General features: G+C 29.5%; 17 protein-coding genes across 24 annotated transcripts; 10 read left to right on the top strand and 7 right to left on the bottom strand.

Moving 5' to 3' along the window:
* Positions 1-16,677: 16,677 nt before the first annotated feature.
* LOC136977738 (protein FAM200C-like) lies at positions 16,678-17,337 on the top strand. Its single transcript, XM_067273288.1, has one exon. The coding sequence runs from the start codon at positions 16,678-16,680 to the stop codon at positions 17,335-17,337; it is 660 nt and encodes a 219-aa protein (XP_067129389.1).
* Positions 17,338-17,527: 190 nt separating this feature from the next.
* LOC136977737 (protein FAM200C-like) lies at positions 17,528-18,481 on the top strand. Its single transcript, XM_067273287.1, has one exon. It carries the CDS (start codon positions 17,528-17,530, stop codon positions 18,479-18,481), a length of 954 nt encoding a protein of 317 aa, XP_067129388.1.
* A 2,755-nt stretch (positions 18,482-21,236) lies between these two features.
* LOC136977736 (putative nuclease HARBI1) lies at positions 21,237-22,759 on the top strand. Its single transcript, XM_067273286.1, has 2 exons — positions 21,237-21,467; positions 21,827-22,759. The coding sequence occupies exons 1-2, from the start codon at positions 21,237-21,239 to the stop codon at positions 22,757-22,759; spliced, it is 1,164 nt and encodes a 387-aa protein (XP_067129387.1).
* Positions 22,760-22,939: 180 nt separating this feature from the next.
* On the bottom strand, positions 22,940-23,563 carry LOC136977735 (uncharacterized). Its single transcript, XM_067273284.1, has 2 exons — positions 23,453-23,563; positions 22,940-23,290 (listed from the first exon to the last, which is right to left on the bottom strand). Exons 1-2 carry the CDS (start codon positions 23,561-23,563, stop codon positions 22,940-22,942), a joined length of 462 nt encoding a protein of 153 aa, XP_067129385.1.
* A 19,057-nt stretch (positions 23,564-42,620) lies between these two features.
* LOC136977754 (homeobox protein slou-like) lies at positions 42,621-45,581 on the top strand. The gene is made up of 2 exons (XM_067273304.1): positions 42,621-43,031; positions 44,917-45,581. The coding sequence occupies exons 1-2, from the start codon at positions 42,674-42,676 to the stop codon at positions 45,285-45,287; spliced, it is 729 nt and encodes a 242-aa protein (XP_067129405.1). The 5' UTR covers positions 42,621-42,673; the 3' UTR covers positions 45,288-45,581.
* A 19,974-nt stretch (positions 45,582-65,555) lies between these two features.
* Positions 65,556-66,338, bottom strand: LOC136977734 (uncharacterized). Its single transcript, XM_067273283.1, has one exon. The coding sequence runs from the start codon at positions 66,336-66,338 to the stop codon at positions 65,556-65,558; it is 783 nt and encodes a 260-aa protein (XP_067129384.1).
* Positions 66,339-66,791: 453 nt separating this feature from the next.
* Positions 66,792-67,574, top strand: LOC136977733 (uncharacterized). Its single transcript, XM_067273282.1, has one exon. The coding sequence runs from the start codon at positions 66,792-66,794 to the stop codon at positions 67,572-67,574; it is 783 nt and encodes a 260-aa protein (XP_067129383.1).
* Positions 67,575-69,195: 1,621 nt separating this feature from the next.
* LOC136977808 (catechol O-methyltransferase domain-containing protein 1-like) lies at positions 69,196-88,319 on the bottom strand. Its single transcript, XM_067273386.1, has 6 exons — positions 88,068-88,319; positions 73,477-73,582; positions 73,213-73,331; positions 69,740-69,794; positions 69,490-69,623; positions 69,196-69,416 (listed from the first exon to the last, which is right to left on the bottom strand). The coding sequence occupies exons 1-6, from the start codon at positions 88,155-88,157 to the stop codon at positions 69,264-69,266; spliced, it is 657 nt and encodes a 218-aa protein (XP_067129487.1). The 5' UTR covers positions 88,158-88,319; the 3' UTR covers positions 69,196-69,263.
* A 1,619-nt stretch (positions 88,320-89,938) lies between these two features.
* Sil1 (Sil1 nucleotide exchange factor) lies at positions 89,939-105,771 on the top strand. The gene is made up of 8 exons (XM_067273385.1): positions 89,939-90,028; positions 93,596-93,804; positions 93,883-94,115; positions 94,454-94,651; positions 94,724-94,845; positions 100,354-100,621; positions 101,195-101,259; positions 105,211-105,771. The coding sequence occupies exons 2-8, from the start codon at positions 93,609-93,611 to the stop codon at positions 105,515-105,517; spliced, it is 1,389 nt and encodes a 462-aa protein (XP_067129486.1). The 5' UTR covers positions 89,939-90,028; positions 93,596-93,608; the 3' UTR covers positions 105,518-105,771.
* Positions 105,772-109,335: 3,564 nt separating this feature from the next.
* LOC136977713 (WD repeat-containing protein 54-like) lies at positions 109,336-120,449 on the bottom strand. Its single transcript, XM_067273262.1, has 7 exons — positions 120,089-120,449; positions 117,746-117,808; positions 117,598-117,670; positions 115,871-115,921; positions 113,409-113,616; positions 109,630-109,858; positions 109,336-109,558 (listed from the first exon to the last, which is right to left on the bottom strand). The coding sequence occupies exons 1-7, from the start codon at positions 120,299-120,301 to the stop codon at positions 109,430-109,432; spliced, it is 966 nt and encodes a 321-aa protein (XP_067129363.1). The 5' UTR covers positions 120,302-120,449; the 3' UTR covers positions 109,336-109,429.
* A 215-nt stretch (positions 120,450-120,664) lies between these two features.
* LOC136977753 (uncharacterized) lies at positions 120,665-146,303 on the top strand. 3 transcript variants are annotated; one of them, XM_067273301.1, is made up of 7 exons: positions 120,665-120,765; positions 123,973-124,115; positions 135,281-135,448; positions 135,550-135,676; positions 135,755-135,885; positions 140,140-140,213; positions 146,005-146,303. In XM_067273301.1, exons 2-7 carry the CDS (start codon positions 123,989-123,991, stop codon positions 146,065-146,067), a joined length of 690 nt encoding a protein of 229 aa, XP_067129402.1. In that variant the 5' UTR covers positions 120,665-120,765; positions 123,973-123,988; the 3' UTR covers positions 146,068-146,303. The 3 variants fall into 3 exon arrangements, with proteins under 3 accessions (XP_067129402.1, XP_067129404.1, XP_067129403.1); XM_067273302.1 differs by having other exon boundaries at positions 120,694-120,765; positions 123,987-124,115; positions 135,767-135,885; XM_067273303.1 differs by lacking the exon at positions 123,973-124,115 and having other exon boundaries at positions 120,668-120,765.
* A 15,028-nt stretch (positions 146,304-161,331) lies between these two features.
* Positions 161,332-241,190, bottom strand: LOC136977776 (LIM domain-binding protein 2-like). Of its 2 annotated transcripts, XM_067273326.1 has the most exons (13): positions 241,038-241,190; positions 225,474-225,678; positions 201,125-201,200; positions 199,243-199,345; positions 198,994-199,166; positions 198,029-198,097; positions 189,910-190,032; positions 187,179-187,196; positions 187,008-187,097; positions 186,080-186,203; positions 173,008-173,058; positions 170,526-170,653; positions 161,332-163,056 (listed from the first exon to the last, which is right to left on the bottom strand). In XM_067273326.1, exons 2-13 carry the CDS (start codon positions 225,563-225,565, stop codon positions 162,733-162,735), a joined length of 1,371 nt encoding a protein of 456 aa, XP_067129427.1. In that variant the 5' UTR covers positions 225,566-225,678; positions 241,038-241,190; the 3' UTR covers positions 161,332-162,732. The 2 variants fall into 2 exon arrangements, with proteins under 2 accessions (XP_067129427.1, XP_067129428.1); XM_067273327.1 differs by lacking the exon at positions 173,008-173,058.
* Positions 241,191-243,360: 2,170 nt separating this feature from the next.
* Positions 243,361-250,058, top strand: LOC136977775 (uncharacterized). Its single transcript, XM_067273325.1, has 5 exons — positions 243,361-243,515; positions 243,682-243,786; positions 247,013-247,220; positions 248,898-249,065; positions 249,479-250,058. The coding sequence occupies exons 1-5, from the start codon at positions 243,376-243,378 to the stop codon at positions 249,761-249,763; spliced, it is 906 nt and encodes a 301-aa protein (XP_067129426.1). The 5' UTR covers positions 243,361-243,375; the 3' UTR covers positions 249,764-250,058.
* Positions 250,059-251,805: 1,747 nt separating this feature from the next.
* LOC136977779 (uncharacterized protein PF3D7_1120600-like) lies at positions 251,806-297,192 on the top strand. Of its 3 annotated transcripts, XM_067273332.1 has the most exons (12): positions 251,887-251,927; positions 261,786-261,826; positions 263,041-263,360; positions 278,925-279,156; positions 279,230-279,409; positions 281,342-281,408; positions 288,454-288,529; positions 288,595-291,175; positions 294,065-294,200; positions 294,293-294,455; positions 296,123-296,222; positions 296,296-297,192. In XM_067273332.1, exons 3-12 carry the CDS (start codon positions 263,344-263,346, stop codon positions 296,422-296,424), a joined length of 3,681 nt encoding a protein of 1,226 aa, XP_067129433.1. In that variant the 5' UTR covers positions 251,887-251,927; positions 261,786-261,826; positions 263,041-263,343; the 3' UTR covers positions 296,425-297,192. The 3 variants fall into 3 exon arrangements, with proteins under 3 accessions (XP_067129431.1, XP_067129433.1, XP_067129432.1); XM_067273330.1 differs by lacking the exon at positions 261,786-261,826 and having other exon boundaries at positions 251,806-251,927; XM_067273331.1 differs by lacking the exon at positions 251,887-251,927 and having other exon boundaries at positions 261,782-261,838.
* A 16,599-nt stretch (positions 297,193-313,791) lies between these two features.
* Positions 313,792-356,196, bottom strand: LOC136977778 (RRP12-like protein). Its single transcript, XM_067273329.1, has 34 exons — positions 356,029-356,196; positions 350,740-350,896; positions 350,538-350,664; positions 350,381-350,457; positions 346,887-346,992; positions 343,453-343,569; positions 341,978-342,116; positions 341,776-341,903; positions 339,880-339,978; positions 338,100-338,191; positions 337,901-338,012; positions 337,597-337,770; positions 337,491-337,526; positions 333,816-333,958; positions 333,602-333,723; positions 333,473-333,537; positions 329,198-329,248; positions 329,010-329,118; positions 328,391-328,548; positions 328,161-328,322; positions 327,902-328,060; positions 327,751-327,831; positions 326,870-326,978; positions 326,696-326,803; positions 326,445-326,602; positions 326,196-326,290; positions 325,668-325,787; positions 324,855-324,997; positions 324,670-324,774; positions 318,707-318,759; positions 314,862-314,925; positions 314,183-314,247; positions 314,022-314,104; positions 313,792-313,947 (listed from the first exon to the last, which is right to left on the bottom strand). Exons 1-34 carry the CDS (start codon positions 356,159-356,161, stop codon positions 313,842-313,844), a joined length of 3,756 nt encoding a protein of 1,251 aa, XP_067129430.1. The 5' UTR covers positions 356,162-356,196; the 3' UTR covers positions 313,792-313,841.
* A 6,734-nt stretch (positions 356,197-362,930) lies between these two features.
* On the top strand, positions 362,931-386,680 carry LOC136977804 (uncharacterized). 3 transcript variants are annotated; one of them, XM_067273380.1, is made up of 7 exons: positions 362,931-363,102; positions 363,245-363,300; positions 363,384-363,485; positions 365,929-366,012; positions 366,582-366,617; positions 369,324-369,412; positions 386,582-386,680. In XM_067273380.1, the coding sequence occupies exons 1-6, from the start codon at positions 362,991-362,993 to the stop codon at positions 369,372-369,374; spliced, it is 441 nt and encodes a 146-aa protein (XP_067129481.1). In that variant the 5' UTR covers positions 362,931-362,990; the 3' UTR covers positions 369,375-369,412; positions 386,582-386,680. The 3 variants fall into 3 exon arrangements, with proteins under 3 accessions (XP_067129481.1, XP_067129480.1, XP_067129482.1); XM_067273379.1 differs by lacking the exon at positions 386,582-386,680 and having other exon boundaries at positions 369,324-369,578; XM_067273381.1 differs by lacking the exon at positions 386,582-386,680 and having other exon boundaries at positions 363,045-363,121; positions 369,324-369,578.
* On the bottom strand, positions 370,371-412,152 carry flr (actin-interacting protein 1 flr). The gene is made up of 16 exons (XM_067273353.1): positions 412,082-412,152; positions 395,101-395,222; positions 391,588-391,678; positions 388,064-388,211; positions 387,805-387,985; positions 383,382-383,459; positions 383,233-383,310; positions 383,017-383,108; positions 382,792-382,933; positions 382,644-382,725; positions 382,394-382,547; positions 378,255-378,336; positions 378,075-378,185; positions 374,990-375,157; positions 374,655-374,805; positions 370,371-371,548 (listed from the first exon to the last, which is right to left on the bottom strand). The coding sequence occupies exons 1-16, from the start codon at positions 412,095-412,097 to the stop codon at positions 371,439-371,441; spliced, it is 1,806 nt and encodes a 601-aa protein (XP_067129454.1). The 5' UTR covers positions 412,098-412,152; the 3' UTR covers positions 370,371-371,438.
* Between the last annotated feature and the right edge of the window lie 921 nt (positions 412,153-413,073).

Here is a 413,073-nt window from a genome sequence, read left to right as displayed (position 1 = left end):
AAAATTATACGAGATCAAAGAGCGAGTCCATTTGATTTCGAGCTCCATATCTTAACCCGTTGGAATTTTGGCTTAAATCAGGTTTGGTTTTATTCGTTTATAACAACATGATATATGGTCGATCTACCGATGGGGATGCCTCCCGGGCGGTCTTATGGTAAACTAGTCCCAACATAGATTTACTAATGTGAAAACACCCGGAAACTCCACCTCTCTGTTGGGCATTGAAGGGGACCTTTTTCATGGTTTCGGCTATGTTCGCAATGGACGACTGATGTTGAGAAGTGAGACCTGACGTATCCGAGACGTACTACTCCAAAAAATTCCTGGGGTTTTTCGGGATGGTTCATCCAGATATGTCGGAATCCATCCCTCATTATCCATAATAGGCATGAAAAAATCTTTCGTGTCCACAGAATGGAAAGAATAAAGAAAAAAACACAGCTTCGGCTTTCAGGCCGTCCTCGACGACAATCTACCAAGAGGGTGTAGCCCGGGGAGACTTTCTTTGAGAAACTGACCCCTATTTAGGTGATGGACATGTGAAGAAAACCATTATTCCAGATTTTAAGCCGAACCTCCATAACTCGAAGTCGAAGTTTCTCCTCCGACAGATTCCAGTTATCCAGGTTCCACTATATACAGGTATGTTGTACAGTATATCTGTGTGTGTTTTTTTTTTTTTCTTTTTATTCCATCATGTACTGTATACAGGGCCGGATTAACGAATAGGCAAAGTAGACAAATGTCTAGGGCCCGTAATTCGGAGGGGCCCGGCTTCAGTGCAGAAGACTCCTCTGTTTGAAAAGGAGTTAAAAATGATTTAAGAAATAGGACAGAAAAGGCTGTATTTAACAATTCCTACTAAGCTTCGCTCGACTCGCCATTACCTAAAAAAAAGAAAAAGGTCAACATCCACCCGTGTGTCAGAAGTAATGTACAGTACGCCACGGGATCTCTCGCGCCATCTAGAAATATTTTTAGGGCCGCGCCTCGTGGTAGTACTGATGTATGGATGGTTATGATTTATTTTCTAAATCTACACTTATACGTCGCGACATCGCATATTCGATATAGCGTTCAAGTTGCTCGAGTGCGAAGATATTGCAATTCAATAGTGTTTTATAAAAGAGTTAAAAAGGGTGACACTACGGTGTGACTTGGGGTGACATCACGATATCCGCACCGGGTGTCACCCATGCTAGCTACGCTAATGTGACATTATATAAGATTTGTTTAGAAGCAACTTACTTAAATGGGGCCCCAATTTAAATTTTGTCTAGGGCCCGCTAGAGGCTTAATCCGGCGCTGACTGTATATATATACAATATCTCAAAATAATTGTAAAATTTTGGAAAAAAGGCTGGTCTTTTTACAAAACGTCGCCTTTTTTTTTTTTTTTTATCGAAGAAACGTTTCTTTTAGAATTAGTCTGTCGAATCGTACCCATTTTGTAAAACGGCTAAAGCTTGCAGCCTTTATGTAATAGTTACAATTGATTACGAAATGGCTTACTAACTCTAGCCATTTTGTAAAAAGACTGACTCGTCCAGCCATATTGTAAAACATTCCCGGCCGCCAAGGGTCGTCTTTTAGACAAGATGGCGATCTTAGGAAACGTAGTTGGTTCGGATAATTTTTTTTTCGCTGTTTCAAACATAAGAGAATAGGAGATAGTGTTTTAGGGAACAGCGAAACAAATCGAAAAAAGAATTTTATATGAAAACAAATAAGTTCTACGAGGGGAGAGAGTCGTCATTAAAGAAACCATGGACCAAACAGCGCGTATTAGAGGTTATGATGGAAGTAAAAAATACGAAAGCAAATTTTGTAGTAGTTTGTGGACGAAAATCTGTACAATATCACTGTAGTACTAAGTATGACGTTATAGATCAGTGATTCTCAACCACTGTGCCGCGGCACTTTAGTGTGACGCGAGATATTTGAAGTGTGCCACCATTGCGAATATCTATACATAATCGACGTCAGACAAGCAGTTTAATCGGCTCTACCTTCCTAGAGCACGTTTGGAAATTGTAACCGATGTTACCGGTGATTACCAAGGCGTTAAGAAAATGTGACCTAAATAACCGACTGCGTTTAAAAATCAGTTATGACGTCACCGGTTGTCCTGCGGTACTTACCAAAGTAACCGTGTGTGCCGCCAAATTTTTAAATTATTAAAAGCGTACCGTGACAAAAAAAAATTGAGAATCACTGTTATAGATGATGAGAAAATGATTATGCTCTAATAAATAAGTATTCAATTTTAAAGCCGATAAATGGAATATCTTATTTGTTTCTCTAGTGTAGAGTCTGCTTGAAGATCACAACTTCGTAAAGGTTTTGTTAGTCTACCGATTGCCTCAAAAAATTTTAATGTAAGAGGCCAGGATAATTTGATTGACCTGAAGTCATTCGCTAATGGACAGTTCAGATGGCTTTTGAATTATCAAGATAATGCTACTGTTTGTTCATTTAAGACCATTACACCCTAAAAGAGCAACATGGGTAGCCTTCGAACACCTTAAAATGTTTCTTGAATTTGGAGCTCCACACATCCTTCAAAATAAAAAACGTCGTGAATTTCTGTCAAATATCATTCAGAAATTGATATCGCTCTGGCCAGAATGCATTATCCCGCTTGAACTCATCGTCATCCACAGACTCAAGGGAAAATAGAAAGAAGCAGAAAAATTGAAAACATGCTTCGTAGTTGGATGCAAGAAAACACTTCAAAAAAATGGAGTATTGGCTGCTACTTCGTACAATGGCAGGAGAATTGCTAGCTACATCGGATTATCGGGAGATCACCGTACCGAGCTCTTTTTGGTTGCAATCCAAAAAATTGGACTCAAAAATAGAGGATTTCCAAAGGCAGTTCTTGAAAAAATAACTTGAAGAAGAATTAGCGAGTATCATCATCAATACTCAAAACGATACACATGTGAAAAATAAAGAAGCAAATCCAAGACCAGATATGGTAACCTTAGGGCATCCTGTCTCTAAGGTTTCCATAACTGGTCTCGGATTTCATCTAACTCCGAGATTAAGACAGACGGACAGAAGACGGAGGGAATTTATAGGTCTACAATTTTTTCAAATTGCAGCCTCCTGAGGTCACGGGTCGACGCGAACTAACAGATTGCAATGTTTAGAATGTCGATGGGAAAAATCCAGCTTTGACTCGTAGACATGACAAAATTTGGAAATAAATGTAGTATTCCTTCGAAAGCAAAATTGTCGCGTTGTAAGTAATGAAGGGAAAAAAAATTCTTAGTCGTCAGTAAATAAAATATCATGGCCTGAAGGATACGAGCAGCGGCCGGATGGCCGAGCGCTCAAGGTGGCAGCCTACTGCTCTGGGGGACCCGGGTTCGAATCCGAACGGGTCGAGAAATACCCAGGAATTTTTCGGGGGTGGTCCGTTCAGATATGTCGAGACCCGTCCCTCACCACCCGGTCGCCCCATTGTGGGCCTGGCCGAACCCATAATGGACCTACTAAAAGAGGCCCTCTTAGTGCCCAAAGGGCGGAAAGAGTTAAAAAAAAAAAAAGAAGAAGGATACGAGCGAAAGTTTCAATGTTGGATCAACACTCGCGGACCAAGTCGAACGGATGTGTCAAATTAACCGATCGAATTAAGACTTTAGGGAAGAGATCCTTTAAAAAGTCAGAAATTCGAGGAGAATAGTCACTCCTCCCTAACTCAATCTGTTTATTCTCTGTCGGTTTTCCAGTTATCTCCAACTTCATTTTCGTTCGGCCGTATTATTCGTATTTTTCCGTTTTTTAAATATTAACTTTATTTAGTTTGATGTTGCATTAATATGCGAAACGACGGCGACCTACGAATTTCTCCGAAAAGCAAATATTGGTCGAAATAAATCGAAATCCTAAGAATTTGATTTATTTCATGTTATCGCCGAAAATGGACGAAAAAAGATATTTATCGACGTATTCAAACGAATTTCGACAATCTTCGGAGATGGTCAAGCCTCAAGACAAGACTAGAATTTAAAAAGATCGTCTTTTACCTCTCCACAGTGGACATTCTGCACCATGTAAATGCAGAAGATAATTTATTTATCAAATTCCGAACACAAGAAAATGATTGAAGCAATACAGTGGACCCCCGATATAACGCGCATGTCGGGCGGGAAACAACACCCGCGTTATAAGGTGAACCGCGTTAAGCCGGATGGACACATGAGGGGCGGCAAGGAAAAGTGGCAGAATGACGTCACTTTTCTCGCCACAGAAGTCGATTTTGTGCCGCTTTTCTCGTGCCGCAAAAGTTGGTTGAATTCTATCTTTGGGGAGGTCGCCGCCAAGACGCGTTTCTATCAGCCAATAACAGTTCGTCTGGTAGTCATGTGAGAAAATACAACCACGTGGTGTTTTAATGGCGGAAAGTTCGACGCGATTAACCGAGATAACAAATATCAGAATAAAGAGGAAAGGATAATAAATTTAACACAAATTGTACACAAATAATCATATATAATTTAATTCAAGAACAAAACAACCGAATCTTACTCGAAATAGTATTCTTTATCGAGAGACCTTAATCGAGGAATAAGTGTATTTTGTACACCAGTTCTTTCTCGATCCAAGAAAATATCTTCCAATATAATCCAATATCTTCGTTCGAATCTTCGACAAAATCTTCTAGCTAAATAAAGCAAACCGTACAAAACAAAATTTGTAAACACGTGGATAGCGACAGTGTCGGAATCGTTCGCCATCTTGAATACTGAACGCGTGCGCAGAAATGTAAGCGGATTGCCGCTTGTGTGGTCGTGCTGCCGAGCGGAGTAGATGCGTTTGCGACACCACTTTTCTTTGCCGCGCCGCATGTGTGCATCCTCCCTTATACCGAGCGGCGCGGTGTAACGCGATTCACCTCTTTACTTTAGCAATAATGTCAAGCTTTTCTTTTACTCATCATGCATACAATAATTAAACACTATTCAAAATACATGCAGAAACTCAATACATACACAATTACAGGTACTCCTCACTTTACGACCGAGTTCCGTTCCAACGACTACGTCGTTAAGCGAATTGGTCGATAAGCGAGAAGCTTGCGCCGGGAATATAGCATCGTTGTAAAATTATACAAATTATGCAACAAGCTTCAAATTTATTCATAAAAAGACTATTATAATACGCTATTAGCCTATTATAGTACTATAGGACTATTATAGTACGCTTAGTGTGCATGTATCCGCCACTGACCGACACTAAAGCTGAGAAAGGGAATTCCCCGAATTGCAGATCGAAACTCGATTGGTCGTAAGTGCGAGTGGTCGTTAAGCAGATAGGTCGTAAAGTGAGGAGTACCTGTACTCAATACGCAGTAACAATAAAATGCGCTACTCGCTAACGCCGCATGGACCTGTATAAACGTGTTTGAGCTTATCGCGTCGCGAACATCGCCCGCGCTATAACCGAGTGCGCGGTATAGTGAGCAGCGCTATAACGAAGATCCACTGTATTTAAAAAAGAAACAAGTAAAACTGCAAGGTCGTATTTAGGACAAGACTATGTCTCGGAGACTCACTACTAAGCGGGATCACTTCGACGCTCACGGCGGATCTCGTTCTCATTCTCCAATCATCTTTGGTATCGCTGGTTTTGAGCGCGATCATTCAAACTTCGCCGGCCACAGCCACGACCACGAGATCTTCCGCCATGCATTTTCATTGAAATTAACTTATCGAATGTTGAAATTTCTCTTCGTCGCATGACGCCCCAGGTTGAATTCTTGTCAATGCGAAAATTTCGTTTTTGAAAAAAATAACAGTGGCTATTGTATCGTTCGCAATTATTTTTTTATTTTGCACAAACGAAATATATATATATATTAATAAATTTAAAAAAAAAAATAATTCTATTTCGGAAGTTAGTTTTAATATAAAATTATAACGATGCGCCATCTAGTTTCAAAAAGTTCCGATGATGAAATGAGATATCTCCGATATATCTTCCTAAACCTTTACGTTTCCGGTACCCAAGACGAAAATTAACACACAACTAACGTTTTCGATTCTCCTCCGAGATCTTCGTCAGGTTTTTTTTGACTGTTTTGAAAATGGAATGCGATGAAAATCGAATGCTTTCGAAATTCAAAGGATAGAACATCTCCCGCGTGCAATAACTGCGAAGGATCCAACATGCATTTAATATACAGGAGACTATCGTAAAAAACAGTCAAAAAAACCTGACGAAGATCTCGGAGGAGAATCGAAAACGTTAGTTGTGTGTTAATTTTCGTCTTGGGTACCGGAAACGTAAAGGTTTAGGAAGATATATTGGATTGTATATGTACCGGTAGGAGGATTGAGATATCTCCGGTCGATCGGTTAAAGCAGAGTCGGTAGATTAACTGGTCTTTCGACTATCTTCGCTAGTAGCTAAAATCAACTAGAGACAAATGTTACCACCAGGGGCATTGCAATCACTACAAGAGCGCTAGATCGAATCGCAGTGAGGTCGAATATTTTTTTTTTAATTGAAAGTTATATAACCTTCGAGTTCGATTTCATAATTTTCTATGAATTTTATTATAAGAATGAAAAGGCTTTTATTTAAACCCAAAACCAGGTTTATGGATAAATAAATGACACTTAATAAAACATTAAACACCTTCCATCGCTGAGAAATGTTTATTTAATAAAGATTGATATTCAGTTAAATAAATGACAAGGAACAAAACTGAAATAATAGTACAATTATTAAATTGTGCTATTATGCCAATTTATTATACGTTAAAAATTTATTATACATACAAACAAATTATATTACACATAATTATAATTATAATATAATTATTATTATTTGCGCTATTAAAATTTACTTTAAGTGAGAAATTTTTCTATGTTTTTTACTTTCAATTGATGAAATAAATGATTGATTAATCGTTCGCGTGAAAAAATGCAATCGACAGGTAACAAAAAAGTGCAAAAATCTGGAGGTCAAGTAGGACTTGTGACCAGCATTGTGGCATCCTATCATCAATGTAACAGAACACTGATTTAATATAATATCCATTATTGAAAAATAAACATTCATGTTTGGGTTTGTTAATTGTTCACATACTTTGCTTTCTGCCCAGTACATCAATTGGCAAAGCTTATAGCTTGGATATAACAAACCTCCTCGAGATTTGATGAATGTAAATGTCTTCTCTGGTGCAGCATCTTCAGGTTTTGCTGTTAATATATTTTTGCATTCATCACAACCAAGTGATGGCAGCAGATGACGAACAATGTAACCTCCTAAATAATGTAAAATAAACTTAAATGTTTCTGGTGCACAATAATCGTGATCTAATAATTCATTATCAGTAGGATCTCCACAGGGCAGGCTTGGATTACAAAGCAAATTTTGTAAATGTTCTTCCAATTGTTCTTGAACTTCCTTAAATGGTTTTTTATGACTCTGAAGAAGATTTTTTAAAGTAACAAGGGAAGATCCAGGATCAGTTTGAACTGATGCTCGTTTGGGAGGACGAACCAAACTGTACACAGTCATCAGTCTATACAGGTATAAGAACTGTACTGTTGTGGGATGAGAATTGCTTCCACTTCCTTGTCTTATCATTCCAAAGAAACGCTAATTGAAAAGAAAACATAAGTTAAGAGTTTAATACAAGATTATATAATCATTACACTAAGTCAGTTTTACCTCTAATGGGTCCTGATTAAAGTGAGCTGTCAAGATATAATATGAGTTTGGAAGCAATTGTTTAATGAGTGCTGAGATACTAGTTAGCGTCAAGCGTAGATTTTCTGCTGTCTGGTGGCTCAAAAATCCCTTTTGATCACTGCTTTCAATCTGTAATCTGAATGTTTCCCATCTATTTAACCATTCTAGAGATTCTTCAATAACCTATTTTAAAAAAGTTGTTTATTAAAACATTTATAGTTTTTCCTAGTGAATCATTACTATTACCTTGAGATCATTTGAATCATGTCTGATTCCATCCTGTGGCAATCTGCGATTTAAAGCATCAAAAAGAGCATTGATGCGACGTATGAAACTTATTGTAACATCTGCATTCTTTAGGCTAGCAACCTCACGCTGTTTATAAAACAGCATAGCATCAGCAAAAGTATTACTAAATATCTATAAAGAAATGAGATAAATAAAAGTATTCTTATCAAATCAGATTATATAAGTAAAAAAAAAAAAGTGTTACTTGAGCTGCCAGCAATACACTCATTCTCTGGAAGTTATTGGGATTAACATGTATTTCAGTTACTTTGGGACATGCCTTTAATCCCTTTGGTAATTTGGAATCTTCATCAACAACTGCTTTAAAATGCTGTAATTCAACCCTTCCTTCAGGAAACTAAAAGTAAAAATGAAGAATAATGCAATGGCTTATATTATAAATTAGGTGAAAACACTTTATTTTCTTAGTTTTACCTGAAAGTATCTACTTTTCAAAAGATTGTTTCGCATACATTTTAAAATATGTGGTACATCAATAATTGCCAGTACTTGTCTATCTGCAGCAGGATTTGTAAATGAGCATTGTACATTATTTGTGTCTGCACAAATTCCTAAAGCTTTTAAAGCTGCTTTGTTTGTGCTGGCACCATCACAAACTATTGCATTGACTATTATACCACACTGCTCTAAATGAATAATTGCTTGCAAAATAAGTTTTGCAACAGTAGAACCTGGGACAGAGCTTTTTGAACAGAATGTGCCAATACATTGTACCCAACTAGCAAAGTGAGGTCTGAACATAAACACTAGGCCATGATCACCTGCTGTAAATTCACTCTGTGGCAACACAGAATTATCACCACAATCAACAAGTCCAATCATTTCACCAGTAGCTTTTGAAAGTTCTATATGTTTTTGAAGTGTAATTTCATCAAAAATTAAAACTCCCTGGCATTCTGTTTGTGGAATAGTCTCCAATTTTGACTTTAAAATAACAAAAAGATCTTCATCAAATCCAAATTTGGCATTAATGCCTCTGATATATTGATGCAGTGTAGACTGACAAGGTAAAGGCAAGTAATCATTATTTCTCAAAAATTCATAGACAGATGGTGACCTAATTTTTAAAAGCAAACAGTCAAGTAACCAATTAATGTCATATCTCATACCCTTTTTGCTTTTTATATGGCATGCTTTCAGCATGTGCTCTATTACAAGTTTCTGTCTCGGTGGTAAGGAATCAAGTTTATCAGCTGACAACTGTTTTATTTTAAGTTCAGCATTTTCTTGATGAAGCTTGAGATTTTCTGTTTGAAGAGTTTTCAGTTTCTTCTTATAGATCATCTTTTGCTTTCTGCACCGATACAAATCCTCTTTGACTTTTAACAATTCAGACTGCAAAGCAGAGATTTTATTGACATATAACAGCTCAGGATGCTGTGTAGTTGCTGCTTCAGATGTGGAGGGTTCTTCTATTTCATTTTCTACAGTTGTTACTTGAGAGTGTGTATCATGCAAATCTAATGATTGATAAAAAAATATAAAAAAAATCAGACAATTAATCTTAAAGTATTTATAAGAAAAGTTAGGCCACAGAGAGATAGCCCTCAGTGAATCACAGTGGGTCTCACAAACCCAGCTCAATCTTTAGTTAGCATTTTTTAAATATAAAATGTTCCTTAAAAATACTGAAAAAATTTATATTTTTCCAACTTTTCGGCCCGATCAACATGAGATTAGAACGTTTTTTTATTTGATTTTACTTAGACTAGATGTCTTAAGCTTCCAATCGAAAAATTTATATTAAAACACAGGGTCCGAGAGACCCACTGCAACTCAGGCAAGGGCAAAAAGTTACATGGCTCACTAAGGATTAAGATTACATAAAAAACATATAAATATTTACCTTTGGTATTGACTTTTCGGTATCTCTTCGTAGATGGTTCTTCATTTCTTGTGAGACATCGCGTTGATCGTTTTTGAGGTACAGACTTACTAATGTACTTAGGACAATTAGGGAAGTTTGATGGATATGCATCTGACGTTAATGCCCAGCGATCTCGTGGAATTTCTACTTTCTCTCCATTTATAACATGGGAGTAGGTTTTTAAAATAAATCTACTCGCAAAATGTACGTCACAAACATAACATTTACTTGTTAGCTTCTTGTCGTCTCGTGGAATGCATCGCATCCACTTCTCAATCTTATCGCTAGGAACACGGAAGAAATGTCTCTTCTCGTTCGATGACTTATATCCTGCCTTGCATCCTGGCGCAAAGCACGTTGGCATTTTTATGTAGCTAAAAAAAAACAATTATTATAGGTCGAAATCATTGAGTTCTGTATATCCAAAGTAAGAACAAGGCTCTTCTGCCAACAGTGGCGCCAACTAGCGGCAAAAATTGGCTCTAGCTAAGTTTGAACTATGAGTCGAAAGACCAGTTAATCTAACGACTCTGGTTAAAGTTAGCACGTGGCGACCAGAAATATGTGGGAAATAGCACGGGACAAGTAAGTGGGTTGTTTTCAAATATTCGTTCGTCAAAATTCGATTTCACAATATTCGTATTTCCAACTTACCAACGAGCAACGCATGCGCAAATCTCTCACCACTGCCTGTTTAGTGTCGCCATTTTGTATTTTACTGTGTTTCGGTTCTCGGTCCTTCGACTATCTATAAGTCTGGTTTTTTATGCGCGCTTGATTTGGGCACCTAATACTCTGTGCCAAATTTTAACTCCTGACGTATACTCCTTCATACCTCTAAGCTGATAAGACAGCAGGCAGTACGACTTAATAAACAAGACAGTCTTGTCAAAAATATTTTAAATTAATTTTTTAAAAAATAAAATTGATGTATTTTAATTCTAATTTTTACGTAATTCGAACATTGTTGACGCGTCTTTTAACGTTTGTTCGAAATTCGTCACACATGATTCGCAGTTCGATTGTGTTTCTGCTTGGAATCGGACCTGTTTCTGTTGTGCTCTTTGATTGCGTGCTATTTTTTGCGGTTTGCGGACTTTTCGAAAAGTCTTATCTGAAAAATCTTTAATCTTAAGTCTTAGTCCATATTGACCCTAGACGTAATTTATTTAATATTACTTGGAGAATCGGTCCCAGAAGACATCTCGGCACATCGTTCGTGATTGCCCGTTTGCGCTTCGGATTCGATCGAATCTTTTAGATTTAAAAAGAAAAGTGCGGTGAGCATTTTGCTTTTCTCGGAAGAATTTAAGCTTTTGTTTCAATCGACTAATTGCAAATTTTATTTTTTCAGAATGAAGATGTTGGCGTGGTTTCGCCGGAGGTTCCGACGGAAGAATGCGGTGACGCCGGAGGGAGTGGGTTCCTCGGACGGCTCCGATGAGACGTTCGAGGACCGTGGGCTCGAATGGGTCTCTCCCCAATCGATTAGTTCGTTGTCGTTTGAGATCGTCGAGCGAAAAGCAGTGAGTGGTGACGACCTTCTCCGAGTGCATGTGGCATGGCAGTCTCCCGGAGGCGGGACAGTTCTGAGTCCATTCCACTTGGCCAAGGTAGTCAGGGATCAGCCGGCCACAGGCCTCGTTGTGGAAGACGTAGGGAGTGATTTCTCGGAGTTCGATGTCACTTCCCATTTCCGTGGGGTCTGCCGATTCGTCGATGATCGCGATGGGGCCAACGCCTCCCGGAAGTCAGAACGGGAAAGAATCGGAGGAGAGCGCCGCCGAAGTCGAGGAACGGCGATTTTGTTGCTGCGGTTCCCTTGGCCTAGGCGGTGATCCTCTTCGATTTTTCCCAACTTGTCCTTTGCACCCGGATGCGACATTCTGACCGGATTCGACACTTTTCACCCGGACATGACACCTTTACTCGGACGTGACCTATTACCCGGATGTTCTCACGGACTTGTCTCCCGAACGTGACACTCGGTCGACGACAACGGATTTGACTCCCGATTGTGACACCTGGACATGACATGTTTCTTCACCGGACGCGACCTTTCTTCCCAAACAGCTGTTATGAGGATTGAGCTTCCGGTTAGATTAGGCTAGGCCAGGTCAGGTCCTTCGCTCTCCTCGTGACACCGTTCGAGAAGAAAGACTATCTGATAAAGGTAATAATATTGGCCTTAGACAATAAATGAATGATCTCGTTTTCTCACTGTCTTTATGTTTTGTAGGGGCATTTGGGAGGGAGAATTTCCCTCCCCAACTTTACTACGAAGAGGTTCCACAACACAACTAGCAACACATTCACGTAGCACTGGCGTATAAGTGTGGTTGAAGGAACGAATACGACGTACGACACTAGGGATTACTTTTAGCTTAAGGTGTTAAACTAAGGAAAATGGTACGACGTCACCATCTGCTCCGGTGTCCAACTTGAACACTGTGGAAATTCCACCAGAGGATCTAACGGGAACACGCCATGATTGGGAAACACTCGGACAGGTAGGTTGGTCCTGGAGCAACTCCGACACAAACAGTCACGGTCGTGTTCTCCGTCCGACTCCTCAGGGAGCTTCACTTCACAAATATGCTGCGACTTGCCGTCTAGGACAATTTCTAGCGTAATGACCCTTTTTTTGAACACTGATGGCAATGGACCTTAAATGCTGGACACTTTTGATACTCAAGCAACATGCTGCATCGCTAACACAAACGCTCTGCAGCATTATTTGCTTGAATTGCTAGGATCATCGTCTTTTCGCGAATTTTAGCGAATTCATGTCACTGTTCACAAATTCCATTCTAGGTTGCATCTCTCGCAGCTGAACGGACGCTGACTCGCTGGCTATACAGATCTGAATAGGACGATCCAGCGTCAGAGTGGGTTCTCTGAGCAATTGTTCTCTAATCGTACCGGAGCATATGCCCTACACTATTTTGTCTCTTAAGAGACTGTCCTCTTGTATACTAAAATTACATTCCCGAATTTTGGTTCTAAGGTCGGTCAAGAATTTATCAAACGACTCACCTTCCGACTGCACGTGCCTGTTGAACAACCAGCGGGTATATTTTCATTTGTTTGGGGAGCGAAATATGCATCAAACTTTTCAAGGATTATTAGTGGATCTGTTTTCTCCTCCGTGAGCGAAAAGGTATTGAAGATGACCGTTGCGTCTTGTCCTACGACCACCATGAGGACCGCTGCTTGAACATTAGGTGGTTTCGACGATAGCTGTGTGGCGGTCGCGAACCATTCATAACGCTGTTTCCACAGCTTCTACATGATAGACATGTCGCCATCGGTCACAACTAGCTCTGCTGGGGCTTTTAGTGGTGCTCTATCCATATTAGACGATTCGATATCGGGCAGCAGAACTTGCAAACAGATCGATCAGCACAAATGTTTAATTCTGACACCATGTAACGTTAGGTAACGTTGAACACTGAAATAAGTAGAGTAGACCTACACAGACTGAATAAACCTTATTGTCAGTAACAACAGTAACAAAGAACCTCGTAACTACAGTCAGGTCCGGATTTACATATGGACATTTGGGGCCGGTGCCCAGGGCCCCCACAAAACTATGTATAAACATAATTTTTTTTTTATTACTGCGACAGTTTAGTGTGACCTAGTCATGAGGGCCACAGGCAAAGAAAACCAAACCCGATAAAAAACCTATGAACCATCGGAAAATTTCGGGAAAAAATTTTACATAGATATTTTTCAATTAAATTAAAATAATTAGTTTTACACAATAAAATATAAGTATGTTTACAATAACCTTATTTTTAAATGAAATTTACAACTTCCTAGTTGAAATCTAGTTAAAAGTACGGTATTTTATGTAAATTTTCTAAATCATCAAATTTGCCTACTCTTAAAGAGGGCCCCCACCGAATTTGTGCCCAGGGCCCCCGGATTGGTAAATCCGGCCCTGACTACAGTAGTCTCTAGCACGAGGTCTTACACAAAACTGCTGGTAGACAAAGGAAATCTTCACGTGCAGTAGACCAGACTCAGCGCCTTCTATCGGCGGTCAGGCCACACGTCTAACCGGCACTCACGTGTGACAGTTATCTTTGTAAGCTGGCCGAACCTATAATGAGCTTGAAAAGGTCCTCTTAGTACTCTATGGGCACTAAAAGGAGTCTGTTTTTACGCTACATTTCTATGCGAAGAAACACAGTTATGCCATGAAATGTTAAAATTATTTGTATATGTCAAATTTATAAACACGTTTTTCCCTCTCGAAAAATATATTCCTTAATTAATATGATAAACAATTTGGCAAACCCATTATGAGTTCGGCCAGGCTTTCAACGGGGAAGGGTGGGTGGTGAGAACGGGCCCGATACATCCAGACGGAGCACTCCCTGAAAAATTCCTGGGGTTTTCGATTCGTCAGGATCAGTCCCGGGCACCCAGAGCAGTAGACTGACACCGTATCCTCTCGGCCATCCAGCCGTCGAAATTGTAATATTATGATATATAATTAAAATGTATACTAAAATATTTTTTAAATTTTTATTTTAAAAAATCAACAGAATATTTATAATCTGAATGTCATTAACTTAGAATTTTTTATTATTTCTTCGTTTGAATTTTGTTTGGGCACGATACCGCATTTCCTGAATATGCAAATATTATCCAGCCATATTGTATTAGAGTGAGTTTTCTTTAAATCTTTTTTATAGTCCAATCGTAAGTTCTGTCAAATTGGTAACCATTTTGTTTAAAGGCACTTTGTAAAATCCCTTTCGGGTACTTTTATTTTTTGAACATACAGGCCAAGTTAATTTCTGTGAAATAATGAAGTCGTCTATTAATTTCAATTGCCTTCAATATACTGTATTATCATACAAGATCCATTATTGCAACAAAAATTACTGAAATTAAACGAAACAATATTTTTATTTCAATACTGTAAATCAAAAAGTCTCTTGAATTGTACTATAAATTCATAAATTAATGAAATAACTATATTTCTCCCATTAACATTTTTTCATCTTTGTGTTTCCGTCGGAAGGCGAGCGATTTCCTGAATAAACAAATAATTTTTTCAACGTTTGATTACAATTTAAGTTAGATAACTCCCAAATTTACTAAAACAATGAAATGGTGTGTTTATTTTAATTTTTGCGGCCATTATCTCTCCAAAATTTTTGACAAAAAGCACAGGAGTTATTAGGTTTCAAAGAAGGGTGAACAAAATCACCACACACACACACACACACACACACACACACACACACACACACACACACACACACACACACACAAACACAAACATAAACACACACAAACACACACACAGAAAAACCCCCAAATTTTCTTTGCATTTATTGATGTTTCAAGGTCCAAAAATTGAAGAATTATGGGGGAGGGTCATTTTTCGATCAATCACCATACTTTCCCTCTGTTATATAACAGAGCCGGAAAAGTAAAATAATAGAAACATTATGAATAGGGTTTGTAATAAGAAAATTTTTTAAAAAGTATGTTCTAAGAAAATTTTTATTTATAGCAAAATTTAAAAATAAACTACTACATCTTGATATTTTTTCTTTTAATTTTGATTAAGCACACTGTGCAATCCTAAACAATAATCCTCATTATAATCACTGTTTCAGGCATAAATATCTATTTACTAGAAATTTTCCCATCAAGCACGATGGACTAGTTTCTATGAGAAAGTAGAGATTGAAGAATTGAGAAGAATACAGATATCAAGAAATTCAAGAAGAGTTGCTAAAGTTTCTACAAATTAAGTATCTTATACTGACTGTCAATGCATAGTTAATGTGCGATACATTTTAAATAACAAGCTCATTAGATTGTTACTTCCAACTGGATAATATAATTTCACGTGGTCACTATAAATTTTTTTTTAAATTGTTGTAGAAGTGACGTAATGTTGCTATCTTTTTTAAAGTTTAAATTTAATGAACTTTAAAAAATGCCATTTGCCAAAATATTTTAAAATGCAACTTAAAGAAAATTCCATTGTCAAGCGTGAACTAAATGAGGTGAATGATGTTACTGCAACGTAAGTGCAATTACCAATCCGAAATCCATAAAACCTTTATTCTATAGCTGATATTTCCGCAAAATATACTTTCTGTCAGAACATAAAACAATTACAGTATAACCAAAATTTCATCTGGACTGGACAAAAATTGCAGGTGTTATAAGAAATTTACACACACACAAATGACAACTTTTATATTATTAATGCCCAACTAGATTACAGGTTGACTCTTATTTCAGGCATAAATAGATATTTATGCCTGAAATAAGAGTCAACCTTAAACTAGTAAACTAGAAATAATACTTTAGCACTGTGGTTCTTAACCTGGGTTCGACCGAACCCCTGGGGTTCGGCGAGTCAGTCTCAGGGGTTCGGCGGAGGTCAACCACCTGACGTCATCGTGACGTAGAAACCGTATTGGTTTCGAAAACTAATGCTACATAACGTGTGTTCTATTGGGAAACTAACTTCTCTTACTCTCTAACTTCTACTACTCTCTAACTGAAACAAAGTGAAGAGGTCCCAATCGAATACACGTATAAACGACCTGCAAGACGGTCAAGCACACACCCGACTCATACGTTCGTGATGACACGCCCCACTCGGCTATCATTGGCTGCGGGTGATCACGCAACATCGCTTGGCCTTTCTATGCTGCAGGAAATTTGGTGCGCCCAGTATTCGAATTGTGACTGTCGTGATTGTACGTCGTGTGATTTCTTTTTTAATATTTTAATCCCTTCATACTATGTCGAGCAAAAAGAGAAAGTGGTCGGACGAATATGTACAATATGGATTCACATGTATAACAGAACGTGATGGGAGTCAGCGTCCTTGTTGCATGATTTGCAATGCCAAGTTGAGCAATTCTAGTCTAGCACCGGCAAAACTAAGAGAACACTTCTTTAATCTGCATGGAAATTACAAAAATACAACACTCGCTGAATTCAAGGTGAAGAGGGCCAGATTTGATGAAAAGGGTAGTCTGCCTGTCCTCGGCTTTGTACCCATCGATAAACCGATCCTTACAGCATTGTACGAAGTCGCTTACCTTATCGCAAAGCAGGGCAAACCACACAATATTGGTGAAAAACTCATAAAACCAGCCGTGTTGAAGATGGCGAATATCATGCTGGGAAAAGCGGCTGAAGTTAAGTTATCCCAAATTCCTCTTTCAAATGACACCATCAGTGACAGAATAGACGACATGAGCAAAGATATCTTGGCCCAAGTAGTTGCAGATCTGATTTCAAGCCCGGCAAAATTCAGCCTTCAACTCGACGAAACTACAGACGTTTCCAGTCTAAGTCAGCTTGCAGTATTTGTGCGCTATGTGAAAGACGACGTTAAAAGGAAGTTTTTTTATTATGTAAGCCTCTTACAACAACAACTAAGGCAGCCGATGTAAAGAAACTTGTGGATGACTTCTTCAAAGAAAATAATCTTTCGTGGGATATGGTTTCTGCAGTTTGTTCGGACGGAGCTCCAGCCATGCTGGGAAGAAAGTCTGGTGCGTGAAGTGCGCTGTGAAAGCCGATGCACCACACATCGTTGTTACACATTGTATTCTACACAGGCATGCGTTGGCAACAAAAACCATGCCTCCAAAACTGGCAGAAGTCTTAAAAATTGTAGTGGAATGCGTGAACTATGTGCGAAATAGTGCTCTGAGGCACCGCATCTTCAAGGAGTTGTGTAAAGAAATGGGGTCTGAATTCGAGGTACTTCTGTACCATTCAAACGTTCGGTGGTTATCCCGGGGACAGGTTCTGAATCGTGTTTTTGCCCTACGTGAGGAATTAGCCCTGTTTTTGCAAGAGCACCAACATGGTCATGCAGATTGCTTCAAAAATTCTGAATTTATTCTCATGCTTGCGTACATGGCTGATATCTTCGCAGCTCTCAATCATCTGAATCAACAGATGCAGGGCGGTGGTGTCAACATCATCGAAGCGGAAGAAGCCCTGAAGGCGTTTCAAAAAAAGCTACCGTTGTGGAAACGACGAATAGAAAACGGTAACTTTGCAAACTTTACGCTGCTAGACGAATGTGTAAATAAGAATTATGATGTGCCTGGAATCGGAGATATTTCTGTATCAGGGGAACTGAAGCACGCAATTTCCATGCACTTAGACGAGCTTGCAAAGTCTCTTGAAGGGTACTACCCTTCAAGAGAGTTATATCCAGCATGGGTGAGGCAGCCGTTTACGTTTGATGTTGAGAAAACAGATGTCAATGATACAAACCTGGATGAAATCATTGAAATTCAGCAGAGCCAGGTTCAACAGCAACTCTTCAAAACAACAACGCTCTCATCGTTTTGGTGCCACCAAACAGTAACGTACTCTGCTATTGCGAAGAAAGCTCTGGAGATTTTGATACCGTTTGTGACAACATATCTTTGCGAGCAATCCTTTTTGAGGATGCTGGACATTAAAACGAAGAAAAGGAACAGACTTAGTTGCGAAAATGACATGCGAGTGGCACTTTCCAAGGTAAAGCCTCGCATTTCCGAACTGGTGTCTAAAAGGCAACAGCAGCAGTCACACTGATTTTAAATTTTGTTCTTTGTTCTTAATGTTTTATTCTTTGTTCTTAATGTTTTGTTCTTTGTTCGTAATGTTTTGTTCTATAATGGTTTTGTTTATTTTGTAGACCAATAAAATATATACGTATGTTTTGAATTTGAAAAATTATATTTTATTTTTCCAATTAAAAGGGGTTCGGTGCAGTGGCGTGCCGTGACATTTGATGACAGGGAAGCTGTGTTTCTGTAAGAAGCCGACTTCCAGGGCAATCAGTTAATTGCGTGTCAGTGATGGTCTAGGGCAGTGGTTCTTAACCTTTTTATACTCGCCGCTCACCAAATATTTCATAATTTTTTTGTGACCCCCATTTTTTAATAATAATTTATATTTGATAATTTGATAATTTATCTATAATAAATTGATTTTTTTATTATTGCTTTATTTTTTATATAATAAATGTAAATCATAACTTTATTATTTCATTATCTATTTAAATAACATTCAAACTTCACAATTAAACATGAAAACTCATTAATTTTTAACAGAAAATAAAATAAGAAACATGTCGATAAATCGATCCAATGTCGATGCTAAAACTAAACTAAAACTAAAACGCCCACTTGTCGTAAGGATTTTGCATAACTTTTGCAAAAATATTTAACATTTTCAAAGCCTACTATTTTTCCTAATTATTTTTAAAATTCCAAGCATTAATAGTTTCTTAAAATTGCTTTGGAATAAAAGAAGTAAATACTGCGGTGTAAGTAGCATATTTACATTTATTTCTTCTGTACTAACAAAGTTATATGTAGGAAGAAATACAAAATAAATAAATAAAAACTAAATAGGAAAACTTTATCTTTCTTGTTTCACTTTTCAATACGATATTCGGATTATACATCAATTTTCTTTTTATTATATTCTGAAGGAAATTTTGCATAATTTGGCGGCCCCCGGCAAACTTCTTATGGACCCCCAGGGCCGCGGCTCCCTGTTAAGAATCACTGGTCTAGGGTCCATTCGTATTCATTTGTTCGATAAGCCAGTAAAAACTGTAGACTTCTCTAAATGTATTTTTAATATCACAATTACATTCTGAATCGCTAGCCACGATATAAGGGCTAAAATTAAAAATAAATTATAAAAACTTACTCGGTGAAATAAAATGTGCGGTGGATATACATACCTGGTACAATGTATTGTTCGATTGTATTAATATACTTTTAAAGAAAATTATAATTAAAATATAGCTTTGTAAAGAAACGTACATAAAAATAACATAAAATATTCTTTACTTTTTAAATCTTAAAACAATCCACTTAGTCAAATATCTTGATACGAGTAGCTAATGGATGGAACTAGTGACGGTCCAGGTAGGTGTGTAGTGAGTGTGTGCGTGCCAAATCCCGAGGGTGCCGATACCGGTCAATGTCAAATGCCTCTTTTGTCGCATCACTAGTATATCTCAAAGGACGCCACAGGGCTGTTGTAAATTTTAAACGTTTCTCACCGTAGCTGTAAAAATCTAACTATGTTAAACTTAATAGTCATTCGTTTTCTAACTAATTCGTTTTAATACCAGGTGTACACGGAAATCAGTTTCCCACTGTACTGAGCGAGTGATTGGTTCTGTTAAGCTTTTGTTGAAGTAAAATTCTGGCTCTTTCAACAGGATTTTATTTATGTCCCCATTCCCTAATCTCTTAATTATTTAGTCACTTCTTAAGTAGAAATAAGTCGAAACCAGTTACTTTGTACCTGAATATCTGTAATCTTGGGAAAAAAGTGGAAAGACAAATTTTTATGACAACGGATGTATAAATCGTAAATTTAAGGAAAATAAATTCTAGAGCTTTTTTTTGTACCATTGTATGTACTGTACGTCTCATTCATTAAATTTGGTTGTAAATGATGCTGCCAAAGTAACAGTTAATTTTTAACACTGTACTAGAATTGTACACGTTTTTTCTGCACCCCCTTACAGATTGGACATACTAAATCGTAATATCACCGGTTTAACATTGAAATCCGTAAGTAATATAAGACGGGAGAGCGGAATAAACGCAGAATAAATATATCAAATATTTTAATGGAGTTTTTTTAAACTCCTGTCAAATATACAGAACTATCATAAAAACGTGCCAGTAAACTCCTATCGGTTGGGTTGTTATAAATCTAGTCTAGGGTGGGCAACCCTTTTTATAACATGGGCCAGAATAAATTTTACGTTTTTTTCCGCGCCGTAGTAGTTAATTGACGCCTTCTTGTGACTCGTAATTTTTTTAGTCTGCAAATATGAAATAAATAAATAAAAAGTTAATTACTACATTTATTTTTTTATCGTTTTCGAAAATTACAAAGAATTGGAAAAATAACTAATTAATAGTTATTTTTCCAATTTAATAATCTATTAAAGATCTCGCGGGCCGGATAGAAACTTTTTGCCAGCCGTAGCTGGCCCGCGGGTTGCCCGCCGTTGATCTAGTCTGCTCATGATTCACATAATCGGGCGAGGGTGGTCGAATATCTAGCAGGCGGCTAACAGCCCACAACTGCTCCGGGATATAAAGTCGCGTACTCTTTACGCGTGTGTCGCTTCTACCAGCTAAACCGTGACGTTGGTGCTCTGTAAAGCGCATGCGCCAATGCCTATAATCTGGCTGCTTGGAAGGGCCGCGTTTCTTTATGCAGCGAGAGTGTAGCGAAAATGACGTCACGAGCAGCTATCGCTACACGTCGCTGCAGTATAGTTTAGAAACGCTTTTCGCTCGAGCTAAAGATGGACGCCGTAATATATTCTCTGATTTCGATTACGGCCGAAACAAGTGTTTTAGCTAAAGAATTACGACAAAACAAAAAACGAAAGTATGAAGAATTGAGCCTTGCTCTTTCGAAAAAAATGAACAGAACGAAGAGACAGAAGATAGAAAATTATGTAGAAGACATAGTATTTTCATATTCTTTAGATGACTTTCAGAGTCATTTTCGACTTTCAAGAAATTCTACAGAAGTAAGTTTTACTTTAAATACTTTTTCTAATAGGAAACAAAATGCTATAATTTATAAAATAGCTTATTTAGTTTTACATGTGTTATTCTGTAAGATTTTCTGAAAATTAAGTTTTTTAAATGAATCAAATTTTGATATTCGTTAAGTTAATCGAATTATAATTACATTTAAGTTTCGGAAATTAGTTAATAATATATTTTTTCTTGTCAGCATAACTAAACAAAGAACAGTGTCATTGTACTAACATTCGTAAATTAAGTTAGTCTACTGTATGCACTATAATATTAATTATATGTTTCTGCCTGTTATTTCTTTCTTGTTCATTAAATAAAACTTATCGTTTATGTATTTATTTTATAGGAAGTTATAAAGTTGATAAATACAACAAGAAATGAAAAAAAGATGGGTCGACCTTCTATTTCAACAGACAAAGAAGTTTTGTTAAGTATATGGACACTTGCTAATCAAGAGTCTTTCAGAGGCATTTCCGATAGATTTGGTTTGAGTAAAGGTCATGCATACAGAAGTTTTATGAATTTTTGCAATAAAATGAGTTCCATGTTGAGTAATTTTATTAAGTGGCCATCAAACAATTTGGACGACACCGTACACAAATTTGAGCAATTACGAAAGATTCCATTGCCAGGTGTAGTTGGATGTGTTGATGGAACACACATATTCATAAAGGCACCTAAAAAAGATAGCCAAAGCTATTACAACAGAAAAGGACGACATTCCATTTTGTTACAAATAATATGTGATGCAGAAATGCAGATTATCGATGCTTTTGTTGGATGGCCCGGAAGTTCCAATGACTCTCGGGTGTGGAAACAAAGCCCAATATACAATTTATTATTGCAGGAGCCAAAAAAATATTTAGGAAACAGTTACTATTTGCTAGGTGATTCTGCATATCCTTTAGATACTTTTTTATTGGTACCATTTAAGGATTATGGTACTCTCACTATAAAAGAGAAAACTTATAATAAAAGACACAGTTCAGTCAGAGTAGTTGTGGAACAGACTATAGGACTTTTGAAAGGACGTTTCCGCAGACTCAAATATTTAGATATGGAGAATATCGCAGCCATGTCTAAAGTGGTTATGACAGCATGCATTTTACATAATTTATGCATTAAGAAAGGAGAAAAGGATATTCCAGAAGACATCTTACTTGATAACCATGATGGTGATGATGATGATGATTGTGATGATTTTCCTGAAAGAACACACAATCGTGCAGCTGCTGTAGAAAAACGAAATAGAATTGCAGATTTCTTGATGGAGAAGTAAAATATATTTTAAGTGCTTTTATTGTATGAAACTGTACATATAAAATAAAATTTAGATTTAAATTAATTATACAATCTTGTATTTTTTTTGTATGAGTACATTTTATTTTAACACATTACATTTGTAATATTGTTATGTACAGGGTTCTTTCTGATGCACCTGGAAAATGAGGGATTTTCATTAATGTTTGAAATTCGAAGGTACCGTCGAAGCTAACAGTGTTTCTGAAAAAGGACTAACATTAGCTTTTAAACCAAAGAAGTGGTCGAAATCTTCATGAAATTCCCAAAAAGGAAGTCGACCACTTCCAGATTTTCTCATCTGATCTTTCCTCCTCCTATAAGTTAGAATTAAATTTCGCCACTTCCGATCACACTCCACTGCTCCTATGTTGATGCCTTCTTTTTTCATTTTTAAACAGACATCTCCCCATAGTTTCACTTTTTTGCAATTCGGTTTTTCAAATAAGGAGTCCATTTCTTGGCGAATTTCAATAAGCTTTTTCACAGCAAATGATGTACAAACAGTTTCCTATGAAAAATGAAATTTCATCAGCATATTTAAAATAGTTTTATAAAATTTACACTTAAACATTACTGTTACTAAGTAAAAAGGCTACTTAGACATGTTACTCAATAACATAAATATAAAGAATATATATTTTAAATAAACCTAATACAATTAAATACTTACAGAATCTGATTTGTTATCTTCGTTAATTGATGGAACTGAGCCCGTACTAGTATTTTTAGGATTTAAATCTGAGGTAACTGCAATTTTAAATAATAAGATTACTTTTTTCATTTATCCACATTATAAGTTTTATTTAAACATATCTCAGAATATCAGCCATACATACAACTACTTAAATATAATTTACATTTACATTTCATTTACATTTTACAAAATAGATAATTTAATAGATTATATAATTTAAAAAATATCTAACCTTTATTTTCTGTGTTCTCATGGCTGGAAAACATTAATTTAAAATACTGTTCTTTAAAGGCATTGTCTGGAAAATATATAAATTCTAATCACAATACAAGAACTCATATACAATAATAATTGAAAATTTTTCAATTATTATGGTCTATTCAATCTGTACATTGAAGTGTTATATGAAATATATTAATTATTAAATTATATTTAAGTGAATTATATAAAAACAATCGATAACGGCTATACTTTAATAATTCGAAAGTACATTTAATCTGTAAATTTACCTGTTGTTAATCTTTCCATAATGTTCTTGTCGACAGTTACCTCGACATTTTTATTTTCGCTGGTTAATACAACATTATACATGCAAGCGTCCATTTTGATTTACACGTGTAGCGAACGTAAAACATGCTTTATCTTTGCTGCAGCGACCTCTTGCAGCAAACGTTTAGAAACGGTTTGCTACATTGCAGCGCTGCATTTAGAAACGGGTTTCAGTGAGTCCGCTGTAAAGCGCTTCTCGAGCGCTGCATAAAGAAACGCAGCCAAGTTGACAGGCAGGCGGCTAACAGCTCAGAACCGGTCCGGGTTATAAAGCTGGACTCCGTACGCGTGTGTCGCTTCTACCAGCTAAACCGGGTGAGGTTGGTGCTCTGTAAACCGCATGTGCTAATGCCTATATAATCTGGCTGATTGGAGACTGACCCGGTTTCGACATTCCTTCCGCCACCGAATTATTCGAATATACAATAGCAATCTTATCGTTTTTTTTTCACATGTAGTATAGAAATTTGTAAAAGATACATAATGCAGTTATAATAAAATATTCATTTTAATTAATTCAAAGTACGTTAAACTTCTTTCTAATATGAAAATTTATATTTTATAAAATACAAGGGAAGGTCATTGGAAGGTGGAATCGGCGCTTCCATCGCTTCCAATGACGGCACGCCACTGGTTCGGTGAATGCTCATATGAAACTGATGGGGTTCGGTACCTCCAGCAAGGTTAAGAACCACTGCTTTAGCACATACTGTGATTAGATTGCTAATAGATTATTTTTAAAAACCTGTCATATGACATTGATTAATCTTATTCAGTGTGAAATGTCAAATTTTTCAAAATCAAAATTTCAATAAATATATTTTATTGGTACTTTTCTGTAAACGGGACACCAGCCGATACGGTAAGATTCAAGCTCTGAATGAGGAGTTTCACATCACCCCCAGAATTGTTGACGCTTCAAGAGATTTTTGCCTCCAAAGATGAGTTTTTAACGTGTATCAGTATACTGCCGAATCTACATGCTTCGCATGTAGTCGTACGCTTTGGTGTTCGCTATCGGTCGCGCTCAGTGTTCGAGTGGAGGCAAGCATGATATATAGTTTTAGAGGGTGTGTCCCCTAAAACTATATATCATGCTTGCCTCCACTTCAAAGTACTCCACGACCAGTCAAGTGGGCTACTCAAAATTGGCACAATCGCGCAAGCTAAATAATTAAATGCAATACTCTTAGCGGACGACGGTATCGCGCGTTGGATTAAAGTTACAACCGGCAACTTAACAGAAAAGAACCATTTTATTTTTAAAATCATAAAATTTGATATTTTATGATTTTAAAAATAAAATACAGCAGAGACTCGTTAATCGAAACCCCGGTAATTAAAATCGCCGGTAATCGGAACGATTTTCAGTCGGACTGTGTCGTGCCGAATCGAACGTTTTTGATACTAAATTTACTTCTAAAGTATAATTTTTATGTTTTTATATTCTTTAATATATTTATTTTGTTTGTACAAAATGCAGAAATAATTTTTAACGATACGATAGCCTCGATTATTATTATAAAAATTTTCGTTAGGCTTAAAATCGACGAAAATTCAACACGAAGCGACACGCAACGGAGAAAAATTTGAACATCGGACGGGTTAATATATTTATTCGTACTTAATCGGTAATCGGAACAACCCCAGTCCCAATTGATTCCGATTTTCGGTTCTCTACTGTATATTTATTCTGATAGACAATACAGTTTACAAAAATATATAAGTTGTATTTTCTGTCAGAATAGTCAAAATTAAGAATTATGAGAATGGGTTAATGTTACCTATGGTAGCGAACATCGCGGCTCGTCTCTGAAACAGTGGGGACGCGCGTTCTAACAACCTATTTTAACAAATTACCATAATTATTGCCAACCAAATGATTAGAATAGGGTAAGGTGACCAGACGTCCCGGATTTGGGTTGTTAGTCCTGCAATGAACATCGTCCCGGAAAGTGTCCCGCATTTGGTCATGTAACATTTTCAACATGTTCGCAAGTTGTCAAGAGCACAAAGTTGTCGTTTTCTTTTACTACTAGTAGCCCGGGATGCCCCGTAGTGGGCGTTCTAGCAGCAACGGTGTCATTCCGTAATATAAATAATAATTTCATATCAATAATTCAATAATAAATTCCTATTGCAATAATAATATACTGAATTTATTATTAATTTAAATAATAGCTAGGGGCGCCCCTAGTGGCCGTTCTAGGCATACCATGACAGATATACAAACAGCGCCATCAAGTTGTAAAAAAAGACAATTTGTTTTTTTCTATAAAGCAGTGGTTCCCAACCTTTTCTGGGATGCGGAACACTTTCGTAAGCAGTTTTCTTTAGCGGAACACTTACTTAAGTTAATATGAAATACATAAGCTTGTTATCAGTTATTTTATTAGAATTGAGCAGTTATCATTCAAAATCTTTACTCATATTATTAACGCCAATTCTAAGACTGCAAAAAAATATATCTAAATAACTTTAATGGGAAATGTGCCTGATGTTTTTTACATATTTCATTCAGTTTTTATCATTGCCTTTATCTTATTCGAAACAGTAGTACACTCCATAAGTACGAGTCGTACTGTACATATATATTTAAGTTTATGAAAATTTTATGATTTTAATTTTTTTAATATTCGGCGGCTCGAATACGATTGTACACTTTCCGATTTGCGACTAAATCTGCGGAACACTTGGGAGATGCTTACGGAACACCAGTGTTCCGCGGAACACCGGTTGGGAACCACTGCTATAAAGAGTTATTTTTAAGTTTATTTATTCATTTATGTATTTATATATTTTTCTACTAAATTATTTATTAATGAATTAGTTATTATTATTATATATAGGTATGTCGGAGGTCCACCTCATTTTTAGCTCCCACAACACAGAAGCGTCCCGCGTTTCACAGAAGCGTCCCGCGTACTTAACATATCTGGTCACTTTAGAATAGGGGTAATGTATTAGAATAGGTTAGGTTAGGTTAGAACGTGCGTCCCCACTGTTTCAGAGACGAGCTGCCATGTTCGCTACCATAGGTAACATTAACCTGAGAAGGTTATTGTTGAGTTAAATGTAGTGTTCTTACCATCATTTTCCCTAGTTCCATTTAAATCACTTGAGTCCAGTGGCATGCTGTGACATTTGATGATAGGGAAGCTGTGTTTCTATAAGAAGCCGGCTTCCAGGGGCAATCAGTTAATTGCGCGTCAGTGATGTCTAGGATCCATTCGTACGTGCGTGGTGGCGGAAGACACGTATCTGACAAAAACCGACAAAAAAGAAACATAAAATAAACATACACTATGTACAAAATACTTTGCTTTAGGACAATCAGCCGTTCGGACATCCTGGGCGTCGATGTGGTTCTTCGATGGTCGATCGAAGGTGGCCCAGGGACAGTGGCGTTGACAAGTCTGTAGGGCACGGAGAGACTTCCTCTGTTGGCGTCGGGGACACAGTCTAAGTCCGAAGTGGCACGGGTTACAGGTTGGCACAATAGACGAGAAATTGTATTTTTTTTTTTTATTATATTTTTTATTATATCAATCTCCGTTCTTTCTTTCATCCATTTTGATTGGTCGTTCTTCCTCAATCACGCTTCCCGAGTGGTTGATCCCTGGTTACTAAACGTAACGAGACTCTTACCTGGACCGGGAGAAAAGTCAAAATCGAAGATGAATTCGATCTTCCACCGATCATAGGACGACTTTCTTCCGCGATTTATGGTTTCTGCCTGGCAGTTTAATATAAACAATGGGTGTCCGACTACAAACGACTTTTACCTATGTTTTTTTAAACGAATAAATTTTTCTCTAAATTAACCGTTTTTTCGCGTCTTTCGTGACGGGTCAGACCTGTCCGGTACACGACATTTCCATGAAAGTTTTAAACAAATACTGGAAATGACAAAATAAACAATTTATGTATTTTAGTTCTAAAATACAATTAATACATACATAATACAAATTCATATGATACAAACAATGATAGAAAAACTTGTTTTTTTATTTTTTATAAACTTACTCTATTCGGCGATTTTTTTTCGGCAAAGTCGTTAATTACTTTAGCATAAAAGTCGCTGGTCCTCGACTCCATCAACGTTTTTAAAAGCTCTTTTTCTATCGAAAGTTGCTTTCGATAGAACAACGCTAGCGACGACAATTTTTCCACTGACCGAGTGTTCCTGGCCGATGTACGAATTTGCTTCGTGGTCGAAAAACTGCGCTCAACAGATCCACTGGTAGATGGTACCATAAAAATTAATGATATTAAATCATATAATTCTTTTAGTACGTCTTTATTCGGATCGACATTAATTATAATACTTTTTATGTCTAAGAGTTACTTGTCGATATAGTCCAGACACGAATATAAATATAACGATTCACTACGTAATTTAGATAAATCAAATAATTTCCCATAAAATTTACTTAATTTAAAGAATTAAAACACGTTTGGAAAAATTGTTTTTCGTAATATTAAAATTATTAGCATCTAAAAGTGATAAAAATTCTAGATTTTCTGTAAAATAATTACAGTATAATTAAAAGAAAATTATAATTAAATATAACTTTGCGAAGAAATGTACATAAAAATAACATTGAATACTCTTTACTTTTTAAATCTTAAACAATTCACTTAGTCAGATAGCTCCCTACCCAGTGGCTAAGGGATAGAATCGTTGGAAGCGTTACACGTTACACAGCGTTATACGTAGCTTCCACCAGCTAAACCCGCTGAGGTTGGTGCTCTGTAAAGCGCATGCGCCAATGCCCTCTGGCTGCTTTACACCATTCAGTTATTCTCGCCGTAGGAGCTGTCTCGTAAGCGCTTCCATTCCGCCACTGATATTCGAATATACAATAGTAATCTTATCGTTTTTTCACATGAAGTATAGAAATTTGTAATAAGATACATGATGCGGTTATAATAAAATATTAATTTTAATTAATTCAAAGTATGTTAAAATATGAAAATTTATATTTTAGAAAATACAAGGGAAGGTCATTGGGAAGTGGAAGCGGCGCTTCCACCGCTTTCAATGACGGCACGCCACTACTTGAGTCAGTTGCATTGTCATTTTGTATTCCATCTACTTCACACGCTAAATCTCCATCATATCTGGTGATACACAAATATCTAGATCATCTATTTCTACATCATCCGGAGTAATCGAACCTTTGGAATAAATATCAATAATATTTTTGTCGTTCTTTTTTAACATTCCTGGCTTTTGGAGTTTTTCACCAAATTTTAGCAGATACATCAATGTTTTTGTAGCGTTCGTGTAATTTTTTCTTAGAAGTTTTTCTTGTTCTATCTTTTCTCTGATGTTTTCTATAGTCTTTTCTTTCCTCTCTACTTCTTTTTCCAATAAAACTATGTTTTTGTTATTAGTATCTGAAGAATCTTCGTTCATATTCTTCAGTAAAGCATCATACTGCTCCATCAATTTTTCAGAAGCATTTAACTTGGTCTGTAATGCTTCCATCCTTTCAACTTGTTTTGTATTTTCTTCTTTAAGCAAGCACCAATTAGTTTTCAGAGGTTCGATTTCTTGTAAAGATTTAAATTATTTACGTAGTTAGTACATTCTTGGGGTAGTTTCTCCACCATAAAAGTCAAATTTTCTAACTTTTGTTTCTGTGCTACGTTTTCTTCGCACTTAACGCTATAATTTTTAATAATTGTATCGGTTAATATTATTTCACCTTCGATAGCAAAATAGTTGTCAGACAAAATGTCTGGTTTATTTTCAGTAGACATTTCACTTTTTGTCTTCGTCACGTTTCAAAATACTAGAAAACAAACGCACACTTCCCATAATTTCGTTTCTTTAGGCAGTGTTGCCATCTCGAGTAACTTCTTGATTAGTTATTAAAAAATTGTTTATTTTATTTCAAATATTTCGGTTATTTTATAAACTTATAAAATGTAAATTATTAAAACATGTATTTAAATTAAGTTATAAAATTAAATTACATTCATTTATAAAAATAATATGAAAATATGATTGTACATGGAGATGAACACCAGACGATGATTTCTCAGTGATTAAATAATATATAACACTTAATAAGAACAATGATTCAATTAAAGCATGATGTAACGCTTTTCACGTATTTATATATTTTGATGGCCGGATGGCCGAGCAGTCAAGGTGGCAACTTACCACTCTAGGGACCCGGGATAGAATCTGGACGGGTCGAAAAATCCCCAGAAATTTTTCGGGGATGATCCAACCGGATATGTCGGCCCTCGTCCTTCACCATCCGGCCGCCCCATTGTGGGACTGGCCGAACCTATAATGGGCTTGCTAAAAGAGGTCCTCTTAGTGCCCACAAAAAGAAAGAGCAAAAAAGCAAAAAAAAAAAAAAAAATATAGTGGTCATGTGTGATATGCCGAGTGGATCGGACTTAATGAAGATTTTACTCGTTATTTGCATTTACAAATTTTGTTTTATAAATATCTTCTGTAACTTTAAAATTAAACTTTTTGCATAATATAATAATTCGTAATATAAAAAACTCTCATTACATATCGCCACACACAATTTTTATTTTTTATTTTTGCTGAGAAAGTTACGCAGCTTGTTGCTGGATATTTTAAAAAAATTAATCTCAAAATTGAAGAATTATTACGAATCTGCCTATATCAATATATATCCAACCAAAACAGCATATTGACGTATTGTCAATCTTTTCCCATTTAATATTATCAATGTTGATAATATTAAATTAAGTAAAAATTAAAGAGTACGAATTTAAGAATGAAAAATAATTTATTAAATTATTACAAATAATCACTGCATGATATCACGTACTCAAACATATATTTAAAAAGCTTTTACATGCCAGAAACATTCTTGGTCTACAAACATGTTTGAGTTGTGGATGTCAAAGTTCTTGAATTTATATTTAGCCCATTTTAAGAAGGTTGATACCGTGACTCCGACTTCTGTACGATCTTGTAGTCGAACGATGTCCAAAATACGCATGTTCGTCCATCTCGATAGCGTTCTCTTAGAGCTCTATTTGTGGTACAAATTCCTGGTCGATTCGTTCTTTTTGGTAATACTTTAATTTTTCTTTCACCAAAAAGTGATTCATCTAATGTCATAGCAGCAAGAATAGAATTTTTGTCTGAAAATTCAATATATGCAAAAGTTTTAGAATGGCCCGAGTAATTATCATATAAAATTGTCAAACGGTTTATAGAACCACAGAATGGGGTTACCATTAACCGCTCGACGCAGCTGCACGCCAGGCATAATGTCGTCGCCATCGTAACTAAGCAACTGAATGGCATCAGGTATTGTTTACGGATGAATTCCGTTTTTGTCTGTGGAGGAATGACGGCCGTGGACCTCGTCCGTCGTGACTACCGGGGACCACCGCGACATACTGTAGATGATATGCACGCCGCAGTGGACGCAGCTTGGCAAGGGGTACCTCAAGCAACTATTAATCGCCTCATTGATAGTACTACCTCGCCCTACAGCTACCTGTATAACTGCCTACCAGAACCATATTAGTTACTGTATAAACAAGTATCTGTTCATATCTGTTTGTTCTTTTAAGTATGACATACATTGAGGACGTTTTGTATTTAATAATAACGGATGTAATTTGATCCAATAATCTAGTGTCTTATATCAGGAGTCACGGTAGTGGCAAGTAAAACGTGACTACATTTACAGGAATAAGAGTTGCCGATTTTCAGGGATCGATTTTTCCGCCCCATACACCTATGGCAATTTCGAATATCTTGTCTCGTTAGAAGGAAAATTATTTTCTTAGGTAGTGTGAAAAATTTCAAGATTTTGTATAAAGCGGTTGCCGAAATATAAGCAATCGAAAAGTGCAAAAATCTGCAAAAAAAAGCGGTATTTTCTTCTCATTTTTCTTCGCCCGGCACTGCAGACGCTCGTAGAGAGAAACCACTGGGTCCAGAAAACTCAAATTTTAAGCTTAAGCCTCTCTTGTTATCAGTGAGGTATTGGAAAAACTTCCGGGTCGATAGGTCAAAGTTTACGGAGTTTCCCGTAGAGCTAATTCAGTTTTACGGCTTAATTTTATGCTTATAAGAAGAAAATTGCATGGAAACAAATGAATTTTATTCAAAATGTTACTCAAAATTACAAAAGTTCAAATTCATGCCAATTAAAGCTTTTTATAACGATTTTACTAGTTCAGTAACATGATGATGATTGAAAATATATTTTGAAAAACATAGATGACGTCATCGTTTCGTTACATTATTGTTTCTAACATCAAAGTTCATGGCAATTTCTTCTACAGCGATAAATTGTATGATAACAGGCCTACAGTAATGTATAAATGGACTATGTATGTTCATCCCGAACAGTTTATAGATATCTATGCTTTCCAAATGTTTCAGCCCAGGCAGTTCTATCATACGGTGCGGTAGCCACCTACGACAAGACCCTCTGTTCCATCTACAAGGATGTAGTAAGAACAGAATTCTAAGGAGTGAGGAAATTGTAGGATTCTTCTAAACCCTACAATTTTCTCACTCCTTAGAAATGATCCAGAGAAAATAGTGCCTCGGCCGAAACAACTTGAAAGGTTAGAAATCTACAAAGCCTTCGGGAGAAGGACGGTAGTTAACTTCAAGGAGACAGACTCCATTTCGTCAGGCTGGAGAGCGTATAAAAAGTTATAAGTGAATGTTTCTTCTTTCAATAGTGAGACTAATAATATTTATCACGTCTTTCTTAATTATGCACAGCTAACAGAGACCGAGATTAAAACAATTCTCTTTATTTCGCCTATTTAAGAATGCATTTCGGATTGGTAATTTTCTAATTCGTATTCGGGCTCACAGCTTCAGTGTCTAAAGTTGTTGTCTCCAACATAACGAACAAAAGGTTAGTTCGTCCTAATACACTTTTGTTATGCACAATGATGGATATAGTGCAAAATTTGTACACGTCCTAATGATGTAGTTTTTACATATCAGTCTCTTGCATGCTTTCTTTGTCTATTTTGATGGGCAAATGCAACGCTTCTTTCATTTCCTACAATTATTAACTCTTTATTACCTCATAGAAAGATTTTAACTTCAATATTGTGGTTCATAACATGACAAAGGTCGAAATGCGCTTTTTCATTGTAAATATTTTCACAAGTTGAAACCAAAGTTTTCACAACAAACTATAAGTACGAGCAATTATTTACTGCGACATCGTCACAATGCCGGGCTGCAATTTTTAATCATATTTTTAAATCGTTTAATTTAAAATATATGCTCTCCCCCTCAAATTAGTAGTGGCTTGCCCCTGTACAGTACATCATACTTTTCTTTAACAATAGAGTCGTGCCGGTCATCTATTAACTTCTTTCGGGGGAGGAGTTTTGAATTGAAAAAACGTGACTTCCAATTTGCATCGGGAGTTTATATATACAGTAGAGAACCGAAAATCGGAATCAATTGGGGACTGGGGTTGTTCAGATTAGTGATTTGTTCCGATTACCGATTGTGTACGAATAAACATATTAACCTGTCCGATGTTCAAATTTTTCTCCGTTGCGTGTCGCTTCGTGTTGAATTTTCGTCGATTTTAAGCCTAACGAAAATTTTTATAATAATAATCGAGGCTATCGTATCGTTAAAAATTATTTCTGCATTTTGTACAAACAAAATAAATATATTAAAGAATATAAAAACATGAAAATTATACTTTAGAAGTAAATTTAGTATCAAAAACGTTCGATTCGGCACGACACAGTCCGACTGAAAATCGTTCCGATTACCGGCGATTCCGATTACCGAGGTTCCGATTAACGAGTCTCTACTGTAGTTAATTGGAGCCTTCTGTCTCTAAGGTACAAACAACGTATGCTTAGACGGCCGAATGGTTGAGCGGTCATGATTGCAGTCTACCGCTCTGGGGGATTCGGGATCGAATGCAGACAGGTCGAAAACTTCCTTGGAATTTTTCGGGGTGGTGAAGGACGGGGCCGACATGTCCGGTCGGTTTCGTTCCTCACTACTATTATGGGTCTTGCCGAATCTATAATGTCTTGCTAAAAAAGTCCTCTTAGTGCCCACAGAGCGGAAAGAGTTTAAAAAAATCACCGTATGCTATCCTGAAATAGATTTTCCCACAGATGTGGCAATGGCTTTTTTAAATCTCTCATACTCATAATAGCCAAAGTCAGCATCCCATCTGGTCCTACAAATGCTTGATGGACAACAGATCTTCAGATTGAATAGCCAACGGTGGTAACATGACCGGCTATATTCCTAGGAAACCGTAGCTGTGTACGACTGAATATTATCTTGCTATAAAACGTCTTTCATTGCAAGGATGCAAACAGCCAACACATAAGGGTGCAAGATTTCCTGAATGTTTCGCGTATCACTAACTCGTAAGAGCTACTGACATCGACGTCGTTATATAGGGGTGTGGTGGGCTTCTTAGTGCGTACAGAGCAAAGAGGGTTTAAAAAAATAAGTACAATTAGAAGATTCATTAGAAGTCTTATATTTCACTTGCGAATCTGATATTTAAATCCTTCTGGATTTAGGCTACCATTTTTACATTATTAGTTGTAAATTCAGAAAGGTATTGGTATCAATTCCATGTATGTTCGGTAAATAGTATGGATGTTTATAAATTAATATAGAACTATGCTTACAGTAGTAATAAGTTGTTTCTTAGTTTTTCAAAGAAAAGTTATATTGAGATATCGTATATTAAACTTTCGTATTTTCTTATATTAATTAAAACAAAATTTTAAACTTAATTTTTTAGATGAAATAGGTGATACATCTTTCAAAATAGTGCAGGATGTACAAATATGTTTCATTTGTTTATAAAATTAAATATCTTTTTCGAAAACATTTAATTCATTTTCCTATATACAGATGGCGGTGAATTCGCTTTTAAGTTGACCTGTTTTGGTGAAATTTCTTTGGTATATTCGATAATTACAAAGAATTTATTCCAAGACTTTTTAATTATACTAGCAATAAATTCAAAAAGCATAAATTTTGTCATTTAACCGCTAGGAAATGCATTTTAATTAAGTTATCGATCTTCCTTAGTTTATATTCTTTTCCCCTAGACCAGGTGGGTGATAAGTGAAGCAGAAATGTCTCCTTTGCCCCATACAAATGCAATTAAGCATAAAATTAAGTAAAATCGGTAGAAACAACTTAACTGTATAGACTGTCATTAAATGAACAAGCAAATATGAAATAAATATTCGATGTTTCCATTTTTTCATTATTATATTGGTAACCAGTCAGAAAGAAATAAGTGTTTATATCGTCTATTTGATAGATATTTATAATTGTCAGCATTAACATAATGAACAAATTTTCAGTTCTATGAAGTATACTTGACTTTAAATAGTAAAATTACGAGTATCTTGCTGTGTATAATCAAGTTTATTGCAAAAATCTTGTTCGTGGACATTATTGTCAACTAGTAAAAATGTTTATTAGTTGAGGATAAGTGTCAAAAATTACAACCTGCTGACTCTGCTAATTATTCCACTGACTCTGCTAATTATGCAAAGTAACTTATTTTAATATCTAAATAGTTTACTTCTCTGTGGAAAGATATTCAAGTATACGTTGGAGACTCGAATATCGTTCCACTTAAGGTGTACAGAAAATGTATGGGACCAAAAGTAGAGTGGTCCCTTTTCCTCTTAGCGGACCTATTTAGCCTTCTATTTTTTTAGATGTTCCCAAGCCAATTAGCTCGAAGACCCGATGGCCGAGCGGTTATATTGGCAGTCTACTATCTAGGGGACCCAAATAAAATACGTAGAATGTTTATCAATAAAAAGCAGTCTTAAAGATTTTATTTTCTGTCGGTAAAAATAACGTTAATTTTCTAGGGGATAGGAATCAGTACGAGTCCCTAAGTTTTCTCTGGATACAGGGAAAATCCCCCTAGCTTTCCTCCTCTCGATGGCCCTTGTCTCCAGTAATAAATTTTGAAAAAATGATACAATATTAATTTAAATATTGAAATGACAAAATATGGAGCAATATAAATGGATTTATAAAGAATGAGCGTTTGATGGTAAGGAAAACGCCTCTTTACAGCTTGTAAGACCGTGAGAAAGGATAGGCCACCCAGTAGCTAGCCTAGGGTGCTATAGCCCTCAATTTCGTCTTTAACAACCCCAATTAGGACCCCCTAGCTAACACTGTTAGAGATATCGTTAAGAAAACCGCAAACTGCTTCTTTGAAAACTTTTTCTATTGATGAGAATGTTCTGAAGGCAATTTAGTTTTTTTTTTTTTTAATTTTTTTCTGTAAATTTTAAACACTTTTATATATGAAATCGCATATGTTATGTTCTCAAATGTTATATAACTTTCTGAAAAAGATATTGATTAGAAGGTCAATTTCAATTTTATTAATTGATTCTAACTTGTCTGCAGAATCTGATTTAGAGAAAGAAATCAGATCCTCGCATCTCGAAAACGAGGTATTTACACTTCATTTCGTCAAAAATTTTTAAATTTGAAATTCAGCTGAATATATAAAACAATGTACTTACTTCTCTATTTGTTTATTTAGTTGATTTTTAGCGTAGAGAAAAATAAATAAGTAAAAAGCAATACATGATTATTCACGACTAAACTAGAATCGTGCATACATAATAGAAAGAATATTAAATTACAGAGTTGTTATTGGAAAAAAAGAAAAGAAAGTAAGCACAGACTCGATGGGAAAAGGTAAGCAAACAATAATTACATGTGACACATGATATTCTATTTTATTGTGCACCAACAGATCTTATCTTATCTTGCTTTTCCCTCTAGAAATTAATCGGCAGCTGGATTATTTGTTCGTGACATTTCATTCAGAAATACGGAAGCGAAAGCTCGAATTCAATATTGACATGAGTTTTGTTTATTATATGTTGCTACCAGAAGTCAAAACGAACGAATGCCGTTAACGCTTTCTATAGGTTGGATGAGATACAATTAAGTTACGACCTTGGTAAGTTCGAGTAGCTTATTGGGTCAGAACAACCCTTCTAATGGCTTTTAAACCTAACGACCTGAGACCTCAAAAACTCCGAAATGTTTGAAGTTTCCCGTCTGTCTCCTCCTAGGCTATTTAGGCTAATCATCAGATTTTGAAGACAAAAGTAAACTAGTTTTTGCTTTTCTGTTTAGGAGTTTATAGCCGGGGATAGTATTGTTTAGAAGATGTTGCTTCCCACGTCTATATCCTATATAGCTAAAGACATTAGACTACTGCCGTCAGCATCCTAATTGTTCCTGGGCGTCACTAATGACAAGAGAATTTTTCATTTGTCACAGCTTATTTTGTTTAAAATTAAGTTTAAAATTTAACATAAAAGAATAAACGGTATAGATATATAGCCAATATTAATTCAAATTGATTATGTTAAGCATTATCTTACTTAATATGTAATGCAAATGTACAGCAGAAAAACAAATAATTACGCTACAGTCTTTATAATAACATATTTAAATTCTTATTTATTAATTATATTTAAAGTTTATTTCAATTGCTAAGTAATTGAGGTAAATTAAATTCTACACTTTTCGATGAATTTTTATCTGTTCATTGCTTTTGAATTATAAAAACGCTCCGTTTAAAAGAAACTTCTCTTTAAAGAACAATTTTTAAAACTTCTATAAATTAAAAATAATTACAAATTTTATCACAAAGCTCAAATATAATAAAAAAATAAACACGTTATAAATCTATTGTCTTGTAATACTTAACCTAATATCCATTACTAAAATATTGAACGTTTTATTGAAAAATTGATTTCGTATTTAAAAAATATGTTTGAATTTTTATATATCAATTTGTCATTGTAAAGAAAATATTTTAGAAAAAAGATTTCCTCTGAATTATAACCAAAGTTTTGAAGAAGCGTACTTTCCACAAATATTTTTATTTTAAGACATATCAGCATCGATACCAGTTTAAATCATATATGAAATATATTTCATACGCAAAATGCGTGGCGAACCAACCCGAAGCGTTTTTCTTATACCAAAAGAAAACAAAAAAGAAAAAGAATCTATAAACTGAGAGGACAAAAAAAAATTACAGTGTTTAGATAAGAAAATATTTTTAAAAGTAATCGATAAAAATTTGGAAAACGGAGAGAATTTAAACTAGTTAAAATCAAACAATTTCCGTTTATCTGCGCTATCATTTAAAGAGCGAATTAAAAACAACATAGTTCACTCCTTCCCAATTACCTCTTTCTAATGGGTACCGAAGGAAGAGTGATTGAAGAGTCGTAATAACGTCGGTGGTCGGTCACGTGGGAGGAAGTAGTGAGGTGGCGAGCTTCTCTATATTACCGCATCGTCCAATGGAGTCTTATTAACACCGAGGCGATGGCAATTTATCACGTGACAAACTCTTAAATCGAGACGGTTGTTCTTTATTGCTAAAACACTTTCTGTTGTTAACGTTAACGCACGACATTCCGCTCTGTCTAGTGCAGCAAAGTATGCGACTAGGTATTTGTTTGTCAGCAGACACGCAGCCAAATGAGCCAATCAATCAGCGGAGGAGTGCAACACCAAGATGCAGATATTTTGAGATTATTAGAAAAATCTGTTTGTTTTAATCCTTCTTTCATACTGCTTTTTTTTATTTTAATAAAACTGTGATTTTTATTTTTAAGAATCTTTTTCATTTTCGCACTTTGACATTCTCTAACTTAATTAATAGCAGGCCTATTTGAAAGTTTAATCAATTTTTTAATATTTATAAATTTATTGTTGTTTTAATTAAAACTGTATTGTCTTTTTATTAAAAGACAATAATTAAAAATAAGTGGAAATAAGTAAATTGATCTTTTTATAGAACTTTTATCTTTACTATGTAAGAAAGATAGCTACAGATTTAAAGGGTCTAATAATTTACTAATTAGTTGAAGTTTTTAATTAACAAATTAATTTAAAAAAATAAATTTCCTTGTTGTTTATTTTCTTTCCTTTTATTTTATCGCTTTAATTAACAAATTGTTAAAACAAGATCCATAATATAACATAATTGGAAACATTTTTAAGTAATAAAAATAAAAATAAAAAACTCGACTTAATTACAATCATTTTACAAAATTAATCCAAAACTTTAACTGAGAATTTAATTTCTTTATTTATTAATTGAATTCTTGCTTTAATTATATTTAATAGGCTTATTCGTTAACTTAACGAATATCTAAAAGAAAAGGAAATTTTTTTTGCCTGATCAAATTAATTTTAAAAGACTTCTTCATTTAAATGGCATTAAAAAGCAAAGTTAATTTAAAATTAAAGAAAGAGAAGTAATTTTCATTCTTGTATAGTTTAATTTTTACACAAGTGATTTTACTTGTATCTAGGCTACGGATCTCTTTAATTCAGTGCATAGGTCTAATTAAAATTAGACATATGCATTCATTTAAAGAGAATATGTTATAATATGTAATTTTAATTAGGGTACATATCATAACATCACTTTCAACAGGGCTTATAAAATAAAATCAAGAATGTTGTAAATTCTTTGCGACATGTTACGCTTGACAATAAATTCCACCAACACAAGATTTTTGGTCCGTTAACACCCATTCCATTCTAAATACTAAGAGGGGCTAGCTACATCTACAACCTATAAATCAGCAGTTCGCATAACAACCTGACACTTTCAATTCGTGATACCTATTCTTTTATTGTTGTTTCGATTGTAAAAAAGAGTTGTTACGTTCAAATTACTATAAACAACAACAACGTTTACAGAGGAACAACGTAAACATTCTAACCCTTAAGGCTAGTGCAACGAATTAGGTAAAGGCTAACAACAAAAGTCCTTTGGTAGAATTTAATTGTAAAATAACCTAAAATACAGGTTAAATTGGTACAATTTAGAGCATAAAATATATTTTTTTTTTTTAAATAAAACAATTGCGTGTTGTATTCTACATTAGCTTACTAAACTGTTAATAAATCAATTCGGTGTTAAGAATTTTTATTAATTTTTAAATTTAAAACATATGCATCTTAATTTTAATAATTTTATATCGTTTTATTAGGAAACGGGATAATGCTTTTAAATCTATTTTATTTGAGTTATTTTTTAATGTCTCGGGAGAAGTCAAGTTGGAACTTAAGTAGTTTTCTTTTCGAAAACATTCTATCAAACTTAATGAATGAAGATATGAGGATACTTCAAAGGTCAACTTACTACCTCTAGTATATAAATATAATTTCCTATTCTCGTTCGTCATCATAGGGCCTATATGAACTTAAAATTAAATTATAAATTCAAAAACTTTTTGCACAAATTAAGCTTAATAAAAATTATATTAATTTTTAAATATGTTGCTTACATTGAGAGCTTATAAATACAGTACATACTTCACAAAATTCATCACATGGATTAACTATTACCATTGGTTGAATACAACAATTATTAAAGCTACTGTATATAAAAGTTATATATAAAGCTATGTAACTTTTTATTATTATTTAAGTACCTGCTGTAATGCAAATATGAACTGTAAAGGCTAATGTATATGACCTTTAAGTGTATGTAAAATTTAAAAAAATATTTTGTTTGTGTTCAAAATCAAATTACGTTGTTATAATCTAAACTTTCGCAATGTTATTTGTATTCAGTTATAAAAGGAGGTAAGTCTCTCTCTCTATAACATGGCACGCCTTTGTCACAATAAATATTATTATTATTTAAATTATTTAGCTAATTAGTATACTTAAATAATTTAAATAATAATAATATTTAATAAATTATAAATTACATTGTTTCATACGATATAATCAAATCCATAAATTCTAAATATTTTACAAATAAATAATACCCGAACCCCAATTGATTGTAATTGCATGTAATAATCGTTAAACAAGTGCAGAAATTATATATATAATAGCTCACATTTTAATATTACTTTTGGGATTAACTTATTAATAATTTAGTTTTTCTGTCTTAATACTTTTAAAATTAAGATAGGTAGGCGTTCTTAATAGTTATTTTCTGTTCAATATCTGTTTTTCATAACAGATACGACTAACAATTTTCAATCGATATCATTTAGCCTATAGCCAAACGGCATAAAATCTGGAAAAAAGCCTCAAAACGAAAATTGCAGTAGACAAGATATTATAATAGAGTAGAAACTATCCAACATGTGGTTCGCTTTCATTCTTAAACATGCCAAGTGTATTTAATCATCTGGATTCACGTCAGTCTAGTTATTGCTTGGCTTCTGTTCAATCTGTTCTTTTCTCCTCTAGTTACATGTCTTTCAATAGATGGCTGCAGACAGCCTGTCATTTGACCCTGACTGTTATTATCTCTGGTCGCGTTTGCCTTTTTTTCATTCTCCATATCTAGTTCCTTTTTTTGACCTCAATATAACCATACTTTCTCCCTTATATTAATCATAGTCAATAACGTGGATCCTCAAAATTAGACTTATCTTATTGTTTAACTAAAACTGAAGTGCTAAGGAATCCATATTCGATTTATATACAGCTCTAGTTTGTTAGAGGAAAAGATTTCTAGTTTAATATAATTAATTATACAATAAAACTCTCCATTGACAATTATTTCGGAAAAAGTTACTCCTGAATTTGATATAAATAATTATGTATAATTAATCATAAGGACGTCTTTTATCATTTTTGATAACGTAATATTGCATAAAGAGAAACATAAAGAAACGTCAATTAATTAAATCTGTATCTTTTGACGTTAAAAAAAATGTATTTTAGACTAATTAAGAAATCAGTCAAAATCAGAATTTTTTCCTGTTAAAATACTTAATAAACACGATACAAGATATCCTTCACATCCTGCATCGGATAAGTTTTCGGTAATTTCAAACCCGACCGGATGTTGCAAAGCGTGACTGTAAGAAGAGCGATTTGGATGCGTGACAATGAGGATAAACCTTTCACTTAAAATGTAGCATACTTTTTTAATGAATAAGTAAATTGAAAAAAAAACTAAAGTTATAATGAGCAAAAAACAGTCTTTAAATCACTCTAAATTAAAAGAGAAAATGAGCAATAAAACATTTCTTGTTGACAACTTTAGCGATCACATGGCTATATAAAAGTTAATGGTTTATAACAAAAATCTGTAAAATTCCATATAAATAATAGCAATAAAACGTCTCTACATAAATTTTATAATAGCCAAAGAAGCATAATAAAAGAACAAAAATAAAATCGCCAATGCAATCAATGGTTTCCGTTCAATAGTTCGCTCAACTTCATTATTTTTCCTATTCGTTTAAAAGCCAAGTAAAAAAGCACTTAACGCTGGTAAAGAAAGTATCATATACGTGATGGGTTATTAAATAAACAATTTACACTTTCCGTAATACAGAAACACCTTTTATTTTTTTCAAATTATGGAGCCTTCTGTCAACAAGTCTTAAATAATGACCGGAAAGACAAGAGAAAACTATCCAATGGTGATCGTGAGCCAGCCCACCAGCTGCAGACGAACGCTTATTGGATGGAGGAGCAAACGGTTCGGCCTGATCGAGGCAGCCGTTGTAAAAACAGTAAAAGGAGAACCGATATTGTAGAGACGTTACTGTGGTTAATTGCTGTCACTTGTTGAGGGAATATCCCTCGGTTCTACAATGCAAACAGCTATGTTACCTTTCCACTACAGTCTGACTTGTCCTCAATACAGCGAATCCAATGGAAGCACTAGTCTAAATGCATCCTCCACTAACACCTTCTATGATTCTGTTATTGCAGTCAGTATGCAAAATGTCCTTCCTGTATCCTACGGTAACATCGGAAAAAATTATAATTCTCCCTTTTACAACGAACGATCAAGAAAAACTTCTAAAAAGGCTCCATTTTCCATAGAAGCTATCTTAGGACTGGATGATAAACATTCTCAGGAGAGTGCGAGGATGAAACTGGTCAGAGGATGCGAAAGTAGAAGCTATCAGATTACTTCACCCCTATCACCCGATTCTACTGCTAAAGGTGAGGATATTTAAATTTATTCTTTTAATGATTTCTCCCTGCAACCTTCTTTATAATCTTTGTAATAATCTATACAATTTTTCCTAAAATAAATATTAATTTTTAATTACTCTATCGTAAGACTTACTTATTTCTTACTCTAGAATGTGATGCACTGATTGTTAATGAGTAAACAACAGCCTACTTACACTATTTTTGAATATTTGAAACAACGGGATGCATTTTAAGATTGCACATATATGTTTTTTCTAAATAAAAACACTTTTCTTTACAAAAAATATTTCTTATAGAAGACATAATTTAATAAGTACTACAGTATATGAAAACAAAGAATTTTATAGTTATAATAATATATAATATATAATATAATATGCTAATTTTGTTTTGATTAATCAACATACGTGCATAACTTAAATAATAAAAGTAAGCAAATCTTTATAATCATAAATCACGCAATTAGACTTTGCAGTTATAAGGACAGAGGAGGGGTCTTGCCTCCCTTAGCTTCGGGCGTTACACGGTGTGGTCTAAACTATTATGGTTTAACAACCCCCAACATAGAGGCTATTGACAATCGAAATTACCTCTAGTTTGTTACAAATTTGTATCGTTTTTAAAGCTTATAAAAAGCCCTTTCGATGTGCACGATTGATTAAATTAAAATTGCATACATGTTTCGGTCAAATCGTTTTTCTAAATCTTAAATAATAGACTTTATTTATTGTTATGAGGATGTTCAATTTGAATTGTTATATATATAAAAGACTAAACGTGTCATAAAGATAAAATATTGCAACTTCAACCTTTAATCAAAATGAAGATACTGTTTTTAAAATTTGAATATCACTGACCGAAAAATAAACCTTAAGTAATATAAATATCCACCTGTTTCATTCGATAAAGATGCACTTAACAGGTATAATCTCTTCATAAATATATCAAAGTAACAATATTAAAATTAAAAAAAGAGAAAGAATCGAAAAAAAAGAAATAAAAATACTATTATTACATGCATAATAACCGAAACGTAAAAGCGAAGCAATAGTGTGACATTTTCTAACGATGACATGAAAGCTAGGAGGGAGGAATCTTTTAAAGCCCTGTTCGACTTGTCAAAACACTTGACTCCAATAAGAGGACTGACAAATTGTCCCGCTTGTTGTCACCGGTCCTTTCCCCTCCACATATTAGAGATCTGGTATGCCGTCCCCGGATAATGGGACGAGTTGTATTATTTGAGTTGCTTTGATTAGCCTTGTTGGGGCTTTGACAAGGTCGGAATGAATGTGGTAAATGGAACGTCCACCATTTTGATGCAGCGCATCACCGAATTCCATTCATCATGTGAATCTTTGTTGCAGTCGCGGTGACGTCACCGAAGCGAATTATTTTGCTTTTATCTTTTCTCTTTCCCCCTTTTTTTCGTTGAAGAGGCAAATTTGTTATTAGCTTCCGTAAAGTGCTACATCTGAATTTCATGACAACTGTTACAGGGAATAGATGATATGCGATAATATTAATATATATTTTTCATGTGCAAAATCACATTTTTAAGATAAAGGATCTGAATATAATACGATGAACATGATATTTTATTAAGGATAGACCTTTCATAATTCGATGACGTTATCATATCCTTTTATTGGATCTATCCTAACCGAATTCAATTTAGACTTAGAATATTAATTCGAGTTTTCCTATAAAGCTTTTTTTTATTTTTTGGAAATTTCAGTTTTTATTGAAAAATTCTAATAATATAAGCAGGTAAATATTAGACTAATAGCAAAGAATGTTTTCTGTTCTAACGTAAAAAAACTTAAGTTTCAAATTTTATTTCTAGTTTTTTTTTATTGGATGCTTTCTCATTTTTTTTCTGTTTTCGCAGAAACTTCACTTAAATGTGAAACTTCGACAGGAACTCGAGAAATTAATGGAAACAGTTCTACAAAATCGTCGAGCGGGGGAAAAACAAAACGAGTCAGGACAATCTTCACACCAGAACAGTTAGAACGTTTGGAAAGTGAATTCGAAAGACAACAATATATGGTCGGACCCGAACGATTATATCTTGCTTCTTCATTGAACTTAACGGAGGCTCAAGTTAAAGTTTGGTTTCAAAATCGAAGAATTAAATGGAGGAAGCAGCATCTGGAATTACAGCAAGCGAGACTGGCCAATTTACAGAGAGAGCGGGATCTCGATTACGACGATGGAAATGAGCTACCAACGACTTCAAATACTGTTTATGAACCGTAAATTAAGCATATTCATTATGAAACTTTTGTATGTTTTATCTGTTAAAGCATCTGGGAAAAGGACCTCGGATTGTAGGATCACTAAAGAAACAAGTCTGAAACAATGAATCCAACAACTACAAATCAATATTTTGTGTTAAAACGATTAATGAAAAAGTCAACGACTTAAAAAATAATTTTTGTTTTCAAGAATTATCTAATCATTTGTTAAGATTAGTTTTTCCAAGTTTTTCGTCGTGTTTTTAACATTCTACAAGAATCTAAATAAGACTAATTGTAATGCACTGCATAAAATAAGAATGATATCTTGATTTAAAAAGATTTTTAATCGAATAATCGTAAAGGATCTAACAATATAAAAGTAAAGAAATATAATTCAGATTACATAACCTGTATTTTGTTTGAGAAAAAGCATATTTGACGACAAGCTTTCAAGAGAATCATCAACGGCCCCTCACAATCTGGGTTTCACATTTTTGCACATTCATTTGAGAAATGTTTCCATGAATGTAAGTAATTTACTGTATTTTGGATGTTGCTTTTTAGTTTTTCTGTAAAAAGATTGCCTTAAAATTTAGTTTAAGCGTTAATACAGATTGTTCTCCGATCCAGTTGATGTTATGTATTAGGTTAATCGATCTCATTATTATGTAATTCTAAACTGCATATCCATTATATATTTATTAAGAATACACTCTTAAACGTTTACAGGACGACTAAAAGTTGTATATATTTTAAAAAAATCAATGTAAATATTAAAAAAATTCTGCTGCCATTTTTCTGGACTAGTCTAAGAAATGCGGATTATGTGAAAATTTATAACTGTATATTTTTTAATTATAAACTTTTGAATATTCCAATTATTTTGATTTAAATATTTGAAAATATGTATAAATAGCTGTATTTATAAAAAAAACAAAAATAGTTTGAAAGTTGCATGCTTATTGTGAAAAAAAAATTATAACAAATGTGTGAATCTGTGGTGCACATGAATCTTATATTTGTTATTCTGTACATAAAGTTTATGAAAAGAAAATAATAATTGAAAAATAAATATGATAAAAACAGTATTTCAATTATGATTTGATCTTAAAAATTAAAAAAATAAAGTTTAAACTCGTTCCAATTACCTTAAAATATATTCGAATAAGTTTTAAAATCATTTTTGTTATTGTAAAATTTTCGTGAATAAATGTCACTGTGTTATCTAATGCTGACAATAACACTTATAATAAATGTTACTATTAGCATAGGCTTAACGCTAAATTCAAGACAATTAAACTGATTCGACCAGACACAAAATTTAACTATTCAAATAATTAAAATTTAGTACAAACCTGTTTACATCAAAACAAACAATACCGCTATTTGAATGAATAAATCATTATAACACTGATTATTTGTATTTTATAATTGAAGAGGATGAAATATTTCTCGACACAAAGAATTAAATTTAAATAAAACTGTGCACCACCGATATAGATTAATCGATGTAAACATCCGAAAATATTTTATTTTAAATCTGGTTAACAATGTATGTAAAACTTAATAAACGTGCTCTATACATGTATTTTAACATTATCTTTTTTGAGTGCGAATTTCATTGCAGAAATAATAAACATAAATAAACAAGGAAGGAAAAAAAACAACGAAATTTTAATATCTCGTCCCCTTTAAATACGGATGATATATAGGATAATACCTCTTACGTTTTGTACACAAAGACTTCAAATAGAAGACATTTTAAGTCCTGTGTGGAATTTTCTAATTAATTTTTCTGCCTGGAGTGAAAAATTTTTTTCTTTATCTTCACCGAAACAAAAAGTATATCTCTATTGGTATTTTCAACCGAAAAAAAGGCAAGAGAGATATTATTATTAATCGTCCGGTTTTGAGTGGCAGCTCGAAAAATTCTTTTGTAGCCAAAATTTTCTAATTAGAGGTGTCTAAAATATGTGAAAGATTGATAATCTTTTTTTAAAAAGATAAAAGTCGTTTTATCGATTAGAAAACTGCATCATTCATAGCATATTCAAATGGCTGTTTTGGAACTTTTTGTAGTAGGAAAAGGCTATTATCTGAATTTATGGGCTACTGCTTATCAGTTTAGACTTCGGTCTCCAAAACAATTAAGGGAATTACCCATCAAATTAAGCAATAGTCTCAATGTTGTTTAATACTATACTTCAATTAATAGTCGTTTTCCTCTATTGATCTTCGTTTAAGTTAAGAATATAAGCTGGAAATTTATCAAAATGGAAAACTTTTCTATGTATTTAATGGGCGCATCAGTATTAATAAGTGGGTTGAAAGATAAAATTTATAAATCAGAACATAAATTAATGATTCTAATTTATAATTTCATGAAGATGGAGAATAATTATTGAAATAATTAGGCCTAAAGTATATATTTAATATTGTTTGTTTTTTTTAATGACTAATTTTCATGTTTATTCAATATTTAATATTTAATAAAGGTTATCTGTATTTTGAGAAGCGTTAATCGCGAATGGTTGTTTGATAATGATTAAAACACGCCGCATCAAAATGGCGAGTAAACTATTGATCAGTTGTTAAGAATACAGTAGATTAGTATAATTGAGGTTATTACTAAAGATAAATCGGATTTCGTGTTCATCGTTACGTAAGAGTTTGTCGACTGAAAACACTCCAATTATTTGACACGATAATTAAATTCTAAAGAGATGACCTCGACCAATCGGATAGCGGAAGACATAATGAACAGATTATCTCTCTTACTGGATATATTGACTTCTGTAGCTGTTATTATTAAATTAATTAGAAATATTTTACTTAAAATTTTACGAATTCTTCCGAGATTGTTTTAATTGATCCGGATCAGTCACATTGAATAATAAGAGACGTCATTACAATCATAATAATATCCAATCTCGTTTACGGTCTACGGAATTTAATTGAAAATATATATCTTAATAATTCTTCGTTAAAAAAAATTATATATATTATATTTATTAAAATAAATTTTTAATATACACCGTTCAGTTTAATATAATTTATCTTAAAAGGAATTTAAATTATGATGACGTAATAGGTTTATTAATTTTTGAAAAAATAGTGATTTTGATTGATTGCGTTTATTTTCGGAAAAATATTTTGATTAATTATGAGATTTTAATGATGAAATTATCGAATAAAAAGTAAACTCGCGTCATTTTAAAATAGATTATCAACTTCCATTTAGATAGATTATTCTGAAAACTCGCCTTAAAGTAAGCGTAATAAAATATTAAATTAAAACTTGAATAATTCTTAAATGATAATAATAATAATTTAAAAGAAAATTCGAATTAATTTAATATTCTGATTTATTACTTTAATTTTCTTGATAAAAATTAATCATAGATATTACCAAATCGGACCTTATATATAATCTCTAAATATATTTTCCTACGTGTTAAGCAGACTTTTGTTTTTAGCTTTAGAAATAAATTATTATGATGATTTCCAACAAGAGAATAACTGATGCTATTTAACTATGGTATATAATTTTTAACAATTTCATCTTTATTATACAAGTGTTAATCAGTTTATTGGATACATTTTTTTATTCGTTTAATAATTTATAATATTAGTTTTATTTAATCTTAATTAAATTAATAATGTCATTCATACGCAGTATTTATTTTCCAAGAAGAATATTTAATATTAACTACATTGTTGAGAAGTAACCAATGAGAGTGATCGGTAAAGTAATATGTGATGCCGTCGCCTATTGGTTGATATTCGGAAAGACTTTTATGTCGCTTCTTCTCGATAATTTTCGTATAATTTTGTGGATAACGTTAATTATCATTAAGTAGAATAGAAGTAAACGAATGCAACGTGCTAATTAATATCCTTAGCATATTTGTATAATTCTTGTAGCGTAATCAGTGAAGCTAATAAAGTCTGTTTTTTCCCCCTCCATGTTTAGTGACGATTCAACAAGAAAGATAAAATAAAAAATATATAAACATATAATTGTAAGACGTATAAAAATGAAAATAAAAATTTCTTTTGATATATGAACGTATTTTATTCATAGTTCATAGTTGTAAAATCGGAAAAACAACGAAAGAATGTAAGATGATAAAATTGTTTTTCCTTGTCTCTCATCCTTCACTTTAAAGAACTAAAATTTTAGGCAAAAGTTTAAAGAATGTTGTTATGTCTGGATTAATACCGGGAGTGTGATAGGTAAGGAATTTTGCATATTTTTCTAAAATATCCTAAGTTCGATCTACATATAGGGCTACTTTATATGGTTTCTTGAAAACTGCGCTATTAAACACTCCCTAGAAATGTCATAGATGCATATAGTAGTTTCACTCGCTAATTTTAACTTGTTCCTTAATTACTTTGGAAAAACTAATAAATGAAATCTTTCAAAAGTCTAAGAATTCTTCAAAAGATTAATATATTAGTCTCTATAAAAAGAGGGGAAAATAATAATATAAAATAAAAATTGGGGGTGAGCCAATCGAAATTGTTGTCTCCTGTAGCAATTTTCTTCAATCGATTCATAAAAAAAAGTCAGCTTTCTTCGGAAAAGAGGAAAGAGGAAGAAGAGAAATAAAAAAAGAAAAAAAAAAGAAAAAAAGAAAGCCTTTAAGCGTATAGAGAAATATGATATTGTGGAAAACCAACCGAAAACATTACACCGCAGAAAACAGAGGTATAGAAAATAGGGGGTGAAATCAAAGAAATCTACTACCTCCTTTTGTTGGAAATGGAATTTGTTCGGACAATATTGGCGAAGTAGGAAGAAGAAAGATCGTTCTTTTCGATGGCATCAATCTCAATAGAAGTAAACAAGTCAATGTATTAGTATATAGAAGAACGAATGGGGAACATTAAATCCATGCCACCGCCCACGGGCTTGTGTATCGGATCAATACCCAACTGCCTGCAAGCCACAAACATCTACAAACCGATTCTTAGCATCCTATAATACTCTGTTAACAACTAGCATCTAAATCCGTTTGCAACAACAGACGTTGCAGCCAACAATTTAATTTGTCCCCTTTTCGTATTCAGGAGAGCGTATAAAATAACGTTATAATTGAGATCAACTGTGTCTAGAGATCAGTTGCCTTAATCCCCCTTCCCCCTTAAACCTTATTAACTTTTGATACAGCCTGTTTCCGTCTGATTGCCTCGCTCGCTGTTCCTTTATTAGCCCCGACCGAGCAGTAAACTTCTGCCCGAAGAAGTTTTCACAACAAGCTCTATCTTAGCAAAGGTATTGCAAGAATGTAATTAGTGTTGGATGGATGAGGGAATGGATGTGGCGGGGGATGTTTTGCACGGGCTGCTTCCTGATTGCTAGCGAGTCACACGAACCCGCTAGACTGAGGCATGCAATAAGATTCAAAAGTCGTACGGAATTCAGTATTCTCCTTTCCTTTTATTGAATACTTTAAAACGTTGCCGTTTAAAGGTATCTCTTCCAATAGTGAGTTTCTCAAAACTAAATGGCATCCGCATCGTTTTCTCAGACATAAAGCCTTTGCCAATCAACCGTTTTTGCCATCATCGTACGATCGTGTTTATTATTAAGGTAATTTACGTCACACTAATTGTATACGCGTTGTTGCCGGTCCAACTTTAAGTTATCTTCTATTTAATCGTAGTTTTATTATTATATTTACAAACTATTGAAACATTCCAGCTATATTTAAAAATGTAACTGAAAAGTTTCAATTGTTTTTCACTTGTGATAACGTTCGCATTTTTTATTAACATTTTATCAACTCAATGTACAAATCGAATTAATCATTATTATAATTAGTCGTGAATTTTTAATTTTCGTTTATTATTAAAATTTAAAACTAATATAACGAATAAATTAAATTTTAAATATTTTAATTGTTAAATTCTACATATTTAGGATATTGATTTTGATGGTTATTAGACTATAATTATTGTATTATTTGTGACATTTAATGCTAAAATGTTTTAAAGTTTTTAGTAAAAATCGAATGTGGCGTTCAATGCTAAAATCTTTAAAACATTTTAGCATCGAATGCCGCATTCGATTTTTAAATCTTTACTAAAATGATTCAAGTGCTTTTTAATAAAAATTGAAGTTAATAAACTCAAACTATGCCTTAAAATTTTATTTAATTATGTAATTAAATATATACATATGAAAATTTGAATAAAATGAGAATATTTAAAATTTAACGGTTTTTCTATATAATATAGTTTTTATAATAAAATAAAAATTAATTATAAAGTATCAAAACGATACAATTATTGCAGCTTATTGTATAACAGTTTTTATATAACAGTTTATTGTATAACAGTTTTTACGGTTTTTATATAACAAACAAAAAATAAAATTAACATATGTAAACTTAATATTACGTTGAAAGTTGAAAAATATAATTATAAAACAATAAAAATACTAAATTAAGTTAAAAATACATTATAAATAAAAGTGTATTATGTAATTTTAAATACTAATTCAAAAGATTTAAATTTGCATTTTCGCATTCAAAATGTTTCAATTAATAATTAATTATTAACAAATTTGCAATAAAATTCGATGGTAAGGGAAGCGAATTAACAGACTTATCTAATTACTAATACTATATTATTTAAAACACAGCTATAAAGTTTATATTGATAGTAATTATTTATGTTAAGTTATATTGTATTGAAGCTGTAAGACCCATTCTTCATTTTACAATAACAACACTTTTACGATGCGTACACCTATTTAACTAAACCATAAATTTCAAAATAAACTTTCGGTAATTATTAATTCTTAAATATCTCCTCTTTTAATTTTCACTTGTTCACCATCAATCATGTCTTCGTGATTGTTAACGACTGAACCACGTGTTGTAAGAGGGCTAATGTTTTTATTGTAGTTTAGTTTTACAGTCCTCGTGAGATGTTTTCACTTCACACTATAAAGTCATAAATGATGGTGTGTTGTTAGACTGACCTATTATTCACGACAAAGAAAAGGCAACTAGCCACCTATGAAGTCATATTCTTTGTGCAGAAACGAAAAGGAGAAAAAGGAGGGGGGGAGAAAACTATTAATCTGTAAATGCGAAAGAAAAATCAATGAATAAAGAACATTGTATTGATATTATTGGACTGTGAAAAAGCAATAGCAAATCTGGCATTCCATAACAAACACTTGAACGATCTTCTGTCGACGGTTCATATGACATAAAGTGACATATAGCAATATTCAAGTTAAAGATTTTATATATTTTCCTAATTGAGTTTCCATTAATGATATAAAAATAAATAACTAAATGTATTTTAAATAAAAATTTATAAAAATTATAATTTGTTTAAATAATAAAAAGATTTTTAAGCTATAAAACTTTATTTGTAAAAAAATTTTTTTGGTTTAAACTTGACTTTTAAAAATTTAGTTTAAATATTAATAATCAGTTAAATTATTACTGTAAATTTTTGATTTGAAATGTCTAAAATTACTAAATTAAAATTCGTATATTTAGAATATATTTTAAGGCCGTTAAGTAATTAAACTAAATTTGAAATATTTGATAAAGAAATTTTAAATTTTAAAATGAAATATTGAACAAATCGATTTATTTTTATATTTACTTTCGGTTTAAAAATATTATTTTTAATTGTAATAATAATTAATAAAATTGTAATTAATATTTAATAAAATCCTTTTAATTGATTACAAAAACATTAATTTTCATAAATTTTAATAAATCAGCTTACATTTTTCGTATTAAGCCTATATAATAGTTTTTATAATTAATACTTTTCAAATATTTTGAATAGATTTTATTTAATAACTCAATGAAGTAAAAAACGTAAACATTTATTCATATAATTACTTACATAAACCTATTAAAAATGCCGATATTCTGCATCACCTGAGAGTAACGGCAACGTCTTTGTACAGCAAATATAACCAATTTCGATCAATATACTAAAACAAAAACCACGTTTTAGTTTACTCTGACATAATTTTATAATAATTTATAAAGCGATGCATTTTTAATCTTGCATAACAAATTTATCATCACAATTACTAATTGCAGCTTCATGTTGACATTTCATTTTTATATATTCAAAACTATGTTTAGATTTTTAATTTCTATAAAATCATTAACTTTAAATACTTTTCGTTTTCTTTATTAAATTTTTTAGATTTTACTCAACATTTAATTAATTCTTCTGTAGGATGATTGCTTCTTAGTGTGTAGAATTTTAATATAATATGTATTATTTTATTTAAAACATAAAAAGTATTTATTTTCCATATATAAGAATTGTAATTTTGATATTTCGTGTAATCTAGATGTGTACGTGTTGCAGAGAACTGTAAAATAACAGAAAAATCGAAGGAGAATGTAACTCTGACATCTTCTATTGATAATTAGGCTACTCTATACGGTTTAAGTTAATGTTAATTAACTTTAAAGGTTCAACATAACTATAAATTATGTAATCATTTATAATTTACAAAACTTTTTTCTGCAATATAATAAAAAAAAACAGAAACATTTAGAATTATATCATTAAAAATCACTTTTATTATCAAATACCTTGTAAATTTATGTGATTTCAAAATATTCTACATGCAACACAAAAAATAAATGCATAAAATGTAAAAAATAAATCGAATATTACCATAGCTAAACTTATTATAGAATCCAGTCTAGTAATTAAATTAAACATCTTTAAGCTCATTATTTACATTTATAATTTAATTAATGCAATATTTACTTATGTTTGCAATAAAATTACAAATAAGAAATTTGTAGTAAATGAAATGAAACCATTTGGGAAATTGGGATTTTAAATTCACGCATTAAACGAACAAAAATGTAAATTTATTTCTGTTAGGCTATGCGATGGATTATAGTAAAATAAAATTTGGGAACAACGTTCAATTAAATCTTTATTTTAAATAATTATATTTAAATACAATTATTTGAAAATGAAAAAGAGTCAGATATTTAAATTTCAATATTAGTTACCAATTAATTATTTATAGAACGATTATTTTAATTTTATATCTGGCTATCCAAAAGTAGAAAGGAATTAAGAATAAATAGCATAATATTTAAAGATTGTAATCGGTCATTCTTAGGTTGAAGTAATATATATGTCAATTATTTATGCATAACAGTGCTGAGACTACTGTCAAGATATTTTCAGAAAAATTATAACTTAAATAAGATTAGTTACTTTTTTTATAAGCAATATAATGAGGGGGAAAAAAGCACAGTTTGTTTATTTCTTTGTATCGAACCAGATAAGCAAAGAGGCTATAGCTCCCAGAAAAGTAATTTTAGTAAAAAAAAATAATATTATTATTATTAAAATTGAAGTTTTTAGATCAGTTTTTATTTAAATATAATACTGATATAATTTTCTTTGTTCTAAAAACGTTTGTACAGTATTAATAAAACATAAGAACGTACTGTACATGACTACTGTAAAAAAAAGTACATTTGTTAGTTCCTGAATAAGTCACTGAAGAAAATATTTACTTTATAAAAAATTTAGAAAAATAAATATTAAATTCACATTTCCTAATATACGAAAATCATTAAAATGTTATTAATAGATACGTACTGTACATTTTGGAGTTTTACATTTTAATCAAATTTTGTATCGTTTTCATTTTTACAGTCCATTAAATAGTATTATTCAAATATTAAATGAATAAAATTAATCTGCTTTGTTAATTTAAACCATATAAGGAAGTAATTTTCTCATCAGGAAACTCCAAGCTTCATATTTTGAATATTCTGTAATTATATCAGACACAGAACAATATTTTAATTCATAATATAGTTTCATTGTATTTTGATATTCTTACTCCATTGCGTTTAAAATGCTTAATTTAGTATACGCTACATTTAGTTAAACACTCTCCAATAGGTTACATTTCGCTTTCATTCTTCGAAATTCCTAATAGCTTTTCCTATAAAAAACAGGAACGTTTATTTATTTATTCTCTTTCGATTGATCATTGCTCTAGTATTAATTTAAATAAAATTTGCAAACCACAGTTAAACAGTCGCTTAGAATAATAAATATTTCGCCAATGTATCATACGCGTGAGGCCATCAGAGGAGAGCAAGTCAGGCAATTCTTCCCTAGGGATTTGATCGCTTTTAGGGGTAGCCTAAACGCTTGAGCAAGAAGTTATCTCCAAGAAACAAATAATAAACACGATACAAAGAGGTTTACTCTCGTGGAAAATGTCTTGGATAGCCTCTTGATCGTATTTGTTAACGGAAAAAAATAGACTTTTGAAATGGCTTAAGTCTTAAAAAAGAATTAAATAACTTTTAATTATTTAACAATTCCTTAGTGCAATAATTATTAGTTAAAAGTATTCTAATATAATTATAATGTACAGTACATCATTACGATTCAATCTCGAATAAGGCTCATAAGTCATTTTCCTATTTCCGTTGTCTGTAGTTTGTATAGAATTATCAATTTCCTAATAAATATTATTTGATTAAAGTTTATTTCACTTTGTTAATAGTTAAAATGAACTATCAAGAATGTTATTAATTCCTTCTTCATTAATATAACATATATATATATATATATATATATATTTATTTATTTATTTATTATATTATGCAATTTAAATATAATTCTAGTTCTTTATAGAGTTATACAGAGAGGTCTAGTTCTCTCTATCTCTTGTTGATTTTGTTTTGTATTCACTTGTCAGAGTAATTATTAAATTGTTATTGATAAACGGTCTTATATTACACTTTTATGAAAATAAATTAATAAATGTGATATAATATTGATTCAGATTTAAGCCTGTACATATTATTTTGTATAAATAAGAATAAAGAATAAATATAAATATATTTCATATTTTATTCTTATTTTTGAAACTTGGTTTCTTACGAATGTATTGCATTAATGTTATAATAATTAATGAAAATTATTGCAGAAAAATTAAGGATAAGAAAATAATTCCTCAAATAGATAAAATATGTAATAAGTAGTGAAATAATCTAGTTTTTGATAAAAATTAAGAAATCTGTGAACTAGAACATTTCGAATATCAAATATTTCTGTACAATAACAAAAGTCTTCTATTAAAAATTATAAAAATCTAAACACAGGCTTGTAATAATGACGGTTTTAGCCTAAATAGAGTCAATCTAACCTTTTTGTCTGGGATAGGGGTTTCCAACCATTTTCTGACATTGACCCATATAGAAAATATTCTTTTCAATTGACTCCTTTAAAATTTTTATGTCATTTCCAAAGGTTTTAGTAATATTTCAAGTACATCAGTAAATCAGTTAACATGATTGTTATTATTCTCATTTGAAAATTTTCTGAAAATTCTCGGAAAAGTACAATAAGTATTTTTATCGACCTCTTTCAAAATTCCAATGACCCCATTGGGAATCCTTGGTCTAGAATCTCACATTTTTAGGACTCAGATATGCACAAACATATTCTTGTCTTGTCTTGTCCAGTATTCGGAATTCTGTACTAGTTAGCGAGAATAATATAAAGTATTAAATGATATAAACTTTTTAAAACTTATATGACAAAGTCCTCTCAAGTCTACGCTTACTTAAGGCCTTCACCACTTAAGATCGCCATTGGTTTGTATTATTAAACTAATCAAACATTTATTTACTTATAACTTTATAACTGTTAACATAACCCGAATGATCGAGGCTGTTAAGACGTCAGCCTCTCGCTCTGGAAGAGTAGAGATCCGGCGAGCAACCCAGAAACTTTTCGTCGGTTATCATTCCCAGATATGTCGGGTCCGTCATCACCTAATTACACCACTATGGGCCTGGTCGAACTAGTATGAAAAAAGGCCCTCCTAGTGTCCATAATATTGAAAGAGTTTTAAAAAAAACCTTTTAAAATGTCTAGAATCAGAAAAGTATTATTATTATATCAAATGTTTTTCTGCAAAACATTTAATACAGCAGTAAATGCTTGAAATTCTAATCAGAATTATTTTATTTAATAAATTATTTTTATTTTTGTGAATGTCTATTTTTAAATAAATCAATAACGTTCCTTATCAGGAAATGTTTAAGAGTATCAAAGTAAGAAAAATTGTCAAATAATATTTTCAATATTTAATATGTTACAATTACAATTTAATATCATTAATAATATAAAGGACGTAACATATACAAAGATGCAATAAATGTTCCTTGATTAATAAATTGATTTATTTGTTTCGAAAAAGTAACCTCTCTAATCATTTGACAAAATGAAATAATTTTGTATTTTATTAAATTACAATTACAGAAAATAATATCCTTTCTCAAATATAGTTAGTATAATTTGAAATGAAAACACTCGTTCGATTTCTTTGCAAAGCATTTCTCATTGACAGAGAAGATGACGATAAAGAATGAATGAGATAAAGGTTTATATTTGAATGTTTTTGGTCAACTCTAATTAATTATTATATAAAATATTTTCTATGAAAATGTATTATTTTAGGAAATAATAATTTATTATTCATTGATCAGTTAAATACGAGGAAATTAAAAGTAAATTGATATTACAGTGTTTAATTAATAGCACGAACAGTAGTCTTAAATTCGAATATGAATTTATTTTTAACGAATTTAGTAAAGTTTTAATGCAAACAAATAAAACTACATGAAAGGAATAATGAAAATTTTTCTCTGCTTTTTCTAAAATTTATTTTTTTAGAAACGATTTTAAAATATTTATTTTTATTTAAAATGATGATTGTTGAAAATATTTATTCTAATTCTTATTTTTCTTCATATCCAAATTACGCTTGAAATATATTTGCACGTAACTATAATCTATGTGCACGTAACTGTAACATCATGCACCAACGTAATCTTTTAAGTATAAATAATTTATGCTATCAAAAATTCTAATGTAGGCCCTGTAAGTAAGCCGACTCATTAAAATCTTTATTTTAACAAGCATAATATTACGTTTATTTTCTCGTTATAAATCATTTAAATAATACCAAATTTAACAATTCCTTGTAATAAATCTGGTAATCACTTTATCCAAAATTTAAATCTACTTACGATAATACTCAAATCTAAAATAAATTAATCACTATTTTAAAATAATTACATTTTACATAATTACAATAATTACATCTAAATGCTAGTCATCTATAATCACTGAACTGAAATATTTACAAAATACTTGCTTAAAATTAAATCAAATAATATTAAAAATACTTTTATTTTTGCATAGAAGTATTGCAGTATTGCAATCTCAGAGATGCTTTAATAACTGCCTTTATTTGTTTAGAAACCGTTTAAGAAAAATGGTGAAGTGGATTGATCGTTTTATACGTTTACTCTAGGATAATGCATCGAATGTATCAAGTTATCAAAAATTTTGAATAAGAATTGTCATATCGGGTTATTGACTAGACCTACCCATACCTTAAACGGTGTTTCTAAATTTATTACGGATGAAATAAGAACAAGTAAGGGTTTCTCGGTAGGTTTACTGAGGAACCCCTACTTGTTCATATCCCATTCTACCACAATTTCTGGTACATTTCATTAATAGATTTAACGATTATCCTAAATCAAAAATAGAACGAAATAGTAGCAATTATTTGTCTTTTAAAAAGCTTTTAGAGCAAAGTAGCGATAGATTATCCATGTTTTATCAGTGGCTAAATGATTAATGTTGAATGTCGCACATACAAATTTAAGACTACCATTTTTCATTTTCGTCTCTCGTATTCCATTAAAATCATCACTTCATGAAATCTCAAGGTTTAGTTTGAGAAACATAGCCTTAAATTATTTAACTATAAAACCTTCAGGCCTACTAGTAAACCTAACTTAGAAACCCAACTGTTCAAAGCTTATGTAATCTATTTAATTATAAAACTCTCCCCTATTCAATCTAAGCTTTATACTCTGTAGACCTGCCTATTCAAGACTTATGTAAAGAAAAACTTTAATAGCTAGGGATTCAGACCTAGGAATGTTCTTAATTGTAGTTATAATCTTAAGATGGGATATAAGCGAGTCAGGAATAGGGGAATTCCTAATTTTGAATGGTTATATAGTACCAAAAATATTTATTTTTAATAATAAAATTTATGAATTATGAAACTTTTAATATTTTATACGTACTAATATCACTTATAGAAATCAATATAAAATATATTAATAAAAATTCAATGTAAAAACTTTGTTTTCAAAATAAGCGCTTCGTATAAATTTTATTCGTTTAAAAGTAAAAAATGTCTTAAGTTGTGTCATTTTCTGTGAAGCAAACTAAAATAAAAATAGATTTCGAATGTCTTGGGCCATCACTCATCACAAAACTAAGCGTCGTTAATTAGAAACTTTAATTGCTTGGGCTTAACATATAAAATTAAAGAACGTCAACTTTTAAAAATTTAATAGAGATTGTAATCAAAATTAAATTAATATGATAAATGTCAAATATTGGTTTCTTTTAAAATATATATAATATATATATATAAATGATATTTTTTAGTGAGTAATATAAATTTTACTTTTATAAACTATTCTAATTAATCTAATTTAAAAAACGCAAAAAATAATATTAAAAATACTTATTTATTACTGAATTAAAATACATATTTGATACATTTATAAAACTTTATACTTATAAATTAGAAAAACTCAAAAATAAAAATATTTAATGCGGAAATTTAATCATTAATCAATCAATGTAATTCAATCTTTGACTTTACGATTATAAAAATAAAACATATCCCTTGAATAAAACTTTTATTTAAAGAAAAATTTTATAAAATTTTTATATAATAAAAATGTATTTTACGTTGTTGTATTTCAATATTTTTAAAGAAATATTCTTTTCTGCAAACACTAAAGATCACTAAAAGTGACTAATGAAGTGGATTCTGTTAGTAAAACATTCTTGGGTCGTTTAATTGAAGACCACCAAGGAACATCTGTCTATTCTTAAATACAGTGGACCCACTAATACTAAAAGCAACATGTGATCTTTCCATTTAATGTTCAATTAGAAATCATTGAAGTCGAAAAACCATATGAAAGCGACTGATTCAGGTGTTCACTAATCCAATTTGTAACCCCCGACCCGCTCGGATTTAAAGAAGCTACAGAATTAACAGTTGAAAAACTATTTTTCAACGAACCCTCTTTCTAAACGTTTGTCCCTCAGGTAATTTTAATTAGATTTAAACTTTTCATTCAAAGTTAATCTTCCGAACACAGTATTTATTCTTCAAAATTCCGCCATCTTAATGTAAGGAAATTACAACTATTCTTTATTTTCTATTTAAGAATATAAATTTCACGCAGTTTAAATCCAAATCCACAGCTGTAATTGATTTAATTATTCATTAAATTATATAAAATTAATTCTGAAATATTTTATGTATAAATTAATTAATTAATACCAGCAAGAATTTATAAATGTTTTTAATATTTTTAGTTATAACTATCTATTATTATTGATCAGAATGGTGGATGGTTTCAATCAAATATATCGTTTTAAGGTTATATATTTCGTATTTTCAAGAAAAAAAAATCTATAAATAATGCTTGAATGGAAAATCGTGAAAGCAGCGTGGATATATCGGGGAGTAGAGGAAGCATATGGTTCTCTTCAACCAAAAATTTAAAATAAAGGTATGAAAATATAAAAAGAAAATTTGTGATAAATACTTATTGATTAAATAATCATTATTTCCTCATATGATATTCTAATAAGTAAACAAATTCAAATAAATCAAACATTTTTTTACTAATTTATGCTCAAAACCTATATCGATGCCCATTGAATTTTCAGTTATTTTCAATTAAATTTATTACTATTATTATGGAAAATAGACGAGAACTGCCAATAAAAGTGAACCAATTAAAATATAATTTACACAAATTTTTAAAATAAATTATAGGTTAGGCCAGTGAGAAATCTCAAGATAAACAGATAATTCGGAGATAGATTCGCATGAAAAATTTTTATAATGAAATTATTTTCATTATTATTAAAAATTCTTATAGTAAAATTCTGAGAAATGTTTGAATTAAATATTAAATTTTACAAATATTTTAACATTTATTCGAAGCAGAATCTACTAAATTTTCTGTCCTGCCATCTGGTGGATAAATCAACAACTATTTATGTTTTAAAAATGACATCAAGATAATCAAGAATATGAGGGAAGAATATACTGTACGAAAATTCCCTGATTAACGAATAGTAAAACAATCTTTATTTAAAGATCTGGATTTAGATTTAAAATAAAATATAACTGCTTTGTTATTACTCATTATAAATCTATTTCACAGTGGTCAGCCGCCTTCCTTTTGAGTATTTTAACTGTACAAGAATTTCCATCGAACAGCCTACTATGGTACTGATTACCTATATCCTATAGTTTCCTGAACTTGTATTTAGCTAATATGTGGCAAAAGTAAAATATAGTCTGGTAAAATATTTTTATTTACATCATGAATACAGTATTATACTGGTAAGTTACACATTTCAAATTGCGCATGGAAACCTACATAGTTTTCAGCCAAATTTGACATAATTCAATTAGAAAAATTTCTTCCCGTTGACACACTAACAAAATCATATTTTATTTAGAAGTTCATAAGTCAAATTTTATCAAACTCGTCAATACAACGAACCTTAAAAGTGGTAAACAGAATCAACAGATAGACCTATTGAAGATTTTTTGCTTGATTTTTTTGAGATTCTCTTTATCGTAATAGCCTATTACTAATAAGCTATCTTTTTTTCAAACTTTTCGTCCTACGGGCATGAAAAGAGCATTTTTTCATATCCATTATAAGTTCAGCCTCATATGGGACGGTTTGGTGGCATTTCCCTAATTAAATGAAGTGATTCGATCAAATCTCTAAACTGGTTTCGTGAAATGACAAAAAAACGAATCAACAAAGTAAGAAGTACAAGTTTCTATATGAAAAGATAGAGATAACGCCAAGTTTATTTTTATTGAAACACGTAGATTTGTGGCACCTGGAGTTACAGAGGATATTATTTTTTTACAGGCACATTTATTTGTTTTGCATTGTACCTTGGATTCTTCACAGGAACATTTCTTAAACCCTTAACCTCCGAATAAAGATAATTTTTCAACAGTTTCTCGAAAACTTAGCTTTATTGGTGAGACGATTTCGGTAAATGTGGTTGTAGCTATTTGAGGAGCGTTTCTAGGAAGCCAATCTTTTATAATGCCAGCTGAAGTACCAATTTAGTATAAAAAATTTTTTTTATCTAATACTATCCCCGTAACACTATTTCCATCTAATGGACCTCTATCTACCTTAGGTACATCAACCAAAACTGTGGAATTCACTAACACGTCCTTAAATTTCTTCAATGAAAAATCTTCCATTTTTTCAGCTGATATTTTTAAGTATTTTGCGGCATGTTCCTTTGATCAATAATTTTCTTTTCTTTTTGGCATAAGTAGCATAAAATTTTTGATCCACACCCTTCTTCTTTTATACTATTTCCTCATATTGCGTGTTTATTTTATCTTTTCACTAAAATAGTACAGGTATTTGATCAAATCACTTACCGTATATCTCGGCGGATAAGACGACCTTCAGATACGACGAGGTATAAATTTTCGTCAAAGTTTTATGGTTTTAGCATATATCTGTCTTATAAGACGACCCCCAAACTATCAACGGCCTACGAATTTAGTTTAGATCAGTGATCATCATCTGAATAATAATACTGTATAGTGTATACGGAATTATATCCTATTTGTAATTTTTCGAATAAACAAATTTTCTTTTTTTGCATCTGGCATGCATGCCTTGCGATTGTTGCAAACATTCGCACTGATTTCGGCAATGACTGACTATTCACAAAAACATTCTATGGACTATTCTATTTTGTGCACATACCCTACTCTCTTCTAGTAAATAATTACGGTTTGTCTGTCTTTTTATAATGGTTTTAATTTATATAAATTTCAATCTAATTTTTTTTTGTATCTGTCATATAAGACGACCCCGCATTTTGGGGGCCATTTTTTTGGATTCAACTATCGTCTTATCCGCCGAGATATACGGTATTTGTTTTTAGGGAAATGACTCTATAGAATTGTCATTTTAACATCTTCAGTAAATTGATCATCTCCCTCAGGGATTTCACCAAAACCCCACTTTTATCATATCCCTGCGACATATATATTGTTTGTGCAAAATAAAAAAACAATTTCGGACGATACAATAGCCACGATTAATTTTTTTTCAAAAACGGGAAATTTTCGTTAGGCATGGAGAAAAATTCAACGCGGGGCGACACGCAACAGAGAGAAATTTCGACATTGGATAGGTTAATTTCACCGAAAATGTATCGTCCCGTAAAGGCTATAATCTCCATACGAAATCGTAAACAAAGAAGAAGAAAATGTATCGTGGACGACCTGGTGGTCGTGGCCGGCGAAGTTTGAACAATCGCGCTCAAAACCAGCGATAACAAAAAAGATTGGAATGAGAATGAGACCCGCCCTAAGCGTCAAAGTGATCCTGCTTAGTAGTGAGTCTCCGAGACATAGTCTTGTTCCAACTACGGCCTTGCCGTTTTACTTGTTTAAAATTAGTTTTGATGTGAATCTGTTGGCCGGTTTCTTGTTTTACAGGTATCCCTTTCTTAACGCGCGAAATTAATTGCGACAATTCTTTTATATACTCGGCTGTACCAGCTGTCTTTAGTTAACATAGATAGTATTTTGATATACGCGGTAGGTTCGAGGGATTAATTAACCACCTTAATCAAGGGACACCTGTACTTTTTACTAAATTCATTGTGGAAAAAACTGTTCACATACGTAAGTTGTAGAAAATAACAGGCCCACCAGTGGCCAAGTGGTCTTCGTTCCCTGAACACTGGGAGTTCGGTCGTGAATTCGCGCCTCACTCGCTCGGAGTTTTCCGGATTTTCTCCACGTCTGTAATGCCTGAATAGGGGACAGTTTCCCTTAAAAAGACTTCCCGGAAGGCACCCCTCGGCAGTTCACCCGAGTGTTGCGTTGCCATAGCTAAACAAACAAATAACGATATAATTTTTGCGGCATACTTCCTTAAGGTGGGAAATTACTAATATTTTGTGCAGTTCGTGTCGCAAAAATAATTGCAGGCCGCGGTTTACCCAGCCCTGTCATAAAGAACGACATTACTAACACAGCCATAGAAAATTTTTTCACGGTAAATTTAGAAGTAACATTCCTATTAAAATTACAAATGCTTTTAAGACCCTAATATTCGAGATCAACTGTTTGACCACGCCTTCCGTAAGATGTAAGATTTTACGTTCTTTAATAATTTTTTCGATATTTTGGCATCTTGATTATATTTCATTGTAACGAAAAACGGATGATCTCCATTATTTTGTTACATTTAACTGATCATTGTTTTTATAAGTAAACTAATGTAAATGTAATTTAGCTTACACATCTTACGAATTTCTACGTTTTCATGGACAAAGTTTTTATCGATAAAAAAGTAACTTTATTTAACTTATTTATACTATAAAACAGTTTGTCCTCTTTGTGTCCAAAAGGCATAAAAACGTTTAAAAAGACTTTTTTGCAAATTCATTGTGGATTCGGCCTGAACTACAGTGGAATTGCTAGGTGGAGAAAGTCGGAGCTTGATATACAACAATCGAAAAATTTCTAACGTTTTTCGATCCGTTAGGATGGAATATTGTGCCTACAGAAATTTAACCTTTTTGCAACTGCAGACACAGCTAGAAAAGGCTTACATTTATTTCAGAAAGGGCTAGAATACCGCCTTTTCTAAAATAAATGTAAATGCTTCTGACACTAACTTGGAACAACCTACAGCGTGTTCAGCAGAAAATAATACAAAAACCAAACAAGTACCTGATCTTTCGCTGAGAGATATTTATTCTTAACACAAACGTTTTCAATCCAATCAATGGATCATCATCAGGTAAAATTAGAACATTACAAAAAATAGAACAACAAGTTCAAAATACAAAAAATATAACGGCTAACCAATATGTAACCAACAGCACAATAACGTTTTCTAAATTTCAACAAATTAATAAAAATGCTGCTAAAATTAAAAATAAAATATTAATATATAACAAACAAATAGTGTATACAAAATATTAATACCTCTGCCTTAATAAACAAATTAATAAAACTAAATATTAACACTGCTTGATAAGCTGTACAGAGTTTTTCATTTAACTATACATATTAATAAAACTACTGCTCTTATTTGAAGTTTATAACTGCAAACTTCCATGCGGAAGGAAGTCCCTCGGCATCTCTTGCGTTGATGCAATTCCCTTTAAGCTTGCTTTTATAGATTTCTAATTTTTCGGCCGTTCTTGCCAAGGTCGGGGAGTGTATTTGTCTCAGTATATCTGCTTCATTCCATCTTACTATTGAGCCTTCCGCTTGTGCCATTTGTGACAATACTGTGGCATTAGAACCTTTTCTAACATCATATCTGTGCTCTTTTATCCTTACCCCTAGATTTCTAGTAGTAACCCCAACATAATCTTTACTTATTCCTAACATCTGATTCTCGTATGGAATCCTATAAACGCCGGACCTATCCTCTTTCTTAATTAACCCTTTATCATTTCTAAGAATTCTGTACAGATTCGGAGCTGTTTTTAAGATTATCTTTGTATCCTTTATATGTGCGATTTCTTTCATAATGCTTCCTAAGCGCTTGTTGTACGTAAATTTTGTGTATGTAGATGGACCACGTCCACGACTAGGTACTGCATCGGTACTAACTTCTAATTTATTGATAATCCCCTTTAAAACATTCCTCTTGTAGCCCAATGCTTCTGCTACCTGCGTGATTCTTTCTATTTCTGCATCCCTGTCTATAACACTTTCGCAGTATAAAAAAGCCCTCCTAACTAACGCTCTAAACGCTGCTAATTTATATTTATAGGGATCGTTAGAGCCAGCCGGAATATAAAGTGGGCTATGAGTTGGTTTAATAAATACCCCGGTAGATATACGTCCCTCTCTAAACATAACCTTAATGTCCAAAAAATGTATCATAACAGAGCTTTTTTGCTCTAGTTTTAAGCTTAGGCCATCTTCATTATCATTGATCTTGTCAATAAATCTAGCAATTAATCGATTGCTTTTCCAAATTATGAATATATCATCGACATACCTTTTGTAGTATACGATGCTGTTCTTGAAACTACGCAAAACTTTAACCTCAAGCCTACTAACAACAAGCTCACATAATAGCCCAGAATTGGGCTTCGCATAGTTGTGACTCGGCTTGTTAAAGTTTTGCGTAGTTTCAAGAACAGCATCGTATACTACAAAAGGTATGTCGATGATATATTCATAATTTGGAAAAGCAATCGATTAATTGCTAGATTTATTGACAAGATCAATGATAATGAAGATGGCCTAAGCTTAAAACTAGAGCAAAAAAGCTCTGTTATGATACATTTTTTGGACATTAAGGTTATGTTTAGAGAGGGACGTATATCTACCGGGGTATTTATTAAACCAACTCATAGCCCACTTTATATTCCGGCTGGCTCTAACGATCCCTATAAATATAAATTAGCAGCGTTTAGAGCGTTAGTTAGGAGGGCTTTTTTATACTGCGAAAGTGTTATAGACAGGGATGCAGAAATAGAAAGAATCACGCAGGTAGCAGAAGCATTGGGCTACAAGAGGAATGTTTTAAAGGGGATTATCAATAAATTAGAAGTTAGTACCGATGCAGTACCTAGTCGTGGACGTGGTCCATCTACATACACAAAATTTACGTACAACAAGCGCTTAGGAAGCATTATGAAAGAAATCGCACATATAAAGGATACAAAGATAATCTTAAAAACAGCTCCGAATCTGTACAGAATTCTTAGAAATGATAAAGGGTTAATTAAGAAAGAGGATAGGTCCGGCGTTTATAGGATTCCATACGAGAATCAGATGTTAGGAATAAGTAAAGATTATGTTGGGGTTACTACTAGAAATCTAGGGGTAAGGATAAAAGAGCACAGATATGATGTTAGAAAAGGTTCTAATGCCACAGTATTGTCACAAATGGCACAAGCGGAAGGCTCAATAGTAAGATGGAATGAGGCAGATATACTGAGACAAATACACTCCCCGACCTTGGCAAGAACGGCCGAAAAATTAGAAATCTATAAAAGCAAGCTTAAAGGGAATTGCATCAACGCAAGAGATGCCGAGGGACTTCCTTCCGCATGGAAGTTTGCAGTTATAAACTTCAAATAAGAGCAGTAGTTTTATTAATATGTATAGTTAAATGAAAAACTCTGTACAGCTTATCAAGCAGTGTTAATATTTAGTTTTATTAATTTGTTTATTAAGGCAGAGGTATTAATATTTTGTATACACTATTTGTTTGTTATATATTAATATTTTATTTTTAATTTTAGCAGCATTTTTATTAATTTGTTGAAATTTAGAAAACGTTATTGTGCTGTTGGTTACATATTGGTTAGCCGTTATATTTTTTGTATTTTGAACTTGTTGTTCTATTTTTTGTAATGTTCTAATTTTACCTGATGATGATCCATTGATTGGATTGAAAACGTTTGTGTTAAGAATAAATATCTCTCAGCGAAAGATCAGGTGCTTGTTCGGTTTTTGTACTAACTTGGAATTTAATTTAGTACATTTTCAAATAAATATTCCATAATTTAATTACTTTTTGAAATGTGAAAGTGATACACTTTTTTAAACGTCACGATTTATATGCATGGTATATTTTTTGTTAATTAAAAATGACATCATATTGGCGTATGTTTGTATAATTGGTTAAGCTATTTTGTTAGATAAATAAATAATTATTTAAATAACTTAATTACATTATGTAGACGACTTAATGAGTAATAATAAATATTGCAATATTTGGAATTAGAGAGGTTGCGGCCGAAGTTCAAACGTTAAACTTGTACGGCAAGCAGAAGTACACGTTTGACGTTTGAACTCCAAGTAAAACACGTTGCGCCAGACGTTCCCTTCGTGCACTGACTCATGAGATATTGAAAAACGGCGGAAACGTTGAACAACGACGAATGTTACCAGCGAAGGTAAATAAATTAAACTATTTTAATGTATTTATAGGATGTTTAATAACACTAAATAATTATTTTTAAGTAGAGTCATATCTCCTATCCTACGATAGGACTACCTCATACTTTTGTTGAGAGTAGTGGCTTATGTAAATCCGAAAGCTGCTCGGGAAATTATTTTTAGAAAATTTACAAAACGTATTACGCTGTTGATGGTAGAAGATGCCGTGAAAGAACAAACTTACTCCTACAGAATTATGATAAGCTATTATGAACACAAAAATATGTAAATTCTATAGGCACTTTACATCACTTGCAAAAAATTTGAGTAATCATTATTTTAATAAAAACGTCATAATTTTAACCTAAAACACAAAAAATGAAGAAGTTTAAGCCGGACTTCTATTCACCAGGCTAGACGTAGCGAACGCCATTATCAACCTAGAATTGCCAGATGGTGGCGCTCGACGTCCGACGTTCACGTTTTGGGCTGGAGACGTCGGCCGCGACCTCCATTACTTACGTTTTGTGTAATTCTTACATTATTTTTACCATCTCTGAAAATCTGTCGTTCTAGGTCCAGGCCTACTGTGCTTAGAAATCTGGCTCTGTCCGTCGGTATTCGATCCCGGGTCGCCCATAGTGGTAGGCTGTCAGCCGCTCATCCATCCGGCCATCACATTATAAGATGATGGTCGGATGGATGAGCGGCTTTAAACTTAAGGTTTAGAAGTAAAAAAAAAAAATAGTATTTCGATGTTTCTAAAATCCAGTCCCTTTCGTAAAATTTGTAAAGAGAGCAAAAAATGTAAAGAAAAGAAAAATCAAAATCAATTTAATCAGCTATTTCATTTTAAAGCCATCAGGTATTTGTTGCAGTACAAGTCTACAATTTAATGGCTAAAGTTAGACCATCTCCTACATACAACATAGATATTTTAATTCTAGGATCGTTCTTCAAAGCTTTATTAAAGATATTTAAAGCCGTTGCTTTGTCATTATTACAATCTTTATCTAAAACTTTTCCTCTCCAAAAAACCTAAAGCAAAATAATATATTATAAACAAATTTGAACAAAAATATGAAAATAATTGCTTGTGTTAATTTATTACATTATCTACTGCTATGATTCCTCTCGGTTTCAACAAAACGAGGCATTTTTCATAATAGTTCAAATAGTTTTCTTTATCTGCATCAATGAAAGCAAAATCGAAAGTTCCGGCTTCTCCATTGGCAATCAATTGATCTATTATTATAATAATTATTAAATATGAAAATTATCTTTAGAATTTTACTGTTAATTTAATATATAATAAATTACTAAATGAAAAGAATAAAAATATAAGAGGAAAAACTACTTGCCTAGAGTTTCGAGTGCAGGAGCAATTCTTAGATCAATTTTATCGTAAACTCCAGCCTAAATAAAAAAAAAAGTTAATTTTAAAATAAGAAAAAATATTTTTCTTAAATAGTTTAATGTTTTAATAATATCTATTCAATTGTTAAGTCAAGTTGTAAACAATAATTTATAAAATTAAATCTAAATACATAATAAAACAATTGGTAACATAATGTATTCAGATGAGAACGTAAATTTAGTTTTTTAATATAAAAATTAAAGTAATTTTGTATTTTTATTACTTTTTATTTAACGAGAAAGTATGAAAAGAAACTTAAACATTCTATTAGAAACATATTCCAAAGAGTTCCAAATGAAAGTGTATAAATTGAATTGTCTTCTTTTTCCTATTAAAAAAATTCTACAATTTTAATTCTATTTAGCATACAGCTTTCAAGTTATTATTACAGTATGGACTTTTTTAAACGAAAAGTGTAATTTTTCTTTAATAACTTACGTGCTTTTTGTCGAAAATTTTTAAAATTTTCCAGGGAGGTTTCTGTATTAGGAGATTGATGCTATTAAATTTTGATGGTTAAAGGTGGAGAGGACTGGGAGATAAAGGGGGTCGTATGTCACATCTTGAGTAGGATCGGACTTATTGACGATTTTACTTATCAGCGTTTACAATATTTTTTATAAAACCCACCCCTACCCTCAAAATTAAGCTATTTGCCATTTTTATAGTTTTGATTTTTATAAAAGTTTTTAAAAATAAAATATCATAATCTGTGCTTAATCAAATCGCATTTGATTAAGCACAAATGCGATTCCATTTGTGCTTAACTGTCGTTACGACTGTGCTTAATCTTATAAAAGATTATATAATTTGGATTGCCGTATTTTACGGACTATAAGACGCACTTTTTTCTTCGAAAAATTGCCTCCAAAATTCAGGTGCGTCTTATAGTCCGTAAAATACGGTAAATGTTACGATAAGATAGTTAATGTCTTTACCTGAATGTAAAAAATTGTTACTTATATACTTATAAAAAACGAGTGTAAGATAATAATTTAAAATATTTTTCTGATTAGAGTAAACATCATTGAACACTGACATTTCTGAAAATCTGAGCTTTAAACATTACAGAAAAGTACAAAGCATTAAACATTACAGAAAAGTACAAAGCATTGAACAGAAAAGCGATTAAAATTGAATCACTGAAACTGAAATTGAAACATTGAAAGTTCTTGAAAATGGTCTATGTTATACTAATGTTTCTTTACTGATTTATACAGTAACACGACGTTAAATCGAACTTTGAGGAGTAAAAGCAATTAAGGAGGATGCACACATGCGGCGCGGCAAGGAAAAGCGGTGACGCAAACGCGTCTTCGCCGCGCGGCAGCACGACCACACAAGCGGCAATCCGTTTACATTTCGGCGCATACGTTCAGTATTCAAGATGGCGAACGATATCCACTCCGCTATCCACGTGTTTACAAATTATGTTTTGTATGGCTCGTTTTATTTAGCTAGAAGATTTCGTCGAAGATTCGAACGAATATTTTGGATTAGAGATATCGTATTGGCAAGAATCTTGCCGAGATATTTTGTTGGATCGATAAAGAACTGATGTACAAAATAGGCTTATTCTTTGATTAAGATCTCTCGATAAAGAATACTATTTCGAGTAAGATTCGGTTGTTTTGTTCTTTGAATTAAATAATATGATTACTGTATCTGTGTAGAATTTGTGTTAAATTTATTACTCTTTCCTCTTTATTCTGATGTTAGTTACCTCGGTTAACCACGTTGAACTTTCCGCCATTAAAACACCACGTGATTGTATTTTCTCACGTGACTGCCAGACGAAATGTTATTGGCTGATAGAAACGCGTCTTGGCGGCGGTCGCCGCGAAAGATAGAATTCGACCAACTTTTGCGGCATGAGAAAAGCGGCACGAAATAGACCTCTGCGGCGAGAAAAAGTGACGTCATTCTGCCGCTTTTCCTTGCCGCGCCGCATGTGTGCATCCGGCTTTATTCCTGCCTCGAGGTAGAGTTTCATACCCGATTTTCTCAAATTTTTCCGTGACCGTAAATTACCCATTCATTCAGGTCATTTTTCAAAAATCTGTTCATAAAATAATTACTTAGTTCTATATAGTTTATGGAGTTTTTGAACACGTCGTCAAGACTCTCCGTTCTGTCATAATCAGAACACCTGTAATGTAACGTATCAGTAAAATGATATCAATGCGCGGTTGTAATGTCGTGATATCTTGTTCAGCATGGTGTTTATCTTAATTGTCTGTATTTACACGGAATGTAAGAGAAAAATAAATATCACGGATCGATGAAAGGGCGGAGGGTAAAGTACCGTCAATTTCGACTTAACAAAAGCGTAATATTGTGCCAGTGACTTGTTGACAGCTTCCAATTAATACAGTCGTCTTAGCAAGGTTTTACGTGTATATATGTTTGTGTTTGTGTGTGTGTCTAAAAAGTTTGAAACAATATTTGTAATTAATAATAAAAATAACAAGTTTAAAAACATTATTCAACGGGTCAATAATTTTAATTTAAAAAATATATAAAAATACGAGAAAAACAACTGATAATTGTATGATGAAAGTAAGAATGAAGTAATCCTTCCTTATTTTGAGTGTTATTTGAATGTGTGAATCATCTCTATAGTTGGAACAGTTCAAGAGTTTTTTTTTTTGGTCGTATTTTTATATATTTTAAAAGTTTTTTAATTGTCAATAATTGTAGATATAAAAATAATTTATTCTCTTTTGTCTTTGAAGTAGATTTATGTTAGATTTTCGATCTTAAGATACTTTGGCCTTAGATACTTAAAAGATTTTTCACATAATCTTCTTCAAAGATTTGCGGCCAAAGTTTTCAACGCGAAAACGTGAACGTCAGACGTTCATTTTTCGCGTTGAAAACTTCGGCCGCAACCTTGCTAATCTTCAAAACACATTGCTTCTGAACTTTACGCTTTCTCATTCATGGAATTGTTTCATTTCTTCGAGGAACGCCTTTCGCGTATACTTAGGAACTCTTATAATCGCGATCTAAATATTATTACAGATTGTAAAGACTGACCTGTTAATGCAAATTTTATTTTGAATAAAGAGAAAGTGGTCTACAAGAGTCAAATCTCTAGCAAATAGGCTGGGGCCAACTATTTTCTCTTTCCCAAAATAAAATTTGCATTGAACGGTAATCATTTTCAATCCGTAATGGCTAGTTTAAAGTAATTTCAGAGCATACCAAAGAACTTCCTGAAAGCAATAAAATAATTTCATGAACCAGCAAACAAGTACAAATTCTGAAAAAATATATATATGTATTTAGAAGAATAACAACACATTACGTTTGATATACTGTATAGAATTATTAACTTTTTAAAGATTGTCTGAAAACTTTTCAGGCACACTTTATATGTATAAAAATAAATATTAAAATAATTTCTGGACTGACTTCTTTCCAGATTGGCTTTCCAACATTCGCAGGATTTTCGTCAACATCGCAAGCTACTACTTTTCCATCATCAGGCAAGGCCAGAGCTTCGGCCAGTGCGCTGCATCCAGTGAATACGCCTTAATAAATAATATTTTCAACGTAAGTAACATAAAACTTAACAACTTAATAAATAAATGTATGGCAAGAAAAGTCAGTTTCATTCTTTGATTAAATAATATATATGTATGTACTATACGTTAATTACAGATATATTTTACTCACCTATATCCAGTACTTTTTTTGCATTTGTTGCATAAATTAAATTATGAATAAGCTGCAGAGTATCTTCAGAACCCATCATCATAGACCTAGGAACTTCTCTCGTTAACTATGGAATGGAAATATAAACACATTTTTTTATGTTATATTATTAAAATGATAAAAAGAATATATATCATTCATACTATATGCTCCACTGGCTTCTGATTCGAAAGAAAATTTGATAAATCTAAGATATTTTTAGAGAAACTTTATAAATACTAATATTGAATAAAATAACTAATTGTATTATTGTAATTGTCTACTTGGACCTTACTTATTATTAGGACTTTTTTTTTTTTTTTTTTTTTTTTTTTGGTAACTCTTTCCGCCCTGTGGGCACCAAGAGGGCCTCTTATAGCAAGCCCATTATGGGTTCGGCCAGACCCACAATGGGGCGGCCGGGTGGTGAGGGACGGGGACCGACATATCCGGACGGACCACCCCCCGAAAAATTCCTGGGGATTTTTCGACCCGTCCGGATTCGATCCCGGGTCCCCCAGGGCGGCAGGCTGCTAACCTTGACCGCTCGGCCATCCGGCCGCTTTATTAGGACTTTATACCGGTGTCTAAAAATTTTGGCACAATGACAGTTCAGAGAAAATAAAATTTTATTAAAATTCACCTGTAGTAGTAATTTTTTCTGTACACATAGATAGATACGTGTTTCGGGCCAGCATGCCCCTCATCAGCAGATTTACTACAAACCACTACAATAATTAAAACAAATAAGACATTATGTATAATAATAAATACCCGACATTAAAAATTTGTTTAAAAAAAACTTACAGTAGGAAAATTTCCCAATACCTTGTACAGGTAGATTGTACTGTACTTCCGAAAATAACAAAAGCCGATTTAAATAAATACATTTTTCTGTATAAAGTAAAATTACTATAAATTAATTAATCTTTAAAAACCGGATTACAATATCAACCGATAAGTTAAAACTTACATAATTCTATTTCTCCATTCACTTACAACATCAATGTTAACGTGAGTTTAACAATCACCTAGTATAATCAGAGGAAATTATGCAAATTCCTCCGTTGCAGAACATTGCAATAATCACGGATGCCAAATTGATATAAATACGATTAAAATTAAAAAGAAAGAATCCAATAATTACAAAAGGCAATTATATGAACACATAAACATAAAGAAAGAAGAAAACAGAATAAACAATAATTTAGGGAGAATAATTCATCAATCCTGGGACGCCATACTGGATGACTTTTACAAACAGCGAATGGTTTAAGTGATTGTTAAACTCACATTAACATTGATGTTGTAAGTGAATGGAGAAATAGAATTATGTAAGTTTTAACTTATCGGTTGATATTGTAATCCGGTTTTTAAAGATTAATTAATTTATAGTAATTTTACTTTATACAGAAAAATGTATTTATTTAAATCGGCTTTTGTTATTTTCGGAAGTACAGTACAATCTACCTGTACAAGGTATTGGGAAATTTTCCTACTGTAAGTTTTTTTTAAACAAATTTTTAATGTCGGGTATTTATTATTATACATAATGTCTTATTTGTTTTAATTATTGTAGTGGTTTGTAGTAAATCTGCTGATGAGGGGCATGCTGGCCCGAAACACGTACCTATCTATGTGTACAGAAAAAATTACTACTACAGGTGAATTTTAATAAAATTTTATTTTCTCTGAACTGTCATTGTGCCAAAATTTTTAGACACCGGTATAAAGTCCTAATAATAAGTAAGGTCCAAGTAGACAATTACAATAATACAATTAGAAATAAGGACAGTAAGGCAATCTTAATAAAAATAACTAATTATTTATTGTGACATAATCACCATGCCAGGTTGCAATTTTTAATCTCCTTTAAATTATCCGATTTGTGTAAAACAGTACATACTTAGTTATATCTTTACAAATCCTGTAAGGCTAATTTTTGAAATTTAAAGACATTGTAATCGGTACAGTGATACTTCTCGATGTTAGTTAATAAGTAAAGATTATATTGAATTGAATTGAAAGTTTTTATATATTTTTAATAGATGTGGTTATCTGAAATAAATGTGTGATTTAATTATACCAGTTGTGAATTTAACACGTCATTGTTGCCGATGTGAGATATTGTTCTTTGTTTTTAGATTTAGTTTAATTTAAACATTACTACATTTTAGATTTAAATTACATTTCAACTTTTAACAATCAGAATTAAAACAATTAGTTACAGATCTTATTTTAACACTGAAGCTATAAAGTGAAATAAGATTACCAGAAATAAATCTCTTACTTTTACTCAATAGGAATTACGTATCATTTTTTGCTACATGTTTTAACTTATTTACTTAAATTGTTTACAGATTACTATTTAAAAAAATAGGTGAGTAAGCTTACGTTTCGTAATTTCTCTTCTAATGGAGTTGTTCGACGGGAATGATCCAAAATGTACTCATTAAACGGGTGTGGACATTTAAATGTCTCCATAATAACCTACTAATAGATATCTACTAGTATTCTACGAAGGTATTTATATAAAAGATAAAGGCGTGAAATTTAAAAGTAAATTAATATTACGACTTTAACAGTTACCAATAGAACTTCTAAAACAGAACTGTTTTGGAATAAAATTTCATAATAAAATTACATAATAACATAATAAAATTTCATTGGATATTTAGCCCTGAAAATCACGTGTCAGTTAAATAGAACGTTTATTCGTGATTGATGCTGTTGATGACGTGCATCGTCGATTACAACACGATTCACGTAGCTGCAATGCTAAATCTCTTCTTTGTTTGATAAATCCAAAGATGTATTAGATGACATTTTTTAATATCGAATTTTAATTTTTTACGAGTTGCTAAATACTTAATATCTGTTATGCAATTTAGTGATGCTAGAATAAACACAATATTCTTTTTATCTTCATTCATTTTTAGATGCAAAATTTAATTTAGTTTCTATAAACCACTAGTGTGAAGTTTGCACAAACTTTGGTTCTATTGATATTTAAACTTATAACACTTTTCCTACAATCGTTAGCGGACCTAGCAATTATGCCGTCCCTTTTAAAAATAGTCATAATGTGAATTATAAAACGCCTAATTCAATTTATGCCTTTCGGGGAAGTAGATTTTCCTCTCTCGTTTTCCACTTACAAATATGTTTGTTTCGTTTTCTCACCCTTTTTAAAACAAAGATAGAAAATTAATATTACAGTCAAACCTGTTTTTGTGCGGTCTTTTTCTGTGCGATTTGTTTTGTGCGATTTTTTTTTGTGCGGTATATGAAAATTTCAATCAAATTGGAACATAATTGACTCCTGTAAAAATTTTTAAAAACTCTATTGGTTGTTTTCTATGACATCAGCAGGTTTTTTCATTTTTTATTCAGTAAAATTTTTTTCTCATACGTTTATTTCGGTCCTCTCTTATTTTAATAGCATAAAAACCATAAATATTATGTTATATTTGAACAGATGCGGTAAGTTAGCTCCCCTCCAGCTTTAGACTGCGGGTGTGAAATTTCACGCCTTGTTAAAGGAAATAACACTTCCTGCAGCTATATTTATCAAATAAAATCATTATTTAACGATTATTTTTAACTTTTTAATGTTAGATTGGTATTTAAGTGGAAATAATTAATTAATATAAAAATTAAAATTCTTAGAGGATTTTTTTCCCATTAGGTGTTGCAGAAAAAGCCCAAGGAGTTAAAAAAGCAATTCCTAGTTATTTCGTACGGTTTCGAGTTATTTTCTACGTGAGACTTTTTTATGCGGTCCCTATTCACCGCATAAAATAAATATATTTTTAATTGTGTTGCGAAAACTATTTTTTTATAGCCACTCGTGAAGTTTCGCGCGATTTTTTTTATGCATTTTCTTTTATGCGGTCCCTATCCCCCGCATAAAAACAGGTTTGACTGTATTTTATAAAATAGTAAGTGAGGTCTCGGACCTCTCACATTTAACTACTTAATCGATTATTTTACTTTTTGAAAGTAATTATCTGAAATTAAGAATGTTTTGTTATTATTTGCATTTTCTTCAGCCAACTTTTCCACCCCAAGAAATCTGCTTTCTTGGGCAGCTGCCCACCTTGCTCTTCTCTGTATCGGCCTTTGCGTAGAATAGATATACAGAAGATTTAAGCGGTTCCAGAAATTTCAGCTTGTAGTTTACCTGATAAACCGCACGAAAGTTTTAAACCTTTTCTTAGAACTAATTGAAATTTAAATATCACCAGTATTTTTAAAACACGTTTATCGATGTCTTTTGTTGTACTGAATGATCAACGTTCTCACTCGAGTCAAATGTGTATACTGTATATATCCCATAAAAAACTGATTGAAGCAGTTGAAAAGTAAAGCTCAGAGAAAATATCTAAATAAAGAATACTTTTGAAAGTTGTGGCATAAGAATATTGAAATCAGATTCGACAGTAAGATTCAACATAAAGTGAATAAAGTGTATATTACACAGACTAAAACTACAAGGAAATTTTGGATGAAGCAATGTCTCCATGATGATAAATCAGGAAAATAAACATTGTCACCGAAAAAGACTTCGAGCATTACTTTGTGCCTTAAAGTTCCTTCACTAATATTGCTCAAAGACGCTCTAATGTTCAGTCAAATAGTGGAACAACTTTAAACTCTCGTAAATCTAGGCGACAAAGTGCTAATTGCTAGGTCTAAAAAATTCCAACGAATTTAAGACGTTATAGTACTCATTATGGACACTAAAAATTGTAAGTTTCATCCAAATCGGTTCAATAATGGAGATATTAAGGGACAAAGTTGACACTTTAACATAGCACATGGGCTGAGCTTTATTATAGGACGCTACCGTGTTCTACGATAACAATTATATGTGTTCCACTAAATTCCAAAAAAATTACTTAAGATAAATTACTTATTAAATAAACTTAACATTTCAGAACATCAAAAAACCAAATATAGTGTGCCCGAATATGCTACGAGATATGGATTCTATAAATGCTCCTCTTTCATTAAAATTGAAAGTCACAGAAGACGACATGGAGGTCAAGTGGAAGCTATTGAAGTAAGCGTTTGACTTTTATGCGGTAGTTACGCAGCTATATACGAAATCTAATAAAGTGCAGGCTGCTAAATTAATGTCAGATATTGAATTGGTGGAAATAATGATCGACAATATATTTGATTTAACAGTACTGGAGCAAAATAACATGGAGGTAATTAAACACAGGTTCAATGATTTTTTTTCCGAAGTTGAATGAGACTAATAACGATATGTGTATTTCAGTTGTGTTCAAGCTTAAGGACTCTTCAACCTTTGACTCTTATAACCAACTCTTAACCAAATAACCAACGAAAATGAATGATTTGGTAATATTTAGGATAATTTATTGAGTAATCAAATAGTACGTGAAATTAGTTCAGAAAAAGTACACAAAATGTTCTAACTGAAAAAAAGTCAGCACTAAATAAAGCCATTGATATTTGTCGCATAAGTGAACAGGCTACTAATCAACTAAAGAAAATGAATATGACATCTGACACTAATGATTAAAAAATAATGTTTATTTAGAATTGTAAAACAACAGTTTTTGTAAGTAAATTGAATAATCGGGCGTTTACACAAGCTCTACGAAAAAAAGCTATCAAGAAAGATGAAGAGTATTAGCGATGTGTGTTAGCACACGACTTTCTTAAGTGCTTTGCATTTTATATTAACTTAATTGCAATGTTTTTAACAAGAAAGGACATTATGTTCGTTATTGTAAAAGCAAAGTGTAGCACAAAACAAAAACATACTACAAAGCCGTATACTCGAGAAGTTTATGAAGACAATAGGGATGATGAATAATATATCTACTAGTAAAATAATTTATATGTTGGCGAAGTATCGGCAAATAACCAAAAGGCTTCGTTTAAAACAATCAAACTTAAAAATGGATTAGCCGTGAATTTTAAATTAGGTACTGGTATCGAAGCAAATATTATATTAATAACAGTAAAATATTCGCATTTTTCACCGGATGCTCGCCCTCTGGTGTTTAAAAATAAAACTATTCTATCTGGGTCGTTTGATTAATTCTTGTGTATTATCAGCAGTAAAGGTGAATAACAATAGAAAAAGCAAAGTTTCTGTTGCGTTTCAAATTGCAATTTCAAAGATTTACGGGAGACTAATATAAGTTTTCGTCTATTCCCACACGAAAAACAGATGATTATTTGGAAATCGGTCGGTTATATTTATGAGCTGCTCCGAATTCTAAAAGAGTGGATTTAGATTGTTAAGAATTGGCAGTTTCCCGATTGTCCAGCTTTACACGAACAAGTTATGCAGTCAATTTTAAAACATAATTTCTTAGTTTAAAATGCCAGTAATTTTGTGTGGGACACAGGGTTGGATTTAAGCATTTCGAAGCCCTAAGCTGAACTCTGTAAAGCCCCTTACCAACCCTCCTCAATTTTAGAAGTCAATCATAAAATGAAAAGTATTAGACCAGATTATGTCTTTGATTTAATACGGATATTGAAAGAAAAAGATGAGGTTTCACTAGTCTTCTGTTTTATAACTGAATTTAATTAAATTTTTATACCCATTTCATTAAAAATCTTTTTTAAAATTGGTTTTATCATTTTTTTTAAAAAGACCTTATGTTAATTCTTAGAAAAAAATTAAATACTACACAAAATAAAAAGTAAAGTATTCAATATATTTTGTTGGTTTGTAAAAAATATTTATTACAAAATTCGACTTTAATTTTTTTTTTTTTTTTTTTTTTTTTTTTTTTTTTTTTTTTGTACAAATGTTTGAGACTCCTTGAAAGTCGAAGCCTAAGCAATAATTTACATAGCTTTTTACTTGTAAATCCAACCCTGATAGGACAATGTCAAAGCTGATGTTTTTAACACAAATGGCACAAATATGTATAGAACGAGCTCGCTCACTTGTTTCCATACCACATAATGACGTATCCCGCTAGCAATAATTATTATGCTACTATAAAATTTCTCGATAAACAGCTACAAGCAGCATATATCATTATATCGGACAGTCATATATGCTTAATTTTACATTACTAGTTATAAACGACCCATAAAGTAGCCATTTTGTAAAAATTCGGCGCCCTCTATAGTTTGTGAAAAACGCATTATCCCCGTTCCCTGCGTATGGTCAATCAATAAGCTTCGGCCAGGCCGGCTCAACTGATACTAACATCATCGCTTTATCGGAGAAATAAAGCCAAACAGGCTGATCCCATATAACCATGCGAATAGAGAATAAAGAGAGAGAGAACGCCGGACGGCATTACAAATAACTGTTTTCGGTTCTCAACGTCACTTTTTACTTTTGTGCTCGAACTTGTTACATGACGTCACGAAATCTCTAGGTATGTGGTGCGCGGAACTCCCATCCCATGGGAGCTAGACTTTTCGCTGTTTTTCTTGAAATGTAATTTGTGATTCAATTTCACGCTGAATGTCGAAACAAACGGACTACGGATTTTATCGCCACTTTAATAAAAATATCGGCAAGTGGCAATTTTGGCTCTATGCAGCACGACCCCTGTAGTACTTCAAGATAAACAGCATGATATCCCGACTAGCTATCAGACTAATAAAATATAGTATTTAAATGCTCCTAAAACCTACTTCCTTTCGTAAAGAACTTGTAAAGAATGAAAAACTTCTTTAAAAAAATCCAAGTCAATTTATTTAGAAATTCATTTTAAAGCCATCATGTATTTGCTGTACTGCAAATCTACAATTTAATGGCTAAAGTTACACCATCTCCCATATACAACATAGATATTTTAATTCTAGAATCGTCCTTCAAAGCCGTATTAAATTTTTTTAAAGACGTGGTTCTGTCATCATTGCAATCTTTTTCTGCGACTTTTCCTCTCGCTAAAACCTAAAGCAAAAGAAAATATTATATACAAATTGTGAAAATAATTGTTGTATAATTGTAAAATAATAGCTTGTGTTAATTTATTACATTATCTACTGCTATGATTCCTCTCGGTTTCAACAAAACGAGGCATCTTTCATAATAGTTCAAATAGTTTCCTTTATCTGCATCAATGAAAGCAAAATCGAAAGTTCCGGCTTCTCCATTGGCGATCAATTGATCTATTAAAATAATCCTTAGAATTTTACTGTTAATTTAATACATAGTAAATTACTAAATTAAAGAATATAAAGTTATAAGAGGAAAAACTTCTTGCCTAGAGTTTCGAGTGCTGGAGCAATTCTTAGATCAATTTTATCGTAAACTCCAGCCTGAATGAAAAAAATACATTAATTCTAAAATAAGACAAAAAAAATCTAGCAACGAGTTTCGTAACTTTCTCGGCTTTTATGAGATTTTATTTTAAAAGTAACATTTGTATTATTAATCAAAATAAATAACTAAAATTATATATGGCGTCATCTGTTATGAGATTTTGTTATTAAAATGTTATATATTTTTAATTATGATAAAATAGCAAACGATTTAATTTTGAGGATAGAGATGAGTTTTATAAAACACTATAAATACTAACAACAAGTAAAATCTTCATTAAATCTGACTCCTCAAAAGATATATCACGTGACCACCTCTATTTCTCCATCCCCCGACCTTTCACATCAATGCCCCTTATATACAATCTACCGTGCCAAATTTCGTTTTTTTTTTTTTTTTTTTTTAAATCTTTACCTTGTCCCGATATACTAAACAAAATAGACGCCAAAACACAGACATACATATCCACAGAAATTTTTTCCGTTTTTTTCTTACTTTTTTCAGTTCAGGGTGTCTCAAAACGTGGATTTGCAAAAGATCGGAGGGTCAAATTGACACGATTCCATTACTTTCCCTTGTTATGTATACATAACAGCCGGGAAAGTAAAATATTATTCAAACTATGAGATAGTTCATGCAAAAAGTAACAATAGCAAAGATTATTAGATAACCGAAGATAACCGATTTTACCCGTGCAACAATTAGGTCTCCCCACTTCCGAGACTAATTAGAGAATTTTTAGATGGGTCTAAAAATATGTTCGATTTCCCGCAAAAAATGAAAAAATTGCATCTAAACTAGTACTGTAGAAGCCGAGTTCTTCAGGGTAATCTTCAATCCTCTCCTCTTCCCCGCAGGGAAATTTCCAAAAATCCCTTATTAGTGTACAGTACATTCTCACGATGAACAGTACCTTAACCGTGTACCAAATTTCAACTTTCAACTCCTAACCGTTTAGGCACTACGCTTATTATTATCATTATTATTATCAACCTATCTCAATTACATATATAGATTAGATATTTTTCTTAAATAGTTTATTAATAACTCCTGCGCTTTTTGTAGAAAATTTCTGAAATTTTGCAGTAAGTTTGTGTATTAGAGGAATTGATGCTATTAAATTTTGGTGGTTAAAGATTGAGCGGATGGGAGGGACCAAAGAGAGTCGTGTCGTATCTCTAGTAGGGTCATACTTAATGACGATTTTACTCGTAATTAACATTTACAAATTTTTATAAAACTCATCCCTATTCTCAAAATTAAGCTTTTTGTTATTTTATAATAGTTAAAAATATAAAAAGTTTTAAAAATAAAATATCATAACAAATGACACCACACACAGTTTTATATGTTGTCACCGGGAAAGTTAGGCAACTGGTTGCTGGATTTTTTATAATTGTAAACTTTAAAAGATTAAACAAGATTATTAAGTAAATTCATAAAAACCTTTCCACGGAATGCATAACAATGAACATCATATGTCGATTCATGAAAAACAAATCTATTCCTGTATGCTGAAACATTACACTCAGGCAAGAGCGTACTTAAAAGTTCTTTGATTTTTTCGCGTTTATAGATTCTCCGTACGTCCGTTTTCTAAGATAGGAAGTGTCTTATTTTGTTAAGTGTTCTAGTTAGGTTTTTAATTTTCGTTAATTCCTTTGTGAATTCTTTTTCGAGGCTCGATTTTCTCAAATTTTTCCTTGACCGTAAATTTCCCGTTAATTCAGGTCATTTTTCAAAAATCTGTTCATAAAATAATTATTTAATTCTATACAGTTTATGGCGTTTTTGACTCTTGTTCTGTCATAATCAGAATACCTGTAATGTACCGTATCAGTAAAATGATATCAATGCGCGGTTGTAATGTCGTGATATCTTGTTCAGCATGAAGCCGCCGTGTTTATCTTAATTGTCTGTATTTACACGAAATGTAAGAGAAAATAAATAACACGGATCGATGAAAGGCGGAGGATAAAGTACCGTCAATTTCGACTTAACAAAAGCGTAATATTGTGCCAGTGACTTGTTGACAGCTTCCAATTAATACAGTCGTCTTAGCAAGGTTTTACGTGTATATATGTTTGTGTTTGTGTGTGTGTCTAAAAAGTTTGAAACAATATTTGTAATTAATAATAAAAATAACAAGTTTAAAAACATTATTCAACGGGTCAATAATTTTAATTTAAAAAATATATAAAAATACGAGAAAAACAACTGATAATTGTATGATGAAAGTAAGAATGAAATAATCCGTCCTTGTTTTGAGTGTTACCTTGTTTGAACGTGTGAATCATCTCTATAGTCGGAATAGTTTAAGAGTTTTTTTTTTTGTCATATTTTTATATATTTTAAAATTTTTTAATTGTCAATAACTGAAGACATAAAATTCATTTATTATTAATAGCGAGGTTGCGGCCGAAGTTTTCAACGCGAAAACGTGAACGTCAGACGTTCACTTTTCGAATTGAAAACTTCGGCCGCAACCTTGCTAATCTTCAAAACACATTGCTTCTGAACTTCACGCTTGCTCATTCATGCAATTGTTTCATTTCTTCGAGGAACGCCTTTTGCGTATACTTAGGAACTCTTTTATAATCGCGATCTAAATATTATTACAGATTGTAAAGACTGACCTTGTTAATGCAAATTTTATTTTGAATAAAGAGAAAGTGGTCTACAAGAGTCAAATCTCTAGCAAATAGGCTGGGGTCAACTATTTTCTCTTTCCCAAAATAAAATTTGCATTGAACGGTAGTCATTTTCAATCCGTAATGGCTAGTTTAAAGTAGTTTCAGAGCATACCAAAGAACTTCCTGAAAGCAATAAAATAATTTCATGAACCAGCAAACAAGTACAAATTCTGAAAATATATATATATGTATTTAGAAGAATAACAACACATTACGTTTGATATACTGTATAGAATTATTAACTTTTTAAAGATTGTCTGAAAACTTTTCAGGCACACTTTATATGTATAAAAATAAATATTAAAATAATTTCTGGACTGACTTCTTTCCATATTGGCTTTCCAACATTCGCAGGATTTTCGTCAACATCGCAAGCTACTACTTTTCCATCATCAGGCAAGGCCAGAGCTTCGGCCAGTGCGCTGCATCCAGTGAATACGCCTTAATAAATAATATTTTCAACGTAAGTAACATAAAACTTAACAACTTAATAAATAAATGTATGGCAAGAAAAGTCAGTTTCATTCTTTGATTAAATAATATATATGTATGTACTATACGTTAATTACAGATATATTATACTCACCTATATCCAGTACTTTCTTTGCATTTGTTGCATAAATTAAATTATGAATAAGCTGCAAAGTATCCACAGAACCCATCATCATAGACCTAGGGACTTCTCTCGTTAACTATGGAATGGAAATATAAACATACATTTGTTTATGTTATATTATTAAAATGAGAAAAATAATACAGTATGTGCATTCATATTATGCACTCTATTGGCTGCTCATTCGAAAAAATGTATAGTAATTAGTAATTACTAATTACTAATAAAACATTTAAAAATATATATATAAACACGTTTTCATTTAATATATAATTCAACATTTTTTAACCTTTAGTGAACTGTGAAATATTTCTAAATAGATGAAAAACTAAAAGGATCACTTTTATATAAGCATTTTAAAATTGTAGGGTTATTTTTTATATCTTTGCATGCTGGCCGGAACGCCTAGCAGTTAAATGACAGCTTACCGTTCTGAATAACCTGAATCCGAAAGGGTCAAAAATTCCAGGAATTTTTGTTGGCAAATCAAATTTTATCTTACTCATCAATGAACTTTAGAAACTTTAGAAATATGAACGTTGGAAGCTGTAAATCAGCAGATAGACCTATTGATATCGAAGATTTTTGCTTGGCTTTTTGCGATTCTCTCTATCAATCGATACACTTACATACGTAAATTCTAAATGTTATACCTTCTCCCGATCTTGAAGTTCAACGGTGGTATCCTGTCAATCTCTGTAATTTTCTATTAGCATAATCTGCTTCTCATTTGCCACAAAGGTCCAAACATTAGTCTTTTGTACTGCCAAACATGGGAAAGCGGACGCTATATCTCGAAATCAGAGGGAAGATTGTCAAAAAAACGTTTAGCAAGAAACCTCTCCATTCCCGAATCTTCAGTCACGTTCTTCCTTAAGCATTAAGATTCTACTGAATCCATTGTGCCGAACAGAAGATATGGAAGACGAAAGGCTACATCCGATAGAGAAGATAACATGTTTATTCGAAAAATTAAGGCTCGGTGACAAGTAACATACACAAATGCTGCCGCACTATGGGAATAAAAAAGTGAAGATAAAGAATGAAAGATAGGTCAGTTTCGATCAAAATGACCACTAAAAGGCTAAAAGAGAACGACTGTAGATCGTACAAAACCAAACAGAATCCTCTAATAAAAAACCCAAAAGAAGATAGATATCAGGGGTGTAAGGATTATCTGCACTGGACAGATCAGAATTGGCGTCGAATAATATGATCTGACAAGTCTCTTTTCGAGGTCTTGTATGGGTCATCAGAACGAGAAACGAAAGCTGCATTAAACAGGAAGTTTCCACTTAAGATGTAAATATAGAGATGCTTCAACATTGCTGGCGTAGGTGATATGCTTCCTTATGAATTAATGTTAAAAGCAGTTGACTAGTAGAGACTGTTAAACGACATCTTCCTCTCGTCTATCGACCGACTTGCTTCTGAGGATGACTTCCTGTTTCAACGGGATGGGGCTAAAGCTCATACTGTATCTTCAATTTCTGCATGGTTAAGAAACCACAACATCTAGGTTATTGACTGGCCGCCCAATTCTCCAGACAAACCCTATGGAAGATTTTTGGCTATTCCTCTAGAAACAAGTTCGAAAAAGAAAGTCAAGAGACAAAAATCAATTAACGGCTATTTTAACAGAAGAATGACTGCGGAATTCGCAGCCATTCTTCTGTTATGTGTGCCAGCGCCACTGCAAGGCGCTGGGACACATCCCAAAGTAAAAGTAAAAAAACATTAGTAAATTTTCCAAAATTTTTCCTAATTAAAATTAACTTATTATACAAAGGTCGGTCAATACGTAGCGCACAATCTCCCATAACGTTGCCATTTGTAATGTTTGAAGCATAAAATTCGGTATTTAGGAGCCTCATTCTATTAGCTCTCAAATGAGCATTATCAGTTGTTTATTTTTTATGCAGGTGATGGTGAAATGGACACCCTACTACGTCAACAATGGGTAACAAAGTTTCTCTACAAATCTGAGGATAGCTAAGTGGCTTAGCCTAAGTCACATCGATATACAGATAAACTTCCCTTTGACATGCTAAGGCATCCATAATTTGGGAATTGTGATGCATTTGTTTTCCTGAATCAGCTTATCAATGGCTCCCTCTGTTGTAGTGGTTGTCACAGTGGTTGGTCTGCCGTATCGTGGTTTATCTTGAATGCTGAAATCACCTCTCTGGAACCTCTACAATCAACTTAGCACATTACTGCGATCTATTATTTTCTCCCAATACACTGACAATTGTCTGTGGACAATCGAGCGTGAACCAGTCATTACTTAGTAAAAAAGTGGCCCGATATTTATACAACTATCAACATAATTTTATCTGTCTTTATTTGTATTCACATTATATGAACAGATATTTTAAGAAATAATGATAATAATAATAATTAATAAATATGAATCACAATTAATATTACAGTATACTTTTTTCTCTTAATTAGATTTTGTTTACCCATCCCGTTAATCTATGTATTTTCGGGTTAAATACTCTATCTGAAGTAAGTTGATAGTGACGTAGCTAACATGATGTCACAAATCTACATGATAGGTGAACTACCGAAGAACTCCAATAAACTTGCACACAATATTGTATCATAAAATTTATTTACATTGTATAATTATTAACAATAAGCAACAAGATAACAGATAACACCGTTTATTTTAAAACTATTAACATATATATAAGAACTAAAAACAAGTGCACAGTAAAGATAAGTATTACGTAAGTGTTAACGTGATTATCAGCTTAGTTGAGACAGATTATAGTTAAGGAAGGACAGACACCGGATGGACGACATTGAGAAAGTATGGTTCTACGAAAACTGCAGCCCAATAAGATTATGATAAATAAATCTCTCTTACCTCTGCCCAATAGGAATCATGTATATCATTTTTTTCTTACATTATTTATTTATTTATTTACTTAAATTGTTTCCAGGTTACTATTTTAAAAAAATAGCTGAGAAATCTTACGTTTCGTAACGTTTCTTCAAGTGGAGTTGTTCGACGGGAATGATCCAAAATGTACTCACGAATAGGCTGTCCACATTTAAAAGCCTCCATAATCACTTACTAAGAAATAGCTACTATAAGAACGTCTTTATAGGAATGAAGAAGTTAAAATTTAATACTAAATTAATATTACGAATTCAACAGTTATCAGCAGAACTTCTAAAACAGAACTGATAACATAATAAAATTTCATTGGATATTTACCCTTGAAAATCACGTGCGATAGTATAGTACGTTTAATCGTGATTAGTGTTGTCGATGACGTGCATCGCTGATTACAATACGATTCATGTAGCTGCAATTCTAAATCTGTTTTTGTTTGTTAATTTCAAAGCTGTATTATATAAGCTACATATACTTGAATTTTTGTTACATTAAATTTAATTTTTAAATTTTAAAATTAAAAAGTTGCTTGTTATATCTAACACATATAATTGTAAGCTTCTTGTCTCTAATGAATTAAATACCGGTAATTATTTCAAACTGCCATTGGTGGAGATGTATGAGATTTATCAAACTAATCGTTTGATAAGTCTCGTATATTTGAGCTTTAGAACATCGAGATCACATCAACAAAAGACTATAGATATCCCTTGATTAACGCGGTTAATTAAGCCTTCGATTCTACCGCGCATATCAAAATTGAGTCAACTAAAATACGTATCTATGTTAAGTAAAGATAGCTGGTAAAGCCGCTTATATAAATGGATTGTCGCAATTAATTTATTTGGATTGGCCAAGTTCAACACCACTCATCCAGGCTCACAAAGGAGCCTGGCCTGATGGTGAAACCCATGATGGGCACGGAAAAAGCTCCTTTAGTCTTCTCCGGATGGACTAGGTTAGAAATAATTTTAAAAAAAAAAGTGTAACACATATATTTAATACTAGCTGACCTGGCCACGCGTTGTTGTGGCTCAAAATGTATCTATTATAAATGTATAACGTTTCCCCCGTGGGGTGAATTTAAAAAAATCTTTTCTTAGTGTACAGTACATTCTCTTGACGTACCCTATTAAAACGCAATCAAAAACGCGTCTAAAATAGTATAATAAAAGCAGAGTTCTTCACAGTAAGCCTTAATCCTGTCCCTCTCCCTCGCAAGGAAATATCGAAAAATCCCTTTTTAGTGTATATTCTGTTGACGTAACCTATTAAAACGCAATCAAAAACGCAAAAAACTGCATGTAAAATAGTATAATAAAAGTCAAGTTCTTCACAGTAAGCCTTAATCCTGTCCATCTCCCCCAGTATGGGGAATTTCGACATGTATATTATATAAAAACACGTGCGAATTCGAATGCAACGTTGTGTCAAAATTTCAAAGGAATCGGTAGAAACAAACAAACGTTATATTTTATTTATATAGATAGATAGAAAATGATCTGCTTTAGTCCATCCTCACAGAAAAGCATAATGCTTCATAGAAAAGCAAACTTAGGTCGTCGGAGTTAGCGCCATCTGTTGGACATAAAAGCCTTAATCCTAGATGTTATCTTTTAATTTATATGAATGTTTAACGGAATAATATATAGCCTATGTCCACCCTGAAGGTCCATTCTAAATATTGGTGAAAGAATTTTTGAAATCGGATGAGTAGTTTCGGAGATTACCTGTTACAACCAAACTTAGTTACCTCTTTATATATTAGTATAGATTAGTATAGATATAAAACATATTTTAATATAAATTTTTATATGTTGTAAATTTATATTAATTAAAATATATTTTACCAAATATATATGTTTAATACGTGCTCAATATATTTAATTATGATTTTTTATTTAAACAGTCATATTTTTAAGTATTTACATTTTTCACCGCTAGAGGGGAAATAATCGTCTCAGGAAAGCAACGTGTCTCAAATGATGTTCTATGTAAACAATAAACAGTAAAGTTTTGTTGCAGATTATATTTTCTAAGTAAGAATTTTAAGTGTACAAAAATTTAACATAAATATTTGTAATGTCTTTACCTCATAGTTTATCTTATAAATATTTTCATGTACGTATATATTTAATTAAAGATTGCATTAGCAGATTTTTAAATGAACTTTTCAAGTATTAAAATTATTAAATAATAATGTATTTTTGCAGACTGTTTAAGTGAAAATTATATAAATTATCAATTAATACATATTGCTAATAATTTATGACATTTAACAGGAATAAGGTAAGATGTGAGATGATTCCCATCCACCCAAGAATTGTAGATCCCCTGTACCTTTGAGGTACAGGGGATCAAAAAAAGTCAAGGAATCATACCTGTACATGCGACCTTAACGAGATATTTGCCTCCAAAGGTCAGTTTTTACTGCGTATCAGAATTACTGCCTATTCTCCATGCTCCGTGTAGTGCACGGGTGCTGAGGTGCAAACAATAAATAGTGTAGTCGTGCATTAAAGTGCATGACTACACATTTGTTGCTCATACCTCAGCACCCCATGAGGTGAGCCCTCTACATCTAAAACTATATAACATCAAGTACTCCACGATTAGTCAAGTGGGCTACTCAAAGCCAGCATAATCGTGTGGGCTAAATAGCTAAGTGTGATATAGCTACGATACACTACGATACGATAAGATACGATACAATAACTGTAGTGGAACAATACAGTTCCCAATTGCTTGTGTCCTGAAGTAGATTGAATTTGCAAAGGGTTACATCTAGAGGCAGTAGCACATCCAGGGGGTGGGCCAAGGGACCCTGGCCCCTCCAAAGTAAAAGGAAAAGAAACACTAGTATATTTTCCAAAAATATTTTCCTAATTAAAATTTATTTTTTAATTTATATTGTGTCATGTTTTCTATTTCTAGTTACTTATGAATTAGCAGTCACATAAGGTGGAAATTTTATTGAGTTTGCATTAAAAATTTTATCTGTTCAGTTTGGCTCTCCAGGATCAAATCTTGAGTACACCACTATCTACAGGTATGATTCCTTTGACTTTTTTGCTCCTATAAGTAAGATCTCAGCCATCTCATTCAGAGGCGTAATTGTACCAAAATGAGTATAAATTCTCATTTTTAATGTGTTCTTATAAGTTATCATTACTATATTTAAAGCCATACAGGTGCTCATTTTCCAAATTTAAATGATTACAAATTACTGAATAAATTTTCTATTTTAATAATGACACAATATTCCGGATAAAGCTTTCCATCTCAGCTGATGCTGGGATGAAAATAAGGGTGCTTGTGTGCTAAAGACCGAAGTGTTGTTACTCTCAAAAAATCCTGTTCAATGCACTCTTCAGTTAAATGAAGCTACACGGAAGCAGGCAGAGAAGTTGTATTTAGGAATTGCATTCACAAGTAATGGAAAGCAGGGTGTAGAAATAAACATATTAAGTTGTTGAGTATGATGAGATACTCAATCAATTAGTAAACTAAATTGATCAGAGTGCTAAAGAAAGAATTAGGGAGGAAGGCAAAGCTATCCATCTTCTCAATTTATGTCCCAATCCTCACCTATGGATATGAATGTTAGGTAATGGCCAAACAGGTGCAATCTCAAATATTGACAGCAGAGACAAGATTTCTCAAACCAGCTGCTGGTGTTAAAGGCTGGTTTACACAACACAGTTATTGCTAATGTTTTGTTGCTTGAAATCACAATACGTGTGGATTTGCCTCATATGAACACACTTGCAACTCATTAGTGAGCTTGGTTAAGTCTCAACCATGTTGCAGAAAATCTATGCTGTCAGATTTTTTGCTTATTGTTGCATTGTCAAATCAATCAATGTTGAGATTGGAATTGCCTGTTAGATTGCATTCTCATCACTCTTGGCAGAAATGCATGCTCTTATGCAAATTCAGAACAACTTGTAAGCCATAGTCCAGTGCATCTTGTAAACATTTAAATCATCAACAAATCTTGTTGGCATGTTTTTGAGTATGACAAAGTGTTGATAATAGTCATATTTTGTAACCAGCTTTAAGAGGCTTGACAAAGTTTTAACAGTAGAATCTGAAAAAGTCTCAATATTGAGCTACTGCTTTGAGACATTCAGAGATTACAATTATGTAGGTTTGAACATATAAATAGAATGTCACAGGAAAGACTTGTAAAGAGAGTTTTTTTTCTCTTATTCTAATGGACCCAGATCATTCAGAAAACCAAGAACCAGATAGGTGGATATCCGGAAACTGTCTTGAGATTCTAGCACAGTGGTTCTTAACCGGTGGTCCATGGACCACTGGTGGTCCCTGAAAGCACCTGAAGTGGTCCGTGAAGTCATCCTAAAATTATTAAATAAATGACGAAGAGTTTTGTCAGTTCAAATTTCAAATACATTTTGCTTATTTAGTGGCTTTTTTTTGCACAAACTAAATAAATTGAACCTTCAACTGCAACGGTCAGGAAATATGAAATTGGAAGGCACTAGCAATATATTTGCATTTGAAGATAAAATCAGTACATTTATTGCTAAAATCGACCTATTGATCAGCTAAGTTAAGAGAGAATTTTTCTGCATTTGATACATTGAACCCAATTATTGACAGTCAGTGTGCTGAGATGCCCACCAGTGGCCGAGTGGTTCTGTCGCTAAACACAGAGTTTGGTTGCGGGTTCCCACTGCATTGCACTGGCACATGGAGTTCTCTGGGTTTTCTCCATGTTTGTAACACCTGAATAGGAACCAGTTTCCTTTAAAAGACCTCCTGGAAGGCATTATTCGGAAACTGATCCACAATCCTTTCATAGTCAACATTTCTGAGGTGCTGGATAAAATACAAGAAGACTTAATTGAAATGTAACACGATAGTAACTGCAAGGATACTTTCGAGACAGGAATTAATCTTGAAGATTTTTGGAGCCATAAAGCTATTGCTTTCTCTAAAATTCGAGAAATTGCTTTACGGTATTTAACTTTATTTTCGACCACATATTTATGCAAGCAAGGATTCTCAGTGCTTTTGATAATTAAAAGTAAACATCGAAATCGATTGGAAGCCAGTGCTGACATGCATTTGGCTTTGAGTAGCACTGAACAAAGAATCCAGCAGTTGGTAAACACTATGCAGTCACAAAAATTGCACTAAAATAATATAATATAATGTAACATTTTTGCAAATAATATAATACTCTTGGTTTCGAATAATTTTATACATGTTTAATTTATAGAACAACCTTATAAGAACTTATATTACTGCCAAACAGCTAGTGGTCCATGGCAAGAGAAAAATTTTAATAAATGGTCCGTCATCACTAAAAGGTTAAGAACCACTGTTCTAGCAAGACAAGCTGAATTTAATTGCTGTAGATTGAGGCCTTTGGAAGACACTACTGGAACTGTTGCTCCTGCAACCTGCAATCCATCTCAAATAGCAGGCATTGAAAATGAATATCACTAATTGAATACTTAATTATTTTATTTATTCTTTAAAATTATTTACTAGTAATTAATACTTAGGTTAGATTACTTTATTTTAATTTATTGTACTGTTAGTTAAATATGTATTTTATATTTATATATATTCAGGTAAAATAAAATTATGATTAGGTGGTCAGTATTGATTTTTCTCTTACAAATTGCTTTGGTAATAAAAACTGAAAGAGATGGTGCATTAAGTATAGTAAAAGATAAAGATGTTAAGGAAGAGTTAATTGAAGAAACTGCTGATGATGATTTAGAAAATGAAGATGACACACCGTTTATGCCATCTAAAAATTGGCAGAAAATTAAACCAGGTAATTTTTAGACTTTAATACAATAGTTTTGGTATATTATACTAACTTAAAAAAAACTATATTTTATATATGTTAAAGGTCAAACAATACCATCTGGTCTTCATGTTCGAATTAACTTACAAACAGGTGAAAAGGAAGCAAAACTATTAAATGATAAAGATTCTGTCAATGGTGAAAATAATAATAATAAATTTGCATACTACAAAGTTAAAGATGAGAAACTAGCTGCAGTTTTACAAAGTAAACAATTAGAAGAATTAAAACAAATGTTGAAATCCTTAAAATCAGACTATAAAGAGACTTCTGAAGAGGTATTATACAGTATATTCACTTTTAATTAAAATATCCTGAACAGAAAAATCACACCTTCTTCACATTTTCTAGCAGTGACTGTTTAATAAACAAATGTTTTCAGCAACATTTAGGGACCTGCATCAGCTTAAGCTTATATAAAATTGAATGTTAGCTAATTCGAAGTTTGAAACATTCTTGAATGTTCCAAACTATAAGGAAGGTGTGGTATACATTAGTTCTGGCTTACTAATTTAATAAGTTTAAAATATCCTTACACATAATTTTTGATTTATTTTATTTTTTTATATAAAATAAAAAGAAATCAAAAAATTGTTGTATTCTGTAAAATTTTTAGGATGCTAAAACACAGAATGTGGAAAAAATTCGTGCCAAATTTCGTAATATAGAAGAATTAAAAAAAGAATTTGCTAAAGTTAATCTTGCTATTAAAACTGATTCAGAAATGTTGATGGAATTGATGAAAGAATATCCTAAAGTTAATAATGAAAGGAAAATAACTATTTTAAAAGACGTTGAATATTTAGTACATCAGGTATATATTTTTCATTTATTTTTTCTTGAATCATTATATATATATTTAATAATATGTATTATGATATTTTAGTATGATGCAGCTCAAATGTTTGTGAAATTCAAAGGACTACAGTTAATATTACCAGATCTTAATTCTACTAACAGCAAATTGCGATCATATGTAGCATTTACCATAGGATCAGCAATGCAAGGGTTAGTTATAGTTTATATTTTTTATTAATATATTATAGTATTTTCCAAATCAAAATTGTCCAAATCAGTTTTTGTTGTATTCAATCATAAAAATGTTCATAGAAATATATATTCTTGTTGTTTAAATTATCATATTAGATAGAATTATTTGGCCCATTAGTTTAGTCTTTATAGTATTGTTATGTTTTAAAACTTAAACTTTATTTTTGAAAACAATCTTATTCATTTATAATTAGAAATTAAAAGAGATTTAAAACTTTGGATCAAAATTTTTAAAATTAAAAAAATTTCTTTCTTTAATATAATATATATTAGAATTTATATCATATTAGACCATCCTGTATTTACAAATAATATCATTAAAAAGGAATTTCAAGTTTTGTTTGCTCAGATCCAGCCATAACACAAAATTTGTGTTGTGACTGGATCTGAGAAGTCAGAATGCATTTTGGTTGATTTCTTCACTCAATGAGCATTTTGGTCTTTGAGAACTGATTATACAAAAATTTAACAATCAAAAAACTTACTCTGTGACATTACATTTTTCATTATTTCCAAAATTATTCTCTTTGTATTCACTTTCTTAGTTTATTCCATTCTTATATTTGAAATCTATGAAGTGGATTTTTTATCTATATATGAATTCATAGAAATGTTGATTTTCAATAATCCATCACTTTTTCTTTTGACAAAATTTTTTAACTTCTGTATCTGAATTCATTATTATGTCTTTGAAATATTAAATCGCTATTATGTAATACTTATTTATAGATAATTGACCATATATTAATGAACCTAAATAGAAAAAATACAGAAGACAAAATTGTCTTTGGATATGGATATTAAATGGACAAAATGTCTGAGTATTATTTCTTACAGCTATCATAGCATCTGCATTTTAGGCATTTAGTTTTCATTCCTGCTTAAAAATAAATTTTTTAAACAATAGTATAACATATTTCCTTTATAGTTTACAATTTTAAATTACTTTTCTCATCAAGTGAATTAATTTTAAATATAGATTTGAAATTTTATAAGATTCACTTTAATTGTTATAAATGATTACTGATTAGAACAGAAATTGCAAGTTTAAAAATAAATTCAATAATTTAATAAATAATAATAACAACTCACATATTCTTTTGGAGTTATACATTGGACTCACCCAGATCTTGAGCAACTCCAAAGGAAAAAAAGAACAACACTTACTAAGCATAAACAACATCATCCTAAATCTGCCACAGAAAGATTAACCCTTCCACGTAAAGATGGCGGACGTGGCCTGATTGACATAGTTAATCTTCACTACAAACAAATACAGTCACTGTGAGAGTTTTTCTACAAAAAACAAGAAACATCACAATTACATAAAGCAGTAACTCTAGCAGACTCAAATAACACACCATTAAACTTACACTCACATCATATGGACGCAACACAACATATAAAAAGCATAGACACCATTAAGCAGTCATGGGTTCGAAAGGCACTCCATGGCAGGCATCCTTATGATCTGGGCCAGAATTTTGTTGACAAAACTGCGTCAAACAGCTGGTTAGCATGGGGATGCCTCTTTGAGGAGACGGAAGGATTTATGATCGCCATACAGGATCAGGTCATAAATACTAAAAACTACAGAAAACACATACTCAAAGATGCAACACTCACAAATGACACATGCAGAAAATGTCACATCATGTCAGAAACTATACAACACATCACCTCTGGTTGCAAGCTCTTGGCACAGACAGATTATTTACACAGACATAATCAAGTAGCAAATATAATACACCAAGAGCTTGCAAAGAAACACAAATTAGTAGACATCTATGAACCATACTACAAATACATTCCACAGACAGTATTGGAAAACAACACGCACAAAATGTACTACGACAGAGCCATAATCACAGATAAAACAATTTACCACAACAGACCAGACATCACACTCATTGACAAACACAATAAAATCACATACATTATAGACATATCCATTCCAAACACTCACAATATACAAAACGCATGCACTGAAAAAATTAGCAAGTACACAGAACTCGCCCAGGAAATAAGGCATCTGTGGAGGATGGATAGGGTGCTTATTGTACCTGTTGTTCTCTCCTCTATAGGTGTCATACCACACACACTACACAAAAGCCTGGGCACATTAGAATTGAATAGAAACACATACATCACACTACAGAAGGCCACTATATTGAATACATGTCATATTGTGAGAAAATTCCTGAATACAGACACACACACTGATACACTTCTTTAATTTCTGTTTTTGGTTACTATGCCTTGACTTTGGTCAGGCATAGTACACAGCCACCAGTGTTAACCAACTATATCTCACTTAACCCAACATAATAATAATATTTTAAATTTGAATTCAAATTATCAGGTAACCAAAAAAGTTCTGTTGTTTTTTGTTGAAAGAAAACAAACATAAAAATGTATAGGAAATAACACAATTTATTCATTAAAATAACCACTCACATTTAATAACCTTTTCCCAATGGGAAACAAGCTTATAAATTCTATTTTTATAAAAGTCATGATCTTTAGAGTTGAAAAACTTCTCTAACTCCGTTTCCATAGCCTCTCTATTTCTGAACTGTCAATTTCGCAGATGATTATTTAGGCTTAAAAATAGGTGATAGTCAGAAGGGCTAATGTCAGGGGAATAAGGAGAGTGCAAAAGAGGTTCCCATCCAAGGGTCTGAATTGTGTCAGAGGTCACACACACGACTTGAGGCCTATAGCATTATCACGAAAAGAATGCTTTTACGGTTCACTAAAGCTGGCTGTTTTTTCAAAAGTGATTGGTGAACTCGACAGAGTTGGTCACTGTAGACGTTAGCAGTAATAGTCTGGCCAGATGGTATAAGTTCTTAGTGAACAATTCCATTTGCAGTCCACCATAAGCACAATATTGGCAGGTGTCAATTGATGAGGTATCCATTTGCTGAGCTTGTAAACTTTCCCAAGACTATGCAAATATAAATGGACAGTTTCATCGTTTACGGAGAACCTTTGTGCTAACATCTGACAAGTTTGAGCAGAATCTTCTTGATTGCAGCCTGTAATTCATTATCATTAATGACATATGGCTGCCCTTCTCGTGGCATATCTTTAAGCGACTCATCGCCGGAAGAAAATTTTCTAAACCATCTTTGGGTGGTGCGAGTGCTGACAAAACCTTGTCCGAAAGCCTGACATATTTCTTGAGCCGTTTGCACAGCATTTGTTCCAAGTTTAAACTCATACAACATACAAGCATGAATTGTAGAGTTTGGAGTACTCATCTTCAGGTCAATTTTTATAATATTAAGAGATAACCTTTCTACTTCTCTTTATATAAGATGAGTCAGCATTAAATCTTGATTAACATATTGCTGGAATTTTAATGCCATCTATTGTGTATTGTGTGTAACATTGTTTAAACTTTGTAGTTTCACAAAAAACGACAGAACTTTTTTGGTTACCTGATATTTTTAATGCATTAGCATTATTTTAAGTCAAATAAAAACATCAATTCAAAATTCAAATAAAATCTGCTAATAAAAAGTGAAAAAATATTTTTAAGTTTGGTAATTGAATACAAAATTATAAACAAATTTTAATAATTTAAATAAAATTTACTAAATAATATAAACTTTGTTCATTATTCAGCCATATATTCTGTATCCACAAGTTTGCAGAATGTTTTTTTGAATTTTGCCACACAACGGCATATGTCTTGGCTGGCATTAAGATATTGCTAGTTATTAGTGATTAATTCAATTTTTAGTTTTTCATTGGCAACACGCCTTATAAAACATACAACGTGCAGTTCAGGTAGATGTTGTGCAGTAGTTGGTTGCCATAATAGCCAGAGAGTTCTTTTTAAGTGGCTTGAAGCTGTTTGTGATGTATACAAAAACATTATGCATTGAGATCATCCATGTATTCAACTGTTACATTCATTTTCATGTGATGAAAATTTAAGAAGAGAATGGGTAACCAGCCATGTGTGTACTGTACATCCAGCTAGATAAATAACTTTACCATCATCTGACATTCAAGTCCACACAGAATGATTACTTGCAGATACTTGTGATGTCTCTACATATGTCTTAAGGACACAAATGTTTTGTGACAATTCATTAAATTTTACCTATTTTACCATTTGAAAAATAATCATGAGTCAAGACTCCTATTTTAATAAGATATTCAAATATAGCTGGATATTCTAAATGTTATTCTATCATGTCATTATTCCATGATTTTGTAGTACTAATTAGTGAAAACAATTGTCTGTCTGAAAATAAATTAGAAAATACAAGTTTGTAGAAGAAACTGCAAAAATCCAAAAATTTTACATTAGACTTAATTTATTTTATTTTATTTAAGCGTACTGGAACAATCATGATGTGGGGAGAAAACATACAAAAATTATACAAGATCATACAACATATCCATTAATACAAAACAAATATACACAACTTATAACTAAAACACAATAGTAAATCCAAAAGGTAAATTCAATCTTAAACCAAAAGTAGGAGAATTATAAGAAAAAAAAAATTACAAGAAAACTAGACTATATCTTACCTAGAAATGAAAAATAATCAGATTAGTCTTTTATCCACAAATTGGATAGTCTCCCAAATAATCAAAGCTAACTGCTGGTTAAATAACATGCAAACCATGCCCCTAAACACAATTAACATATAATTGCTAACAACTTTTCAGTATGAACTTAAAAGAAAAGCATTAAAAAAAACCACATTACCATAAAGCCAACATTGTGAGATAAACAATTTAGCCTTTTTAATAAAAATAAATACCTTAAAAAAGAATCAGTATCATAGATTACTTTTATAAAATTATTAACGAGGTTGAGGCCGAAGTTTTCAACATGAAAACGTGTACGTCAGACGTTCAGCGCTGCTTTCCTGTAAGCCTAGAAGTTTGACAATGGTGTTTGGATAGTCAGTAGAATCATGCTCGACATTCCAAATTCCATTGTCAAACTTCTGGGCTTACAGGAAAGCAGTGCTGAACGTCTGACGTACACGTTTTCATGTTGAAAACTTCGGCCTCAACCTCACTATTAAACAAAAAGGAAGTAACACCAAAAAATCTCCTCACAAAATTTTGACAAAGTTTCTTTATGTTAGAAAAAATTTAAAGTTATCCTCTTACACAATTACAGAAACCAATGACAAACTATTAACAAACCTTTAATTCAGTGACAAAAAATTTAAACTTGTGTAAAAATGATTGAAAATACTTTCTTTATAATTTAATAAATAAAAATCCTTACAATTACTAACAAAGTGGGCATTTCGAATGAATTTCTATTAATTATTTCAAAATAAATTATATTCTCAATTCTATAGTTTTGCAGTTCTATAGTTCTTGCATAGTAGTGAACCTTCCCTGGAAACTTGTGGATATATTTTGAAAATAAGACTAATTTAAAAATATAATAATTTTTTTTGAAAAATAATATATTTTTAGGAATCCACCTGTTCAAATTGCTGTATATGAGACAAATATACTGCAACAGTTACTTAGAATTCTTATTTATGATGTCACTGATGAAGTTCAGTCAAGGGTATTATATGCACTTTCCTGTTTATTAAGACAGTTTCCTCTTGCTCAGCAGCATTTTGCAGATAGTGGTGGTTTAATTGCACTTGCTGAACTTTTCAAACAAACTAAACTACATTCACCCAAACTGCAGTTAAAAGCTGTAACTCTGTTGCATGATCTTGTTATTGAACAGGTAAATTATTTAACTTTTAATTTATAATTTAAATAGATGCATTGGTGCAGATTTGCTAAAGTAGAAAAATAATTATGAGATTATTTATAATTAAAAATAGATAAATTTAATTAAAAATGATTATTCAAAATGTTAACTGAAATTGATTAGTAGCAATTAATTACATTAATAAGTCTTATTTAACCAAATAAGGTCATGAATTAGTATCAACAGATAACTGCGATTATCATCATAATTACCAACCATTATTATAAATAAATATATGTACGAATTTTAAAAGTAATTGATAACCTTAATAATAGTTAACTTAAAAAACATATTTTAAAATCTTGTTGATTATTATTTTCATATTGTTAATTTTAAAATGTTAAAGTACTGAAAGTTTTTAAATAAACTTGATTCTCAAATGCTAAAATATTATTCAAACTTCTGTATAATAATCATTAGTAGTAATATATAATATGTAGCTGTTTTAAGATAAGTAGTGAAACTGCATCATGCTAAAGAGAGTTCCATAAATGTACTTTTTTGAAGATTATGGTTATATTACATATTATTATTTTAATATCTTAGCAACAAGCAAAACAATATGCTTCAAATGACAAGCAACAAAAAGAAAAACTTCAACAATATAATAAGTAAGTAAATTTTTAAAATATGTTTTGTTATATAATTCAAAATAAACTTGTTGAAGACATGTTATTCACATATAAATAATAGAAAATTAATTTAAAAATCTTTATATTGATACAAAATGAAAACCTGCCTAAATAAATTTGTAATAAAACAGTTTTCTATGTCAAATAGTATTACAAGGTTTATTTGGAAATTAACCTCCAATAGGCAGTGAAAAATACAAGAATAAAAACAAACTATATTTATTGTACACAAAATGTATGTACATCACTACTTCTCGACATAAGTTCTGCTGAAATTTAGGCATTTGTTGTAATGTGGCACCATTTTTTGTATCCCCTTATCAAAGAAGTTTGTCATTTAGAAATTCATCCATCCAAGAATGCCATGAATCAGTTCCTCATTGGATTCAAATTGCTGCATTCCCAACCACACTTTTATTTTTGGGAACAAATGAAAGTCACTCAGTGTGAGTTGGGGTTATAGGCAGATGATCAAACAACTCTCATTGAAATTGTGGGTGTGTATTGTCATGGACACTAACCATGCCCAAGGACATGCCTTAACTCTTGTTCTGAATCACCCTTTCAAGAAATTCAAGCAATTGTTATAAAGCAAAGAGATGATGGCTACAATTTTTTGGGACTGTAAGGGAGTGTTGCTGACAGATTTTATAGTGCCTGGGATTACTATTACTTCACAGGTGTGCTGTAAAACTTTAAAAAAAAACTTTGAAGAGTGATTCATAACAAGTGCTAATGCATGTCCTGGGACATTGTTCTTGTCCATTATGCACACTCGCAGGCATTGCTTCAACAGTTTCAATAGGAGTTGTTTGATCATCCCACCTATAGTCCCAACCTCACAATGAGTAACTTCATTTGTTCCCAAAAATGAAAGTGTGGTTGGTGATACAGCAATTTGAATCCAGTGAGAAACTGATTCATGGCATTTGTGTAAGGCTGAACTTCCAGGTAGCAAACTACTTTGATGAGGAGATACAGAAAATGGTGTCATGTTATGACAAATGCCTGAATTCTGGTGAAACTTATGTTGCTAAGATATGTATGTACTTTTTGTATATAATAAATGTAGTTTGTCTTTATTCTTGTTTTTTTACAGCATATCAGAGGTTAATTTTCAAATAACCTTCATACAAACCAGAAGCCTATCTAATTTAGAAATGGAAATCTTTTTAGCAACTTGAGCAAAGTGGAATATTTTAGTTCAATAGCAGCTAAATTCTAAATCATAATGAAAACATATTTCAGTTGTATTGAGCTTTTAAGCAGTTGTTTTCCTTTGTTCACCACATAATAATATCTTTGGTGTTTTCAACATGTCTTTGAAATAAATGCTTACATTGGAAGAGAAGCAGTTTTAAATAATTGTTAAATTCTTTTAGCTTTCCTCTTTTTCTGCATTAATAAAAACATAATCCTTTATAAAATAAGAACTGCTGAAAATAGAAAATTCTGGCTAATAACCATCACACTCCATTTTACTCAGATTTTATTGTACATTGTTATACAGTGAAATCTCCATTAATGGACACTCCTGAATAGCAGACATCTCTTTTTAATAGACATTTTTTACAATCCCAAGACACTTCAAATAGGATATCTATTATATTCACCTCTAAATAATGGATGCCAGTGTCCATAAACTACCATACAAAAACACAAGGTCCCACCTTCAATATTCTGAAATATTTAATTATGTACAAAATATTTTAAAACTATAACAAAGAATCAGTTCAAATACTCTTTTAGAAGAAGAATTTTGACCATAGCCATTGAATAAAGACTGGCTAAAAATAGGAACAGGAGAAGAGGGCAGGTTGTAAAAACCAAATGATATTCATTATCTGTTAGAGAAGACTAATGTGGTTAAGTCATCAATTACCATTTATCATTGTACATATTAATGTTATTAAACTTCTGTCTTATTGTTGGAATTAAGCTTATAGTACCTAAAAACCATAAACTTTTCTGATATTAATTCATTTGACAAGAACTATAGCACTGTAGTAATGAAAAAGAAACAGTTTTAAGGTTAAGACAACTGTGTTTATTTGGTGAAAGTTCAAGGATCGTGTTATGAAGGCAATTAGCCAATCACAAAGTGTAGGAAGATATCTGGTTTTCTTGCATTTATGACATAATTTATGATCTTAACAGTGTTGTGGTGGCTAAAGTAAATTTTAATGAATCATTTATTGAAAAAAGCAAAAATGTTCGAAATATTACACATACTTGATAACTACACAGCAGACAAATCCCTATATTGATTTTTATGAGTCGCTTATATCTTAAATGATATTATAAGTGCAAGAATATCAAAAAATTTCCACTTCTTGAAGTGCTAGCCTTTATAACTCGACATTCAAAGTCTAGTCACCTAAACCCTTCAGTTCATAATAATAGTTTCATTTTTCCTTTTTGTTACTTCTGCTCAGGTCATTTTTGATGAATTAATATCAACTCCTACGTTTTGTTGTAATATACGTTATGACAAAACTTAAATGTGATAAATGTTTACATTTTGTTGTATAATCAACGTTTACGTTTTGTTGTAATTTTTACCTAATTTTTATGTTAAAATATCCTATACAATCTGTTTATTTAGAATTCAATTAAAATGTGATTTTTACAGCTGAAAAGATAAATATCATAATATACTGCATATATTTTAATTATATATGCTGTGTGTACTTTTTGGTATTTTCACATTACTAACCAAATTTGATGTTTTCGGTATCCATTGTATTCTTCACTTTATAATGACCAAGTTAAGATACAATATGGCTGTTGGCATGTACTAAACCTCCAAATAGCAGACAAACTTCTTGGTCCTGACAGTGTCTGCTATTCGGAGGTTATACTATATTACATTAGCAAAATGTTAATGATATCTTATCTTTTGAGAGTTGAGAATCATTTAATTATATGGACAAAACTTTGACTGAATGATAGCTGAAACTTTGCAGCTTTCATAATTCAAATGTTTAATATTGTGAAGTACTTTATATAATATATTTTATTCTATTTCAATGAATTTTCTCTAACTTCTATCAAGAAGTTAGAGAAAATTTTTTTGTTTAAAAAGATTTTTAACAAAAAAAGATGTTTTCCATAGGATGAAAAATAAATAAATATTCTACCTGGCTAATTAAGCCACTCTTGAAATGAAATTCTAATTAATTTAATTTAGTTTATGAAACAGGATTTCATAAATTAAATTTTGTTATGTAGATAAATATTGGTAATTCTACTAGATGTCATGAATAGTAATTTTGGCTACTTATTAAGGATATTATTAAATTTAGCTTTCTGTGTTGTTGTAATTAATATACTATTTGTTTAAACACCCAAAATGTGATATGTGAAAGTTAGATCTATAAAGAAAATAATTTTCAGTTACTTTGAAAATAAAAATGTTTTATTTTACACAGAAATTTTGTTAGCATTTCATATGATATTTGTGCTTAACATATGTTATGTTCAGAGTGTTGAATGTTGACATATTTTGAATATTGTAGAAATTATCAGTGTTAAGACGAATTAAAAGACACACTTTTAATTCGTTTTTTGTTTTACACAAGAGTTTATTTGCAGTCACATTCAATAATTTATATATTATCATTTTCAGGCAAACAGAAGGGAACTGTAGATGATGATGTGTGAATTATCGAAAGTGCTTGCAAATAAACTTGTGTAAAAACAAAAAGTGTATCTTTTAAGTCATCTTTAACATTGAAAACAGTCTATTTTAATTATTAAGAATACCTTGGTTTGAATCTGTATTATTCTTTAAAAAATTATAATAATACAACATAGTTTGATTCATAACCATAGATTTCCTTACAAATTTATGTAGTTAGAAAAATAACACTCTATCTAATTCCTTTTCATTCATTTATAATTGATTAACGATTTTTATTTTATTTTTAGCTTTAATTTGCAAATTGGATTAATTCAGCATGGATTTTGTGACTTAATTCCAAAGCTTTTGTTATCTCCTGATTATGATACTCAAGAAAAAGTTTTAAATGCAATGGAAACAATTGTTCATTTATGTAAACATCAGTTTAAAGAACATATAGAAATTCTAAAAAATTTATTGAATTCTTATCAAGAATTATCTCTTGAAGAAAAGAAAAGTTCAGAAGAAAGTGATGAATTGTACTTTTCAAATCTCTATGATCTGGTACAAAATCTCCTTACAGATATTGGAAGACTAGATAAAGATGAGCTATAATTCACAATGCTAAGTTGAAGTCAAAAATCTGCAATTTTTTTATAACAAATTATGAATAAGTTCTAATTCCTTTAAATAATGTCAATATCAAAATTTAAATAGCACAAATGTGTTTATTATTATTTCTATTAATAATTTAATTTTAAAAAATGTATATATTTATGTGAATATTGTATATTCTTGTATATATAATGTATATTTTTGAGTAAAGATGTAAATGTATTATAGATGATTAAATAATCAAATGAAAACAATATAAATCTGAAATATTTAAAAGTTTAATTAAATTTTAATGAACAGTCAAATGGCTAATAAGAAGGCAACTTGTTACTGTGAAAAATCTATATTTAAATACCTAGTACTCTGAGGAATGAAGTCTAGATTATTCAGAAATTATCAAAGGAGATCTGCTCTGGCCTGGATACATTGGATTATACTAGGGATGGAAAACCTTTTTATCATGGAAAATCAATTGTTGTTTTAGTATCATGTCACAAAGCTGCTCATATATTATTGTAGATGGCAAATTTTTCATTATATTATTAGGCTTTTAAACAAAAAATACTTTTATTCATATTTAGAGAAATATTTACAATTTCTGTATTTACAAAACATAATAGACTAATACTGCATAATAAGTACCAATTTCTTTTAACATTTATAAGTGCTTATGCACATCTTTTAATTAAATAAATTATTTAATACTCAAATATAAATTTAAAACAATGCAAAAGTGTTATTAGTAAAATTTTCAACTGTATATTTGGTTCAAGCATAGTTGTATGTAGTTTAAATTGGTCCTCAAGGTAAACATCAGTCATCTGAGCTCTCAAAGGTGTCTTAATTTGTGCAAGATATGAAAATGAGAATTCACAACAGTATATTGTTGTAAAATAGAAAAGTATTTGACAAGCATGCTCATTTAAATGTAGGTATTCAGTTGCAATTTCTTAACATCAAAAAGAGACTTTAGAATAGTCTTCAGAGAAGATTGATCAATTCCATCTATAGTTCAATAGGAGAAATCAGCAAGATAAAGGATTGAAATGCTAATTTTAGTATAAGATCATGTTTCTCAATAAGAGAATGATTAGGGCATTTCAAATGTGAATATGGAGAAGAATGCTGGAAATAAGTTGGATTGATATGATTTTTAGTAATAGTGAAGGGTAGAAAGAATTGGAGAGAAAAGAGAGACATTGAAGAAAATTATGAAAAAGGAAGCAAATTGGATGAGAGATAAACTGAGAAAAGATGAGATAATGAAAGAGGTCATGAAAAGTGTAATTGAGGGAGATAAAGAGTGGAGGAAAAAGAATCAAATGATTGATCTAAAGCAGTGATTCCCAAAGTGGGTGCTATCATCTGAGGGCAGTGAGTAAATAAATCTAGGGAAGTGAAAAGAAACAAGAGAACAGATGCAAGGGTGCAGATGGCAGCTTCCTCTATCTCCTTGTTTAGTCCCCACCCACTGAAAGGATTTCTCATGTGAATGCTGTATGGACAAGCAAGAAAACAACTTATTGTTGAATGTTGAAGACAATGATTCTAGTGAAGGTAACTTTGATGCTTCCAGTAATGGGAGCTTGTGCAAGAAAATGTATGAAGTACCAGTGCTTAGATCTTATTCAAAAAATTTACACATCAATGAAATATTGTGTAGCAAATGTATTGCAGCAGAGGGCACAGTGCCAAGCACATTATTTATTATTTAGCAATTGGATTGAGGTGTATCATGAGATAACTTAAATTTACAATTTTTACAATTCAGTTTTTGTAGTATCTTGTATATTTTGCTCTGGTGTCCATTGTAGTTAATTGTTAATATAAACTTGCAAGTAATAGGGTTACTGGGTCAATGGCTGTTTAAAAATTAAACATCTTAATGAAGATTTAATTGAATGCTGATCTGAAGAGAGAAAGTCAGTTATTGTCTTGTCTTCTGGGTATCTTGTATGTCACCACCTTACTCTTGTTGACTTGTAATCAGTGTAAATTTCAGATTGAAAGTTAAGGAGTGTAGGTGGAATCAGATATAAAATATCAAAAGTTGGCAAAACATGAAAACTGTCCTGCTTTGGATTAAAAAGTACAGTCACTTTATCTAAAACAAACTTGAATTGAAAAATATTTATTTTTAATTATTGAAGTTGCTCTGTTACATTGTAGGAAAATTCCTTATTGATAGAAGCAGTTGTACTTATTTATTTTTTTCTGGATTTAAATATGCTACAACTTCAACAATGCATTCTTTTGTGATTTCTATATCATTAAATGGTTTAACCTCTTTTTAAAGTTTATATTAAGTTGTAAGTTGCTTCAGTTCTTTAATTTAATTCAATTTTGAAGTTTTTATTGGTGTTAATTTTCATTTTCTTAAGTACAAACTTTTGTGCTTTTCCTCTAGTTTGACATATTTGTGAGTTTTTTGAATTACATAATGTTGATGTACACTGTATTTTTTATTCTTGTAATTACAGTATCACATAAGTGCCATTGAAATAAATAGCTCTTTGAAATAAAATAATGCTGTAATCATTAATGCTGGCAACAAACCTGTTCTTAGTAAGCCAGTTTTAGCAAACCAGTTTCAAGTCCATTTTGAACAAGCAATGAAATCAGTATCATTGTGTTTACTTACCTTTTTTGACTTTTAGTTGGTAGTAAAGTATGCTTAGATTTAAGGTAATTCATGTAACTGATTTATTATCAGAAAATTAAATTTGTATATGACATCAATTTACCATCTTTTTTTTTAAAAAAATAGTGCCATGCTTATTTGTGTTTAAATTTGAAAATTAAAGTTATTGTTGTAAAATTAATTATGCTAGTTTTCACATTAAAGTTTTCAAATGCTATTTGTTAAATACTTAAACTCCAGCATTTACCAACATCAAAGAAACACCCACCTCTTTTTGGTGGGAATGTGTGACCACCAGGATATTCATGAATCTTGGCTAATATTTACTGTAGTACTGTATTAATATTAATAAAATGTGATAATAAAACATTAATTCTACTGAATTCAAACCAATTTCAAAATTTTCAGTTTTTGCCAACTGTAGTAATCTTCATTTATCTATTTCCATCCTTATTTTTTCAACTTTTGGACTTTAATTTAAAAAATAATGAAGCTAGATGCATTCATTGATGAAAAGAGTATGAAACTCAAACCAAAGAAGCTCAAAAGGCAGATCTCAGAGCCTCAAGGTAATAAAGAGTGATGCCATCATAGATTAACCGTAATAACTGAAAAATAATTGAATTGGCTACAGCGTATATACACGAAAGACATCAGCCATACACGAGGTGTTTAGCCAATGGAAAGAGGGAAAGGAGAGGGAGAGGAGATAGAGAACGGTAAGATCCCTATGAATGGTGTATGTATGGCTACTGTACAGTACCTGTAGCTAGTATGCTACCTGCTGTAATCAGCTACAGCAGTTAGCCTCCAGGTTTTCTGCTTCTAAGCTAAAATTTAATGCAGTAAAATTATAAAATAAAGGGCTTTACACACACACTCATACATCTGGCTTTAAATAGTAAGGATGCTACGTAATGCTGCATCCTTACAATTTCAAATGGTTACAGTTTATACTTTTTTACTCTCATTTATCTGTCTCTTTGTATTAATAGTTTGCCAAATTTATGATAGTCACATTAAAAGATTTTTTTTTTTGTTCACAAAATAAAGAGTCAACAGTGAATTTAATAATAAATTTAAACAATTATAAAATTAATAGATATTTATTTATAATAATTTTAAAATATTGAAAAAATAATTTGTGCAGATATAAACTTTATTATATTTCTACAGTTTAAATTTAACAAATAACTGCAAACAATGCAACAGTGCACAAATTTTTTTCATAATGCAAAAATAGTCTAGTTTGTTTATTTTCATTTAAATTATTACATAGAGAATTTTATAACTTCATTCAATTCATAACCAGTAGTATAGAATTCTTTTCCAGAACCATCTGTAAAGCAACCACCACATAGCTGAGTGTCTGTAATTCTACAGCTAAATCTATGAGAAATCTAAAGAAAAATTTAAATTATAAATTTAATTAATAAAAACGATAGTTATTTTTGTAATTATAAATACATACAATTGGATTCAGATCATTTTGTAGCTGCCAAATCCTAACAAAAGAATCTTCAGATACTGACAAAGCCAATCCAGAGTCTTCAGCAATGTCAACAGCTGTTATCCAACGAGCATGGGCTGCAACTTCAGCTAATAATGATCCTGTACTTTGAGAAAATATACGTAGTTGGCCTGAAGCATATGATGCAAATATAAGGTCTTTCCACAAAGCCAAACTTGTGCAAGGACAGCTATAAAATGTATATGAATTAATAGTTACATGATTTTTTTCTCAATTTTATTACATAGTATATATAGAGGATAAAGTTAAACTATAATTTGGATTATTTGCCTCTCAATATATAATATTTTAAAATTTTATTATCTACAAATATTTAAATTGAAATTTACAAAAACAAAAAACATGAAAAAGTTTTAAAATTCTAATCATCAAAATGTTTTGTATTATAACTTTTACTTAAATTATATCAAATAAATAAATGTTTTTATATATTTCCCATGCAGAGTGGAGCAACTTCCCTTCAGACTGTGGTTTGAAATTTTAATGTAAGCCCCTTCCCAACCTCTCCCACAGAAAAGGGTGGACTTGCATCCCCAAAAAGAGCCTTTCATCCTTGAATGAAAAAGAGTTAAAAAAAACTACAATCCACGATTGTTTTGATCGTGGGTTGTAGTTTCTTATCTATCCTTCTGCTTCTATTCTTTTTTTTTTTTTCAAATTTCAATATGTAACTGGTTCAAACACTATATTTTATAGGAATTATCACATCCATGGACTCCAAAAATACCAGCCAATCAACAACTTTATTTTATTCAGATGCATTTTGGAAATACAATATTTCCTTCCTCAGTGGGCTTTCTTTCATACAAGTTAAACAAGGCATAAACACTTTATCAATACTCTCCCATGATTTTGCAATATTTTAACCATGTTTCACTAATTTCTACAATAAAATAAATTATATTATCTGTGTTCCTTTCCTTAACTATACATCTTATCCACAGTCTTTGCTGTCATTACCCTCCAATGATATCTACCTAGGCAAAGACTGTGGATAAAATGTATAGTTAAGAAAAGGAACACAGATAAGAAAATATGATTTTATTATGGAAATTAGTAAAAAAAAAAAAAAAACAGTTGGAATATTATTGAAAAATTGTGTGAGTATTGAAAAAGTTTGTCTCTCTGTAGATTAATATTATAATTAATCAATTAGTAGTAAATATTTTGCAGTTGTGTCAATTTTATATTGAAACATATTGACAGATAACAAGAATTTAACATATCAATGACAATAAAAATTTTGACACTAGTTAAATTTTCTTGGAATTCTTTCAAACTGTCTCCTCTTTTTTTGATCTAAAGTATTGATCCTATCAATACTTTAGATAAATTTTGCAAAATTCCAATTGACAGTATTTTTTCTATAGAGAAAAAATAACTATAGCTCAAAATTTTAGGATCACTGAGCTATTGTGTTCAGTAATCCAAAAATCTCTCATATTCTATTTACAAAGAGACAAGTACAAATCTCTAAACTTTTGACCAGCTCATCATATTGACGATATTCATACTTATTCTGTATCATGTATTAAGCTCTAATACAATTTTAAAACAGTGATGTTTATTCAAATGCATGAGAGAAAAATTATAATCAAATACAAAGTATCATAGAGATAAGGCCTTTTATTACATGTTACAACCAGCAGAAGCAGTAGTAAACCGTATGTGGAACAACAACAACAAAAACTACCTGGCCAAGGACAAAAAAGTCATTCAGATTGATAATGGTGACTGTAATTATAAGGAGAGGGTCAATGTTCAGGTCTCTGATTCAAATGAAACTTGGTGAGCACGTAGCCCTAAACACAAACAGCTCCTTGTCTAACTAACAGAACCACTTCTCAAGCATTTCAAAAAAAAAGGGCCTCTGAAAATTGACTGTTTGGAAGTTTCACATTTCCTCAGAATATCCACTCAGATAGCTGAGTGGATAAGACTAGGCACTGGAGCTACATGATATAGGTTCAAACCATTGCAATTTAATTATTTTTATGTGTAATGTAATTTTTTATTATTATTTTACCATATCTCTAGCATTATTACTATTATTATTATCCCTCACGTCTAAAGCTTATAAAACAAAAGATGAAAAAAAATTGTGATTGCCATTTCCTATTTAGCGAAAAGGAAGTCTCTGTAGATTACTCTTTTATATTGTTAAATAAAATTTTTATTTCTTCATATTAATTTTCAGATATTTTCATTTGTGGTGGCATAATATGTAATCATGAGTGAAAATATCTGAAAATAAATATGAAGAAATAAAAGTTTTGTAGTATGTACTGTGTAGTAGTATGCAGTATGTATTGTGACTTTGTGTTTCATTATGGTGGCCAATTGTCAAGACACTGAGGTGTTCAAGTTGCATAACCATGCAGTGGGAATTTTAGCCTATTCTCAAATATACATGCACAAGTGTTGAAATGGCATTTGTCATTCTTGGTCTATCTTCTGTTTCTACCAGTATCATATGCTCTGAATAGCTAATAAGACTGTCTCAATTGACAGACTTATTGGCTATTGAGAATATACTGTACTATTCCCAGGTCAGGGGTGCACATGGATGAGGCTTTTGTAATTTTAGCTAAATGCAGTATCACTTTATTGTGTGCTGAAATATGCTAGGCTGTCAACTGAATAATTTCTATCTTGAAGGGTGTAGATGTTGCTCTAGGATTTGTCTTGGATTTTAATGTTGCCAGTGCAAAAGTGCAGAGTGCCAATGCCATTGGTACTCATGCAGCCCCCAAACCATTAGAGATTGGCTTTTGTTCTTATATGCATAACAAAAGGAGTTGTTTTCTTCATTCTTCCAACGAACAACTTTCTTGACAATGCGATCATATGGTTTGACAAGTCCACTTTCATCATTGATAAGTGGACTCATCCAACCATAGTACTTCCTTCCAGTGGTATAGGGTCCAATCCAAGTGCATGCAAGTCCATGCTAAATGCATTCTCTTCACAGATGCATCAAGGTAGAGCTTGCACTTTGTATTATGTCATTCAATAGGCAAATGTATCTGGACATTGATACTGTATGAGATGGGCTTTTAGAATATATTTCTCACTCATTGTGTTACATTTGCAGTCATTATTATCATATCAGAATATTTGCATTCCTCACCCATTGTGTTAGATTTGCAGTCATGATTTCCAATCTCATGGGCTGAGTATCTGTTGTTTGCCTTTCTGAAACAACTGATTCAGGTTAATTTGTATTTAGAGAGTGCACAATGAATTACTGACATGTCAAATGGATGGCAGATGCAATTATCACATTCTGACTTCCATTTTTGTAGTACTGAATGATAATTTCTCACACAGGATCTAGAACAGGTTTAACTCATGGCATTTTACAGCTCTGTACTAATCCCTCAGTAAAGAACCTTAACTGTACCAGTTTCTGATGAATATTGCCATTGTTTATATGCACTGTTTGCTGTTACAATTGTCTTTACTTGCATATTTAATCCATAATTTTTTTGCTGTGCTTTTTCGTTTTGTATATACATTTTAATTTTCTTGTGTGTGTCATAATGGTTTGGGTAAAATTTGTATAATTGGTTATTTTTTCCTCCATTTATAGGTTTGAGTGAAATTCACTGGTTTTAAAGTTGTACTTGAAAAATAGTTTGAAATGTATCGTTGATTTAAATACATTTTAGGAAGTGTGAACTTTTGTTCAATCTAGTAAATTAAAAGAGAATACTCACTTAAATTTTTCAAATGTTTTAAGCTTTTTTAAAGAATTATTATATTCCCATAAATATAAATTGCCTTCATCATCTGCACTAACAAGTTTATTTCCTCTTCCACACAGATCTGAAATTGAAGTATTGTGTCCTTGTATAGTTTCTACTAAATCAATAGAATTTCCTTCATCATCACTTTGAAAGATTAAAATCTCTCCTTTACTGGTACCTAGAAAAAAGAAAAATATTTTTAGAAAAAATGATAAGAATTTGAATTAAAGTATATGACATAGCTTTTTCATTATTTAATATGAAGCTTTTAATAACTAAGAATGATTTTAATAACTAATAATGAATGATTTTAATAACTAATAATGAATGATTTTAATAACTAATAATGAAGCTTTTAATAACTAAGAATATGGTCAAATTTTTAAAAGAATTTATTCTAAGTCATAAAAAATGTCAGTAAATAATAAATACAGATTAAATCAGATTTTCAAACTATAATTTACTGATTAAAAAATTATCAAACTTTTGAAGTTATTTTTAATTTTAATATTTATATAAAAATAGGTGTCAGAATATTTTCAAAGATAATTATAAATAGATAAGTTTTCATTGAATCACTTTTTAAAAAAGTACCTCTATTCAACACTCTCTGGAGAGATATTTAACAGCACCAAATGCAACCAAATCTAGTATGGTGACATTTCAGGACATGCAAAAGAAATTTCCATAAAAATAATATCAAAACTCATTACTATGGCACTTTTGGCACTGCAAGCAACAAAAAGGTTTCTTTTGCATAAGCACACATAATATAGCCAAGCTATGGGCATAAAGCACTAACTATTGAATGCCATATGTAATCAGCTCTGATAGCCATCATCTAGCCAGAATGCACATTTCTTGTGAAGCTATTTTATAAAAACAAGAATTCTGTGGCTGCACTTCAGGAATTTCATTATTGCAAGAACACTGAGGACCACTGATTCCACAAACTATCAGGAATGATCTCTCAATTTGAACAAAGTGGACATCTGAAAATTCAACTGGTTGAGAGTGCAAATCTATTATCACTTCACAAGTTGATGAGACTGTTGTTGAACAGTGAATGAATAATGTTGCAGACTTCAGTAAATGTACTTGCAGTGTCAGAGCAGTTGTGTGTATCCTATGGCAGTGTACTGAATACTAAGAAGGTTGTTCATTGTTATCAGTCACAACCAGCAGGAAAACTTGACTGATCTTTGTATTGACAATTTTTACCAGAATGGACGGAATGTGTCAGGGCCATAGAAATCTGTTGAGCTGTTGAGCAACAAGGTACATTTTCACCTCAATGGAACAGTGAACACCCATAACTGTCATATTTGGGCCATAGAGAACTCTTGTAGTTTCCAGTAGATTCCATTGCATTTGTCTAAAGTTACAGTCTGGTATGGGTTCACACACATTTATCTTCTTCTTTGACCATTCTTCTTTGAAAAAGCTAATGGGTCTGTGACATGCTTTGTAACACACCCATTAGCTCCAGATATCGAGATGTTCAGTACTTCAATTACAATCACCTACTACAGGAAATTCTTGTTAATTTAAACTTGGATAGTTTGAAATCCTGTTAGTTCATAACTGTACTATTTGTTCTGGCCAGGAATATAGAGATTTACATGTTAAGAAATTTGGTTAGTTCAAAATATGGTTACTTCAAAATTTGAAGTGAAAATTCTGTCCAAACTGTGATATGCATATGTTAACTTATTCATTTAGATTGAAGTGCCTCCAAACTATAAGAGAACAATATACCAAAAACAACTCTAATCTGGTCAACATGGCTTTGTTTTACAATAACACATTTTTGGATGTCACCATACTCGTGGACTACCCTTTTCTCTCTTATCTCATAAAATATGGGTGGGTTTTGGATTTGCAAGATTGGGCTACAAGTAGCAGATTGAGATATTTGAAGGGATCTATGCTACTAGATTTAGATGACTTACTACTTTTGGGCTACTTTTTAAAAATAGTTTGGGCTACATTTTGAGGAGTTCTGCTTTACTTTTTATAAAACCTCTCTGGGAACCTGTGCGGTTCTCACCAGACATGTACTATTTACCTGCAGTTTATTTTTACTATTATTATTACTAATTATTAATTAATGAAAATAATGTTCTATATACATAACTGTATTCCATTTGCTTAATAAATTATATCAGTTACATGGCATTTGACATATTGTAGAGAAATATGTAAATCTTAAGTAATTCAAAACTCGGTAATTCAAAGTCACAATTATTTCATCCCTTGAATTTCAAACTAACAAGGATTTCCTGCATATGAAAAACTATATCTTTCTGATAGAATTACTGAATTAAATATTCCTCAAGAATAATGAATACTTTTTTGCTTTTATACTTCAGCTGAGAAACTTGGAAAACATTATTATTTGATCTATTATTTTAAACATTAAATCATCTTACCCACACAGAAGAAAGTATCACAACAGCTGGCAATTCCTCTCGTAAAGACAGCTGAAAATAAATATATAAATATCATTAGTATAACAAACAAATATATTTATAACCTTAAGTATGTAATTTCCTGCATAACACCTGCAGCTGCATATTCTAAACAGAAAATTGCTAAAATGAAAATAAAATTTTTATATCCCACATCTCTGAAGATGATGATAAAAATATAGTACATTTCCAAACTACATTTATATTAAATGACATTTAATTTATTTAATTTAAAATATATTCTCTCCACCACAAATTAGTGACTTGCCCCTGCACATCATACTTTTCCTTTAACAATAGCCATGCTGGTCATCTATCTAATGCCTTTCAGGGACAAAATTTTGAATTGAAATAACATGACTTCCAGTTTGCATTAGAAGTTCATATATAGTTAATTGAGACTTCTTGCCCCTAAGGTTTCCACATCTGGTCTTGTCTTTCATCCATCTAACTCTGTTCTTGAGATTCAGGAAAGACATACAGAAGGATGGAAGACAGTGGAAATTTGCAGCCAATAATTCCTGTTCAATAAAAGGTGAACTTCCTCTTATGGATGGATGGATGGATGGATTCCATTGTACATTTTCCTGTTGCTTGACAATTATAAATGTAGTTATCAGACAATAGAATGCCAAAATTCTATTTTAGTTTAAGGTATCCAATTTCTGTTTAGAAAATGTTACATAAAAATTTATTTTACTATCATCTTTCAACTTGAAAATTATTTGATAACAGCTTTAAACAATTTCATCATACACTTTATTTATATAGTAACAGAAAAATGTTGGAGTTTATTACCTAATTATTGCTTTCATTATTGCACAAATGTTATTTTTTGATGTAATTCATTTATAAGTGAAAAAGTTAAATATTTTTTAGATTTGTATTAAGTTCATAATGGATTTCCATTTTTCAAACATTTGTATATATAAGCTGATGTTGGTCTAAGATAAGCAAAAAATAGGTTCCTTGAAATACTGACAAACTTTGAATTCCAGAAAAACAAACTTTATTTCCAGTAAGTCCCAATTTGGTACCAGGATTCACTGAATTTGAAGATATCAAATATTACTTTAAATTGTATATGAGTATTACTTCAATTAATATAAAACAGAGATTATGTTGTACAGTTTAAAAAATGAAGTAAATAAATCAGAATGATCGATGGCAGTATTGTTGTGTAAACAGAATGAAACATTACATGGTTGAACTAAAGATAACCTTATAAAACAATTATTTTAGTCTTCAAACTTCACTTTATAGTGATGAAACTGATTAATCACTCATAAAAAAAACTATTTTGAAAAATTTGAATTTTGTTGGATGGACTATAAATATATAAAATAATAATAAATGCTAAAATCAACTTTTGAAAAACTTAAGTAGAAAATATGCTTGACAAAGAAAATGAAAGAAAACTAAACATCAAGCATAGATTGTATAAGTGTCTTTAGTGGTTCCAGAAAATTTGCAATGGCAGATAAATATATGCAATGAATAAAAGATTTTTCACAATTTTTTTTATGATGCTTTTAGTAACTTTAAAAAAAAAGTTGTTGGGCTCATAATTATAATTTAAAATTGACAGATAATCCCCAGCAAAGTACCCAACCACTTTCAAAGTGGATTTAAATACACATATCCAGCAGGTTATTTGCAGGAAACTATGACATATTTATAACATTTACCTTCAGTTGTTTCATCAATATCCATAGGTAATGCATAAGAATAAATTAAAATTTTGCCAGTTTGGTCAAAAACCTTAAAAAAAAAAAATTAAGTTAATCTGTCAATATTTTATTTTGAGTAGTGAGAAAAATTTAACCAAAATATTACCTGAATACCTCTTTCCGATGCAATCACTAGAACAGTTACTTCTTTAATTTTAATCCATTTTGCCTATAATTAAAATTCAGTATCTTAACAATTACTCTTAAGATATCCTAGTATATGCTATCTGAACTTTTATGACAATGGTTCTCAAAGTATGGTGTATGTAACCACTTGTAGTCCATAAGCATGCAGACTCATCTTGTATTTTTATAAAATAAAATTCTAAGTTCTTTAAATAGAGGAATGAATATTTTTATGCACTACTTAACTCACATTAGACTACAGAACATATAGAATTTTTTGGCATGCACCTAAGGTGAAGTGGACAGGATTAGGCACTATGCTGCATCTGTGATTTGGTTTAAGTGGTCTGTGTGTGATATAACTTTGAGAATAATTGTTTTATAATACAGATAAAGGCTGTTGTATAGATTGCACCCTGTGGAATTTCGGGACTTTGAGTATATAAAGATATAGACTGAGACGAGTTCAATGATACCCTACTTTTGGACTGCAGACAAAAAATAAGAAAGTTATCATATTTACAATTTCTTGCCTTTCACAGTGCATTCTATGCCATTTTAGAGTTTTCCACTAAGTGGCGTTCAACTGTTCGTACTCCCGACAGACTCCTCTTGGAGGGGAGCCACCGGCAGGCCGCTCAGTGTTTAACATCACAGTTATTGATTCACAGTAGTTCTTGAAAAGAAAAAAAAGGAAATGTATAATGAACTACAAGCAGTGCTACCTAGTGGAAAACTCTAAAATGGCATAGAATGCATTGTGAAAGGCAAGAAATCGTAAATATGATAACTTTCTTATTTTTTGTCTCCGGTCCAAAAGTAGGGTATCATTAAACTCGTCTCGGTCCCGAGTTAAGATATATACTCAAAGTCCCGAAATTCCATAGGTTGCAATCTATACAACTTCCCAGATAAAAAATAATAACTTACACACACAAATACAGATAAATTAGATATCCACTAACAAAAATCAAATTGTACTTAATTTTAAAGTTACCAATTTTGTGAATAATAAAAATTATCTGGTATTTCTGAAAATTTATAATATTTATTTTTATGAATTATCCATCAATGTACTTTTATAGTTTTACTTCATATTATTCTACATTGTCCTAAGCCAAAAGAGATAACAAAATTTTAAAAACAATTTTATAAAATTGTTTTAAAATTTTTATCCATTTAGGCTTAGACAATGACAATGGACAATGGACAAACAATTTTATTGATTTGGCAGAAGACAATGGACAATGAACAAATTTTAATTTTAAAACAATTTTATTGAAATTGTTTTGAAATTTAGTGAAAAGTTAGTTTACTAATTAAATTCTTATTTTTACTCTTATTTATCTTTAAACAAAATCATGGCAAATTATAATTAGTGACTATTGAACACAAATAAAAAGATGTAAGTAATAGATACAAAATTAGTTTCCTGTGTAACAGAACTAAAATATCAGGACAAGGTTTTTATTCTCTGCCAAGTAATATCAGCCTCTAAGATGGTTTTAAGCCACATCTATATGAAAAACAATATCACATTAACAATTTATTTTACAACATTTTTAGTTCTCTTGTAAAAAATGGCATTTAAGCATTTTTCTTGAAGAACTATTTTTCTTGAAGCATATCTCTTGAAGAACATTTTATTTTTTAAATTTTATTAATCAATTTTCGCAAATTATTCTTCACCAAAGGAAGCGAGATTAGAATAGCGTATTTGGGCCATAATTTTTAGTTCGTTGCTCATACAGACACGGTCTACAAATTTAGCAAGATATCAACAGGGTCAACAACAGGAAGGAGAAGCCAAACTCGGGCTAGAATTTGTATAATAAAACTTTAATTTTAAAATCTAGAAAATCAATTTGTGTAATTTCAAACATATAAAATAAAATGTAATCAACCAAGCCCATTATGCTAGGAGTGATAGAAAACCAGAAAAGTTTGAAGAATAATACTTCAAGAAGGGCCTTGAATCAAGAAGCTTTGCCTTCAAGAAGGGCTATCTCGTCCAAAGCCTTGAAGAATAATCCCAAGTTATTCTTCGAGACTTTAGATATGTGTCCATCACATAAAATCTTGCCAATTTCTGTTAAATTATAGAAATCATCAAATTTTTTATTTTAATTTACCACTTTAAAATGTAGATAACCAAATAGGTTCATTATTCAAGAACTAACAACACAAAACAAAATTAATCACACTCTACTATCTAAAAATTCTGTTGATACTTATAAAAGAAAACAATTATGAAATCATCTTTTCATTAACTCTTAAAAAAGGATACATTATTATATTATTAATAGATAGGAAACATCTTAACCTGTAAAATAAAAGGCAAGTTAAAAGAGGATTTTTTTAAAGAAATCAAATGACATAAAGAACTTCCATCAGAATTAATTATCATTAAATTTACAGATGATTTATGTACACAACTGAGATAGACTTTTTCATTTTCTTTGTATACGCATAAATTATTAGATAAAGCAGAACAACTTCCTTCTAAAGAGTAGTTATCGTTTTTCTGAAACATCATCACACCTTACTGTAATTGATTGAATAACGCGTTACTATGACAACAGTTTGTTTCTCATATTCAAAATGTGTTCATTTATTATAATTACAATATATCTCTTTATACCGTTTTTTAATAATTTATTATTTATGATTTTCCAATAAAATTTATTTACACATAGATAATTTTTACTGAAGTCAACAAGAGATCAATTGTTTAAATCGAGAAACTGTTCGATTTTATAGAAAAGTGAAAGGTATAAGTTTTAAAACAAAGGTATCATTAATAATAATAATAATATATATATAAAATAAGCATTAATTGTAGATATTAATTAAAATTATAATGACGAAAAGGTGACCAGAAGTCTACTGGGAGTAGAATTGGTAGGGGGCGCTTTTCTTGTGAACTGGTGTTATCAAGATGCGTTTTGTTAGTAAAATTATTTTATTACTTTGAAAATAAATTTGTTTGCAGAATGTATGGTAAGCATAATGATAATATATTATCTAGAGGTAATAATGCATTGGTTTTTAGGCTTGAAAATTCTGTTAAGATATAAGAATAAAATGTGTGTATTATGCTGTTGTTTAAGTATTGTATTTGAATGTTCATATCAAAAATCAGCAAGTAATAGTTATTTTTTCGAAAGTACCCTGATATATGATGATTATAATGCCAAATTATATAATAATCAACTTAGGTCAGCATTTCCACCAATTATAAATCAACCAATGACTTGACTTATAATTAAATATAAAGATTGATATGTTTAATTTGTGCTAAAATACGTATTTTAGCATAAATTAAACATATATCTTAAACATATAAATTAAACATATAATATATTTTTAATGTGTAAAAATTGATATTTTTACACATTAAAAAACAAATTGCATATTAATCAATAGCTTATAAAGATAGAACATAGTTTTCTTTGATTTGAATGTTATTTTTGCATAAACAACAGTCATTTGTGATAAGCATTATTAACGATTGGCTGCATTCGGCAGACTCTACAGTTCTGGAGCTGTTGAGTATTTTTCTGCTGAACGCCCTCTACAGTAGCACTTGTTTGGAACATGTTTGGTGTTTTGACGTCACATTTGGTAGCATCTTTTGTTTACGCTACCTATCACTGGCTGAAACTGACCAATGAGACCTTGTTCCAATGCAACGTCACTCGTCGTTTGGCAGATCCAGGTTGCTATGTAACAGCTACTGATTTGCTCGGTTAAAACTGTTGAGTGTGCTGAACACAGCCATTGTTAATCAATGCATTGAATGAAGTATAAATAAAAATCTTATTTGATTAGAAAGAGTAAAAGTAATGCATAAAGGCGTATCTTTAATGAATAAGCTTATATAATGTCTACTCATATTTCATTTAATAAACAAAAACTCTTTAATTTATATATTACAATCCTCTCACATTTTTACATTCATAAAATTAAAACAAATACAAAAATTATATTTGACATAATGTCATAAAACTTTATAAAATGATTAAAAAATACCAATGAAGAAAATTAAATTTTTTCTGGGTCAAATTTGAGTTCTTTAGAAGTTATTTTCCTTTAAAATCTGTGAAGAAGCACGCACCACTGCCGCAGCTATTTTTGCTGGCCACTGCACCACTAGTGACAGCAACTGGCGGGAAAATTGAAATCTGAGATCGCACGGGCTATAGTAGCAATTTGATATCAATTCTTAAATAAAAATAATGAAATGCTTTAAGCAAAAACTGAATTGCACATCATAAAATGAAAGAAAAATTAGTCAAGTTGTAATTTTTTCAGATTTTTCAAACAATTGAAATTTTTACAGTAACTAATTAAAAATTGATTATTGCCTAAATCAGTGATTCTCAAAGTGGGGGTCGTGACCCCCAAGGGGGTCGTGAAAAATATTTGGGGGGTCGCTGAAAAATTAATGCCAGATCAATTTTTTCAAATGTTTTATAAATTTACTATGGATTCATGTTTAGAAATAATAAAAATAAAAAATATATAAAATAATTTTTACTTAAATAAATTGCACATATAAATAATATTTAAATACGAGCCTAACCCCCTCCCTCCGGGATGTTTTTCGACACGTACTTATTCTTCGAGGGTCCTTTGAAATTTTTAAGTGCAGAAGGGGGGTCGCGGTCCAAAAAGTTTGAGAAACACTGGCCTAAATGACCATGGGCACGTAGCGACAGGTTAAGGAGATAGTAGTAAATAAAATGGTTGGATACCAGAAATGAGACAAGATACATACCTATCAAAAATGTCATGGGTATAGTGCAATAGATGCAATGCACCTAGGCAAAAGTTTATTGAGTTGTGTTTCAATTAAATTACTCTGCAATTTGAGTTTCGTTGCAGTTTGGAAATGTTTTCTTTTTGGTCAAAATGAAAAAGTAAGTTGGAGATAAAAGAATGAATGAAAAAATATAAAAATCTTTCTGATTATTTACAATATACATTATTGCTTGAATTCATATATTTAACAACTGCTAATGGACTTAGAAAATACAGATGCTATTCTAATTGTTATTATTATCTAAATTGGTGGTGTCCAAACTATGGCCTCCAGCCAAATCTGGTTTGTGGCACACATTAATCCAGCCTGCAAACATATTTCACATGTGACTTGTAGATGATGGAAATAGATTTATTTTTTTATATACAAAATATTTGTGGTTCACCTTCGTACAACTTGTATGCAATTTGGCCTGCCAATTGAAAAGTTTTAGCACCACTGATCTAAATGACATGACCCAGTTGATGCAGAAAGCTTTTTGTTAGAATTTTTTTTCTTTTAGTCAAAATAAGTATTGAATTCAATTAGATCAGTTGAATTAGTTTAAATATTGGGATTTAAAATTGGTAATTTAATAAACTTAAATTTATTATTAAAACAATCCTGATTAAAAACAGTTCTTCAACACTGTTTGTTAAGGAAACCAACTATTTTATTTATGAAACATTTTCTGCTTTATGTAAGCCATATTCAGTTTTACAGTTTGTTTCAATGAACATTATAGAATTTAAAATAATTTTGAAATAAAAAAGAATTGAATGAAAAAATATGATTCTTTTGATTAGTTTATTTTTAAATTTTGTAATGTTTATTGGAACAAGTTGTAAAATTGAAGATGGCTTAAATAAAGCTGAAAGTGTTTTTTTCACAAATAAAATAGTTGGTTACCTTAACAAGCATTGCCAAAGAACTGTTTTTATTATGATAATGCCAAGATGTGTGGATTTTACACAAGATCTAAATTAACTTTATTTAAAAACCTCCTGTATTTTTCAATAATGTATTTTATCTTATTTTATTTTTGTCTTACAAAAATGACTTGAAACTTGTGTTGTTATAAAATATTGTGCATTTAAAACATCTTTCTTTTATCATTCAATAATTTTATTTTCATATAAATCTAAGTTATTTTAATGGTACAGTACATAAAATCATTTATAATAATGTCTGCAAAATTCAATTGTCCACACATGCAATGAATTTAATAATAATTTTATTTTATTGAAAAGTATAATATAAATATATACAAAACAAATTTAAACTTAAATATTTAATTTGTTTTATTTACATATTTTTATATTAATTTTTTTTACTTAAAGATTTTTTTAAAAGAAAATTAAAAGTTTTTAGTAGTTTTTAATTAGGAATTTACTCATATTTAGTTCTCTGTTTACAGGAATGCTAAATGACAAATGTGAAAACAATGAATGGTGCAAAGTTGTTGGTGGATGGTGTGATTTAAAAATAAACAGTTGTGCTTGTAAGGATGGATACGTTCCTATTCATGTATTAACATGTGCTCCAGGTAGAACCAATAATTATAATTTATTTTGTCCAAAATGTTTTTGTAAGAATATTGTTTTATAACTTTTATTTGTGTTTATTGATTAATCAACATACACTAATTTGAGAGTGATATAAATGTTAATATCTCTAGGTAATGTGTACATTCTAAAGATAATTTTATCTTTTGATTGTACACATTAGATATTAGACTTATATTTCCCTAACAAATTCTAGTAAAGTTTAATCTGAAGTCTATTTATTTCAAATATTGAGTTTTGTTTAAATTTTACCAATAATTTTTTACTACAAATTTTACATTTTTATTAAAAACAGCTGAACAAAATAATAAATTATTAAATGATGATATAGTAGCAAGCAATGGCATATTGACTTACATTTCAATATGATTTTCTTCTTTCTCCATTAGGAAATATTGTATAATCTAATTTAAAAATTTTAATAATAATAATAATAATATTATTGCTAAATTTATTTTTAATTGAAAATTTTAAAATTACATTATACAATATTTTTATAAATAATATAAGTTCTCAAAATATTGATTTAAAAATTATAAGCAAAATTATATTTTTTTGTAATCTATAATGCATTTTTTTCATTAAGTTTCATTATTGCTAAATTTAATTTAGGTTTAATTTTAATTTCTTATATTAGGTTATAACACTTTTCTTGGCAAAAAATTGCTTTGAAATATGAAAATCAATACTGACTATTTTGATAAATTCTAACAATTTAATGATGGAGAGCCAAATGTATAAACACAGAGAAAATCGCTGTATTAAATCCATGATTTAATATAGTGATTTTCTATGTTCTATGATTTTAAAATACTATTTCCTCTTTGTTCTTTTATGCATTTTAATGTTTGATTAAGAACAACTTGAGAAAGGCTTATAAATGGCTGAAAATATTTGTTCTGAATAAAGCTGAGTTGCTGGAATTTCAAAGGTGTATTTTTTACTGTTATTACTTGTGTATCCAGTTGTTTTTTTTTTTAAGACTTTAATCACTTTATGTAATTTTATTTGAAATTAAGTAAGTTATATCATTATTATTAATAAAAGTTTGAATGGCATTTAATAATTAGCTATAAATAATAATTTTTTTGTTGAATTCCGATGATAATTTGTCAGAGAAGCCTAAGAATCTATATAAAATAAAAACATCTTGTTTTATTAACTTGTAATTACTTAAATGAGCAGCTCTGTCAGTGAAAAATGCAATTGACTTTTTCATAATTTATTTCTATAAAATCATACTTATTTAAAAAATTTCACTTTAACATTTTCCATATAAATCAATTAAACGTTTTGATCTTTTAATCCAAATTTAATACAATAAAGCAGATTTTTAAAAATTTATTTAATATTATTCATCATTAATGAATTTCTAATTGATTCATATCTTATTCTTTGATCTGACTAATAATCTTGTCGATTTTATCTTGTTGGCATTATAATAGGTTTATCATCATAAATTATAGAAACATTATGTTCATTGTGGTCATATAAGATGTGTATTGTCAAATGCTAAAGCAACATTCATACAGTTTTTTAAAAAATGAATGTATTTGTCTAGTTTTTAAGTGGTGTTTCTGTGAGAATCATGATTTAACCAATCATGAAAAGAATGATAAACAATTTAGTTATTTATGATTAATTCTACTTTTAAAAGAGATGATGTATTTTCTGTATATTTCTAATTTATTCTTATTTTAATTAGCAAAAAATGATAATTTACACTTTGTTTTATATTGTTGTGAGCGATAAGTTAAGAATGTTTTGGAGAATGTTTATGAACTGGTGCTTTGTTTGATTTATAAAATGAACTAAGAATGACTTATTTATTTATTTTTATTTGATATTACAAGGAAGGCCCTGTATGAACAGGCAATAAATGAACCAAACAAAAAAAGTATTACAATCACACATAATATAAGAACAAAATTACAGTATCTTCTACAAGAGACGTGACAATCAATCTATAAACAAAAAGAGGTACAAAATTATTCACATCACATCCTTTCTAAAGTCAATAAATGTTACCCCAAAAGAACAAAATGACAAATAACAAATAAACACACAAAAAACAAGAAAGTGGCAGCGATTGGTCAATGCATAAAATACTAAAACTAATAATAAAACAAAGTAAATTAAACAAATACCCGAAAAATATTAAAGTGTTAATTAATAACCGCCCAAAAGTGCCGACCATAAACGCTGCCAACTAGCCAACACCCAGATGTCCTCTTAAATACTGTAATCACACCACCTGTTGGACAAACTTCTGGAAAAAAAAGAATAAAAAATAGCTTATTCTAATCGAATCAATCCTGTTAATCGTTTATCTTAGTAATAAACCTATAAATATAGTAATATTTGTTATGGTCTTGCAACAGTTGCCTATATGATTGAATTGACAAGTAATCTTCTCCAAAGCACTTTTGTCTATCTACAGTTAAAACTTTACATTCAGCTACCACATGGTAAGCATCAAAATTGACGCAAGAATCACAGAACTCACAATACTCGATACACGGAGAACTCATTCGTCTAAATGTATTACAACGAACATGTAGCACTGCTTGTATCATAGAAAATGGTCTTTCCATGTTTAAATAAGTCAGCGATACCCCAATCATTAAAAACATCCCGATACCACTTATTATATTTATAGTTGGCCGCTCTATCTTTGAATTCGTTTACATAATTGATCGCAAGCCGCATTAAAATATCAGAGGCAATAGTTTCATTGACCATTGTTGGATCCATTCGATAACTGAACTTCTTCATCAAAGACATAATACGATCTCCCCACACTATTCTTAACGAAATTAATAATAATTTAGCCGACTCAGTAAGCTTACTAGCAGCCTATTTGTATACCCATCTTAAATTACTTTTTATTATATTAAAATAAAGGGGAACCCTTTGAAACTCCAAATATATAATATATGATGGAATCCATCTTTTTAATGAATATAGACGCATAATAAAATTAATTTGTAGATTATCATCTCTGTCTTTCCAATCAAAACCCCACACCTCGGACCCATATAACACTACTGACTGTATAAAAGCCTCAAACAGTTTTAACTTATTTTTCCACCATACCAATCTACCAGAAACACATACCTTAATAATCTTATCTATTCCTATATTCACTTTATTATGAATATACTTTAAATGTTTAGAAAAACGTCCATTAGACTGGAAGAATACACCCAAATATTTATACTCATCAACTACTACTATTTTACACTCTTGTAAAAACTAATTTTCCCTTTTAGAATGTTTTCCTCCATTTCGAAAAACCATAATTTTGGATTTATTAATATTCACAGAAAGATTTAACTCCTGTAATGCAATTTTCAAAAAAATCTATCAATCTCTGTAGGCCCAAGGGCGAGTCTGCCATAACCACCAAATCATCAGCATAAGTCAAAATTTTCACCTGAGCTCCCAAAAGATCAATACCCACTAATTCAGAAGCACTCAATTTACTTACCAGTGGAAATAAATATAGATTAAACAATAATGGGCTCAAAACACAACCCTGTTTCACACCCTTAAACGTAACAAAAAAATCAGAAATACCCTCGTTACCGGATACACATGCCTCTGTATTAGTATATAACTGCATCAAAAAATTAACAAATTTATAACTCAACCCAATCTTCAATAGCTGTCTCCACAAAATGTCTCTATCCAAGGAATCAAATGCAGCAGTCAAATCCACAAAAAAGACGTAAAGTTTGCCTCGTTTCTTCCTTAAAAACTTCTGTATTAAAGCATATAAAACAAAAATATTGTCCAATGTTGAAAAACCCGACCGGAAACCAACCTGGAAGTCCGAAAGAACTTCAAACTTATTCAACCACATTACCAATCGCTTACCTAAGATTTTACAAAACACTTTAGAAATAGTCGTTAATAATGAAATTGGTCTATAATTTTCCGGCAAATCTCTATGCCCCTTCTTAAATATAGGAATGATCTTACATATACACCAATCCAATGGAATTATTCCTGATTGATAGACATTATTGAACAAACCTGCCAAATATCCAACCAACTTTGGATGATTCTTATACAGCTTCACCGGAATACCATCTATACCTGGAGCAGTCCCATTTTTCATGGAAACTAAAACCTTTTTAACTTCCTGTTCCGTTATCTCGGTATCCAACAACTCGTCCTTCCAATTCACACACCAATTATATACAGCGATATCTGGTAAATACTGCCTAGAACAAAATTTCCGAGCAAAATACGATACCCAATCAAGAGCTGGAAGTTCACTACGTTTCCTACCAATAAAGAAATTAATAAATCGCCAGAACTGTTTACTATCACCAGATGCCAAATTACTATTCATCCTTTTCAAAAAAAGCTTTTTCTTAGCTCTACATAAATTGCGAGTGATATTCCGCTTCTTAATGAAATTACCCACAGCAATACTATCCTCGCAATATTCAATCTACAATCGACATCAAACCACGAAATACACGTTCCAACTGACCTTTGATACCAATCAGAAAATGATGATTTAATTAAATCGTCCAAAGTCTCAAACATTAATACCGACTGACTTCAGATTGCAGACAATAAATCACTGTATTTATGACTCATCACCTCTTTACTTTCTTCCCTCCAAAAGATTTTCACTCTACTATCTCTAGACCTATTCCACAGTTCTTTAGTTTTCTTTTTGAATTTACAATCCAAAGTCACTCCAATTGGAAAATGATTACTATGGACTTTATCCAATACGGAAAAATTAGATACATCAACCAATCGAATCAACTTGACCAAAGCTAGGTCAATAACAGAGCAACCTATTTCTCCTACATAAGTATAATAATCTTTAGAGTCCGCTGTACCTCTACCATTCAAAATTAAATATCCTGCGGTTTCACAAAATTCCAACACTAATTTACCACGATTATTTATCAGAGTATCCCGCAATACTCTTGACGTCCAAGTCCAATCAAACTATTCATTACTATCAAAAATCCATTCTTGTGGCTCCAGACCTGTACGAGTGTTAAAATCTCCGATCAGACAATCTGGATCATAACAACCAGCCAACCTAACCACCTCCATCCAAATAGTATTCCATATAGCCGGTCTTATAAACACAAAACAAAAGGACGTCACCAGATGTGCTATTGTCACTTGCACAACAACCCAATGCCTATCTTTTTCAAGTATATTCACTTTCAACGAATTTGCTATCAATAGAATCCAACCGCCAATGAAACGCCCTCTATCAGTCTCACAATACCCTGCTTCCTGAATAACCATAAACTTGTCCAAACTGTCAACAATAGACAAAATAGTCCTACCATTCCACTACGTCTCCATTAAGAAAACAATGTCAAAAGTACTCAAATAATACCAAAAAGAGTTAGGTTTATTAACAACCCCTTTGCAATTTTACAAAAGTACATTCATACCTGTTCCCAGTCAAGTTGAGGTTAGTTCTTCCATTGTCTTGGAGACCATGTTATATTTATAAATTTTATCGTCAACATTAACCGCATTTCGATTATTTAAATAAGTAATTACAGCTCAATTACAGCTCCCATCCTCTTTTTTTCTTTAGCAAAATTATTAGTTATTTTCTTATCTCCCTGGTTAGCGTAGGAAGGTCATCCATTAGAAATATCCTAGAACCCTTTAATTTGAATGCCATTCTTCTAATCTTACATTTATCACCATAATCCAAAAAACTACAATAAATCAATCTAATTCTATTCATCTGTTGCTGCCCTAATCTATAACACTGGTCCAAACTGACCTGATCGACATTTAATTTATCACGAAAAAACTCCAACACCACTTCCTTAACCAGCAAATTCTCATTTTCCAATTCAGGTAATCTGGAAATTATCAAATTATTATGTCTTAAAAAACACTCAAACCGCTCCTGACTTAATGTAAATTCAGCCAATTTTTTCTCTCAGTCTATTCCATTGACTGATACAATCTTGCCGGTATCATGAGTAAATTTTTTCTCTAGGATCTCAATTCTCGATTCTAAATTCACAATGGCTTCATCCAAATTTTCCACCCAGGAATAAATTCTATCAATTTTGTTAATCATTCCTTCCAATTTCGAGTTCTGTTTTAAATTTAATTGAATTAATAATGATATCCCGTTCTTGATGTCCAATTCTCCCAGAAGAAGCTCCAAAATCCTCGTTTCTTCCAAGGGGTCAGGATGGAATTCCTTAGATCTACTATCCATCTGACTAACCGGAGAATAAGTCTTACTTTTCGATAACACGAATAAATCCAATAATCTTAACTAAAAAATATTAAAGTGTTAATTAATAACCGCCCAAAAGTGCCGACCATAAACACTGCCCAACTAAGAATGACTTAGTGATGGGACAAATAGTTTAAGAAAAAGATATGATAAATTTTTCATATAATAAATGTAATACTTCATATGCTTGTTGAAATACATGCAAATTTTGAATAAAAATACAAAATTTTCTATAGTATCAAATAAATATATATTCAAATAGTAGACAGTAAATAGAAATATAAACATTGAATAACCTGATTCGTGATTAATGTCAAATGATCTGTTGGATTTTATTTGGCTGTATTATGGCTACATTTATTAATTAGATATAGAATAATTTTGCCTATAGGTAGGTGATTAAGTTGCCATCTCTTAATAAATTGAGTTGGGGTATGAGACTAAAATCTTCAACAATAAATAAGTTGTGGGTTCAAGTCCTGCTCTGGGTCAATTCTTTCAGAACTTTCTAAATTAAATATTAAATATTAATTTATTTTTAATTATTAAATTTATTACAATATGGCAACTTAAATGCCTACTTTTAGGCAAAATTACTCTATATCTAATTATTAAATGTAGTCATAATATAGCCTAATACAATCCAGTATGTTGATTGGTAGACAGTTAGTGATGTAATGAATAGTATATTCGGCCAGGAGTGTGGCCAAATGGCCGAATATTTGGCCAAACTGTTTGGCTTGATTTAACACATCTATGAAAATTGGCGCACAAACTGCATTATGGCAAGGATCACGCACCCTGCTCTCTATTGGCCTGCTGTCACTACAATTTTTTCTTCCAGTAGGTCTAAATTATTTAAATTAATTAATTAAATTATAATTATTAAAGTTAATATGAGATGGCGCCTAACGTCTATCACTAGTGCCAAATTGGTTTATAATTTATGTAATAGCCATAAATAGCCTGATATGATTCAGCAGTTGTTGGTCTTTAGATGTAAGTTATAACTTTTAAGTTATTTTATTTGCAATCAATCTTTTTAACTCTTTAAGCACTAAAATTTTGTTTTTACTACGTATTTGTAGACTGAATAGTACCCTAAGGACCTACTTTAGTGGGGACATATGGTCTAGTTTCTCCCCAGTTGTGGAACAGTTCAAATATATTATTGGGGGGTTTCTATTTGTGAAGTTTTGTGATATTTTGTTGCTATTGTTTTTGTCAATATTTTTAAAATTAACATGATTTCAAATGTTATCTTTTGTATATAATGAGAAATGCTCATTCTTTGCTTTATATATAAAATTAATTATATATTAGTTACTCATCTTCTAGAAATAGATAAATAATTCTTCCATTAAATACAATAAGTTTCAATAAAACGTTTCGTAAATCATTTTAAAATAGTGTAAAAAATATTAAAATATATGCAAATATGAATATAACATAATTAACTAAACAATAACATTAATGCTCAATACATTCTAACCTACACGCCATCAATGCCATAAGATATTGGGCTAGATAAAAGCTATACTATTATTTAATTAACTTTAATAATTATAATTTAATGTTCAGCATTAATAAAAGTTACCAAAATAATTAATTTACTGTGTTTTTGTTATTTCTTACTCCTGTTTTTAGGTATTCGGTATTCGGCTGAATAGTGATTTAAATATTCAGTATTCGGCTGAATAGCGAAAAATAGGCCAAATACCGAGTAGTAACTGAATATTTGTTACATCACTATAGACAGTAAATATTTACTTAAAGATAGATGATATATATTTATCATATAGTGAAGATTTTTTTCTCAATATTGGAAAATTTTAAGGGATGCAATCATAAATCTTTTACTAGATGATTAAGAACAATTATTTATAAATATCTATAAAAAATTTGTGGTAAACATTTACTAATGTTTTTGTATCATTTTTAACTTGGATACTTTTAATGAATGACATTAAAGAAAGGTTGTTTAATAGGCATGATATAACATTGAAGAGAAGGAAGATGAATAAAAGTTGATAAAATAGAAATTTCTTGTATTATGCAAGAAATAAAATATGATGATAAAAATTAGGCTGAACATTACAGTTATATTGTTAGTTTCTAAATTTTATCAGTTAAATTTCTTCAAGTAAAACTATTCTTCAATACATATATATTTAATAAAAAATGCAAGAATTTCAATGAAAATCATCTCACAATATAGTTACATAATGCATTACCTTGCTAGATATTAAATCAAATCAAGTAGTGTTTACTTGGAAAATTGCTTCACAAACTTATTCATTTTTGTTTAATTCCTAAGAAACTTGTTATAATTATTGAGAAATGAAAATGACTTAGTAATGCTAATATACAATACTATTTAAGTAAATATTGGTGCAAAGAAACAAAATAGATTAATAAACATTCATTTTTCTATTATATGTGGCAACTCTTCAAGCTTTATCAAATGATTTCATTATAATTATAAAACAAATGTAATATATTACATGTTTTTAATCCACAACTTTATTATAAAATAATTTTAATGGAACATATTTGTACTGTACTGTACATGGTGGCTATAATTAAAATTGCCCTATTCAGCCTGTATAGAGTCTGTTCTCTTTGATGTATTTTGATGAAACTTGGTATATACATTATATGGGCCATGGGGAAAAGGAAAATGCAAATAAAGAATTAATTCAAATTTCTACCACTAGGTGAAAAAATGGCACATGAAGAACAAGAAACATAAAATGGAAACATGCAAAAGGCTTTTATTCATGACATTTGTTTAATATGCAATCCATTTGCGTCAATCACACATTCAAAGCACCTTACAGCATGTTCAACAGTAGCCCATAAGTTTCTTGAGAATATGGAGTTTTCTTGCAGCAATATGGCATGGCTTGCTTTCAGTTCAAAGTCCGTATGGTTGTGGGGATATCTGAAAGATTGTGTCTATAGAGAGGCATACGAACAGAGGCGGCGTAAGGCATGGGCGACGTTGGCCACTGCCTACGGCCTCGCAGTCTGAGGGGCCTCGCATTTCGAAGGTTTATGCATTACTTAAAAGTTGTGAACGCAACAAAAAAAATTTACTTGTTATAAAACGATAAATATATTGACATATCAAATTTGTTTTTATTTAGACTAGCAACATTTGTTGGCATTGCATTGCTATCGCGGGGAATCCCTGCCAGCCGGAGCTGGGGATTTCCCATTCTGTTTGTTTATGTTACTTTCATGCTGGATTCAAAAAATGCTTGTCTGACGCTCGTCAATTTATTTGAGAACAACAGTTATGAACTGCCAAAAGACTTTAAAAATGAAGGGTAGCCAAAAAGAAAAGGATGTTCGATTATGAAGGCAGCGATCAACCTATACAGTCTCCCAAAAGCCAGTATGAAACTGATTTTTTAACACCATGATTGACTCTATAATAAGCAATATGGATTCGAGATTTATGTCTTTAAATCAACATTTTGAAAATTTTGGTTTTCTCTATGATTTAAGCAAGTTAAAAAATATTCCAAAATAGCAAATATTAAAAAACTGTTGAGATTTACACTCAGTCCTGCAAGTGGGTGAGAGCAGTGACTTCTAACCTTACGAATCATATGAAGAATTACAAACAATGATCCCAAATTTACACAACTTCATTAAAGATGTGAAACAGCTTCTCCAATACATAACAGAAAATAACTTGAGAGAAATTTACCCAAATATTTACATTGTCGTTCAAATTTTGTTAATAATACTGGCAAGTACTGCCTATGCTGAAAGGAGCTTTTCAAAATTAAAACTAATAAAAAATTATTTAAGAAATACTATGGGTCAGGAAAGACCTTCAGCTCTGGCAGTTTTATCTATTGAAACGTATATGGCATCTACGCTGAATTACGATACAATTATTAATGAGTTCAGTAAGGCTAAAAGCAGGAAATTTCTGTTTCTTTAATTTTTTTTTTTTTTTAATTTTTCTTTAATGTTAGTCAAAGAATATAGTTTTCATTTTTATGAATAAAAATTTGACAGTTTCAACTGCTTTTTATTTTATAAAATCTGTCTTCTTGCACCACCAGAGGGCCTCGCAAAATGTACCTTGCCCACATCAAATTTAGGTCTTGCCCCACCACTGCATACGAACTCTGCCTGAATTGAAAGCAAGCATGACATGCCATATTGCTGCAATTTCTCAAGAAACTTATGGGGCTACTGTTGAACATGCTGTAAGGTGCTTTGAACGTGTGATTGACACAAATGGATTGCACATTAAACAAATGTCATGAATAAAAGCTTTTTGTATGTTTCTATTTTGTGTTTCTTGTTCTTCATGTGCCTTTTTTTACCTAGTGGTAGAAATTTGATCTAATTCTTTTCCTTGCATTTTCCTTTTCCCCATGGCCCATATAATGTATATACCAAGTTTCATCAAAATACATCAAAGAGAACAGACACTATACAGGTCTGAATAGGGCAACTTTAATTATACCACCCTGTATTTTGTGCATTAAATAGGTGGTGAAAATGATGTTTAATTGGATAAAAGCAACTTGCAAAATTTAAAAATTAAAAACTGTTACATTGTTATTACTTTAGCCTATGTTATCATTATTTTACTACTGTAGTTTCTTATGGAAATCCACAGGTTATCTGCATTTTAAGTCAATTTGAAAGCAGATGCAGATTATGTGATGAAAGTGATATGCATGAAAATATAATAAATCTATTAATTAATAACAGAATTTTAATTGTAACCACTGTTATATATTTTCTTATTTGTTTATAAATATTTATAATTAGTTTTTTAATATATTAATTAATATTTAATTTATAATTAATAATTTCATAAAATATGGCAATAAAATTTCTAAAAATTTATTTTAATAGCTAAGAAGTTGGGTGAGATTTGTGAGGCAGATTTACAATGTTACTATAAAGATAGTGATAGTCATTGTGCACTATCTTATGATAAAATTCACATCATTATTTCAAAATGCATATGCAAGAAGAATTTTCACATAGAAATCATTAATGGAACAGAAAAATGCATCTCCTGTATGTAATAAAACCTAATTTATTATTTAAAATATTAAGAAAAGTTTTAAGTCAGGGAATATCTTATTTAAAGTTTTTGCTCTGTAAATTATATATAACAGCAACTGATTCCTCTCAAGATATCAAAGAAGGTCTTGCTGCTGCACCAATTATATTATTTTTCATGGCATGTGTCATAATTGAAGCACTATGTTTATTAGCTTTTCGTTGTTGGAAAAAACACCATCAGTAAGCATTTTTTAGATAATCTGAATTATTATATAATTTATCCTATTGCATATTCTTTCTTGCTTAATAAATTTAGAGAATTAATTCCAGAGCTGCTGAGCAACCAGCATCATCATTTGAAATACATCAGTTAAACATTACTACAGTTCCTTCACCAACTTCACCTTTTGGTTCTATTGTCATCAGTTTACCAGATGTGCAAACTCTAGGTTTGTTGTTATTTTATATATAGAATAACTACTAGTTATATTTTATATTCTATTTTAATATTTATGCTGAATTTAAAATGGTTTTCACGTTTTATAAAAAGAGATGGCATAATTTATATTATTTCAAACAGCTAGTACTATGATTTTGGTTTTTAGTGATTATAAAATTAACTTTTTAAAACTTCTCCTACAGATATATATAGTGAAATCTGAGTTTAGCAGACACTGTTAGAACAAGAAACTGTCCATTCAATGCAAATATCCACTAAAATTTGCCATATATTTTATCATTATTAACTATTTCATTGGGCTGCAATTTGAAAAAAATTGTAGATCTATAAATTTTCACAGTCATCTGTCTATCTTTCCTTAATCAGAATAGAGTTGAATAGATGAAAGCCAAGATCAGATATGGAAAGGACAGGAGACCCTTAAACTTTCCTTATTTGGTCTTGGCTGGAGGCAAACTTCCAATGCAAATCGAAAGTTGCATTATTTCAATTCAAAAATTCCCCTGAAAGGAGTTAGATAGATGACTGGCATGACTCCATTGCTAAAGGAAAAGTATGATGTACAGGGGCAAGACACTAATTTGAAAGTGAAGAGCATATATTTTAAATTAAATAAATTTAAAAATATGATTAAAAATTGCAGCCCAGCATTGTGATGATGTCACAATAAATATTTGCTCGTTACTATTATCTTTTAAGACTAACATCTTTTAGGGCTTATCATAAGTGGAGATTTTCAGATTTTAGTTTTTATTTAAAACTAGCTGACCCGGCCACGCGTTGTTGTGGCTCAAAATGTATCTATTATAAATGTGTAACACTTCCCCCATGGGGGGAATTTCAAAAAATCCCTTTTTAGTTTATATTCTGTTGACGTCACCTATTAAAACGCAAAAAACCGCATGTAAAATAGTATAAATAGAAGCCAAGTTCTTCACAGTAAGCCTTAATCCTGTCCCTTTCCCCACTGGGGAATATCGAAAAATTTTTTTTTAGTGTATATTCTGTTGACATCACCTATTAAAACGCAATTAAAAACACAAAAAACCGCATGTAAAATAGTATAAATAGAAGCTGAGTTCTTCACGGTAAGCCTTAATCCTGTTCCTTTCCCCGCTGGGGAATATCGAAAAATCCCTTTTTAGTGTATATTCTGTTGACGTCACCTATTAAAACGCAATCAAAAACGCAAAAAACCGCATGTAAAATAGTATAAATAGAAGCCGAGTTCTTCACGGTAAGCCTTAATCCCGTCCATCTCCCCCCAGTAGGGAGAATTTCAACATGTATATTATATAAAAACACGTGCATATTCGAATGCAATGTTGTGTCAAAATTTCGAAGGAATCTGTAGGAACAAACAAACGTTGTATTTTATTTATATAGATAGGTAGAAAATGATCTGCTTAGGTCCATTCTCACAGAAAAGCAAACTTAGGTTGTCTGAAGTTAGCGCCATCTGTTGGACATAAAAGCTTTAATCCATATATAAATATATTTTTGAAAGGGGGGAAATGGTGATCTTCACATATGCCACAAACCTTCGCGGGAATGTATTAAACAACTTCCCAAAGTTTCATGGCAATCGGATAAATGGTGTGGTAATGCATGAAGGACAAACACACACACACACACACACACACACACACACACATTCGTTTTTATATATATAGATTAAAATACAATACCTAACTATTTTTATAATAAAAGTCTTATTCAAATTTACAGCCTATAAATAAATATGCCTTTTAGCATCATGCCATCATCAGTTTACGTTTTTTAGGCTGTTATATTATACAGACTAATGTATAATAGTAACAAAATAATTAATGATGGTAAACAGAAGGGCTAGAAGCATGCAATTTAATTTAACATATATTTTTTAGTAACACAGATATTTAAATAATCAGTACACAGTTTTGTCTTGTGAAAATGTGGGATAAAAATGGAAAACAGAAATAGTGAAAGAATATAAACTGTTTTTGTGTGATAATTAAATAGAGAATAATGAATGATTAGAAATAATGCAGAAGAAAAATCTAGCTTCGATTGGACTTCCAAAACAGCAGTTCCTGCAAGTCAGAAAGGCAACATTACTAACCAAGCTAGTATCTTAAGCAGTGTGTTTGCCAGTTTTTCCAATATATGATTTATTTTATTCAGAAGAAAAAAAATAACAGAAATAGAATATTCCTGTTGTTATTTTTTATTCTGTAATCATGTAATATCTGCAATCACAAGTTTCCTATGGATATCGTTTTAAAATGTCCCTTCAGTGCAATTATTTTATAGTATTTCTTTGAGTTTGTTAACTGTAATGTCTGCTTAACACAGGTTTTGGAAAGTATTAATAGGAAGTCTAGGAACATTTTCTGTTGTATGCAGGTGACATTGTCCATGTAATCAATTAATAGTTCCATTACCATGCCAGGACCAGATATTTTATCCCCTAAGTGTAGGTATTGCTATATCTAGGTTTCACTGTATATGCTTAGAAATTTTCTTATTTTGTCATGTTTCTCTTAAAATTTCAAGTTTCAGTTTGTAGCCATTTATGGTAATTTAAAAATATGTTAGAAGGCTAGTTAATTAAAATAAACTTGGGGTTTATTTTTGAAACTTACATATCTTCTGAGGTTTATTTGAAGTTTCAGGATGTTCTTGAGACCAGAGTTTATTACCTTGCATCAGGAGATAAGTGAGTAAAAACAGAAAGAAATGTCTTAATTAATTGTACATTTTTGGAACTATTAAATAGTTTATTGATTATTTAGGAGTTACAGCTGCAACATTTGAAGTAATTAGTTTTCATAGTTAATCCTCATTCAGTTATGTTGTCATTCATGTCTATGTTGAAATAAAAACTTTCATTTCATTTTATGGTTTAAATTCATTATCATCAATTTGAGTTTACCTAATTATCCTTCACTCTCCTCTTATAAACTTGATTGTGACTTTCTTGCTGAATATTTGATAATAATTATAATTTTATTTCCAAAAATGTTCCCATGAATACTGAATAGAAAATGTTGTCCAACTCCAGGTAATTTGAAAAGGTAAAATTTTAGTTAAATTTTTTCTCTCTCACTCTAAAGCACATTATCTTATACAGTGCTGTACTTCAACTTGTTTTTAACTTGAGGTTTATTTTAAACTGGGATTATTTTTTAACAGTACCTTTATTCCCCAAGGTTTAATTGAGAAAATATGATATTGGTGTTAATTAATTTTTATATATAAAAGTATGAAAAAATTATCATAGTAGTATTGATTAAATAACTGCAAGTGCTATATAGTGTGCTATGGGAATCTGTTAGTCTACTTCTGTGGGAATCTGAATTTAATAAACTCAAATAATCATAATTTATATGTATAATATGGATCTAAGTTAGTCATTTCCATTTTTACTTTCCTGTCTCTATTATATATAACAGAGAAAGTATGGCAATCAGTCAAAAAAGACCCTCCTAGATTTTTACATTTTTGAACTCTGGTCCTTGAAATGTCAGAAAATCAAAAAAATTTTGGGGTTTTTCTGTATGTATGGTTTCTGTTTGAATGTGTATGGTTAGATGTATGATTTTGTTCACCCTCTTTGAAGCTTAACTCCTGTGCTTTTTATTGAAAATTTTTGAAATTTTGCAGGGAGGTTTGTGTATTAGGGAATTGATTCTATTAAATTTTGGTGGTTAAAAGTTGACAGGGTGGGGAGATAAAGTGGGCCATGTGTTGTATCTTGAGTAGGGTCAACTTACTGATGATTTTACTTGTTATTAGTATTTTTAATTTTCTATAAAACTCATCCTGATCCTCAAAATTAAGCTTTTTGCTGTTTTATAATAATTATTATTAAAAAATTTTTTTGTTTTTAATTATAATTAAAAATATAAAAAGTTTTTTAAATAAAATTTTATAACAGATGGCACCACACACAGTTTTAAATGTTCCTGGATTTTTTCAAATGTACCTCATTCACCAACCATGCTTTTGAATATGGATATTAATAAATTAGTCTAAAAATGTAAATAAACTATTAAAAAATTACAAAATAAAATTATAATGCAAAACAAAAATTTTAACTGATTTTTGTACATAATCAAAACAAATTTTATTAATAAAGATTTTAATAGATTTTCGAACTATACTTTAATCAATATTCTTCTCCATTACAGAATACAAAAATCTTTTTGAAATCAACTGCAATAATAAACAAAATACTAATTTTTTAAAAATAAATTTTTAGGTAGTGAGTCGTCATCTCCACCACCGTATAATTCTACTATCAATTTATCAAATGTGGAAACTACTGAAAATGAGGTAATATTTTAATTATGAAATATTTTTAATTTCTTTTGTTTATAAAATAATAAATTCATTTACTATTCTTATTATTAAATTAATTACAGTTGAATTAATTACTTATTTAAGTGTATATCGACACAGCGACAGAATTTCATGCAGTTAAGCATTTAAATGGTCGTCTTTAAAATATTGCTAGTAATGAATTTATTTCATTAAATTTTTAATACTTTACCTATGTCATTAAATTACATTTTCTTATTTTTAATTTTATAAATAATGTATAATATATATTTTAATAATTATTCCTATCATTTCTTTATTAAAAACAATAAAAAATATTCTTAGGTAAATACATGTATGCATTAGTAGGAATAATTATTGTTAACTTTTCCTCACATGTACATTTTGTGATGAATCATCAAAGAACTGATCAGTTAGGATATCAATATTTTCCATATCAAAATTGTTTGATTTAAAATAGTCTTTTAAAATCATCAAAGCAGATTCAGCTTCCTTGCAGGTAACATTTTTTACATCAGATTCTTTTATTATCTTATCAGGCTTATCCATATCTAAAATATCTTTACAATTTTTAACTTTATGGAGTATTTCTTCATTGATCAGTTCATTGTAGCAATTCAAATCAGACTATAGAGAACACTTCACACCAGGTGTTAAAAAATTCTCACCCAAAACCTAAAGTCTGGTGTCAGAAAAATTCATTTCATGAACATTTTTGGGCTCCTTTAGAGTCCTACTTCAGGTGAATGCTGCCCATTCTTTGATGGAACACCAATTTAAAATAAAAAGTTGAATGTTCAAAAATATTGAATCATATCAGTATCTATTGAGAATGGAACAGATTTAAAAACAGACGGTATTGGATCATTTGCCTAAACATTACAAAAAATGGAATAAAATTCCATGCGTCAGTATGCAGTATTGCCATGTGTCAGTATTGTAGGTCTATGGGCATGCACCATAAGGCCTATGATAACTAAATATTATAATGTTGGTTTGTAAAGGGCCTGCCAAGGTGCTGACAGAGAAAGTTTCTCCTTGTAATTAATACACTTGCTGTTCTAGATTTTCTAGAACAGCAAGTGTATTTATTAATGCCTTAAATTTTCTAGAAGCTCCAAGAATCTACGGTGGTCTGTGCATTGTGACATTACTAGGACGCCAGCTTGTTGTAATTGCACCTCTATACCCAGGTTTGAGGTGTATATTAACAGGGATGTGGATAGTTGTGAATGCCTTATGTCAGCAGCATGCACTTGTAGTCATTTCAACATTGGTCTTTTTGTGGAGCCTATGTATACAAGGCTGCTATCAAATCTTGTCTCTCTCAGAGGCAAGCAATACACTCCTGGAAGCTTAAGTGGGATGGGTGGGTCTTTCGTATTCCTAAGGAGTGCAAAAATGGTAGGACATCTCCTGTATGTAATTTTTGTCTGGTCCTCTCTACCACGTTTATCATTATGTATCACATTTATTCCTTCCAGGGATCATATTGGTCTCTAGCAACCTTAGCTGTTATCTTATGTACCACATCAGTGGTACTATCACTGATACCACTGCACTATACCTGTGAGCTATGGCTAGATTTTCTGCATGCGTCAACTTATTGTGATGTAGCTGTGGGGAGGAAGAGTGTATATACACATATCTAATGAGGACCCTATATTTTATACCCTACAATTTTATAGGAATAGGGATCACATGAACCTGCCAGGATATAGCACGGCATGAAAGTTGGTTTATAAACTGATGTGACAGTACTCACCCCTTGTGCATGGATGTTAATATCTAAGAAATGTACTTCATTCTTGTTTGTCTGTTCTAGTTTCAATGACAACTCATAGGAGTTGCAATTGACAGAATCAAGAAATACCCTTAAATCTGAGATATCTTTCCATAAGATGAAGATATCATCACCATATCTTCTGTATGAAATAATGTTGGGAAGGAATGCCAGTAGGACCTTCTCTTTTAACTGGCAAATCGCCATTTCACACAGGTCTTGTGAGATTGGGCTATTCATCAGGACCCACATCCTTGGAAGAAGACCTTACCATTGAATTGGAAGATGGAGTTGTAGCAAATTAAGTGTGCCAGTTCCAGTATCTCTAAGTAGAGAGTGTTATCATTAACAAGCTTGAACAACCAATTGCAAATGGCACAGAAACAAGGGGGAAGTTCTATCAATGGATACAAGGACTTAAAAGTCTAAAACTGTTAGGTAACCTGGAAGGTTCATGTGTGAAACTGCTGTATCAGTTCATATTAGTGATGAATCGAGTAAGGGAAATTTTGTAAATGCTCATTGAAGAGTGTGTGGATGTATTTCTCCAACAAGTGGGTAGGGAATCTGGTTTTGTCCACCACTGGATGGAGTTTCTGGCCCTGTTTGTGGGTTTTGGCAAACGTGAACAACTGTGGACTATCTAGTGAGTACACTGTTGACCTAGCTAGAGCCAGCTGTTGAGCTAGATTAGTACAGGCAAAGCACTTAACCCTAGCTTGTAGCTTATCAACAAATTGTGCTCTATGCCTTTGCATTGTGTCTGTTCTATGTACTGTTGTAAATCTCGTATGTAGGTGTCTCTTTTCATGACTACAAAGGACTTGGTCTTGTCGACTCTGATGAAAGTGATGTTGTTCCTCCATAACCAGAAAATAGTTTTATGTAGGTTATACCATCAGTGTTCATTTCTTGTTCCTGATATTCATAGTTGCCATCCATCTGTAGTATTTCTTCTGTGTGTCAGAGAGACTGTTCAAAAGAATTTCCAGGTCCATTTCAGCATGAAGGATCTAGTATCTTTATTAGAGGGAGGAGGTGCGAACATCTGTCCATAACCTTTTATACAAAGGAGAGGATTGAAACATCATCATGCACTACAAATGGGAAAGAGGGCCGGTTATAAACTTATGACACTTGGAATCAAAGTATCCAGTTGAGCTTTCTAGGAAGCCAGTTGAAATTTTTTTGAAGTTGTTAACATTGAAGAACATTGAAAAGTTAAAAGTTGCTAAACTACAAAATAGATTCTGGACCAATCTTACCATCCATTATAAAAGAAAGCAAAAATGTTTGAAAAATTACACCTATTCGATAACTAAAAAGTAGACAAATCACTATATCAATTTTTATTAGTTGCTTAGATTGTAAATGATGTTATAAATGCAAGAATACTGAACCCCTTGAAGTGGCTAGCAAATCGCCATCTTAACTCAACATTTGAACTCTCGTTGCCAAAACCGACCTTCATCTATACTTCAGTTCATAATAACAGTTCCATTTTTCTTTTCCGTTGTTTCTGCTCCGGTCATTTTTGATGAATTAATAATTAATCAATGTTTATGTTTTGTTGTAATTTTATGTTCCATTTAATTAAAGTATCCTAAACAATCTGTTTGGTATTTAGAGTTCAATTAAAATGTGATTTTTACAGCTGAAAAGATTATATATATATATATATATATATATATATATATATAATGCAAATTTGAGTACAAATATATATATATAATGCAAATCAAAAACTATACATAGCATATAATTTTATATATATATGTTACTTGTTACTGGCAAAACCTGATTTTATGCCAAATTAATTTTGCCTAGTTTGGCGTAAGCGTGTCAGGCCAAACTAGTTTAGAATTATTATTCAAGTATATTAATGGTTAAATATATTAATAGTTAAAATAAAATTAAAAGGCAATCAATTAGATGAACAATATTTATTCAAACATAATCTACTTAATTATAAAAAACGGGGTTGATGTTACCCTAGGTATCGAAGGTGGCGGCTCGTCTCCGATTTCAGCAATCAGAAGACAGGGAACAGTGGGGACGCACATTCTAACCTAACCTAACCTATTCTAATAAATTACCATAATTATTAGCAACCAAATTATTAGAATAGGTTAGGTTAGGTTAGAACGTGCGTCCCCACTGTCCCCTGTCTTTTGATCGCTAGAATCGGAGACAAGCCTTCGATACCTAGGGTAACATTAACCAAAAACGGTATTGATTAGAAGTGACACAACACTTGTACAAAACTATAAAATAAAAATAAGCTAATCAGTACTTATCAATTTGTATTTTTTTATTAAGCCATGCACTTTTAAAGGTAATTAACTTTCGAAAATATTTTCAAAAATTCAAACGAAATAATAAAAATAACTTTTAAAATCAAACTAAAATTAAAAATGAACTTATTTGTGTTTTATGATGATCTTAAATTAACCATTAATATATTTAACCATTAATATACTTGAATAATAATTTTAAACTAGTTTGGCCTGACACGCTTACGCCAAACTAGTTTGGCTTAGGCAAAACTAGTTTGGCGTAAAATCGGGTTTTGCCAGTAACATATATATAAATTATATATGCTATGTATACTTTTTGATATTTTCACATTTATAATGCAACTTTGATGTTTCCATAATCCATTGTATTCTTCACTTTATAATGACCGGATTAAAATACAATATGGCTGCTGGCATGTACAGTACTTCCAAATAGCGGACACTTCTAAATAGCAGACAAACTTCTCAGTTCTGATGGTGTCCACTATTTGAAGGTTATAACATAGTTGAAAAATTTTTAAAAGTTGTTTAATATTGATACGTAATTAACATTTTAATTTTTATTATCCTAATAAAAATCAGGTAATTTAGAAGTATTTCTAATTTTAAATATTTTAAGGATTTTTTATGAATCTAAATTGATTGTGAGTATGTGATCACTGATGGAGAAGAAGAAAATTTTTTATTTAATAGTAATAAGACGAACTGCTAAAGTTTAAGTTTTAAGGACTTTCACGAGAATGTTTTCTTTCAAAAAATAAAAAAATATAGTAAATCATCCAACACCTGATGCTGAGAAAACATTTATTAATGAAACATTAATGTTTTTGACCTAATACGATAGGCCATCTTCAGATGCAAGTATTCTCAAACGTATTTTAACTTAATATTTAAATCTCAGAATGTTCAAACAGTTTTAAATTTAAATTTAAAACTAAAATACTGGATAAATTATATAATATTTAAATATAAAAGTGTTTGAATGTTCTGACATTTAAATATTAAGTTAAAATACATTCGAGAAAACTTACATCTGAAGATGGCCAATCATGTTAGGTTGAAAACATTAATGTTTCATTAATAAATGTTTTCTCAGCATCAGGTGTTGGATGATTTATTATTTAAGGAGCTGGGTAAGATACACCTATCCCTTGATTTGCATGGTACTCAATTTGCATGGTTTTACTTTTTCACAGTTTTTAAATGAAAACAAAAAAGTTTTTGAGACAGTTGTTGGTAACATTCACAGGTTATTCTCATACAGATCTCAGAGGAAGACAGGTATCTAGACAGATGTGCATCAGTTACTGTAAATACTCAAATACATCATGATTTTTTTGGTCCAATACACTATCTCTATAGATAGGGACCAAAAAGATGGTCCAAAACATAAACTTCTATTGGGTGTAAAATTACGAAACTTGCTGAGGTCATAAACAACATCCAATAGAATGTAAATAAGCATTGTTTGAATTATTTCGAGCAACGAAGTGTTACATCTTATTTTACACGGTTTCAGTTTGCAAGATTTTTCTAGGAACATATCTACTGTGTAAATCGAGGGATGGGTGTATTTGGTTAAAAAAATTCATTAAATTTTACTATATAATTTATTTGTAACATAATTTAAATTAATTATATTTGCAAAATTATATGTTTTCAATAAATCATTTTAAATTCTTAAATGAGTTTTGTTATTCTTTAGGAACCACCTCCTACATATGAAGAAGCAATCAAATATAAAAATAGGATAAAAAATAGTGTTTGACAATATTAATTCAGACAAATATCAATGCTACCATAAACTTTTTATACTAGGATATAATTTTTGATCTTGAAATTATATATAATGACAACAAATACAGTATATATTCATCTGATAAATTTTTGAATTAATACAACAATATCGAGCTTTAAAACAAGACTATGAATGAAATGTTAATTCAAACTTCAAACATTTAAATATTTTGACTTTTCTTTTTTGATTTAATCAATATGATAAATTTGTGAGAAATATAATGCTACAGATTAGAATATCAATTCATATAATCAGGGAATGTTTTATTTCTATATTAGATATTAGTATTGCTTTAGAAAATAAAACAATTAACAAATAATTTAAATGCAAAATACTAAGAAAAAATTTCTAATAAAAAACATGCAGAAAAAAATCCAAATTTTTGATCAAAGAAAAGAAGAAAAGTAAGTATCTTTTTGTAAGTTTTAATATTTCAAATTTTTGTGATATATACAATAAAAATTAAGATTTATTTGGAATATTTGTTTTCAGAAAATATTAAATTATTATTGTGAAAAAAGCAGCTTGGAGAGTCTATATTTTACATTTGAAATTTGAAGAATGGATTCCAAGTGTCTGGAAAAACAAGAAAACTATAATTTATAAATATAAAATTAAGTTGTAATTTTTGTTTTTGGAATATGATGATAATTTGCTAAAAATTTATATACAGTAGAGCGTCGATAAGTGGAACGTCGGTAAGTGGAATGGCCGGAAAGTGGAACGATTTTCAGTTGGACTGTGTCGTGCTGAATCGAATGTTTTTGATACTAAATTTACTTCTAAAGTATAATTTTCATGTTTTTTATATTCTTTAATATATTTATTTTGTTTGTACAAAATGCAGAAATAATTTTTAACGATACGATAGCCTCGATGATTATTATAAAAATTTTCGTTAGGCTTAAAATCGACGAAAATTCAACACGAAGCGACACGCAACGGAGAAAAATTCAACAGGAAGTGATACGCAACGGAGAAAAATTTGAACATCGGACAGGTTAATGCATATTTTCGTACAAAGTCGGAAACTGGAACAAATCATTAACTGGAAGGTCCCCAGTCCCCAATTGGTTCCACTTTTCGACGCTCTACTGTATTATAATTTAATAACAACATTCAGACTTAAGATATTCTGTTATTGTGTAATAAGAATTGTATACAGCCATTCTTCACTTAATGACCAAGTTTCAGCCTTATGTCTAGATTGTTAAGCAGATTGTTCATTAAACAAGGAGCTTAATCATTTTTATTTATTTTAGATAAAGAAAATGTTTAAAAGAAACTCCAACTTTGGTAACTTTGTTTTAATTTGCATTTCTTATATATTACAGAATATAAAAATACAATGAGCAAAACTATAGAAATGATGTACCAAAAACATTAAAGTTCATTCATAAAAAAAATATTCAGATTAATATTTTATTCATTGAATCCTTCAAATGGGATTCTTGGAGATTGTGAACACTTCATGTAGTGAATACTTATTGACTGCTGGATCTAGATTAAGATTAGAGAATAGTATTCCCTATGCTGGAGATCTGGTCATAAATCTGAGTGATTGTTCAACAGATAGGTCATTAAATGAGGAGTGGCTGTATTATCATATTTTAATAAATAATAAAGACTGAGTATAATTAAGTTATCATCATTCATACTATGATCAGATTATAAAGTACATTTTATTATTTAATTAATTCAAAACCAAGTGAAGTTTAAGTATGATAGAGTATCAGGTTATCAAACAAAGTTCACTTATAAGGTGCAAGTAGTTTGACAATATTCTGAGCCAGTATTATCTGAAAACTGTAGTGTATGATATTAGCTTGTTATTGTTGTTTAAATTAAGTGTTATGGTAACTGGAAATGGCTTAATTTACAGAATAGTGAATTTTCATAGTGAAAAGTTATACAAAGAACAACATTTACTAAAAATTAAGATTATAGTTTCTGAAAATATTCTGAATTATTTGTGTCTGCAAAGGTTAATTTTAAAAACTTTTTAATATATGGCAATCCACTGTGTATACAACAAGTTGTGTGCAAAAAGTTATCTTAAGAGAGACTTGAGACATCCAGGCATGCTTAGAAACAAATTCCACAAAATTTTTAAAGTACTTGTTTCAAGATGATTAGCTTATAGTTCTCTTCATATAACTTCAAAAAGGATAAAGTTTGGCTTTATGTAGTGAAGATTATTAAAGAACTTATTTATTTAGAGTTTTAAATGTTATCCCTTGAATCTGTAGCAAATAAATGTTCAAAGATATGTTTCTCACATGATGCATAACAGGACAGTAACATGCATAGCAGACTTGTGGCATCACCAAACTATTTGTTGTATTTCTTGAAAGTAAACTTTTAGTTTTTTTATCTATTATTTATAAAATATAATGTTACATTAGTATTTTCAATTAAAAAACATTGTATAGTCTGTCTTAAAAAGTTGTTCATATTAACAAAAGATATTTGGAATGTTGCAACAAATAGCATATTCGGCCAAACTATTCAGCTTGATTAACGCACGTACGAAAATTGGCGCGCAAACCGCATTATGGCAAGGATCCTGCTCTCTGTTGGCCCTCTGTCACTACACTTCGCCAATCGCATTAATTCTTGACAGTTGTAGTGGACAGACAGAGTGTCATGGTAGTATGTGATAAGTGATAATATCAAATGTGGATAACAATGAAATGACCTACATGTGTAAATAACAGAAAAAGAACAGAGAAGGACCGCAAAGTGAAAATGTGAAAATAAATATGAAATTGAGTTGATAACATAATCGAACAAGTCGAGGTTTTTATTGGCATGAAATTTGCGGCCATCAATGCCAAATAATTGTTCTCATAGACTACAGAAAGCTAAATGCTTGTAACGAAAGTTACTTAGCATGCATGGGCAAAAGCCTGGGGCCGTTTGGGCTACCAAGCTGTCTCAAATCTGTGAAATCATAACTGTGACTTATACCGACATCCTATCTGTCTCTTTTCTCCATTATCACCAGGCTATGAGTCACATAATTGTAAAATGGGAAATCTACGACGGAAAAGTGACGAATCAAAAGTATTGTGCACACATATGATGTATGTATAGGCATACGTGGACTAGAGCAATAGAGGAAAGAGAAGAGCAGAGACGAATAGGCAGGGTCAGACCCTCAGATGTGCGATGATTCTCAAATGAATAGGTGTGTACGTGTGCTGATCTTTGTAATTATAAATTGTGAATACATGTGACTAATATTATTTTGTTTTTTATTTTGTGCAGGTTATAAGTTATAAATAAATATAAACAAACAACACTAACCCGATAACATTAAATCTAAATACCAAAATGATTAATTTACTGTGTTTTTGTTATTTCTTACTCCTGTTTTTAGGTATTTGGCCGAATAAGCCAAATATTCATTGCATCATTAATATTTGGCTTTCCTACAGCATTTATTAATTGGATGCATTAGTTATGTCAAAAATAGTCCTTTTGTCAGAAAACAGCAACAACAACAACATGTAAAGAATAGATTGTTACGATACTTGACAGCATGTAAAGAATAGATTGTTATGATACTTGACAACATGTATCATTAATAGCAGTGACGGATCTACGTTTTTGATACCCTGAAACTTGAATTGTTATGGAGGCCCTTTTGTAACCAGCAACAATAGGGCAACATCCAACAAGGCCCAAAGGATCTTGCTGTCCTTGATAGGATCCCCAAAATAACCTTATTTTAATAATAGACATTTGATTTTTGTGAAAAATTCACTCATTAAAAAAATTTCTTCGGGGTTCCTTCAGAATTAGGGGCCTATTAAACTAATGAAGATTAAGCTCCATTACTTTCATAATAGATCCACCACTGATTACTATATCATTTCTATAGCAACAAAGATGAAGGAATTCAAATGTCAACTAGAAAAAATTGTGAAAAGTTAAATAAATTCTATACCATACTTATATTACGATTCCTAATCTACTATAGCCACAAATCAATTTTGTCATAATATATTTGCTCCAATGCAATTGTTAATCATTCCATTTATTAATTTTTTTATTCTTAACATGTAAGAACAATGAATAATTTATATCATATTGCTACATTTTTAAGAATGTCTTGATACTTTAATTAATCAGTCTCTATCAAATAGCTTCAATGAGAAATAGGAAGAGTAGTTTGAAATAAACTGTACATTAATGAATAATATTGAATAATCATGAAATAATAAAAGAATTAATAGTTAATGATAGCTATTGATTGCCTAATACATAATTTATAAGTAAGAGCTAGATTTGTGTTTAAATTTGCAATATATTCACATAAAAAACTGCCAGATTATGCACTACTGTATGCATTTTAAAATTCTTGAAATATACATTATGCATATTAAGAAAGTCAGTAATATAAATATTAGAATTGGTAGATTAAAATACATAGTCCTGGAAAAAAGTTTGAGACCACCTGGGTTTTCAAACTGCCCATTAAAATTAGTGATATATAAATGTGTTGATGTTTAGGTATTAAAATAACCATAAACCAAATATGAAGTAAAAATTTATTTTTGTATTTAAGAAAATACAAATTATTACTGATAGTTTAGTTTGTCTGGAAAAAAGTTTGAGACCATAATCAAAAAAAAAAAAAATCAACAAAAATAAAACAGTGAGACAAAATGTTTAATACTTAGTTTGTTTACCATTATCAAAATAACATCAATTAATGGATTGGTTATAGAGTTAGTAAGAGTTATTGACCTTTCAGGATCAATTTCATTCCAAGCAGTCACAATTGCATTTTTAGAATGACAAATTTTTAGATCAGAAACATAATTAAATTTTTCCATTGGCATTAATCACACTTACTAAATCATCCCAAAGGTTTTCTATTGAGTTTAAATCTTGGCTACACAGTAACCGTGACAAAAAATTGAAATTATTGTCAGACAACCATGTCATTGTTAGGTAGCATTTTGAATAGGGCATTATTCTGTTGAAAAATAAAATGTTTGTCTATTGCTTTGTCTCTTAATAGTAGAAGGTAATTTCCCAACACATTTTGACAGTCAACTGCCTTTGAACAAGGTAAAATGAAACAAATAGCTGAATTTAACTGATGAGTGAAATTGGCCCACACTATCATGGATGTACAATGTGATAAAAGTTGAGGTTGGTGATATATACCATGCCAATAATATTGCACACCATCCGGGTCATCCAGGTTAAACTTATTCTCATCATTAAAAGTGGTGTGATTTCATAAATCTGCATGGCCAACATAATGTATTGCAAAGTCCAGCTGCCTTTCCATATGGGAGGTTGTCAGTTTTGGCTGTGCCTACATTTTAATGCTAATGTATGCATGATTTGAAGACTTTATCAGAACATACCTTGTTCTTGATGTTTCAGGTAACTGTAGTGAAGCTGTAATATGACTAGATGACAGACCAGAGGATGTAGCTGCTCTAAATATTGCCCTGCAATGATATATTTAGATTTCCACAGTCTCTGAATGATATATCTTCCATTTTTCTTCATCTGTTAATGTTTTACCAGATCCCATTTTTACTGAAGGTTGAAAACAATACAGCATGGACGAATGCAAATTAGGTTACAATGTTTATTGTATTTTAGAATGTTGTAAAATATGAATTTTTCATCCTGGTCTCAAACTTTTTTCCAGGATTGTATGTATTTTTCTCTGAGAGCAAATCTTACTAATGTGTATTATGCCATACTTTTTAGATGGGAAGGATAAGCAGGCAACAATAGGTAACACAAGAGATTTCAAAAATTATGACATCACAAAACATGTATTAGAATAATGTTTCATTTAGCAGGTGCACATTCAAGTAATTACAAATAAAATTCCATGTTCAATAAAATATTTTATAGTTATGTTACTAGTCTAAAGTGGTTATCATTTGTACAGGCCTATAAAAAAAAATATATGAGAAATGAGTAAAAACTCTTAAGTTATTAACTATAGAAATTAAGCCTTGGCATTGAAGTTGATATTAATGTTTCTTCCTAGCTGATATCATGAACTCGACTAAAGTTAGTTTCAGTGCAACTGGAACTTGCCTTTGAAGAGTTTTTTGAAAGATTTAAATTTAACATTATTAAATTAATAAATATAATATTTAAAATAATTCTAATCCAATTAATCCAAAGGATTTTCAGAATTTGAAAAATAAGTGATTTCCATGGCAATGCAAAACATGTTCATTTGTAGGACTTTAAAAGAATGCAAGTTAGATGGTTTGGTTCAAATTTAAAACATTTTGAATTTTGCACATTCATCTGTGAGTGGATGGTGGAGTGATATTTCTCACTTGAACTAAACATGTGCAAAAAAGATTTCCTGCACAGATAGCAACAATGGACTGTAAACTATTTGGAAAAAAGCACTTGAAATCGTGCAGATAAGTTTAGAAAGCATTTATTTAGTTCCAAAGATGTCAAATTTGCAAAATATACAGTAAAAATTATAAATGCATATTTTATAGATGTTTTTAAAACATCTATAAAGTATATATTACTGGACAACCTTAACTTAATCCACTTAGGCCCAAATTGTGTTTATATCAAGGTTTTAACATCATAGCATTTAAGAAAAACATGTATTTGCATACAAATCTGACCTTTATTTATAAGTGTGATTTCAACTGATGAACCAATTACACTTTTGAATTGATGCTTAAAATGAAATATCTTAAATAGGAAATAATTAAAATTGTTCAATACATATATATAAAATGTTAGTTGATTTAACAAAAGTGATGCATTTGATGGTATTCTTTACTTTGTAACAAATTTTTTTAGTATTTGCATAAATATTGCTATGCTTAGTTTATGATTTTATTAATATTAAAATATAATTGTTTTATGAAAGTATAACTAAAGACACAGTGAATTGGATAGGATTTTTCAGAGGCCTTTTACATGTCATGGACAATATTATTTTTTGGTCTTTGCCCATCCATTTACAAGAAATTTGCTCACAGTAATTTGCCGGCATAAATTTGAGATGAAAACAAAATTATGTGAAAACTAACAATGAAAAATCACAAAATTTAATTTGGTTGAACCCAAAATTTTCATTGTGGAAAGTGGTCTGTTCATTTCATGACCATCTGGTTGTAATAAGTTGGAATTCTACTTTCTAACTTATTATAGCAATATATCACCAGTAATATATTTTCCTGTCTAGCTAGCATAAAGTTTTAACAGCAGATAACTTGGTTTTTAGCAACATTTTTTCAAGATAATTTTTCACTATGAAAATGAAGTTTGATTAATAATAATAGAAAAACAATTCATTAGAAATCTTCAAAAGTTTTTCTGCCTATGGTATTTTCTAGTAATATAGCAAGTTTATTATTACTGTAAAAAATGTATCACAAACTGATACATTGACAGCCAATCTTAACATCAAAATGCTAGCATTCTGATCTTCATAGTCTTCGATGCTAGAATTTTGTTATTAAAAAATTGGCTGATATTTTAATATATCGGTATTCAAAGTACCTGTAATGCAATCACTACATAAAATATTTCATTTAAACTGCCATACTTCCATCCACAACTTTACTTTTATAAAAAAAAAAAAAAAAAAATATTAATAAGATTGCCTTATGTGAAGTATGCTCAAAATTATGCAAATGAATGAAATTTTCATTCTTACATTCTCCAGTTTCTTCATGCAGATATAAAAGTTAAAACATTTTATTTTAAATTTATTTAAAAATAAAAAGAGAATGTTTTAAAGTAAAGAGAGTGTTTAAAACGTAATTATAAAAAAATAATGTGTCTTAAGGATTAGAATCAATATCTGACATTTTAAATTGTCATTATATATGAGGTAATATTATTTATGGTATTTAAAGAGAACTTTTTAAATTGGTGCCCCAAAACTAGTGAATCTACTTGTTTTATAATTTTTATGGAAAATTTTAAATTCCAATACAAAGTTATTATTTAATGAAAATCTATAGTATGAAGATTTAGTTGTAAAAAATAAAATTTACAAATGATCTGTTGTCATATGTTCAGAACATAGACTTTCCACAACTTTTTACAGAAATTCTGACATATCACAATCTAAATGTTGTCTATAGAACTACATACTTTATCTCTCTAAATTTTTGTGGAGGAGACTGAGAGGAAAAATCAGAAGTTGTAAGATCAAAAGATTGCAGATGTCAAGCAGTATTCCTGTTTTATGACGACATATTATTTAGAAAATTTTCTTGTGGACTGTCTTGCAATTGACTACTTTTTCCTTCTTGTTGGAATTATATTTCTTCAATATTTTCATAATCAGCAGTGACTACAAAAATGTGATTAGCATTCTTTAGAGCAATAGTGTATTGATTTCTAGGGAGTGTCAAACACTGACATATGGACTGTTTTGATTTTAATGATTATAAAATGATTTTGCAGATTCTGATCAGTTTATTGGCTATATTTCTTTGAGCATGGAACTGGTCAATATATCCTATCTGTTCATTGATCTCAAAAACCATATTTTCACTTATTTCTTGCTGTAATTGCAGAATGCTGTGTTACACTATTACAGTTTGATAATTGCAATATGTTCTTGATTATTTCACCTATTTATTTATATTTATAGTTAGACTCCAAATTCAGATCAACTTCCTGAAATAGTTACTATTGATATCCTCATTTAAAACAGGATTCACTATTTTTGGGACATGCATTTTCCCAAATTTTGGATGTCTTTTTCATTAGAAAGTGGGAAAATTTCAAGTTGAAAAAATCATGGAATAACATTTCTTTTATGTTAATTGTTGATATAGACTTACTTATTGATTAATATATTATATATATATTTAAACTGTATTAAGCAATTCTAAGTAAATTTTATCATTTTGTCATTTAAGCATTTTATAAGTTCAAGGACTCTAAACTGGATTTAATAAAGAATTCCTTTATTAAAATATTGATTCTAATATGTATGATTGTTAAGTTCAATCCAAAATACTGAATAATTTATTAATATGTTATTATATTTGGATCTTCTTGGAGAATGTGCAATATTTTGGGCATTTCATCGCACTATAATTTATGTAGTCTTTATTCCAATGCTAAATATTTATTGTGGATAAAATAATTTTATGACTAACAATTTAACAAGTAAAAGATTTAAAGTTTCTTGTAATTATTTTTATGTAAATAATTTTTGTAATTGTTGAATAATAATTGTTAAAATAAATTATATTAAATTTTTTAACTTTATTTTAAAAATTGAATTTTATTAAAACCAGACTAAACAAAACATTGACTTATTTATTTTGCTGTTGTACTAGAATTACAATTTATTACTTATTATCAAAATCTCTATATACTTAATTTTAACTTAAATTAAAATTCAAATTGACTTATTTAAAAAAAAAGCCAGAAATTTAAATGGATGTAGTTAAATGAGAAAGTATCATACTAGCAGTAAAAATATTGTATATGATCATAAAATAATAATGCATTTGTTTAATTTTTATCTTTAATGAGCAATTATTTATTGTGACATCATCAAAATGCTGGACTGCAATTTTTTTAAATCATATTTTTTAAAATTTAAAATATGTTCTCCACCTCAAATTAGTGCCTTGTCCCTGTACATCACACTTTTCCTGTTAGCAAGAGACTCATGCCGGTCATCTATCTAACTCCTTTCAGGGAAAAAATTTTGAATTGAAATAACAGTTTACATCGGAAGTTTGTATACAGTTAATCGAAGCCTCCTGCCCCTAAAGTATCCATGTCTGGTCTCGGCCTTCATCTAACTAACTCCATTCTCGAGATTAAGGAAGGACAAACAGACAGATGACAATGGGGATTTCTAGGTTTACAATTTTCAAATTGCAGCACAATTACAAACTGAGTTCATTCTGTAGTAGATTCTATTAGTAAATATTTTGACATAATGGTTCTGTGTTTGTTGTTTTGATAGTGCAGTTACAGAAAAGATGAATTAAAGATGTTTAGTTTTATAAAAGTTAGTCAATATCATTCATACTAGCTATATCTTCTACTTACAGTCTATTAGCAAAAAATAATATGTACTGTACCTCCTTATATATGATTTTCAAATTAATTAAGGATACTGTTTTGCTTGTTTTAATATTGACCATTACAAAATTAAAATTATTACATTGTATAAAAAAAATAACAAAATTGTGAATTATTTAGAAAAATACAATTAGTTAACAGATTTTTTTTAAATGTACCAGTTTCATACTATTGAAGGCTAATTGGGCTGCAATTTGAAAAAAATTGTAGATCTATAAATTCCCATTGTAGTCCATCTGTCTTTCCTTAATCTTGAGACCAGATACGGAAACTTTAGGGACAGGAGGCTTTGATTAACTATATCCAAACTTCTGAAGCAAACCAGAAGTCACATTATTTCAATTCAAAAATTTCCCTTGAAAAGTGTTAGATAACTGGCATAATTGTATTGTTAAAGGAAAAGTATGATGTACAGGGGCATGTCACTACTAATTTGAAGTGGAGAGCACATATTTTAAATTAAATAAATTAAAAATAGGATTAAAATTTGCAGCCTGGCATTGTGACAATGTTATAATAAATAAATGCTCATTTAATGTTTTTTTTAACTCTCCGCCCTGTGGGCAGTAAGAAGGCCTCTTTTAGCAAGCCCATTGTGGGTTCAGCCAGGCCCACAATTAAGCAGCCAGTGGTGAGGGACAGGGTCCCATTGTGGTACAACATAACCGGATGGACCATCCCTGAAAAATTCCTGGGGATTTTTCGACCCGTCCAGATTTGATTCTGAGTCCTCCAGAGCAGTAGGCTGCCACGGCCATCCGACCTAGCTCATTTAATGTTTTTAAAATTGTTTCTATTAATTTTAAACAGTGTTTAATTAATAGAAACATACTTTTGAATGGAGTGAATGTGCTTAATAGAATAGCCTGTTACCAGTGAGAGCGCTATGATCCTAAGACCAACTATCATAGTCTATCCTTAATCTGTGCTATAAAGAAGCTTCTTTTTTACAATGACCTTCCACACTGATAGTATACTGTCTGCATCTCTTGCATTAATACATTTAGTCTCCAACCTGCTCACATATTTAAATTTTTTCAACGTTCAGCATCAATGTTTGGGAGTGTAAAGCATTAACTATCTCTGCCTCATCCCATTTTACCATAGAGCAGGGGTTGGCAACCTTTTTATTACTAAGGGTGCAATAAAAATTCTAAAAACCGTCGAGGGTGCAAAGTTTAATTTTTAAAAAATTATAATGTTTTGAAATATGTATATTTATACATTGATGCTATTAAATTTTTGTAGTGAAAGGTTGATAGCAAAAGATCATATGTATATCTCAAGTGGGGTTGACTTATTGAAGATGTTATACATTATTAACATTACAGTTTATGAAACTGATCCCTACTCTCAAGATTAAGCTTTTTGCCATTAGATGATAATTAAGAATATAGAACTTTTTACAACAAAATTCACGTGATAGTGTGTGGCACCATCTCTTAACTGATATATTTTTAATTGCATAATTTTCTGAATAAAAGCTGATAATAACCGGGAAAGTTATGCAACTTGCTGCTGGATTTTTTCAGTGGTACTGTCATTACTAATACTACATCCTTATAAGCATTCCACTTTTTAAAAATATAGAGGGGTACAAAATGTGTTTCACAAATGAAATCTGAAATTTGTAAAGTCTGTCTTCACTAGGAATCATTTGTTGCCATTTCAGTTATAATTCAGAATCTTTAGGTCCTTTAAATAAACTTACTTTCTCCAAATATGTGGCATATCCAGCATTGCACCCAGTCACAAAACATGTTTTGTTCGTCGTTAAATAGCACGATTCAAACTAATTCACTGAGAAAGGTACTTTGCCACTTACAAATGAAACAAATATTGGTACCCAAATACTTTTCATAAGTAGTCATAAATTATAAATAAATGGAAAAAAAACTATTTTTAAATGCACATGAATGTACAGGTACAGTACGCACATAGAACAAACTGTTACACATCTGTTCTATTATTGCACCTTTTGATAATATGTGAACAAATAAATAACCTTGGACGGTTTTGAAACAGCTATCTCACCTTTCTTCTTATACTGTGGTTTCAATAGATGAAAGAATACCATCAGGAATATTAGAACTTTATAAACCAGTTTTAGGCCCACTACCAATGAAGGCTCGATAAGGTGATCTGTCAATGACCAGAAGATACGATGCAGTTTTTGATATTGCACAAGATAAAACCCAAATCCACATTTTGTTGAATTATGTCCTGCATGAAAGATCTAAGCATTTTTTGACATTTTGGTTATTATGTTCTATAGGTTACTGTTTTGCATTTGTGGGTGTCAAGGGCTGCCATGTACAATTTTAAATTTTGTTGGGTCATAATACTTTCCTTTATGTAAACACAAAAAAGTTGTCTATTATAAGTCTTGTTTTTAATGCAGCAGAATGAGTGATGTAATACATAGCAGATTTTATGAACTTTTAACTGAATTAGTGAATAAGAAGAAAGATAATTCTCACTTAACAGAATGTTATATTGTTCGTTAGTTAAGTGAAAGATGTGAAAAACGTGGCCAGTAAAAATACCTGTTCATATTGACGTTTGAAGAAGTTTGTAGTCATCAACATCTGGGGTAAAGAGAAATTAATTTCACCACTGTCTGCCGGAAAATAAATTTTTTGTTATACTTTGAACCATGTAATGTGATACACAAATCCCACATTGCTACTGATCATAATGGAAGAACTCCGATGACTATGGAACTGAATTGCAAATATAAGAATGTGACTATTGAATCTATTGTTACTTATTTAAAATTATGCAAATCTTGTCAAAAGAAAGAAAAAACGTTGGAAAAAATGTATTGCAGTAAAATGCATTCTACATAGCAAAATTAATTTACAATGCTAGTTCAACTTAATTGACATGCAAGCCAATCCAGATAATGTGATTAAGTTCATATTGTTATACCAAGATCATATGTCAAAATTTATTTTCCAAGCAATCTAAAAGGGCTGAGGAAGTTGCATATCATCATTTCAATATTTTCACAACTTTTGGTGTACCTAATATCTTCATTATGATAATGGTAGTGTTTTGTAACCAAGTTATTCAATGTTTATGTGGCAGTGAGCTGATAAAAAAGATTGTTCATGGAAAACTTAGGCACAGTCAGCCTTGGAAATCAGTCAAATGTGCAAATCAGGACATTGGAAATATGTTGTCAACTTTGTCAACAAATAAAACTTCAAAATGATCTGAAGGCTTGAAGTTTGTGCAAACAATGAAAAATAGAGCTTATCATGAGGAGATCAAATATTTATCATATAAAGCTATGTTTAGTGTTCTAATGCAAATGTTTATTGCCAGTTCAGTTATTCCATGTGATTTATTAAACAATGTAGACATTAAAGATTGAAAAAAATGTTAAATGCTGAAATGGAGGAATGCAACTAGAAAGTACATTTGGAGCAGAGAAAAAAGCTGCGGGAGGTCAAGAAGAAAACACAGTTGGAGTAGACAAAGCAGCAGGGACGCAACATTTGTCATTAGTTGAAACAGACAACAGTGGGTTGGCTATCTCTCGAGAGCTGTGACAACTGAGAACTTCTAACAGGGCCAAAAAAGTGATGCTGTTTAGAAAGACTGCCAAAGCTTTGAAATGCAAGGAATGAAAATGAAAAGAGCCTCTTGTAATGAAATTCTAAAACTCAGTTGGAGAATGTAAGAATAAAAGTACTGGATGTAGACCGAGCAAAGATCTACAGATTCCATACAAAATCAATAATAGTTGTGGTCATAAGTATTGAGGATGATCAGTTTTCTGACCTTAGTGCCAAGTTGATAAAATTCAAGTCATTATATACTAGGAACCAATCTACACTGTGCAAAGAAAGTTTTATCAGCACCAAAGAAGAAGAAAAGTTAGTGTACTGGCAGTGGTTAGCAATCTATCTTTCATTGGAGGCCAAGGGTTAAAAAAGTGCAATTGTTTGAAAAAATGTTTGAGCACAGTAAGAACAGAATTGCACAATGCTATTAATTTCAGTTTCCAGAAACTCATTTTTCATGCAACACTATATCTATTCCCTCACTTACGACATCAGTCATTCTTGCCTGGACTCCTGTCCTTAAGCATCCCTAGTGAGCATGTTGACTGATTGGTTGTAATTACTCCACCTAATGCTCTTCCTCATTATCTCCCCAACACTCTGGAAGACATTTTCACCAGTGTTTGCTTCTAAGTACTTTATGCCTCTAATTTTGGCTGTCTTTTCCTTGTCATTTCACAACTCTTGGCTCAATATCTATCCTAAAATCTGGCTCCCCAATTGTCTGGATCTCAGTGCTGAAATCCAGACAATTGGGAACAGAGCTTATCCTCAAGTACTTCCCACTACCTCATTCTACCATCATCATTCTCTGATAAATGCTCTTCTGATCATAGCTCAATAGACAATACTCTGCTGCCTCAATGAATACCCTTGTATTCTAGTGAGGTTTTAATTTAAAATAAAAATTTTTTCGGTCAACATTTTTGGTCTACAATTGAAGATCTCCACAAATTTTTATTTCAAATTAAAACTTCAATCCAAGTCATAAATTCCAGTGAAGTGTTCATTATATCATTCCAGTCTCCCAAGTGGTGTTTTAGCCACATGCAATTTTGAAGTTTTTGCTGGGAAATTTACAGAACTCGTTACTGGTTTTTTCTTTAAAGCTAGTGTTATCAGTTATTGATTTATAAACCTAGGTTAAATAGTATCCACTGGTTCAATTTCCATGGCCTGGTGCCTCAAATCTGCTTTCTCACAATATTGCAATTTAACTTTTAATTCTCTCCTCTTTTAACTTACCTACAATCCTCTCTTCAACACACAACTATACTTGATACTATGCCCCTGGCTCCACCATACTATAAAACTTATTTTTAATCTGAATTAAAGTTAAAAATGATTTTGGTTAGTGCATTGAATTTCAGCTCGAGAAGCAATCAAATTATTTTGTCAAAGTGATACTAAAATCATTCAAATCTTGGCTTACATTATGTGCCAACTTATTTGAAAGTCTACAAATGAAGTATTTAAAGTGTTATCTAATTTCAATACTAATATAGAAGAAATTATATCATTAAATTCACATTTGAGATTGGTGTGCTTGGAAATAGATATATAAAGAAATATATGAAACGATTGAAGGATTCTTTTATTTCAACATCTGCATTAATACAGGACAAACTTCCTTTGAACCGTTTACAAACATCTATAATTTTTATCGCATCCGTCAAACTATACAAGAAAGGACAACTAGACAATCATTCCCCTTTTTCTAATATCACCGATTTTTGTTTTAATAAAATTAGATTTCAATACTTTTGTTGTGTCAAGCTTAGTGAGAGGAATGTTTTTTTTTTTTTTGCTTTATGTATTGGATTGTTTATTCAAATATAAAGTAAAATATTTCTATGTAAACAAACCATTCTTAATTCTATTATAATTACAATACAAAATACATAAAATACAACAGTTTTAACTTGAATAATTTGTAAATCAGTCAACTAAAAATAAAGTAACTAGTTCTGAATTTATGAAAAATTTTATATTTAAAAAATAGTAGTCGATTATTTAAAAACTTAAAATTAACAGTACATTCTTAATAATTAGAACTTTTTTTGAATAAAATTCTACATAAAGCAATTTTTACAGTTAAATTTATCTAATTCTAGATAAATTCATTTTTTTTAAAAGGAAAAAATATTTTAAATGATATTGGCTGCAATTATTTTACATTGTGGCTTGTTCTTATTTTTTATATTCCCTGACTTTCTTGAACCACATATACCCATTTTTTCACTTTGTAACAAACATATAAAAAAAGAATTAATAATAAGATAATAAATTTAAAGTAATAAAACATCTAAAAATCACAGAGGAACTTTTTTGCAAACTTTGGTTTCTTACAAAGAATTATTTTTTTAATCTCAGAAAACTTTAATACTGTTTATTGATCACAAATAGAAATAACAGATAAGGTTGAGATTATTTCCTAATTTTAATTCTCTGAAAACTATTCTCCATTCAAAAGTCTTGCAACTGAGTACAAAATTCATGTCTCTTTGTATTTAATAACAACAAACTGTTATTGAGAATAGGTTTGTTGTTTTTAAACAAATATTAAACGAGACACACACTTCTAAAGACTCGTTTAAACAATTAATAAACTTGTCTTTGATTGGTTCTCAAAGAGTTAAAATAACTTTGGTAGAAACAATTCAAATAAAATGCTCTTTAAAGGTAAAAAAAATACAATAAAAACAATATAATAAACAAAATCAGAAGATTTTTTGTAAGAATGTCCCTGGAATGTGGTCTGTATCAAAATCCATCGAACATATGATGATAATGTTAAATGCAATGATGTGATCACAATCCCCAATAAAATAATCTGAATGGGAAGGATGAGAAAATAAAACACATACGTTCTGTATATATACTATATATATACATAAATTTGAGAATATATGCAGTATATATACGCAAATATATATATATACATATTACGATTCTTTATAGAATATTCTTTTATTTATTGGCTTATAGATGGAGAAGACTTTTTATCTTCCTGTGTTGTTGGCGGTGGAACGGATCCTGGACCTCCAGAACTGGAGGTACTGTGTTCGGCAGTCTGAGGCCCACTGGTTGGCGGTCCCGACCAAGACGAGGACTGTGGTGCCGAAGCAGTACTCGTTACAGACGACATTGGCGGATTTGTAAATTCTTCTTCATCTAATCCATTGGCTGCTGCTGCTGAAGCATCATATTGAGTGTTTTCTAAACGTGTAATTAGTCTTTCATCTTCGTCGCCAAATTCTCCTCCCATTAGAGATGGTTCCCCAACAACCATAACATCCTGAAAGATTAGAATAACAAAAAATTAATTATTTGAATGAGAGATTATTCAGAATAAGTTTATTGCAGTAAAAATATACAAATGAATATCAGGCTTGGAACATTTCATTAAAAAAATAAGTAAGATAATATTTTTCTTTTCTATGTACAGTGTATCCCAAAAAATGTACACACACTAGATGTATTTATAATCCAAATTAAAGAAGACAAATGTAGAATCTTTGTTATTGCAAGTGTTCAAACTGATTATTTTGGGGTCCAGGCACTACTAACAACACAAACCAATGGATTTACAAACATTATGAATAATTTCATTTGGTATTCAGATGCATTCTCTTTCAATTCATTGCCATAAACTTTATCCTTAAGATTTCCTCATAAAAAAGTCCAGTGGTGTACAATCTGGTGAATGCAGGGGTCATTTAATGAGACTTTTTGCCCAATCCACCTGTTTGGCAGATTTTTGCCAAGATAGGCCTTCACTTCACAATAGTATGGAAAGATGCTCCATCTTGATGAAAATAAGACTTCCTCTCATTACCAAATTTCTTTTGAATGAGTAGCAAGATATAGATTCCTGCAGCAAGTTCAAATAAATAGCACCAGTGACATTTAATGTCAAAGAAGAATAATCTAAGCCAATGCTGATAATCAGTATCATACTAACACCTGGTAAGTTCATATTCCACCATAACAAGTGGATTCTTAATTGCCCAATAGCTGCAGTTGTGGCATTTAATTGAGCCATTTAACAAATGTGGCCTCATCACTCCTAACAATTTTATTTGGAAGCTGTTCTGTGCACATTCTGCTAGGTACCATCCATAAAATTCAACTTTCCAGTCAGGCTAATGGTGAAGTAAAACTTTTCTAAACAAAATTAGAAATTTCAATTCACACATCAATTTCATTTTTGTCTCCTGAGTCACCTGTCAAACAGATTTTCTTGGAAATTCACAGTAAGTTTCTTGCAGCTCATTTTCTCTTGTGGAAATCATAGACATTTGCATTCTTCCAGAATACTGTTTCCAGATGTCTTGAATGGTTCCATCTGCTTCCAATTTATCTCCAAGTTGAGCAATAATGAGTTGCATTGATGGATCACCCTGAAACTCTTAAATTATCCTTGAAGTTCACTTACATTCTTGCACTTCCAGTAGCACTTATGGAAAAATTTTATTTTCTCAAAGTTTAGTCTTATTTCAGTCAATATTTCAAATCAGTTACGCTTGAAAAGAATAAAATTTAGCAAGTTACTGGCTGTAAGTGTACAATTTTTTTGGGACACCCTGTATTTATAAGTCCCTGTTTGGAACCCATAAAATCTTTAAAATCAAATTTAAAAATCACTCCATGAATGGAGTAAACTTTTAGGTTATGTATTCTCTATCCAGAACACTTCAAAAAAATAGATATATGGTAACGGTGATTCATATTGGAAATCACTTTTTTGGAACTGCACCTGGAAGTTATAGAAAAGTGTTTTTAAAATGAATCATCTTTGTTATATGTAATTTAATAACTCTTATGCAAATGTATGAAATACAAATGATAATAGTATAAGCAAGAACATAAATAACTAGCATTATAGAAAATTTCATCTTTGTTTTATTGGAGAGTATGATATGATATAAATAATACACAAACGATGCCACTAATACTTTCAAGCTGTTTAGATCATCTTCAATAGTGTATGTACTGTACAAAATGTTTCTAATTCAAATTTGAAAACTTTTGATTTAACAATTAACATTAGCAGGTGATGCATATGATTTAAATTTATCATCATTATTATTAAATTCAATAATAATTCCCTAACTTTATAATCTTCTCTTTAAATCTTTCCTTTTTCTATGACCCATTTCTATGCTGGTGTTAAAATAGATATGTCTCTTATTAACTACAAATGACTACTTTTCTCAACAAATACACTCACAACCTTTTTAAGTTGAAAAATAGTATTTAATAATAAATGTTTTTGGTTTTATTAAAAGACTAATTTTCTTCTACAGATCTCCACATGTTATACCTTTGATTTTCCTTATTTATTCTAAAGTTCCTGCCTGTTTCTATTTGACTTCTATTTCTTTTCTCAACTCAAGGCTTGCTCTAAGTGTTGTGATCATGCTGCCTTTCTTACAACCTTCTTCATGTTCAGTCAACCTAACCCTTAGAGTTCTCTTCATATCACTCACATAGAATCTTTTCTTCATCCTTTCTCATTCCTCTAAGAATTCTACATTTTATGTCTCTAGTTACTCATCTTTCCTCTTTTCTGTCTTAAAAAATAAATCTAACTATTTCATATTCCTTTTTATAAACTTGTACGATTTATAAATATTTCATATTGTTTTTATGTCATTATTTCCAGTCTGCTATGAAATTCCCTTTCCAAATTCTTCTACCCAATGAATCAATATTTTATTGGGCTACGATTTGAAAAACTTGTAGACCTATTAATTCCCACTGTCACCAGCCTGTCTTTCTTTAATCTCAAGAACGGAGTTAGACGAAAGACGAGACCAACTATATACAAACTTCTGAAGCAAACCAGAAGTCACATTATTTCAATTCAAAAATTTCCCCTGAAAGGTGTTAGATGGCTGGCATAACTGTATTGTTAAAGGAAAAGTATGATGTACAGGGGCAAGCCACTACTAATTTGAGGTGGAGTGCATATATTTTAAATTAAAAATTGCAGCCTGGCATTTTGACAATACCACAATAAATACTTACTTGTTTCTATTTATATCTTTTTCTTTAAGTAATTAGTTCTAAGGCAAACTTAAATGTTCTTTTATTCCCATGCTCCTTTCTAACTTTTGTAAAACTTTGTTCTCCAACCATCAATGACACTAGTTTGTACCTATGTTGTTCTTAGATTTAAATACCTGTAGATACAGAGTTGTTCAAAAGTATTGCATGGAGGATGCTTCCATGTGTAGCACATATGTGCCATAAGGGGCACTGTTAAGACAAACATGTAATTTGTAGGGAAACAAACTAAAAAAATAATTTGTCATAAGCAACTTATTGCTGGCATTTTTTGTAACTTTCCTGGCAACATTTAAAACTGCATGTGTGGTGCCATCTTTTATGATGTTTTATTATTAAAAGCTTTTTATATTTTTAATTATCATAAAATGGCAAAAAGTTTAATTTCCAGGGTAGGGATGGGTTTTATAACAAAATTGTAAATGCTAATAATGAATAAAATTGTCATTAAGTCAAACCTACTGGAGGTAAGATATACAACCTCCCTTTATCTCCCCATCTGTCAATCTTTAACCAGCAAAATTTAATAGCACAGATCCCCTTATACACAAACCTTCTGGCAAAATTTCAGAAATTTTCAACAAAAAGTACAGGGGTAAACAAAATCATGCCCCAAATACACACACACAAACTAACATTCATACATATAGAAAAACCTCCAAATTCTTTTTTTTTTTTTGCATTTCTTGAGGAGTCCAAAAATGTAAGACTCTTGAGGAGTCATTTTTTGACTGATTGCCTTACTTTCCTTCTTAAAGTAATAAAATGATTAAATAGTGTCATTTTCTAAGTTGCACATTCATTAAGGTGCCCCTTATGGTGAATAAGTGCTGTGTGGAAGCATCCTCTGGTGCATTACTTTTGAAGAACCTGTTTCTTATATACTTCAATAGCATTCAACCCATGTCTAAAAAATGATTTTCTCTCAATATCTATTTTACTTTTAGCTTTTTAAGTCTAAACCATCTTCAGAAATAATTTTTTTGTCATAAGATATTTTGAATGTGTGTATAAAGGTGACATAAATGTTTTTATTTCAAGCAATCTATATAAAATAGTAATAACTTAAAATTAAGGCATCGGCCCTACCTGAGGACATAAATGATGAAAGACCATTATAATTAAATATGTCCTGGAAAAGTGAGAAACCAAACAATAAAATATAATCTCTAAAATGTTTCTTACACTTCCAAGTAGAAGTAAATAACATTTAACATTTTTTTGTCCAAAAATAACACATGCAACTTACTAAAAACTTCCAGCATCTGAAGGATGCAAAATTGTATCAATTGGCAATGAAAATTTAAAACTTCCCTCTCAATTTTCCTAACTACTAATTCTATCAGTTATCAGGAATCAGATAGGTATCCTTTCTCTCTTTATATGTAATTATGCTAACCTAAAAATACAAACTGCATACTATTAAGTACAGTAAGCCCAACAATCTCATAAAATTAATTTTATAACAAAATTAAACTTTATAAATGTAAGAGAAGTTGAGTTTGAAATAGTTATTTATGCATAAATCCCTGAAAATGAACCAAAATGACTTGAAAGTATAAGGGACATAGTTTTTGTGATATGCTATTAAATTTCAAATATTAGAAATTAATCATAATTTTAAATTACAGAGAAAAATAAAAAAGCAAGATTGAGATAGTATGGTCAAAAGATGCAAGAGGAGGGAGCATAGAACCAACAAAGAAAATTTACAACAAACAAATAATAGATAAAATATTGAGGAAGAAAAATAGATATTACAATAGTGACAGAAAAGATTTACAGGTGATGTAATGTAAAAGAGATAGTAAAAACTCAAGGCAGTTAACCTCTATAAAGTTTAATCATCATTAGCCATTAGTTATGTAATTGGAAACTTTTCCTTACTTAAAGTAGATTGTTGAATACATTAGAGAAGACTACTGATCTGATAACGTTCTTCATATAATATAGTTTAATTTAGATACAGGAAAGTATTGAATATATATTAAAGTTTTATCACAAAAACGTCAAATAAAGTGTACTATTGCTAATCAAAACTGATTGTTAAATGGAAGTGTGTAGATTAGCAGAGTTATAAAAGCTAATTCAGAAAGAACTTTAAAAGCATGCAAAATTCTAAAGTTGTAATCAGAATACTTACAGAATCAATTGAAACATTAATTTATAGCAAAGCCCACTAAGTTTTAACATCAACAGTCATTTTAGTTTGACGTGAGCAATATTTTGATCTGGCAGACACTCCCTCTTAATTCAATTTCTTGCCAAAACTGAAGAAGGATATCTGTTGTTATTTTGATAACTGCAACAATGATTTTTGAGCTCAGCAAGATTGCAAGAAAGTGGAATAAATACTCAATTTTCTTCTTTTGTTGTTTCGTTAAAAATCTAGAGGACTCAAATCTAGAATGAGACGCCCATGCTTGACCAATCAATAAATATTTCCCAAGTTAGAGGAAATCCTAGATATCTGTATGGTAGTAGGGTGGTGAGTCCTCTTGCTGGAAGTGCATACATTCTTCTGGCCATCATTTAATTGTGAAATGAGAAAATTTTTCAGCATATTCAGATATACAATATCATTGATGGTTCACATCATGGAAAATATAAGAAGTTGAACACTTTATCTTTGCTAAGAGCACAAAACACATTCACTTTTTGGTACTACAGCATTGTGTGATATAGACTTCATGTTTTGCTGTAAATTAATGCCTCAACCAATCCTGTAAGTCTTCTGATTACAATTTATGAATATACTGCATTTATTCAAATAATCCATATATCCCATTTTTTAACATAATGATTTAAAAAAAAAAGGAAAAAACCTTTACTAATTTAATTTATTACATATTTAACTAATTTTGCTAATTTATGGTTGTAACACAACAGCAATATTCATTCATGCTGTTTTGTATCATTCAATATTATGGTGCTCATTTTGCAACTTCATGTATTGTATTAAAAATATTGAAGAGGAAAAAATTAATTATTTGTATATCTTATAAAGATACTACAAATTGCAGAAACTTACTAATTAAATGAAAGTTAATTCACTTTAAAATAAATTAAGACTTCTTTATGTTATTTAATTCAAACTAAAAAGGTAAAAAATTGTTAATAGACCAAATAACCTAGACCAGGGACCTCCAAAGTGGTCAGTAATGCATTTTTGTAACGGTTGTAAACAGTTTATTAAAAATTATTAGTCCAATGAGTTATGTATATGAAAGTTCAGGATGATGTAACTTTGCACTCTGTAAGTAGATTTTTCCTATGGAAATGGATTAATACTAGCTCAGCAATGGCAAACCTTTTTGAGTCCACGTGCCATATTGTAAGCATACTTAGCTTTAAAAATGTTAATGCGTGCCAAAGTCTTAGACTTCCAATAATGATATTTAAAGAACTTAAATGAATACCCTTTAATTCGAATAAATGTTCAAAATCTGATTGAAAAAAAGGATGATCAGGTGATAAACAGAAAGGATGATTGAAAAAACAGAAATCATATGATACATTACGTGCCAGATGATTTCTCTTACGTGCCTTAGGTTTGCCACCCCTATACTAGCTCATCAAAATTTATTTATCATCATTATTAAATGTATTAACAAGAAAGAGGGGGGTTAATAAAAGGTTGAGGAATTTCTTTAAGGGGTTGATAGTCAAAATGTTTAAGCCAGTTTATACTTATATCATTTTTCAGTTAAACTAAGAGATATTATGGATACACAAAAACATTTAATAATATTGCTCATAACCATAGATTATAAATGATCATCATATTAAGCAGTATCATCCAGTTGATAAGTGAAATTTATCACTAGCAAAGTGAGTAAAATGCATAGTAACTAGAAGCACTCTTTACAGATTTCATCAGCAAAAAAATCAATGTAAATGATATATTTTTCTTTCTGTTTCTCACTCATCATTATTAATAATTTAAATTTGTTTCAAATAAACTGTACACTCAAACTTTTCATATTGTACCTGAAATGTACAATATTTGAATTTGTAAAATTAATATATAGTATTTTTAAAAGAAATTTATTTCTAGCTGGAACATTTTGCAGAAAAATTGGTTTGAATTAAGTGGAATTCAGATTAGTGAGCTATTACCATAATTAATACTTGAAAAATTTCTCTTACTATTATAAGAGAGGTTTTTGAAACTAAGTTATAGTGTTGTTATAATCAATTTATTCTGCATGTTCACAAAATCTCAATGAATGAAAATGTGATCTCTATTAATTATTTTTTCTTTTTGGTAGGCCTTCAATATGATATACAATATTTACTCACTGGTGCTTATCTTTCTTGAAGTCCAGATTCAACAATAAATGATAATTCACTTTGGGATATTATGAAAAGAGTTTTCCAATTCTGCCTTATAACAGTTGAAAACTTCAAAACAGATATCATGACATTGCTTTGAATGACTTGCAATTATCATTATGAAAAATAGTGTCCAAAATGATATAAGAAAAAAAATAAATAAATAAATAAAAGTTATACAGAAAGTGGAGGGAAACCTACTAATAAATTCAAACTAGCATGCATAGGGACTTTATTATTGACAAACTTCACAGAGTAGCCACAAAACAATAAATATTTTATTAGATATCTTTATTTTTCTATTATAATCAAAACTTTACAAATTTACTATGTTAAGGAATATTGATAATTATTTCTAACCTGAGATGCTAAAGAAAAACTAGGGCCAGGAGAAATATTTTTCTTCTTTCCTCCACCTGTAGCCGTATTACCTGTACTGTTTGTGGTTGTCTTTCTCTTGCGTCGTTTGCTTGGAGGACGTTGGGTTTCTATAATAAGTTCATAAATTTATATATTAATAAAAACAATGTAAATGATAGCATACATAATATTTTATAATTTTTAAAAATATTTTTCTTTCTGTTTCTCACTTATCATTAATAAAATAATTTTAAATTTGTTTTGTTTAACATTCAAAATCTAGTTTCCAATGTATTCATTCAATAAGCTGTTATAATAGATATTTAAAACAATTTTTTCAGGAAAGCTTCTTAGATTTTGAAATAAATGAAAATAATAATCATTTTCGATGGAAATAGTATATCTTCATTTAATATTAGAGAAGATTAGCTTCATAAACTACCACTAAATTGTAATTTTTAATATAAAGCTAAATATTTTTTAAAACAAAATTCGAACATAGAATATCTTAAATGCAATTTTAAATTAAAGCAGATAAAATATATATATCAGCTAAGTGCTTTCTTCATATCAAGACTTTTATGTCTGTCTCTAAGAAAGCAATAAAATATTACAAGTATAAGATGCTTTCCAAAAAGAAAAAATTGTGAGCAACAAAATATTAGTCTTTTCATTTTATTCATAAATCTACAATAAAAGTAATATAAAAATAAGATTTAAAATAAATACAGAAATGTCAGACATTCAAAAGAAATTAGCTTTTATAGGTGGAATTAAAAAAAAATTAAAAATTGAATTAAGAATAATCTGAAAGACAATATTACAGTTATAAATTCAAAAGATAATTAAACATACATGCTTTAGTGTTAATATTTTTCATCCTCAGAATAAATAAATAAATAAAAAGTGCATTTTATTATTTAAAAAAAAAAAAAAACATTCAATATTTCAATACTCCTTATATTTTAATTTTAGAATTCAGAAATAAGAGATAATTTTAGAAAAATGTTTATTTCCAGTTTAATCTGTGCAACATGCAATAGAAATTACATCAATTTTCTGTATTTTATGAATATCCAATTTTCATTCTGTATACTAGTATTAAAAATTTCAAATATTTCATAACAACAAACACAAGCTTTTTCTTTTTAAATTTACTTTATCATCATTTTCACAGTATTATTTCTTCAAGATGAAGAAACAAATTTTACTTTCACTATAACAATAATCAAGAATTAACAACATTTTTTATCATTACCTTTATGCTAAAATTGCAATTATTAAAATGATCTGATACAAAAGATAGGAAGCATCACCATTTATTGATGATTTTCATAATTAATTCTTAGAATTCTTAATTCAGTAACATTTAGAATATTAATCTGGTTCAGAATATGCAGACATATTTGTATATGGAGTTGTGGATTGAATATTTACTTGATATAAAAAGTTCTCTTCTAGAAGTACCAAATGGTTTCCATAATGATACAGATCATATTTCATCTAAACTGCAAATGGTTTATTGTCCACAAACTCTATGATTTCTAAATCATTTAACTTTGTGAGCTAAATAATATGTCATGATATACCTGTCCAGTTTACAGAAATTTTATGCATGTTTGCGTTTCCATTTTATGACATTTGCTAGATGTTACTAAATTATTAAAACTAGAATAAATAAAATTAACTGATTCCTCTAAAATATAAAATATTATATATTAAAATTATCAATAAATGATGATTCTTCCTATCTATATGTTAAAAATTAATAATTTAAACTAATTTGTGTTAGTATTTTAAAAAAATTTACATAATTATATATATGAATTATATAATAATATCCGATAATTTAGAATTTGACTTTAAAACTTGTGTTTGTTGAATCGAATCAAATTGAAGTTATATTTTAATTGAAAGAATAATTTTAAACTAAAAATCAAAATGAAATCAAATTTAATTATCATTTATTCGTGAGTGAAAAAATAAATTATTTTTGAAAAATGAATAATAATAAAAAATATTAATAAAATATTTATAATCATTAGTGATTTTAATGATGAAATAGTTAAATAAAAAATCGAAATCAGTTTATAGAGAGCAAATTTTTGTTTACATATAGTTTTTCTTTTCTCTTTATTTCCAATAAATTATTATATTTAGAACTAAGTTAGACAAAGAATGAAGGCATATGTTTAATTAATGATGAATATATAGAACATAAATATTTCCATGCTAATAGAGATAAAATATTAATTTTTAACATTATTAAAATTGCAATTCAGTTATTAGTGCGCTGAAGATAAGTTTGATAAACACAAATATTAAGATTAGAATTAGTAAACTGTCAAGATTAGGTGTGAATATTATATTTGAAACAAAACAGTATATTTCATGGTGCAAAAAATATATCATATATCTAAACTTTCTTAAATTATCAATAGATTTAGAAACTAAACCCATCAGCCAACACTTATTCACATACCTATGTCCTGACTTGGTTTAAGGTCATTTGCTGGACCGCGATGAATGGGACCTGACAGGATTAACCAATTTTTAATTACTTTTTCTGTGAAAATTTTAAGTCTTGTGCTTTTTGTACATGCATATTTAAAATTTAAATGGAAAAATTCTAAGAATTATAAGTTTAAAAATCAGTTTTGAATTGATTAAGATGTGATAAATGGGAAACTTTTTTAAATTCTAAGTTTGATTTAAAAAATGCATAAACTAAAAAATTATAAATTATGGTTTCCATAATTTAAATTAGATGACAAATAAAATTTTATAAATAAAAGAAATGAAGTTTTACTTTCCATTTCCCAATATAAAACTTTCTTTTTTTAATTTGAAATACAAATAATTCTTACAGAAGTTATACAATGTTTCATAATTACTTAAAATTAAAATAGCTTCAAATAAAAGAAATAACAATTAGTATTTTTATATACAAATAAATAAAAATTAATATATATTAACATATTATTACACGAATTCTTATGTAACTCAAAATATAATTAACATAACTTTTTAAATTATCACATGTAGAAAATTAACAACAATAAAGGGCAGAAAGTAACAATTGGATCAGATATCCAATGTTATGTGTGGAATAAGTTGAATAATTGTTTCATTATTTTAAAAATATTAGACTGAAATTATATATGCATATTTATGATTGGGACATTTGGCAGTAGTAAACTAAACTGAATTAATAGTTGCTACAATTACAAGGTTACAAACAATTCTGATTGGATATGATGGCAAGTTTACATAAAGAAATTTTTAACTGCAGACAATTCCACAGACTGATTAATAAATGAATCATTGTCTAGCTGAAATATGTATTAATTTAAGCTGCATCTTTCTACAAAATTATTGTAGCAATAATAACTATAATAGTTACATGTTTGTACTGTGCACAATGATTGCAAATTCAATTTCCATTATATACATCTCTCTGGGTCTTTCTAAATTTAATTATTATTTATCAAATAATGACAACATGTCTATTTTGTAGTGATTATTATTATTATAATTAATTTAATTAAAATTCCAATCAAAATTATTCACTTAAAACCTGGTAATCAGGCAGTTATTAATTTCTACTATACTGTATATGTGATATTTCACTCAAACTTTATCTGGCTAATCAGTAATTATTTAAAGTTACTTACTTATTCATGGTTTATTTTTTCAATCAGTTATTAAATAAAAAATGTTAACATTTTAGAGACATATTACTTAATTGTTGTGCATATTATTACAAGAAATTTAAAGACAAGAAACATTACTTACAGTAAAATGTAGCTTTAAAAAAAAATCTCGCATCTTCTGGATAGTGAAGAATCCCAATAATTTATGATAACAGTTTTTAAACTTAGTTTTATATAAATAATACTGTTTGTTTTCAGATATAATAAATTTAATAGTTAAATAAGAATTTTAATTAATACTTATCAAAAGAGTGATATCACATCAAAATTATTAATGTATAACTTTAATAATTTAAATTGCTTAAAAAATAACAGAAAATTCCTATTACATATGTATCTAATATCAGATGCACCATTTTAAATTTCTAGATAACCAGATAAATTTATGCTAGATTCTAACCCATCACATGATAATTATTTAAAATATTTAATCAGATAAATTTATTAGGTTCAATGGTAAATGATGTCTGAAATTTATAAAATTCAAAATTAATTTTTTTTAAACTGGTTCAAAATTTAATAGTAGTAATAACAAATTATCTTTCCAGGATTGGTTTTCTCAATTTCTAGAAAAGCAAAAGTCAGTCTAAAGAATCTGCATATCTTTTTGAACTAAATGTATTTATAATCTGCTGGAGACAAATTTATCATTTCAACCATTACTTTTTCTTTGTGAAAATGACTACTATACAAGTTATCCTATGTAAAATCAGTCCCACTCACTGGAAGCAATTCAAATAAATTTAGGCAAAGGGCACTTGTTAAAAACTTTCTGTATATTTAAATAATGTTAAAATAAACTTACAGAAGAAGCTGAAAGTGGTGACTTTTGATCTCTGCAGCTCTGTATATCTGTAATCATGTTCAGAGTTACCTTATGTAAAATACTGATGATGGCAGCTTAGATACTTCTGAGAATGCTTTTCTTCAGTTTGCATATGGTTTTGAAACTGATTTCATACACATTCCCTTTTAAATAGCCCATATAAAGTTTATCTCACAAATATTTCATCATCTCAGTTGAGTCAATTTTAAATGTGACACCCTGTACATGCAAATGGCATTCGTAGTCCAATAAAGAATAGTTATATTATAAAGCAAAATTAATTTAAAAGTATTTGAATTCAAACACTATTCAAATAATTTTTTTTTATAAAATTTATTTAAATATATAAAATGCTAAGGATAGAGAGGTTTCATGTCGACATCACGAGTGACGTCATGAGCATGCGCAATTGTCCAGCGCCATCTTTGTGACTGTTTGTGACTTGTTTACGTTTTGTGTGTGTTCACGTGCGTTTTAACTGGAGTTCTTGTGTTGTTTTTTTCGTCGCGAATATCACTATGGTGATTTGTTGTGTGTATGGTGATTGGGTGTGATGCTAGTTCACTCAAGAACAAAGGAACATCATTTTTTAAAATTTCCGGCATTATTTGTCATCAAGGATCTCAAACTGAGGAGCTTTCACGACGAAGGCAAACTGCATGGCTCTCGAGAATTAACCGGAAAAATTTCATTACGAATAAAGTGAATATCAATACAAGAGTTTGTCAGAAACATTTCATTTCAATATTTACGTTAATAAACACTAAGTTATATTTTAAAACCTAAAAGAGTTTACTGATTTGCTTATATTAATTTATTTTGGTATAGTGCATTTATAAATGAATAACTAATGTAATTTCAGGCTTTAGCTAGTGCAAACTTATAAACATTACACGTTAAAACGAAAAGCAAGTAGACTTATTATATGCTAGTTTCAACTAGAAAATAAAGGTACCGAACAAGTTGAATTAAAAAATTTCCACGGCTGTTTTTAATTAGACTTTTACTTTCAGACAAAAATTCTTACTTAAGAAATACGTAAAAACACGAGTTTAAACAAACAAAAGAAAACGTATCTTTCCAAGCAATATTACTTCGCTGTTATTCATTACTTTTACTTTTATATCAGGAGAAACCCAGCCACTTGTTAAATAGTTATGGGCCTCTAAAGATTTATAAGCTTTCATTTGTGACAGGGTGTAGAAATTTGTTGTAAAAACCAAATAGTTTATAATGTCACCAAATTTACTTTCGGCCACAACTCTTGATATACGATGAAGTCTGATAAACTGGCTTCGTATGGATCGCCTTGACATAACGAAATTTTCTCTTCGTACAGAGCTGCATCTCGTCCTGTTAGACTGCTAGAATAGCTTGCAAGAAAAGAATCTTTTTTAACTTAATCCATGATAATAGAACTGCAGTATTTTTGTACGTTTAAACTAAAAAAAAGACGTCGAATAACAGACTACGTGCAAGCTAAGCGAGCGAAAACTACCACAAAAATGGCGAATGAGCGGAGCAAACGTGTGTTTTATCACGTGACATGCGACCTTGAAACCTCTCTATACTATAAAAACTATAAGAAATGATTCATAAATACTAGTTTATTTTAATCAAACATGGACTATTATTAGTAGATTTTGGAAGAAAATCTTACATAAACCAAACTTTGTCTTCCCAAATTGTTACAAAACATTGAATGCCCTTTCATATTATCTTTTAATAACTGGTATTCTAAATTTCAATATCAACAAAACAAAAAACATTCAATATATAAGACTGATCATCAATGATTAATCTTTAATATATATCCCCAGTCATTCCATAATGAAGATGATGATAATAATAATACTACAATATATATTCAATTCATCTTTCATCAAAGTAGCATAATGCATTGTTTTTTTACTGACTGTTATAATTTTTGCAAATGAAAATGAACAATTTTCATATATTTCATAAAATAAAGTTAACATAAGAGAAAATAAAGAAAAACAGAAAAATATTTTCATTATTATTAAAATAAGTATTATTTTAAATAAATTACATATTTGAATAAAATATTCTTTAAATTAAATGGCATTGTTTGCCTTTTTGATAAGTAATTTTTAAATAATTAGAAATCTTGTATATATTTGAATATAGGCTGTTTATACATAAACACCATATTTATTTTTACATCAATTTTTTATAACACTATAATGTAATATGATTACATGTCATGTAAAAATGTATTAATAATATGGGGTGGCGCTCCGTTCGTCATGGCGACTGGTGAGATTTTGATTGCACCTTGTTTCGTCAAAAAATATTTTATCCATTTCACTTTTTCTGTTTATGTCTCAACAATGTTTAATTTAAAATTGACTCAATTACTACTACTAATGTCCGGTATCGAGCCGAACCCAGGTCCTCTTCAAAAAATTCCAATGAAAAGAGGTAGACCACCAGCAAACCGAACTACGCAATCTTCTTTTAATACAAAATCAACTGAAAGTGAAAGCAACTTGATTACTGAGTAAACTCAACTACGAAGAGTGGAATTGACTACTCCGGTAAGTGAAAACTCTACTTTGAATCCTTCATGTGCAACTTTAAATATGGAACTATCGGACACTACAACTGCACTTCCTTGGACAAAGCTAGTCGAATTGATTACTTCTAGTAACAAAAAAATAGAAAATCAATTTTCTCTAATCCGTAAAGAAATTATTACTATCCATAATGAAATTAGTGACTTTACTAGTCAACTTCAGACTATTAGAGATAGAAATGATAATCTTGAATCTGAAATTACAAAATTAAGAAAAGAGAATGAGTTGCTCCAGTTTAAGATTGATGCACTGCATAATAAATTAAATAATAATAATTTAATAATATATGATTATTCGAAAACATTTGCTGATGGGAATGAAGAGGACATATTGAATTTCTTGAATCATTCACTAAATATTCCATGCAAAATGGAAGAAGAAATTAAATCAATTCACAATATTCCTAACTCAAAAATTAATATCTTATGCTTGACTTTAAAATCTGATCAATTGCAAAATCAAATTATGATCAACTTCAATAAACGAAAACAAAATAAATCATTGGGACCATGGCAAAATTTAAACATGTCTGTAGATTTGGTTGTTAATTCTCGTAAGAGAAGAAAAGCTTTATTACCTTACTACATTGATCTAAAAAAACGAAATACACAGGTTAAATTACGAGACGATTTTCTCCTAATCAAACAGAAAAAAGTAACTTATAGTTTTTCAATAAATCAACTGGTATATGCAGAGAATTTTTTAGACTATACGACTTGAATAATTCCAATAATCATCAACCTTCGATAATACTTAATAATGAAACTGATTATAATAAAAATCAAGAAAAATCTTACCTAAACATAATAAATTGGAACTGTAATGGCTTATTGAAAAAAACTGATAGTATTGAATTTAGATATTTATTACATAATACTGATATAATGGGACTAACGGAAACCTGGTTGACTTCGTCACATGAAGAACTAAAAAATAAATACATTGAATATAGTGATATATCAACCGTGGCGCATAAACCAGTTGGCCCTGGTCGTCCATACGGTGGTTTAAGCTTACTCATTAAGAAAAATATAGGAGTAATTAGAAATATACAGAAATTTGATAACTGTATAGCAGTCTCAATCCAAATTACCAATCCAGACGTACATTTTTTGGTAAACAGATTGATAGCCATTATACTAGTTTATATCCCTCCAGATCAGCTTCAGATTTTAAATGATGTCTTTAAATTTATTGAACAATGGAAAATCATTACTCCTTATGTTATAATTACAGGCGATTTAAATGCGAGAAAAAATGGATATAGAATATAAAGGACCCAATTTATCAATCCAAAACACTTATAAATCAAAAGATAAAAAATATAACAAAACAGGACTTCAACTTCTAGAATATATGGATCAATTACAACTTTATATACTGAATTGTAGAATTAAAAATGATTATCCATCTGAATTTACTTGTCTGACTAACTCTGGCTGTTCAACAATAGATTTAATGATATGTTCAAAATTAATTACAGATTTATGTACACAGATTCAAGTATTAAATTATGACCTCTCTGACCATTTTCCCATAAGAATGTCCATTCAAATTTCAAAAAGTCAACTATATAAGATTGAACCAATATCATATCAAATAGCCAACTATAACTATCAACAGTATCAACTTTCAATTAGTAACAGAATTAAATATTTATTGAACCATGCTCCAACAGAGGGAATAGAAAAATATTTACAATTAGAACTAGTATTGAAAGAATTTATACAAATACGTAATTCAAAATGTAATATATCACATAAATTTAAGAAGCCATGGTATGATATGGATTGTTACAAGCTTAAAACTCAGAAGAACAAAGCTCTAAAACAATTTAGAATAAATTATTCTGATGAATCTTTTAACCATTATAAACAACTTAAAACATCATATTTCAATGTTCTAAAAGTAAAAAAATCAAACTATTTTAAAAACCTACAACATATCCTAGCAGACAAGAATAATCTACTTTTCTGGTCAACACTTCAAAAATTGTGGAAAACTCGTCCAGAACGTCAACCAGATATAGACTTTTCAACATGGTCTCAATACTTCAATAGATTTCCAATTAATGAAAATATATCAAACAACTACCAAAGAACCCTAACGAATGAATTTTTTGATCCACCCATTACCTATGATGAACTGGAATACTCCATTGGGAAATTAAAACTAAAATCATCGCTGGGACCAGATATAATTACTAATAAATTCATCAAACTCTTACCTCCGTCAGGAAAGCAACTACTACTTGAACTTTTTACTTATTTTTATGATTCTTCAACTTACTCGTCGTCATGGAATTCCACCAATCTACTTATGATCTACAAAAAAAGGGAAATAGAATAGCACCAGAGAATTATCGACCTATCGCACTTTTATCAACTATAAGAAAATGTTTCACATCCATATTAGCAAAACGTATTCAAAAATGGACTATAAACCAAAATCTAAATTCAAAATTTCAATTTGCTTACACTAAATCTAAAGGAACCGAATCGGCTATATTTTTGTTAACTTCTCTAATTCAAATATACTTAAAAAAAAAACGAAGGAAAATTTTTGCCGCATTCATCAATATTACTAAGGCCTTTGATTCTATACATGTACCCTCTTTGGTTAAAAAACTTAAAATACTGGGGGCAGGTAATAAATTTGCAACTACGATTATGAATCTTTTTTCCTCATATAAAATCAATGTTATTTACGGAAATCAGCGATATCCTGAAATTACTATAAATCGAGGAATTCTACAGGGTGAGCCACTGTCTCCTTATCTGCTTAATTTTTATATTAACGATATTGATAAGCTATTTTTAAATGATTCAGAAGAAGAACATTTCATTACATTCTATATGCAGACGACCTGGTTCTATTGGCCCCAACCAAAGTTACTTTACAACATAAGCTTAATAAAATCAATGACTATCTGAATTCCATATCCTTGTCAATTAACATTGCTAAATCAAAAATAATTATTTTCAGAAACAATATCAAACTTGCAAATCTAGAGAAATCTTTTTATATAAATGAACAACCTTTAGAACTGGTCAACAATATAAAATACTTAGGTACGATTTTCAACTGAAATGGTAAATTTCAGATGCACTTGAAATATCTCAATATAAAAATCAATCAACTAATTAATAATATTCTCTATTTAAGTGCTAGTTTATAAATTACAAATTTAAAACTTCATATGAGACTGTTTAACTCAATAATAATGCCAGCTATTTTATATGCCAGCCCAATTTGGGCCATAGATATATTCTATGACTTGGAAAAATTTCACATCATATTTTTACGTAAACTATTTAAACTCGAACGTACTGTCCCAGGATATGCAATACGTGCAGAAACCAACAGATGTCAACTTTTCCCCTTCTTTATGAAAAGACTAATCAAATTCTATTTCCGATTATTGAACACAACAGATGATAATATTAAATTTTTACTTCATATTATGAATAACGACAATATCAACAAAATAACATGGAGCTATCTATAAGTTTAATAAAGTTTTACAGTCATTTGGAGTATCTATTTCCCTATTTGACAACTATACTGACAATTGGAAATATGCCTATATTATGATGATAGACTCAGAATTTTCTCATTCGATGATTGGTGATCAAAATGCAATACTTAATTCAACATACCACCCTTGGTATTTACATATTCTAAGCCTACCTGCTCAATCAAACATTATCACAATAGATACAACTTTAAATATTAAACATTTATTACTTCAACTGAGACTCAACCATCACTCCTTAATTGTAAACAATTCATACATTGACTTTTCAAGATCATGTTATTGGTGTAACTCTAATTCTTTTTCTGCACTTCACCTTCTCAGAGATTGTACTGCTTTGAAAAATTATCAACAAAAATTCCAAACATCAGTCCTATTTTCTACAAATAATGAACTAAATTATAGATCCACACTGGGCAATCTAACAAAAATGAATATGTACAAAATTGTTAATTTTTTTACTCATATTATTAACGAATTGAATGTTCATTGTACAAAATGATTATATGTTTATATTGTCTATTTATCAATATACATGCAACTAACTTAATGTTTGTACTTAATGTTTTTTTTCCTTGTACATTAACCAATTCCCCCCCCCGTAACAAGGTCTCTTTATTATGAATAAATATTATTATTATTATTATTATTAATAATATACATTAATACTCTTTTCTGTTTTCCCTTTTTTGTAAAACAAATACTTTGTATGAACAACCAGTTTTTAAATTACAATCTATAATGATTCATAATTCTAGTTTTTTAAATGCTATTTGAATTTATTAAGAAAATTCCATTTTTTCTAAATATACAGAATTTATTTTATTGAATAATGTCTCCATAGAAACATTATATAGACACATGAATAAATTACTCCGTAGAAACTTAATTAATGACTTTCATTTATAACAACTGAAAATATCATTTGTATGTAAAGATGATGAGTTCAAACATTATCTTCACACACAAATGATATGAATTCCATATTCCATTTTTTTTAAAATAAATTTAATATGAATTCCAATAAACATTATTGCAAACCATATTTAAATTCTTGTAATCAAATCAATTTTATAGAATTAATAAATCAAATGCTTTCTAAATATGCTAAAATAATTACAAAAAAATTTACATGAATAAGTTAATCAGTACAATTTTCACAGTTTTATATTTCAAAAAAATGTTTTTAATTTTGTAAATTAATATTTATAGTAATAAAAAATAACAATAAACTTTTCAAATTAAAGAATTATCAGTTTATGCAAACATTCCATAACATGAAGTTTTGTAAGTTATTCATATATCTTATTTATTTGCTGTATAAAAAATTAATTGAATTTAACAGGAAAAATACTGCAACAACTGAAAGTTATAATTCTAATCAATTTAACAATTATTATACACTCATTACCTTAAAAATTAGTGGACCAAAGAGAAGCTGTTGGAATCAAATAAAATTGTACATGTGTGAGTGTAATGATATAAGTAAGTGATAATAAAAGCAAAAGGATCATTTATTGTAGGAAAAACTACAAATGAAAGGAGGTTCTAGTATCCTGTTGGGCCACCTCTAGTGTGAATACATGATGTGATACAGGCAGACATGAGCCTACAGGTGCCTACGGTGTCAACAGTTACTGCAAGCAGTCTCTGTAGTTTGGCCAAACTCATAGGCTGTCCAACTTGGCTTGTCCAGGTGATCCCAGACATGTTCGATTGGTAACAAATCAGAGGACTGAGCAGGCCAGGAAAGTTTGGAAATGTGATAGAGATAGTCCTGTGACACTCTTGTTATGTTGGTCGAGCTGTTGGAAAATGGTTCTTGGGAGCACTGCCATGAGAGGTAACACATGTGGGTGCAGGATTTCACTAACATACCACTGGGCTCTCATGGTCTCTTGGATCACTTTTAGAGATGACTAGATGGCATATGTGATGGCACCCCAGACCAGCACACTGGCTGTGGGGTGGTGTGCCACTCCAAAGTGTAAGCAGGATTGAGGCATTCACCATGGGGCCTCCATACACAAATATGGTTGTCATCAGTGCCCAAACTGAATCTGGATTTGTCACTGCAGACAACTTGATTCCATTCCATTGCTGTCCAATCCTGTTGGGAGCAACACCATTCCAGAGGCAACAGTGGAGTGATGTCAATAGTGGTACATGTAATGGCCACTGTGATACCAAATGTTTTTCATCCATGTGACTCAAAATGGTACAGACATATAACATACAGGGGCCTATAATGATGGTGCCACCTTTGTCCAGATAGCAGACAACAATACAATCGGATAGTGGTCTTCCGAGGGCATCGTTAACCTTGGACTGTACATGTGAGATCTCTCTCATTCACTGGTCCCAACATCTCCCCATAAAGTCCTCAGAATGGCCTAGATCAGGGGTCGCCAAACTTTTTTATCGTCGACCCCCTACAACTTTTCAAAACCTCACATCAACCCCCATCAAAAAGTTTGTGTTACAAATAAAAAAAGCTCTTACTATTTTAACATATTTCTTTTAACTTTTACATTTTTTACATTTATTGTATATATGTTAATAATAATTTTTGTAACTGATGGCTAAGCTTGATGATCCTTAGCAAGATTAGCAATATTTGGTTCAAAATTTGTAAATTTTAGTCTTTTCATCAACCCCCCAATAATGTTATATCGACCCCTGGCCTAGATGGCAGGCAGGATAACCATCTGTCTTCTCTCAAATCAATGATCCTTCCCCCTCTCAAACTCAGTTGTTCATATGGTCTTTGATTGTAACATAAAGACATCTCTAGTGATACAGGTAAACTACAAACAGGATGCCTTTGTGTGCTTTTTTATTGGCTAAGGGGGCTGCACTTTAATGCCTTCTGCTGGCATTATGCAATGAGCCATCATGCTATAACTCTAATCATTTCCATATCTGCTTGAGACTTATCTGCATGCCAAGTTTTGCAGCAATATGACAACTCCTTGGTGTGCTAATTTTTATAGTAGTAAGTGTATTTCTAGCAATTTGTAAAATGTACAATTTATTAACAATTTTAATTTCAATATCAGAATTAACTTTTTGAAAATCAATTACCAATTTTATTATTACTTACAGCCATTTTTGGAAAAGATAATAATTACAAAATTTGTAATAAATTTCTTTTAAGCAAAGTGGGCAGGATGATAACTAAGAAAACAAGAAAAAGAATCACTGTTATTAAAACTCAAGATCCTCTAACAATTTAAAATTATTCATGAATTCAACTCACATTTTTTAGTTATATATAATATACAGTAAACCCTGCGTAAATTGGAATTGTATAGTACTGAATTATTTTTTCCATTCTGAACAGGTTTTATCATTCTTTTTTTATCCCTAAACTACACCAGATAAATATTACATAGTTATGTTTATTTTTTGAGTAAAATCACTTTTACATATGTAAAATATTTTTATTGCTAAGCTTAATCCAAAGTTATTCCAACTAAAGATAGCAATATTCAAATTCAAAAATTAAAAATTATGTGATTGCAAAAAGTTCTTGTTCCAGAGAACAACAAGCAATTTGAAAAGCATGTGCCAATTTCAGATTTGGAACATGCTTTTCAAATTCTTTATATATATATATAAGAGTAAGGTCTTTTCTTTTCTATTGCATTTGTTTTAATTTGGATTTGAAAAAGTAGCCAGGCCATAAAGTACACCTTTATCTCTCCTACAGTATTATTCAACAAATACTATCATCTTCCATGCAAGTGATACAAGTTGGTTTAAATTGGTAGCTCTTATCTTAGTGTCCACTATACAAGGATAGAGAGCTGTGATATAAGTTTTTGTCCTTTCATTCAAAACAATATCACAAATCCATGCCAAAATGTTGAAAATGTATTTTTAAGATTGCAGAAAATATTTTGATTTACAATTGGAAACTTTTGCCACATCCACCCTACACTCTTACCTAATGCCTACAACCTATTTGTTCCAAGGAAAAAAAAAACTCTCTCAATGGAGAGGTTTCAAACAGATAAAAAAATAAAATCTAGAACTCAACTCTCAATAAAGCAAACTTTTAGGAAACTAGTATTTTCAACTACATGAAGTGCTATAGGTGCTTAAATGTTTATGGTTTAATGTAGAAAAATAGGTCTATACTTAAATTTTGTTTTGTGTATTCAGTTTAAATAAAATGCATCATCTTAAAATTTAAAAATAGGTTACTTTTCAAAATTTTTAGGTTACTTTACTCATCATCATAGTTCATTAATTAAGAAACCAGCATGTGTGATATTCACATTCACTTTTTTAAAATTTATTTCAAGACACTTTTAAAGAGTTTTCTAAATATTCTCAATAACTGAAATTTAAAAAATTTTTATTTTGAGATTAAAATAAATCTATGTAACTATCAGATGACAGAATCTTTAGTCTAATGTTTATCAACTTTTGCTTTACATTTTTTATTTGCTATTTTAAACACTGATGCTGAGGTCATTGGAGCAGAAACTATTGCATCATCTTTCAGATTCTTCCATGAATAAGAGATCATATTCAATTAATTTTAAATTTTATCATCAAATTTCAGAAAATAAAATTCAAAACTGAAAATTACAATAAAGTAAATTATATTGAATTAATATAAAAATCATTAAAGTGAAAAATTTATCATATTATAAACTTTGTAATTAAAAATTAATACATTAGTCACTGAATTAACATTTAGTAAGGATAGGCCATTTTTATATATTCATATAAGGAGTATTGAATAAAATTAAATTCTAAATCTTCACTTTACGATTTAAAAAAATTGTTAAAAATTAATGGAATTCACAATTTTCATTTTATGTGAAAATTATGAATTTAATATATATAAGTTAGCTAGAATTTAAACTGACCTGGAGGTGCTACCATTCGTTGCCACTTCTGAAATAGAGTAGTTTTAAGACAATCACGAGGGCTGAGAGCATAAGCTTTATGACGAGACATTAGTTCCTGCATTGGTTCTAAAATTACACATAACTGAAGAAAAAGTTTTAACTATTAATAATATGTAAATAATATAAATTATTTAACCCACAATCATATTCATAAGGTGACAATTTTTCACTGATTTTTCATGTGTAATTACATCTCACATAATTTCCATTCCTTGAATTTGACAATTCTGAAAAATTCTGTAATGTGTCTTCTTTGCACATGCAAAATTTTAACGTCATGCATTGTTTAATTTACAAGATGATATTTTGTTTACAGAATAATGTCCTTAATTAGGCTTCCACAGGGAGTCCTTCAATCCTTGCAATAGCATATGCTAATGTGAAATAAGTTCAGCCAGAAATAAATGATGGGAGAAATTTCTCAGAAAGATGAGAAGAACCAGAAAATTATTTTCCTGTGTTTTGGGCACAAAACCAACTTGCAAAAACATTGAAATTGTTAAAGCTCATGTGTTCCAGATTATCTTATAAAGACAAAAGTTCAAGGTCCTATGGGCTTATATATCACACATTATGATGTAATGACTACCTCTTGTGGCAATCATGAGTGACATGCATGACATGTGTCAGAGAAGAAATATTGAAACATTGAGAAAAATTGTACATGATTGCATGTGTAAGGCAGCAGTTTTTGAGGCCTTGTGATAAAAATAAAAAAATTTTTTAACCAAAATTTTACACAGATGGATAGCATAAAATGAAGATATCACAAAAGCACAGCAAAGTAAATTTTGTAAAAAATTCCTGTGAAAAGCCCAGTAGATGTAGAAAATCATCACTATCCTATATGACTGTGGGTTAAAAAATCTAATTAAGTTAATCTTACACGTAAATAATTCAATGTAGAATTAGTCAATCCTTGTCTAGTGATATTTTTGGTTAACTGATCTAACATTGCAGGATCTTGTTGTTGAGCCTAAAAACAAAAATAAATATATCATATATAAACAATGAAACAAATACATAAACATTAAAATCCTAAGAAAAATTTCATTACCTCAATATGTGGAGACATCTGTAATGAAATAAAAATATAATCAAAACTTTAATGAGAATTAATTTAAAAAGTTACAATTATCAAAAAAGTTAACAAAAATTAACAAAAGTTACAATAAAAATATAATTCATTTGAATTTCCATTTCTATAATACACTTTTGTAGAATATTTTAAAAATAAATAAATAATTATTTTTTTAAAGTTATGAGAAGTTTCTATTTCATAAATAAGTTACAATATGAGATTATAATTTTTAATTTTATTTCTCTTTCAAAAAACCAGGTATTTTTACTATATTAATGTAAACCACACTATAATTGTGTAGTTTACATTAATGTAAACTTCAACTATAATTAATTAAAAATTAAAATATTTTGGAAATTTAAAATTCAAAGAAATGACATCTTAAACAGTAATGTTTAGATCTAAATGTTTTTGGTGTAATTTGTAGACCATCATCAGGATTCTTTATTAACATTAATACATCTGAACAACTATTCCAAATATAATATAAAAATTTGAAATTCTTGAACAGAACAAGATAAATTTAAAATTTAAATACAATACAGCAAAATAAACATTTAAAGGATCATATATAGTAAAAAAATATATACATGTTATATATATTATTAATCAAGTTATACTTCTAAGAGACAGAGAATGTACAGTAAGACCCCGCTTAATGCTGATTCAATATAATGCAGTCTGCTTGACGCCTAAAAAAATGCTCAAAGTTTACGCTGATTCAAATTAACGTGGTATTTCATTGATTCATATATAATATGATTATTCCCAAACACAAACCAATCAGCAAAAGGTGGCAATTCATTGTAGTGCTGCATTTCCCTTAAATCTATGTTTGTTTTGTGCAATTTTGGAAAAAATATAACATCATGGATGCCATAGAAAATATTGACTTTGCTTTGCAAGAATTAACGGATAAATGCATGAACAAAGTGTGGAAGAAGTTATGGCTAGAAGTATCCAAGAATTCTCATTGAGAAGAGCATATCGCTGTATCGTTAGGTTGACAAAATTGTCAACTTACTCAATACAGGAGATGTAGAGGAGCAGGATATTGGGGAGTTACTGCAGGTTTCTGGTAAGAGCCTTACCAACGACGACTTCAAGAACTGGCAGAACAAGGAATTCATGTAGAACTGGAAAATAGAGATTCTGAAGACGAACCAAAAAAATTTCTCTACAGTTTTCCTTAGTAAAAGTTTGGAAACAATAACAGAAATTGTTGATCAAATTGTAGCGATGATCCAGATTTTGATAGGATGCCAAAGCAAAACGAGGCATTTTGCTAATCTTCTGCTAACGACATTTGCTTAATTAAGGAAAGAAAAAGAAAGCAACCAATGAAACTACACGACTTCATCGCAAAAAACAAGAATTTCAGAAGAGCCAGGAGGTTCGTCACAAAAAATTAACTTCACATTTCCATGCACATATGTCTGTGTTATTTAACATATTTTTATATAAATTTTTGCATAATAATATAACTTAAAATTATAGTAAAATTGCTTATTTTTTGGTTGTGTGTTCCACTATCTCTATTTACTCTATGTTAAAATGGTCTCGTTTAATGCTGTTTCGCTTAGTGCTTTGTCGTCTAGGAATGCATCCCCCGCGTTAAGCGGGGTCTTACTGTATCTATATGTTTCTTTGAATTTTAACTGCATTATAGATGGTTATTGTATCTTGAAATTGAATTAAATTTTGATAAATAATGTAAAATATTAAGCTGTAATTAAATGCTACAAATACTATACACTAGTTTCTTTAAATACTTCATTAAAAAAAAATAAATTTATAAAGTTAATAATCAATCATATTCTGAACTTTAAAATGACACCATTTCTGTGTTGCTGAGATAGCTTAGTATTTAATTTTCTTCTTTAAAATAGCAAAATCCTTACTCACACACTTATACAGAGAAAAAAATCAAATACATTCCTAAGCCTGATTGATAGTAACAGATTAATAACTAGGTAATCTCAAAATTCCAATGTATCTCCACTAAGAACATATATACAATGGATGTATGAAAGAATATGCACGTATATTTTATGTACAGTACAATATATTATATATTCAGGCAAGTATAACAATTGTTAACATATATTTTTATAATTTGTAAACAACTATTTTACATTATTATTTTTATCTTACATTGTGGTGAAATATATTAGCTTTAATTTAAACTACTAGTAGTATTGTGTTAAATTAGTCTAAAATTTCTTTAAATTACTATTCTCAAAAATACTAAAAATAACTTTTTGATATCAAAAGTAATAAATAGAGAGCAATATATTAACTCTAGTACCAATTTGAACTACTATTAAATTAATCAGGCTTTCATTTATAAATTATTTGAAATCCAAAACAATTTTAATTCAGTTTATAAAGAGTTAAATAAACAGTTTGAAAAATATTAAATAATTCAAGTGTTACAGTATTTTAAATCATTTTTAATTTAAAATTATCATCAATATTGAACATATAATGGATACTATAATATAAATTAATATAACTCAGTTTATAATATAATACTATTATATTCAGAGATAAATGATAATATGTAACTTATAATATATTTTTTCCTGAAACTTTTGTGATGATTGGTCAAGAATTTTATTTTAAAAATTCAGCAAAAGAAACATGCAAAATAAAAATACATTTTAAAAAATTTTCACATGAAACTTTAAAAAAAAAAAAAAATTACCTGCATAGCAATGAGTCCACGTGATATTAATTCTCTGTGCTGTCTTGTAGCAAAATGCCAAGATTTTATTCTCATCAAATCATCAAATGTAAATTCTAGAATAAGTCTACCTTCAGTACAAACCTATAAAAATATTAAATTTAATTAAAAATAATTTATTTTGTCAAACATTTCAAAATATAATTATTTAGTTATTATTATATTTGATTTCAAATGTATTTTACATCTCACTTGCTTAATAAATAAACCATTGGCTTTTTACCCTAAAAATTAAGTCTGTTTTTTTCCATATTTCATAATAATAATAATTTCCTCTATTATAATATTTTGAACCTAAATAGTTTCGATTACATAGTATATTGAATAACAAACAAAAATCTTTAACCATGTTCTTAGTTTTATTTATGTAAGTATTTAAATATTAAAAAATTATATCATATACAGAAAAAATAAAATTATAACACAACAGATACTATACAAGTCTATGTTAAGAATTTATTAGAATATTTGACTAACTTGAATAACTTTTTAATCTTTCATCTTTGCATATTGGGACAGATGAGAGCCTCAAAGGTCAACTCTGCTTACTCCCTCATCAGATTATTGTTGGATCCCAAAGGTGTCGAAAAAGGTTGAAAATATGAATACATTTATTTTTTAATGTTTCTTCTGTATGTGTCTATTCCTGGTAATTTTTTATTTTTATTTTTATATTTAGAATATGTGTTCACATAGGCAATGGCAATGGAATGTGCAAAATTTCAATGTTTTGTTTGATTGACAAGAAACAAACACTGAATTAGTTTTATGACAATTTCAGAACTTTTAGCCCAATTTTAGAATATATACACAAATAAATAATCTATGGTTGATAGTTGAAGATCATTTGTTAAAAGATGTATCTATTACAACATATTTCAATATTGTCTTATCATTAATTGTAAATCTATTATCACCATTTTCTACAGTTATAAAGTAAATTATTGTAAACAGTTTAAGAAAGTTTAATTCTCTTTAACTGCAAGAGCAAAACTGATGCTGATAATGTTTATTTTCTTTTAGTTAGGTAATTTATATAATACTTGTTTTATTGAAGTTAACATAGATATAGAAATGATATATCATTTCTATAAATAAATACAATGATTTAATTTGTTAACGTTACACTTTACTACAACATTCTGAACATAAGATAGCATGTATGTTATATACAATTACCCTTTGCCAACAATAGTATGTATATTATATATTGATATACATATACACTATTCTAAACTTTTGTATAATGCTGTAACATTGATATAATTTTCATACTTAACTACAGAAACAAGCAATTTCCAAAAACCGTCAATTTCAATAAAATTTCATATAAAAATTACTCGTAGGCACAAAAAACCTTACACACACTGTTTCTAGCAATCAAATTAATAAGCACAAACGTTTTCAGCCATTTTGAAAGGCCTTGTTCAGGTGCACTGAGGTCGGTTGGAAAGTGGATAGCAAATGTTTACATGACGTCATTGTTTATGAGGGGTTTCCTCTTACAAGTGACGTCATAGCAGAGAAGGTTTAAACAAAACTGACCTTGGAAAATATTTTAAGATTAGCCAAGCTGCGTGAACGATTGTCGAAGATATGGGAATTGTGAAAAGTGGGAAAAAGGGAAAAAGAAAAAAGAAAAAGGAAAAAAGAAACCTGATAAATTTAGAAAACACACGAGAGAATGAAACGGACAAGGAGAGGGTGGACCGGCCCATTTAATTAAGGGGGTTATCGAGGAGTGACCGCCAGGCAGGGGAGAGCGAATCTGCGTCCCTGCTGTTAATGCAGTTTCCTTTGAGGGACTCAGTAAAGATTTCTATAGCTTCGATTGTTCTAAATTTGCTAGAGTCAAGAATAGGGATGGTAATCCTAGCATCTTTACATTCGGCCGTTATATTGGGTTCACTTGCAAACTGGGCTAAGGTGGAATTAAATTTTTTGTTGCATGCGTCATACCTATGTTCAGCTATCCTTTTGGTAAGTGATCTGTTGGTTGAGCCTATGTAGGTTAATTTATTGCTTGGCTTAAAAATTACTGAAATAAAATTATTCGTAATACTTTTAAATTTATTTTCAATAAGGTAAGTTAGAACTTATGGAATTTGAAATTAATTTTTAGGAGATAGATCATCTTGCACTTATCTCAAAAAATTTTATATGTAGGTGTAATAACTTATATTTCATAACATTTAACTATATTATCTATATGACTTTTTTCTTTAATTTTCCATTCATTTGATTTGTAATAATGATCATAGAAGATTAAAAATGTTATATGGAAGATTTTTTAGTATCATTATATTTTGATAAATAATTTGTACAAATTAATATAAAATATTATTTCAATATTTATATAAAATTTCCATTTTTAAAACAATAATTGGAATTGCATGAATAATAAGATTTTGCATTTTGATGTTTCAACTAAAATTAAATTTTTATTGGAGTGACACAAAAGTTTCTAGACTTCCCTAGAACATACAAAATTGTTCTCTGACAAATGGAATCTAGAAGTTTCTTGAGGAGGTATATAAATGAATGGTGTTGAAGTGCACAGTCATAAGCGTAAAGATATTCTGAGTGGCAATACCAACTTTTTAAATGTGTCAAGTTTACTAACACTTTTATATGGCCAAATTCAATTGTGTGCTTTATAATTATTGATTTGGTATAAAAGCAATTGAATCTTATCACTGTATGGTGCAATTTCCTGGTAAAAATGCCATTTCCAAGTCTACAATCTTTGATTGGTTCAGTAAATTTAAAGCTAGGCAATATGAAGTCAAAGATATTGCATTATGATTATTACCATTATTTTAAAACATCCACATTCAAAACAGCCTTCTATTCTATTGGATGACAGCACATACCAGATCATATGAGAAATGAGCAAAACACTTGGTTATGACCAGTCCACCATAGTTGATTACTTAACTGCCATTGGAAAAATCTGCAAGCTCTTTCTTTACAACAATGCAAGATCACATGTATCAAGGTTGACCTAGCAGAACTATTTGATCATAGCTAGGAGGTTCTCCTCAACCCCCTGTATAGCCCAGACATCAGACCATCCAATTACATCTTTTCTGCTCCATGCAATATTTCTTAGATGGAAAGCAGTTCACTGATAATGAAATAAAAATTACACTTGCAGAGTTATTTGAGTCAAAACAACCTAAGTTTTATCCATGACCTCCCCAATCAACAGAAGGTGCTGGAATGTAATGGCAATTATTTTCTTGAATAAACTGTTTTTTGTTTTTGAACTAAATGCTGTACAATAAAACTCCATAAAGTTTTGCATCAAACCAATATTCTTTTCTTAACAAACACAAATATTCACTTTTCCCAATCCTTTAAAGTTTATGTTATTATATCGAGTTAAAGTTTCAAAGTATCTAAAATACTTTCATAGACCAAAAAATAATGACATCTAATATTTATGAATTTACAACAGTTCAAATTATAGTAATTCAAGAACAAATATATAATTATCAAAACGTAATGAAAAATCATTATTTTGTAATTGTAATTACAAAAAAAAAATATTAATTATAACGATTAAAAACACACAGTAAGGATTCCAAACGTTATATATTAAAAAATTATTATTCTACATGCTAACTAAAATGAAATAAAGAATATTTATCCTAATGATAAAAATACATATCGTAATTTTGTTTTCATATAGACACTTTGCAGTGATCATCAATTATTGTTTTAAGACTATTTTAATAAAGATATAACAACAAATTAACAATTTTTTACAAAAAAATTGTATAAAAAATTTTCTTTTATATAAAAATTCATACCTTAAAAGTGTTAATGTTAAATCAAATTTCAAATAAATATATTTTCAAAAATTTTAAGTTATTTTTAATATTCATATTCTTAGTACAGTACAATGTCTATGAAACTATTTCACTTTAATAATAATAATAATTTTTAAAATTAAAAAAAACGCTTTTTATTCAAATAAAATGTATTAAAAAGAATAAAATCAATCTTTTTTTTCTCCACCTTTCACAGTATTCTTTGTATTATATAATCAAAAATGAAAGCATGGAGCACTGAGGGTGATATATATGTATACCCTCAAAATGAAAAATCTTTCCAACTCCTTTTCTACTTCTTTTTGTTTCTTAAGTGTAATTCCACAAATAGTTGTCCAGATTTAAACACAAGTGATAATGAATAAATTATGCTTTCTCAATGTATACAAGCCTATATATATAGGCTTGTATACATTAAGCATAAATTATTCATTAAAATAGCTACTCTCACAATCAGTTAACTTCTTTCTATTGTTTTTGGTATGCTTTTTGTGATATGATAAAAAACATCAAAATTTTTCTGGGGACCTGATAAATATAATACAATTTTTGTTCCTTAAAATTTTGATATAAAGATGGTATATGTGAATTAAAATCATACATCTAAATAGTCAAATCGTAAACATTATGATTATTACCATTATTTTAAAATATCCTACAGATATTTAGATAGCTCCAAATTAAAACCTGTTCACAGTAATATTTAAAAAAATGTCTGTTTAAAATTAATAAAGCTTTCATAGCAAATCACCATTATATTTTCTGGAAACAATTTATAAACTAATGAATAAAAAATTTATTTATTTAAAATTAAGAAAAATAAAAAACTTATTTTCTTAAAAAATAAAATAAAATTTTAATTTTTAAGATGCAGATGGAGAAATTTTTTACTATACCTGCAATTTTTGTACAACAGGCACAGAACCAACTTCTGGTGCATATAATACAAAAAATAAACATATTACTGCAATTTTTGATTTCAGACTACTACATGTAACAAAAATTATCACATTAAATTTGAAAATAATTAAAAGGCTATAGAATTTTATTATGTGCATGTTATAAATAATAAAAATCAAGTTATAACAAAAACAAAGTTCATGCAATAGATGTTTTTTGTCCATTGGCTTTTTTTAAAACACTGAAATTCCATTCAGTTTATGTAAAAGTAAATATTGATCAGTTAAAGAAATGGACAGCTATTTAAAGGAATGAAATGATAAATGACCTTTTATACTATGAATGTCTAAACAAAACAAAATTTAATCAACTATCATGAATATTCCTTCATCAGAATTGATTTAAATCCAGTTTATCATCTACGACTATAAATTAGATTTAAATCAATTATGATGAGGAAACTTATTATAATAGAAATTGATTACAAACTGCTTATGGTTATTATTATTATTGTTATATATAAAGAGAACTTAGTAAATAACATGTTAAATTTAAAGAAACTATATTAAATATCAGTATATTATAACAACCTGACTTTATATATAATTCAAATTTTTAATTTTAGAAAACTGCACAGATAAATATTAACTAAAAATTTAATTTTGTAGGATTGTTACATTTGTTAAAAATAAACATTATTGTTTGTACTTTTGAAGAAGTCATAAAATGGAACTTAAAGTCAAATGACAAAAACTTACTTTTTACAGTGTGTTCAAGACAATAAAATATAGTTATATTATTATTTTATTTATATGTTTCAAATTTGATATAAAGAGTTGTATCTAAAAGAAAAATTTTTCATAATGAAGATATACAGTATATATCATACAAAACATCAATTAACAATATATGTTATTAAATTATGGTTAGGTAAAATGTCATTGTCTTCTTTTCAAGAAAAAATAATAAAAATGCAATTAATTCTTCTGATAAAGAAAAGACCAAAAGTAAATAAATTTTCTTAAAGCTAATAAAAAAGCCATTATAAACACACATTCAAACAGTTTGACATAAAGCTTAAATAGCTGTACAAGCCAATTTACACTATTAGAGAAAGATAACATAAATCACTGTCTGTCAGTGTTACATAAAATTATTTATTTTGTGAGTACTTTCAACAGTATATAATTATCCTCTTCAAGCAGAATCATTCATAGAGAATAAAACATTAAAATTCAATTAGACATATATACTAAAATCTTTAAAATAATAACAGAAGACCTATGTTACTCATATATTTTCTTTTCACATTAAACCTGTTATATTTTAACAATTTACAACATTTTCAAATTATGATCCATACCGAAAATACTTTAAAGTTTTCTATATATTTTCAAATAAAAATGGAAATAAATTTACATAATTTTATATTGTAATGTGTATATTATATTGATAATTTTTATTAAACTGGTTAGCTATTCTGTATAAAGTATTTACCCAAATGTAAATAATTAATTTTTTCATTAAAGTTTTGCAGAGTCTAGATATTCATTATTTTCTGTGTAATTCAATTAATTCAGAATTGATGCAAATAAAGTAATCAAATATATTTATACTTTTTCAAACTATTTATTAGCTTGAAATTAATTAATCAATTAATCAATTTCAAAATTTGATGTAAAGATGGACATAGTTGCCATCTGATAAGAATTTTAATAATCAGAATTAACTAATATCTACCTCTAGACAAATTTTGAAATACTTAATTTCAAGCTGACAAATAGCCCAGGAGAAATTCAGAAATGTTTGATTATTTGATTTCATAATTGTTATTTGTTCTGTTCAATTTTACAGAATTTCAAGTAACAAAATAGGTATTCATAAGTTTATATTGGTGACAATATTAGTAATTTTACTAATATTTATATATCCATTAACATTCTTTTTATAGATTCACCAATAATGAAGTTTTAAAGTGAAGTAACAGATACTTGCAATATAAATGACCCATACAAAAGAAAGCTTTTTTGACACTCTTTCTGTAATTGTTATATCAAATAAGGTAATAAAACATTAGTAAAAATTTTGAATTTTTTTAAAATAAACTAAATTGAAAATGTTTGAAAGTTCAATTTACATTTTTTACTTAAAAAATAATTATAGCTGTCACATATTTCATTATCACAAAAAAATTAGCTTGTAATATTACTTATTTAAAAAAAAAACAACATAGGAAAAACTTACATTTTGTTTTAGAAAATTCAGCTTTATGCTTACAAAAATTATAGACAGTCAAAATATATAATATCTAAATCTTATCTTAATTATGTAAATATATATAAACAGCTTAAATAGAAAAATATCAAAACTTAACTAAAATTCATTTTTTTTCTCTTGATACCAAAAATAACTTTAAATCAATACAGTACAAAAATTATATATTATATTAAAACTAAGTAACGTTAATAAATATATAACAGCACTTTCTTTTTCTTATGAAATATAAATTATTTAAATGAACTAGATAAGAAAAATATATTAACATTACAAAAAACTGAAATAAATAACAAATAGGCCTACCACAAAAAATAGTAATATTTAGTAAATATAAAGAAAAAACAAGGCTATTCACTATTTAATTTTTGAACTAATTGTTGTCCATTCAAGGTTCTAAACTGCCAGTAAACAATCCAAAAATTCATAGTATTATTTTAGTAACACATAAATTGCTTATATAAATATGGAATTAAATTTTATTACAAAGTGAACAAGATGAACAGTAACAAATTAAATTATCTAAATTATTAAACTATCATAATCAAATACTATATTCATAGAATAAATGTTATGTTTTTTTTTAATGGATATTTATAAGGAAAATCAGTTAGCACACCAAATAATTGAGAATGATTTGTCAGATTAATATCATGATTGATAAATAATGTAAATAAAATTAAGACTGCTGAAAATAAATACATTTCTTGATTCAATCTTTAATATTTTATTTTTATCATTATTAATCATCACAATAACAATAATTTAGCCATTTTCTCCCTAAATTAATAATTATCATTAAGAAAATAAATCATAGTTAAACTAAATATTTTGTCACATTATGTTTGAAAATAAAAAAAGTATTATGAATGCTTTATTGTGGTAGTTTAATAAAATAATGATAAATTATTCTGCTATTTAAATCAATTAATAATGATGATAATGATAACAATTATTTAAAACTTTTTCAAAATTAATACTTTTATATATTTGTCTGTAAAAAAATTCTTTTGTGTTAAAAAATAAAAATATAGATCCAATTATCTGTATATAATAATATAAAGGCTTACCACAACAGCACTGTCTTTAACAAATTGTTCTTTTAGTGGATCACTTGGATAGGGACCACCAAGTATTCCCTATGAATGGAATTAAACTTTTTAAAAATATTAAACAACATTAATAATTAAGTTTTACATTTTAATATATAAAATTTTCAAAATAACATAAGCTAATTAATGTTCTTAAGAGAATTCTTTTTATTAAATAATAAATAATAATCAATACATTCCAAGATATGATATTATGTTCTAATTTTAACTGAACTTTTTAGAGAGAAAATTCAAACTAAACAAGAAAATTTGAAAATTTAGTTTTAATTAACTAATGATAAATAGTTTTAAAATTAATTAATTAAGATAATATAAGATAACACAGTTAATATTTGTAAATTATTAATTTAATTAAATAAAAAAAAATTATGTATTATAAAAAATTTATCTTCATAATCTTATACAAAAGTAAGTAAAAGGAAGGAAAAGATGAAAAGAGTAGGAAACTTTGTTAACACATGTAGCCATGAAGTTAACTTTCTGTCAAAATAATCAATGAGCAACGGCCTTTCAATCCCAACCAAATTCTTTTCTCCAAAAACACAAGACAGCGTTGCCATGGAGACAGAATCAATACTGCCTCCTCACCATGGTAACCCAATCAATTATAGCTCCACGTTAAAGCGTGGCATGATGGGTTAGAAAAGAGCGAATACAGAATCTAAGGAAGTTTAAGATATAATATGTTCACCTTTAACAAACAAAGACTTGCTTGAAATTATTTTTAATATTTTTTTACATTATTAATAAATAAATAAATAAATAAATAAAATAATTTATCATTTTTTAACAAATATTCAAATTAATCGATTTAAAATAAAAATGACATCTCTCAAACTTTTCACTTGTTTTTTAAAAATTATTTTAAAGTATCTGAAAACTACAAAAATTATTTATATTTCAGAATAATTTAAATAAAATACCTTATTATAAAGTGGTTTTCCATGTGAAGTAATCATTGTACATTGATCACAATCTAATGTAATAGTTGTATTATGAAATGATTCTTTAGGATGCTTTAGATTAAATGAGAGATCAGTAACACCACCTTCAAATATACTTCTAAAATAACGTGGAATGAGAGTCCTACCAATTGCTGTTGAATAGTGATAAATAAATTTTATTATTTTGAATTAAAATTTAAATTGAATACATATATAAAATTTATTTACTATATCTTTTAGGTCCATCTTCTAAGCAGAATGTTAAAGTAAGAGTAGCATCATCTTCAAAAAATTCTGTTGCAAAAGCATCCCACCAAAGACTATCACTATCCTAAAATTATTAAATATTACTTTTGTTTTTAATTTTAATTGATAACATTAACAAGTGATAAAACATAATTAAGTTATAAATTTTTATTTATATCCAGTATATGGTTGTATATTGATAAAATTTCTTATGTATAACAACAATATAAGTTTGAAAAAAAATGTTATTAAATTGCATTTTTACATCAAAATAATAAAGTAAAAATTAATCTAATATTAAAACATTAGAATAAATTCTTTTATTAACCAATGTCTTAATGAAAATGTAACTATTTATCACTTTGAAAATTAAAAAATATATTTTTTTAAAGATAATGATGAATATTTACAGAATTAATAATAATTAAAATACTAAAATTAAAACAATATAATATATTGTTAATAAGTCATTTTAATTAAATTATTATTTTCAAATTTTTAAAAATACGCTAAAAAGAATAAATATCAACAATTTTTAACCATGACAATAATAATAAAAAAATAGCTAGAAATTTTTTAATTTGATTAATTATATGTTTAAAACTTTTTCACATATTTTAAATTAAGATAATTAGAACATTTTTGAAAAATTTCTGTCATATTCTGTCAATGTAAAAATATTTTAAAACAGATATTATATTTAATAACAACAAAAATAATAATATTATTTATATTATTACTGTTATTGAATAATCTTGAAATTTATTTAATTATTGAAAGTAAAGGAAACATTTAATTCAAATACTAAACTTTAATTTACTGTCTAACAATTTCTTACATTTTACCTATTTTAAATACTACTGAATTTTTTTTAGACAAATAACATTTCAACAGTTGCAACATCAATAATAATAACTATTCAAAAATAAAATATTGATTAAAAGCATTTTCTATACTGAAATTTAGATTCAAACTATTACAAAAAAACCAAAATCTGTAACAAATATATAGAATTTATTAACTGATATAAGTGAAGATAAAAAAATAACTAAAAATATTTCTTAAGTAAAAAACAAATTTATTTATCTCATTTTTCAGCATTTTATTATTATTTAATATTTATTAATCATCAAATTCTTAAAAATTGATATTTTTTACTTCAAAATTAAACAGAAAAAACCTATATCTACAGGTAATATCAAAGAATGACATTTGTCAATTATAAAAAAAAGAAAATCATATATTATTTAAAATCCACAAAAACTCATTTTTAACTAAACTGTAAATAATTATAATTCTATTAAATATTTCGAATCTTTAACAATGGACAAGGAAAAGTTTACCGAAAAATAAAATAATTTTTCATAAAAATCACAATAAATAAATACCTTATTCTCTAGCAGCACAAATTCTAATTATATTCATTTTCATATACAGAACTAAATTATGACGAATCTATGTAATATACCTTATAAAACTGATATAATTACATATGTTTTGTAATTTTTATCATGGAAGTACTGTACATACGGGAAAGTATAAATTAATTTTGATTATTAATATATTATTTGCCAGAAAAACGCTTATAAATAAAATATAAACTTTCTAAAATTGAAATTTAAAAAGAAAATAAACAAACCGAAATTTACAAATAAGATTTTTTTAAAGAGAAAAATGACTAAAGTATCAGTTATTTACATTGGCAATTTAAATTTTTATGGAAAGGATTGTTTTGTAATTAGTTTAAGATGAAATCTGATAGAAAATGTTTCAATATTGCGACATTTTGAGACATTTTTTTCATTAGATTTTTCGTATTTTGTTTCGGTTAAAAGTATTAAACAGAAGTAGGTAAGAAACTTACCTCAGTTCGCTGTTGTAACCTCTTGTTCATTTCGTATATCCTATAATCAGGCTGTCCAAAATAAGGTGTGTGTCTCCTGAAATAAGATGAGAAAGGTGATGAGTAGAAAGGGTCACCAGGATGACCACCAGGAACACCCGGACCGAACATTGGCTTCATCCGATCCTTACACTTTCTTCGGACCAAACCATCTTCTCATCAACAAAAGATAAACACAAATGATCTTCTCACCGTGATAAGTACATTTCTTGTATTAAAAAACAAACTCCAGCAAAATTTAATTGAAAAAAATATAACGGCACATAAAAATAAAAAAAAGCGACACGTGCTCCCCCACCGGGCAAAAAACGAAAAAATTAAATAAATAAATAAAAAAAAATTAAAAAAAAACACACTAAATGAATTTTTTTTCCTTTTGGAGCAAATAGTTGCAACTTTTCTTTAAAAATAATCGTTTTAGTCACTTAATAAAATAATTATTTTGACGTATATAGTATGAAAAACACAAAACTTTCGAAATCGTGTTGAACGACTACGAACGCTGCGTTTCCGTTCTTAACTGACGCCGTACAGCGCAGGCGTTTTGACGTGCGACCTTGCTTAGCAACCGTTGGAAAGAACTCATTGTCCGAAGTGGGGGTCTCGCAGAGATGGGTAAAGAAGAGAAATGGGGAACTGTACCTCTACTTTTTGACGAGGCGTATTATAGTTCTGTCGATATTTTCTTCTCTGCTATAATTTTACTTCCCCAGAATTTTTCATATTATTATTAATTTTGTTTACATTTCAGCTGAGCAACATACTCTATGTTCAATGCATTTTCATGTAACAAATTTTCTATGACTGATATTTATATTTTTGACTACTTGTAGGAATACAATGTGTAATTCACACTCAATCTATAAAAGTCTCTGATATGTGTATACATTTATATTTCATTATGTCAACTAACTTTTTTAGAAATAATTAATACATTAAAACACATACATAATTAGCATGGAGCTATATAAACACACATACAGTATATACATACACATACGTTTGTGTGGTCAATACATAAACGTACACAATATAGTACAGAAAAGAACCATAACTTCTAATGAACAGATTTTATAAATAAACTGTGTCTGTGTGTGTATTTTATGGTTTATTTAAAAGATATCGCATGAAATTTATTAAACGTTACCAAAAAAACTTATGAATATTTTTTCCCCTAATAATTTACTGAATTTACAAAGTATAAAGGTTAAAGTTCGTATGAATTTTAAAAATTTTGTATAAAATTGTTTTTATCTGTAATATACGATAATCAGTAAAGATATTAAATAACATTATTAACCTAATTTCTCTAACTTATTAAAACTAATAAATAAATAAATAAATTTTAACTATTTTAAAAGTATATTTTTTAATAAATGTGAATTTTCAAATAAAACAACTGATAAATTCATTTGCTTTTTTGAATAATAAAAGAATTATATTGTATATATTGTACATATTGTATATATATTTGCTTTTTTGAATAATTCAATAAAATAAGAACAATATATACATGCATATATAAATTCATTTAGTTTTAAAGTAAATTATTAATTGAGAAATAGTTTCAATTTGTAAAACAAAACTAAGTGTACAAGTTTAAAATATTACAAATGACTGCAGTGGCACTGTTTAAATATTTTAATCTTAAAAATCTTTCTAAAATTTTTTACAGCTGTTTCAGTTATTCTTACAAGTTAAATAACATTTATAATATGTTATTTAACTTAAATCAAATTATGATATTGAAAGTAAATAGAATAAAAGCAACAACTATATAATGCTTTAAATTCCTGTGATATAATTCTTAAAGCTAAGAAAATAAGACAGCTTAATAAACTTTGATTTGCTACATGGATATGAATTCAGGAAAAAAATATAGAGACAGATAATATAGCATTGTCAACATTTAAAGATGATATATAATGGAAAATATTTACATCCCATGTAAACTATATGAGAAATGAGGATGTCAGAAATGAAATAATGAATTTAGCTGAAGATAAACCAAAATAAAAAAACTGAAATGGATGAAGCACTTTATATTAACTGATCTGGATAAATGATTAAAAGGAAGAAAAAGGCTGAAAACTTTGAAAATATTTTAAAAAGTGGATAAAATTTACAGATGGAGAATTTTTTTAAATATATATTGATGATAATTAGATATAAAATCTTTGTTTGATTATTGATAATAATAGTTATTAAACTGAATGTTAGCTCATCAATTCCAAAGGATTATGAGTACCAGTTAAATGATTTGTTTGGTCACTATATTCTAAATCCATCTACTTAAACACAATATTTATTTTTATGCATTTTACAAAAACATTCTTTTGAATTCCAAAAGATGTTTACAGAAAGGAATGAAAATGAACTGAATCAAGTTAATTAAATCAAAATGTTCTGATTAGAAATCTTGAAAAACCTGTTGTAGATTTAGTCTATAAAAAATGAACTATGAAATAAACTGTAATAGGTTTAAAAGTGCTTCTACTCAATAAATTTTGCATGGCTTCTATAATTTATCTTGACATCTTAATCTCATCAACTAATAAAATAAACTTATCTTTTTCTATTATCATCTTTCAAAGTGGCAAGGATTTCTGCTAAAACCATAGCTTGTGAACCAATATGACCCCTTAATATGGTCTCTGTTAAAGTTTATGAACTTTTAAGATTTAAATTTAAGTTGTGTAAAGAACAAAGTAAATTTTAAATTTGACTTTTTTTGTTTCTAACAACTCTTGTTTACCTTTCTGCTGGTAAGTATAATCATTCTCTCTTATATACAGTAGAGTAGTTTATTTTTCAACTAGTCCTATTAATACCTTTTTTTTTTATTTCTTAGAAAACTCAATAATTTTTTTATATCATATAACTACAAAAACAAGCAATTCCTATTTTATTTTCTCAATGTCACTTGATTAATTTTCCTTTCATGATTTTATGCATAAAAGAATTTGTTTTGGTGATCTCAATGTGTCAAAATAGGGAGTGACCCATAAAGATAATAGAACTTTCAAATAAACAAAATTATTTTTTTTATTAAAATTACTCACTGTTTCTAATTGCTTTGTTTGTGAAGAAGTTAAAATGATTAAAAGGTATAATTTATCAAAGCACAAAATTCTGTTATTTGTAATATAAGGAAAAAAAACTAAGATTAGCATGGTTAACAAAATTTCATGATGATTGAGATGATTTTTCTCTATATAAACCTCATTTATATGACAATCAAACTGGACATGAACTGAAATTATATTGTAAGTGTAAGTTTATAAAGAAATAAATAATGGTAGAAGTAGAGATATTTATTCCAAAGAAATCACAGAATAGAAAACTAATAGAATTTTGGACATGACAAAATTTGGAATTATCTGAAAAAATGGCATTCAAAATTCAAGCATAATTTGTAGACATTGGAAGAATTAACTCAATATAGTTTGTTTTTATCCAAAATAAAATAAATGTATTTCTTTAAAATTAATGTATGAAAATATCTAACAAAGATGAATATGAAATTTTCATAATCAACATTACATTACATTTGATGATAAAGATAAATCAAACAATCTGATGCTTAACTTCATGAAGATTTCATTTTTAACTGTTCTGTTGAAAGTTATGCTTTTTGAACTTTCAGAGCCATGAGATACATTTTCAACCAGGTTAAAGTCTGCTGAATTTACAGCCCAATCCAGTACTTGTATTACCAATTCTGAAACCACTCTTTTCATTTGAAGACCAAAATGTCAAGTAATTGTTTAATATTTTAAAGGTATTGAGAACCTCTAAACCAGAAATGTACATTTACCTGTCTAGATGTGTGCCAAATCTTGTTGGAAAATGTATAGCTCTGATCTAAATACATATCTGTGTTGATAATATAATATCTAACAATAGTTTCATACTAATTTAAATTTAATGATCATTCACAAAATAAAGCCTTTCAATACCAGTATGGTTAACTGCAATCCAACTTATTACTGAAGGAACATACTTTTTGGATCTCATGAGGCATTATGAGTAATATCGCTCATCTGAAAATATGGCATGTTAATACTTAGGGTTTTGAAGAAATTTGTTTAAGTTGAAAACTGGGTTTTCCCAAGTAAAAAAGCCAGTTTTTGAGCCTACACTTAAAACATAAAAATTAATTAATTATTTGATTAAAAACAACATTTTGACACAAAATCATCTCTGGCATAAAATGGGAATATTGTTAAATACTAAGTTTCATAAAACTAACTACAAAACAAAAAAAATCCCTCTATACCTAAAAAGCATCCAATTTGGCTCAATTCAAGCTCTGAATGAGAAGGTTGGGACCTTATCAGAGCTGCACAGCATATCCATAGGAGCAAAAAAGTCAAAGGAACCATACATCTACAAGCCACTCTTCGCAAGTTACAGCCCCCCAAAATCGAGTCGCATGAGATCAATTACATAAATATCTTCAAGAATTTAAAAAGAAGACACTAAAGAAGGAGTTTTTAGTATTAGAGGGTACAAACAGAAGAACAAAAAATTTAGATTTATTATTTAATGCCTTAACGACAATTAAACCCAGCTCAGTAGCAAGTGAGAGAGTTTTTTCTATTTCTGACAATTTCATGCGCAAAATAAGGACATGGTTAAGCAATAGATCTATAGATGTTCTTTGCTTTCTAAAATCATATTTTCTTAGGAAAAATAAGAAATAAAATAATATTTTGTAGGCATTCATTGTTATTCCTTTTTCTTTATGGTTGTCTTCTTGGCCTTGTAAAAATTCCTGCTTTACAGTCTCTTACAAACAATACATCAGAGCTGCCAAGGGCCAAGAGTGAAATCACTATTTCATACAAATATAGTTCAAGTTATATATTAATAGACTGCAATTGGCCAAAATATAACTTAAGTAAATTAAAAAAAAAAAAAATCCACTAAGAACAGGTTTCATTATATTCTTTATCATCATCTTGCAAATTAACTATACAAGTCAGGATTTATTACCCTTAGAATGTTCCTTATTATACAATTATGTTGCTTCTTCATTCTTTCAATCATGTCTGCTGGATGCTCAAACAGCATGGTTCAGATACAACTAGTGCTTCCAGTTCAGAAAAATGAAATATACTAATTCTTAGTAAATATGTATTAGTTTTGGCAATTTTTTCACAAAGTTTTTAAATAAACCATATCTTTATTTATGACTAATTTCCAAGTATAACAACTCCATGTGACTTCAGGAGAAAACAAATGCTATAAATTTTAGGACTCAAAGCATCTTCACTAGATAAAAAATTTTTCAGGACCTCTCCATACCATCATCAGACAAAGAAATTCAAATAAGAGAAATCTGGACATCTGTTTTTTGAATATTTAAATCTGATGATAACACAGAGATGTCCTGAAAAATATTTTATCCAATAAAGAAGTTTGAGTCCTAAAATTTGTAGTGTTTGTGTTTTCATTATACATTTTACATTATATGAATATGCTTTTTATCAAATTAATATTTATTTGTATATAAACTTCATATGAACTTTATATAAAATAAAATAAAACAAAATGAAAGATGCACAAATGTCACAGTTTAATGCTCTTGTCCTTGAATCTCATGGTAAATAGACATTCACAATTGCCGTGTGCCTAATGCCTCCCTCTAGTGCCAAATTTATTTGTAATTTTAATTATTATTTCCAAAATATAGCCTGATTATTTACGGCAATTGTGGGTGTCTATTTGCTATGCATCGAGTTTCAGTTGATGTTTATATTTGAATCTCATGGTTTTTTCTTTTCCAATTTTTTTTCAACTGTAAAAGGAAAGCCATGTATTCAATAACAAGACCATTAGACTGTACCATGAATAATCACATTGAAATTAGTCTGTCTGAATATCTTCCATATCCGAATTGCAACAAATGTTGTTTTAGTAGTAAAATTACATTTGGATGAGTAAAACAAAGTGTTATTTTTAGTTTTAGTAAATTAAAATTATGCTACTTGTAACCACTCCTATTGATGCTTTTCACTATATTGTCAATTCCTAAGATATAGGAAATCAAAGTTTTTGGTTCAAACAGCAGAGAATTTTGTCATTCTTTGGTAAGGATATGCATGGCTTCCCACTACACAGTAAATTATCTATTTTTTCAAACATCTTAAGCTTTGCGATGTTGATAAAAACAAACAGTGGAACAAAAACAGTTCAATCTCTAATTCAAGAGAAAAATTCACATAAAGAGGCGTTAAACAACATTTTAAGGAACGTTTTAATATCCTACAAGCACTTTCAACAAATTTATAAACATCAAAAGTGCTTGCAGGATATTAAAACATTTCTTAAAAATGTTCTTTAATGCCTCTTTATGTGAATTTTTCTCTTGAACCAGTAAAATTGTTGGTGTGACATCTTCTCTATATATCTAAGTTATTAAATCTCTAAGCAATTTGGGTCATTTTCAGATCTTCCTTGAGTAAAATTTTGATGCATTTCTTTCTAGATGTGAACTCATATCTTGGGCATACTGTACAGTTAATTATTAACTCCATACTTACAAGCTTAAAAAGCACATAGTAGTATCGGATACTGAAATGAGCATTTTACTGTGCATCTTTCATTTATATCAGCAGATAATGTAATACAATATAATATGGACAATGCAAATAAACACCAACGAAACCCAATGCATAGCAAATAGACACACACAACTGCTATAAATATAGCCCAATTATTGACGAGACTATGCCTCTTCTCTAAAATTGCGCTGCTGTCAACAGCTGCACAACTTAGACGTATGAAGGAGTACATGTCAGGAGTTGCAATTTGACAGAGTATTTGGTGCCCATATCATGCACACATAAAATAAACCAGACTTGTAGATAGTTGGGGGACCGAGAACCAGGTCAAAAGAAAATATGAAATGCTGAGACTGTTTCTACAAACAGGCACGAGTGCGAGATTTGCGTATGTGTTGCTTGTGCTCTCCGAGACATAGTCTCATCCCAAAAATGGCTTTACCGTTTTACTTGTTTAAGGCAGTTGTGGGTGTCTATGGACAATGCAATTCTTGTTTCAACATTGTTTCAACATTTCATAACCATTACTTGAATTAACAAACAAAAATATGCATTTTGTAGTTAGCATGCAACACTTTATAACACCAGTATACATTAGATTGAGATAGAAAAGATTATTATTAAGATAAATTTTATGGCAGTCAATAAAGTTATATATATATATGTTACTATAATATATATTATATATATATAAAAGCCACCAAAAAATTTTAATTGCTTAAATTGAATGTTACAGTCTATCACATATATAATAAGAAAGTATGCATACAAACAAATAACTTATACAAAATATTTTATACATTGTGCATAACTAAAAAGAAGTTTCTAGCCATAAATCCAAATTGACTGATAACTATTGTGAATTTATAAAGCATGTGCAAATTATCATATTAATTCTAATTTCCAGTAATTTAAAGTTTGTTTATATTAAAGTAATATTTGTTAGTGCAGATAACAACTCATTTGTAGAAAAACAAATGTAATGTAAACTTTAGAACTCAATCCAATCTGGAGCTCAGTTAAAAAAGATTTTATATGCAATGAAGATTATCTCTGAATTACATATTATTAAAGCATCAATGAAAAAAACTAGGGCAGCAGAAGAATCTTTTTTCACATCAAGCTCCTCAATCCTATATCTCAGTAACTACTTGATGGCCCCTATATATTTAAAAAGCCAATTTGTTCTGCCATCCACAAAGATATACTATATATTCCCAATAATTTCAGTGAGTGTATCCCAAAAGTGTTACTGTTTTTCATTAAAGTGTTTACTGATTGAAAAAGTGAATTTTTTTTACTAGGAAAGGAAAATGTGTATGAGGACAGACCCTAACTTGGATCTTCAATAACTCTTGTTTATGTGAAACAGCTTTTTGTGTAATTGTATATCTTCATCCTTTAAGTATGAATGATCTATTTATCTAATGTTTAACAATACTATACATCAAATAATATATGAGCTGTTTATTTTGAAAATGGGGCAAATCCAATTTTGAAAAAAAAATGATTATTATGATAACAGAAAAAATTTAATACTATCTTTTTATGTGTGAACAACCTATAGTCAGAATAATTCAAAATCCTTAATATTTTATTAACGGAAGTTCTGATGATTAATAGTGTTGCAAACATATTTTTTTGAAAGCAATGTAAGTCCATCTTGGACTGAAATTATTGGTACAATAGCCAAATATTTTACTGTATAATTTAGTTCTAGTAAAATTTAACAATACTAACAATACTGGAAAAACTGAAAACCTAAAAATTGTGTAATATCTGGGTATTTCCCATTTTATTTAAATAGTATACATGTAGGATTGCAAAAGTCATTTAAAAGTTTTGATTTATCATAACAACAAAGATGATCAATTTTATCAATTTCAGAAATATAAAATTATCTTCTTTGTATAAAAACCAGACCAATTACATTAGAAAAATATAAGGACACAATGGATTTATTACCATATATACTTTTTCCTATATACTGGATACTTTAAAAAGCTAAACCCCAAATAAAACTGAAAATATAAACATAAATATAAGTATATATTTATTGCTTTGAGAATTGGTTATTATTATTATATAGTTATAATTATATAATGTAAATAAAAATAAATAATTTTAATGTTTTACTTTTATTTTTCATCAAATGAATAACTATTTAAATAAAATATCATGATATGTTGTTGTTATTATTAAACAACATGGCTAATTAAATTGAAATGTTAGCTGTTTAATTAACATTTACAATAATTCATTAATTTTGAAAATGAGGTAAGTCCAATTTTTTATCACAAAATCTTCAATTATTCAGCCAACTGATAAACACTACTAGATAATAAGTTTACATTATCTAATATCACAAAATACATAAAAGTTGTCTATTAGTATTACCACTTTTTTGAATCTATTAAAATGCAAACCGTTAAATATATTGAAACAAGGAAAAATGGACTTGCCTACTTTCAAAATAAATGGCTCATATTTAATTTATAGTACTTGTTAAACATTAAAAAATTCTTTGTCTATTATAACAGGGACTTTAGTAACTATATACTTTAAACAATTATATATCTAAACAATAATTTAATTATTATTAAATGAAGTTTAATTCAATAAATGTGATATATGAAGAAATACATAGTACAATATTATAACAGTTGCGTAATAAGTGTTAACATATTTTTATCACTATGGTTATTTAGTTGATTATTTTTGCTTTACTTAAAAAAAAGTTTTATTTTCAATTGTTAAGAAACTTATTACTTTTTATTAAAATAAATGAATAAAATATTGATCTTCATTTATGTAAAACACAAAATAATAAAAAAAGTAAATATTAATAATACATTTCAAGGACATCTAGATTAAAAGCCAAACTCTATTAAAAATATTCATACACATTTATTTTTACAAAAGAATTGTGTTTAATAAAGGATTGTTTTTACAAATAATATATTCTGAAATATATATCTTATTCTTTATAATAATTTATTTAAAATTTTTTAAACAGAAGTTATAACTAAGAATTAGATATAAAAATTTTGTAATCATTAAACATGTCTTTGTGTAAGTCTGCTGCATATTTCAAACTATTACTCTTATTTGTGCTGATATAAAAAATCCAGATGTAATTTAAGTTTATAAAAATAATATTTTTGAAATATCCAGCCTTTTTCTAAAATTTTTTATTTCTTACATGCCACACCCTCACAGCATTAATATGACTTTTCCCAAATATGTATTTATGATTGTAAATATTGTCATCAAACAATTATAAGTAGCAATTCACTTTATAATAACAACATAATATAAAATATACAGTTTACATAAGATTAGAAATATACAGTAATATATGTTTAACTTAGTATCAAAAAAGTATTTATTGTTTTAAAATTTTTTAAAATAATTTTTTAAAACATTTTAAATTAGTAAAAATTTTAATTTTAGAAAATATGTTATAACATTTTTTTAACTAAAAAAATTGCTAAATTATGGTAAACAGTTATTTAATTCTAAGGAATAAAAATACTTTTATGTCAAAGAATAAACAATTATCAATAAAATTTCTTATAAAAATTATTTTCAATAAAACAGTATTTAAACACAAAAATGGATATTTGTTTGATATATAAATAAATAGCAAAACCTAACAGCCTTTAAATTCGTGAAAAGTCTAATAAAATCTTATCATTATTTGATGTCGGAATTTAATATATGTTATTAATAGATAATAATTCCAAATTTAATTTTTGACTTTGATAAGTTAAATATAATATTTTTAAACTACTAATATTGACTATTTATTGATTTTTAGGTTACATCATTAAAGTTAGGAAAGATTTTATTAAATAATTAACATGAAAATGCAATGTAAAACTGTCATCAAATAAACTCATACCTTCCCCATGGCAATGAATATACATGCATAAAGGATAAAGGATTGTTATGGTTGTTATAAATGACAAGAAAACTGAAGTCATTTGCATTTAAAATAAAACTCATTTAATAAATAAAGTACTTGATTTGAATTATGATTTACAAAAAAATTGGCTCAATCATTGTGAAAAGTATCTCCATATATGCCTGAAAGCATTATTCTTCTGAAAAATCAGAGGCAATACTATGCCAATTTGCCAAATGCTGGGTGCTGATGCACACCCAGCATTTGGCAGATGTTGCTTGGCTGGACATACAAACTTTTTGCTGTTTTGTGCATTGCTCAGTCAGCAGTATGCAAACAAAAGGATTTATAAAATCTTGTGTAGTCTCTGTGTTGTTCAAAATGCAAAAAATAGCAAGACAGCGGCTAGGACTGCAAGTACACTATAAGATCCTCCAGGAACAACAAAATAAAACAGTTTTAAGGCAGATTGCTCGGAAGTTGTGTTTGAATGCATCTACTGACAGAACCTTCCCAAACACTATGAAAAAACCAGTTCTATTGTGCCTTGGTGCAGTAATGGCAGATAACAAAAAACTACTGTCAGGGAAGATTGAATTTTGTGTTGGCTTGTTGATCTTGTATGTTTGTGGAAGCTGCAGAACTGATGATACCTACCTTAAATGGAAGCTTAATGGTGGAGAATAATTTGATCTGACAAATTGCCCTTTCCAGTCTTATATGGAATTACCAGATGAAGAATCATCCATCAGCCAAATGAAGAACACCCAAAATTGTGTAAAGCAGTAAGTTAAGTTTCCAAGCATGGTTTAAGTGAGAGATATTTGGATATTCTGGTATTGGGGATTTGGTATGATGGGACTGTCAATGTGCAATGCTACCAGGCAATCTTGCAAAAGCATTTACTGCCTTTCATAGCCTGTCTTTGGCCACAGGGAGATGCAATCTTCCATCAATATCTCACTAAGGTGCATACTGCACACTCCACTAATGCTTGGCTTTGCCAAAATTGAGTCCGTCTTATTCTTATTCACCCAATCCAAACCAAAACTGAGGACTTTTGGTTTGTCTTCAAGGAAGAAGTGCTTAGCTGAAGACAGTTCTTCAGGAAGTAAGAACCGACATTGCACAAGATCTTTGCCAAGCCTACATCACTTCTATCCTAGGCAAGTTACTGACGTATATGCTGTAATGGGATGATGCATGAAGTGGTAATTGTAGGCAAATGCTGGGTGCACACAAATTTATTGTCTTCAATTTTTCAGAGGAACAATGCTTTCAGACATTTATGAAGATGCCTGTTACTGTGAATGAGCCAATTTTTTTGTAAACCATAGCTCAAGTAGAGTAGTTTCATTACAAATGCAAATGAGTCCAGTTTTCTTGCCATTTATAACAACCATGAATGGAGTGGACATATATTTATTGCCACAAGGAAGGTACAAATTTAAAGATTGACTATGCAGTTGATGAATAATATATTTTTCTTTGATATTATTTTTTATTGATATTTATCCAATAGTCAAGCATTTATAATGATAGTATTTAACATTTCACTTATTCTAAATTGTTTAGATTTTACTCAAATTATTATTTTTATAATTGGTACATATTAGTATGGGATAATTCAGAAAAGTACACAAATGAATTATAATTCTTAAATATCTGAATTTTTTAAAATAATTTATAGTGTGTTTGCAGTTTATACCAATGGATCTCAGAAAAGTTATTGAAAGGTACTACTCAGAAAACTTTTAAGACACTTGATAAAAAATTTAAAAAGTCCCAATATAACATCTATTAAAGTCAATAACAAATTTGTTGTATAAAGAGCATAAACAATGAAAGAATGAAAATGGTGTCTGTTATAGGATACCAAGATGATCAAGTTAAAAATGCTCTTTGTTTTAATGATTAAGCATGTTGTGAAGCCAACTACTTGTACGTACATTATCAATAACAAATACTTGACTACGAACAGTCAACCTCATTACACAACCAATCATTATCATAAGATGCATTTTTTACACTTGATTATCTCAGTTCCTATAACAGTTACCAGTTTCATTCTTTTATTATTGATTCTCTTTTTGTTATTTGCAACAACTTTGCTATTAATATCAATTAATAATATATTCAAATTTTTTAAAGTTAGAAAATTTTTCTCTATAAATATCAATAACTCTAATTTTAGTTGACAATATTAAATGTCCTTACAAATTTCTCCTACAAATCAATACAATACAAGAAAATACTTTGGGAATACAGTATTTGCTTCTACACCATTTATAAATACAGTGGGTGATCGGTTAATGAACATAATTCATTTCAAGACTTTGTTCACTATCCGAATTGTTCATTAACTGATTATTGATTTACCATAGGTTTTTATGGGAGTTTGATTAATTCATTCTGAAGACCCCAAAAAATAAAAAATATATACACTTTCTTACTATGTTTATTTATATGTAATAATAAAAATACATATATACACAGTCTTGCATTTTTATTAGTCATGTTTTTCCATTTCTGGGGGTTAAAGAATCTGTCCAGTGTCAATTGCTTTTCTCTCTTCTTCAGGATTTTTCAGAATTAATAGCATTGTAATTGCAGAGATCCCTGAGCCTATTAACCTCAACCTGGTTCTAAGACATTGTTCTGTTCACTTCCCACTTCTTTAAAAGATGTTTAATAGCAGATATCAGCATTAATCCTCTTTTTCAGAAGAAAGCATATCTCGCCAAGTTTCTTTGTGCTCTTCATTCAAGAGTTCTTGGCATTCTTCTTCATCAGATCAGTTTCATGTTCCACTATAAGCTCTTCAATGTTCTTAATTTCTCAGATGTAATTTTTGTAACTCCTTTAGCTGCTTGAATCATCTTGATTATACTATATCTTTCTTAGATAAGATTGAACTGTGGCTTACTGTAAACCTGTTCAAGCCATACAGCCCAGCAACATCAAACATCAGACATCTTCTGCCCACTTTCTACCTTTGCTATTATACTCCCATCTTTCGAAAACCCGTGCAATACTTAACGAGTGACTGCTTGACAGTTTTGCGAATACTATAAAAGAATTGTTTCTATCAGAAAAATAAAAGGTTGAAATTACAAGGGAGAGTTTCAAAGTTTGGAGGAATACTATCCGATCAGTATATACCAGGTTGAGCGTCAATGTCAACGTCTCCCGTGCTCTGAAAGTTTCGAATTGTTGCCCGAAGACAAGGGAAGACCAATTGGTATTCATTATTTTACATTGCTTCTTCTTGTGTTTGTTCTGTGTTATTGCCACAAGGACAATAACACAGAACAAACAATATAACATCTATTAAACATAAAAATCTTTTCGGATAAAGAACATAAAAATCTCTAGTTCTCACTAGAGATTTTTATGTTCATTATCCGAACATAAAAAATCTTTTGTGAAAGTGTTCGTTATCTGATTTGTTTGTTAACTGATCACCCACTGTACACTGTATTTTAATAAAAATGTATTGTTAGTATCACTTACATTTAATCTTATAAACTTTTATGTTATGTTATGTATGTTAATACAAAATTTACCAATTATCAAAAAAACAAAAAATGCAACAACTGAATGCCAATTTGAATAGCTGATGCTTTTGATCATGCAAACTAAATTGTTTTTTTCTTTTTCATCTTTGACAATTGGTAATAATAAAACACAATTTATACAATATTTCTTTGATTCTTAAGATGCACTTGTTTATCCATTTTTACTTATCCAAAACAGAGATGCATTTTCAATTTTGCAAGATGTAACAGTTCAAATAACTTTACTGGTATCATTGTTTTGAAATGAAATCTCATATTTGAAGTTCAAAATGACAATTAGTAAAAAATCACAAGTACATAAAGTGAGTTGTTATGCATCAATAATAAATAATAGATATTTTTAGCCATACTGTTCAATGTTCCACTTCAGTTCAAATAAACTTTGCTGGCAACAAACAATTCATTTAAACTCCTTTTTTAATGTTTAAAATGCATATTCTAAGATGACATTATGATGCAGCATTAAACAAAGTTATTGTACAGAAAAGCTGCCAAACATTTTGTACTCCTTGTGCATTTGAATGGTTTTTCTAACTTATTATTGAACAAAACTTAATGAAATTGGAGAGTTTTTTTGGAGGGGAAAATGTTAAAACTTATTTTAAAATTTTTCCTTCCATAAAAGAAAATCTTAAAACTCAATTTCAAACTCATGATGCATCTTAGAATCAAAGAAATATGGTATTTTATTATTAAATTTTCTCATATTTGAATAGTTTTAGATTTTTAGAAATCATTAAAATAATTAAAATTATTATTCTTATTATTAGATATTAATAAAATGAATTTTTAAATTTATATTGCAATGAAATATTACAATCTAAGTTCAAAAAATAATCAAATACACATATACAGTATATATAGAATTCAATTCAACTCTTTGTTGTATGAATTAATTCGTTACAAAGGGATTAAAGTTTAACGTAAAGTGAAGTCAGTATTATTTAACAAATTAATATAATATCTTGGTTAAGGAGACCAGATTTTAACATATGAAGTGGGACAAAATTGACGGGGAAAGTGGTTGTCTTGTTGAAAAAAATTGTTCTAGAGCAACAAAATTTTATTATCAAAGAAAAACTGTATTATATTATATATTTTTTTAATATGTTTGTAAATTTTACATTTGTTAAAATATGTAAAATTTACAAATGTAATAAATATATATACTATTATAAATCTTTAAAAACTTTATTCTTTCACATATTTCTCAATTGAGTGAATTTTTTTTATTAGATTGCTGTGGTTTAAAATGTCATGAAATTTTTCATAAGAATTTGTTAAATTATATTTCACACATAATATGGCTTTCAAAGTCTCAACACTTAATTGTGATTTATCAGATGTCCACACTTTATTTACGGTAGAAAAAACACGTTCAGTTGCAGCATTAGTTCCTGGTAAGGTTCCTCAGCACGTATTCCACAATTTTTAATGCATTACTGTATGGAACATAGAAATATTTCATCATTTTGAAACAAACTAACCATTTGTTCTCTGTTGAGATTTTTGATGATGCCCAAGATTTAACCTTTTCCTTATCAATATATTTTTTTAAATAATAACACTTCATTAAAAAGATCATTTTTGGAAATATTACTATCTGGAAAATGTTGACTAATGTGATCGAATGATTTTTGCACATATTCCCAAATTCTTGTTTTAATATAATGAAAATGAAAATGTTCAATATCATTGTAATGTACCATCCACTCTTCTAAATAATCTAAGCAGTTACTATAGAACTTTTTGACATAATTCATGAAATCTGCATGATTTATTGCACTTGTTCTTTAACTGACTTATACTATTACAGATGGTTAACTATAGTTTAACAATTATTTTAATCCTTCTGTATTTCTTTCTAAATAATAATAATACTAACTTTGTATTACTTTTCCTCTGAATTTGACTTTAGTGTCACTTTATTATTATAATTTTTTATTATATAATACAGTCGAAACCAAAATGAACCCAGCCCAACCACTAGCAATGGAAAGATGCTAGCAGTTGAGCTGGGTGCAAACTGATGTGTTTATTCTCACTAGTCACTAGATTTCTAAGACCGCAACAGATGAGAGCTCTGCACCATGTAACATGCAACAAACAAAATGTTTGCTCGTTTGAACAGCCTGTGAACACACGCTGTTCTGATGCAGCAGCTGCACACCCCAAATCATTTTCTGTCGGTCTTTGCCATGAACACAAAGAGTTTTGTCAGCGTAGCATTCTTTATTTCTGATGCTCACGCACACTTTGGTACTGATATGTGTGATACAAAATGATCTTTATGAATCTTAAACATAAGACATAAGTTTATGACACATAATTGACAAAAACTTAATTTTTACAAAACTCTGGACTTTTTTAAGACACTGTGGGACACGGGACAAACTGTTAAAAAGAGGGATGTCTGGTCACCTTAACCTTGGTATAAGATAATACAAAATAAAATACATAATAATAATCAATTTTTGGAAAACATGATAAATTAATTATATCATTCCAGGACTTAAATCTTGTCAAATATTTTTTCCTACATGCTTCAATTCTCACACAATGAAAGAATATATTTCCAAGTTGTATGAAACTTGAATACTCCAATTACTACAAATTCTCTCAGAATCTATTAGTCTATTATTATATCTTAGTTGCAGAATTAATCATTTAAAATAATAATTTAGGTCCATAAATAAATAATCCTCACAAATAAAAGTTGTTTTAATATTACAATATATATATATTGTAATATTATATATATATATATAATATCAAAAATCATTACATTTGTATATGAAATTTTTATACTTCAGTATTTAATTTTTAAACCTTTTAATTTTGTTTAATTAAAAATATTATGATTTTCCTCCATGAAGATAACAATTTTATTCAGTTTTCTTTTCCTCTTTAATTCTAATACTATGTAAGCATTTTCATTTTATTGCATTTCTAAATATTTATTATGGAAAAAATTTATGATTTTTCAAATCAATATTGAGGAATTAGAATAAAAAGTTTTTCAAAGAAAGATTTACAGAAATCCAATAGTCATTATCTAGAAATGCAATAATCATTCCCATGTTGTCTGCTACACTTTGAAAATTTTTTAAATACTTTAACTAGTCAGTGATGCACCCAGAGGGACGGCCAAGGGGCCCTGGCACCCTCCAAAGAAAAAAGAAAAAAACAATAAAAAGTTTTCCAAAAATCTTTTACTAATTAATATATCTTTTTTGAGTTATATTGTGTCATGTCATATATATATTTCTGTACTACTTATGAATTAGCAGTTGCATAAGCTGGAAATTTTATTGAATTTGCATTAAAAAATTTATCTATTTAACTCGACTCCCCCAAGATTAAAACCTGAGTGCACCACTGTAACTAGCTGCAATAAATTTTCTTTATTTTTCCTCAATTATTTTGAAAATTTCATTTAAATATCTGTAACATTACTCTCACTAAGTAATATTGTCATTGATTATTATTCCAATGTTTCATTTTTAATCATATCAAGATCTACAATTCTAATAGATGTAGCTAGAATTCTGTACAAACAAGTGATTTAGTATCAAAACCAATGTTAACATTCTTTATAATTACCATTCAATAATTTTCATCATTAACAAAGAATATTTTATAATAGAAAAAGCAAAAATAACAGAATTATTAATATGTAGATTTAGAATTACTACTTCTTATGAATTTGTAAAGCAAAAAAATGAAGAATTTATTCCAACATTATGTTTTATTTGTTACAGTAGCAATAGTTTTGAAAGTGTTAATAATTAAAAGAAAGAATTATGCTTTGCAGTTCAAAATCTTTAAAAGCAATTAAATATAAAAAAATTATATTTTTGATTTCAGAAATTAAGTGAAAATCTACAACACAATGATTTTGGTTTGTATATAATTAGATGGCAATTTTATACAAACTAAAGATATTTCATAAAGGTGTAATAAAAATTTTAGCACCAAAATTGTTACATTTCTTGCCATAAATGGTGCTGTAAAAAACTGAATTTTTTCAGCACCATATTAAGTTTAGTTTTATCTTTAACAAGAATAAAACTAAATTTTTTTATTCTTGTTAAAGTAAGAATGAAAAAATAAAAATGTTCTTAGTGTAAGCTCTAGTAACAATTTCACAAATTATGTAATCTTATCAAGTGCCATCTATGGCAAGAATGTAACAATTTTGGTACCTAAAATAATCCCCTTCTTTCTAAGCATTTCTATGAAAACTGCATCATATTACTATAAATAGTTTGTGAGGTATTCATTTTTTAAAATTTCTGTGATTTTTGAATCACCCTGTATAAGATAATTTGTATAAAATTCCTTGTCATAATACCCCAAACTCCCAATTATCTCTGCTAATCAGTGTTTTTTGGTTTTTCATGCACATCAAAGTGCATAAAAAACCAAAAAACTTAGATAATCCAAAATAACTCTCTAAACTAATAAACTATTCAGAGGGTTTAAATGAACTACAATATATATATATAGCTCAACTCTGTTATAAAGTGATACAAATGTGAGTCTCAAGTTTCATAAGCTGAAATGTATATTTAGTCAATAAACATAAAAGTAAGATATTTTTTCATATCTGTTGTTTATAGTATGTAAGTGTGATTTTTTCACAAGTATTCTATCAATAAATTTCTTTAAGTTTTGTTTGTAAATTGAGATCAACTTCTGTAAATGTTTTAGATTGTTTTTTAGCTTTTTGACAAAGGTGTATGCACTACTGTATTTCCATAAACATCACAATGATGAGTCGAGGTCTCACACTCTCCCAACTTTGCCTACTGCAAAATAATATTCCAGGACTAATGACTCACCTCACTTCCATCCCTTAGAATTGACAGTTGAGGGAAAAAAGAAAAGCTGAATATTGCTTATGGTATTTTGTCATTTTATAGTAATTCTAATATTTTGATGATGCACAGATAATCCACACACATCACAGTGGTTAAAGTATCTTCGTTTAATCAAAGTGATACATAAATAAGTCTTAACATAACTGTAGGACAAACATCCATGCATAGTTTGTCTTGGTTTTTGTCGATTGCCTTGCATTTGTCGGCATGCTCAAGTGACCTCGCTGCTAATTTTGCGAAAACAAAGGGCAACCGATGTGTTTTCTGGCGCAGTGTGGCGTTATTTCTCGTTGTGTGAACATTACCCCACAATGGCCCACCATTGGCCAACAGTTCCATTCCCTGAACACTGGGAGTTTGGTAGTGGGTTCATGCTTCGCTAGAGTGGGCTGACCACATAAAGTTTTCCGGGTTTTCTCCACATATGTAATGTCTGAATAGAGCCAGTTACCCTTAAACGGATTTCCTGGAAACGACCATCATAAACACATACAACTACTATTACATGACAATTACATCACACTTTACCATGAGGCGATATAGGCTAGAAGCTCATGTCCAACTAGCTTCTACAAGACAAGACATTACCCCTCGTGTCTAGACAAACAATTCCATTGCTTTCATCTTAATGCTAATTATCTTATATTTAATCTTAATGCCTTTATCTTTATGCTGATTAGTCTTTTATGTTAATTTCTTATTGCTTTTAGTATTTAATGCTTTACTAAGTCTCTATCAAATGTGTTTTTGGTATGTATTTTGGAGTGTCTAGAATGAATTAATTGAATTTACGTTGATTCATATGGAAATAATTGCCTCAGTTTTCATCAGTTTCAAATTTTGCTGATTGTTTTTGGACAGATTATCAACGAAAACCGAGGTATCACTGTATTTTGTTTCTTGTAATTTCTGCAATGTGTGGGTGAGCATTATCTTGTAAAAACAAAAACACCTCAATATTTGCCAAAGATGGCAGTTTTAGCCTTAATTTGTCATGTATTCTTTGTAGCCTCTCATTATATAAATTTGCTATAAGGGTTTGACCAATGTTTAAGTACTCATGATGAACAATGCTTCTTGAAGTCCACTAAACACAAAGAAAAATTTTTTCAGGAGTCATTCAAATCATTTATAAAAATGGTATTTTGAAACTGCCCTTCTGTAGAGAAAGTGTAATTGAATGTAAAGATGAATATTTTAATCTCTTATTAGATTACCCAACATTGCTGAAGTGTGACACAAATGTTATCTTGTTGCAATACACTACTGTGTGCTAGAGTGACACTTCGTCATACTGAACAAGCTGTTTCATCTGTTGTGTAATGAAAATTTGAAGTTCATTCCTAGATATCTTGTGTTGATTTGTTACTGTTATATTCTTTTGGTTTTTATGAGGGCTCTAAAAAAGGTTATTTTTAGAGGGTGTTATTTTTCAGAGTTCAAACCAAAGTTTTTTAAATCTTTGCATGGAAGGATTTCTGGGTAACATAAGATCATAAGGTTACTAGGGTTGTGGGCCAGCTGAAATGGGCCTTTTTGAAGTTGGCTGGCTTTTAGTGCCTTTTGGGTGCTGTACTAGGAATCTAATGTTACAAGTATGTGACCCACTTAAATCAACTTCTTTTTCCCAGGGTGTCAAATAATTCCTTTCGGGTAATAGTACCCAGTGTTCCTAGTATGCGGCTCTCCAAAAACTTATCAAAATTTGTAGTGGGTGGATAGGATGCCATTTTGGTAATGTGATGGAAAAACTGGTATGTGCACCATTGAAAACAGTCTCTAATTACAGTGGATGGCTATCAATGCACTATGTATTTTTATATTTGTAATTTGCATAATGAAATAGGAACTTAGCATTCCTAGTCCACTGAAACCAGAATCTATTTGAGTGAGTGTCAGAGGGTGCCTTTTCGGTATTGTGCTGAGTTTCTGGCCTTCTTGTATATCCTCTGTCTAAAACAGCATTTTTTTGTACTGGTTGTTGAAGGGTGACTATTATGTACTATATTACAGTATTTTTGGTAGATGCTTGTTTAAAATTGTTTCTTTCTTGCTATGGGTGCCATTTGGATAAAAAGTTAGGATACTAGTGTTTCTATTATATGTCTTTGCCTAATATGGCATGGTTGTTGTTGAAGTGTGACTATTATATTACAGTATTTTTGGTAGATGCTTGTTTAAAATTGTTTCTTTCTTGCTATGGGTGCCATTTGGATAAAAAGTTAGGATACTAGTGTTTCTATTATATGTCTTTGCCTAATATGGCATCTTTTTGTGCTGGGTGTTAGTAAAGCCTTTCAGGTAACTTGATAGGAAGTTAGAATTTTTAGTAGTTGCCTAAGCTGCTCTATTTTAGTCAAGGGTGACTAAGAGAGCTGTTTTGGTTTTGTACTATGTGTCTTTTCTATCAAGTACTCGATATAAAAGTTGTACACTAGGGTCCTAGTGGCTGAAATTAACAAAGGTGGTTTCTTTGTTGTCTGTTTCTCAGTTTTTCAGATATTGACTGTTTCACCTGTGGTAACATAGCCTGTGATGTATGCTTCCTCTACCTACTGGCTAAGGCAGGAATGAGCTCTGCCTATTTCTCACTCTATTTCCCTGATGGATAGCATTTCAAAAGATGTATGTACAAACTTTAAAGGGAGTGCCTAATCCTATTCTTGTTCACAAGAGACAAGAAAATCTAAAAATTTTTAGCTTTGTATCAGGCTTGAAATACAAAATTCATATGTATCAGGGCAGAAATTGAGGTAAATTCACATTTCAGCTAAGAAAACTCAATAAAAAATACTTTTACCAGCATATGCATTGCCTATCTTACATGCTCTAATGGAATGATTTCATCTGGAGATTCTTCTTAGGCATTACCGAAAACATGAAAACAATACTAAAAGGCATCCTTTGTAAAGATAATAAGAACAATTTGTGTTTGCTTTTTCATTATTATTAAATTAAAAAACTTAGTTTTTAATTTAATTAGGTGAGTTTGTTTTTCAATACAAGTATTAAGTTTTCTAGCTCTCTTAAAATTAATTGTGTTTCTTTTAATGTAAGAAAAGTTTTTTTGTAGTTGTAAAGTTATAAACATTTTAAAATTTGAATTTTTGACAGCATAACTTTAGCCAATACTTTTCTTACAGTTTAACTTTTAAAACATGTGATTAGGTCTTGAACAACTTTTTAAAAGTCAAAGAGATAATTTGTGATAAAAAAGCAGTGACATGAGTGCTTGCAACACAATATGCTGCACAGTGCAGTACAGCATGTTGCATTGCTTGTCAGATAATGAGTAATTTAATAAAAGATTGTTAAAATCAATCCCACACTTCAAACTAATAAATTGAGGTGAGAAATACCTACCTTCTTAATATAAAATAGTTAAATCACATTAAATGTCATACATTTAAGAAAATAATTCATTTATGCTAAAACAGTGTTCTTACAAACTTTTGTTTTATTAGTGATCCTCATCTTTTTAAACGGAAATTTGATTATGATTCCAATTATATATTTTAGTATTTTTAATTCTAATTATCCAATAGTAACTTTTGCTGTTTCTATATCATATTATTCATTTTGAAATTTTTCTAAAACCTCTTTTGGATGTCACGATTCATAAAACAAAGAACTTTTTCACCATGCTGAAATGTTCATGAGAGATAGCACTGAGAGCACTGTCTTTTCAGCATTATCTGTGTTTAATGATGAAAAGAAATGTTTTTGCAAGTTTTGAATGTTTTGAAAAGGTTAAAAGTACTTGCAAAAGCATTTCTTTTCATCATTAAGCATGGAACACACTGAAAAGACGGTGTTCTTAGTGCTGTATATCTCACAATCCATAATTTGTGTAACATTTTCTACATGTTTCTTTATCTTTAATGTATCATATACAATCTCACCATAATATCCAGATATCTCTTCATCAATAAATCACATATTAAACAACTATGAATGTGAACAAAAATGATGATGTGATTGAGAATGCAAGTTGCAAAAGATAATTGTCAAGAGAATTATGACAACAGAACAGTCTTATATTCTCAATTTCCAATATGAAGTAATAGTAGATTGTTACATCAGTAATCAGTCAATATATACTATATTTCAATGACTCTACAGATCATAAAGTCAATATTTAGTTATGTGATTCATAAATAAAAATAGAATAGTAAAAAATGCTGAAAAACTTATAATCCAATTTTTGTACTTCATTTTGTATACTAGTTGTTTTTATCATAGAATAAAATAAATTTCGGAGAAGATGCGCAACCATTCAAAAGCCACTAATCATTTTGATTAAAGTCAGTAGCTACAGGTAACCCTCATATAACACTGCACTTCTATAGCACTGATTCACTCTAACATGGTTCGAAAATTCAGTAAAACCCTCGTACAACATGAAATGTAATAAAAACTATTAAAAGTGAACTTTATCTAATTTTAAATTAGGGAAATCCCTATACAACAGTTCAATAAACGTAATAAAGCTTTTAAGTGCAAAAGATACCTCATTTGACATTTTTCATTCGAGCACGTATGTACTATCAGATTTTCCTGCATAATTTTCGTGAACTATTAGTACTTAAGTACAGTATGTAAATTTCCTGCCTTCTGTCAATACACACGGTCCTTCTCGAAACTTGGTTCAGTGTTACCAGATCTCAACACTTCTACTTTTGGTGTTGTTTAATTTATATTAATATGTATCACTTCTTAAAAAAATTTTAATAAAGATATTTATCTTAATTATGAAAATATAATAGCATGTTTTTTAATTTTTGGAACCTAACCCCCCTTTTCATACTAATTCTTTGTTTCGTATAACACCGATTCACATAACACAACAAGTTTTTGGAACCTAACTCCTGTGTTATATGGGGGTTACCTGTATTTGAATTCTGATGGATTAGTTTGAAGAATATAAATATCTAAAAGTTAGATCAACCTAGAATTCAGATGTCAATTCAATTGAGAATTTTTTAGATAAACTGAACTGTCAAGTACTGTACATGAAAGAAAAGACTGTTAAAAAGACATTTGAATTAATCAGTAGTTTGAAAAACAAACTAAAGAATACTAATTTTTCAGTAATAAAAATTATTTTTAGATTGATGTTTGTCTGGATATTAATGGTAGGAGGATGAATTAAATAATAAAATGCTAAAAGAGATAGAATATATTATTAAAAACAAAAATTTAGATCACTTTTAAACACTATTTTAATTGATGTTGTAATGAAGTAATATACAAAATGAATAAAATTACAAGCCTATTTTTGCATTCATCATTATGTAACAATATATTTGTATATTATATAAAAACTTAATTTTGTTAAAAAATTGAATTAAATATATATTTAATAATACTGACCCATGATCTAATAATCTTCCATCAGGTGGATTAGAATGCACATGAGGCATTATTCCTGGTCCAGCTGTCAAATGTGGAACAGAAGCAGGCATAGAGGAACGATTTGGTCTCAGTGTGGATGACTGAATGGACGGAACAGGTTGGTTTCTCCAGCGGGTGTCGTCCAGTTTGGTATTGTGATATCACTGCCTTAACTGCTAGATTACTAAAATAATCAAAATTATTAATTAATAAATATCTTTACTATTCAATTCAATAAAGTTATAAATTATTAATTCACTGAAAATTTATTTAATCAATTCTTTTATTGATCAATCAGACTGATAATAAATAAAACTACAGTGGAACCTCGCTTAACGAGCATAATTCATTCCAGAACCTTACTTGTAATGCAAAACAATTTTTCCCATAGAAATTAATGTAAAATATGATAATGCATTCCATGCTGAAAAAATACTCAAATACCAAATTTGTGTGTGTATAAGATGAGGTTTTTATTCATTTTTCACTGCTTCAAAAACCTAGGTTGTCCTATATGTGAGAGTGAAAGATCCTTTGCGTTTTTGCAATAATTTTTGTGAATCATGCATTGTTCATGCTGCTATTATAGCAGAGTGCTATCAAGGTCAAGGTGAATGTCGCTTTTTAAAGAGATGATCCGAAAATAGCTGGTCACTTAGCAATGATTATAAATGTAGTTATTTCATATTTGTTAAATTGGTATTTTTAATGAATATTTGTACATTCTGAATCATTAAAAATAAACTTTTTTCTGTCATGTGCATTATAATCTTTTGGTTTTGCTAAATGGGTATCAGGTGCGTGGAAAAGCAATCTTCAAAAGCTGATAGCAGTCATTCAGGAAATACTGCATTTTAAATTCACTCAACAAATCAGAGGACAATGCTTTGTGGAGTAAGAATGAAAAAGAGGAGAATTGTAACAAAGCTTCGGCGGACGAGTCCGAGTAGATAAAAGGTGATAGCATCAAGAAAACATGCTTGTTTGCCTTAATACATGCATTTGATGATAATTTATTTGTGATGAAACAAAATAAAATTAAAATTGTATTAATAAATCTAAGTTTCTTTATTTTGATCTTTAAAATCACACCTCGTCCTATATGCGAGATCATCTTATATGCGATTAAATTTTACGCATAATGTTTATTCAAAGAAAAGCATACAATATACATTGTTAAGGAGCACAAATCATCATCATCTTTTCTTCTAGCACCTGGAATGCGAATTCAATTTTCAGAAAACAAAAAAAATCACAGATAATAGCATGATAGAGCATGTGCACAATCTGGGACTTCCCCTTTCCTTGTCACTCGTTTATGCAAAATGTCGCTTGTTAAGTGAGTCATTCTTTTAAAAAGTTGATTTGCTCATTATGCGAAACACTCTTTATGCAAAGTGCTCATTAAATGAGGTTCCACTGTATAATAAACTTTATAATTTAGTAATTCTGAAGATTTCTTGATTCTTTGATGGGTAAAATATCTGTTTAAAATTAAAACAAATATTAGTTCATTTATATGTTTTATTATACATAAAAATATACAACAGAATCACAAATAAATTAATTTTAATTACTTATTCTAACTAATGAGATTTATTTCATTAAAAATTTTACTATTTTGAAAATAGAGCAGCATATTTTCAAATATAAAATAAAATGATGAATTCTATTATTATAAATTTATCTAAAAGGCTTTTTATTGTATTTATATTTAATACTATAATATTATAGTAAATCAAATGACTGTTAAAAAATACTGAACTAAAATTGTATTTAAAAATAAAAATACTCATTTATGTGTAAAGCATATTTATAATGAATATTCTATTCATAAAAAATTAATTTTTATAAAAATATTAAAAATTTTCAAATAACTATCAAGTATGAAGCATATCCCATAAGTAAGATACAATCTTTTATAACAACTATAATAAATTACAATAAAAAATTAAATTAGCCATTTGAATGTTGTTTTCCTTCATAGTTGCCATTCTTCTCTAAGCACTTTTCCCAGTGGGAGACAAGGACAAAAATTCCTTTCTGAAAAATTCTGCACTTAATAAAGTGGAGAATTTTTCAGAAAGGAATTTTTACCCTTGCCCTTTGCCCTCAGAAAGGAATAAATCGACTGCATTTTTAACTTTATCATTATCTGAAAAGTGTAAGCCATCAAAATGTTTCTTGAAAAGTCCAAAAAATTAAAAATCAGAGGATGCCAAGTCTGAACTATCCATAGGATGTTCCACTACTTCTCATCCATACTTTTACAGCCAATCTGAATTCTGACATGCAGTATAGGAAGTTGCACCATCATGCAGCAAGCATACCATTCTGTGCATGGTATAAAATTAGCACCTTCTGATTTTTAGTCTTTTTGGACTTCTCAAGACACATATTGGTGGTTTACACTTCTCAGATGATGATGAAGTTAAAAATGCAGTCATGGACTTGTTTAAATCATTAAGTGCAGAATTTTTCAGAAAGGAATTTTTTCCCTAATATCCTACTATGAAAAATATTTAGAAAAGAATGGCAACTATGTAGAAGTATAGCTTAGACTATGTACTTTCAAATGGCTAATTTAATTTTTTAATGTGAATTGTTATAAAGTTGTTAAAAAAATTGTACCTTACTTTTGGGACATTCACAATATTTAATCTTTAATAAAATGTTTCTCTTTTTAATATTATGCACTAAAAAAATATGCAAATTTGATAATGAATATGACAGAGATAATGATAATGAAGATTTCATGACAGAGAATAAAAATTAAAAACTGAAATAATATGAGTATATAAAAACAATACAAGATGAGGTGATTTCAAAATCAGTTTTCTGAAAGGAATAGAAGAGAAACTTATGTAATATTCATAACAATACCCAAAGATCATGGCAATACCCAAAGAAATGATTAAAAAAAACAAAACAACTCTGAAACAAAGATCAACTGAAAAATTTATTGAAAAAATAATGGTAAAATCAGCATAACATATTACTCGAATTTAGAAATTAACTACTTTTGCAATTTTTCAACTGATTTAAATGAAACCTGTTGAAAAAATTACAAAATCTATATTAAAATTGAGTCATCATCTAGTGATAAAAAAATGAAAAAATAATATGACTAAAAATGCATTTTAACCTATTAAATAATGAAGTATAACTGCTTTCCTATCATTTTTTAAATGTTTTCATGCAAATTTTTGTTAAAATCTTACAAATATCTACTGACTCATATATTAATATCAGTATCTCATAATTAAAAAATCCAGTAATCAGTTGCTTACCTTTCCCAGCAACATTTAAAACTACGTGTGGTGCCATCTGTTACGATATTTTATTAAAAAACTTTTAAGTCCAATCCTACTTGAGATATGACACACGACCCTTTTATCTCCCACCTCATCGACCTTTAACCACCAAAATTTAATAGTATCAATCCTCCTAATACACAAACCTCACTGAAAAATTTCAGACATTTTCGGCAAAAAGCACAGGCGTTATTAATCTTCAAAGTGGGTGAATAAATCATACTATATAAGCCTACATACACAAACACTAACATCCATACATACAGAAAAAATAACTCCCGAATTTTTTGCACTTCTCGACATTTCAAGGTCTGAGTCCAAAAAGTTAAATATCTTTGGGGATCATTTTTTGACCGATCGTCATACTTTCCCTCTGTATATATACAATAAGCTATAACAGAGCCAGGAAAGTAAAGTTCATGTTTCTAATCACTAGATGATAACAAAGTTAAGTTTTAATTAAAATCTTCAATTTATATTGTTTTTATACATTCTTTTTACGCAGTCAACATTTATTTTAACTCAAACACAGTATTAATATTAACTATTGGGTTGTTCGGAAAGTTCGTAGCGATTTTTAAGAGAAATAAAAGAAATTGTTTTAATACTAAAAATATACTTTTATTCCATGATGTATGCGCCATTGTTTTTAATGACGTGTTGCCATCTATGGGGCAGCTTCATGATACCCTCTTCGTAGAACTTTCCAGTTTTTTCCGCGAAAAACTGATCCACGTGGTTTTTGCAAGCTTCCAAAGTATCAAAGTTTTTATCATGAAGGGAATTTTGTAGAGAACAGAACAAATGGTAGTCCGACGGGGCAAGGTCGGGTGAGTAAGGGGGGTGGGGTAAAACATCCCAGCCTAGTTCCAATAATTTTTGGCGTGTTCGTAAAGACGTGTGAGGTCTGGCATTATCTTGGTGAAACACAATGCCTTTTCTATTGGCCAGTTCCGGACGTTTTTCTTTAATTGCCATGTTCAGCTTATCCAATTGGGAACAATACTTATCAGAATCAATTGTTTGATTCTGTGGAAGCAGCTCATAGTACAGGATTCCTTTCCAATCCCACCAGACAGTGAGCATGACCTTCTTTGGATGAAGACCGGCCTTTGGAGTTTTTAATGGTGATTCATTTTTCTTACCCCACGATCGTTTTCGGCTGATGTTGTTATAAATGATCCACTTTTCATCGCCTGTCACTAAACGCTTCAGAAAAGGGTCATTTTCATTTCGTCTTTCAAGAGAATCACAAATGGAGATGCGATCCAGTAAGTTTTTTTCCGTTAAGTCGTGAGGTATCCAAATGTCATAACGATTCACGTATCCGAGCTTCTTTAGATGTTGAAATACAGTACTGTTTGATGACTTCACTATGTCTGCAATCTCTCGAGTTGTGTAATGAGGGTTTTCATCCAATAATGCTTTGATTTGGTCCTCTTCAATAACAGGAGGTCTTCCTGAGCGAGGAGCATCTTCAAGGCTGAAATTACCCGTTTTAAATTTTGCAAACCACTTTCGAACAGTTGATTCTGATACAGCACTCCCACCATAAACATCACATATCTTTTTTGCTGTTTGTACAGCATTTTTGCGTTTACGAAAAAAGAAAAGAAACAAGTGTCGATAATGCACGTTGTTCGCATCCATTTTTGCAATGAGCCAAATTAAACGCTATTTGAATAATCTTAACGGTTTTTTTGTAACGGACGCGTCTCAAGGTCATTTATCGTAATATTCATTGGTTTGTACAATTCTAATCATTTTTGCGTCAATCGGTGTCTCAACTGTCGGCTATCAAAAATCGCTACGAACTTTCCGAACAACCCAATACATATATAAAATTAATACATACAGTATATGATCTAATGATTATTGATATCTGAAAGAGAATAATTTATGGCATTATTGTTGGAATTTATTTTGAAAGTGTTATAAATAAATAATTATTTTCATAGTTATAATATCAAATAATTGACAAAAGCAAAAATGAAAAGTAACTTATTTTGAAATTAAAAAAATTATATATTGTCAAAATGCTTCTCAAGCATACTGTAAATTAAAAAAAAAAGTTTTATAAAGACAGCACAATCCATTATAATTGCTCAGAAAGCACTAATTAGAAAGTAAGAGAAACTGTAAAAACTTCAGAATAGAAAAACGAAACAAAAAAATATTTTTAAATGCAAGTGCCTGATTAGTACTTGGTAATTGAAAGTTAAAAATTTTATTCATTATTATTTGAAGAAAATTTTTAACCTTTTACATTTTTATTAACAAATTATTTTATAAGGAAACTTGTTATTCTTTATCTTCAACCTTTGTTCTTAACAGTTTATTTCTGAAGGTGTAGTAGTTTTGAAATTATGAAAGCACTTGAATGTTATGTTTCATTTTTGAATTTAAAGTAAATATATAAAAAATTATTAAAATACACTAAAAAATAACGTATTTGTAATTATATAAAAATGAATGAAAATATTTCAAATCAATTACATTAATTATCGTTGCGCTACTGACCCTTCCATTACTACTAAATTTAAAGCCAAATGAAGCAAAAATAATAAACTCATCAAATAAATAAATAAACGAAACTTTCTTCTTTAAGTTTTAATCAATATTAATAACAACAGCATAAATAGTATTTAAGAGTAGGCAAAACTGTCGATAAGTTGTGGAGTAAAGATAGTCTCTTTTGCATTTTGTTAAAACAAATTAAATACGTAGAAACTGCATTTTATTAATAAAAAGCAGTCTTAACGATTTTAATTTTATTAGTAAAAATAGCATTCATTTTTACACGTAGAAATCATTACGGGACTCGTTAACTTTTCTTCGTGCCCGGGGAAAATTCCCAACTTCCCCCCCCCATAGCCCTGTGTACGAGTAATTGAGAACTAGAACGAATTAAAACAATTGATAACTATAATTTGAATTTTTTTACACTAAAAGAAAGGTCTTTTAATCTTAACCCTAAATTGTAAGCAAATATCACTAGAATTAAATATTTCTTAATCATAAATAACTGAGTAAGAGACAAAACATTTCTATAAATTAATTTAGTAAATGTACAGAATATTCCGATCCCGCGAAACAAGAGACCATCTACATATTGCCATCTAGTGCCTGATATATAAACTTTTCCTACAAACGTATTCTAACTACCAAAATAATTTCTCACACTTCAATTGAAAAAGATTAATAAAATATTTCTTGTAGTAATAATAATAATAATAATAATAATAATATCGCAAATTTTATTATATATAAACCTATAAAATTTACTTAAAAAAAAAAATTGTTAAACTTCTATCTGATCCGTTTTCTCTCTAAAGAATCACGAAAAATGGTAAATTATACAGAATACGCGGATGTATTCTTTTTAGACGACTCAAAACAAACTGATCAGTTGCCACGGTAACGGACTTTTAATCGCGACACATGAGTTCAATTTAGGATTTGTCCAGAGAATAATTTTAATATATTTTTTTAAACGCTTTTATTTGACACGTTTTTCGTAATTGGAGACGGAGAATGGTGGGGATGAGGCCAGCCCACCACATATCTCACTACGATTTACACACGCGCTTTTTAAATTCAACATTTGGTTATATTTCACGGATTTCGGAGTGAAGCTAGTGAGGTGGGCTACTTCCAATAGAAATTAGTAATACATTTATACATATAACAATATTACAATAAGATTTTTAATAATTGAATTTCGTTAAAAAAGAAAACACCTATTTGAATATTTTGCTGATACATTTCAATTTGGAATTCTAATCTAATGAATAAAAATTTCGGACTGATGTATAAAAGCTTCTGCACAACCAATTCAAATCAATACTTGAAATTTAAAACCTAACAATAAATTGATTTACGCGATGAGCAATTCAATTTTGAATTTTTACCAAAATAAATACAATTTATAATTTAATACCGTTTTCGATTTTTTAAAATATATAGCGCACAAATTAGTATTTTACGTGTTAATCATTTTTCCTTTAAACTTGAACCCAATACTTTCTCCCATTTCCTTTAAATAATAGAATGAATAAAAATGGAGCTTAATGAGCGTTTCTTATTCACATAAATACTCAAATTATATTTTCACAAGAAGCTATTAAAATAAATTTTTTAATTTCGTATATCTTTTAATCTTAGAAATATAATCCTATAAATTAATTTTTTAATATTTATTACACTTTCACATTATTTGCATTTAATACACCTATTTAATTTTATAAAAATAATATATTACGTACGTGCAGATTATATTAAATTATATATATTTTACAATATTTTGTATATTTTTCCTCTGTCATCATTTCATAGCAAAAAATTCAAATTTTCAGAAAATATCAAAATAGAATTTTCATTTCACATCTCATAGGTACTGTACATATTGATTTCAATATAATAAAAAAAGCATACAAAATATTGAGATTCTTTAACTTTATATAATATTGATATAAAAATGGCATTAATCATTTTTACTTTCCCGGCTGTTATATATAACAGAGGAAAAATATGGTAATCGGTGAAAAAATGACCCCCAAGATTTTTACATTTTTGGACTCAGGACACCTTGAAACGTCAAGAAATGGGGAAAAACCCGAATTTTTTTCCTCTGTATGTATGGATGTTTGTGTGAGAAGACACGATTTTGTTCATTCTTTTTGAAGCTTAATCCTGTGATTTTTGTCTAAAATTGCTGAAATTTTGCAGGGAAGTTTGTGTATTAGGGGAATTGATGCTATTAAATTTTGGTGGTTAAAGGTCGAGAGGATGGAGAAATAATGGGGATCGTGTATATTTCCAGTAGGGTCGGATTTAGGAGAGAGTAGGTGAATGGGGCCGATCTAAGGTATTTTGCATATTTTTAAGAAAAATTAACAATATTGTGAGAAGTTATTTAAATGGTGCAAACAGTGTACTCTAAGAAATAAAGTGCATGTGTCAAAACTTGAGTATTCTTCTCCATATTGTTTTAATTATAAAAAACAAAAAACATTACATTACATTCCATTACTCAACCATGTGGGGTAATGGAAACCATCATATAAAAACATTGAAAAAAAAAACTGAAACGTTAGAAATGCTTGTTCAAAAAACTAGAAAACTTAAGTTTTTGCATATGAATTATTAATTTTTTATATATGTATTGTTTTCAAAATAGTTTGTGTGTTTTATGATAAGTTTTTGCACTTTAAATTAAAAACTCTTTAATCACTCAATACAATAATCAGAAATGTAATTATCTGGAGAATCAACCCACTACATTCACAATGTGCCCAAGTAGCACAGACAGTACATCTGTACCACAATTCTTTGTTTTTACCAAATTCTCCACAGATGGTGCAGGTATTATTTGCATTGCTTGCATCTCTGTCATCGTCTTCATTATCATTTGATTCTGGTTGAGCCCCATTACCCCTCACGCCATTTCATCTTTCTAACCTCGACTAGACACAAAGGGATAAAGTGAAATCTTTTTTCATATGTATTTTAATAGTTGTGGGAATAGTTAGCATTAATATACGAGTATATTATTGAAACAATAAGTTATATACAAGGATACATACAGTCGAACAAATGATAATGTTCCAATTAGAAGAAAGATGCACAAAACTGTTTTTTCCTCACGCAACCAAGCATGTGCACAGAACAGCTACCATATTCAGAATTCGAAGTTGGCTCTGCAGCTGCTAGATGCAAGCATTTGTTGGGATTGAAAATTCTGAACCGTTTAGCCAAAAAAACAGGTGGGCCCCATTACCCTACTCTCCCCTAATGACAATTTTACTCGTTATTAGAATTTGTAATTGTTATAAAACTCATCCCTACCCCCCAAATTAAACTTTTTGCCGTTTTATAATAGTTAAAAATAGAAAAACTTTTTAAATAACAGATGGCGCCATCAAATGTTTCCGGGAAAGTTAAGCAACTCGATGGATTTTTACATTATAAATGAAGAATATAATATTAAATTGGTTAACTTCATTAATAAAGTTTAAAACTTATTTAATAAGTGAACAGTTTAATTTTATTTGTATTCCTGAGATTAAAAATTACACAATTTAATAATTTAAAAAATATAATAATAAATAAGATAATAAAACATTATAAGGTTATTTTTTATTTAGTTCTAGGTTTTAATTTTTTGTTTAAGTTTGTTTTTATTAAAAACTAAACATTATTTGAAGGAGACAATATTTTGCCAATTGCTTTCATTGGATTTTTATCGTTTTTAAGTCTTTCCTGATTAATTCGTACAGAAATTTATGATTTTCTCTACAGTCATTTTGATAGAACTAAGTATTACATACTGTATATCGATTCTGTCAGTTTCACTTACAAATTTATGATGAAATTTAAAAATTCGGAAAATAACTTTAAAAATAAAACGATTTAGCAAAAGAAATACTTTAAAAATTTTTAAATTATTCACAAGAATTTAAAATATGGTATTAAATGTTAAGCTTTATTAATACTATTTGAATAGCTTTAAATTAAGTTTTTGTATATTCGTTTTTGTTGATAAATTATTGAAATCTTCAACTAACTGATGAGCTACTTATATAAATTCAAAAATTTTGTTAAACAAGTAAAACAACTGTCTAAAACGAAACAAGCATTCGTAACTGGTATAACCCTAAAAACAAATATCCAAAGTCATTTAAAAGTTATTTAAAAAACCAGCAAACTTATCAGGTACTTACTATTAAAATAAATTTCACCTAAAAATCATTATTATTAAAAGAGAGTGACAAACAATAATTTGATGGAGATTATACAGATACATTAAATTAATGGAAAGGCTCGATTAGAAGCAATTCAATTTAAATAAATTTAACAAAAATTTCACATCAGAAACTTAAATCTGATGTAGGGCTTGAAAATGATGATATTGGGGTTCGGGTCAATTGGCAAAAGTAAGCATTACCCCTCACCGAAAACCATTTTAAAAAACAACACGAATAAAATCAATACAACAAATGAAGATTTTTCATCAAAAAAATTGTTCAGAAAAAACTTTTTTATCGGTTTTATACGCAAAAAACATGATATGAGACTAAATTTTGAGCTATCCTTTTGTTCGGGCCAAATGGCTCTGTATCTGAACCTGAACAGAAGCACTCAATTTTATTTAAACTTTCTGATATATTTATTATATAAAAACAAAATAAATATAGATTTTATTTTAGAAATTTATTTAGATTTTAATGTTTTATTATATAACACTAACGGATTTTCGAATACGGAAATAATTTCTGTCATCATCTATTAAAATAAATTTCATCGCAATCTGTTTTTGATTTTGATGTTAAATTAATAATGAAAACAACCACACGAACCATCTTATAACCTTTATTTGTTATCCTTATAGTCAGCAAAATATAAAAGTTTCTTATTTAAATTTAGTTTTTTTAAGATATGTTGTTGAACTGGTAACGAAATCGGAAACAAATTCTTTTCATTTTAATATTGAAACAGAAACTATTAATATTTATACTGAATCAACTAGGCTATGTACACAATTCGAATTAAAAAAAAAAAACACGTAAAAATTGAAATATTCAGTTAATGTGATTTTTCAGGATTTAAAATCGATAATAAACATTTCACTTTCGCTATAGATTTCTATATTTTGATTAAATAAAAATCAATATAAGCTCATAAAAAAATTCGCTTAGTTAAGCCATACCAAACAAGAAGCAATAGAAATTTTAGATATTTCTAAAAAGTAAAAATAATACACAAAAAAGTTTAGTGAAGAAAACATTTTAGAAACTGTATAATAAAATTGAAAGATGTGAAGCGAGTTTTATAAAAATATAAAGTACTTTTAAATAATTTTTTTTTTATAACTTTAGAACTATATCTAATGTATGTGAGAGAGAAAATTTAAATTTCATATTATCTTTACATTAAATTTCACAAAAATTTATTAAACAGAATTTTAATGGTGCTTTTTGTAAAGGAAGTTTTAGATCAAACGAATATACAACATGATTTTTTAATTTGTTGATATTATTTTATTTTCGAAAACATTGAACAAAATTTTTTAAATATATAACAGAATTTCTTTTTCGTTTATAATATTGAATTTTTCCATTATTGCGAAGTTCTTTTTTGTATCTGTTGCATTAAGATTTTTTTAAAACTATCTCTGCAAAATGCAAACGAATTCCAATTAGATTTTACTTGAACGGATAATTATTTAATTAAATGAATCAATTACATTATATAAATTTAAAAAATCGTATGAAATTGAAATTAGAGTAGTTTTTTTTTAATTAAAGTATCAAATATTATTAATTTCTATTCCATTTCTCTATGATTTTATGCAAATTTCATTGCAAATTTGCAAGTGTGAATGTACAAAGTCTTTTTGATTGACGATATTACTTCTTATATTCATATACTGAACAAAAAATATAATGCTTATTAGTAATATATAATTTAATATTATTGTTATTCGTGATTGTTAATTAATAAATTATATAAAATGGAATCTTTTGTAACAGAACAAAGTTTAAAAAAAAAATTTAATTATAAAGCAATTGATTGATTAATTAATTTCGAGGCATCAGCCCATAGTGAACTACATAACAGACCTTAATTATGTGTGACTTAATCCACCGTGGTGTCGACTAACATAGGCGAATGATGGGAAACGACGCCCAATGATAAATTATAAGAATCTGAACAGAGTTCGAATTTCGATCCTCCATAGTAATAGATTAACACTTACCGCAAAGCCACATGGACTACAATTATAAAACACTAATTCGACCAGTAATGAAACAAGTTTAAAAAAAGCCCATCTAACTCATATGGAAAAACTGACGTGTCATGGAATTTAATTATTCAAATAACTTTCTTCTACACTTAAGTAAGATTAATCATTAAATTTTGTTCTATAAACTAACATTCCATTAGCTTATAAGTCAATATAAAACTTCAAAAATTCTTTTGATTTAATTTGCAAATTTTTTAAAAGCAACGTAACAACGAGTTTCGGAATTTTGAAATTAATCTTAGGCGATCTTCATCTCTCACCTCTCTTGTAATCAACACATTCGTGAATTATAATTTGACATGTTACAATCATGCGACATGCCGTGTGTATTAAAGAAAAATGGTAAGAAAGCGTGTAGCGGATGTAAAAAAAAAAACAAACAAAAAGTTTATTGTAATACAAATTGTTTGTCAATAATTGTATAGGCTTGTTCCACACAAAATAACTTCATATGTGTCATAAATGTCAAGAAAACTGACAATTAGTTTAAAAAATTATATTATTTAAATCCAAAATATATTTTCATTTTTAATTAAAAACTAAAGTATAATTGGTGGCATTTTTAATGGGATTTCATTTTTAAATAAAGCGAGAATTAAAAATTAAAACATATTTTGAATCTGATCTGATAAAACAAAAAACTGACAAATTTATTCTTAATTTTTATAAAATACCCCAAATTATCATCATCAATAAATAATAATAATAATATATTAACAATATTACGCTAAAATTTGAAAATTTGGCTAATTTTTTAAATGCCGTTTTATGTTATGCGATAATAATTATATAATTTATCATTATTCTTTAATATAAAGAAAAGAAAAAAGAACAATTTAAATAGTGTATAAAAACGCTTAAAAGATAATTTGTATTTCTAAAAAAACTCTCTTACATTTTTTATTTACAAAGTATTTAAATTTAAATTTGCTAAATTATTAGTTTAAAACTTTATTTTTTCTTTCTTATCAGTAGATGGCGCATTGAAAAAAAATTTTCAGAGTCTAAGATTTATTTAGCCCATTTGTAAAAGTGCACATTATTTTCTTTTAAACAGAATAAGTATAAAATGGAGAAAGAAAAATTCCCCACTGCATAAGAATGCTTCCAAATACAATTAACTCCTACAAATAACATTTAATTTAGATATATATTGTAAAAAGCACAAAAAACAATTGATGTTTCCCTAGCCATTGGTTTAGAGGCGATAACCGCTGATATATTTTTCTAAGAGAATCGTAAAAGGAATACTGAGACGGCCGCATTTATTGATTTTTTAGTTGTGGAGCGAACCACTCTGCTGGTAATATAGGAAGAACTAGACATGTATGCAAATCTATGGAGGGAGGGAAGCGTAGTCGTCTTTGACTCAACTGAAATACTATATTTTCTACCAATTAAAATTTACTGGCAACGACAATAAATTCTTTTTACAATCGATAAATAATAAAATTTAAAAGTTCGGTCTGTTGTCATCACCTAAACGCAATTTACTTCTATATTAAATAATTATTCGCTTAATTTTTATAATATTAAGTGCCATAAAATTGAAAGGAGTCTATTGAAGATTCTGTTTCGAATTCTCGACAATAAAATTATTTTTATCATTTCTTTAATTAAATAATAATTTTAAAAAATAATGTTAAAAAATGAAAGTTCGCGATGTGATAAAAATATATTTTTTATAACTTTTTGTAATTATTTTAAAAATAATATAATGAAATGGAACAAATAGATAGAAACAATTCGGAGGGAAAAATTCAATTTCAAAATTACAGCGAACATTTTCTTTTATTTCTTCAATATTAAGTTTTTGAAATGCATCTAAATGCGAGTTTTAAAAACTCTTTACTGATTGGATAGTTATGATTTAACAAATCTCAACTTTATTAATATATCTAGTAAATTTTAATTAAGAATGATATAATAATTAAAAGCAAAAATTAAAATTATAGCATTTTTAAGTATAGCAAAGTTTAATAAGGAACATATTATTTAATAATTGTTAAACTAAATAACTTAACTTAGCCATTGGCTTAACTAATCAGTCACGTGATGTCAACACTCGCTTTTAGCTCGATGCAATAATCAAGTAAATAAAAATTAAAAAAGTGTGTGATAGATTGCACTTTTTAACTTTCCCCCTTCCATCTAGTTTTCTCTACGAGCGAATGCAGATTACAATACACATCGCAAGAAAGAATCGATCCGAACCGAAGAGGGGAAAAAATTTCGGATGCTAAAGTAATTTTTTATTCACCGATTTCAATTTTAAATATTATTTTAATTTTTCATTACAGATAATAACAATTTAACCCATTTACATTTAAAGTTTACAACGCATTCGATCATTCATAATGAAATTTTAAATATACATGTTCACGTGACTGAAATTTCTCGCTTTGAAAAACAGCGAGACAGTGGATTAAATAATCGATATGACAAACTTTAAAAATTTATAAATCAACTAATCATTCGATTACTAACATTCTTGTGCGTTAATTAATATCTAAAAGTTCTTTTTTTTATGTACTTGTAAGTATATATATTGGTGAAAATGTTAATTAAATAGTCAACGGAAAAAAGCAAGGTCTTGTTGAATTCATAACACCAGTCAATCGTTATAGTTAATTTTTTAACGTAATCAATACTCGTATTATATGGTAGTATGTAAAGCTCTCTTCAATTAATCCGTTTATCTGAAGTCAAATGGAGAGAAATGAGAAGAAGGGAGAACCGTGAATCGATTTTCCGAGTCTCTTTTCAGAACATATTTTCTCTTAACGTAACGCAATCAATATTTTCAGACACGAATACGAAAAGAGACAATGTGAAAGATGTTATAATAAAATTTATAAAATTTGTTACGATAAATCTGATTAATTATACACCATGTTACGTTAACTATTTTAAATATTACGACCAACCAAAACAGGAGAAAAATTTTTTTCACACTTCACTTATTTTATCTTAATAATGTATCCATTCTCGCCTTCACATTCTCCATTTAATGTCATTTTAAAAATTTAAAACTTTTTTTAAGCTTTATTTTGAATATGTTAGCAAATTATATACAAAAATAACTAGTTTAATATATATATGCAATTCAATATCAGAACGGGACTTTATCACGGGTTGATTAAAAAAAAATTAAATTAATAAAAGCTCGGATCACGTAACAATTAAATCACACAGGAATATCCATGTGAGATGTTTTGTATTTTTTTAATCGTTATATCGTATATATGAATTAATTGTCTCGTGCATACGAACGAGTGTCAATTACTACACGTAATACAGACAACACCCAGACTGCCATTGTTCCTCGGAAAGATAACACTTATTAAATTACATTTATAATCTTTTTGAAATGTTAAAATTAAGAAATACAGAATTTCGTACCTTAGGACGAGGTCAACTTACCATTTCTTAGCACCTTCTCGTCCCACCAGACGCAAACAGTGACAACGTCTCCCTAGAAGGGTTTTGAATGAAGTTCCATTGTGTTCGCAATGATTTGTGGGAGAATGTATTGACGGTCCATAGACGACATAAAACGGAAAATTTCTATACTTTTCTCAATTTTTCAAGCGTTATATAATGTTTTACTTATAATCGTAAATATTTAAAGGTTAAATTTATTTTATAAATTATATCACAGTCAAATATTACACATTATTATTATAATTTTTACTTAGTAATTATAACAAGACACGAGTTATATTTTGCTAAAAAACTTTTAAAAAATATTTTAAAATTTAAATTATTTTATAATTATTTGTAATACCAAAAATTAGTATCTATAAAATAATAATATATTATATTATATTATATATTTTAAAAAACAATTTATTATAATTATTTTTTTTAAAATTTCATAAAACGCAAAATTAAAAAGTTTTGGATTATGTAATTAACAATTATATAATAAAGAGTAGATAAATAATTTTACTGTCATTCACAAATAAAATTACAAATTTAATTTTTGTAAAATATCCAAAATAGAGAAATTGTAATTTAAAGTATATATACAACATACACACAAAATTATATATATATATTTATTTATTTAATTTTTAAAATTAAAAATGTTATCTTTAAATTAAATATAAATTTTTAAAATAATTTTCAATATAAAAAAAGGTCTAAATTAAAAGAAGAAATAGATATGATTTTATTATTAAGGATTACATACAAATCTCTATATTTTTTAATGCATACATACATACGTATATAATTAAATAATAACTTTTAAATTATTTATTGTATTTATATTGAATATATATATAATAACATGAATATAAACAGTAATTAATTATACATATAATTAATTTAAATGTTAACAGACATTCTATAAGTGTATATTATAAATTTTCATTATATTTTTCCAAATATAATATTTTTAATTATATTAATTGCATAGTACCGGTATTTAAAAACATTATATATATATATATATATAATAAATATAATATTTATAGTATATAATATAACGAGGATAAGGGGATAAGGCACATCTAAATTTAATTTTACGAATTTTTATAATGTTACGATATAAATTAATAATAAATATAGCCTCATTTTCTAAAGTTTAACATTTATATATATATATATAAATTTTTAATTATTTGTTTACATTTAAACTAATTATTTCGGATATATTTGGATTAAATGCATAAAGAATATACTATATTTATGTTATTTATTTATTTATTAATCTAAAAATTTATAAAATAATATTTATATTTGTTTTACCAATTAAAATATTTCATTACATACGTTAAATTAATTTTAAAAATATACATAATTAAAATAATTAAATACTTATTTATTTCTAATAAAATATAAATGAAAAATTTGTCTTGATAAATATATTACGATAAATAATATATTCAGAATGTATTATAAGTTACTTTACACAAATAAAATATTTTTTGTGAAATTAAGATGCCTCAGCAAAATATTTATAGAAATAATTAATTTAATATAGTTCTTATCTAAAGATTTATAATTGTTACCTTGATTCAAAAATTGGGCAATTTAATTAAAATAAGTTATATTTATTTAACAGTTTAATTAATTAAGTTTTAATTGGACACTATTATTTTTAATTAATTAAAAAAGTTAATTACCAAATTTAAATTATAATTTGGTAAAGTAATATGCTTAATTTAAAATATTTTAAAATAATATTATTTAAGCAATATTATTAAAATATTTAAAATACGTAATTATATACTTAAAATATATTATATATAATCTTATATTTGTTATTTTTAGAAATGAATTCGACAATTAATGTTTTAAATTTTAATTATAGCCTGTATTTGTTTTATTAAAATAATATTAATTTTCAATCTTATTAATGAAATTTTAAAAGGAATTTTAAAGTAATGGAAATAAAAATATATTTAAGAAAAATCTATATATAATTTTTAAAAAAACCATTTAAATTTACTTTTATATAAATTATTTCAATTGTTCGATTTATAATAAATAAAATCCTAAAAATAATAATGAAGTAAAAATATAAAATTAAATTTATCTTTAACACAATTTAATTTCACACTTTTACTTAATTGTTATTTTAAAATTTTACTTTATTTATTATGAATTAAATCACTAAATATATATATATTAAGATAAATTTAAAGAAGAAACTGTGCAAAAGTTAAATTTAATTTATTTAAAAAAGAAATTAACTTTAGTAAACTGCTGCCATCTGTAGAAAGCTTTAGACATTGACAAAAGAACTTCAGTTATGTATGAGGTCAGATTACGCCAATACTTTTCATGGTACACACTCCCACACTATCCTATTCCAACGTGTTCTTGTGGATTTGAACTAGGAATAAAATACTTTACTCGGATAAACAAGTTGATTTACACTTCAAAATACCAGTAAGTGAAAATGGATTTGTTGTTACATAATTTACTTTAAAAAATAATATTAATATATGCACTTAAAACTTCTAAAATTGTATTTTGTTTTTAATGATATTAAATTTAAATTTTAAACAATAAAAAAAGTTGTATTTAATTAAAAAATATATGTATATGAAAATAGCATGGAAGAAAAAAAGAAAGAAATTGAGCAATTAAGGCAAGAATTATCTGAAGCTCAAAATCAAATCTTAGTTTTGAAAGAAAAAGAAAAAACAATGAGGAATAGGTATTATATTTAATGTTCTGCATAGTTTTAATTAAATTTTAAAATTGATCTTAGTACGCAAATTAATTTAAAATTATTTTAAATTCACTAAAACTTTTTTAGTTTATTTTCAAAAATCAATTATGTACTGCACAAGTTTTCTTTAATGGGGAACTAAACAATTTTATTTTGCGCTTTAAATAACATTTCTAAAGGAAAAAGTTTTCAAGTATTTTATTCTGATCTCAGATTATTTCTACTAGAAAAACTTGGAAGTTTTGAAATTATATTTTTGTTTTAAAACTTTCTAGATTGTTCATTCCTTCAGCTCTGGGGAAGATAACCAGATATAGGTCTTAAGTAAAAACACCTGTACTAAAGATTTTCTATCGTCGTTTTAAACGCAGGATAAAACTGTTTAGTTCAAATAAAGCACTGTTGTGCGCATTTTTAATATAGTTTTAATTGAATTAAAACTTTCAAAATTAAAAAAATAATAATAATGTTAGAATTAAATAGATTTTAAATTACTTAAAATAAATTGAAAACGAGTAACAGCATATTATAGAAACATAAATATCAACAAAACGTATGTTTATGCAATGTAAAGTTAATTTAAAACATCTTTATTATTGAAATATTAAACCGAAATAAAATAAAAATATTTTTATTTATTTATTCTTATAATAAAATTTATATTTTACGCGGTAAAAATTTCAATTTAAAAAATATAAATATACTGAAAATTTTATTTGAAATAATTTTAAATCAATGAAGGATATATTACATTATCGGAACAATTTAATAAAGAATTACCGTACATTCGTTATTATCAAAATACAATAAAACATTTGTTAGCGTTGACAATAACAGCGAATGACGAACAAAAATTCTTATTTATATAATACTAATTTATTGTTATGTTGTTGAATTTCTGTAAAATGAGACATTTAAAGATTTATTACTTCCTGAATTTGATTTTTCTAATGCTAGAGTGTACTATGACCGAATATCGTATGTCATTGTTGTATTAAAACTAAAGACTTAATTTAATGCGTTCTAATAATATCCAAGAAATATTTTATATATCTTGTTTCTATTTAATTTTAATTACGAGCTATTACTACAGTTTCATTAGTTAGATTGCTTTTAAATTTTATTTTATTATTATTTTTTAATTTAAGAGATAATTTTCTTATAACATGCTGTTGGAAAAAGCATTTCAGCATTCTTTTTGTTTTCATTTGTCTTATCTATAAATAGCATGGCTTCAGAAAGCCACTGAACTACTTTTCGTATTACGTGATGAATGAATTCCTGAAGAATAAGAATACAAAATAAAATTTTTATGGCTTGTTTGATGAATATGCATAACATAATCTGTAATTTGACACTACGCTCTTTTTCTTTTTATTATTCTTTTATGCTAGTTTTGATTTGTGCAGTTAACACGAGATAATAGTCACGGACAATAAACAACAAACGGTATTTGTAACTTTCATCCTTCAAGTCATGCCCAGGAACAGTTTGTAGAATGACCGGATGTTTCTACTGTTCACATGATAACAATCCTGTTTTTCTTTATTCGTGGAAAAATAATAGTAGAACTTTGAACTTGTTTTATTTACGATATCTATTTCACGTTAGCTATTATACTGTAATTAATCAGAGTATGATTAATTAAATTATTAACATAATGTTCCTAAACCTGTAATGTTCACTGTTATAAATATCTTCTAAATTATATTACAAATGTTAAAGTATATTTTTCATCGTTAATTTATTCAATTTCAAGATTATAGACCGTACATAGTTTGTATATTTATAGTTAAATATAAAAGTTATAGTCTTCATAACTTTTAAATGTAATTTGAGTATATATAAACCTTCTATATATTATAGACTATAGTTTCTATGTTGCGTTAATACTTTCAAAAGCTGTAGATAACTTATAGGCCTATAACTAAACATGAAACTGCACTAATATTTATGATAATTTTGTTTTTTGTTCAGCATTCTACATTACAAGTTCTGTTTCAAGTTAACTAAAAATAAGCATTATCTAATTCAATCGTAATTTTACTAATCGAATTAAAAAAAAAAAATTAATCAGTCAGACAACGGATGTCACTAACTATCCAAAAATGTTTACAGTATATAATTCTAAATTAGAAATGATGATTTATCTTATCAAGATTTGATAACTTTTAATCTTTAAACATAAACTGATTATTAATAGTTTTCAATTTTCGGTCCGATTTTAAAAGCACGATTGAAGAAAAAAAGAAGGAATTCAATCTAGAAAAAAGTTAACCTATTTCCAAAATGTCTTTTAGCTAAGGTATTTTTCACCTGAGTAATAGACTATGCCTACAGGAAAAATGGATAGAAGACATACATAGTTCGTATTTTACTGTGAAACCATATTGGAATAACTAATCAAATATGATTGCATTGATCATCTCTGGATTTACTATCAAATAAAATATTTTAAAATATATTTAATAAAAATAATTAGCTGCTTAACTGAAAGAGACTGTGATTTACAGATGTAAGTCTATAAATCCGTGCACACGAGTGATGGGTGCTTAACCATCTCATTTGGGAAGAATTAAAAAATTAAACAGTATATTGTATATATTTTATATTTATTTTGTACTCGTTAAGCTCCTCCTTAGTCTACAGTATTGTGTTGTGCTACATATCTATATTGTAAAAATTAATAAACTATGTTATGAAAAAATAATTTTTTTAAACCGCACCCTTTTAAAAATTTTGTGCATCGACCTAGTTCGTAAATAAATAAACAAATCTGTTTACGATAAAATAGCTTAGTAATTATCAAAATGGTATTTTTCATATAAAGATTTTCTTATACCAGTCTGTTAAAATAGACCTATTAGTAAATTAGCACTAACTAAATATACTTCTGATTTATTGAATCCATTTTATTGATAAAATCTCTCATAGTTTTCATCATAGAAATTCAAAATCAATCTGCGTCATTTATTTCATAACTTATCAAAAATTATCAAAAAATTTAGTCATTATTTCTTAGATTACGAAATCCTCAGTAGTTAGTTTCAATTGTAATTAAAAAATTTTTTTCTATATATTTTCCGAATGATGCAATTTTCATTGCCAGATTTTTTAATGATAAATTAGTTGGTTATTATATGAAATCGGCATTATTATGTATGCACTTATAATTATTTTCAGATAAATCAAAATATTCCTTTTGTTTTAGATTAGCCGAGCAAGCGCAAAGAATGTTAGAAAGAGGAACCATATTCGAAAATATGAATTTGGGAGAAAAAAGAGCCACTTCTTTCATTCGTCGATATGGAGAACTGTATTCCCAGTCAAGAATCGACACGTTAGACAGTCTTGAATGTCTTACAGAATTTCAAGAAGCAGAGGAATTAAAATCTAAATTAATGTTCTCTATTATTGTAGTAGGTTTTAGATATTTTTGCTATTAAACAATAGAAATTATTTCAAAAATATAATGATGATTCATTGTGCTAGGTCTGGTTAGCCTGGTATGGGCGAATATCTGATACGATTGAATAGTTTCTAGCTCAAAAATAAAAAAAAAATGAATGAAAAATAAGTAGAAATAAAATGATAGGCACAAAAAAAAGCTAAATTATTTTGATAGGAAGATAGCAGATCATTAAATTAGAATCTAAATACTTAAAATAATTAATTTTTTTTGGTTTATATTTATCCTATGATAACTTATGTTTGTTTATTCTATATGTTTTTTCACACTTTGATGACCTATTTTGTATTGTTTTAGAATTACATTTTACCCTAAATGCAACTGAAAAATATTTTATGAACGATTTTAAAATTATATAGTTTTCAAAAAAATTAAGATATTCAATAATCGCATGTGTATAAGTCAGTGACCGCCAATCTCGACATACAGTATAATGTCAATGCGCTTCGCTTATCTGCCAGATGCCCAATGTTTATGTTGTAAGTCTTAAACTTGGGAATAACGCCAAGTCTGTTTTTCTCTTTTAACAGAAAATATTGTGACGTTTAGTTTATAAGAATAGATCATTTGCCCGAATACTTAGTCCCCAACAAAGAGTCATTTACCTGGCATATATACAAAATCCATTAATAGAATTGCAACTTGTTGATACTTAAATTCAAACAAATTAATATTATAACAAATCTACTGACCATCACACAAAAGATTTCATAGTTGATGTGTGATTGTTTTTTGTTTTTTTAATATCCCTAGAGTTTTTGTAAATCAGTGCAACAGATTTTTATTCTAATCTTAAAATTGTAATATCTCCTTTACAAAAACTAAAAAGTTTTTATCTACTGTTAAAATTGATTACGTGATAACATGTGATAATATGGAGAAATGACGACTTACATCATTTTTCAACAAAAAACGATGGCAGAATCAAATGTATTAATGGCCAATAGCGGATTTATTTAAAGTTTCAAATAATCCGAAATTTCTGGCATTCGATTACAAAGCTTTTAATTGCAGTGTGCAATGAAGATAACATTATCATTACTAAACAAAAATATAAATACTGTATAGATTTATTCTATATACTTTATATACTTTTTCGTTTCTGGCTAGGAGGGCTCATAAGATGGGAAAAGTTATCTTATGGACCCCCCCTAGTACCTAGTGTGGGTTCGTTCACTTACAATGAGGGCGAGTGGGTGGTAAGGAATGGGTCTGACTTATCTTGGACTGATCACCCCCGAAAACTTCTGGGATTGCTCGCCAGGACTCGATTCCGGGTCACCCAGAATGATTGATAGGCTGGAGTCTTAATCTCTTCGCCCAACTTCTGGATTATATCTGATCATTGCTGAAACAATATAGATCTATATAAATATAATTCATAATAATAGTGTTGATTCGAAAATTGAGCAATAATACTTCCATGTTTCATACAGTTCAAATTAAAAATAATTTACAATAGAATTATGAAAATTTTCGATAATTAATTTCTTGAAAGATAATAGATTTTATATAGTGTATTTAACTACATGTTTATTAAAAAAATAACGATTAATATTATAATTATCAAAATATTTAAACAGAATAACCACAAATAAATTTTTATTGAAATTTGTTAATTTTCCAGTTAGCTTTTCATTCCGTTCAAAATAAACTAGGAGAAATTTTTATAAGACTGCGAGAAATCTTTCAAATTGATGATTCAACTTCAGTTTATGTTAAAGATTTAGAAAATTCTGTTCATTCTTATCTAAGAAGCAGAATAGATAAATTCGATTTAACTGACTGCATCCAGGTGAGAAAAGTTTTCATTTGTTAAAAGCATTTTGATCTATCCTCTTCCTATTATTGATTAAATAAGCCTTAATCAAATGTTACAGCTTTTGCTGTTATTTATTTATTTTTATTTTGATCATTTTAAAATTAAACTTTTAATTCTTGTTCCAAAAATAAATAAACATTCTACTAAATTAAAAATTTATTAATTTTTTGTTATTTTTATACAACAATTTTTTTATTTTTACTTTTAAACATAATGCTGCCGTTATTTCAAATAAGAAAACGCATGAATGATTCAAAAATAGCTAAGTTTTAAATATTTTATTTAACGAATCAAATTAAAATTTGTTAAAGCTAGATAATTTACAAAAGCTTATTATCTTTATAATAATTTAATCTAAATAAAATTACTTTATTATTATTTTGCAGGAAGTTTCTAATCAAATTTGGACCACTTTATATGACTTTCCATGCCTGAAGGATTGTGACGTCTTTTTAAAATATGTCAAACAATGTGTACGTCTAGCATGGGGTTTGATTAACCAAAATCCTTCATATGAAATTGAGTACGAAATGTCGGAATATCGTAAAGATCTTCATCTACGTTTCCATTCCTCAGATCAGCAAAGTAAGAAAGTGAAGTATTATCTCTGGCCAGCTCTTCTGGAGACAAATGGAGGTGCTTGTGTTTACAAAGGTGTAGTAGTCACATGAAACGACTACTTGCCTCGTGTAAAGATTCGAATTCATGTTCTCCGTTTAAAACAAATTTTCATATGTATTATTGTTTCAGTCATATTGTTTATATGAAGAACAACTGTATCATTAGTATAGCAACTTTCATTTTCATTCTGTAAACTTCTTATATAACACGTTTATTCATTTATTTCGAAAATCTTTGTAAATTAAAAATAAATTCGGCTAATTTTAATTTGTAAATCTCAAAATAATCATTACAATTGCCAAATGTCTGAAAACTTTACAAAGTTGTTAAATAAAATACTTTTAATATAATTTATGAGGATTATACAATATTGGTGTCAATTTTAAATTTAAAAATTACTCATTAATTAAATATTTAGTACTTAATCAATTTAGCATTAATATATTTAAATAAATATGTATTAGAGATAATTATTTTCTATGAAAATATGCAAATTAAGATATATTTATCTTTAACATCTTAATTTTTTCAATTATATAAAATAAAATCGCCTAAAAAATATTTTAAACAAATTTTAATGAATTTATTCGCGTTTTTGACATAGTTAAGTGATAAACGATAACTCTGAGTTTATTAAAAAGTTTATGATTTATTTACAAGTATTTAAAAATAATCATTTCATATAAGTATCGGTTAGGCTACAAATATTTTCATCTCAATCGGAAAATATAAATATAGATTAACCAAAAAAAAAAAAAAAAACAGACCTAGAAGGAATTAACTAAGAAGAAATGGAGCAAGGCCGAATGTAAAGAGGAAAAAATAAAATAAAAGGTAAATAACGCTAAACAAAACTTCATCTATTAAAAATAAACGTTCATCACATGACATTATACTATTTTCTTATCCTTTATAAATAAATATTCACACATAGGATTAAAGTACAAAATTAATAGTTTCATTATACATATGTTTTCAAAGAATACACATTTTTCACGAAACTAATTAAAAAGGAGAAAATGGTTATTAATTTCTAAAATATATAATAACTGTAATTAACTTTCATTCATTAGTTAAATCGAAACGCTTATATTTAAATAATAAATGTCTTAAAACAGAAAATAATTAAATCGTAAGTAATTATTAATCTAGTTGCGATTTTATTTATTTTATTTTTTAAAATTTATAACATCAAATGAAAATTTTTCTAAAAGTATTCACCTGATTTGAAATGGAAAATAAACACACACAAGATTTATACAGGTCTACATCATATGGTTCGACATATTATTTTAAAGAATTATATACAATAAGGGCTATTGAATTACTACTTAAAATTTAATAAATGTGGGAGGAAAATGATAAAATAAAATGTTTTTTTTTATTTAATAAATTACTGTTATAGAATAATGAAGAATTTACAACAGTTGTTATATAAATTGTAAAGTTTTAAAATTAAACCAGTTAATTATATAAATTTTTAAAGTATTAATAAGTATTTCTAAAATTCAATATATAAATTTTTCCAATTTTCTGCTTTAATCATTTTGTTAAATAATTTAATCAGAAAATTAAACTTGCTACGTTTATAACATATAATTAAGTTTGAATTATTACGTATTTTCAAATTAATCGAATAAAAAGTTTCGTTTCATATTTAAAAAAATAAATTCAAATTACACGTGTTTATATCAACAAATCAAAATTCTCGAAACTCGTCACGTGCTTTATATGTTTCATCTTTTGTTAGCGAATTACACAATTAGAATCTTACGAATTCGAAAAAATTTCAAATATCAAGTTCCTTAATTAAAAATAAATAAAACGTCATCATAAAAATAAGTTTACGATTTGATTTTCATCAATAAAGAAATGAAAATTTTGAAATGAAGAGAAAAAATCTAATTTTGGCGCGACGCGAGCACTAACACCATCCACTAAGCATAATCCGATCAAGCATCTTTTTTAATAAAAACCTAACATATATTAATGTCATTTTTTGAGTAAAGTTTGAAAAAATATAAAAAAATTTAAATTAAAATGCGAAAATATTTACAAAATTTTAAACTTATTAAACGAAACAACCTCGAACTATATTTCATCATCATATGGCGCGCAAGAACAAAAACCAAATGGCAGCTACCGTGACGTCAGTCAGGGGCAAATCGGGAGGTTTTTGATTTTTCAATCCCGATTTCATATTGCAGAAGATAGGTGAGTAAATTATTTATTATACTTATTAATTGCATAATGCAGAATAATAAAATTTCGTGTTTATTATTACATTAATTATATATTTATATATATATATATATATAAATGAGAACATAACCCTAAATGTAATAATATTAGTCCTAGCGCGTCCACTTCATATAATGGTTATAACTCACAAGTGCGTTGTAACTTCCTCTTCTCGAATAAACCAATAAAATTTCATTTAACAATTAGATTTTCATCGTTTCCTATTAAATTTTCATACCGAAATCAACAGTAGGAAAGACGAGAGACGACGATACGAGAAAATGAATTGGGAGGTGACCTTGACAGAAAAATAGTGTTTCCTCGATTAGTTCTTGCATTTTATATTCGTTTTTCCTTGTAGAATATCATTTTAAAAGCATTTTTCTATCACGTGAGAGAGAAAATAACGGATGCCGTACTGACCCTCATTGTGTATAACAATTTACAGTTGCATCACATGATGAGTCAACATCATTTGACTTTTTTTTTTCCTGCTCTCCGAATTGGAATTTGTGAAAATAAATACTGAGGGACATTTTTATACACAACCGTCCATAATCTGTATTTTTATAATTGATGATTGCTTTTATAAGAGATTTTTCTTTTCAATTTGCACTTGGGAATGCTTTCTTGCTACATGAAAAAACATCTGATGTGAACATTTAAGATTTACTCTTACATTCAATTAAGTTAATATTACTTTAACTTCTGTTATTATTATAATAGTTAATCTTGGAAAGTTGGTTTTATTAGCTTATTTCTTAGATAATATATTCTACATTTATCTTAAATTATTTAAAAATAAGAAAAATTGAAAAATTTTTTAAAAGTATATATTATATTTTGGCAGTTCAGTTACCATATTTATTCATGTATAAGACAATCTTGCATATAGAGGAGGTGTGACTTTAAAGATCAAAATAAAGGAAATTAGATTTATTAATACTATTCTAATTTTATTTCATTTAATTACAAGTACAATATCGAATGCACGTAAATGCACACATTGTCCCGCAAAAATTACTGGTATTATAAACTTTAAGAAAAAAATCTTGTAAAATGAACAATGTAATTTGTTCATTTAAAGCTGGATGATTGGGAATCTTCTTTTGCCAATTCTTAACAGTTGAATCCACTCTCTGTCGAATACAATTATGAGTTTTTCCGAATTTGATTTCTTAATAATCATCATCTGTTTTCATGTGGGAATGGATTAAAACTTATATCGGGCTCCCTTCTGATTTTGGAATTCAGTTCGAAAGCTTTGCTTTTCCTATTGCTATTCATCTTTACTCCTGACAATACACAAGAACGATTCAAACAACTTAGATAAAGTACTTTTGTTTTTTAAACACCAGAGAGTGAGCAACTGGTAAAAAATGCAAATACAGTGTTTGCATAAATTATTGCAAAATGCAAAGAATCCTTTGCTCGCGTGTATAGGATGACCTAAGTTTTTGAAGCAGTGAAAAAATGAATAAAAACCTTGTCTTATATGCGAGTAAAAAAAGTTATCTATTTACAAGGGGGAATGTATTCATGTATCAAGTTGTGTAATATTTGGGAAAAATTAACTTTTTGATTTGTGTTGATTTACAATTTCAATTAGAAAGATTTATGTATATTAGCTCAACACGGTTATAAAATAAAAAATTTATCGATACATAAATTGCTCAGTCACATATATGCATTTATGGAAAACTTGTAATGTAAATGAATTGGGCTAAATTTAGTTTTATAGCATATTAATAATCTATGTAAATAATAACATAGAAGATAAAAAGTTTGATATATACATATTTTAATACACCATTGATAAAGCTAGTTTTTTCATAAATACATTTTTAAGATCTTTAATTCTATATCTGATATATTGAATATAACTATATAGATTTTTTTCTTCATAAAATTTTTCTAGTAAAATTCTAAGTGTGTTTTCTTAATTGAAATAAATCATTTTTTATATAAAATGTTAGTATTTTAATTAGTAATTAGTAGATCAATTATTAAAATTAAAACATATTATTTAAATAAATGTTTCTGTTTAATTTAAGTGATAAATAGGGTTGCCAACTGTTTGGAATTTCAGTTATTTTTTAAAAGTTGTTTGGAAAATGAAAACTGGAAATGTTCTGAAAAATAAATGAGGAATGTATGTAGGTGTTTTATAGCTTATCCATTTTTCCTCATGGGAAATTGATCCCCTAATTGTAATAGAAATCAATTTTTTGCCTAATAGTTTGCATTTTTTTCCCCCCTCTTTCCACTTTGTAGGTACTAAGAGGGTCTATTTTAATTATAGTTATAATTGATTTGTCCAAGCCCCCAATGGAGGTAGCAGTATGGTGAGGGATGAGCCTGACATATCTAGAACATACTGCTATAAAAAAAATTCCTAGGATTGTTCATCCAGATTTGATTCTGGATCTCTCAGGCTGATACATTAACTGTCTTGACCATTGTCATTTCATCATCACAATCATCAAAGAAAGGAAAAATGTTCCCAAGTTTGTTTATAAGTTTTTTTTACTCATCACTTTTTTGTTAGTTTTTTCACATTGTGTTTGGAATTTGTTACTCTAAAAGTTGGCAACTCTAGTCATGAATATTGATTTTAAAGATTTTTGTTATAAATTTTGAAATGGTTTGTTGATTAAATATTGAACACTGAAACAAACTGTTGAACTCAAAGTAAAGTTTAGTTTGAATTCAGTTTTTCCTGTTCTGAGTGGTCAATAATTAAATATTGTAATCTTCTATGATTGATTTAGTTTAGACTTAACTATTTAAGAATAAATTTTATATATTATATATATAAATATTTTTGTTTCTTAATTCTTAAATCCATATATAATTCATCAAACATTGGAGAAAGGTTAATGAAAAATATAATTAAAAAAATATAATAAGGATCAAACATTTTTATATATTATGAGATATATAGATTTATACAGAAATCAATCTTATATATGCTTTTTGTAAACGTCTTATTTTTATGATTTTATCTGAGAATTTGATTCATTCTAATATAGTGTGTATATCTTCTATTTTAAAACTGTATTTTGAATGTAAAAATTGTTTGTTTAGGATTGGTAGATTAGGAAGCTTATATTTGGTAACTGTGTTCTTATGGATGATGTTTGTTACTTTATCATGTATATATACTGTTTTACTGTATCTGAATAAAGAATTTGCAAACTAATATAATTTGTTATATCATTTTTCTAATCATACAGTATAACTTGTATCTGTAATCAATGTTCATTTCCCTTTAAAATATATTTCTTGTAAACTTTTATATTGAAGATTTTTCTTCAAATTTCAACTACAAAACTTTCATTTTGAAAATAAATTTACATAGCTAAACCGGATTGTATGTATGAGGGAAGCCAGAACCACTTTAATTGTTGTGTATCTCCACAAGAAATTACTTTAGGAGTTTGATTGCTAAAGAATAACAGGCTTCTAAAGGAAAGCTAGCAAATGTAGCTAGTGCTCAAAAAGAGGAAAGCCCAGATAAACAAGTCTGGTCAAGCAAAGATCTGCATACTTACAAATGAGATGCAAAGAAGTCTTCTCACCAGAATTGCAAAAGCAGCAAGACTCTAAGAAGAATTTCATTCAGCACAGATGTTTATGAAAGTGATCAAAGCCAGTAAAAAATGTCACCCAAAAATTGAACATATTTCTTGCTAAATGAAAGAAAATCCATGCTTTGCACAGAAAACAAGCTAGATAAAGGCCTTACTCTATATAACTTTAGACCAGGAATTATCCTCTACTGTTTTAAGTTGCTAGAAATAATCTAATCTTTAACAGCTCTAGAAAAAGTATTAGAAGAAATGGGTGTACTATAGATTACTCCCTATGGAATTTCAGGACTTTGATTATATATTGAAACTCGGGACCGAGACGAGTTCAACAGTACCCTATTTTTGGACCGGAGACGAAAAATAAAAAAGTTATCATACTTTTTCACTTACCATACTTTTTAATGCTCTCATGAAGACGGCACCATAGTTGCTAGTACTGCCATCTTGCGGTAAAGTCTGCAAACCATGACGTCAGACCACGGTCATCTCCCGGAGGGTTAAACACGCGATACGAGAGCGGAGAGAGCGACGCGACTTCCGATCATCGCGCGATCGCCATTTCGGTTATGGCAGCGAACATGGCGGCCCGACTGACCTCTTGTATGGGCGCCACCACACGCCGCCATGTGCTAAACTAGTGATCGATTCACGGTAGTTCTTGAACGAAGTAAAAAAGGGGAGAAACGTCTACTAAAGGCAATTTTAACGGCAAGCGACGGGACTCCCGATTGCGATAGCGAGGCCGACTTAGTGGAGAGCGACGCAACTCCCTATCATCGCGCGATCGCTGAAAAAAAGTATGATAACTTTTTTATTTTTCGTCTCCGGTCCAAAAGTAGGGTATCGTTGAACTCGTCTCGGTCCCCTCAGTTCAAATATATAATCAGAGTCCTGAAATTCCATAGGGAGTAATCTATAGTACACCCGAAGAAATACTAAGAGATGGCTCAGACCCATAAAAAGAGTTAAGAAGCTCCCTGCTTGGCCAAAAAATCAGTACCTGTACCTGTATTGATGATATGGCACCCAAAAAAGAAAACTGTTATGGACATGAAGTTCAAAGAGACATAAACAGCACTTCTAGACAAATGATGAAGTGAATCAACAAGAGTCAAATTGCCTTCAAGACAACCAGACTGTCAGAAACAATAGAAATGTCTTAAAGGAAATTTTAACAAGGTCATCTACACAAGGTAATGCAAACACATCAAGTAATAGCTACATTTCAGCTTGAAAAACAGTAAAGAACTTACTTATTGGTCATAGAAATCCCCGTTTGAATATTCCCACAAATGCTAGCACCAGTGCCACTATTGGTTTTGAATTCATCTGTAAATCAGACTAAAAGGCACTTTATCCATATGCCAGTCAATGCAGTTAAGAAAGGAGATCCATAATGCTTGTCAAACATAAACTGAAGTAGCATTTTTTTTTCTTCTTTCAGAATTTATCAAAAAGGGGGTCTTCTTTCAACATGTTCTTCAACAGAGACTAATGACCCCTAAGTTTTTGATCTAAGTATAAACTGACCATTACACTTGAGCCTGTAAAGAACCTTGCTTGCCTCAGCCTGAATGAAAAGGTGAAGGGGAAGATGTAATAAAACTTCTATCCACAGATATAGATATGGCCTGGAGAAAGCAAGGCTGCATGTCTACATTGCAGATTTTTTAACTTTATCTGTTGGTCCTTATGAAGCATCCTAGACCAGAAAATTAAGGCAGCATAGATAATCTTAGGCCAATCTGCCATAGTATAAATCCAAAATAGGATGTGAAGATCAAGTGCAAAATCCATAGAAGACACTGAGTCAAACAATACTCTAAGAAATGTAACTGAAGAAAAAGATTATACCCTTTTACCAGAGGGGAAGCTCGGAAAAACCCTCCAAAGTTCTTATCTGAATAAAAGGAGCAATAATAATGCTATCAGGACTGATGCACAAGCTATTACACTTGCATGAGACAGCCCTCTTTGAAGGAGGTCTCATAAAATATTGGGAAATTTTTCAACACAGAATGAATTGAATCTTTTATAGTACAGTAGTAAGATAAATCTTGTTAACCCAGCCAGCATTTGACTTTGTGATCTTCAAAGTGTTTCGTCAGTTTGAAGAATATGGTTTTTTTTCTTTTAATTTTCATTCAGCCATTTTGAATTCACAACAACTGTTTCATACATTCTAAGCTATTATTATTCCTAGCTCATAGACTATTATGAACTCAAGTGGATTTTCACAGATTGGTAGCTTTTTGTCCACGTAACAGATTTATATAGATCACATGTTTGTCCAAACATATGTAATAGTTGTCATAGCTAAATTAATGTGGCACAAGCATGTAGTCTGTGAGAGTAATAGTTTTTGCTATCGATGAAAGTATGAAGTACTGATTAACATCAGAGTAACACCATTCTGCAAGCCAATCTGTCATAGGAATAAAACAGATTTTACTTAGTTTATTCATAAAGGCATTCTTTACACTTTTGCATTTTTTTCCTTTAAAACATCTTTTATATCATAATCACTGTTTATAATACTAAAGATTTCATCTGTTTTTAGTTTTTCTATGTAATATTATGGATAAGAAATAATAAATGGTACAGTACAGTACAAACTAGAATGATTGAGTGTCTTATGCTGGGGTATAGAATATATACTGATAAGTCTTTAAGACTTCCAAGAATTATTTCTGGTATTATGATAAACAAATAGAAAACATTTACCAGCAAATTGCCAAAGAGAGAATGATTTGACTAGTATATTGCAGAAACCTAATTGTCTGTAATAAGAAATGACAAAGAACAAGGGGAGAAGAAAAGAGCTGTTTAATGATTCTAGCATGATATACATTTATGTATATACTAGCAATGAGCCTGGTGTTGCTTGGACAAAAAGTAATGATAGCAAAGATTAAGATTATTAGATTATAAGCAATCTTACCTGTTTTCACCAAGTGAAAGAATTAGATCCCCTCTCTTCTGAGACTAATTAGAAAATTTTTAGGTAATGCTTACCAAACCAGGATAATGATAAGTAAGACCCACTGCAACCACTAATCAGTGCATAGTACCATTAAGTGATAAATAATGAATGTTGTTGTAACTCTTTCTGGGTTCTTCAGGTTTAATAAATTCAAAAAATAAGCTGGATCTTCCAGAATCATTCATAAATATAAATTCAAATATAAAATCGAACATTAAGACAAAGAGTTTGAATAAAGTGAACTTATGTGCATGCACTCCCCATGTCAAATTTATATACAATGGAACACTAAATATCATTGAGAATTTTTAGAAGGGTCTAAAAATATGTTCAATTTTCCACGAAAATGCAAAAAAGGCATCTAAAATAGTACAGTAGAAGCCAAGTTCTTTGGGGTAATCCTTAACAGTATAATAGAAGCAGAGTTCTTCACGGTAAGCCTTAATCCTATCCCTCTCCCCCGCGGGGGGAATTTTGAAAAATCCCTTCTTAGTATACGTTCTCATGACGTACCCTAACTGTGTACCAAATTTCAACTTTCAATTCCTAACCATTTGGGCTTTGCACTTATTATCAACCCATCTCTATTATATTATTATGTATATATGTATTATTGAGAGTTATATGTATCTTTTTAAAATTTTTGATTAATTGCAAATTAATGCTTATTTTTAAATCTGTTGGAATGTCCACATGCAAGATCTATTCCACATATTTGAACCTGAAGGTGGGTTGTTATGTGACATGAAAATGTTTGTTTAAAATTTTGTTGCTGGATAAAGTAAATTGTCATTTAAAAAAAAAAAATGTTATTGTGACTGGAAACAGAATTTTAAAATATTCAGATAAGTATTGATGAATTCATCTAAATTTTTTTTATACTAATAATTTTGGATATTGTCAGTCCTTGCATTTTCTTAGAGTTTTTTTAATTAGTTGAATTTCTTTCTTAGTCATTATATTAAGTTATTTATTTTATATTTATTTATCTAATTTTTGTTTCTGTAAATAAGTGTTTTATGTTCAGTTTTTATGATTGGTGTAGAATAATAATCAAGTAAATACTTGGAAATTCATCATTGTTTTTAATGTTTATATAGAAATTTTAACAAAATTTTATGATGCTTTCATTTCTTATAATCAATGTTATACCTTATTTATATTATTGGAGTTTATTAATATAAAATAGAATAGTCTAAATATTTTTGGCTAATGAAAAGCTTATAAGTATGATATTACTTGTCTGAAACTATGTCAAGTTTTTTTCAACAGGTTTCTGTAGATAAAATTAGACTGTAATCTCCATTTATCATATTTTTATTTGATAGCTTATTGTTAAATAATTATATCTTATTTTTGTTATAAATATATAAATATACAAAAATGAGTAGTAGTAATATTGGGAGTTTATATACGGGATGTCCCATAAGTCACACACCATAGGCAAAATGGCTGTTTAGATGATATGTTCAATGTGACTGAGTCCTGTTGCATACACAGATTTGTTGGATGATCCAGTCATTTTATGCCATTTGTAAGATGTTGGGTCATGGCCTACCTGCTGTAACCCCTGACATCTTACTTGTGTATGACTGATCTTCAAATGGGTGACATGATCTATTCCTAAACAAGTCTTCAAGTGACCCCATAGATAAAAATCCAATGGTGTGAGGTCAGGACTATATGGTGTCATTCCAATAGTATTTGTCTTGTGTCAACATTGCCTACAGTGCGAAACTTTTTCTGTTTCAAGACAAACTATAATGTAATATGCTTCTAGTTGCATATAACAAGTCCTCACTTCTTGTTGTTGAGGAGAGAGAAAAGTATATTTGTAGTCATTTATAATCATTGCTATTGAATTTTCTTTATAAATAGTAAAATTTATTCTGTGATGTAGAAAGTAAATGTTAGAGGGTGCAAACATGATCCAATAAGGATAATATGAATCAAATATCTTGTTTATATCAATTAACATGTGGTAAAATTAGTTTCATCATATGTTGTTTTGCTTATAGTTCTGTTTCCAAGAACCTAGTAAATTTTATCTAAACACCATTTATATCTTCGCAAGTTTTAGTTTTTTGAAAAGAATGCTGTTTTGAATTGAGTATTTTACAGCCTTATCAGGAAACTATTTTGATGTGTTAAAATTATGTTAATATCATACCTATTTGATTTAATTAATAGATTTTGAACTTGTTGTTGTTCATGTTCAGGCTAGGATTGAGATTGAATATTAGAAACATTAAAAATAGCAAAATTTATGTTGTTTACATATGTGATATATATTGAAGATAATCTGTTGCTATTTATTTTAATAATACTAACTTGGATGAAAATAAAGACTTGTTTCTTTATTTCTTATCCACAGTATAACTTACCTAAAAACAGGTTGACCACCAATTTTCTGGCATTCCTTAATCTGGAAGGAATTTCAACAAAGAGAACATATAAAATTCATGTGATCAGCAGACTAATTGAATACCAGCACTGAATATCCACAGATGGTATTGTATATAATTTGTGTTCCTTTAGCTTGTTTACACTGCAGTTGTTGATGATTCCCTTTTATGCAATTTAGTTTATTTTATGTAGAAGCCATAGCTAACATTAAATGAAAAGAGGATGGAAGTATCAGTGATATCAAGAATAAAAAAAAACAGTCTGCATTTAATATATGCTTAATTCATCTTTCTAGTGCACTATAAAGCTTTACAAACATGGAAGATGCATAATGATCTAAGATGTATTGTTGAATTATGTGACTTGTTGGACTGACCAAACTATTGATCCAACAGAATCTGGAATCAAGAATGCTGGGAAATCAGTGGTCAACTTGTGTTTAGTTTTGCAACAAAATGTATTTATTATATTTTGGGAAAGAAATTAAATTTTATAAGTATAAAACTATTAATAAATGAAATTTGTACATGCATTCACATGTATGTTATATATTTAACTCATAAAATTGAGAAATAGATCAAGAAAGTTTTAAGAAATAGACTTAAAAATTTTTGAATATTAAGGTTATAACACAAAAAAAGGTTATTTCCTGTAGACACAATTAAAATAGTCTGATTATAGTTCAGTAGTAAATATATTATTTTACAAATTATGAAATGCATTTTTTATTGTTATTTCACTGTTAACTAATGAATAAAAATAAAATGAAAAACTTTTCATATACTATTGCATATTTATTTGAATATATTTAAATATACATGTTCTAATTTTTGTATTTTTTTCTTCTAGAATGATATTGAAAAAGTTTTATAATAAAGATGAAAACACTTGTGAATTATCAAGTTTTGCTTTACTGAAATATTTTTAATAGTGTTTAAAACTTCAGATGTTGTTAGATTACAATATATAAGGTGGTACCTTGTACTTCAAATGTTTCAGATTTGAATTCAAATGTACCTTGTACTTCAAATGTTTCAGAGTTCATTCAATGCTTCAAAGTTTGAACTGTGCATGTAGAATGAAAAATGAAGCATAAAATATGAAAAATGTACTCTAAGCATAAAATAAGCTTCTGAATAAATATTACAATTTTAAATTAGCAATAATCTATTAAATTTCACAACTGTTATAAATAAACCACACGTCTATGTTAACTAAGGACAGTTGTTAAAAATATGAAAAAGCTTTCTGTTGGACTCAGTATCAGCTTTACTTAATCATAGCATCCAAGAAGTGTGTGGGACAGTGTTGCACACACTTTTTGAAAGAGACTTTGTTGAAGTCTAACAAGAGGAAGATCAAAGTCTAACAAGTAAGAGGAAGGCTGTAATATCGACGATTCAGATGAAAAAAGAAGTTTATCATAAAGCATGAAACTGATCATTTATGGAGGATCTAGCAGCTATGTTTAAGATGGTGGTTTGAATGCAATTTTCATTTTATTATACTGTATTTACATATTCTATTTATTGTTTTCGTGTTTAAATTAATTATTACAGTATTGAATTATTTTTTTTATCTTAAATTGTGTGTGTTTGCTGTTTTAAGTTTATTGAAATAGGTGGTATTTAGGGTCTGGAAATGTATTAATTTGCTTTCCATTATTTCTAATGGAGAAATTTACTTCAGACTTTGAACAGCTTCCTGGAATGAATTAAATTTGAAGTACGAGGCACCACTATATTAAGTTATTCATTTTAATTTTCATATAATACAATAGAATTTAAGTAGAATCAGATTTTCCAAATAAATCATTTCTAATTAAGTATCTTAGAAATTTTAAATAAGAAATTAATATTTATATATAATTTTAAGGTCATAGTTATTATCTTCATGTTTTTCATCTTGGACCTATGTTTTCATTATTTTTTTGCATATTTCTTTTAAATAAAAATATGAAATGTTTATATTTTGTGTGTGGAAGTAAATTATGTTTAATTTGTCATTCTATTTTTCCTTAAATTTCATCTAAAATTTTAATAATAAAGTTTTAGTTGAAAGTTGAAACTATTTAAGAATTATTAATTTTGGAATATTTTTTTAGGTGCTGCTGGAAGTCTCCTGCAATGTACATGAAAAGTAGTATGTGTGTGTTTACATTTCTTGTTTTTGTTTAATGTTTTTTGTTTTGTAATTATCACTTAAGTATGTTATAAAATGGCTGCCTGAAGTAATATTTGTGGCAGTTTTTGGACTCCTCTCTGAAAGGAGAAAAAGCTATTATGCTGCCAGCAGATCGTGGTCCGCAATAGTTTCTCTCTCTCTCTCTCATTGCTGAAACGGCCAGCAAGGGCATTGGTTTAGTGCTTGCCACTTACTGCAGTTTGGAAACATAAATGACTTTCTTATGACATTATTGTTTTGGTAAGTATTATTTATCAGCATAATTTTTTTTTATGGTTTTTAAATTGATTGAAATTCAAAGTTTTTGTTTTGTTACTTTGATTTTATTTTAGTTTTTGTTATAACAATATTTTATAAAGAAAGAACTGTGTAAAAGAAATTAAATATAAATTATGATAATCCAAGCACTTAATACTATATTACTACAGATATTTTAATAAGGTATTATTTTGATATTTTTGTATATTATTTAATGTATTTCATTATATATTTTAATTTTTTTAAAGTAAATGTCTGTCTATAGAAAAATAGTGAAAATTTAATGTGTTTATAAAATAGGCTAGTTTGAATTTTATATTTTTACAGATCATTTAAAATTTTTAAACTTGAAAAAGTGAATGTTAGCAATTTGGAAATTTAATGAATGTTATAAACTCGTATGATTTCTTACCATGGATTTTTTTTCTAATTGTTGTAACCTGAAATAAATTTATGAGTTAATAAAATTTAATGTTGGTGCTGATAACCAGGTTAATTTGATGGTAATTTTATAACATTGTGTTATGAATTTATTGTGAGGCTTAGAATGTTTTACTGTTTTTTGTAGGAACTGTAAAACTGCAGGAACATGTAACATATTCAGTTTGGTTGCATATTTGCCATATTAATATATGGAGCAGTTTGTTTTTGTATTTTAATTTTTGGAATGGTGTTAAAATACCAAAAATAGAATTTTCTGTGTAAAAATTATTTTTACAACTCATAGATGCATAACTCACCGATGAACTAGGTCAGGGGTTCCCAACCTTTTTGTGGTGTGGGCTCATTGGAGATTGCAAAAAATAGCGGCAGGTGCAAATCAGATTTAAAAAAAAAATTAAAAATTAAACATTATGTTCTTTATTATAACATGCATTTTGTAACATATATTTACTATAACATATTATATACAGTAAAACCTGTCTATGGCAACTACCCACAGTTCCTTAAAAAGTGGTCTTTTAGATAGGTGGTGGTCCAATATGGGTGGTGCTGTAATACCATATTTCCATATGTATTTTGTGCCATTTCTAAGCAAAATTCAATATAAGCGAATTTTTTCAACGATAGAGCTATATTGGTATTGTATTTTATTTTTATCGGATAACTCGATTTACAGAAGTCATCTTGATTTTATAAGACAGATTTCATTTCAATATTTTAAAGATTAATACAATACTTGCATTTTCTTGATTATAATGCACACTTTCTTTTTTCCGATTTAATTAATTCAGCTTGGTTCTTTTTGTTCACTCCTCAGTTACGTGTATTACATCATTGATATACAAGCTCGTCGTATCTCTCCATCACTTTGGTTTTGGTTTTCATTAGTTTAATCTTATTTTAACTTTAAATTTTTAAAAATACAGTAATTTTAAAGTTAAAATACCACACAGAAAATATGTACAGAAGTACGGTATTACAGCACCACCTGTCTAAGACCACTTTTTGAAGGAACTGTTGGTGGTCGCCATAGACAGGTTTTACTGTATATTGTTTTTAAGTCTTCTTATTAGAAGGACAGGCCAATTTAATGCTATCATTGATCCATGGTTGAAGATTTTTTACTATAGTTGACTAATATTTTTTAATATAAATGTTAAATAATCAGATCAGTTTGCATTTTACTATTTTGACTTCTAAATTAGTTTAAGAACACACAATTTTATGCATTATGTTTTGTTTAAAATAAAATAATTGAATTTTCATAATATAATTTGGTTGTGATTGCAATTATCAGAAATGTTGATATAACAACAAGGTACAAGAAAAAATTATTTTTATATTTACTGTTATTTTTAAAATTCTCAGTAAAATTTTGATGATAAAGTTTTTGACTGAAAATTTAATGGAATCAATAAAAAAAAAACTGTGTTACAAGGAAGTTTTTAGTAAGTCCTCATAAAAACTGATAATTGTGAATTTCACAATATGAACTGCTTGTGGAAAATTATAATGTAACCAAACTGAATGCTAAAGAAATTTATTATTGAAATAAGCAGGAAAAAGATACACAAACACTGTAGAAGAATTTTATGCAAGAATTTTATAAAATAAAAACAAATAAATGAGATTATTTCTGTAAAGTGAAAATGATTAGGTGATTGAAATAAAAGAACTGGTATGATTGAAAGCAAAGTAGATTGTCATTCATCACTTTTTGTGGATTGTAACAATGTGCTTAAATATGTAACAGTTGTTATTAATTAATATATTAATCCAAAGTAACTTTATATAAAGTCAGAGCTTACTTAATAGAATATTAGATCATGAATTTGTTAGAAGGCACATAAAGGAATTGTAAATGTACTACAACATATGTTGTTACTTCAATGTATAATAAAAGTAGTAAATCTACAAATAACTATAACAATCACTTTATGAATGAAAATAAAATGTCTAACTATAAAGCCAAATGATTGCTGGATTATATCAGGCTATACTAATGCTATTATTAATAACTAGCTGTTACCTGCAACTTTGCCTGTGCGGATTTGGCAAGCGAACACCATTTATATTCAGTATTCCAACAACGATAGTAATTGTTATATAACACCTACTGCTGAGATTGATGAGAATTGCTGAAAATCACACAAACTGTTTTCAATTTGATCAATTTTCTGAAACGTTTACAATCGTTCTATGATCGAACCAATATGCAATAACAAATTCGAATTTGAAACGGTTCGAACATTTGGTTAAAAAATCGAAATATATAAAAATATTTATAACAATGTCTGAAATGTTATTAATTTAATTCACCTAAGTATTCAATAAAGACTAAATGTAGTTGAAAACAAAAAAATCGCATCTATAATAGTAGAGTAGAAGCCATTCTTCAGGTTAAGCCTTAATGCTCTCCCTCTCCCCCTGTGGGGGAATTTCGAAAAATTCATTCTTAGTGTGCATTTCCATGACTTGCCCTAACTTTGTACCAAATTTGACCATTTTAGGTTCAGCAGTTTGTTCTGGGCAATGATGAGTCAGTCAGGACAAGTAATTTTATATATATATAGATTAGATGTTAATTAAATAATTTGGCCTAGAGGTAGGCATTATGCCAGTGTTACTTTACATTTAGTTATTAATAGTAGCATTAATATAGCCCAGTATAATCTGGCAATCATTTGGTTTCAATTAAAACATTGGATTTTTAGATGTTTATATTTGTGTGCCTAAATATGCAGTCTGAAAGATTTTTCTCATTAATTAGAGATAAATATTCTGAAAACAAAAATGCATTACTAGGAATTTAAAATTCTTTCACATAGATTAGTATTCATACTTATAATGCAAAAGCTTATATCAGTAGTAGTTAACCTTTTCAGAATTACAGAACACTTACAATTTTACAAGATTTTTGAAGAACAGCCATAAAATAAAACAGTATATATATTTTTTATGTTGCATAGTATATTAAGAATCACATAGATAACATTTGTTATTGTCTGATATGTAATCAGTAAATGAAATTTAAAAAAAAAAATTTTTTGTTAATTTTAATGAGATATTTGGGCCTGATGACTTACAAATGTTTTCAATATCTGGTCTTGTGTGTGAAATAGCTACTCTCATTTCCTCTTCTATGTTTGTCAGCCTTTTATGTTTCTTTGTCTTGATGTTTGTTAATGTTGAAAAACCAAGCTTGCATAAGTACAATGTTAAAAATTGTAATAAAATTTTAATTTCTTTTTCAGAAATAGTTTTTTAAACTCAGTTTGAACAGAAATCCAAAATTTTTTAACTGTTGTTTTGAAAAATTTTATTTTGAGAGTACAATGCATTAACAATGTAATGAATTCTTCCTACTCTTGTAACAAAAACTGAACTTGATGTGTTGACTGCAGAAAATGGATTTTGTATCCAATCATAATTTTCAATGCAGGAAAGTATTTCACAAGTTTTTCTTGTAATAATGCTAAATGTTGTGTTATAATAGGAATTATTTCATCAATATTGTTGTTTTGGACTGAAGGAAACATATGTAGTGTCCTTTTATTAATTATCTGCATTTTCCAAAGATATTTTTTTGAAATGCTGACAGTTTGTTAGTGGATGTTAAAATATTTTTGTTTTTACCTTGCATACCAGTATTCACATTATTTAAATAATTGAAGATATCAGCTAAATATACCATTTCAATACACAAATTTCATTTGTAAGAAAAGTTTTTTAAAAATAACATTTCCTTCTTTTTGACAGACAAGAGGGAATGTTGACAATTTATCCTTTGTTCCAAAATTCAGTTCTGCACTTTACCTCGGGATAACCATCTTACCTCAGTATGTATAAGTAAAGATTTGTGCTGAGCTTCCATAGATGTGCAAAGTTTTTTAAATAGGAGTGTTTGTAAGGTTTGCAATTTGATGTAGTTTGCCGTATTTACAACTTGGTCTAATACAGATTTTAATGTTGTAGGTAATGTTTTTGAGACAAGTTTTTCTTGGTGTAAAAAACAGTATGTAGGTATAATAATAAAATTTTCCTTCTTTGCAAAAGTAATAGAACCAACCATCAAAGAAGCACCATTGGTACAGATTCCTACACATTGGCCCCATGTGTTAAATTTATCTAAATATGACGAAATGGAGTCAAAAATATCCTGTCTTGTTGTGTATTTGGTAATTTGTCCTCAACATAAAAATTGATTCACTATTTTGTTTTCATCAATGAAACGAACAAATCTTTTATGTTAACTTTACCACTGATATCAGTGGACTCATCAATTTGTGAAGCATTGTTTTGTAGCTAATATTAGTAACTGTTTTCTCAATGTCATCTGACATATGTATAATTATGTTTTTTATTGTGCCATAAGAAGTGAGGAATTTTCATAGTTTCCTTTTTTGCATCATCACCAAACATAATTTGAACTATTTCAGACTATTCTGGCAAAATCACTGCTATAATGTGTGATTTAAACTTTTTGCAATTATTCCAGCAACTTTATATGATGCAATTTGTGCTTTTCTTTTTTAACTCTTTCTGCCCTTTGGGCACTAAAAGGGCCTCTTTTAGCCAGCCCATTATGGGTTTGGTCAGGTGGTGATGGTCGGGGCCCAACATATCCAGATGGACCGCCCTCAGAAAAATTCCTTGGGATATTTTGACCGTCTGGACTCAATTCTGGGTGCCCCAGAGTGGTAAGCTGCCTCTTTAACTGCTTGGCCATCTGGCTGTCTGCAATTTGTTCTTTATTATAGATACAGTTACTATTTTAAAAAATTTTTTCCTTGATTAATTTGATTATTCAGCAATCTTTGAAAATAATTCTTGTCTTTGGACTGAAGATTGACATGTTTAGATGTAAAATGCCGGTATAATTTTGCTGGTACAATTGCACTATTACAAACCATGCAAAGGGGAATTTGACATTTGTTTTCGTCAATATAAGTGAACCAGAAATCTAAATAATAATTGAAATATTGTCTATTAACAATTTTTATTTTGTTCTCCCTATTGTGAGTATCATTATTGATATTGCTTGTACTAGCATTAGTACTTGTGCTATTAGCACTAGAATCATATTTTTTTAATAGAAATTTGTCCATTTTGCCATTTCGAATAATTATTTTTGATTCTTTAGAGAGTAATTAGAGCTATTTTAATTTTTAGCAGACTAATTTGTTGCAAACAAACTTCTATCTACAATTACAAAACTACATTTTATGACACTGACAATCTGTCTAAAAAAGTTGGACTTGAAGAAAAACAAAAATAACAAACTTTTTTTTAGCAAGAAACAGGTCCGTACACTTCAGTTGCTGTCATTCAACTATATGCACACTGGCTCCATCTATACAGGAAAGTAGATTTGATTCATGTTCTAATAGAAATTTGTTAAAGAAATTGATAAAGATCAATATAAGTACAACTAAAGACAATAAAACTAAAATCAAATGACTTTTGTTTTTTTTCTTTTGTCTTAATAACCATTTTAATTTTTCACTGATTTTCAAATTTTGGCAGAACACTTTCTCTAAGTTCACAGTGCACCAGTGTTCTGAGGAATACAGGTTAAGAACCACTTGCTTATATAATAATAATAATCAAAAATTATAATTGAAATGACATATTTCATTATATTGATGGGATACTCTGACTACCGCCCCATATCCCTCCTGGCTGTTTTGGGAAAGGTTCTGGATGCTCTAATGGGAGGACGGATCCTCCATCACTTGGAGAAAATGAATGCACTTCACCCATCCCAATATGGGTTCAGGAGAAATAAGAGTGCCCACCAAGCAATAGGTAAGATCCTTGATTATGTTCGTGATGCCAAAAGCGACAGGAAACACACGATGATGGTCTTGATTGATTTTAAGGGCGCTTTCGACCACGCGTGGTGGCCTGCTATCCTGACTAATCTTGCAAATCTCAACTGTCCAGCCAACATCCATGGGCTCCTCAGAAGTTATTTATCAGGGTGAACTGCCCTAGCAATAGAACAAGGAACCATAATGTACAAAACCGTTATCACTAGGGGCTGCCCTCAAGGTTCCAAATCAAGTCCAACACTATGGAACATTCTTTATGTTGGGCTTCTCAACTCTATCAATACCTCTGACTTCCCTGGCAATCCTTATCTGCAAGGTTATGCAGATGACACTGTCGTCCTGCTTTCTCACCAAAATCATGAGGTTCTTCAACAGCACACTAACAATCTCCTACAAAGTATTCTCAACTGGAGCGAGGACAATTACCTCATCATTAACCATAATAAAAGTTACTGTATGGTCTTTCCTAAAGAGAATCCATTACGTAAAAAACCGACCATCCGTATCAAGGGCCAAAGGATTCAATGTGTCAATAGTATGAAATACCTTGGGGTAAGGATTACCCCAAACTGACCTGGAGGGATCACACTCAATACGTGTACAATAAGGCAATTTGTGTCAACCACTCCCTCAGGAGTATTGCCAGGAACTACTGGGGGCTTGATCATTGGACCAGCCAGCTCATCTATACAGGTGCAATTGAACTGATTCTAACCTATGGAAGCAAGGAGTGGGGCTACACAGCCAACAACATCCATATCAGATGGAAACTGCTCTCCGCGCAGAGTGAAGCTGCGATTGCAATCACCAAATCTTATAGGACCGCTCCAACCAATGCCCTCCTGGTCATCGCTGGGCTCCTTCCTATTCACCTGGTAATCCTTGCAAGGTATCTAAGGAATCTACTTATGAAACTTCATTTTCGTAACATCACCGAACCTGAACTAAGAAAGTTGATCTCCAAAATGCATCTCCCCGACTCCTTCAGCAAATTGATTAATGACAATTCTAACTATGGGATAGACCTCAACTGCAATATTAACCAGCACTGACAATCTGTCTAAAAATCACCCTGCAATTTCTCGCACCAATAGGATTTACTTTAATTTGCCACCCTCACTTACTGGAGTAAATTTCTTCACTGACTGTTCAAAAACTTGGGATGCTGTGGGTGCCTCTGCTTGCCTGGTCGATAGCACTAAGAAACATCATTGGCAAACTGCTCTTCGTCTGCGCAATCAATGCTCTAACAACTAGGCGGAATCCCTGGCCATCCTTGCCACACTGAAGTATATCAATCAAAATATCTCCTGCTTTTCGGGAAAAACTGTCAACATCATCACAGACAGTCGTGTGGCACTCCATCAGATAAAGAATTGGAACCAAAGACTGCCCATCATCGACAAAAGTCTTAACCTCCTTAATGAAATCAATAACTCAGCCTGCATCAATTTCTATTGGGTTCAGAGTCACTCTGGGAATCCTGGTAATGAAAGGGCCGACAGGCTGGCTAAGAATGCCCACAAGATAGCTGACTCCTATGCTTATGAGACCATCCCTCTCTCTACTCTTCGCAGAGAACTGCACGAACTACTTACTACCATCTGGCAAAAAGAGTGGGATACGGGCACCACCGGCCGGCACATGTACAAATTTCTCCCAAGTGTCAGCACATGTCTTAACTTATCCTTCTTCCACACTAACCATGCCATCACTCAGCTTATGATGGCTCATGGGAACTTCCGGGCGTACCTTAATCATTTCCTCAAGAAAGGAAACGGTAAGTGCAATTGTGACATCATAGAAGAAGAGGATCCATTCCACGTTTTATTCACTTGCCCTAAGTACACCTCCTACCGCGGAAATCTGCGTAACGTAGTGCAAGCGGAAGGTCATCATTGGCCTCCAACTTCAGTGTCCTCCTCCTCCTCCTCAACACGGATCTTCCATGGACTAAAAAACTTCTGTAAGCATCTTCCATTAATGAACTTTTACAACGGATGCAGAACGATAACCTAGTTGTAAGACTTATTACTGCTTACATTATAAAGGCTTTGTGTCCTCCTCCAATCTGCCCCTGCTTATCAATCCTGTTTTTTTAGTGGGCGGACATCTGTTTTTTACTGTACAACTGTTACTTTTCATAGCGTACTCTTCTCTGTCTACTACACGCTTATTTGTACTGCTCGCACCATTCTTTATTTTCAGGATCCCATCCAATTGGTCCCTGTGTATTGCTCTACTGTTCTCTTCTTTTCCTCCCTTTTTCTCTCCACCCCATTCCCTTCCCTCGTCCTTCTCTCACCCTCTCTATTACCTCCTTTCTTATTGGGGAGATTATAGCCTTTGCGGCTCTTTCTCCGACCAATGTTGCCAGTTGCTAAGCGAAACGACTGGTGAGGCTAATGTAGCGCTCCAGTGCCGCCACGTGGTGACTAGGCGTGATGGAGGCCGGCGGCCAGTAGATAGGCATCAGCGTGCGCACCAGAGACATGTTTAGGGTCATCGTGTTGCCTAGCTCTTTGCGGACTATAGCGACTTTGGGATACTATAACGGACTTTGGGGCAATGAAGCCAGTAATGAAGAGTTGTTTCCACTGCGCCACAATGGGGCACCCCGGAGAGTTTTGTAGGTGACGTGAGTAAAGGAAAGCATTTAGCGGGGCCGTCTCGGTCCGGAGTTGGGCCAAGAGGGCAACACCCCTGGGTATGCCATTTCTTTTGCACACTCACTAACACTATATTGATGGGATAAGGCAATGCAATACAAAAGTAATCTGCCAAGGGAGAATGGAATGTCTCTTTTAAGGACTTTCTATGGAAAGTCCTTAAAAGAGACATTGTTAATACTTTATTGTAAGACTAACAATTACTTATCATATTTGTTAGTGTGTTTCCAGGACTGTACTCATTACAATAGTCCTGGAAACTTGACTCTTGATAACTTGACATTTTGTGAAACTCACTGTGCTGTTCAAAAAAAGTAACCTAATTTTACCTTTGTAGTTTAACAGAGGTAAAATTAGTTATTGTTTTTCACTAGTGATACTTAATAATAGCATTAGTTCCATATGTTAACAAAGAATATAATCCTTTTTCCAAGGTGTCACTACAAAATGCAAAACATGAATGTCACTAACTCAGATGTAACCATTGAATCGCTAATATTTTTTAAAATTAAAATTTAACTTCAAATAGAAATTGTACTAATACAAATAGTCACTATTGGTACGTGGTTAGTATGTACATGAATTTGCACATATAATAACTTTACAAAATTTCTTATTTAGACTAGCATCATCATTATGCCATAACTCTTCATTTTCAATAACTAGTCACCTTCTCAGTCTACATTAAGTCAAATTTGCAGGACTCAACTGTAATAATACTATCAAAAAATGATGACTTGTCTATCTAATAGTCCAGCCATTAAAAAAATTATCTATTTATTTATTTTTTTTTATTGTGTATAACCAGGACTTGAAATAAAGCCTCATACACTCATATATAATGATTAAGAAGTTTTAGTGGAAAACAACTAGAAGAGATACAATAGAATCTGCTTATTGTAATCACAAATACTGTTATTAGTCATATAATGTTAAAATTAACAAGTTTGAAAATATAAATTAAAATACAAAACAAATTCCAATCCACAATAACAAAACAAATCCAATTCCAAAAGCTTTGCTTATTGGAATTCAGTTAGTTATCATCATCATCAAACAATTATAGGTCTATTTAAGCAGTCTTTTTTTGCATTATCAATCTCAAACTGTGGTTTATAATACAGTAGAGAGTCGTTAACCCGAACCCCGGTAATCTGAATCGCCGGTTATCTGAACGATTTTCAGTCTGACTGTGTCGTACTGAATCGAACATTTTTGATACTAGATTTACTTCTAAAGTATAATTATCATGTTTTTATATTTTTCAATATATTTATTTTGTTTGTACAAAATAAAGAAATAATTTTTAACGATACAATAGCCTCGATTATTATTATAAAAATTTTCGTTAGGCTTAAAATCGATGAAAATTCAACACAAAGTGACACACAACGGAGAAAAATTTGAACATCGGACAGGTTAATATATTTTTTCATACATAATTGGTTATCCGAACAAATCACTAATCCAAACAACCCAATCCCCAATTGATTCAGATTAATGACTCTCTACTGTATTCATTCATGTATATACATATTTATTATATCTTGTGTTTAATTGTCATGTTGACTGTTATGGATTGTAGGTTATTACTATGATTTTTTTCTCAGTGATTTTATTTTTAGGATAAGATAATTTTTTATAATTTAGTTTCAGGGATGTGAAAAGTAGACAACCAGTTGTAACATGATAAAGCAACATGTAGAAGCAGTTAGTTATTTTATAATCAGTGATATATAGAATATGAATGAATATTGAGAGATTTATTTTTATACATTTCATACAGGACAAGTCTGTATTCTGATCAAATGCATAAAAATGATATCATAAAACTGAATATTAAAAACTTGGATAAAAACATCAGAAATAGTTTAATTCAATGTTTCCCAAATTTTATGGTGTTGCAACCATCTTTTTCAGATAAATTGTTTTATTACCTTCATATTGAAAATTTATGTATAGCAGTAATTAGCACACTATTTCAATTTTGTTTAATAAAACCATGTCACCATCTGTTATCAGTTGATGAAGATATCATAATTTCAAGTTGTCACTATCTGTTGCCAATTTATTATATGAACAACACCAAAACTAAAATATTCCAGTGTTTTTGAAGATGATGTGTTGAGCATTTGACTTTTCTAAATTGCTGCTAGGGGTCCAGGTGTATTTAATTAAAAGACAGTTAAGTATGAAACATTTCTGAATTTGATTAGAGTATAAGTGTGATGAGCCTTAGGCAAAGTGATGTCAATGGCAATTTTACTATAGTTATCAATAACTTTTAAAACAATTGTTGGATGAGTTTTCTATATCTGATATTAATAAAAAAAAAAAAAAAAACAGAAGAATGGACTTACAGTGAAAACTATCTCAAGTTTCATTGTTATTTCTAATAATGAACCACAATGTGTTATTTGCAATGAAGTACCATCTCAAGAAACTATGAAGCTGTGGAAACACTTTACAATCTTATTATAAAACATACAAATGAAAAAGACAAGCCATTTAGAATTATTTCAAAGAAATTTAAAAGTTTTATCATCAAAATACATCATTCATATATCCAATGTAAACAAAAAAACATCACTAGCAAGTTACACAGTTGCATTTTGCCATTTAAAATCAGTCAAGCTTCATACAATTGCTGAAAATCTAATTTATCAGCAGCTGTTGACATGGTTCAAATTATGTGATGATAAAAGAAAACTAAAAATTCAAAATTATAATTATGTTCAATACACATTGCAACAGAAAATGTGATATTGTTGAGAATATTTACACCCAATTTCTCAATAAAATTAGAAAAGAGACAAACTTTTTTACAATTTCATGAATCTGCAGATATTTCTAATTGTACACAATTTGTATGCCTCATGATATGATCCAGAGGATCATACCATATGAAGCATACAACAATATCATTGTACACTTAGGGAAAAAGCTAGTTTAATTAAATTCACTTATCTATTTATTATTTGGTATTAGCCAAGAATTGGGTTATTTGATGTTTATATTTGTATTATTCAAAATCATCACCAAACACCTTTTGCTGCTGATACACACATATTTGTATTATTCATACATATCAATTACTTATTGTAATTTGTCATATGTTAATGCAGTGATCATTAAAATACTCAATGTGATATAAACTTTTAATTATTTTAAGTTTTCACTATCATTTAGAAAGAGCAAATTAATTTTATCAAGAACCTTGAATGATATATTAACCATGCAGTTTTCATTCAAATCTTATATTTGTAAATAATTTTATATTTTTATTAGTTACGATCAATTAAAAATGAATTATCTCTATGACATTTTTGACTTTCAATAATTCAAAGCCAAAACTAATCAGAGAATTTATTGATATATTGAATGTCTGCAAAAACTTCAGTTATTTATTTTTATGATGATTTTGAATGATTTTGTTCTCATCATTTGTTTATGTTGACAATAGCAAACATTGCATGATTTGTAAAAGGAGTTAGAGCTACACAAGTGTTGATTATATATATAATTTGTTTAGATGTTTTTCATTTGTTCTATTCTGATTTTCTTGTTAATTTACAAGAACAAAAACTTTTATTGTGGTTGTATCTTGGTAGAAAATATCATCTTTGAAATTATGTCCAAAACAAAACAAAAACACTAAAACTGGAAATACTTAGAAATAAATTACACAAGAAACTTTTCTCTTTACAGAAAAATATATACAAAGAAACAAATGTTTGGTCTGATTAATATGTCTACATCAGGTTCACTTATCTTCTTAATTAAAATTCAATAACAAATTCAAATTAGTTTTTCTAAAAAACCATTACTTTACATGCCCACACCCAATGAAGAGAAAAACTAATGACTTAACTAGTTTTTATGAAATTAACATTATTTTATAGTTAAGTTATTAATACACAGATGTAAAATAATGGTTTTTTTAAAACATTTTCCTATTTTTAGAAAAATTCATTTGAATTTGTTGTTTGACATTTCAAAAAAGAATTTTAATTAAGAACATAAGTGAACCTGATGTAGGCCTATTAATCAGATTGAAAACGTTTATTTTTCTTTATATTTTTATAGAAAGAGAAAAGCTTCTTGTGTAATTTATTATGAAATCATGTGCAAAATAGTCAATGAAAATACCTTTTTATACAAAAGCATTGTTGGTAGAAAACATTATCATATTTTTATATAATAATGCCTAAAATATTAGTGGTACCAAACATTTTTATAACAAATACACTTAAAAATATCATGCAAACAACCTTTTCACTTTTCAACACAGTTATTTAATGATTGGACAAACATTTTTGAACTGCTTTACAGATAAACCTGAGGACTGCCTATACATTATCATATTTTTGTTCAATTTCTGGAATATTAGAATATTTAAATTATGTTAACAATGATATCATTGTAAATGTATTTTGAATATTTCACTATTCCAGAAATAGAATAAAAATGTATTCATGTATAGATAAGCCTGGAGTTTATCTGTAAAGCAGTTCAAAAATGTTTGTCCACTCATTAAATGTGCTGGAAAGTGAAAAAGTTGTTTCTGGGATATTTTTGAATTATTTTCCAGTTGGAATTTCCAAAATTTAATGGGAAAGAAACTGGATTATGTGGACTAGGAAAACTCACTGATCATGGGAGGAGAGCATTAGCACAAATTGTGTGGGAAAAGCACATTCAACTGCTGCCAATATTTCCAAGAACTTTCAGCAAGTAGAAGTGTAGCAGTTAGTAACAAAACTGTCCAGAAAGAGTTGCACAATTGCTGTTATAATGGCAGATTACTGCCCACAAGCCCCAAATTTTATTATCCAATTCAAGCCAATGACTCCAATGGTGTAAATAACAATGTTCCTGGACCACAGATGACTGGAAGAAAATCATATGGAGTGACGAATCATTCTACACACGTTACCAGTTGGATGAGTGAATTTGGGTTTAGTGCTTGTCTGGAGAACAGTTTAGTCACAACTGTGGTGTTCCCACAGTATGATGTGGCAGAGGATCAATGATGGTTTGGGACTGTTTCTACTGGCACAGACTGGGTCCTTTTGTTCTGATGCTTACCACCATGAATACCAATGTTTACCAAGGCATCTGGATAATTTGGCACTGCTTGCAATGTGACAGTACTTCAATACAGATTCCTGTGTGTGTACATAATAATTCATGTATTTCCTAATATTCAAATATTTGTCATTTTCTAACTTAATAAATTGCATTAATTATTAATGTGGACTGAACTTGTTTTCATGAAGATCAGGGATAACATGGTCTTCTCTCCACTAATGAAATTGTATTTGAAATGATTCTTTCTCTCATTTTGTAAAGTAACCTACAAGCAAGACATCTATGAATGGAACAATTTTAAGCAACTTGTTTTGGAAACAAACTCTTTAATTTTAGATTTCTCTCTTAAATCTGAAGTGTGGTTTAGCTTGCCTCTATCAGTGAGTTAATTCTCAAATTACAAGTTACTCCATGTACTATTTGAATTTTTTGAAAAACAACATGGATGTATTCATTTTTGTGATGATTTTAAGCTTTTACAAGAAAAGTTGAAAATAAGCAGTTGTATCATAAATGATTACATTGTCACAGGATTTTCAGTTTTTAAAATTGCTATCCTTTCTTCTGCTTAATCATTATTTACTTTAGCTTTTAAGTTTTTGCAACAAAATAATAGTTTACTGTTCTGTTGCATTATAATACTTGGATAACTGTTATGTTCTGTCTCTATATTTATTTTAATTTCTCTGTATAGCTTATTATCACATTTGTTTTTTTCTTTTCAAATATATTTTTATATTTTGTAACTCATTTCAATAATACTTGTCTTAAAGTTAGTATAGCTTTTATCATTAGAGTTCATTGTCTTCTAAACTTTTAGATCATATGACAATTTATACAGACATATCATGATGCATTTAGATAAATTATAGAGCTTGTAACATCTTTCTTCACTTCAGTTTGGGGATTTTATAATCCACTGTCAGATTGGGTTGGTGAATGCAAAAAGTAAAGTAACTGTCAGTCTAGAATTACTAGTCCAAAATCTCAGATTATGAAATTCTCAGATTTAAATTTTGATGAATGTGGTCTTTAAAGAAGAAAATAATGAATACTCAACAGCTGAATAATAAGAAATTTCAATAGTTAAATTTTTTTATTGGGATAATGACATAAATCATAAGTTAAAATAGCAAATTAATATTGGTTTATTTGGTTACTCTTGTTTTTATGTTACATAGGGGGAAAAATATGTATAAGTATTTAAATAAAAATGACCAAGCAAACAATTTTGGGTCAGTTTGTGTTATGATTTATGTAATTATGAAAATGTAAAACGTCTGACTATAGTTGAGTGCAATTGAAAATTTCAAGCGAAATCAATTTTTACTCCTGAAAGCAGTGTGTTATTCTCCTTTCTCTTCCTCAGTGTTAAAAATTAACAAAACTGTATTTAAATTATATGTTGCTTTCTGATATAACTTTTACTCTATGATTTAATTTTGTTCTAAAAATTACTTTTTACTTCCATTTTTATAGTGATGATGATAAAATTCTTAATTTTACAGTGGATATTGTGGAAAAATAATGAAATATCCTCAATTAGTATCAAGCACTACTCCTGCATCCCTTCAAGATTGGTTAGAAGGTGAACTGGAAAACTTGGGTATTGATGGAGTTTATACACGCTACATTTTAAGTCTTCTTAAAGAAGATGGTGCTGATCTTGATCCACCAGAATGTGAGCACTTATTTGGTAAACTTGAAAAGTCTCAATACAAACAATCTGGGAATTATCATGTAAGTATAAAAATATTATTAACAATTTTTTAAATTAAAATGTCAATTAAAATATTTTAAAATTAATTTAAAGAATCTAGGTAAAGAATTAACTGTGCCACTTTCTGGAAAATTAAGACAGAAATGGAAAAGCTGGGAGAAGGAAAAGCTGTTTAAATCAGAAATTTATCATTGCAACTGTATGGTGCTATTTGATTCAGAGGAGAGGAAAAAAAGTGTTGCAGTTGAATGCTTGAAATCTGCATCTGAACAGGTATTTATAGATTATTATATAATTATAAATATATAGGCTATATTTTAAAATAGTTTGTTACAATTTTTTTTAAACTATACAAATATTGTATGCAGAATATTATCTTGAAATAATTTTGTACTAAAATTTACAGTGTGTTTTATAAAAGCATATGAATTATAAAATTTTTCTACATTTATTTTTATTTTGTTTTTATTAATTTGTTAATGTTGTATTGAAGTATAATAATCGTTTGCATATTTTACACATTATATACACATTACAATTACAATTTTCTATATATTTATATATATATTTAAAATGTACAGTTTATATCTTTGACAGATATGTAAATAAGATAATTGTTAAAATATTTCAATAAATGAAGTGGCCAATGCCATAAAGTTGTAAATGCCAAAAAAACAAACTTTTCAGGAGAGAGAACAACACTTTTTCTAGTGAATGAATTCCTTCAAGTCTTGAAGGATTTCATTTCAATTTTACAATAAAATGGTTAAAAACTCACTAGGTTACAAATTTTCTGAAATAAAAAAATGAATTCAACATAAGTCATGTTTTAAGCACCAAAAGTTGTGTGGATTGCACTCTGACACTTAAAATGTTATGGCTCATGCATAAGTTTAACTTCAAAATACAGTCCCTTACAGTGCCACCATTACCACAGTATTTTCTGCAGCAGAAAACATTGTGTTAAGTTTTATTGAAGAAATTAATTCTAATTTAGAGAAAAATGACATTTACAATGTTTGGCATTGAGTACTTTAAATGTTGACTTTCAGCAGGTTTGACCTTGAAATTTGCATTTTGTTTTGGAATAATGTAGATGGTGTGTAGCTGACAGTTTCCTGTCAGCAACACACCATCTACACAAACACATGACCTAACATAAAATTAAGAATGATTTGTATGTAACTGTACTATAAACATACATTGAGTAATGCCTCAGAGATATTACTTCCCACACCACAGCTAAGACCAGATGAATTGATAGCCATTGATGCTAACAAAGTTTTTTCAAATTAACATTTAAGAAAATTGTACAAATGATGAAATATGAAGAAGTACATTTGTCTATAGAAAGTGAGGACAAAAGAAACTGGAGAAAATTATTCTACATCAATAGAAGTTCATTCAGGGAACAAATTAATGTCTTGAACAAAGTGCTTCTAATAGCAAATTACTTTCAATTACTTTAAAATTTTTTTTTTGTTAAAATCAAGTACTAATAAAGCATTACAAAATGTTTAATCATTTTCAGGGAAATTTTTAATAAACTCACTCCAACTTCTTGGAATGAATGGTATGGTAAAATTGTGGGTTAACTGCATGTTCTACTTGACTTTATTTAAATTCATAGATTGTCTCTTTATTCACGAGAGATTTTATATTAAACTTGCTAATTGGTCAGTACTTTTTTAAGACATGTCTGTTGTTATGACAGCTTTACATAGATTGATATTACTGATGTTTTTTAATGTCATGAAGACAGATTATTCTTAGTGTGGTAGAAATAACAATTCTGAAAGATTTTTAATTTACACTAAATATTTATAAATTTTCTGACTTACTGAAACAGATTAAGAAAATTACTGCAAATTAGTATTTTCATTGCAATATTTTTAAATTATTACTTTTTGTTAAAAAATTTATTTTAGTAATGAATTATCTTATTTAATTACTCCATATAATAGTAATACTTATCAACATCAATAATAACAATTAAGGCATTCTTAATTTTAGTTTTTGATTATGAGAAAATGAATTTATATTATTAGAAATTTTTAATGATTTAAATTAATTTTTTGATTCTAAACTAGCTTTTATTTCATTGTTGAATAGTTTTGGTAATCCAAATAGTGATTAAAAGTGTTAAGTCAAAATTTAGATCTGTGAAAATTAGTTAAATATTAATTTACTTCTCTATTATTTTAGAAAAATGGAATAGAAAAACTAATTGATGAAGTTTGTGCCAAATTGAAGAAGATCCAGTGTTCAGAAGGTAGTAAGTTATTTGATTTTATAAGTTTGTCATATTTAACATTAAGTATATTGTTATTGTATACAAAAAAGTAAAATTTTAAAGTTTTTAAAAAATTTTAAATATAAAATTTTTTAAATTTAAAACTTATTTTAGCATTAACATAAAATAGATTATAAAGATTATTTTTTAATTATTAGATAGATTAATTTTTCACAAATACTTTCTCACTTACAATATCTTATCATATTAATAAATTGTCTCATACCAGATTAAACTAATTCAAAACAAAAAAAAAAGAAAAAAAACACAGAAAATTACCAATTTAGTTGGAAAATAAATATAACAATACAGTTAATTTTGTCAAAATACAGTATTAAAATTTATCCATCTATTGTTTTAGAATTGAATTTGCAAATAACAAATTTAATGCTATTGGTTAGATATAAATTAGTTGCAAGATGTTGATGATAAACTAATTTATGAAATTATTTTATATATATCTATAATTTTTTACTTTAAAAAATCTGAAATTACTTTAATAAATAAATTTTACAAGATATCAGAATTTCTAAATTAATAACAATCAATTGGGATAATTAATAATTTTCTATTCATTACTTAATTTTCACACATTTGATGATGATCAGTTAATGTTGCAAAATCTGCTGACATTGATGATTATTATTTAAAACTATTAATAGTAATATTTATCAATGCTAATAATAACAATTGAGGAATTCTTAATTTTAGTTTCTGATTATGAGAAAATTAATTTATATCATTAGAAATTTTTAATGATTTAAATTAATTTTCATAATTCTAAACTAGTTTTTATTTCATTGTTAAATAGTTTTGGTAATCCAAATATTGTGAAATATTGCTAGAATTAATGATTGTTAAAGCTTAATGCATTTGTTAGAAGTGATCAGGACAATCCATTTTTTTAAAAAAAACATTTAATATCTTATATTGTTTCTAAAATGTAAAACTTTTTCTTTAAAGAATTTTTGTTTTGCTTTTCAAGAACATATGATTCAATACAGTGTACCTTAAATTATAGTAAGTTAGAAATACTAGTTTCATGTAGAAAATTAAATAAATATTAAAAATTAAATGATGATGATGATAAAAAATTTTTGATTCTAAACTAGCTTTTATTTCATTGTTGAATATGCGTACTGGAGTTAAACAAACATTAAAAGACATAAACAACACCTTTTTAACAATCCAGCAAATGTTTAATTCGTTAAAAAACGTTTTCGACCGATTTCAGCGGTCTTCATCAGTTATTCCAAAGTTAAGAACAAAGTATTCAAAAATTTATGAAAAACAAAAATAAATTCAAAGTGCGGTTGCGCAGAATAACGGAAATGCGCTTACATGTTAATCAAAACTTTAAAAATAATTATAAAAGAAAACACAATAAAATAAATACAATAAAAATAATAGTGTTGTCCAAACAGGAAACATCTATACATCCGTATCAATATAAAAGGACTTCCAGGCGTTGAATAATCCTTCGTATTTCTGTGATTGATGCATTCCATGCCTACCTGCGCCTTGTATATCTCTATTTTTTTGAGAAGTTTCACCACCTGTATAGATTGTTCTGAGACCGAGCGGCAATTATTATGGCAACAAAATCTATACAGGCGGCGAAACTTCTCAAAAAAATAGATATACACAAGGTGCATGTAAGCACGGAATTCATCAATCACAGAAATACGAAGGATTATTCAACGCCTGGAAGTCCTTTTATATTGATACGGATGTATAGATGTTTCCTGTTTGGACGACACTATTATTTTTATTGTATTTATTTTATTGTGTTTTCTTTTATAATTATTTTTAAAGTTTTGATTAACATGTAAGCGCATTTCCGTTATTCTGCGCAACCGCACTTTGAATTTATTTTTGTTTTTCATAAATTTTTGAATACTTTGTTCTTAACTTTGGAATAACTGATGAAGACTGCTGAAATCGGTCGAAAACGTTTTTTAACGAATTAAACATTTGCTGGATTGTTAAAAAGGTGTTGTTTATGTCTTTTTAATGTTAAAAAATAAATTATAACTGAAGTTACCTTTTTGTTTTGCCAAAACAATTGAAATGATAAATGCATATTACCCAAAATGCTTGCATTTATATCACTGATTGACTTATCTGCCATCTTTGTTTATATAGTTGGTAGCAATTGTAAGCTCATTGCAATGCAAATACAGTAGAATCTGCTTACAGTAATCATTTTAAGACTAGCCTATATCAATCATGATAATGAATGACTAATAAAATTAAGTAAATATGACTACACTTAGTGGAAATTTTAGTTTTAACATTCTTTTAATGCTAATCAATAAAACAGTTTATTCAATTCAATTGAATTTATTCCTAAAATGGGTAGATCAAGCCTGGAATGGGGAAAATGCCTGATTGTTTTAAATATAATATTAAAATATTTGTTTGCCAAAAATATATTCTATTGATACATAAAGAAACAATTTATTGAGTTTAAGATAATGTTTCTAAGTTGTCCACTGATTTTTCAACTGCTGTTCCAATCTATTTGGAAGAGAATGCATTACTGTTTGTAAGATGTTCTATGGAATGTTATTTATGACCATTTGAATATATTGCTTCAGTTTTCTAATGTTGGCTGGACATGTCCCATAAACATTAACCATCAGATATCCCTGTAGACCTTGGTTTTGAGCTGGCTTTTTTGAATTTCGAAGATGTAGCTTGTGCATGATTCACATTCTCAGGTGATGGATCAAAGGTGACCAGACAGCTTTGAATCTTGCAATGACCCTTCTTGCCTCTTCATAACTCACGATAACAAGGTGTTTCTAGATGATGCATCTTGTATATTAAAATGTCTCTGAAACATTCACTATGCAGCTGTAACTAAATTTGTGCTAATAAACAATTCTACTGCAGTAACACACTCCTGCACAGACCAATGTTTCATGATGAATAGCACTTTCAGGAAGCAAGCAGGACATTCCCACTCCACCAGTGCTACCTAATAATGGTAATGGAATCAGCTGCATTTCAAAACAATCAGGTGTTATATCCCACCCTGTAGCTACTAGGAGAACTTTGTCTCTGAGTGAAAAACAGCAGTGGCTTGCAAACTAATGTTAGATCATTAGGAGGTGCTAAATTCTGCACTCTCCATAAGCAGTGAATTCTTACTTTCATTCTAAAACTTCATTAACTTAAATAATAAACATTGTGTGAAGGTATAATAAGTTCATTTAAATATGATCAATTTTTTCAAGAAAAATGGAAAAAGATCAGTATTCATAAACAATTTGGCAAGAGCATTACTGTATTTCGAAAGTTGAGTAGCATGTGCTTGTTTGTTACATTATTACAATGCAAAATTTTCCCATTGACTTAACATGGGATGACATTTGACCCCTGATATTTCCTGTTATAGTTCAGATTTTAAAATTTGGCCTTTGTCACGATCTGCCAGTTTATTACTTCTATTAATGTGCAAAATTTCATTCAAATCAGTGATGTCATTACTTTGCAAAACATGTTTAAGCAATTTGTCAATTTGAGTTGTGGTCAGGGAAGCTTCAACAAATGATGGCACTTGTTAAGTAAATTAATATTTGCATTTACATCAGCCATTTTAACATTTCTTGAATATCTAAGAAGTTTACACAATTTTTTAGATAAATAATAATTGTTGAAAAGAGTATAAATCAGCTTTATAAAATTGGTATAACTTAATTAGCAGAATCCCTATGTCATTCCAAATGCAATAAAACATATTTAAATATAATTGAATAAGATGTTTTTTAACATTAAAATCAATATATCTGTTGTAAAGCATGGGAAAGTCACAAGAGCCCAGCATTTTAGTACCGCACTGGTCCCCATCACAAATAAAATTTAGCACATGATTTTCTCCTTTTTGAAAATTAACTCTTTTTAAAAATAATGATTTAGTATAAAATATGATTGACAAAAGCTGATTCAATACAGTTAATGAATAGTCAGTCAGTTGAATATAGGATGTTGTCTAGTACTGAATAGCAGTTGATCTCCTTTTTCTTGAAGAATAGATCTTTTAGAGATTTGAAGGCCTCATATTCCAAGGAAATGAATCATGTAATTTAGCACTCTGATATTTAAATTATAAAAACTATTAAGCAGATTTTAAAATTATAGTTCTTAAACATTGTATATGTTTGAGACAATGTTTGAGTACAATAATTTTAATATCTAAGATCTCTACTTCTGCTTTAATTGCATTGTTAAGGTATTATGCATAGAGAAATGATCTTCAATAAAATAATATGTATAATTTCCACAAATTATCTAGCTGAAAAATGCCCCAGAATTGGCTGCTATATAACATCACTGATTTAATCAGCAAGCTACAAAGTTGTTTATAAAGATAGATTAGAAAGTCTTATTTTACTAACTAGATTTATTATTGCTGAGATCCTATGCCGAAGTTTTTTTTTGATATTTAATAAGAGATGAAAAGGTTAAAAGTTAAAATTTCGACATTACTAAATAATTTATTCAATCATCTCTAATCAAACATTATCCATAAAAACTGTTTACTTTCTTAGTTTGGCACCATTGCTAAAAACAAAATTTTTTGTGTTGTCTTCATTGATATTTAAATCATTATTTTTACCATAAGTTGAAAGCAAGTTTCCATTGCATATCTGCTGGATGGAGTCTTTGACAATAAAACAATAATGTTGATGGACCATAAGAGATGAATATCAATATTAGATAAAGTAAATCGGTTTTCTTCCAGATCAATGAATAAATCAGCAAGATCATTGGTCTATAAAGTAAATAAAATTGGGCTTGAGATCATCCTGGGAAAGGCCTCTTTCTAAAGGAAATAAGTTAGTGGATCCATTCCCATAAGCACTTGAACAAGCAAATTGGAAAACAATATATCTTTCAATGATAAAAGCTTTGTAGTAATTTCTAGGATTTTCATTTTGTATAGAAATTTTGAAGGTATTACTTTACAGAAATCAATAAACCAAGAAATTAAATGATAACATTTTGACTGCTTTCTTTTTATCAAGGAATAAAGTATAAACACACTAGAAGATATTGTTTTTATATTGTTATTATATTGTGCTTTTACTTTTATGAATCCAAATTGCAATAGATTGTCTTCAATTTTAATTTTAAATAAATCTGTTGAAATAGACTTACCCTTTCTTTATTTTCACTATTTCAGAGTACAACTTTTTAATGATTGACCATCCCTTGTAGGCTACTTAGTTTCCAAATTTTAAAAAATTTTGATTTTTGAATTTTTGAAAATTTTGAATTTTCCTTCTAAAACAATGAAAAAATATCTAATTAAAAATTTTTTTTTTAAATTAGAGCGGTTACTACATAGACATCATATCTTTCTTTTTCATCAGTACCATATTGGAGTTGATATGGTATGGATGGGAAAGAAAGAAAATGTGTGTACCAGCTCTAATTTTTAAAAATTGTTTGTTTTATTAGGTATAATTTCATTGTTTTAAAAGGAAATGTTTTTAAAAATTTGGCAGCCAAGTAGCCTATAAAGACAGGTCATTTGTTAAAAGTTGTATTCTGGAACAGTGAAAGGGAGTAAATTGTAACTGCTATTTCAACAGTCTGTGTCTTCAGTTTTAATTTTAAACGTAATTACCATCCTATGTAAAAATTGATAATGATTTATTGTTCAAAGCAATTCACTTGATTAAACAATGATGGAAAGATTTTCTATATAATAAGGAGTAAAGAAATCAGTCTGTAATTAGAAGAGTTGTCTGTTTTCTTTTATGTAAATCACTATTAATTTAATTATTATTATTTGTATTTAAAATTTCATTATATAATTTTAATAGATAAAGAATAAAATTTGATCCTAATATCCTAATAAAGGAGAAAAATAATCATTTCCTGGAACAGAGCTAACTTTTATTTTATTAATGGTGTCTATGATTTCCTCTCAGAAACACTGAATATTATTCATTATCAAAATATGGTCATTGAAAATTTAATTTTTTCAGAAGGGAAGATTTTCCAAGTTTTAATGAAAACAAATCTACATAATAAAAATCATTTATCTAACTGAATTTGAATCCTTGATCTATAGCCACATTTATAAAATTTATTTAGTGGCTTTAAATAAATTTTTGTTTTAACTGTAGAAAGTTTTCTAAATCTAAGCAGGAGTTAGTTGAGTTAAACATGCAAAGGTTGAAATTTTTTTTTCCATTTTAACATTATCAAACCAAGGTGATCTGTAAGGATGAAACCTGCAAATGTTTTGTTTAGCTATATTTGATGAGTTGAGAGGTTATTATAAACTTGTTCATTATTTCTCAAGTGGTCAGACAGCCTTTCCACAAAATGAATAAATCAACATTGATAGTTTAATTTTATAAGTTGGTTGGAGCTTTTAAATTTCAATGTGTTTTGGTTCCCCCCAGTGGCTAACTGTATAAAACCACACCACTAAACACTGGTAATTTGTTTTGGGTTCATGCTTCACCAACAGATCAGCCATGTGAAATTTTCTGGGTTTTCTTCATATCTGTAACATAGTAACTGCCTCCTGAGAGAACTTTCTACAGTTTCCTGTAGAAAGTTCTCTTAGTAGGCATCTTGTTGGCAGGTTGCCCATGTGTTGCTTTAGTCCATTAAATGAAACTGATTTGTTTTGTGCCAACACACTCAACACTCAGTAGCAGTTAATTATAATATTTATATATTATAATAAATATAATAATAAAAAATGTGTTTTTAATTGTATTAATGTTGTTATAATTATTAAATTACATATTTTGAAACTCACTATTCTGATGACATTAAACAACTGATGATATCTGTGATTACAGTAAGCACATTTTACAGTATTTATCATATGCTGAACCAATTTAAAATAAAGGTCCATTGCATTAAAAAGTTATCATATAATTGATAAACCAATAATCATTTTAAATAATTGGTTTGTTTAGTCATATCAAATATATGACAATTAAAATATTTTAAATATATTTCTTTAAATACAAACTTTTCATAATTTCAGTTAACTCAAAAGAATGTACAAAGGATGAACTTGGATCAAAAGTGTTACTTTCATCTCCCCAGGAACAAGCAGAAAAGTGTGTCTCTTTAGTATTAATTTATTTAATTATATACAGCAAATTAAATTTAAAAAATTTTACAGATACTATGCAGCCTTTCCAGCTCTTTGTGGCAAAATTGAACCATTGGCCCAGCTGTGCCAACAGCAAGAGAGCAAGAAAGTTGAATCTGTATGGGAGAGAAAGAAAAATAGCTTTGATGATGGAATTGGCAGTTCTTTTTATGTACAAGAATATACTGACACACCATCAGAAGAAGAATTGTATTCAGACTGTGATAATTTTGATAAGCATAGTGATATGTCAGATAAAGAAAATGATGATGAGATGTTGAAATTAGAAGTAGCAAAGAAAATCTCACAAAATAGAAATGATCAGAAACCTTCATTCATTGTTCCCAAACTGAAGATGTCTGTACATCGAATACCTTTTTCTGTTAAATGTTTACCCTTCACTCCAATTAATGTTGCTGAAAAGAAGATACATAATAAGCTTGATGATTCAATGACCCAAATTAATCGCTTTAATTCAAATAAAACAAATGAAATTAATTTGGATGAGAATAATCCGCATGTTGTTGTTCCTGTCAACGATATAAATTTAACTGAAACTAAAGTTGAAGATTATAATCATGCTTGGGAAAATGTAATTATAAATACAAAAGAATTAGATGTTTTGTCATATCCTGCAACTTTAGGTGTTTCATTTAATGATACATTAGAAAAAGAAGATTACATTTATAATAATTTTGCTGGTAAATTTAATAATCAGTTGGCATCAATCTGGGCTCAGAATGATTTATCAAATTGTAATTTTGAATTTAATTATCCTCTTATATTTGAAGTTTCATTGAAAGAAAATATTAAAAAATCATGCTTTTCTGTAAAACTTCTGGAACAATCTATAAAAGATATTAAATCTATATGGACTGTCAGTCCAGATGATTTTAAATTGCTTAGTCCATCGTCATCAAAACTATTCCCATTAGCTTATCTGCTGGCAAATAATATACCATCTGAAACAGAAATGAAAAATGATAAACAGGCATTAGAAGAAAGTACTAAGTTTTTGTCTAATGAGGATAATTTTATTGAAGTATTTGATGATGATGATGAAAATACAGATGATTCATTTCCCAATGTTTTTCCAGCATTAGGTTCTGAGAAAAGAAAAAGTGATAGTGCTGAAAATTTTTCAAATTTTAGTCTTTGGAAAGATCGTTTTTACAATGACGATGATGACGATGATGATGATTACTTAGATAAAGAAGGCACTTATTCATTATGGTCAACTCCATCATCCGTTTCAATTTTACCATTAGAACCTAATGAAAAACCTATAGATTACAGTTTCGAGGATAATCATTCTTTTCCTTGGGGTTTAGATGAGTCAAAAAATTTTGATGAATCATGCCATTATATTCAACATAATCACTGGTGTTCTGATGATTGCATTCATTCTTCTCTTGAAACTAAAACATCTCTGAATAAAACTAAATGTACACTCACTTATCATAAAGGTGAGAGTCTCTTTGTAGAAGTTACTCCTTCTCCTAAACCCAAAGCTGTAACTGAAATAAATAAAATTTCTTTTGAAAGAGAATCCACAGAACATGATTTTCTTGAACCACCAACATCAGATTCTGATGATCTTCTCACTTCTCCAAAGACCCATTTTCAGCCAATTCATCAGGATTCTTTAGAGATGGAAAATGTAGATGATAATGTAACAATGATGCTTACTATAAATGCAGATTCACCGGAAGAATGTGAATTTGATAATCTAATTATTTTACCTGATGCAGAAAATGATTTAGAAATTCAAAGTAAGCATGATTATTTATTAGAAATGGATGAATATTTACCAAAAAAATCAGATATTTTTTATGATATGCAAGATATGCAAAACGATATTCAACCAGCTTCATTTAAAGAACTGCCTGAAAAAAATCAGTTCGAAAGTGACAAGAAAGTTTATAATGATGATATAGAATTGAGCAGTTTAGATATATCAGAATTTGTACAAATGTGGAAAAATAATTATTATAAAGAAAAAGCAACCAATACAGAAATACCAAATTTTGATTGTGTTAGTAGCCAACCCCCAGTTGAAGATTTCAACGAAATAAAAAATCTTATTGAAAAACTTAATTCATTTGACAGTAATAAAGAAATAAATACTTCTGAAGAACAATTTCTCTGTTCTGAAAATATATCTGAAAGTGTAGAAATGTGGAGATGGAGTACTAATGATAGTAGTGATGATTGGAATCTAAATGAAAATGCTTTTACATCATGGCAAAATATTAATAATCTAAATGATATTATATCATCAAAAGATGTAGAAAAATTGGATAATAAAAAAAATCTTGAAGCATTAAAGAAAGAAATTGAAGAGGAAGAGGATGAACTGTTCAGAGATATTACTAGACTTAAGAATGAAACTTGCAGTAGTAACGTTGAAAGTCCAGAAACAATTTTTGGCACTTATTGTGGATATGAAAATGAATATTTTTTGGAAAGCAAACAATGGAGTGAAGATTTGGAAATTCCTGATTTTTATTATGATTATAATGGTGGAAAACAAGACTATAGTGGTTGGGATTCTTCAGATTCCAAAACTTACTCTGATCAGTTTAATAGTTCTCTTGGCCTTCGCAATTCAGTAAGTAGTAAATTAAATTATGATTTAATTAAATTTTCAGATTTATTATAGGGAAACGTAATATAAATGTAACAATAATTTTATTAGCTGTAATGTTTATAAATAAATCTTAATGTAAACTAAGAAATTATCTTCCAAATGATGATAAAATTAAGAATTTTGTGCACCATTAATTTTAATATTACATAACATTTATTTTATTCATGTTATATAATCTTTATAAATAGTCTGATGTCATACATTCCAATTTATACATCTGTTATTCTTTAATTGTTACACACAAAAATGCTTGAAAATATTCATTAAAATAAATTAACATTTTCAAACTTAAACAGCTCTTGTTAAGATGTATGCTGTAGAATTAAAATATTAAATAAAATGAACACTGATTTCAAGAACAAAAATAAATACTTTTATATAAGATATTTCAAAATACAGGTATACCTCAACTTACGTCCTTCTCGAGTTACGTCGTTCCCGATTTTACGTCGTTTGTCAAAAAAGTATATGGAAAAATAAAAATCAAGTTTAAGTCATTTTATTTGACTTTAAATCCGTCCACACAAACATTGAAGTCGTAATATCACTAGAAAAGCGTTGAAAGCACATAAAATCATATTAAAATATGTACATTTACAGTAAATGTTAATATAATCATCATAAATCCTAGGGAACGAATCATGAAAACATCTGTGTTTCTGTGTTGTCGTCTTATTTAGCGGTCTTTAAGTGCTCATTATTGGCGTTTCCTCCATTATTGGCGTTTAGTTACGACGTAAGTCGAAACTACGACTTACGTCGTAACTACACAAGTAAATTCGACTTACATCGTTTTTCGACTTACGTCACCTCTCCTGGAACCAATTACCGACGTAAGTCGAGGTATACCTGTATATTCTTTTATCAATATACTTTTTAAAAAAACTTTTCAATATTTTTGGAATAATTTGAACTCCATCCTCAGAATTTCAGCAATATACAAAACTTCAAACAAGGAGAACAAAAACTTGACTTTTGGTTTGAGATTGTTTTATTGTTAAAATACATATTTGTTTACATTCTTTGTGCTGATGTTTATATTATTTTTATACCAAGTTTTTCATTGTCTAACAATTCAGATTTTAAATCTGACTTGGTAAATTGTAATACTATAGGTTGCACTTGTATAACTGAATAAGTATAAAAACATTAAAATCCCCCATTTCTTATTATTGCATTTAGAGTAATGGTTAGGGTTTAAATAATCATTCATTTTCTGAGATGTAAAATCTGAATGTTCAATTGTAATGCATTTTTCATTGGGCATATAATATCTGAAAAGTGTTTTAATTAGTATATTTGGATCAGCTGGGGATGTGTTGGTTTGTTATTCCATTTATTATTCTTGTTCCAAAAATGTGGCTGTGCCTTTTTGCTTTTTTGTATTCCTTTTTTTTTTTAAGCTGCCCCAAGCTTAAAAATTGGTTTGATTCGTAAACTTGTTCTTTATTCTATTTTTTCTTGTTTAATTAAAAAAAAAGTAAGAAAGACCTGCTGCATGCTTGCATCTATCCAAGAAGTTCTGTTCTATATGAGTAAAAAGTATTAATCAGCTTAATGACCAAAGTTTCCTTTGGTCATTAAGCTGATAAAAATAATAAACTACCATTAAGTTAACATGTTTATGTTGATTTTTTTTTTTAATAAAAAGTATCAGTACAAATAATTTTTATAAAATTAAATTTTAATGACATTTAAAAAATTATGAAATGAGATATATGTATAGGTGAATAACTTTCCTCTGAGAAACTTGTAATGAAATTTGATAGCTAGATTTATGTACAGTGCAGGTATACCTCGTCTTACGTCGGTAATTGGTTCCAGGAGAGGCGACGTAAGGGTTCCGTCGTTAGTTGAAAAATGATGTAAGTTGAATTTACTTGTGTAGTTACGACGTAAGTCGAAACTACGACTTACGTCGTAACTAAACGCCAATAATGGAGGAAACGCCAATAATGAGCACTTAAAGACCGCTAAATAAGACGACAACACAGAAACACAGATGTTTTCATGGTTCGTTCCCTAGGATTTATGATGATTATATTAACATTTACTGTAAATGTACATATTTTAATATGATTTTATGTGCTTTCAACGCTTTTCTAGTGATATTACGACTTCAATGTTTGTGGCGGATGGATTTAAAGTCGAATAAAATGACTTAAACTTGATTTTTATTTTTCCATATACTTTTTTGACAAACAACGTAACTCGAGAGTGACGTAACTCGAGGTATACCTGTATATGCTTTTGTGGAACACATTTACTGTATTTTTCATTGTTTTGAATAACATTATGAAAATGGCCTGCTGCTTTTTAATTTTTTCCTTTCTCTAATGGATTTTCAACTGAAAAACAAAAAATCATTCTCAAAAGTGACAAATTATTTTTTAAAACTAAGTGTATTGCAGCTACATAAATGTGTGTTTGTAACTAGGTTTTTCAAATTTCCACCAAAAGAGGCTGCCATTTGATTTAGACAGGAAACACATACTACAGTAGAATTTCATATTTTTAATTTTCTGCTAGTTTTGTTCAAGAAGTGCAATGCTATCCAGGCATTTGGCTGTTACTGAAAAAAATTTATATATATAAATTTTGTTAAAATTCAAAAGTATTAATTTTGCAACTGCAAATCAATACTACTAGTAGCAAAATTTGAATTTTGCAAGGAGTTAATCAATTTGATTATTTAATGCTTATTGTAAAAATATTTTAAAAATGTATTACTAATTTAAAATTTGTAAATCTTTATATTTTTGTATAAATACTTTATGAATATTTTCTGTTATCTTTATTTACATGATTATACAAAAAATATTGAATACTAATTAATTTTTTAAATAACAGGATTTGGAAAGTGGAAGTATGTTTCCATTGGTGCCAGCAGATAAAGTTCTTTACTCGTCAGATCTCGAAGATGAATGGAGGCGTAGTAGTCGTTCTTTTAGCACTCCTCATAATCGAAAAATCAAAAACAGACACAGTAAGTAGATTTATAATAATAATTTTGTATTTAAAAACTTTTAAAATACTGACTTTCTGTTACAAGTAACTTAATATCTGCTATTTTTTCAGAAATAATATCTCAAAAAAAGCCATGCAGTTTCTATTTGGAAGGAAGTTGTCGTCGTAGTGATTGCAAGTACTCTCATGATTTGAGTAAAATAACATGCCGATTCTGGGAAGAAGGATCATGTTTTAAAGGAATTACATGTCCATTTCTCCATGGATATTCAAGGTTTGAGAAAAAGTAATCTTGTGACAATTACTGAAAAATAGCAGATAAGCCACAGGTCTTCTGAATTTTAAGTTGCAATTACAAATTCATCCAATTACTTTTTCCTTTGTTTAATCTTATCAAGAGCATCTTGAGCAACATGAAAAATCTTTTGAGTACACTCAAACCTGTTTTTGTGCGATTTGTTTTGTGCAATTTTTTTTGTGCGGTATACCAATTTGATTGAAATCATATACCGCACAAAACAAATCACACAAATAAAGAACCGCACAAAAACAGGTTTGAGTGTACTGCAAACATATTCATTTGATATAATTTTCCTGAAATCACCAAAGATACCCCAAAGTACAAAAGTTTAGGCATATGTCAGTAAATAAATGTTTCAACTTTATTCTCTCCTGCTTTAATTAATTGATCTCATTAGATGCTTTAACTGATTTGAACTGATTTCCTGTGTCTCACTTGATTATGTATCTTGAAAGCAGATATATTTCTGGTAATTATGCCCTCTTTATATAATGATTCTCAGAGATGATTATTAATTTCTTTGTATGTTAGTTATAGCAAATATAAGCTGAGCAATTGCTCAGCTTCTATTTGCTATACTTCTATATTTCTGATTCTCACATTAACATGACAAAAATATAAAATATTTTAATGTTTTATTTAGTATTTATTTATTTATTTATTATAATAAATTTTCATTAATGTTAGTTGAGAAATAAACCAGAAATGTAGAAAAATGATAAAATTTTTATCATTTAGCAGCCATTATATTTTCAATACTCATACAGTGTAGATTTGTCCCAAATATTCTGTTTTCCATTTCACTTATAAATAATTTCATTTATATTATCAGTTTATTGTAGATAAAACAAAAGAAACTGAAAGGAAAACATGGAATACGATTTAGAAGATATTGTATTTTCTGTTCTTTGATAACAAGTGACTCCATTTTATTTCATCAATAAGACATCAATGCAATTTCAAGGAGTCATTTTATTACTGATAAAACATTTTTTGAGACTGAATCTGCTGATGCAATACAAATAATCTTAATAATGACATCCTCACAAATTGAACATAAAATATAGAAGTATTACTATTCAAACAACAAAAATATAATTAAAAATATTTCTAAACATTCCAGTTGTTAAATAACCATTTAGGGTTGTGTTTGACAGTTTTATTCTTACACAATATTTAATTTTTATAGTTTTCTTTTCATTTAGTTACTATGGAGAGATTTGATTTAATTATATAGGAAGTCCCACATAAAATTGAAGCATTGGTTATACAAGTTTTCATAATGTTTAATGAGTGAAGCTAGATTTTCAGAGTCTCTCTCTCTCTCTCTCTTGTCCCTTATCCCTAATATGAAGATTACAATAATTTACTCAATTCGTGAATTGACCAGTTTTATATGGGACACCCTGTATTCATTACTCATACATAATAGAATACATAATTAATAGAATGGAATATGGGATATCAGATATCCATTATATTTCCAGGCGTAATGAATGTAAGATACTCCATTAAATAGGATTTTTTTAGTATTGTTAATTTATTATTATTAGGTAAAGCTAAAAATGTTTATTAAAAATACATAAACTTTTAAAATAATTTGAATAATACCACAAAAATTATTATTATTATCTTTTTAGCGAAGGAAGTTTTAGACATGAAGAATGTCGTCATAGAAAGTGTAATTATACTTTGGATTCAGAAACTGATTTTCCATCTCTTTCAACATCAGCTCCGCAGGTAAATTTTATAAATTTAAATTCATTCTATGCTTAAGAATATTATTCCAAAAGTATGTTTGACTTTTTAAAAGGACACAGAGAGAGAAATTTCCAAAGATATTTCAAGTAAATGTATACGCCGGAAGAGAAGACGAGGAAAAGTGCAGCATGGATTACCTATTTCTAGCAGCTGGCCTCAACAGAAGGGAAATAAGCATTAAAAATTAGGATCTAAAATTAATTTATCCTTCCCATCAAACATGAAATAATTGAAAATTTTATTTCCAGATTTACTCTCAGATTTAATGTAGCTGTGCAATGTTTTGTTTGTTTTTCTATTCCATAATCCTAGTCAGCCAGTTAATATCCTAATAATGTTGTTCTTTATTTTTCTGTTTGTTCCAATAAAATATTACAAACTAAAAAGTAAATAAATTTAAAAAAACCAAAAATAAATAAACAAACTAATGTTGAGTGGAATTAACATTCCTCCATTAGTTTAAAAAGTATTGACCAAAGGTAACTCTTTGAGGGATCGTGTTTGGGTTGCCCTTGATGAAACTCTATTGTTATAAAATATGCAGAATTTAATATATCAAATCAAGAGTAAAATAATAATAAATTTACTCATTTCTGCACATCTGTGAGTGAAGTTTCCATTGCCCAATGAGCAATGGTATAACACGATCCCGAGTTCTCTCTCAAATTTGAAGGGGAATGAAATTGTCAAATCTATATGATTAATAGTTTATTTATTGTTGAATTTGATTTAACAAAGTCTAGTCACTAATGGCATTAAATCAGTTTTTCTTTTGTTTTCAAAGTCATCAAAAGAAACAAATTTTATTTTTGATGTCAAATTTAAATCGAGCAAATGCATACTTTGATCTAATCAAAATGTTTAAAGTCATTTGCAACATAGTCTGTTGTTACTTAACAATATGTATCCCCTTCATTTATCTTACAATAAAAAGAGAGAGAGAGCTTAACAGTTTGCTTATTTATTTCCCATAATACATAATTGTATAAAACAGTTTCTGGTAATAAAACCAGATAAGTTTATTAAGTGCATATATTGTTTTGGTATAATAATAATATCTATTAGATGTTATTTGCTGAAGGGCTGGACATAGAAATAAGCAATCTGTATTTTATTCAAAAGAATTAAATATGTATGTTACAGTAAAAACCCGGTTTTAGTTGAAACTAGTTTTTACTGGATGTCATTGTTAAAACTAGAATTTACTGCTAGTCAAAAATGAATGAGAGTTAAAACTAGTTTTAATTAGACAAAACGGGTTTTAACAAAATGGCTTAGTAAAACCTGTTTCGACCAAGGTCATTCAGCTAACACGTTCCTATAGTGTATGATGAATTTCGTATCGCTTTAACCCTTTTCCCTCCGACATCTTGTTTATGTTTATTTTGCGATCCCTCCTAAGGCAATATAGGTCAGTCAGGCGATATTATTTTAAAAGTTCACCAAAAATTAAATTATCATTATATCTATATGAAAAAATCACTTACATTTATTAATATCTTTAGTTTTAAATATGATATTTTTCAGTGCATTTTATTAGAAAAATTTATAAGAAAAAAAATAATATATATCAGAACTGACACACAAACTTGATAATTTGTAACATTTTGTGAAAATTAACATTGTCTAGTTACATAGTTGTTTGCTGGCACTGAGCCAGAAAGATGTAGAATATTGTTTTGTACAATTTGATATAACACTTATGCATGTGTTTATTCATTGTGAAATTATTGCACATTATATCAAACATTTGTTTGAAATCAAAATTTTATACTGCTATCAACTAATATAATGAATTATTATACTTTATTCACTTCATGTCGAACGAGATTATATCTGTTAATAAATTTTACAAAAATCTATATTTACCAAAGTAACAATGAATCGGTACCCTCAAAGTTTTGCTTAAAAAGCCAGGGTACCGATCGATCGGTGCCTTCAGGGACAAAGGGTTAATTAATGTTAATAACACAGATGTGTGATCAATATTTTCAATAAATATCGTATTAAATAATACAAATGTTTTAATCCCAATCATCATTTTATTTCCCCCAAAGATATTTACGTAGCTAAAATTAGTTTTAACTAATGTTAAAAGTTAAAAAGTTAATGTTTGATTTTAGTTTTATCTAAAATAAAAACATGTACAGCAGTAAATTCTAGTTTTAACTAGACAAAACGGGTTATAACAATGACATCCAGTAAAAACTAGTTTCAACTAGTTAAAATGCATTTTCACTAAAAATGGGTTTTTACTGTAACATGTATACTTTCAAAATTCCGTTTAGGTTTTCATTCCATAGATCAATCTTTCAGCACAATATAACATGTTCTTCTAGAACACTTTTCAAAAAATGTGAAAAAACTACGTCTTAGCTTTCCAAAATGATCAAATTTTTATCTTATTCACTTTTTCATTTTACTTTCAATATGTTAAATATGATCTATTTTTTTATGAACTGAGTATAAGCAAAATTATTATTATTTAAATTTTTTTTGTATACTTCAAAATGATCTTGGGCATGCTAGCAAGTAAAGGTGTGAAAATTTAAGCCCTAATCAAATCACCGATTTAATTAGGGCTTAAATAAAAATGGTTATTTTGACTTTTACCAATGAAAAATCTTTTAACTGTACAGATTGCTTATTGTTTATTCAAAATAATTAGAAATCAGTATTTTTTTGTGTTTTAAAATACTCTGCTTGGATGCAGATGGACAACCTCAGTATTAAGGAACAGAATACTTATTATTATTATTCAGTGGAATCTGCTTTTCATGATCACTTTGGGACTTGCAACTTTTGATAACATTAAACAGATCATAAATTTTCATTATTGAACTCCAATTTATTACAAATTACAATATGAATGTGTGCAATTTAGATTTATCACAAATACGTGATACAACATTACACATTTATATATATACTTCGTTTCTTACTGACAACTGTTTTCAATTCAAACAGATCACAAAATTAAAGTAGAGAATTGCAACAAGAATGTTCATCTCCAAAGGCACACTTCATGTAAATATCTACAGTAAATATATGTTCTAAGAATTCTTGTGATGTCCTTACAGTACATAAAAGATAAAGATATGGTTTGGTTAAAAAGTAAGTTTTGAAGTAAAGGTCCATTTAGTAGAACATATTTTCTAAGAATTCTTATCATTTATTCATAATTGATGATAATATCCAAAGTTTGATTGTAACAGATGGATTATTTTTAACTAATTTATATAGTGTTTGGAACTGATTGGTTATGATAATAGCTTAATGACAACATTCTGAATTGTAATATCCAAATTTCCTGTATTTGAGTATACCAACAAACCAGTACAAGTAACATTGCAAGATATCTGTTTTTATGTTAAAAAATAAGTAATTGAATAGAGTTCTTGTTTATGTTTACTTTCTAAGTTATATTTAAATATTACTAATAAATGTCATGGAAAGTATTTTAAACCCATCTTTGTAAGGTTGGGATATTCAGGATTAAGTATGAAGACAATTCACACATCTTAATTTCCATCACTGATGAACAAGTTTTTGCTTTATAACAATTTATAGAATATAACATCCAGTAATTATCTGCATGAATAATCATTTTTTACAGATCTGTATCAAGATGAGCTTTTTGTGTAGGGAATCTTGCCTTAAAAGCATAATTTGTAAGTATATTGAAGGATAAAGTTTTTTTTAAGAATTAAAAGATCAATTAGAGATAGGCAAAACACTAAAAAAGGTATTTCAAATTGAGTTCAATATTTTCAAAATCAAATACCAAAAACTCAATATAAAAGTATTTCAAGTAAGGATGCACCGATAAGCAAAATGGCCGATTAGTGTTGTTAATTTATTATATTAATAGGTAATTATTATTGCATGAAATTATATATTCTTAATAAAAATATAAAATTTCATACGATAAAAATAATTTTATAACAATTTGTTATAAAAATAATTTTCAATATGAAGCTATTTTTTTGTTTTTCAGATTTATGCATTAAATTAAAATGATTAAATTATTATTTTGGAAAACTTTTTATTTTAATTAATAGCCAAATCCAAACCCCTCATGGCTTCCAGTATTGCTTGGAAATTTTTTAGGAAAGATAAAAAAACGAGATGATTTCCAAGTTAAATTTGTGTCAGGCTTCTATATCGAGAGGTGGAACTAATGCTAAAACTTTTACCACCGAAAACATGATGATGACATTTTTTCAGATGATTTATGACAACTTTTTAAACTAAAAGATGAAAAGAGAGTGTTCCAAAAGAAAAGAAGCTGGATGTTTATCAGTAACAACGGAAACTCATATCCAAAGACAAGCTACTTTAACTCAATTAGTAGAGCAGAAAAAATTGTGGGATATAAATGATTGATCCAAAGAAGTTCATTACTTGATTGGAGAAATGATAAGTGTAGATATACAGTCATACTCTGTTGTGTCTGGTTTAGGATTTCAAAGATTACTAGAAAAATTGTTCCTAATTACAATATTCCCAACAAAAAATATGTTTCTGAAAATATCGCCCCTGATATATTTCAAAAAGTTCAGTCAAAAAATTCAGAAAGTTATTGATCATGCAAAATATATTTCTTTAACTGCTGATACTTGGACAGCAACTACAAATAATTCTTTATTTTTAAATGTAACAGCCCCACTGGTTGAAGGATGATTTTCAGCAAGAAAGAGCTGTTTTGCAAATTATTACCTTCGAAGGTTCCCACAAGTTATACAAATCAATGAATAGATAAACATTGTTCTCGAACAGTATAAGTTGAAAAGTGAGAAGATATTCTTAGTACTGAGAGAATCTGGAGCAAATATCGTAGCTGGAATCAGGAATTGCAACTTAGAGGCATTATCATGCATTACACATACACTGCAGCTGACACCAAACGAATGCAAAGTTAATAGAAATATTGTCACACATTTTAATCGTTCTGCTGTAGCTATAAGCAAATTGGAAGATTTGCAAGACAAGTTAGGTTTGCAGAAACACAAATTAATTCAAGATGATTCTACTCACTGGAATTCTACATACTACATGTTGCAAAAAACTTGGAACAGCAAAAAGTCCTTGTCACGTATGATACAGATAATAAAATTTCCACATTGAGCACATAGTAGTGGTCTCTCATTGAAAATACTGATCTAATTTTAAAACCATTCGAAGAAATTACTGTGGAAGCCAGCAACCAAGAAACCACCTCATCTTCAATAATTCACACAATAGAGACTCTGAAATTATTCTTATTATTAAAAGCAAAGGCAGTAGTACCTTTAGTGGCATTAATACCACAATAGGACTAGAAAGTTAAAAAAAAATTTTCAACATATATAGAAAACAAGTCTTTATGCTTGTCATCTTTATTAGATCAAGATTCAAAATAAAATTTCAAAAAAAAGATGGACAATCAATAGCTTAGATAATGTTGATAATTCAAAATCTCAAGAAGAATTAAATCCTGAAGCTTCCGTTTCTGGAGATGTAGAGATTCTCCTCCATCTTAATCATTTTTCTAATTTATTTGATAAATTAGCTTCTGGTAAATGAAAAAATGAATAAGAGCATGTTTTTAAAAAGGAAAAATAACAAAACAGACAAACAAACGTTTCGATCAAGAATTAGAAAAATATTTACATTTACCTCTTATACAAACGCATAGTGACCCATTTTTGTGGTGAAGTTCAGAACTTTTTCCTAATTTTAGCAATAAAATAGCTATGAAATATCTAAGTGCCCCAGCATCTTCCATTGAGAGTGAAAGAATTTTCAGCACTGGGTGTAACATTTATGAGCCGGCAAGAAATAGGCTACGCCCTGAAAACGACGACATTCTCATGTTTTTGCATCACAATTTAAGGGTTTTAAAGTTTGAATATTAAATTTTTATTGGTTTTATATATTTAAAGCTTAAACTTTAAATAAAAGAGATAGCTTTGAATAGGTTATATTATATCTTATAATATGTATTGATAGAAGAAATAATTTAACTTAAATTTTTTTTAGTATTCAGTTTGTCATGTGATATATAATAAATATATAACAGAAATTTATTATTTTTTATTACTAGCCTTATACTAGACATTCTAACGAAAATATTTAAATGCAAAATTGGCAGATTATTCAAACTGATTAATCGGAGAAATGGCCAATATAGCCAATTACCGATTACTTACCAATTAATTGGTGCATCCTTAATTTCAAGTACAAAGTACTTATTTAAAAAAATTTCTCTCAAATACAGTAAAACCTCATTATTTTGATATCGAATAAGTCAGTCAGTTCTAGTCTCTTGGCCAGAGACTAGGCTTTTGCATATATTTTAGTTCGAATAATTCAAAGACATTATCTGGTCCAGTGACCTGGAAGATTTTGAATTAAACAATATTTTTACATTGTATTGTGTGTTTATAAGGAAAGTTCCACGCCCAAGTGGCAGTTTCATTTTTGGTTTTACCAATTACACATTGTCCTTAAATGGATGTCCAATAAATCATTGTACACATTGCCAATGAAGAGAGAGACGTTTTTATTTTTATGGAAGTCATTTAATTATTTTGGATGTTTTTTTGCAGAAAGCTATTGTTTCGATAATTACACTGTGCAATTATTGGAACAATAGAATTAATGGACTTCGGATTTATTCACGATAGAATACATACATAGCTTAAGCCATAAACAAGCTGTAGTTTTTTTTCATCAGATCATGATTTTTGTAATCTTGAACTCTACATTTTCAGAAGTACATGCCAACTGATTGTAATTTAAGCTATTTTGAAAAAAACCAAGTAATAACTTGTATTATTAACACATTTGTAATCGAATGGGTGAAATTATATAGTCATGATTTCATTCAAGAATTACGAAAAAATTATGGAGAGCTTAGGTGCCAGAGGTCCAGTTAACTACGTACTAATCTCTGGTCTAGATTGGAAGTGACGTAATCTCAATTTTAAAAATTTAAATAATTTTCTTTCAGAATGAATCAAGTATAATTTTTTAAAAATTAAAATACGATTAAAAATTACAGCCTGGCATTGTGAAAATGTCAAAAAACTGTTCAAGTTTTACTTTATTAAAATAGTGAAATAAATTATAAATTAAATATTTAGTAAATTTTCTTTTCAAGAAATGAAACTTTACACACTTAATTCCACCTTTGAATTTTTAGGTACTTTTGTCTCAGTTACGATAGAGTAACAAATAAATTCTCATTCTCATCTGCTGCGGACTTTTTATTTAAGAAAACAAGAATTCAGGATTTAGTCTGCTTTTGTTAGATTAAATCACAGATGCCAAAGAGTACTGTCTGTACCTAATAGGGGATAGAGAGAGATACAATAACTTATTTGAACTTATAAACGTTTTTAAAAACATTTATGATGGCAAATCTGGTTTATTGAGTCATTCACAATACATTTGTCTTTGCACATGTTAATAGTTGTACTTATTTGACTTTTGTTACTCTTCGCATACTTTTGAATCTGCCACTATGACTTATGTATGGCATGATGTTAAAGGTAGTCATAGTACAGTATTTGTATTTTTTTTATCAATGTCATATTTCAGTATTTATGGGTAATATTAGTCCAGTTCTATTAAATATATATATACAATAAGCAGTTATTTATTGTGACATCATTACAATGCTGGGCTGCATTTTTAATTTATTCAATTTAAAATATATATTATCCGGCTCAAATTGGTAGTGCCTTTCCCTGTACACCATACTTTTCCTTTAACAATAGTCATGCCAGTAATTAACAACTTTCAGGGAAAATTTTTGAATTGAAGTAACATGATTTCCGGCTTGTATTGGAAGTTCTTAGATAGTTAAGATTTCATCTAACTCCATTCTTGAGATTAAGGAAAGAAAGAATGAGTGGGAATTATAGGTCTACAATTTTTTAAATTGCAGCCCAATAGCCATAAAAAATACAAAATGTGATTCAAAAACCACATATTGTATTTTTACCCTGATAGATTCTAAAATTACACAATAAAAATGTGTAAAAACATAAAATTGTTTTTATGCTATTTCATCTTTTCGTAATTGTCAGGACTTTAGAACCATCTGATGATGATAAATTCTACATCATTTGCATATGTACAGAATGTGCAGAAGAAAAAAATAGACAATTGTATAAAAAAAAAAAATGTTTGTTATAGTAATACTGCTTATTTCATGAAACATATATGTTCGATAAGGAAAATTAATTTTTATTGTTTGAATTTGATTACATAAGTAATTTATATTTGGTTACAGTTTTTGTAGACTTGAATGACAATGTACAGTACTTGCCAATTTGTGTGCACAGTTGACTAACTACTCCATCAAAAAAACTTTTTTTTTCGAGAAAAATCTCATTATTGACTAACATTTCATTACTACTACTACTACTACTACTCGTACTCATAATTATTGTTTTTATATTTATCTAAGTATATTTTAATTTCATATATTGCCATTATACAGTAGTGTCTTGTACTTTAAATGTTCTGGAATGAATTGAATTCAAGAAGATTGAATTCCAAGCAGTTGCCTAAACTTGTATTTAGGCAACTGCTTGGTGTTCCTAAACTTGAAGATGGAACTCAAGAGTTAAGCATGGTGTACTTGAAGAATGGGGTCTCCTTTAACTCCTTAACACCCAGTTACATACTTTTAACAGTGATATAAATAGTTTTTGTAAATGTGGATGCATTTCATCCAATTATTGTACTCTTTATCATATTATTGTTTGTAAATCCCCATTATAGTACTGTACAAAGAAAGTTAAGGCTTTGTGTTATGATACTATTATCATAACACAAAGCCTTAACTTTCTTTGTTTGAATTGCTTCTAACACTAGTTTTATTGGAACCTTTCGTGGAGAGAGACTTACAGTTCTGTGAGTTATTTGCAACAAAGGCAGTCTAGAGATGACAAGGAATTCCTGGAGCTCAATGTAATTTTTCTGGGGAATTCACCTTCTGAGACAGCTTTCCATCATGCCAAGATGGATGTCAAAAGTGATGAGTATTTAGTTAATTTAAAAATGGCAGATGGTATATATACTATATATATTTTAAATACAGAAGATACAAAAACATCTTCACTTCTGCTCTTTTCGACACCAGGAACTAACAAACAGTCTTTCTTCTCGGAGACATTTTATTGTAGGCTATGACTCTTTTATGTAAAACACTTAAAAATGACCATTTTAAAATTAAGTATTCAATTTTTATAAGATTTTATGGCTTATGATCAGTGAATGTTTTTAGCTGTTTTGCATATTGTAGCCTACAATAAAAAGTTCTCTCTGCAAAGGAAGAGTTTGTTAGTTCCTGGTGCTGGAAAGGGCAGAAGTGAAGACGTTTTTGTATCTTGTATTTTATATAGTTTAAAAACATTGTTTGGAAACAATTCCATCTGAAAGATGTGCTAGAGACATCTGCTTGTTTATCATAAACTTTTTATGTTGAAGCTTGGTTCAGGTGTCCAAATGCAGTGGAACACCCTTAAAGAACAAGTCATTGAATGAACAAATTGGCAACAGCAGTTTTCCAGGTGGCTTTACACAAGTTTTGTGGCTATTTGGCTCCTGAGATAGTAGATACTACTTTGTTTGATGTATATGTGCCCAAGGAAACAAAACTGAAAATGGTTGTAGCTGTGAGATCTGGTTATTCAGAGAATAGTAGTAACAAGAGATAAATCATCAGAGAAGAATTCTGATATAAAAGAATTATTGCAAGATTTAAGTCAATTTGTTATCTCTGAAATTATGAATTTCTTTTTGAGATTTTAAGTTTCAGCAAGTTTTGAATTTGGCTCTTAATAAGTGGTGAAACAGTCATAAAAAGCTTTTCATATCTTCTTGACTTTACTAGTAACAAATGATAGGGCAGAGCACGCTGTGAAATTAGTACAGGAATACATCATCTTGACCAAGGATGAAGGACAAAAGTTTGTTATAGGTAAATGAGTTCAAAATACCCATATACTTAGATATTACAATTACAAAGTCAATTGTAAATTTCACTTTGAATAATGTAGTGAATAGTATTCAGTGGAACCTGGTTAACTTAAACGGGGATAACTGAATCCTTTTCTTTTCCCAATTGTCCAACATTGAGATTTATGTTAAAACTGGTTAAGTGGAATAAGATTTTGATACAGTATTTTGGATAATTAATTGTTTTATTTAACAATTCATCTATGAAATAAACTAATCAGAAACTTTCTATGAAATGTGGTTATCATGTCATATGATGGTGGGTAATAGTACTGGCTTACAGTATCTAAGTCACTGTCTGGAACTGCCATTTGAATGTTTGTTTTTTAGGCATTTTTTTGGGTTTTATTTGGTTGCTGACGGATTTCTCTGGGTAGCTAACTTAATTAAATAAATAGATTTTTGATAAAAGATTATTATAAGAAGAATTGGACTATTATTTATGTAAAAATTTTAACCTTGCAGCAAGTTTAAAAATTATCATCATAGAGTGGTTTTTGTGATTAAAGAAAAACAATGTATTCTAGGCACAAAATATTGCAATTAAAAAAATCCTTACTGTATGTTTAGGAGTGAACTGACCAACCATTCAGGAAAGCATTTCTCTGTAGCTTATTTATCCACTTGGTTAAGGATTTTTGAGTTTCTGGACAACACAGAGGTTTGCATTGACACAATAATTCTACCTAAGACCCACAGAAATATTGTATGGATAGTTTTTTATGGGTCAACAATAAACAAATGTACAAAATCTCGGTTATTAGCCGAACTTCCATAACTCAAAGTTAAATTTTTCCGACCTAATTCGATATAACCCCCCACTCAGTTGGATTTGTAACGTTGTTACTTGAACTAGCTCTATATATTTTTGTATTCTTAATGATTTGTCTTCAGGAATTTTACTTATTGTTTTTATGAATAATACACACTAGTTTTTACCTTACAATGTATTCTGACTGAAGTAAAGTAAAGTAATATTAATTTTATGTTTCTATATTAAGAATCTGATAATTCGTTGAATTTAATTATAATTTCTGTTCAAAGAGTTTGTGATATTTGATCTATTCAAGTTTTGAAACTTTCATTCTCTTTAAACTGGCATCGTTTGCAGATTGTTGTTATGTGATATTTCCAGATTGGTGCAGTTGGCTGCATGTTACACTTTTGTGTTCTGTCTTCCTATTCTCTTTTTGGGCAATAGCACATTTTTCTTGATACTGATGTCTGTGGAAGATCTTGTTTCTACACACTTCCAAGATTTTCATAGAGATCCTGACTCTCATTTGTCTGAGAAAAAAGAAGCAACATTTGTCCTCAGACTCCTCATCAAGCTGTTTCAAAAACATTTCATCACACTTTATGATAGTACATATATTCAATATCAGTTTGCACGTGAAAAAAAAAGACAAAATTAGTTGTGGTTGAGCACCACACTAACTTGTCCAACATGACTGAAAGCATTAGCAATAACTATTAATTCCGATTCCAGTATCTTCTTGAAGAGAATACTCAAGAAGAAAGCAAATGAGAGTTTGGCCACAAAACTTCCAAAGCCCCTTACAAGCATTTTAAAACGAAAGGTAAACACATTGCTCACCCTTGAGTAACATTAGCCTAACCAGGTTCCACTGTATTAGTGAATTACAGTGTTTGGTGAAAACTCTTATTTTTGTAAGATTTAAATATAATAATACTAATTATATGAATAATTTCAAGACAAAATCATGCCATCGTAGCTGCACGTAACGGAAAGACTGCTTCGGGTTCTGTAGGTTAATGCAAGTTTGCCAATTTCAGAGTAAAAGTGTATATTTATACATATTAAAGTTTCAAAAATAATATATCCTTTAAACCTTTGGGACATCACTTACACTAATTTTTTTGAGCTGAATTTTGATACATATTAGTTTCATCATAAATGGGACCATTCTAGAGGGTCTCTCTCAAAGGATTCAAAAGTTAAAAAATATGACACCGTAATCTGTCCTCTTCTGCCATCTTAAACATTCACTCAGAATTTGACTGAAGTGCTCTGTCTAATGACTACAACACAACTTGGTTGTGCCCATTTGAACACTATTGTGCTTGTGTGCTGGTGTATTATTGTGTGTTAACAATCAGCAATTTGAAACAATGTCTTAAAACAAATTGTTGGATATGATAGCAAATGCTCATCAATACAGTGGTACAAAAATGCACAATACAACGGTGCATATTTGCATCTGTCAGAATGAATTTCAGATATTTCAATTCTATTCAAGGTGATGAGTGAAGCTTGTAGTAATGCATCTCATGCTATAACAAATTTCCTGTTCATTAATTTTTATTAATAAGTAGGACATTAATGAAATATCAGATTCTTAAGTAAACATTTATATCCCTATAAATGTAATGTAACTTTGCAGCATGAACAACACCCTTGTCACAATGATTCTTGTACCTGTTCCTTGGTGTAGTATGTGAATACCCTTTGACTTGACTTTTAGAATTAGAAAGCTGCTTTCAAATCCAGTCTTATTTTAAAAATATATAAGCATATTTTAGTTAATTTTAATTCTGTTAAGAACATAAATGTCAAACTTTATTTTAATTTTGTTTTTAGGCTCCTTCCTCTATTTATGATTTTACTTAAAATTTATGAGAGAAATTTTTACCACCACCAGAATTTTAGCAAGATGCAGAAAAGATGATGTATTTGAATTGAATAAATTTTAATAAAAAATTTTGTTCAATGGACTGTGTGTGTGAAATTCATGGAAAAATTCTTACTTGCACAATGTACTCTCTACTTTAACATAAAATATGGTAAGGATTCTAAGTTCTCTTATACAGTAGTGGCATGAATTCTGGACACTTCTAGTAATTTTTTCAATTTTCCTTATACTCATGAATTTCATACAGTATTTAATATTCAAATCAAAGGATGATGTATTACAATGTTTTTCTAATTTAACACTATAAATTTTGGAAAACTTTAATAAAATTATTTATTAAAACAACAGTATTACAAGAATTCTTTATTCATAAGATTTCATTCAAAATACATACCTTGAAGTAAAACACTTTATTTTTAATATTTTGATGGATACCCTTTCCCCTTTATCACTGTCACAATTCTTTGAAGCATAATAATATCTATCAATCTACATATCAATAGACATCTATTGCATGATCATCCTGAACCAAGTTTTTATGATGGCTTCTCTCAACTCTGTTTTGTTACTGGTATTGCAGCTTGACATCAACACTTTTGGCAGGACTATTTACTGGACAAGGCAAGACAGTAATATTTTGGTCCCTGAATTACTTTAGGCAACTTCTGGCTGTATGAGATGCATTTTTCAGCAGGATGGAACACCATCTTCAAATAAATTCCAATGGTGGGCAACAGTTTAGCTTTCAACATTATTCCTGTTATTTGACATCAAATATTGATGCAAAAAATATCATGTCTGGCCATGCAAGCTCACACTATTACACTCATAGGATGCTCAATGGTTGCTGTAGTGCAGCTATTCTCAACCGATGTCCCGGAGAAATTACTGTCCGCGGACATTTCCCCTATTCACGAAAAAAATTTACTTAATTTAGTTCTACGTAATTTATGATTAGTACGGCACTGAAGACAAATTCCCGAAATTCTTACAAGTGTAATTCCTATCGTTGGAAGTAACGAACGTACAGAATATTTTTCATACAAGTTGCATTTTTGTTGCATGATGTGGATGTGTGCGAAAGCGCGGCGCGCAGACACTGGCCGACTGACTCTATTGACGACAGAAACTTAAGCAGCTTTATCATTGTAAATTGTGTTGTGGTCTGGGTGTGTCTTTAATTTATTGTTAAACGAAACATTATAATAATTATACATATGTTTAACTGGATTGAACTAATATAAAAGTAAGTTTATTGACTATTTATATACTTATATAAAAGCTAATAAAAAAATATTTTTTAACCCTTAGTAACATGAACCGTAAACAAGGCTCGCTGTTTAATTTTTTGAATACCAGTTCAACGTCTCAAAAAAATGACCACGAAACAGGACTTCCGCCAGCAAAAAAGAAGAAACCAATTATCAGACAGTACAACCCTGAATATTTAAAATATGGTTTTATTCTTTGGCCCAAATCTACGGAAGAAGATGTACGTCCGATGTGTATCATTTGCCATGAAGTTCTAGTAAATGATGCTATGAAACCATCGAAAATGTTACGACATTTGAAGGCTATACATTCTGAGCTGGAAAATAAACCGCGTGAATATTTTGAGCGTAAAAAACAAGAGTTAGAATTGCAAACAAAAACATTTAAACAAAATTTTATTCCGAACAAGTCACTACTAAAATGCTCGTGCTTAGTTGCCCTTCGAATTGCTAAAACCAAAAAATCATTTACCACTGGGGAAAATTTAATAAAACCTGTTTTAATAGACGTTTGTTTAGAGATGTTTGGACAAGCTGCTGTTGATAAAATCAAATCGATTCCCTTATCTAATGATACCATAAGAAGAAGAATTGAAAAATTATCAGAGAATTTGGAATATCAGTTAATCCAAAAGATAAAGGAATCAACACTTTTTGCAATACAAATTGATGAATCATGCGATATTTCCCAAAAAGCCATATTAATTTGCTACGTTAGATATATTGATTTTATTTTGGAGGAAATAAAAGAAGAATTCTTGTGTTGTATAGAATTGGTTTCATATACAACAAGTGATGAGATTTTTAACGCACTTAATTCTTATATTATTAAACATTCTTTAGAATGGAAAAATTGCGTAGGTGTATGTACCGATGGGGCGGCTAGTATGATTGGCAGACATTCTGGTGTTACTAAAAGAATTCAGGAAGCAGCTAATTCTGATTTATTAATGACCCACTGTATAATACACAGACAACATTTAGCTGCGAAAAGTTTATCCGCAGAATTAAATGAGGTTTTAGCGGAATCTATAAAAATTATTAATTTTATTAAAAAAAGCGATTTAAACTGCAGATTATTTGCAATATTTTGTCAGGAGGTTGGTGCCGAACATGAGCAATTATTACTTCATACAGAAGTTCGATGGCTCTCGCGGGATAAGATTTTAACCAGGCTTTTTGAATTAAGGATGGAAGTAGAAATATTTTTAAGAGAAAAAAATAATCCTTTAAGTATGCATTTGTCTGATGTAGAATGGGTTGCAAAACTAGCATATTTAAGTGATATATTTTCATATATCAACGATTTAAATTTGAGTTTACAAGGAGCTTCCATAAATGCGTTTCATTTATTTAATAAAATAGATGGATTTAAGAAAAAAATTAATTTTTGGGTGGATAAAGTAAATAACAATAATATTGATATTTTTAATAATTATTTTGATTTTGTTAATTTGCAACAAGATTTAAACTTATCAAAATTAAATACAATCATTGGGCAACACTTACAATCTTTAAATATTGGTTTCGAAAAATATTTCCCATCTGAAAAAACCACGTGTGAAAGAAATGTGTGGATAACAAACCCTTTCATAACATATGACAATAGTAAGTTAAATTTAAATGACAGAGAATATGAGTCCCTTCTTGAGATTAGTGCAGATATTATGTTAAAAGCTAGTTTTTCAACAATGTCCATAGATAAATTTTGGATCAAATTGAAAAATGAATATCCATCTCTATACGAGAAAGCAATGAAAATGTTAATCCCCTTCGCAACTACATATTTATGTGAATCGGGATTTTCATCTATGACGGTAATAAAAAATAAATTTAGAAATCGGCTTTTGGTTATTTCACCGCTCCGACTTAGCTTGTCTAATTTGGAACCAACAATTGACAAGTTGATTGAAGAAGAGCAGCAGCAATCTTCTCATTAACAATATGTTCATATGCAATGAGTTTTTGATTTTTTTTATAATCTCTGATTTTTTGTTCTAATTTTTCTTAAGAGTTTGTTCCCATTGATTTAATTTTTTGGTAATCGTAAGAATGATATTTTTGTTGTGTTCCTACATCCATGAGTTTGTGATTTTTTTATAATTTTCTGTCATTTTTGTTAAAGGTTTATATACTTACTTATTATTATATGTATGTATAATTATATATCTTTACATTTAAATATTACTGTAGGCAAATGATAATAAAAATGCTACAACTAACTTACGTAGTAGTTCTTTATAAATACTTAGTAAAAATTAGTTGTTAAGAAAATATCACTGGTCCACAATTTTTTTTAACAAATCTACTGGTCCGCGGGCCAAAAAAGGTTGAGAAACGCTGCTGTAGTGCACTTAGGCAAAAGGTCTTCACTGGCTCATTGAAGAATGAACTTCCAGAGATACAAATTTTTGTCTTGTCACTCCAAATAATCTTGGCCCAGTTTTCTAATGTCCATTTCATGTGTGCCAGAACTCAATTGGTACGTTTCTACCTCTGTCTTTTGTTGAGTATGGTCTATGAGCAAAGACACCAAGAAAGAAACCATTGTCATGCAACATTTTTCTAACAGTTCTGTCAGCAATTTGCATGCCAAATGTCTTCAGGAGTTTGATTGTCTTTTGCTGATCTATGACAGTTTTGCAGGGAGAAAGAACAGATTCTGCTCACATCATGCTCAGTTATTTTTTGGTTTTCTACCTGTTCTTGAAGCTGTTTTTGTCAATCCTATCTGAGTAAAGCATTTGAAGATTCTTCTCACAGCTGACTTTGTAGGTCCACCACTCAACTTAATTGCTATTTCTTTATATGTGTAGCCTTCTTTTCTTTGCCAGAGACCAACCAATCAGCATGTTTTGTTTTGTTAGGAGTCATAATTTCAGTTTTATCATATTCACATAACCTCAAAATTTAGAGATATCTCTTGTCAAAACAATCAGATGTGGTTGCTCAAACTCTCCTGATTGGATACTGAAACATACCTACATGTTATGTTTATTTTAACAAATTACAGGATAAGACATTTGATCAGTAGCAAGGGCAATATTGAAAGGTTAATTCAGAAATTCTTGTATATAAAAAAAATAACGTCAATTCAACATGTAACAAGTAGAAAAAGATAAATAAATATAAGATTAGAATGACCATTTAAATATCAAAAAAGCATTTTTCTGACAATACAAAAAAAAGAAAGTCTTGAATTAATGCCAGTACTGTATATACAACAGGCTTATTCTGGAGACATTTAATCTAGCAAACATATTTGATAGTCATTTGTTTTTCATATATATGAGGACTACAGTGTGACTTGAGATGCCATCAATCAGTTATGTCAAAATTTAAAAAGTATATTTTCAAGTAATCATGTATTATCATAACAACTATGTAGTAAAATGTATATTTGGAAACATCATTTGTTTAGTTTAAAATAGCTGATAGTAAAAATTTCTTTTCAATTTCTAGTGCCCTGTTTGATGCATTCTAATTCCTATTATTCCCAAATCACAAGCATTGTCAGTATTTTGTCTTCCCTCCTAAATTTTCAGAAATGTGTCTCACTGAGTAGTTTAGTATCATAAATGTGTAATTATAAAAATTGAAAAAAAAAAACAACATTAAAAGATTTTAATTCTTTTTACATTAAATAAATAAATAAAGTATCAATTTTTCACTCGTCTTCTACGTTTCTCTTTTTTTGCTTGTTGTGATCCCTTCTTTGCCGCTTTTACAATGCCTTTATATTGACCAGCCAATTTAGCCCTTTTCCTTTAAGATGTTATATGTCATTGTTAATTAATGATATATAATGTAAATAACTCTCAAATGTGAATTTTACTTACCTCTTACCCAACACCTTCTTATCTAACTTAATATAAGCATAAGGATTGGGCCGACCTTTTATCTTCATATCACCACCAGCTTTCTGCAATTGTAAAACCACATTAGACAAATAATATAAACTTTTCCCAATTAATAATAATAATAATCTATGTAAAGTTACCTTTGCTTTAAATTCTTCTCCATAAGTTAGACTATTCTCTTTTTTGTTTATTTTTCTATGAATACCTGCATTTTGTAGAAGTGAATACTTTCATGAAACATTAAACATTATGTTATGATAAATATATGATATTTATTTTAAATGAATAAATATATATTTCTTAATAAGAGAATTATCTTTATCAAGCATCTAATCAATGACTATAAAAGTATTATATACACTATTTTTTTCCTTGGTAAGAAACTTACTGATTATTAAGAATTTGACCGTGTCTGCATTTTATTTTTTTGTCATTTTTAAAGCAAATCATCCTTATGATGATAACATAACTTTAAAAATTTTCTTACATTAAACAATTGAAATACTTTTTGTCGGAGATTTAGTACAGAGCAATTCAAGAATGAGTATTTGTTTCTTCTTCCTACTATTATAACTGATTAAATACATTTTCTGTTAATCTCAGATTGCACTCTTCAACTTCCCATATATGTTTAAACAAATTATTACTCTAGATTTTATATTAATTGTAAAATTTGGAACATTTAATTTTATATTTGAAGTTTATTTTAAAGGTTGAAATGTATTCCTCCCATTATTGGAAGTGACATATACAATTGAATACGTCAATAAAAAAGTAAAGAAAATATATCAACAATACAATTAATAATAATTCTCAAACCTGTTTTTATCACGGAAAGATCATCTTGGTATCCTTTTTCTGTGTTTATTTTCTGTTTCTTTATCTGAAAAATATTAAATTTGAAGAAAAAGATGTTCAAGTAAAGTGTTAATTCAGGATAATCAAAAATTTACTATACACATATCTTGAATCACATGTAGTATATGCGCACAGTATATGATTAATAGGTATTTATATTAAAAAAATCACATATACTTTTAGTAGTATGTTGTCAAGTTTCAGAAACAGCTATCCACGTATATTAGTCGAAAAATGTTTCTTTTCTAGTAAATATTAATTTTCTTAACTGAACACTTTAATTTTGGAATTTTGAATACGATATGAAGAATTACATAACACTTGCTAACAAATGATTTCTTTTAAATCAAAATTTACAGATTTCAAAGAGAAAAATTAATACTATTTCATTTAAGTATAAGCAGAAAGAAGTAAATATAAACAAATAATTTGGTTATAATAGTCAAGCTTTCGCATTTTTGTAAATTAGTATTTCTGCTAAAAATGAATGATTGAATAATGCAGTGACCAAACTGAATTTCAAGGTCAAAACAAAGAATTAATTATCAAAATTTATAACACAGAATTTAGGAATTAATAAATACTTATATATGTAGTTATATAAAAATCACAATAATCTGTAAAATAAATTATATCACCACTAAGTGTGACAGCTTTTAGAAATAAGTATTTGCTAAATGGCATAAGAAAGAAAAGAATTAATCAATATTAACACAAACTATTCAAATTTTAGTAAATGGTGATAAACATGACAATGAATTCTGGCAATGCCTAATAATATTACAATTGAATGTTATGAATTTGAGCAAGAGATTTTTCTACTATAATGACGGAGGACAAACATCTAGCATTATCTGAAACTTTTTGACAAGACTATGTCTTGTCAAAAAGTTTGCTTACAGTAAAGGTGTGCAGCTGTAACGGCACTGCAATACAATAGCCACAATTATTTTTTTTCAAAAATGGGAAATTTTTTGTTAGGCATCAACTCAACAAAAATTCAACCTGGGGCGACATGCAGCGGAGAGAAATTTTGACATTGGACCCCAGGACTTTAAGAGAGGTGCAGTTTGTTTTGTTTGAAAGACAATTGATGCTTCTACTTTTGCAGATGCTACAAATTACTCAGAGGTTTTTATTTTTTTTTTAGAAAACAGTTTTTCCTGATAACTTGACGACAAAAAAATTTTTGCAATCAAACATTACAAAAATTTTATGTAACAGGTGCAAAAATGAAACTAATGGCAAAAATAATGTGGCATATAATTAGTAACATACACATGCACAGCCATAAGTGACCTTGAAGCTGTAAACTAAATATTTAAAAAATATTTTCATGTAAAATTTGTATACATAAATGAGATACACCATGACCCCGAGGGTTAAGAGCACTGTTAAATTTCAGTTTGGGAAAAGACCTTTCATGCCACATTTCATTAATTTATTTATTGAATAATATAAAAAAGGCAATTAAAAACTAATAAATGATACACCACAGCCAGATGGTCAGAAACAGTTAAGGTATCAGCTTAATACTCTGGAGAACTGGAATAGATTTCGATAAATCGCAGGAATTTTTTTATGGGTTGTCTGTGCAGACAGCTCAGGTCCCACCCTCACCACCCAGTTGGCATTGTGGGTATGGAGAAGTCCTCTTAGTGTCCATTGAACAAAATAAGATAAAAATGAAAAAAATAAACTTTATATATAACTGAAATAAAACAATTCTTAAACAATGTATGTTAAAAAAAATTAAATGTTTACTTACCAAATTATCAATTTAACAAATATGAAATAACTACATTTATAATCATTGCTAAGTGACAGCTATTTTTGGACCATCTCTTTGAAAGTGACATTCACATTAACCTTGTTAGCACCCTGCTATAATGGCAGCATGAACTATACACAATTCACAAAAATTATTGCAAAAATGCAAAGAATCCTTCGCTTGGATGTATAAGACATCGTAGGTTTTTGAAGGAGTGAAAAACGAATAAAAACCTCATCTTATACACAAGTAAATACAGTATATCTGTCAAGCAGGAAAAAAAAACAAAAGTTTGTTTACAGAATAATTTCAGATGATGCTAGGTGTTTGGCCTCCATCATTGTAGCAGACAAATCTCTTGCTCAAATTCATAACATTCAATTGTAATATTATACTATCAAATAAAACTATATAATAATTTGTTTACACCATAATTTAAAATCTCTTATATTAAATAACAAAATTTCCTCTAATATTTCTGTTCTGCAGGATTATTTCAGACTCTTCAGAAATTTAACTCTGGAGTAAAATTTTTAATTATTTAAGTCATATATTAAAGATGCTTAAAATATATTACATATACAGTAGTGCCTCATACTTTGAATTTAATCCATTCTGGGAGGTTGTTAAAACTCTGAATTGTTCAAAATCCATCCAAATAAATTTTTCTTATTAGAAATAATGGAAAGTAAATGAATCCATTCTTGGACACTAAACAATTCAATAAACTTAAACAACAAATATACATAATTTAAGATAAAGATAACACAATGCTTTAATAACATATTAAAACATGAAAACAATAAAAAAAAATACATAAATACTATATAATGAAATGAAAATTGCAATTACCAGTTGCACACTGTTGACTTCGGCATCTTAAAATATGGCATCGATCCGATCCACACATCACTTTCACGCATCATGGTAAGTTCCTTTTTCATTTCAATTATTGATAATACATCCTTCCTCTTAGACTCCAATGCTTCCAAACACTTCTTGGTTGTCCTGATTTTATTAACCATGGCAACCAAGAAGTGTTTGGAAGCAAATGAAGTAAAGGTTGGAAAATTTTTGTGTATTTTTTACAATTGTGAAGTTTAACACATTATTGCTAATGTGAGATTGTATTTTTTGTTTAAAAGCTTACTTTAAACATTTTACTTCACATTTTGTTTGAATAAAATCAAGTTGAAATGTCTTCAAATAAAAACACATATCAAGCATATTATGCTTTGAGTTTCAGAAAAGCTATGATGATGTACAAATACTAAAAAAAATTATATGTCTATGGGAAAGATGCTCCTAGACTTTTAAAATGCCAAATGTGGTTTAAAAAGTTTCCTTTCAGGAAGTTTTGAAGTAAGGGATACAAAACATATGGGATGCCCAAAAGTTATTAACAAAAAAAAAACTCTGCAGGAAAAAATTATTAAAAATTAATGAACAACATATATGTACAACCAAACACAAAAAACAACAAAAACATATGAGCCTAACAGAAGAGTGAGAAGTGACTTGGACACACAATAGATTTCATTTACGCTTTGAGCGCACTTTTTTTTCACTGCATGCATTGTTCAAACTTTGAAGTGAAATTTTGTCAAATTTAGAATTTGAAGTATGAGGTGCCACTGTATATAATATTACACACATAATGGTAGTTAAAGAATATTAAAATTTTAATTTTATTTAAAAAGTGGTTAACTGCTTAACTGAGTGTTAGAATTTTTTTTATCATATAACATCATGCTTTCTTTATATTTATTCATTTTTCCAATATGACCCTTTCATTCTCTCATTATTTTTAACTGAAAACAGTTTGAGTCACATCATTTAAAATTATTAATGCATAAGATAAATATTTATATAGAATAACTATAATCCAGATTTCTTTAAATATTTTCAAAAAAGAATGAGGAAGCTGTTTTTCATAGACCTAATATCACTTCAACTACAGACTAAAAAATTAAATATTCTAAGAAATAGCATTAATGACAACTTACAATACAGAAACTAAAGTAATATTACTTACCGTTGGCATATTCTCAGCGTCATCTTCATCCGAAATGTTGTCATCAGCTTTTCCTGTTAAAAACAAAGTAATATAAATCAACTATTAAAAAACATTATTTTACATTTATTTATTTGTGTTTTAATTAATAAATCTGATAGTTTAAAAATTCATAAGTATTCAGAAATTCTGAATAATTCATTGTTTGTTATTCTGTAAAAAAAAGTTACCATACACAGTTATATTTTTTATACTTCACACAAAAATTTCAATGTATGAAAAAAAGATATTAATGTAAATGATAGATGAGACAATTCGGTTCTTGAACATCATCATTTACGTTAAAAAATGGTTTATAATAAACTACATATTATCACTACAATAAAATCTGATTACTTGTAACAAAAAAATCAAATGTTCTTTCTTTTAAATTTTATAGTTTAATTTTAATATTTATATTCATCTTGTGCTAAAAACTATATTTGATTTGTTTGCTTATTTATGCTAATAAGCAAAATAAAAAGAGTCAAAGCATTATTCCACATATATGTGAAATTAAAGAAAAAAAACTTTTTTTATTGTTATGAATGTCTATAGGAATTTAGTTTTGTAGGTATGTTCATTATTTTTAATGTTAAATACCAATACGCCATTTGTAAAAATAATACAAAGTAATCCAAACATTATAAATGAAGATTTTATGATAAGCCATAGCTTGAAAGACATTTTTCTCAATTAAAATTCAATTATTACGGAAACAAATACAAGTGAAATTTATTTCTATCACAATTGAATTTGAATAAAAAATAACCTATTTAAGTAATATTAAAAATTTAATTTAAAGAATTATACCTATTTATGAATAGTTTGTAATAAAATTACACATTAATCATGAATGATTTTTATCTGAAAATTATCAATATCAAAATAGCAATTCTTATATATGTGACAAAAAATACAACATTGGCCTGAATATAAGTCAACTCCAATTTTGGAATCCTTACTTTTTAAAAAAATATTAGGACCTAAATATAAGTCAATCTTTCATTATTGATTTTATTTGCACATAAAAAAATTTGGAAAGTCAGTGAAACAATGTGTGAGATCTGGAAATCCCCTTGAATGTAAAATTATAATAAATTATATCCAAATTAATAATTACCTCTTTCTTATATCCGAATTATAATAAATTGTTCCCTATATTGAATCGAAAATTTTCCTATTATAAACATCCTGCCTAAAAAAGGTCCTGGACGAGAAAATATGCGTCCCCGGCTGTATAACTGTCAACTATCCATTGTTCTTACGCTGAGTACAGATCATCTTGCAACTTAAGTTTATAGTTCGCGCCCAAATTCACTGTATTGTTTCCAATCCCAGGAACACCTATGGCCTAAGCACATGCACGTGACCAACTTTCCCAGCAGAAAGCTATATAAGATGCTTCCTTCCCCCAGGGGAGTCCATCATCGACCTAGATCGAGTCACGATCTCGTCCATTTTGTCCTTTGTGCCTAAGGGAATATTTTACGTTGTGCCTCAAGAGTTACCGATCCTTCCCATTAAAAGAATTATCGATCCTTGTGACCGACAGAATATTGGAAATACTGATTGTCTAAGAGGTATGGAACCCATTTATGTGAGCTCTCTCTCTCTCTCTCTTTGCGTGGTAGGGATATATAGCTTTTTATATATGTCACCCCTGTAATGTCAGATTTTTGTAACAGATTTTTTTTCATTAAATCGTTGTTATTCTGTTACATGGTGTCTTGTTTGCTCGAATATTCGCTTATCGCCTTACCACGACTCCACCTTCCCTCCTACACTCGACTGGATGAAACGTAGTCCCGTCCCTATGGGATTCCTACCGTCAAATAAGCCTTCTCTGACACGTGGGCGTGTCCCTCTGACTTGTTAGCCGAAATTAGACAGAGGTCTGACCTCGTCGTCCCTCCTCGGTACCCACAAATGCTTCATCTCTTGTCTCTTTGATCATCACCACACTGTTCCATGCAAGTTGTTGGTAACATGTCTTAAAGCCCTTTATAATTGTTTTTGCCACAATCTTCCATAATTTGACTAACTCTTACAAGAATATGTGGAATTCTTATTACTTTTCTTCTATGTAATTTATTATGAAAATTAGTCATGTTCAATTATATTTCTTTCTTTCATTTTAAATTAATTTAGTTACAAATTTAAAAGATTTTATTTCTATTACAAATATCTGGCATCAATCAGCATAAATTAACCCTTTCCCGGCCAGGGTACCGATCTATCGTTACCCTATTCGTTTAGCAAAACGGCCAGGGTACCGATTGATCGTTACCCTGTTAACAATCGATTTTTATAAAATTTATCGACAACAGATGTCAGCACTTGACGGCATCGTCTTGTTTATCGTTCATTCTACATATTTTTGTCCAGGTGGTGTTTTGTCGACTTAAAAAATTTTAATTATCGGTTATTTTTTCTTAATTTTTCATTTTCTGATAATTTTTTATTTTATTTTTAGCATATTCATGCAATAATATTACTATAATAAGTTGATTTATGCTATAATAAGTTTATTCAGCTATAATATGTTAATATATCGTAAATATTTAAGTTATGACCTTCAGTTCTGATATTTTATATATTTTTTTTAATTTTTAATTTTATTTTTAAATCTAAAATATTAGCAAATGTTACATCTATTGCTATTGGTAATCATATGTTTATGACAAAAATATATAGTCTTGTTTGATATGAAATGAATAAAGTATATTAGTTAATTATATTAGATGAAAGCAGAATAAAGTTCAGATTTCAAACAAATGTTTGATATAATGTGCGATAATTTCACAACGAATAAACGTACGTGCATAAATGTAATATCAAATTGTACAGAACAATATTCTACGTCATTCTGGCTCAGTGACAATAAGAATAAAGTAACCAGACAATGTTAATTTTGACAAAAAGTAACAAATTTTCAAGTTTGAATGTCAATTATCATATATTATTTTTTTTTTCTCATAAATTTTTCAAACAAACTTTATTGAAAAATGTCGTATTTAAAACTAACTATATTGATAAATATATGTGATTTTTTTCATATGAATCAAATAATAATTTAATTTTTGGTGAATTTTTAAAATAATATTGCCTGATTTACCTATTTTGACCTTGGCCGTTTTACAAAATAAGGGGGCGTGGCAAACGGCAGGGAAAGGGTTAATTTTTGTTTGCTTTTTTTTAGTTCATTTTTATAAATTGCATTCAAATCATGCTTAGTCGATCAGAAGATTGTAACTAAAAGCATTTGTTTTATAGAAAGAAATGTGTGTGTCTGAAACATATAAATGACAAATTGTAACTTATTGCTTATTTTTGCCGATATTAATAATAAAAAATTAATGAAAGTTATAGAGCAAAATCAAAATAATGTTCTATGCATCTAGTAGTAGGCTGTCCAACATAAACATTATGCTGGAGAAGTAGGATTTCTTGTCATATTTCATGTGTATTGCAGAAAGTATACTTGCAGTTTTATGACTGTTAAAAATGAAATCAAAACATTCTGTTCCATTATCATTTGTCTTATTTTTTTATAACTGGCTAAAACATTTTTATAAAGCCTAAAACATAATCATATTGAATACACAAATTTATTAGTATAGTACAACAGAAATCAACACTTTACAACAGAATAAATTTTGCCTAAATTTTTGGCAATCTTTCCCATTTTGATGATTGCTGAATTAGTAGACTCCTAGGAGTAAAATAAAAAGTTATCAAAGTAAAATTTCTATATAAGTTACCAAAAGTAACTGATTTTCCAAACAACTGCCTAAATAATCAGGCTATAATTTTAATAATTAATACTAAGTAATTCTATTCGAATTGATAAACACAAGATCGTGTTATTAACTCAATCACTCTGCTTTTGACTCCACCTTTATTTAGTTGACTCAACTAAATAAAGGTGGAGTCAAAAGCCGAGTGATTGAGTTAATAACATGATGTTGTGTTTAACAATTCGAATAGCAATCTAGCACAACATGCTTTCTCTACGACTGACTAAGTAATTCGTTACTAGAGGTAGATGTGTCATCTCTTAACTGAATTAATAACTATAATTTTAATAATTTATTAAATAATTTAGAACCATCTGAAAGAAAAGAACTGACCCAGGTGAAACTTGAATCTGCAATCTCTACTTACCATGCAGTGCACCACCCAGATCCCAAGCAAGTCTTTGCTTCCAGATATATTTAAATTTAGATATAACGTTATGCAGTTAATCAGTATCAGTTGGGAACAACTCCTATGATGCCCACAGCCTAACAACAACTCCAAAACAGCACTCAGTAAGCTAACGTTTTATCCAGCAAGGTATATATATATATAGAAACATCACCAAAGAAAAGATATATATGAAAAGAAACAATCTTCCAGATGGTTCTACATTATTTAATAAATTATTAAAATCATAATTGTTAATTTAGTTAAAAGATGGCACCTAACTTCCACCTCTAGTAGCAAATTACTCAGTATTTATTATTAAAATTAACAAAATAATAGCCTGATTATTCAGGTAACTGTTTGATAATGTTTCTATATACATATCAGGCGATATATACATATTTGCGATGGATGTCATATGTAACCGATTTTATTGAATACATTAAAAAAAGTTAATCAATCAATTATTTACAATTGTGCTAGGGTTTGTCGGTTTTTTGAAGAAATTCGTATAATTTTATAACCAGGTTTTCCCAAGTAAAAAACTGGTTTTTAAGCCTACACTTAAAACATAAAAATTAATTAATTATTTGATTAAAAACATCAACATTTTGACAGAAAATCTTTTCTGGTGTAAAACGGGAATATTGTTAAATACTGTTTCATAAAACTAACTACAAAACAAAAAAATCCCCTACGCCTAGAGAGTGTCCAATTCGGCTCAATTTAAGTTCTAAATAAGACAATTGGGACCTTATCAGAGCTGTAGAGCATATCTATAGGAGCAAAATGTCAAAGGAACCATACCTCTACAAGCCATCCTCGGCAAGTTACAGCCCCCCAAAATTGTGTTGTGTGAAATCGATCACATAAATATTTTCAATAACTTGAAAAAGTGACTTCGTCCAACCCTAAGACACTAAAGAATGAGTTTTTAGTATTAGAGGGTACAAATGGAAGAACAAAAAATTTAGATTTATTATTTAATGCTTTAAACACAATTAAACCCAGCTCAGTAACAAGTGAGAGGATTTTTTCTATTTCTAGGCAATTTACTGAGCAAAATAAGGCAATAGATCTATAGACGTTCTTTGCTTTCTAAAATCATATTTTCTTACAAAAAGTAAGACATAAAATATTTTATAGGAATTCATTGTTATTTGTTTTTCTTCATGGTTTTCTATGGAGTAAATTTTATAGTTTAATGTGATATTCTAGCATTTCTTTTTTGTTTTGTTTTGTGTAGACATTAGTCAATTTTATTTTGTTATATTTTTAAAATGTTATAAATATTAAATAAATGAAAAAGTTTTAAAATAAGTTGTCCTTTATCTCCATTTTTTGGGCAAAAATTCAAAAACCGGTTAAAACCGGTTTGGTGGAAAAGTTTAGTTTTGAAAACCGGTTTTTGTATAAACCCTAAATTGTGCCAAACAATTAATTCCCACATACAGTTTTGTGACTACAGCTTTGACAAGTTGGCTGATGTTTAGCATCACTAGAAAACTGATGCATTAAATTTTAGCATCTGTTTAACTCTGTACAATGTGTATCATAGACAGTTATTGAAATTGGGCTCGAATACAGGTTGAGAGAAATTTTCTACCCTCTTAAAACTCAGAGAAAAATATTGACTAATATTTGGACCAATAAGATAATTCATTTTAATGTACTGTAATTTTCTTATTGTATGAAATTAAAACATACTTTGTATATGAATCATTCAAATAATCAAATACAGTGTAATGAAAGCTTACTTTTATGTTTCAATACTTTATCATCATCACAATCATCGGTTATGATTAGTTTTCCATCTGAAGATATCTTAAATTCATCTTTCTTAGGTTTTTTTGGTTTTGTTGCTAAAATATAAAAATAAATTAATGAAATAATTTACAAAAATTTACAAAAAAAACTTAAATTATAAAAAATTAATTTATACCTAAAATTTTTTTATTTACACTTGAACTGAGAAAATCAATAATATCTTCATTATTTTCTTGTATCCACTCCTTCGTATTCTTTTGGCTAACTTTATTGTTAGATTCATCATCTTCAGAAGTTTGATCATCAGAATCTTCTTGTCTATTAACATATTTATGTTACTTTATAAATAAACTTTTATTGATTTCTCAGAATTGTAATATTCAATATTCAAGCTAAATAACTAGAATATTACTATTAGTGTTGAAGAATTAAACACTAACAGTAAGTGGTTATTCTGCAGACAAATGTACTGTACTTTCTAGGTTGGTTTTTGACTTTCGAAAAACCTTGAAAATGTAACTTATTAAGAAGTAGGGGAGCATCTGTACTTCTAAAACTGTGTTAAATACTGTTGCAGTGTAAATTAGAATAAATTACTTTTAAAGACTGTTTAAAAAATATATTTTATTTAAATTTGTTGAAATGAAGTTTTATTCAGTTCTATATGTATATGCCAAAAAATGATTGATAATATCATGTTAAAACATAAGATTTACAGTTAAGAGTTTTATTCTAACATCAGTATAGTTTCTTTTTTTATAGAAAATTTGTAGACATTTTTCATAATTTGTAACTTAAGATTGAAGACCTGAAATTCTAAGTTAATATTTTCTGCTTAAATTATCTTAATCAATATTATTTTAAAAAGAAGCTATTCTGTTTAGTTTTATACTTTCCTAATAGCAAAGCAACAAGGACTAAAGAATTATCAAAACAATTATAAATATTAAATTAACAAATAATTTTATAAAACTTATTTCATACTTACTTGTTCTTCTTTGATTCTTTATTCTCAAGTTTATTTTTATGTTTACATACTTCAACTTTATATATATTGTTAATGTACTTTTTATGGCTCTCTGGTACATATTTTGAGATCATATCAAACCTTTCAGAAAAAAATTATTGAAATTATATGTTTAATTTCCCAAGTATATTAATACACACACAAATATATGGTTACAGAAAAAGATTGACAATATCTTTAAAGCAGTTAGCTAATAAACAAAACTTTTTGAAAAAATTTTTTATCTTAAAAATAATTCTGATCTATTAATTAATTTTATCAAAAAATAATTATTATGATCTGATTAAAATTAATAATCAAATAATAATAATCATTTAAATTTTTTTATTATCAAAGTTATTATCTATAAGATTTTCTTTTTACAGAATTAAAAAGATTTATGAGAGTTTATTAATTTTCTTTTTAACTTTAAATTATTTACTTCACTTCTGTGCATATTCTGTTTCTAACAAACTTAGATAAATGAAATTTACTTATAACTATTATTACCCAAACTTTCGAATAAATCTTGTTAGTATTTCTCTTGCTTTAAACCTTAACTGTCTCTGTCCATCTTTAGATATAGCTTTAATTATATTTTTTACCTATAAATACAAACAATAAAAAAAAAGAAAACAGTAAGGAGGACTGCAAATTAATTTATCTTTCTTTTAATTATCAACTAAATCTTCAACAATATATAAAATTAATTCATAATAAATCTAAATAATGTATTTTTTAGAATCAGTCTTATCTTACAAAAGTTTCAACATGTTGAGCCAAATCAGTCACTTCTAATGCCCCAAATAAACTTTTAATAAATGATAGTGCAGACTGGACAATCTCTCTATTAGAGGAAGTAAGCAATAATTCTGCATTCTCAATAATAAGATGGATTAAATCTGATGGAATCTTGTCTAGAAAGTAAAAAATAAAAAGAAAGCAATTTTTTCTGTAAAATTAATGAATTAACACATTAGCATAAGCAATTTTTTCAAATAAAATGTTACCTTTAAATTCAAAAATAACTCTACCCAAACACAGTACAGTAGCACCAACAAAGTGAGGATTACCAGCTAGTCCAGCTAGCAATACTTCAATATATATTTTTATTCCTTCTGAAATTTAAAAATAATCTTTGTAACATTAAATTTCTTGAATTTTATTAAACACAGAAAACTCACCAGAAGGATTTTCTGAATGCCATTGTAAAAAATAATTTCCAATTTCGACTATTAAATTATATGCTGCTTCTCGAACCTTTTCTGAATTTTCTTTTATACAAAACACTGCCTAAAAATATTCGTTAACATAATGAGTGATGAGAATAAAAAAATCATTAATTGTAACAATGTATGAATAACTGGATACTTTATTTAACAAGTAACAAAAACAAAACCTTAACAATCTTTAATGACAATAATATTTTCAGTCTTCAGAATCTAAAAATTTTGAAATGTTCTAATTTAATTTATATCATTCTGTTTTTCTGTTATTTTAAAAGTTGTTTTGAGCACTTGAATCTTTCAATAATACCAAAAATATTAGTGTCATTAAACTTTCATTGCTAGATTTTTAAGGTTTTTTTTGTTATTTGTTAAATCATTGTTTCACACATTTATTTAGATGCATATTTCAACTTCAGTCTTCATATTTCAACAAGTGTAATTAAATAATTCAAAATTTTCTATGTTTTATATAACAAATAATATAAAATTTTAATTCTTTCAATGTAAGTAACATTGCATTCAGCATATAACTAATATAAATAATTATTTACTGTAAATATAAAAAAAAATAGGCTTCTTTTCTATTGCATTTCTTTCTATATTGAAATTATTATACAGACAGAAATTTATCCATATTTAATTGATTGTTAATATTTTAATTTTTATTTTTAAAATTGTCTAAAGAAGTTTGCATGACTATTATTATCCATAATTTTTAAATATTTAAAAAATTATATCATTTTCTATCTGATATATTTATTTATTCAAGCAAAACTTATTAAATATTGCACTTGTATCCTGTAAATTAAAAAGGAAGAAAAATTTTCTTAACTTACCTCAGGAATAATAATTTTCACAAATTCAATGTTATCTTTATCTAGCTGACATACTATATTTCTTAAGCATCGCAAACGAGGCTGTTACAATGATTCAAGTTTGAATCCAGTAATGCAATAATCAAGATCTTATGTAATTTAAATAACTTACAGCTTTTGATGAAGGAGACGACGAAGAAAGCGAAGAAATCAACAATTCCTTCAATTCACAAATATGATTTTTTATGAAAAACTGGCATCCTTCGGTATTGTTCTTACATATTTCTTCCAAAACCCTGTATGATTTCTTCTGGATTGTTCTGTCTAAATTCTTTGTGAAAATGGAATATAAAAAACATAGATAAATTATGTATGTATATAAATGATTTAATTAATTAAATTTTGTACAGATTAAATTAACAATTACAAACCTGAAGTAAAGGCACACAATAACTGAAGAGAAATTGAATATGGTTTTCATTTATAAATGGTATAAGTGCTCGGCAGATATCTAAAAGTGCATGTCTGTTAAAGGATGTAATATTCGAATCTTTTAACTTTTCTTCTGCTTTTTGAAACAATGTCTCGCAAAGCTGAAAGTAAAATTAATTTATATTATATATGTATAAAAAAAGCACACTTTTAAAACAAACTAACATACTTCTTTTTCTGAAACTCGCAAATATATTTTGATTGTATCAAAAACTGCTAATCTTGTAGATTCTTCTTTATCATCTTTTGATTCAGTGGTATAAAGATTAAACAGAATGGGCAAGAAATTTTTTGCATATCTTGTCATTTCTTTTCTATTTACATCATAAAGAAAAATAAATAAAAAACAATTATTTAAATAATTATTACAGTGATTTTATGTAGATAACTCATGACAAATTTAATAAATTTAATGGATTAAAAAATATTAATGAGAGTTTCCATTCACATTTTATACATACTTTTCCTTCATTAATATTTGTTTAAATGTTTACTATAAAGGTGGATCAATAAATAACCAACCAAAAGCAACAGCATGGTTGGGTGACCTGGATGGTTATTTATTGATCCATCCTTATAATTTAACTTTCTTTTTTTGTATAATTTATAATGTACTTCTTTTTTTAATGTATTTTGAAAAGTTTATTTGTAATCTATTTGTTTCTTAATTATAGAATACTTTCCATTGCTATGTGTTTGACAATTATTTTATCTCTAAAATCTTTTTCTATTTATTAAAATTTTCAAAGTGTCTCTAAAAAAATATGCAAAAGAGAAATAGTTACCATTATTGAGATTCTTTTTAATTAAATTACGTAAAGCTGCCATAACATCTAATCGTAAATCTTGTCTCGTATTTAAAGCCGTTCCGAGAATTTTGGCAATTCCTTTGAAAGACTAAATTTTTTAAAATTATAATTAAATGTATATTTTTTTTTAACTGGACTATTTTTCATATTATAAAGTAAATTCAAACCTGAGGAAAATCAACTGGATTTATGCAAAAACCAGGCAGCATTGACCAAATCTGTAAATAATTCATTTAAATTATTATATACATCAATAAGAAATCATATATTTATTTTTATAAAATACTTTTACATGTTTTGACTTATTATTGATAATAGCTTAAATCTTAAATCAAAGTTTTCAAAATTAAAAAAAATAAAAATAATAATATCTATCTAATATTTCAATAACAACATTAGCCATATAGCATTTGCATTTGGCTTCATCTGTTGTTTCATCAATATAGTAGATATCCAAACAGATTTATTTTCCAACAACTCCCAAATGTTGAATCGTCTTCTTGTGTAGTTCTGAAAATAAGTTTTTTTTTGTGATCTGGATTCATGTGGCATTTTCCCCCCAGTGTATTTTTCTAGAAATTTATTGAACTTTTTGTAATTTGACTTATCAAATGATATATCTGCAGATAATGGGTTTTGAAAAGTAAATTTGAAAATTAAAACTGTATTTATAACCCTTCTTCATAGATGTGCACAATAAACTTTCCTTAAACTCGTCCAGTACCTTCAAACAAGTTTCCATAAAAGAATGGAAGCCTCCTATATTATATCCACTTACTAGTTAGGACCAAGTGCAGATTCCCAGGTTTAGTGGTTTTCTGTCCAAATGGAGTATTTTTGATTTAAATTTTTGCAAAATTTTTAACATTGGCAGCATGTTAATAGTTAACATTTTGGATTTTTTTTTTCAAATTCTTAAATAATGACAAAATATATTTGTAGTAAAACTTATCTAGATGAAAAGTGGATTGAAAAATATATTATTTTTTTTTAATTTGTCGGCATTGGCCATTTAAAAAAAAAAAAAAAGTAAAAAATCTGGCAACCTAAATTGTGTCTTTGCTCCGCTTTTTTTGTAGTTGAATAGTGCTTTCTTAATTAGCCTACTATAAATTCAGTGATTTCATGGAAAAATGATGACACAAGGTTTCAACTGGTGAGTGGATATAACATAGGAAGCTTCCACTCTTTTATGGAAACTTGAGAGGAAAGTTCATTGTGCATGTCTGTAAAGGGAAGTTCATAAGTTTTAATTTTCAAATGTACTTTTCCCATTGTAAATGTACTATTATTATTTGAAAAGTAATGCATTTTTTAAAATTTGACAAAAAATAGTAAATTAATTACAAATTTATTACAAAAAACAAAAATAGACTTTAATCAAGCAAAATTTTAAAATATGCTATTTTATTATTATTATTATTTTTAAATGAATCTTCAGGAGGCAGAGATAAAAATCTCAGTAGTTTTGAACTCATTACAAGATTCAGAACTTGAGAGAAAAATATGTTTTTGCATAACATTCCAGGCCTTATTTTTAGGGGTCTATCTTTAATCTTACAATACCTCATTCAGGGAACATGACAGACCTCTATGGCAGTGATGCCCAAACTGGTCCATAAACATATTTGACATATCACTTAAAAATAATAGAAACAGGCCTACTTTGGTATATTTAGAATATATAAAATATTTATGGCCTGCTTAACAAAGATTTAAGCCAATTTTTTCCACCAATTGAAAAGTTTTGGCACTGCTGCACTATAGTATTAAGATTTGGTGAAACCTTCCATTGATCAGTTTTCTAATAAAGGGACAGTCAAAAGGTTTCTTACAGAAACATAATAAGCAGATTTGGACATACATATAAGAAGCAATTACATATTAAAAAGGTATCATAAAATATATTTGAAGAAACAACACAGATAACAAACATCCTCTCAAGGGGAAGAAGCAAGAAGTGATTAGCAACATGATTTCAGAGTCACATGACATTACTTTAAAGTTTCAGGCTACTTATTTATTTTATATTCTGTACATCCCATTAAAGAGCATTCAGAAATTTTTGGGCAAAGATGTTCATATCTCTACTGCTAAGCTTCCTACTGTATTTCTGGGAAGTGAGAGAAATGTGACTAGTAACTATATTATATTTAATGATTATTTGATAAAATAATAAAATTGATGATATAAGAATGTAAACCAATATGTAAGTACAGTAAAATTATGTGATAATAAATTTTAATGTTTTCAAGTGCATTATAATTTACACAGAATTCCTAAGGCATGAAAAAGTGAAGAGAATCAAATACCATTAACAACTCCTTGGGTAATCTTGTTACTTCCGATTAGAGAGAATGAACAGCAATACTAAGGGTGCTCTCAAGCAGACTCAACTGTATTGTTTAGTTCTATGTAGCCAAAGAACTAACTTATACATACAGAATAAAAAAATAAAGAGAAGTTTTTAGTACAAGTTTGATTATGTAACACAATTCTTACATCACACTATCCTCATAATAAGCTGCTTCCGCATTGCCACACTTCTGCCTGCATCTGTACCACTTGTCAAACAGTCCTGGAAGTCATTTTTTATAATTTCTTTAATAGCTTTTGTCACTGTGACATCTACTCTGCTGCTTATTGAAATCTGCATCCCTTTAACAGCTATTTTTTTCATTTTAGGAAACAAATAAAATTTTGCAGAGGATAAAATCAAAAAAATAAGATCAGGGAAAGCATTGTTGCCTCATTTTTTATCAGATATTCACTGACTGGAAACAATCAATCCCTTAAAGAAATCATGAAAAATGGTCTCCATGCATTTTTCCAAAACATCATGACAAAAAGTTGGTGTGTGTGGTTTATTCAAAATAAACTTGATGACCCAACTTGCAATGTCAGAGTGCATCCAGTTACTAAGCATTTTGCTTACTTTGTTAGTGATACAATCAATATTATCAAATTTTTTGATGCAACTAATTTTTGTTAAAATGAGATTAAATAAATCAAGTTTAATAAACAACTGAAACTGACATCTTTATACCTATGTCTTAGTTTAAGATACTGGTCTAAGTGTATGTATTCTAAAAATCTGCACAAATTTCAAAGTTGTTTAAAATTCATTATTTATTTTAAAACAAGGTTTTCAGATACAGATAAGCTGATCAGGCTACAATCAGCTTCAATATGAACTTTAGTCTTAATCCATTCCATTAATCTCTGGAAGAGGTTCAGATCTGAAGTGGCAAAGTTCGGCCCTGATCATGTCCTCAAACTCCTTCATGGAGTCAGTTTGCCAACCATTTTTATAAACTTTTTGCCTTAGTTGGTACCAAAATTTCTAAATTAGTCTCAGTTGCAGAACATTTAGAATGTTGGCTTCACGGAAGATGTATCAAATTCCATAATGGTCCAACTTGGCAACTGTGTCTAGGGTACTAGCCTCTTCTGAATGCATGAGCATAATGAGTGGTGACCACATTTGGCCAGAAAACATAACATTAGTCTGGATAGTATTTCTTAAGAAGAGTACTAGCCTCTTCTGAATGCATTCATTTCCATACACTTCTCTGGTGGCAGAGATATAAAGAAGCAATGAAAGCCTGTGAATGTCCTTTGGTACTGATTGCCAATCAAACCAGAAGTGTTAGTGAAAACTTAGGAGTGTCATTTGAATTTGACTTCAGGATCCCCATTCAGCCCATCTTTCATGAAATAATGATTGTTACCAGCACATTCATTTCAGTCAAAAGTGAAACAGGACTCATCATCTATAACCATATCAAGATTTTTTGAGCCTTCAAAACTCCTTGAAATGATGCTATATACTGTATGCCATGGACTCCTATTGAAGAAATGTTTAACTGTACAAGATTTCCAATTTTCATGAATTTTGGTATAAAATTAAATTTATTAACCAATTATATTTCTTTGTTCAATTTATTTAATACTTCCAATTTTAAAGTGTACTGTTATTTACATAAACTTTTTCCATAAATTGAATCAACAAAATTCTACAAAGAATATATGCTGTCTCATGCACATGTCCAATTATTTAAAATTACTGAAAAACACTATTGAAATTTGTGCAAATTTTCAGGATACATGCAGACATTTCAGCTTTGGTTTAAATTAAACAACAAAGAATTTCTACTACAAACTGTAAATAATTTATTAAATATACAAATAATATATTTTCCCTCTTTGTATTTTTTTTTCTTTTAAAACCATGTGGACTTTAAACTGAGTCTTTTCATACTGAATGCTACAAAACTCTGATAGTAAAAATTGCAACCACAAAGTAGTAAAATTTGTTAAATTTGTAATAAATTAAATTGGTCAGGATGATAAAAAGGTGTACAGATCATTTGAGTAAATATATTTCTAATCTTAAACATTGTTTTAAAAAATGCTAATACATTTTAATAAAAAGTAAATACCTGTGATTGAACTGCAGAATAAAGCTGTGCCTCAATATTACGATTTGAATGTTGGCACTGAGTAACTGTAAAATAATGATTAAGATTAATAAGAGTTATTAATAATAAACATAGAACATTTGCAAATACCTTTCTTTTGAATTTTAGTTGCAAGAGGAAGAAAATAATTTGTAAAAAATTCCAATTTTGTTTCTTTAACATTATCTCTAATAACAGGGAGAAGCCAACTTCGATCAAAGTCAAATTTATTGCTGTAATAATTTTAATATTTTAATAAAAATTGCTGTACATTTAAGAACATTCCTTGCTCCTATTATAATAAAAATCTAAAAATTAAAACTACCTGTCTAAGTTGAGATTTAATGGTATAACATTTAAAACAACATCAGGACCCATAGAAGCCACTGCTTTCCCTACTGTTTGATCCAACACATTAGTATGTGTGAAGTTGATGCTATCTCTAAGATCAGCTAAAGATTGTAGACACTAAAAAAATTCTTTAATCAATATTTTTTAAAATTATAGATACAGTGGTGCCTCGATATAACATACGCCTCGAATAATGGACGCTGCGAACAATGGACTTTCTGTTTGGCCGTTACGTGACTCGAGCAACGGACTGGCTGTGAACAACAGACTTTCCGGCATAATTGGTAACTGCTCCATGGATGCGTTCTTTAATAGCGGTTGCTCTGCGTCTCCGCTACTACGGGAGTGTGCTGCTGTTTGTAGGCATTTAGGAACGACGGTGAAAGAAAGAAAGATGACAGTGCCTGCACTATCGATAGTATCGTGATGGAGGAATCTATAAATCTAAAATATGAGCTTTTAAAGGCAAAAGAAGGGTCCCAATTGTAAAATTTAACCATGAAATGGATTATTTGTTGAAAGAGCATTCAAAATAGCCACAAAAAAAAATTAGAATGCTAGCTACCATTCAAAAAAAAAAATTTGTAAAGACACTTGCATCACCACATGCGCTAACTTGTGCTTTCACAATTTCTAAATTTTCATTCATAAAACCACATAATGGACCTGGAAACAAAACTATCTGAGCCATGGAGGACGCCATGTTGCTTTCCACCGTAAAATACTGTTACAAGCAGCCATTTTTGCCGTTCAACGGCGCGCACTCTTACCGGAATTTAGGAACGCGTTCCGCAGGAATTTTTAAACAGATGTCGCTCGCACAGAGTTACGCGGAGGAATAAAAGAACGCACCCCATGTTTATTTTTTTAATGATACAGTACGGTTATTTTATGCTGCGGAACGAATTAGATGTTTTAACAAGTATTTCTATGGGAAAATGCTTTTCATATAATGGACGTGCACCTGGAACGAATTAGTACGTTATATGAGGCACCACTGTATAATATTAAAAAAAAAATCTTTACAAAATATCAAAGATAAACTCTTAAAAAAGTCTAATAGTTAAAAGTTAATTGATGAATTTTTGTAACCACTTTATTCTTGCTGAGAAATATTTATTTATATCAACATAAACGTTTTCTCCAACCTAAATTCTGATAGAATTTTCATCCCCAATATAAATTCTAATAGAATTTAGGTTGGGGATGAAAATTTCTTAATCCTCACTGCTGAGTCTGATTTTGATAGTTAAAAGTTATTTGAAAGTAAATCATTCTTTAATCTTCAAAAATATTTTTCAATTTCATATATTTTTAACATCTAAACAGTGGTTTTCAAAGTGGGCACTACCATCCACTGAGAGGTGGTAAATAAACCTAAGAGTGAAAAGAAGCAAGGGAACTTCAGGGGCACTATGGACACCATTCAGTCAGGACTGAATGGTGTCCATAGACAAGAGCTGGGATAACTGACAACTTTTCCCTTTCCTTCATGAAAATGAGTAAGAAGAAACATTGCATTTAATGGTTTTCAGATATGAAGGAAACATAGTGTAAGATTCATAGAAAAGTTTTTCTTGAATATTTCCAAGCCTTTCTCACACAAGGGAAAATGGGTTAGGGGATGTTGGGCAAATATTTATGCAACCATGGAGGTGGTAGCTCAAAAAGCCATTGATATAAAACTGTCCTAAAATAAAAAAATTAACCGGACAACAATTTTCACAAATTAAAGACAGTCTGTCAAAACAGTCACTTTTTAATTCACTTTTTATTTCTTGATTAATTTTAGTAGCGCCATCTCTTGTGCAAACTAACACTTAGAATAATTTAATTTAGAATAAACTGGAAGAAAAGAATGAGCCCGAAGCGGTACTTAAACCCACAACTCCCGCTTGCCGTGTGGACGTGTTGCCAGTTATCTACCCGGATCTTTGTTCTGATCTCCTCTTCCAGCATATATGAGTCACGACTGGGGACGCATCCACGCCCACGGCCTGCAACTTCCACACAGGCAACTCAGTCGGCCAACAGAAGCCCCAACCAGCAATGCATCCCCAGTTGTGACTCATATATGCTGGAAGAGGAGATCGGAACGAAGGTCCAGGTAGCGTAACTGGCAATGCGTCTGCACAGCAAGTGGGAGTTGCGGGTTAGAGTCCTGCTTCGGGCTGATTCTTTTCTTCCAGTTCATTCTAAATTAAATTATTCTAATTGTTAGTTTGCACAAGAGATGGTGTTACTAAAATTAACCCGTTCACTTATGGCTGTTGGGTGTGTTGTTACTTATATTCGGGTTTCATTGGTGTTTATTTGTTTGTACATTTTGAACAGTTTATAAGTTTAATTCTAATTAAAACTAATATTTATTTTATAACATAACTCATTAATATTGATTACACAATAATTTTTCAGTAATTATCAATACTTTACTATTATTCAATGACAAAAATGTCAAAAACATTTTCATTCATAATATTAAATATTGAAATAAGTTATTTTAATAATAAGAATATGTTTTGTTAACATGTAAAAGATTGGTATTCTCAAAAATTATTATTACACTAGAAATTTTGCCGTGAAGCATGATGTAATACTTTTTATGAGAAAGAGTACAAATTGCTAATAGTATAAACTACTTAATTTGTAGAAATATCTGTTGTAACATAAGGAGCAACAAAACAAAATTTTACCTGAAGTGGACAAAAACAGTAGGAGTTATAGAGAATTCATTTACACACACACACAGATGATGGTCTTTACATTAAAAAAATATTAAAATCTTTTTTTTATACACTACATTCTGAGTAAACACACTATTGTCTTTTAAAAGGATTCCTTGTTGTCTTTCTTTAGTAATGACACCTTAATATGGCTTTGCTTTCTTGAACGGGATGAAGCAACATCAAGTTGACCATGATAAAATACTGATTGATTAAGAAAGATTCCTACATGATCATGTCTGTCTGAGATTTGTTAATAGCAACAGCAAAAGCTAGAATAATAGGAAACTGTTGATGCTTTATATAAATGGCAAATTTATATTGCTGGGGCTAAATCAATGTGAGGAAAATTCATATCACCACCTTGATTAGAGTCAGGCAATACTTCAGCTGTAATTAAATAGCATTGCAAATTTTTTATCATAAGCCTTGTTCCATTGCAAAGGCCATTTTTTGGGCATAGTTTCTATTTTGCTCAAGTCACGCTTAACATTGTGATGCTGTTTCTGCAGCCCTTGACAAAGCCATTCTTACTTGATGTTGCTCAAGTCAGACTTCATGGCCTTCAGGGTTCCCAGTTGTTCTTATTCTTTTATGTAGAATTTACTTGACAAATTTTACTCTTATGTTTTCACCTAAGCTTTTTTTTTTGACAAAATAGCAAGTCTTTGTAAGTGTGATTACCAATCCGAAATCAATAAAATGTTTATTCTATAGCCAATATTTCCACCAAATAAGTAGCCTATATTTTCCATCAGAACATAAAATAAATATAACCAAAATTTCATTTAGATTGGACAAAAATTGCAGGAGTTATAAGAAATTCATGTGTGCATGAACAGACATGAACACACAGCTTTTATATTATTAAATTACACAGAAATAACTTTTATATATTATAATTATTTAGTAATTACAAAACTTACTTTTATTGTAACTGGTGTATGATATTTTCCCAATATCTGTAATAAATAAAAATTGTAAAAACTGTCAATTTAAAATAACTTTATGCAATTATTTTTTCAAACATACTTCAAAACAAACACCAATTATATTAATAACATGAGCCCAAGCTAAATGATACTGATACTTCAATCCTCTCTCAATGCTTTGAAATAGCTTGCTTGTAACCATAGTAAATTTAGTAGATGTCTTATCAAAATCTGGATTTTCAACACACTTCTGTATGCAATCTCTCAGTAAAGTCTTGTAAAATAAAGAAAAAACATGAAAATATGCTCATTTATAGCAAACAACAATATAATTATATATATATATATAATATTATTTGATGGTAATTACCTTAAACATATAATTATTATTTGATGGTAATTACCTTTAAAACATTTGATATAACTTCCCAAACTTCTTTTCTTTCATTAAGCCAACAATGAACAGCAATGTCAAAAAATTTTGGTAAATGACTGAAGAATAGCTCATCTTTCAATCTATAAAAAAATATTTGTTAATTGTTGTTTGAATGCAAAAAAAATGTAGTAATAATTTTAAAATAAAAAAAAAAAAATATAACATACTTGTATAAGTTTAAAAGTGCTTCCTGCATTGTAGTCAGCCAAGCACACAAGAGTTGAGAATCATTCACATTAGGTTGATAATCATACAATGCCTAGAAGATATTAATTTTAGTTTAAAAGGTGTAATAAATAAATACTATAAAAAATAAATAAAACATCTATATAACAAAGTCACTAAATCCCCCAAAAAAATTCACCATAGAAAAATTTTGTTATACAAAAATTACATGTGAATAAAGTATAATTTTAATGTAATTTGTTTGTTATTTTATGAAATTTAAATTAATATAAATGTAATATACAGTAACAATGGAATATAAATGTAGTTTTAATTTTAAGTAAATTTATATTTGTGTTAACCTTTCAGCAGTGGGAGAGTCAGGTATGGTTCTACCCCTTAGTAGTGGAGAATATACCCGAAAAATTTTTAAAGTATTTTTTCACGCAATTTTTCTCATTTCCGTTTTAGAAAAAGTATTTGTAAACAGTTATGTCTAGTAAAGAAAAGTCTTTTTTATTGTTACATAATTCATTTTTTATGTGAATTTTTTTTGCGGCAGTTTTTGGCTAGATTCTGGTGATACCCCAAAAGAATTTAACATATATAATACGTCCTCTCACTGCTGAGTGTTAAAATACTTACAACTTAGTTTAACTACAATTTTGTAAAACAATTGTAAAAACATTCTCTCTTCATAAATATGCTTCACACTTATTAAGAGCATTAAAACTGCTTCATCTACATCGACATAAATGCATGTTCCAGCACATTTTCCTATAAGTCTTACATCACATTAATTTTTTTAGTAATGCTTAAAAACTATATTAACAGTTCTTCAAATTCCAACTGGATGACTTATTAAATACAATAAAATCTCATTAACCTCAAAAGTTATCACTTTTGTAACGTTTTTGCCATTCATCAATTGTAAATTGTTTATCTGTCAATGACAGCATTTGGACCTAATTTCTTTCCTCCTTTACAACCGGTAGTCACTTAAGGCAGATTACATAGTGGTTTTAAAAGCTAACGACTAACATTTCTCACACCTGGACTGTGGTTTTATAAAGGGTTTACAGATTGACACCTGAAACTAAACCTAAATTTGAACTTGACCCAGATGGTTTAATTGACTTTTAATGATTGATGGTTCTTACAAAAAACAGTTGTTATGTAGAAATTTAACTTCATTATTTAGAAGCAATTTTACATATATTTTTGGTTGAAAGAGCAGTGTATGATGCAAAAATTCATTATACAGAGAAATTTGCTATGTAGAAGTTTGTAATATGGAAGTTTGACTGTATATAAAAATAAAGATAAACTTCAAATATTTGGTTTAATTAACATATTGATTGAAAAATATAATGTTTGTTACATTTGAAAATTTCTTATGCTTTTTCAAATTCAACAATTTCTAATTTTCATTAAAATATTAAATAAATATGGATTCTAATTTACTTTTTAATCAACAACTTTTAAGTTTAATTATTATTTTGCCATTTTCTGTAAAGTTCATATTATAACAACATTCAGACAAAATTGGAACCCTTAATTCTTAAAATTGTTGATTTTCTTTGAATAAAATAATTTCGAAATAATTATTCAACAAATACAACTTTGCAAAAAACAAAAACAAAAAAAAACCTTCACATACAAATATAAAAATTTAGAGTTATCAAAAGAGAACGTAATTATATTAAAACAAATGCAGTCTACAAGTCTTAAATTATTAAAAACAAATTTCACAGAAAACTTAAAATTTATAATCTTACTTACATTTATTATTTGGGCATTTAATTCTGCCGTTAAATTAGATCTATTTGATATATTTTTAAACATTCCATGTAATGCTTGTAATGAACAAGATATCACCAACTGAAACATAAAATAATCAAATAATTTTAATTGAAACACAATTATATATTAAACTCGTATTAATCTAATCTTATTTAATATTGTTAAAACATTCTTTACAAGCTTTACTCTTGCCAACAGTATGCAAGAATAAAGCTTTATTTTTAATCTATACATTCATTACTGTTAATATATTAAACATGTTAAAATGAAGTATTTTTAAAACTATTACTAGCAAGTAATTTTTCTTTTTTTTCTAAGTATCACAAGTAAAAAAAAAAAAAAAAAAAAAAAATACAAAATCTGTTTACTTGTTGATCTCTATTATACTTATAAAGAACCTACATTTCATGCTACTGTTATATCTAGAATCATTATAATATTACAATGATTCTAGATATCCGAAATATCTGGTGATAAAAAATGACAAATTTTTTTCCCGTCTCTCTACAGATTATCTTTTGTATAAATTTCTTATTTACACATTCACTTATCTTTCTCAACATAAATCAATTATTGTTATTTTGTTAAATTTGTAATAAATAAGCATTCATTTTGAGTATTAGAATTTTCCATCAGCATATGTTTATATTTTTTTTATTTATTCAGTTTTTCGTTCATATCCTGATTATCACCAATACTATTGATTGTTTCTTGTCTTCTACCCTAAAGCACATATTAATCTTTAATGTAATATTTACCATGACATAAATAGTCAAAAAACTAATTTAATCATTGGATTTGTAACTTAGATAGTTGAGATATATAAAAAAATAATTAAAATTAAGAACATTTTACTGACAGGCAATATATATCATACAGATACACTTCAAGGGATAAGAAATGTTTTCTGTATTCTTGCATTTATAACGTCATTTATGATCTAAGCAATTAATAAAAATCAATACAGTGATTTGTCTACTTTTTAGTTATTGAGTAAATGTAATTTTTTGAACATTTTTGCTTTTTTCAATAAATGATTTATTAAAAATTAATTTTGCCACCATTACGTTGATAAGATCATAAATTACATTATAAATTCAAAAAAACTGAATATTTTCTTACACTTTAAAGTGATCAGCAATTCAACTTTGTAACATGATCTTTGAACTTTCACCAAATAAACACAGTTGTCTTAACCTTAAAACTGCTCTTTTTATTACTACTTTACTATGATTCTTGTCAAACTCTAATGATAACTACAGTAATGTTTACGGTTTCTTGGTAGCATAAGCTTAATTCCAACAATAAGACAGAAGTTTAACAACATTAATATGCATGACGATAAATGGTAATTGACAACTTAACCAGATTAGTCTTCTCTAACAGATAATATTGTTCAGTTTTTACAACCTGCCCTCCTCCCCTATTCCTATTTTAAGCCAGTTTTTATTCAACGCCTATGATCAAAATTCATCCTCTAAAAGAGTATTTGAACGTAATTCTTTCTAGTTTTAAGATATTTCATACATATTTAATTATTTCAGAATATTGAGGGCAGGACTTTGTGTTTTCGTAAGGTAGGTTATGGACAACGGCATCCATTATTTAGTGTCCGCTATTTAGAGGGAAATATTATAGATGTCCTATTTGAAGGTTCTGGAAATTGTAAAAATGTTCATTAAGTAGAGATGTCTGCTATTTGGGAGTGTCCGTTAATGGAGGTTTCATTGTAGTTGGATTGCTAAATAAATTTTGTCATGAAATATATATTAAACTATTTATATTTATTCAATATCAAAAGTGAGGTATCACCACTATATTCATTTACTTCAATGGATAATCAAATATTAAAATAATTATTAAATGTATACACACTGCATTTCCAAGAGTCATTATTTTCAAAATAACTTCACAAGCTAATTTTAGTTGGGAAGTAGGAAAAACACAGAGAATTTCTTTCAATAATCCAAGCACATGAAGAGTAGCAGTTGAATTTTTTCCTCCTAAAATAATATTTATTAATAATTTCAAATTTAATAAAACACATGATAAAATATAGTAATTATTTTTACAATACCTCCATTTTCTTCAATACTTTTGATGCAAAATTTTGCCGTTATTGTAGAAGCTGGATGGCAAGTTATATTCTGTCCCTGAATTACAATGTCACTTCCTTTCAAAATAGAGCAAACAGCATGTTGTGCTGCTTTGCGTAACTAAAAAGAAATTTAGTATAGTTTATACTAATCATATTTAGATCAGTAACTTATTAAGTTTTAAACATATCATTATTTCCATACTTATTACAAATTTTAAGTTTTAGATTTTTTAAAATATTAAATTAAATCATCCAAATTGTTCATTACAATAAATTCATAATATACCGTATATTTCCACAGATAAGACGAGGTATAAGTTTTCGTCAAAGTTTTATAGTTTTAGCATATATCTGTCCTATAAGACGACCCCCAAACTATCAATGGCCTATGAATTTAGTTTATATCAGCGATCATCATCTGGATAATAATACTGTATAGCGTATACAGAATTATGTCCTATTCGTGATTTTTCAAATGAACAAATTTTATTTTCTTGCATCTGGTAGCACTGCCTTGCGAATGTTGCAAACATTTGCACTGATTTAGGCATTCAGGTAATGACCTTGACTATTCACAAAAACATCCTATGGGCTATTCTATTTGGTGGACATACTCTACTCTCTACTAGTAAATAATTACGGTTCGTCCGTTTTATTATAATGGTTTTAATTTATATAAATTTCAATCTAATATTTTTGTATCTGTCCTATAAGATGACCCTGGATTTTGGGGGTATTTTTTTATGATTCAACTATCATCTTATCTGCAGAAATATACAAAATATACGGGTACTTAGATATAAAGTTGGATAGAGAGTAAAACTAATTTTGCATTTTATAACATTACCAATTATAATATCAAGTTAAAAATTGAGAACAACATATTTCATATCTATATAAATTAATTGAGTGAAAGTGAAAATTCAGATTTTGAATTATTTTTCAACTTTATAGCAGTTGTGAAACATTTTAATTACATAAAATCTTAATATGATTTCTGTAAAATTTCATTTCAAAAGTTTTCTCTCAATTTTCCACAATATTTTTAATTCTTTTTCATTCACTGATAAACATCTATCAATAAAAAACAAAACATGTATCTAAATTTCACTTCTCATTAGTGTCAGAAAAAGATTAAAAACAAACTTCAATAACTTTAATAATTTAATTATAGTTGTATTTATCTTCTACTTGAATAGTACACCATTAGCAGAATTTTTGTAATAAACAAAAATTATTTAAGTTAATATTAATGTTATCATAATCAGCTGTAAGAAATAAGATCAATTAATGAAAAAATTTTAAAAATTTAATTAATAGCAATTATCAATAAGTATTGTAATTAACGTAGTAGTACAATCTGTTATATCAATTCACATTTTATAAATTATGAATTGAATAATAAAATATGAATTTGTGTCTTTCTACAGAATACACATTTTTATTTACAATACCTTTGGTTTAGAATGTGTAGTTAGCACAAGTATATTATTGTAGATTTTAAGTGTTAAAGGAAGGTTCCAAACAGCTGCTTCTTGATGTCTTAAAAGGATAGCAATACATTGTATAATCTATATTAAAACAAAAATTTGTTATTAAAATACATTTTATCAATACCTGTTGTCTCAAGAATAAGCCAAACAATTAAAATTTTATTTCTTATTATTAAAAATAATAAATGAAGCATGCAATGCCATAATGTTGTAAATATCAAAAAACAAACTTTTCAGGAGAGGTAAAAAACACATTTTTTAGTGAATGAATTCATTTCAATTTTACATTAAAGTGGTAAAAAACTGTTACAAATTCTCTGGAATATCAAAATGATGTAAATATAAGGCAATGTTTTAAGTGCCAAAAGTCATGTGACTTGCATTCTGGTGCTTTAAACGTTATGGCTTCAAATAAATTCAACTTCAAAATACAGTCTCTCACACAGTGCCAATATCGCCACAATATTTTTTGCAGCAGAAAACATTGCATTTAGAATTCCATTTTTCAATAAAATGTATTTAGAGAAAAATGGCATTGCATACTTTAAATATGAAAATTTAAGAGTTAACTCAATTTTTTTTCATAAGCTATTAAAAATAGGTCAAAACCTTTTTTTATAAATATTCTCTAAAAATAATCAGTTAAATTAATCCAAAAGTATATTTTTTAATATATAAGCACAGTCTAGTAAATATGAGAACTTATTTTGTTTCACAGAACTATTCAGAGCACTGTATGAACTGTATTCAACAGTACATTGAATTGTTCTATACTGCTCACATGATTGCTTTGTTATTAAAGATGGCATCAGAATGGTAACATTTGCAAGAACAGGAACAATGAATTGTGATAGTGTCTTGTAGTAGAAGCTACTAGCAGCACAGAAATTCATTGCACACTTTTAGCAGCATTCAGAAACAGTATGGTAAAATCCAAGCACTTACTGGTTAAGCCTGTGAAGATAGCCATGCTTTGTTTGTAATCAGAACAATTCACACAATGAGATTTTATAAAGATATTGAAATACTATGAAGTGGAGTTACAGAATCTAGGAGGCACCTTTCCCAAAACACTGCAGTCTTCAATACAGAACAGACTAAAAGGCATATTAAAAAAGGATGCTGTTCTCAAAGGTGTGTATTTTGATAGATGGTATTCAAATATTGCTCAGTAATGGTGAAAAAACAGGCAAAGTACTATGCACAAGAAATTGTTCTCCTGCTTCATAGCTTTGAAACCAGCACCACATAAGCATTAAAGTCAAAGTATTCATAGACAAGCAGATAAAGATGATGCAGTTACTACCCTAGAAGATACCAGTCTATCAGATTTTAAGGCTTTGCAAGCAGCAAGAGATGAAAGAGCAGAAATTGCCAGAGATATGCCATATGAAGATAGAATAAAGACTACACTCCAGTGGCTCAATCAAATAAAAAGAGTGCTACAAGAAATGAACATAGTTCAGTGACAGAACCTGTCTTCAAGCCTTTTGAAGCAAGTTTCCCTAGTAACCATGTTGACAGAGTTAGCATAGAACAATTATTTTCATCGCTCAGAATTATGATGTCAAGAATGAGGGCAATAATAAGTGCAAATCATTTAAATAATATGCTAACTGTGTGTGCAAATTCATAATTGAACATCAATGGTTTGAATTAACAGTAACTGCATTTCCTCACACTAGTGAAATAAAAATTGATTAGTTAGTTAACAAAATGACTGAAGCATTAATGCTTCAGTCATTGGTGTTCTTAACATGATTTGTATTTACAGCCTGGTGTATTTTTCATTGTAAAGTAGGGCCTATGCATATATTTTAGCATACTTATACTGTAGCAAAAAACTAATGTCAGTTTAATGTCTATTGAGATTAAACATTGTATTCTGCATTATTACCTAATTTTAATTAAATTTACAAAACTCAGTGAATGTTAACATACAATTATATTCTATTATATTATAGAATATAATATTATATTACATCTTTATAGAATTTATTGGAAGACTCAAAATCAACTCTGCCATGATACAAAATATACACGCATCTGTCCCTCAGATCATAGAGTAATATTCTTGCAACATAGCACAATGCAAAAAAAAAATCTGCAATGTTATGGACAATGTAACAATACTATTTTCATAATCCATCCCTGAAAAAAGTTGACCTTAATCAACGGTTGAATGGCCAGGCAGTTAAGGCATCAGTCTACTGCTCTGGACACCCAAGATTAAATCCAGGTGATTGAAAACCTCAGGAATGTTTTGGAGATCTGTCCCGGATATGTCGAGCCTTATCACTTACTACCTGATCACTGTAAGCATGGTTGTACTACTCATGATGAGTAGTACAATTAAAAGACCCTTCAGTGTCCACAGAAAAAAGTAAAAATAATTTTTTTTCTTAGAATTAAAATCAAATAAAGATTTTTAAATAGGTAAATTTATTGAAATGTGTTAAATCAAAACAAATCATATAAAATAAATTTTTTCCAGACCATATTATATCAAAATCACACAAAAAAAACCTACATAAAAACAGAACTGAGTTGTACTACAGAGACAGAAAATGATGATAAAGACACTATTTGCATATACTACAATGGAAGATATTTGGAAACATACAAATAGTTGATCTTTGCCAGGGGCATATGTAGAATTGCCCCTGGCAGAATTGCATCAACATTGAAGCAAATGATACTTTTTTTCTTTTTTTTTGCAAAAAAACTGAGTTTAATAAATTTATTTTGCATTTAAACTTGTTTTCCTGTGTTTTTAAAGTAAGTTATAAACTTGCCCTGTGTGAAAGACAAGTTCAGAAATTTGACTGAGCAGCTCTTAAAATTTGCTTATTACTCAAAAATAGTAGTTCACTTCCAAGTGCATGCTATGTTATACTTTAGATAAAAACTCAATCTTTGAAAATGTGCAAATAAATACCCACAAAATTTCTACATCAAGGAACACATTTTCCTTAGCATACCAAACTTGTCTTGGTTTTCTAAATAAAAAGCAGAAATTTCTGTTTTTTATTTAGAAACCAGGGCAAGTTCGCTTACAGAAACTTGCTTGGATAAGTTGTAAATGATTTCTTCTAAAAACAACAAAAACAATTGATATATGTGGTGTGAATATTTGATTAGTAATAAGGTTTGGAACTGGTTTCTTATATAATAATTGATAAAATTTTTTTTGTTATTTTTGATAAAAACAACAAAAACAATTAATAAAAACTCTAATTGTACAATACTTACAGCACATACAATCACTGCATAAATGCTCTATATAAATTTAAATAATTTATGAAAGAAATAAAATCCAACATTATGCAATACTAAAAACAAACTTTAAAATTGAGAAATTTATGAGTTATATTACTTCATTAAATAGTACTCACACCACGAACAATAGCCTGATGGACAGTATTCTCACATTTTTCTAGTAAGGTAATAAGAGTTTTAGATGTTTCCGAGAACTTTAATTTCAACACTGAAGGAGTAACTCTGGAAAGAAAAATATACACATTTTGAATTAATTTAGAACTTTTTACATAAAATAAGAATATGCAAAATTCAAATTACCATATACTATTCATCTGATAAGTGTTTGATCATTTTCATCATATTAATATTGAAAAAATTATATATTTCTAACAATATCAAAAAATAAAATAAACTGTAGTGAAAACTTGCTACATACACTCCTTTATGGTGCTACCCTCACAAAGCACCAATAAATACTTGTGAATGGATCTTTCCAATAAATATTGACTAGGGAACTCATAAGTGTCTTTGAATTACTAAATGTTTGTTTTAGCATTGCAAATCGCATTATTATTTTCAAATTATGTTACCTTCAAACTTAAATTTGTGCATAGACCTCATTACTATATACAATTGTTATTGTTTGATATTCTTTCATTTAGTGCCACATTCAATTTGGTGGAATTTCATAGCTGGTCAAACAACTCCACTAAAATCTGATACATTATATTACTAAAAGGCAAACCAAGGTTTTATGTCATCAGGCTGGTTAAACTGAGATTCTAAATAAGAGTTTAACAGTATTTGTATTTAGTAATCTCATTTTATAGTTATTCTTATGCTAAATATACTGTAATACAGTAAAAACATTTGGAAAGCGGGAAAAAATAAACCAGAAACGAGTTGTTCAACTTTCCCGGAACATTTAAAATTTTGGTGGCACCATCTGTTATCATATTTTATTAAAAAAACTTTTTGTTTTTAATTATTATAAAATGGCAAAAAGCTTAATTTTGAGGAATGAATTTTATAAAAAATTGTAAATGCTAATAATGAGTAAAATAGTCATTAGGTCCAACTCTATTGGAGATACATATGATCTCCATTATCTACCCAACCTCTTGACCTTTAACAACCAAAATTTAATAGCATCAATCTCCCTAATAAACAAACCTCCCTGCAAAATTTCAGAAATTTTTGACAAAAAGCAGGCGAGTTATTAAGTTCAAACAGGGTGAACAAAATTGCACCCCCACACTTTATCATCCATACATACAGGAAAAAAACGAATCTGAATTTTTTTTGCATTTCTCGACATTTCAAGGTGTCCTGAGTCAAAAATATAAAAACCTGCGGGGGAGGTCATTTTTTTGCTGGATCACAATATATGTCTGTTATATATAACAGTCATGAAATCTGTTATAACCAGCCAGGAATGTAACAAGAAAAGTAAAATGTCTTATAGTATCCCTGTTATAAAATTTAGGCTGCAGAGTAGGGTAAAATTTTAAATTACGAAAAGCATAACCTTTTTACTCTTCATCTGGCAAACACTTTAATCTAACAGTAATTTTTTTCATGTATACAATTTTGATGCAGGTGGCACTTATCCTGAAGTTGAAAACTAGTGTGATCAAGATCCATTGTAATGTGATTCTACTGTATAATAAAATACCTTTCGATATAATAGATGAGTCTGTAATAATGAGTATCATGATAAAATGGTCTTTCATTATAATGGATCAATTTCTTCAGTCCCATGATGGTCTGTTATATCGAGCTTTTACTGTATAGGTATCTATCATACACACAGTAGTTACATTCCAAAAAAGTGGATGTTATGCAAATCTGTGCAATATAATACTAATAATTAATACAAAACATGGGGTTTATGTTCCAAAAGTTAACAAAAATATACTATTCTTTTTTGTTATTAAGAGAAATATGTTTATAAAAGCAATCAGTAATTCATTTTCAATCAACAATTAACTAACAACCACAATTAAAACATACTGTATGATGCATTAATATTAATTTTAGTTAAATGAGGTTATCTTCTGAGCTTTTTTGTCAATCTTGATCGAAAACATCAGCAATCTCTTCATTTCTTTTTATGGATGACAAAAAATAAAAATAAAAACAGGTTATTAATTGAAAATTTGTTCTAGAATACTGAGTGATTTTTTCCAGAATCTATGTTCAAATACCTAGTTGTTCAAGTTGGGAACTGTTCAAATACTGAGATACCACTGTATTTTGTTCATCATTTTTATGAATAAAGTAATCATTCATAAGTAAGTAATAAATATGGTTAAAAAGAGTTTAATAGCACTTACCTAAAAATGTTTAAATAAACTTTATTAAATACAAAAATTAATGTATAAAAAGAAAACACAGTGACAATCTTAAGTCTGAAGCGACAGTGGCTAAAGTCTGAAAGCAATGACAATGATACTTAGTTGATAAGAAAGCCAGGACAAGGAAGAAAAAAATTGCACTATCAGTTTTCATTAAAGTAAATCTGATGAAAGGCACAAAACATATTGAAAATTTCAATATTCTAAAATCCATAGGCAAATTTGAGACAACATGCATGCTTACTTGAATAAAAAACAAAAAGAAAAAATAGAATAATGGAGTTTACATTTAAAAATTGTAAAATTTTGTACAGAGGATTTCCAAAGCCATGTTAGAGCAAAACCAAAAACCATGTTGTATGGGGGATTTCCCCAATTTTTAAACCATGTTTGAGTGAAACAGTGTTGTAGAAGTGCCATGTTGTATGAAGGATACCTATATTTTTTTTTGTTAATATTTTGAAAAGTGAAATATGCAATAAAACAAATAAGACTTTTCAATAATATAATTTATTATTTGACAATTTATAAAAGAAGAAAATAATATATAATTCATTTCAATTTTCACGACAATATAAATTATATATTTTAGAAGCTTACTTTGAGAATTTAAACAAAACAACAAATAACAGCTATTATACCAAAACCTAATGAATAAAGATTGTTTCAAAAAACATTTTTGCTTTAGTAATAACCATTCTTAACTTATAGTAATTAAATATACTTAAATTTGTTGGCATTTTATAGAAAATCCATAAAGGAAATCTTTGTTAGTTTGAAATTCAAGAAACGAAATAATCATGACTTCAAATTATTAGGTGCAAGTCAAAACCAAAGAGGATTGAAGGAATCTCCTTGAAAAATTCCACACTTAATGTATATTTAATTATATGTACAATTAAATATATGTTACAAATTCTCTGGAATAATAAAATGATGTGAACATAAGCTGTAGCATTTTAAGTGCCAAAAGTCATGTGACTTGCACTTTGGCACTTAAAACACTATGACTTGCACACAAATTCAACTTCAAAATACAGCTACTTACAACACCCCTATTGCCACAATATTTTTTTGCAGCAGAAAACATTGTGTTTAGAATTCATTTATTCAATAAAACATATTTAGAGAAAAATGGCATTATATACTTCTGTACATACATACATACTGTAAATATATATAAATGACTTTTAATTTTTAATAATGTAATTTAAATCTATTACAAAATTAGTTAATTATCCAGTTTAATTTTAATGACATAAAATATTTACCTTTTCATAACCAATGTCAACAATGATAAAATTGCTGTTACACTTTCATCTGTCTCAGCAGTTTCTAAAGCTGTTACCTAAAAATTAATTGTTCATTTAGTTGATTTATTATTTAATACTTTGGTGAAAAAAGTTAACAAAGGTAACAGAATATTACCAATGCAGCAAAGTACTCTGTTTCGGTTTCTTTTCCACCATTAAATTTAATTATCTCTGTCACAGCAGCAAGAACACTTAGCATTTCTTTGTGAAGAGCAGAACTTGATTGCCAATTTCTTAAAAGCCTAAAATATCATTATTAAAATGTAAAATTTATAAAATTATCTAATAAAATTTTAAAAAATTAAAACCGTATTTACCTATCAAAACACACATTTGAACATTCTGACCACATCGAGGCAAAGGATTCCACACCCAAACTCTTTGTATCGTCATTTACATCCATATTATCATTAGAAACTTTATTATATACTTGATTATGATGTTGTAAAGCTTGCAAAGTTAGACTGCTTTTGTCTGAAGAAACAAAAGCAGAAAAATGAATTCATTTGAATAATTATAGACAATACAAAAATGTAAATATTAGTAGCACATATAAAATTATCATATTTTAATCTTACATAATAAATGTCATACGAATTTTTTTTGTGGCAGAAATTTTATATTTCTATCACAAAAAAAAAAAATAAAATAAAATAAAATTCTATACAAAATTTCAATCTTCTAAATTATACCATTCTTTTATTGATTACATTTCTAAGTCTTATTATATAACAACCAATAAGACAATGCATCCATAGCAATGCAAATCATCAAACACACACACTTTTTTTTTGAGATATCTAAAGATGTCTCATGATACTAAAAATAACTAATTCAACTTGTAGAAGTTGAATTAGATATTTTTAGTATGAAAATCAATTGTTGCTGAGAATATTCTGTTAAGTATCACATTTAGCAATAATGACTGACATTTGTAAGGAAATGACTTCAACAATAGAGTGAAATAATATGACTCTACTCAAAAAGTTTTCTGCCAAATGAAAACCCTGCGACTAAAGTCCTCCCTTTATATTTGATCAAATATAAATGAAGAAATATACATATCAAAAGAAATGTTAAAACTTTTTGTTGATCTTTTTAGATTTAGATTCTTTTTAGGTTTTTATTTTAATTACTGCTGATTCACATTTTATGTTATCATCAATTAGACGAATTCAATTGAACAGATAATAGAATATATATGAAAAAGAATCTCTTACAAAAAATTATACAATGAAAACTTCCAACTGTTTGGACACATCACAAGAATGAATGAAAACAGAAAAATTAAGACTTTAGTCTAAGGTATTATGGATGGATTCAACAAAAGAGGCAGACCATATTAATAACTTGAAGAAGGGGTGAAACTTGAGCAAATGTACAGAAATTGAGAAAATCGACAATGGATAGAGAAAAATGGAAGAAAATAATAGAAAAGGTGTCAGACACCAATGGGCAATGAGCCCAGGGTTGATGATGATGATGAATTAAACAGATATTTCAATATTTCCTGTAATCAGATAATTGATTCAGAATATTTGAATGATAACAAGGAGTTGTGAATTAGCATTTATATGATATCAAGATGTCTGTTAATCAAGGTATGATATCTATTATAAAGAAAAAAATCTTAACATGTTCAAGAACATAAACAAAATATAAATTAAATGAACAACTCCAACCAATACATTTGCGGTTGTCAAAAAATTAAAAATATCATATGATAATTTGACTATTACAAAATGTTGCTTATATGTCATTATATACAACAATTCACAGCAAAATGGATATATCACTTCCTATAGTTTGATATACCTTGATCTAAAAATTCATGACAACTTCCTCTATATTAGATAACAACACAGGTAATAGCATATTTAAACAATACATTCATGTTCATGAGACATGACAGAATTTCCTAAAACATTGGTCTTCAAACTCAATCATCAATCATGGAAACCTGTCTTAAACTGGGTAACTTTTTTGAAGAATAAAAGTATTTAAGCAATAACATTTAGAGAAATAAAAAACATGTGTAAAAGATTTCAATGCTGTATTTATTTTTAAGTAGCAAAGTTTCTTATAGTAATGTGACGGATGAAGGGACGAAGGTGTTCAATCAAAAATTTTTCGATTTTTTCCTCCACCATTTTATCAAAAGATCTGTTGAAAACCATAAAAATTATTTCCCACGAACTTGCTTCCTCGTTGAGGATGATCCATCTAGTTAGGTGTATGTCACCCAGAACTTTCAGAAGTAATTCACATATTGGACACCCGACCCTTAACAATGAGATTCTGACCTCATGGAAAAAACCCAAGTGGAAAAATAATATGAGGGAACGATGACAAATCCAGTCAGTCGTCGTTTGGTTAGCCACCGTGGACCCCGCAACCTTCCGATCTACTTCCAAAGCGTTACTCCACCTAGAAGACCGGGAATTAACACCGTGAAAATAGTACCGTGTGGATTCTTTTCTATTGTGGACTGTTTATTCTGTGGATTGTGAACCTCTGTGGAATATACTGTCTAGGATTGTGGATACCCGGCGGCTCAAGGAACTCTCACATCTCCTTAACCAAGGTATTTATCACCTCGCGAATCGTTTGTAAACTCTCTCTCTCCGTGTATCTAGGAATACGTCCTTAATAGCTATGTGTTGTAATGTAAATCTTTATACATTTTTATTAAAGTTATTTTTGTTACTTAGCCAGTGTCCTGAGTGACTCACTTCCTTGGTTCTCCTACCTCCACCTCCACAACAAACATACCCGCTCACCTGCAACCGCTCGTGTGACGTAAGAACTCTGCATCGTGATTTCCGAGTCTTGACAGACTCGGTGGTGTCACATCCTGACGAGGGGTCAAAGAGACTCCAACCCTCCGGTCACAGTAATTTAAGGTACAATAATTTTTATTTTCAATATTTTTAGGGAAAATAATGAAAATTAAAATTTCACAATCTTATGAAACTCTAAAGATTTTCTGTGAAATACAGTTTGAATACCATTATTCTAAATGATATATGTAATTTAAATCAAAATCTGGAAAAGTCTAAAAACGTTGGATTGAAAAGTATCCTGCATTTTAAGGTTTTTCTTTGCAGGATGGTTATTTAATGTAGTGTAGTAAGTATAATTTAAGTATAGTATCCAAAGAAGTATTTTTGGGTGTACTATAAATTACTCCCTATGGAATTTCAGGACTTTGATTATATATTTGAACTCAGGGAACCGAGACGAGTTCAACGGTACCCTATTTTTGGACCGGAGACAAAAAATAAAAAAGTTATCATACTTTTTCACTTACCATACTTTTTTAATGCTTTCATGAAGACGGCACCATAGTTGCTAGTCCTGCCATCTTACGGTAAAGTCTGCAAACCATGACGTCGGACTACGGTCGTCTCCCGGAGGGTTAAACACGCGATACGAGAGTGGAGAGAGCGACGCGACTTCTGATCATCACGCGATCGTCATTTCGGTTAATGTTACTTATGGCAGCGAACATGGCGGCCCGACTGACCTCTCATATGGGCGCCACCACACGCCGCCATGTGCTAAACTAGTGATCGATTCACGGTAGTTCTTGAACAAAGTAAAAAAAGGGGGGAAATGTCTACTAAAGGCAATTTTAACAGCAAGCGACGGAACTCCCGATCGCGATAGCGAGGCCGACTTAGCAGAGAGCGACGCGACTCCCTGTCATCGCGTCGATCGCCGGAAAAAAGTATGATAACTTTTTTATTTTTCGTCTCCGGTCCAAAAGTAGAGTATCGTTGAACTCGTCTCGGTCCCCTGAGTTCAGATATATACCCAAACACACGAAATTCCATAGGGAGTAATCTATAGTATACCCGTATTTTTGCTTTACCGTTACTGTTCTATAAATGTGATATTTACAAGGACATGCTTAACTATCAGGAAACTCGGATACTCTGTCCCCTCACCTGATTTTATCTGCTTTTATTAATTCATAAACCCATTACCCCAAACTTCTTTCACTGATTCTGCTTAAAGATCTACTAACATTCAGCTAAATTAAAGTAAGTGCAACAATTTAAAGGCACAAAGTAGAGCTTGAAGTCTTTTTCTGTGCCGATGTCTATTTTTCCTATTTATTATCATGATGACATTGTTTCATTCAAAACTTCCAGTAGTTGTAGTCTGTGTAATGGGTACTTTATTCACACGTTGAGCCTTACCATCAAATCTGCTTCTACTATTCTTATTCTTAGGCCACAACTTTCAAAACTTTCCTTTACTTAGATGTTTTTGCATAGCTTTACTTTTTCAACAAGCTAACATTAATATAGGCCTACTAATATATAAAAGTTGAATATAAAGTGAAATAAAAATATTCTATTATTTTGAAATGTAGTTACTAATATTCCATTATTTTGAAACAGCAGGTAAGAAAGTAAAATTTAATTGTAAAAGAACTATATACAATAATGAGCTGATTTTTGAAAGAAATAGAGAAGAAACATGAAAGAAAGTGAAACTTATTTATTGCATTGTTTCACATTTCTAACATTATCATTTTTAATATAAATGCTGTAATACCAACTGAAAAAAAATATTCCATTGTTTTAAAATGTAGTTATGTTCACACATTAGAGAAGCTAATCTGACCCTAAGTATAGAAGCTGTGATCGCCACTTTTCAACTGCCATTTCTGGGGAGTGCAATCGACAGTCTCTCTGCTAAGCCTATCACATGTTTAACAGCCAGCTGGTAAGATTCTAGAATCGGGGGATGGGAGATGTGGGAAGGCATGAGAGAAGCGAGCTCCTGTAACTGCTTCGAAACTCACTAACCATTTCCATACTTTTGTGACTGGAAATAATGTATATGATTTTTTACAGGGCTATATCTTGCAAAGGCTCGCCCATACAGGTATGGTTCCTTTGACTTTTAGGTTAATGTTATCTATGGTAGCAAACATGGTGGCTTGTCTCTGAAACAGTGGGGACGCATGTTCTAACCTAACCTAACCTATTCTAATAAATTACCATAATTATTGCCAACCATATTATTAGAATAGGTTATGTATTCCGAGACCGTGTCTTCTTTTGTTTTTTCCTCACAACTAGGTGTATTAATGGACACAAGGCATTCTTACATCATCTTTATTTCCGAATCTTCTCCGATACGCATTTCGGGCAAAGGCCCCTCATCCGTTGGCACGACATCCGGGAATTTCTTTGTGTTATGTTGATACTTATTCATTTCGTTTAAAATTACATATTTACAGTTAAAATTGTTAAAACACCGTTGCAGTTTTTGGTTACCCAGTTTTTTAAACATATTTATGATTTCAATTACTATAGTGATGGAGGTTTCATGGTTCGACATCTAGCTTCCTCATTATTAGAATAGGTTAGGTTAGAACGTGCATCCCCATTGTTTCAGAGACGAGCCGCAATGTTCGCTACCATAGATAACATTAACCGACTTTTATTCTCGCACTGGGGGTAGCAAAGTTTTACTTTAAATAAATTAATGGCAATTAGATATTATTATATACAATATCTTATAATAGTAATGCAAAATTAGCAAAAGAAAAAAAGTTTTAAACGTATATAAATTAAAGTTGAATCTACCTTTTCCTAATCCTCCTTTGGCCATATTCCTAAATTTTTTTGTTTTAGGATTAGAGCTACTGCTCTGGCCTTTTCCCAAATTCTTATTTGAACCTTTAGTAGCTTTTCTACAAAATCTAGTTTTCTTACTCATTTTTTACTATTTTAGACTCGTACACACTTTCAGACTCATAGATCCACGTGATTTCCAATGTGCTTCTGATGCCAAATTACTATTATACTTTCACAGGTTAATAAATTTAAAATAGCCCGAAAGTAGCCAAACAAATGTGTCATATACTGTTTTTGTCAAAGATAATCGAAAAAAACTGATAGATGTAAAATTATTGACTATAAATTTCAACAATTATTATAATTGCACATCAAAATTATTCGGAAAGAATAAAATTAAAAATTAACAGTAAAATTATGTAATAGCGAATACATATTATACTAGGTTTGAACTATGCTAAAAGTTATTTAAAATTTTAAATACAGTATTTGAGCTTATTTTCAATTTTTTTAAAATTTTATTTGGATGTCCTGAAGTTGCTCAACCTTTTCAGAGCCATGTTTAGTAACTCAGAAATTCTTGCTAAGATTAGTTAAGCTGCAATCCTGGATTCCTTTTTCATTTCTTAATTTAATCACTTCTAGAATTCTAAGTACTTCTGTCAGGATACTTTTTCTATGCTACGAGACATAATCTTTTCTGTAGTGTCATTACTGACGGTGCTACTTATTTGAAAGATGGTTGTACCTGTACGTGCTATAAAAATATACAATATATTTTTATAAGACGAATTTGTCGACGTTCGGATCTCCGCTCTCGAGGACCCGCGATCAAATCCGAGCAGATTGAAAAACTCCAGGAATTCTTCGCGGGCGATCCGTCCTGATATGTCTGGTCCCGTCCCTCATCATCCGGCCGTCCCAGTGTGGTGCTGATCGACTTTCCAAAAAAGCTTTTTAATGACGGTAGGATGGAAAAGGTTTAAAAAATATACAAATATAAATTTGCGTAACAAAATGCCGCGTTAATCTTATTTCTATATGGATGAATCAATAAGCGCCAGTGAAGCAGAAAATTTGCAAGCGAATGTACACTGCACGAAAGATGCAGTACATCCCCACATAAGGCAAATATCCGTAGCCTGCGGCATTTATGCTCACTAGTGGCCGAGTGGATAAAACCACTGAACACTAGTAGTAGTTAGTCGTGGGTTCGTACCTAGTCAACGGACTGGCCACGTGGAGTTTTTTCGGGTTTTCTTCATGTCAGTAATTCTTAAATAAGGGCCAGTTTTCTTTAAAAAACCTCCCGGGAGGCATTCCGCTTGACAGATCGTATAATTGTCGCGATGCCTTAATCAAATAAAACCTAAACTCCGGCATTTGTTCGCGTGATCGTGGTGGAAATTGGAAGCGTCCAAACGTGGTGAAACCAGTTCCTAGCCGCTGAAGGTTGTGGACTTACTGCAATTCATCAATGAATGCAACAGATGTATCGTCCATACACCCTAATTCTTGCCCAGGTTAAGATATAGGCAAAAAAATTTTGGGAAGAACTGACGAGCATGAAGGACAGACAACAATCGGGACGTCCGCAACAAGCAGCTATACCACAAAATGTGCAAATGGTAGAAGACCGCGTGCTCGCAAACAAACGGATAACGTTCCAAAACATTGCAACTGCAGCAGGATTAAGTTTCGGTAATGTACTGTACAGTACACACAATTATGTACAAACATTTGCATTTCAGGAAAATATGGTACCCACTGTACACACGTCTGGGGGACCCGGGATCGAATCCGAACGGGTCAAATAATCCCCAGGAATTTTTCGGGGGGTGGTCCGTCAGGATATGTCGGTCCCCGTCCCTCACCACCCGGCCGCCCCATTGTGGGCCTGGCCGAACTCATAATGGGTTTGCTATAAGAGGCCCTCTTAGTGCCCACTGGGCGGAAAGAGTTACAAAAAAAAAAAAAAAAAAAAAAAACTTTAAATACGAATTTTAACTAAAATATACTCTGGTAACATTGATGGACGGAGACCGTATTCTGAAGCATGGGATGTTCCTTCGACAGGTCAAAAATTTCGCCCTTTGACCTCCGACTTCTTCAAGCAATTTATGTATTAGTTAAAACGCTTTTCAATGGCTTATTTTGCCAGAATTAAATTGTCTGCAAACACATGTAATACTAATACACTTAACAGTTATCTATACAGGCTGGACATAAAGAATTCTTTTCCTTAGGCTCTTTGTCTCTTTCCACAAGGTGCAGTCTTTTTTGAGTGCAGTCCATCTTCCACACTTACGTAACCTTCTGCCAATGCTTCGTGCCACTTAAACGTTCGTGTCCCGAATGGCGAGTTGGGCTATGGGCACGTTTCGCTTCTTCGTACGTTTGTCTTGTGTTTTGGTCGACTCGTTGGCAATTTCTCTGCACGAAACTCTTTTAAATGTCATCGTTGCGTTTATGTGACGTACACGTTAGGGTAAATTGCTCTAGAAGGAAACACTTGTTACGACTTGGGCTCGAGTGCCTTTTCCTCATGGCTACGTGCGGCGTGTCTTAAATTTACTATCGTTCAAATACAAATTACACGTAAGAGAGTTTCTTCGTTCCGGGTCGGTCGTCTCTACTGCAAATACAGTTGGAACGTTCTAGCAATTTCCGGTAGGATCTAACGCGACTATCCGAATTCCGATTCGTCGTGAGGTATAATCTTGGACTTTTTCTGCGTTAATCGGTCCTAGAAGACATCTCTGCACGTCGTTCGATGATCGGATTCGAATCTTTTAGATTTAAAAAGGCAGCTACGGTGAGCATTTTGCTTTTCTCGGAAGAATTTAGGCATTAATTTAAGCTTTTGTTTTAATCGACTAATTGCAAATTTTCTTTTTTTCAGAATGAAGATGTTGGAGTGGTTTCGCCGGAGGTTCCGACGGAAGAATGCGGTGGCGCCGGAGGGAGGGGATTCCTCGGACGACGCGGAATGAGTCTGTCGTTCCGTGCCGTTGGAGAAGCGGGGGCTCGACGAGCGAGAGGCAGCGGGTGAAGAAGACCTTCCCCAAGTGCGTGTGGCGTGGCATCCTTCCGGAGTCGGGATGATGCGACGCTACACCTTGGGTCCAGTGCACTTGGCCAAGGTCTTCGGGCCCCCGATCGGCCACAGACCTTGCTGTGGAGGATGCTGAAAGTGACAGCTCGTCCGAGCTGACATTTTCTGGTTGGTCGCGTTCTGTCCGTTCGTCCGCGACGGCGACGCCACCGCCTCGCCGAAGTCGGAACGGGGAGGAGTCGAAGGAGAGAGCCGCCGAAGTTGAGGGACCGTGCTGTCCGTGGTTTTGTTGCTGCGGACGGCTGCGGTTCCCTTGGCCTAGGCGGTGATCCTCTTTGATTTCCTCTTCTTCACCCGGATGCGACTTTCTTACCGGATTCGACACTTTACCCGGACTCGACACCTTTTCCCGGACGTGACCTCTCTTACCCGGTCGTGACCCACGGATTGTCTCCCGAACTGACCCTCGGTCGACGACAACGGATTGTCTCCCGAACTTGACCCTCGGTCGACGACAACGGATTTGACTCCCGATTGTGACCACCCGGACGTGACACCTTTACTCACCGGACGCGACATTCGGCCGACCTTCCTACCCAAACAGTTGTTATGAGGATTGAGCTTCCGGTTAGGCTAGGCTAGGTCAGGTCCTTCGCTCTTCTCATAACACTGTTCGGGAAGAAAGACTGTCTAATAAAGATATTAATGTTGACCTTAGATAATAAATCAATCAACTTCTCCTTTTCTCACTGTCTTTGTGTTTTGTAGAAACATTTGGCAGGGAGAAGTATCTCCCTCCCCAACTTTACCACGAAGAGGACCAAGACAGTGGCCATTTATCTCTGGACAAGTGAATATTTTCCGAAATCTTCGATGGTAAGAACTCTTTCGTTTTCATTTTCCACATCTTATTCTCTTATCGTAATTTACTGTTTTTCTGTTTTTAGACACGCCGAAAGATGTTCTTCGATCACACACATACACACACGGACACAACATCACTGTACACGAAGATATACACCGTTTAATCTTTACTCGAATTCTCGCACTCACACACTTACACGTCTAGCGCCTCGTTCTGTGTAATTCGACGCAATGAAACAACCCGAACACTCGCTTCCCACAATCCAACCCCTGGGTCCTCGTCCCGGAAAGTGGAAACGCCAATTTTAAAGATTAAAACACTCTAAATTGGCGGCCGAAGGGGCTCTGGTAATCACAACTTGCATGGATTAAATGGAATTTTACACATTCGCATCAATAATCGCTTTGTGTTGAATTTTTCTGTTAACCATTAAGTCTAATGACAGAAGGCATACATAATGGCAACAATTATTTTATTCATTTTCCCTTTGAAGCGTTCCCAAATCTTTCATTTACTGTCTTATACTCCATATTGTACAATTTTATGCTTGCATTAACTAAAAACACCTACTACTACATTTGCTTGCTCTATCTCTTGCACACCGGACCAGATCAAGTCATTCCCGTTCACATCCATACACTTTTTGCCTTTCACTCGTCTCATTCATGCAAAGAACATCTACCTTATTTCAGTCATTTCCCTTATTAATTCGTTCGCTTCACCCGTTTCTCCATTACATTCCACACACCCAACAGACATTCACACTTCCGCTTTTTTTTTCTCATTAGCCTATCCTAGTTCTGTCGCGTCCTGGTTGGAGGATGACAACTGTCGAGATCAGGAGTCCCGCCATTCCCAAACCTTTTTGCCTTCTTTTAAGAAGAAAAAGATTTTCCATCTTGGGGATGTTAGCCCCAATCACAACCTCCAACCGGGAGGACCAGTGATCCGGCCTTAGTCTGGCCCCTATCCACTGATCTGTTCAGCATGGATATCCCTGTCGGTAGCAAAGTTGCCGCTGACAGCTCACAGTATCTAAAAGTCACGCAAGCTTGCTCTCCATATCAAGGTGGAAATCTTGGAACAGGATACGTATAATTTTACAGTAATATTTTACATTTTATATACGGACATTCCTATAGAATGTATTTAATTACCATTCACTATTTTTCTACTAATCGCGTGTTATTTTGTATAATTATAATTCACAAGATCGCATGAACGACAACTAGATAGCCAAGCGGTGAGAGTAGTCGCTCTCGAGGAGCTAAGATCGAATCCCGTCGGGTCGATAAACCCCAACAGTTTTTCAAAGTTGTCCGTCTAGGTATATCGAGTTCCGTCCATCACCACCCGCAGTCTCATTGTTGGTTTATTATGGCCGAATCCATAGTGGGCTTGCTAAAAAGGCCGTTCTAGTGCCCGCGGGACAGAAAGGGTTTAAAAAAGACCCTAAAACATATTTTGATAAGAATTGGATATTTTAAGAAATAAATGTAAATTATATTATTCTTGTTTCGATGTATACAGTTATATGAAACATCTAAAACATGATTAATGTGGCTGCAATTTGAAAAAAATTGTAGACCTTGTGGGGAAATACTCGATCTTTAGAGTATTTCCCGTGCAGGAACAAAAAAAGAAACTTCGAAGAAATAAATCACACGCTCTATGACTCCAATGCAAGGAATTTAGTTTATTCTAGTCCTTCCGATCACTTGTCTGTCCTTTTGCTGTAACAGACACTAAAACAAAGGAAACAACACACACAAAAAACAAACTCGCGTCTCTCCTTTTCTTTCTTCCAAAAAACCGCTACTGCTAACAGGAAATACCCTCTACTGCTAACAGGAAAAGTATGATGTACAGGGGTAAAACACTAAAATATATGCTCTCCGCCCCAAATTAATAAGTTTAAAAAATGATTTATGATATATGCAATTTATGAAAAATATGAAACTATGCAATTTTTGATAAATTGCAACCCGGCATTGTGACGATGTCACAATAAATAATTGCTGGTCTTAATTAAATTCTTTAATTTTTAAAACTTTATATACCTATAACTAGTTTAAAGACCAGAAAAGTATTTCATTATCTTATTATCATGCTTCTTATATAATACGTTTCCTCAGTACTTTCACTAAATTGATTTTTCTGGAAACTTACTGTGTTTTTTATAGTTAATTTGTTTTCTAGGTTTATGTTTTTATTAATTTAATTGGTTTTGAAAATTATATATCAAGAGCTATTAGGTGTTTAAAGTTTACATTTTGTCACTTTGTATTTTTTGTTTTGTTTTGACTCCTGGCATTCTCACATTCAATCGCGCTACGCATAATAACCTTGTAAATTCTAGACTTACGACAGCTGAATTAATTTCGGTACAAAAAAGCCTTTCATTATAAAGATGTCCTTTGAAAAGATTTATAAACATAATGAGGAAGTTTCATTTAAAAAAGTAATTGATTGTTTTGATTTTATTATATAACTCAGCAGTTTTCAAACTTTTTTGGCTCGTTGCGTACTGTAAAAAGCGATGGCGCACTTCGTATACAAAAATATAATATATTTTAAATTATAAATAGCTGTGTACTATAATTATTGGATGTAATAAATAATGTTGTTAAAAATGAATTTCTTTTGATTTCTAAAATATACTTTCATAATATTCATGGCGCATTTAGCCAGCTCTTGGGGTGCACTTTTTGAGAACCACTCCGTACAATTTGTAATCCTCTCCAAAATTACTTAACATTTAATAATATTTAATAAATTAAGTATTTTTATTAAATATGTCCTTCATTATTAATCAGAATATTTATTTTCAGATGTCAAAAGGACACTTTTTTTACATACTTTAAAACAACTTTTATTATATAAATTTAGAGCTGTACATGTCATCCTTGAGGAATGATTTCAAGGTAACATATTAATTACATTCAATAGTTTGCATATAATTATGACTCTCGAGCTATAAAAGATTTCGCGTGATTTTAGTCATGATAAGAATTGAAAACTCAAAGAACCTAGCTCTTACAAACCTGCAAAATGCATTTTACAGGTTTCTTTTTGATCGTTTTCCTTTCCTTATACGAAACTTATAGCTTACCTGGAAGATTATACTCAAGTTGTTCGAAAAGCTTAATAGATCGATACTGCGGTAAGACATTTCTTAAAAAGTAGGCCTATTTGAAATATAAGATTTTACTTAATATGTAAATTTAAATATTGCAATTAACTCTACTGCTTGTAAAATAATTAATATTATGTACTGTACCGTACTGTACATTATATTTTAATAGGTGTGAAAGACAAAATGTCAGTGGTTCAATGTAAAGAAAGGTTTGGAATAGAAAGAGTAAGATTCGACGTTCAATTTTTAAAGATTACATGAATTTAATAATAAATATTTGAAAATGATTCATTGTAAAATGTTTTTAGAGTTTGGAAATATTTGAAAATTGTTATAATTCAGTTTCTGAAAAGGGAAAACTTGAAACCGTAGAAGAGAAACTAGAAAAAGTTTGTTCTTTGGAGCGTGATGTAATTATATTTTCTTATATTTTATTTATATATAAAATATAGTTCTTAATATTTCACTATAAACATTTTATAAAGTTTTTTCAAACGAGAGCATTAAAAAGGCCTTTTAAATTATACCCATCATGGGGCCTTGGATGCAGTGCCGGATTAACCAATAGACAAATAAGACAAATGTCTAGAACCCGTAATTCGGAGGGGCCTGGCTTCAGTGCAGAATCTTTCTCTGTTTTAAAACGAGTTAAAAATTATTTAAGAAATTCAATAGGACAGGAAAGGCTGTCTTTAACAATGCTTGCTGTAGAAAGAGATACTCTCGAACGGCTAGATTGATCAATTTTCTGAAATGAAAATCCAAAACGAAAAATTTAAATATTTTAAAGGCTGATTAATGGCTACAATTATATACATTTTTCGTTGTACCAGAAACTCTTTTTATTGTACAATTATAATTTGTATTAATGTTTGAATTCTCTATTATTAGACCTAATAAAAAATTTAAGTGACATTATTTAAGATTTGTTTAGAAGAAACTTATTTAAATAGGGCCCCAATTAAAATTTTGTCTAGGGCCCGCTAGTGGCTTAATCCGGCACTGCTTGGATGGAGGTAGTTGGCGACGTTGAGGTGAGGCTATGAAACATTACTGAGACCCTTTCCGATTCGAGTCTCGAGTCACTTAGATTTACTATATAGATTGGCGTGTTTACCGTCTCAACATTAGGCTTCGGCCTATAAAACCTTTTATTTGCTAGTGTATCATTTGTGTCTTTCATTGTAATAAATGTGAAATTTTGTTAAAATACAATATTTATATTATAATGAAATTTTTAAAAAATAATTTTTAATAATTGTATACATTTTTAAACAGTAGAATGCATAATGAATATAATAATATATTTTATAATTTCGAATAATTTTATAATCCAGAATTTGAATTTTTTTGACAAAATTAAGTGAAACAGTGAATTAAGTGAAACATTAAGTGCATTGTTATATTGGTTGTAGTATACCATAGTATTAGGGACGTAACAATCGGGAATGCAGAACGTGGAGTGGACAGTAGGAGTCAAGGTTGTGGCAGCCTACCGCTCTGGGGGACCCGGGATCGAAAAATTCCCAGGAATTTTCGGGGGGTGGTCCGACCGGATATCTTGACCTTCATCCCTCACCATCTCGCCGCCCCCATTGTGGACCTGGCCGAACCCATAATGGTTTTTTTTTTTAAAACTTTTCTTTAACTTGTAAGAGGGCCTCCATTAGCAAACTCATTATGAGTTCGGCCAGGTCCACAATGGGGCGGCCGGGTGGTAAAAGACGGGGCTCAACATATTCGGACAAACCACCCCGAAAAATTTTTGGGAATTTATCGACGAACCCAGGTCCCCCAGAGCGGTAGACTGCCACCTTGACCGCTCGGCCATCTGGCCATCTCATCCCATACTGGGCTTACTAAAAAAGGCCCTCTTAGTGCCCACAGGGCGGAAAGAGTTTGAAGAAAACCAATAGGGCTTACGGAAGGCTGAAGTACTCACACACCACTATAATGAAACTATATTAAAGTAAATACTGAAAATTAAATTCGTTTAAGAAGGACTAAGATTTGAAAACCTCGTCTGTTATTAGTCGAAGATTTGTTTTCGTTTTGGAGCAGCTTGGATTGATTGACCGTTCAACCCTCAAGTAGAATGGGTGAGTAAGAGGGTTGAAGGCACTTCAACCCTTTTACTCACCCATTCTACTTGTTACTATAGTATGTATTATATTATTATAGGACCGATTCTTATAAGCTTTGTTCATCACTTAACTTCGACACTAACATCGTATGCACGAATAGAAAGTTTTATAACAACATATTAATTATAAGTTTTCAAAGATGTATGTTAACTCTGCCTTGTAGATGGTGTTACCATACTTAACATATTAATACTCATGTCTGTACATATTTTTGTGAATTCTCTATTTTATCCGCATTTCCAGTGATTGGACGTTTTTTCTTTACTCTAGTAGTACCGCGCGTAAAACTGGAAAATTCTCTCTTTTGGTAACAGCGTAACGTTAAATTTAGAATTCAGAAGTTGGCTATCCGATCAGTCAAAATACATTGGCCTTTCAATAGTGTTTCCATTTCTGATATTGGGCCCACCAGTGGCCGAGTGGATGAAACCACTTAACACTGGTCGTGGGTTTGCGTGGAGTTTTCCGGATTTTCTTCGCGTTTGTAACACCTAAATAGGGACCACTTTCCCATAAAAGACCTCCCGGAAGGAATTTCCCTCGGCAGATCGCCCATGTGTCACGTAGCTGTAATCGAATAAAACCATTTCTGATATTACATTTATCTCATTGTTTTCACTTCAACTTTCCAGTTCGGCATTGATCTTCAATATATAAAATATACGCTATTAATTATACGACAGTTTTAAAAATTGTAATAATTTTTCAGGAATTTATAGGCGTTTCTAATTGTGGTGAATATGCAGGAAAAATAGACCTTCAGAAAAGAGGAAAAATGTACAACGTTGTTGACGTAAGTATTAATAAAAATGTATTTTTTGAATTCCAAAACAAAAATATAAAAAATTTGGGGGTCATTTTTTGACCTATGACCGTACTTTCTCCCTGTTATATATAAGAGCCGGGAAAGTAAAAGGGTTTATTAAATTTGAAAAATATTTCAAGTTTCTTTTATAAAGTAAAATAGACTCCTGGATAATTTTGAAACACCCTGTTTTATTTACAATCTGCCAGTCTTATTTTTAATAAATTTCAAAAAAAAAAAAAAAAAAACTAAGTTAAGTATTTGTTACAAATCGAAACGCTCTAAAGAGAAATGTACTCAATGTTATATTTAATATTGGGTACATTTCATAATATACAGTGACTAGTTTATAATATAAAATTTTTAAAAAACCTAGTAAACATTTGGGTCGCGAACCATTACTAACAAATATATTGGGTGGCACAAGCGAAAAGTTTGAGAAACGCTGGGCTATTGTGTCTATAAAATGCTAACCTACATGTTAAATTTTAGAAAAATTTAAAAGTCGTACCGTTGATTGCATTTAGATCAAAGTTCAATTATTTTTATATTTTCAGCTTTGTTTATACATTCAAGAAGTGATAGAAAATAAGGTAAATAGAATTTTATGTTAAATTTTAGTTATTGATAATTTGCGCGTTTTGTATTGCCTTTATTATTTTCTCCATTATACAATAATTGCTTCTTGTACTTTCTATTAAACATCTTACAGAAAGTACAGTATCACGTTATGTTAGTTATTATCCTAACTTCTTTTACAAAAATTTAACTTTATAAAATACCGCTTATGATAACACTTTGAAAAAACTTTTAAAATCTGTGAAATTTGATAACATATAAAACATGAATTGTAGTAGATAAGTGAAATCTTAATTATATATTTTAGAAACGTAACATTCAGTTTATCAGTCGAAGCATTCCACAATTTTACTTTAATTCATATAATTATCCACACGTGGATAAATTTTGTTATTATATTTTCTATAAGACAAGGTTTGACATAATATCTAAAACAAATTTTCAAATAATCAATATCGACATTGACCAGTAAGAAAGTCAACGCACTAATGCAGAACACGACGTTACTCAATTAAATAACGTGCTACCAATATCTATGTAACGAAAGCATACTTCTGAGTAAATTATTTCGATTAATATAATAATAATAATTAATTTTGATTGATAACTAATAACAAAAACAGGACACTCGGAGTAATTTGACAGCTAAAGAATTTACTTAGTCCAACTAATTTAAAAACTGGTCATTTCTAAATTAATTTGGATTTTATTTTTAAAGTAAAAGAAAGAATTTGAAGTAATGCAAAGCAATATATATATTTTTTGATATAAACAAAGCTTTTGGACTGATTACTGTTATGGATCGACTCAGTTAACATCCATAGTAAAAAATCCAGAAACGAATTGCTTAACTTTCCCAGCTACATTTGGTGACGCCATCTGTTATCATATTTCAGTAAAAAAACTTATATTTTTTACTATTATAAAATGACAAAAAACTTAATTTTGAGGTTAGGAATGAGTTTTATAAAAAATTGTAAGTGCCAATAACCAGCAAAATCGTCATTAAGTCCGACCCTACGGGATATACACACGACCCCATTAAAAGGTCGAGGAGTGGGAAGATAATCACCAAAATTTACTAGCATCAATCCCCTAACAAACAAATTTCCCTGCAAAATTTCCGTGCTTTTTGTCAAAAATTTCTGAGTTATAAGCTTCAAATAAGGTGAACAAAATCGTGCTCCACACTAACATCCATACATACAAAAATTATCCCCGAGTTTTTTGCATTTCTCGAAGTTTCAAGGTGTCTCAAGTTCAAAAATGTAAAAATATGGAGGGGCCTTTTTTTTTGTTCGATCGCCTTACTTTCCTCTGTATAACCAGCCGGAAAAGTAAGTGTATTAATGCTTATTACTGTAAATTGAGTAATTGATAATTCCGTAAAGTTTTATCCACCACTTTTAAACTAGCTCTTCTGTGCACAGAAGTCAACGGAATGCAACGTACTGGGCGTTTGGCAGAAAGATCAGTTACCTGAAGCTCCTTTAAACATTTGTGAAACTAACACCGATGGCCAGAAAGCAGCCTACCAGATATTCCAGGTTGACGTCCCACATTTGTTGTTTGAAATCCAGCCCAAAGCCTGGTTATGATGTTTTGAGGCACGTTTAGCGTCCTGAACACATCCGTTGGCGATTACAGTGGCGTAGCTAGGGGGTGCGGTAGGTGCGTCCCGCACTGGGCCTCTAGAAAGCGATAGGCTCATGGGGCCCAAAAATCACATGAAAAAACCCCGAAAAATTTTTCACGGCAATCAGAACAAAGCAAAATTTGGCATTTGGCTACTCGAGCTGCTGGGGCCCCTATTACACAGGAAAACCAGCAACTTAACTGTAATCTAGTTATACACTATATAAACCACTACACAAAAATATTTTAGTTCGCCGTTTACGTAAGCAAAACAAAAAAAAAAAAACCTAACGCATCATTCATCAAACGAAAGAAAGGAAGCAACGTCTAAACGCAATGTTTTCAACGGAATAAATAAATTCAAAGCCAAAATTTACAGAAAAAAAATTACTTTTTTTTTGTTTGGACGTTTCCGATTACCATTACGGAAAAAAAGGACACCCTGCCGAAAAATTGTTTTTTTGGGGCCCACAAATCTGGTTCCGCACCGGAGAACCCTAGCTACGCCACTGGGCGATTAGCCTGCTTCTAGCCTCCCAATAATTTTTCCTTCATAAAGTTGTCTTTGAGGCACTATTATTTTGCTGTCAATGTCATACAACAACAATAAAGCAGTTAAAGATTCCTCTATGGCGACAGCCTACCGCTCTGGGGGGACTCGGGATCGAAAAATTCCCAGGAATTTTTTGACGGTGGTCCGACCGGATATCTCGACCGTCGTCTCTCACCAGCCGCCTCCCCATTGTGGCCTGGCCGAACCCGTAATGGTCTTGCTAAAAAAAAGCCCTCTTAGTGCCCACAGGGCGGAAAGAGTTTTAGAGTCATCTATGGTTAAACCGCAACAGAAACAATGCCATGCTACTGTACTTTTAGAGTCGGCATACTTTGAATTAATTCGTACTTTTTAATGGAATCTTCAACTATAACCTGGATCGTTTTACTAACTAGATACCTTCACATAAATTGCTTATCTATAGATTAGACGATTATTCTTATTTTCTCACTCTTCTGTACTTGCATAATATATGATTTGGTATTTTAAATGATTATAACTAATTAAAGAAAAATTTTCTTCTTTAATTTAGAGTTGTGGACTTTATACTGATCGCCCCATCTTGAAATTTTATGAACCCTGATGTTAGTTTTCGGATGTTTTAATCGAAAGAAGATAAAAGTAAACATTTTCTATTTTATTATCATCCAATGGCAAAATTAACGTTTAAAATCTATTTGTACTGTACTTCTAATTATTACCGTATATGTAACAAAAATATACAAAAATCTTACATGCTAGATAAAAAAATTTGAATAAATGATGGCTGGGGCTAACAAAAATTAAATTAGTTTATTCATTTTTGAATTGAACAATTTAAAATGAATTGCTAAAAATTACATAAGAGTTCTATAAACTTAATTTAAAAAAAAATTGAAAGTTTTTCTTATATAATGTTCCTTCTTCACCAAATAATCAAGCTAGAATTATAATATTTATTAGTTTTTTTTAATCATTGCAAACAATTAAAAAAACAAGCAACATTTTCTTATAGTTAAATTGAATTTTTTAAATAAACTTATCTGAAAAGTCAAAGTTTGATTGTAAAATTGTTAAGATCCTTGCAGTTAACTACAGTAAAAGAAAGAAAAAACATTTTTCTAAAATAAATATCTTACTGAATTTCAGTTAATGGTTTTTAGATTAACCTTTCTATAAAAAACTAAGAAAATAGATTGAAAAAAGAGTATTAAAATTTATTAATGAGAAAATCTTTAGTAGAAAAATACTATGCTTTGCTTTTTCAAACCATTTACATTAAACTGATGTTTGGATTTAAAAAAATAGAGATTATATTTTTTTGAAAACTTAATTATTATTGTATTTTAACACCACTCTTGAAAAATCCATATTAAAGTTAATTTACATTGAGATTCATCATTTTGGTTCTAAGTTTTAAAAAGTTGTCAAAAATCATTATGTGAATACTTAAAAAATTTCTCTGTTTTTTGAAGTGATAAAGTCAAGTTAAATACTTATAGAACACAAAATTTTAAATTATTAGTCAAACATCAAAAGCTTCACACAGCAATTTTTTTTTATAACAACAACAAATAAGGAACAACAAAATTACAAAAAGTTTGATTTTGCTTGTGACAAACTTTTATTTGTATCAAATTTTCCAAAATGCACAAAAGCATTACTACATGTGACAAAATTTCAGGGCAGCAATCAAGTGAACGTTATGCTGCAAAACTGCTCATCACCACAAGACGCCATGTTACACAATTAATATAAATAGGTCAGTCAATATTAATTCAAACATTCCAATTATTGATAGATTGTCATAATTCATTTAAATATATAAAAAAATATTAGAAAAAAGCATGGAATTGAAGCTCATCTCCCTGATCATAAATGTATACAAATTTTCTTTCAAAGTGTCAAAATATATCACTATAAAATTTCCCTCCATAATTTAAAAATTACATTACATAACTTCTATTCATATTCTTGTTGAATGTGTTCTGTAAATGGTTTAAAATGTTTTATTTTTTTCTTTTGAATAGTAAAAAAATTGTATTCATTTGAAATTCAATATTATTATTAATACCCAATGAGCTGTACAATTTTAACATATTGCATATAAAAATGACAGATTTTATATGTATAAAAAAAATGTAGAGTATTTCTGTATTAATAATTTGATGAAAATCACAGAATACATATCAAATTTCTATTATTCAAATAATTTATCTGAAATGAATGTCACATTTTTTAGGATGTTTATCTTACATTTTATTTATTTATTTATTTGACCTATCTCTTTGGCATATAAGTTGCTTTGAACCCAAAGCATTTACCAAATTTCAAACAGTTCTCATTTGCTCATAATTCAAAACAATACTTAGTAGTAAAGCAGGTATCAGAACAATAAGTTACGACGCCACTTATACTTAACTCGAAACATTTGTGAAAACAATGATAAACAGTATAATTTAACTTCAATGATTTGGAACAGCCACCATAATTTCCATCAATGCACTGTCAACCCATTTCTTCTTGTTGTCTCAAAAGCAAAATAATTCTAATTCTAGCCTCAGTCCATCACCTAACAATGGAAGAGCAAGATTACTTGTCAAAATCCATTTAGCCTTCTGTGGAATTATTGCATCGCAGCAATGGCAAGGAATGGGTCATACACAGATTAAGTGTATGATATTTCCCATATTTTAATATTACAGTCTTGTCCAGTTGAGACAATAGTATTATTATCCAACCAACATATTCGTGTTATTTGGCTTTGAGGATGGGCTTCTGCAAGAAAATAAAATAAATATATTTTAATAAAAAAATATTCCTGCAAAACTTTTACATTAACACAAACAGAGGAAGAAAATTAATATGTTTTTATTTAAAATTTTATCATAATTTAGGTTTTGGTAAGACATATATAACAAATAAATGGTAAACATTCAGTGATGCTAAAGAATATAAAGTATTTATAATTGCATTTACAAATGTCAAATATTTTTATTTTTCTTAATAGCTTTAGAGTTGTTATTTATTCACATCACTAATTTTGCATAAACTACAATCAATGAAATAAATGTAAACTATCAGCAAATCACCATCTATTAATTGATGACTGAACATATAAAAGAAAAATAATAATTTGATTCTGTTTTGATTATTGTTCTTAAATCGTTGTTTTGTTTAATAATTAGCTGTAATATGTATAGTCAAATGAGTTTTATAAAACTTTTATTCAATTATTATTTTAGATAACAATGTCTTTATTAATGATATGTCTAATAATAGTAAAATCTAAATAAATTTAATTTATTCAGACATTAAAATATAAAAAAATAATAATATGATATGGCTAAACAGAATATTTAAATACAATGCATAAAAAAATATTTTATTAGAACAGGAATAAGATGAGTAAGATTCTTTTAAAGAAATTAAGTTTTATCTCTAACATCAATTTGTGTTATTTAATTCTTTCAATGAAACAGACTATAACCTCCAAGACAAAAAAAAACAACTTACAAAATAAGCTGTTTGAAGTCTCATATTAACAAGTCAAAATAATTTATTGTTTGTATTTGTTACAATGAGAATTTGCATTACAAACAAATCCAAAATGATATTAATGAGTAAAAGGTTAACAAATACAAAATCACTTCTAATGGCAGAATAGTTATTCTTACCAAATCTTACTTAATGGCTATGTATCAAAATATCATCATTTCTAATCTCTCAGTGAAGAAAGATTATTTTATATATTGTTGCTATCATCACACACATTATATATATATATGTTGTTTCTTAATTCATTCTTTCTTTGTTAATTCTTTATATACCGTGGACTATAAGTCCCACTTTTTTCTTCAAAAAATTGCCTCCAAAATTCAGGTGAGTCTTATAGTCCGTAAAATACAGTATATATAAAGAATTAACAAAGGAACTGTAAAGAAAAATTAGAGGAAAGAATAGGTTAGAAAATTGCTACTAATAGTTATTTATTGCAGTTTCTTTTTAATAATAATGCTGTTTCTATTGGCATGAAAATGTTTAAATCAGTTTAGTGGTAGTCAGAAATAATAGCTATTAATGTAATTTTTCTATAGTCTAAACATTAAAAAAAAAAAACCCTTATTTTTATTGGTGTAAGTAAATATAAATTGTTGATATATATATATTCTTTTATACATAATATTTTGCATCTAAACAAAATGATACACGAATGTTAAGTAAACTGCCATTTCAGTTCATTTAGTTTTTAAATTTTTAAAAATAATATAATATATATATATTAAAGAAAATACCTAATAAAATAAATTACAAAGTAAACATTTATTCCAGTAGAAAATTTAGTAAATAATTTTTAATGCTACAAATATTTGTTTCCATTATAATGTTAGAATAACTAAAGCAGAAAATTCAACAAGTGTAATAATTTATATTATTAGATAACATTTGGAATCATACGTTAAAAGGAATACATTGAGAGATGGCCATTTTGAAAAAGATCGAAAAATACTGCTCTGATATTTTTCCTCCCATCAGTTTCAGAAACACAACAGCAATACAATCATTAATTAAATTTATTTATAATATGAAACCCTAAAAAATTACTTCTCTTTGAACTATACAATTTATATGCCAGTATCAAAAAGTATTGGAAATGATTCAATACAAAGCAATATTTAAATTTATCCATTAAAATTTATTTCACCCCCTTCAAAGTAATCCCCTCCCACTGCAAAATATTTATGCCAACATTTCTTCCAATCCTCAAAACATGCTTTAAAGTTGAAACTCCTTCAGAATTTGCAGCAAATTTTGTTTTATGACACCAATCAACTTCAAAATGGTGACCAAGAAGCAGAAAATTTAGTCAAGGAAGCAGGGGAAAAAAATCATGGTGCCATATCAGGTGAATACGGGGCTGTTGAACTTTTTGACCAAAAATTTATCATAACAAGAGCATTGTGGGCAGGTGCATTATTATGAATTGGGTGACCTTGATTTTTGACTGACATATTTTTGGTCTTGCTTCACGTTTCGAGTGCCATTCACTTGATTGCTTTTCACACTGAAACAGCTCAACATAGATCCAGGTTTCAACACCCATAATGATGCATTTTAAGAATGATTTGCCTTAAGAAAGCATTTCCTCATTTACCTGAATATAATTTTAAAAAAATTTAATGTCTAGAATGACTCGAGAAGCTGTAAGCCCAAATAAATAATCTTTTAAAATTGCTTGACAAGATCTGAATGATACTGGAACATTTTCAATAATGTCCCTAATTGTTAAATGACAATTGCTGAGCACCAAATCTCTGACTCAAGTGACATGTTGTTCATCTTCCAACATTCTCTGCCTTTCTTGTACATCTTGTACTACTTGAAAACTCTTGTTTTTAATAGACTATTGTCAAAGGCTTTTTGCAAAATTTTCAATGTTTTTTAGCAGCAATTCCATTGCAAAAACAAAATTTAATGCATGTTCTTTTCTCAATTACACCCAACATTTTGAAAAATTACTGGCAAAAAATTCTTTGCAAATAAATGCTTGTTTTGCATGTAAACAAAAAAAGATGACGACATACAGATTGCTGCTAGATGATGTCAATAAAAGTCATATCAATTGAAAAAAAAAAAAAAAAAAAACAACAGCACACTCTTGCACATGCAATTTAAATAAACTATTCCCAATAATTTTTTATCACAGTAGTACATATTTTCATATCAGCAAAACATTTATATAAAATTATTTGTTTTTTTGTTGCTTTCAGTTTTGAGAGAGTATTTTTTTTACAAACGATACAATTTATAAATTTTTGAAATTTAATATATTGAGTATGAATATGATAAAAATAATCCATCAAAATATGTAAAGTTTACTTACTTTTAATATTGATATGCTTAGCTGGTTGTTCAGTACCCCATATTATAATATTTGTATCCAAACTACCAGTAGCAAGATGTAGTGAATCAGGAGACCATGCAACACAGTTTACCCTTGCAGTGTGAAAACACCAATCTAACGTATGGGCAGGCTAAATAGTAATTATTAAAATTAATATTTATAAACTAACACAATAATAATAATTTTTCAAGTTATTTTTCTAAATTATTAGAAATTATGCTAATTAAAAAATTATTCAGTAACTATTTTTAAATTAAGACAAAAAAAAAATAATTGCCATAAATATTAACATAAAACTTTCAAATTATACTTACCTCATAAGTGAGTGAACTGTAAAGGACAACCTTACGATTTGCATCACAAGCAGCAAGATAATTTCCATCAGGAGAATATGCAACATCAGTAACTCCACCCATATGTTGCATTGATGTCTTATGACTTAATGTATAACCATTAAGAAGGTATATATGAACTGTACTATCCTACAATTAAGAATGAAAATTATTATTATTCAACTTTCAACAATCAAAATTTGGAACATGTCAGCAATGATAATTTCTTTAACTTGTTTTTAAGCATTACTATATGAATTATAGAAAAATCAATGTAAAAAAACATGCGCTTATCATGTATTTTTAATATATTCTAATAATAATAATAATTATAGTAACTATTGCCAGTCACTATATTGTTGGGAGAGAGCTCAGTAATTCTGATGAATCACAGAGCTATGCTGGCTCCTGGTAAGATCACTCATGCCAGGGAGGTCTGTGAGAGAAATGAAGCCAAGAATTGAACCTATATCTGTGAAGATCTAACAATAGTAATGACATGATCCAAATGTAATACTAGCTTGGACATTGCCTGGGTTAACAAGGTCTGCACTCATGAGTTAGGCAGAGGTTCACATTCAAAAAAAATGTCAGTCTCCCTTGGCCACCAGTGGTGAAAGCACTGGTCCAAGTGTGGGCATTGCAGTAGCCACACCAGTTGTGAAAAACTGGTTGACTTCTGAGGCAATCCAGCCACAGACCACTAAGACAGGTAAACCACACTAATGAATGAAATGGACATCAGAAATGCATGAGCATTTGTACTTACTACAGCATCACAAAACTCGAAACAGACATGACAGCATACAGACAACAGTTACATCACTTGTTCTCACAACAATGTACTGTGAGTAACAGTGAGATAAGGATAAAGAGTTGTTGAACAAAAAAGAACAATTTATACATAACCTTATATCACAAACAACACTAGAACATATCAAACAACAAATTCAAAGAAGATCATTATTTGATTGGAGAAATGATAAGTGTAGATATACAGCCACACTCTGTTGTGTCTGATTTAGGATTTCAAAGATTAGGAGCAATTTTTTTTTAGTAATTACAATATTCCCAACAGAAAATATTTTTCTGAAAATATCATCCCTGATATATTTCAAAACATTCAGTCAAAAATTCAGAAAGTTATTGATGATGCAAAATATATTTCTTTGACTGCTGACATTTGGACAGCAACTACAAACAATTCTCCTTTTTTAAGTGTAACAGTCCACTGGTTGGAGGATGATTTTCAGCAAGAAAGAGCTGTCTTACAAATTGTTCTCTTTGAAGGTTCCCACACAGCTACACAAATCAGTGAATAGATAACTTGTTAAATAATATTATTGAACAGTATAAGTGATAGATATTCTTAGTATTGAGAGATTCTGGAGCAAATATGGTAGCTGGAATCAGGAATTACAACTTAGAGGCATTATTGTGCTTTATACATACAATGCAGCTGACACTAAACAAATGCATATTTTCTCAACAAGATAATCACAATTAATAGAAATACTGACACATTTTAATCATTCTGCTGTAGCCGTATGCAAATTGGAAGATTTAAAGACAAGTTAGGTTTCTACTCGCTAGAATTCTACATACTACATGTTGCAAAGAAACTTGGAACAGCAAAAAGTCCTTGTCACATGCTAGATAATAAAATTCCTATGTTGAGCCCATCTCATTGAAAAAAATTGTTCTAGTCTTAAAATCATTCCAAGAAATTACTGTGGAAGCCAGCAAAAGAGAAACCACATCTTCAATAATTTGCACAACAGAGACTCTGAATTTATATCATCAATAGCAAATAGTAGTAGTTCCTTTAGTGGCATTAATACCACAATAGAATGACTAGAAGATTTGTTTTCTATATATGCTTGTCATCTTTATTAGATTCAAGATTCAAAATGAAATTTCAAAAAGAGGATATGATACAGGAAATAAAAAGATGGACAATTAATAGCTTAGATGTTGTTGATAATTCAAAATCTCAAAAAGAATTAAATTCTGAAGCTTCTACTTCTGGAGATGATCAAGATGGAACAATGAAAGAATGAAGAGCATGTTTTCAAAAAGAAAAAGAAAACAAAATGAGCAAACAAACATTTCGATCAAGAATTAGGAAAATATTTACATTTACCCCTTATATGAAGACAGTGACTATTTTTGTGGCGGAGAAGTTCAAAAGAACTTTTTCCTAATTTGATGAAATAGCTATGAAATATCTAAGTGCCCCAGCATCTTCCATTGGAAGTGAAAATTTTCAGCACTGGAGGTAACATTTATGAGCTGGCAAAAAATAGGCTATGTCCTGAAAATGGTGAAATTCTCATGCTTATGCATTACAATTTAAGGGTTTTAAAGTTAAAAAAATTAAATATTTAATACTCCCTTTTTTAACCTATTAAAAACTAATCTCTTAAAAAGAATAAAATAAAAATAATTTTTTAATAGATTATATTATAACCTATAATATGTAAAAGGAATAATTTGAATTGAAAAAAATTTTCTTTAATATTCATTTTCTCATGTAATAAATATATAACAAAAATCTATTATTTTTTATTACTAAGCCTTATACATAACATTCTAACAAAAATATTAAACTGCAAAATTGGCTGATTATCAAAACAGATTAATAGGAAAAAATAACAGATAGTAATTAATCGAGGAAATGACTGATTACCAATTACTTACCGATTAATCAGTTAATTCTTAAACAAAATCATGCCCCAAAACTGCTATTCTCAAAAAAGAAATTTAAAAATTCTATCTAAACTGTTAGAATTTTCTCACTAATATAATGCATTAAACATCTTTCAATCAAAAATTTATTAGAATGTGTCCTAAACATTTTAATTCTGATCAGATGCAACTAGCACTGAATTTTAAAAAGCTTTATACTTATTTAAAAAAACAAAAGATTCTAAATACAGAAAATTTTAATCTTTAAAAACTGATAGTTGAACAATATGATTAATTATTTCAATATTTTGATGTAAAGTACAATTTTAATTCATTACTTTATTACAGGAAACATGTAATTATTATTAAAAAAACTTACTTTTGATCCTCCAATAGCAACATCAGGTTCTTTCGGATGTATGCTAATAGAACTTGGCTCAAAATCAACAGGTAATGAGGACATAACTTGTCCATTGTTAATTATTGATACCTAATTTTTTTTAAATAAAATCTTAAAAATTTGAAATAATTACATAAAAATCTAATATCAAAAACTCACATCATTAATTCCAGCTACTAAGATGGTATCATCAATTACAGTTATACCTTTTGGTTGTGATTCCATCTTCAAATCAAGTGTTCTAAAATAAATAAATAAAATAGTCACTAAAAATACATAATTTAATAAATTACATAAGGAAAAATGCAACTATTTTATATTGACAAAAATCATCATCATACTGATTTTAGTAAAAAATAAATAAATCATTAAAGATTTAGAAATTTACAAATTTGAAACATTAATTTCAGCAAACAAATATTTCAACTTACTCTATTTAAAATTTCAAAAAATTTTAAAAGAAGAAGAAAAAAAAAAAAAAGCACAAAAAAGCACAGTAAACCCTGTATTTAAACAGATTTAATGGACTTTGGATATAATGGACAAAATTTGTCCAATTATCTCTGATTAAAAACCTCTGAAATTTAAAAGCATTTTATTTCTGAATGTAGCATTAAAAAAAAAATTGGATTAAAAAGTCAATGAGTAAAGAATACTTGATATACAGTACATTATATAAAATATTTATGATGAATAAAATTAAACACATCTTACATGGTTTAAGTTCATTGTTAAATTGAATGAATTTTAAAAACTTATATTAATAGACTTTCAGCAAAGCAAGAACCCTTTCCCCCAATTAGTTCATTACGTTGAAAGGCTTATTGTAATAATAATACATTGTTTACATTAAAAAATGTATTATTATTAGTATTACTGGGATGCAATTTGAAAAAGATTGTAGACCTATAAATTTCCACTGTCGTCCGTCCATCTCTTTCCTTAATCTCGAGAAAGGAATTAGATGAAATCAGAGACCAGATATGGAAACCTTAGGGGCAGGAGGCCCAACTGACTATATATGAACTTCCAGTTTGCACCAGAAGTCACATTATTTCGATTCAAAAGTTTACCCTGAAAACAGTTAATAGATGATCAGCACAACTATTGTTAAAAGGAAAAGTATGATGTACAGGAGCAAAATACTGCTAATTTGAGGTAGAGGGTGCATATTTTAAATGAAATAAATTAAAAATATGATATAACCCTTTCTAAAATGATTAAAATAATTATCATCTTTTCATATTTTTGCATTTATTAATTATTTGTAATATCCATTTCTTTAAGAATCAAACAGATGAAACGGTTCATTTTAAAATCTATTAATAAACAGCAGCACAGAAATCATCTTATTATTAATGTTTAATTATATATTAAATATTGCTTTTCATAATTGTACAATATCAGTTAAAACTATACAGAATTAGTATGAATTGCAATTACTTACATAATGATTTTAAATTTAAATCCATATTCTAAAATTGAAAGCCTGCATGTTAATAATTGACATATGACAATTATCACACAAATGTAAATTTAGTTAATAATTAAGGACAAATTACTACAATGATTAATCTGATTCAAAAGTAAATTTATGAAATTTAAGTAATACATGAAAACATTACTATTTATCTCCCATAAGTGATTTGAATTCTGTCTATAGTTAGGCACAAATTATACATGGGCTAAATGAACTTTTTTATTGTGTAAATCAGATGCAGCTAATTGGCAACAAGTAAAATTATCATCAGATGGTTTGACATTTTCTGTAAAATAGCTAGGTGAATAAATACAGCAAACTAAGAAATTAATAATAGAAGTTTTATCAAAACTTTAAAACAAATTTGCAAAAGGGATGGAAAGTACATAAAAACAGCAAAAATAATGAAATTGATATTTTGTATATTTTTTTCCCCAAAAAACAAATATAAACATCTTAACTACACCAGATACATTGCAATAATACACCTTCAATTGCCACATCATCGGGCTATAGTTTGGTAATAATAATTATAAATTACTGAAAAATTTGACCCTATAAACCGGAAGAAAACCTTCAACTGCGGTTTTATCTTAATGTTACATATACTAGAAGAGGAGATTGGACTGGAGGTCCCGATAGCGTAACTGGCAATGCATCCACACAGTAAGTGGCAGTTGCGGGTTTGATTCTTTTCTTCCAGTTTAACCTAAAATTATTTAATTAAATTATAATTATTAAATTTAATAAGAGATGGTGCCAAACATCTCCCACTAGGGTCAAATTATATTAGTAATTTATAATTATTATTACCAAATTATATCTCGATGATATATAGCAATTGAAGGTGTGTTATCACAAAAAACATGTTAAGATGACCGACTGCATTGTCCACATCCATCTTTGATTTATTCGTTTTTCCACACCAGATATCCACTACACCCATTCACATGCTCTCAGTTGTGCAAATCATGCAGAAGTCACATGATTATATGTGGACTTGACACTGAGAACTTGATCATGTGGATACCCAGCTTAAAATAAATTTCCTCACTGTAAATAAATGAAATGAGTAAAAACAAACATTCTATTTGCCCAAAGATAATTGTAAAAAAAAACTGATAATAAAATATATCAAAATTGTTCAGTTTTTTATTTAGAACTATAGCAACTCCAACATCTATTTTAGACTATTGAAGTTGGATTATGCATTGAATGGTTTTAGATATTAAATCTTAATCCACATCAGAACATTTTATTAGTAAATAAAATGTTATAAAATGTAAAAATTAAATAATCTAAGCAATTTAATAGTATAATGTAAGCAAAACAAATTAACCTTAAAAAAAGTTTTTTTTTTTAAATAACATTACATCATTATACCCTAAGACAATGATGATAAAAACTAGAAAATTATATTAATTACAATGTCAATATTATAGTAACAATTGTATTATAAATCAAATAATGACAATTATGCTATATAAATTACTTTGAATTAATTATGAAAACCAGTCGAATTTTAGCAGCAGCATCAATCATAACTAGAGTGCAGATTTCTGGCTATTATGTCATATGTGATATTTACTAGCAGGGTTAATATGACATGTATATATATACATTACTGCACAAATTGCAATGAATATAGCCCACTGGACAATTTCATTTTTATGCTTTTTTCCCTTATTTTAAACTCTTATGCATGTATTTTTTGTGCCATTTCAGGACATATTTTCCATTTTGTGCCACCTCTTTGTGCATATTTAATCAATTTTATCGTACACTCTTCTGGAAGGCTTACAATAAACATCTATAGTTCTCCTAGCTACTTTGGACTAGTCTGATTTCATACTTGAAGAACAGTGGAGGGCAGTGTGTCAAATGACATATCTTAATTATGTCAGCAGTGGAGATGAGTTTCCTGGAATCTTCAGAATAAAAATTTAAATAATTTACATAATTATCTTGACATTTATAGCAGTATTCTCCTTATATTTTGTTTACTGAAATAGTTGTTGACAAGAAAATGCACTTAAATTGTGGGTTTGCTTTCCCAAAATGCCTACTATTGATGAATGGATATGGGGACAACCTGAATTAAAATATGAAAACAGAAAATTAATTTGCCATGCCTGCCTCAAATCAGTAAGATTTTTTACTTGTCAGTGTATTATAAAATGGTTTCAGTGCAGCTGCATCCCATCTTTTGCAGATTAATTATGGAAAAAAAGATTACACAGCATGTGAAAACCACAATCAATCATAAAAATCCGGAAAAAAATAAAAAAATAAAAAGGTGCAACAAGTAGCCAACAGACTATTTTAGATTCAATAGCTGCTAGTTCAGGCACACAAAATGAACAAGAATTTTAATATGATTTACGAAATGCAATGGTTTCTTCAAATATACCATTAACAAAACTTAATAGCATTTTTAGGTCTTTTTTGTAAAAATGCTGCAATAGATACATACCTGCAGAATCAACAATATGTAAAAACTGTTCACCAAATGTATAGAAACTGTTGACAAAATAAAGAAAATTGGTATTTATTTGTAAGACTTTATAGAACAATACATATTTAAATTTTTTGTTCAGTTTTTCAAAATTCACTATGTATATCCTTAAGATGAACTTTTAAGGTCAAAGGTACTAGAAATTAAAAATGTGTGTGGTGGTTTGACTATTGTAGTGTACTATCTACTGCAATTTCAAGTTTTTTTTACAAGGTATGGAAAAACAAAATCTGAAGAGAGAGATGAAATTCTTTATCAATGATGCATGTTCAATTATAATTAAATAGATGTAACTTGACTTACGTAAACTGATGAGTAATAAGATTTACAGAACGAACAGTATCATCTAAACCACAAGTAAACATTGTATTTGATGTTGTAGCCATATCTTGTACTTGATTGCTATGACTAACTCCTTGAACTCTGCTATTTTCACCTGAAGCAGGATCCCAAAAGGGTAAAAAAAGAATTAAGGAATTTTATCTTTAAAATATAAACTATCTTTAGAAATGTTCTTATATAATTTTTAATTAATATAACATTAAAAGGATATTAATAAATCCATCATGACTTCCTGTATACAAAGTTGATTTATCAGGCGTTACACCCAAAGCAGTGATTGATTTATTATGACCCTAATATAACAAAATAATTTATAAACAAATTTTGCATATCATCATAATCATTTCAAAAATTCTTACCGTAACAACTCGCAGAGGTTTAGTAGGATTATTTGGGTCCAAATAATTTATGAAACCAGAGAGTGAAACTGACAATAAGTATTGACCTTGCCATAAACAACTTACTTGTTGATCTAGTACATCTGAACCCATTGGAAATTCACTAAAACATTTAAAATGATATTTTAACTGAATATTTTAAAAGATGTTTAATTCAAACATAACATTCTTTTACAATATACTTACTTTATAACAGATAATGTTGATACATCCCATAATTTACATGTTTTATCACCAGATGCTGTGAGTAATTGTTTGCCATCAGGACTCCATGAAACCTTATTATTGAAATTATTTTATCAGAATATATACTTTTATCATCATTCTTGGAATAAATCAGAGACATGATGTGAATAATTTTAAATTAATAATTATTTAAACATATGCAAAATAGATATTTACAGCATATATACCGCCTTTATGAGCAGGATTATCAAATTCTCCAACTTTACTATAATCATTTCCCTTATACAAAAACATCTATCAAAAAATTTAAATATATTATTATTTGCAAAAATTTCTTTTTAGATAAAGACAGAAGTTAGCTTTACCTTTCCATCAAAACCACCACTAGCAAAAAGCTCACCGTTTGGTGAAAATCTTACTGACTGTACAAATCGAGTGTGATCCTAAAACAAAAATATATTAGTATTTAATATTTGTTGTTTACATTATATTAATTATCAGCATTACAGCATTATTAAAAAAAAACTTGTGATATATTTTACAACTAGATCAATTCTGTTGGCAATTTACACTGCTTTTATTATAAAAATACATTTATACAATAACTGTACAGTGTACACACTTTTCAGATAAATATAACTTTAGAGTCATAAATTAAAAATGTGTTCAAAAATCATTAGGTAATCATATATAGGGCAATTTTAAAACAAACACATTTTGGAAGGTAAAATTAGAAGAAAGCTGAGTTATCATAACCTTTTAAAAATTTCAATAGATAAAAACAACTGTTGTTATAATTGTAAACTGTTTTCAGGTCTAATCAGACATTCAGTCTGTTTTTAAAACAAACTAATCCTTAGTTTGCTTTAAAAACAGAAGAATAAAAAACAGATACTTCAAATATGAGCTTAAAAATTCAAACTCTTGGCTTACAAGTGACAAACATTTTAATATCAAATATTTTAAATCATGTTAATGGATCAATAAATAAATGCACTGTTTTTAAATTTTAATTTCTTCTCTCCTCAACCCAAAAAATTAGTGGGCAGTATCAAGTTTACCATTTACTTCTGTTTAGTGCTAGTTGCTTAATCTTGCTATAAGATTCAGCCTTTCACTATATCCCAGTATTTCATTCTTCTTATCCTCTTGCCATTTCTCTCTCCATTTTCTCAAATATCTTCATCCTATTAATTCAATTGCCTCTGTCCTTATTTTATAGTATTTTGTTATACTATTGTCTACTTAGGACTTAGCACATTATTAGGACTTATTATAATAGTAAAAATATTCTTATTTAACAATTACCCAAAGAAAATACTTGATAAATGGATACAAAAGATAATTATTGATAAACCTAGGAATAAACAATTTGATGATGATAAAAAATGAGTAAAATTAATGTATATACCAAAATTATTTGAAAGAGTAAAGAAAATATTAGGTAATAAAATAAATTTAATACAAAAAAAAAAACTTATAAAATATTTATATTATACACTCATGTTTGTGAAAATTGCAACACCATGAAGGAATTGTCAAAAATTAATGAAATTTATTCCACATATTACTGATAGTGGTACAAATAAACTATCAAATTTACAAGACAAAAAAACAAAAAGATCGTCGGAAATCAGTACTTTGTGTGTCCGCCACGCTGAGCGATGAGAGCCTGTAGACGTCATGGCATTGAATCATAGAGGTTCTGAATGTAATCCTGGGGAATGACATTCCAGATGGTTTCAACTTGACGCCAAAGTTCAGTCTTATTGTGTGCCCCACCAGCTGTACAAGCGAGTCACCAACCAATGAAATCCCAGATATGCTCGATGGGCGACATATCCGGGGAATAAGCAGGCCATGGAAGAAGCAAAACCTGTTGTGCACTGAAGAAGGCTTGTGCAGTCTGAGAAACATGTGCACGGGCATTATCCTGCTGAAATACAGCACCCAGAATGCTTCGAAGAAGGGGGGAGGACCTCTGGCTCCACAATTTCCCGTATGTAGCAATCACTGTTAAGGTTGCCCACAATGTGCACTAGATGGGATCAACAATTATACCCAATAGCTCCCCACACTGTGATGCCAGGCGTTTGTGCAGTATGACGCTGGATAACACACTGTGGGAGCAGATGTTCCCCTCTGTAATGTCTGACGCATACTCTTCCATCATTGTACTGCAGATTGTAGTGAGATTCATCAGAAAAATCAACTTGTTGCCACTGGGCACGCCATGTGCTGTGTTGCTGAGCCCATTGAAGTCAAAGGCATCTGTGAATCAGCAAGAGGGAAATCTTATGTACAGGAACCCTTGCACACAGTTCATGCTGCAGTAGATGGCGACAAACTGTGGAACTAGACAACAAAACACCTGTAGCCGTGTTCCAATATTGTGCTAATACACGAGAGGACGCTGTACGGTCCCATGCGGATGAGGTGTCTGTCATCCTGTGCCGTTGTGCTATTGCTTGCCCCACTGCCAGGTTTTTGTGTTATTTGGTTCTCTTCTGTCCATTTCTTCCAAACACGCATCACTGTTGTGGCATTACACTGCATGTGGGCTGCGATTTCTTGATATGAAAATCCACCCCCTCACATACTGACCATGCGGCCTCGTACGAACTCCGTTAGTTGTTGGTATGGCTTCCTCCGCTTTTGACGAGGCATATTGACCACCAATGGAACGTTTACCACAGACAGAGGAAGATAAACGGATTTCAATGCATCTTTAAAGTCCTTTATTTACATGGAACAAGGAATAAGGAACCGTTTCTTGTTCCAGGCATGCGCAATCACTTCGTAATTCAAATCATTTGCATGTCTTACCTCACTTTACATTTCCTGTAAGTTTGGTTCAATTTGCACAATTCCTTCATGGTGTTGCAATTTTCACAAACATGAGTGTAGAAGTAATAAAAAAAACTTGAAACAATAGAAGAAAAAGGGGTAGTATATTCTTTTGATTGTAGTTGTGAACAAAAAGACATATATAGGCGAAACAAAAAGAGAATTAAAAATATGTATAAAAGAACATATCAGAGCCTTCAAAGGAAATTATGCAAATTCAGCAGTAGCAGAACATTGCAATAAAGAAGGATGTGAAATAGATTTAAATATGATAAAAATAAAGAAAAAAAGAAAGCTGTCTTTTAAAATTATTTCTATTTGAACATATCTATATAAAAAGACAAAATAATAAAATCAACAACAACTTAGGAATGGAAATCCACCAATCATGGAATAGTATTATTTATAGAGGGCACAGGCAAGTTGAGGGATATATAAAGGGAAAAAGTTTAGTGGAGAGTGTAATTGAGCATGCAACAAAAAGACACAGAATAGTGGATATGTAAGACTGTTTTAACAATTTTATAATTTAAGCCTTATAATTTTAAATATGTCTTTGTTTATTTTTATACAAGTATAATTGTTCAAATAATAAAAAAAAATGATAAAAATCCTTCTAGGAATAATTTATATATATTTTGATGTAATAAAAAAGCAAGACAACTAAGTCATTTAAAGAATGTATATATTATTGTAATTTTTATAAAATTTGTTATAGCACCTTGTTGATGTAAACCTGCTAAGAGGGACCTTGAAGTCCAAAACATGTGTACAGGTGAAAAACCAGGTGAAAAATAAAGATTGTTTTTCTGAATAAGACTTCCTCTTTTTGCAGAAACAAAAACACCAGTATAATAAAGTCCTAATAATGTGCTAAGTCCTAAGTAGACGATAATATAACAAAAATAATACCTTCATCCATTCTGAATAATGTCCTATCATGTTGTTCCTTTGTTTACTTACAGTGATGAAAATGATTCTGTTTTCTCTGGCTCTCTAAAATCTGCTCATTGAACAATTTTCCAGTTCAAACTACTCCTCCAGTACCACAAATCAAAGACCTACAGTTTTGTCTTTTCCTCAATGTCCATGTTTCTAAGCTTTGTAAGGTCACACTCAAAACAACTTTTGATGATTTTTTTCTTCTTTTCACATCCACAGAGATTTTCTATAAAGTTATGTTAACTTTACAACATCCCTTTCATTCTTGAGAATGTTTACTTTCCCCGTGAGTCTGACCTTTTCACACTTTCCATCAGACATTATGAGACTTCCCAGGTAACAGAAGCTCTCCACACTAATTTTTCCCCTCCAATGTTATTCAATTATGTCTTCTATTTCCTCTTGAACAAATCATTTTTTTGTCTTTCTATGAATTATTTGGCCTTTAGTGCATCACTGAGGTTTCTCAATGCCTGTTTAGATCTTGTTTGCAAGTTGCAACCAAAGCTATGTTGTCTGTAAAATGTAGCATGTTGAAAATTTTACCATTTACACCATTATAGCAATTTTTTCATTATAATTATTTGAATTTGAAGAGGGGAGGCAAAAATGATAAAAAATATCCTTTCCTTGGTAACATTCAATTTTATGCATTAATGGATACCTGTTTGTTCCCATCAGTCTGTTGAATTGAGGTGTTACCATATATGTTGTATAATTAATAACAATAAGAGACACACCCAATCAGCAATATGATGGTTGAATGTAGTGAGTGACATTGTTGATCTCAACAGTGCAAATGTCAGAGTTAACATTTCAGACTTTAAATTTTGATTTCATATAAACCAAAATGTTATATATTGTATAATTAGAATTTCATAACAATTGCATTAGATATTACTTTTGAGAACTTTTCCAGATGACTACACTAGTTCCATGTATTATAAATTTGCATAATTAACTCATTGATATAGATTTAAGTAATAAAAACATTCTTACATTCAATGTTAGTTTGAATTTAAAAGGTGGACCCTCATAAACGCCTACAGAATTATCTTCACTACCAGTTATTATGCGAAAGGGGCGAGTTGGACGGAAATCACAAGAATTTATCAAATTACTATGTCCAGCAATTTCTCCCACTGAAGTTCCTGTATCAGCCATAAAAACATGCCCAAATCTGAAGAAAAAAATATATATCATTTAAATATTATATTAAAATGTTAAAAAACTAAGATGATTATCAAAAGTAATTAACCTTTCTCTTCCTTCTCCTACAACAACAATACGTTGATTATCAGGTGACCATGACAAATCTTTGATTGTTCCAATAAAAGGCTGAAATTCATTCTTAAGTAAATGTTCCTTTTGTGTTGTATCCCATATTCGAACTTTTCCAGATTGATCTAAATATATAAATAGTAGTTATGATTACCTAATTTTTCTTGGTCTAAACAAAATTCTAAATTTGAGTTTAAAAATTTATTACATTTTCCATTATACAATATTCTCTGAAATTATTATTATATAAACTTGATTTAAGATAGATTATAAATCCTATTAAAAATTTGTTTTGAATAGAATATCTGAATAAAATAAAACTCAAACTGGAAATATTTTGCATAAGTTTAAGATCTGGAATTATTTCAATTAAATTAAAATGCAAAAACTTTTTTCACTTCATATATTTTATCCAGAAAAATTATTTTGCTTTAAGTAAATTTTTTGTGTGTAGCTACATTTTATAGATAATTATATGGTATAGCAAAACAAAAAAACTGCAACATTAAACCTAGAAATTTTAATTAAAACAAAATGCACAAAAGCACTTTTCATCTGAACTAATTTTTCTAGTTTGGTGAATGAAGAAGCCTAAAGAATAAAATGCTCCAAAAGAACAAGTTTACATTTTATATTTTTAGAGTGAAAATTTTTAATCCTGTTCCATAATTACAAAATATTAAATATTTTGTAAATCACATTTAAAAATTTTCACTCTTCTACTGAAGCATATTATTATTCTGTTCTAAGTTAACAGCTGAAAGAGCCTAGTTAGATTAGCTGAAAGTACTTTGTATGCTTTTATTAAGAATTTCTAATTTCTGTTTATTAACAATGTTAAACAGACATTGTTAATAGTTACCAAGAAATCATCTACAAAAGGCCCCACACACATTTTCAATCTACCTAAGAAACCAAATTACACCAAATGTATCCACAATGGTACTGTACTATAATGAATAAAAATTTTGGTAATGTTTTAGATTAATGTACACATGCACATACCTAAAAACAAATTTTTCCAAAATATTTTGTTCATTATACTGGTATCTACTGAATATTAATACTAAACACATCTGACCCACCTATAAATTTAGTCTTATAAAGAAGTACCACAACAGATTTCCAACACAAACATCAAGCACTTGTAATATGATGGTTAATTTGTGTTTGAGTGAAAATTGTTGTTTGATTATAGCCAAGCACATTAAATTATATAAAATGTTTACTAATCATTTTTTAAAAATTATTTTGATTGGTTATGATTTTTCATGTGTATGCAATTGTTTAAATGAGAACCCACCCTTGGGTATGGGTCAGTACCCATAAACGGATAAACAGCTTTGTATCTATTACCTGAATACAAAAGCAAGTAGCCAACAAAGTTATTCCATGTATAAGCAAGGGATAAATATTCAAGAAAAAAAAGGTTAAAAATAGCTTGAAATATGTCAATTAAGCTATTTTTTGATATAAGTATTATTCTGATTTTTAATATTAAGGCTGTTTGCCTTCATAATCTTTTTATTTAAAAAAACATTGTATGCAGTCTTTAGTTCATAAACTGCATTACTGGCACTTTGAAGCTCACATAATACAAAACCTCATCAACTATTACAGAAAAGAATCTATATGTAAAAAGAAAATTTTCTAATTGGCAAATATGAAAGAGGGTCCAATATTTTGAATATTTGATATGAGGAAAATTCTATATATGAAAAATAACAAGTGATCCATTACAATTACCTTTAAATGCATTTTATAGTCTACTTGTAAAATTATTTAACAAAACTTGGAAAAAACTAAAAAAAGTGTGACACTTATTTAATTTATTTGCTTCTGCTATAAGCCATTTATAATGGCTCCACAGGCTGCTGTATTCATGGCAGTATTGCCAGAAAATGCTTATCAAAAAGTTGAAATAAACTACTGTTTTGTCCCAAAGAAAAGCTAAGCCTAAAACTACAGTTTTTAAACAGGCATCAGCTTTTAATGTCGGAAATATGTACACAGGAAATAAATGTCAGGAATAAATGTTTTTAATAAGCAAAAAAGTTCCACCATTGACATATACTGTCATCAGTTTTCTTCAAAATTTTCTTAATTGGCAACAAATTGTAGAATCTAGCAACTTGCCCTGTATATATTAAAAAACTGTCTAATTGTTGAACATTGAGGTTCCAACAATGAGTGTTACATATCCTCAATCTCTTTTCAAAAATGATTATTGATATAGGGTCTGCCATAACATGAATGACAGGAATTCAAAAATAAAATTTTACTAGTAAATTGTGAAATTTTTCAGTACAGGGAGAAGTTCATTATAGGAAGTATTTGGAATTAGAAAATTTACATATATATGTAGCCTAGAATATCACCATTATTATTGTAAATATCATCAATGTGTGCCTTCTGAGTTACATAAACAAGCTAGAACTAGTCAAAGTAGTATTTGCAACTAGCAGCCTCAAACATATTGTAGAGCACATCCTGTAATCATAACTAGTCTACCTCATCTGATCTGTGACTATTATAAAATGTGCCACTCACTTGCCAAATCGATTAACTCCATAAAACAAAAAGTGGAGAAAAGTGACAAAGTAATATACATTCTTTTATAAAAATTCTTTGTAAGATATAAATTCAAATAAACATTGTAGAATGTATTATTGTAGATGTAGCTTTTATTTAATGACATATAAAATGCATAAGACAGCATAGATATGCTATAATTATTATTATTATTACAATTTTGGTCTGATTGAGGGAGTTAATCGAGTTGGCAAGTGAAAAACGTAATAACATCAAATTCAGTTTTCACATTAGCGTACTTTTATTAAAATTTTTTCACACAAATGAATAATGACTATTCAGTTACTGTTACAATGGTTAACAGTAACAGAATAGTTAAAATTATTATTATTTTGTTTAAATTATTTAAATTCATTATTCAGCAACATAAATGATGTCTTCTTCTTCAGCTATATTTGAGTCCCATCGTGTCAACTTGTTCTTAAATTTTTATAACAATCATGTTTAATAGGAGGAATAAAAAAATTTTTAGTTTTATCCATCTTGATATAACAGGTTCTCTTTTTTCTCAAATCAATTTTCACCAAAATTAAAACAATCGTTCAATATTCCATAAGTATACTTACTTCTGCGGCAGTTGGACTGTAACTAACTAATTTCTTTTACTTATGTTTTGTAATGAGATAACATTAAATAATTTACCATTATCTACAAAGCACTGGTCAGTGCACACTGTCACTGCTTAGTTTAACACTGGTTTACATCCAGTTCTTTTCATTCTGGCCTTTTCATATGAAATTATTAATTTAAAGTTGAAAATTAAATAATTTCCAAATTAATAAAATAAACATTCATTCCCAAAGAATATTATATCAGATTTAGAAATTTAACAACTGACACATTAATAAAACTGTCAAAATAAACAAAATTTTATTCTCTTACAAAATTATTAGAGTATGAAAACAATACCTGCTGAACATATGTAAAAACCACTTGGAGAATACTTTGCTACTGTAGTTTGTATAGAATGTTCTGTATAGATGTCCGAGATGGCAGGGTTCTAAAAACAATCAATATCTATTAAAATTATTTGATTTGAAAATATTACATAAAATAAAAATAATTTAACAATATAAAAATGTTTAATTCATTAAGTCATTACTTGATTGGTGAATGCTGAAGTGAATATTTTATTTACATACTTCAGTTTCTTTTATAATGTGCCAAGTATCATTCATTTTCATAAAAATTGGCACATTAGTAAATACAGTAGAGCGTCGTTTATCCGAATCAATTGGGGACTGGGGTGGTTCAGATAACTTATTTTTTGGATAACCAATTATGTACGATAAAATAGATTAACCTATCCCATGTTGAAATTTTTCTCTGTTGTGTGTCACCAAGCGTTGAATTTTCATGCATGTTAAGCCTAACGTAAATTTTTTAAAATAATAATCATGGCTATTGTATCCTTAAAAATTATTTTTTTATTTCATACAAACAAAATAAATGTATTCAAAAATATAAAAACAAAAAAATTATATTTTAGAAGTTAATCTAGTATCAAAAACATTCGGTTCAGCATGACACAGTTGGACTGGAACGCTTTCAGTTAACTGATGTTTTGGTTGATCAGCTTTCGGATAAATGACGCTCTACTGTACTTAAAATGAAATAATGCTTATTTAAGGAAACAAAAATTCTAGATGTATTAAAAGTAACATTTCCAGTTTTGCTCTAACATTGTAAGAATTTGGGAAATTATTTGTACAAAATTTTATGTTTTAAATATAAATTCACTTTATTTGATTTTTTTTTATTCAAGCAATTTGAGACAGCATGCATGCATGCATGCAGTCTCAAATTTCCCCAAGGATTTTAGAATATTGCAATTTTCATTTGTTTTGTGCCTTTCATCAGGTTTACTTTAATGAAAATTGACAGTGCATTTTTTTCCCACCTTGTTCTTAGCTTTCCTATCACTGAGTGTCATTGTCACTGCTTTCAGATTTTAGCCTTTAAGATTGTCACTGTGTTTTGTTTTTTTAGATTTAATAAACTGTACTAAATATAAAAGGTTAAACATTTTTATGTAAGTATTATTAAATTTTTTTAACTGTAGGTAAGTAATCATTTGTAAAAATGACAAAATGAAATACAGCAGTATCTCAGTATTTGAACACAAATTCTAGAAGAAAAAACAGTCACTCGGTACTCAACTGAACAAACATAACCCACTAGAACAAACTTTTGATTAACAATTTTTTTAATTTGTAATCCATAAAAAATTTTATATAATAAAAAATAAAAATGTTGCTGATATTTCCAATCAAGATCGACAAAAACACGATGATGATGGATACTGTGTAGCCCTCAGTTAACTAAAATTAATATTAACATGTAATACAGTACTTTTAGTTGAGATTGTTAGTTAATCATTGATTGGAAATAAATTATGGATTGCTTTAGTAAATATATTTCTTTTATTAATGAAAAAGTATACTATACTTTGTTAACTTTTGGAACCTAACCTCATGTTTTGCATTAGTCCTTTGTTTTGTATAGCATGGATATGCAAAACATGAAACTTTTTCGGAATGTAACTACTGTGTTATACAATGCATTTCAGTTAACTGATGCATTGTATCAGTTAACTGAGTTTCCATATATATGTAGCCTAGAATATCACCATTATTATTGTAAATATCATCAATGTGTGCCTTCTGAGTTACATAAACAAGCTAGAACTAGCCAAAGTAGTATTTGCAACTAGCAGCCTCAAACATATTGTAGAGCACATCCTGTAATCATAACTAGTCTACCTCATCTGATCTGTGACTATTATAAAATGTGCCACTCACTTGCCAAATCGATTAACTCCCTATTATAACTCCATGTAAAATATACCTGTATTCACATCAACCACTGGTAAGAAATTAACTATTCCCATAATAGCCAAAGTGGGAGAAACTATTTTACAGGCCAATTTATTATGACATCTGTCAAACTGTTGTCCTTTATGCATTTTATTTTATTTAATTTTCTTAAATATTAAAAAATTGACTTGTATTTAATCAATTAACTAATAAAAGTGGAATTCTTTTGACTGATTGAGATGATGTGTGTTTCTTGATGTAAAAAAGAAAGTGTTTCAAGGTAAATTCGTTACATCCATTTTTTGATTCTCACCATAAAATTTTAATACAACTTTTTAGAGAAATTTTAGATAACAACCTCAACCTCGCTATTATAAGTATCAGGTTGTTGTATAAAAGTATGTTGTTATACAGGGTAAATCAAAAGTCCCTTGCATCTTTTTCATTCCAAAGTACTGAAGATATATTAATTTTGTTAATTTAATTACATTGCATTGAGTTACATTAGTTATATTGCACAAGTCATGCAAGGAGAATCAGATGGGATCTTTGTTGTTGACCTTAAAAATAACTTTTAACAACAAAAAAGGGTGCAAAGGATGTAGTTTTGGAATGAAGTGGTGCAAGAGACTTTTGACTCACTCTGTATAACATACACAACCACCCAACACACTTAAAGCACAAAAAGATTTGCTGCTCAAATATTTTTCTGTATCCTTCAAAATCACGTTCATTACATTCTCTTTCACCAATAAATTTGTGCATCTAAAAGCTATACAAAGTAACATAATTGTTTATTTCATGGTAAAAAGTGCTCTCCAAGTATCTGAATAACTACTAAAGCAGTTTTTCATATAGCAGAAATAAGGGATTGCTAATGAAACATGATGTCCCTGTAACACGCTACTTCATTATCCAACGGAAATCAGTCAGAGAATGCAGACAACTTACTATATAGGGCCACTACTAATAACCCCCTTATGCATTAATAGAAAGCATTTCTCAGTAAGAATTTAAAGCCTAGTCCATCATTGTTCAAATAAGCAGTAAAATAACTTCTCTAATTTTAATTAGGTTTATTCAGTTTGATTTATTTATCAATTTTGCTAATGTATACTTTTTAATGACTATATCTGTTGTATTATAAGCATTAAAAAAATTTATATTTCAAATGAAAATTTGTTTTATTGAAAGTTTTTTGCAATGAAGTCTAATACTTCCTACATAACTTCCTGATAGATAGCCTATTATTGCATACTTGATTAATGGACTATGATAATATCTTACCATTTTTGGTTTATGGAACAAAAATAGAATAGAAAATTTGGTTTATTTCCATTCTATGAACTAAAAATTAAATTCAAACCTAACCTAAATAAACTGATTAATTATCAGATATCAAAATAACATGGTTTTAAGAAACTTTTTACAGTTAAAAAAGTTTAGTCTGTTTTCAAAGTTAAGGTGATAATATTCATATTAATTTGTTTAACAATCACATCAGTTGGTCTTGTCTTTAACAATTTTTTTTTTCTAATTTCATTATGAATTTTTAAAATTTAATAAAATTCTGCATTAAGGATCCATATAAAGAAAATGAGATTACCTCAATATTTCTGATAATGACACTATTTCCATTTGTATACAAAAAATTTTTGCCTTTAGGGTCACCTCCAAGAACAAGAGGCATTCCTCGCTGGGTGCGAGGAAGGGTGGAAAATGTGCTTTCTAGAAAAAAAAATTTTAAATCATTTAATAAAATTTTATTAAAATATTTGTTATATATATATATATATATATATATAATTGCATTTCACTATAATTATAACAAATTTCAAAATAAATTATTTTTGTAATTTATTTATAAATTAAAATTAAAAAAAAAAAAAAAGTGTATTCTTTCCTTCAAAAATTTAAATTACATTTAAACCAGGAAACTATAGAAGTGAAATCAACTTTGGCAGTTAACCAGACTAACAAAAATTCCTCACTATATTTAGTTTTTCAATAAAACTTGATCCAAGTGAATGACCTCAAAATCTTCCTATACTAATAATCCTATCTCAATAGAAAAGGAAAAACAAAAAATAGCTATGTTTTCAAGTTCTAGCTTTATGCACAGCAATTATTTATTTATTTATTATTATTATTTTTTTTTAATATTACTGTTCTAACCATAGACAATTTTGACTTTATTTCAACTTGTAAATGTTTTATTGTATTAAAATTTAATACCTCAAATTAAAAGATAAAAGAACGATATCATACATTAAATCAAAACTATAGTAAAATTAGAACAATTTAAACTTTTTAAAAATAATCACAATGAGTTTTCTAAAATTTTTGAAAAAAAAAACCTAAAAAATATTCTGTTCAATTTGTTAATTCAAAAAGTACAATTTTTAAAATATATCTTTTGAATGTAAAAAAATTCTTAATTATATTTTCAGTTCTTTTAAAATGAACTATTTTCAGGTCACAGTCAAATTATATATACTACTTTAAAAATGTTTAAACACTACAATAATTTGGCTGTGAAACATAAAGCTCGGTCTTTAAAAGAACTGTAAAAGTCTTATTGTATAAAAATAGGATGGATTCAAAAAAGATGTTAAACAGTTTATAAAAAGATGAAAGTTATTCAATATATCTTAAAAATTTAATTTGAATAGAAATGACCAAAATGTGTGTGTGAACCTTAAAATCATCCACACATTTTACTTAAATTATATAAAAACTTTCAACTTGGATGGGCTTCAAATTTTTTTATAAAATGGAACTATATATAAAATTAAATATAACAACTGAAAGAAAAAAAATGAGTTCTCTGTTTTAAATTAAATTTTAAATTTGTAAAGTTAATTTGCTAAAAGTAAATTCATCAATATTTAATGACAATTGAGAACCAGCAGACATCTTTAGCAACACTTATTTTATATATATAACATTTTTTTAACGTAAATTCAATTACAAGAAACAAAAATTTCTGAAGATGTTAAAAAGATAAGTGCTAGATAATGAACCCAAACTAATATTTCAGAATCTGTCCTGATACAAGCTAATTTAATATGGTCAGTTTCACTTTATCAGATCTATATCTTAAATGATTTTTAATTTTGAAATAGAACAGTAGAAAGTTTAATTATGCTTGAGATGAGTTTTAACACCATTATCAGAAAAATCAATTTTATTCTATTGAAAAGCAGGTTATGTTTTGATAAACAAATTTTATACGTTAATTTCTACAAATTAAAAACATTACTTGTTGTTCAATAAAAAGTTAAAAATATTTTATTTTTAGAATTTATAAATATTTTAAAAACATTACATTTGTTACAAGAAAGTTTGTATAATCATGTTAGGTCACAGTTTACTGTAATAATATATTGTTTTATTTTTGTTTTACACTTATTTTTGATACACTTATTAACAATATTTGTTTTTAGCTTCAAAGAAAAAACAAGCTTCATTAAAAAATTTTTTAATTTAGTAAAAATGCTTGTTAAAGGCCAGAGCAGGATAAATATGTTAAGTCAGTCCCAGTCAGATATGAAAATTGGTTCAAGGTATGCCTACAGATCATTGCATATCTTGGCTAGGCAATACATAGTAGTCCTTATGCTGTAAGCTAGAACTCTTGATAATATTACAAAACACCTTTCTCACTTTTTCTAGCAAATTTTTAAACTTAAATGAACTAATGTTTTCAGTTATTATTTAGGAAATTTTAAATCCTCTGTTCTAATTGACAACTGAAATTATGTTAAACCTGAAGAAGGTGAAAAACATTACTTCATTTAAGTTAAAAATTTGCTAGAAAAAGTGAGAAAATTATTTTGTAATAGTCTAGATATAGGAGAGTGTACTGTAACTCAATGTGACTATTAAGCATATAAGTGAATGAGCTTCTGATTGTAATATACCGTATTAGCCCGAATATAACGCGACCCCGAATTTAATGCGACTCCAAAATTTTCATAAAGATATTTAGAAAAAACAATACTACTACTACTTTGCTGCCTTTGTCCCTTTGCAGGGGTAGAAAAAACAATAATACTCATAAAAGAATTCAAAGAAAGTAAAATTCAATCAGATAAGCATTTATTTAGGTATTTATAGCTAATAACACAGGTTACATTCATATCAATAAAATTAAGTAATGTAAAACAAAATTAATATTACGTAAGTAACAACAAAAAACGGAAATGTTTATTCAGAATGAGAACTCATTGACTTCCGTTATTCATTATTGACTTTCGCGTTAGGGGGTAAAGCAGGTCTATTGACAAATTTTCTCGCAGTAGTACGAAATTTCTACTGACTTAACTTGAATGAGTCATATTTCTTCCCCATTTACAAACAAACCCGATGGCAATCGGTGAAACATGAGATAAATTACAGTGAGTTGAAATTTGATATGTTTATTTTTTGCGTTTTACGTATCAAACTACATTAAATTCGACACAAATAAAGCATTTTTGTCAATGTAGAAATATTTTACATTGTTTAAAAGTAGAGAAAATAAAGAAAAGAAAGATGTAATAATAATTTTTCGAGCGAAGCCAAAAATTTCACAATTTTAAGATAAAAAATGGCGTCTGTGAGAGCCCACGTGACTAAAAGGCGGTCGAAAAATCACGTGACTAATGAACAAGCGGAGACATAGCCTTACTATAGTAGCACTATGCAAACAAAAGCGCAGGCCTACTAACTAGATCACATGGTTGTTTTGAAGTGGTCGGTCGAGCTAGGTCTGACGTTCAGTCGCGTTTCAATCTCTGTAGGAAAATGTCCTTGTTTATATTACATTCCATTACTTAAACCCCGAATTTAGCGCGAGTCGATTTTTTAACGGAAAATAAATGGTCGAAAAATATCGCGTTATATTCGGGCTAATACGGTATATACACTATATATAAACAGTATTATTATATAGGCTTGTACAAGGGTCGTTCAAGGTTAAACAAGACTTTTGAGCCTATAATTTTGAAGAGTACCTGCTGAAATTTTGAAAAGATTGAGTGCACAGTATGGGGAACAATTGCTATCACAGGCAAGAGTGTGCAAATGGTATCAACAATTTGATGAAGGATGAGAGTTGGTGCCAAATGAAGCACATGGACATGTTCATCCAATTGCAGCAATGCCAGTGGATTTTCTAGAGAAAAGGACCACAGTTAATGCCCAGTATTACACCAGATTGATTACAGGTGCCGTACGAAACACTTCACAAGACCTGGAATGTTGTCTGGGAAAGTGATTCTTCTTCATGATAATGCTGACTGCACACAGCCAATTTAACAACTCTGACCAAAATAGAATGGGAGGTGTTGTCTCTTGCCGCTTACAGTCCAGACTTAGCTCCCAGTGATTATCATTTGTTTGGGTCCCTTAAAGAGCACCTGGAAGGAACAAAATTCCAGATAGATGATGAACTGCAGCAAGTTGTCCTGCAACGTCAGCTCATTTCTTTCTACGAGAAAGGTATCAAGGACCTACGCCACTGCTGGGAACAGTGTCTACATACAGATGAAGAGTATTTCGAAAAATTGATGTAGTTTTTACGTTTTGGACATTCCTTTTGGTCAATAAAAATAAAAGTCTCATTTAACCTTGAATGACCCTTGTATGTAGCCTTGGAAACCATACCCATTATTTTTTTTTACACACAATTGAACCTGTATCTCAAACATGTTTATCTCTAAATTTATTTTTTCCCCTGCATTTTTCAACATAAATTCAATATATTTTTCATGTTTTTTCTGAAATAATTTGAAATAGAAGTTTTGGAAGAAAATAATAGACTGAAGTGTCAATTACAACTTCAAAGCTCAGCAACTGCATTTTGATAGAATAAATTGAGTCAAGAAACATTTCTTGCAATACAATACATAGTTACAAATAATGCTGCTTTTCTCTGATTGACTACAAGTTTGGCTTGCATCTTATTGGTCAAAAAAAGTCAGGGGCCAGAAACTATTGATAAATTATTTCTGTTAAGATTATGTCAAAAATATTTTATTTATGCCTAATGCAGATATCTACTCTACTTGCTATTGTTTTAATAAAATAATATACCTCCATTCAAACCTATTACGATTTACTGTGTAAGAGTCTACATCTTGAACTTTTTTCTCAATCCCATGAGATTTGAGATAGACAGGTTCAACTGTATTTGGCTTACAATGGGCATTCCAGAATAGAGAAAACTCAGGTCATAAGACAAGACCTATATTTTAAATTTTAATTTGGTTCTAAATGAAACAATGATGATTTTTAAAATTATAATTAGTGCTTTGTATTAATCAAAAACACTTAGCATATAATCTCTATCTTAAAATTCAAGAAACTGTTCAAACTTCAAGATATTTTTACAAACCAGCAAATAGACACAAGATATAATGCAGTTGCTTACTCAATGCTTTAACCAAATTCATGACACACAATGAAGTTATTCATATAAAAAACAGGAATTTGAATGCACGAGTCATGATATTCAAAACTTTCTAGTTGGTACAGTTAATATATATTAAAATCAAAATTATATAAAATATCCAATCAGTTAAGATAAAAATTTATTATTGGAATAATATATTATAATTAACATAAAATTTAATACTTTCAGCATTATAGTAATAATTAAATGAATGTCTAGAAATAAACCAATTGGCATTAGTGAGACCTCACTTATGACAGTCAGGATGATAAGATAAAGGCTAATGAAAATCATTTATCACTAGTAGCAGTAGGTCAAGAAGGATATAGCAAAAAACTCTTGTATACAATTGCTGAAAAAATCTGACATCAGCAACTAAGATTACTTTTGAAAATCTTTATCTCCTTGGAAATAAACAGTTCTGTTATAATTATTTGCTCTCTTTAGTAGGAAATGACTCCATTGGTAACATGACCAAACTAATAAAAATTAGTAGTCATTTCTCTCATGTACTTTTGCTATTGTAAATTAAAGTAGATAAAATTATAGAATCTAAATGTAATAAATATCATTTAGAAAACAATAGGTCTCTATGAAAAATTCAGAAATTTTATAAAATTTTATATTTGAATTTTATATACACCAGGGGTCAGCAACCTTTTGTGGGTGTTGTGCCAAATGATTTTTATAAACTTGTTCTGCATGCCGACATGATTCTATAAATTTTGTTTTGATATTTTATTTCAAAATATTTATTCTACTCATATGTTCTTAAAAATTAGAACTCTCAGAATTCTAGTTCATTAAATAGGGCAGGTTTGTGGTTCGTGCAATTTATTACAACGGCTTTGTATGTTCATTTGTACATCAAAGAAAATATTTTATATATTTTAGTTTATTTTTATATTATTTTGTTTTCCAGTAATGATGGAAACTGGCTCAAAAACATACAGGAGGGTCTAATGATGTGTTCACTTGTTTATAATCGATCAGCGCCGCCGTAACTTATCCGTTACAATTCCCAGACACGCACCTGTTATCAAAGAGTTGACCGTTACGATTTGACCGTTACGAGATTGACGGTTGCGATTTGCGCTGATCGATTATAAACAAGTGAACACATCATTAGACCCTCCTGTACATATTTGGAAAAGATGGTGCAAAAAAAAATGTCTGAGGAGCTAGGCTCGTTTAGGTGTTAAATTGCCTGTGTCAATGAAGAACGTGAAACTATGAAATTAACAATTTTAACAATTGGGTCCATTACACAATTAAAGCACTGATGAGATTTTTGCAACTAAACTTTCCTGGTGTGTAATACAGTGGAAACTTAATATTTTATGTCCAATATGATTTTCAAGAAGTTTAACAAATCCTTTTACGAGCAGCATCAGTAGTAACAGAAAATATTTTATTTATATTAATATTTTGATTTTCAAAATTTAAAAATGCTGTGGTAATGTCTTGTCCTGTAGTTGTACAGCAAGAGGAATCAAACAACATAATTCTTCATAAATTTGATTCTTTCCACAACATCGAGCAACTATTGCTAGGCACGCCACGTCATTCATGTCAGTGCTTTCAACAACAGCAACACTTAATACATAGGCTTCTTGTAATCCAGTTTTCTGTTTAATTGTTACATTATTGGCTATATATCAGTTATCTATCTCTCAACTGATCTCGCAGACAGATATATCTCTAATTCGAGACAGTATTTTGCCTCCTTATTTAGTAAATCACTGAATAACATATCAGCACTTTCCAAAAAAGTAGTTTGTTTTTTAAAACCAGAAACAGTTCATTCAATTGCTTCAATTTTCTCATCAGTGTTCTTAAACATAGAATGATGTTTTCTTTGATAATGTCTTTGTACACTTGAAGTACAATACATGACACTTTCGTAACATAGCTCAACCAGCACATCCCTTTTGTTGTAGAAATCCATTCTTTAGTCCAAATGTCTTGAAAGATCGATCGAATGTTAACTTTTTTCTTTTAGTCATTCTAGGGTGGTATATTACTTATTAATAACAAGCATATGGGACTAGGCAAACAGTCCGGATCCAGACATGTAGAATATGCCGACTGTTGTATGACTGGCCTCAGTAGACATGGCTAAGAACGCAGAACATGAATGCATGCACATTACATATGCAAAATGTAGCTGGCGCAAATGCTTTGTGTTGTGATTTCAATATCATTTTACAATTATAATTTTTAACATATTTTATTTATTTATTTGTTTTAATATTTTAATTCATTCAGCATGCCACTGAAAATGATCTTGCATGCCATGTCTAGACGCATGCCATAGGTTGCCAACCTGATATACACAATTGTATACCAGTTCCGATTGCTGTAATTTGGATGAATAACCCATACATTATTTTGTGTTTGAAAGATACTTTGTAAAAGGGGTAGAAGTTATATGCCAATTTTAAATTCCAATCATGAATTAAAGTTGATTCACACTATATGTGCTGGTAGCAGGCAACTGACCCACCAGACTGACAATTTCATTCATACCTTCAAGAGAAATGACAACTTGAAATCCTGTTTAAAAACTAACTTTGTTCAAAATGTTGTGATGTAAACAGAAAATAATTTTAATACTTGATAAAATTTTCTGTTTACTTTTTTCAGAATTTATTTTATTACTACTAGACAGGAAATTAGTCGTAAAATAAAAATAATAAATCTTATTTATTTTTACATTTAATTTACATCGACACTCTCCTTTTCGAATGCAAGGCCTGCGGCTCCACCTTCGAGAAGCTCAAGATGACAAAACTGCATCAAAGTAAGTCCAAAAATTGACGTACCAGCATCACTACTGCCTCACCACTTACATCTCAAGTTTCGAACCAACGAATACAACGTATCTCATTAAGACCATGGACTTGGCAAAGGCAAATGACAGGTATCATCCCCTGTGCACCCCCGCTATGGAAGCCAGCTCACCACCAGCCAACTTCACCCAGGAATCCACACCACTGCACTGTACCTCTGCCAGAAATATGCTTGCTTGGGCCTGGCCAGCCACTGTTTCCTCACTGCTCTTCAACCATCTGACCACTAACAATTGGGGCAGTTCATAAATACCTCCAATCAAATTACAGGTGTGACCAGTGAATACAAAGGTGATCATTGCTAATGCATGCTCAGATCAAAGTTATTAGATATTTCAAAATTTTATTCTAACATTAATTAAACTAATTAAAAAAAAATTGTTTTTTACATTACAGTTTAAAAAATAAAAGCAAAAAAACAAAATGTCATCTTTAGTTTCAATTTTGTTTATTAAATTTAATTCATATATTATTGCAATTACTGTTAATGTAAGCATAAAGATAATGATCTAATTGAATTGTACATTTCAGTGCAACCATTTTTGCTTGAGAACATTAGCTGCAAGAAAAGTTCTCTCCATTAATTCACCATTATCATTTGACATTGCTGTTACAACAACATTTAACATTACAGTAACATTAGTGCGTAACAGTAAGTCATCATAAAACACAACAAAGTAGATCAACTGAGCTTCTACTACAGTATCAATTGGCATATTTAAATTTTAAAACTGTTTTTACATTTTTACAAACACTGTCAGTTAAGAGTTTTCAAATTTAATTCTGCGTAACAATTTAACATTGATGACAATTTGTTTTCGAAATATTTTATTTTTTCAAACACCTCACAAATACCCTAAACACACACGATTTGAAGACAGATGTTAAATGAACTAGTCTAAAAATAAAAACAAAGTGCAAAAAATTATAACTATAATAATTTGAAAATGGTACTATTTATCATTTTTCAATTTCTGTTTTAATAATTCTGAATGTGTAACAAAATATAGTAGCCCCTTGTTATATCATGCATGTCAGAAGACAATGCAAATGATCGATCAGATGGCACAATATAAAAAATGAATTTACCCACCTGGTTTCTCTGGTTTCAACCACCATGCTGACTTGCTTCTTTCTGGGTTGTATTTCATACAACATAGTTTCAAACAACAGAATAAATTTTTATATAATAAAACATCTTAAATCTTAACAATTCAGCAATTTAAAAAATATTTTTTTTTAACATCTAAGATTATCTGATACATTATGCAAACATGCAAACAAACTAAAAATGATAATTTCCATAACATATCAGATAATCGTTATTAAACAGCATATACTATAAATATGGCAGAATGACTTCTTGTTACACCACTGTTAAAATAACATTGACACTAACATTATTGTCAAATGGTAATGGTGAATTAATAGAGTTTTTCTTGCACCAAAACAGCTGTGCCAAAATGTACTAGACCAGCAGTCTAACTGCCACAAGTCTATTGTATATTAAACTGGCCAAAATATCTAATTTTTTCTAATTAATAATTAGCCAAACTACATTCTGGACAATCCAGAAATTAATATAATTATTATAGAATATTTGGGTTTGGATATGTTTAGTTATCTACAATGAGTTGTTAATAAATGAAACAAGCATTAAAATATTTCTTTTTCTAAGATGGTAATTACTAAACTGAGTAATTGATTGATAATAAATGATAATAAATACCTTTTAAGCAGCAAAATAGTATTTAATAATAAACATTTTTGATCTTATTAAAAGCATCTTCAGGTTAATAAGCTCTATTAAACATTAATTCATTTTATTTCCATTTGTAATGAACATAAAAAAATTTTTTTAATGAAATGTTCTACATTCTCTAATTAAATTCTCTCTCTTACATTCTTAACTGTTGAATTTGTAATGTTTGATAGAACTAACTTGAAAATGGTCTTTTAATAAAGGCCAAAAACTATTATTATTTTGCTGCTTAAAAGATGAGTGTATTTGTTCCTTTATATGCAGTCATCTATTTATTATCAGTGTATAATCAGTAATTATCATGTTTTCAATGACGATGCAAGAGATGCAAGGTATATGGTTAACGTGACCAGACATCCCGTTTTGAACGGGACTGTCCCTTTTTAGAGTTACGAGTCCCGGTGTCCCCGAAATGAACTCTGGGACGCAAAATTGTCCCGTTTTCTGAAACCGCGTGAAAATTTGAGTAGTCGAGCCGGCCGGATGGCCGTCGCGCCGGCGGCCGGACGCGATCAGTGTGCGAGAGCAAACCGCGTCGTCGGTTGACGCGACGATAGCAGCGAAGACATCATCGCTCGCGCTTTGTTGACTAATTGTTTGGCAGATTTTTCGTTCGCCCACTTCTCGATATTTGTTTTGTTGTTGTTTGATGCTCGTGTACCTAGTAAATAACTTAAATTTCTTTTGTTTTGGAATCATAAGTTAAAATGCCGAAACGCAAGTGTACGTTCAATGTTAACTTACAAGCAAAATATCCGTTTATCAAGCAAATAAATACTCGCTCAGATGTCAGATGTGAAAAGTGTCGTACAGAATTTAGCGTTTCCCATGGTGGTGCCAGTGATATTGAACAGCATTTAAAGTCTGAAAAACATAAAAATGCCGATCGTACCGCCGCTTCGAGTTCTTCGATGTTAACCTTTTTCAAGAAATCGGACGCACCAACTTTAAAGGATTTGGATATCGCCGCGGCAGAAGGCGTCTGGGCTTATCACACGATACAAGAAAACCACAGTTTTCGCTCTAATGATTGTGCGTCGAAATTAATTCAATCATGTTTTGATCCCAAATTTACATGCGCGCATACGAAATCAGAAGCTATTGTAGTAAATGTTTTGACGCCTACAGCAATGAAAGAATTAAAAGATGATCTTGATAAGTCCAATTGTATTACAATACTAAACGACGCTTCAAACCACGGTAACAAGAAAATATACCCTATTCTAGTGCGCTTTTTTCAACCTTACGTAGGTGTGCAAGTAAAAATTTTAGATCTCCAAGACCAACCAGGTGAGACTTCTGACATCATTGTCGATTATTTAAACCAAGTGTTGACAGATAATAATTTGACAGCAAAAGTCGTGGCATTTTGCGGAGACAATGCCAACGTCAATTTCGGAGGTGCGGCTAGGCGAGGAACTAACAATGTGTTAACGAAATTGCAATCATCACTGAAAAAGCCATTGATAGGTATTGGATGTGGAGCCCATGTAATTCACAATGCAATAAAATCTGCTGCAGACAGGCTACCCTTAGATTACGAAAGCATTATTGTGAAGATATATTCATTTTTTTATATTTACACGATTCGAGTTGAAGCTCTAAAGGAGTTTTGCGCCGAAACTGAAACAGAATATCAACAAATGCTCGGCTATAGCAAAACTAGATGGCTTGCTCTTATGCCTGCCTTGGAAAGGGTTTTAAAAATGTATCAGCCATTAAAAAACTACTTTTTGAGTATTGAAAAATGTCCCCTGTTACTAAAAAACTTTTTTGAAGATCCCACATCCGAATTGTGGCTTTATTTTTTACACGCTCTGTTAGCAAGTTTTCATCAAGCTGTATTGAAACTGGAAGGTCAGACTGTATCGGCAATTGAAGATGCAAAAGAAATCAATCAACTAGAAGACAATTTGACTCAGAAACAGACCAATCAGTTTCTTCCATTTATGGTCCGTCAATTAATAGTGAAATCGAAAGATAATGTTACTGACATAGATGAAGAGTTTGTGAAAAGGGCGGCGACAGAATTTTATCAAACAAGCCGTTAATATCTGGAGCAGTGAACTTGCTTTCTTACCAAAGAAATGGAGATATTTTATTGGGCAGATTTAAAAAAGGTCCCCGCATGGGAAGACGTTCAAAAATCTCTGGATGTATTAATTGAACAGATTATTACAGATATTAACTGAAAAGGATATACTAACAGATATTAATTGAAAAGGAATATATTGACTGTAATAAAGATGCAGAAGTTTTTGACGAATTTTTGTTAATTTGTAACTACATTACATCGGAAAAAGTAACCGAATGAAATAATCTAAATGTTTCCACGGAAACTCGTTGGGTGGAAGTATTCAAACACTTTCAAGCCAACAATCTTCAGCATGAAAACTTTTCTATTTTAATTGAATATATTTTATGTTTGCCTGCTACAAATGCTCCAGTAGAAAGAGTATTTTCTATGATGAACAAATTGTGGCCATCTGAGAAGACCCAGCTAAAAATTTCAGTTCTAAAGGCGATGTTGATAATTAAGGTGAATATAAAAAAAATGTGCCAAGAGTTTCATTCTTACTTAAAATCATCACCAGCTATATTAAAGCAAATTTGTTCCTCTGATAAATATAAATATAACTAAACGTTTCGGGTATATATACTTTTTAATTCGTAACTTTTATGCTAACTGACTTTTTCTGAATAAATAACTTTAAAAAAGTGTTTTTTTATTGACTACCTGTTAATTAACCTAAATAAACCAATGTCCCGTTTTGAGTCAAAAAATAAATGGTCACGTTATATATGGTAGGATAGGTTATATTTTTCCATATACCTCTTGCATCTCCTGGGATTGTACAAAAATTTTATTTTCATTCTTGCAATTTTATATGGGGTATACACTGTCTTGTGTTATCTGTCAGAAATTACATTAAAAATATTTTCAGGCACTGAGAATTTTATTAATAATTTTAAAAAAATAATCTCTATATGGGAATTATCCAGAAGCAAAAAAATTATTATTATTGATTAAAGTCTGTTTATGGAAAGAAAGAAATCAACTTGAGAGCAATGTCACACAACATCGCTTCAGTTAAACCAGTCAGCATATTCTCAAATAATGTCAGTAGTTTTCACTTAATAAGTCAGGCAATACATGAATGTCATCTTTAGTTTCAATTTTGTTTATTAAATTGAACAAAAATCTTGATCTAATATTGAGAAAATCTAATATTTGATTTTCTCTCTAGATGTTAATTGTGTTAATTTTTATAGCCTGCTTTAACTGTAAGGACTCAAGCATTTAACAACTATTATGGCAAAATTCCTTGTATTCCAATACCAGTACATGAAGCTTCCAAAACACTGTTTATAATGGTAGTGACATGTTTAACAAATGAGAAAAACTGGAAATAACTTACAACTAAGCAATCAATGGCTGATGCTCATTGGTTAAGACCAAAGTTGATTCTTCCATTAGATGGACTGTAGTTCATTTAAAATGGCACAAAAATTGATTTGCTTATGTTGAAATAACCACAAACACTTTCAAGATTGACATCATGCCATTACAGTTGTTTATAAATGTAATTTCTGATGCCACATCATTGACAACTTGCTCAAATAGTTTAAATAATATATATATTTATTTAGACTAGTTATAAATTAGTACTGCCTAACTAACATCTATAACAGTAATATTGGTTCTTAGTAGTAAACAATCACTAAAATGCAATTTTAATAATTATATAAATATGTAAAAATTATTATTATAAAATTTAGCATACATTAATTACTTGAAATTTTAATATTCTTTTCAACTATTACTTATGCTAAAAAATAAGACTTAAAACACACAAAATGTCTACATTTATCTAAATTAGTATAGAAAAACTGGATGTTTTTAAAAATTTGACAGTCTGTTCAATAGCATTATTGTTAGTGTACATTTAGTAAGAGTTACAAATTCAAATTTATTCTAAGCTTTATTTCAAAATTATTCTTTTAACTTTCTTTATTCATATTGCTTTTATAAACTAACAAGTTTATGATTATTAAATAATAAATGTACTAAATACTGGATAATATTCAAAACATTTATGTTTGAAATTTTTGGTTATATACGTTCTATTCTGATATATTATTTCCGAATAAAGTTCTTTAACTTGAGGATAATTGATAAAAGAAATTGAAAACATTCATTTTTTTCCAATGTTGTGTTTTATGAGCTGGATTTTTGGTTGTGTAAATGTTTAGTTTATGATTATTCTTAGTAACCCATATCAATAAAATTTTCTTTAGTGAATTTAAAAAATATTAGCAAGATTTTAAAGTATTTTTCAAAATTACCAACATTTCATAACAACAAATGCTACAAAAATATTTCAAACTGTAAACAGTTCTGAAGTATTAATATTAATGTTTAGCATTTAAAAAGACAGATAACATATCATTTTTGGAATGTTTAACTTCAGTTGAAGATTTTGCTGATTAGTATATTTTATTATTGAAATTGTTAATTAGAAACTAATATGCCTATCTGTAATATTAAATTCAAATAATCACTTAATTTTCATAAAAATTATTCAAATCTTAATTTCTAATTTTTCTGCACTCAAAGCTAGAACTACTTAATTTCTAAATTTGTTTGCTATAAATTTTCACTATAAATTCAGTCAATATCTTTAGAATTTCATACTTTTTAACTTAAATTATTGCAAAAAGTTAAAATGTAGTTATTTGTAAAATTAAGTAAATAAATATTACTATTTTCGAAATTTTATTTATTCAAAATTAAATTTGTTTTCCTTTCTGATATGTTCTTTTTGACTTTTGAAATAATAAAACTCTAAAGATGTTAAAGAACTTTTGGATGTTAGAAGTCAAAAATAAAAAATTAAATTATTTTTGTTTATGTTGAGTTAAAAGTAATTTCTAATTATTAAGATTTAATCAACTGTAAATATGCTTACTCCTTAATGATGAACAATGCTTTGTCACAATCTATTGCTAAAGATCAAGTCGCTATATTAAATTCAACTTATCACCGTTGGTATCTGAATATGTTACATATTCCATCTCAATCGTGCATTGCTACAGTAAATTCTAACCTAAATGTAAAGCGTACGCTACTTCAGATGCGGCTTAATTATAGTTCAATATTGATAGACAACATATACATTGACTTCGCTAGGGAATGTTATTGGTGTAAATCTCGGCCTTTTTCTCTATATCATTTACTAACAGCGTGCATAGCTATTGAAGATGCTCAACGTAAATTTCAAATAAAAGAAATTTTTGCATCTACTCACGAACGAAATTTTAGATCCTGTCTTGACAATTTATCGATAATTAATATGTATAAGATCTACAATTTTTTCTCCTATATAAATAAAATGTTGTAAAATCAATCATAGCATCATAAGAAGTATTGTATGACTTAAGTTGTTTACGTATAAAAAGATGTTCAAACTGAAACTAACGCGAAAACGTTCAAAGATTCTTTGTATATCCAGGAACTATGTAACTAATCTTCAGCAAAATTAAAATTAAATTGTAATATTACTACTAGTTCCCCCTGTAACAAGGTAACCTTACTACAATAAAGTGATTAATTAATTAATAATAATTATTAAGATTTAATTGCTAAATTGTAAAAAAAAAAAAAATAATATATATCCAATAGATGAATATTGATATTTTAAAATATTCAATTGTTGACTATTTCAAATATATAATTTGGAAGTATTGAAAAAGATATGGACAATTTAAAAAATTAACTGTATTAATAATATATTTAATTTATAAAATATGAATTTCTGGAAACAATTCTAATATGCATTTTTGATGTTAACATATAAGTAAAACAGTTTCATGAATTAAAACTTGTTTGAAATTTCCAATTTTAAAAAATTAAAAATTTTTGAGATTAATTATACCAAATTATTTCACATTAAATGCTTTATCAAAAGTATTTGATGTGAAATGATATTACCCAAACACATTGACTTGTGCTTTGATTAAAGCATAATCAAATTATAACCAAAATATAAACAATAATTAGAGTATTTTTAAAAGGCTAAAAATTCACCTTCAGAAATATCAACACTATTAAATCACAAACTGAAATACAATACTTCATTCTATAAATTCAAAAACTTCATTAGTCACATTCAATGTAGACAGAAGCATTAAATATATTTCATCAATGGAATAGCTAATTTAATACATTTGGGTAATTTATTATTTAATTCACTCAATTACAGTCTACAATAGAGAAACTGTTATTTTTAGGTTTTTTCCAGCTGCAAAATTAAATCAAATGAGAGAATGTTGTATGCTAATCAAATGTTTCTCACTAGTAGTATAATAAACACTTAATATAATATTGTCACACACGTTATGGATCATTAATACTTAGTAATCACTGTAAACTAAAATTACATGCACCAATAAATATAATTTTATTAAATTATTAATTTAATTCTTTCTTACACGAAAAACCTTGACGATCCAGTGTTTTTATATACAAACAGTTTATATACAAAGTTTTTATATACAAAGTTTTTATATACAAACGTTTTTATATACAAAGTTGTATATAAAAACACTGACGTTAGCAGTTGTAACGGTTTCAGTTGTAGCGTTTAACACCTTTGTGTGTGCATGTTAGCCAAGGGGTTGAAAACGTTAGCAGTTGTATATAAAAACACTGGATCGTCAAGGTTTTTCGTGTAAGAAAGAATTAAGTTTCATCCAGTCTACAGGAAGAAGTATAGTTATTAATTTAATGTTTCATTTTCAAAATCAATTCAATTCATGTTTTCTATGTTAACATCCATATAACATATTTCAAAATATTGATAAGATAAAACTTAAAATGTTGCTTTTGTGATAAAGTTACAATAGTCAACAAAACTTCCCATTACTCAAGAAATTTAATACACAAGGCAAGTTTAACAATGATACCATTGCATTACGCCACTTGAAACATTGATGACATTGACAACATTGAAATGCTTTTTAAAGTAACAACCCTTTTGAAACAAGCTGTCCAACTGCATTTAAGGAAATACTCTATTCAGTTGATACTATGTTATTAATTAGTAAAATAAACCAAATATCCAAACTAAGGAAGGGGGGAAATTAGGAATAAGTCTTATACAGAAATTATTCATTTGAAAATTTCCTATAGACAAAAAAATATCAAGGAGGAAAATAAATTACATCCATTTTCATTAATAAAGTAACTTCATAAAAATCCGTAACGCGAAAACTTCTATATAATAAAATTAGGTAAAGACAAATGTATGGAATTTTAAGAAAATGGACACATTTGAATCCATTTTCCTCTCCCTGAATGAATTTTACTCCAATTACTTAACCACACCCACCAACAAATGACATTATGTAGATAAAAATAACAATAACGTGAAATTTGTATATATATATATATATATCTTTAAATCGATAATATGTACACTATTAATTTTATTATTATTATAAATCTCAATACAAATAAAGCATCCATTTACTTAACTATTCTTAAAAGACATTGTTCATCCTCCACTATATTTCTTTCCGGAAATGAAGCGTACAATACGGAAAACACTCAGCGCCCTCTCACTTTCTATATCAAATTACACGCGTTTTTCCGTTTCCTTCCATATTCATAATGGATTACTTATTAAATTTCTAGGACGAAAATGAATTATTACTTTATTCTATTATACATTGAAATATGTGTTAAAACGAATTATTAAAATTAGTTATTAAAATCAGACTTGTACCTATATAAGTATTGATATTTTATTTAAATTCAATTTGCATTAATAAAACAACTTTTTATGTATTTGTAATTATTTTAACATTTATACAAACGATAATAATAGTTTCATAAATTTATATGACATATTTCTTCATGTTTTTTATGTTTGTTTCAAAATAATTATCTGCATGTGACAAATTTTTAATTTTTGGTATTGGAGATTTTTTACTTTTTCTGTCCTTTGGGTCGAAAAGGGATCCTTTTGGGATCCTTTTATCGGGCCCATCGCGAACTCGGCCAGGCCCACAATAGAGCAACCGGATACAGGAGCAAAGTTACTGTGGGGTGTTTTGAGGATCGTTATACTTTCTCAAATGTTGGCAATGTCACGACACTAATCTTATAATCGAAATGGGTTGATATTAATAAAAATAATAAGTGCAGAGCCCAAACGGTTAGGAGTTGAAAGTTGGTACACAGTTAGGGTACGTCATAAGAATGCACACTAAGAAGGGATTTTTGGAAATTCCATCCCGCCCCCGAGGAAAGAGAAAGAGAGAGTTAGTTTTAGTCAGTATAAAGCAGTGTTTCCCAACGTGGAGCCCACGCCCCACAGGGGGGCAATTCGATTTTTAAAAGGGGGCAATTCGAAATTGGACTCGTCCAGAGTTTAAGATAACCGTATGCTATATTTATTGTAAATATTAATTTAAATTAGTTTTAGTTTTCTTTGTTCTTTGTTTCCCTTTCCTTCTAGAACTTTT

This window comes from Centruroides vittatus, unplaced genomic scaffold (genome assembly GCF_030686945.1).
Source record: "Centruroides vittatus isolate TY-2023 unplaced genomic scaffold, ASM3068694v2 contig_474, whole genome shotgun sequence".
NCBI classification, from domain to species: Eukaryota; Metazoa; Arthropoda; class Arachnida; order Scorpiones; family Buthidae; genus Centruroides; species Centruroides vittatus.
The sequence above is the reverse complement of the archived record's forward strand: the minus strand, read 5'-3'. Positions and strand labels throughout refer to the sequence as shown.

Excerpts from the sequence above, each read along its gene's own strand:
- LOC136977733 (XM_067273282.1), top strand. The coding sequence starts at position 66,792 with ATGTTTAGAGAGGGACGTATATCTACCGGGGTATTTATTAAACCAACT.
- LOC136977738 (XM_067273288.1), top strand. The coding sequence starts at position 16,678 with ATGTCGAGCAAAAAGAGAAAGTGGTCGGACGAATATGTACAATATGGA.
- LOC136977804 (XM_067273380.1), top strand. The coding sequence starts at position 362,991 with ATGCATTTTACAGGTTTCTTTTTGATCGTTTTCCTTTCCTTATACGAA. Across the intron at positions 363,486-365,928 it reads TTTGTTCTTTGGAGCGTGAT|GAATTTATAGGCGTTTCTAA; the intron begins GTAATTATATTT and ends ATAATTTTTCAG. Across the intron at positions 366,013-366,581 it reads AAATGTACAACGTTGTTGAC|CTTTGTTTATACATTCAAGA; the intron begins GTAAGTATTAAT and ends TTATATTTTCAG.
- LOC136977808 (XM_067273386.1), bottom strand. The coding sequence starts at position 88,157 with ATGGAGGCTTTTAAATGTGGACAGCCTATTCGTGAGTACATTTTGGAT. Across the intron at positions 69,795-73,212 it reads GAAAGCCAATCTGGAAAGAA|GCTGGAGTTTACGATAAAAT; the intron begins GTCAGTCCAGAA and ends TTTTTTATTTAG. Across the intron at positions 69,417-69,489 it reads GAATCATAGCAGTAGATAAT|GTTTTTTGGAGAGGAAAAGT; the intron begins GTAATAAATTAA and ends ATTTTGCTTTAG.
- LOC136977779 (XM_067273330.1), top strand. Across the intron at positions 281,409-288,453 it reads GAAGATCCAGTGTTCAGAAG|TTAACTCAAAAGAATGTACA; the intron begins GTAGTAAGTTAT and ends TCATAATTTCAG. Across the intron at positions 291,176-294,064 it reads CTCTTGGCCTTCGCAATTCA|GATTTGGAAAGTGGAAGTAT; the intron begins GTAAGTAGTAAA and ends TTTAAATAACAG.
- LOC136977736 (XM_067273286.1), top strand. The coding sequence starts at position 21,237 with ATGGACGCCGTAATATATTCTCTGATTTCGATTACGGCCGAAACAAGT. Across the intron at positions 21,468-21,826 it reads TTTCAAGAAATTCTACAGAA|GAAGTTATAAAGTTGATAAA; the intron begins GTAAGTTTTACT and ends TTTATTTTATAG.
- Sil1 (XM_067273385.1), top strand. The coding sequence starts at position 93,609 with ATGATTAGGTGGTCAGTATTGATTTTTCTCTTACAAATTGCTTTGGTA. Across the intron at positions 94,116-94,453 it reads ATAAAGAGACTTCTGAAGAG|GATGCTAAAACACAGAATGT; the intron begins GTATTATACAGT and ends TAAAATTTTTAG. Across the intron at positions 94,652-94,723 it reads TTGAATATTTAGTACATCAG|TATGATGCAGCTCAAATGTT; the intron begins GTATATATTTTT and ends ATGATATTTTAG.
- LOC136977734 (XM_067273283.1), bottom strand. The coding sequence starts at position 66,338 with ATGTTTAGAGAGGGACGTATATCTACCGGGGTATTTATTAAACCAACT.
- LOC136977776 (XM_067273326.1), bottom strand. The coding sequence starts at position 225,565 with ATGCCTGCTTCTGTTCCACATTTGACAGCTGGACCAGGAATAATGCCT. Across the intron at positions 190,033-198,028 it reads TTAAAGACAGTGCTGTTGTG|GTTTGTACTGAAGGTAGACT; the intron begins GTAAGCCTTTAT and ends ATATTTTTATAG. Across the intron at positions 173,059-186,079 it reads ACGAATGGTAGCACCTCCAG|GTCCCATTCATCGCGGTCCA; the intron begins GTCAGTTTAAAT and ends TAATCCTGTCAG.
- LOC136977754 (XM_067273304.1), top strand. The coding sequence starts at position 42,674 with ATGCAAACAGCTATGTTACCTTTCCACTACAGTCTGACTTGTCCTCAA. Across the intron at positions 43,032-44,916 it reads ACCCGATTCTACTGCTAAAG|AAACTTCACTTAAATGTGAA; the intron begins GTGAGGATATTT and ends CTGTTTTCGCAG.
- LOC136977775 (XM_067273325.1), top strand. The coding sequence starts at position 243,376 with ATGTATGAGGTCAGATTACGCCAATACTTTTCATGGTACACACTCCCA. Across the intron at positions 243,516-243,681 it reads ATTTACACTTCAAAATACCA|CATGGAAGAAAAAAAGAAAG; the intron begins GTAAGTGAAAAT and ends ATATGAAAATAG. Across the intron at positions 249,066-249,478 it reads ATTTAACTGACTGCATCCAG|GAAGTTTCTAATCAAATTTG; the intron begins GTGAGAAAAGTT and ends ATTATTTTGCAG.
- LOC136977737 (XM_067273287.1), top strand. The coding sequence starts at position 17,528 with ATGCCTCCAAAACTGGCAGAAGTCTTAAAAATTGTAGTGGAATGCGTG.
- LOC136977753 (XM_067273301.1), top strand. The coding sequence starts at position 123,989 with ATGCTAAATGACAAATGTGAAAACAATGAATGGTGCAAAGTTGTTGGT. Across the intron at positions 124,116-135,280 it reads TGTATTAACATGTGCTCCAG|CTAAGAAGTTGGGTGAGATT; the intron begins GTAGAACCAATA and ends TTATTTTAATAG. Across the intron at positions 140,214-146,004 it reads TGGAAACTACTGAAAATGAG|GAACCACCTCCTACATATGA; the intron begins GTAATATTTTAA and ends GTTATTCTTTAG.
- LOC136977778 (XM_067273329.1), bottom strand. The coding sequence starts at position 356,161 with ATGAGTAAGAAAACTAGATTTTGTAGAAAAGCTACTAAAGGTTCAAAT. Across the intron at positions 350,897-356,028 it reads CAAAGGAGGATTAGGAAAAG|ACAAAAGCAGTCTAACTTTG; the intron begins GTAGATTCAACT and ends TTGTTTCTTCAG. Across the intron at positions 328,323-328,390 it reads TGCGAGTTTCAGAAAAAGAA|CTTTGCGAGACATTGTTTCA; the intron begins GTATGTTAGTTT and ends TTTTACTTTCAG.
- LOC136977713 (XM_067273262.1), bottom strand. The coding sequence starts at position 120,301 with ATGATGTTTCAGAAAAACGATAACTACTCTTTAGAAGGAAGTTGTTCT. Across the intron at positions 117,809-120,088 it reads ACTTGCCTTTTATTTTACAG|GCAAAATGGATTAAAATTAA; the intron begins GTTAAGATGTTT and ends TTTTAATTATAG. Across the intron at positions 109,559-109,629 it reads AAAATGATCTGAATCCAATT|ATTTCTCATAGATTTAGCTG; the intron begins GTATGTATTTAT and ends ATTTTTCTTTAG.
- flr (XM_067273353.1), bottom strand. Across the intron at positions 388,212-391,587 it reads TTTTTACATATGTTCAGCAG|ATCAATCTGGAAAAGTTCGA; the intron begins GTATTGTTTTCA and ends TTATATATTTAG. Across the intron at positions 382,548-382,643 it reads AAGTCATGATGGATTTATTA|CCTTTTGGGATCCTGCTTCA; the intron begins ATATCCTTTTAA and ends TTCTTTTTTTAC.
- LOC136977735 (XM_067273284.1), bottom strand. The coding sequence starts at position 23,563 with ATGAAAAAAGTAATCTTATTATTTAAAATTGCAGTTACCTCAGATTTA. Across the intron at positions 23,291-23,452 it reads AAGATAACAAATCAGATTCT|GAAACTGTTTGTACATCATT; the intron begins GTAAGTATTTAA and ends CATTTTTCATAG.